This window comes from Ranitomeya variabilis, chromosome 1 (assembly GCF_051348905.1).
Source record: "Ranitomeya variabilis isolate aRanVar5 chromosome 1, aRanVar5.hap1, whole genome shotgun sequence".
Classification (NCBI taxonomy): Eukaryota; Metazoa; Chordata; class Amphibia; order Anura; family Dendrobatidae; genus Ranitomeya; species Ranitomeya variabilis.
In genome coordinates this window covers 311,906,699-312,469,256 of record NC_135232.1, presented here as the reverse complement: position 1 = coordinate 312,469,256, position 562,558 = coordinate 311,906,699, and the positions used below count along the sequence as shown (strand labels likewise).

Genomic DNA, 562,558 nt, shown 5'->3' with positions numbered 1-562,558 from the left:
GTGCGCCAATACCCTACATGTAATTGGGAAATACTTCAGGCACAGTGGAAAGCTAAATCAAACAAAGTCCAGCTCACCATGGTCGACATCTTTGGAGACTTGGAGCACGGAACCGCTGTGTCAACGAGATAGTGAAAAAAACCTTTTTACTCACTTGGAAAATGTGTTCAGTGGAGGATAAAAACATTAGTCATGACTAAGGGTGCTTGGTCACCAGAAACGCGTTGATATCGCATTTTATTCTCTGTAATTGCTGATGTTTTTATCCTCTACTGCAGAGGTGTCAAACTGCATTCCTCGAGGGCCGCCAACAGGTCATGTTTTCAGGATTTCCTTGTATTGCACAGGTGATAATTTAATCACCTGCACAGAATGATTCCAGCACCTTGTGGAATGCTAAGGAAATCCTGAAAACATGACCTGTTGGCGGCCCTCGAGGAATGCAGTTTGACACCTCTGCTCTACTGAACACATTTTCCAAGTGAATAAAGAAAAGGTTTTTTCACTATCTCGTTGAGCTGGATTCCTCATTTTCCTGATTCTTCCACGCCCTGACACAGTGGAAAGCGGCGAAGGAAAGGAGTGCCATATTATAGTGCAGATTTTGTTTTCATGGTTTGCGGGTGCCATGACCCACTGGAAGAGCCCCTGAGTTGCCAGGGTGTGTCATAGAATTTTATTACCATTGGGCAGTGAAGAAAAAATAATTACATTTTTACAACAAAAACGTTGTATTAGCCTCAGATTTTACATTGCCACACAGGGAAATGGTAGAAACTGCACCAAAATTTCTCACAATTTCAGCAGAACGTGGCAATACCCCAGATGTGGCTGTACCGTACTAAATAGCCACAAAGCGAGACTGGGGACGGAAGGAGGGCTATTTGACTCTTGGAAAACAAATTTAATAAAATAGTGGACTCCATATACAGAGCCCTTATGTGCCAGAAGAGTAGAATCCCCACTTAATTTACTCTTTTTTGGAAATTATACTCCTCTGGGAATTTCTCTAGCGGTGTAGTGACTATTTCGACTTCATGGGTGTTTTCCAGAAACAAGCGGCAGTGGATGTTGCTGAGTGAAAATTGCAAATCTGCCATTGTAGTGCCCAGTGCATTATAAGTAACAAAAGAAGAAAAGATATGCACACTAGTGGGATCTACCAGCCATAATAAATTTTATTTAACATGATACTACAAAAAAGAGGCAAAAAAGAGGACATACAGTTAAAAACATTTAAAAAGCCAAATGGCCAAGTGGACCAACTTTAATCCCCCAGGACAAACACAGATGGAAAAAATTGGCTGACATGGTAATGCATGAGGTAGTAAATACAAGGCACATAGAAAAAATATATATTCATATGCATACAATTAACTGTGAGACAATTTTACATACAGAACAGTAAATAAGAAGCATAACTGCCCTGTGCTGCCAGCTGACCTCAAATGCATACCATGAGCCCATATGTGTGTTGGTAACCCATAATATGCATGCAGGAAATGTCACAATAAATACCTTTATTTGTATATCATATGAAGCACCTAAGTCCTTCCGCAACAAACACCCATGCACTATAAGATAAATGACCAGCCAGTAGTCCTAACCACAGCCCCTATAGGATGTTAGCCAAACAGAGGAAAAGCTGTAACAATGGCTGTCAGAAGGAACCACTAGCGTATAGGTGCACATAAGCTATGCGCAAATGACCCAGTTACAAGTGCACAAAGGTTACCAAGCAAAGTCCATAGGGGGATAAGAGCCCCACGTGTATCGACGCTACTAGAGCGTCTTCATCAGGGGAGGTATGCATTATAGTGTCCATACATTGTGCCCAGGTTGTGCTTCTGGAGACATGCACATGCAAATTAAGCAGGCTCTCATTGCTATGGAAATGCTGAACGTGGAAGCTAAATGTGGTTTAGGCACACTGAGGCTCTGAAGGGAGGGGGCATTTGGTTTTTCGGAGTTCACAATTTGCTGGAATTCTTTTGGGGGCAAGGAGCCATAGCGCTTTTCCAGAGCCTTTATACTACCCATAACATTGCAGCCCTCTGTATTTCCATTGTGAGATGACGGACCTGAGTGGGGACTTGCTTTTTTTGTGGATTGAGTTGAAGCTTTTGTTGAGAGCATGTTACATAACATTTGGGAGAACATTTATCCGCCACTCTACTCTGGGCACTTATATCGGGGTTCCCATGTAAATTTCCAAATTACGTGATTCAGTTGAAACCTCTAATGGATCCATTCACTATAATGAGACAGCAGAGTTACTCTGGACTCTATCTGACCTCTATTCAGTGGTATCCCTTCTTTTCAGAGGTGCACAAAACTGCGGGCTAACCGCACTTTTATGCTCGCCTAAAAAGACAGACACCGCGGGGTCATAGGCCAGATGATGTCCACAGTGTCTCTATCTGCTTCATTATAGGGAATCTTCTGCCCGGGGTTCCATCTGAATCACGTATTTCTGAGATTTACACGGAAATCCCAGTATAAGCGCTCAGCATAGAGCACAGGATAAATGTGAGTCGAGCCTTAAGGTACCTTCACACTAAACGACTTTGCAACGATAACGATAGCGATCCGTGACGTTGCAGCGTCCTGGATAGCGATATCGTTGTGTTTGACACGCAGCAGCGATCTGGATCCTGCTGTGATATCGCTGGTCGTTGCTGAAAGTCCAGAACTTTATTTGGTCGTCAGATCGGCGTGTATTGTCGTGTTTGACAGCAAAAGCAACGATGCCAGCAATGTTTTACAATGGTAACCAGGGTAAATATCGAGTTACTAAGCGCAGGGCCGCGCTTAGTACCCCAATATTTACCCTGGTTACCATTGTAAATGTAAAAAAAAAAAACAGTACATACTCCCCTTCTGATGTCCGTCAGGTCCCTGGCCGTCTGCTTCCCGCACTGACTGTGAGTTCCGGCCAGCCGTAAAGTAAAAGCAGAGCACAGCGGTGACGTCACCGCTGTGCTGTGCTTTACGGCCGGCCGGCGCTCACAGTCAGTGCGGGAAGCAGACGGCCAGGGACCTGACGGACATCAGAAGGTGAGTATGTACTGTTTTTTTTTTACATTTACAATGGTAACCAGGGTAAACATCGGGTTACTAAGCGCGGCCCTGCGCTTAGTAACCCGATGTTTACCCTGGTTACCCGGGGACTTCGGCATCGTTGGTCGCTGGAGAGCTGTCTGTGTGACAGCTCTCCAGCGACCACACAGCGACGCTGCAGCGATCGGCATCGTTGTCGATATCGCTGCAGCGTCGCTTAATGTGACGGTACCTTTACTGTGATCTTTGGGAGGCAGAATAAACAAAATAAAAGGTCAATAATTTGTTCCATTTATCTTTTCCTCTGTATAAGTGATTAGACTGCTTTCTTCTTCGTGTCAGCCAGGTTGCAGCATAACCAGACTATCAATTTTTTTTTTTTTAATTCTTGGTTGCTTAATTCAGCAATGAATGATCCAATATAGAGAATTAATATGTAACTTTTTAATTGGAAAGTGTTAAAATTGGAGCTGTACCAACTAATGGCTTCAAAACATATAAATAAGGTGCAAAAGTGAGCCAGTGCACCCTTCCAAGGGAGAATTTGTATAGGGACACCCGGACACCATTAGTGGGATATGCTACATTTGGGTACTGTCTGTCAGGACGGGAGACATGCTTGGGGCACGACAGGAAGACTAGGGTATCGGATAGGCCCTGCCCCCTCCCTATATGGTTTATGTTTGGCCTCTTCAGAAGACCACAAAAGGTCATGCCGAACTATTTTTAATATTGTACTGGATCACTTTTGCACCTTATTTATATTGTGTTTTTGTAGCTATTTGTTGGTACAGCTCCAATTTTAACCCTTTTCTATTAAAAGTTACATTTTCATTCTCTATCGGATCCTTGATGAATTTGTTTTACCTTGATTGGATCATTGTGTTCCCTGTGGATACTTACCAATTTTGCATTTTTGGCTGCTGTCACACACACATGCTTTTTTTTTTAAACAACTGTTTGCATCCCGTATTTTGAGCTATAATTTTCTATATTTTTGCCAGCAGTGTCATGCGAGGGCTTGTTTTTTGCGGGACAGGCTCATAACATTTTTTGATTGCTTCCTATTCTGATTTTTGGGAGGCAAAATGAACAAAAACCTGCAATACAGAAATTATTTATTTGGTTTTTTTTTCATGCTGTGTTCACCCCGTGGTAAAATTGATAATATAGCTTTATTCTTCAGGTCAGTGCGATTGCAGTGATACCAGTTTCTCTATGGGACTTAAGGTACCTTCACACGAAGCGACGCTGCAGCGATAGCGACAACGATGCCGATCGCTGCAGCGTCGCTGTTTGATCGCTGGGGAGCTGTCACACAGACCGCTCTCCAGCGACCAACGATGCCGAGGTCCCCGGGTAACCAGGGTAAACATCGGGTTACTAAGCGCAGGGCCGCGCTTAGTAACCCGATGTTTACCCTGGTTACCAGCGTAAAAGTAAAAAAAACAAACAGTACATACTCACCTTCGCGTCCCCCGGCGTCTGCTTCCTGACACTGACTGAGCTCCGGCCCTAACAGCACAGCGGTGACGTCACCGCTGTGCTTTCACTTTCACTTTAGGGCCGGCGCTCAGTAAGTGTCAGGAAGCAGACGCTGGGGGACGCGCAGGTGAGCATGTACTGTTTGTTTTTTTTACTTTTACGCTGGTAACCAGGGTAAACATCGGGTTACTAAGCGCGGCTCTGCGCTTAGCAACCCGATGTTTACCCTGGTTACCAGTGTAAAACATCGCTGGTATCGTTGCTTTTGCTTTCAAACACAACGATACACGGCGATCGGACGACCAAATAAAGTTCTGGACTTTATTCAGCGACCAGCGACATCACAGCAGGATCCTGATCGCTGCTGCGTGTCAAACTAAACGATATCGCTAGCGACGACGCTGCAACGTCACGGATCGCTAGCGATATCGTTACAAAGTCGTTTTGTGTGAAGGTACCTTTATACCTGCATTATACCTGTCAGTGCTGCACTGGCACAACGCCTTTTAGACCATGCCATACCTCATGTTGCCATGAAGACGATTGGCAGCCTGCCATGGCTGATGTTGCAGGACTCCCTCTCCCAGCCTTCTAAATGATGCGATCGCCCTGACGCAAGTTTACATCATAGGTTATGAACCCCTTCCCAACCATGTCGTAAACGTAAATCGAAGGTCATGAAGGGGTTAATGGGATCCATAGTCAGAAGCACTACATGTTAGGTTGTAGCCTAAGAAGAAACCATCTGCTTTTACTGCTCTCTTTCTGATCCATGTAGACCAAAGCACAGTTCATAAAATCATTACACTGTGTTCCAAATTATTATGCAAATTGGATTTAAGTGTCATAAAGATTTAATTGTTTTGTTTTTCAAATAAACTCGTGGATGGTATTGTGTCTCAGGGCTCAATGGATCACTGAAATCAATCTTAAACACATGTGATAATTGGTTTTCCAGGTGATTCTAATTAAAGGAAAACTACTTAAAAATGATGTTCCACATTATTAAGCAGGTCACAGTTTTCAAGTAACATGGGAAAGAAAAAGGATCTCTCTGCTGCTGAAAAGCATCAAATAGTGCAATGCCTTGGTGAAGGGATGAAAACATTAGACATTTTCCAAAAAAACATAAGCGTGATCATCGTACTGTTAAGAGATTTGTGGCTGTATCTGAGCACAAATGTGTTTGTGCTGATAAAGGCATAATGAGGAAGATTTCTGTCAGGCAAGTTCATCGGATTATGAGAGCAGCTGCTAAAAAGCCATTACAAAGCAGCAAACAGATATTTGAAGCTGCTGGTGCCTCTGGAGTCCCTCGAACCTCAAGGTGTAGGCTCCTTCAAAGGCTTGCTGTGGTGCATAAACCTACTATTCGGCCACCCTTAAACAGTGTTCACAAGTAGAAATGGTTGTATTGGGCCCACACATACATGAAGACTAATTTCCAAACAGTCTTGTTTACTAATAAGTGTTGAGCAACCCTGGATGGTCCAGATGGATGGAGTAGTAGATGGTTGGTGTATGGCCACCATGTCTCAACAAGGCTGCAACAACAGCAAGGAGGTGGAGGAGTCATGTTTTGGGCCAGAATCATGGGAAACAGCTGGTAAGGCCCTTTAAGGTTCCTGAAGGTTGTGAAAATGACCTCTGCAAAGTATATAGAGTTTCTGACTGACAACTTTCTTCTATGGTCTAAAAAGCAGAAACGTGCCTTCAGGAGCAAAATCATCTTCATGCTGACAATGCACCATCTCATGCTGCAAAGAATACCTCTGAGTCATTGGCTCCTATGGGCATAAAAGGAGATAAACTCATGGTGTGGCCACCATCTTCCCCTGACCTCAACCCTATAGAGAACCTTTGGAGTATCATCAAGCAAAAGATCTATGAGGGTGGGAGGCAGTTTACATCAAAACCGCAGCTCTGGGAGGCTATTCTGACTTCATGCAAAGAAATACAAGCAGAAACTCTCCAAAAACTCACAAGTTCAATGGATACAAGAATTGTGAAGGTAATATCAGAGAAGTGTCCTATGTTAACATGTAACTTGGCCTGTAGGGATGTTTTGGCGTTAAATAGCATTTTTGTTCAGTGAATGTGACCTCCTAATGCTGCAAATTCCACAAATGAGCATTTTGAGTTCTTTAAAACATATCAAATGTTTAGAAATTCTACTGTGCATAATAATTTGGAACAGTGCATTTTGAGTTTTTATTCATTTTGGAGATTATACTGTTATCATTGGGAGGTTTCTTCAATAAAATTCGATGTATAATCTAACGGGTGATGACTTTTATTAGACTGATTTATTGCACCGACCATTTAGGAAAATCAGAGAAAAATGTAATTTGCATAATAATTTGGAACATAGTGTATAGCTCAGTGTAGTGAATAGACATATTTTAAAGAAAATAGTCACCATGAAAGTACAGGCTCCATGTGAGAGACAGGAGGAGCCACATAGATTGAAATATAGTTTTGATAAAAGATTCAGTATAAGGCTGGGGTCACACTTGCAAGTGCAATACGAGTCTCTCGCATCAATACCCGGCACTGCCGCCGGCACTCAGGACCAGAGCGTTCATCTGCATAGAAATACATGCCGCCGCACGCTCCGTTCCCGAGTGCCGGCGGCAGTGCCAGGTAGTGATGTGAGCAGGGCAGGCAGACCAGGCAGCTGCCTGGGGCCCCCGCTCCTCCAGGGGCCCCCAGCTAGCGGCAAGTCACGCAGCCGCTATGGGGCCCCTGTGAGGCAGGGGGGCCCGCCTGCCGCCAGCGCCGACTTCCCCACCGCATTGAACTATACCGGCGTCTGCCGGTACAGTTCAATGCAATGATGGAGGAGAGAGCGTCACCTGACGCTCCCTCTCCCATCATTCCTCGCTCTGCCTCTGACACAGCGGGTGCGCGTCATCGCGTACTCACTGTGTGCCAGGCAGTGCGGCGGCAGCCGCCGACACAGGAGCAGGGAGCAGCGTGGGCTCGGGGAGAGGTAAGGAGCTTGTGTTTTTTTTTACTGGACTGTGCGGCCATTCTCTGGAGGAGAGAGGAGGAGAGGGAAGGGGAGATGTGGGCTCTGCTGTATACTACTGTGGGCTCTGCTGTATACTACTGTGGGCTCAGCTGTATACTACTGTGCGCTCTGCTGTATACTACTGTGGGCTCTGCTGTATACTACGGTGGGCAGTGCTGTATACTACTGTGGGCTCTGTTGTATACTACTGTGGGCTCTGCTATATACTACTGTGGGCAGTGCTGTATACTACTGTGGGCTCTGCTGTATACTACTGTGGGCAGTGCTATATACTACTGTGGGCAGGGCTGTATACTACTGTGGGCTCTGCTGTATACTACTGTGGGCTCTGCTGTATACTACTGTGGGCTCTGCTGTATACTACTGTTGGCAGTGCTGTATACTACTGTGGGCTCTGCTGTATACTACTGTGGGCTCTGCTGTATACTACTGTGGGCAGTGCTGTATACTACTGTGGGCAGTGCTGTATACTACTGTGGGCAGTGCTCTGCTGTATACTACTGTGGGCTCTGCTGTATACTACTGTGCGCTCTGCTGTATACTACTGTGGGCTCTGCTGTATACTACTGTGGGCAGTGCTGTATACTACTGTGGGCTCTGCTGTATACTACTGTGGGCTCTGCTGTATACTACTGTGGGCTCTGCTATATATTACTGTGGGCAGTGCTGTATACTACTGTGGGCTCTGCTGTATACTACTGTGGCTCTGCTGTATACTACTGTGGGCTCTGCTATATACTACTTTGGGCAGTGCTGTATACTACTGTGGGCTCTGCTGTATACTACTGTGGCTCTGCTGTATACTACTGTGGGCAGTGCTGTATACTACTGTGGGCTCTGCTGTATACTACTGTGGGCTCTGCTGTATACTACTGTTGGCAGTGCTGTATACTACTGTGGGCTCTGCTGTATACTACTGTGGGCTCTGCTGTATACTACTGTGGGCTCTGCTGTATACTACTGTGGGCTCTGCTGTATACTACTGTGGGCAGTGCTGTATACTACTGTGGGCAGTGCTCTGCTGTATACTACTGTGGGCTCTGCTGTGTACTACTGTGGGCTCTGCTGTATACTACTGTGGGCTCTGCTGTATACTACTGTGGGCAGTGCTGTATACTACTGTGGGCTCTGCTGTATACTACCGTGGGCTCTGCTATATACTACCATGGGCAGTGCTGTATACTACTGTGGGCTCTGCTGTATACTACTGTGGGCAGTGCTATATACTACTGTGGGCAGTGCTGTATACTACTGTGGGCAGTGCTGTATACTACTGTGGGCTCTGCTGTATACTACTGTTGGCAGTGCTGTATACTACTGTGGGCAGTGCTGTATACTACTGTGGGCAGTGCTGTATACTACTGTGGGCTCTGCTGTATACTACTGTGGGCAGTGCTGTATACTACTGTGTGCTCTGCTGTATACTACTGTGGGCTCTGTTGTATACTACTGTGGGCTCTGCTGTATACTACTGTGGGCAGTGCTGTATACTACTGTGGGCTCTGCTGTATACTACTGTGGGCTCTGCTGTATACTACTGTGGGCTCTGCTGTATACTACTGTGGGCTCTGCTGTATACTACTGTGGGCAGTGCTGTATACTACTGTGGGCAGTGCTGTATACTACTGTGGGCTCTGCTGTATACTACTGTGGGCAGTGCTGTATACTATGGGCTCTGCTGTATACTACTGTGGGCTCTGCTGTATACTACTGTGGGCTCTGCTGTATACTACTGTGGGCAGTGCTGTATACTACTGTGGGCAGTGCTGTATACTACTGTGGGCAGTGCTGTATACTACTGTGGGCTTTGCTGTATACTACTGTGGGCTTTGCTGTATACTACTGTGGGCTCTGCTGTATACTACTGTGGGCAGTGCTGTATACTACTGTGGGCTCTGCTGTATACTACTGTGGGCAGTGCTGTATACTACTGTGGGCAGTGCTGTATACTACTGTGGGCTCTGCTGTATACTACTGTGGGCTCTGCTGTATACTACTGTGGGCAGTGCTGTATACTACTGTGGGCAGTGCTGTATACTACTGTGTGCTCTGCTGTATACTACTGTGGGCTCTGCTGTATAGTACTGTGGGCTCTGCTGTATAGTACTGTGGGCTCTGCTGTATAGTACTGTGGGCTCTGCTGTATAGTACTGTGGGCAGTGCTGTATACTACTGTGTGGGCTGTGCTATATACTATGGGGGTATATTATATTCTATGGGGGAGGCTGTGTTATATACTATGTGGCTGTGTTATATATTTGGGGGGTACATTATACATTATATTCTATGGAGGGGACTGCATTATATTCTGTGTGGGGCTTTATTAGATTTTATGAGGGATGATTGCATCATACCCTTTGATGGGGCTACATTATATTCTATGGGGAGGTGGGCTGTATTATATCCTGTTCGGGGCTACATTATATTCTATGGGGGGGCTGTATTATATTTATATTCTATGAGGGGTGATTGCATCATACTCTGAGGGGGCTACATTATACTATATGGGGGGCTGCATTATATTCTATGGGGAGGTTACATTATACTCTGTGGGGGGGTTACATTATACTCTGGGGTGGCTGCATTATTCTCTGTGGGGTGGTGGCTGCATTATACTATATGTGGGCTGAATTATACTGTATCGAGGACTATGGGGAATACATTATACTATATGAAGAGCTATGGGGTGCATTATACTATGGGAAGTGAATTGTACTACATGGATGACTATGGCGGTGCATTATACTATATGGAGCACTGTGAGGAGTGTATTATGCTATATGGTGGACTGAGGAGTATATTTTAATATATGGAAGACTATGAGGAGTGTATTATACTATATGGAGGACTATGGGAAGTGTATAATACTATATGGAGGACTATGAGGAGTGTATTATACTTTATGGAGGACTATGGGGCACATTATATTATATGGAGGACTATGGGGTATATTATACTAAACAAGCAAAATGCTGCATATTCATTGGGTGATTGGATTGTTTATGCCGGAATAAAAATCGTGTTCTCAGCAGAATATAAACTGTAGATGTGCGGTTGATAACATGATACTGTATGGTGATCTGTTAGTGATCGTTCTGTCCCCTTCATTCTTTCTCAGATGGTGGAAAGAGGCCGGGAAACAAGCGTCCAACGACTTCACTATTGTCGATCACACTCGTTTAGCGGCCTGAGATCAGCGCATGTAAATACAGCAGAAATGCTTCTGTATGATGTGCAATATGTTAGCATTTGGGGACCCATTTTAAACTTTGCCTTGGGCCCCACTTTGCCTAAAACCGGCCCTGGATGTGAGAAACTGACGCAAATTTCTCGCATTGCATTCGCAAGTGTGACCCCAGCCTAACTTGTGTTTTAGTCATTTAACCCCTTCGCGCCGCAGCCCATTTTCATTTCTGTTTTTCGCTCCCCTTCTTCCCAGAGCCATAACTTTTTTTAATTTTTCCGTCAATATGGCCATGTGAGGGCATGGTTTTTGCTGGATGAGTTGTACTTTTGAATGACACCATTGGTTTTACTATATCGTGTACTCAAAAAAACAGTAAAAAAAAATCCAAGTGCGGTGAAATTGCAAAAAAAGTGCAATTCCACAACGTTTTGTGGATTTTTTTTTTACCATGTTCACCAAATGCTAAAACTGACCTGCCATTATGATTCTCTAGGTCATTGAGTTCATAGAGACTAAACATGACTAGATTCTTTTTGTATTTATGTGGTAAAAAAAAATCCAGTTTGTTTTTTTAAAATATATATATATTTATTGCGCCATTTTCCCGAGACCCGAAGTGTCTCCATTTTTTGTGATCTCTGGTTGGGTGAGGGCTTATTTTTGGCGTGCCGAGCTGATGTTTTTATTGATACCATTTTGGTGGATACGACCTTTTGATCGCCCGTTATTGCATTTTAATGCAATGTCGCGGCGACCAAAAAAAACGTAATTCTAGCGTTCTGACTTTTTTTTCTCACTACGTCATTTAGCGATTAGGTTAATCCTTTTTTTGATCGATCGGGTGATTCTGAACGCAGCAATACCAAATATGTGTATGTTTGATTTAAACTCTTTAAAAACTTTTTTTTCTTTTACTTTTGGCATGTTTCAATAGTCTCCATGGGAGACTAGAAGCTGCCATAACCCGATTGCCTCTATGTAGCAGAATACCTCACTTGCTTTCAAAACAGCTGACATGTCCCATTAAAGATGTGGGCTCACTGCCGAAGCCCACATTAAAGGGAGAGAAGCAACAAGCACAGTACTAGTACAGTGCATCTTGCAAAGGGGTTAATCCTCTGCTCTTTCTGGGATTTTTGATCCAGTGGGCGGTCCTATCAGTGATTGACAGCTATCTCTGTATGCACATTTATACATTGTTAGCTGTTAATCACTTAAAGAACTGCTCACTGCATCCCCTCCTGCTCTAGAACATGGTGCCTGCAGAGATTCAAGGATAAGAGGAAATGAGCGGCACATCCATCCAACAATAAGTAAACATTTCATGCTTTGTTAAATATTCATTAAAAACATGGAATCCAAGAAATATATATAAATCCTGATGCGTTTCTGGCATTTAAGCGCTATTAGTCATAGGATCAGGCCCGGATTTAGGGGTGGGCCCAAGGGGCCCTGGGCCTCCCACCAATATAGGGATAAATATCTCAAAACATGTGAAATACACGTCTCTTTGCTGTGAACCATTTCTAATGATAAGGAACATTTAAGAAACTATTGAAAGTGTAGGGACCACCTGGCTACGGTTCTACATCTCAGTGGCTGGCGCAGAGCAGCAGAGTCATGGCACCTGACCTGCGTCAGCATCCACTGACCTGGCTAGCCTAGTCAGACTTCTTTAGTAACCTCCCTGTACCTAATGCTTAACTTATGGCATGCGGCAGCCTTCTCCGATCCCAACAGAAGCTTCTAGGCGCTACCTATTAAGCTATATGATCGCTCCCTCGGGTTAGATCAGATGAGAGTTTGTTCAGCTACCTTTGAGGAAGGAGGTGGAGCCACGATGTCGGTGCGAGAAGAGGATTCTCCACCGCAGAGCGCGGCAGGACTTCACTCTGGATCTTCCGTCACTGAAGATTGAGAGGTGAAGTGGTTCAATCTTAACAGTGTCACGGTGGGCGAGTATGATCTCTGTCTGTGTGTGTGTGTCTATGTATCTTTCTTGCAGCTCCTGTCCCCTTGTATATAAGGGGACAATACAAATATCTCGCTGAGGATCTGTTTATACCAAGGAAGGTGACGGGCACCAGGGGGCATTCTTTGCGTCTGGAGAAGAGAAGGTTTTTCCACCAACATAGAAGAGGATTCTTTACTGTTAGGGCAGTGAGAATCTGGAATTGCTTGCCTGAGGAGGTGGTGATGGCGAACTCAGTCGAGGGGTTCAAGAGAGGCCTGGATGTCTTCCTGGAGCAGAACAATATTGTATCATACAATTATTAGGTTCTGTAGAATGACGTAGATCTGGGGATTTATTATGATGGAATATAGGTTGAACTGGATAGACAAATGTCTTTTTTCAGCCTTACTATGTTACACAGTACTTTACAGTATGTACAAGTCCACACTATATCCTGCATTAGTGTGTCGGTGTATACTGTATGTATATAGTGTGGACCTGTTTACAGTATATTGCTGTGTATACACTTTATACAGCCCCTCAGCCTCTATTCTATATACAGCCAGCACAGTAACAGCCTCTGATATATACAGCCCAGCAGAAGCCTCTGATATATACAGCCCAGCAGAAGACCCTCATACATATACAGCCAGTACAGCAACAGCCTCTGATATATACAGCCCAGCAGAAGCCCCTCATATATATACAGCCCAGCAGAAGCCCCTCATATATATACAGCCCAGCAGAAGCCTCTCATACATATACAGCCCAGAAGCCTCTCATACATATACAGCCAGTACAGCAACAGCCTCTGATATATACAGCCTAGCAGAAGCCCCTCATATATATACAGCCCAGCAGAAGCCCCTCATATATATATATATATATATATATATATATATATACACAGCCCAGCAGAAGCCCCTCATATATATACAGCCCAGCAGAAGCCCCTCATACATATACAGCCCAGCAGAAGCCTCTCATACATATACAGCCCAGCAGAAGCCTCTCATACATATACAGCCCAGCAGAAGCCTCTCATACATATACAGCCCAGCAGAAGCCTCTGACATATGGAGCCCAGCAGCAGTCTTTGATATAGACAGCCAAGATTTCTACAATATACATACATATGTACATATTTTAATCTTTAACGCGCTTTCAGGACTTTAAGGGTTGACAAGGTCAGATATACTGCGTGAATTGGACTTTCGTGACATCATTAGTGATTTTGCAGCACAAAAATCAAGGAAAGTGCCCGGATTGTAAAAAATGAATGATTTTACTTTAATTACTCTGTGTAAATGATTTTTGTAAATAAACTTGTGGTCGTTTCATTTTGTGTTTTTGCATTACATATTGCAGCACCTTAAAAAATGGGCCTCGGGCCACCCACCTCCTTAATCCGGCCCTGCATAGGATATGATGATATCACCAATGCAGCCAGAGGTGCTCTCTGTCTAAATCAGCAGAGCCAGTGAGGTCAGTGATTGGCTGCAGCAATGATTCGCACTGTAGTTACATAAGTTGAAAAAAGATCTAGGTCCATCAAAAGTTCAACCTTTCTCCACCAATTGTACATTGTGTCACTTATTTAAGAGCAGGAGAGGGTGAATCGTGTCTTGACTTTTCTTTTGGAAAAATGGAACAAAATGGATCCTGTAGTCTAATATAAAGAAAACCTACAACACAGTTATTGTGTGTCAATACATTCCCCACAGGTTTAAGTATTTAATGTTCATTGAGGCATTTTTGACTAATTATTGCACTGTCTCAAGTAAAATCTAGGTGACTTGTAGGCATCGCATAGTAATTTTATGGACACCATTTTAATGTACTCTTCAAACAAAGTCAGAACAACACGTGTGAATATAACCTAACAACAAAGGCAACCACTGGATATTAAATAACAATATGTTTATTACAGGAGTTGTTGAGTTTTATGCCAATTCTGATTCCATCAATCCATAGCAGCAAGGCAAAGATGACGTTGTAGACGTTTTTTTTTTTAACAAAAAGGTGAATCTAAGAAGTCACAAAGCAGGCGAGACTTGTCCTGTACAATCTAATCCTGGGAAAGATGCACTGTGTAAGATTCAGGCAGGTGTTCTGGACCTCTTGAACTTTCTTACTCTTCATTTTGTTCATACTGGTGCTTGATGTGTTTCCACATTTTCTAGAAATACCAAGAAAGATTTTAAATTAATACAAAATAGAGCTGGCATATTAAACCGTATATTAGAATCCAAATTATATACATTATTACATGGATCTTAGACCTGATGAGACTAGTTATTATTATTATTTATTGTTATAGCGCCATTTATTAAGAGGGGAGTAGAGAAGGAGATCTTGTGAGGATCGGAGGTTGCGTGTAGGTAAGTACCGGGAGACGAGGTCACAGATGTATGGAGGAGACAGGTTGTGGATGGCTTTGTATGTCATGGTTAGGGTTTTGTACTGGAGTCTCTGGGCAATGGGGAGCCAGTGGAGGGATTGACAGAGGGGAGAGGCCGGGGAATAGCGGGGGGACAGGTGGATTAGTCGGGCAGCAGAGTTTAGAATAGATTGGAGGGGTGTGAGAGTGTTCGAGGGGAGGCCACAGAGCAGGAGGTTGCCGTAGTCAAGGCGAGAGATGATGAGGGCATGGACTAGGGTTTTTGCAGATTCTTGGTTGAGGAATGAACGGATTCGTGAAATATTTTTGAGTTGAAGTCGGCAGGAAGTGGAAAGGGCTTGGATATGTGGTTTGAAGGAGAGATCAGCGTCAAGGATTACCCCGAGGCAGCGAGCTTGTGGGACTGGGGAGAGTGGGCAGCCATGCACTGTAATGGTTAGGTTCGTTGGGGGGGGTCGCGTGAGATGGGGGAAAGATGATGAATTCTGTTTTGTCCATGTTAAGTTTCAGAAATCTATCGGAGAAGAAGGATGAAATAGTGGACAGACATTGAGGGATTCTGGTTAGTAGGGAGGTGATATCTGGTCCAGAGATGTAGATCTGTGTGTCATCAGCATAGAAGTGATACTGAAAGCCATGAGATTCTATGAGCTGTCCCAGGCCAAAGGTGTAAATGGAGAAGAGCAAGGGCCCAAGGACTGAACCTTGCGGGACTCCGACAGATAGGGGGCGAGGTGAGGAGGTGGTGTGTGAGTGGGAGACGCTAAATGTCCGGTCTGTTAGGTATGATGAGATCCAGGATAGGGCCAAGTCTGTGATGCCAAGGGATGAGAGGGTCTATAATAATAGGGAATGGTCCACTGTGTCAAAGGCAGCCGACAGGTCGAGGAGGAGGAGAACAGAGTAGTGTTGTTTGCTCTTGGCGGTTAAGAGGTCGTTGGTGACCTTAGTTAGGGCAGTTTCAGTGGAGTGGTGTGACCGGAAGCCAGATTGTAAGCGGTCAAAGAGGGAGCAAGAAGAGAGATGGGAGGACAGTTCAAGGTAGACGTGTTGTTCCAGTAGTTTGGAGGCATAAGGGAGAAGTGATATAGGGCGATAGCTAGATACAGAGGATGGGTCAAGAGAGGGCTTTTTGAGGATAGGTGTGATGGAGGCATGTTTAAATCTTGAGGGGAAAACACCAGTTGTTAGTGATAGGTTGAAGAGATGGGTTAGGGTTGGGATGAAGACTGTGGTGAGGTTTGGGATGAGGTGGGATGGGAGTGGGTCAAGTGCACAGGTGGTGAGATGCGATCTTGAGAGTAGAGTGGAGAGTTGATCTTCTGTAATGGTGGAGAAGTTGGTTTTGGAGGTGGAGGGCTGGGAAGTCGGGAGGAAGGGCTCTGGGGCTTGTTGACCAAAACTGTCTCTGATGCTATCAATCTTCTGCTTGAAAAATGAGACAAAGTCTTCAGCTGAGATAAGTGGGGAGGGAGGATAGAATTGAAGGTGTTGAATAACTGTTTAGGGTTGTGAGACAGGGAGGATATGAGAGCTGAGAAGTAGGTTTGTTTAGCTGTGGCGAGTGTGGTCTTGAAAGTAGTGAGGGACTGTTTGAATGCGATGAAGTGGTCGTTGGAATGGGATCTTTTCCATCTGCGCTCAGCAGCCCTGGAAGCTCGCCTCAGTTCTTTGGTCAGGCTGGTGTGCCAGGGCTGTCTGTTGATTTTGCGAGCTTTGGTATGTGTAAGTGGGGCAGCAGATTCCAAAGCTACAGCTATTGTGGTGTTATATAGAGCGGCAGCGTCATCCGCATTGTGTATGGAACTTATGTCTGTGAGAGGGAGGAGGGATTCCGAGAATGAATGTAGGTCAAGATGTTTAAGATTTCTGCGAGGATGTGAAAGTTTGTGGGGTGGGGATTGTAGACCTGGAGTGGAGAGAGATGAGAATGTGAGAAGGTTGTGGTCAGAGAGTGGAAGAGGTGAGTTAGAGAGGTTAGATAGGGAGCAGAGGCGGGTGAAGATGAGGTCCAGTGTGTGACCATCTTTGTGAGTGGCTGCAGAAGACCATTGAGTGAGGCCGAAGGAGGAAGTGAGAGATAGAAGTTTAGTGGCAGCTGAGAGGGAAGTGTCAATGGGGATGTTGAAATCGCCCATGATGATAGTGGGGATGTCCGCAGAAAGGAAATGAAGTAGCCAGGTGGTGAAGTGGTCAAAGAAGGTGGTGGCTGGCCCTGGGGGGCGGTAAATGGCAGCCAGTTGGAGGTTGGAGGGGGAGTAGATGCGCACAGAGTGCACCTCAAAGGAAGGGAGGGTAACAGGGTGGCAGTGGGATTGGGGTGAAGGAGCAGTTATCTGACAGGAGAAAACCAACTCCTCCGCCATGTTTGCTGCTGGGGTGGGGTGTGTGAGAAAGGTGGAAGCCACCGTAAGAGAGTGCAGCAGGGGAGGCTGTGTCAGAAGGGGTGAGCCAGGTTTCGGTGATGGCGAGGAAGGAGAGTTTGGTAGTAACAAAGAGATCATGGATGTACGAAAGCTTGTTACAGACAGAGCGAGCGTTCCATAGAGCTCCTGTTAGTGGGACTGGGGAAGCGGGGGCTGGGTGAATGGGTATAAGGTTAGAGAGGTTACGGAAGTTTTTGATAGAGCGTGGATGGGAGGTAGAAATGACTGTGGGAATATGGTGAGGAGGACCAGGATTTGGAGAGATATCACCAGCAGTGAGAAGGAGCAGAGATAGTGTTAGCAGGTGGGAGCAGGAGAGGGCATGAGGGGGCTGCCTGTGCTTTGAGACAGAGGATTGTATGCTAAGGAACAGTTCTGAGGAGGAGGTGAGATGGATGGGGAGGATTGAAGAGGAGATGAACAGTTCCTTACTTGGTATGGGGATTGGGGGAGGTAGCAGACAGTGAAAGATTATAGGGGTGAAAGTGAAAACAAACAGAAACATTGTTTACAGTGACTGGCCAGTTACCTTCAGGTTCAATTCAGGTTTTAATTCTAATGTAATCCACACTTTTAGAACACACTTCTAGAAATCACAGTGCAGACTAAGTCATGCAGACTTGCGCTATGCAATATATGGAAAACTAAGTGCGTTCAGGTGTGAAGCAGAGAGGAGTGGTCTCTGCTCATCTTGGTCAGAGAATTAAGGGTGGACCAGATGCATACAATCAAGCTTAAGTAAACAAGGTCATAAATATCACAGGGTAAGTTGGGGTTAGCTGAAAGGCATACCATGTGGATGCTATGAGCAGAGGAAAGTCTATGTGCAAAGCTGGGTGATGTACTATGTGCACTTCATAGCAGGAGAGCTGGGTGGATGAACATACCATGAAAATGCTAGTGTACGTATTTTTGAAAATTCATGTCAGAACAGCCATATAATCCCAAATTGAGAGTATTTTAATTCAGTTTTAGCTGGATTGATTAAAATATTTTAAAGGCGTTGTCCACTTCAGATAAGTGGATCTAAAATGCTAGAACATATAAGAAATACAGCCGGCCGTCCCTGGGGCTAGCTCCCTTCTGTCTTTGCTGCAGCACATTAACATTTTGATAAATCAGGATAGAAAGTCAATTAAGAGTACATTAAAGATTTTCTTTTGGGAAACATTTCCCTCTATGGACATCAAGACATAATGCATGTGGAAACAATGAAAGACAAACTCCAATAAGCCTTAATATATTAGTTATGCTTGATGCCATACTAAACAAACCCAATCCACAAATTACCTTCAGAAAACCAAAACAATCAAACAATAGACAAGACACAGGGGTGGGAAAAGGGGTATAGCAGTCCAAAAAGAAAAAAATAAATTCCTCCCCCACAATGGAGTCGCCTGCACACTAGCAGCCATCGGATCACCTCTATATACACTGATAGCTGCTACTGTGCGGAGGGAACCATTTTCAAACAGTATTAAAAAAATCCATCAGGATAACCTCAAGCACATTTATTATCACAGTACACATGCGATTATGCTGCAGAGCAGGTGCACGGCTGGCGCCTGCCTGCACAAGGGATTTTTCCCCAGAATGTATATAGTCATTATGTAAACTAGGGGGCAGGTCCGTGAGGGATTAGTCACCTATCAGTAGTCTGCATTATGAATATATAATCAGAGCATCACATGAAGACCCCCCACAGGCCGCCTCGAAGCACGAGAATATCAATAATCTTTTTTTTCAGTTTTGAGTTAGACAACAACCACAAGATGGATTTCATCAACCAAGGTATCACTGTAATCAGTATAATGGCACCGACCTGACACTGTTTGTAGGTTACTGTGCACAATTCTACTGACAGGTTCCCTTTAAAAGGGGTTGTACAAAAAAAACATTTATCCAACAGATTGACAGTCACTAGAGATCAGGCCTCAGACCCAAATAATCAAGGATTGAGGTCCTAAGTCCATAATTGATTGAAGCAACAATGCATAGGCTACCAATGAATCCCTGGCCATCAGATACAGTGATGAACTGAAGGGGGTGGGGCAGTTTTCATTCCTGGCCTGACAGTACATGGCTGCGTTTGTCATTGGAAGGTGACGCTATATAGTGATTCTTTATCACACTCCTTTTGTTGCATAGTCAGGTGCCCAGGTTGCTGATGGCATGCCCAGTGAGGTGTGACGGGTCACTGAGCTGTTCTTACGGCCTCCTGATGCTTTGAATACTGTATACCCCTCCTCACTTGTAAAGTGTCATGCAATAAATGGCGCTAGAATAATAAACAATAATATCAGCGCTAACTAGCACCTAACACGAGATGGGGCAGCTGCAGTTCCTTCCATGTGACAGAGGCGGCGCTATCCGCACACTGCATGGCCTCCTGCCAGTGCTCGGCATCTGCCCTTGACCTCTCATAGGTCGGTTCCCCCAGTATCAGTGTCCGCTCTACAGCTGACCCCGCCGTGCCCTTGGACCGGTCACCCCAGTGCCCTTACCCCTCGGTTGAGGTGCTCGAACAAAGCGTCGGCTCCTTGGTCAAAAGCCCGCTCAAACAGCACCACCCCGAGCACGATGCTGAGGGTGAACGTGGAGGTGCGGCGGAAGACGGAGCGGTACACGGTGTTCAGCAGAGACATGGTGGCGGAGCAGAGGCTCGGATGGAGCTGCTAGAAGGCGGCGTGACGTCGCGGTCACGTGATAGCAGGCAAATGCAAAGCGCCTCTCCTTGACGTAATAAAAAGGCGACAACATCCGGTCACATGACCAGACTCTGCGCATGCGTTAACTCGTCCAGTGCAGTAGCGAAGTACTTTGCTGTAAACAATACGAGGTTGGAGAGCAGCCGTGACGCGGAGCAGTGCCGGGGCTGAGGGGGCAGCGGCTGTACGCTGCCCGGGGTCCTCTCCATGGGCCGCCGCTACTTCTGTGACTACTGCGACCGCTCCTTCCAGGACAATCTTCACAACCGCAAGAAGCACCTGAATGGCGTGCAGCACCAGAGGTGCAAGAAGGCCTGGTACGACGTGTTCCGAGGTGAGGGCGCCATTACTATGTGCCGGCAGTTAGCAGGAGAGCCCAGACAGTATATGCTGCCGCCATCCAGAGGGCAGGGCGCCCAGGCTGCCGGCCTATGGAGGCCAGGTGACTGTTATAATGGCTCTCCTCTTCTGTCCATAGGATGCCCCATGGGGAAAGCACAGAGGATAGAGGTTGTACTCAGTGCTCACCATTTCTGTATTTGGGGTGCAGCGGTAGCCCCCACATTCTGGTGTGCTTGTTATTAGTGGCAGATCGTACACGCGGGCCTGGACGCTCTAAAGCAGCACTCCGGGCTTATGGTGACCAGTTAAGGAGTCGAGCTGCAGGTATTGGCAGCGACCACCTGCCACTCTGCTGCTAGACGCCATGCACTGTTAATATCCCGTTGGCGCCAGAGCTAGTGCAGATGATGGGTGGGGATATTGGGCCCCATCCCTCTGATATTCTTTCTTAAGGAGGGCGCATGAATATGGTAACTGGATATCATCTAGTTCATGACTGTATTAAAAAAAGAAAAAACCCATCCAATTTTCATCCAGAAAAAAAACAGACAATTTTTCATCTGTCCAAGAAGGCTAAAGTTGATTGGTGCAATAATCTCTTCAAATTTTATTTCATAATAAAATCCACAACCTGGTGATACAAACAAAACACGGACACATTTCTGGCACTGTCCTGTGCAGATTTTGTCATTCACTTCTTTTTAAAGCTTTTTCTTCTGTGTTGTCATGCTGTTGTGTGACCATAGCCTGTGGCTGACCATGTACATTAGATGGTTGTCGGACACTCGTTTGACTGACGGCCATCTCAGCCCACACGTCCTACACAGGAGCCCTTATTCACCCCAGCACTAATGTGTTCTATATGAGAAAGCCACCAACTGAAATGTCAGCCGGTTGCTTCTCTCGGGGAGAACGATGCTATCCAATGTGTATATGGGCCCCTAAAGGGGTTGTTTGGAGTCCAAACACTAGGATCCTCATTGATTAACAGAACGGGGACGTTTTCTTCCTACTAGAATGGAGCAGCAGTGTGCATGCTGTGCCAGCAGCTCTATAGAGAATGAATAACTGGGATAAAAGTGCCCACTTAGGAATACAAAATTCCAGATTGGGAAATGTTATGTCAGTGGTACAGTATTGCCTATATCAGTACACTTGCTGCAACGCAGAGCTTTATTATTTGTGATATGTTGAGCAGTCTCACCTATTATGAGTTATACCTATGGGATAAAGTTCCCCCAAATTATATTACGTCTCCCCTTCTTTAAAAGTGAGAGGTGACCATATTGGTGTCACAGAACACGGAGGTGATGACCTTATTGCCTGTAATACATAAGATATTGCAGAACCAGGACTAAGGTGTGAGAAATCTATCCACAATCGAGTGATATTTATAGGGGTTCACCAGCTAAAAAAAAGCTCTGCATACATGTGTAAAATTGAAATATACACAACTTCATAATAAACTTTCAGTGAAAGATCCACCAATGTCCCACTTTCAGTGCTGGTGCTGGAAATACCACTTGCTCATTGTTTTCTGCAGAAGAGAGCTTCTTGTGTTGGCCTCTGCCAGCCGCCGGCCTCTGCCAGCCGACTGCTCTGTCATGACCGATGCATAGACGATATAAGGACCTTCGCTAAATAACCAGTCAGCCAGGCCCCTTTATACATGCCTCACTGATTATGTGCCAGTGTGGGGTGGGAGACTTTGCTGTCTTGCACCTAACATGGCAGTAAAGCTGTGGGAACTGGTTCTGGGAGGACATGAGCAAGTTGCTTAGTATAAGGTTTTGACCAAATCTAAAGGTCTTTTGCTATTGCTAGAAAACCTCTTTAAGGTTGGTTTCACACTTGCGTTTTGATCTGCAGCGTTTGTACAGAAAAAAACACATGCGGTTTTTTTCCCTATGTTTAACATTAAAAACGCATGAGTTTTTTTGTATGCGTTTGGCCGCGTATCACGACGCATGCGTTTTTTTGCTGCATGCGTTCTGTCGCAGAATTGCAACATGTAGTAATTTCTAGAGGCGTTTTTTTTGCCGCAAAAAAATGTATTGTTGTCTATGTAAACGCATGCGTTTTTAAGCACATGCGTTTGCTTGCATTAAAAACGCATGCGTTTTTATAGAAAAAAACAATAATGCACCCTGATAAGCCACCCCCCACCATCAAGGTGATAAAGGGATCCTAACCCTAAACCTAACCCTAGGGATCCAAACCCTACCCCTAACCCTAACAATATGACAGTGAATACTCTACGAGTTAATATTTTTAGTACTCTATAGCAATACCGTATATCTTGGGGTGTCCACATTGAACAAAGCTTTTTATTAGAAGAATGTCCTGGTCACCAGGTCAACATAATAGCCAATCCCTATGGATCCCTAGGGTTAGGGGTAGGGTTAGGGTTAGGTTTTTGATCCCTAGGGTTAGGGTTAGGGTTTGGATCCCTAGGGTTAGGGGTAGGGTTAGGGTTAGGGTTTGGATCCCTTTATCACCTTGATGGTGGGGGGGTGGCTTGGCTTATCAGTGACCTGGTGACAGGACATTCTTCTAATAAAAAGCTACCCCTAACCCTAGGGATCCAAACCCTAACCCTAGGGATCCAAACCCTAACCCTAGCTATTTCTATTTATAGTGAGTTTTCTAGTTGATTTTGATGATTGGCAGCTGTCACACACTTCTCAGCATGCGTTTCAAAATCGCAAACGCAGGAAAAAACACATGTAAACGCGGCAAAACGCCGCGTTTTTTTTTTCTGCAAGCAAAAGCGCATGCGTCTAAAAAACGCAGTGTTTGCACGCGTTTACATGCGTTTTTTCACCACCTGCGTTTTTTTTTTTTTTTTAAACGCTGCAGATCAAAACGTAAGTGTGAAACCAGCCTAGCAACTTAACGACGCAGCCAATTTTTTGTTTTTGCACTCTTCTTCCTCCGCTGCTCATGTGATCCATAACTTTTTTTTTTGTCAACATAGCTGTATGAGAGCTTGTTTTTTGTTTTTGATTGACACCATTCATATTACCATATAATCTACTAGAATATAAGAAATGAATTCAAAGTGCTGTGAAATGGTAATTGAAAAAAAACACAGTTCCACCATAGTTGGAATTCATTTGCAATTCATTGCATAAAAATGAACTGGCAGCATGGTTTTCCATGGCAATACCAAACATACAGTTTGTTTTTTTTTTGTGTTGAAAGGGATTGTTTCATCTTTGTAAATAGGTAAAATTTAGTGATGAGCGAATATACTCGTTACTCGAGATTTCTCGAGCAAGCTTGGAGATTTAGTTTTCATTGCCGCAGCTGAATGATTTACATCTGTTAGCCAGCATAAGTACATGTGGGGGTTGACTGGTTGCTAAGGAATCCTCACATGTACTTATGCTGGCTAACGGATGTAAATCATTCAGCTGCAGCAATGAAAACTAAATCTCCGAGCAATAAAAAATACTCTGAGGCCCCCCGAGTGTGCTTGGGAAATCTCGAGTAACGAGTATATGCGCTCATCACTAGTAAAATTGCAAAGTGATTGTAAAAAAAAAAAACCAAAACCTACAATTTTGCTATTTACTTCTAATTAAAAAAACTGTCCCTTTTAGCTTTTGGTAGTATAAGGATTTAACCGGACCTCATGCAGCACAAATAGAGAAAAATATCCTGAAAACACAGGCGGTTGCTATCCGCTAACGCATGTTTTCCCAAAACAACAATGCAAAATGTACCTGATGCTGCTCATTACATGTGGTTTACCTTCGTGTGACCAAGTTGCCTCTGATCACTCTTTCCTTTCTGGGTTGTCTTGTATCCCATTTGTTTACTTTTTATACTGTATTATATTCTACTTTTTAACTTCTTGTTTGATTTAATATAGTATTCTTGAAAATAAGAGGGAATTTATTTTAAAGGAACAACTGTCATCAGGTTTTTGCTACCTTATCTGAGAGCAGCATGATCGATGGACAGAGACCCTGATTTTAGCAATATGTCATTTACTTTACTGGTTGCTGCAGTTTTGATAAAATTGCTGTTTTATCTACTGCAGATCTACCAAGACGCTAAATGATGAGCTCTGTTTAACTCTGCCCACACCATTGATTGACAGCTTTTTGTGAACTGTGTGCATAGGCAGGAAGGTGCCAATCAGTGGTGTACTATATGGGCAGTATTTAGATTGAGTAAAAGGATTTCTACATTGCTATGATGAGTCCAGAAGATGTGTGCAGTGTAATGAGGCGTACTTACCTCTGCTTTATCTGTACACAGTGCTCACTGCCAGGTGATCTAGAAGTCTTTTTACTGTGTAATATTGAAACAGTTTTGACATATACATGTTTGAAACTGGAAACCTCAGTTGCATACTGGTAGTTTAGTGGACTCAGACTTAGTGACAGGTTCCCTTTTAACCTTTTATCTTTCTGGAAGTGAATGTCAGGCAGTGGTTGACATGTGGGGAGGGAAATTAGCATCCTGCTAAATGTCCTAAACTGCTGCTGCAGAACAGACTTGGGCAAGACATGAGAAGTGCCTATGTTGTGCTGTATCTACAGTCATGGCCGCAAATGTTAGCACCCTTGAAATTGTTCCAGAGAATGAAGTACGGTATGTATCCCCGAAAATTTATTTTAATTACTAATGATTTTTTTTCATTTCTGTGTATTGGAATAACACAAAAAAAAAAACAAAGAACAAAAGGCAAATTGGACATAATTTAACACACAACCCCTGAAATGGGCCGGACAAAATTGTTAGCACCTTTCCAAAGTTGTGGGTAAACAACTTTGTTTCAAGCATGTGATTCTCAATCAAACTCACCTGTGGCAAATTACAGTTGTGGACAATATGAAAATCATACCTGAAACCAAATAATGGCAGAAAACCCAGGAGGACCCACTGCTGACACAGAGATATAAAAAAGCTAGACTGCAGTTTGCCAAATTGTACGCGAGTAAGCCAAAATCCTGGGAAAGAGTCTTGTGGACAGATGAAACCAAGATAGAGCTTTTTGGTTAAGCACATCATTTAATTGTTTATCGAAAACAGAATGAGGCCTAGAAAGAAAAGAACATAGTACCTACAATCAAATATAGTGGAGGTTCAAAGATGTTTTGGGGTTGTTTTGCTACCTCTGGCACTGGGTGCCATGACTGTTCAAGGCATCATGAAATTTGAAGATTACCAACAGATTTTGGGTCGCAGTGTAGTGACAAGTGTCAAAAAACTGGGTTTGTATCCTAGGTTATGGGTCTTCCAGTAAGACAATGACCCCAAACATACTTCAAGAAGCAGCCAGAAATGTATGGAAACAAAGCACTGGAGAGTTCTGAAGTGGCCAGTAATGAGTCCGGATCCATATTCCATTGAACACGTGTGGAGAGATCCTAAAATTGCAAAAAAAAAGCAGTCAAATATTCCAATTGCGAGCTGTAAGAAGTTTGTTGATGGTTATAGGAAGTGATTGATTGCAGTTATTTAATCCAAAGGGTGTGCAACCAAATGCTTATGTTGAGGGGGCCAACAATTTTGTCCAGACTGATTTTGTGTTGTTCCAATACACACAAAGGAGATAAAGATGTGTATAACAAAACATGTGTAATTACAATAATTTTTTGGAAAAAATACTTCATTTTCTGAAACCATTTCAAAGGTGCCAACACTTTCGGCCATGACTGTATGTATGATCATTACACTCTAGCTCTGATATTTAAACAAGCATTCTTTGCTGACATGTCAATGAAGGATATCCACTTGTGTGAACGGGGACCTTGGTCAACTTGGAGCAGTCTCATGCCTTAACAGTTGCAGGAAATAGTAAGTGATCCCTTTAGAATTAGATACATTTGTGCATTGATTACTAATGTTGATGAGCTGTTCTGTCACAACTAGGAATACATTATCTACTAAACTAATAAGACACAGACAGTTGTCCCATTAATGGACAACATTGAAGAAACATCCACAGTGTAGGGAAGAAAGTCAACTTCTGTGTTACTGACTTCTCCAAAAGCTAAATGTCAAAATTTGTTTCTATTAGGGCTCATGCAGACGAGTGTATTTTGCTGTCGGAATGCAATCACACAAAACATTGGATCGCACCCAGATTATGGGGGCCGTGCACATGTCAGATTTCTTCCTCAGACCGTGTCTGTCCGAGGTAAAAATTGCTGCATGACTGGGTTTCATCCTATATTCGGATTGCACTCCGCATGCAAATCAATGAGTGTGTGGAAAACATCGGGCTGCACTCTGATGACATATGACTGCACTCTGATTTCAACTGTCTGGCAGAATGGAGAAGATGGAGAATTTTTTTTTTTTTTTCTTCATCTTTTCCTCATCTGAGATAATCGAATCACAGTTTGATCAGAGTGTCATTTGCGATTCACTTGGATGATAGAATCTATGGTTGTCTGCACCTGCCCTAAAGGAGAAGAAATTGGAAGTGTCTGGTGATTTAAATTAAGGCACACAAAGCCTCGTTACTGACGAATCTGGCAAAATAAAGAAAAATTGGTAAGTGTGAACCCTTCCTCAAGACAAATGGCTTTTAGGAAATAAGTTATAGCGATAGAAAAAGCTACAGAATAATTCTTAAATCTTCACTCCAGTTTTTTTTTTTTTTTTCTTTTCCTTACCCCTTCACGACCTTGGCGTATCCATAACTCCTTAACGACATTGGACGTATGGATGCGTCCAGGCGATTTTGCGCACACGGGCGGTGCTCGCGACCGCCGCCTGGTATTTAGTGATTCTGACAGCCAGGGCTGTGGAGTCGGAGTCGTGGAGTTGGAGTTAGTTTTGGTTGGAGTCGGTAGAAATGTACCGACTCCGACTCCAGCTTTAAAAAAAAATGTATTAATATTTCATAATTGAACTTTCATATGAATTTTATAAATGTTACTCAAATATATATGTTCTATCAAACTATGAACAACAGTGATAAGCAGTTCTGCTGGAGATATACATTTCTTACTTCTTGTGTGTCACTGTTCTCCACTGCCCTTATCTAATCTTATACTTGGTTAACCGCATGTTGCCCCAACCCCCCTACTTACAATGTATGAAACTGAATGTGAAAATGTGTTGCAAATTCTTAGTAGTAAAGCTCCTCCTCTAGACTAGATGTTTACTAGGTGTGCGTCTTCCAAGCATCTCACACCTGCTACTCAGAAGAGGAAGACTGTAAGGCCATGTTCACACTTTGCGGCATCCCTCTGCGGGTTCTCCCGCAGCGGAATTGATAAATCTGCAGGGCAAATCCGCTGCGGTTATCCCTGCAGATTTATCGCGGTTTGTTCCGCGGTTTCCGCTGCGGGATTACTCCTATACTATTGATGCTGCATATGCAGCAATATGCAGCATCAATAGTAATGTTAAAAATAATAAAAATTGGTTATACTCACCCTCCGTTGTCCGGATCTCCTCGGCGCTGCACGCGGCGCTCCGGTTCCAAAGATGCTGTGCCGAGAAGGACCTTCGTGACGTCACGGTCATGTGACCCGGGCGTCATCACGGTCATGTGACCGCGACGTCACCGCAGGTCCTGTTCGCACAGCAACTCTGACCGGCCGTCTGCGTGCAGCGCTGAGAGGTGAGTATAACGTGATTTTTTTTATTTTTATTCTTTTTTTTACCCCAAATATGGTTCCCAGGGCCTGGAGGAGAGTCTCCTCTCCTCCACCCCGGGTACCACCCGCACATTAACCGCTTACTTCCCGCAACGTGGGCACAGCCCCATGCGGGAAGTAAGCGGTTCAATGCATTCCTATGGGTGCAGAATTGCAGCGATTCTGCACAAAAGTGACATGCTGTGGGTTTTAAACCGCTGCGTTTCTGCGTGTTTTTTCCCGCAGCATGTGCACAGCGGTTTCCATAGGGTTTACATGTAAATGGAAACTGCTGCGGACCCGCAGCATCAAAATCGCCGCGGTAAAAACCGCAAAGTGTGAACATGGCCTAAGAAGTATTATCCTTTCAACAAACTTTGCATCAGTTAACTGTGAGTACATGAGGAATAACAGTATTACTGACCACTATATCAGTTGTGCAACCTGGCAATAAATTTGTACAATTGTTTTTAGGAAAAACAATTGTCATTTGGATTGTGAATGCAGAATTAAAAACCTGAGAATGTCAAAGAAGCGTCACATTAAATCAGCTGTATTTGAACATTTCACCATCACTCAAGATAGAAATCATTATGTCTGTCAGTGTATGACAAATGATCCAGACGAAAACAAATGCTGTGAAGCCAAGATCAGTGCATATTCAGGCAAAGATAAAAATGCTCCTACCAGAGCTTCTAATCTAAAGAGACATTTACAGCGCTTTCATCCAGAAGTACTGAAAGCAGTGGATGAGAGAGACTGCATCCAAACCAATGAACCAGTGCCCAGCTCTTCCAGCCAAACAAAGGAGCAGAGAACTTTGCAGCCATCAGTTGCAAGATATTTTATCAGTGACAAAGTTACTGTGACACTGACAGTAGATACATTTATAAAACAGATCATAGAACTTGTTGTAAAGGATAGTGTACCTATTTCATTATTTTCACGACCAGCTTTTATGTGTCTGAATGGGGAAATGGCCCGCAAGCTTGGTGTTTCTCTGGAGAGAGAGAGTATTAGAAAATTAGTAATCGAATAAGCTTTTAAACAAAAGGAAGAACTTAAAAAAACTCTCAAGGGACGCTTTCTGTTTCTTAAAATGGATGCCTGCACACGTCAGAGTGAACTATTTTGCCATCAATGTCCGATTTGTTTGTGACAAAAATGAAATAGTTACCAAGACATTGGCAGTAAAAGATACCAAAGCTCATCACACCAGTGAGTTTCTCCAGGTCTTGGTGGAAAAGGTTCTGCAAGAAAATGAACTTAAAAAAGAGTTCTTTCTGTCGTAACTGACAATGCTTCAAATATGATAAGTAGTATTAAGCTAATGAATGAGAGTAATGATGGTGACCAGCAGCTAGAAGAACATTCTGGGTCCACAGACACAGAAATGTTTGAAATAGTCTTAGTTACTCACCGGTTAACGGTGTTTTTCGGAGTCCATGACAGCACTACGGAGAGAGGGGATCCGCCCTTCAGGAACAGGAAACCTACAGATACATAAGGGCGGCACCTCTCCCACGCATCAGTTGGTTTACAGAGCACAAGAGGACCACCAAGGTTAATAGCATACATAATAAACAATGATACAATATCTAACTATTCACTACCCGTGAATTATATAAATAAAACAAGAGGTGTACACCCAGAACTTAAGAAGACGGGAGGGTATGTACAGGTGCTGTCATGGACTCCGAAAAACACCGTTAACCGGTGAGTAACTAAGACTTTATCGGTCGTCCATGACAGCACTACGGAGAGAATTACAGAGAGTAACTAACTAGGGAGGGACTACAGCTTGCAGCACCCTTACACCAAAAGAGAGGTCAGAAGAGGCACCCAAGTTCAATCTATAATGGTTATAGAATGTGTGTGGGGAAGACCAAGTAGCAGCCTTACAAATTTGGTCGATCGACACCTCCAATCTTTCCGCCCACGAAGCCGCCATAGCTCTAGTGGAATGCGCTTTCAGACCTTCAGGCGCCGGCTTGCCCTTTGAGATGTATGCCAGCGAGATGGATCAGGGAGGCTATCTAGCTAAAGTAGATTTTGATGCCCTGTGACTAGTGTTGAGCATTCCGATACCGCAAGTATCGGGTATCGGCCGATACTTGCGGGTATCGGAATTCCGATACCGAGATCCGATACTTTTGTGGTATCGGGTATCGGTATCGAAACAACATTAATGTGTAAAAGAGAGAATTAAAATAAAAAATATTGCTATACTCACCTCTCCGACGCAGCCTGCACCTTACCGAGGGAACCGGCAGCGTTCTTTGCTTAAAATGCATGCTTTTCCTTCCTTCCGTGACGTCACGGCTTCTGATTGGTCGCGTGCCGCCCATGTGGCCGCGACGCAACCAATCACAGCAAGCCGTGACGTAATTTTAGGTCCTTCAGTATTTTAAAATTACGTTCCGGCGTTGTGATTGAGACAAGAAAAAAAGAGAAGTGTACGCTAAAGAAGGGGGAGACCACCAAAATAAGTAAACCAATAAACTTTATTATAAAGTGCACACAGACCTACAGCATATAAAAACATTTAAAAACAAAATTATACAATATACTCTGTAAGATGTAAAAAACCCCCCCATCCCCCCTAATCATACTGTTAAGTAATGAATATTAAAGTACAGATAGAAATAAACTCCAGCAAACAGATGGTATGCCCGAACCACAAATGCAGCTGAAATGAAAGACACCTGTATAATGAAGGGTGTAAAACTGACTGCAGAAACAGATAGCTGCCAATAGATATAACTATGGAACACCTCCACACATCATCTAAGCGTACTGACAAATATTTAGTACATAGCTGTTGAACATGATCAATGCGCAACCCGATAGAGGGTAACCGACCGCGACGCAATCACAAGCCGTGACGTCACGGGAGGCTGGACACGCGCGCATTTTAAAATGCGCGCGTCTCCTGCCTCCCGTGACGTCACGGCTTGTGATTGGTCGCGTCGCCCATGTGACCGCGACGCGACCAATCACAACGCCGGAACGTAATTTTAAAATCCTGAAGGACCTAAAATTACGTCACGGCTTGCTGTGATTGGTCGCGTCGCGGCCACATGGGCGGCGCGCGACCAATCACAAGCCGGGACTTCACGTAAGGAAGTTAAAGCGCGAATTTTAAGCAAACAACGCTGCCGGTTCCCTCGGTAAGGTGCAGGCTGCGTCGGAGAGGTGAGTATAGCAATATTTTTTATTTTAATTCTTTATTTTACCCATTAATATGGTTCCCAGGGCCTGAAGGAGAGTTTCCTCTCCTTCAGACCCTGGGAACCATCAGGAATACCGTCCGATACATGAGTCCCATTGACTTGTATTGGTATCGGATTAGATCCGATACTTTGCCGGTATCGGCCGATACTTTCCGATACCGATACTTTCAAGTATCGGACGGTATCGCTCAACACTACCTGTGACCCTTCCTACTACCCTGATAGGTCACGAATAGGGCGTTATCTATCTTCCAGGGATCAGTTACTGCCAGATATTCCAGGATACATCTTTTCACATCTAAAGTGTGTAGCTTCCTTTCCTTATCGTTAGTAGGATTGGGGAGGAAAGATGGAAGAACTATTTCCTGTGTTCTGTGGAACCTGGACACTACTTTAGGAAGATATGCTGGATCAGGGGAGAGAATCACTCTATCATCCCTAAGCTGCATGTAAGGGGGAACCCTGGATAATGCTTGGATGTCGCCTATCCTACGCGCCGATGTTAGGGCCACCAGGAAGGCTACTTTAAGGGATACATTTTTAATAGAGGCTGATGCAATTGGCTCAAATGGGGCCTCTGTCATGGCCGAGAGGACTAGGTTCAGGTCCCATGGCATGACCCTATTCTTCACCATTGGCCTAGACCGTTTTGTCGCTCTGATGAATCTGCTGACCCAGTGATTCTCAGCAATGTTGCAGCCAAAGAGGGCCCCTAAGGCTGATTCCTGCACTTTAAGTGTATTTGGGGATAACCCCATATCCAACCCCTTCTGTAAGAATTCAAAAATCTGGTCTATTGGTATTGACTGACCAGCTATTACCCCCGAGTTTTGAAGGAACTTCTTCCAGATCCTAACATAAATCTTTGTGGTAATTATTTTTCTGCTCTTCAGCAGAGTGTTAATGAGGCCCGGAGAGAACCCCCTATCCTTTAACAGCGCCCGCTCAAAATCCACGCCGTCAGATGAAGGCCAACCGCCCGAGGATGGTAGACTGGGCCCTGGGATAGGAGATCCGGGATGTCTGGCAAGACCCATGGGTCGGATATCGACATAGCCCTCAGGCATGGAAACCACGTCCTTCTGGGCCAGAAGGGGGCAATTATTATTACTGTGGCTTTGTCGTTCCTGATTTTCCTCACCACCAGAGGAAGTAGAGACAGGGGAGGAAAGGCGTAGGCTAGCCTGAAGTTCCAGTCTATGAGGAGGGCGTCTACTGACAGAGGATTTTCTCTGGGGTTGAGAGAGCAGAATTGTGCCACTTTCCTGTTTTCTTTTGTGGCAAACAGGTCTACCTCTGGTTGACCCCATCTTTCCACGATGAGGTTGAAGATGGAGTCGTTCAGGGACCACTCTCCCTGCCTCAATGTGTTGCGGCTTAAGAAATCCGCCGTAGTGTTTTCTGCCCCTCTTATGTGAAGAGCCGTCAATGAGAGAAGATGTTGCTCTGCTAGATGGAATAGACGATCTGCTACGCACATTAGGGATTTGGAACGAGTTCCGCCTTGGTGATTTATGTACGCCACGGCGACCCGATTGTCCGAGAATACCCGCACGTGGTGGCCCTGTAGAGAGACAAGGAGCGATTTAACTGCCTGTTCCACAGCCGTTAACTCCTTTAGGTTGGAAGACATTTCTATCTGATCCCGATCCCAAAGCCCCTGGACCAACGTATCTCCCATGTGAGCCCCCCACCCAGAAGGGCTAGCGTCCGAGGTGACTATACGAGTTACATTATAATCCCAGGGGACCCCTGTGGACAGGTTCTCTTGGTCTAGCCACCATCCGAGGGACATAATAGCGTCTTGGGATAGGGTCATCAGGCTCTCCAGACATCCCCCCAACCTTTTTTGTTGTAACAGCACCTCGCCCTGAAGTATCCTCGTATGATACTGGGCCCATCGGACCGCTGGAATACAGGACGAAGAGAGCCCAACAGAGACATGGCTCTTCTAAGGGACATGGTGGGGTTTTTAGAGGCATTCAGCACCTGAAGGTGCAGGCGATCAATTTTCTCAGGAGGCAAACGGCATTCCTGAACCTGGGAATCCAGGGTCAGGCCTAAAAATCGCTGCACCGTCATGGGCTGTAAGCGTGATTTTTTAACATTTAGCATCCACCCCAGACGCTCCAGAGCAGACATCACTTTATGTAACTGTTCCAGACAGTGATCCGCCGTTTTACCTACGATAAGGAGATCGTCCAGGTAGGGGATTATTAGAATATTGGACTCATGCAGGTGTGCCATAACTTCCGCCATAACTTTGGTAAACACTCGAGGGGCGACCGATATACCAAAGGGGAGGGCCCTATACTGGAAGTGTCTGATTACCCCATCCAACCTTACCGCCACCCTCAGGTATCGTTGGTGACCTGCATAAATAGGGATATGGTAATAGGCGTCCTTCAAATCCAATACTACCATAAAGCAGTTTTTAAACAGTAGCTTTATTGCGGTGTTAATAGTTTCCATCTTAAATGATTGGACGGTCAGGAAATTATTAAGAGCCCTAAGGTTAATAATTGTTCTGAAGGAGCCATCAGGTTTACTTATTAGGAATAGAGGAGAGTAGAATCCTCTACCCTGTTCTCCTTCCGGAACCTCTGACAGGACATTCTTATTGAGCAGGTCGTGAACTTCTGCTTCCAGGGCCGCCTGTTCTGCTGGAGAGGACCTGAGTGGGGTAACTCTGAAGAAGTTCTGAGGGATGGAAGAGAACTCTAGCCGCAGACCCGTAGCTATTAACCCCAAAATCCAATCACTACTGGAGATTTTGGACCAGGCCGGGTAGAAGGCAGATAGTCTACCTCCCACCGGGGCGACTAGTCATTGGGGTGGTTTTTTGACCTCACGAGATGGCTCCTGACGTCCTCCACCTCCAAACATAAATCCAGTACCTTTCTTCTTTTTCTCATCCCATCTGCTCTGGTCTCTGGCTGGTCTCCTCCGAAAGAATCTCTTCCCTGCGAAGGGACGCCTGTAAGAGGTAGTTGGTAGATTGGGAAACTTTTTCTTCTCGTCTCCAGCTTTCTCCAGCAGTTCGTCTAGGACTGGACCAAACAGGTATTCCCCTTCGCATGGGATAGAGCACAGACGGGATCTGGATTGAAGGTCACCCGGCCAACATTTCAGCCATAGGGCCCTGCGTGCTGCGTTTGATAGTCCGGCCGCCCTAGCCGCCATTCTTGCCGAATCCGCAGATGCGTCCGCGAGAAAGGCAGCGGCATTCTGAATTGTTGGCAGGAATTTCAACATAGAATCTCTGGAAACACCGCCTTCCAACTTAGACCCTAGCTGATCCAGCCAGACCATCATCGATCTGGCTGCACATGTCGCGGCTACAGCAGGTCTCAGGGCACCCGCCGACATCTCCCATGTCCCTTTAAGGAATGAGTCAGCCTTCCTAGGCTACGTTCACATTTGCGGTGTGCGCCGCAGCGTCGGCGCCGCAACGCACAACGCAAACAAACGCATGCAAAACGCTGCGTTTTTTTGAAACGCAGTTGCGTTTTCAACAAAAAACGCAGCGTTTTGCGCCGCATGCGTTTTTTTGTGCAGTGAGTCATTCTTCATCCCACCCACAAAAAAAAGTGTCTACACAATAGATAAGGACCACCAATGGCTAGAAGAGGGTTGGTGTTTATGTAATTGTGTATATATACCCTGGCAGACATGAATTCCTCCCATTTTGCTGGTATTCATGATGGAGCGTCCCATGGACAGTATCTACATGGATATGGAGATGGAATTTGCTTTGGCTCATGCCTATGCTGTCGCCTGTTTTCATCAGGGAAAGGGAAAAACGGAGATGGAGTCGTCGCCGCTTTTGGATACACCCTATCTTGGAAGTCCGGGAGAGCCATGGAGCCTACCATAGCTTGTTTGGCGAACTGAATGACAACCTGGAGAAATATTTCGAATACACCAGGATGTCTCAGGAGAGCTTCCGGTATCTTCTGCGTCGGGTGGAAGGAGCCATTAGCAGGCAGGACACGCAGCTCCGGAGAGCTATTTCCGCAGAGGAGCGGCTGCTGGTGACTCTACGGTACGTAGCTGTTTGAATGACTGAGATATGTTCTTCCCTTTTTTTTTTTTTTTTGGGGGGGTGGTATGGTCAATGTACTTTTCTAAATTACAATGTACTTTAATGTAATTTCTTTATCTTCTTGGCAGTTTCCTGGCTACCGGAGAGACCTTGAGATCCCTTCAATTTCAGTTCCGGATTGGAGTCTCCACTCTCTCCGGAATTATTGCTGAGACATGCCGCGCTTTGTGGGATAATCTCCGGGAGGAATTTTTACCCGTCCCTACAAGCGAAATCTGGGAGTACAACACACAGAAATTTGACCAAGTGTGTTCGTTTCCAAACTGTATTGGCGCGGTGGATGGCAAGCACATTCGGATTACCAAGCCAGGGAAAAGTGGATCCCTTTTCTACAACTATAAAAAATACTTTTCCACTGTGCTGATGGCAATTGCCGGTGCGGACTGCCGTTTTCTCGCAGTGGACATTGGTGCGTTTGGCCGTGCAAATGACTCGCGCACATTTAAAGAGTCGGATATGGGCCAAAAATTATATGGGAACAATTTTAATTTCCCACAGCCACGACCTCTTCCCCACACCGAAGGCCCTGCGATGCCATTTGTGGTGGTTGGGGATGAGGCATTCCAAATGTCTGCCAACCTATTGAAACCCTACTCCAGTCGGGGCTTGGACCACACCAAAAGGGTTTTCAATTACAGACTGTCCAGGGCCAGAAGGACTGTGGAGTGCGCCTTTGGCATCCTTGTCTCCAAATGGCGGATATTAGGATCCGCCATTAATCTGAAAACTGAGACAGTGGATGAGGTGGTGAAGGCGTGTGTGGTTCTCCACAATTATATTCTGGCCAAAGAGAGACTGAACGTGGATCTCGATGAAACCATAGCCAACCCATTGCCCGATTTCCATGATCATCCGCTGAGGACAAGTGTGGAAATTGCGCAGATGAGGGATCGTTTTGCGGCCTATTTTGTGTCAGATGTTGGCCGTGTGTCATGGCAAGATACAATGGTGTAGTAAACTGTTGGACTGTATTCTGGTGTGACTATGCTAAAAATAGTTCACCAATGTAATGTGCCTTATCTAAAAAACTTGGAACCCTTTGTTTTTAAAATGTTGTGTTTTAATAAAAAAAATTTCTTCAGTTTTCTACCCTGCTTCAATGACAAAATTTATACCATACCATATAACATATTTATTTGTTTGTCAGATCGCCGTGTATCGTTGTGTTTGACAGCAAAAACAACGATACCAGCGATGTTTTACAATGGTAATCAGGGTATATATCGGCTTACTAAGCGTAGGGCGGCGCTTAGTAACCTGTTATTTACCCTGTTTACCAGTGTGAAAGTAAAAAAAAAAACCAGGACATATACTCATCTTCGCGTCCCCCGGCGTCCACTTCCTGCACTGACTGAGCGCCGGCCGGAAAGTGAATGCACAGCACAGCGGTGATGTGACCGCTCTGCTGTTAGGGCCGTCACTCAGTCAGGGCAGGGAAGCGGACGCCGGGGTACGCAATTGTGAGTGTATGTACTGTTGTTTTATTTACATTTAACACTGGTAACCAGGGTAATCATCGGAAGCGCGGCGGCCTGCGCTTAGCAACCTGATGTTTACCCTGGTTACCCGGGGACCTCGGCATCGTTGGTCGCTGGAGAGCTGTCACACAGACAGCTCTCCAGCGACCAAATAGCGATGCTGCAGTGATCTGCATCATTGTATGTTTCGCTGCAGCATTAAGTGTGAAGGTACCTTTACGGTATGTGTCCACGTTCAGGATTGCATCAGGACTTTGTCACGATTTTTCATCAGTATTTGTAAGCCAAAACCAGGAGTGGAACAATTAGAGGCAAAGTATAATAGAAACATCTGCTCCACTTCTGTATTTATCACCCACTCCTGGTTTTGGGTTACAAATACTTATGTAAAATCATGACCAAATCCTGATGCAATCCTGAGCGTGGACACATACCCTTAAGGCCCCGTCTCACATAGCGAGATCGCTAGCAAGATCGCTGCTGAGTCACTAGTTTTGTGACGCAACAGCGACCTCAGTAGCGATCTCGCTATGTGTGACACGTACCAGCGACCCGGCCCCTGCTGCGAGATCGCTGGTCGTGTCGGAATGGCCTGGGCCGTTTTTTGATCGTTGAGGTCCCGCTGACATCGCTGAATTGGTGTGTGTGACACCGATCCAGCGATGTCTTCACTGGTAACCAGGGTAAACATCGGGTTACTAAGCACAGGGCCGCGCTTAGTAACCCGATGTTTACTCTGGTTACCAGCGTAAATGTAAAAAAAAAAAAAACAGTACATACTCACCATCTGATGTCCGTCAGGTCCCTTGCCGTCTGCTTCCTGCTCTGAGTGCCGCCGTACAGTGAGAGCACAGCACAGCAGTGACGTCACCGCTGCGCTCTGCTCTCACTGTACGGCCGGATCTCAGTCAGAGCAGGAAGCAGACGGCAAGGGTCCTGACGGACATCAGATGGTGAGTATGTACTGTTTGTTTTTTTTAACATTTACGCTGGTAACCAGGGTAAACATCGGGTTACTAAGCGCGGCCCTGCGCTTAGTAACCCGATGTTTACCCTGGTTACCTGGGTGCTGCAGGGGGACTTCGGCATCGTTGAAGACAGTTTCAACGATGCCGAAGTCGTTCCCCTGATCGTTGGTCGCTGGAGAGAGCTGTCTGTGTGACAGCTCTCCAGCGACCAAATAGCGATGCTGCAGTGATCTGCATCATTGTATGTTTCGCTGCAGCATTGTTAAGTGTGAAGGTACCTTTACGGTATGTGTCCACGTTCAGGATTGCATCAGGATTTTGTCACGATTTTTCATCAGTATTTGTAAGCCAAAACCAGGAGTGGAACAATTAGAGGCAAAGTAGAATAGAAACATCTGCTCCACTTCTGTATTTATCACCCACTCCTGGTTTTGGGTTACAAATACTTATGTAAAATCATGACCAAATACTGATGCAATCCTGAGCGTGGACACATACCCTTAGTGATTGAAAACACCTCATACACTTTATTGTTTGTGAACACCTCATACAGCAATGAGAGACACACCAAAAAAGGCAAAATAAAAATGGTAAAAATAGTGTCTGACATTGCATATGAGGTGTTTGAAGCACAAAATATGTGTAGACGGCGCACGGTGTGACTTGCTGAGAAGTATACTGGAAAATAAGAGCAAATATTGTTGTTTGAAAACAAAATTTTTTTATTGGGGGGAAACAGAAAAACAAAAGGGGAAATAAACTTAGGGGGTATCAACCTGTGCCACCATGGGGGAATGGTATGTTTCTTTTTGGGAATGGGGAGCGGAAAATGAGGATGATGACGAGGAGGATGTTGACCTATAGTCCAGGAGGCTGGATGGCAGGTCTAAACCCTCCGCAGGGTATAATGGGGAGGAAACCGCCACCTCGGTAGGGGAGGGAGGAGGCAACACGAGCCTTTGTGAGGTTCTTGGTTGGCTCTGGCTGCTCCTGCTGCGGCTAGAGCCCCGACGTGTACTTGTTGGTTGTATTGGAGCAGCCAGAGCCTCAGTGCATGTCCTCTTTCTTTTGTGCTTTCTTTTTTTGCCTCCTGCGGCAGCTCCCCCAGAATGATGGCTGCGGGAGGATGAGGGCCTGGCAGGAGCAGGAGTCAGCGGCACACTGCTATGGTGCCTGTGGTGGCGTCGCTCGGCACTTGGACCAGGGTGGGGTGGCTGGAGTGGCTCTGCAGCAGGAGTCGGAGTCATGCTAGCCAGCGACGGCACTACGGGCAGTGTCGCTGACTGCATGACCCGAGCCTGCTGCAGAGCCCTCACGTAGGCATTGTTGCAGGATTGCATCACCGAAATCTGGAGTTCCGGCGTAAGGTGTTCCACCATGCCCTTACCAATAGTACTTAAAAAATGTTTGGCCGGATTTGAGAGCTCGGCTTCCATATTTTCAAGGCGCCGTTCGATACTGGACAGACGAGTGTCCATTTTATCGCTCAACGCCTTGAAACAGTTCTGGAAAACCGTGCTCAAATGCAAAAATTCGGGCATGGCTGGCCTGTCCGAGGCCCGCTGGCGCTGTCGGGAATTCCCAAACGAAGGTGCGCCAGAGGCCTCGTGCAGGGGAACACCTGATGGACCGGCTGCCAGTTCTCCAGATGGTGGTGCAAGCCTGCTGTCGCTGTGGGAGGGCTGTGACGGGTCAGATGGCGATTCATGAAGGGCCGCTCCTGCGGGGCGAGCTCGCTCGAGGGTGCTGCTGTGTGTCCTGTGAAAAGATAAGGAAAGAATTAACCTTCAATTAATTACCTATCACATACGCCAACTCCTGTAATAAAATTAACATTACATGACACATCAATACATTACAGTCCCCTGTCTCTCAGTCTGTGTGGCCTATAATAAATTGCTGATTGTTATCGCCAGCTGACCATTAGGGCTGACGATAACAATCATGGACATACCTACGGCAGAAAATGACTGGTCATTCCCGCTGACAAAGCCAATGCATACCTCTGTCATCGTTTTCAAAAAATTTTTGACAAAAAATCTTTCTTGATGCTGCCTATGCCGCCAAAATAGTATAAAATTTAAAGTCAAGAAAAACTTTGCTGATCTGATCGCAGGAACGGCCATGACGTTAGGATCATGTGATCCAGACGTCATTATTCCTGCGATCAGAACTACCCTGACTCAGAACGTAACCTGTCATGGACTACAATGACTCACGCCTAACCAAAAAAATTACTAATGGGCTATATACCATTACACTAGGGTAAAAGGATGGCCAATATGCTACGCTGACTACATGGATGGCCAATACACTATGTTCCTTTGGAAATATACTATGTGGATACGTGGCTAGAACGTGTACTATGTGGCTGCGATATAGTGGCCTGGCAATATACTATGTGGATGCACAATGTGTACGTGGCTGGGCAATGTACTATGTGGCTGTGCAATATGCTATGTGTCTGGGCAATGTACAATGTGGCTGTGCAATATGGTATGTTGAGAAAATACTTACTGTCGGTGGCTAAGGACCGGTCTTAAGAACTGTAGTGCCCTGTTATATTTATAGGGCACCGACTTGGACGCAGCAGCACCACTCCGAGCTTGCTCCTCCGCAGCACGGATCCCCTTATTGAAACGGTCCTTCATGGATCGCCATCTGGTCCTCAACTTTTTCACTGTGAATGTAAAGACAAAAAAATAGTTAGATATTTAGCATTTTAAAAGGATAAAACAACCGTGTGCGATGCAAAGTTTAGGCGTTGATCGCATCACACACGGTTGTGTTTATCCTGGCAAGATGGGTCATAGCAGCGTCTCTGCAATACTCACTAAAGTTGCCTTTGGCCTTCGCTGAGGCACTGTCAAAGCCATCCCACAGCGACTTTGCCACCTCTGCCCACAAACGCCTCGACACCACCTGGTCCATGTGCCGAGGGTCACGGCTGTCCCACAACGGGCCTCGCTCCTGGATGCTGGAGATCAGGAGGTCAACATCAATTCCGGTATCTCCTTGGTCCCGTTGTGAAACCTAGAAAAATTAGAAAACAAATAGGTTACAAATATGCAAATATTAACAACCACCAGCACCTGGCATGATAGGTACCTTTGCCCTATCCTTTGCCATTTGATGTATGTATATTGATGTTTTCTACACCTGTATTTAGGAATGTTTGTGTGCAGGGAGTTCAACTTTATTTTACCTTCCCCCAATACTTGCTGCCCTGACAAGCTATAATGTAATTAAGCTTAGTAAACATCCCTAGTGAAACCAGGATGCTCCTCAAATGTAAAGGCCCCGTCTCACATAGCGATTTACCAATGATCACGACCAGCGATACGACCTGGCCGTGATCGTTGGTAAGTCGCTGTGTGGTCGCTGGGGAGCTGTCACACAGACAGCTCTCTCCAGCGACCAACGATCAGGGGAACGACTTCGGCATCGTTGAAACTGTCTTCAACGATGCCGAAGTCCCCCTGCAGCACCCGGGTAACCAGGGTAAACATCGGGTTACTAAGCGCAGGGCCGCGCTTAGTAACCCGATGTTTACCCTGGTTACCAAAAAAAACAAACAGTACATACTCGCCTTTCGGTGTCCGTCAGGTCCCTTGCCGTCTGCTTCCTGCTCTGACTGAGCCGCCGTACAGTGAGAGCAGAGCGCAGCGGTGACGTCACTGCTGTGCTCTCACTTTACGGCGGCTCAGTCAGAGCAGGAAGCAGACGGCAAGGGACCTGACGGACATCAGATGGTGAGCATGTACTGTTTTTTTTTTTTTTTTTTTTTTTACATTTACGCTGGTAACCAGGGTAAACCGGGTTGCTAAGCGCGGCCCTGCGCTTAGTAACCCGATGTTTACCCTGGTTACCAGTGAAGACATCGCTGGATCGGTGTCACACACACCGATTCAGCGATGTCAGCGGGACCTCAACGACCAAAAAAAGGTCCAGGCCATTCCGACACGACCAGCGATCTCGCAGCAGGGGCCTGGTTGCTGGTACGTGTCACACATAGCGAGATCGCTACTGAGGTCGCTGTTGCGTCACAAAACTTGTGACTCAGCAGCGATCTCGCTAGCGATCTCGCTATGTGAGACGGGGCCTTAATGTTCCTCACAGCAGGATGCTACTCAAAAAAAAAGATAAAAAAAAAAAAAAAAAATACTCACTCGCCGGCCTGACGCTACATCTTGGCCCCGATCTCTCTGCTCCCGCTGTGTGCCTTCTCCCTCACTTGAAGAAGCCTGGAAAAATTGTTTAACAAAATTATTGTCAATGCTACAAATGGCAGCAAATAGTAAGCAACTGGACATAATTACTCACCGCACTCCCCCGCGCCGATTGGCTATGCTCAGAAGAACTTGGCATTCTGGCAAGTTTGTTCTGCAATGAATAAATGAGGAAAAAATCACATCCAATGCCACATACAATAAAATAGGCCCAAAACATTAAAACAACCACAATTGACTGTTGACTGATAGGACAATGCAAACTCAAAAAGCGACACCACAACGCCATACATTGCAAGAGAATACAATCGAAGAAACAATACAAGAATAGACCCAAACAAAATTAAGCAAAAATAGACACCTATGTCAAAATTCTTAAAGATAAAAACTTTAAAAAAAAACCTTACAGGAAAAAAAAAGGCACAATGAAATAGCAAACTAATGAAAGCCATAATTTACAATTACAACAAGACATGATCCAAAATAACACCATCTGGTGACATCCACCGAAATACATCAGAAAAAGGCGATAAATACCATTCTAGATAATAAGCAATAAACATTACGGGACAACCGCTGTTACAATATACAGCAACCCAAAAGATAAACCATAGTCAAATAGAAAAGAAACCCCAACTAAAAAAAAAATAAATAAATAAAGGCCATACTACACACTTGGCAATGGAAACATTCAAGAAAGGAGATACATACGGAAGCCATACGGAAAACGACGTAAAACCATCATAGATAAAAACCAAAAAAAAAAAAAAAAAAAAGGGAAATTACAATTGAAAAGAGAATGGCATAGCAGCACAGAACAATACAATACAAATGAAACATCATAAATGTAGCCCCCCCACCAGCAAGAAAGACACTCAAGGAAAGAAAAAAAAAAGCCAACAGCATAATAAAACACAGCAAGACATGAGACAAGAAAATGCCATACGGTTACCCCCAACAATAGAAACCATAAAAAGACATGCAACAGAAATTTACCAAGAAAAAATGAGCCAAATTAAAGACATTGAACAACCGCATGACACCAGAACAACCCAAAATCCCTAAAACCAATCCAAAACCAAGCAAGGCCGGTGACAAACGCCATCATATAACGCCAGAAGTACATCAAAACCAGATTAAAAAACACAATTTTTCACTAACAACCCACAGTGCCATAACCGTACAATAGCACAGACCAAACATTGCACAAATTAAATCAAAATAAAAAAATAAAACACAGAATAAAAAATATGCAAAGAGAAATATATACTTACAGGTTTGGAAAGCAGATTGCTCCTCTCAGTGTCTTCTCTGTGTGCTGTGTGGATAGCCTTGTGAAAGACAATGACAACCCCCCTTTTTTTTTTTATATATATATAGTGTTTTTTTAGTGTCTAGACAAAGTCTAGACAATGTTTTGCATATTTTATTGGAAAACGCATGCGTCGTACAACGCACCACGACGCAAGTACTTGCGTCGTCTGCGTTGTCAATACAAGTCAATGGGAAAAAAGGCGCATCGACGACGCAAACACGACGCAAACACGACGCATGCGTTTTTTACAAAGTCTGCGCCGCCCAAAAAATGCAACATGTTGCGTTTGCCGCGCCCTGACAGGTGCGCCCTAACGCCGCATGCGGCGTACAACGCACCGAAACGCATGACAACGCATGTACATGCGGCGCCATGCGGCCCCAGTGTTAAAGATAGGGCCGCATGCGTTTTGTTGCGGCGACGACGCTGCGGCGCACACCGCAAATGTGAACGTAGCCTTATCGAGAGGATCCTTTAGGGAAGCCATGTCGTCGAAGGGGATAGATGATTTTTTAGACGCCTTAGACACCGCTGCGTCCAATTTCGGCGCCTTATCCCATGTATTCACCATGGGGTCCTCAAAGGGATATCTGCGTTTAAAGGCAGGTGGAAAAGAGCCTTTCTTCTCTGTTTTTTTCCATTCCCTTTTGATGAGGTTCTGGACCTTGTCATTGAGCGGAAAAGACCTACGTTTTTTAGGGTCTAGACCGCCAAACATTAGGTCCTGTGTAGAGAGTTCTGGCCTTTCATCAGCCACCCCCATGGTGGATCTAACTGATTTAATTAGTTTGTCCATTTGGTCCAATGGGAAACAGAACCGGTTAGACTCCTCTTCCGAAGAGGACGCTGAGGAGACAGAGGCGTCTGACTCATTCTCCCTACTAGGGCCAGCGGACGAATCCGAATCTGAGGCGCTAGGCTCCCTTCTTCTTTTGGAAGGCTCCCGGGACAGGGATTTCAGGGAATCTTTCACCTCCTTCCTGATAATCTCCCTAAGGTTTGACGTGAAATCAGGAGACTCTTCCGCCACCTATGGGAAGGGTACATTCACGAAGATCTCTTACCCAGGCAGTAGCGGTAGGTACCGGATTACTGGGGGGTCGGTCCAGATCCTTCTGTTTAGATCTGCGACTGGTCTGGTTACTGCGTCCGCGGGTCTTCAGCTGGGGGTTCGCATGGGACTTCTCCGAGGATCTGTCCTGCTCCTGCTCCAGCAGACCGACGCCAGCTTCCGGCTCATCCATAGCTGCAGATGGGCTCACAAGCAGTGCTGCAGCATTCTGTTTGGCTATAAATAGCCCTTCCCCCGGATCCGGAATCAGTGCAGGTGTGTGGCCAAATCCACCCCCCCGACTTGCAGGTGACTGCTCCACCCCCCCCCCCCCCCCCCCCCTTGCACCCAAACGCCCCCGCCGCATGCAGGACAGCGGCGTTTTTAGAAAAAAACCGGCCGGCGTTTGACTTCCGGTTTTGGCCCCGCCCCCTGCGCGTCACTTCCGGTTTCGGGCAGAACGCTCAGAAACGTGCCGGGGAACGGTGCCGCCGGACCACTCAGCCGCCCCCCCGCTACGCCACCGCCGCTTCCGCGGCCGCAGCCCAGCGGTGACCGCGGCAGAGGCCGGCGTCCGACCCCCAGCTCCGGTCCCGAATCGAAAGGAGCACACAGGACGCCGCACCGCACCGACGGGGATCAGAGTGGGGAAGACCGAGGCCCAGGGGGGAGAGCGGACCCTGGGGGGGGGACATACTCACCTGCTGACCACTGGGGATGGACCTCCTCCGGACGTCGCTCCACACTGCACCGCTCACTGTCGTGGAGCCCTACCCGGACCCACCGTGGCGCTTCCAGGGACCCGCACTGCCCGAGGTAGGAGACCCCCTCGCTACCTGGGTCGGACAGCTGGCCTGGGTATTGATAGGAGAAACGAAGTCGTATCTGCAGGGAATCCTGTCCTCCAGGAACAGGAAACCAACTGATGCGTGGGAGAGGTGCCGCCCTTATGTATCTGTAGGTTTCCTGTTCCTGAAGGGCGGATCCCCTCTCTCCGTAGTGCTGTCATGGACGACCGATAAAGAGGAACACAGTATTGTAACTGAAGAGCAAACTGAAGTTGCTTCAGATGAACAGCAACATGATAGTTTAGATCTTGTTGAAACTGTGTCAATACGTTCTTTCATTCATCACATGTGCTGTGTTGTGCATACGCTACAGCTGGCTATAAGAGACAGTCTGCAAGAAGGACATGCTGCTGCACTGATTGGCAAGGTGAGAAAATTGGCTACTGTTGCCAGAACCCCTAAAGTTGACTCAATTTTTGAAGAGACTTGCTGGAAAAGGGGCAATTATTGATCAAGCCACACGATGGGGCAGTACTTAATGATTCAGCGCTTGGTTGAACTGAAAACCTTTCTTGTAGACATCGCTAACCCTCAACTGACGCTAAATGAAAGTCAGTGGAATCAGGTGACTGAGCTGGAAAAATTGCTAGAGCACCCATTTACAGTGACTAAAAAATTACAAGCAGAGGACTTAACTCCAGGTATTTTCTTAAAGGAGTGGAAGAACCTGATGTTTCGCCTGTCCCAAAGAGGAGGGTTAATTGCAAGTGGCATTGCTACATCAATGAAACGGAGAGAGGAGCTACAATTACAAAATAACATTCTTTTGGCAGCTGTTTATGTAGACCCAATGCATCCGATTCTTCTAGATGATCAACAGCTAACTAAAGGAAAAGAAGCTCTGTTTGAAATAGCAGTAAGGATGAAAGGGTTGCAGAACAGTCAGGAGGAACAAGAAGAATTTGGTCGTCTTGCCACATCTTCACCCTCATCAACTGATGAAGAATTTAATTTAGAAAAATATTTGGATCACAAGGACCGTGCAAAGCGTTCCCGCATAGAAGAGTCATCCCCATCAAAGAACACAGCCAGTACATTTCAGCAGAATTTTTCATGTGCACTAAAAGAAATTGAGAAATTTGACCGTTCGTCAAAAATAACAGTGTAACAAGCGATTCCTCTGTATCCTGACATTCAGAGATGTTGCCCGAGTGGTTACTGCTTTGCCACCAACCCAAGTTAGTGTAGAGAGGTTGTTCTCTGCTCTCAAAATAATTAGATCAGATTTGAGGGCATCCATGAAGGAGGATCTGACAGAGGCAATACTTTTTCTGAGGACAAATTTATAGATTTCTGCTTATTAACTGCATAAGTGTTTATTGCATATTTACTTACAAGAGTTTAGAAAAGTTTATAAAAGTTATTTGCTATATTCTAATTGTATTCTAATAAATATAGTTTTTGCTCTAAGTGGTCTGATTACTTATATGATGGTGAGAAACTGAATAAGCGCGATGTTAATATTTTACAACAGTAAATTTATTGTTAAGAATTGGCCATTTATGTCGGAGTCGGAGCCGGAACCTGATAAAATCCAGGAGTCGGAGTCGCAACTGTGGCTTACCGACTCCACAGCCCTGCTGACAGCTTACACCCAGCACGATATCGATTGCAGCATTTAGAAGGCAGAGGGAGGGAGCCCATTCTACCCTTTGAACTGTGCCCCCACAACATCATCATGGGCCCCGTTCATAGCCATGGTGACTGGATGTTGTCATGACGACATCCAGGTCATCAGGCTCTAGCACAGTGTTTCTCAACTCCAGTCCTCAAGAGCCACCAACAGGTCATGTTTTCAGGATTTCCTTTTAGTATTGCACAGGTGATGGAATTGATGCTTGAGCAGGTGATGAAATTATCACCTGAGCAATACTAAGGATATTCTTAAAACGTGACCTGTTGGTGGGTCTTGAGGACTGGAGTTGAGAAGCACTGCTCTAGCAGGTGAGTTAGATCATGTGCAGTGTATGATCTAACTAACGTGTCCGTTGTAACTAACTGGAACAAAGCATAGCAATGCTCCCGCAATGCTATGCTCTAGAACTGTGATCAGACAGCAAAAAGTGAAAGTCCCATAGTGGGAAAAAGTTAAAAGTTGTAAAAATATTTTTTTTTAAATCACAACATTGAAAAAAAAAATGTACTGCATATTTTTATGAAAAAACAAACAAAAAACAAAATGTACACATATTTGGTATAACCACTTCTGGAATGACCCACCCTATAAAAATGTAATCCTATTTAACCCCTTCAGTGAAGAAAAATTAAAAGCTCTGGGGTAAAAAAATATTTGGTGGTAAAAATGTAATTTATTCTTTCTTTACCGCCCAATGGTATAAAATTCAGTGGGGCACATGTGGTGTCAATATGACCACTGCACCCCTAGATGAATTCATTGGGTGGGTATAGTTCTTTAAAATGAGCTCACATATAGGGGGTTCTGCTGTTCTGGCACCTCAAGGGCTCCGCCAATGTGACATGGCACCCTGAAACCGGTCCAGCAAAATCTGAATTCCAATGTGGTGCTTCTTTCCTTCTGAAATTTGCACTGTGCCTCAAAAGTAGCATTACCCCACATATGGGGTATCGGCGGCGCACTCAGGAGAAATTACACAACAAATTTTGGGGTCCATTTTCTTCTGCTATGCTTGCTAAATAAATAACATTTTTGTGGGGAAAAAAGATTGTTTTTTTATTTTTCACTGCTCAATCCTATAAACTTGTCAAGCATCTGGCGGTTCAAGGTGCTTGCTACACATTTAGGTACATTCCTTGAGTGGTCTAGTCTCCAAAATGGGGTCACTTGTGGGGGTTTCCAGTGTTTAGGCACATCAGGGGCTCTCCAAACGTGACATGGTGTCCGCTAATGATTCTAGGCAATTTTGAGTTCAAAAAGTCAAACGGTGCTCCTTCCCTTCTGAGCCCTGCCGTGCGCCTTAGTAGTTTTCTCCCACATATGGGGTATCTGGGTGCTCAGGAAAAATTGCACAACAACTTTTGGGGTCCTTTTTCTCTCCTTACCCTTGTGAAAATGAATTAATTTCTGGGAAAAATGAGAAATCGCTGGCTAAGTTTTAACCCGTCTTAACTTCTTAAGAAAAAAAAAATGGTTTTAAAAATTATGCTGTGTGTAAAGTAGACATGTGGGAAATGCTGGTTATTAACAATTTTGTGTGACATAATTCTGGTTTAAGGGCATCAAAATTAAAATTTTGTAAATTTGCAAAATTTTTGACAAATTTAGGATTATTTGTTTTTCACAAATAAACACAAGTCCATTGAACAAATGGTACCACTCTCGTGAAGTACAATATGTCACGAGAAATCAGTCTCCGAATCTGTGGAATCAATTAAAGCATTCCAGAGCTATAAAGTGACACTGTAAAGTTTGGCCTAGTCATTTTTGTGAAAACAGGTTTGGGGGGGGGGGGGGGGGGGGTAAAGGAGTTAAATTGTACTGCTGGAGTGGTGTCACTAATCTAAGCTCTATGCACCTAGTATTTTACTTACCAGCTGCCATATTCTTTTGTTACCAGTCGGTCTTCTGCAGGTTGTGACCTGCTGGATCGCTCCATTGTTTGCTGTGTGAGCCAAAAGTCTCTTGTCGATGTTAGTCTGAGAGCCAGAACGAGCCTCTCGTAGCTTTATATTGAGAACTTGTGACCGTTACCTCTGACTTCCAGTCAGTCAAAAGTTGCGGTCACAAGATGGCGGATCAGGGCCGGAGCTGCACCAGGAGGAGCTATAGACTGTGGCCGGTGATGATAATACTAGGGTCATGGAACTTGTTTTATTGGCACCACTCCAGTACTGAAATAAAACAAATGTTGGACTGGTGCTTTTACAGTTTTGACTGTACACAGACACTTGTCTGCAAACGGAGAAAATTCAGACTGGTGCAACTCTCCTTTAAAAGTGGGCATTCTGTAATGGGGTCCTGGAAGAGGTGAGACAAAACAAGAGAACTGCAAAAGACTACTGGCGCAAAAGCTTTGATTGTGTTTTAGAATAGCCAAAGTCTGAGGACATGCTATGGCATGACCTAAAGAGGGCTGTGCCTGAACATTATGCAAGAAATATTAATAAACTGAAACTTTACAGTGAGAAATGGGCCAAAATTCCTTCTCAACACTGTGCAGATCTTTACATTTGCAATAGACTGGTGATTTTTTTCTCACTGCCATGTTGATGGTGACGTTTTTTATTTTTTACTAAAACAAACAAAAAAAACAAAAAAACAAAATCACATTGTATGATTTTTACATACCCGTATTTTCCGGCGTATAAGACGACTGGGTGTATAAGACGACCCCCCAACTTTACCAGTTAAAATATAAAATCTTCTTAAAAGTCGGGGGTCTTCTTATACACCCTATGTCGTCTTATAGGGCCGGTGAATATGTGCCTTTTGGGGGGGGGGGGGGAGTGATCCTGATGCCGAGGGGGCGTCTCACAGGAAAGTGAGTATCCCCCATTACCTTATCGTAGCGGTGCAGCGTGGGGGTCTCAGTGCTGGGAGTGGCGGCGGCGGCTGCTGTGCTCTGGTGCGGCGGCTGCTGTGCTCTGGTGCGGCGGCTCCTCTTCTGTGTGGGGCATCTGTGCTGTGAGGTGGCGGCGGCATATCTTTATCCAGTTGGGGCTCCTCCGGCATCTCCTTAGCCCTGGAGGCCCCGCCGCAACTCCATCGGTGCAATGCAGCGGCCATTTTCCCGGAGGCAGCTCAATAGGTGCGATGCGGTGGCCTCCGGGAAAATGGCCGCTGCTCAGATTCAGATCTCGTCCCGAAATCTCGGGACACGAGATCTGAATCTGAGCAGCGGCCATTTTCCCGGAGGCCACCACATTGCACCGATGGAGTTGCGGCGGGGCCTCCAGGGCTAAGGAGATGCCGGAGGAGCCCCAACTGGATAAAGATACGCCGCTGCCGCCGCCACCTCACAGCACAGAGGCCCCACACAGAAGAGGAGCCGCCGCACCAGAACACAGCAGCCGCCGCCGCTCCCAGCACTGACACCCCCACGCTGCACCGCTAGGATAAGGTAATGGGGATTACTCACTTTCCTGTGAGACGCCCCCTCGTCATCAGGATCACTCCCCCTCCCCACCCACCATATACACCAGCGTACACGACGATTCCCGGCGTATAAGACGACCCCCGACTTTTAAGAAGATTTTCGGGGGTTAAAAAGTCGTCTTATACGCCGGAAAATACGGTACTTATTTCATGCAATTTAATAATTTGATACAATAGAAAAACCGAACTTAATGTGGTACAGAAACCTATGTTTGCAATTAGAGGTCAGACATTTCCTGTAGTTCTTGACAAAGTTTGCACACACTGCAGCAAGGATTTTGGCCCACTCCTCCATTCAGATCTTCTCCAGATCTTTCAGGTTTTAGGGCTGTCGCTGAGCAATATTAGAGCAAAACAAGAAAAAAAATCCAGCTTCCAAAAATAATCCAATTTATTGAGAGTAAAATGCAAAGTCCAAAAAACGTGGTGAACAAGAGTGAGTAGCAGCAGGCTACGCGTTTCGAACAGTGTGTTCTTTTTCAAAGCTGCTCCATATGCATCACAGCAGGATTAAATACCAGCCGTAACCAATCAGAATGATTGGGACTCACATTTGACATATGTATATGTCCACAAAAAAAGATAAAAAAAACAATATACAAAATACAAATACACAAGAGGACAGATAAAAATATACAAAAGTGATGACCTAATAGTAAAACGCAATTTCTTTGCGAGCATTTAAGCCCGCAGGATAGCAGGTATTAAGACAGAAAATTCAATAAACTTCATGCATTATTAATCATTTTTTTGAAGTCTCCTCCTATAGCCAATATCACAAATCTCTGAATGCTGGTAATCCAAAGACAGTCCATGTTCCACTAATGACAAATAACAAAATGCTGAAAGCATATAACATAAAACAAAAACTCCCATAAAAATACATAGAAGAAGAGAAAAAAAAAAAAAACCCAGGAGAGAAAAAAAAAACAAACAAAAAAAAAACTAATAGTGAAACATAATTTCTTTGCGAGCATTTAAGCCCGCAGGATGGCAAGTGTTCAGACAGAACATCCAATAAGCTTCACGCGTCATTAAATGTCTTTTGAAGTCTCCTCCTCTGGCTGACATCGCAAGTCTTTCAATGCCAATGATTCGAAGAAAGTCCGTTTTCCCCTGATGACAAGTGACAAAATGCTTAGAAGCGTATGACATGGAGCGAATGCTATTAGTAGAAAGAAGAATATCAGTGATATGTTCTGAAATACGAGTTTTAAGCATACGAGTAGTGCATCCTATGTAACTCAGATTGCATTTGATACATGTAATCATATATACTACATTTTTACTATTGCAGTTAATAAACTGCTGTATTTTAAATTCTTGTCTATTGCTACTGTCATAAAAGGAATGTGCGAAAACAGAATGCGCACATGTTCGGCATTTGGCAGCTCCACAATGATAGAAGCCAGTATGATGCAACCAGGTACGAGAAGTATTGCCAGGATTAAAGAAGCTTGGAGTTTTTTTTTGTTGTTGTTTTTTTTTTCTCTTGGGGTTTTTTTTTTCTTCTGTGTATTTTTATGGGAGTTTTTGTTTTATGTTATATGCTCTCAGTATTTTGTTATTTGTCATTAGTGGAACATGGACTGTCTTTGGATTACCAGCATTCAGAGATTTGTGATATTGGCTATAGGAGGAGACTTCAAAAAAATGATTAATAATGCATGAAGTTTATTGAATTTTCTGTCTTAATACCTGCTATCCTGCGGGCTTAAATGCTCGCAAAGAAATTGCGTTTTACTATTAGGTCATCACTTTTGTATATTTTTATCTGTCTCTTGTGTATTTGTATTTTGTATATTATGTTTTTATTATCATTTTTTTGTGGACTTATATATATGTGTCAAATGTGAGTCCCAATCATTCTGATTGGTTACGGCTGGTATTTAATCCTGCTGTGATGCATATGGAGCAGCTTTGAAAAAGAACACACTGTTCGAAACGCGTAGCCTGCTGCTACTCACTCTCTTGTTCACCACGTTTTTTGGACTTTGCATTTTACTCTCAATAAATTGGATTATTTTTGGAAGCTGGATTTTTTTTTTCTTGTTTTGCTCTACTATTTACGTGATGACTGCACGGTATCCGAGCTTCCCCACAGCACATGCCTAGCAGGTGAGCTGGTTTCATTTTTTTTTTTTTTTTCCTTTCTTTTGGCTGAGCAATATTGAGTTTCAGCTCCCTTCAAAGATTTTCTATTGGGTTCAGGTCTGGAGACTGGCTAGGCCACTGCAGGACCTTGAAATGCTTCTTACGGAGCCACTCACTAGTTGCTCTGGCTGTGTGTTTCACGTCATTGTCATGATGGAAGACCCAGCCAAGACCCATCTTCAGTGCTCTTACTAAGGGAAGGAGGTTGTTGATCAAAATCTCGCAATGCATGATGACCCTATCCATCTTCCCTTCAATACTGTGCAGTCGTCTTGTCCCCTTTGCAGAAAAGCACCCCCAAAGTATGATGTGTCCCCCACCATTCTTCATGGTTGGGACAGTGTTCTTCGGGTTGTACTTGTCTTTTTTCCTCCAAACACGGCGAGTGAAGTTAATACCAAAAAGTTCTCAACTGACCACATGACCTTCTCCCACGCCTCCTCTGGATCATCCAAATGGTTAGTGGCAAACTACAAACGGGCCTGGACATGGGCTGGCGTGAGCAGGGGAACTTGCGTGTCCTACAGGATTTTAATCCATTACAGCGTAGTGTGTTGCGAACGGTAATGTTTGAGACTGTGGTTTCGGCTCTCTTCAGGTCATTGACCAGGTTCTCCCGTGTAGTTCTTGGCTGATTACTGACCTTTCTCAAAGCATCCTTGCCTCATGAGGTGATCTTGCATGGATGAAGATTGACAGTCATCTCGTGTTTCTTCCATTTTCTAATAATTGTGCCAACACTTGTTGCCTTCTCACAAAGCTGCTTGCCCTTTGTTCTGTAGGCCATCCCAGCCTTGTGCAGGTCTACAATTTTGTCCTTGGTGTCCTTAGACAGCTTTTTGGTCTTGGCCATTATGGAGATGTTGAAGTGGGATTGTGTGTGGACTGGTGTCTTTTATTCATGTAACAAGTTCAAACAGGTGCAGTTAATCCAGGTAATGAGTGCAGAGTAGGAGGGCTTCCTAAAGAAAAACTAACAGGTCTGTGAGAGACAGAATTCTTGCCAGTTGGTAGGTGATCAAATACTCATTGCATGCAATAAAATGCAACTTAATTACCGTATTTAAAATCATAATGTGATTTTTCTGGAGATATATACTAGATGTTTCCAGCCAGCTAACGCTCGGCACGCTCATTGCTATCTAATTAACTCTGCTGGTGATTATTATTATTATTATTCATTTTTATAGCGCCATTTATTCCATGGTGCTTTACATGTGAAATACGGGGCAAATATAGACAAATACATTAAACATGAGCACAAACAAGGCACACGGGTACATAAGGAGGGAGGACCCTGCCCGCGAGGGCTCACAGTCTGCAGGGGATGGGTGATGATACACTAGGAGAGGGCAGAGCTGGTTGTGCGGCGGTTCAGTAGGTTCAGGATCACTGCAGGCTGTAGGCTTATCGGAAGAGGTGAGTCTTCAGGTTCTTTTTGAAAGTTTCTATGGTAGGCGAGAGTCTGATGTGCTGGGGCAGAGAGTTCCAGAGTATGGGGGAAGCACGGGAGAAGTCTTGGATGCGGTTGTGGGAAGAAGAGATGAGAGGGGAGTAGAGAAGGAGGTCTTGAGAGGATCGGAGGTTGCGTGTTGGTAGGTATCGGGAGATCATGTCACAGATGTATGGAGGAGATAGGTTGTGGATGGCTTTGTAGGTCATTGTGAGGGTTTTGAACTGGAGTCTCTGGGCGATAGGAAGCCAGTGAAGGGCTTGGCATAGGGGAGAGGCTGGGGAATAGCGGGGAGACAGGTAGATTAGTCGAGCAGCAGAGTGTAGGATGGATTGGAGTGGTGCCAGAGTGCTAGAGGGGAGTCCAGAGAGTAGGAGGTTGCAGTAGTCGAGGCGGGAGATAAGGGCATGCACTAGTGTTTTTGTGGTGTCATGGTCAAGGAATGCGCGGATCCGGGAAATGTTTTTGAGTTTGAGGCGGCAGGAGGAGGCAAGGGCTTGGATATGTGGCTTGAAAGAGAGGGCAGAGTCGAGGATCACCCCGAGGCACCGGGCGTGTGGGACTGGGGAAAGTGAGCAGCCATTGACATTGATGGGTAGGTCTGGTGGAGGGGTAGAGTGAGATGGGGGAAAGATGATGAATTCTGTTTTTTTTTTCCATGTTCAGTTGTAGAAAGCGAGCAGAAAAGAAGGCTGAAATAGCAGACAGACAGTGCGGGATTTTGGTAAGTAAGGAGGTGAGGTCAGGTCCGGATAGGTAGATCTGCGTGTCATCAGCATAGAGATGGTACTGCATACCGTGGGATTCTATGAGCTGTCCCAGACCGAAGGTGTAGATGGAGAAGAGTAGGGGTCCTAGAACAGAGCCTTGAGGAACGCCGACTGACAAGGGGCGAGGTGAGGAGGTGGTGTGGCGGAGGGAGACACTGAATGTCCGATCTGTCAGATATGATGAGATCCAGGAAAGGGCCACGTCTGTGATGCCAAGAGATGAGAGGATTTGTAGCAGAAGGGAGGGGTCCACAGTATCAAAGGCAGAAGACAGGTCCAGGAGGAGGACAGAGTAGTGTCGCTTGTTCCTGGCAGTTAGTAGGTCATTGGTGACTTTAGTTAGGGCAGTTTCAGTTGAGTGATGGGAACGGAAGCCAGATTGTAATCGATCAAAGAGGGAGCAGGAGGAGAGGTGAGAGGACACTTCAAGATGGATGTGTTGCTCCAGCAATTTGGAGGCATAAGGAAGAAGAGATATCGGGCGATAGCTAGACACAGAGGATGGGTCGAGGGAGGGCTTTTTGAGGATGGGTGTGATCTTGGCATGGTGATTAAACTAAAGTAAATAATGACAACATTCAATAGCGCTTACGCAGGTGGTAAATTAACTTAAAATGAAGTTAATAACAATAGTGTGGTGATGTGTTGGGGCGGGATTATGTGTGGTAATGTGGTGGGGGGGCGGGATTATGTGGTAATGTGGGGGGCAGGATTATGTGCAGTAATGTGGCGGGGATTATGTGTGGTGATGTGGTGGGCGGGATTATGTGTGGTGATGTGGGGGGCGGGATTATGTGTGGTGATGTGGGGGGCGGGATTATGTGTGGTGATGGGGTGGGGGGGCGGGATTATGTGGTAATGTGGGGGGCGGGATTATGTGGGGTGGGGGGCGGGATTATGTGGTAATGTGGGGGGCGGGATTATGTGCAGTGGTGGGGGGGTGGGATTATATGTGGTGGGGGGGTGGGATTATGTGTGGTGGGGGGGCGGGATTATGTGTGGTGGGGGGGCGGGATTATGTGTGGTAATGTGGTGGGGGGCGGGATTATGTGTGGTAATGTGGTGGGGGGGCGGGATTGTGTGGTGGGGGGGTGGGATTATGTGGGGGGCGGGATTGTGTGGGGGCGGAGCTACTGTGCAGGGGGCGGGATTAGCGAGTAAATCACGATGCTATATATATATATATATATAATTATATATACACAACACCTATAAATACCCACTTCATATGGCCATGAAGCAACTAATAGTATCACACCAAAAACCAAACTTCACATGAGGCAAAAAGGTGAGAAAAAACAACTTTATTCAATAACAATCATTAAAATCAGTCAACATCTGAATGGCCTCCTAAAGCACAAGAACACGTGGGACAACCAGCGGACACTCTATGTATACAAAAATAATAATGCAAACAATAATGCATAAATAGTTACCAATGACAACAGTGGTCATGTGTAAATGAACAATTGATACAAAAAATAGCACAACAGAGATATACAAAAGGTAATGGTATAGTTACCAGGGAAGAGCGCTGCTGATGCCCACCAACACCCGACGCGCGTTTCGCACTGAAATGCTTCGTCTGGGGGGTGGTTAGGCACTGGCCAGTGACAGTATTTATATGTAGATGGACCAATGGAAAAATGCTAGCCATAAAATTAGTAACGTGAAACTCCTGTGCTCGCATGCGCATAATGACCAAAGTGATAGTAATATCGCACAATACACTTACAAATGTAAGGTGTAATGTAAGTGTACAGAACAGGTGTTCTGCCTTACATTTGTAAGTGTATTGTGCGATATTACTATCACTTTGGTCATTATGCGCATGCGAGCACAGGAGTTTCACGTTACTAATTTTATGGCTAGCATTTTTCCATTGGTCCATCTACATATAAATACTGTCACTGGCCAGTGCCTAACCACCCCCCAGACGAAGCATTTCAGTGCGAAACGCGCGTCGGGTGTTGGTGGGCATCAGCAGCGCTCTTCCCTGGTAACTATACCATTACCTTTTGTATATCTCTGTTGTGCTATTTTTTGTATCAATTGTTCATTTACACATGACCACTGTTGTCATTGGTAACTATTTATGCATTATTGTTTGCATTATTATTTTTGTATACATAGAGTGTCCGCTGGTTGTCCCACGTGTTCTTGTGCTTTAGGAGGCCATTCAGATGTTGACTGATTTTAATGATTGTTATTGAATAAAGTTGTTTTTTCTCACCTTTTTGCCTCATGTGAAGTTTGGTTTTTGGGGTGATATATATATATATATATAATTTTTTCCCTCACAGTTGTATTGTACCTATGATTAAATTACAGACCTCTCCATGCTTTGTAGGGGAAGGACTTGCAAAATCGGCAGTGTATCAAATATTTATATTCCCCACCATAGTTAATTTCAAAGGGTTCACTTTCTATTTCTTGCAACTAAATAGTGCATTTTTTTTTTAATAATGCTGTTATTTGTAGACCATTCTTACTCTTTGGAATTATTCTCTATATTAGATGCTTCACAGATCCTTGCAGAAGAGGAAACCAAGAAACTGTGCAGACGCTTTCTTCAGACAGGTCGGTATTGAAAACTCTTGCTGTAATTGTAGAAGAATAATGCCAAACTTGAAATGTTTGCTAAGCCAGTTTGTGGGTGATCCCTTGTAAAAGTGAGGATGAAATCCAAAACTCTTTTATATAAACCGCACTGGGATGACAGCAGCGGCATACATGTAACACTTTGTAAACATAAAACAGATCTGTCACCAGTAGTGTTGAGCATTCCGATGCTGCAAGTATCGGGTATCGGCCGATACTTGCTGTATCGGAATTTCCGATACCGAGATCCGATATTTTTGTAATATCGGATATCGGTATCGAAACAACATTAATGTAAAAAGGTGTAAAAGAAAGAATTAAAATAAAAAAAATCGCTATACTCACCTGTCCGACGCAGCCGGGACCTCGGCGATTGTAAGCGGCAGCGTTGTTTCTTTAAAATTCGCGCTTTTACTTGCTTACGTGAATTCCCGGCTTCTGATTGGTCAGGGCGGCCATGTTGCCGGGACTCGGACCAATCACAGCAAGCCGTGACGAAATTACGTCACGGCTTGCTGTGATTGGTCCGCGTCCCGGCAACATGGCCGCCATTAACCAATCACAAGCCGTGACGTCACGGGAGGCTGGACACGCGCTTATTTTGAAAAGCGCGCGTGTCCAGCCTCCCGTGACGTCACGGCTTGTGATTGGTCACGGCGCCATATTGCCGGGATGCGGACCAATCACAGCAAGCCGTGACGAAATTACGTCACGGCTTGCTGTGATTGGTCCGCGTCCCAGGAACATGGCCGCCATTAACCAATCACAAGCCGTGACGTCACGGGAGGCTGGACACGCGCTTATTTTGAAAAGCGCGCGTGTCCAGCCTCCCGTGACGTCACGGCTTGTGATTGGTCACGGCGCCATATTGCCGGGATGCGGACCAATCACAGCAAGCCGTGACGAAATTACGTCACGGCTTGCTGTGATTGGTCCGCGTCCCAGGAACATGGCCGCCATTAACCAATCACAAGCCGTGACGTCACGGGAGGCTGGACACGCGCTTATTTTGAAAAGCGCGCGTGTCCAGCCTCCCGTGACGTCACGGCTTGTGATTGGTCACGGCGCCATATTGCCGGGACGCGGACCAATCACAGCAAGCCGTGACGTAATTTCGTCACGGCTTGCTGTGATTGGTCCGAGTCCCGGCAACATGGCCGCCCTGACCAATCAGAAGCCGGGAATTCACGTAAGCAAGTAAAAGCGCGAATTTTAAAGAAACAACGCTGCCGCTTACAATCGCCGAGGTCCCGGCTGCGTCGGACCGGTGAGTATAGCGATATTTTTTATTTTAATTCTTTATTTTACACATTTATATGGTTCCCAGGGCCTGAAGGAGAGTTTCCTCTCCTTCAGACCCTGGGAACCATCAGGAATACCGTCCGATACCTGAGTCCCATTGACTTGTATTGGTATCGGGTATCGGTATCGGATTGGATCCGATATTTTGCCGGTATCGGCCGATACTTTCCGATACCGATACTTTCAAGTATCGGACGGTATCGCTCAACACTAGTCACCAGATTTCACAATACAAGCTTTATACCTTAGGCTGGGGACACAGTGTTTATGGTCACTAGTATATGGCTAGCTAAGTATAGGCAGCCAAACATCATAAAGACCCATTGTTTAAAAATAAATACATTAAAAAAATGGATACTGCACGGTAGACTTTCCTTTTTTTCCTTTGTGCGGTTGCTATCTATAGAAAAGCACAATGTGCTGCACTCTCCTATACAGTATTCAGATGCTTGCCTATCAGGTACGGTCCAAAAGACCTGGGAACTATAGAGTATATATGGGGAAAAGTTCTACATATTTACTGGGCTAAGGGCAAAGAAACAGTGAAACATTGGCCTTATTAACCCCTTAACGACCGCCAATACGCCTTTTAAAGGCGGCCGCTAAGGGTACTTAAACCACAGCGCGTGGAAAAAGTGAATAGCGCCCCCCCCAGAGTCGGATTTTCTCTGGGGTCTCGGTTACCGGGGGTAGCCGAGACCCCAGAAAACATTATTCGGGGGTTTTTTACTGACCCCCGAGTTGCGATCGCCGGTAATTATCCGTTTACCGGCGGTCGCAAAAAAAACCAAACGCGATTTCCCATTTAATTTCTCTGTCCTCCGATGTGATCGCTCATCAGAGGACAGAGAAATGGGGTCCCCGATGGCCCCCCGATACTCACCTGTCTCCCCCGGTGCTCCTCGTGGCTCCCGATGGGCGCCGCCATCTTCTTCCGGCAAAAAAATGGCAGGCGCATGCGCAGTGCGCCGGCCGGCACCCGGGAGATCTTTGGGGTCTCGGCTGCCGGGGGTAGCCGAGACTCCAAAGAACATGATTGGGGTCGGTTTTTACCGACCCCTGTTTTGCGATCACCGGTAATTAACTGTTTACCGGCGGCCACAAAAAAACAAAAAAGCTATGTGTAATTCTCTGTCCTCTGATGTGATCGCACATCAGAGGACAGAGAAATGGGGGGATTCGGGGACCCTATCATACTTACCGGTGTCCCTGGGTCCTCCTGTGTCCTCTTCTGGCCGCCGGCTTCTTCCTTCGGTAAGAAAATGGCGGGCGCATGCGCAGTGCGCCCGCCATGATCTGCCGGCCGGCAGCTAGAGGAGATGGGGCTAAATTTAGTGTTAGGGTTGGGGTCTAAATTTAGGGTTAGGGCTGGGGCTAAATTTAGGGTTAGGGTTGGGGCTGAAGTTAGGACTAGGGTTGCGGCTAAAGTTAGGGTTAGAGTTGGGATTAGGGTTTGGATTAGGGTTGGCATTCGGGTTACGTTTGGGATTAGGGTTAGGTTTGGGATTAGGGTTAAGGTTAGGGTTGGGATTAGGGGTGTATTGGGATTAGGGTTAGGTTTGAGGTTAGGGTTGAGATTAGGATTAGGGGTGTGTTGGATTTAGGGTTATGGTTGTTTTGGGGTTAGGGTTGTGATTATCCTTAGGGTTGTGATTAGGATTATGGATCGGGTTGGCATTAGGGTTAGGCCTCTTTCACACTTCAGTCTTTTGGCGTCAGTCTGAAACCGCCATTTTCGTCAAATAGCGGATCCGCCATTTTTTTTTTTGGCGGATCCGCTATTTTTCCATAGACATGCATTAGCGACGGATTGTGGCGGATGGTCGTCCGTTCCATCCGCCATGCGACGGATCCGTCGAGATTTGGCGGACGTCATCTAGACATTAAAAGAAGTCTCGCACTCAACTTAAATATAGGTATTTTTGCAGATTTATTGGTACTGAAGTAGCACTGGAGAAACGTTTCAGCCTTAATTCGGCTTTCATCAGTCACGTGCTGTGTCTTTAGAAGTGTATGGACAATACTTGGGACGCAGATCATACGTGTTGCAGCAGGTAGCCGCCTTGTGGAAGCGTACGGTGATTTATGAATAGAGATCTGAGAAAGCTCAGATGGACTTGTCCAAGATAGGAGGTAATATCCTCCAAGGGCGGCCTGATATAGAATCCGTTAGCTGGAGGGGAGCCGCTGTGGAAAGATGCGATCCTCACAGACGCGGTATCCACTGTCCTATCTTGGACAAGTCCATCTGAGCTTTCTCAGATCTCTATTCATAAATCACCGTACGCTTCCACAAGGCGGCTACCTGCTGCAACACGTATGATCTGCGTCCCAAGTATTGTCCATACACTTCTAAAGACACAGCACGTGACTGATGAAAGCCGAATTAAGGCTGAAACGTTTCTCCAGTGCTACTTCAGTACCAATAAATCTGCAAAAATACCTATATTTAAGTTGAGTGCGAGACTTCTTTTACTGTCTACTGAAGGATTTGGGTACCTAGTCTCTGCACCAGATAATAGCAGTGCACACGGTGTTTCCCTATATGTCATCTAGACATTGACGGCCATTGTAACGTTTTTTTTGTCGCGTCCGTCATTCCATAGAATGGGCGACGGATCCGTCGTTACCGTCATTTCGGCGGATCCTTTGCCCCAATCCGCTTTTTCAATTGCGCATGCTCCAAAAAGTAGATACTTTTCCCAGACAACCCCCAAGTAACGGATCCGTCAAAAAAACGGATCCGTTAGAACAGTTTTCTCAACAATTGTGACGGATCCGTCGATCCGTCACTATGTCGGAGCTGACTGACGCCAAACAACTGAAGTGTGAAAGAAGCCTTAGGGGTGTGTTGGGGTTAGGGTTGGAGTTAGATTTGGGGGGTTTCCACTGTTTAGGTACATCAGGGGGTCTGTAAACGCCACAGCCAATTTTGCGCTCAAAGTCAAATGGTGCTCCCTCCCTTCCGAGCTCTGCCGTGCACCCAAACAGTGGTTTACCCCCACATATGGTGCATCAGCGTACTCGGGATAAATTGGACAACAACTTTTGGGGTCCAATTTCTCCTGTTACCCTTGTAAAAATAAAAACTTGGGGGCTAAAAAATCTTTTTTGTGGGAAAAAAATGTTTTTTTTTATTTTCACAACTCTGCATTATAAACGTCTGTGAAGCACTTGGGCATTCAAAGTTCTCACCACACATCTAGATAAGTTCCTTGGGGGCTCTAGTTTCCAAAATGGGGTCACTTGTGGGGGGTTTCTACTGTTTAGGTACATCAGGGTCTCTGCAAACGCAACATAATGCCCACAGACCATTCTATCAAAGTCTGCATTCCAAAATGGCGTTCCTTCCCTTCCGAGCTCTGCCGTGCACCCAAACAGTGGTCCCACCCCACACATGGGGTATCAGTGTACTCAGAATAAATTGCACAATAAATTTTGCGGTCCAATTTCTCCTGTTACCCTTGAGAAAATAAAAAATTGCAGGCTAAAAAATCATTTTTGAGGGGAAAAAAAATGGATTTTTTATTTTCACGGCTCTACTTTATAAATTTCTGTGAAGCACTTGGGGGTTTAAAGTGCTCACCACACATCTAGATAAGTTCCTTGGGGGCTCTAGTTTCCAAAATGGGGTCACTTGTGGGGGGTTTCTACTGTTTAGGCACATCAGGGGCTCTCCAAACGCGACATGGTGTCCGATCTCAATTCCAGCCAATTCTACATTGAAAAAGTAAAACTGCACTCCTTCTCTTCCAAGCTCTGTGGTGCGCCCAGACAGTGGTTTACCCCCACATATGGGGTATCAACATACTCAGGAGAAATTGCACAACAACTTTTGTGGTCTAATTTCTCCTGTTACCCTTGTGAAAATAAGAATTTGTGGGCGAAAAGATCATTTTTGTGTAAACAAATGAGATTTTTTTTATTTTCACGGCTCTACTTTATAAACTTCTGTGAAGCACTTGGGGGCTCAAAGTGCTCACCACACATCTAGATAAATTCCTTAAGGGGTCTTGTTTCCAAAATGGTGTCACTTGTGGGGGGTTTCCAGCTGTTTAGGCACATCAGGGGCTCTCTAAACGTGACATGGCATCCGATCTAAATTCCAGCCAATTCTGCATTGACAAAGTCAAACGGCGCTCCTTCTCTTCCAAGCTCTGAGGTGCTATCATATAGACCCCTCAAAATGACTTCAAATGTGATGTGGTCCCTAAAAAAAAAAAAATGGTGTTGTAAAAATGAGAAATTGCTGGTCAACTTTTAACCCTTATAACTTCCTAACAAAAAAAAAATTGTTTCCAAAATTGTGCTGATGTAAAGAAGGCATGTGGGAAATGTTATTTATTAACTATTTTTTTTCTCTCTGATTTAAGGGCATAAAAATACAAAGTTTGAAAATTGCAAAATTTTAAAATTTTTTGCCATATTTCTGTTTTTTTCATAAATAATCGCAAGTAATATCGAAGAAATGTTACCACTAACATGAAGTACAATATGTCACGAAAAAACAGTCTCAGAATCAGCAGGATCCGTTGAAGCGTTCCAGAGTTATAACCTCATAAAGTGACAGTGGTCAGAATTGTAAAAATTGACCTGGTCATTAAGTACCAAATTGGCTCTGTCACTAAGGGGTTAAAAAACCAAAACATTGTAAGACAATCCCCAAAGGAGGCAGATTTCTTTGGACTAACCCCTTCCCGACCCATGACGCCTATGTGGCGTCATGGAATGATCGCATCCCTGCAGATCGGGTGAAAGGGTTAACTCCTATTTTACCCGATCTGCAGGGAGAGGGGGAGTTGTACTTCAGCCTAGGGGGGGTGGCTTTGCCCCCACGTGGCTACGATCGCTCTGATTGGCTGTTGAAAGTGCAACAGCCAATCAGAGCAATTTGCAATATTTCACCTATGAAAATGGTGAAATATTGCAATCCAGCCATGGCCGATGCTGCAATAGCATCTGCCATGGCTGGAAATCATGTTCTGCCCCCCCCCCCCACCGCCCCCGATCTCCTCCCCAGTCCTCCGTTCTGTCCGGTACCCCCCTCCGTCCCCCTGTAAGCTCCCCCGTGCTCCTGTCCGCTCCCCCCGTCCTCCGATCCCCCCCCCCCCTGTGCTCCGATCCACCCCCCCACCACCCCCTCATACTTACCGAGCCTCCCGAAGTCGGTCCGTCTTCTCCCTGGGCGCCGCCATCTTCCAAGATGGCGGGCGCATGCTCAGTGCGTCCGCCGAATCTGCCGGCTGGCAGATTCGTTACAAGTACATTTTGATCGCTGTGGTAGGTTCTATCACAGCGATCAAAATAAAAAAAATAATAAATAAACCCCCCCCTTTATCACCCCCATAGGTAGGGACAATAATAAAATAAAGAAAATATTTTTTTTTCTTTTTCCACTAGGGTTAGGGTTAGAACTAGGGTTAGAACTAGGGGTAGGGTTAGGGTTACGGGTAGGGTTAGGGGTAGGGTTAGGGTTATGGCATGTGCACACAGTGCGGATTTGGCTGCGGATCCGCAGCGGATTGGCCTCGGATCCGCAGCGGATTGGCCGCGGATCCGCAGCGGATTGGCCGCTGCGAATTCGTAGCAGTTTTACATCAGGTTTACAGTACCATGTACACCTATGGAAAACCAAATCCGCTGTGCCCATGGTGCGGAAAATTCCGTGCAGAAACGCTGCGTTGTATTTTCCGCAGCATGTCAATTCTTTGTGCAGATTCCGCAGCGTTTTACACCTGTTCCTCAATAGGAATCCGCAGGTGAAATCCGCACAAAAAAAACACTGGAAATCTGCTGTAAATCCGCAGGTAAAACGCAGTGCCTTTTACCTGCAGATTTTTCAAAAATCGTGCGGAAAAATCTCACACAAATCCGCAACGTGGGCACATAGGGTTGGAATTAGAGTTAGGGTTGGAATTAGGGCTAGGGTTAGAAATGGGGTTAAGATTAGGCTTGTGGTTAGGGTTACGGATAGGGTTAGGAGTGTGTTGGGGTTACAGTTGTGGTTAGGGTTGGGGTTAGGGTTAGGATTAGGATTGGAATTAGGGTTACGGGTGTGTTGGGGTTAGGGTTGTGGTTAGGGGTGTGTTGGGGTTAGGGTTGTGATTAGGGTTATGGCTACAGTTGGGATTAGGATTAGGGGTGTGTTGGTGTTAGTGTTGAAGTTAGAATTGAGGGGTTTCCACTGTTTAGGCACATCAGGGGTCTCCAAACGCAACATGGCGCCACCATTGATTCCAGCCAATCTTGCGTTCAAAAAGTCAAATGGTGCTCCCTCCCTTCCAAGCCCCGACGTGCGCCCAAACAGTGGTTTACCCCCACATTTGGGGTACCAGCATACTCAGGACAAACTGGGCAACAACTTTCGGGGTCCAATTTCTCCTGATACCCTTGCAAAAATAAAAAATTACTTGCTAAAACATAATTTTTGAGGAAAGAACAATTATTTTTTATTTTCACGGCTCTGCGTTATAAACTTCTGTGAAGCACTTGGGGGTTGAACGTGCTCACCACACATCTAGATAAGTTCCTTCGGGGGTCTAGTTTCCAAAATGGGGTCACTTGTGGGGTGTTTCTACTGTTTAGGCACATCAGGGGCTCTGCAAATGCAATGTGACGCCCGCAGACCATTCCATCAAAGTCTGCATTTCAAATGTCACTACTTCCCTTCCGAGCCCTGTCGTGTGCCCAAACAGTGGTTTACCCCCACATATGGGGTATCAGCGTACTCAGGAGAAACTGGACAACAACTTTTGGGGTCCAATTTCTCCTGTTACCCTTGGGAAAATAAAAAAATGTGGGCTAAAAAATCATTTTTGAGAAAAGAAAAATTATTTTTTATTTTCATGGCTCTGCGTTATAAACTTCTGTGAAGCACTTGGGGGTTCAAAGTGCTCACCACACATATAGATTAGTTCCTTCGGAGGTCTAGTTTCCAAAATGGGGTCACTTGTGCGGGAGCTCCAATGTTTAGGCACACAGGGGCTCTCCAAACGCGACATGGGGTCCGCTAATGATTGGAGCTAATTTTCCATTCAAAAAGCCAAATGGCGTGCCTTCCCTTCCGAGCCCTGCGGTGCGCCCAAACAGTGGTTTACCCCCACATATGGGGTATCATCGTACTCAGGACAAACTGGACAACAACATTTGGGGTCCAATTACTCCTATTACCCTTGGGAAAATAAAAAATTCTGGGCTAAAAATCATTTTTGAGGAAAGAAAAATTATTTTTTATTTTCACGGCTCTGCGTTATAAACTTCTGTAAAGCACCTGGGGGTTATAAGTGCTCACTATGCATCTAGATAAGTTCCTTGGGGGGTCTAGTTTCCAAAATGGGGTCACTTGTAGGGGAGCTCCAATGTTTAGGCACACAGGGGCTCTCCAAACGCGACATGGTGTCCGCTAATAATTGGAGCTAATTTTCCATTCAAAAAGTCAAATGGCACGCCTCCCCTTCCGAGCCTTGCCGTGCACCCAAACGGTGGTTTACCCCCACATATGAGGTATCAGCGTACTCAGGAGAAATTGCCCAACAAATTTTAGGATCCATTTTATCCTGTTGCCCATGTGAAAATGAAAAAATTGAGGCTAAAAGAAATTTTGTGTGGAAAAAAAAGTACTTTTTCATTTTTACGGATCAATTTGTGAAGCACCTGAGAGTTTAAAGTGCTCACTATGCTTCTAGATAAGTTCCTTGGGGGGTCTAGTTTCCAAAATGGGGTCACTTGTGGGGGAGCTCCAATGTTTAGGCACACAGGGGCTCTCCAAACGTGACATGGTGTCTGCTAGCGATGGAGATAATTTTTCATTGAAAAAGTCAAATGGCGCTCCTTCCCTTCCGAGCCCTGCCGTGCGCCCAAACAGTGGTTTACCCCCACATATGAGGTATCAGCGTACTCAGAACAAATTGGACAACAACGTTCGTGGTCCAGTTTCTCCTTTTACCCTTGGGAAAATAAAAAAATTTTCGCTAAAAGATCATTTTTGTGACTAAAAAGTTAAATGTTCATTTTTTACTTCCATGTTGCTTCTGCTGCTGTGAAACACCTGAAGGGTTAATAAACTTCTTGAATGTGGTTTTGAGCACCTTGAGGGGTGCAGTTTTTAGAATGGTGTCACTTTGGGGTATTTTCAGCCATATAGAACCCTCAAACTGACTTCAAATGTGAGGTGGTCCCTAAAAAAAATGGTTTTGTAAATTTTGTTGTAAAAATGAGAAATCACTGGTCAAATTTTAACCCTTATAACTTCCTAGCAAAAAAAAAATTTGTTTCCAAAATTGTGCTGATGTAAAGTAGACATGTGGGAAATGTTATTTATTAACTATTTTGTGTCACATAACTCTCTAGTTTAACAGAATAAAAATTCAAAATGTGAAAATTGCGAAATTTTCAAAATTTTTGCCAAATTTCCATTTTTTTCACAAATAAACTCAGAAATTATCGACCTAAATTTACCACTAACATGAAGCCCAATATGTCACGAAAAAACAATCTCAGAATCGCTAGGATCCGTTAAAGCGTTCCTGAGTTATTACCTCATAAAGGGACACTGGTCAGAATTGCAAAAAAACGGCAAGGTCATGAAGGGGTTAAAAAATGTATATATTTTTTTCCTTTAAAGATATTTTTCAGTTGGAAGATATTGAAGTCATTGCTTGCATTTTATTTATTTATTTTTTACATCTTCTATTGTTAGTGTTCCTTTAACCCCTTAACGACCGCCGATACGCCTTTTAACGGCGGCCGCTAAGGGTACTTAAACCACAGCGCCGTTAATTAACGGCGCTGTGGAAAAAGTGAATAGCGCCCCCCAGAGTCGGATTTTCTCTGGGGTCTCGGTTGCCGAGGGTAGCCGAGACCCCAGAGAACATGATTCGGGGGGTTTTTACCGACCCCCGAGTTGCGATCGCCGGTAATTAACCGTTTACCGGCGGTCGCAACAAAAAAAAAAAAAAACGCGATTTGCCGTTTAATTTCTCTGTCCTCCGATGTGATCGCACATCGGAGGACAGAGAAATGTGGTCCCCGATGGCCCCCAATAGCCCCCCAATACTTACCTACCTCCCCCGGTGCTCCTCGTGTCTCCCCATGGGCGCCGCCATCTTTTTTCCGGGAAAAAATGGCGGGCGCACGCGCAGTACGCCCGCCGCCCGGCACCCGGATGTTCTTTGGGGTCTCGGCTGCCGGGGGTAGCCGAGACCCCAAAGAACATGATCGGGGTCGATTTGCACCGACCCCTGCTTTGCGATCGCCGGTAATTAACAGTTTACCGGCGACCGCAAAAAAAAAAAAAAAAAAAAAAGCGATCAGTTATTTCTCTGTCCTCTGATGTGATCGCACATCAGAGGACAGAGAAATAGGGGGATTCGGGGACCCTATCATACTCACCCGGGGTCCCTGGGTCCTCTTCTGTCTTCTCCTGCCGGCCGGCTTTTTCATCATGGCGGGCGCATGCGCAGTGCGCCCGCCATCTGCTGCCATCTGCCGGCCGGCAGGAGAAGACAAGTTGGGGCTAAAATTAGGGTTAGGGTTAGGGTTAGGGTTAGAGTTAGAGTTAGGGTTAGAGTTAGGGTTAGGGTTGGGGCTAAATTTAGGGTTAGGGTTAGGGCTAGGGTTAGGCTACTTTCACACTAGCGTTTTTTGGCTTCCGTCGCAATGCGTCGTTGGAGAAAAAACGCATCCTGCAAAAGTGCTTGCAGGATGCGTTTTTTCTCCATTGGCTTGCATTAGCGACGCATTGCGACGGATTGCCACATGTCGCATCCGTCGTGCGACGGATGCGTCGTGCTTCGGCGGACCGTCGACACAAAAAAAACTACATGTAACTTTTTTGTGCAACGTGTCCCACATATTTCAGTGCCACGTGCCACGTATCAAAGTGCCACGTGCCACATATTTCAGTGCCACGTATCAAAGTGCCACGTGCCACGTATCAAAGTGCCACGTGCCACGTATCAAAGTGCCACGTGCCACGTATCAAAGTGCCACGTGCCACGTATCAAAGTGCCACGTGCCACGTATTTCAGTGCCACGTATCAAAGTGCCACGTGCCACGTATCAAAGTGCCACGTGCCACATCTTTCAGTGCCACGTGCCACGTATTTAAGAGACACGTGCCACGTATCAAAGTGCCACGTGCCACATATTTCAGTGCCACGTGCCACGTATTTAAGTGCCACGTGCCACGTATCAAAGTGCCACGTGCCACACATTTCAGTGCCACGTATCAAAGTGCCACGTATCAAAGTGCCACGTGCCACGTATCAAAGTGCCACGTGCCACATATTTCAGTGCCACGTGCCACGTATCAAAGTGCCACGTATCAAAGTGCCACGTGCCACATCTTTCAGTTTCACGTGCCACGTATTTAAGAGACACGTGCCACGTATCAAAGTGCCACGTATCACGTATTTCAGTGCCACGTATTTAAGTGACACGTATCACGTATAAGTGTCACGTATTTAATTGCCACATATTTAAGTGCCACGTATCAAGATTTTCCATGGAGAACAGACACATCCAGAGATATGTCTGCTCTCCACGGCTGCAGCAACACACTGACAGGAGCCATAGTTCCTGTCGGTGTGTCACTGCGCATGCGCGAGCGAGTTTACCGGCGGTCATTGACCCCGGTACTCTCGCTTAACGGCAGTGCTGCGTGGGAAAGTTCAACGCAGCTGTACTGCTGTTAACCGAGACGCCGGAGTCATTGAACTCCGGAACAGTACGCGATACACTGCTAGGAGCTTCGCTCCTGGCAGTGTATCGCCGGAGAGCAGCCGATCGGCGTGGGACACTCGTTTTATGGATTCTGCGGACAGGGAGTATGAATTTGGTTTATTATTTTTGGATTTTTTCCTGGAGGATCGAAGGCTTCGCCTACCAGTGTGCTGTTGGTGAGTATATACTCTGTGTTATATGTTGTATGTACTGTGTGTCATGTATGTGTATTGTGTGTAGGTGTTTTGTGTAACTTTACAATTGTGCTAAGTCGCCGGACACAGGGACAACTCTCCCATCCTAATACCGGATGGGAGTAGTAGTCCCATACGGCGACTTAGCACAATGGTGGCACTAGCGTCGCATGGGGACACACACACGCACACACACGCACACACACGCACACACACGCACACACACACACACAGAAGGACTCCATGCTGCTTCACTGGGGGGCGGGGGCTTCCCTCTTCCTGTCCGACGTCACGTCCGGTCCTGGGTGTCAACCCCTCCGTACAAAGACGCCGACACCCAGGACAAAGGCGCTGTGTGTGGAAGGTAATATGGGGCCCTAGGGGGATACGCAGACACGCCGCTGCGTAAAGAATTGACATGTCAATTCTTTTTACGCCGGCGTGTTTGCAGACAAAAGCGCCGCGTTTTTTTGCGGTGTGTCTGAACGGCAAAGTGAATTTCTCATTCACTTTGCCGGCAGACGAAAATGACATTGCACATTTTTGAAAAGCGCCCGCAAAATAGCGCTCAAAAATGCGCTATGTCTGAAAGTAGCCTAAGGCTTCTTTCACACTTGCGTCGGTTGGGATTAGGGTTAGGGGTGTGTTGGATTTAGGGTTTTGATTAGGGTTATGGTTAGGGTTGAGATTAGGGCTGTTTTGGGGTTAGGGTTGTGATTATCGTTAGGGTTGTGATTAGGATTATGGATCGGGTTGAGATTAGGGTTAGGGCTGTGTTGGGGTTAGGGTTGGAGTTAGAATTGGGGGGTTTCCACTGTTTAGGTACATCAGGGGGTCTCCAAACACGACAGCCAATTTTGCGCTAAAAAAGTCAAATGGTACTCCCTCCCTTCTGAGCTCTGCCGTGCGCCCAAACAGTGGTTTACCCCCACATATGGGGGATCAGCGTACTCGGGATAAATTGGACAACAACTTTTGGGGTCCAATTTCTCCTGTTACCCTTGTGAAAATAAAAACTTGGGGGCTAAAAATCTTTTTTGTTGGAAAAAAATATATTTTTTTATTTTCACTACTCTGCATTATAAATTTCTGTGAAGCACTTGAGCTTTCAAAGTTCTCACCACATATCTAGATAAGTTCCTTAGGGGGTCTAGTTTCCAAAATTTGGTCACTTGTGGGGGTTTCTACTGTTTAGGTACATTAGGGGTCTGCAAACGCAACATAACGCCCGCAGACAATTCTATCAAAGTCTGCATTGCAAAATGGCGCTCCTTCCCTTCCGAGCTCTGCCGTGCGCCCAAACAGTGGTTTACCCCCACATATGGGGTACCAGCATACTCAGGACAAATTGGACAACAACTTTTGGGGTCCAATTTCTCTTGTTACCCTTGTGAAAATAAAAATTTGGGGGCTAAAAAAATCTTTTTTGTGGGAAAAAAAATATTTTTTATTTTCACTACTCTGCATTATAAACTTCTGTGAAGCACTTGGGCATTCAAAGTTCTCACCACATATCTAGATAAGTTCCTTGGGGGGTCTATTTTCCAAAATGGGGTCACTTGTTGGGGGTTTCTACTGTTTAGGTACATTAGGGGTCTGCAAAGGCAACATAACGCCCGCAGACAATTCTATCAAAGTCTGCATTCCAAAATGGCACTCCTTCCCTTCCGAGCTCTGCCATGCGCCCAAACAGTGGTTTACCCCCACATATGGGGTACCAGCATACTCAGGACAAATTGGACAACAACTTTTGGGGTCCAATTTCGCTTGTTACCCTTGTGAAAATAAAAACTTGGGGGCTAAAAAATCTTTATTGTTAAAAAATATATATTTTTTATTTTCACGACTCTGCATTATAAACTTCTGTGATGCACTTGGGCATTCAAAGTTCTCACTACACATCTAGATAAGTTCCATGGGGGGTCTAGTTTCCAAAATGGGGTCACTTTTGGGGGGTTTCTGCTGTTTAGGCACATCAGGGGCTCTCCAAACGCGACATGGCGTCCGATCTCAATTCCAGTCAATTTTGCATTGAAAAGTCAAATGGCGCTCCTTTGCTTCCGAGCTCAGCCATGCGCCCAAACAGTGGTTTACCCCCACATATGGGGTGTCGGCGTACTCAAGACAAATTGTACAACAGCTTCTGGGGTCCATTTTCTCCTGTTACCCTTGGTAAAATAAAAATTTGGAGGCAAAAAGATCATTTTTGTAGAAAAAATGCGATTTTTTTATTTTCACGGCTCTACGTTATAAACTTCTGTGAAGCACCTGGGGGTTTAAAGTGCTCACCACACATCTAGATAAGTTCCTTAAGGGGTCTAGTTTCCAAAATGGTGTCATATGTGGGGGGTCTCTACTGTTTAGGCACATCAGCGGCTCTCCAAATGTGACATGGCGTCCGATCTCAATTCCAGCCAATTCTACATTGAAAAAGTAAAACGACACTCCTTCTCTTCCAAGCTCTGCGGTGCGCCCAAACAGTGGTTTACCCCCATATATGGGGTATCGACGTACTCAGGAGAAATTGCAAAACAACTTTTGTGGTCTAATTTCTCCTGTTACCCTTGTGAAAATAAAAATTTGGGGGCAAAAAGATCATTTTTGTAGAAAAAATGAGATTTTTTATTTTCACGGCTCTACGTTATAAACTTCTGTGAAGCACTTGGGGGTTCAAAGTGCTCACCACACATCTAGATAAGTTCCTTGGGGGGTCTAGTTTCCAAAATGGTATCACTTGTGGGGGGTTTCCACTGTTTAGGCACATCAGGGACTCTCCAAACGCGACATGGCATCCGATCTCAATTCCAGCCAATTCTGCATTGAAAAAGTCAAACGGTGCTCCTTCACTTCCAAGCTCTGCGGTGCGCCCAAACAGTGGTTTACCTCCACATATGGGGTATCGACGTACTCAGGAGAAATTGCACAACAACTTTTGTGGTCTAATTTCTCCTGTTACCCTTGTGAAAATAAGAATTTGTGGGCGAAAAAATCATTTTTGTGAAAACAAATGCGATTTTTTATTTTCACGGCTCTACGTTATAAACTTCTGTGAAGCACTTGGGGGTTCAAAGTGCTCACCACACATCTAGATAAGTTCCTTGGGGGGTCTAGTTTCCAAAATGGTGTCACTTGTGGGGGGTTTCCACTGTTTAGGCACATTAGGGGCTCTCCAAACGCGACATGGCGTCCGATCTCAATTCCAGCCAATTCTGCATTGAAACAGTCAAACGGTGCTCCTTCACTTCCAAGCTCTGCGGTGCGCCCAAACAGTGGTTTACCTCCACATATGGGGTATCGGCGTACTCAGGAAAAATTGCACAACAAAATTTGTGGTTAAATTTCTGTTTTTACACTTGTGAAAATTAAAAAAAATGGTTCTGAAGTAAAATGTTTGCAAAAAAAAGTAAAATGTTAATTTTTTTCTTCCACATTGTTTTAGTTCCTGTGAAGTACGTAAAGGGTTAATAAACTTCTTGAATGTGGTTTTGAGCAGCTTGAGGGGTGCAGTTTTTAGAATGGTGTCACACTTGGTTATTTTCTATCATATAGACCCCTCAAAATCACTTCAAAGGTGATGTGGTCCCTAAAAAAAACATGGTGTTGTAAAAATGAGAAATTGCTGGTCAACTTTTAACCCTTATAACTCCCTAACAAAAAAAAAAATTGTTTCCAAAATTGTGCTGATGTAAAGTAGACATGTGAGAAATGTTATTTATTAACTATTTTTTGTGACATATCTCTCTGATTTAAGGGCATAAAAATACAAAGTTTGAAAATTGCAAAATTTTAAAAATTTTCGCCATATTTCCATTTTTTTCATAAATAATCGCAAGTAATATCGAAGAAATGTTACCACTAACTTGAAGTACAACATGTCACGAAAAAACAATCTCAGAATCAGCGGGATCCGATAAAGCGTTCCAGAGTTATAACCTCATAAAGTGACACTGGTCAGAATTGTAAAAATTGGCTCGGTCATTAAGTACCAAATTGGCTCTGTCACTAAGGGGTTAAGCACGTTGCTTCTCTTCTTTTTCAGGTCTATGTGATTTTGGTCCTTCCTGCCATTTTTCACATATGACGGTACAAGATCTGGATGCTCTAAAATCTCATGCTGAAGGTAAGGAATAGTATCAGACAGTACCACTTGCTTCACTGAAGTCTAAAGTTGGCTACATGCTTGTTGGCCAAACAGCTGTTCCTCCTTAGTCTCCCAACAACATCTTCACTTGTCTTACCATGGGTGTTTTTTTTGTTTGTTTTGTTTTTTTTTTGTTTTGTTTTTTTATGGGTAGGCCTTTAAGCTACAAACCCAAGCCTTCTTTTCCTCAATGTCAGGAAAGAGTTATTACTAGCTATGAATTTACCCACTACATACGGCATTTTGCTGCCCCAATTACTGGCATTTTTTAACTGGCATTTCCTGGTGTCCCAAAAAAAGGAAAATATTTTTTTAAATATATTGGTAATGAAAAGTGCATTAGCCATTAATATCAGTTGGTTGCCTTAATTTTCTAAAGCTACACTGTTCTGCATGGGGGAAATCCAGAGGGAATGAAAGCCACTGATTTGGTCCCTAATTTTGAGGATGGCTGGTGGTTCCAGTAGTCCTATTCCCACCAATTAACCAGTTATGGTAAATTGTATTCATTATGCAGGAGAAAATTAATCGTTTAAAAAATGAGTTCTTGTTATCTGCTGAAGTTTATAGAAAGCCATGAATATGCTAAAAATCACTTTATATCCCCATACAATTTTTAAAAGTAAAAGGAACCTTACAACTATAGCTAGCTTCATGCAATTTTGATTAAAGTGAACCTGTCAGCAAGATTTTACTAAGTAAACTACAGGAATTGTCAGGATAGGAGTGTTAGGGCTCATTTCCACTGGCGAGGAAAACGGACGAGTGCAATCCGATAAAAAATCGGATTGCACTCGGACCAATGTTATTCAATAGGTGTCTTTTCATTTGCGATTTTTTTCTCAGCCGAAATCGGACTGAGAAAAAAATCGCAGCATGCTGCATATTGCTGCGATTCTCGGACGAGACTCGCCAATGCAAGTCAATGGGTGCGAGAAAAAAATCGCACAGCACTCGCACAATGCGAGTTCTGTCCGATTTTTACACACCGGAGTCCTTTGAAAAGCCGGTAATTCAGCGCGGTGTACAGTAAAATCACACTGACAGGTTAGAATAGAGTAGATATATACACATAGAATAGGTATATATACATATATATATATGTCAGTGAGACACCTATATATGTATATTTATATTTAATGCAGCGCAAGATAGCATTAAAGCCGCTAATTCAATTGCCGGCTTTTCATTTCTCCTTCCCATACCCGACAGGATATGAGACATGGTTTACATACAGTAAACCATCTCATATCCCCCTTTTTCTCTTCGCCACGACAGCACCCACTGAGAGAGGGGATCCGCCCCTAGGAACAGGAAACCCTACGGAGAGATAAAAGGGGCGGTCCCCCTCGCTCCCACAGTTTGGTTTCCTGTTCCTATGGGAATCCACGGAGAAGAGGATGCCTAGCCTGGATGCCGCTTGCGCAGTTTACCTGAGAGGATGGCAAGGGCTCCAGAGCTGGATGCAGCGTCGGGGGTTCTCTTCTCAGCTTCCCCCCTCTGCTGACAGGGGCCGTGAGGCCAGAACTATTGGGGTTGCTGGCTCATGGAAGTCCACCTGGAGACGTCTGCGGGACCAAGCGCGAGGTATGATGCCGCTTTACCTAGGTAAGCGCTCAGACAGCGTGGAGGTCCACTGTTTCCCCGGGAGGATAGCGGTAACCTCCGGGGTGAGGGAGGAGACAGACGGCACCTGCGCTGATTCCGGTGGCAGCGCAGACGCATAAGGCATGGCCGCGACCCGGAAGTGGTTAGCACTTCCGGGTTCAACCGGAAGAAGATGGCGGCCCCCATATGAAAAGGACGCCGGCACTATCGCTCCGGCGTCCACAATGGATTCAGCGCAGAACCCTGCGATGCTTTCTATAGAAGACACCGCAGCTACCCCACGTACACGTGGCAGCAGCAGTCGCTCTAAACAGAGCGGATCCTCTAGGAAAAAGTCGGACCAAGCCGGTTCTCCGCCCCAGTCTCCTCCTCGTCAATCGGTACCGTAAAAGCTTCACTGGGGTGAGTGTGCATCTACCCCAATAAGCTGACTATTGTTCCCTCTCCTTCTATGCTCCCTAGGGAAAGAAAACTGAAAAAGCGAAGCACAAACAGTGTGCGTTATGTCTCAAGCCCCTCCCGGATAGTTACAAAAAGAGGCTTTGTAAATCATGTATTGATTCTACCTTGCGGGAGGAAGCCTCAGTTAAATCAGAGGACATCAGGCTCATGATTAGACAAGAATTACAGACCTTACATAGTTCTGATAAAGAACCGCGTGCCAAGGGTAAAAAAGGATACGAATCCCCTATATCTGATCTATCTTCTGATTTAGAGAAGGCAGACTCTGATACTTCCCACGAATATGTTTCCTCAGATGAGGACCAGGATAAATGCTTTCCCACTGACAGTATTGATAACCTTGTCCGGTCCGTTTGTAACACCATGGGCATCGAGGATTCTAAACTCCCCAGAACACAGCAGGATATTATGTTTGCCGGTTTATCGGAAAAGAAGAGGCCCTCTTTTCCGGTGATAGCAGCAATAAAAACTTTAGTCAAAAAAGAGTGGGAAAGCCAGGGGCAAAGGGGATTACCTCCATCCTCAATAAGACGTTATCCCTTCAATGATGAAGAGTTTTCAACATGGACAAAATCGCCGAAGGTAGATGCTGCAGTAGCATCCACATCCAAAAAATCTTTGCTACCTGTAGAGGATTCAGGCTCATTACAGGACCCGTTAGACCGTAAAGCCGACTCTCTGTTAAAAAGAGCCTGGGAGTCGTGTACGGGAGCCATCAGGCCGGCTATCTCCGCTACATGCACTGCTAGGTCCATGTTAGTCTGGCTGAGTGACTTAGAGGAAGGACTTAAAAGCGGTCTTTCTAGAGACAAACTGAGGTCCTCTATACCCTTAATTAGAGGGGCTACAGCCTTCCTGGCGGATTCATCTGCCGACTCTATACGCTTGGCGGCCAAATCAGCAGGTCTCACGAATGCGGCACGTAGAGCCCTATGGCTTAAGGGCTGGAAGGGTGATCCCCAGACGAAATCCAAATTATGTGGCCTCCCATGTCAGGGTGAGTACCTGTTTGGTACCAAACTGGACGAAATCTTAACTAAAGCGGGAGAAAGAAAGAAAGGCTTCCCTAATAATAATTACCTTCCGTCCTATAGGAGAGCGTTCCGGAAGCCCATATTTAATAAAAGGAAAGATTTTAAAACCCAAGACCGCTGGACCCCTAGAGACGCCAAACAAAGGGGTGCATTCTTTGGGAAGCGCCCTTTTAAAACTGAAGACAAGCCCCGTTAGAGCAGATCTACCTGTGGGAGGTAGATTATCCTCCTTCTCAAGCCAATGGAGAAGAATAACATCAAATGTTTGGGCAAATAGTCTCGTCAACTCTGGCTTAAAGTTAAAATTTGCCCGAGTCCCTCCGGACTCATTTCTATTGACTTCTTTAAAATCGCAGTCTCAACAGGAGGCATTACAGCAAGAAGTAATGAATCTTCTATCCAAAGGAGTTTTGGTGGAGGTTCCATTTCTTCAGGAGGGGAAAGGGTTCTATTCCCCGTTATTTCTAGTTACAAAACCTGATGGATCATTCAGAACCATCATAAATCTTAAAAAACTGAACACCTTCTTAGAAAATCAAACCTTTAAGATGGAATCTATTCGATCCACCGTAAAACTCCTATTTCCCCATTGCTTTATGACGGTTCTTGACTTGAAAGATGCGTATTATCATCTACCAATCTTTAAAGAACATCAACAATATCTCCGCGTAGCAATTGTATTGAATAGATGTATACGGCACTTTCAGTATACAGCAATGCCCTTTGGACTATCAATTGCTCCAAGGGTATTCACTAAACTGATGTCGGAGGTAATGTCATATCTAAGATTTAAAGACACCCTCATAATCCCATACCTAGACGACCTTCTAGTAGTGGGAAAATCCCCCTCACAATGTCAGCAAAGATTAAGTGATATGATTTCATCCTTGCAGAACTTAGGATGGTTAATAAATTGGGAAAAATCTAGGCTGATCCCAACAACTCGGCAAACATTTTTGGGGATTATATTAGATTCTATAAGCCAGAAATGTTTTCTCCCAGAAACTAAACAGATAACAGTTAGAAATAAAGTTCAATCTATACTAGATAAACCTATAATTTCCCTTCGGGAAGGCATGTCCTTACTTGGCTCCTTCACGTCATGTATTCCAGCTGTTCCATGGGCTCAATTCCACTCGAGATGTTTGCAGTATGCAATTTTACATGAGGAGATAAAATTACAAGGGCGATTAGACGGTAAAATTTCCCTTTCCAGTGACGTAATACAATCTCTAACCTGGTGGCTACAACCAGACCATCTAATTAGCGGGGTTCCCTGGGTGGTTAAACCCTCAAACATAATATTTACGGATGCCAGCCCTGATGGTTGGGGGGCACACTTAGGGGACCAGATTGTCCAGGGGCTATGGTCGGTTACGGAATCAGACGACTCGTCTAATAAAAAAGAACTAAAAGCCATCTATCATGCCCTATGTGAATTCCTCCCACAGCTACACGGAACACATACCAGGGTACTCTCAGACAACATGACATCAGTGGCTTACGTCAATCATCAAGGAGGAACAAGATCAGGCACTCTCATGTCTATAACCGAAGACATCTTAACTATAGCTGAAAATCATCTTCTGTCCTTATCAGCACTACATGTCCGAGGAATAGACAACTCAAAAGCAGACTTTCTCAGTCGTCATACCCTCCATCAGGGGGAGTGGGTGTTAAATCATCAGATATTCAAAATGATAACTATAAAATGGGGTATACCCGACATAGATCTCTTCGCTACAAGAGACAACAGGCAAGTAAAAACATTCGCCTCAATGTTCCGATATTCTCGACGCCCTCCAGGTTCCATGGACATTTCAGAAAGCATATGCCTTTCCCCCGATGATTCTTCTTCCAACAGTGATCAGGAAGATAAGGGAGGACAGAGCGAATGTAATCTTGATTGCCCCGTTTTGGCCAAAGAGACCATGGTTTTCCCTGCTCAGAGCCATGTCCATCTCGGATCCATGGATTCTCCCAGAGGATCAGGATCTTCTCTTCCAGGGGCCCTTCAACCACCCTCATGTGAAGGGACTACGGTTGACAGCCTGGGATTTGAGAGGCAGCTGTTAAAACTAAGGGGCTTCTCTGATAAAGTAATTGATACCCTATTGCTGAGTAGGAAAAGATCCACTACATCGATCTATGTAAGAGTATGGAAAAAAACTTTTTAAGCCTCTATCCCTCAGCCCTGTCAAATGAAATTCCAGTCTCTATTATTCTCGAATTTCTCCAAAGAGGACGTGATTTAGGCCTTTCAGTTAATACCTTAAAAGTGCAAGTTTCTGCACTAGGGGCTTTGTATAGTCACAACGTTGCGGGTGATAGGTGGATAGCCAGATTCATTTCAGCCTGCCAAAGAGCAGAACCAGTCCAAATTCCCCACTTACCTCCTTGGGATGTTAACCTAGTCCTTGAAGCCTTAACAGATCACCCATTTGAGCCTCTACACTCTGCTCACATTAAACACATCTCCCTCAAGACTGCTCTTCTTGTCGCTTTAGTATCGGCAAGAAGGGTGAGTGACATACAGGCACTATCAGTAGATCCTCCCTTTATGTCAATATTACCAGATAGAATTGTCCTAAAAACAGACCCTTCCTACCTACCTAAAATGTGTACTAAATTTCATAGATCTCAAGAAATCCTTCTTCCTTCCTTCTATAATAACCCTACAAATCAGGAAGAGGAGAAGTACCATACTTTAGATGTGAGAAGGGCTGTAATAACTTATCTAGACAGGACTAGCGCCTGGAGGAAGAGCAGGGCTCTTTTTGTTTCCTTCCAGGGTCAAAGGAAAGGAGCTGGTATTACAAAAGGCACCTTATCCCGATGGATTCGGGAGGCGATATACCTGGCCTATTCGTCTAAAGGGGAAGATCCACCTGAGACTGTAAAGGCACATTCCACCCGGGCGATAGCATCATCCTGGGCAGAGCGAGCAGAGGTTCCAATCGATCTCATATGTAAGGCCGCAACCTGGTCTTCTCCTACTACCTTCTATAGTCACTATAGACTAGATCTATCTGCCTCATCTGACTTGTCTTTCGGTAGATCAGTTCTTAACACAATAATCCCCCCCAAATAACTATCTCTGAAAGTCTCTCAGTGGGTGCTGTCGTGGCGAAGAGAAAACACCGGATTACATACCGGTAATGCTCTTTTATAGAGCCACGACAGCACCCCTTCACTTCCCTCCCTTATATATTAGTTTGCATATGAGCACTGATAAGGGTGATTGGTTCTTGTAAATATACGTAATTAAGATAAAATGATAATATAGAATTGCCTACTAAAACTGGTGGGCGGTTCCTCGCAATCTCTGTAACCCAAACTGTGGGAGCGAGGGGGACCGCCCCTTTTATCTCTCCGTAGGGTTTCCTGTTCCTAGGGGCGGATCCCCTCTCTCAGTGGGTGCTGTCGTGGCTCTATAAAAGAGCATTACCGGTACGTAATCCGGTGTTTTTTTTGCATATTCCACACTACTAATGTTAGTAGTGTGTATGTGCAAAATTTCGGCGCTGTAGCTATTTAAATTTAAGGGTTAATTCGAGCGTGGGAAAAAGTTCCCAGGCTGCTGTTCATGAGGACATCCACCAGGGGGCGCATCACCGCGACTGAAGGTAACTATAGGTCATTGACCTACATTTCCTTAATTCGCTGGGGCTTACAGGCACGGAGCACAGCTGCATTAGCGGGGTTCCTGCTTGTAAAATATTTTAACCCCTTCAGATGGATTACTTCGTGGGACGTGACAGGTCATCTGAAGGTATGTATATTGTTGGTTTATTATTTTTCCAAGCGAGGGTCTTCACATGGATTGAGAGAGCAATAAAATATTAAAACAACCTGTGTGTTTATTTCATTAAAATACTTATTAATCGTGTGTTTTTTTTTTTTGTTTTTTTTTACCCTTTCATACAATTGGATTATTAATGGATAGGTGTCATAATTGACGCCTCTCCATTACTAATCTGGCTTAATGTCACCTTACAATAGCAAGGTGGCATTAACCCTTCATTACCCCATATCCCACCGCTACACGGGAGTGGGAAGAGAGTGGCCAAGTGCCAGAATTGGCGCATCTTCCAGATGTGCCTTTACTCTGTCGCCTCATTGGGGGACACAGGACCATGGGTGTTATGCTGCTGTCCACTAGGAGGCGACACTATGCATAATCTGAAAAAGATTAACTGTGGCTCCTCCTGTGCAGTATACACCCCTGGACGGCATCAGCCTTCTCCAGTTTTTGCTTAGTGTCGCAAAGGAGGCACACCTAAAGATTTTTACTCCGTTTTTCCGACGGGATTACAGATGAAGAAAAGAGGGTCTCCTGTGAGACTCCCGGCATGGCTCCTTCCTCGGCCCCCTATTATGGGGTGCCCAGTTGAAGTAGAGACGGCTATTCCCCATGCTGCTCCTTCCCCAGTCCCTCGGGTGCTGGTTCGAAGTCGAGACCCCCCTCCTTCCCCAATTCCTTTTGGTTTCTGGGTTGAGGTCGAGGCGAGGATAAAGACCCCTGAAGGTCACATTTGCACCCTCCCTATCCCCCTCTGGGGGTATTAGGTTGAGACACCTCAGGTAGGGCCTGTACAGGCAGCATTCGACAGCTCCCAGCAATGGGCCAGCACACTGCGCCTGCATCCAGGGACCCCAGCCCAGCTGTGGGCTCCTGTTGGGGCCGGGGGGAGTGCAGGCAGGCATGGCACAGGGCTCTCTGTGTCCCTGTCTCTGCGGCAGCACCAGCTCTATACTGCCACAGGGAGACCCCTCACAGGGCCCCCCTCTCGCTTACAGCCCCACCGCTATCCTGCCTTTAAATCCGGAGGGGTCCGGTTCAGATCCGATCCCCTCCCGGACTTTCGCGCCGGCCTGGAGCCCTTCTGGGCCTCAGGCATCTACTTTAGGCCCCGGCTTTGGCCTAGCTGAAGCCACAGCCTCCTCTCCACCCCCCGGCCCGCCCCCCGGATGACAAATATGACACTCTACCGTGTCATACAGGGGGCGGATCGAGACAGTAAGGGCATGTTTTTACACAGCCTTGCCGCCTTTTTCCAGCTCTCCGCCCCCTTCTCCTCCTCTCTTCTCTGTCTCTGCAGCCATTTTCGGCTGCAGATTAACCCTGCATCTCCCGGTCTGCAGGACCAGGACCAGGCAGCCAGTCTCCGGGGAGGCACAGGACTGTGGATCTTCGGCGCTGGACCTAGGGGCACACTGGTGGGGTAAGATCACAGCTGGGTTCTTTTTACTCAGCCGTGAATCCTTATTACCTATAAAGCTCCCCTATAGGTTCTCTACCCCTGTAAGGTCCATCTGCTGGCAGCACCTCTGCACTTTGTGCACTATGCAGGGCTCAAGGTCCAAGAGAACCAGGCAGAACTGCTATTATGCATTCTGCACAGCCTGTGGGGCCGCTCTCCCCAGTAGTAGCACGTACCCGTACCCGCAATGTCAGAACTGCATACAAACTAATGTGTCAGAGCCTCAAGAAGCCCCTGCCAATGCCTCGGTGTCTAATGCCACGCCGGAATGGGCTACTCAGATATCGCAATCTATGACGCAGTCTATAGATAACCTAACCTCCACATTGCTTCAGGCTCTGCAGGGTCATGCCCCGGCTATGACCGTTACCCAGCAAAGGGAGAGCTTGACTCAGGAACAAGATGACCCAGGCACATCCACGTCTAGGTCAGGACGCAAGCGGATCCATAGATCAAGTCCATCTGCGTCATCCCATAGCACACGGTCATCCCCCTCTAGGGAGAGACACCGTAGCTCCAGGTCATCTAGACCGTCCCATTCCAGGGACAGACAATGCAGCAATCCCCAACCAGAGAAGGCCTCCTCCCCAGCCCACCAGAGGAACGGAGGGGTCCCTGATCCCAATCCCTCCTAGCAATACAGCGCTAGTTAAGGACATAATATCATCCATCCATCGGGTGCTGGACATTTCTGATCCTCTACCAGAGGCCCCAGAACATAAGATTTCCTTTTGAAGGACCTCTGAAGCCGCCTAAGGTTTTCACTAACCACCCAGAGTTTAAGGCGATCCTTAAAAAGCAGCTCTCACAGCCTGAGAATTCGCTAATCGCAAATATCTGGAGGCGAGGTACCCCTTCCCACAGAAGGACACCAAGGAATGGACAGATCCACCTGAAGTGGATCCCCCAGTCTCTAGGCTAGCAGCACAGACCCTCCTTTCACTGCCAGATAGCTCAACCCTCAGGGATGCAGCAGACCGGCAGGTAGAACGCATGGCTCGTTCAATTTTCGAGGCAGCAGGGGCATCCCTAGCTTCCGCGTTTGCCTCAGTTTGGGCTGCCAAGGCCATTCTGGCCTGGGCAAAGAATTTACAAGCCCTCCAAGCATCCGCTCCTGAACTGTCGGACCAAGCGGTTCAAATAGCAGTTGTAGCAGATTACATGCTCCATGCAGCTCTGGATTCAGCAAGGGGAGTCGCGGGGATAGCGTCAAACGCCATCACGATTCGGCGTATCCTCTGGCTGCGGGAATGGAAAGCGGACGCAGCCTCAAAGAAGTCCCTCACGCACCTCCCCTACCTCAGTGGGAGACTTTTTCGGTGAACAGTTGGACACTATGATATCCAACGCCACAGGGGGTAAGAGTACTTCTCTTCCCCAACTGAAACCTAAACGCACTTACAAGAAGCGTAACCAAACTCGATTCCGATCCTTTCGGAATTCCTCCGGCTGGTCCGTCTCACGTCCAGCACAAAATCGTACCCGTTCCCCACGCAGGGACAACTCACGATCGACTCAAAGGTCGGACAAGACCTGGCAGTCAAAAGCAGGCCAGTCTAAGCCCAGAGGAGGAAAATCTCAGACTTTCTCTTCCTCATGACTCACGGACTCCGGAAGACACCACACCAGTAGGCGGCCGACTTTTGCTCTTTCATCAAGTCTGGCTGCCTATTACAGAAGACAGGTGGGTCATGGAACTAGTGTCTTCCGGATACAAAATAGACTTCACCTCCAACCCACCGGACCGGTTCTTCCTCTCTGTCCCCCCAAAACCGCCAGCCAAGGCTCGTGCCTATCACCAAGCGGTCTCCTTTCTTTGTCAATCAGGAGTCATAGTACCGGTACCCACGACCGACCGCTTCCAAGGGTTCTACTCCAATCTGTTCGTAGTTCCCAAGAAAGGAGGCAGCGTCCGGCCCATACTAGACCTAAAACAGCTCAACAAATACGTACGGGTCCGTCATTTCCGCATGGAGTCCCTTCGGTCCATCGTTGCGTCCATGGAGAAGGGAGAATATCTCGCCTCCATAGACATACAAGACGCATATCTGCATATACCCATTGCACCTGTCCATCAGAGGTTTCTCAGGTTCGCAATAGGCCAGGACCACTACCAATTTGTGGCTCTACCTTTTGGACTCGCCACGGCTCCCAGAGTGTTCACCAAGGTCATGGCAGCCACCATGGACGTCCTGCACTCCAGAGGCATAGTAGTCGTCCCATACCTGGACGATCTACTCATCAAGGCTCCCACCTTCAAGGACTGCGAGCTCAGCGTCTCAATCACAACCGATACTCAGTCGCATGGGCTGGTTAATCAACCTACAAAAGTCCTCACCAACCCCAAGTCAGTCCCTGACCTTCCTGGGAATGTTATTCAACACCTCCAGGGGTCTAGTGCTCCTTCCCAAGGACAAGGCACTGGCTCTCCGACTAGCAGTTCGCACCCTCCTCCGCAAACCCCCTCGATCTCTCCGGTTTACCATGAGAGTCCTCGGCAAGATGGCAGCAGCAATAGAAGCTGTCCCATTTGCCCAGTTTCACCTCAGACCTCTCCAACTAGCCATTCTCAAGTCCTGGGACAGGAATCCCTTCTCTCTCGACAGGGAGTTCCAGCTAACGTCGTCAACCAGGAGGTCCCTGCACTGGGTGGCTCAAGCCAACCTCGCTAGCAAAGGGGAAATCCTTTCTCTCAGGTCAATGGAAGGTTCTGACCACCGACGCGAGCCTGACGGGTTGGGGTGCGGTGAACCTACACCACAGGGCACAGGGCAAGTGGTCCCCAGCGGAAGCGACCATGCCCATCAACATCCTGGAAATTCGTGCCATCCTTCTGGCATTGAGGGCCTTCCATCACTTACAGGCAGCCTCTCACATCAGGATACAGTCGGACAATGCCACGACTGTGGCGTATGTGAATCCTCAAGGGGGGACCCGCAGTACCCAGGCGATGCGGGAAGTGTCACATATCCTCCGCTGGGCGGAGGACACAGGGTCGGTTCTTTCGGCAGTCCACATTCCGGGTGTGGACAACTGGGAAGCAGACTTCCTCAGCCGACAGGGAATAGACTCGGGAGAGTGGTCTCTCCATCCCGAAATTTTTCAACAGATCTGTCTCCGCTGGGGGACCCCGGATGTGGACCTAATGGCATCCCACTTCAATGCCAAGGTCTCCAACTTCATTGCCAGAACACACGATCCGCGGTCGCTCGGAGCAGACGCTCTGGTTCAGGACTGGACCCAGTTCCAGCTTCTGTATATTTTTCCACCTCTCCCCCTGATATCCAGTGGTGAGGAAGATCAAACAAGAGGGAGTCCCAACCATCCTCATTGCACCGGACTGGCCCAGACGCACATGGTACGCCGACATCGTACAAGTCACAGTAGACGCCCCCTGGCGTCTCCCCGACCGCCACGATCTTCTATCACAAGGCCCGTTCTACCACCAGAACTCAGGGGCTCTCAATTTGACGGCGTGGCCCTTGAGACCTGGGTTCTAACCCAGGCAGGGCTATCGACAGACGTCATTGGAACCATGATCAGAGCACGGAAACCAGCCTCTGCCAAGATTTATTACCGTACCTGGAAAGCTTTCTTTACCTGGTGCGAATCTCGTGGCCAGATCCCACTCCCTTATTCCCTACCCAAGGTACTTGGGTTTTCTCCAATCGGGTCTGGAGGCCAGGCTGTCATTGGGCTCGCTTAAGAGCCAGGTGTCAGCCCTCTCAGTGCTTTTCCAAAAGCGCATTGTTACCAAGCCGCAAGTAAGGACTTTCCTTCAGGGGGTTTCCCGATTGGTTCCCCCCTACAGACGGCCACTAGACACGTGGGACCTCAACCTGGTCCTGACAGCATTGCAGGAACCACCCTTTGAACCCCTTAAGGAGGTCCCGCTCCGCCTTCTTTCCCAGAAGGTGGTTTTTCCTGGTGGCAATCACCTTGCTACGCAGGGTGTCTGAACTGACAGCACTCTCCTGCAGACGGCCTTTCCTGGCATTCCACCAGGACAAGGTAGTTCTTGGTACGGTCCCATCCTTCCTTCCGAAGGTGGTGTCCGACTTCCACCTCAATGAGGAAATTTCACTACCATCCCTTTGTCCGGTTCCGGTTCATAGAGTGGAGAAGGCTCTGCATACGCTTGACCTTGTCGGGGCTTTGCGTATATACGTGTCTAGGACTGCGTCCTTCCGAAGGTCTGATTCTCTTTTCCTCCTTCCGGAAGGCGGCCACAAGGGTCTGCCAGCTTCCAAAGCTACCCTTGCCAGGTGGATCAAATCCGCCATACAAGAGGCGTACCGCCTTAAGAATTCTCCTCTTCCAGCTGGTATTACAGCACACTCTACGCGGGCGGTAGGGGCCTCCTGGGCCATTCAGCACCAGGCTTCGGCCCAACAAGTGTGTAAGGCAGCCACTTGGACTAGCTTACACACGTTTACTAAACACTACAGGGTTCATACCCAGTCCTCAGCGGACACGAGCCTGGGTAGATGTGTCCTGCAGGCGGCGGTGCCCTAAGTGTACGGGCCTGTCTGCACAATATTCGTCCATTGCTTCCCACCCAGGGACTGCTTTAGGACGTCCCATGGTCCTGTGTCCCCCAATGAGGCGACAGAGTAAAGTTGATTTTTGTGTACTCACCGTAAAATCTTTCTCTTAGCCTCTAATTGGGGGACACAGCTCCCACCCTGTTGCCCTTTCCGGGCCGTTGTAACTGAGTTCTCATATTGTTTTCTTGAGCTCGTACATAGTTGCCTTCTTACAGGCATAATTGTTATTCATGTTACATAGTTGCCTTCTTACAGGCATAATTATGTTATTCATGTTACGTTCCTCCTACTGCTTTTGCACAAAACTGGAGAAGGCTGATGCCGTCCAGGGGTGTATACTGCACAGGAGGAGCCACAGTTAATCTTTTTCAGATTATGCATAGTGTCGCCTCCTAGTGGACAGCAGCATAACACCCATGGTCCTGTGTCCCCCAATTAGAGGCTAAGAGAAAGAGATTTTACGGTGAGTACACAAAAATCTCCTTTTCTGGGGTGGCTGGGGGCAGATGTTTTTAGCCATGGGGGGGGGCCAATAACCATGGACCCTCTCCTGGCTATTAATATCTGCCCTCAGTCACTGGCTTTACTACTCTGGCGGAGAAAATTGCGCGGGAGCCCGCGCCAATTTTTTCCGCGAATTAACCCTTAAATTTAATAGCTACAGCGCCGAAATTTTGCACATACACACTACTAACAGTAGTGTGGAATATGCAAAAAAAGGGGGGATATGAGATGGTTTACTGTATGTAAACCATGTCTCATATCCTGTCGGGTATGGGACGGAGAAATGAAAAGCCGGCAATTGAATTAGCGGCTTTAATGCTATCTTGCGCTGCATTAAATATAAATATACATATATAGGTGTCTCACTGACATATACCGTGTTTCCCTGAAAATAAGCCACCCCCGATAATAAAGCCGTAGTGGGGGGTAGAGAAGGGGCGGCTAATATAAGCCATACCCCGAAAATAAGCCGTAGTGGGAAACACGTGGAAAATATAAGCCATGGTACCTTTTGACTGCCTCGGTCCCCTCTGTCCTCTCTCTAGTGGCCCCGAGTGCAGGGTTAACTTTCTGTGTGCCCCGGCCGGAGCTCTGATTGGTCCAGCGGCTCCCCAGCATCTCAAGCGCTGATTGGCTCAGCAGCTCTTCCCCTGTTCAGCGGTCACGTGGGACCGCTCATTAGAGAAATGAATAAGCTGCTCCACCTCCCATAGGGGCGGAGCCGCATAATTCATTTCTCTAATCAGCGGTGCCGGTGACCGCTGACAGAGGAAGAGGCTGCGGCACCGAAGACCAGCTGTCTGGGGGAAGGAGCGGGACGCCGGGAGCAGGTAAGTATGACATATTCACCTGTCCTCGTTCCACACGCCGGGCGTCGCGCCATCTTCCCGGCGTCTCTCTCTCTCCTCACTGACTGTGCAGGTCAGAGGGCGCGATGACGCATATAGTGTGCGCGCCGCCCTCTGCCTGATCAGTCAGTGCGGAGAGACGCCGGGAAGATGGCGCCGAGGAGCTGCAAGCAAGAGAGATGAGTATGTGTTTTATTATTTTTATTGCAGCAGCAGCAGCAGCACAGCTATGGGGCAATAATGGACGGTGCAGAGCACTATATGGCACAGCTATGGGGCAATAATGGTGCAGAGCACTGTATGGCACAGCTATGGGGCAATAATGGTGCAGAGCACTGTATGGCACAGCTATGGGGCAATAATGAACGGTGCAGAGCACTATATGGCACAGCTACTTTTTGGTTAAAAAAAAAAAAAGTCGCCTTTTTTTTGGCTAATATAAGCCATACCCCGAAAATAAGCCATAGTGGGACTTTTGGGGGTAAAAAGAATATAAGACACTGGCTTATATTCGGGGAAACACGGTATATATGTATATATACCTATTCTATGTGTATATATCTACTCTATTCTAACCTGTCAGTGTGATTTTACTGTACACAGCACTGATTTGCCGGCTTTTCAAAGGACACCGGTGCGTACAAATCGGACAGTAATACGGATGATGCGATTACAAAAAACGGATGATGCGATTAAAAATCGCATTGCACTCGCATGACAATCTCATACGCTACATCCCTTTTTTCGGTCCAGATTACGGACCGATTTGTCTCTCGCCAGTGGAAATGAGCCCTTACACTGATTAAAATGATACTTGGGGTGAAGAAATCCATCCTGTGTAATCAGTGTTAGAAGTTTCCAGCTAATGATATGCCTGTGCTCCGGGGCGGACTGTAGGCAGAATCTTATTTTGCTCCTGACTTGGTGGGACTGTACAGTAGGCAGAATCTTTTCTTGGTCCTGACTTGGTGAGACTGTACAGTAGGCAGTCTTGTCATCCTGCTCTAAGCCATAGAAACCAAGGAGAGACATGCCCACAGGCCGACCCAAATCACAAATGTTCCTCATCATAGAGACAGACTATGTTTCGGGGCTGCCTGTGGACATGTCTCTTCTTGGTTTCTATGGCTTAGAGCAGGAAGATAAGACTACCTACTGTACAGTCCCACCCCGGAGTGCGGGCATATCATTAGCTGAAAATTTCTAGCACTGATTTATACAAGCATCACAAAATGGATTTCTTCACCCCAGGTGTCATTTTAATCTGTGTAACAGCGCCAACTTAACAATGCCTGTAGTTTACTTAGAAAAATCCTGCTGACCGGTTCACTTTAACTTCCAATCCCTTCAGTAAACCCCCAGCCCATATTTAAAAATCAGCGTTCATGTATCATTAATAAGAAGGGTGATAACTAGTGATGAGCACATATACTCGTTACTCGAGATTTCTCGAGCATGCTCGGGGGTCCTCCCAAGTATTTTTTTTTAGTGCTCGGAGTTTTAGTTTTTCTTGCCGCAGCTGAATGATTTACAGCTATTAGCCAGGCTGAGTACCTGTGGGGATTCCCTAGCAACCAGGCAACCCCCACATGTACTTATGCTGGCTAACAGATGTAAATCATTCAGCTGTGGCAAGAAAAACTAAATCTCTGAGCACTAAAAAAATACTCGGAGGACCCCCGAGCGTGCTCGGGAAATCTAGAGTACCGAGTATATTCGCTCATCACTAGTGATAACGTGAAGAAAAGTTCCAGTTCCACTCACTTGGGTGTCAGTAGAGGCTGTGTAGGGAAAGTGATAATTTTTCTTTTCGGATGTCACTTACAGCTTTTCCTCTATCATTTAGAGACCCAAAACCAAGATGTGAAACTTTTCATGTTGCTTCTTGACCTTAAATGAGTGATTTACCCCAAATATCTCAGCTGGGATATTGACCCTTGTATCATTTGAATGCCAAGATTCTGAAATTAAGCTCTAGCCATAATATTCTAATTGCAGATAGTGTTTTAAGGGAATCTTTCAGCCGTTATTTGCCATGTTATCAGAGAGCACCATGATGTAGAGGCTGGGAGCCTGAATGCCAGCAAATTGTCACTTACTAGACTGTGTTTTTGTTTCAATAAAATCCGTGTTTTATCCTCGGGAAAATATCATTAGAGGACAAGGTGTCTCGTGCTTCTTGGTCCAGCCATGCTCTCACCATAGACTGGCTGCTTTGCACACTGTATATTGACAGAAAGCTGTTAATGAGTTGTGTGGATGGAGTTATATAGAGCTCAGCATAACTGCTGCACCCAGTAAACTAAGTGATACGTCTCTGGAATCAGGGTCTCTGTCCCTGCATCATGCTGTAGTCAGTTTACGTGGCAAAAACCTGCTGACAGATTCCCATTAAAATCTTGACTTCTTGAGTCCTCCCTCCAGTATTTGATAAGTGTCCATCCTTTGTCCACTGCAGTTAAACACTTACATCATAACTCAGCAGTGAGTAGTAATGCTACTGCAGTGTGAGCAATCATTTTAAATAGTTGTAATGTAAAAAACACCCCTGATTCACATAGGTAATTTTTTTTTTTTTTTACCTGTGCAAAAGTCGAAACATTATTTATCCTGTACTGTAAATACTGTAAATAAAAATGCCTTTAACTCACCTTTTCAAAATAATGAAAAAAAAGTTATCTAAAAAGTTTTATGTTCTCCAACATGATACCGATTAAAACCTGAAGTTTTTGCTTTTTAAAAAAGTTTATTTTTAAAACTAGATGGTGGCCCGATTCTAACGCATCGGGTATTCTAGAATATGTATGTATGTATGTATGTATGTATGTATATAGCAGCCACATAGTATATAGCACAGGCCTCGTAGTATGTATGAGCCATGTAGTATATAGCAGACAAATACTACGTGGCCTGTGCTATATACTATGTGGCCGCTACATGCATGCATGCATACATACATGCATACATACATGCATGCATACATGCATACATACATGCATGCATACATGCATACATACATGCATGCATACATGCATGCATACATGCATACATGCATGCATACATGCATGCATACATGCATACATACATGCATACATACATACATACACCCGATGCGTTAATACAGGCCACGCAGTATATAACACAGCCCACGTACTATATAACACAGCCCACGCAGTATATAGCAGCCACGCAGTATCTAACACAGGCGACGTAGTATATAACACAGGCCATGCAGTATATAACACAGGGCACGTAGTATATAGCACAGCCCACGCAGTATATAGCAGCCACGCAGTATATAAGACAGGCGACGTAGTATATAGCACAGGCCACGCAGTATTTAGCAGTGTGGGCACCATATCCCTGTTTAAAAAAAATAAAATAAAATAAAAAATAGTTACATACTCACACGCCGGGATCCAGTGCGCGGCTGCCGCCATCTTCCATTCCCAGGATGCATTGCGAAATTACCCAGATGACTTGGCAGTCTCGCGAGACCGCGAAGTGTTCTGGGTAATTTCGCAATGCATCTCTGGGAACAGAAGCTGGCGGCAGGCGCGAGCGCATCGCCGAACGACGGAAAGTGAGAATAGCAGGTTTTTTGTTTTTTTTATTTTTAACATTAGATCTTTTTACAATTGATGCTGCATAGGCAGCATCAATAGTAAAAAGTTGGAGACACACAGGGTTAATAGCGGCAGTAACGGAGTGCGTTACCCGTGGCATAACGCGGTCCGTTACCGCTGGCATTAACCCTGTGTGAGCGCTGACTGGAGGGGAGTATGGAGCTGGCGCCGGGCACTGACTGCAGGGGAGTAGGGAGGGACTAATCGGACTGTGCCCGTCGCTGATTGGTCGCGGCAGCCATGACAGGCAGCTGGCGAGACCAATCAGCGATGCGGGATTTCCATGACAGAAGTTGCCGACAGAAAGACGGAAGTACCCCTTAGACAAATATATATATATATATATATATATATATATATATATATATATATATATATATATATATATATATATATATATATCTATCTCTCTCTAGATGGTTGCCCGATTCGAACGCATCCGGTATTCTAGAATGTGTATGTCCACGTAGTATATTGCACAGCCCATGTAGTATATTGCCCAGCTACGTAGTATATTACCCAGCCTCGTAGTATATTGCCTAGTTCCATTGTATATTGCCCAGTGATGTAGTATATTGCCAAGTTACATTGTATATTGCCCAGTGACGTAGTATACAGCAGAGCCACATAGTATATTGCCCAGTAACGTAGTATACAGCACAGAGCCATGTAGTATATTGCCCAGCTATGTAGTATATTGCCCAGCCACGTATGACACAGGTTAAAAAAAATAAAAAATAAACATATACTCACCTTCCGCAGGCGCGTTGTCGCTCTGTCGCCTGTGTGGGGTGCAGGCGGCATCTTCCGGTTCCAGGGTGTGATGACGTCACGGTCACGTGACCGTGACGTCGCGGCAGGTCCTCGTCGTGCAGGACTTGTGATAACGTCGCGGTCACATGACCGTGACGTCATGGCAGGTCCTTCTGCCAGACCATCCTTGCCACCGGAACGTGCCGGTTGCATCGCGAGGAGCGGGAAAGGCGGCGTAGGTGAGTATATAATCGTTTTTTATTATTTTTAACATTAGATGTTTTTACTATTGGCGCTGTGTCAGTAGTAAAAAAAACTTGGTCACACATGGTTAATAGCAGCGGTAACGGAGTGCGTTACCCGCGTCATAACGCGGTCCGTTACCGCCGGCATTAACCCTGTGTGAGCGGAGGGGAGTATGCGGGCGCCGGGCAGTGAGTGCGGGGAGTAAGGAGCGGCCATTTTCTTCCGGACTGTGCGCGTCGCTGATTGGTCGCGGCAGCCATGACAGGCAGCTGGCGAGACCAATCAGCGAACGAATAACCGTTACAGACAGAAGGACAGACGGAAGTGACCCTTAGACAATTATATAGTAGATAGATTAGCGAAGCTTAAGACTTTTGTGATATTGGCGCAATGGTACTAACCTACAGAATGAAGTTACATGGTCATTTTCACTGATTAAGGAGCACTAAAAATGGTGGACTATATAAATGGTGGAGTTCAAAACTACAGCTCATCTGACAAAAAGAAAAAAAAAAAAGCCCTCAAATGGTAAAACAATAGAAAAATTAAAAACGTATCATTCTTGGGAAAACTGAAATGGAAGAAAAAAAAAAAGAAAACATACAAATGAAAAATGGCCCAGCAGGAAGGGAGCCAAGTCTAACTTGGCTGGTGCTATTGAAAGTAGTTGACATTTATCTTCTCCTCATTTCGGACAATTCTCACTTGTATTCCTATCTTTAGCCGCATTTGTAAATATTATGCAAAATCCAGGAAGTACTCATGTATAAATTAGAGAGAACCCTCCAGTATTCATGATTTATTAGCCTCGTGTTTTTTTAATTATGATGTAAGGGGAGCAGAGAGCTTTTTTTCTTCTTATCCAGCGGATATTGTGCTTGGGGTGATAATTACATCTGTTTATGAAAAATGGAACGGCGTCTTAAGATTTTGCAGTCAGATATCTAAGGTGGCACTTAGTAGTATATTTATTTCACTGCTTTCAGCATACACTGCACGTAGCATGGTTGCTGCTGACCTATTCTGAAATGTAGTAATTCTGCGACTTTACAATGTACAGCCCGTGGTCTTCCACACGGTGGACCAAGCACTGGCTTTGTGGATCATCAATGAATGGTAAAAAGTAGACTTTGAGTTTTATAGTCCTTTGTATATGCTTTGTATAGCAGAGAGAAGAGCGAAAGAAGAACTAAGTAAGCAGATTCCTCCTTCTAATGTAGAGTCTTGGTTGGAAGAGAGAGCGAAGAGGGAAAGCACACGCAGTGACAGGTAAGCACAGCAGGGGGAGCTACGCTTCAGCCATTGTATTCTACATGCCGATTTCTACCACTACACATATTAGCAGGTCACTTTCAGGTGTTCTCTGCATCTTAAGAGCACAGAATAGGCTCCTAAGATGTGGCACTGGTAATATGTGTCTCTGTCCATGCCTCAAACTTCAATCTCAGGTGTAGTGTGGCTGACATGTGGCTCACTTTACATTGATTTTAGGACTTGAGCTATAAGCTCTGCTGCATTTATCCACAGCATGACTTTGTATAAATGTATTCAAAGACAGGGTCGGCTCCAGGTTTTTATGGGCCCTGGGCGAAAATCTCAGTGGGCCCCTTTAACACATACCATGATTCATGATGCACAGATACAGCAGGTAAATATAGGAATAGTACAATGCTACTTACATTACATGAGTGATATCTATTGTAAATTCTACAATTTCATACAGCAGAAGGGATTTATGCAAGTTAACCCCTTATGTGCCAATTCAGGCAGGCAGGGGCTCACGCACACACCTGGTGAGCCCCTGCCTGCCTGCTCATACAAGTACTATGTTATGCCTCTGAGTTTAATCTCTCTATACTGGTCATCTACCTGTATATATTTGGCACATTGCATACAACACCCAGTTTGTTTGACTGGTGAACTCTTTTTATAGGACAGGCTTTACCACTTCCATCTCTGTATTTTTCTTTGGCTAATTTTTCTTGATGAGTTATACAAATATGTCTACATTGTGGGAATTTATTGCCTTACCGGTTTCCGTGCGTCCTTTTGCACCCAGTTCTGTGTGGAATTGTCCCATGTTTTCCCATACCTGTTTATTTGCATTGTGTATAATAAAGTTTTTACATTTTTAGACTTGCAATGAACCTTTCAGTCGTTTTTGGTGTCTCCCCCCTCCTGTCTCTGTTTGATGACTACAGTAGTCCATATTGTTGTCCAATACTTATGTCAGCAAAAGTTTGGTTTTACATTCTAGAAATATGAATATACATTTATATTCCTAATATGCTGATTCGTGCATGAGTTCCCTTTATTAAAGTAAAAGTTATATAGAATATCACTGATCAGGCGCTTGTGCTTATTTAAAAACAAAAAAACCTGCCCATCCATCAAAAAAAAAAAAAAAGTTTCTGTAATGGATTTCATCTTGTAGCTACTGTAAAACTACAAGTCCCATCATGCCCCGGCATCCGCTTGCTCTGAGGGAATGCTGAGAGTTGTAGTTTTGCAGCAGTCTCCGAGCCTCTGGCTGCAGACTCAATTCTATTAGAAGTAAATAGTCAATACATTAAAAGCAAAGCCACAATAAAGAGGAATTAAAATTCCCCCAAAATTCAAGAATAAATACAGCAAAAAAAGGGCAACAGTACCTGCTCATGTCTCAGAATGAATGCAGCAAACTCATATAATAATGATTGCAACAACAGATGCAATATACTGATGAGACAACCATTCACAGCCTGCCAGTTCATGGAGGGGGTGACTGCTTAGTATTAAAGTTACACGCAATAAATAACTTGTTTATGGCTCTGGTCACACACAGGTAGTGCACAGTGTCTGGCTTACAGCCTATTGGTGACGAAGTAAATGGTCCCATAAGGCCTCATAAGATACATGGCTACTCTGCACAGCAGGGGCTACCATACACATATATCACTATGCCGGGTAACTCGCCATGTAATTCTCCACCAGCTCCGAGCTGATGATCTTCATTTCAGGCGGCTCCTCCATGGTGGCCAGTGCGAATGGAAAATGATCACAGCTCCACCCGGTCCGTTGCGCTCTTTGGCTGCTGGAGCCGCCATGTTTACTTACGCACCAATCACAGTTCAACAAACTTTATTGACATGTCAACAAGATAACAGCATCGGTAGGCTTCGCTGCACACAGGAGGCTATACATGTGCACCACAGTATATAACCTGACTGTGCATGTATGTATATGTGTATATATGTGTGTATGTATATGTGTATATATATATATACATACACTCACCGGCCACTTTATTAGGTACACCATGCTAGTAACGGGTTGGACCCCTTTTGCCTTCAGAACTGCCTCAATTCTTCGTGGCATAGATTCAACAAGGTGCTGGAAGCATTCCTCAGAGATTTTGGTCCATATTGACATGATGGCATCACACAGTTGCCGCAGATTTGTCGGCTGCACATCCCAAAGATGCTCCATACAAGGCAGGATGGATCCATGCTTTCATGTTGTTTACGCCAAATTCTGACCCTACCATCCGAATGTCGCAGCAGAAATCGAGACTCATCAGACCAAGCAACGTTTTTCCAATCTTCTACTGTCCAATTTCGATGAGCTTGTGCAAATTGTAGCCTCAGTTTCCTGTTCTTAGTTGAAAGGAATGGTACCCGGTGTGGTCTTCTGCTGCTGTAGCCCATCTGCCTCAAAGTTCGACGCACTGTGCATTCAGAGATGCTCTTAGGCCTACCTTGGTTGTAACGGGTGGCGATTTGAGTCACTGTTGCCTTTCTATCAGCTCGAACCAGTCTGCCCATTCTCCTCTGACCTCTGGCATCAACAAGGCATTTCCGCCCACAGAACTGCCGCTCACTGGATTTTTTTTCTTTTTCGGGCCATTCTCTGTAAACCCTAGAGATGGTTGTGCGTGAAAATCCCAGTAGATCAGCAGTTTCTGAAATACTCAGACCAGCCCTTCTGGCACCAACAACCATGCCACGTTCAAAGGCACTCAAATCACCTTTCTTCCCCATACTGATGCTCGGTTTGAACTGCAGGAGATTGTCTTGACCATGTCTACATGCCTAAATGCACTGAGTTGCCGCCATGTGATTGGCTGATTAGAAATTAAGTGGTAACAAGAAGTTGGACAGGTGTACCTAATAAAGTGGCCAGTGAGTGTGTGTGTGTGTATATATATATATATATAATTTTTTTTTATTTATTTTTTTTTTGTGTGTGTGGAAAATGTATATATATTTTTGTTATATCATACAAAAAGAGTGTGTATGTGTAAAGTATATATTCTTTAGTTGGTCGTGCTATTGGTGTATTTACTCCATTGATTGATCGTGGATAGTCAATATAATTCACTTATTGTTGCTTGCTGGCCTTGCTTTCAGTAGCTGCGCTTTTTCTATTGGATTTGCTCAGGAGACTGTTTCACTGGTTTCCAGTTGACACGGCTTGAGAATGTCAATTTTCGACTCCAGGAGTTTTCAGGCTTATGGCCGTTAAATGAATAACAATTGAAGAGCAATTGGTTCCAGTCTAGATGGCATGCATGGTACAACTTGACTGCAGACACAAAAACAGAGCACAGGCTCCCATTATTCTTAGTCGTCTCTCTGCTAGATTTCTATCAGGCTAAATGGAAGTGTTCAGCAAAAATGCCCCAAAATAATCTTGAGTAGTAATTTATTTGCAAATTCCAGGATTTCCTCTTTTAGGAAGTAAAACCATTTCCTGCTTCTTGTGCTTTCTAACAGTGAATTGGCAAGCAGGTGCTGTTCTGCCCTGAAATCCAGACTGTAAAGTGCTCATTGACTGTTCCGTGGCCCATAGCCAGTCTAAGATTCGCACAGATTGAAACACTATCCATGCTGTTGTCACATATCTGTCTTCCCCTATGATTTTCTTTGACAGGAGCACAGTAAAGTGCAGTTGTGTGATTGATTGATTCTTTGAGTCACAAATGCAGGTACTTGACACACTGGGTAAAGAGCTGCAGGCTTAACATGCATATCCATGGATACATAAAGCATCTGCTCCCAGTTTTCAACTGACATCAATGCTTAGAGTGTAAAACAGAATATATTTGAAGTCGCAGGACAGGATTGCAATCACACAATTTTTTTTATTTTTCAGCTCAGCATGAATTTCTGTGCTAGTTTCTCCATAAATAGGTGACATTTTTAATGTTTCATTGAAATTCAGATTTTTTTTTAATTTTTTTTTTTTTTTAAAGGAAAAATCTAATGATTGAGAGACACACTGATTTTTCATGCTGCTGAGAAAGACCAGACCTGTTAGGTCCCCTAACTGCCCCAATGGCTACTACAGTGGTATTGGTACAGCTCTGTCTTTTGTGTAATTTACTGATGCTGCAGTGTTTGAAGACTTTTAGATTTTAATGTGCAGCATTATAAAAGGTAATAAAGCACGTCTAGCCCCGTGGCCATCACTTCCCCTGGACTAGTCCAGCCCCAGATCTTGTAATCACACCTCCATGGGGGCGATTGTTTCTATGTAACAGTACTGACACCCTGCCAGTTCAGTCTGGCTTCATTACTGTATTTGACGTTGCAGATTGACGTTGATTTTTGAAATGCTAACAATTTAGTAAGTTACATAAAATACATGATCAAATTACAGAAATCTGCACCCATACCGCAGTAATGGCAATTGGGGACATTTAGGGACGTGACTGGCTCCCTTTTTAAAAGGACATTTCAAATGTGGCATATAGTACAGTATATTGCAAGTGAGTTCAGTTTAGAGAACTCCATTTACACGCTGTGTAAATTATAGAACATGCTGCAGTTTTCCAAATATACCATACTCTCCTCTGCTATAATGGAGCGTTTTTTTTTATTCTTATATGTACGGTAATGCTACAAAAAAATACTCCATTAATACAAGTTGGACTGAGTTATTTTACTTGTTTTTTGCCTTTTTAAATAGAGCATCAGAAGTCAGGTTCCATCAATGGGCATCATGTATCAGACATTGGCTGTATGATTTCATCCAGATATGTTTGACTCTGAAATACTGCAGCATTTCAGAGAATAATGTAGCTGCTGGGGACTGAGCCACACAGGAGGCTTGTCAGACAGGTAGGTCCCCGCTGGCTTCTCCCCTCCTGCTGACTGGTTTATCACGGCATGCTTGTATGAGGAAAGACCTATCCTTCAAGGTTAGAATCGCCTGTCCAATAAGTCTCCCATGCAGCTCTGTCGCTGGCAACTATTGAACGATATTTTTTTCTCTAGCTGAAGGTTTTCAGAGTTAAACATATATGGCTGAAATCATGCACCAACTGTCTAAAAACATGCTACCTGTGGATCAGGTTGCATGCATCAGCTGTCCGGTTACGTTTAAGGGGTTTTCCACTTAAAGAAAAGTGGATCCCAAATGCTTTTATATAAAGAGCAGAGCCTTGATTTCAGTTCCGACTCTCTACGGTGCCCCTGATTTCAGTGTTTTGGCTGCAGTGGTGACATTATGTTCATAGTGTGCATCAATACTACAGCCAATTGCTGAGCTCAGCAACTCTTCCGATATAGACAGCACGAGGCACCGAGCTTCGTGATTGCATTCAGTGGGGATGTGCACGGTCAACATGACGTCACAACTAAACACTGCCAAAACACTGAGACCAGAGCCGCAGAAAACAGTAATGGTTGGACCCACGGGACGAGTACGGTTAGTATTCTCCTATGTTTGTATATAGTGTTTGGAGTCTTCTTTCTTGAAGTGGAAAACCCCTTTAAAGGGAACCTGTGACGTCATTTGTAGCATCTGAACTGTCCCTAGGGCATTGTGTGTGATGCAATGTGCATCACTAACACGTTATTTCCATTTAAATCTCTGTACTCCTTATTAAAACCACTTTCCATAGTTATATCTTACCTGCTCTTTTAGTCATAGGGGTGTGCTTCATTGTGTTCAGTCAGGGTTGTCCCCACCCACGCAGTTTTTACTTATGTCCTGTGTTTTTTGCCGATGTCACTGTATATCTCGCTCTTGCCCAGTTTGTGCTGCCGCGCTTGCATAGTGTGTATTGGGGGAGCTGTGCTTGCGCAGTATGTAACTGGGGAGCAGCACTTGCGCATTGTATATCGGCGAGCCGCGCATGCTGCATGACTGGCAGCACTTTAGATGCTACAAATGACGTGACAGGTTTCCTTTAAGTGTAGTAGTATTTGAGTAGTTGCATATAAATGATGGTAGCCATTTTTATAAGCTTAACAAGAATACACTTCATACTTTAGGACACATTTCTTTTAAGTACATAATGCAGTACAAGCAAGTCTAGAAACATGAAGGTATTGCTATTCTGCATTGGGGAGGCCCTGCTGGATAATTCTTCATAATAGGCATTCATTTTGACTCTTTAGTTAGTTTTTTGGCGTTATGTACTTATCGTCCAACCTCTTTCTAGTATCCTTCATTGAGGGCACAGAAGACCATACTTGCACGCTGATGCCGCCAGGAGCCTTGCACTAAATATTACAACTAAGGAAAAAAGTCAGCTCCTCCCCGGCAGGCTACACCCACCTACTGACAACCAAGCTATTCAGTTAGTAAGAAAAGCAGCAGGAGAAATAGAAAAGACAAATATTTATTAATATATATATATATATATATATATATATATATATATATATATATATATATACATACACACACACACACACACACACACACACACACACACACACACACACACACACACACACACACACACACACACTCGGTTTTTCCAAAGCGTTTGATACCGTGCCGCACAAGAGGTTGGTACACAAAATGAGAATGCTTGGTCTGGGGGAAAATGTGTGTAAATGGGTTAGTAACTGGCTTAGTGATAGAAAGCAGAGGGTGGTTATAAATGGTATAGTCTCTAACTGGGTCGCTGTGACCAGTGGGGTACCGCAGGGGTCGGTATTGGGACCTGTTCTCTTCAACATATTCATTAATGATCTGGTAGAAGGTTTACACAGTAAAATATTGATATTTGCAGATGATACAAAACTATGTAAAGCAGTTAATACAAGAGAAGATAGTATTCTGCTACAGATGGATCTGGATAAGTTGAAAACTTGGGCTGAAAGGTGGCAGATGAGGTTTAACAATGATAAATGTAAGGTTATACACATGGGAAGAAGGAATCAATATCACCATTACACACTGAACGGGAAACCACTGGGTAAATCTGACAGGGAGAAGGACTTGGGGATCCTAGTTAATGATAAACTTACCTGGAGCAACCAGTGCCAGGCAGCAGCTGCCAAGGCAAACAGGATCAGGGGTTCATTAAAAGAGGTCTGGATACACATGATGAGAGCATTTATACTGCCTCTGTACAAATCCCTAGTTAGACCGCACATGGAGTACTGTGTCCAGTTTTGGGCACCGGTGCTCAGGAAGGATATAATGGAACTAGAGAGAGTACAAAGGAGGGCAACAAAATTAATTAACGGATGGGAGAACTACAATACCCAGATAGATTAGCGAAATTAGGATTATTTAGTCTAGAAAAAAGACGACTGAGGGGCGATCTAATAACCATGTATAAGTATATAAGGGGACAATACAAATATCTCGCTGAGGATCTGTTTATACCAAGGAAGGTGACGGGCACAAGGGGGCATTCTTTGCGTCTGGAGGAGAGAAGGTTTTTCCACCAACATAGAAGAGGATTCTTTACTGTTAGGGCAGTGAGAATCTGGAATTGCTTGCCTGAGGAGGTGGTGATGGCGAACTCAGTCGAGGGGTTCAAGAGAGGCCTGGATGTCTTCCTGGAGCAGAACAATATTGTATCATACAATTATTAGGTTCTGTAGAAGGACGTAGATCTGGGGATTTATTATGATGGAATATAGGCTGAACTGGACGGACAAATGTCTTTTTTCGGCCTTACTAACTGTTACTATGTTACACACACACACACACACACACACACACACACACACACACACACACACACACACACACACACACACACACTCTGGATGCTGTGTCCCCAATGAAGGCTATGAGAGATTTTTGTAAGTACAAAAATCCTTTTTCTTAGTCGCTCTTCATTGGGGGACATAAGAGACCATGAAATATCCCAAAGCAGTTTCCAAGGTGAGAAATGGGTATAAATGTGTAAGGCATTGCCTTTAGCAGCTTTCTACCCAGACTTGTATCTACCAGGACAAAGGTAGGAATCGTGTTTTTGATAAAGTGTGACTAGAGGACCATATGGCAGCTCTACAAAGCTGCAAAGCTTTAGGCTAGGTTCACATTGCGTTAGGGCAATCCGTTTAGCGCTAGCGCTAGCGGATTGCGCTAACGCAATGTTTATTTAGGGGCCGTGTTTGGGGTCGCGTTAGCGTCCCCACTCTCGCAGATCCCCGATCTGCGAGAACGGGGAACGGACCTCGGGCGCGCCGCGGACGCTGCAAGCAGCGTCCGAGGCGCGTCACAGAAGAACGGCACATCACTAGCGCGAGCCGAAAAAGGCACGCGCTAGTGATGCGCTGCAGGAGAAATTGACATTGCTGTCAATGGGCACGCTAACGGCCCCGTTGCACGGCGTTAATTGCGACATTTTCGCCGTGCAACGCTGTCCGTTAGCGTGCACACATTAACGCAATGTGAACCCAGCCTTATGGTGAAGGGTTTAGGAGGCCACCACAATCCTGAGTGGACTGAGCCTTCAACCCTGTCGGGGGCACTTTCTTTTTGACTTTATAATTATAACCCACCAGGATGACAGAACAAATCCAGCGGGCAATGGTTGCCTTGGATGCAGAAAGACCAAACAGTGTAAGGATTTCTCCACAGTATTAGGAGAAGAACAAGCACTTTGTTAAGGTGGAAGGAATGAAGGCAACACCACCTTGTCCAGGTGAAGGACAAGAAAAGGAGATTGGCAGGACAGGGCGCTAGTTCAAATACTCGCCTGATAGAAGTGATGGTGTTCAGGAACACATCTTCCGGGAAAGCCAGAGTGGGGAAATGCTGTAGATTGGTTCAAAGGGAAAGCGCTGCAAAGCGCTGAGAACAAGATTAAGGTTCCAGAGATCCAAAGGACGCTGGTAAGGAGGAACCGAGTGAGCCACACACTAAAGAAATGTCTTAACTTGCGGTTTGGAAGAAAAGATTGACAAATAGTAAGACGGGGATGGGGAAACGTTGCTGGAAAGGTCAAGGGGAGACCCCCCCCCCCCCACACACACACACACACACACACACACCCTGAAGAATGGAAGCTGGATTCTTCTAAGGGATCATGTTTAGTTTTTATAATCTCCCAGATGATCCTAGTTTTTGGCTTGGTCTTCAGTTCGGTATTCGCTTCTCTGGGGAGCGAGGAGGCGGGGGAAGAAAGGCAAGGTACAGTTCGCACCATCTGCATCCGTACTTAACTCTGATTGTATTAGTATAAATAATCCTACTATCCTGGACAAGAAAGGATGCAGACTGACCCCTGGCAAACTGTTCTCTCTGTCATTTAGGAAATCAGGGTAGCCCAGCCTGCTCTGTTACCCTTTCTGTGGGAGCAATGAAGAAGATTAAGAAAAATTAAGAATAAAAATAATAAACATATTTTTGGCAGAAATTTGTGTGGGGCTCCAGACTCGTGTTTGCCTCCTAGTGACACAAAGCTTAACTGAATACCTTGGTTGTCAGTAGGCCGTTTAGCCTGCTGGGGAGGAATCAACTTTTTTCTTAGCCATAATTGTTAGTGTCTGCCTCCTGGCTAAAGCATCGTACACCCTTGGCCTCCTGTGTCCCCCCAGTGAAGCAATCAATAGAGAAACCTGTTTACAAGACTACTTCAACTTTGTTAGAGGCATTTTAGTATAGCATAGAATAAGAATACATTTAAAGGTTCATTGGACTGAAATCCCTGTACCATTTTACATCTGATCATCCCCAGTGGATTTTATTTTAATTGAAATGGGACAAAACAGCCAATTAGATCATTGAATCATTCACAGTGGCACTTAGTAGATAATATGTGAAGGGAATCATGTATGTTATGCACGCAAAGAATATGATAGGAACTAGGTTCTTGTAGTCATTTCTCCCACAGAATTATGATAGTTGGTTTTTTTTTTCAGTTGGGTAAAATGGTTTCATTTTGTTTAAAGCAAATAGTTTTAGAATTGTACAGATTATTGTTTTTTTTAAATCAATGACTATTGCAATAGTGAATCTAGATTTCACAATTTACACCTTTTCTCTTTACAGTGCCTCTGTAGCTGAGTGTCCCGTTTACCATTTACCACCAGGTTGGCCTCCACTTTGTGAACTGCCTCCATCACTCCATCCTCCAACAGCTGCAGACAGGGATCACCCGGGAGTCCTTGAATGGGGCTAATTCAGAGGATCTGGAAAGGGAACCTGTCGGCACATTTTTATATCTGGAAGTAGTTACTATGTAGACTCCTGTCTCCTAATAAAAATACCTTTTTTGTTCAGATCTGATGTGACCGTGATAAAACATCTATCTAGCATTCATATGTAAATTGGGCTACAAGTGCACTGAGGATGTGTGATGGCATTTAGACTGCTTCTTCCAAGTGCGCTGACATAATCCCTGTACACTTCCAGTCTATCTTATAAAGTGCAATATGCGAAATCTGCACACGTCAATTCTGTGAATGGAACTTTGAGCATCGATTTGAGCATGCTGTGGTTAATTACCTTTTTGTCCCTTATAGTGGAGTTGTTTGAATGAAAGTTATTACTGTCAATTGTCACATTGAATACCTGTCTATTGTCTATGAATGTATTTGTTTCAATTCAGAAATGTTATATTCTTTACTGTTGATTGGCAAAAAATAAAACCTTATACCTTTTCATACTAAAGCTTGTTGCTCCCGCACTTTTGAATATAATGATCAGACATGGTCAAAACAATTTACAATTTTGCCATTTTCAGCCTTCGTTACATGATCATACGTTGGTGGACTCTTAAGTTTTAGGTTCTTACTTTTTAAATGGAGTGTTTGGATATCAGACATACAAGATATGCATTTATTGACATCAGTAGAAATGATCACTGTTAATTTTATGCTCCCATGGGTACACTGCAGATTTTCCAAAGTTAATTTGCATGCAGAAATGCCACTGCTTTAAACCAAAATTAGCATTGTGAATGAGATTTCACAAAATTTAATTCATAAACTACAGAAAAAAAAAATCCTCGGAGTAAAGTCAGTCTACTAATTTGAAGTCTACAACATGGTTTTTGTTGCGGGGGATATAGTAGGGAACAATACACAGCACATAGGAGAACCATATTGGACCTGACAATTTTGTGATATACACAGTACTGCGCAACGTTTTAGGCTGGTGTGGGAAAATGCTTTGAGAAGCAGTAAAATAGGTTGCTTTTTTTTTTTTATGAATTCAAAAAAATGCAAACTGAATTAACAAAATAGAAATCTTATGTCAATATTTGGTACCATCAAAGCAGCATCACTTTTTCTGCCATCAAAACCTCTTCAATTCTTGAACGCACACTTGCACAAAGTCTGGACTTTTGTATGATTATAGTCAGGTGTATGAGTAACCAATTATACCAAACCTATAATGATCATCCTTTGAAACCGTCATTAATAGAAACAGCTGAGAAAAAGATTTATAACTGGATGAGAAACAGATGAACTCTGCCAGAAATGTGGGATTGTGGAAGGCTGTTTCATGCATGTCACAATTCATATTCCATGGCAAGACTGAGCACAGCAACAAGACAGAAGGTAGTTATACTTCTTCAAGATCTCTCCCAGGCAAAGGTTTCAAAGCAGGCTGAAGTTTCAAGATGTCCTTCAAGCTTTTTTTTTTTTTAAAGCAATACCGAGAAACTGGCAATGATGAGGAAGGTAGATGCAGTCGTCGGGCTAGGAAACTTAGTACAACAGATGAGACACATCAGGCTTACTTTAATTCAATATTGGAAGATGTCCAGCAGTGTCATCATTGCAGAACTAGCAGAAATTCGTAGATGTGTGGCCAGAAGTGGTCTTAATGGAAGAATTGCGGCCAAAAAGTTATGGAAACAAGGTCAAGCGACTTTTTTTTGGGGGGGGGGCAATTTTTCATAAGGAAAACAAGCGCCCAAAAATTTTGCACACCTTCATAAAAGGATTTGATATCCTTAGGACTCACCCTCCCTCGTTACACAAAATCACATCACATGATATGCTTCATCTAATAAGTAGTAAACTTTTGTACAGCTTAGAGTTTGAAAATATGCATAAAAATTATATGTATATTCACACAAAGTTGCTCAATATTATTAAATAACAATTCCCTCCACACGGAGGGTGTACGTACCACCAAACTAGAACCTGCACATTAAGTGTGATCTTAGAAGTAAATCGATCTCCACTCTGGTACTGATTTTAAAACAACCAATTTTATTAAGGCATAATTGTATAAAAAATGTAAAATAGAATTACTACATGCTAACAACGGTATAAATCCATAAGAGGGACTCTCTGCCTGAGGAAAATGCACAAAAACAAATTTAGGCTATATATTAATCAGTATATTCATTATATAGTCGCGTTACGGGAAGCCCAGGTAAAACAGACCCCCCTAATAGGGAAAACATGTGTACAATGACTGTCATATAACCAGACTTCCTAAATGTTATACATACAATATGAAATGTGATACTGGAGGTATATTACCTTGTGAGCCTAATGCAAAGTCCTCGGCGTCCCTCTGCCCCGACGCGCGTTTCGCGTTCGCTTCTTCTGGAGGCGTGTCAGGGCAGGGGGTTTAGCCGGTATAAATATACAAGGCCCCAACGTTTATTGGACAATAGAAATGGATAATTATCCCCAGCCGTGGGGATGGAGCGGCGCCTGCGTCTGGAGACAATCTTCCTAGTCTGTGGCGTGTGCCGGAAAAATTATGCCTGTGTCACGTGATTGGGTGCATACCGCCCCCTATACGGAACCCGGAAGCTGCTCACTAAAACTTCCTGTGCTATCCTTTGTACGGAGCAATATCGCTCCTGGGTCTTCTGGCGCATGCTCAGATTGCTAGAAGCCGGCATCCAATGGGGAGTCAGGTCACGGTCACGGGGTAGTGAGCAATTGGTCGTTCGTAAGTACGACCTCACTGCCCCTATCCCCAATCGTCCGCTAGTTGTCCTCCCCTCCGGCCTGCAATCCCTTCATGCGCTCGCCCTGAAGCGATGCTGGGAAAAGACAGAGAAGGTAATAAGAGAAACGACAAGGGGAAAAAATAATAAAATGAACGTGATAATTATAGTGATTAAATAAAGTACCCCGTGCATATCTGTGAAGAGGAAATGCGCATAAATTGTATACGTCAATGTGTAAATAAATTCTAACCTAACTTACTGTAATGAAAAAAATCAAGGATAAAAATAGAAAATAATTAGATAAGAGCGCTTTTGATGCTTCTGTATCCTATAAAAAGTGACGTAAGTGTACAAATAATACATCCATATTGGTAGTGTCACTGTAAAGATATTATAAATGACTTTAAAAACCTAAATATTTTAATGGAGAATAATATATATAATTATCACGTTCATTTTATTATTTTTTCCCCTTGTCGTTTCTCTTATTACCTTCTCTGTCTTTTCCCAGCATCGCTTCAGGGCGAGCGCATGAAGGGATTGCAGGCCGGAGGGGAGGACAACTAGCGGACGATTGGGGATAGGGGCAGTGAGGTCGTACTTACGAACGACCAATTGCTCACTACCCCGTGACCGTGACCTGACTCCCCATTGGATGCCGGCTTCTAGCAATCTGAGCATGCGCCAGAAGACCCAGGAGCGATATTGCTCCGTACAAAGGATAGCACAGGAAGTTTTAGTGAGCAGCTTCCGGGTTCCGTATAGGGGGCGGTATGCACCCAATCACGTGACACAGGCATAATTTTTCCGGCACACGCCACAGACTAGGAAGATTGTCTCCAGACGCAGGCGCCGCTCCATCTCCACGGCTGGGGATAATTATCCATTTCTATTGTCCAATAAACGTTGGGGCCTTGTATATTTATACCGGCTAAACCCCCTGCCCTGACACGCCTCCAGAAGAAGCGAACGCGAAACGCGCGTCGGGGCAGAGGGACGCCGAGGACTTTGCATTAGGCTCACAAGGTAATATACCTCCAGTATCACATTTCATATTGTATGTATAACATTTAGGAAGTCTGGTTATATGACAGTCATTGTACACATGTTTTCCCTATTAGGGGGGTCTGTTTTACCTGGGCTTCCCGTAACGCGACAATATAATGAATATACTGATTAATATATAGCCTAAATTTGTTTTTGTGCATTTTCCTCAGGCAGAGAGTCCCTCTTATGGATTTATACCGTTGTTAGCATGTAGTAATTCTATTTTACATTTTTTATACAATTATGCCTTAATAAAATTGGTTGTTTTAAAATCAGTACCAGAGTGGAGATCGATTTACTTCTAAGATCACACTTAATGTGCAGATAAAAATTATATGGTCAAAACTTGACTAATAATTATGAACAGTGTATATACATATGAGCTTTACATTGTTAGTCATTTAGTGCTCTTGTATCCATATCTAACTTGCAAAAGGCCTCTCTCATTACAATGTAAGTAAAAAAGCACATAAAGATCACAGAAAAATTTTCACCGTTAACCTCTTTAACCCCCAAGGGTGGTTTGCACGTTAATGTCTGGGCCAATTTTTACAATTCTGACCACTGTCCATTTATGAGGTTACAACTCTGGAACGCTTCAACGGATCCTGATGATTCTGACATTGTTTTCTCGTGACATATTGTACTTCATGATAGTGGTAAAATTTCTTTCATATTACCTGCGTTTATTTGTGAAAAAAAAAAACGGAAATTTGGTGAAAATTTTGCAATTTTCCAACTTTTAATTTTTATGCCCTTAAATCACAGAGATATGTCACACAAAATACTTAATAAGTAACATTTCCCACATGTCTACTTTACATCAGCACAATTTTGGAACCCAATTTTTTTTTTTGTTAGGGAGTTATAAGGGTTAACAGTTGACCAGCAATTTCTCATTGTTACAACACCATTTTTTCTTTTTAGGGACCACATCACATTTGAAGTCACTTTGAGGGGTCTATATGATAGAAAATAACCAAGTGTGAAACCATTCTAAAAACTGCACCCCTCAAGGTGCTCAAAACTATATTCAAGAAGTTTATTAACCCTTCAGGTGTTTCAAAGGAATTTTTGGAATGTTTTAAAAAAAAAAAAATGAACCTTTTACTTTTTTTCACAAAAAATTTATTTCAGCTCCAATTTTTTAGTTTACCAAGGGTAACAGGAGAAATTGGACCCCAAAAAGTTGTTTCACAATTTGTCCTGAGTACGCTGATACCCCATATGTGGGGGTAAACCACTGTTTGGGCGCATGGCAGAGCTCGGAAGGGATGGAGCGCCGTTTGACTTTTCTATGCAAAATTGACTGGAATTGAGATAGGACTCCATGTCACATTTGGAGAGCCCCTGATGTCCCTAAACAGTGGAAACCCCCCACAAGTGACACCATTTTGGAAAGTAGACCCCCTAAAGAACTTATCTAGATGTGTGGTGAGCACTTTGACCCACCGAGTGCTTCACAGAAGTTTATAATGTAGAGCTGTAAAAATAAAAAATTGGGGGCGAAATATCATTTTTGTGAAAAAATGTGATTTTTTTTTATTTTCCCAAGGGTAACAGTAGAAATTGGACCCCAAAAGTTTTTGTGCAATGTGTCCTGAGTACGCTGATACCCTATATGTGGGGGGGGGAACCACCGTTTGGGCGCATGGCAGAGCTCGGAAGGGAAGGAGCGCCGTTTGGAATTCAGACTTAGATGGAATGGTCTGCAGGCGTCACATTGCGTTTGCAGAGCCCTGATGTACCTAAACAGTAGAAACCCCCCACAAGTGACCCCATATTGGAAACTAGACCCCCAAAGGAACTGGTCTAGATGGGTTGTGAGAACTTTGAACCCCAAAGTGTTTCACTACAGTTTATAACGCAGAGCCGTGATAATTTTTGTGGAAAAAAAGATTTTTTTAATTATTTTTTAGCCCCCATGTTTTGTATTGTCCCAAGGGTTGTCCAATTTGTCCTGAGTACGCTGATACCCCATATGTTGGGGTAAACCCCTGTTTTGGCGCACAGGAGAGCTCGGAAGGCAAGGAGCACTGTTTTACTTTTTCAACGCAGAATTGGCTGGAATTGAGATCGGACGCCATGTCGCGTTTGAGAGCCCCTGATGTGCCTAAACAGTGGAAACCCCCCAATTCTAACTGAAACCCTAATCCCAACCATAACCCTAACCACACCCCTAACCCGAACATGCCCCTAATCCCAGCCACACCCCTAATCCCAACCCTAATGACACCCCTAACTCAAACACACCCCTAACCCTAATCCCAACCATAACCCTAACCACCCCCCTAACCCTAATCCCAACCGTAAATGTAATCCAAACCCTAACTTTTGTCCCAACCCTAACTTTAGCCCCAACCCTAACTTTAGTCCCAACCCTAACCCTAACTTTAGCCCCAACCCTAACCCTAGCTGTAGCCCCAACCCTAGCTGTAGCCCTAACCCTAACTTTAGCCCCAACCCTAATGGGAAAATGGATATAAATACATTTCTTTACTTTTATCATTTTTCCCTAACTAAGGAGGTGATGAAGGGGGGGTTTGATTTACTTCTATAGTGGGTTTTTTAGCAGATTTTTATGATTGGCAGCTGTCACACACTAAAAGATGCTTTTTATTGCAAAAAATAGTTTTTGCATCTCCACATTTTGAGAGCAATAATTTTTCCATATTTTGGTCCAGAGTCACGTGAGGTCTTGTTTTTTGCGGGATGAGTTGACGTTTTTATTGGTACCATTTTTGGGCACTTGACATCTTTTGATTGCTTTTTATTCTGATTTTTGTGAGGCAGAATGCCCAAAAACCAGCTATTCATGAATTTCTTTTTTTTTTTTTTTTTTTTTTTTTTTTGGGGGGGGGGGGGCGTTTATACCGTTCCACGTTTGGTAAATTTGATAAAGCAGTATTATTCTTCGGGTCAGTAGGATTACAGCAATACTCATATCTTTTTTTAATGTTTTGGCGCTTTTATACTATAAAAACTATTTTATATAAAAAAATAATTATTTTGCATCACTTTATTCTGAGGACTATAACTTTTTTATTTTTTCGCTGATGATGCTGTATGGCTGCTCGTTTTTTGCGGGACAAGATGACGTTTTCAGCGGTACCATGTTTATTTATATCCGTCTTTTTGCTTTTTGATTGCGTGTTATTCCACTTTTTGTTCGGCCGTATGATAAAGCGTTTTTAGCCTTGTTTTTTTTTTTTTTTTTTTTTTACGGTGTTAACTGAAGGGGTTAACTAGTGGGACAGTTTTATAGGTGGGGTCGTTACGGGGCGATACTAAATATGTGTACTTTTATTGTTTTTTTTGTTTGTTTGTTTTTTTATTTAGATAAAAAAATATTTATTGGAACAATATTTTTTTTTTTTTTTCGTTATTTAGGATTTTTTTGATTTTTTTTACACATGTAAATATTTTTTATTTTTTTTACATTGCCCCAGGGGGGGACATCACTGTATATTATCAGATCGCTGATCTGACACTTTGCAGTGCAAAGTCAGCAATCTGACAGGCACTGCAGGAGGGTTGCTGGCGCCTGCTCTGAGCATGCACTTGCAAGGCACCTCCCTGCAAGGCCCGGATGTAGCCCAGCGGCCATTTTGGATCCGGGGCCTGCAGGGAGGAGGAGGTTGGAGATCCTCTGAACAACGCGATCACATCATGTTCCGAGGGTCTCGGTAAAGCACGCAGGAAGCCCCCTCCCTGCGCAATGCTTCCCTATGCCACCGGAACGCTGCGATCATGTTTGATCGCAGTGTTCCGGGGGTTAAAATGCCGGGAGCGGCAATCACCGCTCTCCCCCCATCAGCGCGGCCGATCGAATATGACGTACTATCCCGTCACTGGGAATTAAGTCCCTGGTCACCTCGACGGGATAGTACGTCATGGGATTAAGAGGTTAAAGGGAAGCCATAATCAGAGAGGGACTTTGTCATATAGACAGTGGCGTATCCAGGGGGGCAGCCGGGGCATGTGCCCCAGGCGCAGCCGACGGGGGCGCCAGCGGGCCGCCTGATGATGCGGCGGTCCAAGGAGGGGGTTGGCAGGGCCAGGGAGCGGGGGCTGTCTAATTATACTCACCTACTCCTGGCGCAGTCCCTGCAGATCCCTGGCTGCTTGGCGCCCCGGCTTCCTCCTGTACTGAGCGGTCCTATGGTACCGCTCATTACAGTAATGAATATGCGGCTCCACCTCCCATAGGGTTGGAGCCGCATATTCATTACTGTAATGAGCGGTAACCTTGACCGCTCATTACAGGAAGAAGCAGCAGCGCTGGGGAAGCAGGAACTGCACAGCGCCAGGAGTAGGTGAGTAGAACGGGGAGGGGAGCTGTAGAATCTGCTAAGTTTTGGGGAGGCCAGTTAATACTAATTAACAAGAACTACTGGATATTTAAAAGGGGGTTTACTACAAACAAGGTATTTACAATGACATACATAAGGGAAGTCTAACTAAGGGACAAGGGTAAATTAAAGGGAAGGGGTAGTAGGAGAGGGTAGAGGAAACTGGGATGTGGGGAAGGAGAAGATGCATAACTGATCCTTACATATATATTAAACCAATACACATCCACACCCACATACAAGCCATGACTCCACCCTTGCTTCCGGTATCTTCTGTGGCAAATGTCCAATCGTCTTCTGGCAATGTGAACACTGTCATTGGCTGCAGTAATCATCACCTTCCTTTGGATGGCGTCCTTGGATTTAAGATTAAGTCCTGGTGTCAAAAGGCTTGAGGGCATTCCGTTTAGGCTGGAGACTAGATGTCCAACTGAAGAACAATGTCTTGTAATTCACATCCACATGGAATGTGTGTCAAAGATAAGATGTTCAGTTCAGGAACAATAGCTTATACTCCTAACACCACAGGGGTTGTGTATCCTCCAAGAGGTTGGGGACGCAATGTCCATCTACAGTGTAGATTCTCTTTATTCTATTAAAAGAACAGAGGACTTCACACCCCAGGAACTTGTGTGACCACCTGTCACAGCTAATAGTCAATTCCTTTGATGTAGGTTTTAGCTGTTATGTAGAGTTAAGGGAATGTTCCTTGCTCTTATGATACATAAACTGTCCATGTTGGCTCCAACAGGAGCGCTGCGCGATATTCACCTGCTCCTTATTCCAGCCGCCGCTCTGTCTTCTGCAGGGACGCTGAGGTCAGAGGGCGCGATGACGTAGTTAGTGCGCGCCCTCTGCCTGAACGTCAGTGCAGAGGAGGCGGAAGATGGAGGGGCGAATGGAACGAGGAGCGGTGAATATTGAAAGTGCCGGAGACCTGAACGACGGAGAGGTGAGTATGTGATTTTTTTATGTTTTTTTATCGCAGTAACAGCAAATGGGGCCAATATCTGTATGGGGCATTATATGGGGGCCATAATGTTTGTGCAGCACTATATGGGGGCCATAACATTTGTGCAGCACTATATGGGGCTATAACGTTTGTGCAGCATTATATGGGGGCCATAATGTTTGTGCAGAACTATATGGGGGCTATAACATTTGTGCAGCATTATATGGGGGCCATAATGTTTGTGCAGCACTATATGGGGGCCATAATATTTGTGCAGCACTATATGGGGGCTATAACATTTGTGCAGCACTATATGGGGCCATAACGTTTGTGCAGCACTATATGGGGGCCATAACGTTTGTGCAGCACTATATGGGGCCATCTCTGCATATAGAAAAATTAAAATTCAGAAAGACCTCTTCGGAGAGAGGACATATCGGTGAGAAAGAGCTGTGACAATTCAACATCCATTGAAGTAGAGACACCCTGTCGTGAGCAAGTTATTACAGCAGGTATCTTCTCATAACCAGTCACTAAGACTCGGGTTCCCTTAGTCAGAGGCAGAGTTAGTACACTTTCGAGGCAAGAGCTTCCGCTGTTCAAAGTACTGATCGACTTTTGGGAGCCATTGGTCAGTGATGAATATTGGGGTTTGCATCGATCCGATATTTATGAAAGATATATTTTTGATGTTGTAGTGAAGGTATGAAAATCATGCATTCACTTACATCACCGTTAAGGCCATTCTAACTCGTACAACGTAATATTGTCCAATGAATGATGCTATCCATGCCATGTTTCATCTCTATAGAAATATACAATTGCTAAGGGAAACGTGACAACAATATCTACCACCTGGGACTTCTCGGGGGGAAAAGATATCCTGAAAGTTGAGGATCTTCTAAAAGACCTAGCACATCCCACAACCAGCCCCCATATGAGCTCACCAAGGGGATGTATGTGGGCGTAACCTTGATCTAATTAAAATCACAGATTTGAGTTTCTGTCATTATTAATTTCTGGAAGACACAATTCTCTTTGAGAGTGTTCCATTTTTCCTAATCAGAGCGCTTCCCTCCATAAAGATAAGAGCCATTCCTGCAACATCAGGTTTAGTACTTCTTTTGTTATTTCTTTTAATGTTATTTATTTGTATATACTGTGTTTTTATTCACATTTGGCAACGTCTCTGTATTTTTTTTTTTATAAACCCTGCCTATCGTTTCAGATGAAATGTATAAAATGTAATACTTCTGTTCCTTTTGCTCTGTGAACCGAATCCATGAAGCCATATGCTACCTGTGACAGGTGTCAGATCGGCCTATATAAGCGATTGGTAGTGGCAGCTAGTAGTTCCTTTTTGTTATTGTGGCATTGGCAGTGATTGTATCGGGGTATATATACACTGCTCAAAAAAATAAAGGGAACACTAAAATCCCACATCCTAGATATCACTGAATGAAATATTCCGGTTGTAAATCTTTTTTCATTACATAGTGGAATGTGTGGAGAACAATAAAACCTAAAAATGATCAATGTAAATCACAACTAATATCCCACGGAGGTCTGAAGATGAATGATGCTCAAAATGAAAGTGGAAAATGAAGTTACAGGCTGATCCAACTTCAGTGGAAATGCCTCAAGACAAGGAAATGATGCCGAGTTCTGTGTGTGACCTCCATGTGCCTGTATGATCTCCCTACAATGCCTGGGCATGCTCCTGATGAGGCGACGGATGGTCTCCTGACAGATCTCCCAGACCTGGACTAAAGTATCCCCCAACTCCTGTACAGTCTGTGGTGAAAGCGTGACGTTGGTGGATGGTGCGAGACATGATATCCCAGATATGTTCAATCAGATTCAGGTCTGGGGAATGGGATGGCCAGTCCATAGCTTCAATGCCTTCATCTTGCAGGAACTGCTGACACACTCCAGCCTCGTGAGGTCTGGCATTGTCCTGCATTAGGAGGAACCCAGGGTCAACCACACCAGCATATGGTCTCACAAGGGGTCTGAGGAACTAATCTTGGTACCTAATGGCAGTTAGGCTACCTCTGGCGAGCTCATGGAGGGCTGTGCAGCCCTCTAAAGAAATGCCACCCCACTACATTACTGACCCACTGGCAAACCGGTCATGCTGAAGGATGTTGCAGGCAGCAGATCACTCTCCATGGCGTCTCCAGACTGTCACGTCTGTCACGTGCTCAGTGTGAACCTGCTTTCATCTGTGAAGAGCACAGGGTGACAGTGGCGAATTTGCCAATCTTGGTGTTCTGGGGCAAATGCTAAGCGTCCTGCACGGTGTTGGGCTGTGAGCACAACCCCCATCTGTGGACGTCGGGCACTCAGACCATCCTCATGGAGTCGGTTTCTAACCGTTTGTGCAGACATATGCACGTTTGTAGCCTGCTGTTGGTCATTTTGCAGGGCTCTGGCAGTGCTACTACTGTTCCTTCTTGCACAAAGGCTGAGGTAGCGGTCCTGCTGCTGGGTTGTTGCCCTCCTACGGCCCCCTCCACGTCTCCGGGTGTACTTGCCTATCTCCTGGTAGCGCCTCCAGCCTCTGGACACTACGCTGACAGACACAGCAAACATTCTTGCCACAGCTCCCATTGATGTGCCATCCTGGATGAGTTGCACTACCTGAGCCACTTGTGTGGGATGTAGAGTCCGTCTCATGCTAACACGAGTGTGAAAGCACAACTAACATTCAAAAGTGACCAAAACATCAGCCAGAAAGCATTGGTACTGAGATGTGGTCTGTGGTCCCCACCTGCAGAACCACTCCTTTATGGAGTGTGTCTTGATAATTGCCAATAATTTCCATCTGTCGTCTATTCTATTTGCACAACAGCATGTGAAATTGATTGTCAAACAGAGTTGCTTCCTAAGTGAACAGTTTGATTACCAGAAGCCTGATTTACTTGGAGCTATATTCTGTTGTTTGTAGTCCCTTTATTTTTTTGAGCAGTATATATATATATATATATATATATATACATACAGTACAGACCAAAAGTTTGGACACACCTTCTCATTTAAAGATTTTTCTGGATTTTCATGACTATGAAAATTGTACATTCACACTGAAGGCATCAAAACTATGAATTAACACGTGGAATTATATACTTAACAAAAAAGTGTGAAACAACTGAACTTATGTCTTATATTCTAGGTTCTTCAAAGTAGCCACCTTTTGCTTTGATGACTGCTTTGCACACTCTTGGCATTCTCTTGATGAGCTTCAAGACGTAGTCACCGGGAATGGTTTTCACTTCACAGGTGTGCCCTGTCAGGTTTAATAAGTGGGATTTCTTGCCTTATAAATGAGGTTGGGACCATCGGTTGTGTTGTGCAGAAGTCTGGTGGATACACAGCTGATAGTCCTACTGAATAGACATTCTGCTTTTTTCTTGCCATAATACAAATTCCAAGTAAAGAAAAACAAGTGGCCATCATTACTTTAAGAAATGAAGGTCAGTCAGTCCGAAAAATTGGGAAAACTTTGAAAGTGTCCCCAAGTGCAGAGGCAAAAACCCTCAAACACTACAAAGAAACTGGCTCACATGAGGACCGCCCCAGGAAAGGAAGACCAAGAGTCACCTCTGCTTCTGAGGATAAGTTTATCCGAGTCACCAGCCTCAGAAATCGCAGGTTAACAGCAGCTCAGATTAGAGACCAGGTCAATGCCACACAAAGTTCTAGCTGCAGACTCATCTCTACAACAACTATTAAGAGGAGACTTTGTGCAGCAGACCTTCATAGTAACATAGTAATATAGTTATTAAGGTTGAAGGAAGACTTTAAGTCCATCTAGTTCAACCGATAGCCTAACCTAACATGCCCTAACATGTTGATCCAGAGGAAGGCAAAAAAAAAACCATGTGGCAAAGAGTAAGCTCCACATTGGGGAAAACAATTCCTTCCCGACTCCACATACGGCAATCAGACTAGTTCCCTGGATCAACGCCCTATCAAGGAATCTAATATATATAACCTGTAACATTATACTTTTCAAGAAAGGCATCCAGTCCCCTCTTAAATTTAAGTAATGAATCACTCATTACAACATCATACGGCAGAGAGTTCCATAGTCTCACTGCTCTTACAGTAAAGAATCCGCGTCTGTTATTATGCTTGCACCTTCTTTCCTCCAGACATAGAGGATGCCCCCTTGTCCCTGTCTCAGGTCTATGATTGAAAAGATAATCAGAAAGGTCTTTGTACTGTCCCCTCATATATTTATACATTAACCCCTTCCTGACATCTGACGTACTATCCCGTCGAGGTGGGGTGGGCCCGTATGACCGCCGACGGGATAGTACGTCATACGCGATCAGCGGCGCTCACGGGGGGAGCGCCGCCGATCGCGGCCGGGTGTCAGCTGATTATCACAGCTGACATCCGGCACTATGTGCCAGGAGCGGTCACGGACCGCCCCCGGCACATTAACCCCCGGCACACCGCGATCAAACATGATCGCGATGTGCCGGCGGTGCAGGGAAGCATCGCGCAGGGAGGGGGCTCCCTGCGGGCTTCCCTGAGCCCCCCGCAGCAACGCGATGTGATCGCGTTGCTGCGAGGGTCTTACCTCCCTCCCTGCAGCTCCCAGACCCGGATCCAAGATGGCCGCGGATCCGGGTCCTGCAGGGAGGGAGGTGGCTTCACAGACGCCTGCTCAGAGCAGGCACTGTGAAGCAGCCTGCACTTTCCTCAGATCGGTGATCTGTCAGAGTGCTATGCAAACTGGCAGATCACCGATCTGTATTGTCCCCCCCTGGGGCAAAGTAAAAAAGTAAAAAAAAAATTTTTCCAAATGTGTAAAAAAAAAAAAAAAAAATATTCCAAAATAATGAAAAAAAAAAAAATATATTATTCCCATAAATACATTTCTTTATCTAAATAAAATAAAAAAAACAATAAAAGTACACATATTTAGTATCGCCGCGTCCGTAACGACCCAACCTATAAAACTGCCCCACTAGTTAACCCCTTCAGTAAACACCGTAAGAAAAAAAAAAAAAAAACGAGGCAAAAAACAACGCTTTATTACCATACCGCCGAACAAAAAGTGGAATAACACGCGATCAAAAAGACGGATATAAATAACCATGGTACCGCTGAAAACGTCATCTTGTCCCGCAAAAAACGAGCCGCCATACAGCATCATCAGCAAAAAAATAAAAAAGTTATAGTCCTGAGAATAAAGCGATACCAAAATAATTATTTTTTCTATAAAATAGTTTTTATCGTATAAAAGCGCCAAAACATAAAAAAATTATATAAATGAGATATCGCTGTAATCGTACTGACCCGACGAATAAAACTGCTTTATCAATTTTACCAAACGCGGAACGGTATAAACGCCTCTCCCAAAAGAAATTCATGAATAGCTGGTTTTTGGTCCTTCTGCCTCACAAAAATCGGAATAAAAAGTGATCAAAAATGGTCACGTGTCCGAAAATGTTACCAATAAAAACGTCAACTCGTCCCACAAAAAACAAGACCTCACATGACTCTGTGGACCAAAATGTGGAAAAATTATAGGTCTCAAAATGTGGAGACGCAAAAACTTTTTTGCTATAAAAAGCGTCTTTTAGGCTGGTTTCACACTTGCGTTTTTATCTGCATGCGTTTTTTAAAAAAACGCATGTGTGAAAAAACGCATGTAAACGTGGTAAAACGCATGCGTTTTTAGACGCATGCGTTTTTATAGAAAAACACAAGAAAACAAACAAAAAAAAAAAACCCTACCCCTAACCCTACCCCTAACCTGAAATACGTGGCACTAAAATATACGTTTATATACGTATATAAGTGCCACGATATTTCAGTGGCCACGTATATAAGTGCCACGTATATAAGTGCCACGTATATAAGTGCCACGTACTTAAGTGCCACGTACTTAAGTGCCACGTACTTAAGTGCCACGTACTTAAGTGCCACGTACTTAAGTGCCACGTATTTACGTGCCACGTATTTACGTGCCACGTATTTACGTGCCACGTATTTAAGTGCCACGTACTTAAGTGCCACGTACTTAAGTGCCACGTATTTACGTGCCACGATATTTCAGTGCCATGTATAACCACATAGTTATAGTATTTATAGTACGTGGCACTGAAATACGTGGCACTGAAATATCGTGGCACTGAAACACGTGGCACTGAAACACGTGGCACTGAAACACGTGGCACTTAAATATGTGGCACTTAAATATGTGGCACTTAAATACGTGGCACTTAAATACGTGGCACTTATGACTGTCAGAAAATGTTCATTAAACGGTTAGAGGTGAGGTTAGGGGTAGGGTTAGGGTTACCGTTGGGATTAGGGTTAGGGGTGTGTTTGGGTTAGGGTTTCAGGTAGAATTGGGGAGTTTCCACTGTTCAGGCACATCAGGGGCTCTCCAAACGCGACATGGCGTCCGATCTCAATTCCAGCCAATTCTGCGTTGAAAAAGTAAAACAGTGCTCCTTCCCTTCCGAGCTCTCCCGTGCGTCCAAAAAGGGGTTTATCCCAACATATGGGTTATCAGCGTACTCGGGACAAATTGAACAACAACTTCTGGGGTCCAAGTTCTCTTGTTATCCTTGGGAAAATAAAAATTTGGGGGGCTAAAAATCATTTTTGTGGGAAAAAAATATGTTTTATTTTCACGGCTCTGCGTTGTAAACTGTAGTGAAACACTTGGGGGTTCAAAGTTCTCACAACACATCTAGATAAGTTCCTTGGGAGGTCTAGTTTCCAATATGGGGTCACTTGTGGGGGGTTTGTACTGTTTGGGTACATCAGGGGCTCTGCAAATGCAACGTGACGCCTGCAGACCAATCCATTTAAGTCTGCATTCCAAATGGCGCTCCTTCCCTTCCGAGCTCTGTCATGTGCCCAAACAGTGGTTACCCCCCACATAGGGGGTATCAGCGTACTCAGGACAAATTGGAAAACAACTTTTAGGGTCCAATTTATTCTGTTACCCTTGTAAAAATACAAAGCTGGGGGCTAAAAAATCATTTTTGTGAAAAAAAAAAAGAATTTTTATTTTCACGGCTTTGCGTTACAAACTGTAGTGAAACACTTGGGGGTTCAAATTTCTCACAACACATCTAGATAAGTTCCTTGGGAGGTCTAGTTTCCAATATGGGGTCACTTGTGGGGGGTTTGTACTGTTTGGGTACATCAGGGGCTCTGCAAATGCAACGTGACGCCTGCAGACCAATCCATTTAAGTCTGCATTCCAAATGGCGCTCCTTCCCTTCCGAGCTCTGTCATGTGCCCAAACAGTGGTTACCCCCCACATAGGGGGTATCAGCGTACTCAGGACAAATTGGAAAACAACTTTTAGGGTCCAATTTATTCTGTTACCCTTGTAAAAATACAAAGCTGGGGGCTAAAAAATCATTTTTGTGAAAAAAAAAAGAATTTTTATTTTCACGGCTCTGCGTTATAATCTGTAGTGAAACACTTGGGGGTGCAAAGCTCTCAAAACACATCTAGATAAGTTCCTTAGGGGGTCTAATTTCCAAAATGGTGTCATTTGTGGGGGGTTTCAATGTTTAGGCACATCAGGGGCTCTCCAAACGCAACATGGCGTCCCATCTCAATTCCAGTCAATTTTGCATTGAAAAGTCAAATGGCGCTCCTTCCCTTCCAAGCTCTGCCATGCGCCCAAACAGTGGTTTACCCCAACATATGGGGTATCTGCGTACTCAGGACAAATTGCACAACGTTTTTTGGGGACCAATTTCTTCTCTTACCCTTGGGAAAATAAAAAATTGGGGGCGAAAAGATCATTTTTGTGAAAAAATATGATTTTTTATTTTTACGGCTCTGCATTATAAACTTCTGTGAAGCACTTGGTGGGTCAAAGTGCTCACCACACATCTAGATAAGTTCCTTAGGGGGTCTACTTTCCAAAATGGTGTCACTTGTAGGAGGTTTCAATGTTTAGGCACATCAGGGGCTCTCCAAACGCAACATGGCGTCCCATCTCAATTCCAGTCAATTTTGCATTGAAAAGTCAAATGGCGCTCCTTCACTTCCGAGCTCTGCCATGCGCCCAAACAGTGGTTTACCCCAACATATGGGGTATCTGCGTACTCAGGACAAATTGCACAACATTTTTTGGGGACCAATTTCTTCTCTTACCCTTGGGAAAATAAAAAATTGGGGGCGAAAAGATCATTTTTGTGAAAAAATATGATTTTTTATTTTTACGGCTCTGCATTATAAACTTCTGTGAAGCACTTGGTGGGTCAAAGTGCTCACCACACATCTAGATAAGTTCCTTAGGGGGTCTACTTTCCAAAATGGTGTCACTTGTAGGGGGTTTCAATGTTTAGGCACATCAGGGGCTCTCCAAACGCAACATGGCGTCCCATCTCAATTCCAGTCAATTTTGCATTGAAAAGTCAAATGGCGCTCCTTCCCTTCCAAGCTCTGCCATGCGCCCAAACAGTGGTTTACCCCAACATATGGGGTATCTGCGTACTCAGGACAAATTGCACAACATTTTTTGGGGACCAATTTCTTCTCTTACCATTGGGAAAATAAAAAATTGGGGGCGAAAAGATCATTTTTGTGAAAAAATATGATTTTTTATTTTTACGGCTCTGCATTATAAACTTCTGTGAAGCACTTGGTGGGTCAAAGTGCTCACCACACATCTAGATAAGTTCCTTAGGGGGTCTACTTTCCAAAATGGTGTCACTTGTAGGGGGTTTCAATGTTTAGGCACATCAGGGGCTCTCCAAACGCAACATGGCGTCCCATCTCAATTCCAGTCAATTTTGCATTGAAAAGTCAAATGGCGCTCCTTCCCTTCCAAGCTCTGCCATGCGCCCAAACAATGGTTTACACCCACATATGGGGTATCAGCGTACTCAGGACAAATTGTACAACAACTTTTGCAGTCTATTTTCTCCTGTTACCCTTGGTAAAATAAAACAAATTGGAGCTGAAATAAATTTTGTGTGAAAAAAAATTAAATGTTCATTTTTATTTAAACATTCCAAAAATTCCTGTGAAACACCTGAAGGGTTAATAAACTTCTTGAGTGTGGTTTTGAGCACCTTGAGGGGTGCAGTTTTTAGAATGGTGTCACACTTGGGTATTTTCTATCATACAGACCCCTCAAAATGACTTCAAATGAGATGTGGTCCCTAAAAAAAAATGGTGTTGTAAAAATGAGAAATTTCTGGTCAACTTTTAACCCTTATAACTCCCTAACAAAAAAAAATTTTGGTTCCAAAATTGTGCTGATGTAAAGTAGACATGTGGGAAATGTTACTTATTAAGTATTTTGCGTGACATATGTCTGTGATTTAAGGGCATAAAAATTCAAAGTTGGAAAATTGCAAAATTTTCAAAATTTTCGCCAAATTTCCGTTTTTTTCACAAATAAACGCAAGTTATATCGAAGAAATTTTACCACTATCATGAAGTACAATATGTCACAAGAAAACAATGTCAGAATCGCCAAGATCCGTTGAAGCGTTCCAGAGTTATAACCTCCTAAAGGGACAGTGGTCAGAATTGTAAAAATTGGCCCGGTCATTAACGTGCAAACCACCCTTGGGGGTGAAGGGGTTAAAATAAGATCACCCCTTAGCCTTCGTTTTTCCAAACTAAATAGCCCCAAGTGTAATAACCTATCTTGGTATTGCAGACCCCCCAGTCCTCTAATAACCTTGGCCGCTCTACTCTGCACCCGCTCTAGTTCAGCTATGTCTTTCTTATACACGAGAGACCAGAACTGTACACAGTATTCTAAGTGTGTTCGAACTAGTGACTTGTATAGAGGTAAAATTATGTTCTCCTCATGAGCATCTATGCCTCTTTTAATGCATCCCATTCTTTTATTTGCCTTTGTAGCAGCTGCCTGACACTGGCCACTAAATGTGAGTTCGTCATCCACCCATACACCCAGGTCTTTTTCATTGACGGTTTTGCCCAGAGTTTTAGAATTAAGCACATAGTTATACATCTTATTAATTCTACCCAAGTGCATGACCTTACATTTATCCCCATTAAAGCTCATTTGACATTTATCAGCCCAAGCTTCTAGTTTACATAAATCATCCTGTAATATAAAATTGTCCTCCTCTGTATTGATTACCCTGCAGACTTTAGTGTCATCTGCAAATATTGAAATTCTGCTCTGTATGCCCCCTACAAGGTCATTAATAATTATGTTTAAAAGAAGAGGGCCCAATACTGACCCCTGTGGTACCCCACTGCTAACTGCGACCCAGTCCGAGAGTACTTCATTAATAACCACCCTTTGTTTCCTATCCCTGAGCCAGCTCTTAACCCACTTACACATAGTTTCCCCTATCCCCATTATTCTCATTTTACGTATCAACCTTTTGTGTGGCACCGTATCAAAAGCTTTTGAAAAGTCTATATACACTACGTCCACTGCGTTCCCTTGGTCCAGTCCAAAACTTACCTCTTCATAGAAATTGATCAGATTTGTCTGACAGGAACGTTCCATAGTAAACCCATGTTGATATTGGGTCATGAGGTTATTCCTCCTCAGATACTCCAGTATAGCATCTCTTAGTATGCCCTCCAGGATTTTACCCACAGTAGAGGTTAAGCTTACTGGCCTATAATTTCCGAGTTCAGTTTTTATCCCCTTTTTGAATATTGGCACCACATTTGCTATACGCCAGTCCTGTGGTTCAGACCCTGTTATTATGGAGTCTTTAAAGATTAAAAATAATGGTCTATCAATGACTGTACTTAATTCCTGCAGTACTCAGGGGTGTATCCCATCCGGGCCCGGAGATTTGTCAATTTTAGTGATTTTTAGACGCCGCCATACTTCCTGCTGGGTTAAGCAGGTGACATTTAATGGGGAATTTTTGTTATCACTGATCATATTGTCTGCCATGGGATTTTCTTGTGTAAATACTGATTAAAAAAAAGTCATTTAGCATATTGGCTTTTTCCTAATCCTTATCCACTATTTCACCCAGACTATTTTTAAGGGGGCCAACACTATCATTTTTTAGTTTCTTACTATTTACGTAGTTAAAGAATATTTTGGGATTATTTTTACTCTCTCTGGCAATGAGTCTCTCTGTCTCAATTTTTGCTTCCTTGATTTGCTTTTTACATAATGTATTTACCGTATATACGCGGGTATAAGCCGACCCGAGTATAAGCCGACCCCCCTAATTTTGCCACAAAAAACTGAGAAAACTTAATGACTCGAGTATAAAACTAGGGTGGAAAATGCAGCAGCTACTGGTAAATTTCAAAAGTAAAAATAGATACCAATAAAAGTAAAATTAATTGAGACATCAGTAGGTTAAGTGTTTTTGAATATCCATACTGAATCAGGAGCCCCATATAATGCTCCATACAGTTTATGATGGGCCCCATAAGATGCTCCATATTAAAATATACCACATATAATGCTGCACAAAGGTTGATTATGACCCCATAAGATGCTCCATACAGACATTTGCCCTCATATAATGCTGCACATGGCCCCATATAATGCTGCACATGGCCCATACAGATGTTCCATACAGATATTTGCCCCCATATCATGCTGCACATGGCCACATACAGATGCTCTATATAGATATTTGCCCCCATATCATGCTGCACATGGCCACATACAGATGCCCCACACAGATATTTGACCCCATATCATGCTGCACATGGCCATATAAGATGCCCCATACAGATATTTCCCCCCATATATACACTGCACATGGCCACATAAGATGCCCCATACAGATATTTCCCCCATATATACACTACACATGGCCACATAAGATGCCCCATACAGATATTTCCCCCCATATATACACTGCACATGGCCACATAAGATGCCCCATACAGATATTTCCCCCCATATATACACTGCACATGGCCACATAAGATGCCCCATACAGATATTTCCCCCCATATATACACTGCACATGGCCACATAAGATGCCCTATACAGATATTTCCCCCCATATATACACTGCACATGGCCACATAAGATGCCCCATACAGATATTTCCCCCCATATATACACTGCACATGGCCACATAAGATGCCCCATACAGATATTTCCCCCATATATACACTGCACATGGCCACATAAGATGCCCCATACAGATATTTCCCCCCATATATACACTGCACATGGCCACATAAGATGCCCCATACAGATATTTCCCCCCATATATACACTGCACATGGCCACATAAGATGCCCCATACAGATATTTGCCCCCATATATACACTGCACATGGCCACATAAGATGCTCCATACCGATATTTGCCTCATATGCTGTTGCTGTGATTAAAAAAATAAAAAAAATCACATACTCACCTCTCAGGCCCCCGGCACTTGCTATAGTCACCTGCTCCCCGTTCCACCGCTGGCCGCCACTGTGTCTTCCCATCCTCTGCACCGACGATCAGGAAGAGGGCGGCGCGCACTAATCGCGTCACCGCAACCTCTGACCTGAGCGTCACTGTGGAAGACACAGCGGCGCCGACGGTGGAACGAGGAGCAGGTGACTATAGCGCACTGCCCCCCGTCATACTTACCTGCTCCTGGCGCCATCGCTGCACGTCTGTTCCTCGGCGCCACAGCTTCCTCCTGTAGTGAGCGGTCAACGTTACTGCTCATTACAGTAATGAATATGCGGCACCGCCCCTATGGGAGGTGGAGCCGCATATTCATTACTGCAATGAGCGGTACCATGTGACCGCTCACTACAGGAAGAATCTGCAACGGCGGGAAGCAGGGACCTGCAGGGACTGCGCCAAGAGTAGGTGAGTATAATTACACAGCCCCTGCTCCCTCTCCCCTGCCGGCCCCTGGGTATGACTCGAGTATAAGCCGAGAGGGGGACTTTCAGCCCAAAAAAGTGGGCTGAAAATCTCGGTTTATACTCGAGTATATACGGTAATTTTCTGTATTTATTTAATGCCTCATCACTACCTACTTCCTTTAATTCTCTAAATGCTTTCTTTTTGTCACTTATTGCACCCCTTACAGCTCTATTTAGCCACTTGGTTTCCTCCTATTTCTAGTATGTTTATTCCCATACGGTATATACTGTGCACAGGTCCTATCCAGGATGCTGTCACGCTCACGCCCTGACTGGTGGGCGAGAGCTCGGGGGGTTTGTGGCCCCACTGTGCCACAAACCAGACTACCCTGGAAGGGGCATGACTATGACAGCTGCCTGGGTTTTCGCTGGAGCCTTTGATGGTGAGGTCAGGCTTGTGCAGCAGGCAGATGCCAGGTGCTACTCCAGGGTGGTGTCTGGCTGTGGCTGCTGATCCCACTTCGGAGACAGGAACATTAGGACAGGTGCGGGCGACTGGCAGATGAGCACTGCTGAAACTTGGACGAGTAGGCAAGCAGGCACGGCAGAGAACACAGGACTGGCAGGCACGGCAGAAAACAAAGGACTGGCAGACATGGCAGAAAACAGGGCTGGCAGGCATGGCAGAGAACACAGGGCTGGCAGGCATGGCAGAGAACACAGGGCTGGCAGGCACAGTGTATGAAGGTGTGGTGTATGAAGGAACAGGTAGGGACCTGTTCACACAGAAGATGCAGGTACGGAAACAAGCAGGAAGGAATGGAGTGTGAAGGGACAGGTTGGGACCTGTTCACACAGGAGATGCAGGTATGGAAACAAGCAGGAAGGAATGGAGTGGGAAGGAACAGGTTGGGACCTGTTCATACAAGAGATGCAGGTACGGAAACAAGTAGGAAGGAATGGAGTGCGAAGGAACAGGTTGGGACCTGTTCATACAGGAGATGCAGGTACGGGAACAAGGAGGAAGGAATGGAGTGTGAAGGAACAGGTTGGGACCTGTTAACACAGGAAGAGAACCGCAAGGCTGCGGATAGGAATGGTAGAGCAGCAGGAGATGGAGCAGCAACAGACGTTAAGCAGAGCGGAATCGCAAGTAATGCAGAGAGGAGCTGCAGCAAGAGGTTTCTGCAGCAGCAAAAGCTAAGCAGAGCGGAACCGCAAGGAATGCGGAGAGGAGCTGCAGCAAGAGGTCTCTGAAGCAGCAGAGCAGAATGGAGCAGAACCGCAGGAGTGCGGAGCAGAGGCAAAGCTGCAAGAGAGCGGAGCCCAGGCAAATGCAGGGCTGCAAGAGTGCGGAGCATAAGCAGACTGAGAACACAAGGAAAGACACAGCAGGGAAGGAAGCCACAGACAAGGAGACAGAGATAGGACTAAAAGGACCTTCACACTAAACGACTTTGCAACGAGAACGACAACGATCCATGACGTTGCAGTGTCCTGGATAGCGATATCGTTGTGTTTGACACGCAGCAGCGATCAGGATCCTGCTGTGATATCGCTGGTCGTTGCTGAAAGTCCAGAACTTTATTTGGTCGTCAGATCGGCGTGTATCGTCGTGTTTGACAGCAAAAGCAACGATGCCAGCAATGTTTTACAATGGCAACCAGGGTAAATATCGGGTTACTAAGCGCAGGGCCGCGCTTAGTAACCCGATATTTACCCTGGTTACCATTGTAAAAGTAAAAAAAAAAACAGTACATACTCACCTTCTGATGTCTGTCACGTCCCCTGGCGTCTGCGCTGCTGCTCAGAGCTTCCTGCACTGAATGTGTCAGTGCCGGCTGTAAAGCAAAGCACAGCGGTGACGTCACCGCTGTGCTTTAGGGCCGGCACTTACACAGTGCAGGGAAGCGGACGCCGGCGGACCCGACAGACACCGGAATGTAAGTATGTAGTGTTTGGTTTTTTTTACAATTACACTGGTAACCAGGGTAAACATCAGGTTACTAAGCACGGCCCTGCGCTTAGTAACCCGATGTTTACCCTGGTTACCCGGGTACTTCGGCATCGTTGGTCGCTGGAGAGCTGTCTGTGTGACAGCTCACCAGCGACCAAACAGCGACGCTGCAGCGATCGGCATCGTTGTCGATATCGCTGCAGCGTCGCTTAATGTGACGGTACCTTAAGTTCAGACAAGGTAATGGAACAAGACAAGGAACAAGAACAAAGACACAGGGACCAGGATATTCTACCTCCCGGAGGGCGGACAACAAGATCAAGGCAAGAACATTGAGAACAGCCTCTAGAGAGGGAGTAACACAGAAAGGCCTGGCAAACTCAGATGCTAAGCACAAACTGAGCTAACACATTGCACAGGCCCTGTCCACTGGGTGGAGCTGCACTAAATACTGGGGCCTCTTGGTAATTGGTCAGGAACAGATTAGACAGGTGCACCTGATTCTATAAGAACCAGAGAGTTCAGGCGCCGCCCCCCTATGTACACAGCCAGGAAGCATGCAGAGAGCAGAGGCACAGAATATGGAGCTGGCAAGAAACAGAAACCACATCATGACCTGGAGTAGTGGGTAAGATAGTGTGAGAGATGAGAGGCCATGCCATGATGCCAGCAGAGTTGTTACAGATGCTAATAAACATCTCCCATTTACTTTGTGTATTTTTATGTCTCAGGATATCGTCCCAGTTAATTGCACCAAGATCATCTCTCATCCGTTGGAAATTTGCCATCCTGAAGTTTAGTGTCCTTGTAACCCCCCTACTACACATCTTATAAGGATACATGAAAACTTATTATTTTGTGATCACTATTCCCCAAGTGACCCCCAATCCTTATATTTGCTATGCGGTCTGGCCTGTTGGTTAATATTAGGTCTAGCAGTACCCCCCTTCTTGTTGGGTCCTGAACCAGTTGTGAAAGGTAATTGTCTCTCATAGTTGTCAAAAACCGATTACCTTTGCTGGAACTGCAGGTTTCTGTTCCCCAATCTATTTCAGGGTAGTTGAAGTCCCCCATAATAATGACTTCTCCTTGAGTCGCAGCTTCATCTATTTGCTTTATGAGGATATTCTCCATTGCTTCCATTATTTTTGGAGACTTTTAACAAACCCCTATCAGTACTGTATTATTTTCCCTCCCTCCCCTTATCTCCACCTACAGGGACTCCACATTTTCATTAGATTCACCTATATTATCACGCAGGATGGGTTTTAACCCCTTCATGACCTTGGGATTTTTTGTTTTTCTGTGTTCGTTTTTCACTCCCCTCCTTCCCAGAGCCATAACTTTTTTATTTTTCCGTCAATTTGGCCATGTGAGGGCTTATTTTTTGCGGAACGAGTTGTACTTTTGAACGACATCATTGGTTTTACCATGTCGTGTACTAGAAAACGGGAAAAAAATTCCAAGTGCGGTGAAATTGCAAAAAAAGTGCAATCCCACACTTGTTTTTTGCTTGGCTTTTTTGCTAGGTACAATAAATGCTAAAACTGACCTGCCATTATGATTCTCCAGGTCACTACGAGTTCACAGACACCTAACATGACTAGGTTATTTTTTACCTAAATGGTGAAAAAAAATTCCAAACTTTGCTAAAAAAAAAAAAAAAATTGCGCCATTTTCCGATACTTGTAGCGTCTCCATTTTTCATGATCTGGGGTCGGTTGAGGGCTTATTTTTTGCGTGCCGAGCTGGCGTTTTTATTGATTCCAATTCGGTGCAGATACGTTCTTTTGATCGCCTGTTATTGCATTTTAATGCAATGTCGCGGCGACCAAAAAAACATAATTCTGACGTTTCGATTTTTTTCTCGCTACGCCGTTTAGCGATCAGGTTAATGCTTTTTTTTATTGATAGATCGGGCGAGTCTGAACGTGGCGATACCAAATATGTGTAGGCTTGATTTTTTTTTATTGATTTATTTTGATTGGGGCGAAAGGGGGGTGATTTAAACTTTTATATATTTTTTTTTTTCACATTTTTTTCATATTTTTTTAACTTTTGCCATGCTTCAATAGCCTCCATGGGAGGCTAGAAGCAGGCACAGCACGATCACCTCTGCTACATAGCAGCGATCTGCTGTTCGCTGCTATGTAGTAGAAAATCAGGTGTGCTGTGAGCGCCGACCACAGGGTGGCGCTCACAGCTGCCGGGGATCAGTAACCATAGAGGTCTCAAGGAGCATCGCCGACCTCCGATCATGTGACGGGGGTCGGCGATGCGCACATATCCGGCCGCCCGGCCGGATGCGGTAGTTAAATGCCGCTGACGTTCAAAACAGCTGACATGTCCCGGTTTTGATGCGGGCTCACCGCGGAGCCCTGCATCAAAGCAGGGGAGCTGACCTCGGACGTACTATCCCATCCGAGGTCAGTAAGGGGTTAAGGATGATTTTACATATAGACACTCCACTCCCCCTCGCTTATCCGTTCGGTCATTTCTGAACAGACTATAGCCCTGCAAGTTAACAGCCCAGTCATGGCTCTCATCCAGCCATGTCTCAGATATCCCCACCATGTCATAATTATGCTCCAACAACATTAATTCTAACTCCTCCATTTTGTTGGTGAGGCTTCTGGCATTAGTATACATGCACTTTATGTATCTCTCTGTACCTCTATTCTTTCTTAAATTATTAATTGTTCTAACCCCACCCCCCATGCCACCGCCACCCCCAACTTCCTTATTTGTGCCCAGGTCTCTATCTGCACTGTCTTCCCCGCTTATAAAATGAATACCCTCCCCCCCAATCCCTAGTTTAAACACTCCTCCAACCTTCTAGCCATTTTCTCCCCCAGCACAGCTGCACCTTCCCCATAGAACCTGTAGCCAACTGAGAAGTCGGCCCAGTTCTGCAGGAACCCAAACCCCTCCTTCCTACACCAATTCTTGAGCCACTTATTAACCTCCCTAATCTCCCGTTGCCTCTCTGGCATGGCATGTGGTACAGGCAGTATTTCGGAAAATACCATGTTGGACGTCCTTGCTTTCAGCTTGCAGCCTAATTCCCTGAAATCGTTTTTAAGGACCTTTCACCTACCTCTAACTGTGTCATTTGTGCCAATGTGCACCATGGCCGCTGGGTCCTCACCAGCCCCTCCCAGTAATCTGTCAAACCGATCAGCGATGTGTCGGACAAGAGCGCCAGGTAGGCAGCACACCATCCGACGATCCCTGTCTTTGTGACAAATTGCCCTATCTGTTCCCCTAATAATTGAGTCCCCCATTACCAGCACCTGTCTGGCCTGCCCTGCTCTCCTATTTCCCTCCTTACTGTAGCAGTCACTCCTCCAGCTTTCAGAGGACATGCCTGGCTGCAGCAGTTCTACCTATGTACTGGTACCCCCTCATCTGCCAACTTAGCAAACTTATTGGGGTGTGCCAGATCAGGACTAGCCTCCCTGGCACTCTTCCCTCTACCCCGCTTTCTGAATGTCACCCAGCTTGCTGCTTCACTGTCCTGAAGCTCCACCCTACCATCCCCCCCATCTATCTCATTGAGCATCTGCTCAGTGAGCAGAAGACTCCTTTCAATATTGTCAATGGATCTCAGTGTTGCCAGCTGCACATTTAGATTCAGAATCTGGGCTTCCAAATGCACAACGTGCTCACATCACAGCAGTATGCACCCTCGACCGGCTGCTCAAGGATTGCATACATGTGGCAAGATGTACACTGGATGGCATTAACAATAGTGGAGCACATTTCCTAATGGGGATTGCACCAGACAGAAATGTTAAATAAAAATAAATACAAAGTTTTAATAAAATACAGACAGCAATTCAGTAATTCCTCCCTTGGAAACTCCCTGAATCCAAAGTCACTGAGTCACAAGTCACACTTACCGCCGTTCACAGTGGCATATCCAGGGGGGGGCAGCTGGGGCATGTGCCCCGGGCGCAGCCGACAGGGGGGCACCAGCGGGCCGCCTGATGATGCGGCGGTCCAAGGAGGGGGTTGGCAGGGCCAGGGAGCGGGGGCTGTCTAATTATACTCACCTACTCCTGGCGTGGTCCCTGCAGATCCCTGGCTGCCCGGCGCCCCGGCTTCCTCCTGTACTGAGCGGTCACATGGTACCGCTCATTACAGTAATGAATATGCAGCTCCACCTCCCATGACCGCTCATTACAGGAAGAAGCAGCAGCGCCGGGGAAGCAGGAACTGCACAGCGCCAGGAGTAGGTGAGTATAACGGGGAGGGGGAGCGCTGCGCTGCGCGATATTCACCTGCTCCTCGTTCCAGCCCCCGCTCTGTCTTCTGCAGTGACGCTGAGGTCAGAGGGCGCGATGACGTAGTTAGTGCGCGCCCTCTGCCTGAACGTCAGTGCAGAGGAGGCGGAAGATGGAGGGGCGAATGGAACGAGGAGCGGCGAATATTGAAAGTGCCGGGGGCCTGAACGACGGAGAGGTGAGTATGTGATTTTTTTATTTTTTTTTTAATCGCAGCAACAGCAAATGGGGCAAATATCTGTATGGGCCATCTTATGGGGTCATAACATTTGTGCAGCATTATATGGGGGCCATAATGTTTGTGCAGCACTATATGGGGGCCATAACGTTTGTGCAGCACTATGTGGGGCCATAATGTTTGTGCAGCACTATATGGGGGCCATAATGTTTGTGCAGCACTACATGGGGGCCATAACGTTTGTGCAGCACTATATGGGGGCCATAACGTTTGTGCAGCACTATATGAGGGCCATAACATTTGTGCAGCACTATATGGGGGCCATAATGTTTGTGCAGCCCTATATGGGGCCATAATGTTTGTGCAGCACAATATGGGGGGCCATAACGTTTGTGCAGCACTATATGGGGCAAATGTCTCTATGGAGCATCTTATGGGGCCATAATCAACGTTTCTGCAGCACTATATTGGGCAAATGTGTCTATGGAGCATCTTATGGGGCCATTATTAACCTTTATGCAGGATTATATGGGGCTCCTGATTCAATATGGATATTCAAAAACACTTAACCTACTGATGTCTCAATTAATTTTACCTTTATTGGTATCTATTTTAACATTATGGGGATTAAGGAATGTACCTTGGCTTGGTCATACAGTTTCAATAGAGTTAAGGTTCAAATGGGGGAGGGTTTGGGGGGGGGGGCCCAAACTGATCCTTTGCCCCGGGTGCAGGAAAGGCTAGATGCACCTCTGGCCGTTCACACTAAGCGCTTAGGTCAAACTCAGCTCGTTCACACTCACTAAGCGCCCTTCACACTTACGCTCAGGTCACATTCAGCTCGTTCACACCCGCTAAGCTGAAGATTTAGGCCATGTGCACACGCTCAGTATTTTTCGCGTTTTTTTCGCTATAAAAACGTGATAAAAACTCGAAAAAAACGCTTACATATGCCTCCCATTATTTTAAGTGTATTCCGCATTTCTTGTGCAAATGTGCAAATGTTGCATTTTTTTCCGCGGAAAAAAAAAGCAACATGTTCATTAAATATGCGGAATTGCGGGGATTCCGCACACCTAGGAGTGCATTGATCTGCTTACTTCCCGCACGGGGCTGTGCACACCATGCGGGAAGTAAGCGGATCATGTGCGGTTGGTACCCAGGGTGGAGGAGAGGAGACTCTCCTCCACGGACTGGGCACCATATAATTGGTCAAAAAAAAGAATTAAAATAAAAAATAGTCATATACTCACCTTCGATGCGATGGCCCCCGGAGTGTTCCCACCTCTCTGCGCTGCATGCTGCCGCTTCCGTTCCTATAGATGGTGTGGTGAAGGACCTGCGATGACGTCGCTGTCTTGTGATTGGTCACATGACCGCTCATGTGAACGCTCACGTGACCGCGACGTCATCGAAGGTCCTGCACACACCATCTATAGGAACGGACGCCGCTGAGGAGATCGGCTGTCTGCAGAGGGTGAGTATAACCATTTTTTTATTTTTTTATTTTTTTAACATGATATCTTTTTACTATTGATGCTGCATAAGCTGCAAGAAATCCTTACGTGTGCACATACCCTTAAAGAGATTTTTTTTTTCTTTTTCCCCTCAGCAGCAATCCACCTTGCTGTTCAATGCACTTCCATCTCATGGTAAAATAGCTGCTAGGAAACCACTGCTAAGGACAGGCAACAAGCAGAAGAAACTTGTTTGGGCTAAAGAACACAAGGAATGGACATTAGACCAGTGGAAGTCTGTGCTTTGGTCAGATGAGTCCAAATTTGAGATCTTTGGTTCCAACCACCGTGTCTTTGTGCGACGCAGAAAAGGTGAACGGATGGACTCTACATGCCTGGTTCCCACCGTGAAGCATGGAGGAGGAGGTGTGATGGTGTGGGGGTGCTTTGCTGGTGACACTGTTGGGGATTTATTCAAAATTGAAGGCATACTGAACCAGCATGGCTACCACAGCATCTTGCAGCGGCATGCTATTCCATCCAGTTTGCGTTTAGTTGGACCATCATTTATTTTTCAACAGGACAATGACCCCAAACACACCTCCAGGCTGTGTAAGGGCTATTTGACCAAGAAGGAGAGTGATGGGGTGCTACGCCAGATGACCTGGCCTCCACAGTCACCAGACCTGAACCCAATTGAGATCGTTTGGGGTGAGCTGGACCGCAGAGTGAAGGCAAAAGCGCCAACAAGTGCTAAGCATCTCTGGAACTCCTTCAAGATTGTTGGAAGACCATTCCCGGTGACTACCTCTTGAAGCTCATCAAGAGAATGCCAAGAGTGTGCAAAGCAGTCATCAAAGCAAAAGGTGGCTACTTTGAAGAACCTAGAATATAATTCCACATGTGTTAATTCATAGTTTTGATGCCTTCAGTGTGAATGTACAATTTTCATAGTCATGAAAATACAGAAAAATCTTTAAATGAGAAGGTGTGTCTGTACTGTATATATTCAACTATTTTATATTTTAAAAATTACAAAAAGGAAACGTTTGGCCACCCTTGGAGTGCTAAGATTACTTTGACAAAGATTTCAGACCTTAATTAACCTGGGTCTGAAGGGTTAAGGCTTGTTCACTAGCATTGTTAGGAAAGACTAGGGGATGCAAATTTCACAGTTTTATAAAAACACAGCAGCTGCCTAGCACTAGGAAAATGGTGGCGGCCCACAAGGCAGGAAAATGCTATAAGACAATAGCAGAGCTTTTTTAAGTTGCTCTTTCCTCAGTTTGAAATGTAATTTAAGAAGCAGCAGTTAACAGAAGCAGTGGAGGTCAAGATAAGGTCTGAAAGATCAACCAAAATTTCAGTTAGAGCTGCTCATAGGATTGCTAGAGAGGTAAACCAGAACCCCCACTTGACTTCAAAAGACCTTCAAAAAGATTTAGCAGACTATGGAGTTGTGGAACATTGTTCTACTGTTCAGAGACACCTGCGCAAATATGGCCTTCATGGAAGAGTCATCAGAAGTAAACCTCTCCTATGTCCTCACCATAAAATTCAGCATCAGAAGTATGCAAAAGAGCATCTAAACAAGCCTGATGCATTTTGGAATCAAGTCCTGTGAACAGATGAGGTTAAAATGGAACTCTTTGGCCACAATGATCAAAGGCATACCTTTGATGTGGAGAAAAAAGGGCACAGGATTTCAAGAAAAGTAAATCTCTCCAACCATTAAAGGGAACCTGTCACCAGGAATAATGATGTTAACCTGCAGATATGGGATTAATCTGCAGGTCAACAGCGTTGTGATGCTGTCCCGTGCCTGATTGCAGCTGAATTCAGCGGGGAGAAAATTATCTTTATTCTCCCCAACAGCATTCGGTATTCAGTCATAGCAGGAGGAGGGCGGGGGTGGTGCCGATTCAGTCACCGCTCTGAGTATACCAAGCAGCCGTTGTAACCACGCCCCTGGCCCTGACTGACAGCCGGCTGCAACGTAGAGCCAATGTCAGTCAGGGCCTGGGGTGTGGTTACAGCGGCCGCTCTGTATACATGACTGAACCAGCGCTGGCGCTGACCCCATGACTGTATACCAAATGCTGGCAGGAAGAAAAAAAATAAATTTCTCCCCTTTGCATTCGGCTGCAACAGCATCATAACTCTGTTAACCTGCAGATTATCCCCATATCTGCAAGTTAGCAGCGTTATTTCTGGTGACAGGTTCCCTTCAAGCATGGGAGTGGATCAATCGTGCTTTGGGGTAGTGTTGGAGCCAATGGCACAGGGAACATTTCATGACTAGAGGGAAGAATGGATTCAATGAAATTCCAACAAATTCTTGATGCAAACTTAACACCATCTGTAAAATAAACTGAAGTTGAAAAGAAGATGCCTTCTACAAATGGATAGCGACCCTAAAAACACGTAAAAATCCAGAATAGACTACCTAAAAAAGCCAGAGCTGAAGGTTTTACAATGGACCTAACAGTCCACTGATCTGAACATCATTGAAAATCTGTGGCACGCCAAAGCCTTGGATTATTTTCAGTTGAATGTGTGTCCTCGATCCCACTTTCATCTGAAATATATTGCAAAGTGGAGAGCTGCTTGCTCCCTGCACTGCAACTGCTATGCATGCTGCTGGCTAATCCAGAGCCGGCAACTAAGATCGACGTGCACATATCGTCACTGTTATGCACTGCCCATCCCCTGCTCTGGCAATGGACAGTAATAAGAATATTTATTTGTATTAACTGTGTTAGAGAAAAGCACCAGGACACATTGCATTATTAGAGAATGAGGACCCCTGATATAGGACATTATTAAAGAAAAGGCCAGGACAGGGAACATTATTACAGAAATGGACCCAGGACAGGGGACATTATTACAAGATTATGGCCAGAACAGAGGACAGTATTAAAGAAAGGGACCAGGATAGGGGACATTATTACAAGAATGGGTCCAGGACATGGGACATTATTCTGTAAGGCAGCCAAGGTGGTAGTCGTGGTAATAAGCTGTAGTGTTCCCACACTCTGGCACCCCACAAAGGAAGCATAATCTGCTGTATGTGCAACGTGTGCAGCAGAACACTCATATTAAATGCCGGAGTCCCCTCTGCGTCTGTCATTCCGGCTCCAGGTCCACGGGTCACAAACAACTCCAGACTCTGTCCATTCTTAACAGTTCAACTTTACTTATCAACAGGGTTTTCATTACAGATGCCGCACAGTGTGTACCCAGTGACATTCCTGGGGCTTTCCCTGTCTTCCCGGCAATCTCTGCATTTCCTGGCAATCACTGCCTGGCTGGACAATCCCTGTCCCATCCTGGCAATCGTTGCCTCGCTGGACAATCTTTGTCCCATCCTGGCAATCTCTGCCTTGCTGGACAATCCCTCTCCTGTCCTGGCAATCTCTGCCCCTTCTGTGACATCTGTGCCTTTAGGTTCACCAGCTTCCTCCCATTCCCCTTGTCCAGTTTCAATAGGAGTAGGTAAAAGGCTCGCTGTCTCATCTCCACCTAATCCCGGCAATAGGCCCCAGATCTTCCTTGGAATGGTTACCGTTTAAGATGGTAACCACCTGCACGCCACTCAGCCTCGGGTCCCGTTTTGCCTCAGTGGGCCCGCCGCCCATCATCACAGGTTCAACTGTATCGGTTAGATGCCGATACAGCTGACCGCATTGATGAGAGAAGGAGCATTACGCTCCTTCTCTCATCATCCCCCCTGTCAGTGTCTGACATCACCGACGCTGACACTGACAGTGGGTGTGATGACATCACTACTCGGTGCCTTCAGTCCGGAGATGAGCGGGAGCTCGAAGCAGCAGAGGAACCAGGAAGAAGAGAGGTGAGTATTTATTTATTTGTTTTGTATGGAGCTGCATTATACTATAGAGGCTACCTATGGTGGTGCATTATACTATACAGGCTGCCTACAGGGGGTTGCATTATATTAGTGGCTGCATTGTGCTAATGAGGCTGCCTATTGGGGAGTGAATTATGCTATAGAGTCTGCCTATGGGGGTGCATTATGCTATAGAGTCTGCCCATGGGGGTGCATTAGGCTATAGAGGCTGCCTATGGGGGCTGCATTACACTATAGAGGCTGCCTATTGGGGAATGCATTATACTAGAGAGGCTGCCTATGGGGGTGCATTATGCTATAGAGTCTGCCTATGGGGGTGCCTTTTGCTATACACTTCCTGACAAAGGTTATGTCGCTTATCCATGTTATTATTATTTATTTATATAGCACCATTAATTCCTTGGTGCTGTACGTGAGAAAAGGGGTTACATACAGGGTTATAGATATTGTTAACAGTAAACAAATTTACAATGACAGACTGGTACAGAGGGGAGAGGACCCTGTCCTTGCGGACTTACATTCTACGGAATAATGGGAAAGAGACAGGAGGTCGGGGGTGCTGCATCACTGGTGGTGGTGAGGTGGCAGCTCTGGTGGTGGTGAGGCAGCAGCTCCGGTGGTTAATGAGGCGGCAGCTCCGGTGGTTGGTGAGGTGGCTGCTCGGGAGGTTGGTGAGGCAGCAGCTCGGGAGGTTGGTAAGGCGGCAGCTCTGACGGTTGGTGAGGTGGCAGCTCGGGTGGTTGGTGATGCGGCAGCTCGGGTGGTTGGTGGGGCAGCAGCTCGGGTGGTTGGTGAGGTGACAGAATAATTATTGCAGGCTGTAGGCTTTCCTGAAGAGATGGGTTTTCAGGTTCTGTCTGAAAGATCCGAGGGTGGTGGATAATCAGACGTGTTGAGGCGTGGAATTCCAGAGGATGGGGGATATTCGGGAGAAATCTTGGAGGGGGTTGTATGAGGAACGAATAAGTGTGGAGGAGAGTAGGAGGTCTTGGGAGGATCGAAGATTACGTGAGGGAAGATAGTGGGAGATTAGTTCAGAGATATAGGGAGGGGACAGGTTGTGGATTGCTTTGTAGATCAGTCTTAGTAGTTTGAACTGGATTCGTTGGGGAATTGGGAGCCAGTGGAGGGATTTGCAGAGAGGAGAAGCAGGGGAGTAGCGAGGAGAGAGGTGGATTGGCCGAGCAGCAGAGTTGAAGACAGACTGGAGCGGTGCAAGAGAGTTAGCGGGGAGGCCACAGAGGAGGGTGTCATCAAGGCGCAAGATGATGAGGGCATGCACAAGAGTTTTAGTAGATTGTGAGCTGAGGAAGGGACGGATTCTGGCAATATTTTTGAGTTGGAGGCGACAGGAGGTGGCAAGAGTTTGGACGTGTGGTTTGAAGGACAGGGCAGAGTCGAGAGTTACCCCGAGGCAGCGGATTTCAGGTACGGGAGAGAGCATGATGCCATTTACCATAAGAGATAGATCAGGTAGGGGAGATACGCGAGATGGGGGAAAGATGATGAGTTCGATTTTGTCTACATTGAATTTTAGGAAGCGAGAGTTGAAGAAGGAGGATATCGCTGACAGACACTCAGGGATTCTGGACAGCAGGGAGGCGATATCTGAGCCAGAGAGGTAGATCTGAGTGTCATCCGCATATAGGTGGTACTGGAAGCCATGGGACTTTATGAGTTGTCCTAGGCCAAGGGTATAGATGGAAAAAAGTAGGGGCCCTAGGACAAAGCCTTGAGGGACTCCAACAGAGAGGGGTCAGGAGGTAGTGTGGGAGTGGGAAATGCTAAATGTGCGGTCGGAAAGGTATGAGGCAATCCAGGACAGGGCATGGCCTTTGATGCCAAGGGAAGAAAGAATCTGTAGCAGTAGGCAGTGGTCAACTGTGTAGAAAGCAGAGGACAGGTCGAGAAGGAGGAGGATGGAGAACTGTCTGTTAGCTTTGGCTGTGAGTAAGTCATTAGTAATTTTGGTCACAGCAGTTTTGGTGGAGTGGTGGGGGTGGAAGCCAGATTGGAGGTTGTCAAGGAGAGAGCTGGATGAGAGGTGGGAGGAAAGTTGAGTATGGACATGCTGCTCAAGGAGTTTGGAAGCAAACGGGAGCAGTGATAGCTAGGCATAGCAGTTGGGCCAAGGTTAGCTTTTTTGAGGATGAGTGTGATGGTGGCATGTTTGAAGGCAGAGGGGAAGGTACCAGAAGATAGCGATAGGTTGAAGAGATGGGTTAGGGCTGGAATGAGCATGTTAGTGAGGTTGGGGAGCAGGTGGGAAGGGATGGGGTCAAGTGCAGAGGTGGTGAGGTGTGATTTGGAAAGGAGGCGATTAAGTTCTTCAGTGATGTTGGAGAGGGAAGTTATTAGGGAAGGGCAGAGGTCTGGTATATGGAGTGGCTGGGGTGGTGGAACAGTAAAGGTTTGCCTTGTTTGGTCGATCTTGTTTTTGAAGTAGGTGGCAAAGTCCTCAGAAGAGATGAGGGGAGTTGGAGGTGGCAGTGGTGGGCGGAGGAGAGAGTTAAATGTGCTGAACAGTTGCTTTGGGTTGCAGGGTAGTGAAGATATAAGGTTAGTGAAATAGGTCTGTTTAGCAGAAGTGAGGGCTAATTTGAAGACAAGTGTAGCTTGTTTGAAAGCAGTGAAGTCGTCGGGCAGGCGTGTTTTTTTCCAATGCTGCTCCGTGACCGTGGATGCTTGTCGGAGTTTTTGGTGAGGTTGTTATGCCAGGGTTGCCTATTGATTTATCGCACTTTGCCATGCATGAGAGGGGCGACTGAGTCTATGGCTGATGTGAGGGTGGAGTTATAGAATGCGGTGGCGCTTTCCGTGTCGTGGAGTGAAGATATAGAGGATAGGGGTAGGAGAGAGTCTGAGAGTCTGTGAATGTCTACAGTAGGTGTGTAAGGTTTCTGCGAGGATGTGGTAGTGGCTGGACATGGGGGGCGGGTGAGGAGGACAAGGATGAGAAGGTGAGTAGATGGTGGTCAGATAGGGGGAATGGAAAGGTTGTGAGATTAGATAAGGAACAGAGGCAGGTGAAGATGAGGACTAGCGTATGTCCTTCTGTGTGGGTGGCTGTGGAAGACCACTGAGTAAGTCCAAAGGATGAAGTAAGGGCCAGGAGCTTGGAGGCTGCTGGCTGGCGGATGTCAGTAAGAATATTAAAGTCACCCATTATGATGGTGGGGATGTCAGCAGAGAGAAAGTGAAGAAGCCAGGTGGAGAATTGGTCAATGAAGGCAGTGGCTGAGCCCAGTGGTTGGTATATGACACCCATTTGGAGATTAGAGAGAGAGTAGATACGGACAGAGAGAAATACAAATGAAAGGAGGGTGGGGGTTGGATAGGGCTGAAGTAACAGTTTTTGGAAAGAAGGAAACCCACTCCCCTGTCATGTCTGTTGCCAGAGCGAGTAGTGTGGGTAAAGTGGAGGCCACCATAACTCAGTGCAGCAGGGGAGGCCTTGTCAGGGGGCGTCAGCCAGGTCTCAGTGAGGGCCACGAAGGAAAGGTTGCGGGAAGTAAAGAGATTGTGGATCACGTGCAGCTTGTTGCAGACAGAGCGGGCATTCCAAAGTGCCCCAGAGAAAGGAAGCAGGGGCGTGGGGGTCAGTGGCACAGATTTTAAGTGTCAGGGGTTGCTGTAGTTTCTCTTGGTGTGAGAAGGATAGGGGTAAGGATTAGTGGGATGTATGAGGCGGGGGGAACCAGGATTGGGGGATATGTCACCAGCAGTGAGAATGAGAAGAAAAGGGAAAGCAGGTGGGTGAAGGAGAGCAGTCGGCTTATATTATATGTTAGTAGGTGAGGTTTGAATTTGAAGAGCAGGTCAGGTAGAACAGAGGGAGAGAGGTGCAGTGGGTATTCCAGGTTAGGAGACAGTTCAAATGTACCAGGTAGAACAGAGGAAGAGAGGTGCATGGAATCAGGGATGCAGTGGGTATTCCAGGTTAGGAGACAGTTCAAACATACCAGGTAGAACAGAGGGAGAGAGGTTCATGGATTCAGGGGTGCAGTGGACATTCCAGGTTAGGAGACAGTTCAAACTTACCAGGTAGAACAGAGGAAGAGAGGTGCATGGATTCAGGGGTGCAGTGGGTATTCCAGGTTAGGAGACAGTTCAAACGTACCAGGTAGAAAGGAGCAAGAGAGGTGCATGGATTCAGGGGTGCAGTGGGTATTCTAGGTTAGGTGTTATATAAACAAAAGCTTATAACCGGACGTTAAATTCATCCATTGGTTGTATAAATTATTCTTTTGAAAGCTGAAACCCTCAGAAATGTGTTTTAGGTTAAGAAAATAAATTGGCATCAATGCAGAAATATTAATCAGTTAATGGACACAGAATGGTCAGATTTTGGCAAGACAAAAGTTTTGTCGCCCACAGATAGTAATGTGATATTCAAACAAATAATTAAGTTAAAATACAAATATATGTTGCATAACATTGGTGAATGAAGTTGTGGTGCTATTAGGGTTTTTCTGTCTGTCTGTCTGTCCTGGAAATCCCGCGTCTCTGATTGGTCGAGGCCGCCTGGGCCTCGACCAATCAGCGACGGGCACAGTATGAACGTAGATGTCATAATGGAAATCCCGCGTCTCCGATTGGTCGAGGCCGCCAGGCCTCGACCAATCAGCGACGGGCACAGCATGGCGACGATGATGTCATAAAGGTTGCCTTGACCAATCAGCGACGGGCACAGTCTGCCGCGAATTCGCCTCGACCAATCAGCGACGGGCACAGTATCGACGTAGATGTCATAATGGTTGCCATGGCGACGATGATGTAAAAAAGGTTGCCTCGACCAATCAGCGACGGGCACAGTCTGCCGCGAATTTTGGAATCATCATTGTCCATATACTACGGGGACATGCATATTCTAGAATACCCGATGCATTAGAATCGGGCCACAATCTAGGGGTCTCTTCCGTCTGTCTGTCCTTCTGTCTGTCTGTCACGGATATTCATTGGTCGCGTCCTCTGTCTGTCATTGAAAACCAAGTCACTGATTGGTCGTGGTAAAACAGCCACGACCAATCAGCGACGGGCACAGTCCGGCAGCAAATGGCCGCTCCTTCCTCCCCGCAGTCAGTGCCCACTCCATAATCCCCTCCAGTCAGCGCTCACACAGGGTTAATGGCAGCAGTAACGGCCCGCGTTATGCCGCGGGTAACCCACTCTGTTACCGCTGCTATTAAACCTGTGTGACCAACTTTTGACTATTGATGCTGCCTATGCGGCATCAATAGGTAAAAGATCTAATGTTAAAAATAATTAAAAAAATAAAAAATAGTTATATACTCACCGTCCGTCGGCCCCTTGGATCCAGAACAGGCCTTTCCCGCTCCTCGCGACGCTCCGGTGACCACTCCATGCATTGCGGTCTCACGAGATGATGATGTAGCGGTCTCGCGAGACCGCTACGTCATCATCTCGTGAGACCGCAATGCACTCTTGGGACCGGAGCGCGCGAGGAGCATCGGTAAACGCCTCGCTTGGATCCGGGGCCAAAGGAAGGTGAGTATATAACTATTTTTTATTTTAATTCTTTTTTTTTTAACAGGGATATGATGCCCACATTGCTATATACTGCGTGGGCTGTGCAATATACTACATGGGCTATGCAATATAATACATGGGCTGTGCAATATAACACGTGGGCTGTGGAATATACTACATGGGCTGTGCAATATAATACGTGGGCTGTGCAATATACAACGTGGGCTGTGCTATATACTACGTGGGCTGTGCAATATACTACGTGGGCTGTGCAATGTACTACGTGGGCTGTGCAATGTACTACGTGGGCTGTGCAATGTACTACGTGGGCTGTGCAATGTACTACATGGGCTGTGCAATGTACTGCGTGGGCTATGCAATATACTACGTGGGCTGTGCAATATACTGCGTGGGCTGTGCTATACACTACGTGGGCTGTGCTATACACTACGTGGGCTGTGCAATATACTACATGGGCTGTGCAATTTACTACGTGGGCTGTGCAATATACTACGTGGCTGTGCTGTATACTACTTGGCTGTGATATATATTACGTGACTGTGCAATATACTACGTGGCTGTGCTATTTACTACGTGGGCTGTTATATACTACATAGCCGGCCACGAACAATCAGCGACAGGCGCAGTCCAGCCGCGAATTGGCGCGGGATTTGAACCACGCTTCGCTAATTGGTCGCGGCCGGCTGAATCCTGTGTAGTGTACTCAATGTATTATTCTAAAATCTTCATAAATAAACTACATATATATTCTAGAATATCCGATGCGTTAGAATCGGGCTACCATCTAGTATTTTATATTTTGTGTGACTTCCATGAGATTGAAGGACTGCATCCATGCGGTTCAACAATGATTCATACAATTTATTAATAAAGTCATCAGGAATAGCAAATAATGTAGTCTTACATGCCTCCCAGAGTTCATCTAGATTCTTTGGTTTTGTCTTCCAAGCTTAATCTTTCATCCTACCCCAAACATGCTCAATGATGTTCATGTCTGGTGACTGGGCTGGCCAGTCCTTGACCACCTTGATCTTTTTGCCTGGAGGAACTTTGTTGTAGAGATGTATGTATGAGATGGAGCACCACACCATCCTGCTGCAGAATTTGACCCCTTTTATGATTTTGGAATATAGGAGGTAGCTAGTACCTTTTGATATTTTAGGCTATTGATATTGCCTTCCACCTTGCAAATGTTTTGCACACCCTCATACTGAATGTAACCCCAGACCATGATCTTTCCACCACCAAATGTAACTATTTTCTGGGTGTATTTTGGATCCATACGGGCTCCAGTAGGTCTCCTGCAGTATTTGCAGCGGCTGTGGAGTAATTCTACTGAAGATTCATCAGAGAACTCCACCTTCGGACACTTTTCCATCATCCATCTGTTTTGCAGGCTGTGGAACTTTGCAAATGCCACGCGGTTTTTTATTTGCCTTTTTTTTAGTGCTGGCTTCTGGGCACTGATTCTACCGTGGAGGCCATTGCGAGACAGAATCCTACAAACTGTTCTAGTTGACACAGGGACTTGAGATGACAAGGCCTGTTGGAGCTCTGCTGCAGTGGAAGAGGGGTTTGCTTTGGATTTGCTAACCATCAAACATTCCTCCTGAGCAGTTGTCTTGTGGGGTCTGCAAAGGAAGAAAGTTGTCATGTTGGTCTGGGCCAAATGGAAAAGACGGGAAAAGTGAACAACTCCATCAGAAAGAACGTCAGCGGTAAGTCATTATCTGTAACTGTGCTGTGATCTATTACACAGGGGAACAATTTGAAAAAAAATTTCTGTTGAGTTAGGTTTTTGAGCTGATTTATACTAAAATTGGCATGCTGATTCCAAAAATGTAGTCAGTTTTTTTCTAGCACGTCAAGTTTTTCCTACACAACTTACCTGCCAGAGAAGCACAATTGCACTGATATCTGTAATAAGACTTGTTATCTGATTACAATTCGACTCATATAGAGCTACGTGGCAACTTGTAAGAGTAGTCACAACTTTGTCATGCCTATTTCTTATATATTTCATTTTTTGTTCATATTTGTACTATTTAAAAAAAAAAAAAAAACACTTTTTAGGTACAGTAGTTTACATAGTTTTGAGAAGACAAAAATCCTATAGTTCAAAAACTTGACGTGATAGAGAAAAACTGAGATCATTTCTGGATTCAGCATCCAAAAAATAAATAAGAACAGTTGTCTGACCTAACTCTTAAAAAATTGTGTTCCCCAGTGTTATATATTCTGTATTCTGTAGGACTGGTATTTACCACTGACTATATGGCCGTAAAATCAATATTGTTCTTCATATAGAGATTATTTTCAGCAACAGCACAGTCATCTGCTGAGGTTCTTCTCCACTATTAGGGTGCATCACCCAGTTGTAATCAAGGTTACCTGTTTTTTTCCCTAAATAGTTCTAGCATAATTTGGAGGTGTGCTTTGGGTCATTGTCCTGTTGTAGGATGAAATTAGCTCCAATCAAGCGCTGTCCTCAGGGTTATGGCATGGCGTTGCAAAATGGAGTGATAGCCTTCCTTACTCAAAATCCCTTTTACCTTGCACAAATCTCCCACTTAACCAGCAAGAAAGCAACCCCAGACCATCACATTACCTCCACTATGCTTGACAGATGGCGTCAGGCACTCTTCCAACATCTTTTCAGTTGTTCTGCGTCTCACAAATGTTCTTCTTTGTGATCCAAACACCTCAAACTTGGATTTGTCTGTCCATAACACTTTTTTCCAATCTTCTTCTGTCCAATGTCTATGTTATTTTGCCCATATTAATATTTTCCTTTTATTAGCCAGTCTCAGATATGGCTTTTTCTTTGCCACTCTGCCCTGAAGGCCAGCATCCCGGAGTTGCCTCTTCATTGTAGACGTTGACACTGACGTTTTGCTTGTACTATTTAATGAAGCTGCCAGTTGAGGACCTGTGAGGCGTCAATTTCTCAAACTACAGACTCTAATGTACTTGTCTTGTTGATCAGTTGTGCAGCGGGGCCTCCCACTTCTCTTTCTACTCTGGTTAGAGCCTGTTTGGCTCTCCTCTGAAGGAAGTAGTACACACCGTTGTAGGAAATCTTCAGTTTCTTGGTAATTTCTTCATTTCTAAGTACAAGAATAGACTGTCGAGTTTCACATGAAAGTTCTTTTTTTCTGGCCATTTTGAGAGTTTAATGGAACCAACAAATGTAATGCTCCAGATTCTCAACTAGCTCAAAGGAAGGTCAGGTTTATAAGTTCTCTAATCAGCCAAACTGTTTTCAGCTGTGCTAACGTACTTGCACAAGGGTTTTCAAGGGTATTCTAACCATCCATTAGCCTTCTTACACAGTTAGAAAACACAAAGTACCATAAGAACACTGGAGTGATGGTTGTTGGAAATGGGCCTCTATACACCTATGAAGATATTGCATTACAAACCAGATGTTTGCAGCTAGAATAGTCATTTTCCACATTAACAATTTATATAGTGTATTTCTGAATCATTTAAAGGGAACCTGTCACCCCCCCATTAAGGTAAAAGCCACCTTCAGCAGCACTAAGGCTGCATTCTATGAAGGTGGCTCTTATGTTTAGTATCACTAGGAATGCTGATATAGTCACTTTTATAAATTTTGCGCCATACCTCTATTGAGTCAGGGGGGTATGATTTTTTCCTGACTCAAGCGCCTCTGTCATGATTCCCCAATGGTATGGGAACATCAGAAACACAAAATAACAGACTAGCCCTCGGGTGATGGAAACTCAAGCTGACCGTGACCTAAATCTACCACACAACTAACAGTAGCCAGGAAGCATTCCTACGGCTGCCTAGATGCCATGCGCCAGCCGGAGAACTAACTACGCCTGGAAGAGGAAGGAACAGACCTGGCTTACCTCTAGTGAAATTCCCCAAAGATGATAGTAGCCCCCACATATATTAACGGTGAGTTCAGAGGAAAAGACATACACAGTATGAAGGTAGATTTAGCAAAGCGAGGTCCACTTACTAGATAGAGGAAGGATACAAAAGAGGACTTCATGGTCAGCTGAAAAACTCTTTCAAAAACCCATCCTGAAATTACTTTAAGACTCCTGTGTCAACTCATGACACAGGAGTGGCAATTTCAGTCCACAAGAGCTTCCAGTAACAGGAAAAGACAAACTGTAAACTGGACAAAAAATACAAAACAAAAAGGACAAGAGTCCACTTAGCTGATCAGCAGACTGGTAGCAGGAACATGCAACTGAAAGACTCAGGTTACAATGATGACCGGCAAGGAAGTGACTGGAGAGCAAGGCTAAATAGGGAACTCACAAAACTGATGGCAGCAGGTGAGCTGAGGCAGAAAAGAACACACAAGTCTCCAGTACCACCAGCCACCACTAGGGGAGCCCAAAAAGCGGATCACAACAGTACCCCCCCCTTAAGGAGGGGGCACCGAACCCTCACAAGAACCGCCAGGGCGACCTGGATGAGCCCTATGAAAGGCACGAACCAAATCCGAGGCATGAACATCAGAGGCAGTTACCCAAGAATTATCTTCCTGACCATAGCCCTTCCATTTAACCAGATACTGGAGTCTCCGCCTGGAAATACGGGAGTCCAAGATCTTCTCTATAACGTACTCCAATTCACCCTCAACCAGCACAGGAGCAGGAGGCTCAGCAGAAGGAACCACCGGCACCTCGTATCTCCGCAACAACGACCGATGGAACACATTATGGATAGCGAAAGATGCCGGGAGGTCCAAACGAAAGGAAACAGGGTTAATAATCTCCAAAATCCTATAGGGACCGATGAACCGAGGCTTAAATTTAGGAGAAGAAACCCTCATTGGGACAAAACGGGAAGACAACCACACCAAGTCCCCAACACGAAGGCGAGGACCAACCCGACGCTGGCGGTTAGCAAACCGCTGAGTCCTCTCCTGGGACAAATTCAAATTGTCCACCACTTGTTCCCAAATCCGATACAACCGATCCACCACAGCATCTACTCCAGGACAATCCGAAGACTCCGCCTGACCAGAAGAAAAACGGGGATGAAACCCCGAATTGCAAAAGAAAGGGGAAACCAAAGTGGCCGAACTAGCCCGATTATTAAGAGCAAACTCCGCCAACGGCAAAAAGGCAACCCAATCATCCTGATCCGCAGACACAAAACACCTCAAATACGTCTCCAAAGTCTGATTAGTTCGCTCCGTCTGGCCATTAGTCTGAGGATGGAAGGCAGACGAAAAAGACAAATCAATGCCCAACCTGGCACAGAATGCCCGCCAAAATCTAGAAACGAACTGGGTACCCCTATCAGAAATGATATTTTCAGGAATACCATGCAAGCGAACCACATTTTGAAAAAACAAAGGAACCAACTCAGACGAGGAAGGCAACTTCGGCAATGGCACCAAATGAACCATCTTAGAAAAACGGTCACACACCACCCAGATAACAGACATCCTCTGAGAGACAGGAAGATCAGAAATAAAGTCCATCGAGATGTGCGTCCAAGGCCTCTTCGGAATAGGCAAGGGCAACAACAACCCGCTAGCCCTAGAACAACAAGGCTTGGCCCGAGCACACACATCACAAGACTGCACAAAAACACGCACATCTCGAGACAGAGATGGCCACCAGAAGGATCTAGCCACCAAATCCCTGGTACCAAAAATTCCAGGATGACCCGCCAGCGTAGAAGAATGAACCTCCGAGATGACTCTACTGGTCCAATCATCAGGAACAAACAGTCTACCAGGTGGACAGCGATCAGGTCTATCCGCCTGAAACTCTTGCAAAGCACGTCGCAGATCTGGGGAAATAGCGGATAATATCACCCCATCCTTAAGGATACCTGTAGGTTCCGAATCACCAGGGGAATCAGGCTCAAAACTCCTAGAAAGGGCATCTGCCTTCACATTCTTAGAACCTGGTAGATATGAGACCACAAAATTAAACCGAGAGAAAAACAACGACCAGCGCGCCTGTCTAGGATTCAGGCGCCTGGCAGACTCAAGATAAATTAGATTCTTGTGATCAGTCAAAACCACCACCTGATGTCTAGCACCCTCAAGCCAATGACGCCACTCCTCAAATGCCCACTTCATGGCCAAAAGCTCCCGATTACCGACATCATAATTTCTTTCGGCGGCAGAAAATTTTCGAGAAAAGAACGCACAAGGTCTCATCACTGAGCAATCGGAACTTTTCTGCGACAAAACCGCCCCCGCTCCGATCTCGGAAGCATCGACCTCAACCTGAAAGGGGAGAGAGACATCAGGCTGGCGCAACACAGGGGCAGACGAAAAGCGGCGCTTAAGTTCCCGAAAGGCCTCCACAGCGGCAGAGGACCAATTGGCAACATCAGCACCCTTCTTAGTCAAATCCGTAAGAGGCTTAGCAACACCAGAAAAACCAGTTATAAATCGACGATAAAAATTAGCAAAGCCCAAGAACTTCTGAAGACCCTTTAGAGAAGTAGGCTGCGTCCAGTCACAAATAGCCCGAACCTTGACAGGGTCCATCTCAACAGAAGAAGGGGAAAAAATGTACCCCAAAAAGGAAATCTTTTGAACCCCAAAAACACACTTAGAACCCTTTACACACAGAGAATTCTCCCGTAAGACCTGAAAAACCCTCCTGACCTGCTGAACATGAGACTCCCAGTCCTCAGAAAAAATCAAAATATCGTCCAAATACACAATCATAAATTTATCCAGATATTCACGGAAAATATCATGCATAAAGGACTGAAAAACTGAAGGTGCATTAGAAAGGCCGAAAGGCATTACTAAATACTCAAAGTGGCCCTCAGGCGTATTAAATGCGGTTTTCCACTCATCCCCTTGCTTAATTCGCACCAAATTATACGCCCCACGGAGATCAATCTTGGAGAACCACTAAGCCCCCCTTATGCGAGCAAACAAATCAGTAAGCAGCGGCAACGGATACTGATATTTGACAGTAATTTTATTCAGGAGTCGATAATCAATACAAGGCCTCAGCGAGCCATCCTTTTTAGAGACAAAGAAAAACCCAGCTCCTAAAGGTGATGAAGAAGGACGAATATGTCCCTTTTCCAGGGACTCCTTAACATACTCTCGCATGGCAGCATGCTCAGGTACAGATAGGTTAAACAAACGACCCTTTGGAAATTTACTGCCTGGAATCAGATCTATGGCACAATCACACTCTCTGTGGGGAGGGAGAGAACCAATTTTAGGCTCTTCAAAAATATCCCCAAAATCCGACAAAAATGCCGGAACCTCAGAGGGAATAGATGACGAGATAGAAACCAAAGGTATGTCCCCATGAGCCCCCCGACATCCCCAGCTTAACACAGACATAGTTTTCCAGTCCAGTACTGGGTTATGAGATTGCAACCATGGTAATCCAAGCACTAACACATCATGTAAATTATGCAACACGAGGAAGCGAATCATCTCCTGATGGTCTGGAGTCATACGCATAGTCACTTGCGTCCAGAACTGTGGTCTATTACAAGCCAGAGGTGTAGAATCAATACCCTTCAGAGGTATAGGAACTTCCAGAGGCTCCAAATCAAACCCACAGCGCCTGGCGAAGGACCAATCCATGAGACTCAGAGCGGCGCCAGAGTCCACATAGGCATCCACGGTAAATACTGATAATGAACAAATCAGAGTTACAGACAGAAGAAATTTAGACTGTAAAGTGCCAATAGAAACAGACTTGTCAACCTTCCTAGTACGTTTAGAGCATGCTGATATAACATGCGCGGAATCACCACAGTAGAAGCACAAGCCATTTTTGCGCCTATAATTCTGCCGCTCGCTTCTTGACAGAATTCTGTCACATTGCATTTTCTCTGGCGTTCCTTCAGAAGATACCGCCAAATGGTGCACGGGTTTGCGCTCCCGCAAACGCCGATCAATCTGAATCGCCATTGTGATGGACTCATTCAGACCTGTGGGCGTAGGAAACCCCACCATGACATCCTTAACGGCATCAGAAAGGCCTTCTCTGAAAATTGCCGCTAGGGCACACTCATTCCACTGAGTAAGCACAGACCATTTACGAAATTTTTGGCAGTATATCTCAGCTTCATCTTGCCCTTGAGACAGGGCTATTAAAGCTTTTTCAGCTTGAATCTCCAAATTAGGTTCCTCATACAGCAACCCTAAAGCCAGAAAAAACGCATCCACATTGAGCAACGCAGGATCCCCTGGTGTCAATGAAAATGCCCAATTTTGAGGGTCACCTCGCAGCAAAGAAATCACAATCTTAACCTGCTGAACAGGATCTCCAGAGGAGTGAGGTCTGAGAGAAAGGAATAATTTACAATTACATTTGAAATTCAGAAACCGAGATCTATCTCCGGAAAATACCTCTGGTGTAGGAATCTTAGGTTCAGAAATAGGAGTACATATAACATAATCTTGTAAATTCTGAACCTTCGTAGCAAGATTATTTAAACCTGCAGCCAAACTCTGAGAGTCCATCCTTAAACCGGAGAGATCAGAGCCATTCAAGGATTAGAAGGAGAGAAAGGCAAGGCTGTAAATAGAGCAGAAATACAACTGAGCCAACTAAGTAGCAAACATGTGAGGAAAAAAAAAAAATAAAAAAATAAAAATCTACAGACTTCTTTTACTCTCCTTTCTTCTGCCAATTACTTTAACAGTGGCCGGTCATACTGTCATGATTCCCCAATGGCATGGGAACATCAGAAACACAAAATAACAGACTAGCCCTTGGGTGATGGAAACTCAAGCTGACCGTGACCTAAATCTACCACACAACTAACAGTAGCCAGGAAGCATTCCTACGGCTGCCTAGATGCCATGCGCCAGCCGGAGAACTAACTACGCCTGGAAGAGGAAGGAACAGACCTGGCTTACCTCTAGTGAAATTCCCCAAAGATGATAGTAGCCCCCACATATATTAACGGTGAGTTCAGAGGAAAAGACATACACAGTATGAAGGTAGATTTAGCAAAGCGAGGTCCACTTACTAGATAGAGGAAGGATACAAAAGAGGACTTCATGGTCAGCTGAAAAACTCTTTCAAAAACCCATCCTGAAATTACTTTAAGACTCCTGTGTCAACTCATGACACAGGAGTGGCAATTTTAGTCCACAAGAGCTTCCAGTAACAGGAAAAGACAAACTGTAAACTGGACAAAAAATACAAAACAAAAAGGACAAGAGTCCACTTAGCTGATCAGCAGACTGGTAGCAGGAACATGCAACTGAAAGACTCAGGTTACAATGATGACCGGCAAGGAAGTGACTGGAGAGCAAGGCTAAATAGGGAACTCCCAAAACTGATGGCAGCAGGTGAGCTGAGGCAGAAAAGAACACACAAGTCTCCAGTACCACCAGCCACCACTAGGGGAGCCCAAAAAGCGGATCACAACACGCCTCGCAGCCGTCCATCATCCGACCGGGTGCCGCCTTCTCTCTATCTTGTGCCATTACCGGCGCCTGAGCTCTGCAATTATTTCTTGGGCCTGTGCAGTGCACACTGCACTGGAACTTATATCAAATGGTGTAAGTAAATCGCACTTGAACACAGTGGAGGCCCCAGATCCCACCCCGCAGTTTGTTATGAACTATTCACACTGTGGGACTGGGAATGTGGAGCTGTGCGCAGGCGCAATCTACCTACATCACTTGATGTAAGTTCCAGGGCAGCGCGCACGTCACATGCCCAAGAAATAATTGCAGAGCGCAGGCGCGGGTGACGGCACAAGACAGAGAGGAGATGACACGTGGGGGGATGATGGACGGCTGCGAGGCGCTTGAGTTAGGGAGTGTGCGTATACTCTGCGTATTCAATCCCAGTTTATGAAACAACGTGTATCCAATCCCAGTGCATAATACACCAGGAATTTCAGAGCCCCACCCCAGCTTCACCTCCAGCCCTCGAACATTCTATAGTCCCACTGCCCACTGTTTGAAAAACTCCAGCCCCACCCCAGCTTCACCTCCAGCCCTCGAACATTCCATGGTCCCACTGCCCACTTTTTGAAAAATGCCACTTTTGCACCATGTCCTCATCAATCACACCTTAACAGTTCCCATTGAACAAAATATCACATACATAGTCAGTAGCTTTTCTTTTTGCCAAAATATTTTTTTAAGCCACCACGATGATAAGGTAGACTCTTTTTTGGCAGGGTCCTACTCTACTCTAACCTATTTAACATTTCTTAAAATATTCAATACTGTTTTAAGGTCTATTTTTCTTTATTTTTCTTTAAGGGAATGTGTCACATGCATTTTTTTAAATGACCAATAATACCACATACAAGGGACAAAAACCACCACATCATAATCATACCACGTGATACCACCACATAGTAATCAAATACTAGAATACTGATCATTAATTAAAAAAAAACACAATACTAATATTATCATAAGTGTCATTATACACAGGAGCTCTGTATATAGTGTATAGTGTACAGGCAATACATTGATCAACAATGACATTATACACAGGCATTCTGTATATAGTGTCAGTGTACAGGTAATACAGTGATCACCAGTGACAATATGCACTGGAGCTCTGTATATAGTGTATAGTGTGCAGGTAATACAGTGATCACTAGTGACATCATACACAGGAGCTCTGTATATAGTGTATAGCATACAGGTAACTCAGTGATCATCAGTGACAATATGCGCAGGAGCTCTGTATATAGTGTATAGTGTACAGGTAATACAGTGATCACCATAGACATTATACACAGGAGCTCTGTACATAGTGTACAGGTAATAAAGTGATCACATGTGACAATATACACAGGAGCTCTATATAGTGTAATAGTGTATAGTGTACAGGTAATACAGTGATCACCAGTGACATTATACACAGGAGCTCTGTATATAGTGTATAGTGTACGCATGTAATTCAGTGATCACCAGTGACATTATACACAGGAGCTCTGTACATAGTATACAGTGCATAGTGTAGGTGTACAAGTAATACACTGACTCATCAGTGATATTTCTAGTTGAAGTCCTTCATCTTCACTGTTCTTCTTCATTCTGTGTAGACCGTCATTACTTCTTCCAGCCAGGACTTATCTCTACATGAAATCACACACAATCATCAAAAAACATGGCACTCAAGTGGAATACTGTTGAAAATTAAAGTTCCTTTTATTTTGCATACATAATTTGCTGAAGATTTTTGATCCTGACTCAGACCTTCATCAGAATTAGAGGGGATGTACAGAAAAGAAAAGGGGTTTGTCATATAAGTGACTGAATTATAATAAGGTAAAAGAATAATGAAAACAAATCATAATAAACAATACTTTTATTATCGCAAGTAATAAGTCCTGCAGTAATACTTTCATATACCAATGGCCCCAGTAACCCTGGAGAGAGAATACATTATAATTCTGTGATAAATCAAAAAAATACAAGATATAAAACGTTTGACTGGGAAGTCAAAACAAAGGTAATAAAGGAAGGCTGAGCGTGTGGTTACCGCAAGAGGTAAGATAAAAAGGTTACAGGAATGTCCTGTGGGAGAACTGGGGAGAGTCCAGTCGATTATTCCAGCCAGTAGTGCATAGAAGGGTGCAGGAATTCTAAATACTTTAGTGTGGACATCCAATGTGATAGTGGTGACCCTGGGTGGTCACATTATACCTGGGAGAGTGAGGGGATAAGGTTACTATAGCGTCTGATATGCAAAGGTATGGACAGAAGGACATGTATAGAGAAACTCAGTAATGCCAACAACACGCAGGACATTCCTGTATCCGTTTTACCTTACCTCTTGCTGTAATGGATACAGGGATGTCCTGCGTGTAGTTGGCATTGCTGGCTGGAATAACCGACTGGACTCGCTCCTCAATTCTCCCACAGGACATTACGGTATTCTCTCTCCAGGGTTACTGGGGCAATTAGTATACGAAAGTATTACTGCACGAACTTATTACTTACGATAAAAAAAGTGTTGTTTATTATGCTTTGTTTCCATTATTCTTTTACCTTATTGTAATTCAGTCACTTATATGACAAACCCCTTTTCTGTTCTGTACATCCCCTCTAGTTCTGATGAAGGTCTGAGTGCAGACCGAAATGTTTAACAAATTATCTATGCAAAATAAAAGGAATTTTAATTTTCAACACTATTCCATTTGAGTGCCAAATTTTTTGATGATAGTACGACTGGGCAGGATACCCTACTGCACCTCTCTCATTGTCTTATGAGTGCCGTATATATGACTTTTCATAAAACAACACACAATTACCTAGAGCACCGCTTCCAGACTACATTCCCAACTTCTACACTATGCAGCTGAATACAGACATGCACTCCCCATTATTAGATAATTATTTATTATGCAACCCAACATTCCAAATTTAAATTGTAATCCACCACTGCACCCCAATTAACTATAAATAGCCAATTTCCCCACACAACAAATATGTAAATTATTTTGCAGCTGTACTCTTTCTCCCAATTCAATACCAGTCACACTTCTGCATCCTCAACACCCTCAATCTGTTCCCCCTGCTCCCCCGATTTATTATATTTACCTGCTCCCCGGGCCCTCACCCCCAATTTCAATTCATTATAATTTGCTCCCCTCCACCCTCAATTCATTATTTGCTGTCCCCACCCTAAATTCATCATAATTTGCTCTCCCCACACACTCAATTCATAATTGTTTGTCCCCACCCTCAATTCATTATCATTTTCTCTCCCCCACCCTCAATTCACAATCATTTGCTCTACCACCAACCCTCAATTCATAATCAATTGCTGTCCCCACCCTCAATTAATTATCATTTGCTCTCCCCACCCTCAATTCATTATCATTCCCTGTCCCCAACCTCAATTCATCATCATTTAATCTCCTCCACCCTTAATTAATCATTATTTGCTATCTCCACCCACTACATCAAGTCATCATTTGCTGTCCTCCGTCCCAAACCCTCAATTCATCATCATTTGCTCCCCCAAGACCATTTAATTAATTTTATTAGGAAAATAAGTTTTTCATACTTACCTCACATACGCTCCGATGAAGACGCAGCTCCGCTTCTGGTGTCATGGAGAGGGGCGCCTGTCCCTGCCGGTGCTTACATGATGATGTAATCACGTACACCCCATCATCAGCATGTTACAGAAAAGGCGTAGGGACTCTCTTGGAGCTGCACATCTGTAACATGCAGCTCAGGAAGCTTACCTGCACAAAGATGTGCACCGCCGATGGCGGCGTGCTGGCACACACTACTTTATTATACCATGGGGCCCAGTGATCAGAAGCAGAAGAGGGGGTCCAGACTATGTCCAGCCCCCCCTCTTCTGCTCACTGGATCCCTCACAACACTAGGGGCAGAAATGATCTGATAGCAGTCCTGTCCATGCATAAAACTATAAAATAAAGACTCAGACACATTATGGAAAGTTTAAATAGTGTGAATTTTACTATATGATTTATATATGCTGGTTACCTCCCATCACTCACGAAGAGCGTACAGCAATACTCAGGACAGGAAAAACCCCTAGTGGTGGAAACCTGTAGGGAAACCATGGCTGCTGTACTGCCCTTCCTCCGGGCAAACTAAAGGAGGTTACCACTATGAAATCCAAGTGCAAAAAAATAACAATTACCATATATACTCGAGTATAAGCTGACCCAAGTATAAGCCGAGGCAGCTACTTTTGCCTCGGAGAACTGGGTAAGCTTATTGACTCGAGTATAAGCTGGGTATGCATGGCTCCCCTTCCCTGTTTCGGTATGAATGCCTCCCCATCCCTATCTGCATGCCTCCCCTGTCCCTGTCATTGTACGCATGCCTCCCCCTTTCCTGTCCTGGTATGAATGCCTCTCCATCCCTGTCTGCATATCTCCCCATCCCTGCTCCTATCTGCATGCCTCCCCTGTTCCTTCCCTGTATGCATGCCTCCCCCATTCCTTCCCTATATGCATGGCTCCCCCGTTCCTTCCCTGTATGCATGCCTCCCCCGTTCAGTCCCTGTATGCATGTCTCCCCAGATCCTTCCCTGTATGCATGCCTCTCCAATCCTTCCCTGTCTGAATGCTTTCCCCTTTTCTTCCCTGTATGCATGCCTACCCCATTTCTTCCCTGTATGCATGCCTCCCCCGTTCCTTCCCTGTATGCATGCCTCCCCAGGTCAGTCCCTGTATGCATGCCTTCCCCAATCCTTCCCTGTCTGCATGCCTCCCCCATTCAGTCCCTGTATGCATGCCCCCCAGGTCAGTCCCTGTATGCATGCTTCGCCTGTTCCATCCCTGTATGCATGCCTCCCCCGTTCAGTCCCTGTATGCATGCCTCCCCCGTTCCTTCCCTATATGCATGCCTCCCCTAATCCTTCCCTGTCTAAATGCCTACCCCGTTTCTTCCCTGTATGCATGCCTACCCTGTTTCTTCCCTGTATGCATGCCTACCCCGTTCCTTCCCTGTATGCATGTCTCCCCAGCTCAGTTCCTGTATGCATGCCTCCCCCAACCCTTCCCTGTCTGCATGCCTCCCCATTACTTCCCTCTATGCATACCATACCTCCCCCATTCAGTCCCTGTATGCATGCCTCCCTGTTCCTTCCCTATATGCGTGCCTCCCCCGTTCCTTCCCTGTATGCATGCCTCCCCCGTTCCTTCCCTGTATGCATGCCTCCCCCGTTCAGTCCTAGTATGCATTCCTCCCCAGGTCAGTCCCTGTATGCATGCCTCCCCCGTTCCTTCCCTGTATGCATGCCTCCCCCTTTTAATCCCTGTATGCATGCCTCCCCCATTCAGTCCCTGTATGCATGCCTCTCCCGTTCGGTCCCTGTATGCATGCCTCCCCCATTCCTTCCCTGTATGCACGCCTCCCCCGTTCAGGCCCTGTATGCATGCCTCCCCGTGCAGTCCCTGCATCCCTGTATGCATGCCTCTCCCGTTCCTTCCCTGTATGCATGCCTCCCCATTCAGTCCCTGTATCCCTGTATGCATGCCTCCCCCTTTCAGTCCCTGTATGCATGCCTCCCCCGTTCAGTCCCTGTATCCCTGTATGCATGCCTCCCCCGTTCAGTCCCTGTATGCATGCCTCTCCCGTTCGGTCCCTGTATGAATGCCTCCCTCTTTCCTGTCCTGGTATGAATGCCTCCCCTATTCTGTCCCTGTATGCATACCTCCTTTTTCCTTATCCCTGTGTGCATGTTTCCTATTGAAAAAAAAAATACGGAAAAAATACCATCATACTAACCTACCTGCGTGCTCTGGGTGCTGGCACTGCATCTCGTTCCGGCCGCCGGTGCCTGCACCTCTTGCTGTGCTCAGCGGTCACTTGGTACAGCTCATTAAGGTGATGAATATGCGCTCCACCCCTATGGGAGTTGAGACGCGTCCATATTCATCACCTTAATGAGCGGTACCAAGTGACCGCTGAGCACAGGAAGAGCTGCAGGCAGGCGCCAGCGGCCGTAACGAGATGCAGTGCCAGCACCAAGGGCGTGCAGGTAGGTGAGTATGATGTGTGCGCCGGCTCCTGGCACCCGCTGCTCCGCCACCCCCCTCCCCCACTGGCTTTCTGTACCGTGACTCATGTATAAGCCAAGGGGGGCGTTTTCAGCACAAAAAAAGTGCTGAAAAACTGGGCTTATACACGAGTATATACGGTATGTGTAAAGTATACAGTGTGTCAATGTGTACAGCATATGTGGTGTCTGTGTGTATGTTGCCTGTGTACAGTGGGATGTGTATTTTCTGTGTGTGTGACTATTAAGAATACTTCTCTCCTTCCTGAAGTTATTCATCTGTCATGTCATCTAGATGTTCTTCTCCTTTCAGGTCCAGCAGCTCTGTTCCTCTTCCAGCCATGCTCTTCTCCTTGTGGGTCCAGCAGCTCTGTTCCTCTTCCAGCCATGCTCTTCTACTTGTGGGTCCCGCAGCTCTGTTCCTCTTCCAGCCATGCTCTTCTACTTGTGGGTCCCGCAGCTCTGTTCCTCTTCCAGCCATGCTCTTCTCCTTGTGGGTCCAGCAGCTCTGTTCCTCTTCCAGCCATGCTCTTCTCCTTTCAGGTCCAGCAGCTCTGTTCCTCTTCAGGCCATGCTCTTCTAATTGTGGTTCCCGCAGCTCTGTTCCTCTTCCAGCCATGCTCTTCTCCTTGTGGGTCCAGCAGCTATGTTCCTCTTCCAGCCATGCTCTCCTCCTTGTGGGTCCAGCAGCTCTGTTCCTCTTCCAGTCATGTTCTTCTCCTTGTGGGTCCCACATCTCTGTTTCCAGACATTACATATTCCCCATAAGAAATGAAGGACAGCATCCAATCCAGGTGAAAGTGTTAAAAAACGATTCCCTTTATTTGCCAAAATGCAACGTTTCAACCCACATGGGTCTTTATCAAGCATAAAAAAAAATTGGTAATGGTGGATTTTTATAGGGAGTGGATTACCATACACCAATCCCCACAAAGTCACCACCCACATCATAAATATCTCTTAAAACAGCACAACAATATTAATACACATAATACATCTTATATACATAACAAACATCAAGGCAGAATCAAAAAAATCATTTTATAACTGGTAATGCAATACAAAAGATCCCACAAAACAGCCTACTTGTAAATCCGTCCATGTATCCTTCGTAACCATTGGCCTATAGCTGGGTATGTTATATCCAGTTCATTATTTTCCTACCTATCAGATCTAGCTTAGTAGCCTATTCGGTCACATGTGTATGATCCATCAATACGTGTCAATCCCGTGCTGCACCTATCCCACAAAACACCCAGAATGCACCATGTCCCACATCAGCCAATCACATTAAAGAGACCGGTAGTATTTACAAACATCACCGTACCAATAGATGAACCGCTCACCTCGGCAACATGTGCACCTCCTCTAATCAGCAGATAAGCCTCCAGTGCGGAAGACCGGTGCTCCATGCCTGTGTGTCGGCGTGCGGACCCACACAGATCCACCCACAGCAGCGTCATCATCGATGACGCAACCAAGTGAGGGAAATAGTGCACGCCCACCGCCGCACCACTACGCATGCGCTCTGGACTCTTAACACTCTGCAATACAAGCGCAGAGTCACACATCCAGAGGGGGGCACAACAAATGTACCCCTATAAAGGGACGTTTCCTCAAAAGGGAAAGCGCCCCCTAGCCAGCTTGACAGAGGACTTGATTAAAGCGAACATCAATGCCATTTGGACATACATCATAATAAAACTGGTGAATTCATAAGAATAGTCAATCAAATGTTAGAACAAGGTTCCATAATGGGGCCAGAAAGGAGGATAGTGTACATGCAGTATAACATCCATAAAATAGCAATCCACCCACAGAGGCCATCAGATCTTTACATCTTCTACCAACATGACAATATGTATATAGACCTAAAAAAGAAAAAGAAAAAAGAAAACAAAAAAATATATAAAACCAATTAAAAACATTCCAATACTTCGATTAAGCCCCAGAATAATCTCAAAGCTACTCAAGATACACAAATATGGAGATTATAGTCAATATTCAGACACCCAGGTTGTAAAGAACCTAATTTGGAGATCCACCTCAATTCCTTTTGTTTTAACATCAAAGTGCGGTCTCCACCTCTTCTAAGTGGTGGCACCCCATCTATCACCCTAAACCTCAATTGACTCACGGTATGCCTATTATCGCAAAAATGTTTAGGGACCGGCAACTCCAACATCTTATTTCTAATCGTGCTCTTGTGTTTACCAATACGTATCTTAACCTCCTTCGTTGTCTCACCAACGTAGACTAACCCACACGGGCACACTATCATGTATATGACAAAACTAGACATACATGTATATCTACCTTTAATAGTGATCTCTTTCCCTGTAAGGGGGTGATGAAAAATATCCCCTTTAATCATATTGCTACAGCAGGCACAACCGAGACAGGGGAAATTCCCCTGTCTCGGAGGGGCCAAAGTTCTGTGTGTACCAACCTATCTTTAAAGTTACGTCCACGTTTGTATGAAAAGACGGGAGTTCGTGAAAATTCAGCTATATTCGGGAGACCTTTGTTCAATATATGCCAGTGTCTCCTCAAAATCCCACTAATTTGACTACTAGCAGTGTTAAATGTGGAAACGAAAGGTATACACTTATCAACATTTCTAGTTCTCTTATTGCTGAACTCCTGTCGTGACCCGTTTTTAACTCTATTTTTGTACACCATCATATCCCTGCCTGGGTAGCACCTGTCCATAAATTTCCTGCACATGTCATCCAATCTGGGATCAAGCAAAGAATCATCCGACACTATCCTTCTTACCCTCACCATCTGGCTCCACGGTAGGGACTCAACCATTTTCCTAGGGTGATGGCTGTCAAAACACAGTAAACTGTTCCTGTCGGTCTCCTTGACGTATAAATCCGTCCTCAAGGCTGATCCTTCCTTGTATACCATTGTATCCAAGAATTGGACCCGCTCCGATGAGTATGTCAAAGTGAAGTCCAATTCAGGGAAAATACCATTAAGCTCTCCCTGAAATTCAAGCAGCTCGGTCTCATTGCCATCCCACACGACAAAGATGTCGTCGATGTAATGCCACCAGGCCCGGACATGGGACCAAAATTTGGAACTGTACACATGCCGGTCCTCGAGTACCGCCATGTAGATGTTGGCATAAGTGGGGGCCACATTGGACCCCATGGCGGTACCCCTACGATGCAGGTAGTAATCATCCCCAAAGAGGAAATAATTCCTCCTGAGGATGAACTCCAGCAGCGAGAGGACCAGCCGTGCACAGTCCTGTCCCACGTCCGAGCCCGATAGCACCACACCGACGGCCACCAAGCCCCTGGCATGTTCAATGTGGGTCCCGCAGCTCTGTTCCTCTTCCAGCCATGCTCTTCTCCTTGTGGGTCCAGCAGCTCTGTTCCTCTTCCAGCCATGCTCTTCTCCTTTCAGGTCCAGCAGCTCTGTTCCTCTTCAGGCCATGCTCTTCTAATTGTGGGTCCCGCAGCTCTGTTCCTCTTCCAGCCATGCTCTTCTCCTTGTGGGTCCAGCAGCTATGTTCCACTTCCAGCCATGCTCTTCTCCTTGTGGGTCCAGCAGCTCTGTTCCTCTTCCAGTCATGTTCTTCTCCTTGTGGGTCCCACATCTCTGTTTCCAGACATTACATATTCCCACCTTCCTCCTTCTTGCATGGAACGATGTTGCAGAGAGAGCAGGGTAGGGCATTATTCCTCCTGAACCAACGGATTGCCCATCTATGATGGATATTCCAGTCTCTCTTCCATGCCCAGTGGTCAGGGTCTTGTGCCATGATCTAGAATGAAATAAGTGATTATAATCAGAGTTTAACCCCTTTCTGACCTTGGACGGGATAGTACGTCCGAGGTCAGAAGCCCCGCTTTGATGTGGGCTCCGGCGGTGAGCCCGCATCAAAGCCGGGACATGTCAGCTGTTTTGAGCAGCTGACATGTGCCCGCAATAGCGGCGGGTGAAATCGCGATTCACCCGCCGCTATTAACTAGTTAAATGCCGCTGTCAAACGCAGACAGCGGCATTTAACCGGCGCTTCTGGCCGGGCGGCCGGAAATGAGCGCATCGCTGACCCCCGTTACATGATCGGGGGTCAGCGATGCTTCTGCATTGTAACCATAGAGGTCCTTGAGACCTCTATGGTTACTGATCGCCGGTAGCTGTGAGTGCCACCCTGTGGTCGGCGCTCACAGCACACCTGCATTTCTGCTGCATAGCAGCGATCTTAGGATCGCTGCTATGTAGCAGAGCCGATCGCGTTGTGCCAGCTTCTAGCCTCCTATTGAAGCATGGCAAAAGTAAAAAAAAAAAGTAAAAAAAAAAATATATATATATATAAAAGTTTAAATTACCCCCCTTTCGCCCCAATCAAAATAAATCAATAAAAAAAAACGGCGTAGCGAGAAAATAATTCGAAACGCCAGAATTGCGTTTTTTGGTCGCCGCAACATTGCATTAAAATGCAATAACAGGCGATGAAAAGAACGTATCTGCACCGAAATGGTATCATTAAAAACGCCAGCTCGGCACGCAAAAAATAAGCCCTCAACCGACCCCAGATCATGAAAAATGGAGACGCTACGAGTATCGGAAAATGGCACTTTTTTTTTTTTTTTTAAGCAAAGTTTGGAATTTTGTTTCACCACTTAGATAAAAAATAACCTAGTCATGTTAGGTGTCTATGAACTCATAATGACCTGGAGAATCATAATGGCAGGTCAGTTTTAGCATTTAGTGAACCTGGCAAAAAAGCCAAACAAAAAACAAGTGTGGGACTGCACTTTTTTTTGCAATTTCACCGCACTTGGAATTTTTCCCATTTTCTAGTACATAACATGGTAAAGCCAATGATGTAGTTCAAAAGTACAACTCGTCCCGCAAAAAATAAGCCCTCAAATGGCCAAATTGACGGAAAAATAAAAAAGTTATGGCTCTGGGAAGGAGGGGAGCGAAAAACGAACATGGAGAAATGGAAAATCCCAAGGTGATGAAGGGGTTAAAGAGAATAAATCACCATTAACCATAATCCAATTTGCATATATTTTAGACCTGATGATGCTGGTGTGATAACTGAAAAACCATGTCAGAATGACTTTATAATCGCTTTTTGACGTTTTCTGGCTTGATATTAAAGCAAGCATTTCATGAGTCCAGCTATTATTATTATTATTATTATTATTATTTATTGTTATAGCGCCATTTATTCCATGGCGCTTTACATATGAGGAGGGGTATACATTATAAAAACAAGTACAATAATCTTAAACAATACAAGTCATAACTGGTACAGGAGGAGAGAGGACCCTGCCCGCGAGGGCTCACAATCTACAAGGGATGGGTGAGAATACAGTAGGTGAGGATAGAGCTGGTCATGCAGCGGTTTGGTCGATCGGTGGTTACTGCAGGTTGTAGGCTTGTCGGAAGAGGTGGGTCTTCAGGTTCTTTTTGAAGATTTCGATGGTAGGCGAGAGTCTGATGTGTTGTGGTAGAGGGTTCCAGAGTAGGGGTGATACGCGAGAGAAATCTTATATACGATTGTGGGAAGAGGAGATAAGAGGGGAGTAGAGAAGGAGATCTTGTGAGGATCGGAGGTTGCGTGTAGGTAAGTACCGGGAGACGAGGTCGCAGATGTATGGAGGAGACAGGTTGTGGATGGCTTTGTACGTCACGGTTAGGGTTTGTACTGGAGTCTCTGGGCAATGGGGAGCCAGTGAAGGGATTGAAAGAGGGGAGAGGACGGGGAATAGCGGGGGGACAGGTGGATTAGTCGGGCAGCAGAGTTTAGAATAGATTGGAGGGGTGCGAGAGTGTTCGAGGGGAGGCCACAGAGCAGGAGGTTGCAGTAGTCAAGGCGAGAGATGATGAGGGCATGGACTAGGGTTTTTGCAGATTCTTGGTTGAGGAATGAACGGATTCGTGAAATATTTTTGAGTTGAAGTCGGCAGGAAGTGGAAAGCTATGGTTGCATTCATAAAATGCTCTGCCAAATATCAAGATTACAAGACTATTTTGATATGGTTTTTTCAAAGTAAGTACAACCGCACCATCAGGTCTAAGGAATTTATTTATATATATATACAGTATATACTGTTTATATTGTGATATCTATGTACAGATCAGCTTTATATTATTATTATGCAAACCAGATCACAGGTGGCCCGGCCCGATCCACCCAAGCCCGAAATCCCATCCTGGTGAGAAGAACATTGCATAATTGTAGTAGTTGGTCCTTCTTCATGCTCCACGTCCATCCAAGGGCCCAGTGGTAGATCTTCTGTTGATATGGCACATCTTCTTCAAAATGGTTGGCTAAAAACCTGAAGGGAAGAGAAATGAAACCAAATAAATTAGAATCGACTTCAGAAGAAAATACAGACAAATAACAACAAATACAATTATCATGTATTTAGCTGAGTGGTAGAAGATATTTTGGTTTTACAATAAAATAAAGTTATTTCTATACATGAATGTGTAATAATAAAAGAGACTTACAGAGCTGGAAAGAAGAAGGTTCCATATTCTGAAGATCGCAGTCCTGCTCTCCTGAAGTAAGTGACGACCATGGCGAGGAGATACTAGAGGGAAGAGAAGCAGAGTTAGAGGGTATATATAATACAGAACGTATATACAGTTAGGTCCATATATATTTGGACAGAGACAACATTTTTCTCATTTTGGTTATAGACATTACCACAATTTAATTTTAAACAAAACAATTCAGATGCAGTTGAAGTTCAGACTTTTAGCTTTCATTTGAGGGTATCCATATTAAAATTGGATGAAGAGTTTAGGAGTTTCAGCTCCTTAACCTGTGCCACCCTGTTTTTTAAAGGGACCAAAAGTAATTGGACAATTGACTCCAAGGCTATTTCATGGACAGGTGTGGGCAATCCCTTCATTATGTCATTCTCAACTAAGCAGATAAAAGGCCTGGAGTTGATTTGAGGTGTGGTGCTTGCATTTGGAAGGTTTTCCTATGAAGTAAACATGCGGTCAAAAGTGCTCTCCATGAAGGTGAAACAAGCCATTCTTAAGCTGTGAAAACAGAGAAAAAACCCATCCGAGAAATTGCTACAATATTAGGAGTGGCAAAATGTACAGTTTGGTACATCCTGAGAAGGAAAGAAAGCACTGGTGATCTCATCAATGCAAAAAGACCTGGGCGCCCATGGAAGACAACAGTGGTGGGTGATCGCAGAATAATCTCCATGGTGAAGAGAAACCCCTTCACAACAGCCAACCAAGTGACCAACACTCTCCAGGAGGTAGGAGTATCAATATCCAAATCTATCATAAAGAGAAGACTGCATGAAAGTAAATACAGAGGGTTCACTGCACGGTGCAAGCCACTCATAAGCATCAACAATAAAAAGGCTAGACTGGACTTTGCTAAAAAACATCTAAAAAAGCCAGCACAGTTCTGGAAGAACATTCTTTGGACAGATGAAACCAAGATCAACCTCTACCAGAATGATGGAAAGAGAAAAGTATGGCGAAGGCTTGGTACAGCTCATGATCCAAAGCATACCACATCATATGTAAAACACAGCGGAGGCAGTGTGATGGCTTGGGCATGCATGGCTGCCAGTGGCACTGGGTCACTAGTGTTTATTGATGATTAGTGTTGAGCGATACCGTCCGATACTTGAAAGTATCGGTATCGGAAAGTATCGGCCGATACCGGCAAAGTATCGGATCCAATCCGATACCGATACCCGATACCAATACAAGTCAATGGGACTCAAGTATCGGACGGTATTCCTGATGGTTCCCAGGGTCTGAAGGAGAGGAAACTCTCCTTCAGGCCCTGGGAACCATATTAATGTGTAAAAGAAAGAATTAAAATAAAAAATATCGCTATACTCACCTGTCCGACGCAGCCGGGACCTCAGCGAGGGAACCGGCAGCGTTGTTTGTTTAAAATTCGCGCTTTTACTTGGTTACGTGAAGTCCCGGCTTGTGATTGGTCAGGGCGGCCATGTTGCCGGGACGCGGACCAATCACAGCAAGCCGTGACGAAATTACGTCACGGCTTGCTGTGATTGGTCCGAGTCCCGGCAACATGGCCGCCATTAACCAATCACAAGCCGTGACGTCACGGGAGGCTGGACATGCGCGTATTTTGAAAAGCGCGCGTGTCCAGCCTCCAGTGACGTCCCGGCTTATGATTGGTCACGGCGCCATGTTGCCGGGACGCGGACCAATCACAGCAAGCCGTGACGAAATTACGTCACGGCTTGCTGTGATTGGTCCGCGTCCCGGCAACATGGCTGCCATTAACCAATCACAAGCCGTGACGTCACGGGAGGCTGGACACGCGCGCTTTTCAAAATACGCGCATGTCCAGCCTCCCGTGACGTCCCGGCTTGTGATTGGTTAATGGCGGCCATGTTGCCGGGACGTCACTGGAGGCTGGACACGCGCGCTTTTCAAAATACGCGCATGTCCAGCCTCCCGTGACGTCCCGGCTTGTGATTGGTTAATGGCGGCCATGTTGCCGGGACGTCACTGGAGGCTGGACACGCGCGCTTTTCAAAATACGCGCATGTCCAGCCTCCCGTGACGTCCCGGCTTGTGATTGGTTAATGGCGGCCATGTTGCCGGGACGTCACTGGAGGCTGGACACGCGCGCTTTTCAAAATACGCGCATGTCCAGCCTCCCGTGACGTCACGGCTTGTGATTGGTTAATGGCGGCCATGTTGCCGGGACGCGGACCAATCACAGCAAGCCGTGACGTAATTTCGTCACGGCTTGCTGTGATTGGTCCGCGTCCCGGCAACATGGCCGCCCTGACCAATCACAAGCCGGGACTTCACGTAACCAAGTAAAAGCGCGAAATTTAAACAAACAACGCTGCCGGTTCCCTCGCTGAGGTCCCGGCTGCGTCGGACAGGTGAGTATAGCGATATTTTTTATTTTAATTCTCTTTTTTACACATTATTACATTAATGTTGTTGCGATACCCGATACCCGATATCACAAAAATATCGGATCTCGGTATCGGAAATTCCGATACAGCAAGTATCGGCCGATACCCGATACTTGCAGTATCGGAATGCTCAACACTATTGATGATGTGACACAGGACAGAAGCAGCCAAATGAATTCTGAGGTATTCAGAGCCATACTGTGTGCACAGATCCAGCCAAATGCAGCAAAACTGATTGGTCGTCGTTTCATACTACAGATGGACAATGACCCAAAACATAAAGCCAAAGCAACCCAGGAGTCTATTAAAGCAAAGAAGTGGAATATTCTTGAATGGCCAAGTCAGTCACCTGATCTCAACCCAATTGAGCATGCATTTCACTTGTTAAAGACTAAACTTCAGACAGAAAGGCCCACAAACAAACAGCAACTGAAAACCACCGCAGTGAAGGCCTGGCAGAGCATCAAAAAGGAGGAAACACAGCGTCTGGTGATGTCCATGAGTTCAAGACTTCAGGCAGTCATTGCCAACAAAGGGTTTTCAACCAAGTACTAGAAATGAACATTTTATTTAAAATTATTGAATCTGTCCAATTACTTTTGGTCCCTTTAAAAACAGGGTGGCACATGTTAAGGAGCTGAAACTCCTAAACCCTTCATCCAATTTTAATGTGGATACCCTCAAATGAAAGCTGAAAGTCTGAACTTCAACTGCATTTGAATTGTTTTGTTTAAAATTCATTGTGGTAATGTCTATAACCAAAATGAGAAAAATGTTGTCTCTGTCCAAATATATATGGACCTAACTGTATCTGTATATTCCTATGTTTGGTAATATCTGGCCACTATTACATAAGAATAAGTCCTTTATTTCCCTATGTTGGATCTTCTCACATCTGGATGATTTCTTATCCTTCACTAAAATAATACCTTGCCCAAAATCTTAAGACAGCTGTCCCTGGCTAGAAAACATCTGATGTATTCTTCTACAAAAATGAAAAAAGTAGAATTATTTCACTATGAAATTTGTAATGAAAACCTTTTTAATACTATTAATCTTAAATTATCGGGGTTGTAGAGCTCTTCATTAATGATGGATTATCCTCAGGATAGCTCATCAATATCAGATTTTTGGAGATTTGGCCCCGACACCCACTGATCAGATACTGAAGAATTGTCCTAAAGATATGCCATCACTATTGATGTGAAACCAAAGCCACGACACTGCTCACCACATAGTGACCGGTCCTGTCTGCTGTAGCATACTAGGTATAATTATAAGAGGCTGAGAGAGAACACTTCCCTACATGTTTCTCTACCATTATACACATAAAATAGATTAACCCCTTCATGACCCAGCCTATTTTGGCCTTAATGACCTTGCCGTTTTTTGCAATTCTGACCAGTGTCCCTTTATGAGGTAATAACTCAGGAACGCTTCAACGGATCCTAGCGATTCTGAGATTGTTTTTTCGTGACATATTGGGCTTCATGTTATTGGTAAATTTAGGTCGATAATTTCTGAGTTTATTTGTGAAAAAAACGGAAATTTGGCAAAAATTTTGAAAATTTCGCAATTTTCACATTTTGAATTTTTATTCTGTTAAACCAGAGAGTTATGTGACACAAAATAGTTAATAAATAACATTTCCCACATGTCTACTTTACATCAGCACAATTTTGAAAACAAATTTTTTTTTGCTAGGAAGTTATAAGGGTTAAAATTTGACCAGTGATTTCTCATTTTTACAACAAAATTTACAAAACCATTTTTTTTAGGGACCACCTCACATTTGAAGTCAGTTTCAGGGTTCTATATGGCTGAAAATACCCAAAAGTGACACCATTCTAAAAACTGCACCCATCAAGGTGCTCAAAACCACATTCAAGAAGTTTATTAACCCTTCAGGTGTTTCACAGCAGCAGAAGCAACATGGAAGTAAAAAATGAACATTTAACTTTTTAGTCACAAAAATGATCTTTTAGCGAAAAATTTTTTATTTTCCCAAGGGTAAAAGGAGAAGCTGGACCAAGAACGTTGTTGTCCAGTTTGTCCTGAGTACGCTGACACCTCATATGTGGGGGTAAACCACTGTTTGGGCGCACGGCAGGGCTCGGAAGGGAAGGAGCGCCATTTGACTTTTTCAATGAAAAATTGGCTCCAATCTTTGGCGGACACCATGTCGCGTTTGGAGAGCCCCCGTGTGCCTAAACATTGGAGCTCCCCCACAAGTGACCCCGTTTTGGAAACTAGACCCCCCAAGGAACTTATCTAGAAGCATAGTGAGCACTTTAAACCCTCAGGTGCTTCACAAATTGATCCGTAAAAATGAAAAAGTACTTTTTTTTCACACAAAATTTTTTTAGCCTCAATTTTTTCATTTTCACATGGGCAACAGGATAAAATGGATCCTAAACTTTGTTGGACAATTTCTCCTGAGTACGCTGATACCTCATATGTGGGGGTAAACCACTGTTTGGGTGCACGGCAAGGCTCGGAAGGGGAGGCGTGCCATTTGACTTTTTGAATGGAAAATTAGCTCCAATCGTTAGCGGACACCATGTCGCGTTTGGAGAGCCCCTGTGTGCCTAAACATTGGAGCTCCCCTACAAGTGACCCCATTTTGGAAACTAGACCCCCCAAGGAACTTATCTAGATGCATAGTGAGCACTTATAACCCCCAGGTGCTTCACAGAAGTTTATAACGCAGAGCCGTGAAAATAAAAAATAATTTTTCTTTCCTCAAAAATGGTTTTTAACCCAGAATTTTTTATTTTCCCAAGGGTAATAGGAGAAATTGGACCCCAAATATTGTTGTCCAGTTTGTCCTGAGTACGATGATACCCCATATGTGGGGGTAAACCACTGTTTGGGCGCACGGCAGGGCTCGGAAGGGAAGGCACGCCATTTGGCTTTTTGAATGGAAAATTAGCTCCAATCATTAGGGGACACCATGTCGCGTTTGGAGAGCCCCTGTGTGCCTAAACATTGGAGCTCCCCTACAAGTGACCCCATTTTGGAAACTAGACCCCCCAAGGAACTTATCGAGATGCATAGTGAGCACTTATAACCCCCAGGTGCTTCACAGAAGTTTATAACGCAGAGCCGTGAAAATAAAAAATAATTTTTCTTTCCTCAAAAATGGTTTTTAGCCCAGAATTTTTTTATTTTCCCAAGGGTAATAGGAGAAATTGGACCCCAAATTTTGTTGTCCAGTTTGTCCTGAGTACGATGATACCCCATATGTGGGGGTAAACCACTGTTTGGGCGCACGGCAGGGCTCGGAAGGGAAGGCACGCCATTTGGCTTTTTGAATGGAAAATTAGCTCCAATCATTAGCGGACACCATGTCGCGTTTGGAGAGCCCCTGTGTGCCTAAACATTGGAGCTCCCGCACAAGTGACCCCATTTTGGAAACTAGACCTCCCAAGGAACTAATCTAGATGTGTGGTGAGCACTTTGAACCCCCAAGTGCTTCACAGAAGTTTATAACGCAGAGCCATGAAAATAAAAAATAATTTTTCTTTTCTCAAAAATGATTTTTTAGCCCACAATTTTTTATTTTCCCAAGGGTAACAGGAGAAATTGGACTCCAAAAGTTGTTGTCCAGTTTCTCCTGAGTATGATGATACCCCATATGTGGGGGTAAACCACTGTTTTGGCACACGTCGGGGTTCGGAAGGGAAGTAGTGACGTTTTGAAATGCAGACTTTGATGGAATGCTCTGCGGGCGTCAGGTTGCGTTTGCAGAGCCCCTGATGTGCCTAAACAGTAGGAACTCCCCACAAGTGACTCCATTTTGGAAACTAGACCCCCAAGGGAACTTATCTAGATGTGTGGTGAGCACTTTGAACCCCCAAGTGCTTCACAGAAGTTTATAACGCAGAGCCGTGAAAATAATAAATGTGTTTCCTTTCCTCAAAAATATTTTTTTTGCCCAGAATTTTTTATTTTTGCAAGGGTAACAGGAGAAATTTGACCCCAAGAGTTGTTGTCCAGTTTCTCCTGAGTATGCTGATACCCCACATGTGGGGGTAAACCACGGTTTGGGCACATGCCGGGGCTCGGAAGGGAAGTAGTGACGTTTTGGAATGCAGACTTTGATGGAATGGTCTGCGGGCATCATGTTACGTTTGCAGAGCCCCTGATATGCCTAAACAGTAGAAACCCCCCACAAGTGACGCCATTTTGGAAACTAGACCCCCCAAGGAACTTATCTAGATGTGTGGTGAGCACGTTCAACCCCCAAGTGCTTCACAGAAGTTTACAACGCAGAGCCGTGAAAATAAAAAATCATTTTTCTTTCCTCAAAAAAGATGTTTTAGCAAGCAATTTTTAATTTTTACAAGGGTAACAGGAGAAATTGGACCCCAATATTTGTTGCCCAGTTTGTTGTGAGTACGCTGATACCCCATATGTGGGGGTAAACTACTGTTTGGGCACACGTCAGGGCTCGGAAGGGAAGTAGTGACATTTGAAATGCAGACTTTGATGGAATGGTCTGCGGGCATCACGTTGCATTTGCAGAGCCCCTGATGTGCCTAAACAGTAGAAACACCCCACAAGTGACCCCATTTTGGAAACTAGACCCCCGAAGGAACTTATCTAGATGTGTGGTGAGCACTTTCAACCCCCAAGTGCTTCACAGAAGTTTATAATGCAGAGCCGTGAAAATAAAAAATAATTGTTCTTTCTTCAAAAATTATGTTTTAGCAAGTATTTTTTTATTTTTGCAAGGGTAACAGGAGAAATTGGACCCCAACAGTTGTTGCCCAGTTTGTCCTGAGTATGCTGGTACCCCAAATGTGGGGGTAAACCACTGTTTGGGCGCACGTTGGGGCTTGGAAGGGAGGGAGCACCATTTGACTTTTTGAACGCAAGATTGGCTGGAATCAATGGTGGCGCCATGTCTCGTTTGGAGACCCCTGATGTGCCTAAACAGTGGAAACTCCTCAATTCTAACTTCAACACTAACCCCAACACACCCCTAATCCTAATCCCAACTGTAGCCATAACCCTGATCACAACCCTAACCCCAACACACCCCTAACCACAACCCTAACCCCAACACACCCGTAACCCTAATTCCAACCCTAACCCTAATCCTAACCCTAATCCCAACCCTAACCCTAATCCCAACCCTAACCACAACTGTAACCCCAACACACCCCTAACCCTATCCGTAACCCTAACCACAAGCCTAATCTTAACCCTATTTCCAACCCTAGCCCTAATTGCAACCCTAACTCTAAGGCTATGTGCCCATGTTGCAGATTTGTGTGAGATTTTTCCGTACGATTTTTGAAAAATCTGCAGGTAAAAGGCACTGCGTTTTACCTGCGGATTTACAGCAGATTTCCAGTGTTTTTTTGTGCGGATTTCACCTGCGGATTCCTATTGAGGAACAGGTGTAAAACGCTGTGGAATCCGCACAAAGAATTGACATGCTGCGGAAAATACAACGCAGCGTTTCTGCACGGAATTTTCCGCACCATGGGCACAGCGGATTTGGTTTTCCATAGGTGTACATGGTACTGTAAACCTGATGGAAAACTGCTACGAAGTCGCAGCGGCTAATCCGCTGCGGATCCGCGGCCAATCCGCTGCGGATCCGCGGCCAATCCGCTGCGGATCCGCAGCCAAATCCGCACTGTGTGCACATGCCATAACCCTAACCCTACCCCTAACCCTAACCCTACCCCTAACCCTAACCCTAACCCTACCCCTAGTTCTAACCCTAGTTCTAACCCTAACCCTAGTGGAAAAAGAAAAAAAAATATTTTCTTTATTTTATTATTGTACCTACCTATGGGGGTGATAAAGGGGGGGGTTTATTTATTATTTTTTTTATTTTGATCGCTGTGATAGAACCTACCACAGCGATCAAAATGTACTTGTAATGAATCTGCCGGCCGGCAGATTCAGCGGGCGCACTGAGCATGCGCCCGCCATTTTGGAAGATGGCGGCGCCCATGGATAAGACGGACCAACACCGGGAGCCTCGGTAAGTATAAGGGGGGGAGATCGGGGCACGGGGGGGCGTCAGAGCACGGGGGGTGGCATAGGAGCAGGGGGGGAGCGGACAGGAGGACGGGGGAGCGGAGCACAGGACGGAGGGGACTACGGGACAGATCGGTGGCTTGGGGGGGCGATCGGTGGGGTGGGGGGGTCACTTCAGTATTTCCAGCCATGGCCGATGATATTGCAGCATCGGCCATGGCTGGATTGTAATATTTCACCAGTTTTTTAGGTGAAATATTACAAATCGCTCTGATTGGCAGTTTCACTTTCAACAGCCAATCAGAGCGATCGTAGCCACGGGGGGGGGGGGGGGGTGAAGCCACCCCCCCTGGGCTGAAGTACCACTCCCCCTGTCCCTGCAGATCAGGTGAAATTGGAGTTAACCCTTTCACCCGATCTGCAGGGACGCGATCATTCCATGACGCCACATAGGCGTCATGGGTCGGATTGGCACGGGTTTTCATGACGCCTACGTGGCGTCAAAGGTCGGGAGGGGGTTAATACAAAAATACATAACATATAATCTAATACTTTGTATCTGGAAACCTTGGAAGGTGCAATGAGTCTTACCAAGGAGTGCGGCGAAAGCTGCCCGCTCCTCTGGCTGGGGGATGTCATCTTCTGTCTTCCTCCTCTTGGCCACTTCCTGGGTGGCAGACAGTGAACTGTGGTAGAAGAGGTAGATAATATAGTACTAGGCCTCATGCACATGGTTGTACTATGGCTACACATAATTCACTTACATCCAGATGGGTGTTCTCCACATGGGGATCTGACATTAGTTGTGTGCTGTAAATGGTATAAATATGTGTAGTGTTGATGTGTAATTGTGTCTATGGATTTGTAGGTGTAAGTGTATGGATTGTGAAGACTGCAGAGATGTAACCCCATCTACTTACCACTCCTCTTCATACTGGGCGATCAGTTCTCTCTTCCACTTTCTCATTGCCATCTTTCCTCTTCTTCCTGGAAACTAACGTACAGAAAAAGGAAAAACCTGAATATGCAGAGCATGACTCTTTCTTTAGGATCTCTAGTAGGTTACTACTATGTGTAACTGGAGCGCCCCTACCGCCGCAGGGCCGAGGGGTACCCGGTACCGGGCCTTTCTGTCTCATTTCTGGGATTGTCACGGTGGCTAGACCCGGTCCGTGACCCTGCTGAGGGGCGTCCAATGAAAGTTGAGAGTGATAGTGGTGTGGTGCAGGTCACGATGAATAATGAGGACACCAGGTTGCAGTCTCTTTACCTCTTTACTGAAGGCTTCAGGATCCTCAATCCAGAGTACGGTTAACTGGGATATCTGAGACCGGCCGGTCCGATGGCACCTCAAGAGTTCCCTTTGCAGGTGAAAATCTGTGCCTTCCTTCTAGCGCTTGTGTGTTGTAGTCCTTCCCTGCTCAGCACCACGGGATAGTCCTCACAACTGTTGTGTCTGTTTCTGAAGTTCCCTCACAACTGATTCTGATGTTCTTCTCCGTCCCCCAGATGATATGGCTAGGACGCACCCGTATGACGGGTAGGCCTGGAGTTCTTCCGGGACCCTAGAGTCGCCCCTCTCCCACTGTTGCCCCCTATGTCTGCTTAGGTGATTTAGGTGAGACAGGCCGCCTATAACTGACTGTCCTGCCGTAGGTTTGAAGTATTGCTTGGAGCCTAATACTTCCTCAGCGTTTCCGGCCACCGGCTACGCGCCTCAGTAGGATGTTGCCTCGGTCTTACAGCACAACTCCTACTGGTGTTATCTCCTTGTTGCGTTGATCTCGTTTCTCACTCTTCACAATAAACCTCGCTTCTTGTCCTTCCTTGGGGTACCGCCGCAATGAAGTGCAGGCGCGGTCCCGTAATGTTCTTCCTGTTCGCTAGGCCTCTGTCAGGATCCCACCCCTGACAGGGACCCCCCTGAATCTTCCCCTGCAACACCCTCTGCCACAGGATGTTGCCTGGTTCCAACCCAGTCAGCTTCTGACTAACTTCCTATCTAACCCCCAGTTTTACCAGATTGTGAGGAGTGGCCTAATATATAGCACCCTTAGCTTCCCCTGGAGGCCAGACTGTGAAGTGTATTGGTGTCTGTGATACCTGGTCAGATGAACTCCTTCAGTGTCATCAGACGTACCATAGCCCCCCTTAGTGGCGGAGCAACAGTACTGCAACGACCAGGACTCTGAGGCACTGCATAACCCAAAATCTAACTACCACAGCCTGCATTACAAGTTTTGCAGTATTGCAGCGTTATTGACTTGATTGGTACTGAGTTGTAACACCCAACATGACCCATTGACAGAAGTGGCGCTGTAGCTAGTAAACAAAACAAACCCTATTTTCTACTCAAAGCACCACTGCAGCGTTTTGTTTACTGCTAGAGTGTCGCTTTAAATGGAAGCCCCCTGTCCATGTTCTTATACTACACCTTATACCGATGGTACTCCGGTCCCTGGTGCCATCTTGTGCCTGTAACTTCTGATTGGCTGCAAGTCGTTAGAAGTTAAGTGACAAGAGCTCAATACAAGTCTATGAGAGCCAGCCAGAACGAAGCTCTCATAGAGATGTACTGAAAAGTGACCTCTGCGCCACTCCATGAAACACTGGAGCTGGTGGCAGGTCATAATTCACCGGAGATTGACAGGTGCAACACGGGAAAAGGATTAAGGGGGCTGCAGGCGAGTATGAGACAGTGGTCAGGAGAATTACATAAAAACCACAACTCCAGCGGTGCAGTTAAAAAACCGTTGCAGCAATGCTTTAAAAAAATAAATAAATAAAATCAGTCGTTTATGCCTACCCAGATTGATATTATGTCCTATGATAAGGAAAGACTACACATATCTACATTATACTGACTGCACTGTGACCCGCCATATAAACCTCTGCATATATCAGCTACCTCCCTGTATAGTAACTGATGATCCAGTACAATATTCGTCATATCTCCACTACGTGCATTATATAACTATTATATACAGGCTAATAATGGCCATGCACTTCTAAATATTGGATCTGGGAATTTCTAGGAGAAATATAAGGCCTCGTGTTTTTCAGATTAATATTTACACATCATTATCCACATTTTAAATATTTATTCAAAGTCACCAAATTTTATCCTATTTATCCATAATCACCCCATTATCTACATTTGGGTTTTTATGGTGAAATAATTTGCTTTTTATATGTGATTTCTTTCAAAATAGATCCCAACTGTCAGTATCTGGAATGACATAAATCAGCAGTTTATTCATCACACAATGATTCTCACCTCTGTAGAGCGGCCGGTGGCGGCTGTCTCCCAATCAGCAGGTAACGATCCGGGTATAAATCCAAAAAGTGTCGCTTCTAGGATTCAGTAAGGAGCCTGTCTTATTTCTAATAGAGCTATCGCAGACTGGCACCAACTGACGTTTTTTCTCCTTCTTTAAATTCAAATCCTGCGATTCTATTGGTTGATCTTTGATACACATGATGATGCATGCGGTGCTAAATTTAAAGGAAAAGCACATTCTAATAATGTTATAAGGAGATACAGTATATTACTTTTATATCTATATTTGTAGTTTTCCTCTTTATTACAATTAGTGTTATTTGGGGAAGTTGTCAAGTTATTCCATTTATAAACTGATGTTTGGGAAATGGCAACAGTGAAAGCCGCATGTAATAATGATTACACTAAAGTCACGTGATGAGAGAAGTGTGATGTGTAACATGTTCACTAGCTCCTCCAATGTGTATGGAGTGAGTAAGAGAATAATTGTCATCTGCTCGGGGCAGCACGGTGGCTCAGTGGATAGCACTGCAGCCTTGCAGCACTGGAGCCTTGGGTTCTAATCCCACCTTGGACATCTGCAAGAAGTTTGTATGGTTTCCTCCCACATTTCAAGATAGGGAATTTAGATTGTGAGCCCCATCGGGGACAGCAATGATAATGTGTGCAAACTGTAAAGCAGTGGAATATGTTAGCGCTATATAAAAATAAAGATTATTATTATTCTTGCTCCCTGTTAAGTCATTATTTAACCCCCTTAGCTACAATGTCAGTTTTTATTTTTGCGTCTGTTTCATCCTCCACTTTTTCCCAAACTCACAGCCTTTTTATCTTTCTGTCCATAGCCATATGAGGGCTTGTTTTTTGGTAGACAAATTGTACTTTTGAAATCCAAGTGAGGAGAAATTGCAAAAATAAAAAAGGAATTCTGACATTTCTTTTAGGACTATAGGCTGCATTATACTGTATGGACCATGGGTTGCATTATGCTCTACAGAGGACCAAGGGGTGCATTATACTGTATGGACTATAGGATGCATTATACTGTATAGAGGACTATGGGGTGAATTATACAATACAGAGGGCTATGGGGTGTATTATAATGTATGGAGTATGGGGTGCATTATACTATACAGAAGACTATGTGATGCATTACGCTGTATGGAGTATAGGGTGCGTTATACTATACCGAGGACTATGGGGTGAATTATACTGTATGGAGCATGTGGTACATTATACTATCCTGATGTATGGATGGTTTTGTGATGGTCACAGTTGGGTACCAAACAGTGGGTGCAAAAATAGGGACACACACGGCAGCAGTGGGTCAGTATTGGGGTATCAGCAGGATCAGGAGTTTGTGTAGGTTGGGGTTAGATGTGGATGGTGCCTGAAATGTGAGAAATTATATGTATTTTTGTTGTAATCTCTGCAGCCGAGTCCTGGCTGGAGGAGCTGTCATGTCGGTTTGTGCCAGATGGAAAAGACAGGAAAAGTTAATGACTAATGTCCGATATCCAGAAGTATCGGTATCGGATTGGATCGGCCAATATCCAAATAATATCGGATATCGCCGATACCGATACCTGATACCAATGCAAGTCAATGGGACACAAATATCGGAATGTAAATAAGCCCTTTCTGTCCTTCTACATCCTGTTCCGGAGGGGGGAAGAGTGTGGGCGGTGCGTGGGTGGACACTGCGTGTCTGTGTGTGCTGTCAGTGGTCTGTACGGGCCTCCCGGGGCTCTGTATGTGCTGCTGGTGGTCTGTGCGGGCCTCCCAGGGCTCTGTATGTGCTGCCGGTGGTCTGTGTGGGCTTCACGGGGCTCTGTATGTGCTGCCGGTGGTCTGTGCGGGCCTCCCGGGGCTCTGTATGGGCTGGCGGTGGTCTGTGTGGGCCTCCCAGGGCTCTGTATGGGCTCCCGGTGGTCTGTGCGGGCCTCCCGGGGCTCTGTATGGGCTGCCGGTGGTCTGTGCGGGCGTGCCAGGGCTCTGTATGGGCTGCCGGTGGTCTGTGCGGGCCTCTGTATGGGCTGCCGGTGGTATGTGCGGGCGTGCCAGGGCTCTGTGTGGTGTGCAGGCATCGTCCGATGGGACTACAAGTCCCATCGGACGATGCCTCCTACAGTGACAGTGATTGACACATTAGCCAATGATGGGACAGTAGTAGTCCCATCATCCGGCTAATGTGTTAAATGTAAAAAAAAAAAATACTACATACATGCTACATACATGCTACATACATACTACATACACGCTACATACATGCTACATACAACATACTACATACATGCTACATACATGCTACATACATGCTACATACATACTACATACATACAACATACATGCTACATACAACATACTACATACATACTACATACATGCTACATACAACATACTACATACATACTACATACATGCTACATACATGCTACATACATACTACATACATGCTACATACATGCTACATACGTGCTACATACTACATACATACTACATACATGCTACATACATGCTACATATATGCTACATACATGCTACATACATACTACATACATGCTACATACATGCTACATACAACATACTACATACATACTACATACATGCTACATACATGTTACATACAGCATACTACATACATACTACATACATGCTACATACATGCTGCATACATACTACATGCTACATACATGCTACATACATGCTACATACATACTACATGCTACATACATACTACATGCTACATAGATACTACATACATACTACATGCTACATACATGCTACATACATACTACATACATTACATACATACTACATACATACAACCCACTACATACATACATACATACTACATACATACTACATACTACATACAACATACATTACATACATAATACATACAATACATTCATACATTACATACAATACATACATATAGACATACAGTACATTAAACATAGATTTCATACTCACCATTACTTGTCACTTTGTTCCCCGAAGCCAGTGTCATCTGTAAAAAAGATTAAAATAACAACAACCAATATACTCCCTGTCCGCAGAAATCCACGAGTGTCCCACGACGATCTCCCATGGAGAACAGCAGCATCAGCTGATGCGACCGCTCTCCAGGGGCTCCAAGAACACAATGATGAGAGGAAGGTATCCTTCCGCACTGTATTCCTCTGCCGCTGTAAAAAAATAGTCCTTAGTCTCACTTTATGCCATTGCTGTGTGAGAAATTTTCCCATGCAGCAATTGCCATAAAGTAAGACTTTGAACTCAGGTAACCTCAGTGATCCACTGCAGGAGCCATTGTCTCCTGTAAGTGTGTCACTGAGGGTCCTATAGAGCAGTGACATCACCCGATGTCACTGTTCTATAGGGGAGATCTTCGTGGGACACTCGGACTGGTATTTGTAGCTGGGGGAGCCAATATCCATGGCCCCTCTCTAGGTTATGAATATCAGCCCGCAGCTATCTGCGTAGCCTTTCTGGCTATAAAATATAGGGGGACCCCACGTCATTTTTTTGGGGGGATCCCCCTATTTTAATAGCCAGTAAAGGCTACGCAGACAACTGCGGGCTGATATTCATAGCAGGCTACAAATATTGGCCCTCGGTCGTCTTTCCCTCTCTGGCGCAAAAAATTGCGCGGGAGCCCACGCCGTTTTTTTCCGTTTTTTTTTTTTAAATTAAACGCTCATTAAGGCCTCTTTCACCCTTGCGTCGGTACGGGTCCATCGCCATGCGTCGGGCCAACGTACTGATGCACGTTGTGAAATTTGTGCACGTCGTGGGCAGCGGATGCAGTGTTTCAACGCATCCGCTGCTCATTCTGAAGTCCGGGGAGGATGGGGCGGAGTTTTGGCCGCGCATGAGTGGTAGAAAATGGCGGATGCGACGGACAAAAAAGTTCACTTGAACATTTTTTCGTGCCGATGGTCCGACAAAACACGACGGATCCGTTGCACGACGGACGCGACGTGTGGCAATCCGTTGCGATGTGTCGCTAATACAAGTCTATGGGTAAAAACGCATCCTGCGAGCACATTTGCAGGATCCATTTTTTTCCCCAGGATCCGTTTTTTTTTGCCGGATCCTTTTTTTATTCCGCCGGATCCGTTTTTTTCCGCCGGATCCATATTGTTTTTTGCCGGATCCTTTTTTATTCCGCTGGATCCGTTTTTTTCTGACAGATCCGTTTTTTCTCATAGAGTTGTATTAGTGCCGGATTGCACCTGATGGCCACACGTTTCATCCGTTTTTTGCCAGATCCGTCAAAAAAGCTGTTTCCGCCGGACGGAAAACACATACAGAGGAACGTTTTTTCTGTCCGGCGAAAAAACGCACAGCGACGGATCCGGCAAAAAACATATGAAACTGAGATGTGACATGATGAATTCGGCCTCCGAATCCGTTTTTTCATGCATGTTTCCATTCAAATAATGCACATTTTCCGTTTATTTATTTATTAATTTCCAAAAACCGCATCAAAACCTGCATCAAAAACTGCATCAAAACTGTACCCAAAACTGCACCAAAAACTGCATCAAAAACTGCATCAAAAACCGCACCAAAACGTGCATCAAAAACCGCACCAAAACCTGCATCAAAAAAGCACCAAAAACTGCATCAAAAATTGCACCAAAAACCGCACCAAAACTTGCATCAAAAACTGCACCAAAAACAGCATCAAAAACCGCGCCAAAAACCTGCATTAAAAACAGCATCAAAAACAACATCAGGGTATGTGCACACGTAGAATGGTCCACTGTGGATTTTTCCGCAGTGGATTTGATAAATCCGCAGGGTAAAACCGCTGTGGTTTTTCCTGTGGATTTATTGTGGATTTATTGCGGTTTCTATTGTGGTTTCCGCTGCGGGTTTACACCTGTAGCTTTCTATTGGAGCAGGTGTAAACCCGCAGTGGAATCCGCACAAAGAATTGACATGCTGCGGAATATAAACCGCTGCGTTTCCCCGCGTTTGTGCACTGCGGATTTCGTTTCCCGTAGGTTTACATTATACTATAAATGCATGGGAAACTGCTGCGGACCCGCAGCTGCAGAAACACTGTGGTTCCGCAGCAAAATCCACAGCGTGTGCACATACATCATAAACAGCATCAAAAACAGCATCAAAAACCGTGCCAAAAACCAGCACCAAAAACTGCATCAAAAACAGCATCATAAACAGCATCAAAAAACGCGCCAAAAACCTGCAACAAAAACTGCATCAAAAACCGAGCCAAAAACCTGGAACAAAAACTGCATCAAAACCACCATCAAAACTGCACCAGTTTTTGATGCAGGTTTTGATGCAGTTTTTGGTGCGGTTTTTGATGCAGTTTTTGGTGCTTTTTTATGTAGGTGTTTGGTGCGGTTTTTGATGCTGTTTTTGATGCAGTTTTTGGTGCTTTTTTGATGCAGGTTTTTGGAAAATAAATAAACGGAAAATGTGCATGATTTGAATGGAAACATGCATGAAAAAATGGATTCGGAGGCCGGATTCATCATGTCACATCTCAGTTTCATATGGTTTTTGCCGGATCCATCACTGTGCATTTTTTCGCCGGACAGAAAAAACATTCCTCTGTATGTGTTTTCCGTCAGGCAGAAACAGCTTTTTTGACGGATCCAGCAAAAACGGATGAAACGTGTGGCCATCAGGCGCAATCCGGCGCTAATACGAGAAAAAAGGGATCCTGCGGAAAAAAACGGATCTGGCGGAAAAAAAACGGATCCGGCGGAAAGAAATGGATCCTGCAAATGTGCTCGCAGGATGCGTTTTTTACCCATAGACTTGTATTAGCGACGGATCGTGACGTGACGGATGGCCACATGTCGCGTCCGTCGTGCAATGGATCCGTCGTGTTTTGTCGGACTGTCGGCACGAAAAAACGTTCAAGTGAACGTGTTTTTGTCCGTCGCGTCTGCCATTTTCTACCGCGCATGCGCGGCCGAAACTCCGCCCCATCCTCCCCGGACTTCAGAATGGGCAGCGGATGCATTGAAATTCTGCATCCGCTACCCACAAATTTCACAACGTGCGTCGGTACGTTGGCCCGACGCATAGCGACGGACCCGTACCGACACAAGGGTGAAAAAGGCCTTAATGAGCATTTAATTAAAAAAAAAAAAACAGAAAAAAACGGCGTGGGCTCCCGCGCAATTTTCTGCGCCAGAGGGGGAAAGCCAGGGGCCAATATTTGTAGCCTGCTATGAATATCAGCCCGCAGCTGTCTGCGTAGCCTTTACTGGCTATTAAAATAGGGGGACCCCCCAAAAAAATGGCGTGGGGTCCCCCTATATTTCATAGCCAGAAAGGCTACGCAGACAGCTGTGGGCTGATATTCATAGCCTAGAGAGGGGCCATGGATATTGGCCCCCCCGGCTACAAATACCAGTCCGCAGCCGCCCCAGAAAAGGCGCACCTGTAAGATTCGCCAATTCTGGCACTTAGCCCCTCTCTTCCCACTCCTGTGTAGCGGTGGGATATGGGGTAATAAGAGGTTAAGGTCACCTTGCTATTGTAAGGTGACATTAAGCCGGGTTAATAACGGAGAGGCATCAATAAGACGCCTATCCATTATTAATCCTAGAGTAATAAAGGGTTAATAAAACACACACACATTAGGAAAGAAGTATTTTAATATTCTTCATTTAAACATACTTACCATACTTCAGCGCCTGCAAAAAACGTAAAATAATAAACCGTATACTACCTGTCTGCCAGAGTCCAATTAATAACGAGTGTCCCACTACGATCTCCCCTATAGAACAGTGACATCGGGTGATGTCACTGCTCTATAGGACCCTCAGTGACAAGCTGACAGGAGACAATGGCTCCTGCAGTGCATCACTGAGGTTACCTGAGTTCAAAGTCTTACTTTATGGCAATTGCTGTGTGGGAAAATTTCTCACACAGCAATGGCATAAAGTGAGACTAGGGACTATTTTTTTTTACAGCGACGGAGGAATACAGTACAGTGGAAAGATACCTTCCTCCCATCATTGTGTTCCTGGAGCCCCTGGAGAGCGGTCGCACCAGCTGATGCTGCCAATCTCCACGGGAGATCGTCGTGGGACACTCGTGCATTTCTGCGGACAGGGAGTATATTGGTTGTTTGTTTTTTTAATCTTTTTTACAGATGACACTGGTTTCGGGGAACAAAGTGACAAGTATTGGTGAGTATGTAATCTATGTTTTATGTACTGTATGTCTGTATGTATGTATTGTATGTAATGTATGAATGTATTGTACGTAGTATGTATGTAGTATATATGTAGTATGTATGTAGTATGTATGTAATGTATGTAGCATGTATGTAGTATGTATGTGGTATGTATGTAGTATGTATGTATGTAGTATGTATGTTGTATGTAGTATGTATGTTGCCTGTATGTATGTAGTATGTATGTATGTAATGTATGTAGTATGTATGTAGTATGTATGTAGTATGTGTGTATGTAGCATGTATGTAGTATGTAGCATGTATGTAGCATGTCTGTAGCATGTAGTATGTAGTATGTATGTAGTATGTAGCATGTATGTAGTATGTATGTAGCATGTATGTAGTATGTATGTAGCATGTAGTATGTATGTAGTAGGTATGTAGTATGTAGCATGTATGTAGCATGTATGTAGCATGTAGCATGTATGTAGCATGTATGTAGTATGTAGCATGTATGTAGTATGTATGTAGTATGTAGCATGTATGTAGCATGTATGTAGTATGTAGCATGTATGTAGCATTTATGTAGCATGTATGCAGCATGTATGTAGTATGTATGTAGCATGTAGTATGTATGTAGCATGTATGTAGTATGTATGTAGCATGTTGTATGTAGCATGTATGTAGTATGCATGTAGTATTTATTTTTATTTTTTTACATTCAACACATTAGCCGGATGATGGGACTACTACTGTCCCATCATTGGCTAATGTGTCAATAACTGTCATTGTAGCAGGTATCGTCCGATGGGACTTGTAGTCGCATCGGACGATGCCTGCACAGACACAAAGACCCCCGGCAGGCCGCACAGACCCCCCAGCAGGCCGCACAGACCCCCCGGCAAGCCGCACAGACCCCCGAGAGGCCGCACAGAGCCACGGCAGGCCGCACAGACCACCCCGGCAAGCCACACAGACCCCCGGCAAGCCGCACGGACCCCCAGGCAGGCCGCACAGCCCCCCCGGCAAGTCGCACAGACCCCCCGGCAGGCCCCACTGAGCCCCCGGCAGGCCGTACAGACCCCCGAGAGGCCACAGATCCCCCCCGGCAGGCCGCACAGACCCCCCGGCAAGCCACACAGACTCCCCGACAGGCCGCACAGACCCCCGGCAAGCCGCACAGACCCCCCGGCAGGCCGCACAGACCCCCGGCAAGCCACACAGACCCCCCGGCAAGCCACACAGAGCCCCCGGCAGGCCGTACAGACCCCCGAGAGGCCGCAGACCCCCCGGCAGGCCGCACAGACCCCCCCGGCAGGCCGTACAGACCGCCGGCAGGCACGCACAGACCACCCACGGTCCCGCACAGACCCCGCCCGCACAGAGACACGCAGTCTCCGCCCACGCACCGCCCACACTCCATTATAGTGCATTATTGCACTGTGGGAACTTCCGATTCCGGTATCCGATATCGCAAAAATATCGGAACTCGGTATCGGAATTCCGATACAGCGAATATCGGCCGATACCCGATATTTGCAGTATCGGAATGCTCAACACTATTAATGACTCCACCAGAAAGAACGTCAGCTGTAAGTCAGCATCAATGACTGTACTATAATCCCTTATATGTTCGGCAGGAACAGCGTTGGACGGCGTGGTGACGGACACTACACTCTGGTATGTTTCCGCTATAAGCGTGGATACTCTGTTGCCTTATGCATCGCATTAAACTAATATCAGGGCAGCGAAGTATGGCGGTATACATGGTTACGCCATGATGTATCCTGACTTACCATTGCTTTGTATATAATATCAATGCCGTCCATGGCTTTCTATGGGCACTTGTTGTGTTGTGTTCTTACATGTGTTCCCTTGTTCTCCATACATCTGTTTGTCTATTTTTATGATAAATAAAGTAATTTTTTCTATTTTGGATAACTAAACTGCTTGTGGTGCTTCTGTTTTGCTTAGTGTATATGTAGCGCCCCCACCCCGCCGCAGGGCCGAGGGGTACCCGGTACCGGGCTTCTAGAGTCTCTGCTCTGGGGTTGTCACGGTGGCTAGGCCCGGTCCGTGACCCTGCTGGTGGGAAGGCGACGTACAGTAGATGAATAGTGGTGGTAGATGATGTGATGCAGTGGTGCGGTGCAGCAAATAACGAGGACACCAGGTTGCAGTCTCTTCACCTCTTTACTGAAGATCTCTGGGTCCTCAGTCCGGAATCCAGATAACCAGGCTGCGCAAGTCCGGCCGGTCCAATGGCACCTCCAGAGTTCTCTTAACAGGTGGAAATCTGTGCCTTCCTTCTAGCGCTATGTGTTGTAGTCCTTCCCTGCTGTGCTTACGGAAAGTCCCCACAACTGTTGTGTCTGTTTCTTAAGTTCCCTCACAACTCGATTAGATGATCTTCTGCTGATCTTCCGTCCCTCCCTGATGTTGCGGTCAGGACGGCACCCGTTTGACGGGTAGGCTCGGAGCTCTTCCGGGACCCTAGTGTCGCCCCTCTCCACAAGTTGCCCCCCAAGACTGCATAGGTGATTTAGGTGAGACAGCCCGCCTGAGACTGACTGTCCTGCCGTAGGTTCGAAGTATTGCCTGAAGCTCTATGTAGAAATACTTCCTTCGGCGTTCCGGCCACCGGTTGTTGCGCCTCAGTAGGATGTTGCCTCGGTCTTACAGCACCACCCCTACTGGTATTCTCCTTGTTGCTTTGATCTCGTTTCTCACTCAGCACAATCTATCTCGCTTCCAGTCCCTTCTTGGGCACCGCCGCTATACTGTGCAGGCACAGTCCCTTTACGTTCGCTCAAGTTGCCAAGCCCCTGTCAGGATCCCACCCCTGACAGGGACCCTACTGAATCTTCTCCCGCAACACCCTCTGCCACAAGGTGTTGCCTGGTTCCCATCCAGTCAGCTTTCTGTCTAACTTCCTGCCTGACCCCCAGTTTTACCAGTGTGTGGAGAGTGGCCTAGTAAATAGAACCCTTCGCTCCCCCTGGAGGCCCGGCGGTGAAATGTATTGGTGTCTGTGATACCTGATCAGATGAACTCCTTCAGTGCCATCAGACGTACCATAGCTCCCCTTAGTGGCGGAGCCACAGTACTGCAACGACCAGGACTCTGGGGCGCTGCATATATTGCAGTTTGTCCTGCTATGGTTCATATATATGATGGGGACTATCTTTTGGCTCTATTAATGGGCCTTGTATTTTGATATTTACTCCCTGTACATATAGGATGTCAATCGTGATATATTTACAGTATGATGGCCCTAGTCCTCCCTTATATATATAGTATTATGGCCCAGTTCCCCCATATACAGTATACTATGATGGCCCAAGTTCTCCCCATGTACTGTATATAGTATAATGGCCCCAGTTCCCACATACATAGTATGATGGCCTCAGTTCCCCTGTGCACTCGCACACTGGGATACAGACGGTTCTTTTTGCAATAGTTTTGCCTTTGCCTTTTGCGCTGTCCTTGGCTTATGATGCCCAGCTGGTCTACAGCACATACTCGCTGCAGCAGGTCCGTATAATTTGGATGCTTATGACCGCTTACAGAGCACCCCTTCACATCCAGTTCATCTTAAAGATTGTTCTGATGAAGGTCCTGTGACGGACCGAAAACATTCATAACCATTTTTGTCTGGATGCACAAATAAAAGGAAGCTCTTGTTTTGTTCAAATACTGAGTGCCAAGTTTATTATTATATTTTGACGGGTTGGATACCTGACACTAACAACACTTTTACCATAGAGTGCCGTGTTAGTCTATACTATTAAAATACACTACTCAGTCCTCCATATAGTATAATACACTCCTCATAGTGCTCCATATAGTATAATGCACCGCCATAGTTATCCATGTAGTACAATTCACTTCCCATAGTATAATGCACCCCATAGCTCTTCATATAGTATAATGTGTTCCCCATAGTCCTCGATACAGTATAATGCAGCCCACATATAGTATAACGCAACCACCCCATAGAGTATAATGCAGCCACTTCGCAGAATATAATGTAATCCCCCATAGAATATAAAGCAGCCCCTCCATAGATTATAATGCATCCCCCTTATATAGTATAATGTAGCCCCTCCATAGAATACAATGTAGCCCTCCTCATATAGTATAATGCAGTCCCCATGGAATATATTGTAGCCCCCTCATAAAGTTTAATAAAGCCCCCATACAATATAATCTAGCCCCCGTAGAATATAATGCAGCCCCCCATAGAATACAATGTAGCCCCCACATATAGTATAATGTAGCCCCCTCATAAAGTATGATGCTATCACCCCTCATAGAATATAATAAATATAATACAGCCCCACATAGAATTTAATGTAGCCCCTCATAAAATCTAATACAGCCCTCCATAGAATATAATGTAGCCCCCATAGTATATAACACAGCCTCCCCCATAGAATATAATGTTCCCCCCACAGTATATAACACAGCCTCCCTCATAGAATGTAATATACCCCCATAGTATATAAGACAGCCATATAGTATATAACACATCCACATAGTATATAACACAGCCCACATAGTATATAACACAGCCCACATAGTATATAACACAGCCACATAGTATATAACACATCCTCCACATAGAATATAATATACCCCCATAGTATATAACACAGCCTCCCCCATAGAATATAACATACTCCCCAATAGTATATAACACAGCCTCCCCCATAGAATATAATGTACTCCCCAATAGTATATAACACAGCCTCCAATATAGAATATAATATACCCCCAAATAGTATATTACACAGCCACATAGTATATAACACAGCCCCATAGTATTTAACACAGCCTCCCCCATAGAATATAATGTACCCCCACAGTATATAACACAGCCTCCCTCATAGAATGTAATATACCCCCATAGTATATAACACAGCCTTATAGTATATAACACATCCACATAGTATATAACACAGCCCATATAGTATATAACACAGCTACATAGTATATAATACAGCCCACATCCCCCTCCTCAAGAATGGCCCCACAGTCAAGTACTCACTGATATATTTTAAAAAAACAATCTCCACCTCTCCTCGTGCCCCATGCTTCTCCTGGCTGGCTCCTGTCTCAGCGGCTGCACTGTCTGGCACACAGTGGGTTGCGCGATGACATCATCGTGAACCCGCAGTGTCAGAGGCAGAGGGGAATGATGGGAGAGGGAGCGTCAGCTGATGCTCTCTCCTCCATCATTGCTGGTATATTTCAATGCGGAGGCAGCAGGGGGAGTCGGTGCTGGCGGCAGGCAGACTCCCCTTCCTCACGGGCCCCATAGCGGCTGCGTAATGTGGCAGCTGCCTGGTCTGGCTGCCGCTAATGCCGACCCTGCCCCTACCCTCATATATACAGTATGATGGCTCCTGTTCCTCTATATATATAAAGTATGATGGCCCCAGTTCCCCCATATATAGTATGATGGCTCCAGTTCCTCCATATATAAAGTATGATGGCCCCAGCCACTATAGATACAGTATTAAAGTGTGATGGCCCCAGTTTCCCCATATATAAAGTATGATGGCCCCAGCCCCCATAGATGCAGTATGATGGACCCAGACTCCATATATACAGTATGATGGTCCCAGCCCCATATATAAAGTATGAAGGTCCCAGCCCAAATATATAGTATGATGACCTCAGTTCCTCCATATATATATATATATATATATATATATATATATATATATATATATATATATACTGTATATATATATACTAGACTATACTAGACTGTGGCCCGATTCTAACGCATCGGGTATTCTAGAATATGCATGTCCCCGTAGTATATGGACAATGATGATTCCAGAATTCGCGGCAGACTGTGCCCGTCGCTGATTGGTCGAGGCAACCTTTATGACATAATCGTCGCCATGGCAACCATTATGACATCTACGTCGATACTGTGCCCGTCGCTGATTGGTCGAGGCGAATTCGCGGCAGACTGTGCCCGTCGCTGATTGGTCGAGGCAACCTTTATGACATCATCGTCGCCATGCTGTGCCCGTCGCTGATTCAGACCAATCAGAGACGCGGGATTTCCAGGACAGACAGACAAGACAGACAGACAGACAGACGGAAAAACCCTTAGACAATTATATATATAGATGATGGCCCCAGTTCCTTCACATATAAAGTATGATGGCCCCAACCCGAAAATATACAGTATGATGGCTCCAGTTCCTCCATATATAAAGTATGATGGCCCCAGCCCCATATACACAGTATGATGGCCCAAGCCCATATATATATATATATATATATATATATATATATATATATATATACAGTATTACAGTATGATGGCCCCAGTTCCCCCATGTATAAAGTATGATGGCCCCAGCCACCATATATACAGTGTGATGTCTCCAGTTTCCCCCATATATACAGTATGACAGCCCCAGCCCCCATATATACAGTATGATGCCCCCAGCCCCGATATATACAGTACAATGCCCCCAGCCCCCACATATACAGTATGATGGCCCCAGCCCCCATATATACAGTATGATGGCCCCAGCCCCATATATACAGTATGATGGCCCCAGTTCCCCCCATATACACAGTATGATGGCCCCAGCCCCATATATAAAGTATGATGGCCCCAGCCCCATATATACAGTATGATGGCCCCAGCCCCCATATATACAGTATGATGGCCCCAGCCCCATATATACAGTATGATGGCCCCAGTTCCCCCCATATACACAGTATGATGGCCCCAGCCCCATATATAAAGTATGATGGCCCCAGCCCCATATATACAGTATGATGGCCCCAGCCTCATATATACAGTTTGATGGCCCCAGCCCCCATATACACAGTATGATGGCCTCAGTTTCCCCCATATATACAGTATGATGGCCCCAGTTTCCCCCATATATACAGTACGATGGCCACTGTTTCCCCCAGATATACAGTATGATGGCCCCAGCCCCCATATATACAGTATGATGGCCCCAGTTTCCCCCATATATACAGTATGATGGCTACAGCCCCCATATATACAGTATGATGGACCCAGCCTCATATATACAGTATGATGGACCCAGTTCCCCCCATATATACAGTATGATGGTCCCAGCTCCCATAAATACAGTATGATGGACCCAGCCTCATATATATAGTATGATGGACCCAGTTCCCCCCATATATACAGTATGATGGCCCCAGCCCCATATATACAGAATGATGGCCCCAGACCCCATATATACAGTATGATGTCCCTAGTTTCCCCATATATACTGTACAGTATGATGCCCCAGCCCCATATATACAGTATGATGGCCCCAGTTTCCCCAATATATACAGTATGATGCCCCCAGCCCCATATACACAGTATGATGGCCCCTGCCCCCATATATACAGTATGATGGCCCCAGCCTCCATATATACGGAATGATGGCCCCAGCCCCCATATATACAGTATGATGGACCCAGCCTCATATATACAGTATGATGGACACAGTTCCCCCCATATATAGTATGATGGCCCCAGCCCCCATATATACAGTATGATGGACCCAGCATCATATATACAGTATGATGAACCCAGTTACCCCCATATATACAGTATGATGGCCCCAGTCCCATATATACAGTATGATGTCCCCAGTCCCCATATATACAGTATGATGGCCCCAGCCCATATATATACAGTATGATGGCCCCAGCCCACATATATACAGTATGATGGCCCCATTTCCCCCATATATACAGTATGATGGCCCCAGCCCCATATATACAATATGATGGCCCCAGCCCCCATATACACAGTATGATGGCCCTAGTTTCCCCATATATACTGTACAGTATGATGCCCCAGCCCCATATATACAGTATGATGGCCCCAGTTTCCCCAATATATACAGTATGATGCCCCAGCCCCATATATACAGTATGATGGCCCCTGCCCCCATATATACGGTATGATGGCCCCAGCCCCATATACAGTATGATGTCCCCAGTTTCCCCATATATACAGTATGATGGCCCCAGCCCACATATATACAGTATGATGGCCCCAGCTCCATTTATACAGTATGATGGCCCCAGCCCCATATATACAGTGTGATGGCCCCAGCCCCCTGATATACAGTATAATGATCCCACAGCCCATTTATACTCACCCCATCCTGATTCACAGCACTGCAGCCTCCGTCCTCTCTTCTGGCCTGTATAGCGGTGGGAGACAATGATGTCATCACGCCCCATGCAGGAGCACGCTGAGGTCTCACAAGCCACGGTCTGCAGCTTTCGAGACAGACTGATGTACGTGGCCGTTTCTGCTGCCAGCCATATCACAGCACAGCAGACATGGCCAGGTGGCCGGCCCTGCTCAGCTGCTGGAGTGGCGGCTCGGGGGCATTTGCCTCCCTACTTACCGGCCCAGCCCACCCCTGCCATCGGCACACCCATGAAGTGATCGTGGGGCACTGATGGGTTGCCATGACAGCTCAGAATCTGCTGTTGACCCCTGTGCTTGCCATTACAATCCTCCTGAGAAAACCAGCTCATGGGAGATAATGATTTTTTGTATACATAGCAGTGCTAATGCTAAAGACTTTCTATTTCTACATAGAGTAGAGAAGAAAGAAGAATTACCTGGGTAGTAAGGCAAAATGAGCAATTTTAAGTATGCAGTGCTGTATAATATGATGATTGCAATATATTAAGAGGATAAAACTTTTGATGGGAGTGCTTCCTTAATTATAAAGTGCTGCGAAATATGTTAGCGCTTTATAAATAAAATTGTTATTTATTATAATTATGTTGGTTCATGGATTCCTGCGGTGTACTGATAGTGCTTTCAATACTCTGGAGTTTGTCATGTTCATATTTAATGACGTTTCATGGAGCAATCTGACAATAAATCATTCCATGTATTCATGAAATTTTCATCATACACAATGGTTGGAATCTTTTTAGTCGAAGTCTAGGTGGAATAATAGCTCTCTCTAAATATTGTTGCAGGGTAGTAACATCCCACCACACCTGTAAATGTACTAATACTAACGTGTTTTTCAAGGTTCCCAAAAAAAGTTTCAGATCAAAGTTAGATAAATTGTCACGGCTTCTGTTGGTAATGCAGCTGTTTTATCTAACAATTCAGTTATTTCTATAAAAAACATGTATGCAGGTGCATCGTTTGCATTGCATGCTGTGGATATGGTCAACTGTCTATCCCATTATTTCCAAAATATATATTTATACATATGTTTATATATATATATAGGGAGACAAACAAGTCCCTAGTACTCACAATGAGTATACAGTGGGTACGGAAAGTATTCAAACCCCTTTAAATTTTCCCTCTTTGTTTCATTGCAACCATTTGGTAAATTCAAAAAAGTTCATTTTTTTCTCATTAATCTACACTCTGCACCACATCTTGACTAAAAAAAACCCTGAAATGTAGTAATTTTTGCAAATTTATTAAAAAAGAAAAACTGAAATATCACATGGTCATTAGTGTTCAGACCCTTTGCTCAGTATTGAGTAGAAGCACTCTTTTGAGCTAGTACAGCAATGAGACTTCTTGGGAATGATGCAACAAATTTATCACACCTGGATTTGGGGAACCTCTACCATTCTCCCTTGCAGATCCTCTCCAGTTCCGTCAGTTTGGATGGTGAACGTTGGTGGACAGCCATTTTCAGGTATCTACAGAGATGCTCAATTGGGTTTAGGTCAGGGCTCTAGCTGGGCCAGTCAAGAATAGTCACAGAGTTGTTCTGAAGCCATTCCTTTGTTATTTTAGCTGTGTGCCAAGTCTGAGGTCCAGAGCACTCTGGAAGAGGTTTTCATCCAGGATATCTTTATGCTTGGCCACATTTATGTTTCCTTCAATGACAACTAGTCATCCTGTCCCTGCAGCTGAAAAACACACCCATAGCATAATGCTGCCACCACGTTTCACTGTTGGGATTGTATTGGGCAGGTGATGAGCAGTGCCTGTTTTTTTTCCACACATACCGCTTAGAATTATCACCAAAAAGGTCTATCTTCGTCTCATCAGCCCTGAGAATCTTATTTCTCATAGTCTGGGAGTCCTTCGTGTGTTTTTAAGCAAACTCTATGTGGTCTTTTATATGTCTTGCACTGAGGAGAGGCTTCCGTCGGGCCACTCTACCATAAAGGCCCCACTGGTGGAGGGCTGCAGTGATAGGTGGCGCTGTGGAACTTTCTCCCATCTCCCTACTGCATCTCTGGAGCTCAACCACAGTGATCTTGGAGTTCTTCTTTACCTCTCTCACCAAGGCTCTTCTCCCGTGATTGCTCAGTTTGGCTGGACGGCCAGGTCTAGGAAGACTTCTGGTGGTCCCAAACTTCTTCCATTTAAGGATTATGGAGGCCACTGTGCTCTGAGTACTGCAGAAATTCTGTTGTAACCTTGGCCAAATCTGTCTGTGCCTTGCCACAATTCTGTCTCTGAGCTCCTTGGCCAGTTCCTTTGACCTCATGATTCTCATTTGGTCTGACATGCACTGTGAACTGTGAGGTCTTAAGGTACCTTCACACTAAACGACTTTGCAGCGATAACGACAGCGTCCTGGATAGCGATATCGTTGTGTTTGACACGCATCAGCGATCTGGATCCTGCTGTGATATCGCTGGTCGTTGCTGAAAGTTCAGAACTTTATTTGCTCGTCAGATCGGCGTGTATCGTTGTGTTTGACAGCAAAAGCAACGATGCCAGCGATGTTTTACAATGGTAACCAGGGTAAATATCGGGTTACTAAGCGCAGGGCCGCGCTTAGTAACCCGATATTTACCCTGGTTACCATTGTAAAAGTAAAAAAAAACAGTACATACTCACCCTCTGACGTCTGTCACGTCCCCCGGCATCCGCGCTGCTGCTCAGAGCTTCCTGCACTGAATGTGTCAGTGCCGGCCGGAAAGCAAAGCACAGCGGTGACGTCACCGCTGTGCCCTGCTACTGCCGGCGCTTACACAGTGCAGGGAAGCGGACGCCGGGGGGACGCAAATGTAAGTATGTAGTGTTTTTTTTTTACATTTACACTGGTAACCAGGGTAAACATCGGGTTACTAAGCGCGGCCCTGCGCTTAGCAACCCGATGTTTACCCTGGTTACCTGGGGACTTCGGCATCGTTGGTCGCTGGAGAGCTGTCTGTGTGACAGCTCTCCAGCGACCACACAGCGATGCTGCAGCGATCGGCATCGTTGTCGATATCGCTGCAGCGTCGCTTAGTGTGAAGGTACCTTTATATAGACAGGTGTGTGCCTTTCCAAATCAAGTCTTATCAGTTTAATTAAACACAGCTGGACTCCAATGAAGGAATAGAACCATCTGAAGGAGGATCACAAGGAAATGGACAGCATGTGACTTAATTATGAGTGTCTGAGCATAGGGACTGAATACTTATGACCATGTGATATTTCAGTTTTTCTTTTTTATTAATATTGCAAGAATTTCTACATTTCTGTTTTTTTTCAGTCAAGATGGGGTGCAGAGTGTACATTAATGAACTTTTTAAAAAAATGTACCAAATGACTGCAATGAAACAAAAAAGTGAAAAATTTAAAGGGGTCTGAATACTTTCCGTACCCACTGTATGTACATAGTTTTTCAATTCTTGAACAAATCATTAAATACATTCCTAAGTCGCTTGAGCATGACAAATTTGTTATGGAAGCAAAAATAACACACAAAAAAAGTTGTTTTATCAGTTCACTGCTCTTGATGTGTCCTGTATCTGCTTTAGAGGATTGCTAGATGGTCAGGTGTACAGGAAGGTGAAAGCCCTGGCCGGTTAAAAATTAAATATCTACAGTAGACAGTTTATAGTATTCCAGCACCACCTAATAAGTTAAAAATCAAAAAATATATTCCAAACCATTAAAAACATTAGTGTGCAGTGTAAGATTGTAGTAGCATCGTACGCAGTGAAGATACAGTGACCCACAAAGTTCCAACACAAAAGTCTCTTTAATGTGTTTCCTCACAGCATTAAAGTCCAATTCACATAAATGCATGTAACTTCAGTGTATATTATCAGTGTACAGTTCACACCAGTTCATAGCAATACATATCATATGGCTTTAGATTTACAGTCCCTAAACGGGCCAGACTTCCATTGTCCAGTTTCCCTGGGTGACCGCACGCCATATTACAGTCTTCATATACACAGCCTCATATGTTGCAGACACTACACATGCCAGCCCCCTCAGACAAGTTCCCGTGGGTGTCCTGCATCACTCTATCACAGTCTCTTACAGTCTCTTTACCCACACAGCCGTACACAGCCCAGGATATCCTCCGGTTAGCAGCCAGGCACCATATCCACCTGTTTGCAATCGATACACATGCTAGTCCTCTTTTGGGCACAGGACACCCACCTCCGGGCACAGGACTGTCCACATCCGACTCCTTTGGGTACAAAACATCCACCTCTGGGCACAGGACTGTCCACATCTGACTCCTTCGGGCACAGGACATCCACCTCCAGGCACAGGTGTAATGTGCTGTTGCAGTGCAGTATAGTGCAACCTCCACCAGGGGGTGCTGGTGAGGGAAAAGAGGTTACACACACAGTGTAGCAACACTGAATAGTAGCACAGGTGCCACAGGTAACGAAATAGTAGTTAGACAAGCCAAGGTCATACACAGAGAGGTCAGCACAGTACTCAGGGGTAGTCAGAAGAATAGTCAGGGACAAGCAAGAAGTCAGAGCCTACCAGGAACGTGGTAACCAAAATGTGAGACGTAAGACGAAGTTGGGGTACAAACCAGAGTCGAAGCCAGTAGGGGAGTGTGGTATCAGAATCGGAAAACCAGGGGCAAAGTCCAGAGATCAGATAGTCATACACGAGTACAGGCAGTCAGAGGCACATGGATCACTAATACAGGTCAGGGGCTCAAGCCTGGAAGCAAGAACTATCACTAACACTGGTCAGCAGGCTGTGACGGACTGAAATAGCCCAGCTAGCTCCAGAACGACGCTGAGGAGATTAACCCCTGCATGACCTGTCTCTAGAGAGGAAAGAAGAAAGTAAACTCCGGACTGGACCATGACAACAGGACTGTCCACATCCGAGACCAGTTCCATGGACAACTTGCATCGCTGTGTATGCTGCAGGTGCCAGGCTATTCAGCTGCCCTGGGTGCTGGCTCCACTGGCCTGTGCCTCCATGCACTCAGCCAGCACTCTGCAGGCCTCTGCTCTGCACACCAGCACACACCAGACTGACACTGACATGCACCTCACACACCTGACACACACATACCTCTTACTGCAGGTCTTTTAACACACACAAACATGTGGCCTTCAGCCACATGGAAAACCCGGACCGGAAATCCGTGACTCCTATGCACACCTATGGACTTCATCCGTCTGCATGTACAACCTGGGGAGAACACACAGCGACCCCTACCTGTTACATGAGACACTGCCTCACAGCAGATATATATGACAGACTCTCTTATGTGTTTCAAGCCTATTTGAGGTCCTTAATGATAGCATAAACTTTTACAAGATGCATAAATATCTGACTGAATGGGAAAAACCTGTAGAGGGCAGAAGTGGACATATCATTAATGCAATCTGTGAAGCCAATAGGTAAGGGGGTCCACTTTCCCCTCCAAAGCAGGAAGTAGAGGCATCCATTATGATAAACTATTGGACTGTAAAAGGCCTACATACTGTTCTAGCACAGGATCCTTCTGTCTCTCTGTTCCTGGTAGAACGTTAAGGGCTCATACTCATCTGCGTATAAATCTGACAAGTGCAATCCGATAAAAAATCAGATAGTATTCTGACTAATATTATCACTGCCAATTCTCACCCTACGAGCTTTGACATCAGTAAGGTTATTGCAGTTCATTGGCTGTGAACTGCGATAACCTTACTGATGTCAGTGCTTGTCACAGCAGCCGGATTCACACACTATTCTCAGTGTTCCGGCGGTCGTGCTGAGCGGTCACATTACTGTGACCGCTCAGATTAAGCATCTATAGAACATTGATCTATATCTATCTTTAAATGACATAGAGAACTACTGTATAGTATGTAATTAAATTTGCATTGCATACGGATTGCATACACATGTCATACGGATGCTACTTGAGAAAAATCGCATTGTACTCGCATGACATTTGTCCTACTCTTCATGAACAACATCGGAGCGATTTTATTTTCACAGATGAGTATGGGCCCTAATATGCTAGATAGAGTTGGTGACTGGGTAAAGATACTTGTAATTAAATAGTCCTTTTGAATATTAACCCCTTTGCTCTCCCAAGCTTGTTTTCACCTTCAGGACCAGGTCAAATTTTACAATTCTAACCAGGGTCACTTCAGGTGATAACTCTGGAACACTTCAACGGATCCCACTGATTCTGAGACTGTTTTCTCATGACAAATTGTTCTTCATGATAGTGGTGACATTTGTTTGATATGACTTGCGTGTATTTGAGATAACGTTTAATTCTTATGCCTTTAAACCAGAAAGATGCCGTATATATACTGTATATATACTGTAAATTTTATGATTTATTTTTTAAAAACATTTTTACAATTTTTTTGTAACTTTTTCTTAACTTTTTTTACTTTGTCCCTTTATGGCAGTTTCACCTTTACCACTCTGATTGCAATTATAAAGCACTGCAATGCAGAGGCTGTGAGCAAGGTCTAGCATGCTTCCTACTCTGATGACCGGAGGGTCATAGTGAGGACGTTGGGTCACCATGGCAATGATCGCGGGGGGGGGGGGGGGAAGGGGCTGGCGGCAGGGTTTATGGGGGCACTGAACTAAGGGGGAGGGAGCCTCCCCTGCTCCTTAGCAGGCACTGTATTTCTATTGCTTTACCTTTTACCTTTTATCACTCCCCAAAACAGGTTGTCCATGGTTAACTTTTATTTGCAATAGAACAGCAGATGCAGGAAATACCAAAATGAACAATACTCAACCTCCTCTGCTTCTTACCAGGTACTCTATTGCTGTTACCATCTTTTTTTAATTGGTTGCAATGGTTATGGAGCGCCCCCAGTAGGGCAATGGGGTACTCAGTACTGGGTCCTTCGGTTCTCAGTGGGGATGTCACGGTGGCTGACCCGGTCCGTGGCCCTAGGGACGTAAGTTGTAAATGGGGGAAAGGTCTTTAAAGGGAAATGTTTGTGACGCCACCTGTGGTATTCGGTCAGGGTGCCGACGCTGCTTAGGGGTCCGCTGGGGTGATGTGATGGCAGCTAGATGGTATACCTTCCCACAGGTGAAGTGTATCCCTAGGGCTTCCCAGACTGTAGATGGTGGATGGTGAAAGGTGCAGTGAAGAATGAGGACACAAGGTTGCAGTCTCTTTACCTTTACTGAAGGCTTCAGCATCCACAGTCCAGGGTACAGACCACAGGGTAGGCAGAGTCCGGCTGGTCTGAAGGCAAATCCAGAGTCCCCTTATCCAGGTGGAAATCAGTAGCCTTCCTCTAGCGCCTGGATGTTGTAGTACCTCCCTGCTGAGCGTCTCGGTAAGGTCCTCACAACTGATGTAGATGTTATGTCTTTCTCTCTGTCCCCCTGATGGAATGGATAGGACAAACCCATATGACTGGTGGCCTGAGGCTTTTTACAGGGACTCTATCATGCTCCCACAAGTTGCCACCGTGCCTCCTGAGTATGGGTCGGGCAACCAATATGGAATTAGCTGTCCTGCCGGTCTCTGGAGCAAAGCTTGGAGACGATTACTCCCTCGGTAGTCCGGCTACCGGATCCTGCGCCTCAGAAGGAGGCAGCCTTTTACAGGGCAGAACTCCTTCTGGTTTCCTCTCCTTTTTGCTATGACTTCGTTTCTCACCCTCCGCAATACAATTCTCTTCTAATGTCTCTTTACTAGGATGCTGCCGCACGTCGGGCAGGCGCAGCCCCATGGCCTTCTGCCACCCGTCAGGGACCCATTTTGTCTGCAGCTCTTAGATGTTCTTCCTTTCCCGCTGTCTGCCTGACAGGTGCTGCCTGGGTGAAACCCAGTCAGCTTCTGCCTAACTTCCTATCCAGACCACCAGTTTTACCTAATTGTGAGGACTAGGAGTGCTCTAATAATAGGAGCGTAGCTCCCCCTGGTGGACTAGAGTGTGAAGTGTGTTGTGTGGTATGTGATACCTCCACATACGGCAATCAGATCAGTTCCCTGGATCAACGCCCTATCAAGGAATCTAGTATATATAACCTGTTACATTATACTTTTCAAGAAAGGCATCCAGTCCCCTCTTAAATTTTAATAATGAATCACTCATTACAACATCATACAGCAGAAAGTTCCATAGTCTCACTGCTCTTACAGTAAAGAATCCACATCTATTATTATGCTTAAACCTTCTTTCCTCCAGATGTAGAGCATGCCCCCTTGTCCCTGTCTCAGGTTTATGATTAAAAAGATAATTAGAAAGGTCTTTGTACTATCCCCTCATATATTTATACATTAAAATAAGATCACCCCTTAGCCTTCGTTTTTCCAAACTAAATAGCCCCAAGTGTAATAACCTATCTTGGTATTGCAGACCCCCCAGTCCTCTTGCTTTGGATTTTCTAATCAACAAACGTTCCTCCTGAGCAGTTGTCTTGTGGTGTCTGCCAGACCTGGGCTTGTCAGACACATCTCCAGTCTCTTCAAATCTTTTTTTAATTCTTTGAACTTGACGCTGAGACACATTAAAGGTGCCAGCCACCTCTGCAGTGGATCTGGTCTTTAGTCTCTTGATAATCCAGGCTTTGGTTGCAGGGTGGATTTTTGTCATGTTGTCAGAGCTCAAGTTGCAGTTCAATTGAAGGTCTTGGGTGCTGGGTTTCTTTTTATACACACACACTAATTAACCAATCATTTACTGAGCACAGGTGAGGATGTAAACAAGGATTGGATGCATTATATGACCAGGCGAGAAAACTTTTGTCTTGCCAAAATCTGACCATTCTGTGTCCATTAACTGATCAATATTTCTGCATTGATGCCAATTTATTTTCTTAACGTAAACCACATTTCGGAGGGTTTCAGCTTTCAAAAGAATAATTTATACAGGATGAATTTAATGTCAGGTTATAAGCTTTTATTTACATAACATGGATAAGCGAAATAACTTCTGTTAGGGAGTGTACATATAATTGCCTGTAAATTATTGTATTGTAATTTATCTGTGATAATAATCTTTCCTGCATTTAACCCTGTTAAGTGAATAAAGTAGAAGTATATTGTTGATCTCACCTGTTGTCTCCGCTGTTGCATTCAGATCATCTGCTTTATACACATGCAGTATAGTTTAGTATAGTATAGGTGATGTGACATCACCACTGAAGACTGTCAAAACCCCCCAGATGCAGCTGCAGGGAACTAGCACCATATGAGTATACATATATTTGTTATTTTTGCCTATGCACTAAAAACATTTAAATCTGGAAATCTTATAAAGAAACATTTGACTGCAGCAATATTGGCAAAGCAAAATCACTGGTAAAAAAAACCCTGAAAAAGTAATCCGAAAACCATGTTGCACATCCAGAGGCTCTGCCTGCACTGTTAATAGATAGATGGGAGACACCAGCTTTGACACTAAAACAGCCTTAACTCCACCCTACTAAACATCCCAATGACCAACCTCAGATGCCGGTCCTTGTACATATTGTAGGGGCCGAAACTGACTGGCAAAATTTAGCCTGAGGGCAATCACATAATATTGGCCCATGAGCAACAGAAGTAATAAGGCAAAAAAGCAGTTTGTTGCTGTACTTTTCATACTGGGATTGTGGACACAATGTGCTATACAACATGGGCCATTCTAGATACATTATTGAGCTGTTTAGTAACAGCATGATCATTTAGAGTTGGCTTGCACAACATATGGCCCTTGCAGAGGACCAGAGGATGTTGTGTGGCCCGCAAAGAATTGGCAGTTCTCATCTCCCTATATTCAACTGTATTCGAGTCTGAAAGTTAAACACTTCACCACTGGGACTGGAGTAGCCCTGTCCCTGATGAGCAGCAGCGTGATGAGGTCATCACACCACACTATGACCTCATCATACTGCTGCTGTTTCCGGCACCAGAGGAGGCAATGATGCGGTGGGAAACAGTAAATGCTCCAGGATGTGCTGAAGATTAAATATCCTATTGTAGGATGGGGGTGTCTGTTACTATGAGGCTACATTGTGGAACAATGGGGGAGAGGATTGTGAAGGAAGCACAGTATGCAGAGGGACAGGTTGTGTGGGTAATATTATGGAGAGGAGCTGTGTAGGGGTGATACTATGGAGAGGAGCTGTGTAGAGGGGATACTATGGAGAGGAGCTGTTTTGGGGAGAGTAGTACTGAGAGGAGCTGTGTCGGAGAAATATTACTGAGAGGACCTTGTGTAGGAAATAGTATGGAGAGGAGCTTTGTAGAGGGAAATATTACGGAGAGGATCTTTGTGGGGGTGTATATTACAGAGAGGAACTTTGTGGGGGAAATATTATGGAGAGGAGTTTTGTGGGAGGGACCTTATGGAGAAGGGCAATGTGGGAGGAATATTATGGAGAGGGGCAGTGTGGGGGGATAGTATGGCGAGGGGCAGTGTTGGGGAATATTATGCAGAGGGGCAGTGTGAGGAAGATATTTTGTAGAAGAAGCACAGTGAGGGGCAATAATTTATTCAGGGGTGCAGCATAGGAGATATCTTTATTTATGGGGCAGTATAATAATACTTTTATTTTTAAGAACACAGTGTCAGGAGGTGCTGCTGAATACAGAGAAGAGGAAAGTCTGCAGAGACAAGCTGTTGACATGAAATCTCATTATGTCTTCTATCCTCTCTGTTAAAACCGCAGAACCAATGTCCATCCGAATCCATGTTTCCTGTAAAACAATGGTCATTAGGCCCACACAACAACAGTTGCCCAACAGTCCATGGGCAGAGTTCATTTTTTTCAATCCAGTAGGGATATTGGGTTGTCCATTTGTCTCCATGGGTCAGCATGACCCTAGCCTAGCCAGTTTGGAGACCCTGACACAGCCTAAGGTCCTTTGCAACTAAAAGACCGTTGGTTAACACATTAGTAGATCCAGCAGTCCATAAGCACAGTCCATAAAGTTCCAGCACAGTCCTTTAAAGCAAGGATAAAGTTGTCCGTTTCCTCCCCAACCCCTTTTGTGAACAACAGTCCCTTTAAATTTCACAATGCTGCCATAGTGTCAGGCTCACAGTCCCTGGGGGCAAAATTCATGGAAAACAAGAGGTAGAGTTCATGGGAAGATGGGAGAGAGTCCATGAGGCACGTGCACAGTCCATAGGGGCAGAAAGGATTTGAGACCCTTAAGTGTTTCACAGTCCTTTAACCCCTTCCCGACCCATGACGCCACATAGGCGTCATGAAAATCCGTGCCAATCCGACCCATGGCCTATGTGGCGTCATGGAATGATCGCGTCCCTGCAGATCGGGTGAAAGGGTTAACTCCTATTTTACCCGATCTGCAGGGAGAGGGGGAGTGGTGCTTCAGCCCAGGGGGGGTGGCTTCACCCCCCCGTGGCTACGATCGCTCTGATTGGCTGTTGAAAGTGAAACTGCCAATCAGAGCGATTTGTAATATTTCACCTAAAAAACAGGTGAAATATTACAATCCAGCCATGGCCGATGCTGCAATATCATCGGCCATGGCTGGAAAACCTGAAGTGACCACCCCCCACCCCACCGATCGCCCCCCCACCGCTCCGTTATGGGGTCCGGTCCCCTCCGTCCTGTGCTCCGCTGCCCCGTGCTCCTGCCCGCTCCCCCGTCCTGCTGTCCGCTCCCCCCGTCCTCCGATCACCCCCCCTGTGCTCAGATCCACCCCCCCACCACCCCTTCATACTTACCGATCCTCCCGGTGTCCGGCCGTCTCCTCGCTGGGCGCCGCCATCTTCCAAAATGGCGGGCGTATGCTCAGTACGCCCGCCGGCCGGCAGATTCCTTACAGGTACATTTTGATCGCTGTGGTAGGTTCTACCACAGCGATCAAAATAAAAAAAATAATAAATAAACCCCCCCCTTTATCACCCCCATAGATAGGGACAATAATAAAATAAAGAAAATATTTTTTATTTTTTTTCCCACTGTGGTTAGGGTTAGAACTAGGGTTAGGGTTAGAACTAGGGTTAGGGTTATGGGTAGGGTTAGGGTTATGGCATGTGCGGATTTGGCAGCGGATCCGCAGCGGATCGGCCGCGGATCCGCAGCGGATCGGCCGCAAATCCGCAGCGGATCGGGGGCGGATCCGCCGCGGATCGGCGGCGGATCCGCAGCGGATCGGCGGCGGATCCGCAGCGGATCGGCGGCGGATCCGCAGCGGATCGGCGGCGGATCCGCAGCGGATCGGCCGCGGATCCGCAGCGGATCGGCCGCGGATCCGCAGCGGATGGGCCGCGGATCCGCAGCGGATGGGCCGCGGATCCGCAGCGGATCGGCCGCGGATCCGCAGCGGATCGGCCGCGGATCCGCAGCGGATCGGCCGCGGATCCGCAGCAGATCGGCCGCGGATCCGCAGCGGATCGGCCGCGGATCGGCCGTGGATCCGCAGCGGATCGGCCGCTGCGAATTCGTAGCAGTTTTCCATCAGGTTTACAGTACCGTGTACACCTATGGAAAACCAAATCCGCTGTGCCCATGGTGCGGAAAATTCCGTGCAGAAACGCTGCGTTGTATTTTCCACAGCATGTCAATTCTTTGTGCGGATTCCGCAGCGTTTTACACCTGTTCCTCAATAGGAATCCGCAGGTGAAATCCGCACAAAAAAACACTGGAAATCTGCTGTAAATCCGCAGGTAAAACGCAGTGCCTTTTACTTGCAGATTTTTCAAAAGTCGTGCGGAAAAATCTCACACGAATCCGCTACGTGGGCACATACCCTTAGGGTTAGGGTTGGAATTAGGGCTAGGGTTGGAATTAGGGTTACGGGTGTGTTGGGGTTAGGGTTGTGGTTAGGGGTGTGTTGGGGTTAGGGTTGGGATTAGGGTTATGGCTACAGTTGGGATTAGGATTAGGGGTGTGTTGGGGTTAGTGTTGAAGTTAGAAATGAGGGGTTTCCACTGTTAGGGCACATCAGGGGTCTCCAAACGCAACATGGCGCCACCATTGATTCCAGCCAATCTTGCATTCAAAAAGTCAAATGGTGCTCCCTCCCTTCCAAGCCCCGACGTGTGCCCAAACAGTGGTTTACCCCCACATTTGGGGTACCAGCGTACTCAGGACAAACTGGGCAACAACTGTTGGGGTCCAATTTCTCCTGTTACCCTTGCAAAAATAAAAAATTACTTGCTAAGACATAATTTTTGAGGAAAGAAGAATTATTTTTTATTTTCACGGCTCTGCGTTGTAAACTTCTGTGAAGCACTTGGAGGTTGAACGTGCTCATCACACATCTAGATAAGTTCCTTGGGGGGTCTAGTTTCCAAAATGGGGTCACTTGTGGGGTGTTTCTACTGTTTAGGCACATCAGGGGCTCTGCAAATGCAACGTGACGCCCGCAGACCATTCCATCAAAGTCTGCATTTCAAATGTCACTACTTCCCTTCCGAGCCCCGGCATGTGCCCAAACAGTGGTTTACCCCCACATATGGGGTATCAGCGTACTCAGGAGAAACTGGACAACAACTTTTGGGGTCCAATTTCTCCTGTTACCCTTGCAAAAATAAAAAATTCTGGGCTAAAAAAATATTTTTGAGGAAAGGAAACACATTTATTATTTTCACGGCTCTGCGTTATAAACTTCTGTGAAGCACTTGGGGGTTCAAAGTGCTCACCACACATCTAGATAAGTTCATTGGGGGGTCTAGTTTCCAAAATGGAGTCACTTGTGGGGAGTTCCTACTGTTTAGGCACATCAGGGGCTCTGCAAATGCAACGTGACGTCCGCAGAGCATTCCATCAAAGTCTGCATTCCAAAACGTCACTACTTCCCTTCCGAGCCCCGGCATGTGCCCAAACAGTGGTTTACCCCCACATATGGGGTATCACCATACTCAGGAGAAACTGGACAACAACTTTTGGGGTCCAATTTCTCCTGTTACCCTTGCAAAAATAAAAAATTCTGGGCTAAAAAAATATTTTTGAGGAAAGGAAACACATTTATTATTTTCACGGCTCTGCGTTATAAACTTCTGCGAAGCACTTGGGGGTTCAAAGTGCTCACCACACATCTAGATTAGTTCCTTGGGAGGTCTAGTTTCCAAAATGGGGTCACTTGTTAGGGAGCTCCAATGTTTAGGCACACAGGGGCTCTCCAAACGTGACATGGTGTCCGCTAATGATTGGAGCTAATTTTCCATTCAAAAAGCCAAATGGCGTGCCTTCCCTTCCGAGCCCTGCCGTGTGCCCAAACAGTGGTTTACCCCCACATATGGGGTATCATCGTACTCAGGACAAACTGGACAACAACATTTGGGGTCCAATTTCTCCTATTACCCTTGGAAAATTAAAAAATCCTGGGCTAAAACTCATTTTTGAGGAAAGAAAAATTATTTTTTTATTTTCACGGCTCTGCGTTATAAACTTCTGTGAAGCACCTGGGGGTTATAAGTGCTCACTATGCATCTAGATAAGTTCCTTGGGGGGTCTAGTTTCCAAAATGGGGTCACGTGTAGGGGAGCTCCAATGTTTAGGCACACAGGGGCTCTCCAAACGCGACATGGTGTTCGCTAACGATTGGAGCTAATTTTCCATTCAAAAAGTCAAATGGCACGCCTCCCCTTCCGAGCCTTGCCGTGCACCCAAACAGTGGTTTACCCCCACATATGAGGTATCAACATACTCAGCAGAAATTGCCCAACAAATTTTAGGATCCATTTTATCCTGTTGCCCATGTGAAAATGAAAAAATTGAGGCTAAAAGAAATTTTGTGTGAAAAAAAAGTACTTTTTAATTTTTACGGATCAATTTGTGAAGCACCTGAGAGTTTAAAGTGCTCACTATGCTTCTAGATAAGTTCCTTGGGGGGTCTACTTTCCAAAATGGGGTCACTTGTGGGAGCGCTCCAATGTTTAGGCACACGGGGGCTCTCCAAACGTGACATGGTCTCTGCTAGCGATGGAGATCATTTTTCATTCAAAAAGTCAAATGGCGCTCCTTCCCTTCCGAGCCTTACCATGTGCCCAAACAGTGGTTTACCCCCACATGTGAGGTATCAGTGTACTCAGGAGAAATTGTCCAACAAATTTTAGGATCCATTTTATCCTGTTGCCCATGTGAAAATGAAAAAATTGAGGCTAAAATAATTTTTTTGTGAAAAAAAAGTACTGTTTAATTTTTACGGATCAATTTGTGAAGCACCTGGGGGTTTAAAGTGCTCACTATGCTTCTAGATAAGTTCCTTGGGGGGTCTAGTTTCCAAAATGGGGTCACTTGTGGGGGAGCTCCAATGTTTAGGCACACGGGGGCTCTCCAAACGTGACATGGTGTCCGCTAAAGATTGGAGCCAATTTTTCATTCAAAAAGTCAAATGGCGCTCCTTTCCTTCCAAGCCCTGCCGTATGCCCAAACAGTGGTTTACCCCCACATATGAGGTATCAGCGTACTCAGGACAAATTGGACAACATCGTTCGTGGTCCAGTTTTTCCTTTTACCCTTGGGAAAATAAAAAAATTGTTGCTAAAAGATCATTTTTGTGACTAAAAAGTTAAATGTTCATTTTTTCCTTCCATGTTGCTTCTGCTGCTGTGAAACACCTGAAGGGTTAATAAACTTCTTGAATGTGGTTTTGAGCACCTTGAGGGGTGCAGTTTTTAGAATGGTGTCACTTTGGGGTATTTTCAGCCATATAGAACCCTCAAACTGACTTCAAATGTGAGGTGGTCCTTAAAAAAAATGGTTTTGTAAATTTTGTTGTAAAAATGAGAAATCACTGGTCAAATTTTAACCCTTATAACTTCCTAGCAAAAAAAAAATTTGTTTCCAAAATTGTGCTGATGTAAAGTAGACATGTGGGAAATGTTATTTATTAACTATTTTGTGTCACATAACTCTCTGGTTTAACAGAATAAAAATTCAAAATGTGAAAATTGCGAACTTTTCAAAATTTTCGCCAAATTTCCGTTTTTTTCACAAATAAACTCAGAAATTATCGACCTAAATTTACCACTAACATGAAGCCCAATATGTCACGAAAAAACAATCTCAGAATCGCTAGGATCCGTTGAAGCGTTCCTGAGTTATTACCTCATAAAGGGACACTGGTCAGAATTGCAAAAAACGGCAAGGTCATTAAGGCCAAAATAGGCTGGGTCATGAAGGGGTTAATCCAGCATGGGGATATGCAACGTCCATAAAACAACTGATAGAGGAGAAAGAAAACACAAACCTTTGGCTGTCCTGTCCCCAGTCATTTCTGAGTCTCCTGCCCTCCGGAATGTAGAACAGTTTTCTTTTCCTTTCTTCTTTTCCTTATGTGCAGCAAGCACAACTTATCAGCTTGGTCAGGGTTGACCTTTCATTTTCAGCCCGCTATGTTAGATACTGCAGCCGCCTTCACACCCAAGTGTCCCTTGCTCTGGGCCGCCCAACATAGGTGATTGAATGGGAGCCCTGGGACACGATTACTGTGGCCAGAGCACTGGCCGCTTCAGTCAGGCCCGAGTCCTTTGCACTGACGGTGGAAGATGAAGTGCTGTATCCCGTTTCTCCACTGTTCTTCCGGGTCCATTCCATGGAACCCGGAAAACACAGGACTGGGAAGTGTGGGAGCTCTGACTGAGGGTACCTCATGCTGTAGGCCTATGATAGCCTGGAAGGTCACCTTTTCTGGTTGTGTGGCTTGCGGTTTTCCCTCTGATAGAAGGGCCACCACCATCGCATATGACCCTCTCGGTCCCATCTCTTTTACAAAGCGGAGCAAACCCATTCGACTGGCGAGTGGGCCCATACTGTAGTGACTCTGCATTCATTTAGACCTGATCACTCATTCCTGCCTCCTGGATGACGCCATAACCCTTCTTGCCACCAAAGTATGTTAATACCCCATTTGTTATCTTGTCACCGAGTGCACCACCTCCATAAAGACTTACCTGGATCCGCACCCACTACTCCCACTCCTTCTTCCCCTGAATCACTCTTCAGACCCACTGGGCCTTTTTAGGGGCTGGGGTCTCTTCCATGTACATACATGGCAGAGAAGTGGGGGCTGTTTTCCAAGCTGGGGCCTCTTTAGGGGTCAAGGTGCACTCACTGTCAATGTTGCCTCCAGGGCCTTCAGCCTCGCTGCCCTGCCACAGGGCCTTGGCCAGACCGATGCGGCCGCCACCGGTTTCAGGTTGTGCTCTGTGACTTCTGATTGACTTTCCATCTGGAAACTTGGCTCCGAATCCTTCACAGAGACCTCGACTAGCACCTGCACAGCAACCACTGTGGCTCATTATACTCGCAGTTGCATCTCTCCCTCCAACTGGGCCATACTTGCGTCTTCCACATGGCCTGTCCAGACCCACCATATAGTGCTATGCTGCAAAACCATTCCATAAAATCTTGCCCACAGCTCTGCTTGCCCTTATCTCAGTGGGGTTACTGCCAGCTTACCTTCCCCCTTTCTGACAGTTCCCTGTCTTTTACCTTGTTTACTGGAGACTTCAGAGGGTATCCTCAGCCCGGAGCACCAGATGACAGGGCAGGCAGAGTCCGGTCGGTCTGAAGGCAATTCCAGAGTCCCCTTATCCAGGTGGAGGTCAGTAGCCTTCCTACTAGCGCCTGTGTGTTGTAGTACCTCCCTGCTGAGCTTCTCGGTAAGGTCCTCACAACTCTTGTAGATGTTCTAGATGTTATTTCTTCCTCTCTGTCCCCCAGATGGTATGGATAGGACAAACCCATATGACTGATGGCCTGAGGCTTGTTTATAGGGAACCTAGAGACGCCCCGGCCCCCACAAGTTGCCACTGTGTCTTCTTAGGTATTAAGGTCGGGCAGCCAACCTGGAATTGACTGTCCTGCCAGTCTCTGGAGCAAGGCTTAGAGACAGTTGCTCCCTCGGTGTTCCTGGCTACCGGCTTCTGCGCCTCAGAAAGGAGCAGCTTGTTCCTGGCTGATCTCCCTCTGTTATTCCTCTCCTGTGCTCTGCTTTCCTGCACACTCTCTGCAGTATGTTCACCTTTTAGTGTCTTTCCCAGGAGTTGCAGCACTTCATGCCAGCAGAGCTCCTCTTCTTCTGTCTGCCTGACAGGAACTGAACTCCTTTCCCTCCAGATCAGGATGTAAATAGGGGAGTTCACCCTAAACAGGCTTAGAGCTCCCCCTTCTGGTCTGGAGTGTGAACATGTTGCATGTGTGTGATACCTGAATGTGGTTGTCTTTCATTGCCTTCAGACATGACATCACTTCTCCCCTGAAAGGATAATGACATCACTGCAATGACCAGGACACTGGGGCGCCGCACATGCAAAGTACTACATCTGGGCAATAAAAATGAAAAAAGCATATACAGAATGGGAGGAATAGGGCTAAGCAACACCACATGTGAAAAAGACTTGGGTATACTAATAGATCACAGACTGAACATGAGTCAACAGTGTGATGCAGCAGCAAAAAAGGCAAATACAATTCTGGGATGTATTAACAGAAGCATACAGTCTAGATCACGTGAAGTCATTATTGCCCTCTACTCCTCTTTGGTCATACCTCAACTGGAATACAGTGCCCAGTTTTGGGCACCACATTTTAAAAAAGACATCAACAAACTGGAACAAGATCAGAGAAGAGCGACCAGAATGGTGACCGGTCAGCAAACCATGTCCTATGAGGAACGTTTACAGGATTTGGGAATGTTTAGCTTGCAAAAAAGAAGACTGAGAGGAGACTTAATAGCTGTCTACAAATATCTCAAGGGCTGTCACATTGTAGAAGGATCATCTTTATTCTCATTTGCACAAGGAAAGACTAGAAGCAATGGGATGAAACTGAATGGGAGGAGACACAGATTAGATATAAGAAAAAACTTTTTGACAGTTAGGGTGATCAATGAGTGGAACAGGCTGCCTCGAGAGGTGGTGAGTAGTGTTGAGCATTCCGATACCGCAAGTATCGGGTATCGGCCGATACTTGCGGTATCGGAATTCCGATACCGGGATTCCGATACTTGCCGCGTATCGGATACCGGAATCGGAAGTTCCAAGATTCAAAATGCAGAAATTCAGCCAATGAGAATGATTCCAAGTGTGGGCACATCCTGTTTAGCATGGAGGGCATGAAACTACTGGCAAGGCTGTGATTGGCTGCTGAAATGATGTCATGATGCAGTTTAAAAGTCGCTGGCGCCATTTTGCGATCACTCTGCTGTGAATTCAGTTAGTGACAGGACGCTGTTTGCTGACTGAGGGACAGTTTAGAGATAGCGATTTGCTTCTTTGTGCTTTCCAAAGGCTAATTTAGCAACCGCTGTGTTCACCTACTATTCACCTTGCTTTTGCCTTGTAGCGCTGTTTTCACAGCGATCTGCAAGGTCTGTGTGTGTGTGTGTGTGAGTGCAGCCCACTCTCTAGTCTGAGTGCAGCCACATAGGCCATCCATAGCTGGTTGTATTCAGTTCAGGGAGGGTGGTTCATTGCCTCATACTGTTCTTTTTTTTTTTTTTTTCCAAGTAGTGTAGTCTGCTGCTAATTTATTCAAAAAAATCCTATTAGTGTCTTTCCACCCGTCTCCAGCTAATTTGTGGAAAAACACTACATAGGATAATGTAGAGGAGGGTTTTTGGGCCTTGCAGCGCCGTTTACGGCTGTCTGCACGGTCTCCGTGTGACTGCAGCTCGCCCTGTAGTCTGAGCAGCCATAGCCTGGTTGTCTCCAGCTCAGGGTTGTTCACTGCGTCATACCGCCAAATCAATTTTCATTTAGTTTTAAGTAGTGCAGGCTGCTGCACATTTTTTCCAAAAATTCCTATTAGTGTCTTTCCACCCGTCTCCAGCTAATTTGTGGAAAAACACTACATAGGATAACGTAGAGGAGGGTTTTTGGGCCTTGCAGCGCCGTTTACGGCTGTCTGCACGGTCTCCGTGTGACTGCAGCTCGCCCTGTAGTCTGTGAGCAGCCATAGCCTGGTTGTCTCCAGCTCAGGGTTGTTCACTGCGTCATACCGCCAAATCAATTTTCATTTAGTTTTAAGTAGTGCAGGCTGCTGCACATTTTTTCCAAAAATTCCTATTAGTGTCTTTCCACCCGTCTCCAGCTAATTTGTGGAAAAACACTACATAGGATAACGTAGAGGAGGGTTTTTGGGCCTTGCAGCGCCGTTTACGGCTGTCTGCACGGTCTCCGTGTGACTGCAGCTCGCCCTGTAGTCTGTGAGCAGCCATAGCCTGGTTGTCTCCAGCTCAGGGTTGTTCACTGCGTCATACCGCCAAATCAATTTTCATTTAGTTTTAAGTAGTGCAGGCTGCTGCACATTTTTTCAAAAAAATCCTATTAGTGTCTTTCCACCCGTCTCCAGCTAACTTGTGGAAAAACACTACATAGGATAACGTAGAGGAGGGTTTTTGGGCCTTGCAGCGCCGTTTACGTCTGTCTGCACGGTCTCCGTGTGACTGCAGCTCTATCCGTTGTCAGTTCAGCCCAAAAAAATAAATAAATACTAAAGTTCACCAAACACACCAGTTACACCACTTTACATTTGTGTAGGCCACATTAGCTCATATTAAAGTCTAGTCCACACTTTAGAAAATTAGTGTTTCTTATACCTGTTAGGAGGAGTTGCTCAGGAATAAGCACACAAAGCCGTTAGTACTTTTCTGCTTATCTTTATCAGTCAACCAAGATGAAGAAGGCAGTGAGTAAGGCACGTGGGCGTGGGCGTGGGCGCGGAGCAGGGAGGGGACGTGGGGATTCTGTGCCTGCTGCGGGCACCGGTGACTCATCAGCACCCACTTTCACCAGGCAACAGTCGTTCATGCGCAGCTTTGTGTCAGAGCGCCGTACACCGCTGCTGCGTGAAGACCAAATTGAAGCCGTTGTCGGATGGATGGCAGCTAATGCATCAACTTCAATTAGTGCCACATCCTCTCAGACACAGAGCACTGGAGAGCAGCCATCTGTCTCTTCACCACCTGCCAAATTGCCCAGGCAGACAGAGAGCCCAGGACAGGAGCCGTCTCTACTTCTGTTCTCTGAATCTCTTGGCTTGGAAACAGGGGGCCAGCCAAGCAGCATTGGAGAAATGGAAGAAGAGGCAGGGTGCAGTGATGCCCAACAGCTTTTTCTCTCTTCCTCTGAAGAGGCGGGTGGGCCAGTGGCTCCGGTCACCACATCGCAGGCCGCATCAGCTGATGATGACACTCAGGTGCCACTTACTGGTGCGTGCTCTGCTGCTGAGACTACCCAGGAGGAGCAGTTGGGGGCAGAGGGTAGTGTAGATGATGAGGTCCTTGACCCATCTTGGCGTGAGGGACAGGAAGGTGGTGGGAGCAGCTCTGAGGAAGAGATTCCCCGTACGGCCCAAAGAGGGAGAGGGAGGGGGAAGACTGCGGATCCTGCAGCCTCCGCTTTGGCACCCGTTAGGAGCATGTCTCTTCCAAAAGCCAAAAAGGGCGCTCCCAAGACTTGCAGTGCCTGGTCCTTTTTTGACACAGTTGCAGATGACATTTGCTATGTCAGATGCAAGGTGTGTCATCAAAAAGTCAAAAGAGGTCGAAATGTCAGCAACCTCAATACCTCCAACATGTGGAAACATGTGCGCAACAGGCACCCGGCGGAGTTAGAAAAACACACTGAAGAGCTAGGCCAACCAACAGCGGCAGCTACCACCTCTTCAGCTCGTGTTGCCTCTTCCTCTAGCTCACACGCAGCTGGTTCGGCTTCCTCCCAGGATCGCCGTGGAAGAACCTCTGGCCCTGTTGTCCAGAGACCCGCTGTAATTCCACCCGCAGCACCACTTTCCCAGTCATCCACACACTCCCAGCCCAGTCTACAGCCATCGGTAGTACAGGCATGGGAGAAAAGGCGGCCTTTCTCGTCAAACCACCCACGAGCACAGGCTCTGACTGCAGGCATTGCCAAACTTCTGTCACTGGAAATGCTGTCATTCAGGCTGGTGGAGACTGACAGCTTCCGTGACTTGATGTCATTGGCAGTCCCACAGTACAATGTGCCTAGCCGCTTTTACTTCAGCAGGCAAGCCGTCCCTGCCCTGCACAAGCATGTGGAGGGACACATAAAACACGCGCTACTGAACGCCGTCAGTAGCAAGGTCCACCTCACCACCGATGCGTGGACCAGTCAACATGGACAGGGGCGATACCTTTCCCTCACTGCCCATTGGGTTAATGTCGTTGAGCCGGGTACAGACCGTGCGAGTGGCGCAGGACGTGTCCTGCCCACTCCAAGGATTGCAGGAATCCATTCTGTACGCATTGACTCCTCCTCTTACACCAGTTCCTCAGAATCATCGCTGCAGGAGCCGTCACAGTCCACCTCCACATGGACCCGTGATGAACGTGTACCTGTTACGACCGACATGAGCACAGCCGTGGCCAAACGTCAACAGGCCGTCTTGAAATTAATTTTTTTGGGGAATCGTAGCCACACAGCGCAGGAGCTCTGGAATGCCATCAAGCAGGAGAGCGATGTGTGGTTTGTGCCAGCGAATCTCCAGCCAGGCATGGTAGTGTGTGATAATGGCCGAAATCTGGTGGCAGCTCTGGGCCTCGGCAACCTCACTCACATCCCATGTCTGGCACATGTGCTCAATTTGGTCGTGCAGAGCTTTTTGAGGGACTATCCGGATCTTGATGCACTGCTGCACAAGGTCCGCCTAGAGTGTGCTCACTTGCGGCGTTCCAGCACGGCAAAAGCGCGCATTGCGGCTCTGCAGCGCCGACACCGCCTGCCGGAACATCGCATCATATGTGACCTACCTACCAGGTGGAATTCCACATTACATATGTTGGAGCGGTTGTGTGAGCAGCAGCAAGCTGTAATGGAGTACCAGCTGCTTCAGGCGCAAAGAAGTCGCACTCAGCGCCGTACAGACTTCACAACCACAGAGTGGGCCACTATGAATGACGTCTGCCAGGTTTTGCGTCCCTTTGATTATTCCACGCGGATGGCGAGTGCAGATGATGCACTAGTCAGCATGACTGTCCCCCTTATCTGCCTGCTTGAAAAATCACTGCAAGCGCTAAGGGATGATGTTGTGGAAGAGGTGGAGGATGAGGATTCACCATTTCCATCATCTTCTGGACAGTCAGCGCCACGTGGTTCCTCACAAACGCGTAGGCAGGGGACAGTTTGTGAGGAGGATGAGGAGGAGTCAATGGAGGAGGAAGACATCCGTCCAGAGGAGGGAGTTACCGAATTGTCCAGTACTCAGTGTGTACAGCGAGGGTGGGGTGATGACGAGCGGGCAGATATCACGCCTCCAGCAGGGGACAGCGTTTCTTGGGCAGTTGGCAGTCTGCAGCACATGGTGGATTACATGCTGCAGTGCCTGAGAAACGACCGCCGCATCGCCCACATTCTCAACATGTCTGATTATTGGGTGTTCACCCTCCTCGATCCTCGCTACCGGGACAACGTAGAAAGCCTCATCACACCGTTGAACCGGGAGCGAAAAATGCGGGAGTACCAAGACACACTGGTCAATTCCATCATCTTCTCCATTCCAACTGAGAGAAGTGCTGCTAGTGCATTCCAAAGCAGCTCAGTGCGTCCAGGCAGTGGTGGAGGCTCTGCACAAAGAGGGAGCAGAAGCAGTGCCTCTGCCCAAGGCAAGACCAGTATGGCCCAACTGTGGCACAGTTTTCTGTGCCCCCCACAAAAGTCTACACCATCACAGACGGCTCCAGTCAGCAGGAGGCAACGGTTCCGTCAGATGGTGACAGACTACATGTCTTTCCCTCTTGCTGTACTCCCAGACGGCTCTTCCCCTTTCAAGTTTTGGGTCTCAAAGCTGGATACATGGCCAGAGCTAAGCCAGTATGCATTGGAGGTGCTGTCTTGCCCTGCGGCCAGTGTATTATCGGAACGTGTCTTTAGTGCTGCAGGTGGTGTACTAACTGACCGTCGCATGCGACTATCCTCCGATAACGTTGACCGGCTTACTTTCCTGAAAATGAACAAGGCCTGGATCTTGCAGGAATTTGCCACTCCTCCTCCTGATTAAATAATTAGGTCACTGTATACGTTATCCAGGTCTCCTGTTGTGTTCATCTTTCTACCACCCGAACTTAAATTCCTGGGCTCCAACACCGCCAGTTGAGGCTCAGAAGTGCCGTCTGCACAGTCAAAACATACGACCCAGTGTTATTGGGTTTCAGTAACGTCAGCTGATCCCCAGCTGTGTAGCCGGCAATGTGTCATGCGACCGCCACGCTGACACAACAACTGAAATGTAAGGGAATCTGTCCCCCCCCCCCCAAGGCGTTTGTTACTGAAAGAGCCTCCTTGTGCAGCAGTAATGCTGCACAAGGAAAAGGTAGCTATTTTGGTTTAGCTCCTTGCACACGCAGAACTTAACACTTATAAAATGTGTCCACTGATACCGTAAAACCGTCCCGGAGGTGGGACTTTCCTTCGTAATATGACGCAGCACAGCCGTCATTCCTCCCCCCCCGGCGCCGCGCCCCTGCTCCTCAGCGTTGTTTGATTCCGTCCCGGAGCCTGCGCTGTTATGTTATCCCGTGGCCAGGCACACTTAGCGCTGCCCGTCTTCTGGCATCATTTGGTGTCAGGATGGCTGCGCCTGTGCGGCCGCGCTGGCCGAGAGCCCGCCTCGCAGTGTCTTCTGATTTAATCCCACTGGGGGCCTGGGATCCATGGACATGCGCAGTGCATATCTGAACCTCCACCTCTCACTCATCTCCCTATGGCTTCTTCAGACTGTTTGGTGTCAGCTGGTCCCTAATAGCATGCCACGGCCGTGACACCGCACAGTCTGAAGAAGCCGTAGGGAGGGGAGTGAGAGGCGAGGATATGCACTGCGCATGGCCACGGATCCCAGGCCCGCGGTGGGATTACATTAGACGACACTGCGAGGCGGGCTCTCGGCCAGTGCGGCCGCACAGGCGCAGCCAGCCTGACACCAAATGATGTCAGAAGATGGGCAGCGCTAAGTGTGCCTGGCCAAGGGATAACATAACAGCGCAGGCTCCGGGATGGAATCAAACTACGCTGAGGAGCCGGGGCGCGGCGCCCGGGAGGGAGGAATGACGGCTGTGCTGCGTCATATTACGAAGGAAAGTCCCACCTCCGGGACGGTTTCACGGTTTCAGGGGACACATTTTATAAGTGTTTAGTTCTGTGTTTGCAAGGAGCATGATGAAAAGAGCCACCTTTTCCTTTTGCATCTTTTGTGCTGCACAAGCTGGCTTTTTCAGCTACAAACGCCTTGGGGGGGGGGTTAAAGGTTCCCTTTCGACTTTCTCAGGCTTCGGCCTACATTGTGTTCCTCTGCTTTTCCACCTGTCCCTGGGCTCCAACACCGCCAGTTGCCGTCCAGAAGTGCTGTCCGCACATTCCCAACAGTCCCTCCTCTGTTATTGGGGTTCAGTAACGTCAGCTGTTCCCCTGCTGTGTGTGTGGCAATCCCTCCTACCTCCTCCTACCTCCTCCTCCTCCACCTGTCCCTGGGCTCCAACACCGCCAGTTGCCGTCCAGAAGTGCTGTCCGCACAGTCCCAACAGTCCCTCCTCTGTTATTGGGGTTCAGTAACGTCAGCTGTTCCCCTGCTGTGTGTGTGGCAATCCCTCCTACCTCCTCCTACCTCCTCCTCCTCCACCTGTCCCTGGGCTCCAACACCGCCAGTTGTTGCCTGGTAGTGCTGTACGCACAGTCCCAACAGTCCCTCCTCTGTTATTGGGGTTCAGTAACGTCAGCTGTTCCCCTGCTGTGTGTGTGGCAATCCCTCCTACCTCCTCCTACCTCCTCCTCCTCCACCTGTCCCTGGGCTCCAACACCGCCAGTTGCCGTCCAGAAGTGCTGTCCGCACAGTCCCAACAGTCCCTCCTCTGTTATTGGGGTTCAGTAACGTCAGCTGTTCCCCTGCTGTGTGTGTGGCAATCCCTCCTACCTCCTCCTACCTCCTCCTCCTCCACCTGTCCCTGGGCTCCAACACCGCCAGTTGCCGTCCAGAAGTGCTGTCCGCACAGTCCCAACAGTCCCTCCTCTGTTATTGGGGTTCAGTAACATCAGCTGTTCCCCTGCTGTGTGTGTGGCAATCCCTCCTACCTCCTCCTACCTCCTCCTCCTCCACCTGTCCCTGGGCTCCAACACCGCCAGTTGCCGTCCAGAAGTGCTGTACGCACAGTCCCAACAGTCCCTCCTCTGTTATTGGGGTTCAGTAACGTCAGCTGTTCCCCTGCTGTGTGTGTGGCAATCCCTCCTACCTCCTCCTACCTCCTCCTCCTCCACCTGTCCCTGGGCTCCAACACCGCCAGTTGCCGTCCAGAAGTGCTGTCCGCACAGAGCCAAACACCTCGCCAATGTGTTAGTGGGGTTCAGCACCGCCAGCTGTTCCCCTGCTGTGCAGCCGGCAACGTGTACTGCGACCGCCACGCAGGCACAACAAGTTAAATTTAAGGGAACCTGCCCCCCCCCCCAGGCGTTTGTTACTGAAGGTGCCACCTTGTGCAGCAGTAATGATGCAAAGGGAAAAAGTGCCTCTTTTCGTGGTGCTCCTTGCACATGCTGATCCTAACACTTATGAAAAGTGCCCCCTCCTACCGTGATACCGTACGGTTGGTGGAACTTTCCTTTGTGATGTGACGCAGCACAGCCGTCATTCTTACCCCCTTGGAGCCGTGCGCCGCCTCCTCAGCGTTGTTTGAATCAGTCCCGGAGCCTGCGCTGTTAGGTTAGCCCTTGGCCATGCACACATTTTGCGCTGCCCGTCTTCTGACATCATTTGGTGTCAGGCTGGCTGCGCCTGTGCGGCCGCGCTGGCCGAGAGCCCGCCTCGTACTGTCTTCTGATTTAATCCCACTGGGGGCCTGAGATTCATGGACATGCGCAGTGCATATCTGAACCTCCACCTCTCACTCATCTCCCTATGGCTTCTTCAGACTGTTCGGTGTCAGCTGGTCCCTAATAGCATGCCACGGCCGTGACACCGCACAGTCTGAAGAAGCCGTAGGGAGGGGAGTGAGAGGCGAGGATATGCACTGCGCATGGCCACGGATCTCAGGCCCCCAGTGGGATGAAATCAGAAGACAGTACGAGGCGGGATCTCGGCCAGCGCGGCCGCACAGGCGCAGCCAGCCTGACACCAAATGATGTCAGAAGGCGGGCAGCGCAAAATGTGTGCATGGCCAAGGGCTAACCTAACAGCGCAGGCTCCGGGACTGATTCAAACAACGCTGAGGAGGCGGCGCACGGCGCCAAGGGGGTAAGAATGACGGCTGTGCTGCGTCACATCACAAAGGAAAGTTCCACCTACCGGACGGTATCACGGTAGGAGGGGACACTTTTCATAAGTGTTAGGTTCAGCATGTGCAAGGACCATAATTAAAAGAGCTAAGTTTACCTTTTCCAGCATTAGTGCTGTACACGATGGCTCTTTCAGCTACAAACGCCTGGGGGGGGGTTAAAGTTTCCCTTTCAACTTGCTCCAGTGCAGGCTTCGGCCTACACTCTGCTCCCTCTCCTCCTCCTGCTGACCCTGGGCTCCAACACCGCCAGTTAGGGCCCGGTACTGCTAGCTGCACAGAGAAAAACACCAGCCAATGTGTCACTGGGGTTCAGCACCGCCAGCTGTTCCCCTGCTGTGTAGCCGGCATCGTGTCCTGCAAAAGCCACGCAGACACAAGAACTGAAATTGAAGGAAACCTGTCCCCCCTCCCCCAGGTGTTTCTACGTTTTACAGCCACCTTGTGCGACAGTAATGCTGCATGTGTGCAAGGTGGCTCAGAAACTTAGTCTCCTTGCCCATGGGGAACTGAACACGTCTAAAATGAGTCCTCTGCGACCATTAAAACGTCCCTCAGGTGTGATTTTCCTTTTTATTGACACGCAACAAGCTCCTTGGTAGCGCTGCCCGTCTTCTGGCATCATTGTTTGGCTGCCTGCGCCTCTGCGGCCGCCTTGCCCCACACAACGCCCCTCGGTGTCTTATTTATTTGGACTGCGAGGGTGTGATTGATGGGCATGAACGGTGCATTACTTCGCCTGTCCCTCATCTCCTTCCGCCTTCTTCGGACTGTGCGGCTTCATGGCCGTGGCATGCGATAAGGGATCAGCTGACGCCGCATAGTCTGAAGCGGGTGTAAGAAACCAAGCGAGAGGCGAACATATGTACTGCACCAGGCCATGAATCCCAGCCCCGCAGTGTTTTAACAATGTTAAGACACTGCGGGGCTGGGATTCATGGTCATCGCAAACCGCACCGGCCGACATTACATGATGTCAGAGGATGGGCAGCGCTAACAGCGCAAGGCCAAGGGATAACACGACAGCGCAGACTCCTGTGCAACAAATAACGATGCTCAGGAGGCCGCGCCAAGCACCAAGGTGGCATTTTTGCCAGCTGTACTGCGTCTCTTTACAAAGGGAACTCACGCCTCAAAATCAGTTTGACTGTAAAAGGGCCTAAATGTTTTACGTGTTCCTTTCAGCGTGTGCAAGGAGCAAAATTAAAAGAGCAACCTTTGACTTGTGCAGCATTACTGCTGCATAAGCTGTGGCTCTTCTACTTTGTAACACCTGAGTGGGGGTTAAAGGTTTACTTTAAAATTGGTTCAATTAGGCTTCGGCCTACACTCTGCTCCCCCTGCAGAGCCCGGGCTCCAACACCGCCAGTTGGGGCCCGGTACTGCTAGCTGCACAGAGAAAAACACCAGCCAATGTGTCAGTGGGGTTCAGCACCGCCAGCTGTTCCCCTGCTGTGTAGCCGGCATCGTGTCCTGCAACTGCCACGCAGGCACAACAGACCCAAAGCTGCCGCCAGTGCAGGCTTCGGCCTACACTCTGCTCCATCTCCTCCTCCTGCTGACCCCAGGCTCTAACACCGCCAGTTGGGGCCCGGTACTGCTAGCTGCACAGAGAAAAACACCAGCCAATGTGTCAGTGGGGTTCAGCACCGCCAGCTGTTCCCCTGCTGTGCAGCCGGCAACGTGTCCTGCAACTGCCACGCAGGCACAACAGACCCAAAGCTGCCGCCAGTGCAGGCTTCGGCCTACACTCTGCTCCATCTCCTCCTCCTGCTGACCCCGGGCTCTAACACCGCCAATTGGGGCCCGGTACTGCTAGCTGCACAGAGAAAAACACCAGCCAATGTGTCACTGGGGTTCAGCACCGCCAGCTGTTCCCCTGCTGTGTAGCCGGCAACGTGTCCTGCGACCGCCACGCAGGCACAACAGACCCAAAGCTGCCGCCACTGCAGGCTTTGGCCTACACTCCCCTCCCCCTTGCTCCTCCTCCTGCTCCTCCTCCTGCTGACCCCGGGCTCTAACACCGCCAGTTGGGGCCCGGTACTGCTAGCTGCACAGAGAAAAACACCAGCCAATGTGTCAGTGGGGTCCAGCACCGCCAGCTGTTCCCCTGCTGTGTAGCCGGCAACGTGTCCTGCAAAAGCCACGCAGACACAAGAACTGAAATTGAAGGGAACCTGTCCCCCCTCCCCCAGGCGTTTGTACGTTTTACAGCCACCTCGTACAGCGGTAATGCTGCATGTGTGCAAGGTGGCTCATAAACGTATTCTCCTCGCACATGTGGAACTGAAAACACGTCTAAAATGTGTCCTCTGTGTGACCATTTAACCGTCCCGGTGGTGTGACTTTCCTTTGTAATGACACGCTGCAACCCCCTTGGTAGCGCTGCCCGTCTTCTGGCATCATTCTTTGGCTGCCTGCGCCTCTGCGGCCGCCCTGACCCACACAACGCCCCTCGGTGTCTTATTTCTTGGGACTGCGAGGGTGTGATTGATGGGCAGGAGCGGCGCATATCTTCGCCTGTCCCTCATCTCCTTCCGCCTTCTTCAGACTGTGCGGCTTCATGGCCGCGGCATGCGATAAGGGATCAGCTGACGCCGCACAGTCTGAAGCGGGTGTAAGGACCCGAGTGTCAGAGGCGAACATATGTGCTGCGCCAGGCCATGAATCCCAGCCCCGCAGTGTTTTAACAATGTTAAGACACTGCGGGGCTGGGATTCATGGTCATCGCGAACCGCACCGGCCGACATTACATGAGGTCAGAAGATGGGCAGCGCTAACAGCGCTAGGCCGGGGGATAACACGACAGCGCAGACTCCTGTACAGCAAATAACAACGCTCAGGAGGCTGCACCCAGCACCAAGGTGGGATTCTTGACATCTGTGCTGCGTCTCATTACAAAGGGAACTCGCGCCTCCAACACAGTTTGACTGTATAAAGGGCTAAATGTTATACGTGTTTCATTCGGCGTGTGCAAGGAGCAAAATTAAAAGAGCAACCTTTGACTTGTGCGGCACTACTGCTGCATAAGCTGTGGCTCTTCTAGTTTGTAACCCCTGAGGGGGGGTTAAAGGTTACCTTTGAAATCGGTTCAATTAGGCTTCGGCCTACACTCTGCTCCACCGGCAGAGCCCGGGCTCCAACAACGCTAGTTGCTGTCCGGAAGTGCTGGCTGCACAGAGCCAAACACCTCGCCAATGTGTCAGTGGGGTCCAGCACCGCCAGCTGTTCCCCTGCTGTGTAGCCGGCAACGTGTCCTGCGACCGCCACGCAGGCACAACAGACCCAAAGCTGCCGCCACTGCAGGCTTCGGCCTACACTCCCCTCCCCCTTGCTCCTCCTCCTGCTCCTCCTCCTGCTGACCCCGGGCTCTAACACCGCCAGTTGGGGCCCGGTACTGCTAGCTGCACAGAGAAAAACACCAGCCAATGTGTCAGTGGGGTCCAGCACCGCCAGCTGTTCCCCTGCTGTGTAGCCGGCAACGTGTCCTGCAAAAGCCACGCAGACACAAGAACTGAAATTGAAGGGAACCTGTCCCCCCTCCCCCAGGCGTTTGTACGTTTTACAGCCACCTCGTACAGCGGTAATGCTGCATGTGTGCAAGGTGGCTCATAAACGTATTCTCCTCGCACATGTGGAACTGAAAACACGTCTAAAATGTGTCCTCTGTGTGACCATTTAACCGTCCCGGTGGTGTGACTTTCCTTTGTAATGACACGCTGCAACCCCCTTGGTAGCGCTGCCCGTCTTCTGGCATCATTCTTTGGCTGCCTGCGCCTCTGCGGCCGCCCTGACCCACACAACGCCCCTCGGTGTCTTATTTCTTGGGACTGCGAGGGTGTGATTGATGGGCAGGAGCGGCGCATATCTTCGCCTGTCCCTCATCTCCTTCCGCCTTCTTCAGACTGTGCGGCTTCATGGCCGCGGCATGCGATAAGGGATCAGCTGACGCCGCACAGTCTGAAGCGGGTGTAAGGACCCGAGTGTCAGAGGCGAACATATGTGCTGCGCCAGGCCATGAATCCCAGCCCCGCAGTGTTTTAACAATGTTAAGACACTGCGGGGCTGGGATTCATGGTCATCGCGAACCGCACCGGCCGACATTACATGAGGTCAGAAGATGGGCAGCGCTAACAGCGCTAGGCCGGGGGATAACACGACAGCGCAGACTCCTGTACAGCAAATAACAACGCTCAGGAGGCTGCACCCAGCACCAAGGTGGGATTCTTGACATCTGTGCTGCGTCTCATTACAAAGGGAACTCGCGCCTCCAACACAGTTTGACTGTATAAAGGGCTAAATGTTATACGTGTTTCATTCGGCGTGTGCAAGGAGCAAAATTAAAAGAGCAACCTTTGACTTGTGCGGCACTACTGCTGCATAAGCTGTGGCTCTTCTAGTTTGTAACCCCTGAGGGGGGGTTAAAGGTTACCTTTGAAATCGGTTCAATTAGGCTTCGGCCTACACTCTGCTCCACCGGCAGAGCCCGGGCTCCAACAACGCTAGTTGCTGTCCGGAAGTGCTGGCTGCACAGAGCCAAACACCTCGCCAATGTGTCAGTGGGGTCCAGCACCGCCAGCTGTTCCCCTGCTGTGTAGCCGGCAACGTGTCCTGCGACCGCCACGCAGGCACAACAGACCCAAAGCTGCCGCCACTGCAGGCTTCGGCCTACACTCCCCTCCCCCTTGCTCCTCCTCCTGCTCCTCCTCCTGCTGACCCCGGGCTCTAACACCGCCAGTTGGGGCCCGGTACTGCTAGCTGCACAGAGAAAAACACCAGCCAATGTGTCAGTGGGGTCCAGCACCGCCAGCTGTTCCCCTGCTGTGTAGCCGGCAACGTGTCCTGCAAAAGCCACGCAGACACAAGAACTGAAATTGAAGGGAACCTGTCCCCCCTCCCCCAGGCGTTTGTACGTTTTACAGCCACCTCGTACAGCGGTAATGCTGCATGTGTGCAAGGTGGCTCATAAACGTATTCTCCTCGCACATGTGGAACTGAAAACACGTCTAAAATGTGTCCTCTGTGTGACCATTTAACCGTCCCGGTGGTGTGACTTTCCTTTGTAATGACACGCTGCAACCCCCTTGGTAGCGCTGCCCGTCTTCTGGCATCATTCTTTGGCTGCCTGCGCCTCTGCGGCCGCCCTGACCCACACAACGCCCCTCGGTGTCTTATTTCTTGGGACTGCGAGGGTGTGATTGATGGGCAGGAGCGGCGCATATCTTCGCCTGTCCCTCATCTCCTTCCGCCTTCTTCAGACTGTGCGGCTTCATGGCCGCGGCATGCGATAAGGGATCAGCTGACGCCGCACAGTCTGAAGCGGGTGTAAGGACCCGAGTGTCAGAGGCGAACATATGTGCTGCGCCAGGCCATGAATCCCAGCCCCGCAGTGTTTTAACAATGTTAAGACACTGCGGGGCTGGGATTCATGGTCATCGCGAACCGCACCGGCCGACATTACATGAGGTCAGAAGATGGGCAGCGCTAACAGCGCTAGGCCGGGGGATAACACGACAGCGCAGACTCCTGTACAGCAAATAACAACGCTCAGGAGGCTGCACCCAGCACCAAGGTGGGATTCTTGACATCTGTGCTGCGTCTCATTACAAAGGGAACTCGCGCCTCCAACACAGTTTGACTGTATAAAGGGCTAAATGTTATACGTGTTTCATTCGGCGTGTGCAAGGAGCAAAATTAAAAGAGCAACCTTTGACTTGTGCGGCACTACTGCTGCATAAGCTGTGGCTCTTCTAGTTTGTAACCCCTGAGGGGGGGTTAAAGGTTACCTTTGAAATCGGTTCAATTAGGCTTCGGCCTACACTCTGCTCCACCGGCAGAGCCCGGGCTCCAACAACGCTAGTTGCTGTCCGGAAGTGCTGGCTGCACAGAGCCAAACACCTCGCCAATGTGTCAGTGGGGTCCAGCACCGCCAGCTGTTCCCCTGCTGTGTAGCCGGCAACGTGTCCTGCGACCGCCACGCAGGCACAACAGACCCAAAGCTGCCGCCACTGCAGGCTTCGGCCTACACTCCCCTCCCCCTTGCTCCTCCTCCTGCTCCTCCTCCTGCTGACCCCGGGCTCTAACACCGCCAGTTGGGGCCCGGTACTGCTAGCTGCACAGAGAAAAACACCAGCCAATGTGTCAGTGGGGTCCAGCACCGCCAGCTGTTCCCCTGCTGTGCAGCCGGCATCGTGTCCTGCAAAAGCCACGCAGACACTTGCTCTTGTACCTTCTGCTCCCCATCCTGGTTCCAGTACCGTCAGCTGGTTCTGGGCAGAGCCTTTGGCTTAGGTGCCTCCCTCTGGGTATCCGAGTTCCACCAACGTCAGGTGGTCCTTGGTAGTGCTTTCAGGCACGGGTACCTCCTGCTTAGTAACCGGGTTCCAGTAACGTCAGCTGGTCCTCGGTAGTTCCATTGGTTCTTGGACCTTCGGCTACCCATCCGGGTTCCAGCACCGTCAGCTGGTTCTCGGCAGTGTCTTTTGCTCTTGTACCTTCTGCTCCCCATCCTGGTTCCAGTACCGTCAGCTGGTTCCGGGCAGAGCCTTTGGCTTAGGTGCCTCCCTCTGGGTATCCGAGTTCCACCAACGTCAGGTGGTCCTTGGTAGTGCTTTCAGGCACGGGTACCTCCTGCTTAGTAACCGGGTTCCAGTAACGTCAGCTGGTCCTCGGTAGTTCCATTGGCTCTTGGACCTTCGGGTAGCCATCCGAGTTCCAGTTCCATCAGCTGGTTCTGGGCATTTTCTCAGCCTTCTTGTACCTTCTGCTACATTTCCAAGTTCAAGAGACTAAACACGATGACCCGGAAGACCACCCCTAAGATGACGACGACACCAGAGACGACAACCACCGTGATGACGACGACCCTGGAGACGATGACCCTGAAGACCACCCCGATGACGACGACCCAGGAGACGACGACCCTGGAGACGACGACGACCTGGAAGACCGAGAAGCAGAAGAACAAGAGGCTGCAGAACAAAGAGCAGAAGAACATTAAGCATAACACTAAATATCAGAGCAAAAAATATTATCTAAATTATAAGCAGAAGAAGACTAAGCAGTGTATGGGGGTGAGTCCGTTCCTCCTCGTGGTGCCCCTGGATAAAGCCTGATGCTGCAGGCCAAACTGAACGCGGACAAATGTAACTCTTTTGTGACAGGCAGAACGGAAGGTGTAATCTACAAACTTTTATAGATAACAACTATGGGAATGCCTGTCACAAATAAGAATATGATGAAGAAGTAGAAAATGATGAAGATAATAGTAAAATAAAAAGAATATGAACAATGTAACCAAAAAAAATAATAGGTAGAAGATGAAGAAGAAGATGAATAAGGTGAAGATAGTTGATGTCAAAGAAGCTGATGATGAGGATAATGAAGAAGAAAGTGTGGGAGAAGTAAAAAAGAAGGTGAAGGGCGTGGAAGTAGTGAAACATCAATATCTGACAAAATAAAAAAAAAATTAACATAGTCAAAATCTTTCTACCGCCGAACGTCATAAAAAAACACAAAATCCTGCTATTCTATTACATTGGGCTAAACCTCTGTGCCTTTAATGTCTCCGCCACGTCCCCCAATACATCCTACATTATTCTTAGTTATTTTCCTTCATGTAGAATGAACCTACAAGTTTATAAAGGGTTTTTTTTAATTCCGATATTTTCGTCCCATTGACTTGCATTGGGATCGGGTATCGGTATCGGATTAGATCCGATATTTTGACGGTATCGGCCGATACTTTCCGATACCGATACTTTCCGATATCGGAAAGTATCGCTCAACACTAGTGGTGAGTTTTCCTTCAATGGAAGTTTTCAAACAGAGGCTGGACAGACATCTGTCTGGGATGATTTAGTGTATCCTGCTTTAAGCAGCAGGGGGTTGGACCAGATGACCCAGGAGGACTCTTCCAATTCTACCATTCTATGATACATATGGGGGGGCAGAATGGAGATATGGGGGACCAGGATGGATATATGGGGGTAATAGAAAGAACCCAAGATGAAAGAAAACAGTAACAAATTCCTCCACATGCTCACAACCACAGTGGGGGAGACTACCAGGAGGACATATTTAATATAATAAGGACACTCCTAAAGCTAATACAATAAGACAAAAAGAAACGGAGTTTCATGTCCAAAAATGTTTATATAAATATTTTATTATGTTACAAAAGTTACCAATAATTTACCAATATATGAACATACATAAAGATAAAAATCAAGACAGTTAGAAGAGTAGTGGTAGCACAGACAGAAAACGGTGCAGAGCTTGGTCTGATGCCAAATACCTAACAAATCACCTGCATCGTGCAGAGTATAAACATAGGTCTAAATACGGGGGGCATATAGAACAAAATGTACCAATACCATGAGCCCTGTACACAGACTCATATCTCAGTTGTCAAGCCATAAATCATCACCCCGGACTCTTACCCATGTACTGGCACCACGACCGGACCACACCGTTGCCCCAACACTACCCCTACTCTTCTAACTGTCTTGATTTTTATCTTTATGTATGTTCATATATTGGTAAATTATTGGTAATTTTTGTAACATAATAAAATATTTATATAAACATTTTTGGACATGAAACTCCGTTTCTTTTTGTCTTATTGGATATATGGGGGGCAGGACAAGGGACTAGGAAGGATATATGGGGGAGCCAGGATGCATATATATGGTGGGCCAGGATGGGTTTATGGGGGATCAGGACAAGGGGCCAGAATGGATACATGGGGCGGCTAGGATGGATATATGGGGGGGGGCAGGATGGATATATGGGGGGTAGGATAGATATATGGAGGAGGGCAGGATGGATATGTATGAGGGGGCTAGAATGCATATTGGGGGGTAGGATATATATATGGAGGGAAGGAAGGATGGATATATATGAGGGGGCTAGAATGCATATATGGGGCTAGGATGGATATATGAGAGGCAGGACAAGGGACCAGGATGGATGCATATATATGGTACAGCCAGGATGCATATATATGGGGGGCCAAGATGGATTTATGGGGGAAGGGGGCAGTACAAGGTACCAGGATGCATATATATGGGGGGGCAGAATATTTGGGGGCCAGGTTACATATATGTGGGGCCAGGATGGATATATGGGGGGGGGGGGGGGGCAGAAGTGACCTGCCTGTTGTGTTCCTCGGTCTTCATGATGCTCTGTGTGCTTCAAACAGAACCCTGAGACTATCACAGAGCAGGTGCATTTATACGGAGACTTGATTACACACATGTGGATTATATTTATCATCATTAGGCATTTAGGACAACATTGGATCATTCAGAGATCCACAGTGAACTTCTGGAGTGAGTTTGCTGCACTGAAAGTAAAGGGGCCGAATAATATTGCACGCCCCACTTTTCAGTTTTTGAATTTCCACAAAAATGCAAAATAACCAATAAATTTCGTTCAACTTCACAAATGTGTTCCACTTGTTGATTCTTCGCCAAAAATTTACATTTGGTATCTTTATGTTTGAAGCATTATATGTGGGAAAAGGTTTAAAAGTTCCAGGGGGCCGAATACTTTTGCAAGGCACTGTATGTGGGGGAGAAGAATGGATATATGGGGGAGGGGCAGGACAAGGGACCAGGATGGATATATGGGGAGCCAGGATGCATATATTTGGTACAGCCAAGATGTATATAAATGGGAGGCCAAGATAGATTTATCTGGGAGGGGGGCAGGACAAGGGACCAGGATGCATATATATGGGGCGGACAGGATGGATATATGGGGAGGGGCCAGGATGGATATATGGGGGGGCAGGATGGATATATGGGGTGGCAGCATAAGGGACCAGGATAGATATATGGGGTGCCAAGATGGATATATGGGGGAGCCAGAATGCATATATATGGGGGGGGGGGGGGGCAGGACAAGGGACCAAGATGCATATATGGGGCAGCTAGGATGGATATATCAGGGGGGCAGGATGGATACATGGGGGTAGAATGGATATATGGGGAGTGGCCAGGATGGATATATATGGGGGAGCCAGGTTGCATATATGTTGGGCCAGGATGGATATATGGGGGGGCAGGAAAAGAGACCAGGAAGCATATATATGGGGGGCCAGGATGGATATATGGGGTGGCAGGACAAGGGATCAGGATGGATAAATGGGGTGCCAAGATGGATATATGGGGGGAGCCAGGATGGATTTATGGGGGGGGGGGGCAGGACAAGGGACCAGGATGCATATATATGGTGGGCCAGGATGCATATATGGGGCAGCTAAGATGGATATATGGGGGGCCAGGATGGATATATGGGGGGCAGGATGGATATATGGGGGGCAGGATGGATATATGGGGGCAGGATGGATATATATGAGGGGGCCAGAATGCATATATGGGGGGCCAGGATGGATATATGGGGGAGGGGTAGGACAAGGGACCAGGGTGGATATATGGGGAGCCACGATGCATATATATGGTACAGGCAGGATGCATATATATATGGGGGGCCAAAATGGATTTATGGGGGAGGGGGCAGGACAAGGGGCCAGGATGCATATGTATGTGGGGGCAGGATGGATATATAGGGAGCAGCCAGGATGGATATATGTGGGGAGGCCAGGTTACATATATTTGGGGCCAGGATGGATATATGGGGGAAAGGACAAGAGACCAGGAAGCATATATATGGGGTTGCCAGGACAAGGAACCAGGAAGAATATATGGGGGTCCAGGAGAGATATATAGTGGGGCAGGGCAAGGGACATATGAGGGCCAGTATGTATAGCTGGGGAAGCGGGATGAATGAGTCGCCCCGCGGGCCAGGGATACTCGGTACCGGATCCTGCAGTTCACAGGGGGGATGTCACGGTGGCTGACCCGGTCCTTGGCCCTGGGACGTCCGTGTAAAAGGGAAAGGTCTTTAAGGGGAATGTTCGTGACACCACCTGTGGTATTCGGTCAGGGTGACCGACGCTGCTTTAAGGGGTCCGCTGGGGTGATGTTATGGCAGCTAGATGGTGTACCTTCCCACAGGTGAAGTATGTCCCCAGGGCTTCCCGGTGTGTAAATGGTGGTTTGGTGAGAGGCACAGAGAAGAACGAGGAGACAAGGTTGCAGTCTCTTTACCTTTACTGAAGACTTCGGCATCCACAGTCCAGGGCACCAGATCACAGGGCAGGCAGAGTCCGGCTGGTTTGGAGGCAAGTCCAGAGTCCCCTTGTCCAGGTGGAAATCAGTAGCCTTCCCTTGCGCTGTGGTGGTGTAGTCACTTACTGCCTATGGCTTCACGTAAGAGTCTCACAGATGTGGTGTTCCATTCTCTCTGTCCCCCATATAGGATAGGACAAAACCCGTATGACTGGTGACTTGAGCCTGTTTATAGGGTCTCTTAGATAACCCGGCTCTGTAGGTGTCACCGTGCCTCCTGGGTGTAGGTGCGGACAGGTAACCTGCAATTAGTTGTCCTGCCGGTCTCTGAAATAAGGCGTAGAGGTCCTTACTCCCTCGGTGTTGCGGATACCGGAATGTTGCGCCTCAGAAGGAGACAGCTTGAGCGGGGCTGGTCCCCTTCTGGTATCCCCTTCCTTTGCTTCGACTTCCTTCACGCTCGCTGCAATAGGTTATGCCTTTCAATGTCTCTTTCTGGGAGCTGCAGGTCTGAGGGCATGCACAGCTCCTTTAACCTTCCATCCTCCTCAGACTCTGGTCTGGAACTGACAGAACTCCTGCCTGGAGCTCTGCCAGGAACTAACTAACTTCTGTCTGGAACTGACTAACTTTCCCTAGAGACTACCAGTTATATACATGTGGGAAGTGTCCTAATAAATAGGAGCAGAAGCTCCCCCTGGTGGCCTGCAGTGTGAAATGTGTTGCATGTTCGTGATACCTGGATGCAGTTATCCTTCTTTGCCTCCAAACGTAGCATCACTCTCCCCGAGAGGAAAGCAATACCACTGCGAAGACCAGGACCCTGGGGAGTCGCAGATATCTGGGGACCAGGCTGGACAAGGGACATAAGGGGGCCAGGCTGGAGCATATCTATATATATAATTGTCTAAGGGTTTTTCCGTCTGTCTGTCTATCCCGTTTATTCATTCTCTGATTGGGCCTCGACCAATCAACGACGGGCATAGCATGGCGACGATGATGTCATAATGGAAATCCCGCGTCTCTGATTGGTCGAGGCCGCCAGGCCTCGACCAATCAGCGACGGGCACAGTATCGACGTAGATGTCATAATGGTTGCCATGGCGACGATGATGTCAAAAAGGTTGCCTCGACCAATCAGCGACGGGCACAGTCAGAATCATCATTGTCCATATACTACGGGGACATGCATATTCTAGAATACCCGATGCGTTAGAATCGGGCCACAGTCTAGTTATAAAATAAAGGGGGCCAGGCTGGGGCATAATATAAAATATAGGGGCCCAGGCTGGGCGAGATTGTTAAATAAAGGGGGACCAGGATGAGGGACTTAATTACTGTTTGAGGAACATGCTATATTAGTTTATGGTGACAAGTGGGGAACATAATTTCTTTAGGGTTCAATTAGGAACATTATTACTATTGTAAATTACTATTGTAAACATTATACTATTGTATAATTAAACTGTTTTCCATGGAGGGAACAAAAGGGAGGTCCTGTTACTGTGCAGGGCGACACTACGTAGCTTTTCTTCTTTTTCTGACATAGTATAGAAGTCAGGGAAAAAGTGGGGAAAGTGTTCTGGAAGCAATCAGATATTGAAGACTGTGTGTTATTTTTTGCAGAGACGACTCCTGGCTGGAAAAAGTGACGGCGGTCTGTGCTGGTTGAAGAAGAAAAGTGAAGATGAAGGACTTCAACTACAGTCGTCACTGGTGAGTCAGTGTATTACATGTACACACACACTATACACTATATACTGTGTACAGAGCTCCTGTGCATAATGTCACAGGTGATCACTGCATTACCTGTACACTGACACTATATACAGAGGTACTGTGTATAATGTCACTGTTGGTAATAACAGTGTTGTTAGTATTGTGGTTTGTATTTATGATCAGTATTGTAGCATTCGGTCACTATGTGGTGGTAATTTGTGGTCTGGACATGGTGTGGCAGTATTTCTCCTTGTATGTGGTATTGGTCCCTATATGCTGGTAATATGTCATATTATTCAGTCATTATGTGGTGGTAATACGTGGTCTGGTTATGGTGTGGCGGTATTTGTCCCTTGTATGTAGTATTATTCGGTCACTATGTGGTCTGGTCATGTTGTGGAGGTATTTTTTCCCTGTATGTGGTAGTATTGGTCTTGGTATAGTGTATTGTGCTGTGTATGACCGTCACTTGTTCTCTCTGATCTTAATTAGGAGAACAGTCTTTATTTCCATTAGAGATTAGATACTTGGTACAAAGTGGCAGAGATGCATTTACACGGGTTTTCCTGTGAAAAAAGTAATCACCTATCCACAGGATAAGTGATAATGTATTGATTGGTGGGGGTATGACTACTTAGACCCATTCAGCAAAATGTGGAACTTTTTATCCCCAATAGACTGGAGTGGTATGTTCGACTCGACCACTAATCCATTCATTTCCTCAGTGGCTGCACTTTTTTTTTTCTAGACGCCCCAAAGAGAATGAATGGAGCTGCGGTCAGAAGTCCCACCTGCCGCTCCATTTTAAAATGGGGATAAAAGTGTCCTGTCAACGATAAACTTCCTCATTCTTCCGATCAGTGCAGTTTCTAATGGTCGGACCTAAGCGATCACCTATCCTGTGGAGCCTATGGATCGGTGATAGAAGAACCCCATTAATGTAAACTACCATAATTATACATACCAATTATGGGGGCGTACAGTAGATGTGCTGGAACCCCCTGTGTTTTACAACCGATGCTCCACTATAATGGGGATAACGACTAACAGATATTTGCATATAGCTGTAAGGTGGGCCCCTAGAGTCCATTACCCTGGTGGGCCCCAGACACCCCAGTCCGACCCTGGCTCCCACCCATTCTCCATTGACTTGCTATAATGGGCAGGGTTTCTTTTTTCTTTCATTCTTTACATTACTTATGTGTGGTACACTATTATAACACATTACATAAGATGAACATCACTATTTCATGTAATACCGCATGACACTATACACACAGTGTGATTGCTGTCTTCAGGGGCAGGAACAGGGTAATACCATCCACATCCCTATAGTAGCACTGTCCTCAAATGATTCATCATCATTAGGGGGCTGTGATAGAAGCAGTGAGTAACACCAGCGCTGCCCCCTGATGACTACTCATTTGAGGGTGGTGCTACCAGCTGTGGGGTAGGGCTGGCGTCACTCATTGCTTCTATCACTGCCCCCTGATAACGATTTATTTGAGGGGAGTGCTAGCAGCTGTGGGTTGGCGCTCTTGTTACTCACTGCTTCTATAACTGTCCCCTGATGACAAAGTGGAGATAGAAGCAGAATGCGGGCGCTGCACTCACATCTCCCGTGGAATCTGAAATCTTCAGAGGACGACGATGCAAGAAGCTGTAGTAACTGCAACGCTGCCCTCTGATGACGTCCTGTTCCAGGAGGAGCGATAAACTTTGAAGGGAAGTGAATGTAGCGCCAGTCCCCTGTGATGTCCTGTGTGAGAGTCCTCTCAAATGAAAAAAAGGTCACAGGAAGTGCAATAAAAAAAAAATAGATTCATAGATTAACTAAACAGGGAGAAGTCAAGAGCATTTTTGAATAAAGCTAATTTCAAAACTGGTTAGATTGTAAAGATAGATATTTGCGGATATTTTCGGTGCCAGGCCGCCCCTTTAAAGGTTTACAGTAGTCTTGAAATGCTATCATATAGGTGTACACTATAATGTTTTTAATGGATTGGAATACATTGGTGAATTTTTTTTGTGTGTGTGGTGCTTGAATGCTACAAACTGTCTACCTAATAGTTAAGAAAACCCACTCTCTAATAGACATTGGTCATCCAGAGAAAGGACTATGCCGTTTATGATTAGTCTGTAGAAATTCCTCCCTAGATGTCTTACAAACAACTAGGGGGCACTAGGATACTGTTTGCTGAAATTGTACTGATCTAAAAGATCTACAACTGTGAAAAAAAGAGAACTAATCCCGTTCATAATTGTAAATGATGACTTATATTAGCAGTGACACAAGTAGTAACATCCGCTGACAGATATGTTAAGCAGTGGGAAATATATTGATTTTTCAACAGGCTTCTGAATACTTTAATCAAGACACCATCTTCAAGATGACAAGCATTTAAAAAAAAATTGACAAGCAGGAGACTAAACATAACAAAGCAGTGTTGGTGACAATGAATGTTTTCCATTGTTTCTAAATGCTGGATTCATAGAAATATCATGACATTCTGGAACAGCAATATGATCTTCTGGCCAATTATCACACTTGATAAGATGATCATCTTTGAAGCTTGTATGATCAACCAGATCCGTTTGGGAGCTACTAATTCTTTTAGTGAAGTCAGAAAGTACAAACATACAGTTTTATGTAACTGTTAGAGGAATCTAATTGCACATTTTCAACAGGCTGAATATGTTTGGACTGGTTTGTAACCTGTAATCGATAACCAAGCCTTAGAATACATTCTAGAGTTTGTCACAAAGATCTAAGGTCAGATTTTGCATTTGTTGGCAAACTAACTTTACCACCACCATGGCAATGGTGTCTTATAAGTGATGGACACTTAATTTAATCAATTTTATTTTTTGACATTTGTGCAAATATTTGTTGTATTACGCTTTATTTAACACTGCATCTTTCCAATTCGCATCACTACAGCATGTTTAGTCGAGAGCAATAGAACACACAAAGGGAACCTTTCAAATGACCAACATTTCATTCTTTCTGTAAAGTATCCTTGATTCTTACAGAAAATGAGCATGTCCGTTTTGTGGACTGAAATGTTGAAGAATTGATCTTAAAGGCTATGGTCACCTTTTGAGGAATTATTTTTACTTAAATGCTTGCATTTTTGGCCAAAGAGCATTTTTGAAATATCTTTTTTTTCACCAATTTTGCACAGTTTATATGTCACAGTAGATAGTGGACTGTAATGAGTTAACAGTTGACTCCATCACTGTGCTCATTACCACACACACTCTGTAACTCTTATCTCTCTTCTCCTGGAAGATCTTCTAAGTTGATTTATGACCAAATGAAAGGTCATAAATGAGACTATACTATTTGTGCTGTGTACTGTGATACCAAACTGTACAAAACCTATTGATAGAATGCGTTATAACCAAAAATACAGCCATTCACTTCGAAAAAAAACCCCAAATGTGATGGAGCCTTAAAAGATTCATTGGGATATAGTGTTATTAGTGAGGCACTTCATGACCAAATATTCTTAAAACACTGGATCCTATTGCGCTCGCGTCATGCTTTTCAATATTGGTTTAGTCCCAAAAATCCCTGTAACCAGTATGTGTAGCGGATGAGTAAACTCGTAGAAATAAACTTACTATTATCTATGCTATTTCAATTAAATATTTGTCCAGGAAACATCAAAATCAGTTTGGTTGACATACGGACATTTTTTTACATATTAGTTCACAGACTTTTAACATAATATACATTTACACAAGTGCAACTTCTACAGCATCAGTATGATATTACCAGTAGGTTTCCATTAAGGGTAAAAAATAGAGGAACGATTAAAAAAATAACCACAATATATAAAGTAAAACCACAAACTCTGACCTTGCTGTTTTGCATAGATAATACATTTTCTGTTAGGCGAATAAATTGCATCCACATTTTTAAGCAAAAGGAAAACTTAATGTTACAAAACAGAAATGTTTAGGGGGCAATTATTGGTGTGAGTGTAATTAACATTCTAGGAAACATTCCTTAACTACTGGGAATTTCTTTAAAAAAACAAACAAAATACAAAATAAAAAACTGAAGGTTTTCCTGAGGCCTCATTCAGACGTCCATGTTGCACGTATGCGTTGTAGTCGGTTTTTTTTGTGGATGGAACACGTACCCATTATATTCTATGGTGCTAGTCACATGTCCGTGTTTTTTTATAAGCTGTGTGTCAGTGCAAAACACATGGAGGCGCATCGTTTTTTTCTGGGAGTGCAGATGAAAAGGACCAATACAAGTCTATGGGTCCTTGAAAACACGTATAGCACATTGATTGTGTCCATATTTAACATTGCAAAGTATAGGTGAAGCTGTGTAATTTATTTCTCCATCTGTGAAAAACACTGATTAAACACTGTTAGTACAAATGGACTCACGGACCAAACATTGATCCAACACACTGATGACGCCGGTACCATTTTTTCATGTACAGGTTTAAACACGGACATGTGAATGAGGCCTATACAAGCATTTAGCTGGCAGATTTCATGTCCTGACCGATCTTAGCAACAATTCTAGCTATTTTTTGGGGTAGATTTCCTTCACCAGAATTCACATACCGTACTTCCTTTAGTTGTGCTGTACCAATTTTTACCGCAAAAGTATACTGTGATACTAATATGCACATAATAGAAGTCAATAGCATACGAAGACAGTGCAATCTAATGCATAAGCACTAGTAATGGCTGCAAGAGCAACCAATGAATTTGCAGAGACTGGTTTTCCACAATGGACTTTTTTTTTAATATATTTTTTCCCCTTGCTCCATATTCCAACCTGGCCCTCCTTAACCACTTATGGTCAATTGGGCCCCTAAAGTTTCTAGAGTTATATTGAGGCCCCAAGCTTTAAATGGGAACCTATAGCAGGATAAAAAGAATCACAGGAAATGAGACATCAACTCTTAATTTGTAGTGTTAAGTAATATTTTACATTTATAGAATATTTTACTGGTAGGCTAGGCTGAGAGATTTTGGCAGAAGTAGCTTTCAGTGAAACAGTTTGCTTACTGTATTAAGCCATCATTGCGACCTACTTATTATATAACAGGCCATGCCTACCAGAATTCTCAAGTGTCAGTCCACAGAGAATTGGGCAATCCCTGATCCACAGAAAACTGTACATTTCCAACTAGAAACTGAGAAAAATACTCCTTTTTTCCCATTTACAAAATGCATACTGTATATTATTATATTATATCTCCATTGGTACATGTGTTTCTTCTTTGGTCATCAATATACCTTTCATTTAGTTTTCAGAAAAGGAATAATAATAGAGCAACTGCAATTTTTGCCATTTAATAATAATATCCTATGTACCTTTGCTGAGAAAAATCAGCTATAAATGCTATACCCTCTTATTTCTATGGCTTTTATTATAGGGCATTTCAGTAGTGTGAGTGAGAATCATTTACTTTACGTAGGACTCAAATATACTACAATTTTCAAAGATACAAGGATCATTGGGTGCCAACTTACGCCTTTATAAGAGTACGTAGAAGGGGGCTGAGAGGGGAGGACAGAGAATTACTGATTCTCCTTCAAGAGTTGGGTGATGTTTGCAGGAAATGCTCCACTGGAGAAAAATTAAGAGATTAGCAATGAGACTATCTCGTAAGTGCCACCGCTACATAGGCGGCTACATAATAGTGAGGCAATGTCTGACCCTTTAGTGAGCCTTGCTTCATGACCATGGATAAATGCCAAGCAAGTAACTCATGGACTGACAGAATGTTTTGGGTGTTTGCCCCTACTCAGTGTAGGTGGTACTTTGCAAGATAGTCACTTTTGATTTTTTAGGAGACCTAACTTGTTTTGCATGGAGCATTGCCTGTGTACAGACACACGGACTCTGCTGTACACTGATAAGGTGCAAACACTCCAAATCAGGCTGGTTGTAGAGGAGTTTCCACCTGGGCGCTTATCCTTGGTCATATTACAAGGCTTATTGACCTGTCAGACATTGTTTTATGGGGTTGTCACTGCTCTTCCATGGTATTTTGCCAGACAGATCGTAATAACACTTAGCATAAAGGGGTTTCGAAAGCAAAAAAAATGGGACAACATGAAATATCAGATTTAGAGGAAACAACAAATATACTTACTTATACTCACCTCTTTACAACTCCATCACTCTACGTACTGTTGGAGCTGTTGTTTGGCCATTGCCGTCAGTCACTGGGCTCTGAAGTGCACCGCTAGCCAGTGGAAGAATTCACATGAGTACTCGGGGACAAAGAGTGCTGGGGAGCAGCAGTGCAGCGGCGTTAGAATGGTGGTAGGATTATCAAGCTTATAGGCTCTTTCATTATTTTATTGCATCCCTCTCCGCCTTGGCTAATTTATTTCTGACCTCGGGAAAACCCCTTTAATATTAATATGAATTTCATTTTGCCCACAAGGTAATTTAGACCTACACAATGTAAAGTTTAAAATCTGAAAAGGAGATAATGTGTTTCAATGTTTATCTATGTGTTGCCTGTTGGCATAACCTGTTACATAGGACCAGTGGATCTTATGGCTGCCTCAGTAATTGGCCACCACAGAGCGCAGTAGTGTGTCTCCACACCCAATGTCCCAACTTGTGAAAGGTTGGAATTGGAAGGGCCGAGGTTTGAGCATCATATCAGGGTTGCATAACAACAGGGCATATTAATTGTTACTTTTAGGATGAAGTAAATATCCACCCTTAAACGCCATTTTAATTTTCTTATTCTGTTAAAATCAATTTCCTAATACCTTTTTCTTAAGTCAAATGTCCAAGCACAGACATTGTTAAGTGGTAAAATTCCGCCTGCAGCAACCACTACAGGGAGCTACAGACCTGACTATAAATATATAGTATTATTATTGCATTCAGTGCATAGACAGTGTACAGTAAACTTCTCAGGTCCCTGTAGTGGTGGCAGAAGGCAAAAAAAGTGAGGATCCTTTTACGCGGGCGTAGATCGGGATGTTTGTATGAATGATGGTTCGTACGATCATTCCTTCCCTTTCTTGTCATTATTGTCTGCAGTACATACCTGTTGAATTGAGGGGATGGGCTTAATGATATTTAGCTATTAGTGATGAGCGAGTGTGTTCCGATAAGGCGTTATCCGCTTGGGTGTCAATCGAGTATTTTTGGCATGCTTGAAAAAAATGCTCGAGTTCGAGATCCGCAACACCTACAGGAATTGTCTATCAAACAGGCAATCCCCGCATATGTTGCGGCTGTTGAACAGCCGTGTAACATTGAGTCACGGTGACTCGAGTATTTTTTTCGAGCACGCCGAAAATACTCGATTAGGACACAAGCGGATAACCTTATCGGAGCACGCTCGCTATCACTATTATTTATGCTTGTGTAAAAGGTAAAATCAGTCTACAAACACTACGGTAATTTGCTGTCTGATTGGTGGGCATGTTTATATGGAGCAATGATCAGGGATAAGCTGCTCTATGAACCCATGTAAGAGGCATTTTAAGGGAATCTGTCAGCAGGTTTTTGCTATCTAATCTAACATCAGCATGATGTATGGACATAGACACTGATTCTAGTGATGTTTTACTTACTAGGCTGCTTGTTATGTATTCAGCAGGAGATTATCACTAAATAACTAGTTGACTCATGCCATGTAGTCTTCCTACTGTGTAATCAGGCCCGCCATTACTGATTAGCAGCTTTCTGTCTATGCACAGTGTATGCAGAAAGATGCCAATCAGCAGTGTGGGTGGTGTTATACAGAGCTCAGCATTCAGAGAACTGCTAGATCTGCTGAAGAGATTTTATCAAAATGACAACCTAGTAAGTGACATATCACTGGAATCAGGGTCCCTGTCCTAACATCATGCTGCTCTCCAATTACATAACAAACACCTGGTGACAGATGTCCTTTAAGCATGGAATGGACGTTGGGATTCCAGATCATCTGATATAACCCATTGGTGTCACATGAGAGTATTTTTGGATATACTCTATTTAATGTATAGTGGTATGCCGTCTCTGACATTTGCCAGCAAATTGGTAAAAGATTATGTAAGTCCTATTATTAACTGCCTACAGATAAAAATGACATCCATACATAAATATGTGTCAGTTAAAGTAGGTAACGTTGTCATTGACCAAGACATATGAGAAAAAAATAAATATAATAACCATGTGTTAGCAAGCGGCACAATGATGATAGGACCAATGACAAAGCTGAGCATTTATGTCTCCGACATTCTCCAAACACAGTTATGCAAATCTGCAGCCCACCACGCGCCGTCCAATGTACCGAAGCAGTTGGTGACATTTTAAACAGCGGCAATATGCAATCCCAGCGCTGTATTACAGAATAGCCGTCATCACATATGGCTTTAGCAGCTTATACATAACAATGAAGGTGTCTAAGCGAAAAAACAAGATTATTGGAGAAGGGAAACCACTAAACAGTAGAAGAGGGAAAAAAGGTCCTATATGAAAGGTTTAGGAAGTTGTGCGAGACACGATGAGATGAGGTGTTACTGTTTATTATCTTTTCTTCAAGATGTATCTTATGACAGGTATGAAAATGAGATTTATATCATCCTGTGACTTTGTTCTCAAAATATTTAAGAAAAAAAAAGAGGAGTGAGAAGGACAAACTGGGGAAGGAGAACAGGAGGTGTGGTAATGAACGAGACAGGTGGTGAGAGCAGAGGTGAGCCGGGCTGTGGAATGAATGCAGCATTAGCTGATTATTGCGGGCTGTCACTCTGAGAGCTCATTATCCCGTCTCTCATTGTGAAGATACAATAACTTCCGCAGATTAGTCTTATGTGCAGGGAATCAGAATGGCACATAGCTGCTGGAGAGGCTGGCCGATCTGCAATGTCACATATCATTCAAGGAAACGTAGGATATATGAGACATAACCACTGGAGTGCCTTGGACAAAAAAAAGGACAAATTGCAGTCCTTTCGTATAACAGACTGCTTGTCAAGCTGTCATCTCCTGCGGTGCGATCTCAGGCTGCAATGTGGGCTTGAGATTGGAAATATCCAACCCTATTCCACTCCACGCTCTTTTACTACGTGGATAGAAGAGTTCAGACAAATGGTAGGATTTATTAGAAAAAGAGAAATTCACAAATGACGCACAACATGGAAACAGAGAATGGGTGGAAGAATCTAGGAAGAAAGGAAGCATGCAGCTCTCTGCAGAGAGATCGGAAAGGTATAATTCTACACAAAATGATTGGCGAGAAGGAACAGAAATCTGATAATATAGAGGAAGAGTAAAATAAAGGTAACCACATATGGAGAACACATTAATAGCAAACAAAAACTCAAAGATGTAAGATGAACATAAAATTACCATGGAAGGAAGAAAAACTAAGGAACAATGCCGAGAGGCTGTAGCAGTTGTAGGACTAGTAGTATGAGGAAGGCTAGAAAAATGGAAGGTGAAGAAGAGATGACTTTTGAACTGGGATTTTAAATTTATACATCTAGCTCCAACCTAAAGCATAGGTATACTCAAAGGATAGGGAATAATGTCCTGATTGCTGGGGGTCTGACTGCTATGACCCCACCAATGTTGAGGACCTTGTGAATGGAGTGGTGGTTGATCATGCGCATTGTCTCGTTTATTTATGATAGGACTGCCAGAGATAGCTGAGCGCTGTACTTGGCTGGTCTTCGGCACACCCAAAACAATGAATGCGCATGATCGATCACTGCTTCATTCACACAGTTGGGATCGGTGGGGGTGCCAGAGATTAGATCTCCAGCAATCTGGAACATTTCCCAATCCCATGGCCAGGGGATAGCTTTCAAACTTGAAAATACCAATTAAAAGGATTATTGCTGCTCCGTTCACTATCGCATTGGGAATCAAGTGTCACGTTACCAATATCTACTGAGACACAGGCGCGATGGAAAAGTATTAGTAGGAGTGACATCACCTACATCACTCACCTCCTGTTCTGGAAATACTCGTCATGCTCTCGTTGGTGTGGGAATAACCGTTCATGTGATATTATTACTTCATACCCAACTCAACATATTTTTAGCAGTGCTATACAAAGGCCTTGTCTACTGGAAAAGTCAGTAGGAGGAAGCTCATCACTCACATCACAGATCCAACAATCGTGAAGATGACTCAGATATTCGAGGGGAAGTCATAAGACAAGGTTCCCTATGTTATTCTTCAGCATACCTTGCCTGTATCTAATTATAATTGATGTCCTACAGATTAATATTGTGCCAATAGATGGTGGAAACATCTCTCAAATGCTTTGTTGTTTATACAGCCAGGTTATCAATGATGACTAAACAGAGGAGCAGTCTGATATTATTTTTTCTTTTTGGAAGCAACTGTGAAGATGACGTTTATTGTAAACATGGAGGATTTATTGTCCTGAGGTTGTGCAACATATTTGGAAGTGATGCTGCAAATTTATAGATGAAGAGGACACAAATGAACCATGTTCCCTCATGTTTATCAAACTTAAAAGGAACCTGATGGCCGAACCCGAACCTCTGGCACCATGTAACAGATACTGGCTGTATGATTTCAGCCAACTCTGAAGTGCTGCGGTGTTTCAGTGAAGAACATGATTTAAGGACCACCAAGAAGCAAACTGGTGACTCATCGAAAAAGCCAGTCCCAATGACTGACAAGTCTATCCTTGGATGAAGGGAGAGACTTGTCACTCAAGGGGAGAGGGTGGGGAGAAGTCACAAAGGAACGGCCTTTTTAACTAATCACCAGTGCGGCTTAGTAACCTGGCCGGCTTTTAAAGTAAGTGCAGAGTCAAAGATATATCTGAATTCATCCAGCCAGTCCTGGTGCATCCTGCCCCGTTCCCTTTAAGCACAAGGTATATCAATGGAAACTGAGTTTTAATTTAGAATTTATAAATCTTTAGGAATTTCACATCCATTAAGGCTATGTGCACACGTTGCGGAAAGGTATGCGGATTTTTCCGCACTGATTTTGGTAAATAAGCATTTCCTGCGGAATTACCACGGTTTTTTCGCATTTTTTGTGCGGATTCCACCTGCGGTTTTACACCTGCGGATTCCTATTATGGAGCAGGTGTAAACCGCTGTGGAATCCGCACAAAGAAATTACATGCTGCGGAATAAACAGCGTAGCGTTTCCACACGTTTTTTTCCGCAGCATGTGAACTGCAGATTTTGTTTTCCATAGGTTTACATGGTACTGTAAACTCATGGAAAACTGCTGCGAATCTGCAGCGGCCAATCCGCTGCGGATCCACAGTAAAATCTGCAACGTGTGCACATAGCCTTATACTTGGGTTGATCGTACTGATAGATTCACTTTAACTTATTTTCCAGGACTTAAAAATCTATAAACTTGGACTTCAAATTTAAACGGAACCTGTCATGTCAAAAAAAGGCTATTAACCTGCAGATATGGTGAGAATTTGCAGATTTAAAGTGTTCTCAAGCTGTGCGGCCGCTGCAAGGAAAGTCCCGCTGCCAGGAGGAAATTAACTTTAATCCACCCAGCAGCCTCCACTTTTAGTCAGAGGTGCAGCCATGACTTTAATAACTTAGTATATAGTGAGTGGTGGCTGGAGCCATGCCGAGAGTACTGAATGACAGCCGGTTTTGTACTGTTGCACTGGTGAACCGGCTGTCAGTCAGGGCCAGTGTGTGATTATAGCCGACGATCACTATGTACTGAAGGGTGACTGAAGCTGCACCTCTATGACTAAAAGCCAGAGGCTGCTGGGAGGAACAAAGTTAATTTCTTCCCAGCAGCTGGGCTGGCAGTGTCATTGCCGTACGTCTTTAGAACCTGCAGATTAATCTCATATCTTTAGGCTAGTAGCGCATTTTGACATGACCAAAATTGTTCCCTTTAAATATTACTACTATGTCTACAATACATACTCAGTGCAAATTCCAACACTGATAATTGTGAGCCTCCACTGCTCCTGTTACCCCCTACCTCTCTATAGCAGTTACAACTCCTGCTCATCTTACACAAAGTTCCAAATACCCTGCATAGACATTAAAGGGGTTGTCCACTACCTAGACAACCCATTTTTCAATGAAGTAGTCGCCCTTGTAAAGTGAAAAATTTTACACCAGTGTCTTGCCAATGATGTCGGCACCTGGTCTGTACGTTATATTGTTATGTCACGTGAGCCCTGAAGCCGATCAGTAGCCACTATAGGGCTTCTGCCTTCTTACTTCTCTTGGACGAAAGTCAAAAAAAGCGGAAGAAGCTACGAGTTCAGCAGACAAATACTATACTAACCAATAACCGCCTTTCTCTTGGCAATCCAAGGTAAAAGCTCCCGTGATGCCACCAGTCTTTAATCACATGTCCACTGCAGCCAATCAGTGACCATAGCAGGAGCGTTAGGGCTACAGACATCCTGACTGTGGCACTTCTGATTATAGCCTTATAGTAGAAATGTGAACATGGCTGAGAGCAGGAGAAATCTTTTCACAAGGATTTGTTGCTTTGGTCTACTGCTTAGACAAGTGTAACAACAGAGAAGACGATTATGCTGAAAACTAGACTACGTGTTTATGTAATTCAATGTAAAGCGATTGTAGTAAAATTGCAGGGAACCTTACTTTTCTACTTGTAATTCAGGCTCCTGCATGAAACAGATTTAATCCCTATTGTTAGAACATAGAAGATGACAAAACGTATATAAAAAACATTTCATTACCCTACGAATGAAGCGATAGATGCTGAAATGCATGAATGAAAAAGAATAGAGAATGTGAACATCGACCGAAGCTGAGATACAAAGTAGAACGGCGGCTGAAGTCAAAGAAAAAATATGTCAAGCAAAAAGGGACAAATATAAAGGAGGTGATAATAGTAACTAAATGGATAGGATGAAAATCCTCAGCAAACAATAGAACGGTAATATTCTCTGTACAGGGATACTTTATCATGAGTTATTTATTATTCCTGCTTTGAAAAATAACAGTAGCATTTTTTTTTTTTTTTGCTCTTGAAGCAGCCAGAAGCTTATTGGGTCTCCATTGCGATTGCAGCAAAGGGAATCAGTGCTTCATAGCAATCCCCCGGTGTCACAAGAGAAAACGTCCGAACAGGGTGCGGGACAATTATACTTCAACGTAGACGTATGGAAGGAAAATAGGGAGCGCTACATTTAACATCAACCCATTCAGCAATTTAGGGGCTAAGGCGAATGATATTGGGGGGGGGGAAGGGAAGACAAATTAACCTTCATGCTGCCTTTCTCCTGCCCTGTGTAGAAAACATTACACATTAGCCGGAGCTCATTAACCCTGCTGACCCTGTGCCCAGCAACCAAAGAGTTAACCCTTTAGCGACCAAAATTGTTATTGCTCATAAATATAGAGTTATATATCCGTATACATATATACACCTATTATATATAGAAAGTCCCTTCGTGTCACAGATTTTAAAAGCACAGATGGTCACCTGACAATTTAAATGCCCATGCATTTTCCATGCAAATCCTCCCATGCACATTCAGACACTGGAGGGTAAGTCCCATGTTTCTCGAGGTCTTAGGGGTTCCTCCTCTGTACACTGCAGTCCATTTATAAGTGGGGAATGGGCAGGAGAAACTCCTGAAAGTACATCTCAGTTCATGGCTTGGTATCCCCATCATCACTTCATGCCACTGCGCAGGACCTGATTTGCAGCTATTAGCATTACACTAATGATGAAAGCGATGGCGAAGGCGCAGATCAGACTTTTCCGGACACAGGTCTGGCGGATTTGTTGATTTGGGGAAGCTGAAACAGAAAAACAAAAAGTGTATGGTATTGTATAAATTAGTATAGCAATCATATCCCAATTATAAAAGTATTAGAGGGAATGTCACGAGTATTTTACAACATAATCTAAGACAAGCAGGTTGTAGAGATACAGACACTGATTCCAGCATGAGTCTCTTACTGGGCTACTTGCAGTAGTTTTGAAAAAAATCACTGTTCTATCAGCAGGAGATTATCACTAGATGACTAGTAAACTTGCAGCCATGCAGTCCACAACTGACTGATTGGCAGCTTTCTGCCTATGCACAGTGTACACAGAAGTGGTGGTGGTATGGATGGGGTTATATAGAGCTTAGTGCTCAGAGAACTGGTAGAACTGCAGCAGATAAAACAGGAATTTTATTAAAATTACAGCACGTAGTCCAGCAAGTGACACATTGCTGGAATCAGGGTCTTAGCCCCTACATAATTCTGCTCTCAGATAGTGTAACAAAAACCAGGTGACAGATTAATTTAAACATGTTTGAGAAGACTGAAATTTGATAGAAAACTGCCCCTGGTTTCCAATGTTCAATAACTGGTCTAAGGATTTAGCTGAAGGTTTACTCTGGAGCGAATAGATAAGATTGTTACAATAAATTGGTATTATCATTTTTTTGTGTTTGTGAGCTTCCATAACTATGACCACAGTTGAACCAACACACAGGAATAATACTTACTCTCCATATCTACAGGACAATCCCCTCTTGTTCCGAGGTTTCCAGCCTCTTCAGTCAAGATAATGTTCTCAATGTCACGCATGGACAGGTGCTCACAAAAAGTGTCGTATAATAATCTCTTCAGTTCCTCGACAGACAATGACTGCATGTCACACTGCAAAGAAATATATAGGATATGGGGTTTCACTGAAAAGTACAGCTATTAGAGGTTTGTATCATCCTAAAACCAGGGAACCTCACAGGCGCCTATGTTCACCATGACTGCTATACTCTAAATCACCAATAGTAGATTAAAACTTGCTCCCACTGGAGAATTTGGCCTTTTAGATCACATTCATTGCTAGCTAGTACATAATGAATATGGAACTTAACTTATAAGAAGGGAAACGTTAAAAGGGTGGTCTATACTTTGATATTGATGATCTTGATGTTCTACCCTTACGACCCCCACTAATCTCACACTGGTGACCTAAGGATAAATCAACATCATATCAAAGTAGTGGGAAACTCCATTAATGATACAGCATACAATTAACAAATACATCATAAATTGTGAGGCCATCTTTTTGGCAAAGTTTGGTGAAGAAGAGCTTCTTTGGTCTGCCTTGACTTAAACTTTCACATGGATTACAAGTGCAGATGGTTAATATCAGTTCTGAGTTATCATCTCGTCGTTGAATGCATCTCCATACTTGTTTCAAAATCTTATTATAGGATTCAAAGGGCTTTCCACACAAACAGATAATTTTAATCAACAGATTTTTGAATAAAAATAATTTCCACAATTGGATGTGTTTAAAAAGAATGTTCCTGTGCTGAGATAATCTTATAAATGTGCCCCTGCTGTGTACTGTGTAATGGCTGTGTCTGACCATGCAGGAACATGGTCTGATCATACCACAGCTCCTGGGCAGGGAGGAAGGAAAAGATTATACAGATAGGACAGCATGGGATCACAGCTGATACTTCCTTTAATGTAAAATATTGTTTAAAAACAGGCAGGGAAATGTTTTATCTCACAAAAAGAATGAGCTGTAATCCCATGCTGTAATATCTCTATACTCTTTTGCTTCTGTGGCGCCCCAGGGTCCTGGTCGTCACGGTAGCATTGCTTTCCTCACGGGGAGAGTGATATTACGCTTGAAGGCAAGAAGGGATAACTGTAACCAGGTAACCACAAGCATGCAACACATTCACACTCCAGGCCACCAGGGGGAGCTTTTGATCCTATTTGCTAAGTGACTCTCCATATATATGGTAGTCTGTAGGGAAAGTTAGTCAGTCTTGTCAGGAAACAGACTGGATCAGTCTGAGGCAGAAGAGGGTTTACGGACCTGTGTAGCCGCAGTGCAGCAGTTCCTGGAAAGAGACAGACAGAAAGCCGAATACATTGCAGTGAACGTGCAGGAGAGCAAAGCACAGGAGAGGATACCAGGGGGAGACCAGCCCCGAGCAGGCTGCCTCCTTTTGAGGTGCAGATAACCGGTAGTCGGAACACCGAGGATCGTAAGGCCCTCCACGACTTACATCAGAGACCGGCAGGACAGCTGAACTCCACGTTACCTGTCCGCCTTAGTACCCAGAAGGCATGGTGACATCCTTAGAGGCTGGGGCATGCTAGAGTCCCTATAAACCGCCTCAAGTCACCAGTCATATGGGTCATGTCCTATCCTATATATATGGGGGACAGAGAGAACAATAGAACACCTGTGAGGACCTTATTTGAAGCCCTAGGCAGTAAGGGACTACAAAACCAAGGCGCTAGAGGAAGGCTTTGATTTCCACCTGGGTAAGGGGACTCCTAACTTGCCTCCAAGCCGGCCAGACCTTGCCTGCCCTGTGATCTGGTGCCCTGGACTGTGGCTGCCTGAAGACTTCAGTAAACAAGGTAAAGAAATTGCAAACCTGTGTCTTCGTTCTTCATTGCACCTCTCACTATCTTCCATCTACACACCGGGAGCCCTGGGGATATACTTCACCTGTGGAAATTATACCATCTAGCTGCCATAACATCACTCCAGAGGACCCCTAAAGAAGCATCAGTCCCCACTGACCGAATACCACAGGTGGCATCACGAACATAAACTTTATTCCCTTTAAAGACCTTTCCCCTTTACATGGGCGCCCAGGGTCGCCACCATGACATCCCCCTTGTGAAACACTGGATCTGATACCGAGTACCCCACGGCCATGGCAGGGCGACTCACTTCCTCCCCTGCCCAGGAGCTGTGGCATGATCAGACCATGTCCCTGTACCGTCAGACACGGCAATTACACAGTACACAGCAGGGCAGCTCCAGTTTTAGGCAAAGTGGGGCCCTGGGCAAAAGTTTAAAGTGGGGCCCCAAATGCTAACATATTGCACCATCACACAAACATTTTCAGTTGTATTTTCATTCAGGCCGTTAAACGAGCGTGATCGACAATACTGAAGTCATTCGACGCTTGTTTCCCGGCCTCTGTACGCTGGCTGTGGAAAAATGCTGGGCACAGAAAGATCACTAGTAGATCAATCTGTCCTCATACACTGGGTGTTGTGCTGCTGAGAACAATGATTTCTGTTCCTTCATAAAAAATGAAATCACTCGACGTATAGCAAGCATTTTGATTGTTTAGTACAGATCGCAGCGTTTAACCCCTCTGATGCATCATAACATGCACAGAAGTTGACACAAATGGGTTTGAATGGCTACTAAAGGTAACATCCTCACCTGTGACCTGTTTGCTTGTAATCAGGGGTTATCAGTGTGTGTGCCTAAAAGCTGAGTGAGTTTCTGGGATCCAGACAGACTCTTGCATCTTTCATCCAGCCACTGACGTTTCTGGATTTTGAGTCATGGGGAAAGCAAAAGAATTGTCAATGGATCTACGGGAAAAGGTAGTTGAACTGTATAAAACAGGAAAGGGATACAAAAAGATATCCAAGGAATTGATAATGTCAGTCAGCAGTGTTCAAACTGTGGTTAACAAATGGAAAATCAGGGGCTCTGTAAAAAAAAAAAAAAACACGCTCAGGTAGACCAACAAAAATGTCATCCACAACTGCCAGGAAAATTGTTCGGGATGCAAAGAAAGACCCACAAATAACATGAGCTGAAATACAGGACTCTCTGAAAACTAGCTGTGTGGCTGTTTCAAGATGCACAATAAGGAGGCACTTGAAGAAAAATGGGCAGCATGGTCGTGTCGTCAAAAGAAAGCCATTACTGCACAAATGCCACAAAGTATCTCGCCTACAATACGCAAAACAGCACAGAGACAAGCCTCAAAACTTCTAGAACAAGGTAATTTGGAATGATGTGACCAAAATGTAACTTTTTGGCCACAACCATACATGTTACATTTGGAGAGAGGTCAACAAGGCCTATGATGAAAGGAACACCATTCTTACTGTAAAGCATGGACGTGGATGGCAGATGTTTTGGGGATGTATGAGCTACAAAGGGGCAGGAAACTTGGTAAAAGTTGGAGGAAAGTTGAATGCAGCACGTTATCAGCAAATACTGGAGGCAAATTTGCACTCATCAGCCCGGAAGCTGCACATGGAACTTACTTGGACGTTCCAACATGACAACAATCCAAAACACAAGGCCAAGTCGACCTGTCATTGGCTACGGCAGAAATAAGCGAAGGTTCTGGAGTGGCCATCTCAGTCTCCCGACCTCAATATCATTGAGCCACTCTGGGGAGATCTCAAGCATGCAGTTCATGCTAGACAGCCCAGGAACTTACAGGAACTGGTGGCTTTTTGCCAAGAAGAGTGGGCAGCTTTACCATCTGAGAAAATAAAGAACCTCATCCGCAACTACCACAGAAGACTTCAAGCTGTCACTGGTGTTAGAGGGGGCAATACAACGTATTAAGAAATGGAGTATGTGAACTTTTGATCAGGGTCATTTGGATGTTTTGGGTTGTCATTATGATTTGAAAAGAGAAAACACAGCAGTTTGATAACAAATAGCTTCACCCAACCACTAACCATGAGTGGAGAACAAGTTTTGGTGTTATCATTCATATTCTCTGAAAAAAGGACAAGAAAGCAAAAATTCTGACTGGGTATGTAAACTTTGGAGCACAACTATATATAAAAATACTCAAATAAAGAACAATAAAAAGAAAAAATATTCCAATAAATACATTTATGTAAACAAACAGAAAAAGTACACATATTTGGTATCGCTACATCATATGGACCCGCTTTATAAAACTGTCCCACTAGTTAACCCCTTCAGTGAACACTGTAAAAAAGAAACCAAAGCAAAAAGCAATGCTTTATCATCATACCACCAAACAAAAAGTGCAATAAAACTTGATGAAAAAGATGAATGTAAATAAAAATGGTACTACTGAAAGCATCATCTTGTCCTGCAAAAAAAGATGCCATAAAGCCACATAAGTGGAAAAATAGAAAAGTTATAGCTCTAGCGATGCAGAAATAATTTTCGCTATAAAATTGTTTTATTGTGTAAAAGCGCCAAAACATAAAAAAGATATCAATAGGGTATCGCTTTAATCGTACTGACCCAAAGAATAAAGCTGCCTTATCAATTTTACCATACATGGAAAATCGGAATAGAAAGCGATCAAAAAATGTCATGTACCCGAAAATGGTATCAATGAAAACGTCAGTTCATCCCGCAAAAAAACAAGCTCTCATATTACCTTGTCAGCTGAAATATGGAAAAATTATAGCTGTCCAAATATGAATATGAATACAATAAAAAGCATTTTTTAGTGTGTAACATTAGCCAAACAAAAAAATCCTATATAAATATGGTATCGCTGTAGTTGCACAGACCCGAAGAATAAAGTCGTCTAATCACTTATATCGCACAAGGAACGGCATAAAAAATAAATAAAACCGATTCTTCACCTACTGTTGATTTTTTTCATTCTGCCTCCCAAAGATCGCTGTAAGGCTTGTGTCATGTTTATCCTGCGCTCTGCAGTAAGCGCTTACACCAGAGTTTCCGTGTAAATCTCTGAAATACGTGATTCAGATAGAACGCTTGGAAGATACCCTATAATGAGGATGATGGAGGCACTGTGCACCCGTCTGGCCTGTGATCCAGCAGTGTCCATCTTTTTAGTCAAGTTTAACCCCTTTGAGACGAAGCCTGTTTTCACCTAAATGACTGGGCCAATTTTTACAATTCTGACCACTGTCGTTTTATGAGGTTATAACTCTGGAACGCTTCCATGGATCCCGGTGATTCTGACATAGTTTTCTCATGACATATTGCACTTTATGATAGTGGTAAAATTCGATATGACTTTCGTTTATTTGTGAAAAAAATGGAAATTTGGCGAAAATTTGGCAATTTTCAAACTTTTAGTGTTTATGCCCTTAAATTAGAGAGTCATATCACACAAAATAGTTAATAAATAACATTTCCCACATGTCTGCTTTACATCAGCACAATTTTGGAAACATAATTTTTTGTTAGGAAGTTATAAGGGTTAAAATTTGACTAGCGATTTCTCATTTTTACAACAAAATTTGCCAAACCATTTTTTAGGCACTTTGAGGGGCCTATATGACAGAAAATGCCCAAAAGTGACACCATTCTAAAAACTGCATCCCTCAAGGTGCTCAAAACCACATTCAAGAAGTTTATTAACCCTTCAAGTGCTTCACAGGAATTTTTGGAATGTTTTAAAAAAATGAACATTTAACTTTTTCACAAAAAAAATATTTCAGATCCAATTTGTTTTATTTTACTAAGGGTAACAGGAGAAATTAGACCCCAAACGTTATTGTACAATTTGTCCTGAGTGTGCTGATACCCCATATATGCAGGTAAAACACTGTTTGGACGTACAGCAGAGCTCAGAAGGGAATGAGCACCGTTTGACTTTTCAATGCAAAATTGGCTGGAATTGAGATCGGATCCCATGTCGCGTTTGGAGAGCCCCTGATGTGCCTAAACAGTGGAAACCCCTCACAAGTGACACCATTTTGGAGTGTAGACCACTTAAGGAACTTATCAAGATGTGTGGTGAGCACTTTGAACCCCCAAGTGCTTCACAGAAGTTTTATAATGTAGAGTCATAAAAATAAAAAATCATATTTTTTTCCCCAAAATTATCTTTTTGCCCCCAATTTTTTATTTTCCCAAGGGTAACGGGAGAAATTGGACCCCAAAAGTTGTTTTACAATTTGTCCTGGGTATGCTGATGCCCCATATGTGGGGGTAAACCCCTGTTTGGGCGTATGACAGGGCTCAGAAGGAGCGCCATTTGACTTTTCAATGCAAAATTGGCTGGAATTGAGATCGGACGCCATGTCGCATTTGGAGAGCCCCTGATGTTCCTAAACAGTGGAAACCCCTCACATGTGACACCATTTTGGAGAGTAGACCACTTAAGGAACTTATCAAGATGTGTGGTGAGCACTTTGAACCCCCAAGTGCTTCTCAGAAGTTTTATAATGTAGAGTCGTAAAAATAAAAAATCATATTTTTTTCACAAAAATTATCTTTTCACCCCCAATTTTTTATTTTCCCAAGGGTAACAGGAGAAATTGGACCCCAAAAGTTGTTTTACAATTTTTCCTGGGTATGCTGATACCCCATATGTGGGGGTAAACCCCTGTTTGGGCATATGACAGAGCTCAGAAGGAGTGCCGTTTGACTTTTCAATGCAAAATTGTCTGGAATTGAGATCTGACGTCATGTCATGTTTGGAAAGCCCCTGATGTGCCTAAACAGTGGAAACCACCCAATTCTAACTCCAGCCCTAACCCCAACAAACCCCTAACCCTAATTCCAACCCTAACCCTAATTCCAACCTTAACCCTAATTCCAACCCTAACCCTAATTCCAACCCTAACCCTAATCCCAACCCTAACCCTAATCCCAAACCTAACCCTAATCCCAACCCTAACCCTAACTTTAGCCCCAACCCTAACCCTAACTTTAGCCCCAACACTAACCCTAACCCTAATGGGAAAATGGAAATAAATAATTTTTTTTAATTTTATTATTCTTCCCTAACTAAGGGGGTGATAAAGGGGGTTTGATTTACTATTTTAAGTGGGTTTTTATAGCGGGTTTTTATAGCGGATTTTTATGTTTGGCAGCTGTCACACACTAAAAAACGCTTTATATTGCAAAAAATAGTTTTTGCATCACCACATTTTGAGAGCTATAATTTTTCCATATTTTGGCCAACTGAGTCATGTGAGATTTTGTTTTTTGTGGGACGAGTTGACATTTTTATTGGTACCATTTTCGAGCACATGACATTTTTTGATCACTTTTTATTCTGATTTTTGGGAGGCAGAATGAACAAAAACCATCAATTCCTGAATTTCTTTAGAGGTCGGAGCGTTTACATCGTTCCGCGTGTGGTAAAATTGATAAAGCAGTTTTATTCTTCGGGTCAGTATGATTACAGCGATACCTCATTTATATCTTTTTTTATGTTTTGGTGCTTTTACACAATAAAAACTATTTTATAGAAAAAAACATATTTTTGCATTGCTTTATTCTGAGAGCTATAACTTTTTTATTTTTCTGCTCGTGGAGCTGTATGGTGTCTTTTTTTTTGCAGGACAAGATGGCATTTTCAGCGGTACCATTTTTATTTACATCCATAATTTTGTAGCACTTTTTGTTTGGCGGTATGATGATAAACCATTGTTTTTTGCTTCGTTTTTTATTTATTTTTTAATTGTGTTCACTCAATGGGTTAACTAGTGGGACAGTTTTATAGAGCAGGCCGTTACGGACACGACAATACCAAATATGTGTACTTATATTGTTTTTTTTATTTACACAAATAAATAGATTTATTGGAAAAAAAAAATTTTTTTCTTTATTTGGGGATTGTTTTTTTTAATATATATTTTTACACATTCTAATTTTTTTTAACTTTATAACATTGTCCCAGGAAGGGACATCACTGTATTACATCAAATCGCTGATCTGACACTTTGCACAGCACAGTGTCAGATCAGCGATCTGACAGGCAGTGAAGGAGGCTTGCCGGTGCCTGTTCTCAGCAGGCGCTTGCAAGCCACCTCCCTGCAGGACCCGGAAGAACCCCACAGCCATCTTGGGGCCTGGGGTCTCCATGGAGACGAGAATAACGTGATCATATCACGTTATTCTGATGGCAGCGTACAGGGAGCCCCCGTCTCTGCGCGATGCCCCTCTATGTTGCTGTCACTACTGACAGCGGCATCAGAGGGGTTAAATGCCCCTCCTGGATCCTGGACATTGCTGCTGTGTGTCAGCTGTCACATACAGCTGACACTCGCACGCGATCGCCGCGGTGCTCACCGTGAGACCGCAGCGATCGCGGCGCCATACTAGTATTGCAGCCGGCACAAATGCAGTTCCCGCAGAGCAATACTAGTACGGCGCATGTCGCAAAGGGGTTAAAACCACGGTTGACCACAGTTTTGTGCACTTCGAAAAAGAAGGATAACACTGAACAGAGGCCAGACTGAGTCCACAGTAACTCTGCTGCCTCATTACAGTGAATGGATCCCTCGGGGGTTTCATCTGTCACATCACTCAGAGATTTAGATGGAAACCCCAAAGTAAGTGCTCAGTGTAGAGCACCAGATAAATGTGATCCTAAATGTTGTGTAAAATGTTCCTAATAAAAGCTTCAACTCAATCCACAAAAAAAGCAAGTCCTCACTCAGGTCCGTCATCTGTTAACAGGAATATAGGGGGCTTCCACATTACTGGTAGCACAAAGGCTCTGGAAAAGCGAAATAGCTTCTTGCCCCCTAAAAGAAATTCATGAAATTCTGCTCTCCCAAATCCAAATGTCCCCCCCTTCTGAACCCCAGTGTGTCTAAACCACATTTAGAGCCCACATGTTTGGCATTTCTGTAGTGATGAGAGCCCGCCTAATTAACAGGTGCCTGTCTACGGAAGCACGAGCTGGGCATAACGTTCTGGTCACTACAAAGTACTAGTCACTACAGCTTGCTGGTCACTACAATGGCATTTCGACATTTTCACTCAGTAACATCCACTACTGCTTGTTTTTGGAAAACACCCATGGAGCTAAAATTATCACTACAGCTGTAGATAAATTCCCAATGGGGTATTGGAGCCATTTTTACCCATCTCCCAGTATGAAAAATTAAAACTTAGGGCTAACACACAATATTGGTGGCAAAAATTTAAAGTATTTTGTCCTCACTGCACAGTGGTATAAAATTCTGTGACACACCTGTGGTGTCAATATAATCACTGCACCCCTGGATGTATTAATTGAGAGGTTTAGTTTGTAAAATTGGGTCACTTATGGGCGCTTCTGCTGTTTTGGCACCTCAAGGGCTCTGCCAATATAATATGTCAACCTCAAACCAGTACAGCAAAATCTGCAGTGAAATATGGCGCTCCATCCTGTCTGAGCTTTGCACTGTGCCTCAAAAGTAGTTTTCGACCACATATGGTATATCTGTGAACTCAGGAGAAATTGCACAACAAATTATGGGGTTCGTTTTCTCCTGTTACCCTTGTGAAAATACAAAATTTGGAGCTAAAAAAAAGATTTTTGTGGGAAAATGTGATCTTTTTAATTATCACAGCTCAATGTTATAAACTTCTATGAATCACCTGGGGGTTCAAGGTGCTCAATACCCATCTAGATAAGTTCCCTATGGGTCTAGTTTCCAAAATGGTGTCACCTGTGGAGGGTTTCCTCTGTTTAGGCACATCAGGGGTTCTCCAAACGCGACATAGCGCCATCTAATTATTTCACCAAATTTTGCATTCAAAAAGTCAAATAGCGCTCATTCCTTTCCAAGCCCTGCCGTGTGCCCAAACAGTTGTTTTCCTACACATATTGGGTTTCTGCATACTCAAGAGAAATTGCACAACAAATTGTATGGAGCAAATTTTCTTGTTACCCTTATCAAAATGCAGAATTTGGAGCTAAAAAAAGATTTTTGTAGGAAAAATGTGATTTTTTTATTTTCACGACTCAACGTACCATCTAGATAAGTTCCCTGAGGAGTTTAGTTTCCAAAATGGTGTCACTTGTGAGGGGTTTCCACTGTTTAGGCACATCAGAGGCTCTCTAAACACGACATGGTGTCCGTTAATTATGCCAGCAAATTTTACATTCAAAAAGTGAAAGGGCACTTCTTCCCTTCTGAGCTCTGCCTTGTGCCCAAATAGTGGTTTTCCCCAATATATGGGGTATTGGCATGCTCAAGAGAAATTACAAAACAAATTGAATGGTCCATTTTCTCCTGTTACCCTTGCAAAATTATAAAAAAATTAGGTCTAAAGGAAAATTTTTGTGAAAGAAAGTTAAATGTTTATTTTTTCCTTCCATATTGCATTAATTCCTGTGAAGCACATGGAGGGTGAATACATTTCTTGAATGTGGTTTTGAGCACCTTGAGGGGTGCAGTTTTTAGAATGGTGTCACTTTTGGGTATTTTTTGTCATTTAGACCCCTCAAAGTCACTTAAAATGTGAGGTGGTCCCTAAAAAAATGGTTTTGCACATTTTGGTATAAAAATGAGAAATCGATGGTCATCTTTTAACCCTTATAGCTTCGTAGCAAAAAAATTATAAGTCAAAAGTTATGTTGATGAAAAGTAGACATGTGGGAAATGTTATTTATTAACTATTTTGTGTGACATATCTCTCTGATTTAAGGGCATGAAAATTAAAAGTTTGAAAATTGCAAAATTTTCAAAATTTTGCCAAATTTCTGATTTTCTCACAAATAAACGTAAGCCATATAAAAAAAATGCTACCACTATCATGAAGTACAATAAGTCACAAAATAACATTCTCATAATCAAAGGGATTCATTTAAGCGTTACAGAGTTATTGTCTCATAAAGTGGCAGTGGTCAGAATTGACAAAATTGGAGAGTGAAACAGGCTTAGGGGTGAAGGGGTTAAGGTGCCCATACACTCTAAATAGTCGATGCCCAAGTTCAGCAGACCGCTATCCTCCCAAACCCTCCAGACACATGCACTATTGGCTTGGCTAAGTGTGCATATTTTTCTATGTGAGAGGAAGAAACTGCTGTCATACCCCTTCGGCAGCAACTTATATGCCATAAGAATAGGGTATGTTTAAATCTGACAGGCAGGTCATTATTTCCCCAGACATCTGCTATCAGGAGAAAATCAGGACACCCTCACACATTAGTTGGTTGGTCAGTCCTGCTTAAATTGTCAGGGCGGAAGATGTTAAAGGGAATGTGTCAGCAGGTTTTTGCTATTTAATCTCAGAGCAGCATAATATAGAGCAAGTGAGCCTGATTCCAAGGATGTGTTATTTACTGGGCTGTGTGTTGTAGTTTCAATACAATCGGTGTTTTATCAGCAGGAAATTATCAAGCCTGACTAGGCCTCACATGCACAGCAGTCAGGCTAATCTGTGTAACCTCGCCCCCATCATTGATTGGCAGCTCGCTGACAATATACACTGTATACAGGAAGCTGCCAATGAGGGGTGTAGGCGAGGTTATATACAGCTCAGCATGCTGCTGCATCTACAACAGATAAAACAGGGATTCTACCAAAACTACACCAAGCAGTTCAGTAAGTGATACATTGCTGGAATCAGGTTCTCTTGTCGGATATTATATTGTTCTCAGATTACATAGCTGACAGATTCTCTTTAATTTAATTTGTATGGCTTCATTGACCATGAATAAGGTCCTTTACAGCAGCGAAGGAAAAAAACTCTAGATTAATGCAAATATTTTATTTATTAATTATTGGGCACAATGCTCCTAGTCTCTTCACTTTGGGACCATCCTTGAAGTATATAAGGTGCAGCAGACATTTTTAAAGGGTCACTCACACTTCCAAAATATCCTTTCATGTTTTACAAGGTGAGGTTCCATGGAAGTGAAAGTCTGAAAAAATCAATTAGCATAGACATTTTTTACATAAATTTGTATAGCAATAAATAAAAATCCAGTATAAATATTCTAGCAAGGTCAACATACCGAAAGGGCAACCAATGGGAAGCCATACTACACTGCTCAAAAAATAAAGGGAACACTAAAATACCACTTCCTAGATATCGCTGAATGAAATATTCCAGTTGCAAATTTTTATTCATTGCATAATGGAATGTGTTCAGAACAATAAAACATAACAATTATCAATGTAAATCAAAATGAATATCCCATGGAGGTCTGGATTTGGAATGATGCTCAAAATCAAAGTGGAAAATCAAATTACAGGCTGATCCATCTTCAGTAGAAATGCCTCATGACAAGGAAAAGATGGTCAATATTGTGTGTGGCCTCCACGTGCCTGTATGACCTCCCTACTGTACAACGCCAAGGCATGCTCCTGATGAGGCGGCGGATGGTCTCCCGAGGGATCTCCTCCCAGACCTGGACTAAAGCATCCGCCAACTCCTGGACAGTCTGTGGTGCAACGTGGCGTTGGTGGATGGTACAAGACATGATATCCCAGATATGTTCAATCAGATTCAGGTCTGGAGAACGGGCAGGCCAGTCCATAGCTTCAATGCCTTCATCTTGCAGGAACTGCTGACACACTCCAGCCACATGAGGTCTGGCATTATCCTGCATTAGGAGGGACCCAGGGTCAACCGCACCAGCATATGGTCTCACAAGGGGTCTGAGGATCTCATCTCGGTACCTAATGGCAGTCAGGTAACCTCTGGCGAGCACATGGAGGGCTGTGCGGCCCTCCAAAGAAATGCCACCCCACGCCACTACTGTCCCACTGCCAAACTGGTTATGCTGAAGGATGTTGGAGGCAGCAGATCACTCTCCACGGCGTCTCCAGTCTCTGTCACGTCTGTCACATATGTTTTGTGTGAACCTGCTTTCATCTGTGAAGAGCACAGGGTGCCAGTGGCGAATTTGCCAATCCTGGTGTTCTGTGGCAAATGGCAACTATACTGCATGGTGTTGGGCTGTGAGCACAACCCCATCTGTGGACGTCGGCACTCAGACCATCCTCATGGAGTCGGTTTCTAACCGTTTGTGCAGACACATGCACATTTGTGGCCTGCTGGAGGTCATTTTGCAGGGCTCTGGCAGAGCTCCTCCTGTTCCTCCTTGCACAAAGGCTGAGGTAGTGGTCCTGCTTCTGGGTTGTTGCCCTCCTACGCCCCCTCCACATTTCCTTGTGTACTGGCCTGTCTCCTGGTAGTGCCTCCTGCCTCTGGACACTACGCTGACAGACACAGCAAACCTTCTTGCCACAGCTCGCATTGATGTGCCATCCTGGATGAGCTGCACTACCTGAGCCACTTATGTGGGTTGTAGAGTCCGTATCATGCTACCACGAGTGTGAAAGCACACCCAACATTCAAAAGTGACCAACACATCAGCCAGAAAGCATTCGTACTGAGATGTGGTCTGTGGTCCCCACCTGCAGAACCACTCCTTTATTGAGTGTGTCTTGATAATTGCCAAAAATTTCCAGCTGTTGTCTATTCCATTTGTACAACAGCATGTGAAATTGATTGTCAATCACTGTTGCTTCCTAAGTGGACAGTTTGATTTCACAGAAGTTTGATTTACTTGGAGTTATATTCTGTTGTTTAAGTGTTCCCTTTATTTTTTTGAGCAGTGTATATTGCTATATGTTGTGTATCCTTTATTCACTCATTAGTGACAGTCTCGAGGCTGTACACCAGACTTTTTCACAGATATTTTACATTACATCCATCACAGTTGTGTTTGTTTCCAGCTGCCACCACTTGAAGACATAATTGTCATTAACAAATATAGAATCGGTCAGGTTATTAATGATTGCCTTTAAGCTACATAAAGACTATATGTTGTGCTATGCAGAGATCACTTCTCAGCAGTCATCTCAGTAACAGAGACAGTATTACAAGGGAAGGTAACATCTCTATTATAGAGCTGAAGGCAGATAACACAGCCACCACTGAAAGAGATCTTATTCCTTGTACATGCCACAGGGCATGCCCACAGCATTCTCCCACAGAAACAAATGAGTAGTTTTCTGGAGAAGGTTTCTTAGGTCTAGTTGTCTTTTCATGTGTCAAGGCATTACCTACCATAGAAAATCATAAAAAGCACTTATCACCAAGGACACCACAGAATAGATAATGTCTAGACCAGAGGTATATCTAGGTTTTCTGGCAAGAATTCAGTTTGCCCTCCCCCCCAAAGCACATATGCAATTTTCACATTTGCTTACAGGGTGTAAGTAGTCTTTTCAGCAGAGTTGTAATAGAATTTGTTTTCAGTTTTACTTAAAATTTATTTTTGTTCTATTTGATCTATAGGTTCCATAATGGGAAGAAGTCAATCCAGATATTGACAATGAGAAACTCATCAACCTTGCCCAAGTGCGAGTACCGTTGTGGGACACCCGTGACCGCCAGCACTCCGAGAATGTGGTGGTTCGATGACTCTGGGAAGAAGTGGCAACATCGCTGGCTGATTGGAACCGTGCCACGCCACATACCAGAAATTATTTTGGTAAGTATTGCAATGTGGTCTGACGCGGCAGTGAAAAAGTTAATTTTTTTTTTTTTTTTTCAAATAAATTTTTTCCTTTTTTTTCCATTCACAGTGAAGAGAATCAAATTCCGGTGGCGTTCAATGAGGGACCGCTTCAACAAGGAAATGAGAGAGGAGAATCAGGCTAAAAGTGGTGCTGCACGAAGGTTAAGAAAATACAAATACCACAAGAACCTTGCTTTCCTGAGGCCTGCGCTTGCTACGCGAACGTAAGTATATGTATATATATTTTTTTTAATGTTGTTTTTAAAATGTTTGATTTTCTTTTCCACACAGAACCTGGAGCAGCACAACACAACATGTATTTTTTTACTAATGTGTTTCTTTTCTTTTCCACACAGAACCTGGTGCAGCACAACACAACCTGGATCATCCTCTGTTGAAGTCGCCCCTCATCGACCAGCCACCAAACAAACGCAGTCCCAATCATCCACCAGCGATGGAGCAACCTGGCAGGCTTCACAGGCTGGGGAACAGGCAGCCGGTCCATCTGGTTTTCCCCTCTCCCAGCCCTTTTCCTCTGCTGTGTCTTCTCGTCAGCGGCAGAGGGCCTTGGAGAGGATAGGCATGCCCGAGTTTATGCAGTTAAGCTCGGTCTTCCAGGATGGGATTAGGGTGCTTGGTGATAGACTGAAGAGTCGGTTCACCCATGTGAACACACTTTTACAAGATGTCAACAAACGCCTTGACCGCCTGGAAGCCGACCTTGAGAGACCGGTGCAACATTTTTTTTCAGCCTTTGAGTGGAGCGTGTCAGAAAACCTTACGCCTCAACTCCAGCTGGACGTCATGCAGTCCTGCCAGGCTGCTTACAGCTATGCATTTCATAAGCAGCAGACCCAGCAGCTGTCCCAAAGCTTCCATCCACAGGCCGGAGGATAATACCAGCAGCCAATCATCTTTCCAACTTCCACAGCACCGAACTATCCTCCTCCACCACCACCGCCTCCAGTTCACCGATCCACCATGCTGCGGATTCCAGCACCCCTTCCCACTCCAGCACCCCTGCCCACTCCAGCACCCCTGCCAGCACCTCTGCCCACTCCAGCACCATGGCCAATCACTTCAACAGAGGCAACCACTCCCACTGGGGCAACAAAAAAGTGTATCAAAACGCATCATCTTAGGACCAGAACGAAGACCCAGAGCCAGAAATCCCTCCCAAAATTGGACCCACCACCTCCACCCTCACCTACAAATATTTCACTATCTTGCTTCCTCAATGTGTCCACTCCCATCCCTGATCCAATCTTTCAATTCATTTCCCCTTCCCCTGTAACCCCTTCCTCAACTACCACCCAATCCTCACAGCTCCACACCCCCAAGGTCCAACCAATTTCACCCTCTGATACACTCCGACTCTAAACCCAATCACCACCCAAACCTTACCACACTTTTTTTTGTTATTATTGTAAATAAAATTTGTAATTTTTTTTTCCACAATATCTTGTCTTTTCTTTGAATTTTGCGCCGCTGCGGCAAACACATACATGTGTCTATTATATTTTTGAGGGAACTTGAGGGAACTTGTAAGTTTTAATAGAACATTTTAATATAACAGGTATATTTGAATAGAACAGGTAAATTTTAAAATAACAGGTACATTTTAAAATTACATGTACATTTTAGCATAACAAGTACATTTTAGCATAACAGGTACATTTTAACATAACATGTACACTTTAAAATTACAGGTACATTTTAAAATTACAGGTACATTTTACTTAGCTGCTTAAACCATTTGGTCTTGCCATTCCACATGTCCATTATCAGACACAAAGTAAGCAGCAAACTTATCTCTAATCTGGGCAATTCCACAGTAGTCCTCGGAGGGTGACTTTGGTAATCATGCAATGTAACAGGTTCCTCAGTTTCAAAGTTGGGCTGCTCTTTTGCCATGATGTAGTTGTGTAGAAGAACACATGCTTTCACAACCACATTTTTAGATTAATAGATGTTCCCAAAATGTGCCATTTACATACCAGCAATCCAAAGGCACACTCCACAGTTCTTCGTGCCCTTGTTAGTCGGTAGTTGTAAATTTTTTTGGTGTGATTTAAGTCCGGACTTGAATATGGTTTTAGGAGGTTGGCACACATTTGGAAGGCCTCAACCCCAACCACAACAAACGGCATTGGTGGTCTTTCAATGTTGGGAAGAGGTTGTGACTGTGGGAAATTAAAATCATTACCATACAATCGTTGGCCTATGTCCGAGTTTTTCAAAGTTTGTGAGTCATTTCCTCATCCAAATGAGCCAATGTCTATGCCGACAAATCTACACTGAGCATCGGCAATCGCAATTAGAACAATGGAATAGTATTTTTTATAACTTGACATACTCTGTTCCACTACCAGAAGGTTTCATATTCCTAATGTGTTTGCAATCCACAGCCCCCAAGCAGTTAGGAAAATTACATATTTCCTGGAATTTGGCAGCATTTTCCATCCAGATTTCAGTTGTGGGTTGGGGGAGGAATTCTGAACTTCATCTAAAACACGGAAGGTGTCTCCAATAATCCCAGACAGTGTGGAGACTTCTATCCTGAATTGAAAATGGAGGGATAATATTATCTCCCCAGTAGCCAGGAATCTGCGGAACAGAAAATGAGAAAAAAAAAGTCAGTACATGGCTTTTTGAAAAAAATTGAAAAACAAAACAAAACATAGCTTTTAGAAAAGAAGGGAAAAAAATCAGTACATGGCTTTTATTACAATAATACTAATGACAGGTGTTTGTTTTTCAAAATTACGCACCTCAGGGTGACTAACAGCCGTTCCTCAGCAGGAATTGCTCAACGGAGCTGTGTATCCTGCCTGGCAATTGATCCTTGGACACGTTGCAACAAGTCATCAAAGCTCTGTTCGGTCATCCCAGTATAGTCTAAAAACTTCTCCGGGTTTTGCCGCAGCTCTGAGTACAAGGAGTGGTATGCTCCACGGCTCTCTTGGAGTTCAAGGATGGGGTGTTGCCAATAGCGACAATGACGTCTTCTCCGTCTTTCTCTTCTTCTTTGCTCTTGACAAGCAAAAGCAAAGGCAGCAGCCAATTTCAATTGTAAATCCAGATCTTCATAGAAGCTGTCCATGTCAAGATCCATCTTGCAGCTTGATACAGCTGCCAAAGACTATGGTTTTATCAGTGCAGTGTGTCTATATATATAGAAATCCCATGAGACACGCCCATTGCGTGTCTGATGTCAACGAAAAGCTACTGGAAAACATTGGAAATATCGAACGCATGTGCATAAACAACGCAAACGCATGCAAAAACGCATGCACACACAGCTTTTTTTGGCATCGTGCGTAAGCTGATGCAGATAAAAAAAACGCTGTGTAAGCATGCGTTTGCACGCGTTTTTGCATGTGTTTGCGCATGCAGATGATACGCTGCTCACATATACGCAAATGTGAACTTACCCTTAGTCACGTGACGACGAGATGTCTGCCCTAATTCAATGTTCAGTGAAAAACTGAGAGAAGCAGAAGAGAAGCTCGTTGTCATGTAACAGCGTAAGTATGAAAATCTCATAAGTGAAGCAGCCATGTGATGACTGATGGAACCAGCAAGCAGAGCTGAATCCTGACAGGATATTACACTCTGTTAGGATTGACTGTAGGGCTTCATTTTATAATTGAAGGGTGCGTCCAGGTTTGAGATGAAAAACTGCAGTCACTATAGGTGGCTGCAGGCTTCTGAATTCTCACAGTGCATACACTACATACTTTTAGGATTCTCCCTTGCACAAGTATGTGATTTGGATACTTCTAGCCACATTCCAACTAGCCGTGCCCGGTCTTGCTCAATTCATTTTCATTGAGGCCACACAAGTCTAGTCAGCACGTGACCACATGTATGCAAATCACTGGCATCAGAGAATCCTGACAGCGTGCAGTGTGCACTGTGAGAATTCAGAAGTCTGCAGTCACAAGAGAATGTCTGCAGACTCATCACAAACTTGGACAACCCCTTTAATGTTGCTAACGTAAATAAAAATATGAGAATTAGTATCACAATTTTTTTTTTACATCCAGGTACCTTATAGATGACATTGTCTCTGGAGTCGTTCTTTCTTTGCTTCTTCTTTTTGTCCAGACTTCAAGAGTTTTCTCATCCACTGCCATCTCTGCAGACTTCCATCTTCTCCGGTGTTGTGCAGCACATCCCCACAAGACTTCCTTAAAGATAACAGTGTCATTATAATGCTCTTGGATAAACATATCTGCCCTGCACTGAGCCCCTGAAAAATAATTTCCCTTCACTATATTCCCTGCACAAAATATGAGACCACGCTGTCCCTCTTATGGTACATGCTCTCCACACTGCTCCCTCCTCTCCATACTGGGCCCCATCTTCACACTGTTCTCTCACAGAGTCCCCACTTTAGGCACAGTCTCTAAACTATGCCCCCTCATCACACCCCTCCTTGGGTATACTGTCACCTCCTGGTTGTGCCCTTACACTGTTCCCCCATGCTACACCCCCCACACTACTCAGTTTCTATTCTGTGCCCATTCACACTTCCCCCCATACTATCTCCTCACACGTTTCCCCCACCTCCTCATACATTTACCCTCTCACTTTCCATAGTGCCTCTTCACACATCCCATCACCCTCCCATACTGTGTCCTCATACATTTTCCCATCGCTCCTCATATTTTGTCTGCACTCATACCACCAGACACCATACAGTGTCTGCACCCTTCCCCATACGTGCCCCCATCTCATACCTTCCTCCTCATATTGTGTCTTCAAATTTCTCTTGCTCCCCATATTGTGTCTGAACCTGTGGCTTCCTTGCTCCCCAAATTTGTATCCTCAAATTATACCCCGTTACGCAAAATCTCACCAAGCCCTGTTACACTGAAACCTCATCACAGTAAATCTCCCCCACACAGTAAATCTCCCCCCACACAGTAAATACCCCTCACACACAGACACTATGAATACCCCCCACACACAGTGAATAGCCCCCCAAACACACAGTAAATACCCCCCTCACACACAGTAAATACCCCCACACACAGTAAAATACCCCCACACAGTAAATACCCCAAACAGTAAATACCCCTCACACACAGTAAATCCCCCCCACACAGTAAATACCCCACATACATTAAATACCCCCCCACACACAGTAAATACCCCCCTCCACACACACAGTAATTATCCCCCCACACATATACAGTACTTACCCCACCCTACACACACACACCAAATGCCCACACACACTAAATACACCACCCCCTGTAAATACCACCTCCTCCTATCTTCGGTGTCTTCAGCTCCACTAATATGGAGCACTTACCACCCATCTGCACCTCTACAGTGTCGGCAAGTGACATCAGCAATGTGAACACATAACATGATCACACTGCTGGCGTTGCTCTGACTCGGTTGTCAGAGCTCTAATTGTGCTCACGTCTGTTAGGCGCAAGTACTATTGAACACTGGGAGCCAGCGCGCTGTAGTTTCTCTGTGCCGGCTGTCAGCTTGACAGCTGGCTCAGAGAACTGCCAACTCCCAGTCCGGGGGGCGGCAGAATGCTGCCACTGGGGGAGATAATTCAGACCGCCGCACATGCCCCGGCTGCTCCCCCTTAGATATGCCTCTGGTCTAGACCATGAGGGATCAGGCCTCTAAAGGTCCTAAACTCCACCAAGTCCTGAATATCTATTGTGTTGATTATGTTACTAGACAATAAGAATAATTCACAGTCAAAATATTTTGATAAATGTTAAGTGTTAAATTCTGAATACATAGCTGACTATCAGAGACCAGGGGCTCCGAATATTTTTTCTTTCTAGGACAAGTGTGTACTATGAAGTGAATGTACATATTTCAAATTAGGATACTTAAAATCCAACTTACACATTTATCACAGAAATTTAGTTTGCTGGGCCTAAATACCCTGGCTGTAAAATGCAGTACATTCTGGAATAGATACCCCCAGGTCACACATACCTCAGCAGCAATCCCCCAGCTTCCCCATACCCAGTAATGTTCCTTTAATGGTTTAGTATAAAGCTCTTTTCTGCTTTGCCATCAGCTTGGCTCTGGAGTACAGCTGGGATCAAAGTAAATCAATGAACTCTTATTGATTTCTATGGACACCATGTAATATTCGTTTTCAAACAAGTAGTCACTGGAACTCCCTGCAGTTGATATACCCAAGGTTAACTTATCACCAGGTAACCTGCAGTAACAGTGATTGTCCACAGAAATTTACATCACAATGAAGATATACATGTAGAGCTATTTTTGGTCTCCTTGCTGCTCTTTTCTTTCATATCAATTTTGAATAAAGTCCTTACAGTTGACAATGTAGCCATTTTCAGTGCATATTTTATATATGAGGTGTTTCCAAAAAGTAGTATGATTACCCAATACATGTAACCGATAGTTACATCTACAATAGGGTGATAACTTTTTGAAAGTGAGAGTTCGGTGAATGCTCCAGAGATCCAGTGAGTTACTGTGGAAGACACAGTCGTTACTACCAAAATTTATGTCCGTTCTTACTTCATTGACTCTTAATTTATTACCTGTTGCTTATGTAGCGCCCCCACTGCCGCAGGGCCGAGGGGTACCCGGTACCGGGCCTCTGAGTCTCTGCTCTGGGGTTGTCACGGTGGCTAGACCCGGTCCGTGACCCTGCTGAGGGGCGTACAGTAATAGATGTGGATGATGGGGGGTAGTGTAGTGCCGGTCGCAGTCAATAACGAGGACACCAGGTTGCAGACTCTTTACCTCTTTACTGAAGGTCTCAAAGTCCTCAATCCGGAATACGGTTAACCAGGCTGCGCAAGTCCGGCCGGTCCGATGGCACCTCCAGAGTTCCCTTTGCAGGTGGAAATCTGTGCCTTCCTTCTAGCGCTATGTGTTGTGGTCCTCCCCTGCTGAGCTTACGGGATAGTCCCCACAACTGTTGTGTCTGTTTCTCGTGTTCCCTCACAACTCGATTAGATGATCTTCTGCTAATCTTCCGTCCCTCCCAGGTGTTATGGTTGGGATGCACCCGTATGACGGGTAGGCTCGGAGCTCTTCCGGGACCCTAGAGTCGCCCCTCTCCACAGGTTGCCCCCTATGTCTGCGTAGGTGATTTAAGTGAGACAGCCCGCCTGTGACTGACTGTCCTGCCGTTGGTTTGAAGTATGGCTTAGAGCTCTGTACCTCCTCGGCGTTCCGGCCGCCGGTTGTTTACACCTCAGTAGGATGTTGCCTCGATCTTACAGCACGACTCCTACTGGTATTCTCCTTCTTGCTTTGATCTCGTTTCTCACTCAGCACAATAAATCTCGCTTCTTGTCCTTTCTTAGGGCACCGCCGCTATGAAGTGCAGGCGCGGTCCCGTAGCTTTCTCTCTGTTTGCCAGGCCTCTGTCAGGATCCCACCCCTGACAGGGACCCTACCGAATCTTCCCCTGCAACACCCTCTGCCACAAGGTGTTGCCTGGTTCCAACCCAGTCAGCGTTCTCTCTAACTTCCTGCCTGACCCCCAGTTTTACCAGTATGTGAGGAGTGGCCTAATGAATAGTACCCTTAGCTCCCCCTGGAGGCCCGACTGTGAAATGTATTGGTGTACGTGATACCTGGTCAGATGAACTCCTTCAGTGCCATCAAACATACCATAGCCCCCCTTAGCGGCGGAGCCGCAGTACTGCAACGACCAGGACTCTGGGGCGCTGCACTCCCCCCCGGTTAAATCCAGTACTCCTGGACTGGGAAGAAAACAACAATACATGTCAGCAAAAAGACATACAATTTTTGTGAGTGCAATAACAATAAGCATATTTGAACAGAGCTTCCCTTTATGGGAGGTGAGGACACTTGAACGTTACAAACATGGTAAAATACTTTTAAATAACTTTCTATAAATAACTTTTCTTACCCAACCGGGTATTCTACTAAGTGCAAAATTTGTAAACATTAATTTAACATTGCCTTTAAGGATGTACACTCTGAATCCACTAAAGACCTTCTTATAACACATTATAAGGCTTAAGCAACTGTGCTACATTCTCCTACTTTACGTCTGCAGGACCGCCTGTCCTAACTTCTCCAGGCCTGCTGCCTCTCCTTTCTTTTACAGGACCGCCCCATTCTGCCCGAGCCTACTGTCCTTCCACTACTATGCACAGTATAGAACATGTTTTTCTTTCAGTTTGAGATCATTGAGTCATCTCTATATGGCTCCTAAGAGGACTCACCACTAACCCCTACGGGTTCACTTCCTGTCCTCATTCCCTAACACATCATTAAACATTTCTTACAATCAACTAATTGGTTACATTTAACTTTCACATATCAACATCATCAATACTTTCTTTTCAGGACATTATTGCCATTCAACCATCTTAAGGCAACACTGTACATAAGTGCAAGATGTGAACATCCCCTTTAAGAGGGGACCAAGTCTCTACGAGGTAGTGCAACTTCTCAAGCCGCAAGTCCGTATGCAGCAAGGACTCCAGTGCAAGTTCCAAGAACCGTATCTTCGCAAAGAGTCCGTCTTTTATATAAAACCAGTAGAGAGCACCTTTAAGAAGGTGCAAACTATATACAAGGAGTTTGTATCATGCATTGTTCATGATTCAGCAGTTCTTTGATAACTTGTGCAAATGTAGAAAACAAACAAAAACAATAGGGATCCCGGGTCAACAAAGGGATCCCTTTAAGAGTAACCCTGGACGGGTTTAGCAGCAACGTAGCAGAAAACAAACAGTTTGAAGAACTATTTACATATTCAGAGTTTTAAGATCTTACTCTTGTGGTGCAGAAGGTGGTTTCCTTCCGGGCCTCACCAGACCAACGGGTCGCGCTGCCGATCCAAGGAGCGGTTCCTGCCCCAGCAATGACAGGATCCCACACCGTGATGCCCTTCTCACTGATGGACCGGCACGCCCCCAAGGTATGTGGTGGGTCCGGGTTCCCCGCTGCTCCGCAGGGACAGATTCCGTTGCCTTTTCAGCAGGAGGTTCATCTTCTGATGTTCCGGCAGCGGCCTGGAGTGCGACGCACCGCTAGACGCCCCGAGCCATCCAGCTGACCTCCCTCCTCCATCTGGTGTAGGTCACAGCATCACCTGGCTCCAGGTCGCGAGCGAACCTTCCTCCGCAGGGCTCCACTTCCTCCCGGTCTACACGGACCTGTAGCGGCTCCCCAATCTCCTGTATAACTCCCCTTCCGTGTCGGGAGTTAAAGGACACCACTACACCCCAGTGTGACGGCGGGGTTTCTTCCACGCTGGTCAGGTCGATCTGGGCTGCAGGCTGGGGCCGGCTCCGCCACGCCTGTTGTGATTTTGCTTTTTGCTCCCTCTAGTGGTCATTAGTGATTTGACTCTGGAGCGTCTGTCTTTTCCTATATCCTCACCTGGGCCGTTAGTTCAGGGGCGTTGCTATATAAGCTCCCTGGACCTTCAGTTCAATGCCTGGCATCGTTGAAATCAGAGCTAATCTGTTGTGCTCTTGTCCTCTGATCCTGGTTCCTGTTTTTCAAGCTAAGTCTGCTTCTTTGCTTTTTGCTTTTGTTTTGTTTGGTATTTTTGTCCAGCTTGTTCCTATCTGTATCCTGACCTTTGCTGGAAGCTCTAGGGGGCTGGTGTTCTCCCCCCGGACCGTTAGACGGTTCGGGGGTTCTTGAATCTCCAGCGTGGATTTTTATAGGGTTTTTGTTGACCAGATAAGTTATCTTGCTTTATTCTGCTATTAGTAAGCTGGCCTCTCTTTGCTGAACCTGGTTCATTTCTGTGTTTGTCATTTCCTCTTACCTCACCGTTATTATTTGTGGGGGGCTTGTATCTTGCTTTGGGGTCCCTTTCTCTGGAGGCAAGAGAGGTCTTTGTTTTCTTCTCCTAGGGGTAGTTAGATTCTCCGGCTGGCGCGAGTCATCTAGCGATCACCGTAGGCATGATCCCCGGCTACTTCTAGTGTTGGCGTTAGGAGTAGCTATTTGGTCAACCCAGTTACCACAGCCCTATGAGCTGGATTTTTGTATCTTGCAGACTTACACGTTCCTCTGAGACCCTGTCCACTGGGGTCATAACAGTATGCCAGGCCAGTATTAAATGTTTAATGCATTGCAGAAGTGGGATTATAAGAAAGAAAATTTTGAGTTTTTTTTTTCCCTCTCTCATTTTTTTTTTTTTTCTTTTCCCCTTTACCTCAGAGTGGCTTAAGCTTGCTGCAGACATGAATGTCCAGACCTTGATTACAAGTGTGGACCAGCTTGCCGCTCGTGTGCAGGGTATACAAGATTATGTTACCAGAAATCCTAGGTCTGAACCCAAGATTCCGATTCCTGAACTGTTTTCAGGAGACCGATTTAAGTTTAGGAATTTCAGGAATAATTGTAAATTATTTTTGTCCCTGAAACCTTGTTCGTCTGGAGACTCTGCTCAACAAGTAAAAATTGTTATTTCATTCTTACGGGGTGACCCTCAGGATTGGGCTTTTTCGTTGGCGCCAGGAGATCCGGCATTGGCTGATATTGATGCGTTTTTTCTGGCGCTCGGTTTACTTTATGAGGAACCCAATCTTGAGATTCAGGCAGAGAAAGCCTTGCTGGCTATGTCTCAGGGCCAGGACGAGGCAGAGGTGTATTGCCAAAAATTTCGGAAATGGTCCGTGCTGACACATTGGAACGAGTGTGCACTGGCTGCTAATTTTAGAAATGGCCTTTCTGAGGCCATTAAGAATGTTATGGTGGGTTTTCCCATTCCCACAGGTCTGAATGATACCATGTCCCTGGCTATTCAAATTGACCGGCGGCTGCGGGAGCGCAAAACCGCAAATTCCCTCATGTTGTTGTCTGAACAGACACCTGATGTGATGCAATGTGATAGAAAAACCGCAAATTCCCTCATGGTGTTGTCTGAACGGACACCTGATTTGATGCAATGTGATAGAATCCTGACTAGAAATGAGAGGAAAATTCATAGACGCCGGAATGGCTTGTGCTACTACTGTGGTGATTCTACACATGTTATCTCAGCATGCTCTAAACGTATATCTAAGGTTGTTAGTCCTGTCACCGTTGGTAATTTGCATCCTAAGTTTATTCTGTCTGTAACTTTGATTTGCTCACTGTCATCTTATCCTGTCATGGCGTTTGTAGATTCAGGTGCTGCCCTGAGTCTTATGGATCTCTCATTTGCTAAGCGCTGTGGTTTTATTCTTGAACCATTAGAAAATCCTATCCCTCTTAGGGGTATTGATGCTACGCCATTGGCAGAAAATAAGCCGCAGTATTGGACACAGGTTACCATGTGCATGACTCCTGAACACCGCGAGGTGATAAGTTTTCTCGTTCTACATAAAATGCATGATTTGGTTGTTTTGGGGCTGCCATGGTTACAGACCCATAATCCAGTCCTTGACTGGAAGGCTATGTCAGTGTCTAGTTGGGGCTGTCGTGGTATTCATGAGGATTCCCTGCCTGTGTCTATTGCTTCTTCTACGCCTTCGGAAGTTCCGGAGTACTTGTCTGATTATCAGGATGTCTTTAGCGAGTCCAGGTCCAGTGCATTGCCTCCTCATAGGGAATGTGACTGTGCAATAGATTTGATTCCAGGCAGTAAGTTTCCTAAGGGAAGACTGTTTACTCTGTCGATACCTGAACATACCGCTATGCGTTCATATATCAAGGAGTCTCTGGAGAAAGGACACATCCGTCCGTCTTCTTCCCCTCTTGGTGCGGGATTCTTTTTTGTGGCTAAAAAGGACGGATCTTTGAGGCCTTGTATTGACTATCGGCTTTTAAATAAGATCACTGTCAAATTTCAGTATCCTTTGCCGCTGTTGTCTGATTTGTTTGCCCGGATTAAAGGTGCCAAGTGGTTTACCAAGATAGACCTTCGTGGTGCGTACAACCTTGTGCGCATTAAGCAAGGGGATGAATGGAAAACCGCATTCAATACGCCCGAAGGTCATTTTGAGTACTTGGTGATGCCTTTTGGGCTCTCTAATGCCCCTTCAGTTTTTCAGTCCTTTATGCATGACATTTTCCGGAACTATCTGGATAAATTTCTGATCGTTTATCTGGATGATATTCTGGTTTTTTCTGATAATTGGGACTCGCATGTGGAGCAGGTCAGGATGGTCTTTAAAATTTTGCGTGAAAATTCTTTGTTTGTCAAGGGCTCAAAGTGTCTTTTTGGTGTACAGAAGGTTCCCTTTTTGGGGGTTCATTTTTTCCCCTTCTGCTGTGGAGATGGACCCAGTCAAGGTCCGAGCTATTCTTGATTGGACTCAGCCCTCGTCAGTTAAGAGTCTTCAGAAGTTCTTGGGTTTCGCTAACTTCTACCGTCGTTTTATCGCTAACTTTTCTAGCATTGTGAAACCTTTGACGGATATGACCAAGAAGGGCTCCGATGTGGTTAATTGGGCTCCTGCTGCCGTGGAGGCTTTCCAGGAGTTGAAACGTCGGTTTACTTCGGCGCCTGTTTTGTGCCAGCCTGATGTTTCGCTTCCCTTTCAAGTTGAGGTGGATGCTTCAGAGATTGGAGCAGGGGCCGTTTTGTCGCAGAGAGGCCCTGGTTGCTCTGTTATGAGACCTTGCGCCTTTTTCTCTAGGAAGTTTTCGCCTGCGGAGCGAAATTATGATGTGGGCAATCGGGAGTTGTTGGCCATGAAATGGGCATTTGAGGAGTGGCGTCATTAGCTCGAGGGTGCTAAGCATCGTGTGGTGGTCTTGACTGATCACAAAAATCTGATGTATCTCGAGTCTGCTAAACGCCTGAATCCTAGACAGGCCCGCTGGTCATTGTTTTTCTCCCGTTTTGAGTTTGTTGTCTCGTATTTACCAGGTTCAAAGAATGTGAAGGCCGATGCTCTTTCCAGGAGCTTTGTGCCTGATGCTCCTGGAGTCGCTGAACCTGTTGGTATTCTTAAGGATGGTATTATCTTGTCAGCTATTTCTCCAGATCTGCGACGTGTGTTGCAGAGATTTCAGGCTGATAGGCCTGATTCTTGTCCACCTGACAGACTGTTTGTGCCTGATAAGTGGACCAGCAGAGTCATTTCCGAGGTTCATTCCTCGGTGTTGGCAGGTCACCCAGGAATTTTTGGCACCAGAGATCTGGTGGCCAGATCCTTTTGGTGGCCTTCCTTGTCTAGGGATGTGCGGTCATTTGTACAGTCCTGTGGGACTTGTGCTCGAGCTAAGCCTTGCTGTTCTCGTGCCAGCGGGTTGCTCTTGCCCTTGCCTGTCCCTAAGAGACCTTGGACACATATCTCCATGGATTTCATTTCTGATCTTCCGGTGTCTCAGGGCATGTCTGTTATCTGGGTGATATGTGATCGCTTCTCCAAGATGGTCCATTTGGTTCCTTTGCCTAAACTGCCTTCCTCTTCCGATCTGGTTCCTGTGTTTTTCCAGAACGTGGTTCGTTTGCACGGCATCCCTGAGAATATTGTGTCAGACAGAGGATCCCAGTTCGTTTCCAGATTCTGGCGATCCTTTTGTAGTAGGATGGGCATTGACTTGTCGTTTTCGTCTGCTTTCCATCCTCAGACTAATGGACAGACGGAGCGAACTAATCAGACTTTGGAGGCTTATTTGAGGTGTTTTGTCTCTGCTGATCAGGACGATTGGGTGACCTTCTTGCCGTTAGCTGAGTTTGCCCTTAATAATCGGGCTAGTTCCGCCACCTTGGTTTCGCCGTTTTTCTGCAACTCTGGTTTCTACCCTCGTTTTTCTTCGGGTCATGTGGAACCTTCTGACTGCCCTGGGGTGGATTCTGTGGTGGATAGGTTGCAGCGGATCTGGAATCTTGTGGTGGACAACTTGAAGTTGTCACAGGAGAGGGCTCAGCGCTTTGCCAACCGCCGCCGCGGTGTGGGTCCCCGACTATGTGTTGGGGATTTGGTGTTGCTTTCTTCCCGCTTTGTTCCTATGAAGGTTTCCTCTCCCAAATTTAAACCTCGTTTTATTGGTCCTTACAAGATATTGGAAATTCTTAATCCTGTGTCCTTTCGCCTGGATCTTCCTGTGTCGTTTGCTATCCACAACGTGTTTCATAGGTTCTTGTTGCGGCGGTACGTTGTGCCTGTGGTTCCTTCTGCTGAGCCTCCTGCTCCGGTGTTGGTTGAGGGCGAGTTGGAGTACGTGGTGGAGAAGATCTTGGATTCTCGTCTCTCCAGGCGGAGGCTTCAGTACCTGGTCAAGTGGAAGGGCTATGGTCAGGAAGATAATTCCTGGGTGGTCGCCTCTGATGTTCATGTGGCCGATTTAGTTCGTGCCTTTCACGCCGCTCATCCTGATCGCCCTGGTGGTCGTGGTGAGGGTTCGGTGACCCCTCACTAAGGGGGGGGGTACTGTTGTGATTTTGCTTTTTGCTCCCTCTAGTGGTCATTAGTGATTTGACTCTGGAGCGTCTGTCTTTTCCTATATCCTCACCTGGGCCGTTAGTTCAGGGGCGTTGCTATATAAGCTCCCTGGACCTTCAGTTCAATGCCTGGCATCGTTGAAATCAGAGCTAATCTGTTGTGCTCTTGTCCTCTGATCCTGGTTCCTGTTTTTCAAGCTAAGTCTGCTTCTTTGCTTTTTGCTTTTGTTTTGTTTGGTATTTTTGTCCAGCTTGTTCCTATCTGTATCCTGACCTTTGCTGGAAGCTCTAGGGGGCTGGTGTTCTCCCCCCGGACCGTTAGACGGTTCGGGGGTTCTTGAATCTCCAGCGTGGATTTTTATAGGGTTTTTGTTGACCAGATAAGTTATCTTGCTTTATTCTGCTATTAGTAAGCTGGCCTCTCTTTGCTGAACCTGGTTCATTTCTGTGTTTGTCATTTCCTCTTACCTCACCGTTATTATTTGTGGGGGGCTTGTATCTTGCTTTGGGGTCCCTTTCTCTGGAGGCAAGAGAGGTCTTTGTTTTCTTCTCCTAGGGGTAGTTAGATTCTCCGGCTGGCGCGAGTCATCTAGCGATCACCGTAGGCATGATCCCCGGCTACTTCTAGTGTTGGCGTTAGGAGTAGCTATTTGGTCAACCCAGTTACCACAGCCCTATGAGCTGGATTTTTGTATCTTGCAGACTTACACGTTCCTCTGAGACCCTGTCCACTGGGGTCATAACACACGCCGTCATCAAGCGCCACAGGTGTTCGGCCTCCGGCAGGATTCTCATGCCCTGTGTCTGCAGCGTACCTTCAGCCGCGGCCGGGTTGGGAGGAGCAGGGGACACCGGAGACAGGCGGACCTCCGTAGGCTGGCCCAGCCGAGCGAGCACGCGGGCATCAGCCTCCAAGCGGCGTGCTATCTGTCGGGCCTCGGCTGCGGCCACACACTCCTCGGACATTTGCCAGTTAGGTCGACCCATCGGTGGTTCCGTGAGGGCCAGTCCCCGCAACGATGGCGTCTCTGAGGCTGTGTCCGGTGATGCGGCTCCATGCCGAGTAAGGTCATCCCCATGCGGTGCTCCCGGCGTCGCCATCTTTATCTCCTCCCCAGCGTCTTCTTCCCGCGGTCTCTTTCGTGGGCGGCCCCGTCTCCATGGTCTCCACCCTCCAAACAGGATCAGGAGGCGGACCTCGGCTGTTGACGGACACGTCCTCAGGACACAGAAATATTTAGACTGGGCGGCCATTGTCCTTCGCGCTCTTCAGCTTGTCTACGCCCACTCCACACCCTTCTTCCTCTGTGCTCCCTGTGGCGCTGCAATGGCGGCGGCTTTTGGCGGGAACTTTTGGCGGTAAATGGCAACACACAGTCTTTGCAATAAAGTACAGTCCAAGCACAATAAATCACAGTTCCAAGGCACACATGACCTGATTCTTCAGGCTTAAGTAGATCCTGTTCGTGACGCCAAGTTTGTAGCGCCCCCACTGCCGCAGGGCCGAGGGGTACCCGGTACCGGGCCTCTGAGTCTCTGCTCTGGGGTTGTCACGGTGGCTAGACCCGGTCCGTGACCCTGCTGAGGGGCGTACAGTAATAGATGTGGATGATGGGGGGTAGTGTAGTGCCGGTCGCAGTCAATAACGAGGACACCAGGTTGCAGTCTCTTTACCTCTTTACTGAAGGTCTCAAAGTCCTCAATCCGGAATACGGTTAACCAGGCTGCGCAAGTCCGGCCGGTCCGATGGCACCTCCAGAGTTCCCTTTGCAGGTGGAAATCTGTGCCTTCCTTCTAGCGCTATGTGTTGTGGTCCTCCCCTGCTGAGCTTACGGGATAGTCCCCACAACTGTTGTGTCTGTTTCTCGTGTTCCCTCACAACTCGATTAGATGATCTTCTGCTAATCTTCCGTCCCTCCCAGGTGTTATGGTTGGGATGCACCCGTATGACGGGTAGGCTCGGAGCTCTTCCGGGACCCTAGAGTCGCCCCTCTCCACAGGTTGCCCCCTATGTCTGTGTAGGTGATTTAAGTGAGACAGCCCACCTGTAACTGACTGTCCTGCCGTTGGTTTGAAGTATGGCTTAGAGCTCTGTACCTCCTCGGCGTTCCGGACGCCGGTTGTTTACGCCTCAGTAGGATGTTGCCTCGATCTTACAGCACGACTCCTACTGGTATTCTCCTTCTTGCTTTGATCTCGTTTCTCACTCAGCACAATAAATCTCGCTTCTTGTCCTTTCTTAGGGCACCGCCGCTATGAAGTGCAGGCGCGGTCCCGTAGCTTTCTCTCTGTTTGCCAGGCCTCTGTCAGGATCCCACCCCTGACAGGGACCCTACCGAATCTTCCCCTGCAACACCCTCTGCCACAAGGTGTTGCCTGGTTCCAACCCAGTCAGCGTTCTCTCTAACTTCCTGCCTGACCCCCAGTTTTACCAGTATGTGAGGAGTGGCCTAATGAATAGTACCCTTAGCTCCCCCTGGAGGCCCGACTGTGAAATGTATTGGTGTATGTGATACCTGGTCAGATGAACTCCTTCAGTGCCATCAAACGTACCATAGCCCCCCTTAGCGGCGGAGCCACAGTACTGCAACGACCAGGATTCTGGGGCGCTGCACTTATATAGCACTAACATTTTTCACAGTACTGTATAAAGATTGTCATCATTCACAACTGTTGCCCTCCTCTCTCCATTCATTTCAATGGGAGTGCCAAAAATTGCCAAGTATACTTTCTTATCAATGTTCGGAGCTCCTGTTGATGTACATAAAGAGAGCAACATATGGGCAGCCAACTGTCCTCTGCCAGTGGCATACATTGGAGCCCAATTCTGAGACATATGATGTACAACATGGGGACACCATATCAATTCTCCTCTGTGTACAAATGCTTCTCACAAATTTAGAATATCATCAAAAAATTAATTTATTTCAGTTCTTCAATACAAAAAGTAAAACTCATATATTTATATAGAGTCATCACAAACAGACTGATCTATTTCAAGTGTTTATTTCTGCTTATGTTGATGATTGTGGCTTACAGCCAATGAAAACTCCACAGTCATTATCTCAGTAAATTAGAATACTTTATAACTCCAGCTTGAAAAATGATTTTAAAAACCGAAATGTTGGCCTACTGAAATGTGTGTTCAGTAAATGCACTCAAAACTTGTCCGGGGCTCCTTTTGCATCAATTACTGTATCAAAGCGGCGTGGCATGAAGGCGATCAGCCTGTCGCACTGCTGATGTGTTATGGAAGCGCAGGTGGCTTTGATAGCAGCCTTCAGCTATTCTGCGTTGTTGGGTCTGGTGAATCTCATCTTCCTCTTGACAATACCCCATAGATTATCTATGGGGTTAAGGTCAGGCGAGTTTGCTGGCCAATCAAGCACAGTGATACTGTTGTTTTTAAACCAGGTATTGGTACTTTTGGCAGTGTGGACAGGTGCCAAGTCCTGCTGGAGAATGAAATTTCCATCTACGAAAAGCTTGTCAGCAAAGAGAAGCATGAAGTGCCCTAAAATTTCCTGGTAGATGGCTGCATCGACTTTGGTATGGATAAAAGACAGTGGACCTACACCAGCAGATGACGTGGCTCCTCAAACCATTGCTGATTGTGGAAACTTTACACTGTACCTCAAGCCGCTTGGATTGTGTGCCTCTCCACTCTTCCTCCAGACTCTGGGGCATCGATTTCCAAATGAAATGAAAAATTTACTTTCATTTGAAGACAACACTTTGGACCACTGAGCAACAGTACAGTTCTTCTCCTCTTGGCCCAGGTAAGACGCTTCTGGCGTTGTTTATTGGTCATGTGTTGCTTGACACAAGTAATATGACACTTGTAGCCCATGTCCTGGATACGTCTGTGTGTGGTAGCTCTTGAAGCAATGACTCCAGCACCAGTCCACTCCTTGTGAATCTCCCCCAAATTTTTGAATTACCTTTTCTTAACAATCATTTCAAGGCTGCGGTTATCCCGCTTGCTTGTGCACCTTTTTCTACCACACTTTTTCCTTCCACTCAACTTTCCATTAATATGCTTGGATACAGCACTCTGTGAACAGCCAGCTTCTTTAGCAATGCCTTTTTGGGGCTTACCCTCCTTGAGGAGTGTGCCAATGACTGCCTTCTGGACATCTGTCAAGCCAGAAGTCTTCCCCATGATTGTGGAGCCTACTGAAACAGACTAAGGGACCTTTTTAAATGCTTTGGAAGATTTTGCAGGTGTTTTTGTTAATTATTCTAACATACTGAGATAATGACTATTGGGTTTTTATTGGCTGTATGCCATAATCATCAACATTAACAGAAACAAACACTTGAATTAGATCACTCTGTAATGACTCTATATAATATATGAGTTTCACTTTTCGTATTGAAGAACTGAAATAAATTAACTTTTTGATATTTTAATTTTGTGAGAAGCACCTGTATATTGTATAGCAGAGGTACCCAACATTGAGAGTGACATACAGCTATGAAAGAGGGTCGCGAGCCACATCCAGCTCCTGCCCCACTCACAGTACACAGTAGTGACACCCAGAGCCCCCCATTACTGGTATAATGGCAGCCAAAGCTTTTCCACTGAAATCACATGAAGGCAGTATGCCAAACTCCAGGGATTCCTATCTTGCCCCATTCAGATCTGATGTTCTGTACATCACTAGACAGAAAAGTTACCACTTTGAGATCCACTCTTAATAACTGTTGGCTACACCTAGTGCTAATGCACATAAGCTGGCAGACAGCCGTGAACCACACATCACGAGCCCGTGAGCACATCTCAAGTTACACGTTGGGGACCCCTGTGGTATAGTATGAATGTAGAATTGGGGAGGAATAATGCTAAAATAGAAATAAATAAATACATAAAGTAGGTAAGTCAATCATCCCTAACTGTGATATTCCCACAGTAAAAAAAAATCAAAAATCCTAACGCATTATATACAAATCATTCCGAAATGAAAGGTTATCCCTTCCCATGAAAAAATAAAAGATATAAATATAACACAAATGTAAAAAATAACAAAAGGCTCATCCAGTTGAGGCATGAGGCAAGCCATACTAACCATGTTTTCTCAAGTTACTCAAAATTGTTTATCCAACTATGAAAATAAAAGTATACAAACATATATGCTGATGCAGATGGAACTCATCAAAGTCATCTTTGATTATACATCTTTTAACATAGATCAACAGATGATATAATTGCTACTCTAATTCCATAATCATTAAAATATATAGTTTGTAAATGCATTTCATCTGGTAATTTATGTGATGCAATACAGCAGATTATTTAGCTGTGGCTTCAAACAGCAGCTATACTTGCCATGGTTGGTACATTTTCTTGTGAGATGGTGTTACAGATGGTGTTACATATGCAATGATTACTTATTTTTTATAACGATTTTAAGAATGAAATTTTCAGAAAATTCTTGGAACTGGTATTAATGTTTAAACCTATGCATATCTTAAGTCATAGGAAATAAGAAGTCTGGAGAAAAATACCGAGCCTTGGGTGATTCTGTTTGGGGAAGTCTAGATGGAATACAAAATAAATCTAGCAGTGGGATGTAGAGTAAATGAGTATTTTATTGTTTCAAATGTACTCAAAGTTATAAGAAACAAAAGCAAAGTTAAATGTAAAAAAATCCATGACAACTTTTTACCTTTAACTCTATGCCTGTTTGTTGAATTTTATACCTGAATAATTTAACAATAAAATACTCATTTAGTCTACATTCTGCTGGATCTTATGATGCTAGTCACTACTGATGCACAAGCCATGAGGCAGGGTAGTCAAGAGGTCTGGGGTCAGATACCAAGAAAGCTCACTGTAAACTAAGGGAAAAAACAGAGGTGTAGACAGGTCATAGTCTGAAGTCAGAATTCCAGGAGAACAGCAGATCAAGACAAAGGGACCAGGCAAATGGTCCGAGGTCTGGCAACAAAGATCACAATAAAAGAAACACACACCATTTGAGCTAAGCTACAACCGGCAGTAATCAAAGGCAGAGAGCCAGCTAAATACCCAGGTAATCACAAGGAGGAAATCCACGGCTGCACTGTCACTCAAAACACTGACAACTCAACACGCCCCAGCCTCCAATTGTCCATCACCATACTGATAGCTCAGCACACCCCAGCCATAAATTGGATGGATGAACTGTCACTCCCTGACACACCGATAGGTGGAATCACGACTTTGTATTCCAACTAGACTTCCTCAACCAGAAGCACCCAGTATTTCTATGCACACTTCCTGTTTAGCATTTTCATGGATGCCCAGATATCACAAGAGCTACTAAGTGACTGCTGTAGCTGATTCTGTGCCAACTCAGACTTTTACTGCCTGCTCGCTGAACACACCCCTTATGTAAGAAGCTCTGCGGGGAGGTTTGTACTAGCCTGGGGTTATAAACCCATCTTGTAGTTATTGTTCTAGAAGATGTCGTATTTCTATATTTTTCTTTCCCTGGCCCATTTCAAGTCAAATAACATTCAAACATGGTGTTCCAAGTCTCTGGGCCAAAATAATGCGACATCATGCCTCCCTGGAGTTTTATTTGCTGTTTATATAAAACTAATGATTTGCAATCAGTATTTCATCATTATATACAAAAACCCGCTCAAAGTGTCAAAAGGGGATAAAGAGGCATAAGCATGAATATCATAAAATATAATATTTTATTGAAAATATTTTTAAAATATCAAAAATACTGAAAATGGGGATTTTCTCATAGGTAGCAGGGTGTGGGCTGTTAATGAAGAAAGGATCTTAGCAGCAGCAGGTTTAATTTGAAAATTCACTTAAAGTGCATTAATGGAAGACATTTTTCTATAAATGGTAAAGTGCAAAGTGCCCAAATGTCAAGGACGGAGGTCTTCCAAAAATAAAGTGACTATAGTCAAAGTAAAGCATATACAGTATATATATATATATATAGGAAAAAGTTGAAATGCTTAGGATTCTTGTCCATCGCCAGTGAAAATGGTCTGGCTTGTGACTTCAAGAATGCGATTTGCATAGTTGCCGTCACGTGCTGACTAAATTCTTGTTCGCTTTCTCCTAAGTGTTAAGCATATAACCGCAACTATGTAAATCACATATTTGCAGCCACATGACCAGGTACTCATGCTGGAGATATAGCAGTGTGCAGATTGCGGGCTCCAGGTTTTGTGGGCCCCTTTAACACATATCACGATTCATGATGCACAGATAAGGCTGGTTTCACATTTGCAGTTGTGTCCGCAGCGTTTATGCCACAATTTCCCTCATGTGTCGTGTTGTATTCCTATCTTTAACATTAAGGACGCAGGTGGCTGCGATTGGATGCGTTTTGCCGCGTTTTAAAAACGCATGCGTCATTTCATTGGCGCAGTAAACGCTACATGTTGTAATTTCAGGGGCGTAAATTTTCCGCCTCAAAACGTATGCAGTTGTTAGCGGAAGGAATGCAACGAAAAAACGCATTACAGTCTATGAGAACGCATGCGTTCGCAAGCACATGTGTTTGTTTGCGTTTGTGAACACATGCGTTTTACCACAGGAAAACATGTCTAGACACTGATTAGCCACCCCCCACATACAAACTGATAAAAGGAGGGAGTCGGCATTTGCAGTCCACAACTCTGCAGACTGGAAAGAACCTGTGAGGAATCTCCACTTTGGACAATGTGAGTATCAAAGCCAATGTCTGTATTTTATTTTTTCTCTATATGTCCTAATAATTTCTGTCTCTTTTTTCTTGCTGCATGTATCAGAATTTCGTCGCCTTCTTCTGAGGAGCGTCTTGGGCCTGAACAAGGTGCAATTGAAAGTGAAGTGAGTACTCACCTCTTCAGATTGGTAAGTATTCTCTGTCACATCTATACATGTGACAATTTTTTTTTTTCTTTTTCAGAACAGTTCTTCAACTGCGGCAGAGGCCGAGCAGGAGCAGGGTGGACACGGTCATTTGGCAAGGCGACGTGTAAGTATACCTGACTGATTGTCCTCTGTTTAATGTATCCTGACTTTACTATTCTTGACTGTTCGTTTCTTTACTTTGCTCTTTCTTTACCTTTTTCCTCTTGACTACTTTTTTTTCTTGACTTTGAATATTCTTGCCTGTTTTCTGTCTCTGTTTTCTTTCTTTTCCTTATGTTATTGTCTCCAACATTAATGTATTTTTTTATTTTCTAGGTTCAAAAAGGGATGAGAACCTCATTGATAATGATATCCTCATCTCCCTGGTCCATGAGCGAGTCCCGTTGTGGGACACCCGGGTTCCGCAGCACTCGGACAACGTGACGATCTGGCGGCTATGGAATGAGGTGGCCCAAGGGATGTGGGATGGCTGTGACAATGCCTCGGCTCGGGTCCGCAAGGCATTTCGTAAGTATTGCAATGCGGTGTGATGCAGAATTGACCTTGGCCGAGATCACACAACTGTGTGTAATGAGAGAAACTCCAGAGAATTTCTCTCATCACACACAGTTGTGTGATCCCTGCCAAAAGTCCATTGTCTAACCATTATTTTTATTTTTCAACAGTGTTTAAAGTCAGAACATGTTGGCATTCGATGAAGGATCGCTTCAACAAGGACCTTCGTCAAGAGAGTCGGGTTCCCAGTGGTTCTGGAGCAAGAATCAGAAAATATAAGCATCACCGCATGCTGGCATTTTTGAGACTGGTCCTTGCCCAGGGAAAGTAAATATTTTTGTCTTGCATTGGATTGTGTTGTATTGCCTAATCTGTATTTTTCAATTCCACAGGAGTTGGCACTTTTACTATTATAAATGTTTTGTACTAATGTTTTTTTTTTGTTCACAGCACGTGCAGCCAGCACTCTTGACCCTGGTTCTGGAGCGGTCCTTCATCAAACAGCCACGGACCCGTCCCAGCCATCCCGCAGCGCAGCAGCAAGTGGGCCTGCAACATAGACTGAAGACCAGGAAGCTGGTCCATCAGGTGTTCCCCTGTCCCAGTCCTCTGCCTCTTTTTTGGGGGGGTTCTTCCCACCAGTGGCAGAGGGCCTCGGACAGGTCACTCATGCATCAGTTTTTGCTCTTGAGCTCGATCTTTCATGATGGACTCAAGGCGATGGGAGACAGACTGGATTGTGGATTAAACCATATGAATACACTTATCCAGGATGTCACCAGTCTTGAACTCATTATTTATGACACCTGACCTGGTGAGTAGAGAACTGCCTTGTATAACCTCCATTTTCTCTTCAGTCTACGTAATCTATTTAACACATACTGAAGAGACAAGGAGGTCATACAAGGCATATCTATACTCACCTGGACAGGTGTCAGAAATAGTGAATTAATGAGGCTGGGTTTTGTGCATCATGAAGTCATTATTTCTCACACATGAACTGGTGAGTATAGATCTGCTTTGTATTATACCTCCACTGTCTCTTCAGTCTGCCTCCAATAGTACTGCAGAAGAGATTCAGGATGTAATGACGTCAACTACCTTACCACTAACAACGTAAGTGGCTTTTAGAGGAAAGATATAAGAGACTCGGTACAGGGATCAGAACACATTGCTTATTAACAAAAAATATTAGTAACATTTAAAACATAACTGGTACAGACCCACACCCAAAAGAACATTTTACACAATATTATATTGCCATGGCACACGTCCGATGTCAGAAACAAAATAGGCAGCAAATTGGTCTCGCATGTGGGCAACTTCAACATTTGACCGCAGAGGGTGATGCTGGTAATCTGGCAATGGGTTTTCAACTGGTTCATCCAGTTCAATGTTGAGTCGCTCCTTAACCATTATGTAATTGTGGAGAACCACACAGTCTTTGACAACCTCATCGACTGTCTCCATTTTTAGATTAATGGCTGTCCCAAGAATGCGCCATTTTGAGACAAGAATCCCAAAGGTACACTCAACTGTTTTCGGGCCCTGGTCAGTCTGTAGTTATAAATCCTTTTAGTGTGGTTCAAGTCCCGTCTGGAATATGGCTTCAGTAGGTTTTCACACATCTGAAAGGCGTCATTACTAACCATAACAAATGGCATCGGTGGGCCTTGAGTGTTGGGGAGAGGTCGTGGCAGGGGAAAATTAGAATTTTTGCCATACAAACGTCAGCCCATATCCGAGTTCTTGAAAGTCTGGGAGTCATTGCCACGGCCAAAAGCTCCAATGTCCATGGCGATAAAGCGACAGTCCGCATCTGCTATTGCCATGAGCACTACAGAAAAATATTTCTTGTAGTTAAAGTACTCAGATCCAGATCTGGCGGGTTTGGTAATCCATATGTGCTTTCCATCCACTGCTCCCAAACAGTTGGGGAAATTACACACACTCCAGAATTTGTCGACAATTTCCATCCACATATCCGCGGTGGGAAGGGGGATAAATTCATCCCGGAGAACGTTCCACAAAGCCTGGCAGGTGTCCGCAACAATTCCAGACAAGGTTGAAATTCCAAGCCAGTACTAAAAGTGGAGCGATAATAAGCTCTCTCCGGTAGCCAAGAATCTGAAAGAAAAAAAAAAAGAAAAAATTACGAACAATTCTATTTATGGTGGTGTTTAGCTAAACACATAAAATAAAATACAAATAATACATGGCAGACCAATAATTGAGATACTGTTTTGGCTTTTATCCTAAGTCATATTGCACGACTTGTTAAAGGGTTGATTGTGACTTGTAGGATTGCTACTTCCAACAGGTGGCGCTATAGAGTTAAGTCCTCTTTTTCTCAGAAGAGGCAATTTGCATATTTAATTTCCCAGAGGAGCATTGCACGGCGAATAAGCCTCCTTACCTTGACAAGCCAGATGGTATGTCACTCTCCATAAGGAGAAACGTTACCCCTTAGACCCCAGTCTAGAGCCTCTCACCTAGCCAAATCAGTTCTCATGCTTTGCACTGACGAGGGCCAACAGCCTGAAACACCGTGTCTGCGAATTGAGATACTGATTTGGCTTTTATCCTAAGTCATATTGCACGACTCGTTAAAGGGTTGATTGTGACTTGTAGGATCGCTACTTCCAACAGGTGGCGCTATAGAGTTAAGTCCTCTTTTTCTCAGAAGAGGCAATTTGCATATTTAATTTCCCAGAGGAGCATTGCACGGCGAATAAGCCTCCTTACCTTGACAAGCCAGATGGTATGTCACTCTCCATAAGGAGAAACGTTACCCCTTAGACCCCAATAATAATTATGACAGGCATTTGTTTAGAATTATTATGTACCTTAGTGTAACCAGGAGACGTTCCTCTGCAGGAATCGCTCTACGGAGCTTGGTGTCCTGTCTCCGGATGGCTCCTTGGACACGACCAAGCAAATCCTGAAAAGTCTCTTGAGACATCCTGGTATATTCCGGGAATTTGTCTGGGTTGGCATTAGGCTCGCCATATAGCGTGTGGTAGGCTCCATGACTCTCCCGGAGTTCAATAATGGGTGTCTCCAAAAACACAGACGCTGTGTCCTTCTCTGTCTTTCTCGATTTCTTTGTTGCTCCCAAGCAAACGCATAGGCAAGAAACAGCTTGATACTTAAATCCAGGTTGAAATAAAAGCTCTCCATGTGAAGATCCATCATGACACAGGATACAGTAGCAAACTGTGAAGATTTCAGCAGTACAAGGGCCTATATAAAGATATCCCATAATACACACCCACTTTAGTCCCATTGGCGGTGTCTGTTTATCTAGATTTTTCTCCTGTTAAATTTTCCACCATGCGCACAGAAAATGCAAACGCATGGTTAACGCATGGAAAAGCGTGTAAACGTTGTGTTTTTTTTACCGCATGCGTTACCTTATGCGTCTAAAAAACGCTGCGTTTGCATGCGGTTTATCGTGCGTTTCAGGTTGTGGATTAAACGCTGCGGATTCTACCGCAAATGTGAAACTACCCTAAGAAATATAGGTATAGTACAAAGAATTCACTTACTTCTTACATTACACGAGTGATATCCAATGTAAATCATCGCAGCGCACAGCACACAGAATGGCTGCAGACTTATCCTTTTAGATCGGACAGTATAGTTGTCCATACAGTATTATGGGCACCACATAGTCTTCCAAACAGTATTATGGGCAGCACATAGTCCTCCATACAGTATTATGGGAACCACATAGTTCTCCATACAGAATTATAGGCACCACACAGTCCAGCATACAGAATTATAGGCAACAGATAATCCTCCATACAGAATTATGGGTCCCATATAATGCTCCACGCAGAATAATGGCCCCATATAATGCTCCATACAGTATAATAGGCCCCATAAATTGCTCCATACAGTATAATGGCCCCCATATATTGCTCCATACAGTATAGTAGGCCCCATATATTGCTCCATACAGTATAATGGGCCCCATATAATGCTCCATACAGTATAATAGACCCCATATATTGCTCCATACAGTATAATGTGCCCTATATAATGCCCCATACAGTATAATGGGCTCCATATAATACTCCATACAGTATATAGTGGCCCCATATATTGCTACATATAGCATAATGAACCCCATATATTACTGCATACAGTATAATGGGCCCCATATAGTGCTCCATACAATATAATGGGCCCCATATAGTGCTCCATACAATATAATGGGCCCCATATAATGCCACATCTCTGGTCTCCACAGTGCCTTCTGATTCTGTGCAGTTCTCAATACAGAGGGCACTTTGTAATGACGTCATTGTGCCTTCCGCCCTGGTACACCACAGAGAGTCAGAAGATGTTGTAGGCACTGGAACCGCGGGGAACGAGGAGAGGTGTGTAATTGAGGGGAAGGGGGGCAGGAGTCCCTTGACTCATGGACCACATAGCGTGCCAGTGTCCCCGACAGCGAGTGAGACCTCCCATTCATCCAGGGCCCTGGCACTTGCCTGGGTGGCCGCCTGGTCCTGGCATTGCATGCTGTTACAATTTGGCAACCTGCAGTCACAGAGTAACTGCAAAAGTGTATACTGCATCTAGAAAACTCCTTTAATAAAGTTTCTGGAGCCATGTCCAGAGTTTGACATTTTACCGCAACCAGTATGCAGCAGCTGGAAGTCAGTGGTATGTTCAATGTTTTTAGAGGCTTTATAAACATTTTACCCTGGGCCTCACCAGCCAGAACAAAGTGACACATAGACCTCATCAGTGGTTTTAGTCCATGGCAAAGTCAAAAGAGAGGTTATTCAATGTTTACTATATGGACAAAACCACGTGGAAACACCTATTTATTATTGAATGAAGATTTTTCTTTTAGCCCTATTGTCAAAGGTGCATAAAATGAACCATCTAGCCATGCTGTCTGACCTTACAAACATTTGTGAAAGAAGAGTTGATGAGCTCACTGAATAATCGTATGGTACAGTACTAGGATGCCATCGTTGAAAGAAATCAGTTTTAAATATTAGTCCATAAACATAAAAAGAGGTACAGTGGGAGAGAAGCGGATACCTCTGTGGACAGTCCCGCTGTACCCGTTTTATGGACTAAATAAAGGAATGTTTTACCGAATGGTGAGTGCCACCTCTTTTCCTGTTTTTGGACTATAATTGATTCATTTATTAGTGTGATCCCATATTACATCACAAAGGATGTAAAGGATGTCCACGACTGGACTGAAATCTCGCTTCTCTATCTGGAAGTCTAATGGATAAGCATGTGTTTGGCAAATGCCAAGAAAACATTAACCATCAAACTGGTTGTGTCAACTGTAAAGCTTAGTGTAGGAAGTGTAATGTTATGGGATTGTTTCTGTGCCTTTCCCCCCTTGGTTGCAATGAAGGGAAATATTAATGCTCCAGCATACCAAGGCATTTTGAACAATTGTGTTCTTCCAAATTTAGTTTGGAGAAGGTCCTTATCTGTTTCAGCATGACTATACCTAAGTGCACTTAGAAAGATCCATGAAGCCATGGATGAGTGAGTTTGTTTGGAAGCAGGGCTGTGGAGTCAGTAAGGCAAACCTCCAACTCCGACTGCTCAATTTAACTGACTTCCGACTCAGACTCCGACTCCACAACAGTGCCTCACTACTGAGAATGTACATAAAGTGCAGTGCAAATTCGTCTTAAATAAAAGCCGAGATCCTTAGATCAGAAATAGAACAGACATTTGTAGGACATTTCATATCTTTCCAAAATTCTTATGAAAAAATTTACAGCACATACCGCATTGAACTACTGTACCAAATTATTATATATTTTAGGAGTCGGAGTCGGTCCATTTTATACCGACTCCACCAAAATGGACACTGAGTCCATCCGGCTCCATGACTCCAACTCCGACTCCACAGCCCTGTGTGGAAGAACTTGACTGGCCTGCACTAAGCCCTGATCTTTTACCCATTAAATGCCTTTTTTTGGTATAAACTAGAAGAGAGTTTCCAAGCTAAGCTATCTCATTCAACACCATTGTCTGATGTCACAAATGCACTTCTAGATGAATGGGCGCAACTTCCCACAGACCAGACACTCCAAAATCTTATAGAAAGCTATCCCAGAAGAGTAAAAGCTGTTTCAGCTACAAAAGAAGACCAGCAATTATATTAATGCCATTCAATTTAAAATGACATGTCATACAAGCTTCTGTAGGTGTCCCAGCACTTTTGTCCATGCAGTATACATTTATTCTCTTAAACAAAACTAGAGATGAATCTGCACTGATTCTAATTTGGCAAATCACGCATAGTTATCAGGAAAATTTAATTTGCATTAAAGGTATTTGATGCATCTTGAGTGTTCTTTATTATGCTTTAAGGCAGGGGCCTCAAACACGCGGCCCTGGGCCGCATGCGGCCCCTAAGGCAGGCATCTGCGGCCTGCGGTGCACGCTAGAAGAGGGGAGGCGGCACAGAGCTCTGGGTTTTTCGCAGCTGCTGGAGAGTCGCTCACAATGCATGACGCATCGCCATGGATACGCAGAGTGACTTCTGACCTTCCAGTGCCCGGAGAATGAGCCGCGTGTCACCAAGCAGGAAGACGAGCAGCAGTGTGCGGCACCTGTGACGGTGAAAGTGAATGAGTCTTCCTTCCTGGAGGCTGGAGCAAAGCATTGCGGGGGGATGCAGAGACTGGCTGGGAGGACAAGGTATGGGCTGTTATATACTACGTGGGCTGTGTTATATACTACGTGGGCTGTTATATACTATGTGAGCTGTGTTATATACTACGTGGGCTGTGTTATATACTACGTGGGCTGTTATTTACTACGTGGCTGTGCAATATACTATGTGGGTTGTTAAATACTAAGTGGCCTTTGTTATATACTACGAGGGCTGTTATATTCTACGTGGCTGTGCATTATACTACGTGGGTTGTTATATACTATGTGGCTGTGCAATATACTACGTGGGTTGTTAAATACTACGTGGCTGTGTGTATACTACGCGGGCTGTTACATTCTACGTGGCTGTGCAATATACTACGTGGGCTGTGTTATATACTGCGTGGGCTGTGTTATATTCTACGTGGGCTGTGTTATATACTACATGGGCTGTTATATACTATGTGGTTGTGCAATATACTACGTGGGTTGTTAAATACTATGTGGCTGTGTGTGTAGACTATGAGGGCTGTTATATTCTACGTGGCTGTGTGTATATACTGTGAGGCTGTTATATTCTACGTGGCTGTGCAATATACTATGTGGGCTGTTGTTATGACCCCAATGGCAGAGGGTCTCAAAAGTACATACCAAGTCTGCAAACATAAAAAACCAGCTTATAGGGCAGTGGTAACTGGGCTAACCGTATATCTAATCCTAGCACCACAAATAGCAGCAGCCGGGGAACGTGCCTACGTTGGTTCTAGACGTCTCGCGCCAGCCGGAGAACTAACTAACCCTAGAAGGGAAAAGATAGACCTTTCTTGCCTCCAGAGAAAAGACCCCAAAAGTTGGATACAAGCCCCCCACAAATAATAACGGTGAGGTAAGGAGAAAAGACAAACGTAAGAATGAACAAGATATTTAGCAAAGAGAGGCCCACTGACTAATAGCAGAATATAGTAAGATGACTTATACGGTCAGCAAAAACCCTATCAAAATTTCCATGCTGGATATTCAAGAACCCCCGAACCGTCTAACGGCCCGGGGGGAGAATACCAGCCCCCTAGAGCTTCCAGCAAAATCAGGAATCACATTTAGTACAAGCTGGACAGAAAATAAGAGCAATACAGATAACCAAAAAACAAGGAAGCAGGACTTAGCTTAATTTTGCAAGAACCGGACCAGCAGACAGGAGCAAACAGAAAGGATCTGATTACAACGATGCCAGGCACTGGACTGAGGATCCAGGAAGTTAATATAGCAACACCCCTGGGCTAACGACCCAGGTGGGTGCCAAACTGAGGAAAGACAATCCCAGAGTCATATCACTAGTGACCACAAGAGGGAGCCAAAAAAGTCTAATTCACAACAGTACCCCCCCTTTAAGGAGGGGTCACCGAACCCTCACCAGGACCACCAGGGCGATCAGGATGAGCAGCGTGAAAGGCACGAACTAAATCGGCCGCATGCACATCAGAGGCAACCACCCAGGAATTATCCTCCTGGCCATAGCCCTTCCACTTGACCAGATACTGAAGCCTCCGTCTGGAGAGACGAAAATCCAAGATCTTCTCCACCACGTACTCCAACTCGCCCTCAACCAACACCGGAGCAGGAGGCTCAACAGAAGGAACCACAGGCACAACGTACCGCCGCAACAAAGACCTATGGAACACGTTGTGAATGGCAAACGACACCGGAAGATCCAAGCGAAAGGACACAGGATTAAGGATTTCCAATATCTTGTAAGGACCGATGAAGCGAGGCTTAAATTTAGGAGAGGAGACCTTCATAGGAACAAATCGAGAAGACAGCCATACCAAATCCCCAACACGAAGTCGGGGACCCACACCGCGGCGGCGGTTGGCAAAACGCTGAGCCTTCTCCTGTGGCAACTTTAAGTTGTCCACCACATGATTCCAGATCTGCTGCAACCTATCCACCACGGAATCTACCCCAGGACAGTCAGAAGGCTCCACATGTCCCGAGGAAAAACGAGGATGGAAACCAGAGTTGCAAAAAAAAGGCGAAACCAAAGTAGCGGAACTAGCCCGATTATTAAGGGCAAACTCAGCCAACGGCAAGAAGGTCACCCAATCATCCTGATCTGCAGAAACAAAACACCTCAAATAAGCCTCCAGAGTCTGATTAGTTCGCTCCGTTTGTCCATTAGTCTGAGGATGAAAGGCAGACGAAAACGACAAATCAATGCCCATCTTAGCACAAAAAGATCGCCAGAACCTGGAAACAAACTGGGATCCTCTGTCAGACACAATATTCTCAGGAATGCCGTGTAAACGAACCACATTCTGAAAGAACAAAGGAACCAGATCGGAAGAGGAAGGCAGCTTAGGCAAAGATACCAAATGGACCATCTTGGAAAAGCGATCACATACCACCCAGATGACAGACATGCCCTGAGACACCGGAAGATCTGAAATGAAATCCATGGAAATGTGTGTCCAAGGCCTCTTCGGGACAGGCAAGGGCAAGAGCAACCCGCTGGCACGAGAATAGCAAGGCTTAGCTCGAGCACAAGTCCCACAGGACTGCACAAATGACCGCACATCCCGTGACAAGGAAGGCCACCAAAAGGACCTAGCCACCAGATCTCTGGTGCCAAAAATTCCCGGATGCCCTGCCAACACCGAGGAATGAACCTCGGAAATGACTCTGCTGGTCCACTTATCAGGAACAAACAGTCTGTCAGGTGGACAAGAGTCAGGTCTACCAGCCTGAAATCTCTGCAACACACGTCGCAAATCCGGAGAAATGGCTGACAAGATAACTCCCTCTTTAAGAATACCAACTGGTTCTACGACTCCAGGAGAGTCAGGCACAAAGCTCCTTGAAAGAGCATCAGCCTTCACATTCTTTGAACCTGGTAAATACGAGACCACAAAGTCAAAACGGGAGAAAAACAATGACCAGCGGGCCTGTCTAGGATTCAGGCATTTAGCAGACTCGAGATACATCAGATTTTTGTGATCAGTCAAGACCACCACACGATGCTTAGCACCCTCGAGCCAATGACGCCACTCCTCAAATGCCCACTTCATGGCCAACAACTCCCGATTGCCAACATCATAATTCCGCTCAGCAGGCGAAAACTTCCTAGAGAAAAAGGCACATGGTCTCATTACAGAGCAACCAGGGCCTCTCTGCGACAAAACGGCCCCTGCCCCAATCTCAGAAGCATCCACTTCAACCTGAAAGGGCAGTGAGACATCAGGCTGGCACAAAACAGGCGCCGAAGTAAACCGGCGCTTCAACTCTTGGAAAGCTTCCACGGCTGCAGGAGCCCAGTTAGCAACATCAGAACCTTACTTGGTCATATCCGTCAAAGGTTTAACAACGCTAGAAAAATTAGCGATAAAACGACGGTAGAAGTTAGCAAAACCCAAGAACTTCTGAAGACTTTTAACTGCTTCAACTCTACCCTCACCTTCTTAATGGCTTCAGAAAGGCCATTTCTGAAATTTGCGGCCAGAGCACACTCATTCCACTGAGTAAGCACGGACCATTTCCGAAATTTTTGGCAATACACTTCAGCTTCATCCTGGCCCTGAGAAATAGCCAGCAAGGCTTTTTCTGCCTGAATTTCAAGATTGGGTTCCTCGTAAAGCAATCCGAGCGCCAGAAAAAACGCATCAATATTTGCCAATGCCGGATCTCCTGGCGCTAGCGAGAAAGCCCAATCCTGAGGGTCGCCCCGTAAGAAAGAGATAACAATTTTAACTTGCTGAGCTGAGTCTCCAGATGAACGGGGTCTCAGAGATAGAAACAATTTACAATTATTCCTGAAATTCCTAAACTTGAATCGGTCTCCAGAGAACAGTTCAGGAATAGGTATTTTAGGTTCAGACATTGGACTACTGGTAACAAAATCTTGTATGCCCTGCACACGAGCAGCAAGCTGATCCACACTTGTAATCAAGGTCTGGACATTCATGTCTGCAGCAAGCACAAGCCACTCAGAGGTAAAGGGGAGGAACAAAGAGAGGAAAAAAAAAAAAAACTCAGAATTTCCTTTCTTATTATCCCACTTCTGCAATGCATTAAACATTCAACTTTGGCCTGGCATACTGTTATGACCCCAATGGCAGAGGGTCTCAAAAGTACATACCAAGTCTGCAAACATAAAAAACCAGCTCATAGGGCAGTGGTAACTGGGCTAACCGTATATCTAATCCTAGCACCACAAATAGCAGCAGCCGGGGAATGTGCCTACGTTGGTTCTAGACGTCTCGCGCCAGCCGGAGAACTAACTAACCCTAGAAGGGAAAAGATAGACCTTTCTTGCCTCCAGAGAAAAGACCCCAAAAGTTGGATACAAGCCCCCCACAAATAATAACGGTGAGGTAAGGAGAAAAGACAAACGTAAGAATGAACTAGATATTTAGCAAAGAGAGGCCCACTGACTAATAGCAGAATATAGTAAGATGACTTATACGGTCAGCAAAAACCCTATCAAAATTTCCACGCTGGATATTCAAGAACCCCCGAACCGTCTAACGGCCCGGGGGGAGAATACCAGCCCCCTAGAGCTTCCAGCAAAATCAGGAATCACATTTAGTACAAGCTGGACAGAAAATAAGAGCAATACAGATAACCAAAAAACAAGGAAGCAGGACTTAGCTTAATTTTGCAAGAACCGGACCAGCAGACAGGAGCAAACAGAAAGGATCTGATTACAACAATGCCAGGCACTGGACTGAGGATCCAGGAAGTTAATATAGCAACACCCCTGGGCTAACGACCCAGGTGGGTGCCAAACTGAGGAAAGACAATCCCAGAGTCATATCACTAGTGACCACAAGAGGGAGCCAAAAAAGTCTAATTCACAACAGGCTGTGTTATATACTACGAGGGCTGTGTTATATACTACGTGGGCTGTTATATACTACGTGAGCTGTGTTATATACTATGAGGCCTGTTATATACTAAGTGGGCTGTTATATACTACGTGGGCTGTTATATACTACGTGGCTGTGTTATATACTACATGGGCTGTTATATTCTATGTGGCTGTGCAATATACTACGTGGGTTGTTATATACTACATGGCTGTGAAGTATACTATGTGGGTTGTTAAATACTACGTGGCTGTGTTATATACTACGAGGGTTGTTATATTCTACATGGCTGTGCAATATACTATGTGGGTTGTTATATACTACGTGGCTGTGTTATATACTACGAGGGCTGTTATATTCTATGTGGCTGTGCAATATAGTACGTAGGCTGTCATGGTTCCCAATGGCAAGGGAACGTAAAAAACACATAAGTAACGAACGAGCTCTCGGGTGATGGAAACTTGAGTTGACCGTGAGCAAAATCTACCACACAACTAACAGTAGCCAGGGAGCATACCTACGGCTTCCTATATGCCACGCGCCAGCCGGAGGACTAACTACGCCTGGTAGAGGAAGAAACAGACCTGGCTTACCTCTAGGGAAATACCCCAAAAGATGATAGCAGCCCCCCACATGTAATAACGGTGAATTAAGAGGAAAAGACATACACAGTATGAAAGTAGATTTAGCAAAGAGAGGTCCACTTACTAGATAGCAGAAGGATACAAAAGAGGACTTCACGGTCAACTGAAAACCCTTTCAAAAACCATCCTGAAATTACTTTAAGACTCCTGTGTCAACTCATGACACAGGAGTGGCAATTTCAGCCCGCAAGAGCTTCCAGCTACAGAGAATTACAAAAACTGCAAACTGGACAAAAGGTACAAAACAAAAGGACAAAGTCCACTTAGCTGATCAGCAGACTAGTAGCAGGAACATGCAACCGAAGGCTCTGGTTACAATGATGACCGGCAAGGAAATGACTGGAGAGCAAGGCTAAATAGGAAACTCCCAAACACTGATGGAAGCAGGTGAACAGAAGAAGCAAAGTGCAAACAAGTCACCAGTACCACCAGCAACCACCAGGGGAGCCCAAAAAGCGGATACACAACAGTACCCTCCCCTTAAGGAGGGGGCACCGAACCCTCACAAGAACCGCCAGGGCGATCTGGATGAGCCCTATGAAAGGCACGAACCAAATCCGAGGCATGAACATCAGAGGCAGTTACCCAAGAATTATCTTCCTGACCATAGCCTTTCCATTTAACCAGATATTGAAGTCTCCGTCTGGAAATACAGGAGTCCAAGATCTTCTCCACAACGTACTCCAATTCACCCTCCACCAGCACAGGAGCAGGAGGTTCAGTAGAAGGAACCACCGGTACCTCATATCTCCGCAACAACGACCGATGGAACACATTATGGATAGCAAAAGATGCCGGGAGGTCCAAACGAAAGGAAACAGGGTTAAGAATCTCCAAAATCCTATAAGGACCGATGAACCGAGGCTTAAATTTGGGAGAAGAAACCCTCATAGGGACAAAACGGGAAGACAACCACACCAAGTCCCCAACGCGAAGGTGGGGACCTACACGACGACGACGGTTAGCAAACTGCTGAGTCCTCTCCTGGGACAATTCCAAATTATCCACCACTTGTCCCCAAATCCGATGCAACCGATCCACCACCGCATCCACTCCAGGACAATCCGAAGATTCAACCTGACCAGATGAAAAACGCGGATGAAACCCTGAATTGCAAAAGAAAGGGGAAACCAAAGTGGCAGAACTAGCCCGATTATTAAGAGCAAACTCCGCCAACGGCAGAAAGGCAACCCAATCATCCTGATCCGCAGACACAAAACACCTCAAATAAGTCTCCAAAGTTTGATTAGTTCGCTCCGTCTGGCCATTGGTCTGAGGATGGAATGCAGACGAAAAGGACAAATCAATGCCCAACCTGGCACAGACTGCCCGCCAAAATCTAGACACGAAATGGGTACCCCTGTCAGAAACGATGTTTTCCGGAATACCATGCAAGCGAACCACATTTTGAAAAAACAGAGGGACCAACTCAGATGAGGAAGGCAACTTAGGCAATGGCACCAAATGAACCATTTTAGAAAAACGGTCACACACCACCCAGATGACAGACATCTTCTGAGAAACAGGGAGATCCGAGATAAAGTCCATAGAGATGTGCGTCCAAGGCCTCTTCGGAATAGGCAAGGGCAACAACAACCCACTAGCCCTAGAACAACAAGGCTTGGCCCGAGCACACACATCGCAAGACTGCACAAAAACACGCACATCTCGAGACAGGGAAGGCCACCAGAAGGATCTAGCCACCAAATCTCTGGTGCCAAAAATTCCCGGATGACCTGCCAGAGTAGAAGAATGAACTTCCAAGATGACTCTAGTGGTCCACTCGTCAGGAACAAACAGTCTACCAGACGGACAACGATCAGGTCTATCCGCCTGAAATTCTTGCAAAGCACGTCGCAAATCTGGAGAGACAGCAGACAAAACCACTCCATCCTTAAGGACACCAGCAGGTTCAGAATTCCCAGGAGAATCAGGCTCAAAACTCCTAGAAAGAGCATCTGCTTTCACATTCCTAGAACCCGGTAAGTACGAGACCACAAAATTAAACCGGGAAAAGAACAACGACCAACGTGCCTGTCTAGGATTCAGGCGCCTGGCAGACTCCAAATAAATTAAATTCTTGTGATCAGTCAAAACTACCACCTGATGTCTGGCACCCTCAAGCCAATGACGCCACTCCTCAAATGCCCACTTCATGGCCAAAAGCTCCCGATTACCAACATCATAGTTTCGCTCGGCGGCCGAAAATTTTCGCGAAAAGAACGCACAAGGTCTCATCACTGAGAAGTCGGAACTTTTCTGCGACAAAACCGCCCCCGCTCCGATCTCGGAAGCATCGACCTCAACCTGAAAGGGAAGAGAAACATCAGGCTGGCGCAACACAGGGGCAGACAAAAAGTGGCGCTTAAGCTCCCGAAAGGCCTCCACGGCAGCAGGGGACCAATTGGCAACATCAGCACCCTTTTTAGTCAAATCCGTCAGAGGTTTAGCAACGCCAGAAAAACCAGCTATAAATCGACGATAAAAATTAGCAAAGCCCAAGAATTTCTGGAGACTCTTCAGAGAAGTAGGCTGCGTCCAGTCGTAAATAGCCCGAACCTTGACAGGGTCCATCTCAATAGAAGAAGGGGAAAAAATATACCCCAAAAATGAAATTTTTTGAACCCCAAAAACACACTTTGAACCCTTTACACACAAAGAATTCTCCCGCAAAACCTGAAAAACCCTCCTGACCTGCTGAACATGAGACTCCCAGTCATCAGAAAAAATCTAAATATCATCCAAGTACACAATCATAAATTTATCCAAATATTCCTGGAAAATATCATGCATTAAGGACTGAAAGACAGAAGGTGCATTAGAAAGGCCGAAAGGCATTACCAAATACTCAAAATGGCCCTCAGGCATATTAAATGCGGTCTTCCACTCATCCCCCTGCTTAATTCGCATCAAATTATACGCCCCACGAAGATCAATCTTAGAGAACCACTTAGCCCCCCTTATGCGAGCAAACAAATCAGTCAGCAAAGGCAACGGATACTGATATTTGACTGTAATTTTATTCAGGAGACGATAATCAATACAAGGCCTCAAAGAGCCATCCTTTTTAGAGACAAAGAAAAAACCGGCTCCTAAAGGTGATGAAGAAGGACGAATATGTCCCTTTTCCAGGGACTCCTTAATATACTCGCGCATAGCAGCATGTTCAGGTACAGATAGGTTAAACAAACGACCCTTTGGAAATTTACTGCCAGGAATCAGATCTATGGCGCAATCACAATCCCTGTGAGGAGGGAGTGAACCAATCTTAGGCTCTTCAAACATATCACGATAATCAGACAAAAATGCCGGAATCTCAGATGGAATAGATGACGAAATGGACACCATAGGAGTGTCCCCATGAGCCCCCCGACATCCCCAGCTTAACACAGACATAGCCTTCCAGTCAAGGACTGGGTTATGAGACTGTAACCATGGTAATCCAAGCACCAAAACATCATGTAAATTGTACAACACAAGGAAGCGAATCACCTCCTGATGGTCTGGAGTCATACGCATAGTCACTTGCGTCCAGAACTGTGGTTTATTACAAGCCAAAGGTGTAGAATCAATACCCTTCAGAGGTATAGGGACTTCCAGAGGCTCTAAATCAAACCCACAGTGCCTGGCAAAGGACCAGTCCATAAGACTCAGAGCGGCGCCCGAGTCCACATAGGCATCCACGGTAATAACTGATAATGAACAAATCAAGGTTACAGACAAAATAAATTTGGACTGTAAAGTGCCAATTGAAATGGACTTGTCAACCTTCCTAGTACGCTTAGAGCATGCCGATATAACATGAGCAGAATCACCACAATAGAAGCATAACCCATTTTTACGCCTATAATTCTGCCGCTCGCTTCTGGACATAACTCTGTCACATTGCATTTTCTCTGGCGTCTCTTCAGAAGATACCGCCAAATGGTGCACGGGTTTGCGCTCCCACAAACGCCGATCAATCTGAATTGCCATTGTCATGGACTTATTCAGACCTGTAGGCGCAGGGAACCCGACCATAACATCTTTAACGGCATCAGAAAGGCCCTCTCTGAAATTTGCCGCTAAGGCGCACTCATTCCACTGAGTAAGCACAGACCACCTACGAAATTTTTGGCAGTATATCTCCGCTTCATCTTGCCCTTGAGATAGGGCTATCAAAGCTTTTTCAGCTTGAATCTCCAAATTAGGTTCCTCATAAAGCAACCCTAAAGCCAGGAAAAACGCATCCACATTGAGCAACGCAGGATCCCCTGGTGCCAATGAAAATGCCCAATTTTGAGGGTCACCTCGCAGCAAAGAGATTACAATCTTAACCTGCTGGACAGGATCTCCTGAGGAGTGAGGTCTGAGAGAAAGGAATAATTTACAATTATATTTGAAATTCAAAAACCGAGATCTATCTCCGGAAAACACCTCTGGTGTAGGGATTTTAGGTTCAGAAATAGGAGCATGTATAACAAAATCTTGTAAATTTTGAACCTTCGTAGCAAGATTATTTAAACCTGCAGCCAAACTCTGGACATCCATGTTAAACAGCTAAGGTCAGAGCCATTCAAGGGTTAAGAGGAGGTAAGAAGCAGCTAGACAGCAATTAAGGGCTAGGCAGCAAAACTCTGAGGGAAAGAAAAAAAAAAATTTCCTTTCAACACTTCTTTTTCTCCTGCTTCAGCCCAAACAATTAACACTTTGTAGTCCGGTCATACTGTCATGGTTCCCAATGGCAAGGGAACGTAAAAAACACATAAGTAACGAACGAGCTCTCGGGTGATGGAAACTCGAGTTGACCGTGAGCAAAATCTACCACACAACTAACAGTAGCCAGGGAGCATACCTACGGCTTCCTATATGCCACGCGCCAGCCGGAGGACTAACTACGCCTGGTAGAGGAAGAAACAGACCTGGCTTACCTCTAGGGAAATACCCCAAAAGATGATAGCAGCCCCCCACATGTAATAATAGTGAATTAAGAGGAAAAGACATACACAGTATGAAAGTAGATTTAGCAAAGAGAGGTCCACTTACTAGATAGCAGAAGGATACAAAAGAGGACTTCACGGTCAACTGAAAACCCTTTCAAAAACCATCCTGAAATTACTTTAAGACTCCTGTGTCAACTCATGACACAGGAGTGGCAATTTCAGCCCGCAAGAGCTTCCAGCTACAGAGAATTACAAAAACTGCAAACTGGACAAAAGGTACAAAACAAAAGGACAAAGTCCACTTAGCTGATCAGCAGACTAGAAGCAGGAACATGCAACCGAAGGCTCTGGTTACAATGATGACCGGCAAGGAAATGACTGGAGAGCAAGGCTAAATAGGAAACTCCCAAACACTGATGGAAGCAGGTGAACAGAAGAAGCAAAGTGCAAACAAGTCACCAGTACCACCAGCAACCACCAGGGGAGCCCAAAAAGCGGATACACAACAGTGGGCTGTGTAATATACTGCGTGGGCTGTGTTATATTCTACGTGGGCTGTGTTATATACTATGTGGGCTGTTATATACTACATAGGCTGTGTTATATACTACGAGGCCTGTTATATACTACGTGGGCTGTTATATACTACGTGGGCTGTGTTATATACAAGAGGGCTGTGTTATATACTACGTGGGCTGTTATATGCTACGTAGGCTGTGTTATATACTATGAGGCCTGTTATATACTACGTGGGCTGTTATATATACTATGTGGGCTGTGTTATATACTATGTGGGCTGTTATATACTATGTGGCTGTGTTATATACTACATGGGCTGTGTTACATACTACGTGGGCCGTGTTATATACTACGTGGGCTGTGCTATATACTGCGTGGGCTGTGCTATATACTACGTGGCTGTGCTATATACTACGTGGGTTGTTGTATACTACATGGGCTGTGTTATATACTACGTGGGCTGTGTTATATACTACGTGGGCTGTGTTATATACTACATGGGCTGTTATATACTACGTGGCTGTGCAATATACTACATGGGCTATTATATAGTATGTGGGCTGTGTTATATACTACGAGGGCTGTTTTATACTACGTGGGCTGTTATATACTACGTGGGCTGTGTTATATACTATGTGGGCTGTTATATACTACGTGGGCTGTGCAATATACTACATGGGCTGTTATATACTACGTGGCTGTGCAATATACTACATGGGTTGTTATATACTACGTGGGCTGTGTTATATACTACGTGGGCTGTGTTATATACTACTGCGGCCTGCCAGCTTAATTTTTTTTTATGTGCGGCCCATTTACTCTGCCGAGTTTGAGACCCCTGCTTTAAGGTCTCACCAGACCTCTATGTCCATCGTGCATATCTGCTTCTCTTTGGGCCATGGCTTTCAGCAGACTAGGCCTCTGACATCCCAGCATGACATGACCTATACAGAATATTGGCGGATACACGTGATAACATTATGATGTGAACTGCGATGACATGGCACACAGGGATTTGAGGCTTAGTTCCGCCAGGAGCCACAGCCCAAAGGAAAGGTGCCAAATGCGAAAGGCAAAAAAAGAGGCACAGAAGACCAGATGGAGGGCTAGGAGGGGCAACAGGACAAGTGGACGATGGGGTGAGTATTATTTTTTTTTAAACTTTTTGCTGGCCCTGTTTTTATTTAGCAAAATAGAGAAGCTGAATTTTTGTAAATTTCGAGAATTCAATTTCACATAAATTCTCTCATCTCTAAACACAATATAATATATTCTGCATCACACTAGCAATATACTGTAGCTAACAGTTATTGTGCCCATTTTACTTAAGTATGTACTGTACTGATATTTTAATGCTTATCACTAGTGATGAGCGAATATACTCGTTACTCGAGATTTCTCGAGCATGCTCGGGGGTCCTCCGAGTATTTTTAGTGCTCAGAGTTTTAGTTTTTCTTGCCGCAGCTGAATGATTTACATCTGTTAACCAGCATAAGTACATGTGGGGATTCCCTAGCAACCAGGCAACCCCCACATGTACATATGCTGGCTATCAGATGTAAATCATTCAGCTGCGGCAAGAAAAACTAAAACTCCGAGAACTAAAAAATACTCGGAGGACCCCTGAGCATGCTCGAGAAATCTTGAGTAATGAGTATATTCGCTCATCACTACTTATCACTACTATTGTCCTTTTGATATGCTGCAACAAATGTGCAACAGATCTAGCGATACACTGCATGAGTAATAAAGTTATTGATAATTCAATGACAATATAAAACATGGGAGAAACAGTCCAAGGATATTAGTGCCTAGATAGGATACCACAGAGTAGAAGCAGTGAAGTCTGAATTGCTACTCATTAGGAGCAAAGGTTGTGTTGTCCCTTAAAGAGTCAAGACACTGAGTTGCTGGTGGCATGGGTCAGCATGGAGTCAGCTTTAGCATGCATGCCCATGCCTCACTGAAAGTGTGCAGAGAGAATAAAAAGTTCTTGTTTCCTACCATTAGCGATAAGATACTTACTAAGACCTTATTAAGGTGTCCATGATTTTGCAAAGTACAGAAAAAAACAAGTTTCATCAGTGTTTTCGGTCAGATTTTCATCAGTGTTTGATTTTCACAGATCGATAGACTTGTGTGGATAATTTTGATGCATGACTATGATAAAAAAATTTGACAAGTTTCCAAGATTTTTTTTGATGGGCACACAGTCTTCGAAAAAATCTGGAGATGTGAATAGCACCATAGACTAGGCTAGAACAAGGTTGTGAAAAATAAACATATGAATCAGGCCTACCAGGAAGAAGGTGATAGATGCTGTGGGACTCAGTAGAAGAGCCTGTGTGTTAGTTAGCTAGCAAGTGGTAATGAGTAGCACTTTCTATATAAAGTGGCCAGCTTTAGAGTTGGCCACAGAGGATCATGTAAAGCGATACAGCTTGAGCTGCTTGTTAGTATAATTTTTGTCAACTGGCGTACTACCATTACTGAGGAAGGACAAGAACTGCCACCACAGGGTGGAATGTAGCATGCCCTAAGTAGCCTGATCCTAAAAAATTTTCATAGATTTGAATCAGTGGATGTCTATTTCTCTATTCAAGAAGCTGGGGCTAATGACATCAGTGTTCCCATCTGAATATAAACACATGTAGCACAGTTTACCTTAATGTAGCATTTGCAGCACAAAAAAGTGAATTTGACACATAATTTGACATTGGTCAATAGGTTGTGCAATGTTATGTTATCTTAGTTCTCTTAGAAGAGATGGCAGTTTCTTGAAAACTTGTTACAAAAGATTATTTGTCAAGTTACTATTTGCTATATCTAAATACTCCTTTAAACTTGCTTTACAATTTTGTATAACTTCCTTTACTATGAATCACTGGCAAAAATAATTTACTAGCATGGTGACAAAATAAAAAATATTTTTACCTTTTAGGCTGGTTTCATACTAGCGTTCGGCAGGGCTGCAGACGGCAGCCTTCTTCCTCCGTTAAGCCCTGCCCACTGCTGCACCTCTTCCTTCAGGTCTGCCTATGTCTGCATGCGTCCTGCATACCCAATCTTTAACATTGGGTACGCAGGCCATGCGGATGTATGTGGATGCCTCCGCATGCGTAGTTTTGAAGCTGCACTGACCGCAACAAAATGCAACATGTTGCATTCAACACAGGTCAGCCAGCATCAAAACGACGCATGCAGAGGCATCCGCATACATCCGCATGGCCTGTGTACCCAATGTAAAAGATAGGGTACGCAGGACGCATGCAGTCATATGCAGAGCTGAAGGAAGAGGTGCGGCAGTGGGCAGAGCTTAGTGGAGGAAGAAGGCTGCCGTCCGCAGCCCTGCCGAACGCTATTGTGAAACCAGCCTTACCTGGTAATTGATGTGTTCAATAGACAACATTTATCTTTGTCTACCTTAAACATGTTATTTTACTGGGTGGGCAATGTATATGGATACACCTAAATAAAATGGGAATGGTTGGTGAGATCAACTTCCTGTTTGTGGCACATTAGTATATGGGAGAGTGAAACTTTTCAAGATTGGTGGTGACCATCAGTCGAACATCCCTTCGGCAGCTATTAGCTACTCACAGATGGCACCCTTACAAAATCCAGCTGCTGCAGCATCTCAACGAGGATTACCCAGATCGGCGCGCTGAATTTGAATTTTCCCATTGGAAAAAATAAAGTTGGATCCAAAATGGCCGCCTTCAAAATGGCCACCATGATCACCACCCATCTTCAAAAGTTTTCCCCCCTCCCATATACTAATGTGCCACAAACAGGAAGTTGATATCACCAACCATTCCCATTTTATTTAGGTGGATCCATGTATATGGCTCACCCTGTAGAAGGTTAAGCCACTTTTAAACAGACACTAATGGGGACACAAGGGAATTTTGGTGGAGTCACAATAATATATATCTATAACCATCCATTTTATGATTTTTTTTAAAAAGCTTGTACCAGTAGCTGGTATGTTCATCATTACGTAGTGTGAAGGCTTCTGTATGGACCATGTCCACCATTCACAGATATTAGGGTGAAAATCAAAAACTCATCAATATCTAATGAGATGACCTGTATAAGAAGGGTGCAGATTACTCATTTAGCAACCTGATTACAGGACCATGAAAAACAGTATAAAAATATGTGCTATGCCTATGCACTATTGCATTATCAAGCTCATTACATCATTTTCAAGTAAGAATGGTAATAATTCATTCCACCTTCAGTATTTAATTTGTAATAATTTATTTCAGTCTATATATTTTTATTTTGGGTACCTTCCATACTTTAGGTCCAGAACCATAGATTTGTGAAATCACTTGTTAAATACCTTCCAAAACACAGTGTCAAAGTCAGCACCATGAAACTTGTCCGGGATCCCAGAAGTTGTAATTTTTGGTCCCAGTAATGTCACAAACTCTTCAAAATCGACCTGGCCATCGCCTGAAAAAAAGAAAAGAAAATCCAAAACAATTAATACATCATGCTACATATACAGACGTGGAAACATTTGTTGGTACCCTTTTGTCAAAGTTAGAAAGACCCACAATGGTTTGACTTTAAATTGACTGAATATTATTATTATTATTTATTATAATGGCACCATTTATTTCATGGTGCTTTAAAATCAGACATTGTTTTTGAATTGTGGTTCTGTAGAAAAAAAAAATAATTAAACTGTCCTGGACACAAATGATGGTACCAATTTCTGTATCTCATTATTATTAAACTGCTCCAGCTGTCTCAGGTTTGATGGTATCGGTTACCTTCTATGGACAGCATGTTTTAATTCCTTCAACAGATGTTCAACATGATTTAGATCCAGGGTACATGGCAGGTCACTTCAAAATAGTCCAATGCTTTACTCTTAGCCATTCTTCGATGTTTTTAGCTGCTTGTTGTGGGTCATTCGCCTGTTAGAGGACACTTGACGTGATTGAAACCAAGCTTTCTGACACTGGGTAGCACATTTAGCTCCAGAATGCATTGACATTTCTAAGATTTCATTGTACCCTGCACAGATTCAAGACACCCTGTGCAAAGCAGCCCCAAAACATAACCGAATCTCCATGTTTCACAATAGGCACAATGTTCTTTTCTTTGAATGCTTCATTTTTTGCCTCTGGTAACATAGAGCTGACATGACTTGCTGAAGAGCTACAGTTGTGTATCATCTGTTCAGAGAACATTCATCCATAAGTGTTGTGGCTTGTCAATATCTATTTTGCCAAACTGCTGTTTAGCTTTTTAATTAACAGTGGTTCCTTCTCTGTCTTCTTTGGCCAAGACAGTGATGGCCGGTGCAATATGACACGACCTTGAAGTTAACCTCTAATCTTTTTGAAAGTTGGGCACTTTGGTTACTATTCATATTATCCGTCTCTTGCGGCCATGTCATGGGAAGTTGGCTACAATCCACAGACCTTAAACTTCTGAATAATATGAGCAATTGTAGTTACAGGAACATCAAGCTTTTTAGAGATGATCTTATAGCCTTTAAGGGTACACATTCCCACGGTCAGTAAATGCTGCGGGTTGGGCACTGCATACATCCACAGCATCCAACCCACAGCGTCTAGCTGTTACAGCATAGTGGATGGGATTTCAAGAAATCCCATGTCTACTATGTATGCATCGACACCTGCGGACTATTCGCAGAGGCAGACATGCGGTACGTCTTTCCAGACTGCAGCATATCAATTTATGTTGCGGGACACAAGCATCTGCAAGATAAATGTCACCCGTACATTGTATTGGACGCTGTGAATCCGCAGGTTTCAATGAACACATGCGGATTCACCTGTGTTCAATAGAAAGCAGCGCTTTGGACAGAGCGGACATGTTCTGCGTCCAAACCGCTGCCAATTACTGACTGTGGGTACATACCCTTACTCTCACATATTTGTCCATAATTTTCTGTCTAATCTCCGGAAACAACTCTCTTCATAGCTTTCCTTGATCCATGTTCAGTGTGGTACACTCAATGATACCAAACAGCATAGTGACTACTTTTCACCCTTTAACACCATCATGCCACAACTTTTTCTGTTCACATTGACATATGAGGGCTTTTTTGCGGGATGAGTTGTACTTTAGAATTACACCATTCATTTTACCATATTCTGTACTGGAAAATGGAAAAAAATTCCATGTGCGGTGAAAATTGTGAAAAAAAACAGAATTCTGACATTGCTTTTTGGGAATTGTTTTTATGGTGTACATTTTATGGTAAAAATGACCATACAATATGATTCTCCTAATTAACACAATTATGGCAGTACCCAACATGTCCATTTTTAAAAAAAATTATTTTAGTGATGGAAAAAAAAATCAGAAGCTTGCAAAAAACATTTTTGAGGTTGTGTAGCAATTTTCTGAGACCTGTAACATTTTTATTTTTTGGCCAATGGAGCTGCGTATTGCCTTTTTTTTGCAGGGCAAGCCAATGTTTTTATTAGTACCACTTCAGGACAGATGTCACTTTTTTATTGCTTGTTACAGCTTTTTTTGTGGAATTGTAGTGACCAAAAAAATGTAATTTTGTCGTTCTTTAAAGCGAATCTGTCACCTCCATTTTGCCCTATAAGTTGCGGCCACCGCCATCAGGGGCTTATCTACAGCATTCTGTAATGCTAACAAAACAAGGCATCATTTTAGCGGAGCAATCAAAGCACTAAATAGCGCTGTAAAGACCCCCAACCAAGAAGGCAAACTAACTCCATATAAACCATTGAAGAATAGGAGTACCAACGGAGCAAAGAGATAGTGCAAAATTTAAATATTTATTAATTGACAAGCATATAGTGCATAAATACATACTGAACAATTACAAAAAGGATGGTTAAAATAGAGTGAGTCTCTACCAGTGAGAACGCTGCCAAAGAATCAGTCTCCCATACATAGGGTAGCACTAGGGAAGCAATCAGATGTGTTTGCCAGATCACCGCTGTGGGTAACTAGTGTACCCCCCACAGTAACAAATAACAGTAACAGGGCAATGCTTACCACTAGAATATATAAAGGCAGTGTGCACCGAGCAGGATTCAGTCCGTGGGAGTCCCCGACGCGCGTTTCGCTCACGCAGATATTACGCTTTTTCAAGGGGAAGTGCCCCAGAGCAGATCAGGACCCTTCAAATAGCGCGGACTCAAGCCCATGTGACGTGTCACATGGAGCGTCCTAACCAATGGCAGCCATAAATGCGGCGCATGCGCGCCCGCGGCACCTCGTCCCACGTCAGAGACGGTGTCAGGCGTCGCCCAGCCGCTGCTGGTAAAACCCAACAGCGCCTGCGCGAGACACAAGAGACGCCGCTCGGACCAGGAACAGAGGGAACCTCAAGCGGCGCATGCGCACTATGGCAGATTCAGCCATGGTGAGTAGTTAGAAAAAATATATGCGCTGATGTGGACCCCAATGTATAATGCCCATAGGTGGAATCCCATACAGACGTACTATATTATACATATATACATTTTACAGGCTGTAACACATGCTGGAATACATACATGGGTATCATTATAATATGCATATAAATAACGCTTAAGTTGGAAAAGACAGCGCATGTAGATGTTGCAGCGTGTAACGAAATCCACACACATGGGGTGTCCTGAAGGCCGGAGCAGAGCAGATGAACAGTATAAAAACAAAAAAATAACAAAAAAGAAAATAAAGTGAATAAAAACACGTTAAAAAACGGAAAGAGTCCAAATATGAGACCCACATATATGGGGACCCGGGTAAGAACACTGGTCAGGAGTATAACAGAAGATAATATCTAACAGAGATATATAGAAAGGAATAATCCCAAGACTGAGAAGATTATACTATATGGATTTAGCCCAAGAAGGAGGAGAAGCTGAGGGATTCATTGAGCCCACTCGGGGTCAGGGTGTTGAGGCGAACAATCCAGGCTGCCTCTCGTTATGCCAGTACTTTCTTGTAGTTACCACCTCTGACCCCAAGATGGACACATTCTATCCCTCTGACCTGAAGAGTCCCCGCGTCACAATTGTGAAATTGTTTGAAGTGGCGGGGGAATGTCTTCAGGTCAGAGTCATCAGAGGCCGTGCGTGCAGCACTTATATCTCTGACATGTTCCCGGACACGTATGCGAAGCTCTCTGGATGTGAGTCCCACATATATCAGAGAGCATCCGCACGTGGCATAATATATGACATTAGACGTGCCACATGTAATGTGTTGTCTAATGTCATATACGAGTATCTTGGATCCGTCTGATGATTTAAAGGACGAGATCCGTATCATGTTGGAACATGCCAGACAATGGCCACACTTAAAGGAACCCAAAAGTGGGCCCCTAGTACCAAATGGATTCGAGACAGGAGGGACATAATGGCTCCGAACCAGGAGGTTGCCTAGGTTGGGAGATCTTCTGGCGGTCATTGATGGAAACTCCCCCAATACAGAGGCTAATGCAGGTTCTGTCAGCAGGACAGGCCAATGTTTGTTTAAAATTTGCCGCACTTTTGGCCACTCATGACTATATGTGGTAATAAACCGGACTCTGTCTACCTCCATACGTGACAAACGGGGGACACGTATGGAGGTAGACAGAGTCCGGTTTATTACCACATATAATCATGAGTGGCCAAAAGTGCGGCAAATTTTAAACAATATTTAAATCTCTTTGCTCCGTTGGTACTCCTTTTCTTCAATCATTCTGTAATGCTGTAGATAAGCCCTCGATGTAACCTGAAAGATAAGAAAAACAATTTAGATTATACTCACCCAAGGGTGGTCCCGGTTCTGTTCGGGTCCGATGGGCATCGCGGTCCGGTGCCTCCCATCTTCATAGGATGACGTCCTCTTATTTGCTTCCTGCCGGGGCTCCTGCGCATGCGAAATTCTCTGCCCTGTTGAGGGCAGAGCAAAGTACTGCAGTGCGCAGGCGCCTGGGAAAGGTCAGAGAGGCCCAGCGCTGCACACTGCAGTACTTTGCTCTGCCCTCAACAGGGTAGACAAAGTACGCCTGCGCAGGAGCCGCAGCAGGAAGCAAAGTAGAGGACGTCATCGTAAGAAGATGGGAAGTGCCGGACCCAGACGGCAACCCCCAAACAGAAACCGGGACCGCCCCTGGGTCAGTATAATCTAACGTGTTTTTCTTATCTTTCAGGTTACATCAGGGGCTTATCTACAGCATTACAGAATGCTGTAGATAACCCCCCGATGGCGGTGGCCACTGCTTATAGGGCAAAATTGAGGTGACAGATTCCCTTTAATCTTTTCCGTTTACTGTATTTAACAATCGGGTTAATTATTATTATATTTTGATAGAGTGGACTTTTCTGAAAGCTATGATTCCATATATGTAAAAAAAAATAAATTTTAAATTATATCTTTATTTTCAATGGAGGATTATTTAATTATTTATTTTTTTAAACTTTTTTTTTTTTTTACCTTTTACTGTTGTTGTTATCCCCCTTAGGGGACTTGAAGATGCGATCGTCCGATCGCTCGGGCTATATAGAGTGATGCGAAAGCATCGCTGCATATAGAAGAAATCATGGTTTCCTTTGAAGCCCGGCCATAGGCAAGGTTTCAAAGGAGCTCCGTAATAACAAGCACAGAGGTCATCAGCTGACCCCAGCTGTCATAACCTATCGGCGACCCGTGATCACGGGAGTGCTGATGGCCGGAGAAAATGACACGCACGCACGTGCTAAATGCCGCTGTCAGAGATTGACAGGGGCATTTAACAAGTTAACAATCGAGGGCGGAGCACTGCTCCACCTGCGATTGTTAGGGGCAGGTCATAATTTTAATTTAGTAATTTTTATGATTTTTTGTTATATAGCATACTGAAATGGTACTCCTTCAGTAAATGCACATTTACAGCATAAATGTGACCCTTGTCATAAATATGTGTGCAGAACGGTGGCTTAGCTTATTCATTGCAACCTACAAGGACAGAATATACATATTCATTTGTATGCATGATTATATCCTGGAGATGTCTGCGGTGGCAATTTCTTAATAAGCAAGGTCTGGAATTAGATTTATCATTGTTGGCTGCAGTGCTTCCAGAGTGGTTCATTTCTTTGATATATGCGGACACGGGTATCGATACACTCACCCTCTAACAGTTTTATAAAAGTGGCTATGCAAATAGTCTCTTCAGAGAGGAAGAGAACTAGAACTCTAGTGCCACCTAGAAATCCTAAAAGTCAATGAGGATCCTTTAACGAGCCTTGTCACATGACTAAGGATAAAAATACATAGAGGAGAGTTAATTTGCATTCTTGAATGAATTAATAGAATTAAATAATGTTTTATTTTTTTAGTGATGATATTGACTTATGGACAATGTGGGGTTTCAAAACGGAGGTGCAGACACTCTGACAGATTTTCTAAGTAATGATGCCAAAAACGGTCATACACCACTACATTTATTATATGTTTTAGACACTTAATGTATCTCATTTACCAAGTACAGCAACATAGCAGGAATAGATGTGACTCCATACACAAAGGGTTGAGTTTAAGTATCTCAGAACCGAAATTTTGAAGCAAGTTTCTAGCGCAAAGTAAGCTAAAAGGTGGAGTAACTTAAAGAAAATTACCTATTGATTAAATCAGGTTTTTGTGTTAAATGTAATTTTTAAAACATTTTGGCAATTTTTTTTTACATAACACAATTTGCATACCTCACAACTTTTTAAGAATAGAAAGAGGGACAAATAAGGCTATGTGTGCCCTGGTAAATTATACCCTAATCTACACCCATGTACTATTTCTTTCTACCTTAGGAGAAGGAGATGTCAGAGGGGTGCTGGCAGTGAGGGACATTCAGCAGACACCTACGAATGTAGGGCATAGACCCAAATCCGGGACTGTCCTGCTGTAAGTTTAAGGAGGAAGACCGGGCTGTAGGTACCTGCGCTGAGCCGGGTTCGGAACTGTCGGGGCTGCATCCCATGTTCCCTGGGGGAAGGAATAGGGGACCGGACAAACCCCATGACCCGGAAAGAGGGGGAGTGTTAAGAGGGAGGGCAGAGCGGAGAGCGCGCGAAGCAGCAGGCAGTTTCCCGTAGTCAGGGAGAGTGCAAGGCAGGGAGAAGGGTGCTATCCGCTTCGAGCAGCAGCGCTGTGACGTACTGCGGCCAAGATCTCCTGAGCGCTCCAGCGGGACAGTGAGTGTGGGAAGCGCCGCGCACCCGGCTAAGCATAAGACCATGCGTGTGCAGAAGCGTGGGCCGGTTACAGAACATTGAAGTGTGGTTCCATTTGCTGGCTAGCATGCATCACCCCACGGTCGGTACAGAGGCTTCTGCATCTTTTCCTGCGTTGATTGCGAGGGCTTATGGACTGGGGGCTCAGCGGGTAAAATCGAAGACCGCCCGATGCCGCCAGAAGACAGATCACTAACCTTGGACCCCTTCGGAGCACCCTACACCGGCCGTTGCCGGTATTACTACCCCCCCCCCCAGACTGTGGACTAGGGAACCCACCAGGACCTACGATAAGTGTTGCTTGAAACTTAGATGGCTGCACTCATTCTGCTTATTTTCATTTAATTCTTGTCCTAATAACTCTTTGCCACTGCTTATTAACTCCCTGCGAGGAGACAACTTTACTTATTTATCTTTTAACAATAAATGATACTGCTATACCATACTGCTCTGCAATCCCTGCGCACTGCATCTCAGCACCGGCTTACATATGCAGAACAATTGGAACTAGAGATGAGCTGATTTGATTCATGGGACTCATGTCCAGCGTATAGGTCAGTGGTACCTAGCGGCTGGACGGGAGGCATCCCCAGTGTTTTTGTGCAGATGTGAAGCCAAGTTTCTAATGTGTTTTTATAGTACAGAAAAGTTTTGATTCTGCACTTAAAAAAGTAACTGCAGTTTACGAGTGTTTTAGAGAGAAAAAAAGCACTGTTCAGCAACATCGCTAGATGCACAGGGAGGCAGTTTTTATGAAATCACATCCACTTTGCTTGGACAGTTAAACATAGCAGAATTTCTGTCAAAAAAGCAGCAGCAGAAAATATGCAGCATTTATGCTACATGTGACTATGGTCTAAAGGTCCAAGCAAAGTGGATGTGATTTCATGAGAACTCCACCCTTGGTGAATCTAAGGCCGGCGTCACACTGAGCGTAGGGAAATACGGTCTGTTTTTTATAGGCGTAATACGCAGAAAAGTTCCTGAACAGTGATCCGTATTCAATGCGAGGATGCGATTTTTTTCTCAAAAAATTATCCGTGTGTCATCCGTTGTCATGTCGGACACTGTTCAGACCAGGTCGTCTGACAGACAGCGGTAATTCCGCGTTTGACCACTGTTTGCTCATTGGCGTCGGCTAGTTTTCGTCTGGCTGCTCCGGTGTTAATTTATCTGATCCTCGGATTGTAAGCTGGGCCATGCCCATTTCCTTTAAATAGTTCTCCTGATCTTTGGGCGTCGCCGATTATAGCTTCTGTCTTATCCGTAGTTATCTCGGTCCGGAGTGGAGAGCTGGTTGTTGGAGAATCGTTGCTGGTGGTGTATTTTCCTTTGTCTTATTTACTCCTTCCTATATTTGTATTTATTTTGCCCTGCACATTTATAGTGTATTCCTGAGTGACTGCGGCGTGGTATATATTTTCCTTTATCCTTGTTTGTTATTACTGTGGGTATTGGTCTATTGCATTCACTGGGTGGTGGGCGGTCGTGTTCAGTCTAGGGCTGAATCAGGAATCAGGGTGAGGGTGGAGGCCTGGACATGCACACCTTCAGTGTAAACTTCAGGTAGAGGGTCAGACAGGGTTTCCCTAGTCTGAGGGAAATTGCAGGGGCCCGGGTTATTAGCTCTCGCCCTCCTTGTCACCCCGTGACATTATAATCAGCCCAACAACAAAAATAAATAAATAAAGCGGTTCCTTTTTTTTTTCTCTTCTCTGTGTTTTGTCATGGATCCCATGACTTCCATAACCCGCCAGTTGGAGGCGCTGTCCCTACAGGTCACTGAGTTGAGGGGAGCAGTGCAGCAACAGGGACTAGCAGTATCTAATATACAAGCTGGAGCGACAGGAGGAGTTAATGAGCCCAAGTTTCCTTTGCCTGAAAAATTTTCTGGGGAACGCAGTAAATTTGTTTCTTTTCGTGAAGCTTGCAAACTGTATTTCCGTATGCGCCCGATCTCCTCTGGTAATGAGGCTCAACGTGTGGGCCTGGTGTTGTCATTATTAAGCGGGGATCCCCAAGCATAGGCATTTTCGTTGCCGTCTGATTCTGCTGCATTTAACTCAGTGGAGGGTTTCTTTTCTGCTCTAGGACACATTTACGACGATCCAGACAGAATGGCTCTTGCAGAATCTAAGTTACGCACTATTTGCCAGGGGGAGCGTGTTGCAGAGGATTTCTGTTCTGAATTTCGCCGCTGGGCGGTTGACACTCAGTGGAATGAGCCAGAATTGCGGAGTCACTTTATTCATGGAGTTTCTAATAGGGTTAAAAAAGCCCTCCTGATGTACGAGACTCCTGCTTCACTAGATTCCGCTATGAGTCTAGTTGTCCACATTGATCGCCGTTTGCGTCAGGGGAATCATGAGACGCCGCCTGTGGGTGAAGGTTTAGGTTCACGTGAGGTTGCTGCAGGTGAGCCCACGGAATCTATGCAAATTGCAGGGGTGTCACATGTTAAGAGTCGTACCCCTGTACTCAGGAAGCAGGGAGCCTGTTTTTTTCTGCGGTAAAACTGGTCATTTTATTAATATCTGTCCTCTGCTGTTAAAAAAAACGCAACGGCGGAAAACTTCTGAGCTCAGAGGGTGTGGAGGAGACCAGTCTGAGCTTATGTATATCCTCCATGATGATTTCTCAGTGCATGCTCCCTGCCAAAGTTGTTGTCACTGGCAGAGAGACACCAATCTGTTGTGAATTCCGCTCTTGGGCTCCCTCCGGTGGTTATAAGTAGCATTTTTGTGAATTCTGCTCTTGGGCTCCCTCCTGTGGTTTTGAGTGGTATGGCTGCTTCTTGGATTTAGCATCAGCAGCTGTTCTCACTGATCGTCTTTCTGGCTCGGCTATATTAGTCTGGCTTTATCCCTAATTCAATGCCAGTTGTCAATTGTTGAGCTTGGAGTCATGGCTCTCTGAGGAATTCCCTGCCACTCTGACCATTTCAGCAAAGCTAAGTCCTTGCTTGTCTTTTTGCAGTTCACTTGTTGTGGACTTTGTTGTTTGGCATTTTCTATGTTTTGCTCATTTGTCCAGCTTATCAGTATGGATCTATTTAGCTAAGCTGGAAGCTCTGGGCAGCAGAGTTTGCCCTCCACACCTTTAGTCAGGTGTGGAGATTTTTGCATTTCTCTGCGGTGGACTTTTTCTAGTTTTTATTACTGACCGCACAGTTTTCTGTTCTGTACTAATTCTGTCTAGCTAGTAGTGGCCTCCTTTGCTAAATCTTGTTTCATACTACGTATGTCATTTCCTTCTCCTCTCACAGTCATTATTTGTGGGGGGATGTCCTATCCTTTGGGGATTTTCTCTGAGGCAAGATAGCTTTCCTGTTTCTACCTTTAGGGGTAGCTAGTTCTCCGGCTGTGACGAGGTGTCCAGGGAGTGACAGGAACATCCCACGGCTACTGCTAGTGTCTGTGTTAAGATTAGGAACTGCGGTCGGTATAGTTACCACCTGCTCAGAGCTAGTCGCATGTCGCTCCTTAATCACCAGACCATAACAGTACAACTGGCCAAAAATGAGCTGAATGCATCTCAAAAGAAGGAAAAGAAAAAGAGTTCTGAGCCATTTTTTTTTTTCTTTAGTCTGTCTTGTCTTTTTCCTTCCTCTTAATCTCTGGGTGATTCAGGATTTGGATGCGGGCATGGATGTTCAGGGGTTGTTTTCTCCTGTGGATCAGCTTGCTGCAAGAGTACAGAGTATTCAAGATTATGTTGTTCAGACTCCGGCCTTAGAGCCTAGAATTCCTACTCCGGATTTGTTTTACGGGGATAGAACTGTTGTGATTCGGTTCGTGGGCTCCCCCGGTGGTTTCTTGTGGTACTGGTGTCCTGCAAGCTTTGTCTTCTCAGTTCACCTGTTCCTATCAGGATGTGGGAGTATCCTATTTAACCTTGCTCCTCAGTCATTCTAATGCTGGCCATCAATGTATCCAGAGTGATTCTGTTGCATGTTCCTGCTCCCAGTTTCCTGCTCAGCTAAGTTGGACACTTTAGTCCTTAAGTCTATTTTTGTATGTTTTGTCCAGTTTGCACTTATGTGAATCTCTGCAGCTGGAAGCTCTTGTTGGGCTGAAATTACCACTCCAGTGGCATGAGTTGTCACATGAGTTAAGGTAATTTCAGGATGGTGTTTTGAAGGGTTTTGCAGCTGACCGCGAAGTCCTCTGTTGTATCTTTCTGCTATTTAGTTAGCGGGCCTCTCTGTGCTAAATCTGCTTTCATACTACGTGTGTCTTTTCATCTGCTCTCACCGTTATTATATGTGGGGGGCTGCTATCTCCTGTGGGGACATTCTCTGGAGGCAAGCCAGGACTGTGTTTTCTTCTACCAGGGGTAGTTAGTTCTCCGGCTGGCGCGCGGCATCTAGAGACAACGCAGGAATGCCCCCTGGCTACTTCTAGTGTGGTGTGTAGGTTTAGCATCGCGGTCAGCTCTAGTTTCCATCACCCGAGAGCTTGTCCGTTTATTCTATGCTTCTGATGTTTCCTTGCCATTGGAAACCATAACAGTATGGCCAGCCCAAATGTTTAATCTATAGGCTGAAGCAGGAGAGAAAAGGAACTGTGTGAAACTTTTTTTTTTTTTTTTTTCCTTCCTCTGAAGTTGCACTCCAGCTCTAATTGCAGTCTCCTGTTTTCCTCTCCTCTTAACCCCTGAATGGCTCAGACTTTATCTGTTGAAATATGGATCCCCAGAGTCTGGCTACCAATTTGAATAATCTTGCCTCTAAAGTTCAGAATATACAAGATTTTTTGTTACATGCTCCTCGGTCTGAACCTAAAATTCCTATACCGGAGTTTTTTTCTGGAGATCGATCTTGTTTTCTAAATTTTAAATACAATTGTAAATTGTTTCTTTCGCTGAGATCTCATTCTGCTGGAGATCCTGCCCAGCAAGTAAAAATTGTTATTTCTTTACTGCGGGGTGACCCCCAAAATTGGGCATTTTCATTGGCACCAGGGGATCCTGCGTTGCTCAATGTGGATGCGTTTTTTCTGGCTTTGGGGTTGCTTTATGAGGAACCAAATTTGGAGATTCAGGCTGAGAAAGCCCTAATAGCCCTCTCTCAGGGGCAAGATGAAGCCGAAATATATTGCCAAAAATTTCGAAAATGGTCTGTGCTTACTCAGTGGAATGAGTGCGCTCTGGCGGCAATTTTCAGAGAAGGTCTCTCTGATGCTGTAAAAGACGTCATGGTGGGGTTTCCTGCGCCTACTGGTCTGAATGAGTCCATGACAATGGCAATTCAGATTGATCGGCGTTTACGGGAACGCAAACCTGTGCACCAGTTGGCGGTGTCTTCTGAAGAGGCACCACAGAGTATGCAATGTGATAGCTTTCTGTCCAGAAGCGAACGACAGATTTATAGGCGCAAAAATCATTTGTGCTTCTATTGTGGAAATTCTACTCATGTTATATCAGCATGCTCTAAACGAACAAAGAAAGTTGATAAATCCTCTGCTATTGGCACTTTGCAGTCCAAGTTTATTTTGTCTGTAACTCTAATTTGTTCGTTATCTTCTATTGTTGCGGATGCGTATGTGGATTCTGGCGCCGCTTTGAGTCTTATGGATTGGTCCTTTGCCAGGCGCTGTGGGTTTGATCTAGAGCCTCTGGAAGTTCCTATACCTTTAAAGGGTATTGATTCTACACCATTGGCTAGTAATAAACCACAATACTGGACACAAGTGACTATGCGTATGACTCCAGACCATCAAGAGGTGATTCGCTTCCTTGTACTGTATAATCTACATGATGTGTTGGTGCTGGGATTGCCATGGTTGCAAACTCATAACCCAGTCCTTGACTGGAAAACAATGTCTGTACTAAGCTGGGGATGTCAGGGAAATCATGGGGACACATCTTTGGTCTCCATTGCTTCATCTATTCCCTCTGAAATTCCTGAGTTTTTGTCTGATTATCGTGAGGTTTTTGAGGAATCTACTCTTAATTCTCTTCCTCCTCACAGAGATTGCGATTGCGCCATAGATTTGATCCCTGGCAGTAAATTTCCTAAGGGTCGTCTATTCAATCTGTCTGTACCTGAACATGCGGCCATGCGAGAGTATATTAGGGAGTCCTTGGAAAAGGGACATATTCGTCCTTCTTCGTCTCCTCTTGGAGCGGGGTTCTTTTTCGTAGCTAAAAGCGATGGTTCTTTGAGACCTTGTATTGATTATAGACTCTTGAATAAGATCACAGTCAAGTATCAGTATCCTTTGCCATTGCTGACAGATTTATTTGCTCGCATTGAGGGGGCGAAGTGGTTCTCTAAGATTGATCTTCGCGGTGCGTATAATTTGGTGCGAATTAAGCAGGGGGATGAGTGGAAAACCGCATTTAATACGCCCGAGGGCAATTTTGAGTATTTGGTGATGCCTTTTGGTCTGTCAAATGCCCCTTCGGTCTTTCAGTCTTTTATGCACAATATTTTCCGTGAATATCTGGATAAATTTATGATTGTGTATTTGGACGATATCTTGATTTTTTCGGATGACTGGGAATCTCATGTTCAACAAGTTAGGAGGGTTTTTCAGGTTTTGCGGACCAATTCTCTGTTTGTTAAAGGTTCAAAGTGTGTTTTTGGGGTTCAGAAGATTTCTTTTTTGGGGTACATTTTTTCCCCCTCTTCTATTGAGATGGATCCTGTGAAGGTTCGGGCTATTTGTGACTGGACGCAACCGACTTCTCTTAAGGGCCTTCAGAAATTTTTGGGCTTTGCTAACTTTTATCGTCGATTCATAACTGGTTTTTCTAGCGTTGTCAGGCCTTTGACTGATTTGACTAAAAAGGGTGCTGATGTTGCAGATTGGTCTCCTGCTGCTGTGGAGGCCTTTCGGGAGCTTAAGTGCCGTTTTTCTTCTGCTCCGGTGTTGTGCCAGCCTGATGTTTCTCTTCCTTTTCAGGTGGAAGTTGATGCTTCCGAGATCGGAGCGGGGGCGGTTTTGTCGCAGAAAAGTTCAGATTGTTCAGTGATGAGACCTTGTGCGTTCTTTTCTCGAAAATTTTCGCCCGCCGAGCGAAATTATGACGTCGGTAATTGGGAGCTTTTGGCGATGAAGTGGGCATTCGAGGAGTGGCGTCATTGGCTTGAGGGTGCTAAACATCAGGTGGTGGTCTTGACTGATCACAAAAATTTGATTTATCTTGAGTCGGCCAGACGTCTGAATCCTAGACAGGCGCGCTGGTCGTTGTTTTTCTCCCGGTTTAATTTTGTGGTTTCGTATCTGCCAGGTACTAAGAATGTGAAGGCGGATGCCCTTTCTAGGAGTTTTGAACCTGATTCCCCTGGTGATTCTAAACCTACGGGTATACTTAAGGATGGGGTGATATTGTCTGCTGTCTTCCCAGACCTGCGACGTGCTTTACAAGAGTTTCAGGCGGATCGGCCTGATCGTTGTCCGCCTGGTAGATTGTTTGTGCCGGATGAGTGGACCAATAGAGTCATCTCGGAGGTTCATTCTTCTGCGTTGGCAGGTCATCCGGGAATTTTTGGTACCAGAGATTTGGTGGCTAGGTCCTTCTGGTGGCCTTCCCTGTCTCGGGACGTGCGTACTTTTGTGCAGTCTTGCGATGTTTGTGCTCGGGCCAAGCCTTGTTGTTCTCGGGCTAGTGGGTTGTTGTTGCCCTTGCCTGTTCCTAAGAGGCCTTGGACACACATCTCTATGGATTTTATTTCTGATCTCCCTGTTTCTCAGAAGATGTCCGTCATTTGGGTGGTGTGTGACCGCTTTTCTAAGATGGTTCATTTGGTGCCCTTGCCCAAGCTGCCTTCATCATCTGAGTTGGTGCCCCTGTTTTTTCAGAATGTGGTTCGGCTGCATGGTATTCCGGAGAATATCGTTTCCGACAGGGGATCCCAGTTTGTGTCCAGATTTTGGCGGGCGTTTTGTGCCAGGATGGGCATTGATTTGTCTTTTTCGTCTGCATTTCATCCCCAGACAAATGGCCAGACGGAACGTACTAATCAGACCTTGGAGACTTATTTGAGGTGTTTCGTGTCTGCTGATCAGGATGACTGGGTCTCCTTTTTGCCGTTGGCTGAGTTTGCCCTTAATAATCGGGCCAGTTCTGCCACTTTGGTCTCCCCTTTCTTTTGCAATTCAGGGTTCCATCCTCGTTTTTCATCTGGTCAGGTGGAGTCTTCGGATTGTCCTGGAGTGGATACCATGGTGGATAGGTTGCATCGTATTTGGGGGCAGGTGGTGGACAATTTGGAGTTGTCCCAGGAGAAGACTCAACGTTTTGCTAATCGCCATCGTCGTGTTGGTCCTCGTCTTCGTGTTGGGGACTTGGTGTGGTTGTCCTCCCGTTTTGTCCCTATGAGGGTCTCTTATCCTAAGTTTAAGCCTCGGTTCATCGGTCCTTATAAGATTTTGGAAATTCTTAACCCTGTGTCTTTTCGTTTGGACCTCCCAGCATCCTTTGCTATCCATAATGTCTTCCATTGGTCATTATTGCGGAGGTATGAGGTACCACTTGTGCCTTCTGTTGAGCCTCCTGCTCCTGTGCTGGTTGAGGGTGAATTGGAGTACGTGGTGGAGAAAATCTTGGACTCCCGTGTTTCCAGACGGAGACTTCAATATCTGGTGAAATGGAAGGGCTACGGTCAAGAGGATAATTCTTGGGTTACAGCTTCTGATGTTCATGCTTCTGATTTGGTCCGTGCCTTTCATAGGGCTCATCCAGATCGCCCTGGTGGGTCTTGTGAGGGTTCGGTGCCCCCTCCTTAAGGGGGGGGTACTGTTGTGATTCGGTTCGTGGGCTCCCCCGGTGGTTTCTTGTGGTACTGGTGTCCTGCAAGCTTTGTCTTCTCAGTTCACCTGTTCCTATCAGGATGTGGGAGTATCCTATTTAACCTTGCTCCTCAGTCATTCTAATGCTGGCCATCAATGTATCCAGAGTGATTCTGTTGCATGTTCCTGCTCCCAGTTTCCTGCTCAGCTAAGTTGGACACTTTAGTCCTTAAGTCTATTTTTGTATGTTTTGTCCAGTTTGCACTTATGTGAATCTCTGCAGCTGGAAGCTCTTGTTGGGCTGAAATTACCACTCCAGTGGCATGAGTTGTCATATGAGTTAAGGTAATTTCAGGATGGTGTTTTGAAGGGTTTTGCAGCTGACCGCGAAGTCCTCTGTTGTATCTTTCTGCTATTTAGTTAGCGGGCCTCTCTGTGCTAAATCTGCTTTCATACTACGTGTGTCTTTTCATCTGCTCTCACCGTTATTATATGTGGGGGGCTGCTATCTCCTGTGGGGACATTCTCTGGAGGCAAGCCAGGACTGTGTTTTCTTCTACCAGGGGTAGTTAGTTCTCCGGCTGGCGCGCGGCATCTAGAGACAACGCAGGAATGCCCCCTGGCTACTTCTAGTGTGGTGTGTAGGTTTAGCATCGCGGTCAGCTCTAGTTTCCATCACCCGAGAGCTTGTCCGTTTATTCTATGCTTCTGATGTTTCCTTGCCATTGGAAACCATAACATAGAACTAAGTTTTTGAACTTTAAAAATAACTGCAAATTGTTTTTTGCTCTGAAACCCCGTTCCTCTGGTGACCCCATTCAGCAAGTAAAAATAGTTATTTCTCTGCTGCGTGGTGACCCTCAGGACTGGGCAATCTCCCTTGAGTCAGGGGATCCGGCAGTGCTTAATGTAGATGCATTTTTTCAATCGCTCGGATTATTGTATGACGAACCTAACTCTGTAGAGCATGCTGAGAAAACACTGTTGGCCCTGTGTCAGGGTCAGGAAGCGGCAGAATTATACTGCCAGAAATTTAGAAAATGGTCTGTGCTCACTAAATGGAATGAGGATGCTCTGGCAGCAATTTTCAGAAAGGGTCTTTCTGAAGCCCTTAAGGATGTTATGGTGGGGTTCCCCATGCCTGTTGGTTTGAGCGAGTCTATGTCTCTGGCCATTCAGATTGATCGGCGCCTGCGCGAACGCAAAGTGGTGCACCATATGGCAGCGTCCTCTGAGCAGAGTCCTGAGCCTTTGCAATGTGATAGGATTTTGACTAGAGCGGAACAGAGGGGATACAGACGTCAGAATGGGCTGTGTTTTTACTGTGGGGATTCTGCTCATGCTATTTCTGATTGCCCTAAGCGTATTAAGAGGGTCGCTAGATCTGTTACCATTAGTACTGTGCAGCCTAAGTTTCTCCTGTCTGTGACCCTGATTTGCTCATTGTCATCTTTTTCTGTCATGACATTTGTGGATTCGGGCGCTGCTCTGAACTTAATGGACTTAGAAATCGCTAGGCGCTGTGGTTTTTCTTTGCAGCCTTTGCAGAGTCCCATACCCTTAAGGGGTATTGGTGCTACACCGTTGGCCAAGAATAAACCTCAGTATTGGACTCAGCTGACTATGTGCATGGCTCCAGCACATCAGGAAGATTGTCGTTTTCTGGTGTTGCATAATTTACATGATGTTGTTGTACTGGGTTTTCCATGGTTACAAGTACACAATCCAGTGCTGGATTGGAAATCAATGTCTGTGACTAGTTGGGGTTGTCAAGGGGTACATAGTGACGTTCCTTTAATGTCAATTTCCTCTTCCCCCTCTTCTGATGTTCCTGAATTTTTGTCAGATTTCCAGGATGTATTTGATGAGCCCAAGTCCAGTTCCCTTCCTCCACATAGGGACTGTGATTGTGCTATTGACTTGATTCCTGGCTGTAAGTTCCCTAAGGGCCGACTTTTCAATCTGTCTGTGCCAGAGCATGCAGCCATGCGGAGCTATGTAAAGGAGCCTTTAGAGAAGGGGCATATTCGGCCGTCTTCGTCACCATTGGGAGCGGGATTCTTTTTTGTTGCCAAGAAGGATGGCTCCTTGAGACCCTGTATTGATTACATCTTCTTAATAAGATCACGGTCAAATTCCAATACCCTTTACCTTTGCTCTCTGATTTGTTTGCTCGGATTAAGGGGGCTAGTTGGTTTACCAAGATTGACCTTCGAGGGGCATATAATCTGGTTCGTATTAAACAGGGTGACGAATGGAAAACTGCATGTAATACGCCCAAAGGCCATTTTGAATACCTGGTGATGCCTTTCGGGCTTTCTAATGCTCCTTCTGTATTTCAGTCCTTTATGCATGATATTTTCCGCAATTATCTTGACAAATTCTTGATTGTGTATTTGGATGATATTTTGATTTTTTCCAATGATTGGGAGTCTCATGTGAAGCAGGTCAGGATGGTATTCCAGATCCTTCGTGATAATGCTCTATTTGTGAAGGGGTCTAAGTGCCTATTTGGAGTTCAGAAGGTCTCTTTTTTGGGGTTTATTTTTTCTCCTTCGTCTATAGAAATGGATCCTGTTAAGGTCCAAGCCATTCATGACTGGATTCAACCCACATCCGTGAAGAGCCTTCAGAAATTTTTGGGCTTTGCTAATTTTTATCGCCGTTTCATTGCCAACTTCTCTAGTGTGGTTAAACCCCTGACCGATTTGACTAAGAAAGGCGCTGATGTGACTAATTGGTCCTCTGAGGCTGTTGAGGCCTTTCAGGAGCTTAAACGCCGATTTACTTCTGCCCCTGTGTTGCGTCAGCCGGATGTTTCTCTTCCTTTTCAGGTTGAGGTTGACGCTTCTGAGATTGGGGCAGGGGCCGTTTTGTCACAGAGGAATTCTGATGGTTCCTTGATGAAGCCATGTGCCTTCTTTTCCCGAACGTTTTCGCCTGCGGAACGCAATTATGATGTCGGCAATCGGGAGTTGTTGGCTATGAAGTGGGCATTTGAGGAATGGCGACATTGGCTTGAGGGAGCCAAGCACCGCATTGTGGTCTTGACCGATCATAAGAATCTGATTTACCTCGAGTCGGCCAAGCGGCTGAACCCTAGACAGGCTCGGTGGTCCCTGTTTTTCTCCCGTTTTGATTTTGTGGTCTCATATCTTCCAGGATCTAAGAATGTTAAGGCGGATGCCCTCTCTAGGAGTTTTTTGCCTGATTCTCCTGGAGTCCTTGAGCCGGTTGGCATTCTTAGGGAAGGGGTGATTCTGTCTGCCATCTCCCCTGATTTGCGGCGGGCGCTTCAGGAATTTCAGGCTGATAAACCTGACCGCTGTCCTGTGGGGAAGCTGTTTGTTCCTGATAGATGGACAAGTAAGGTAATTTCTGAGGTCCATTGTTCTGTGTTGGCCGGTAATCCTGGGATTTTTGGTACCAGAGATTTGGTTGCTAGGTCCTTTTGGTGGCCTTCCTTGTCGCGGGATGTGCGTTCTTTTGTGCAGTCCTGTGGGACTTGTGCCCGGGCTAAGCCTTGCTGTTCCCGCGCTAGTGGGTTGCTTTTGCCTTTGCCTGTCCCGGAGAGGCCTTGGATGCATATTTCCATGGATTTTATTTCGGATATTCCTGTGTCACAGAGGATGTCTGTTATCTGGGTGGTTTGTGACCGGTTCTCTAAAATGGTCCATTTGGTACCTTTGCCTAAATTGCCTTCCTCCGCTGATTTGGTTCCATTATTTTTTCAGCATGTGGTTCGTTTGCATGGCATTCCAGAGAATATTGTGTCTGACAGAGGTTCCCAGTTTGTTTCCAGGTTTTGGCGGGCCTTTTGTGCTAAGATGGGCATTAATTTGTCTTTTTCTTCGGCGTTCCATCCTCAGACAAATGGCCAAACTGAGCGAACTAATCAAACCTTGGAAACCTATTTGAGATGCTTTGTGTCTGCTGATCAGGATGATTGGGTGGCTTTCTTGCCGTTGGCCGAGTTTGCCCTTAATAATCGGGCCAGTTCGGCTACTTTGGTTTCGCCTTTCTTTTGTAATTTTGGTTTCCATCCTTGTTTTTCTTCAGGGCAGGTTGAGCCTTCTGATTGTCCTGGTGTGGATTCTGTGATGGACAGGTTGCAGCAGATTTGGACTCATGTGGTAGACAATTTGACATTGTCCCAGGAAAAGGCTCAGCGTTTTGCTAACCACCGTCGGTTTGTTGGTCCTCGGCTTCGTGTGGGGGATTTGGTCTGGTTATCCTCTCGTCATGTTCCTATGAAGGTTTCTTCCCCTAAGTTCAAGCCTCGGTTTATTGGTCCTTATAAGATTTCTGAGATTATCAATCCAGTGTCTTTTCGTTTGGCCCTTCCAGCCTCTTTTGCCATCCACAATGTTTTCCATAGATCTTTGTTGCGGAGATATGTGGTACCCGTTGTTCCATCTGTTCATCCTCCTGCCCCGGTGTTGGTTGAGGGGGAGTTGGAATATGTGGTTGAGAAAATTTTGGATTCTCGTTTTTCGAGGCGGAGGCTTCAGTATCTTGTCAAGTGGAAGGGTTATGGCAAGGAGGATAATTCTTGGGTGGTTGCCTCCGATGTCCATGCCGCTGATTTGGTTCGTGCTTTCCATTTGGCTCGTCCTGATCGGCCTGGGGGCTCTGGTGAGGGTTCAGTGACCCCTCCTCAAGGGGGGGGTACTGTTGTGAATTCCGCTCTTGGGCTCCCTCCGGTGGTTATAAGTAGCATTTTTGTGAATTCTGCTCTTGGGCTCCCTCCTGTGGTTTTGAGTGGTATGGCTGCTTCTTGGATTTAGCATCAGCAGCTGTTCTCACTGATCGTCTTTCTGGCTTGGCTATATTAGTCTGGCTTTATCCCTAATTCAATGCCAGTTGTCAATTGTTGAGCTTGGAGTCATGGCTCTCTGAGGATTTCCCTGCCACTCTGACCATTTCAGCAAAGCTAAGTCCTTGCTTGTCTTTTTGCAGTTCACTTGTTGTGGACTTTGTTGTTTGGCATTTTCTATGTTTTGCTCATTTGTCCAGCTTATCAGTATGGATCTATTTAGCTAAGCTGGAAGCTCTGGGCAGCAGAGTTTGCCCTCCACACCTTTAGTCAGGTGTGGAGATTTTTGCATTTCTCTGCGGTGGACTTTTTCTAGTTTTTATTACTGACCGCACAGTTTTCTGTTCTGTACTAATTCTGTCTAGCTAGTAGTGGCCTCCTTTGCTAAATCTTGTTTCATACTACGTATGTCATTTCCTTCTCCTCTCACAGTCATTATTTGTGGGGGGCTGTCCTATCCTTTGGGGATTTTCTCTGAGGCAAGATAGCTTTCCTGTTTCTACCTTTAGGGGTAGCTAGTTCTCCGGCTGTGACGAGGTGTCCAGGGAGTGACAGGAACATCCCATGGCTACTGCTAGTGTCTGTGTTAAGATTAGGAACTGCGGTCGGTATAGTTACCACCTGCTCAGAGCTAGTCGCATGTCGCTCCTTAATCACCAGACCATAACACCAATCACTATTTTTGTGGATAGTGGTTCCGCCACAAATCTCATTGATGAGGAGTTTGCGCGCACTGCTGGTTTTAAGATTGAAAAACTGCCTCATCCTATCCGTGTGGTCACCATCAATTCTGCTCCTCTTCCTCAGGGGGAGATTACTGAGTTCGTGGCTGAGGTTAAACTCCACATTGGGGTTCTTCATTTCGAGCAGGTCACATGTAAGGTGCTCAAGAGTCTTCCGGCACAATTGGTTCTGGGTTTTCCATGGTTGTCTACACACAACCCGATGATTGACTGGAAAACTCAGGACATAATCCAGTGGAGTGATTTCTGTCAGGAGAATTGCCGGGCCACATGTGTGTCCGCTGTGACTTCAAGCGTTCCTGAGTCACTTCAGGATTATGCGGATGTGTTCTCTGAGAAGGGTTGTTCAGAGTTGCCGCCACACCGCTCCTATGACTGTTCTATCAGGTTTAAACCAGGGGTCAAGTTGCCTAAAGCAAGGATGTTCAACATCTCTGGTCCGGAGAGACAAGCGCTCAAGGATTACATTTCTGAAAGTTTGAGCAAAGGGCACATCAGGCCGTCATCCTCGCCGGTGGCAGCAGGGTTCTTCTTCGTGAAGAAGAAAGATGGCGGATTACGCCCGTGTTTGGATTTCAGGGAGTTGAACCAGATTACGGTTCGTGATCCATACCCTATGCCACTGATACCTGACTTGTTCAACCAGGTGGCAGGTGCTAAGTGGTTTACCAAGCTTGACCTCAGGGGGGCGTACAACCTCATAAGAGTCCGTCAAGGTGATGAGTGGAAGACGGCTTTTAATACCCCTGAGGGTCATTTTGAAAATTTGGTGATGCCTTTTGGGTTAACTAACGCACCTGCAGTGTTCCAACATTTCATCAATGATGTGTTCTCGCATGTTTTGGGGAAATTCGTTATCGTGTACCTAGATGACATCCTCATATATTCTTGCGACCGTGATGCTCATTTAGATCATGTCAGGCAGGTGTTACAGCTTCTCAGAGAGAATAAGCTGTATGCTAAACTTGAGAAATGTGTATTTTTTGCTCAAGAGTTGCCGTTCTTGGGTTATATTGTGTCTGCTTCTGGTTTTAAAATGGACGCCTCTAAGGTGCAAGCGGTGCTGCAGTGGGAATGTCCTGATAACCTGAAAGCACTTCAGCGGTTCCTTGGGTTTTCTAACTACTATAGGAAATTTATCAAGGATTTTTCTATCATTGCTAAACCGCTAACTGACATGACTAAAAAGGGTACCAATTTCTCCGCTTGGCCTGAGGCTGCTGTTCGCGCATTTGAATTTCTCAAGAACAGTTTTGTTTCAGCCCCCATTCTTGTGCAGCCAGACGTATCTAAACCCTTTGTCGTGGAAGTCGATGCGTCTGAGGTTGGTGTGGGGGCGGTACTATCTCAAGGCTCACCCTTGAGAGGTTTGCGTCCGTGCGCCTATTTCTCCAAAAAACTGTCGTCCGCTGAACGTAACTACGATATCAGCAACAGGGAGTTGTTGGCTATTAAGTTGGCCTTTGAGGAATGGCGACACTTCTTGGAGGGGTCGGTACATCAGGTCACTGTTATTACCGACCATAAGAATCTGCTGTATTTGGAGTCTGCCAAGCGTCTGTCTCCCAGGCAGGCTCGCTGGGCATTGTTTTTCACGCGGTTCAACTTTGTTGTCACTTACAGACCAGGGTCTAAAAACACTAAGGCGGATGCTCTGTCCAGGTGTTTTCCGGGGGGAGAACCTCGGGAAGACCCAGTACCCATTCTCCAAAAGGGTGTTGTGGTTTCAGCCCTCACTACCGAGGTTGAGGCTGAGATTGCCGAGGCTCAGGAGGAGGTACCATCTGAGCTTCCCATCAACAAATCTTTTGTACCGCTTCATCTCCGCCTAAAGGTGTTGGCGGAGCATCATGATACTGTCCTGGCTGGCCACCCAGGGGTTAGAGGTACTTTGGAGTTGGTGTCACGTCGGTTTTGGTGGCCCAAAATCCGACAGGACGTGGTCTCAAATGCGTCAGCTTGCACCACGTGCGCTAGGGTGAAGACGCCCCACTCCCGTCCTGTTGGCACACTACTTCCTCTGGAGGTACCTAGTAAGCCATGGACGGAAATCTCCATGGATTTCATCACTGATTTGCCTCCCTCAGCTGGGAACACGGTCATTTTGGTGATTGTGGATCGGTTTTCAAAAATGTCGCACTTTGTGTCTTTGCCTTCTTTACCTAACGCTAAGACTCTTGCTCAGGTGTTTGTGCAGGAGGTGGTCAGGCTTCATGGAGTTCCGTCTGACATTGTGTCAGATAGGGGTACTCAGTTTGTAGCAAAATTTTGGAAAGCATTTTGCTCACGGCTGGGGATCAAGTTGTCTCATTCGTCTGCGTTTCATCCCCAGTCAAATGGTCAGACCGAGCGTATGAACCAAAATTTGGAGCAGTATTTGCGCTGCTTTGTCTCTGATAACCAGGAGGAGTGGTCTACCTTTCTTCCTTTGGCTGAGTTTGCCATCAATAATCACCGCCAGGAGTCATCTGGGGAGTCTCCGTTTTTTTGTGTTTACGGGCTACATCCTCAGTTTTGTACGTTGAGTCAGAGAGGCTCTTCCGGCGTTCCGGAGGAAGACCAGTTAGGAACACAATTGTCATCAGTCTGGAGGAGAGTGAAACAGCGCCTGTTGAGTGTGGGTGCTAGGTACAAACGTGTGGCTGACAGTAGGAGTGTGCCAGGTCCGGACCTGAGTGTGGATGACTGGGTGTGGTTATCCACAAAAAACATAAGACTCAAGATACCATCCCTTAAATTGGGTCCACGGTTTATTGGTCCATTTAGGGTCACCGCCGTCATTAACCCAGTAGCGTACCGACTGGAGCTCCCTACGGTGTATAAAATACACAACGTGTTCCACAGGTCTCTTCTTAAGAAGGTGGTGGGTTCTGTGGACGCAGCGCCTATGCCACCTCCAGTCTTGGCGGATGATAACCTGGAATTTGAAGTCTCCAGGGTGGTTGACTCTCGTGTGGTGCGCCGCACTTTACAATATTTGGTACACTGGCGTGGTTATGGGCCTGAGGAGAGGTCCTGGGTACTAGCCTCGGACATTCATGCGGATCGGCTGGTCAGGTGTTTTCATCGTCGCCATCTGGACAAGCCGGGTCCTATAAGCAGTGAGGGCCCTGGGGTCCCTCGTAGAAGGCGGGGTACTGTCATGTCAGACACTGTTCAGACCAGGTCATCTGACAGACAGCGGTAATTCCGCGTTTGACCACTGTTTGCTCATTGGCGTCGGCTAGTTTTCGTCTGGCTGCTCCGGGGTTAATTTATCTGATCCTCGGATTGGAAGCTGGGCCATGCCCATTTCCTTTAAATAGTTCTCCTGATCTTTGGGCATCGCCGATTATAGCTTCTGTCTTATCCGTAGTTATCTCGGTCCGGAGTGGAGAGCTGGTTGTTGGAGAATCGTTGCTGGTGGTGTATTTTCCTTTGTCTTATTTACTCCTTCCTATATTTGTATTTATTTTGCCCTGCACATTTATAGTGTATTCCTGAGTGACTGCGGCGTGGTGTATATTTTCCTTTATCCTTGTTTGTTATTACTGTGGGTATTGGTCTATTGCATTCACTGGGTGGTGGGCTGTGGTGTTTAGTCTAGGGCTGAATCAGGAATCAGGGTGAGGGTGGAGGCCTGGACATGCACACCTTCAGTGTAAACTTCAGGTAGAGGGTCAGACAGGGTTTCCCTAGTCTGAGGGAAATTGCAGGGGCCCGGGTTATTAGCTCTCGCCCTCCTTGTCTCCCCGTGACATCCGTATGGCATCTGTATGGCGACTTGAAAAATTCCCATGCTAGAGTTCATATGAGGTTATGCCAGCAGGGGGCGCAGCACCACAAGTCTAGGTAGCGATCTTCCCCTGCATTCCATTCATTCCCCAGTTTTTACAGCCAGAGGCAGCTGCATTAGCAGGCTCCTGGTTGTAAAATTATTTAACCCCTACAGATGGATTTACATCATGGGACATGACTGTACGGCGGACAGGTATGGGATATTCTTTTTTTATTTTAAGTTTTTTTCAGAAGACAAGGGTCGTCATTTGGATTGATCGTATAATAAAGCTATTACAACACATGTGTATATATTTCATTAAAATACTTTTTTCCTAATGTGTGTTTTTTTAACCCTTTATTAATACTGGAGTAATAATGGAGAGGTGTCTTATTGACACCTCTCCATTATTAACCAGGCTTAATGTCACCTTACATTAGCAAGGTGACATTAACCCTTTATTACCCCATATCCCACCGCTTCTCGGGAGTGGGAAGAGAGAGGATAAGTACCAGAATAGGTGCATCTTACAGATGCGCCTTTTCTGGAGTGGCTGGGGGCAAATTGTTTTAGCCAGTTGGGGCAATAACCATGGTCCCTCTCTAGGCTATTAATATTTGCCCTCAGTCACTGGCTTTCCCACTCTGGCGGAGAAAATTGCGCGGGAGCCCACACCAGTTTTTTCTGTGATTTAACCCTTTATTTTAACACCTAGAGCTCCCAAATTTTGCACACAGACACTTCTGCACACATTAGTAGTGAGGAATATGTAAAAAAACAAGGGATATGAAATGGTTTACTGTATGCAAACCATGTCTCATATCCTGTCGGGTTTGATAAGGAGATAGCAAAAGCCAGCAATTGAATTACCGGCTTTTAAGCTATCTAGCGCTGTATGAAATATAAATATATATATACTGTATATGTGTCTCACTAACATATATATATATATATATATATATATATATATATATATATATATATACTATGTGCAGACATTTATTTTGTCTATTCTATTCTAACCTGTCAGTGTGATTTTACTTTACACCGCACTGGTTTACTGGCTTTTCTATAGAATACTTGTGCGTATTTCTCGCAAGTCACACGCATGGTCCATGTGTAATCCGTATTTTTCTTGCCCCATAGACTTTCATTGGCGGATTTTTTGCGCAATACACTGACAAACGCAGCATGCTGCGATTTTCTCAGCCTGTAAAATACGACCGAGAAATATACGCCAGATAGGAGCTGCCCCATAGAGAAACATTGGTCAGTGTGCAATGCGTTTTTTGTGTGCCTCTCATACGTCCGTATTCCTCTCTAGTGTGACCCCGACCTAAAAGTGCTACTGAACTGCAGTTTTGGTGCTTTTTTCTCCAGAGGCTTCTATGTATTGCCTGAAAGAAATGCAAGGGGAAAAAAATACCATTGCATTTTTAAATGTAGAATCAAAGCTTTTTTGTAGTTTTAAAAAAGCATTAAAAATGCAGTTTCACATAACTAAAAATGCATCAAATAATGGGGAAAACACATAAAAGAAACATATCATACATGCAATAATCAGAGAAGATTGGTATTGCATTGTATGGTATGGACACCTGCAGCAAACATGCAAAAAACCCCAAAAATTTATGCTACGTGTGAACAGTGTGGCTCAGAATTACATTTTTATTACTTTTTTGGGGTTTAATAGAGAAAAAAATGTAAATTACACAATTTTTATGAAATTTACTGGTCCCTGTAAACAATCTGATTACTTGTTGTGCAAGTCGTAACAATTACAAGGACACCAAACACGTGCGTGTTGTTTGCTGATTTGTGATGTTTATTATTTTTTTAAATGTGCATTAAAAATGAAATTGTTGTAATTGTTTTTCATGATTTTTTTTACAATTTTATAAGAAGAAAAGAATCTCTTATTTTCTCTCTAGAATACGGGGACATAGAACTACACTGATATGTACAGGTGTATCTCTATGTACCTGTATCATCTGCCTATGAGGTTATTGGCTTCAATGAAGATCAAGTATATGTAATTCATCCAGTGACATCACTGTAGCCTATGGCTCAAGCCTTTAACTGCTGTCTGAAATTAGAGGTTGTTGGTTCAAGTCCTGGGGAGACTCACAAAAAAAAGAGAACAGCTCATTTTTTTAATTACTTTTAGTAGTTTTATATAAACAAAAAAAATCTGATGTTTTTTTCACCTCCAGAATCCAGGGATATAGAGATACACTGGTATATACAATGTATCCCTATGCACCTGTATAATCTGCTTCCGGGGGTCGCTGCCTGCAATACAGCTCAAGATTACCAAATTGTCCTATATTTACCATTGTGAGCTGTGGCCTGTGAATATTGTTTATTTAATTTATGTCAGAGCAGAGAGATGCGGCCCAGCCACCCAAGGAGGAGAAGCCACAGTGCGATGATGGCATCAGAGAGAGGCGAGTACTAGAAGTTCTAGACAAAGCCCTGACGTCGTGGGACTGATCACTCAAATTGGGACAAACTCCTGAATCCGGGATGTTTGGAAGCTGTGCTTTTATGAGTGTGTAAAATAACGGAGGAAGAAAAGGACTAATTAAGGAAAGGGGAAAATAACTCACAAACGCACCGCAGGAAAGCAACTGAAATTACTAAAACAAGATAATCTCTAGCTAAGGAGCTGGAAATCCAAACACCCATCACCCTTGAAGTAGAGCCAGCATAGAAGACAGGTGCAAGTGTAACAGTACAGAACAAAATGGGAACTTGAGAGACACCTAAATACAGTGGGGGAAATAAGTATTTGATTCCTTGCTGATTTTATAAGTTTGCCCACTGGCAAAGACATGAACAGGCTATAATTTTAAGGGTAGGTTAATTTTAACATTGAGAGAGAGAATATCAAAAATAAAATCCAGAAAATCACATTGTATAAATTATATACATTTATTTGCATTTTGTAGTGAGAAAGTATTTGATCCCCTACCAATCATTAAGAGTTCTGGCTCCTACAAACCAGTTCGCTCCTAGTCAACTCATTACCTGCATTAAGTCCAACTTTTGTTGGATCCATTTTTTAAAAAAATTCGGCGGATTGTGCCTGACGGCAAAAACCTGATGTGTGAAAGGGGCTTAGATGCTCCTAATCAACTCATTGCCTGCATTAAAAACAGCCGTCTTGCATAGTCACCTTTATAAAAGACTCCTGTCCACAGACTCAATTATTCAGTCAGACTCTAACCTCTACAACATGGGCAAGACCAAAGAGCTTTATAAAGATGTCAGGGACAAGATCATAGACTTGCACAAAGCTGGAATGGGCTACAAAACCATAAGTAATACGCTGGGTGAGAAGGAGACAACTGTTGGTGCAATAGTAAGAAAATGGAAGAAATATAAAATGACTGTCAATCGACATGGATCTGGAGCACCATGCAAAATCTCACCTCGTGGGGTATGCTTGATCATGAGAAAGGTGAGAGATCAGCCTAAAACTGCATGGAGAAACTAGTTAATAATCTCAAGGGAGCTGGGGCAACAGACACCAAGAAAACCATTGGTAACACATTACACCGTAAAAGGTTTAAAATCCTGCAGTGGCCGCAAGGTCCCCATGCTCAAGAAGGCACATGTGCAGGCCCGTCTGAAGTTTGCCAATGAACACCTGGATGATTCTGTGAGTAATTGGGAAAAGGTGATGTGGTGAGATGAGCCAAAATTGAGGTCTTTGGCATTAACTCAACTCGCCGTGTTTGGAGGAAGAGAAATGCACATGATCCAAAGAACAACATCCCCACTATCAAGCATGGAGGTGGAAACATTTTGTCTTGGGGGTGCTTCTCTGCTAAGGGCACAACACTACTTCACCGCATCAATTTGAGAATGGATGGAGCCATATGCCATAAAATCTTGAGTGACAACCTCCTTCCCTCTGCAAAGACATTAAAAATGGGTCATGGTTGGGTCTTCCAGCACGACAATGACCCAAAAATACAGCCAAGGCAACAAAGGAGTGGGTCAAAAAGAAGCACATTAAGCTCCACAGTCTCCAGACCTTAATCCCATAGAAAACTTATGGAGGAAGTTGAAGCTCCAAGTTGCCAAGTGACAGATTCAAAATTTTAATTATTTAGAGATGATCTGCAAAGAGGAGTGGACCAAAATTCCTCCTGACATGTGCGCAAACCTCATCATCAACTACAAAAAACATGTGACTGCTGTGCTTGCCAACAAGGGTTTTGCCACCAAGTATTAAGTCTAGTTTGCCGGAGGGATCAAATACTTATTTCTTACTGCAAAATGCAAATAAATTTATATAATTTATACAATGTGATTTTCTGGATTTTATTTTTGATATTCTATCTCTTATTGTTAAAATTAACATACCCTTAAAATTATACACTGTTTATGTCTTTGTCAGTGGGCAAACTTACAAAATCAGCAAGGGATCAAATACTTATTTCCCCCACTGTAGAAGCAAACTAAGAAAAGTAAGGCAAAGACAAGAGAACTATTAGCAGTTTGACAGAGACCACGCAGGCTGTGGTTAAGCAGAAAGGGAAACCAACCACGCAGCAAGAGGTCACTGAGTCCCAAAACCAAGCCATGACATACACTGTGTGCAGAATTTTTAGCCAAGTTGTATTTTAGAGGATTATTTTTATTATTGATCAACAACTATATTCTCAATCAACTCAAAAGACTCATAAATATCAAAGCTTAATATTTTTGGAAGTTGGAGTGGGGTATTTTTAGATTTGGCTATCTTGGGAGGATATCTGTTTGTGCAGGTAAGTATTACTGTGCAGAATTATTAGGCAACTTAATAAAAACCAAATATATCCCCATCTCACTTGTTTTTTTTCAACAGGTAAACCAATATAACTGCACAAAATTTAGAAATAAAAATTTCTGACACGAAAAAACAAAACCCCAAAAAATTAGTGACCAATATAGCCACCTTTCTTTATGACACTCAACAGCCTTCCATCCATAGATTCTGTCAGTTGCTTGATCTGTTTACGATCAACATTGCGTGTAGCAGCCACCACAGCCTCCCAGACACTGTTCCGAGAGGTTAACTGTTTACCCTCTCTGTAGATCTCACATTTTATGAGGGACCACAGTTTCTCTATGGGGTTTAGATCAGGTGAACAAGCGGGCCATGTCATTATTTTTTCATCTTTGAGACCTTTACTGGCCAGCCACGCTGTGGAGTAGTTGGAGGCATGTGATGGAGCATTGTCCTGCATGAAAATCATGTTTTTATTGAACGATACCGACTTCTTCCTGTACCACTGCTTGAAGAAGTTGTCTTCCAGAAACTTGCAGTAGGTTTGGGAGTTGAGCTTCACTCCATCCTCAACCCGAAAAGGTCCCACAAGTTCATCTTTGATGATACCAGCCCATACCAGTACCCCACCTCCACCTTGCTGGCGTCTGAGTTGGAGTGGAGCTCTCTGCCCTTTACTGATTCAACCCCTGGCCCATCCATCTGGCCCATCAAGAGTCACTCTCATTTCATCAGTCCATAAAACCTTTGAAAAATCAGTCTTAAGATATTTCTTGGCCCAGTCTTGATATTTTATCTTATGTTTCTTGTTCAAAGGTGGTAGTTTTTCAGCCTTCCTTACCTTGGCCATGTCCCTAAGTATCGCACACCTTGTGCTTTTTGTTACTCCAGTAACGTTGCAGCTCTGAAATATGGCAAAACTGGTGGCAAATGGCATCTTGGCAGCTTCACACTTGATTTTCCTCAATTCATTGGCAGTTATTTTGCGTCTTTTTTGCCCAACACGCTTCTTGCAACCCTGTTGGCTATTTGCCATGAAACGCTTGATTGTTCAGTGATCACGCTTCAAACGTTTGGCAATTTCAAGACTGCTGCATCCCTTTGCAAGACATCTCACAATTTTGGACTTTTCAGAGCCCGTCAAATCTCTCTTCTGACCCATTTTGCCAAAGGAAAGGAAGTTGCCTAATAATTAAGGACACCTTATATAGGGTTTTGATGTCATTAGACAACACCACTCCTCATTACAGAGACGCACATCACCTGATTTACTTAATTGGTAGTTGGCTCTCAAGCCTGAACAGCTTGGAGTAGGACAACATGTATAAAAAGTATCATGTGATCAAAATACAACTTGCCTAATAATTCTGGACACAGTGTATGCAATATGTATTAAAAATAAAAGATAGAAATCAAGTCATTTTTGCCAATAGCGTCTACTATGGGGTCTGGTGCCAGCATGGCACTGAGCTCCCCCCTGAATCATACTTTCAACTCTCCAAAAAATGAGAAATGACAGTAACCCCACTTATACGAAGGTCCATTAGACCCTCAGAAGTCCCCATCCTCTGACGTCACTAATGGAACTCTCACTAGGCGATCCACATGAAGATGCACCAAATTAGCTCAGTAGTTATCTTCAAGACCATAACCCTTCCACTTGACAAGATAGTGTAAGCAGCACCTGACCCGCATGGAACTCAGAGCTCGCTCTACCTCATACCCCCGATTTCCCTTAAATATGTCTCGAAGACCAGGCTTCTCCTCAAATCTTTTTAAAAGGGAAGAATGAAAGGAGTTATTGATCTTCCAAGCCACATGGAGTTGAAGTTTAACCATCACAGAATTCAAAGCTGTAATAATCTTATAAGGGCCTACAAATTTAGAGCAAACTTGTTAGATGCGCCATTAAGATGTAGATTTTTTTTTTTTAGGACAATTACACAAACTCCCCCACCCTAAAAACAAGTGCCTTCCTATGCCTTTGGTTGTCACCTATTTTTGACCAGTCACTGGTTACCAAAAGACCCCTTTCAACCTCTCTACAGACTTCAATCAATCGGGAAGAAAATCTCTCCTCCTATGGCATGGAGGATTGCAAACCAAAAAAATTCCCAAATACTGGGTGAAAACCCCCACAGCAAATAAAGGCGAGGTCTCAGTAGCCGTGGAGGTATGGTTATTTAGAGCATACTCAGCAAGTGGCAGAAATTCCATCCAGTCTTCATGATTAGATAAAATAAAACACCTCAAATACTGGTTTACCTCTTGGTTCATCCTCTCTGTCTGTCCATTAGTTTCAAAATCTAGCCTGAGGAGAACGAAAGTTTGATTCCCAATCTGGAGCAAAAACTACGCCAAAAGCTAGACAAAAACTGATCCCCTGTATCAGAAATAATGTTCTTGAGAACACCATGTAATTTAATGATATGAAAAATAAACAACTTAGCTAAGCCCTTTGCAGTAGGCAACTTTTGAAGTGGAACCAAATGAATAGGGATGGGCGGACACCTGGATGTTCGGGTCCGGCGTGTTCAGCCGAACAGTGACAAAAATTTCGGGTTCAGTTACCAGAACAGTACCTGGACTGCAACCCAGACCCCATTCACTTGAATCGTGGGCCTGATCAGCCAGTGTTTCCCACGCTGTCATGTGCATGACAGTGTGACAAATACAGCTTCTGATCGGCGGTGAAATCATCCCCGCTGGTCAGAGAGCCGCAGTTCCCACGCTGTGAAAAGACAGCATCAGCGTGCAGCTGTGATCGGAGGTATAAAGTTTACCTCCAGTCACTGGTGTCAGCTGATGGGACTACTGCTCCCATCATCCGACACCTGCTGCCCTAATAACAGCGAGAGCACTATCGGCTGATGGGTGTATTGATTAGCCGGCTCCTGTGTCCTGTGCTGTAAATAAATAATTTTTTTTAAAAACGGCGTGAGTTCCCTTGTGTTTTCTATAACAGCCAGGCAAAACTCACAGCTGGGACCTGCACCCTCAGCTGTCAGCTTCAGCAAGGCTGGTTATCAAGACTAGATTGGTCCCCACGCAAATTTTTAAATTATTTAAATAATTTAAAAAAATGGTGTAGGGTCCCCCCCATTTTTGACAAACAGCCTTGCTAAAGCAGACCGCTGAGGACTGGTATTCTCGGGCTGGTAAGGAGTCATGGATATTGGACCCCCCAACCTAAAAATAGCAGCCCGCAGCTGCCAAGAAAAGTTAGATATGCCAATTCTGGTGCTTTGCCCGCCAATTCCCACTTGCCCTGTAGCTTTGGAAAGTGGGGTTAATATTTGTGGGATTGATGTCACCTTCGTATTGTCAGGTGACATCAAACCCACGGCTTAGTAATGGAGAGGTGTCTATGAGATACCTATCAATTACTAATCCTATAGTTGCATGGTAAATAAAGACAGCCAGAATAAAGTCCTTTATTAGGAATAACACAAAATATACTTTTACTTTTTTATTTAAAAATAACAAACACAGTTATACTCAGCTAAAGCCTATTCCACCGAAGCCCTCATTCTTCTGTAATAAACCCAAAATAAAAAAATAACAATATCCCTCACCTATCTGTTGTTCTGTCCAGTGCCATAATTTGTTAGGTCACTCCCCATATATATATAACTGGTAGTCTGTAGGGAAAGTTAGTGAGTTCCAGACAGTAGTCTGAGGAGGACAGATGGTCCACGGAGCTGTGCATGCCCTCAGAGCTGCAGCTCCCAGAAAGAGACATTGAAGGCAGAATTGTATTGCAGTGAGTGTGTAAGGAGAGGAAGCAAAAGAGAGGATACCAGAAGGGGACCAGCCCTGCACAGGCTGCTTCCTTCTGAGGCGCAGGATCCCGGTAGCCGGACACCGAGCAAGTAAGGACCTTTATGCTTTACTTCAGAGACTGGCAAGACAGCTAATTTCACGTTACCTGTCCGCCCTACACACAGGAGGCATGGTGGCACCCCCTTAGAGGCTGGGGCATGATAGAGTCCCTATAAACCGCCTCAAGCCACCAGTCATACGGGTTTGTCCTATCCTATCTGGGGGACAGAGAGAAAGACAGAACATCTACAACAGTTGTGAGGACCTTATGAGAAGCTTAGCAGTAAGGAACTACAACACCATTGCGCTAGAGGAAGGCTTTTATTTCCACCTGGACAAGGGGACTCTGGACTTGCCTCCAAACCGGCCGGACTCTGCCTGCCCTGTGATCTGGTGCCCTGGACTGTGGATGCTGAAGTCTCCAGTAAAGGTAAAGAGACTGCAACCTTGTGTCCTCGTTATTCCCTGCGCCATTCACCATATCACCATCTACACACCGGGAAGCCCTGGGGACATACTTCACCTGTGGGAAGGTATACCATCTAGCTGCCATAACATCACCCCAGTGGACCCCTTAAAGCAGCGTCGGTCACCCTGACAGAATACCACAGGTTGCGTCACGAACACAAACTTTATCCCTTTAAAGACCTTTCCCTTTTACACGGACGTCCCAGGGCCACGGACCGGGTCAGCCACTGTGACATCCCCCTGTGAACAACAGGACCCGGTACCGAGTACCCCACGGCCCCGTGGGGGCGCTCCAGTATCATACCACTGCAAATCTGCCAAGACCCGGCCGTCCCTCTAAACTTTCATCTCAAACAAGGAGAAGACTGATCTGAGATGCAGCCAAGAGGCCCATGATCACTCTGGATGACCTGCAGAGATCTACAGCTGACATGGGACAGTCTGTCCGTAGGACAACAATCAGTCATACACTGCACAAATCTGGCCTTTATGGAAGAGTGGCAAGAAGAAAGCCATTTCTCAAAGATATCCATAAAAAGTGTCATTTAAAGTTTGCAACGAGCCATCTGGGAGACACACCAAACATGTGGAAGAAGGTGCTCTGGTCAGATGGAACCAAAATCGAACTTTTTGGCAACAATGCCAAATGATATGTTTGGCGTAAAGACAACACAGCTCATCACCCTGAACAAACCATCCCCACTGTCAAACATGGTGGTGGCAGCATCATGGTTTGGGCCTGCTTTTCTTCAGCATGGACAGGGAAGATGGTTAAAATTGATGGGAAGATGGATGGAGCCAAATAGAGGACCATTCTTGAAGAAAACCTGTTGGAGCCTACAAAAGTCCTGAGACTGGGATGGAGATTTGTCTTCCAACAAGTCAATTATCCCAAACATAAAGCAAAATATACAATGGAATGGTTCACAAATTAAAGTATCCATGTGTTAGAATGGCCAAGTAAGAGTCCAGACCTCAATCCAATCGAGAACCCGTGGAAAGAGCTGACAAACGATCTCCATCAAACCTCACTGAGCTCGAGCTGTTTGCCAAGGAAGAATGGGCAAGAATTTCAGTCTCTCGATGTACAAAACTGATAGAGACATACCCCAAGCGACTTGCAGCTGTAATCGCAGCAAAAGGTGGCCCAACAAAGTATTAAGTAAAAGGGGCCGGATAATATTGCACGCCCCACTTTTCAGTTTTTGAATTTCCACAAAAATTTAAAGTAACTAATACATTTCGTTCAACTTCACAATTGTGTTCCACTTGTTATTGATTCTTCACCAAAAATGTACATCTGGTATCTTTATGTTTGAAGAATGATGTGTGGGAAAAGGTTGAAAAGTTCCAGGGTGCTGAATACTATCGCAAGGCACTGTATATATCAGAGCTCTGCAAGAATCAGCCCACAGAAAGGGACAGACAGTGATCAGAATCCAAGGAGTGGGAGCTATTGCGGAGGGCATTATACAACATGGGAGCTATTGCGGGTACCATTATACAGCATGGGAGCTAATGCGAGGGTCATTATATAGCATGGGAGCTTATGCGGGGGTCATTATACAGCATGGGAACTAATGCGGGGTCATTATACACCATGGGAGCTAATGCGAGGGTCATTATACACATGGGAGCTAATACGGAGTCATTATACAGCATGGGAGCTAATACGGTGTCATTATACAGCATGGGAGCTAATACGGAGTCATTATACAGCGTGATAGATAATACAGGGGACATTATACAGCGTGGGAGCTAATGCGGAGTCATTATACAGCGCGAGTGATAATGCAGGGGCCATTATACAGCGTGGGAGCTAATACGGAGTCATTATACAGCATGGGAGCTAATACAGAGTCATTATACAGCATGAGTTATAATGCAGGGGCCATTATACAGTGTGAGAGCTAATACGGAGTCATTATACAGCATACGAGATAATATGGAGTCATGATACAGCATGGGAGCTAATATGGAGTCATTATACAGCATGGGAGCTAATGCAGGGGTCATTATACAGTGTGGGAGCTACTGTGGGGGCCTGTAAAGAGTTTGGGGCTATTGTGAGGGCACAAAGGAGACATTTTACTATGTAAGGACACAGTGGTGGCACTACTATGTGAATCAGTATGAGGAGCATTGCTGTTGTACCACCACTATATGGTCACTGTATGGCGGTAAGATCAGTGTTGGTCTTTGTGGAGATTTTTTTTTACTTAAAGCAGGATTATCTGCTGAGGTTATGCTATACCCACGATTAGAGTGCGCTACCATAGTTGTAATAAGGGGTTAGGGGCCCACAGAGTAGTTTTGCCCCCCCTGAGCTGAACCCCTAGCTACGCCTCTGGACAGAACAAGGAAGGAAGTCAAAGACAAGAGTACTATCAGCAGTTGATCAACCACACAGCAAGAGATCACCAGATCAAGTCCCAAAACCAAGCTGTGACATATGAAATCTGTATTAAAAAACAAAATTCTGCCATTTTCTCAGTGTACCGCCAATAGGGCAGACCACCTGCTCCTCCTCCTTGATGCTGATACAGTTGAAAACAATGATGATTCCCCCTCTGTGATGTAATTTCTTGGTTCAGTACCACCTTTTTCATGCTTATGCAGTGGCATCCGGGTAATGGGATTAGGGCTTGGTGTCAGCAGCTTTCATTGACACCTAGCCTTAGGCTTAAGGTACCGTTACACTAAACGACTTACCAACGATCACGACCAGCGATACGACCTGGCCGTGATCGTTGGTAAGTCGTTGTGTGGTTGCTGGGGAGCTGTCACACAGACAGCTCTCTCCAGCGACCAACGATCAGGGGAACGACTTCGGCATCGTTGAAACTGTCTTCAACAATGCCGAAGTCCCCCTGCAGCACCTGGGTAACCAGGGTAAACATTGGGTTACTAAGCTCAGGGCCGCGCTTAGTAACCCGATATTTACCCTGGTTACCACTGTAAAAGTAAAAAAACAAACAGTACATACTCACATTCTGATGTCTGTCACGTCCCCCGGCGTCCACAGGGTTACACGCTGCTGCTCAGAGCTTCCTGAACTCACTGAATGTGTCAGCGCGGCCGGAAAGCAGAGCACAGCGGTGACGTCACCGCTGTGCTCTGCTTTACGGCCGGCGCTGACACAGTCAGTGCAGGAAGCTCTGAGCAGCAGCGCGTAACCCTGTGGACGCCGGGGGACGTGACAGACATCAGAATGTGAGTATGTACTGTTTTTTTTTTACTTTTACAATGGTAACCAGGGTAAATATCGGGTTACTAAGCGCGGCCCTGCGCTTGGTAACCCGATATTTACCCTGGTTACAAGTGAACACATCGCTGGATCGGCGTCACACACGCCGATCCAGCGATGACAGCGGGTGATCTAGCGACGAAATAAAGTTCTGGACTTCTAGCTCCGACCAGCGATATCACAGTGGGATCCAGATCGCTGCTGCGTGTCAAACACAACGAGATTGCTATCCAGGACGCTGCAACGTCACGGATCGTCGTCGTTCTCGCTGCAAAGTCGCTTAGTGTGAAGGTACCTTTAGTAATGAAAAGGTGTCAGCCCAACACCCTCTTTACTAAGCCGATAAGTAAACCCAAACACACAAACAAACACACACAAACACACACACATTGTCACCAGCCTACATAGGCTGTAACCAAGCAGCAACTGTTAATTTTAAAGAAAAACAATGAAAAAAAATTGCGTTGGCTCTCGTGTAATTTTAATAACCAGCAAAGGAAAAGCCAACGGCTGAGGGCTGATGTTAATGCAGCACCCCAGGGTCCTGGTCGTTGCAGTAATATCATTCTCCTCTAGGGGGGAGTGATGTTATGTTTGGAGGCAAAAGAAGGACAACCGAATCCAGGTATCACAAACATGCAACACATTTCACACTCCAGGCCACCAGGGGGAGCTATGCTCCTATTTAATAGGGCACTTCTCACACTTAGGTAAAACTGGTTGCCTGGATAGGAAGTGAGTTAGTTGCTGGCTGAACTTCGCTCAGGTAGTCGGTCCCTGACAGGGGTGGGATCCTGTCAGAGGTCGAGACCGAAGGACACGGAGCTGTGCCTGCCCTAAGTGTGGCAGCTTCTAGAAAGAGACACTGAAGGAGAACTGTATTGTAGAGAGGGTGAAGAAGTCGTTGCAAAGGAGTGGATATCAGAGGAGTTCTACCCTACACAGGCTGCCTCCTTTTGAGGCGCAGGATCCGGTAGCCAGAACACCAAGGGAGCAACAGTCCTTTATGCCTTGCTCCAGAGACCAGCAGGACAGCTAATTTCACGTTACCTGCCCGCCCTATACCCAGGAGGCAAGGTGGCACCCACGAGAGGCTGGGGTATGATAGAGTCCCTGTAAAACACCTCAAGCAACCGGTCATACGGGTTTGTCCTATACATCTGGGGGACAGAGAGAGACATAACATTTTCAACAGTTGTGAGGACCTTATGAGATGCTTAGCAGTAAGGTACTACAACACATGGGGCTAGAGGAAGGCTACTGATTTCTACCTGGATAAGGGAACTCTGGACTTGCCTCCAAACCGGCCGGACTCCAAACCTGCCCTGTGGTCTGTACCCTGGACTGTGGATGCTGAAGCCTTCAGTAAAAGGTAAAGAGACTGCAACCTTGTGTCCTCGTTCTTCATTGCGCCTCTCACCATCCACCATCTACACACTGGGAAGCCCTGGGGACATACTTCACCTGTGGGAAGGTATACCATCTATCTGCCATAACATCACCCCAGCGGACCCTTTAAAGCAGCGTCGGTCACCCTGACCGAATACCACAGGTGGCGTCACACATTTCCCCTTTAAAGACCTTTCCTTTTTGAACGGACCTCCCGAGGGCCACGGACCGGGTCAGCCACCGTGACATCCCCCTGTGAACCGAAGGACCTGGTACCGAGTACCCCGCTGCCCTTGGGGGCGATCCATTAATATTCTGGGAAGGAGCCAATAGCCATAAAAGTTTGCAGGCTATTAATATCAGCTCACAGCTGTTTGCTTAGCCTTTAATTGCTAATTTACAGGGGGACCTAAGAAAAAAATTGACATGGGATCCCCCTATAAAATCTAACCTGCAAAGGCTAGGCAGACAGCTGCAGGCTGATATTAATAGCCTAGGAAGGGACCATGAATATTGTCTCTCTCAGAGACTAAAATATCAGCTCTCAGCCGTCCAAGAAAATGTGCATCTATAAGATGCGCCAAATCTGGTGCTTAGCCTCGCACTTCCCACTTACCCTGTAGCGGTGGCAAGTGGGGTTCATATTTGTAGGATTGATGTCTTCTTTGTATTGTCAGGTGATATCAAGCCCACAGGTTAGTAATGGAGAGGCATCTATAAGACATCTATCCATTAGTAACCCCATAGTAATTTTGTATAAAAAGCACACACCCAGAATAAAGTCCTTTATTTGATATAATGACACAGAATCCTTTATTGTATCCTACTTAAACCATACTTACCAAACGCCTAATCCACCAACGTCTCCTGCAGCAAAAATAAAATAATAAACCACAATGTTCCTAATCTGTCCGCTGGGAAGATAATCCATAATGTCCCACGACGATCCTGATATCTGTGACAGCAGTCAATGATGTGCCTGCTCTCAAAGACAACCGGCTATAAACTGACAGGAAGTAATCGCTCCTGCAGTGTATCACTGAGCTGCCATGAAAAAGTTCTCACACAGCGATGCAGGTAAGTGAGAGCACTGGAGCTGATCAGCTGATGAACTCCGGTGACCTCACGGCAGCTCAGTGATACACTGTGGGAGCGATTACCTCCTGTCAATGTATCGCCGGCAGCCAGGTAGAGCAGTCACATCACCTGATGTGACTGTTCTACATGTGGAATCGCTGTGGGACACTCGGGATTATGTGGACTATGGCAGACAGGTGAGTATATGTTGGTTTATTATTTTACATTTTTTCTAGGAGACGAGAGCATCCGGGATTTGGAGTTATGTGAGTATAATTTTTTTTTATTTTTATTTGAATAAGTATATAATTATTTTACTTTTTTTTTTAACTGTAAGCACAGGCGCCGGCTGATGAGACTACATCTCCCATCAGCAGGTCCTGCTGTCACTGTTGTCAGTGACAGCAGACATAGCCCAATGAGAGCAGTAGTCTCATCACCAGTCTATGCCTGCTGACCTGCGGTAAGCTTTTTACCGAAAGTCAACACTGTCGGTCACAGTCACAGCTGCAGGGTCATGCTGACATCTGACAGAATGACCTTGCAGCACTCTGACCGACGGTCATACCGGCGGTTGCGTTACCGCTGATAAGAACCACTGGCGACGGTGTTTCCGACGCTGTCACACAGATGACAGCATGGGAAACACCATAGGAAGTACCGTATATACTCGAGTATAAGCCGACCCGAGTATAATCCGACCCCCCTAATTTTGCCACAAAAAACTGGGAAAACTTAATGACTCGAGTATAAGCCTAGGGTGGAAAATGCAGCAGCTGCTGGTAAATTTAAAAAATAAAAATAGATACCAATAAAAGTAAAATTAATTGAGACATCAGTATTTTAAGTGTTTTTGAATATCCATATTGAATCAGGAGCCCCATATAATGCTCCATACAGTTTATGATGGGCTCCATAAGATGCTCCATCTTAAAATATGCCCCAAATAATGCTGCACAAATGTTGATTATGACCCCATAAGATGCTCCATACAGATATTTGCCCCCATATCATGCTGCCCATGGCCCCATATAGATGCCCCATACAGATATTTGCCCCCATATCATGCTGCACATGGCCACATAAGATGCCCCATACAGATATTTGCCCCCATATCATGCTGCACATGGCCACATAAGATGCCCCATATAGATATTTGCCCCATATAATGCTGCACATGGCCACATACAGATGCCCCATACAGATATTTGCCCCATATCATGCTGCACATGGCCACATAAGATGCCCCATACAGATATTTGCCCCATATCATGCTGCACATGGCCACATAAGATGCCCCATAAAGATATTTGCCCCCATATCATGCTGCACATGGCCACATAAGATGCCCCATATAGATATTTGCCCCATAAAATGCTGCACATGGCCACATACAGATGCCCCATACAGATATTTGCCCCATATCATGCTGCACATGGCGACATAAGATGCCCCATACAGATATTTTCCCCATATCATGCTGCACATGGCCACATAAGATGCCCCATAAAGATATATGCCCCATATAATGCACATGGCCACATACAGATGCCCCATACAGATATTTGCCCCATATCATGCTGCACATGGCCACATACAGATGCCCCATACAGATATTTGCCCCAATATCATGCTGCACATGGCCACATACAGATGCCCCATACAGATATTTACCCCATATAATGCTGCACATGGCCACATACAGATGCCCCATACAGATATTTGCCCCCATATCATGCTGCACATGGCCACATAAGATGCCCCATACAGATATTTGCCCCATATGCTGTTGCTGCGATTAAAAAAATAAAAAAATAACATACCTCTCTGGCCTCCGGCACTTGCTATAGTCACCTGCTCCCCGTTCCACTGCTGACTGCCGCTGTGTCTTCCCATCCTCTGCACTGACGTTCAGGAAGCGGGCCGCGCGCACTAATCGCGTCAACGCATCCTCTGACCTGGGCGTCACTGCGGAAGACACAGCGGCGCCGACGGTGGAACGAGGAGCAGATGAATATCGCGCACTGCCCCTGTCATACTCACCTGCTCCTGGCGCCGTCGCTGCACGTCTGTTCCCCGGCGCCGCATTTTCTTCCTATAGTGAGCGGTCACTGTTACTGCTCATTACAGTAATGAATATGCGGCTCCACCCCTATGGGAGGTGGATCCGCATATTCATTACTGTAATGAGCGGTACCATGTGACCGCTCACTACAGGAAGAAACTGCAGCACCGAGAAGCAGGGACCTGCAGGGACCGCGCCAGGAGCAGGTGAGTATTATTAGACAGCCCCTGCTCCCCCTCCCCTGTTGACCCCTGGGAATGACTCAAGTATAAGCTGAGAGGGGGACTTTCAGTCCAAAAAAGTGGGCTGAAAATCTCGGCTTATACTCGAGTATAAGTAAAGAAAATTGGCGCGCACTCAGGGTAAATAAGGGAGCGAGGTGCAGGTGTAGTGGGCTATGGAAGCCCCACGTACATAGAAAATATAGTACACCGCACACTCTGTGTATATATTGCAAAGGTGAAAATTTATTTACAAAATGACTATGTGATATGAAAGCGACCAGAGGCAGTTATGACGTTTCGGCCCTACCAGAGCCTTAATCATATAGTCGCTAGGGAAAAAACAGAAACAAAATACGTAAGTATACAGTATGTACAGTACATAATGTTCAAAATCGGTAAACAAGAATAAACATAAAAAAAATAAAAATCCCGACCTGGATGGAGGAAACAAATGAAAACATAAACAAATAATAATAAAGGACAACGGACATAGTAACCGCATAAAATCATGGTACATGTTATATAAGTAACACCACGTATATACGCCCAGAAGGGGGCGTTGGTAATATTACAAAATCAAGGGTAGAAGGCTAAGGAAGCCAGAACTTATGACTATGCACATTGGCAAAACCAGATAAGGCATCATTTACCTTAGTTATGCAAAAGAGAGAGGATTTGAGATCCTTGAGGATGAAGGCATACACTGTAAAAAGGAACAGTAAATGTGTATAAGTAAGAAGAGGTACATAGAGGATATAGTGACCATAGCGGATCTGTAAGTAGTGTACCTTGAATGCCTAGATGCTGTGGGTATAGAGTTGCAGAGGTAGCCCTGCTGTGAGGTCTGTAGATGGATACAAAGATGGGTAAGTAAGGGACATAAAAACAGCATACTTGCACTATTGTGCAGTGGTAGAGAAGGCCCGGTGTGTGGATAAGAAAGAGGGGTTACCTTAGATGTCAGATTAAGGAGCGGCGCTCCCGCGCCCTGCTGCCAGTGTGTAGCGTGACCGGCGGCGTTGTGGCTTAAATGCGCGCACCGGAAGTAGGGCCTGCGGTGCCGGAAATGATGTCGGCGGTATGGGGATGCTACTGCGCATGCGCGGCAGGCGATTCTGTATGGGCCTGGTTGCTGGGAAACGTGGATGCTGTGGTGATGTCAGAGGCATGGGGCTCGCTACTGCGCTTGCGCAACAAGCGATATTGTGTATATCTAGTTGCTAGGCAGCACAAGCGCTGCAGTATGTATTGGAAAGCCTGCGCAAGTAAGGAATATGTGCCCATCTCACAGCAGGGCTACCTCTGTCCGAAACGTCAAACGTCTGGTCGCTTTCATATCACATAGTCATTTTGTAAATAAATTTTCACCTTTGCAATATATGCACAGAGTGTGCGGTGTACTATATTTTCTATATACTCGAGTATATACGGTAAGTAAAAACACAAAAACTCAGCAAATCCACAAACATTTTTATACCTGCATTTCTTCTGTGGAATTGACTAACTCAATTGAAGTCAATGGGTGCGGAAACGCTGACGAAACGCACAAAAAATTGACATGCTGCAGAAAAAACGCACTACACATATGCACGGAAATTTACTGATCATGTGCACAACACTTCAGGATTGTCATTGAATTAGCTTGCATAAGGATTCCATAGCATTTTTGGCCTTTTTCCGAGCGGAAAAAAACGCAGCGAAAACGCATCAAAAACGCACTGTGTTCACACAGCCTAAATTTATTAGACTAGACTGTCTCAAAAGACACCAAATCTGTTTAAGTTTCCACTCTCTAAAAATTAAGCAGCATTAGTAAATCTGTTGCAATGGGAAACATCTACTAAACTGTTTAATTTTTAAGAAGTAAATTTAGACTAGACATTTTTAAAATGCAGCAAATTTACAACGTTTCTTTTTATTTGAAAATTTTAATTATATAATATACATATTGTATATAATAATCTAAAATCAAAATCAACTTACTCTTCTCCCTTGTCCCATCCTACCCAAGCGCAGCATAGTGGCAATCAAAATATTAATCATTGTTGTGACGTAAGCCGATAAGGTCTGTGATAATGTGTGCAAAATGTAAAGCGCTGCGGAATATGTTAGCGCTATATAAAAAATAAAGATTATTATTATTATTATTATTCCAAGTCCACTTCGAAAATGTTCAACCTTGAGTTTTTTTAAAGAGTTTTATGGAGCAGAGCCTTACAAAAATCCTCCAAAAAACCCGCTTCAAAAATTCTTGAAAAATTCTTCCAATACATTTCTTTGGAAAATTAATTTTGCAGTTCATATAAGGATTTTTTGAGATTTTTTTTTAAAGAAAAGCTATGGAAAAATGACTGGTGGAAATGAAAGTACTTGTGCTTGTTTGATGTGAATCCTGAAAGAAACACCTCTAAACCAGGCACTGTCCAATCCAAAGGCTATGTATGTGTACTAGACATCTTTTTAACTACGGCTAACAGGCCAAGCTTTTCAAGAAGACACTTTGGAAAACTTTAGTTTTCCTACTGTATCTTTTTTATGTTTAATCTCTTTTTTATTAAAGTATTAAAATAGTACAACATATCACAAATACAAACATACATATAGACTAAAGTAGTTACAAAACTTCTCAAAATAGTACGTGTTTTTTACTTCACGCAAATATGGTATCATCACAGAATCATATTTATTAGTTATTGCTGTATATGTTCCTTGCTCAACTCTTCTGTTCTTTCTTAGCATCTCGTATTGTCCACCACCTGTTGCCCCATTTCGATAATTATTTCGCTAAGCGGAAGTCTATTTCCAATTGCTATATTTATCCATAGAATCCGCCCAATATATTATTTATCCCTGACAGCAGCTTGCTTATGGTATAACGTCAGACTTAAAGGAAAGATAAGAAGAAAAGAGGAAAAAGAAAGGAAAAATGAGAAGGGGAAAGGAAGGATCATGCCTCCGCAGCCCTCTGAAACCAGCCCAGGAAAGACGAGGAGAAACCTCACTGCCGGGAAAGTACCTCCCATTTCTCCATGAGAGCCCCGAAACTCCCAGAGTCCCTAAATAAAATCCAGGGTTGCCATGTCCGCAAGTACCTCGAGTTATCACCCAAAGCCTGTGCAAACAATTCCTCCATATGGTGGATATGTGAGAATTCTGTTAACCATTCAATCATGGACGGAATTTTCGTTGTATGCCAATGTCTAGGTATAACCATGCGGGCTGCCGTCAAGCAAAACCTCAGGAGAGTACTTTTTTGTTTGGCTATTGGTCCCGGTAGCATGGACAAGATGGCCATGTGCGGAGTAAGATTTATATCCTCTCCTGATATTTTATTGTAAGTTGAGAATACTTCTCCCCAGAAACTCTTTATCCCTGGACACTGCCACCAAATATGGAACAAAGTTCCCCTTGCGTTCCCACAGCGCCAGCACCCATCCGCCACCGAGGGGAATATGGCATGCAACCTCACAGGATATTGGTACCATCTAGTAAGAATTTTGAAATTCTTCTCTTGGGCATGGCTGGCCGGAGACATCCCATGAGCGCAGCGGTATGCCGATGTGATTTCCCTCTCAGTAAATGTGCATCCCATTTCCGCCTCCCACGCTCTAATATATCCCGGGATAACTGTTGAAGTCTCCTCGTTTAGTAATTTGTACACAAGAGAAATCTGATGCGATGGGGGTGTCTGCTGGGCGAATATTCTCTCAAACTGTGTCAGAGAAGGTGGTGGTCTCTCTCCACCAGAAATTCGTCTGACAAATGATTTTAATTGTTCATACTCTAACCAAGATAGTGTACGAGTAGGACATTCGTCCTGCAGCTCGTTGAGAGAGGAAAGACCCCTCTGCGAGATTATTTGATATATTCTTTGATTGGATTCCACCCTCCATCCCAAAAACCTCCTGCAGTGAAGGCCCGCTGTATCTTTTTTAGCTGTTTTCTTGGTCGCTGCCTCAGTGTTTTTCAGATGTATTTTCAGCCAGTGTTTTTTGGAGGGCTTTCCCATGGTTTTTGTGACGTCTTTTTTACTGTTGTTTTCTGGTCATTTTTTTTCTCCCTTGAATATTGAAGAAACCATTAGCATGAATTTTTAAGAAACAACTAAGGTAAAATATTCTAGAAAAAATCCATGGTCTTCCAGACGCCTTTGCAGTATTACAATTGACTTGTATTGTAAAGTATGGAGTGTTTTTTGAGAGGAATAGACATATCAATTCTTTTAACCGCTTGGTGTGTTTGGAAATATGAACTGGTTAAAAGATGTTCAAAAAACATTTGAACGTCTGCACAGCAAGTCATTTTTACACAGAATTACTTACATTCATTCTTTGAAAATGTTTTTGATAGATTTTGACAGGTGGTTTCCGCTGTGGAATCTGACTGAAAAAAGCCATCGTGCACTTAGCCCAAGGCTGTAAGGGATACTTTTGTAAAAAAAAAATATTCCAAAATCTCAATGTGAACATAGCCTAACAGAATATTCACATATTCGCCAAACATTAACTTTGATTATAACAGGGCTCCATTTTGAAAGGAACAGAGCATGAATATTGTTAGAACTACTACAATCTGTCAATATTTTGCATAGTATCCTTAGATGTTCTACTACCTCCACCATTGGTGGGAGAAGTATTAAATCCAATGTCTCAGGAAAATTTTCAAATAATAACTAATAATACCACTAATAATATTATATGAACAATGAATGGGTTTTTATTTTTTGCTGGATTCCCTCTTGGCTTTTCTTCATAATGAAATATGAAAAATAAATAGCCAGGAATCAAACTTGAGCTTGGGAAACCATAAAATTTTTAACAAGTTAGGCTACTTTCACACTAGCGTTAACTGCAAACCGTCACAAATCGTCTTTTTGCCGAAAAAACGGATGCGTCAAAAAAAGTGAAAAACGTATGCAACGCATACAGCATTTCGACGGATCCGTCGCAAATCCGCTAAACGGTTCCGTCGAAATACTGGATGCGTTGCATACGTTGCATCCGTTTTTACCATCCGTTGCATCCATTTTTACGACGGATCCATTTTTAAAATGGGAGGCTCCCAAATTTGATTGGCTACTGGAAAATATGGAAAACTATATAGTGACTGTTTTTACAGCCCATCTTTGAGGGTTTTAGTTTTGTGGCAGCGATGGAAGGTGTTCTTGTGAGGATTGCTAGTTTGGTTACCGACGTTATCTTTGAGATGAATCGCCTGGATATCATAGTGTGGGAGAAGGAGGCGGCAGCGGAAAGGCGTAGGATGCTTCTGCAGCAACGGAGACGGAGACGACTCTGGATACATCCGATTAATGAACTACGGATGACCCAGGGTGTCCAGTCCACTCTGTACCTGGAGTTGCGGCACAATCCTCAAAAATTCTACAATTACGTACGGATGAGGATGGAAAATTTTGACTATTTGCTTGAAAAACTGGAGGATGTCATCCGAAGGCAGGACACAAGGATGAGGCTTGCCATCACACCGGCGGAGCGGCTGATGGTGACCCTGCGGTAAGCCTCTTTTTTTTATGTCATTGCTCATATTTAATGTTATATTACATGCTGCAGACAATACTGCGCTGACATACTGCGCACTATTTTCTGCAGCATGTAATTTTTGTTTTGTTTGCGGCCATTCCACTGCTTTTTTTTAATGTCATTGCTCATATTGAATGTCCTATAACAGACTGCAGAAAATACTGCGCTGAAACATTGCGTTGCATTTTCTGCAGAATGTTTTTTTTTTTTTGGGTTTGTTGACATGCAACTGCTTTTTTTTATGTCATTGCTCATATTTAATGTTATATTACATGCTGCAGACAATACTGCGCTGACATACTGCGCACTATTTTCTGCAGCATGTAATTTTTGTTTTGTTTGCGGCCATTCCACTATTTTACACTGGTTTCATGCAGGTTTTATTGTGTGTCCTGTCCTAAAAAAAATTTTCATAGTGCCATTTATTGAAACTGAAAATGTTGTTGGTCTGTGCAATTTTTTCAAAATTTTTTTTTTTTTTCAGCTTCCTAGCTACGGGTGAATCTATTACTTCGCTCCAATACCAATTCCGGCTGGGCATTTCCACTATTTCCGGAATAGTGAAGGAGACATGTCGGGCTATTTGGACCACTTTACAGCCAGAGTATATCCCCCAACCATCCATGGAAATCTGGTTGAGAAGTGCAGAACAGTTTCAGCAAATTTGCCATTTCCCAAATTGTGTTGGTGCAGTTGACGGGAAACACATAAGGATTGCGAAACCGGCAGGAACAGGATCGGAGTACTTCAATTACAAGAAGTATTTCTCCATCGTTCTTATGGCTATTGCAGACGCCAACTGCAAGTTCCTTGCTGTGGACATAGGAGCGTATGGACGGTCCAACGATTCGCAAGTTTTTAAAAACTCTCCAATGGGTCGTTGCCTGTATGGAGAGACATACGATTTCCCGCCAGCCAGACCACTGCCAGGAACAAGTGAACCAGCCATGGAATATGTTTGTGTAGGTGATGAAGCGTTTCAACTCTCGCCGCACCTACAGAAATGGCCGGAGCAAGGCCGCCCAACCCCCTCACCCAAGGCCTGAAGCGGAGGCCAGCATGACAGTGGGTTGGAGGTGGGTATTTAGGGTAATTTAGGGGAAGGAACTAAGGAGAAGGGTATTATGGGTTAGTTGGGGGAGGGGCCTGGCAGTTCCCGCTCTCCGACCCCTGAAGCATCCCGCCCTCCCGCCCCTTTATGTTTATTATGTGAGTACTGTGTAGTAGGTCATGTGTCTATTTGCTTTTACGGGTCACTGTGGCCTAGGCGGCTGGGGGGAGACCTTGGAGTTGGTGGAAATTGGTTCGGGGGATCCGTTGGCATATGGGTCCCCTGTTTTTTCAGAGTTTAACAGGATTCGGATCTGGTGAATTGTGGTGGGGACTTTCGGCTAGGGTGGCCAAATCCCCCGGGAAGTTATTGTGAACAGTTAAACCTTTGAGTTTATTGGTGCTCCCGAGCCAGGGTGGTAACGGCTGGGAGTAATTCTGTGTTTGCTGTTATGTTCACAGTTATTGTTATGGGGTATTCGCCAGATTCTTTGTAGCTTCAAGGACTCCTCCTAGTAAAAGATTAATATTTACATTGTGTGTAATTATTATTTATTTGTTGTGTTTAAATAAAAAGGCTGCTGTGGCCAAGTTATTCCAAAAATAATTATTGTCATGTGTTCTTTGTGAGAGTTGGAGCATGGATGGGGGCAGGGGTGGAAAATGGGGAGGTGGGGATTGGTGGGTTTTGGAGGGGAAAAAGGGTTCACCCGGGATACCCAAAGTATCGACAATGCCATTGTCATGAAACCGTATAGCAGCCGGAACTTAAACCGTAACAAACGGGTATTTAATTACCGCCTTACTAGAGCACGAAGAGTAGTAGAGTGCTCTTTTGGTATATTGACGGCGAAGTGGAGAGTTCTGCTGACGGCAATCAAACTGAAAACCACAACTATAGACGAGGTTGTTAAAGCCTGTGTGGTGCTCCACAACTTTGTCCTTTCAAAGGAGCCCGTTTCCTTGGATGACGAAGAATTGGAGACAACCTTGTGGGACTACCGCAGCAGCTCGGTTCGCTCCACAGGTTCTGTTACCAGGATGAGGGACCAGTTTGCGGATTATTTTGTGTCACCTGTCGGGTGGATCCCATGGCAAGACATGATTGTGTGACCTGTTTTCCATGTGTTTTGTTTATGTAAAAAATGTGTTTCTCCTAAAAAAAAAAAAAAAAAAAAAAAAAGGTCCAAAAGCGTGGTTTTCTTGCTAATAAAACCAATATGTACCTTTCGCACGTCTGGTGTTTATTTTTAGTTTACCTTTTTTATTAGTTACCATATTACCTTAATAAATCCACACACACACAGAGAGTAGAATTTAAATCAGACAGATTTTTATTTGAACTCTTTTTTTAAATTGTTTTTTTTTTCTTTGCAAAAAAAATATATATTTGTTATTTTCATTTTTTTTTTTTTTTTACTTTTCAAATTATTTTTTTTAAATTTTAACATTTGTACATTATGTCATAAATCTTCAAAGTGTGGGGTGGAGAGACGAGGGGAGGAGGGGCTGGAAGGTTGGACCACGTCGATAGGTGGGGAAACCCTACTTGGTTGGGGTGCAGTGGAAGGGGGGGTAAAACCAGGAGGCTGACCAGAGGGGGGTGGTGTTGGGGTAGGGGGAATACTTACTGGGGAAGATAAGCTGGGCAAGGAAGAAAACATTGGGGAAGAAATTTGGTTTGGGGGCCGGGATGGGTATGGGGACTGGGTTGAGTATTGGGACTGGGTTGGGTATTGGGACTGGGTTGGGTATTGGGACTGGCGTGGGTATTGGGGCTGGGTTTGGTAATGGGGCTGGCGTGGGGTTTGGGGCTGGGTTTGGTAATGGGGCTGGTGTGGGGATTGGGGCTGGGTTTGGTATTGGGGCTGGTGTGGGTATTGGGGCTGGGTTTGGTAATGGGGGGTATGGTGTGGAAATGGGGCCTGGGGTGGGGCATGGTGTGGAAATGGGGCCTGGGGTGGGGCATGGTGTGGAAATGGGGCCTGGGGTGGAATTGTAGTGGATGTGTGGGTAGATTGGGGTTCGTTAAGGGCCTTCAGTAGAGCATTATGGCAGGTATTCATTACCCGCATCTGTTGCGCAAAAGACAGCTTTTCCATGCTCCCGAGCATGGATTGAAAAAAAAGATTTGCCGGAGACTGACTTACATCTGAATGCAGCCTATCCAAGCGACTGCTGGTTTCATGGCTTGTTTCACTGATGCGGGATTGCACCATGTTGAAACCAGCAGTCACTTGCTCTCCCAAAATTTTGAAAGAGCTTTGGAAGGATGCATTCAGATGTAAGAATTCAGGAGCATAGCTCCTTTCCTGACCCCTCTGTCGCTGCCGCCACGAACCTAATGGTGGTCTAGAGGTGGCAGGATCAGAGGGGTGGGGTAAAGGGAACGCTATCTGTTCAGCATCAGATGCGAGCAATGCAGGCGCCCGGTGGCTGGAGAAGGTGCTGTGAAAGGAAAAACAAAAACAATTAATATATTGATATGAAAAAGCCCTGACTGAAACAAAACTAAGTTAGACAGGTTAACATGGTTATTAGTGGGCTGTAGAATACTTACACTCTGCTCAGCATGGTTCGCCTCAGGAAGGAGAGGGCCATGCCATATTTATATCTGCTCCTCTTCCTTCCTGCTGAGCCACTCGGGGCCTGCATATCCTCGTTAAATTCCCTCTTAAAGCGATCCCTCAGTGACCGCCACCGCTTCCTAACCTTTCCACCTGTGAAGACAAGAATGAAAAGAAAAAAAAAAAAGGGTAAATGCAATACATTACAATCAGCTCAAAACATCACTGAAAAGTGAATACTTACATAGTTTGCTCTGCTGCTGTGGATGAAGGTCCTCCCACCTTGGAAAGATGTTATGGCACACTTCGTCCCAGAGCCGACGGGTTACACCGCTATCGGCATGCCTGCGGTCAGCCATGTTCCACAGCGGCTCCCGCTCGCGAACCTCCTCGATGAGACTGTCAATGTCGATGTCATCATCAAACTCTTCTGCGGGAGCACGCTGTGAAGCCTGTGCAAAAAAAAAGAAGAAGAAAAAGAAAAAAATTAGTACACTGAAACACAAAAGTACCAATAGAATCCCCCCCAAAAAAAACTCACTGATGGCCGACCGCGGCGACGATTCCGCCGACTCTGGGAGCGGCTGGGAGAACCTTCACGGTTTGCTGGCTGTTCAGCAGCAGCAGCAGGAGCAGCAGGAGACTGAAATAAAGGAAACAAATTCTCTGTGATGTAGGTATATGTTTTCTGTGTTTAGTTATGTATGAAAATCTGTTTTGTGTATGGTGCAGTGTGATGTGTGAAGCAACTGTTTCACCACTACTTACACTTGGTTCCTCCTCCACTTGCATCTCTCCACCCATCTCGCCCCCTTCTGACAGCTCCTCGTCTGATTCAGCTTCCTGTTTAAACATAATTTATGCATGTAGTGATCAACAAAACATGTAAATTAAACCCCCCCCCAAAAAAAAAAAAACTTACCGATACACGCTGTTGCTGTGGAGGAGGGCTGTCAGAAGAGAACATTGTTGCGTGCCAGGCGGCGGCTGTGGTCCTGGTGTCTCTGTAAGTTAAAAGACACTTGCAATCTGCTCTACACATTGAAGTAGCAGATTTGGGGTCTTCAAAACTTACTTTTAACGATTGGCGGATGTGGTCCTGGTGGGCTGGTCCTGGTGGGCTGTTCCTGGTGGGCAAGACAGGCGGCGGCTGTGGTCCTGGTGTCTCTGTAAGTTAAAAGACACTTGCAATCTGCTCTACACATTGAAGTAGCAGATTTGGGGTCTTCAAAACTTACTTTTAACGATTGGCGGATGTGGTCCTGGTGGGCTGGTCCTGGTGGGCTGTTCCTGGTGGGCAAGACAGGCGGCGGCTGTGGTCCTGGTGTCTCTGTAAGTTTAAAAGACACTTGCAATCTGCTCTACACATTGAAGTAGCAGATTTGGGGTCTTCAAAACTTACTATAAAAGATGTGTGGGTGTGGTCCTGGTGGGCTGGTCAGTCAGTGGCTGCGGTCCTGGTGTATCTGTAATATGTATAATGGATTTATAGTTAGACCACCCCCTGAACTAGGTAATGTTTAACGATAAACACCCTGCTAAAATGATGTGAGAAATGTTCATTACAGGTGAACACCAAAACCCCAAAACAGGTGCACGTTATACCATTCATTTCCATGTCCCAAAAAATAAAATTTTGAAATGTGAACCCACCATGCAAAAATATATTTGCCACATTTTATTTTAAAAATATCACCTCCCCCCCAAAAAAACCTTTACAGTATAACCTTTATTAAAAAATAAGCCCTCAACCAACTCTGTATTGCATGTGTAACCATTGGTACATACACCAGTTTTAAATTTACCTTTATGAAATGATACTACGGACATTTTTTTAATAAACATTTTATTAGTTTTTTGGGGTTTTTTTACTTTTTTTTTTTTTCAATCACAATTAGGAGCTGAAATGCTCTTTATTTTAAATACAAGTACATCAACTGCAAATGGTTTCAACAGTAAAATAAAATCAACACTTTTAAATAGAAAAAAAAACCACACTCACACATTCAAACCACAAGCTCAGACCACTAGACTTTGAAAAAATACATCAGATTTAAAAAATAAACAAAAACAAAAAAAACCCACCGCATTTAAACCACATGCTGCACAGACCACTATACAGTAAATACATCAGAAAAAGGCAATTAACCAATTAAAGCATGGACAAATGCACATGCAATCAACAAGACGCACACAAACATGCATGGTATGTGTCCACATTCCGGATTGCATCAGGATTTGGTCAGGATTTTCCATCAGTATTTGTAAGCCAAAACCAGGAGTGTAACAATTAGAGGGAAAGTATAATAGGAAAACAGGCACACTTTTGCTTTTATCACCCACTCCTGCTTTTAGCTTCCAAACACTGATGGAAAATCCTGACCAAATCCTGATGCAATTCCGAACGTGGACACATACCCTCCCACATGAACAGGCATAAGATTGGCAAAGGCATAATAAGGTGCAGGCACATGAAGACATACATACAAAAGCACACAGCCGTACAAAAATACACACACACACACACACACACACACACACACACACACAAAAGCACATAAGCTTTATGCAAATACACATATGTACAACAAAGGCACAAAGGTGGACCCAAACATAAGACGCATACGCACACACATACACACACACACGTAAAAAAGGCTGACATTCCTCAGGCTGGAGCTGCAGGTCTTCACAGTGGCTGGCATCAGGGTGGATCTGGACTCTAGCATGGCACTGGCTGTTGCTGGACGATGGCAGGCCTCTGGTTCTCTTCAGGTTTTAAGCTCTTGCTGTAGTCAGTACCTCATACACACAAAAATGCACAGGGACACAGACGCACACAAAAATGGCAATACTCACACTGGCTCTATGGTGGCTGGAGTCTTGTGGCAGGCTGCCTGGAGTCTTGTGGCAGGCTGGCTGCAGTCTTGTGGCAGGCTGGCTTCTTGTGGCAGGCTGGCTGGAGTCTTGTGGCAGGCTGGGGTCTTGTGGCAGGCTGGCTGGGGTCTTGTGGCAGGCTGGGGTCTTGTGGCAGGCTGGGGTCTTGCTGGCAGGCTTCTTCTCTCCTCTGGGTCTTGCTGGCATATGTGGGGTTGAAGGCCCAGGCCAGGTTTATATAGATTTGGGGGTGTCTGGCCAATTGGCAACAAAATCCAGCTTCTGAGCATGCTCAGTGTAAAAAAACGTATTGCAGCGCTGCATTGCGTCGTACGATGTGTCCCGACGCATCCGTCGCTCATAGGCTTCCATTGCAGCCAACGACGCATGCCGCAGGATGCGTCGCGACACGTTTTTTAGGCGGAGACAAAAAACGTTACAATCAACGTTTTTTGGCGACGACGTGTCGCCAAATTTCGACGCATATGTCGTACGACGGACACGACGTATGACAATCCGTCGCAATGCGTCGCCAATAAAAGTCTATGGGGAAAAAACGCATCCTGCAAACACTTTTGCAGGATGCGTTTTTTGGCAAAACTACGCATTTTAACGTTTTGCAGTTAACGCTAGTGTGAAAGTAGCCTTACACTCCTCTCATAAGGCAACTACCGATATATTGTTACAATTTCAGAAGAAGTATACAAGCAGCGCTGCTAAGCATCAAGAAATTCCTGGAAAGTCTGTAAAAAAGGGCAATTTATGAAAGTAGTAATCATTATTTTACAGTTCACAGTGAATGCAGCTAATGTATTTCATATCAGAATTATGGGTTATTGATAGATATCACTTACATTTTAATAATTTAATATAGTTTTCTAATGTGTCTGTAAAAAATGTTGGCAGTCTGTAATTTTTTCATTAACTGACCAGAAAAAGATAAAAAATCAAGTTGGCAACCCTGCAAATAAGATAGGCTCCTCAGCAGGGTCGGGACGAGGTGCAGGCAGGGTAGGCATCCGCCTAGGGCTCTGCCTCCTGACTTTGAAAAAAAAGATTTCGCTGAATGCCTGCAATCACTAAGCACCTTACTCCAGCTGCGAGCATTCAGCACACTGATGGCTAAAGGTTGCTCTACATTGATGGCCATGGTGCATGCACTCTGTCGTCGCTCCATCTATCAGATGCAAATACAATTAATGTGGGCACCACCCAGGACTGGAGCAAAGGAGCTGTAATCAGCTCTCTGCTCCGGTGGGAAAATAAAGTTATCAAAACACAAGCCACTTCTAGCCTGCTCCCTGTTGACGGTGGCTGCACTGGATGGGGAGCCTGGTTTAGTTGGGTATAACCTTTTTTTCTCTTATATTATTTTGCCACTTAATGGAGGACATCACAAAAGGCGCTAACTTGTGTGGGACATTACCAAAAGAGCTGTCGGGGACATCATAAAAAGAGCTGGCCTGTGGGAGACATTACAAAAGGATCTGTGGGGGACATTACATGAAGGGTTGTGGGGTACATTATACCTGGGCTGTGCAAAAATCATATTATATTGGGGTCTGTGGGGAACATTACACGGGGGACCATGGGGTGGCATCATATTATATAGGGGCCGTGGGGGGATATTATACCTGGGCTCTGGGAACATCATATTATATGTGGGGCTGTGGTGAACATCATAGTGTATAGGGGGCTTTGGAGGACAGCATACAGTTTAGGGGGATGTGAGGGCATCATACTGTATAGGGGGATTGGAGGATATCATACTGTATAGGGGCTGTGGTGACCATATTGTATTGGGGACCGTGGTGGACATCATACTGTGTAGGAGGATGTGGATTACACTGTGTGCAGAATTATTAGGCAAGTTGTATTTTAGAGGATTATTTTTTATTATTGATCAACAACTGTCATGCCCTGAGCCGCAGGTCCGGTCTCTGCTGCGCAGGGAGACCGGCGCCTATCACACAGTCTTACTCACCCTGTCTGTGGCTCCAGACGATCAGCGGCTCCTTTCTCTGCTAAGAACCTGCAGCCTCTTGGCAGGTCTCCTGGAAATGCTCTTAGGAGCCGCGCCCCGCTTCCTGCACATACTTGAAACGGTAGGGCACCTGTTCCCCATTAGGGCTGTTTGTGCTATGATGCTCTGTGCATAAAAAGCATCCTCCCCTTAAGGGAGGTGCCTGGGCAACGTGTTCATTCTCTGGGATTGTTGCCTCAGCTTTAAGCCACGCTCTGCTGTGCTCTGCATTATACTACATTTCTGTTTTCACAGAGTCCTCTTCTTGTGATTCCTATTGTGGATCCCTCTGGTCTCTCCGGTTTCCACTCCAAGTTGACTTGCCTCTCCTCACGGAACCCTCCAGATCCTGCTACCGGTGGAATCAACCTTTCTGGATTTCATGGAGCTGCCAAGATTCTCTCCACCAGCAGAGCCAAGTATTTCACAGTGTTTCTAGTCTGTCAATACGGGTCGTCCTCTGGTCTTGGATTCACGGCATTCAAGCCACATGGTGTTGTGATGGGGGAATCCCTGTATAACCCGGTGCTCCACTACGTGGTACCGTGTCGTGATCCAGAGGTTCTTTCCCTCTGACACCTTTTCCCTTTTTGTTTAACCTTGCAAATAAATATCTTTTTGTTTATGAGATCCACTCTCCTGCCTTTTGAGTATCTGGTATACAGCTGCCACTGCATCATCAATGGTCTAGTGAGTCCACTCTACTTTGTCTCGCCCTGTGGGCACTGCAGGATTTTAAACCTTTATGGCGTAATGTGTTATCAGTGGTTTGCTTGGTGACTGTGGTCCCACCTGCCATGAGATAATTAACAAGTTCCACCCATGTAGTTTTAGGCTGATCTCTCACCTTCCTCATGATCAAGGACACTGTCATGATACAGTTCGGGGTTTGTTTTCTGATATCTCTCTGGACTGCTCATGTGGGGGTTAATTCCCTCAGTCTCATTTTGGAGCTGGTTGGGCTTTTTAAGTCCTCTGCAGTCTGCTGACCAGCATCAGTAATAGTTCATGCTTCCAGGCTAGAGCAGCTGACCTATATACCCTGGTGATGCTTCCGTCTCTGACTTCCCGTATTTGTATTAGACCCGTCCCTGATTTAGTGTTCGTCTGGTTGTTTCCCTACAGTGTATGACTGGGCCTGATCTCTGAACCCTGCCTCTTGTTTTCCATCTCTAGAACCACGTTCCCCGACTGGCTTTGACTCTTTGGATTGTACCCCGACTTCGTGTTAAGTCTCACGTTTTGGATACAGTTCTCCCATTTGGCTCTGACTTCTGGCTTGTCTCTGACTACATGTATTGCTGTAACTTCTGGTACTTCTGCTCATGACAGGTTCTGACTCAGCTCGTCTGACCACTCTTTCGTTACCTATGACACCTTGTGCGGCTGCTCAGTGTTGCTGCGCTGTGAGTGTGCGGCCTCTCTTCCCTCGCCAGCACCCCCTGGTGGAGGTTACGCTACACTGTACTGCGGCCACATCACATATACCCCACGAGGTGAAATTTTGCATGGTGCCCCAGATTGATGTCGATTAACAGTCATTTTGTATTTTTTCCATTTTCGGACGATTGCACCAACAGTTTTCTTCTTCTCACCCAGCGTCTTACTTATGGTTTTGTAGCCCATTCCAGCTTTGTGCAGGTCTATGATCTTGTCCCTGACATCCTTATAAAGCTCTTTGGTCTTTTCCATGTTGTAGAGGTTAGAGTCTGACTGATTATTTGAGTCTGTGGACAGGAGTCTTTTATAAAGGTGACTATGCAAGACAGCTGTTTTTAATGCAGGTAATGAGTTGATTAGGAGCGTCTAAGGCCCTTTTCACACATCAGGTTTTTACCGTCAGGCACAATCTGCCGAATTTAAAAAAAAACGGATCCAACAAAAGTTGCCGCCGGATCCGTTTTTTTCTCGTAGACTTGTATTAGCGCTGGATTGCGATGGATGGCCTCACGTTTCATCCGTTTTTTGCCAGATCCTACAGAGGAATGTTTTTTCTGCCCGGTGAGAAAAGCGACGGATCCGGCAATAAATGGATGAAACGTGAGGTAAAGTGATGGAACCCGGCAACCGATTCCATTTTTTTTAAAGAAATCATGCATTTTCCATTCTGGAAAATATCTCTCTCTCTCCTCCCAGAACAGAAGGCCCGAATTCTAAAAAAAAAAGAAAGCAGATCCAGCGGAAAAACGGATCCGTCGCATGAGTTTTTCACAATCTGCAACGGATCTGTTTTTTTCAAAATTAGCCGGACTGTGCCTGATGGCTAAAAACTAATGTGTGAAAGGGGCCTAACTGGCCTGTAGGAGCCAGAACTATTAATTGTTGGTAGGGGATCAAATACTTATTTCTCACTGCAAAATGCAAATACATTTATATAATTTATACAATGTCATTTTCTGGATTTTATTTTTGATATTCTATCTCTCAATATTGAAATTAACCTACCCTTAAAATTATAGCCTGTTCATGTCTTTGTCAGTGGACAAAGTTACAAAATCAGCAAGGTATCAAATACATATTCCCCCCACTGTATACATCACCACATGAATTCATTAGAGGCATATTTTACTGGACTGAGGCATAAAACAGTTAGGAAAAGGAGCATAATGATCACCATCGCAAAGGGTGTGATGGGGTCAGAAGGAGAGGCACAGAGGCAGCAGGCTCCATTTAGAGCTATGCCTGCAACCAGGCAGCTTTTTCAGCACCGAAGTCTTGGGAGTGCTGCAGACTGATGACCTTTTAATGGTGAGTGGCTCTGTCAGGGCACTGGCGATGTTGGAACGTTTTTCAGGGATTCCAACAGAAACCTTCATGTAGTGTTCAGTGAAATGTGGCCTAAAACTGGCAGAAGTATTGCAGTGGCATAGACCAAAGTGTAACATTTTCTGGACCCATAATGGGACTAAGTAAAAAAGTTAAAAAAAACTGTAACAATGTAAGTAAAAAAGCACATAAAGATCACAGAAAAATTTTCACCGTTAACCTCTTTAACCCTAAGGGTGGTTTGCACGTTAATGACTGGGCCAATTTTTACAATTCTGACCACTGTCTCTTTATGAGGTTATAACTCTGGAATGCTTCAACGGATCCCAGTGATTCTGACTTCGTTTTCTCGTGACATATTGTACTTCATGATAGTGGTAAAATTTATTTGCTATTACTTGCGTTTATTTGTGAAAAAAATGGAAATTTGGTGAAATGTTGAAAATTTTGCAACTTTCCAACTTTGAATTTTCATGCCCTTAAATCACAGAGCTATGTCACACAAAATACTTAATAAGTAACATTTCCCACATGTCTACTTTACAACAGCACAATATTGAAACCCACATTTTTTTTTTGTTAGGGAGTTATAAGGGTTAAAAATTGACCAGCGACTTCTCATTTTTACAATACCATTTTTTTTAAGGACCACATCTCGTTTGAAGTCACTTTGAGGGGTCTATACGATAGAAAATACCAAAACGTGACACCATTCTAAAAACTGCACCCCTCAAGGTGCTCAAAAACACATTTAAGAAGTTTATTAACCCTTCAGGTGCTTCACAGGAATTTTTGTAATGTTAAAAAAAAATGAACATTTAACTTTTTTTCACAAAAAAATTACTTCAGATCCAATGTGTTTTATTTTACCAAGAGTAATAGGAGAAATTGGACACCAAAAGTTGTTGTACAATTTGTTCTGAGTACGCAGATACCCCATATGTGGGGGTAAACCACTGTTTGGGCTGATGGCAGAGCTCGGAAGGAGCGCCATTTGACTTTTCAATGCAAAATTGTCTGGAATCGAGATAGGACGCCATGTCGCGTTTGGAGAGCCCCTGATGTGCATAAACAGTTGAAACCCCCCACAAGTGACCCCATATTGGAACCTAGACCACCTAAGGAACTTATCTAGATGTGTGGTGACTGGTGAGCACTGTGAACCCCTAAGTGCTTCACAGAAGTTTATAATGTAGAGCCATAAAATAAAAAATCATATTTTTTTCACAAAAATTATCTTTTTGCCCCCAATTTTTTATTTTCCCAAGGCTAACAGCAGAAATTGGACCTCAAAAGGTCCAATTTGTCCTGAGTACGCTGGTACCCCATATGTGGGGGTAAACCACTGTTTGGGCGCACATCGGGGCTTGGAAGGGAAGAAGTGGGGTTTTGTAATGCAGACTTTGATGGAATGGTCTGTGGGTGCCATGTTGCATTTGCAGAGCCCATGATGTGCCTAAACAGTGGAATCCCCCAATTCTAACTGAAACCCTAACCCAAACACACCCCTAACCCTAATCCCAACTCTAACCATAACCCTAACCACACCCCTAACCCGAACATGCCCCTAACCCTAACCCTAACCCCAACCACACCCCTAACCCCAACACACCCCTAACCCTAATCCCAACCCTAACCATAACCACACCCCTGACCCTAATCCCAGCCCCATCACACCCCTAACCCCAACACATCCCTAACCCTAATCACAACCCTAACCATAACACTAACCACACCCCTAACCCAACCGTAAACGTAATCCAAACACTAACCCAAACTCTAGCCCAAACCCTAACCCTAACTTTAGCTCCAAACCTAACCCTAACTTTAGCCCAATCCTAACCCTAACTTTAGCCCCAGTCCTTACTTTAGCCCCAACCCTAACCCTAACCCTAATGGGAAAATGGAAATAAATACATTTTTTCTATTTTATTATTTTTTCCTAACTAAGGCTAGTTTCACATTTGCGTTTAAAAATGCAGCGTTTAAAACGCAAACGCAGGTGGTGACAAAAACGCATGTAAATGCGTGCAAACGCTGCGTTTTTTAGACGCATGCGTTTTCTCATGCGGTAAAAAAACGCGCCGTTTTGACGCGTTTACATGCGTTTTTTCCTGCATTTGCATTTTTGAAACGCATGCTGAGAAGTGTGACAGCTGCCAATCATCAAAATTATCTAGAAAACCCACTATAAATAGAAAAAGCTAGGGTTGGGGTTAGGGTTAGGGTTAGGATCCCTAGGGTTAGGGTTAGGGTTAGGATCCCTAGGGTTAGGGTTAGGGTAGGGTTAGGGTTAGGATCCCTAGGGTTAGGGTTAGGATCCCTAGGATTAGAATTAGGGTTAGGGTTAGGGGTAGGGTTAGGATCCCTTTATGACCTTGATGGTGGGGGGTGGCTTATCAGTGTGTATTCTTGTTTTTTTCTATTGAAACGCATGCGTTTAAAACGCAACCAAACGCATGTGCTTAAAAACGCATGCGTTTACATAGACAGCAATACGTTTTTTTGCCGCAAAAAAACCCATGCGTTTTTTTGCGGCAAAAAAACGCCTCTAGAAATTACTACATGTTGCATTTCTGCAACAAAACACAAGCATAGAAAAGACGCATGCGCCGTCAAACGCGGCAAAACGCATACATATAGGAAAAAAACGCATGCTTTTTTTGCGCTAAAACGCAGCGGCAAAAAACGCAAATGTGAAACCAGCCTAAGGCTACTTTCACATTTGCGTTTGGAGCCGCTGCGGAGGGCTGTGGACTTCCTCCGTGAAGTCCCGCCCTCCGCCGCTAGCTCCGCCTACTTCTGCATGCGGCCGGCATGCGACCTGGGTACCTATATTTAACATTAGGTACGCAGGTCGTGCCGCAGTATGCGGATGCTGCCGCATGCGTCGTTTTGACGATGCGGAAAAAAAAAAAATTGCTACGAGCTGCGTCCTACGCTGGTCTCCGCATCGTCAAAACGACGCATGCGGCAGCATCCGCATACTGCGGCACGACCTGCGTACCTAATGTTAAATATAGGTACCCAGGTCGCATGCCGGCCGCATTCAGAAGTAGGCGGAGCTAGCGGCGGAGGGCGGGGCTTCACGGAGGAAGTCCACAGCCCTCCGCAGCGGCTCCAAACGCAAATGTGAAAGTAGCCTAAGGCGGTGATAAAGGGGGGTTTGATTTACTATTTATAGCGGATTTTTATAGCAGATTTTTATGTTTGGCAGCTGTTACACACTAAAAGGCGCTTTTTATTGCAAAAAATAGTTTTTGCGTCACCACATTTTGAGAGCTATAATTTTTTCATTTTTTGGCCCACAAAATTATGTGGGGTCTTGTTTTTGCAGGACTAGTTGACGTTTTTATTGGTACCATTTTAGGGCACATGACAGTTTTTGATAGCTTTTTATTTTTTATTCCGATTTTTGTTAGGCAGAATGAACAAAAAACAGCAATTCATGAATTTCTTTTGGGGGGGTGTTTATACCGTTCCGTGATTGGTAAAATTGATAAAGCAGTTTTATTCTTCGGGTTAGTATGATTACAGCGATATCTTATTTATATCTTTTTTTATGTTTCGGCGCTTTTATACAATAAAAACTATTTTATATAAAAATAAATTATTTTGCATTTCTTTATTCTGAGGGCTATAACTTTTTTTTTTCGCTGATGACGCTGTATGGTGGCTCATTTTTTTGTGGGACAAGATGTCGTTTTCAGCGGTACCATGTTTATTTATATCCGTCTTTTTGATCACGTTATTCCACTTTTTGTTCGGCAGTATGATGATAAAGCATTGCTTTTTGACTCGTTTTTTATTTATTTTTTACGGGGTTTACTGAAAGGGTTAACTAGTGCGACAGTTTTATAGGTCGTGTCGTTACAGACGCGGCGAAACTAAATATGTGTACTTTGATTGTTTTTTTTTTTAAATTTACATAAAGAAATGTATTTATTGGAACAATGTTTCTTTTTTTTTTCTTTATTTAGGAATTTGACATTTGACTGGCAGGCAGTGCTGGAGGCTTGCTGGCATCTACTCTCAGCAGGTGCTCGCAAGCCACCTCCCTGCATGACCAGGAAGAACCTCGCGGCCATCTTGGATCCGGGGCCTGCAGGGAGGAGAACGGAGGAGACTCTCGGAACAACGCGATCACATCACGTTGTTCCGAGAGTCTCAGGGAAACACACAGGGGGCCCCCTCCCTGTGCGATGCTTCCCTATGCCACCGGAATGCTGCAATCATGATTGATCGCAGTGTTCTGGGGGTTAATGTGTTGGGAGCGGTCTGTGACCGCTCCTCGCACATATTGCCGGATGTCAGCTGTGATAATCAGCTGACACCCAGCCGTGATCGGCCGTGCTCCCCCCGTGAGCACGGCTGATCGCATATGACATACTATCCCACCGGTGGTCATACGGGCCCAGGCCACCTCAAAATAAACAAAAATTGCATACATAATTGAAATCTCTATATCCTGAGCTATTTGAGCTATGAAATTGTAACATAGTAACATAGTTATTAAGGTTGAAGGAAGACTTTAAGTTCATCTAATTCAACTCATAGCCTAACCTAACATGCCCTAACATGTTGATCCAGAGGAAGTAAAAAAAAAACTTGTGGCAAAGAGTAAGCTCCAAATTGGGGAAAAAAACTCCTTCCCGACTCCACATACGGCAATCAGATTCGTTCCCTGGATCAACGCCCTATCAAGGAATCTAGTATATATAACATGTAACATTATACTTTTCAAGAAAGGTATCCAGTCCCCTCTTATATTTCAGTAGTGAATCACTCATTACAACATCATACGGCAGAGAGTTCCATAGTCTTACTGCTCTTACAGTAAGAACAGTGTCTGTTCTTATAAACCTTCTTTCCTCCAGACGTAGAGGATGCCCCCTTGTCCCTGTCTCAGGTCTATGATTAAAAAGATCATCAGAAAGGTCTTTGTACTGTCCCCTCATATATTTATACATTTAAATAAGATCATCCCTTAGCCTTCGTTTTTCCAAACTAAATAGCCCCAAGTGTAATAACCTATGTTGGTATTGCAAACCCCCCAGTCCTCTAATAACCTTGGTCGCTCTTCTCTGCACCCACTCTAGTTCAGCTATGTGTTTCTTATACACCGGAGATGACCAGAACTGTACACAGTATTCTAAGTGTGGTCGAACTAGTGACTTGTATAGAGGTAAAATTATGTTCTCCTCATGAGCATCTATGCCTCTTTTAATGCATCCCATTATTTTATTTGCGTTTGTAGCAGCTGCCTGACACTGGCCACTGAATATGAGTTTGTCATCCACCCATACTCCTAGGTCTTTTTCATTGACGGATTTGCCCAGTGTTTTACATTTAAGCAAATAGTTATACATCTTATTACTTCTACCCAAGTGTATGACCTTATATTTATCCTCATTAAAGCTCATTTGCCATTTATCAGCCCAAGCTTCTAGTTTACATAAAACACCCTGTAATATAAAATTGTCCTCCTCTGTATTGATTACCTTGCAGAGTTTAGTGTCATCTGCAAATATTGAAATTCTGCCCTGTATGCCCCCTACAAGGTGATTAATAAATATGTTAAAAAGAAGAGGGCCCAATACTGACCCCTGTGGTACCCCAATGCTAACCGCAACCCAGTCCGAATGTGCTCCATTAATAACCACCCTTTGTTTCCTATCCCTGAGCCAGCTCTTAACCCACTTACACATATTTTCCCCTATCCCCATTATTCTCATATTATGTATCAACCTTTTGTGTGGCACCGTATCAAAAGCTTTTGAAAAGTCCATACGCACCACGTCCACTCCATTGTAACATTATGTAAACGAATGGTGAACACTGTAAACTGTAAAAAAAAATAAAATTAATAAACATGGCCATCATGGAGTTATTTAATTATACTGACACTCAAAAATGGACTAAAAAGTGATCAAAAAGTTGTAAGCAAAAAAAGTTGGTATCACTGAAAACATTAATTCATCCTATACAAATAATCTCTATAGATGAAAAAATAAAAAAATATAGCTGTCAGAATATAATTTTACAGTGCCAAATTAGTTTTTGTAGATTAATTATTTTTAGTGTGTTTTTGAAAACAGCAAAACGCACAACACACCTTTGGAAAATGGTATCATTGTAAACACACAGACCCAAAGAATAAAAGTTATCTTTCTCTTTATCCACTCAATGAACAGCGTAAAAAAAGATACTGAATTGGTGTTTTCTGTTAATTCTGCACATAAAAAATTGTAATAAGAAGCAAAAAAAAAATATTATCTGCCCCATAATGGTACCAGTAAAAACTACAACCCATCCCACAATAAACAAGGCCTCATAAAACAATGTCATAAAAAAATTAAAAAGATGCAGCTAAAAATTACCCTTAAAAATGTCAATGAAAATATCACATGCACTCTAAAATAATATCATTTAAATCAAAAGCAAGTAAATAGATAATCTACTGATCATGAAGGAGTTTACCCCACTCCATCCTGACTTTAAAAACAAATAAAAACACTTCTCAGATATTGTGATGTGAATCAGGCATTTGACTGTGTATTAGAATGTCTTATCTCTGATATCCATCTGTAATTTTGGTTGCCATAGTTAGTCCTTTTCAAAGGTGACCTACTACATTATATAATGTGATAAATAATTGATTACTTTAAAACAATGAATTCGAAGGTAACCTTGAATATCTTGTCAGTGATCTTTACTGCACATACTTAAAGTATACAAACAAAATCCTAAATCTGCAGTTATCCTTAATCCCATTGCATCCTTATAGGAATCTATGGAAGATTGCTTGCTCTCAGTGGCAAATATGGTACCAATACCTTTTCTTTCTTTTTCTAGAATTCTAAAACATGTTGTTTGTTGATGTCTTCACAATGTAATGCAGCATTAATGTTTTGTGTCTCACTGTTTAGATGACGTAGTGGTCTGTTCACCAAAAACAATGGGTACCTACAAAATAAAAGCTAAATGATACAGAGACTGACTACAGCCATCAATATCAATGTCAGCATTCTCTAATATTAGTCTATAGGACTGTGTTTACACCATACACCATAAATAGATAAGAAACAATCTGTTGACCCCATTTGTACATAAGATGTAAACTGATATAACTGCAGCCTGAGTTGGCTCACTGCTAGACAAGATGGACGTTGATATTGAGGCTGCGGTGGACAGCGAACCTAGATTAGATGAGTATAAAGGTTGTTTTTATTATGGGGCCCGGAAGTTGGGTTGGAATAGGCAAGTTTGGTGGTGGGTCCATCAAAGCGAAATGTGCATTAGAATGGTGGTGAGGGGAGCAGACCATACCATACACCTGGGTTAGTATGAATTAATTATCCTGGGTATTGATGATTTTCATTCCAATTACTTTCTCTTTTTAATTTACCATTAGCATTTACCATCTTTGATGGATTGGTCACTTTATACTGCACTATATTATCTTTAGCTAGCAGATGATTATTATTGTTATTATTATTATATCTTTTTATTTAATATTCTGTGCATTATTGATTATTGTCAAACTAATTAATTATCAATTGTGGATACTTGAAGAGGTTGACCGAGAGTTGAAGCTGTGTACCCACACTCAACAGCAAAATCACTGTCATTGAGATCTATGGTGGAACAAATGCAGTGGTAGCAATAACTCCAGATTTCATAATCAGAGACACTTGTAAAAAACGACCAGTAGTATGAATGAGAAATACCTTCAAACATTTAAAATCAGTGTCCTTACATCTTATAGATTTTTTTTCTTTCTCTTCAACTTTAAGAAATTCATTATTGTATCTGAAACACTGAATCATTACATGACCGGTTTGACCGAAGTATAGACAGAAAAGAGAAGGTGTACCAAGTTCAATTCCCTACTTGGGCTCATTTTGCATCAGTTTTCCTGCCTCAATAGGATGAGAGGGAGAAGTCACGGAAATATCCTCAAATGAGTTCTTTACTTTAAGGTATCTGTCCAAACGCACTGTAGGTGACAACGAGGCAGGACTCAAAACCATCATATCTGCAATCTGGCTAAAAAGACCCTGGCAGAATTGACTGCGAAGAACTGGGTCATTCCAGGAGGTTTCCACTGCCACACATTAGTCCTCCACCTTACGATTTCCCTGATCCAACCTGCGGATCATCGATTCAGCAACAGCAATTATATCAGGGTCATCATAAATGAGCCCCAGAACAGAGAAAAAAGAGTCAACTGAGGAATATACTGGAGAATGCTCAGGCAGAGAAAATGCCCAAGCCTGAGGATCTAAAAGGAGCAACGAAGGAACAATACATGCGCGTTGACTCTCTCTTCTGGATGAGGCAGTATGGAGATGAAAATACAACTTATATGAAGAAAGAAAGATGGAAAACTTACTTCGGTCCCCATCGAAGCAATCTGGTAAATTTACCTTAGGCTCAGAAGAAGTTTTTGGTGGAGTAGAACCTGTGTAGCGGCAGATAACACATACTATTGTTGCCGCCTGATGTCTACCACCTCCGAAGACAGGGATCACAATTGTGCAGTTAGGATGTCCACAGCTCCCATGATGGCTTCTCATTACACAAAAAATGGAATGGGTTGGTGATAATGTTATGATAGTGTAGCAAGTCACTTGGGAAAAAAGGCAACAAACTACAGACTAGAGATCCTGACTCCAAATCCCTAGTGGTTCCTACATGAGCTGAGATAGCACTAACCACAGACTAGACGATGGCAACTGGGACTTATGCTGCCTGATAAGCTGTCGAGCACATCATGTTCCTCCTAAAGAAGTGGAGGGAAGAGAAGAGTGCAAATTACCTACAAAAGGGAAAGTGTGCTAAAGTAGAAAGAGATCGCAGAGTGAGTAAAACAAACCATGAGATACAAAATAAAGGATTAAGTATGCACTGTTAGAATATATGCCGCCTACTTCCTAAAAAGAAACAGAAGATAGGTGCATGGTAAAGAACATAAGCAAGACAGATAAGCCCTAGCTGGTCTTTCACTGACTGGCTTAAACTACAGCAGTATGACTGGACATCCAAATGAGTCTATCACCAGCAGGAAATACCAGCAGGGGGAAGTACATAAAGCCACACCCAAAAGGTGATAGGGCAGACAAATGAGTAAAAGAAATCACGAGTTACCCTAAATTACCCTAAGAAGTCTGAAGCAAGGACAACAGAAACGAAACATTTGGAGAAACGTGTATCAGCTGTGTTTCGGCAAACAGAGAAGCCAACCAGAAAGCACAGACTCAAGGGTTTAAATCCAGATGCATGACAAAAACAAAAGGATTTGTAAATTTCCTTTGAAAAATTGGTGCTAAATATTAAGGCACATAAAAGTAGGTAGATTACCCACTGTTATGATTACTTAAAATTCTCATCGCAATTCTCACTGGCAACTTTAGCTCATCTTAGTAAAGTACTGAGAGGTACACTTGCTGAATCCAAACTTGTGAACGTAGTACTCTAGAAAAAGCTGCTCCCGCACCTCAAATATAATAAAATTCCTTCTTTATTAAAATTGCTTTTAGTCATAGCATGTCATACAATGGAACAAATACAATATACATATATATATATATATATATATATATATAAAGCTGAGTGTATGTATGTGTGTGTGTATGTATCAAGCCATGCCCACTCCACATAGCCCCGCCCACTCCGTATAGCCACACTCACTCCACATGCAAAGCCCCGTTTGCTGCAGGTCCGGGATGCCAATCCTGATGATCACCGCGTTCCCTGATGTCTCTTCCATCCGCTGGCTGGGTGGATGTCTGAGCCAGGGGGGGGTCTTTGCCTCTGTCTTTCGGGGGGTCTTGGGTAGCGTGCTGCGCTGAGTCAGTGCTGGGATCTCTGTCACTTGTATGGGAGTTGCTGGTCCGGCTGTCTTTGGTGAGGTCGGTGGTGTCTGGAATCGGGAAGCCTCTGCTACCAGTCGGTGGATCAATGTCAATGGAGGAGTGGAATTTCTGTGTGACAGCGGCTCCGTGCTCTCCATTCTTGGTGTCCCCGATGCCGGACTCTTCTCCGCTGTCTGAGTCTGGGGAGTCTCTGATGATGCTGGCATGTCTGTCCCTGGTGATGGGGCTTCTCCCTCTTCAGGGGGACTGTCCCACTGGCTCCAGGGTCTGGGAGTGCAGGGAGCCCGAGATCCCTCTAGGGCCCCTTAGGGGGCTGGGTGAGGGGGGCTCGGTCAGCTCCGGAACCTCAGGAACTGGAGACACAACATGAGCAAGAGAGGGGGAGGAGCAGAGAGACTGCATCTCATAGAGAGAGGGGGGAGAGAGACAGCACACACTGCATGTAATACAGGGGAGAGCTTCAGGAAACAGGGGCACCATGCCTGAGGGAGAGTATGGAGGCGTCATATCAGTCCGATTGTTAGCTCGGGGGGACTATGCAGCGGCTAATACCACGGCAATCGGGCACACAACACCGGTAACAGTCATAGGACTATGGCCAGTCAAAAAGGGCGTGATCATACACTGCAATGTCAGGGCTGGGGCACGGCAGCGGGTGTGTGTGATACAGAGGGGACATGTGTGTATATATGCAGTATATATATATATATATATATATATGTATGCTGTGTGTGTGTATTTATAAATATATATATATATATATATATATATATATCACACCCTGCATGTATATATACTGTATATATGTAAAATGTGTGTGTATGTATAGCTATCACCCACTGTATATATATATATATATATATATATATATATATATATATATATATATATATATTGCTCAAAAAAATAAATGGAACACTAAAATACCACATCCTAGATATCACTGAATTAAATATTCCAGTTGTAAATCTTTATTCATTACATGATGATGCGGCGGATGGTCTCCTGAGGGATCTCTTCCCAGACCTGGACTAAAGCATTCGCCAACTCCTAGACAGTCGGTGGTGCAACGTGATGTTGGTGGATGGTGCGAGACATGATGTTCCAGATGTGTTCAATCGGATTCAGGTCTGGGGAACGGGCGGGCCAGTCCATAGCTTCAATGCCTTCATCTTGCAGGAACTGCTGACACACTCCAGCCACATGAGGTCTGGCATTGTCCTGCATTAGGAGGAACCCAGGGCCAACCGCACCAGCATATGGTCTCACAAGGGGTCTGAGGATCTCATCTCGATACCTAATGGCAGTCAGGCTACTTCTGGCGAGCACATGGAGGGCTGTGCGGCCCTCCAAAAAAATGCCACCCCACACCATTACTGACTCATTGCCAAAGCGGTCATGCTGAAGGATGTTGCAGGCAGTAGATCGCTCTCCACGGCATCTCTAGACTCTGTCACATCTGTCACATGTGCTCAGTGTAAACCTGCTTTCCTCTACGAAGAGCACAGGGCACCAGTGGCAAATTTGCCAATCCTGGTGTTCTGTGGCAAATGCCAAGTGTCCTGCGCGGTGTTGGGCTGTAAGCACAACCCCCATCTGTGGACGTGGGGCACTCAGACCATCCTCCCGAAGTCGGTTTCTAACTGTGCAGACACATGCACATGTCTGGCCTGCTGGAGGTCATTTTGCAGGGCTCTGGCAGTGCTCCTGCTGTTCCTTCTTGCACAAAGGCTGAGGAAGCGGTCCTGTTGCTGGATTGTTGCTCTCCTACGGCCCCTCCACATCTCCTGGTGTACTGGCCTGTCTCCTGGTAGCGCCTCCAGCCTCTGGACACTACGGTGACAGACACAGCAAACCTTCTTGCCACAGCTCGCATTGATGTGCCATCCTGGATGAGCTGCACTGCCTGAGCCACTTGTGTGGGTTGTAGAGTCCGTCTCATGCTACCATGAGTGTGAAAGCACAACCAACATTCAAAAGTGACCAAAACATCAGCCACAGAGCATTGGCACTGAGATCTGGTCTGTGGGCCCCACCTGCAGAACCACTCCATTATTAAGTGTGTCTTGATAATGGACAATAATTTCCATCTGTTGTCTATTCCATTTGCACAACAGCATGTGAAATTGATTGTCAAACAGTGTTGCTTCCTAAGTGAACAGTTTGATTTCACAGAAATTTGATTTACTTGAAGGTATATTCTGTAAGTTATATTCTGTTGTTTAAGTGTTCCCTTTATTTTGCCTTATAAAGGGGGTTGAGACCATCAGTTGTGTTGTGCAGAAGTCTGGTGGATACACAGCTGATAGTCCTACTGATTAGACTGTTAGAATTTGTATTATGGCAAGAAAAAAGCAGCTAAGTAAAGAAAAACGAGTGATCATCCTTTCCTCAACCCACACTCTACCAAAATGCTCGTGCATGCCCTAATCATCTCCCGCCTCGACTACTGCAACATACTCCTCTGTGGCCTACCTTTTAACACTCTCGCACCCCTCCAGTCCATCCTTAACTCTGCTGCCCGACTAATTAATCTCTCTCCTCGCTACACTCCTGCTTCCCCTCTTTGCAAATCCCTTCACTGGCTCCCAATTTCTCAGCGTATCCAGTTTAAATTACTAACACTGACCTATAAAGCCATCCATAATCTTTCTCCTCCGTATATTTCCACACTAATCTCTCAATATCTTCCCTCACTTAATCTCCGGTCCTCCCAAGACCTCCTCCTCTCCTCCATGCTTATTCGCTCCTCACCCAATCGCATCCAAGACTTCTCCCGAATATCACCCATCCTCTGGAATTCAGTGCCCCAACACATCCGGTTATCAACTACTTTTGGATCCTTCAAAAGAAACCTGAAAACCCATCTCTTCAAAGAAGCTTACAGCCTGTAAAGACCACACGGCCACCTCAACACCATTGGAGCTACTGCAACCCTCGACCTACTGTCTCCTTCCCCATAATCCTGTAGAATGTAAGCCCGCAAGGGCAGGGTCCTCTTCCCTCTGTACCAGTTTGTCGTTGTTAGTTTTGTTTTACTGTAAGTAATATTTGTATCTTGATGTAACCCCTTCTCATGTACAGCACCATGGAATTAATGGTGCTATATAAATAAATAATAATAATAATAATAATAATACTTTAAGAAATGAAGGTCAGTCAGTCTGAAAAATTGGGAAAACTTTGAAAGTGTCCCCAAGTGCAGTGGCAAAAATCATCAAACGCTACAAAGAAACTGGCTCACATGAGGACCGCCCCAGGAAAGTAAGACCAAGAGTCACCTCTGCTTCTGAGGATAAGTGTATCCGAGTCACCAGCCTCAGAAATCGCAGGTTAACAGCAGCTCAGATTAGAGACCAGGTCAATGCCACACAGAGTTCTAGCAGCAGACACATCTCTACAACAACTGTTAAGAGGAGACTTTGTGCAGCAGGCCTTCATGGTAAAATAGCTGCTAGGAAACCACTGCTAAGGACAGGCAACAATCAGAAGAGACTTGTTTGGGCTAAAGAACACAAGAAATGGACATTAGACCATCTGTGCTTGGAAATCTGTGCTTTGGTCTGAAGAGTCCAAATTTGAGATATTTGGTTCCAACCACCGTGTCTTTGTGCGATGCAGAAAAGGTGAACGGATGGACTCTACATGCCTGTTCCCACGGTGAAGCATGGAGGAGGAGGTGTGATGGTGTGGGGGTGCTTTGCTGGTGACACTGTTGGGGATTTATTCAAAACTGAAGGCATACTGAACCAGCATGGCTACTACAGCATCTTGCAGCGGCTTGCTATTCCATAAGGTGTGCGTTTAGTTGGACCATCATTTATTTTTCAACAGGACAATGACCCCAAACACACCTCCAGGCTGTGTAAGGGTTATTTGACCAAGAAGGAGAGTGATGGGGTGCTACGCCAGATGACCTGGCCTCCACAGTCACCAGACCTGAACCCAATCGAGATGGTTTGGGGTGAGCTGGACCGCAGAGTGAAGGCAAAAGGGCCAACAAGTGCTAAGCATCTCTGGGAACTCATTCAAGATTGTTGGAAGACCATTCCCGGTGACTACCTCTTGAACCTCATCAAGAGAATGCCAAGAGTGTGCAAAGCAGTCATCAAAGCAAAAGGTGGCTACTTTGAAGAACCTAGAATATAAGACATATTTTCAGTTGTTTCACACTTTTTTGTTAAGTATATAATTCCACGTGTTAATTCATAGTTTTGATGCCTTCATTGTGAATGTACAATTTTCATAAAAAATAAGAAAATGGCTGACAGCACTCACTAGTTGGAGCGCCCGTTCACTGTCCAGGTGAACCATCCAGGACGATCAGGTAACTTCAGAAAAAAGGGTCACAGCGCTCCATCCAGGTGAAATATATACAAAAGAGTTTATTGTGCCATCAAAGCAAGCAGCTTTGATGGCACAATAAACTCTTTTGTATATATTTCACCTGGATGGTGTACAATTTTCATAGTCATGAAACTACAGAAAAATCTTTAAATGAGAAGATGTGTCCAAACTATTGGTCTGGACTGTATACATATACACACACATACTAGAGCACGGCAGCGGTTGAACCACAGTTAGTTACTATGCCCAGGCAACGTTGGGCTCTTCAGCTAGTTTAAAATAAAATTACAAAAGATGGGTCTTGATAATTTTCCTATATTGTTGTCAAGTTTCAGATATTTTTATAAAAAATTGTGAAACTTATTTACCCAATCTTACCAATAGCATAAGGTAAACATGCCACAAAAAAGAGTATCTGGGATATGTTGAAGCATTGTAGAATTGTTAATAAATTAAGTGACACATCAAAATTGTGAAAATGGGTCTTGGTTAGGGTTGAGCGACTTTTACTTTTTCAGGATCGAGTCGGGTTTTGCGAAACCCGACTTTGTCAAAAGTCGAGTCGGGTGAAATCGGCCGGTCATTGCGAAAAGTCGGGGGCCGACTGAAACACGAAACCCAATGCAAGTCAATGGGGAATAAAAGTCGGCAGTGAGTCGAGGACAGGAAAACACCTACAGAGCCCATTTTAATGTCAAAAACATCAATTATTGTTACTTAAGCTTGTCAATCTTAATTAACCTTATAATAATAGTTAGGTATTGAAAATTGGGGGTCATTTGGTTAAAGTTGTGGAGGGGGGGGAGGGCTGGCTCAATTTTTTCTTGGGCCCAGGAAATGTGGAATACGTCACGGCGGTGGTGCAGGGAGAGGTAAGTATTTCAACTTTGCAAGTGCTGTGATCCTGAGCAAGCAGGGGGGGCACACTCGTTCGCATTGCCACTGGCACAGGGCCCTTCAAAGTACAGCGGTGTGATTGACGGCGGGGGCGCCTCCCACCGGCAGAGACACTTTTGCGTACTATGAGGGGCCCTGTGCCAGTAACGTCGCCAATGAGTATGCCCCCCCACCTGTTGAAGGAACCTGCACTTTCATCTGCACCTTCCTCTTTGTCCCCATATAAGGTGGTATAGTATGCGGGAAGGGGAACCTGAGTTTCAGCAGGGTCAGATTCAGGCTGTGTAGAGTGCAAGGGGAATGTAGTGGTCTGTGTCAATGTACCAGCAGACTCATCTAGCAGTGGCTGGGCAATGGGCAGGAATGAGGAGGAAACACAGATATAGGCCCAAAATAAAAAAAAGTAGGCTAAAAGCTGTTAAAAATTGGTAACAGGAGTAAACAGGCGGCATTGGTTTGTTCAGTGGATGAGAACAACAATCAGCGGCAGACACCGTTAGTAGGCCCAACCAAACAAGTAGGCCAAATGCAGTTTCATATTCTAAATATAGGCCGAAAGCCTGAAGATTGAAGCTCAGCTTTGTGTAGTAGAGGAAAACAAGAGGCTGCAGCAGACAACGTTACTAGGCCCAAACCAAGAACTAGGCCAAATGTAGTTTCATATTGTTGTTACAGGCCGAAAGCCTGAAGCTTCAAGCTCAGCTTTGTTTAGTAGAGGAAAACAAGAGGCGGCAGCAGACAATGTTACTAGGCCCAACCCAACAAGTAGGCCAAATGCAGTTTAATATAAAAAATATTTAAACGAAAGCCTGAAGATTGAAGCGCAAGAAAAATAAACCAGGAGAACACCAAGGAGCGGAAGACAACATTAGTAGGCCCCAACCCAACAAGTAGGCCAAATGCAGTTTAATATTTGAAACGGGACAACAGTTGAAGTTCAGCTTTGTTCAGTGAAGGAAAAAAAAGATGCAGCGGCAGACACCGTTATTACGCCCAAATAATAAAGACAGTGGTAGTAGGCGCAAAGTATTAAATGGAGTCCAGGGCCCCTGTATATTTTAACTATCATCTATCATTTCAAATAATTCGTATTGGCAGTGCCATTTCAGGTTTTACCCACACAGACTACACAGTGGTGGAGCTGGGAGAGGTAGTATTGCAAGTGGTAGAGCACAGTTCAATCTGGGGGGGGGACACTCTCTCGTGGGCGGCGGTACTGGCACAGGGCCCCTCATATAACGACGGTGTAATATGAGTTGTGGTTCAGTGTCTCCCCCAAAAAAATGAGGAAGTCTGGTGGAAGAGGCCGTGGGCGGGGGTTGCCAGCTGGTACTGATGGTGCTGGTGGTGCTGCATCTCGTGGTAGTGGCAAAAGCACAGTAGCACCTAAGGCAGGAGGTGTTCAGCCTGCGTCATCGTCTGGCTACACAAGGCCTCGAAGGCTCCCTTACCTGGGAATAGGAAAACAGCTTTTAAAGCCAGAGAAGCAGGAAAAAGTGTTGTCTTTCCTTGCTGACTCACCCTCTAGCTCTTTCGCCTCCTCTTCCCAAAGTTCTAAATGTAAGAGCAGCCAGTCGTCAGTGGATGCTCCCGGTCAGGAAAAAGACGTTTCCTTGTGTCCTTCTCCCAAACCAAAAGTGAAGGATGCAGCAGGCGACACTACAGGTTACTCCATGGAGCTCTTTACACATACCGTGCCTGGGTTAGAAAGGGAAATTGTACACTGCCAATTACAAAAAGAATAGGACATGGAGTGCACTGATGCACAGCCACAGCTAGATTGTGATGCTGTTCCATTGACTCTGATCACTACATTGCCCTCTCAGTTTACTGAGACAGAATGTGACCCTGATGAGACTATGGTGCCCTGTCCCGAACGCTATAGCACCTTACACGGTGACACTGAGGAAGGTGCACATGACATTGAGGAGGAGGTGATAGATGACCCAGTTGTTGACCCAGATTGGCAGCCATTGGGGGAAGAGGGTGCCGCTGCCACTAGCTCAGAAGCAGAGGAGGATGATCCGCATCAGCCATCTACATTGCAACAGCTGTCATCTGGCAGGTCCGTATCAGGCCAAAAATGTTTGCGAAAAACAAAAACGGTTTTAGGAGAGCGTGGCCATTGGGTGAAAGTAGCACAGCGCACAATGCCTGAAAAGGTTTTCGATAGTAGGAAGAGTGTAGTGTAGCAATTTTTTAACCAAGATCAGAATGATCAGTCAAAAGTTATCTGTAAGAAATGCTCCAAGACCTTTAGCAGAGAGAAGAATCTTCAAAATTTAAATACAACGTGCATGCTTAGACATTTAACCACCATGCACTTGCAAGCCTGGACTAACTACGAAACGTCCCGTACCGTTGGTGCACCTGCTCGGAGTGAAGGCAGTCAGCAATGCTACATTGCTTCCCTCACTGTAAGCCCACCGGTTAGGACACCACCAGCAGCAAATGTGGAGGTATCGTCGTAAGGCCAAAGCAGTCAGGGAATCACAAGGTTATTGGTAGGAAAGACTCTATGTTGGCCAACAACAAGAATACCATAACAAACTCTCTCTCAATCCGCCATGTCCACCACCACCACCACCGCTAGTTCCACCATATGCAGCTCTCCAGTCCAGCTCACCCTACAAGAGACTCTCGTTAGGAAAAGAAAGTATTCATCCTCTCATCTGCGTACACAGGATTTGAACGCCCACATTGCTATACTAATCTCATTACAGATGATGCCCTACCGTTTGGTTGAAAGCGAAGCTTTCAAAGACCTGATGGCCCACGCAGTACCACGCTATGACCTACCCAGTCGACACTTCTTTGCGAGAAAAGCCATCCCAGCCCTCCACCAGCATGTCAAAGACCGCATTGTCCATGCCTTGAGGCAATCAGTCAGTGGAAAGGTGCACCTCACAACAGATGCATGGACCAGTAGGCATGGCCGGGGACGTTACATGTCCATCACGGCGCACTGGGTTAATGTGTAGGATGCAGGGTCCACAGGGGGCAGCCATAGTGCGACAGTTCAGCCTATCCCACAGTCTCAGGAAAAAGTTGGCATACGGCGTTCGCCACTCCTCCTCCTCCTCCAGAAACGAAAGCTCGTGCACAGAGCGCAGTCGCCCTACCACTCCATCCGCAGCTGCCAGTGTTGCACACGGGGTGTCCCATTATCGAACAGCTAGTGGTAAGCGTCAGCAGGCTGTGTTTCAAATGAAGTGTTTGGGCGACAACAGACACACCGCGGAAGTACTGGTGGAGTACTTGCAGCAACAAACTCAGTCATGGCTGGGCAGTGTACATCTTGAGGCAGGCAAGGTATTCAGTGATAACGGAAGGAATTTTATGGCTGCCATAGCCCTTTCAGAACTGAAACACATACCTTGCCTGGCTCACACCTTTAACCTGGTGGTGCAGGGCTTCCTCAAAAATTATCCAAAGTTACCAGCCCTGCTCCTGAAGGTGCGAAGACTTTGCTCGCACATCCGCCGGATGCCCATACACTCCAGCCGTATGCTGAACCATCAGCGATCGCTGAATCTTCCCCAGCACCGCCTAATAATCGACGTTGCAACAAGGTGGAACTCCACACTGCACATGATTCAGAGGCTGTGCGAACAGAGGCGTGCTGTTATAAATTTGTGGGAGGATACACGGGCAGGCACTTGGATGGCAGACATGGAGTTGTCTGGTGTGCAGTGGTTGACGCCATCATAAGCATTAACATCCCACTTATGCGCCTGCTGATGCAAAGTTTGACACACATTAAGGAGCAGGCGTCTGCAGCCGAGGAGGAGGGAAGCCTTGATGACAGTCAGCCATTGTCTGCTCAAGGAACTGTCCAGGACGAATTGGCGGACGAAGAGGATGAGGAGGAGGATGATGGGGATGAATATGTATGGGAGGAGGATGATTCTCAGGTGGCAATAGAAACTGGTGGCATTGCAAGGTCTGGTACAGGTTTATTGAGGGACACTTGTGATGTTGATTTGCAAGAAAGTGGGCCTCAACCCAGCAGAAACAGTTAATTTACACCTGGAACATTGGCCCACATGGCTGAGTATGCCTTGCGTATCCTAAAAAGGGACCCCCGCATTCTTAAAATGATGACCGATGCGATGACGACAACCGGTTGGCCTGCCTCCTGGATACAAGATATAAAGGAAAACTGCAAAATATCATGCCACATGAGAACCTAGGTCAAGTATTGGCTACCAAACAAGCAACTCTTGTAGACCGTTTGGTTCAGGCATTCCCAGCACACAGCGCCGGTGATGGTTCTCACACAAGCAGCAGGGGGCAACATGGCAGAGGTGCTAGAGGTGCAGAAATCCGAAGTGGCGTTGGACAGAGGGGTTTTACGACAAGGTTGTGGAATGATTTTGCAATGACCGCTGACACGACAGGGACAGCTGCATCGATTCAAAGTGACAGGAGACAGCATTTTTCCAGTATGGTTGCAAACTACTTTTCCGCCCTTATCGATGTTCTCCCTCTCAGGTCATTCCCTGTTATGATCTGGGGGCCTAGGAGCAGCATGGACGAGCTCTGGAGTAGGTGGCCTCTATACTGACCGCAGACCCTGAACTTAACACCGCAACTATAAGTAGCCGTGGGATGTTCCTGTCACTCCCTCGACACCTCGTCACAGCTGGAGGACTAATTACCCCTAAAGAAAGAAACAGGAAAACTATCTTGCCTCAGAGAAAATCCCCAAAGGAAAGACAGCCCCCCACAAATATTGACTGTGAGAGGAGAGGGAAATTACAAATGCAGACTGAAAACAGAATTTAGCAAAGGAGGCCACGCTACCTAGAAGGAAAAGACAGGACAGAGTACTGTGCGGTCAGTATTAAAATACTACAAAAATCCACCACAGAGAATACAAAAATCTCCACACCTAACTAAAGGCATGGAGGGTAACTCTGCAACTCCAGAGCTTCCAGCTTGGCTGAATAAATCCTTACACAGACAAAGCTGGATAAGAAAAAACATAGCAATTCACTGAACTATAAAGTCCACCGCATGTGGACTGCAAAAACAAAGCCAGGACTTATCTTTGATGATTTGGACAATCCAGCACGAGAAACAAAGCAGAGATGTGAATCCTCCAGAAAAACAATGGACAACTGGCACTCACTAAAGGGTGAAGCCAGACTAAATAGCCCCGTCCAAAGTGGAAGCACCTGATGACTGCTGTGAAGGACAAACAGCAGCACTACCACTTATAACCACCGGAGGGAGCCCAAGAGCAGAACCCACAACAGAATTCACAACAGTACCCCCCCCCCCTTGAGGAGGGGTCACCGAACCCTCACCAGAGCCCCCAGGCCGATCCGGACGAGCCAAATGGAAGGCACGAACCAAATCGTCAGCGTGAACATCGGAGGCAACAACCCAAGAATTATCCTCCTGGCCATAACCCTTCCACTTGACAAGATACTGAAGCCTCCGTCTTGAAAAACGAGAATCCAAGATCTTCTACACAACATACTCCAACTCCCCATCAATCAACACCGGGGCAGGAGGATCAACAGAGGGAACCACGGGCACCACATATTTCCGCAACAAAGATCTATGAAAAACATTATGGATGGAAAAAGAGGCTGGAAGGGCCAAACGAAAAGACACTGGATTGATAATCTCAGAAATCCTATAAGGACCAATAAACCGAGGCTTGAACTTCGGGGAAGAAACCTTCATAGGAACATGACGAGAAGACAACCAGACCAAATCCCCAACCCGAAGCCGGGAACCCACACGCCGACGACGGTTGGCAAAACGCTGAGCCTCAACCTGAGACAACACCAAATTGTCCACAACATGAGCCCAAATCTGCTGCAACCTGTCAACCACAGAGTCCACCCCAGAACAATCAGAAGACTCAACCTGCCCTGAAGAAAAACGAGGATGAAACCCAGAATTACAAAAGAATGGTGAAACCAAGGTAGCAGAACTAGCCCGATTATTAAGGGCAAACTCGGCCAATGGCAAGAAAGCCACCCAATCATCCTGATCGGCAGACACAAAGCATCTCAAATAAGTTTCCAAAGTCTGGTTAGTTCGCTCGGTTTGGCCGTTTGTCTGAGGATGAAATGCGGAAGAAAAAGACAAATCAATGCCCAGCTTAGCACAAAAGGACCGCCAAAACCTAGAAACAAACTGGGAACCTCTATCGGACACAATATTCTCCGGAATACCATGCAAACGAACCACATGCTGAAAAAACAACGGAACCAACTCAGAAGAGGAAGGCAATTTAGGCAAAGGTACCAAATGAACCATCTTAGAAAACCGGTCACAGACCACCCAGATAACAGACATCCTCTGGGAAACAGGAAGATCCGAAATAAAATCCATAGAAATATGCGTCCAAGGCCTCTCAGGGACCGGCAAAGGCAAAAGCAACCCACTGGCGCGGGAGCAGCAAGGTTTGGCCCGCGCACAAGTCCCACAGGACTGCACAAAAGAACGCACATCCCGTGACAAAGAAGGCCACCAAAAGGACCTACTAACCAAATCTCTGGTACCAAAAATCCCAGGATGGCCAGCCAACACAGAACAGTGAACCTCAGAAATCACTTTACTAGTCCATCTGTCAGGAACAAACAGTTTCCCCGCTGGACAGCGATCAGGTTTATCAGCCTGAAACTCCTGAAGAACCCGTCGCAAATCAAGGGAGATGGCAGAAAGAATCACCCCCTCCTTCAGAATACCAACCGGCTCAAGAATCCCAGGGGAATCAGGCAAAAAACTCCTAGAGAGGGCATCAGCCTTAACATTCTTAGAACCCGGAAGATACGAGACAACAAAATCAAAACGGGAGAAAAACAGGGACCATCGGGCCTGTCTAGGATTCAGCCGTTTGGCAGACTCGAGGTAAATCAGATTCTTATGACCGGTCAAGACCACAATACAGTGCTTGGCCCCCTCAAGCCAATGTCGCCACTCCTCAAATGCCCACTTCATAGCCAACAACTCACGATTGCCGACATCATAATTGCGTTCCGCAGGTGAAAACTTTCGAGAAAAGAAGGCACACGGTTTCATCAAGGAACCATCAGAATTCCTCTGAGACAAAACGGCCCCTGTTGTGTATCCGCTTTTTGGGCTCCCCTGGTGGTTGCTGGTGGTACTGGTGACTTGTTTGCACTTTGCTGCTTCTGTTCACCTGCTTCCATCAGTGTTTGGGAGTTTCCTATTTAGCCTTGCTCTCCAGTCATTTCCTTGCCGGTCATCATTGTAACCAGAGTCTTTCGGTTGCATGTTCCTGCTACTAGTCTGCTGATCAGCTAAGTGGACTTATTGTCCTTATCGTTTTTGTATTTTTGTCCAGTGTACAGTTTTGTCATTTTCTGTTGCTGGAAGCTCTTGTGGTCTGATATTGCCACTCCTGTGTGATGAGTTGACACAGGAGTCTTAAAGTAATTTCAGGATGGTTTTTTGAAAGGGTTTTCAGTTGACCTTGAAGTCCTCTTTTGTATCCTTCTGCTATCTAGTAAGTGGACCTCTCTTTGCTAAATCTACTTTCATACTGTGTATGTCTTTTCCCCTGAAATCACCGTTAATATATGTGGGGGCTGCTATCATCTTTGGGGAATTTCACTAGAGGTAAGCCAGGTCTGTTTCTTCCTCTACCAGGTGTAGTTAGTCCTCCGGCTGGCGCGTGGCATTTAGGAAGCCGTAGGTATGCTCCCTGGCTACTATTAGTTGTGTGGTAGATTTAGCTCACGATCAACTCGAGTTTCCATCACCCGAGAGCTCGTTCATTATTTATATGTTTCTTACGTTCCCTTGCCATTGGGAACCATGACAGTATGACCGGCCCGTGTTAAACTTATTGGCAGAAGAAAGGAGAGAAAAAAGAAGTCTGTAAATTTTTTTTTTTCTTTTTCCCTATGCTTGCTCCATAGTTGGATCAGTTGTATTTCAGCTCTAATTACAGCCTTTGCCTTTCTCTCCTTATAATCCTTGAATGGCTCTGAGCTCACCTGTTTAAAGATGGATCTCCAGAGTTTGGCTACAGGTTTAAATAATCTTGCTACGAAGGTTCAAAATTTACAAGATTTTGTTATGCATACTCCTATTTCTGAACCTAAAATCCCTACACCAGAGGTGTTTTCCGGAGATAGATCTCGGTTTCTGAATTTCAAATATAATTGTAAATTATTCCTTTCTCTCAGACCTCACTCCTCAGGAGATCCTGTTCAGCAGGTTAAGATTGTAATTTCTTTGCTGCGAGGTGACCCTCAAAATTGGGCATTTTCATTGGCACCAGGGGATCCTGCGTTGCTCAATGTGGATGCGTTTTTCCTGGCTTTAGGGTTGCTTTATGAGGAACCTAATTTAGAGATTCAAGCTGAAAAAGCTTTGATAGCCCTATCTCAAGGGCAAGATGAAGCTGAGATATACTGCCAAAAATTTCGTAAATGGTCTGTGCTTACTCAGTGGAATGAGTGCGCCTTAGTGGCAAATTTCAGAGAGGGCCTTTCTGATGCCGTTAAAGATGTTATGGTCAGGTTCCCTGCGCCTACGGGTCTGAATGAGTCCATGACAATGGCAATTCAGATTGATCGGCGTTTGCGGGAGCGCAAACCCGTGCACCATTTGGCGGTATCTTCTGAAGAGACGCCAGAGAAAATGCAATGTGACAGAATTATGTCCAGAAGCGAGCGGCAGAATTATAGGCGTAAAAATGGGTTATGCTTCTATTGTGGTGATTCTGCTCATGTTATATCGGCATGCTCTAAACGTACTAGGAAGGTTGACAAGTCTATTTCAATTGGCACTTTACAGTCCAAATTTATTTTGTCTGTAACCTTGATTTGTTCATAATCAGTTATTACCGTGGATGCCTATGTGGACTCTGGCGCCGCTCTGAGTCTTATGGACTGGTCCTTTGCCAGGCGCTGTGGGTTTGATTTAGAGCCTCTGGAAGTCCCTATACCTCTGAAGGGTATTGATTCTACACCTTTGGCTTGTAATAAACCACAGTTCTGGACGCAAGTGACTATGCGTATGACTCCAGACCATCAGGAGGTGATTCGCTTCCTTGTGTTGTACAATTTACATGATGTTTTGGTGCTTGGATTACCATGGTTACAGTCTCATAACCCAGTCCTTGACTGGAAAGCTATGTCTGTGTTAAGCTGGGGATGTCGGGGGGCTCATGGGGACACTCCTTTGGTGTCCATTTCGTCATCTATTCGATCTGAGATTCCGGCATTTTTGTCTGATTATCGTGATATTTTTGAAGAGCCTAAAATTGGTTCACTCCCTCCTCACAGGGATTGTGATTGCGCCATAGATCTGATTCCTGGCAGTAAATTTCCAAAGGGTCGTTTGTTTAACCTATCTGTACCTGAACATGCTGCTATGCGCGAGTATATTAAGGAGTCCCTGGAAAAGGGACATATTCGTCCTTCTTCATCACCTTTAGGAGCCGGTTTTTTCTTTGTCTCTAAAAAGGATGGCTCTCTGAGGCCTTGTATTGATTATCGACTCCTGAATAAAATTACAGTCAAATATCAGTATCCGTTGCCTTTGCTGACTGATTTGTTTGCTCGCATAAGGGGGGCTAAATGGTTCTCTAAGATTGATCTTCGTGGGGCGTATAATTTGGTGCGAATTAAGCAGGGGGATGAGTGGAAAACCGCATTTAATACGCCTGAGGGCCATTTTGAGTATTTGGTAATGCCTTTCGGCCTTTCTAATGCACCTTCGGTCTTTCAGTCCTTAATGCATGATATTTTCCGTGAATATTTGGATAAATTTATGATTGTGTACTTGGATGATATTTTGATTTTTTCTGATGACTGGGAGTCTCATGTTCAGCAGGTCAGGAGAGTTTTTCAGGTTTTGCGGGAGAATTCTTTGTGTGTAAAGGGTTCAAAGTGTGTTTTTGGGGTTCAAAAAATTTCCTTTTTGGGGTACATTTTTTCCCCTTCTTCTATTGAGATGGACCCTGTCAAGGTTCGGGCTATTTACGACTGGACGCAGCCTACTTCTCTGAAGAGTCTTCAGAAATTCTTGGGCTTTGCTAATTTTTATCGTCGATTTATAGCTGGTTTTTCTGGCGTTGCTAAACCTCTGACGGATTTGACTAAAAAGGGTGCTGATGTTGCCAATTGGTCCCCTGCTGCTGTGGAGGCCTTTCGGGAGCTTAAGCGCCGCTTTTTGTCTGCCCCTGTGTTGCGCCAGCCTGATGTTTCTCTTCCCTTTCAGGTTGAGGTCGATGCTTCCGAGATCGGAGCGGGGGCGGTTTTGTCGCAGAAAAGTTCCGACTGCTCAGTGATGAGACCTTGTGCGTTCTTTTCGCGAAAATTTTCGGCCGCCGAGCGAAACTATGATGTGGGTAATCGGGAGCTTTTGGCCATGAAGTGGGCATTTGAGGAGTGGCGTCATTGGCTTGAGGGTGCCAGACATCAGGTGGTAGTTTTGACTGATCACAAGAATTTAATTTATTTGGAGTCTGCCAGGCGCCTGAATCCTAGACAGGCACGTTGGTCGTTGTTCTTTTCCCGGTTTGATTTTGTGGTCTCGTACTTACCGGGTTCTAGGAATGTGAAGGCAGATGCTCTTTCTAGGAGTTTTGAGCCTGACTCTCCTGGGAATTCTGAACCTGCTGGTGTCCTTAAGGATGGGGTGGTTTTGTCTGCTGTCTCTCCAGATCTGCGATGTGCTTTGCAAGAATTTCAGGCGGATAGACCTGATCGTTGTCCGTCTGGTAGACTGTTTGTTCCTGACGATTGGACCACTAGAGTCATCTCGGAAGTTCATTCTTCTACTCTGGCAGGTCATCCGGGAATTTTTGGCACCAGAGATTTGGTGGCTAGATCCTTCTGGTGGCCTTCCCTGTCTCGAGATGTGCGTGTTTTTGTGCAGTCTTGCGATGTGTGTGCTCGGGCCAAGCCTTGTTGTTCTAGGGCTAGTGGGTTGTTGTTGCCCTTGCCTATTCCTAAGAGGCCTTGGACGCACATCTCTATGGACTTTATCTCGGATCTCCCTGTTTCTCAGAAGATGTCTGTCATCTGGGTGGTGTGTGACCGTTTTTCTAAAATGGTTCATTTGGCTGCCATTGCCTAAGTTGCCTTCCTCATCTGAGTTGGTCCCTCTGTTTTTTCAAAATGTGGTTCGCTTGCATGGTATTCCGGAAAACATCGTTTCTGACAGGGGTACCCAGTTCGTGTCTAGATTTTGGCGGGCAGTCTGTGCCAGGTTGGGCATTGATTTGTCCTTTTCGTCTGCATTCCATCCTCAGACCAATGGCCAGACGGAGCGAACTAATCAAACTTTGGAGACTTATTTGAGGTGTTTTGTGTCTGCGGATCAGGATGATTGGGTTGCCTTTCTGCCGTTGGCGGAGTTTGCTCTTAATAATCGGGCTAGTTCTGCCACTTTGGTTTCTCCTTTCTTTTGCAATTCAGGGTTTCATCCGCGTTTTTCATCTGGTCAGGTTGAATCTTCGGATTGTCCTGGAGTGGATGCGGTAGTGGATCGGTTGCATCGGATTTGGGGACAAGTGGTGGATAATTTGGAATTGTCCCAGGAGAGGACTCAGCAGTTTGCTAACCGTCGTCGTCGTGTTGGTCCCCACCTTCGCGTTGGGGACTTGGTGTGGTTGTCTTCCCGTTTTGTCCCTATGAGGGTTTCTTCTCCCAAATTTAAGCCTCGGTTCATCGGTCCTTATAGGATTTTGGAGATTCTTAACCCTGTTTCCTTTCGTTTGGACCTCCCGGCATCTTTCGCTATCCATAATGTGTTCCATCGGTCGTTGTTGCGGAGATATGAGGTACCGGTGGTTCCTTCTACTGAACCTCCTGCTCCTGTGCTGGTGGAGGGTGAATTGGAGTACGTCGTAGAGAAGATCTTGGACTCCCGTATTTCCAGACGGAGACTTCAATATCTGGTTAAATGGAAAGGCTATGGTCAGGAAGATAATTCTTGGGTAACTGCCTCTGATGTTCATGCCTCGGATTTGGTTCGTGCCTTTCATAGGGCTCATCCAGATCGCCCTGGCGGTTCTTGTGAGGGTTCGGTGCCCCCTCCTTAAGGGGAGGGTACTGTTGTGTATCCGCTTTTTGGGCTCCCCTGGTGGTTGCTGGTGGTACTGGTGACTTGTTTGCACTTTGCTGCTTCTGTTCACCTGCTTCCATCAGTGTTTGGGAGTTTCCTATTTAGCCTTGCTCTCCAGTCATTTCCTTGCCGGTCATCATTGTAACCAGAGTCTTTCGGTTGCATGTTCCTGCTACTAGTCTGCTGATCAGCTAAGTGGACTTATTGTCCTTATCGTTTTTGTATTTTTGTCCAGTGTACAGTTTTGTCATTTTCTGTTGCTGGAAGCTCTTGTGGTCTGATATTGCCACTCCTGTGTGATGAGTTGACACAGGAGTCTTAAAGTAATTTCAGGATGGTTTTTTGAAAGGGTTTTCAGTTGACCTTGAAGTCCTCTTTTGTATCCTTCTGCTATCTAGTAAGTGGACCTCTCTTTGCTAAATCTACTTTCATACTGTGTATGTCTTTTCCCCTGAAATCACCGTTAATATATGTGGGGGCTGCTATCATCTTTGGGGAATTTCACTAGAGGTAAGCCAGGTCTGTTTCTTCCTCTACCAGGCGTAGTTAGTCCTCCGGCTGGCGCGTGGCATTTAGGAAGCCGTAGGTATGCTCCCTGGCTACTATTAGTTGTGTGGTAGATTTAGCTCACGATCAACTCAAGTTTCCATCACCCGAGAGCTCGTTCGTTATTTATATGTTTCTTACGTTCCCTTGCCATTGGGAACCATGACAGGCCCCTGCCCCAATCTCAGAAGCGTCAACCTCAACCTGAAAAGGAAGAGAAACATCCGGCTGACGCAACACAGGGGCAGAAGTAAATCGGCGCTTAAGCTCCTGAAAGGCAGAAACAGCCTCAGAGGACCAATTAGCTACATCAGCGCCCTTCCTCGTCAAATCGGTCAGGGGTTTAACCACACTGGAGAAGTTGGCAATGAAACGGCGATAAAAATTAGCAAAGCCCAAAAATTTCTGAAGGCTCTTCACGGATGTGGGCTGGATCCAATCATGAATGGCCTGAACCTTAACCGGATCCATTTCTATAGATGATGGAGAAAAAATGAAGCCCAAAAAAGAAACCTTCTGTACTCCAAAGAGGCACTTAGACCCCTTCACAAACAAGGCATTATCACGAAGGACCTGAAATACCATCCTGACTTGTTTCACATGAGACTCCCAATCATCTGAAAAAATCAAAATATCATCCAAATATACAATCATGAATTTATCAAGATAATTCCGAAATATATCATGCATGAAGGACTGAAACACAGATGGAGCATTAGAGAGTTCGAATGGCATCACAAGGTATTCAAAATGGCGTTCGGGCATATTAAACACAGTTTTCCATTCGTCACCCTGCTTAATACGAACAAGATTATATGCCCCTCGAAGGTCAATCTTAGTAAACCAACTAGCCCCCTTAATCCTAGCAAACAGATCAGAAAGCAAAGGCAAAGGGTATTGGAATTTGACCGTGATCTTATTCAAGAGGTGATAATCAATACAGGGTCTCAAGGAGCCATCCTTCTTGGCAACAAAAAAAAAACCTGCTCCCAATGGAGAAGAAGATGGCCGAATATGCCCCTTCTCCAAAGACTCCTTTACATAGCTCCGCATGGCGGCATGTTCAGGCACAGACAGGTTGAAAAGTCGGCCCTTAGGAAACTTAGAGCACAATCACAGTCCCTATGCGGTGGAAGGGAACTGGACTTGGGCTCATCGAAAACATCCTGGAAATCTGACAGAAACTCAGGAATTTCAGAAGAGGGAGAGTAGGAAATTGACATCAGAGGAACGTCATCATGAACCCCCTGACAACCCCAACTAGTCACAGACATAGATTTCCAATCCAACACCGGATTATGTACCTGTAACCATGGAAACCCCAGCACAATAGCATCATGCAAATTATGCAACACCAGGAAACGACAATCTTCCTGATGGGCTGGCGCCATGCACATGGTTAACTGTGTCCAAAACTGAGGTTTATTTTTAGCCAATGGTGTAGCATCAATACCCCTCAAAGGGATAGGACTCCGCAACGGCTGTAAGGGAAAACCACAACGTCTGGCAAATTCTAAGTCCATCAAATTTAAAGCGGCGCCTGAATCCACAAATGCCATGACAGAGAATGACGATAATGAGCAGATCAGGGTCACAGATAACAGAAATTTAGGTTGTACAGTACTGATGGTAACGGAATTAGCGATTCTCTTGGCACGCTTAGGGCAATCAGAAATAACATGAGCAGAATCACCGCAGGAAAAGCACAACCTATTCTGACGTCTGAATCCTTGGCGTTCAGCATTAGACACAATCCTATCACACTGCATAGGCTCAGGACTCCGCTCAGAAGACAATGCCATAGTGTGCACAACTCTGCGCTCACGCAAGCGCCGATCAATTTGAATGGCCAGAGACATAGAATCACTCAGACCTGCAGGCGTGGGGAACCCCACCATATCATCTTTAACAGATTCAGAAAGACCCTTTCTGAAAATTGCCGCCAAAGCATCCTCATTCCACTTAGTAAGCACAGACCATTTTCTAAATTTCTGGCAATATGATTCTGCCGCTTCTTGACCCTGACACAGGGCCAACAAGGTTTTCTCAGCATGATCCACAGAATTAGGTTCATCATACAATAACCCAAGCGCCTGAAAAAAGGTGTCTACATTAAGCAAGGCCGGATTCCCAGATTCCAGGGAAAATGCCCAATCCTGCGGGTCGCCACGCAACAGAGAAATGACAATTTTTACCTGCTGGATGGGATCACCAGAGGAACGGGGCTTTAGAGCAAAAAACAGTTTACAGTTATTTTTAAAGCTCAAAAATTTGGACCTGTCCCCAAAAAACAGATCGGGGGTAGGAATTCTAGGCTCTAAAACAGGAGTCTGCACGATATAATCAGAAATACCCTGTACTCTAGCAGCAAGTTGATCCACCCGAGAAGCAAGTCCCTGAACATCCATGTCAGCGCCTAAATCTTGAGCCACCCAGAGGTGAAGAGGGAAAAAAAAACACATCAGAGTACAGAAAAAAAAAAATGGCTCAGCACTTTCTTTCCCTTCTTTTGAGATGCGGTTAACTCATTGTTGGCCAGTTGTACTGTTATGATCTGGTGGCCTAGGAGCAGCATGGACGAGCTCTGGAGTAGGTGGCCTCTATACTGACCGCAGACCCTGAACTTAACACCGCAACTATAAGTAGCCGTGGGATGTTCCTGTCACTCCCTCGACACCTCGTCACAGCCAGAGGACTAATTACCCCTAAAGAAAGAAACAGGAAAACTATCTTGCCTCAGAGAAAATCCCCAAAGGAAAGACAGCCTCCCACAAATATTGACTGTGAGAGGAGAGGGAAATTACAAATGCAGACTGAAAACAGAATTTAGCAAAGGAGGCCACGCTACCTAGAAGGAAAAGACAGGACAGAGTACTGTGCGGTCAGTATTAAAATACTACAAAAATCCACCACAGAGAATACAAAAATCTCCACACCTAACTAAAGGCATGGAGGGTAACTCTGCGACTCCAGAGATTCCAGCTTGGCTGAATACATCCTTACACAGACAAAGCTGGACAAGAAAAAACATAGCAATTCACTGAACTATAAAGTCCACCGCATGTGGACTGCAAAAACAAAGCCAGGACTTATCTTTGATGATTTGGACAATCCAGCAGGAGAAACCAAGCAGAGATGTGAATCCTCCAGAAAAACAATGGACAACTGGCACTCACTAAAGGGTGAAGCCAGACTAAATAGCCCCGTCCAAAGTGGAAGCACCTGATGACTGCTGTGAAGGACAAACAGCAGCACTACCACTTATAACCACCGGAGGGAGCCCAAGAGCAGAACCCACAACAGAATTCACAACAATTCCCCTTTGATTACTGGGCATCTAAACTAGACACCTGGCCTGAATTGCCAGAATATGGATTACAGAACCTCGATTGCCCTGCTGTCAGTGTGCTTTCAGAAAGAGTTTTCAGTGCTGCTGGTTCAATACTGACCGAAAAAAGGACACGTCTGCCTACCAAAAATGTTGATTAGCTAACCTTCATTTAAATTAACCAATCATGGATTTCACATTCTTTTGCCCCACCTTCCCCTGCTGACACGTAGCTTGCCTGAAAGATGACTTGCTTTTGGGGGGAGACACTGAACCCTAACTCTAGCCCTGTGGGATAACACAACACTATGAACGTGGAAGAAAGTGTCTCCCTGATATACGAGGCACTAGCAGTACAGCTGAATATACACTGTGTGAGAATTTGAATCTCCATTTTTGGGGGGGGAGACACTGAACCTTAACTCTGGCCCTGTGGGATAACACAACACTATGAACGTGGAAGAAAGTGTCTCCCTGATATACGACGCACTAGCAGTACAGCTGAATATACACTGTGTGAGAATTTGAATCTCCATTTTTGGGGGGGAGACTGTTATGACCCCAATGGCGAGGGTCTCAGAGGAAAAAGTAAGTCTGCGAAGTACAAAAATCCAGGTCATAGGGCAGTGGTAACTGGGTTGACCATATATCTACTCCTAACGCCAACACTAGAAGTAGCCGGGGAACATGCCTACGTTGGTCGCTAGATGTCTCGCGCCAGCCGGAGGACTAACTACCCCTAGAAGAGGAAAACAAAGACCTCTCTTGCCTCCAGATAATAGACCCCAAAAGTTGGATACAAGCCCCCCACAAATAATAACGGTGAGGTAAGAGGAAATGACAAACACAGAGATGAACTAGGTTTAGCAAAGAGAGGCCCACTTACTAATAGCAGAATGTAGTAAGATAACTTATATGGTCAACGAAAACCCTATCAAAATTCCACACTGGAAATTCAAGAACCCCCGAACCGTCTAACGGCCCGGGGGGAGAACTCCAGCCTCCCTAGAGCTTCCAGCAAGGTTAGGATACAGATTATGTACAAGCTGGACAAAAATGCAAACAAAAACAAATAGCAAAAAGCAAGAAAGCAGACTTAGCTTAATCTAGCAGGAACCAGGATCAGTAGACAAGAGCACAACAGATTAGCTCTGATTACAACGTTGCCAGGCATTGAACTGAAGGTCCAGGGAGCTTATATAGCAACACCCCTGAACTAACGGCCCAGGTGAGCATACAAGGGATGACTGACATACCCAGAGTCAAATCACTAGTAACCACTAGAGGGAGCCAAAAAGCAAATTCACAACAGGAGACACTGAACCCTAACTCTGGCCCTGTGGGATAACACAACACTATGAACGTGGAAGAAAGTGTCTGCCTGATATACGACGCACTAGCAGTACAGTTGAATATACACTGTGTGAGAATTTGAATCTCCATTTTTGGGGGGGAGACACTGAACCCTAACTCTGGCCCTGTGGGATTACACAACACTATGAACGTGGAAGAAAGTGTCTGCCTGATATACGACGCACTAGCAGTACAGTTGAATATACACTGTGTGAGAATTTGAATCTCCATTTTTGGGGGGGAGACACTGAACCCTAACTCTGGCCCTGTGGGATTACACAACACTATGAACGTGGAAGAAAGTGTCTGCCTGATATACGACGCACTAGCAGTACAGCTGAATATACACTGTGTGAGAATTTTTTTTTTAACCATAACATTTTTATTTTATTAAACATGGTATAACAAAACAGGGTCGTATAAGTATTTAGTTTCTGTATAGTGTGCATGAATAATAAACGATATAAACGATGTAAGGCTATAAATGACCTTAATTTTACAAAGACGTAAATGACAAAGACAAGACAAGACAGTAAGGAGTAGAAGGAGGGGAGGGGAAGAAAAAAAAAAAAAAAAGGGAAAAACCTCAGTTAAATCGACTAATCAAATCCGAACTCAGCCGCACTACAGATCGGATCCCGCTGCATAATAATCCCACGGGGACCATATTGCCTGGAAGCGCACCACTGAGTCATTTAGTAAGGCTGTAAGGTGTTCCATCCTTCTGACATCCATGATCCGTCTAATGAGGATCTGAAGCGAAGGGGGACTCGGCTGCCTCCAAAAACGCGCAAGGATATGTTGCAATAATCTATTGGAAAGTTTGCCCATACCCGGCGCCCCGTGACCCAGGAGAAGCACCAGCGGGTTTAGTTCTATATCTGTATGCAATACCTTGTCAATGAGGGACTTAGCTTGACCCCAAAAAGGCACAATTTTTGGGCATGACCAGAATATGTGCATGAGGGACCCAGTGCTTCCTCCACATCTCCAACAGGAGGGAGGGACAGAGGGATTCAGTCCATGCAGAAACTCTGGAGTGTGATACCAGTGCATTAGTATCTTATAGATATTTTCTCTATAGAGAGTACACACTGACGATTTTGCGGCATTCCTCCAAATGACAGACCACTCTCGGGGAGAAATCCGCCGCTCCAGGGCGGCCTCCCACTTGCGCATGTATAGAAAAGATTCACCAGACCCATCCCGTGGATCCGATAAAAGGTTATAAATTTCTGAGATCAGACCCCTGGTGTTCACGCCCCTCCTGCAAATTTTCTCGAAATCCGTGGGGATCGAAGCTCCCGCTTTACCATATAGGGAGTTAGCAAAATCTCTGATTTGTAGGTATTGAAAGAATTCCCTGTTGGAAATCGAGAAATGTTGCTTAAGATAATCAAAGGAGTGAATCTCCATGGTCTCCCCATCTATAATATCCGCAAATCTAAATAGGCCCGCTTTAAGCCAAGGGTGAACCATAGGAGACTCTAAACTGCTTGGGAGCTGTGGATGATAGATGAAGGACACAAGGGGGGAGCAAGGTGACATGAGGGCGAATCTCCGTGTGCAGGTATTCCAAATGTCACGAGTGAACTGCATGGGGCCTAAAAGGGGCGGAAAGGACTTACATTGTGCTGGCGACCATAAAAGAGAGTTAGGGTGTATTGGGGCAAGCCATAATTTCTCTATTTCATTCCACTTGCTGTAGGCCCATAGGGATGTCCAGCAGGGGATTCTTCTCAGGTGAGTAGCCCAGTAGTAATTAAGAATATTTGGCACAGAAAGCCCTCCCCTGGTCTTATGAGCTGTGAGAACCTCCTTAGCCACTCTATGGCGCTTTTGTTGCCATATGAACCTAATAATAGCCGCCTGAAGGGACTTCAATTCCGAGACCGGAACTCCAACTGGGAGGGTCTCAAAGGCGTAGATCAATCTGGGTAAAAGGCTCATTTTTACCGCCGCTATCCGACCCATCCACGAGAGAGGGAGTGATTGCCATTTAGTCAGGCGGGCTTTTGATTCTTTAAAGAGGGAGGGGAAATTTAGTTTGTAGAGGGTCTCATATGAGGACGTAATATTCACCCCCAGATATTTCACAGCATCCTGTTTCCACCTGAATTTAAAATTCAGGCGTAGGTGGTCCCATACCTCAGGGGGGATGTTAAGCGGCATAGCCTCCGTTTTGCTGGAATTGATTTTATATCCAGATAAGTCCCCAAGTCTCCTCAAAGCCCTCATGAGGTTCGGAAGAGACACGTGGAGATTAGTGAGCGTCAATAGGACATCATCAGCAAATAGTGCGATCTTAAAAGATTTACTCCCAACCATCACCCCAGAAATATTGGGGTCCCGTCGTATGGACGCTGCCAGGGGCTCTATGCAGAGGGCAAACAGGAGAGGTGACAAAGGGCACCCCTGCCTGGTGCCATTCGATAAAGTCAATGGTTTGGATGTACAGAGAGGGAGTTTTATGGCTGCTGTAGGGTGATTGTATAGGGATCTCAGCGCGGACAGAAATCCGCCCGAGATGCCAAAGACCCGCATCGTACTAAAAAGGAATGGCCAGGAGAGGCGATCGAAAGCCTTCTCGGCGTCAAGGCTCAGTACTAGTGTTTGCAATTTCTTTCTGTTCGAGATGTCCACCAAGTCCACAACCCCCCTGGTGTTATCACCCCCTTGACGGCATGGAATAAAGCCTACTTGGTCTTTATGAATAATCGAGGGTAGCCATTTATTAAGTCTGGAGGCCAGTAGCTTGGTGAACACCTTCAAATCCGTATTCAAAAGGGCTATTGGCCTGTAGTTTGCACAGTCCAAGGGGTGCCTGGGCGGCTTTGGAAGGAGGATGAGGTGGGAATGTAGCATTGAGGACGGGATTGGGTCGCCTTGCAAGAAGGAGTTAAATAATGAGGCCAAGTGAGGAAGAAGTGTTTTGGCAAATGTCTTATAGTAAAAGTATGTCAGACCATCAGGGCCAGGTGATTTTCCCATGGGCAGGGACTCCAAAACCTCCTCTACCTCTTCAGAGGAAACTGCACTATTTAGAGATTCAATCGCTTCACTAGGTAGGGAGGGGAGGTCTAAGGTAGCAAGATAGTCTTCAATAGCCCCTGAACCCTGGGATCCATCAGCCGATGGGGGACCAAGATTGTACAATTTTTTGTAGAAATTATAAAAAATATCAGCTATGGCATCAGGGTGATAATGCGTCACCCCTGCAGCGTCCCGCAAGGCCTGAGGAGATGAAGCCACGGAGCGTTCCTTCAGCTGGCGTGCCAGGAGGGTGTGTGCCTTATTGCCCCTTTCATAGAATTTCTGTCTAGAGAAAGTTAGCAGCTTCTCCGCCCCCGCCACCGCCAGATCTTTTAATTTTTCCCTTAGTCTGACCACCTCTTTCAAAGCGGCCAGAGAGGGAGATTCAGCGAGTGTCCTCTCATGAAACTTTAGTTGAGAAGTCAAATGTGCCCTCTGGACCCCCGGGGATCTACACTGTGTGAGAATTTGAATCTCCATTTTTGGGGGGGAGACACTGAACCCTAACTCTGGCCCTGTGGGATACCACAACACTATGAACGTGGAAGAAAGTGTCTGCCTGATATACGACGCAGTAGCAGTACAGCTGAATATACACTGTGTGAGAATTTGAATCTCCATTTTTGTGGGGGAGACACTGAACCCTAACTCTGGCCCTGTGGGATAACACAACACTATGAACGTGGAAGAAAGTGGCTGCCTGATATATACGACACACTAGCAGTGCAGCAGAATATACACTGTGTGCGAATTTTATTCTCCCTTTTTTTGAGGGGGAGACACAGAATCACAACTCTGGCCCAGTGGTATAACAGTAAACTATGAACGTGGCAGAAAGTGGCTGCCTGATATATACGACACAATAGCAGTACAGCAGAATATACACTGTGTGCGAATTTTATTCTCCCTTTTTTTTGGGGGGGAGACACAGAACCACAACTCTGGCCCAGTGGTATAACAGTAAACTATGAACGTGGCAGAAAGTGGCTGCCTGATATATACAACACACTAGCAGTACAGCAGAATATACACTGTGTGCGAATTTTATTCTCCCTTTTTTTTGGGGGGGGGGGGAGACACAGAACCACAACTCTGGCCCAGTGGTATAACAGTAAACTATGAACGTGGCAGAAAGTGGCTGCCTGATATATACGACACACTAGCAGTACAGCAGAATATACACTGTGTGCAAATTTTATTCTCCCTTTTTGGGGGGGGGGGAGACACAGAACCACAACTCTGGCCCAGTAGTATAACAGTAAACTATGAACGTGGCAGAAAGTGGCTGCCTGATATATACGACACACTAGCAGTACAGCAGAATATACACTGTGTGCGAATTTTATTCTCCCTTTTTTTGGGGGGAGACACAGAACCACAACTCTGGCCCAGTGGTATAACAGTAAACTATGAACGTGGCAGAAAGTGTCTGCCTGATATATACGACACACTAGCAGTACAGCACAATATACACTGTGTGCAAATTTTATTCTCCCTTTTTTTTTTTGGGGGGGGGGAGACACAGAACCACAACTCTGGCCCAGTGGTATAACAGTAAACTATGAACGTGGCAGAAAGTGGCTGCCTGATATATACGACACACTAGCAGTACAGCAGAATATACACTGTGTGCGAATTTTATTCTCCCTTTTTTGGGGGGGGAGACACAGAACCACAACTCTGGCCCAGTGGTATAACAGTAAACTATGAACGTGGCAGAAAGTGGCTGCCTGATATATACGACACACTAGCAGTACAGCAGAATATACACTGTGTGCGAATTTTAATCTCCCTTTTTTTGGGGGGGAGACACAGAACCACAACTCTGGCCCAGTGGTATAACACAACACTATGAACGTGCCAGAAAGTGGCTGGAATTATTATTTAAAAAAATAAATAAATAACAAGCTCCCTACAATGAGCTCAGGACAAGTATGGCAGCAATAAAAAGGACTGCTGAACACAAAAATGTGGACAAATAAACAAGATAGGTAACTGTGCAGAAAGGAGCAACAGGAATTTTGCTTTTAAAAAAGCAGTTGGTTTGCACAGCACCGTGCACACAGCTATGCAGCTGCTGCACTAAAATACGACCTCCACTGTCCCTGCACAAAAAGGTGGTGTGGGACAGTGAAAATCGCTCCAGCACAAGCGGTTTGGGGGTTTATATTTCCTCCCTAACTCTGTCCCTGCTTCTGACTAACTGCAGCAAACTCTCCCTATGCTCAGATCGTCAGAAGTAAGATGGCGGTCAGCGTGCACGCCCCTTTATACCCCCTGTGATGCCGCAGACAGCAAGCCAATCACTGTCATGCCCTTCTCTAAGATGGTGGGGACCGAGACCTATGTCATCACGCTGCCCACACTCTGCGTCCTCCTTCATTGGATGAAAAACGGCGGTGACAGCGTCATATGAAACGCGACTTTGGCGCTCTGATCGTGTACCGCATGGTCGATCCCACACTGGGATCGGTTCGGGTTTCATGAAACCCGACTTTGCCTAAAAGTCGCCGATTTATTAAAATGACCGATCCGTTTCGCTCAACCCTAGTCTTGGTCATTAAGTAAAAAATGGTCTTGTCATTAAGGGGTAAACTAAAAACGTTTATTTTAGCTTCATCTGCTCACAAAACATTGCTTCGATAGCTTTCTGAATTATCCGGGTGATCTCTAGCAAACTGCAAACGAGCAGCAATGTTATTTTCGAACAGAGGTTTTCTTCTTGCTATTCTACCAAGAACACCATTGATGTTTAGTGTCTTCCTGTTGGGTGACTCATGAACATTAGCTAATGTTAGAGAGGCCTTTAATTGTTCAGAGGTTACCTTGGTTTTCTTTATGATCTTGAGAGCTGGTATACCTCTTGCTCTTGGAGTTAGGGTACCGTCTCACATTGGCACTTTGATCGCTACGACGGCACGATCCGTGACGTTCCAGCGATATCCATACGATATCCCTGTGTCTGACACGCAGCGGCGATCAGGGACCCCGCTGAGAATTGTACGTCGTAGCAGATCGTTTATTTCGTCGCTGGATCTCCCGCTGTCATCGCTGCATCGGTGTGTGTGACACCGATCCAGTGATGCGTTCGCTTGTAACCAGGGTAAACATCGGGTTACTAAGCGCAGGGCCACGCTTAGTAACCCGATGTTTACCCTGGTTACCATCGTAAATGTAAAAAAACCCAAACAGTACATACTTACATTCCGGTGTCCGTCAGGTCCCTGGCCGTCTGCTTCCCTGCACTGACTGTGAGCGCCGGCCGTAAAGTGAAAGCAGAGCACAGCAGTGACGTCACCGCTCTGCTTTGGCCGGCGCTTACACAGGATGCAGGAGGAGTGCAGGGAAGCGGACGCAGGCACCGGAATGTGAGTATGTGTTTTTTTTATTTTACGTTTACGCTGGTAACCAGGGTAAACATCGGGTTACTAAGCGCGGCCCTGCGCTTAGTAACCCGATGTTTACCCTGGTTACCCAAGGACTTCGGCATCGTTAGTCGCTGGAGAGCTGTCTGTGTGACAGCTCTCCAGCGACCACACAACGACTTACCAACGATCACGGCCAAGTCGTATCGCTGGTCGTGATCGTTGGTAAATCGTTTTGTGTAACGGTACCCTAACCTTTGTTGATTGATTATTCACAGGGTGGGTGATAATGGCCTTGAATTGCCTCCACTTGTACACAATCTGTCTTATGTGGATTGGGTGAGTTCAAACTTGTTAGATATGTTTTTTTTAGCCTGATGAGCATCAACAACTCTTTATCCGAGGTCCTCATAAATGTCCCTTATTCGTGCCATGATTCACTTCGGCAAATAAAAAATTCCAATTCATTATAATAAAGCAGGTCAACCAATCACACCTGATAGTCAACCCATTGAATGAAAATGCCACACTCTAATTTCACTTTCAAAAAATCTGCTAATCTTAAATATTCACATAATTTTGCTACTGATTGATATGTGATATTAGAACATTTTCAGAAATTACTAAGTCTAATATTATTGACTCATTTGTTTGATTTGGTTTTCTTTATTTACTTTTAGGGCTTGTGCGAAAATCCCATAAATTTATGCAGAAATGTGGAAATTCTGAAGCATTCACAAACATTCAACCACCACTGTACATTGAATAACTATAGGGAAAGATAGGTGTTGGTGTCCATTACTACCTGTTAAAAGTTTTCTGACCATATTTAACTTTTAAATTTGATTTGCATATTTCAACATGTATATAACTTGGACATATTTACATAATACAGTTCAAAAAAAGCAAATGGACTCAAGCACAACCACAATACATGTTTCAGTCTGTCCCAAACGAGCTAACATTTCCTTCTTGATTGACAAGATTAAGACCGTTTGGCCGATTTTATGCTTACTGAGTCAAATTCTTTAAGTCATAAGACAGGATGAGCAGCATAGACCAGAGGCAATAATGAACTATGGTAATCTGATTGCCATATGTGGACTCGAGAAATAATTTCCCCCCTTACATGGGTCAACTAGCCTCTGCTTCATGGGTTTCTGCCTTCCTTTAGGTAAACATATTAGATTGTAGGTTGAACTCTATGGAATTGTGTCTTCTTTTTACTTTAAAACGGAATGGAAATCACATACATCAGTGAGGACCAGGACGGCAAGACATGCACGATGACATATCGATAAGTAAAGCTAGAAAAAGTAAATGCAGATGGAGGCAGGAGGGCAGTTACATACAGGAACACCTTAGAAGTATAAAGGATTAGGAACTTGCAATAAGGATTTGGTTAATCATAGCAGAGATGTATATGCAATCAGGTACTTACAGCAGGGGAATGCTTAACCACATGATTAGCAGAGATGTGTATGCAATCAGATACCTTTAGAGAGCAGAAAGGAGTTGCAAATTGAAGCCAGATTCAGAAGAGTTGCATAAGCAATACAAACAGGATAGGACATGTACAGTACAGTATACACAATCAGGAACTTGCAGCAGGAAAACTATTAACCAAAGGATTAGTAGAGATGTATATGTAATCAGGCACTTGCAGCTAGGAAATGGTTAACCACAAGATTAGCAGAGATGTGCAATTGTGGCCAAAAGTTTTGAGACTGACACGAACTTGGGTTTTGAGAAGTTGTTTTTGCCCAATTAGATTACTTGAACCAGCAATCATCCAAATGTATTTACTATATACTGCAATACAACAGTACACTATAGTAATACTCACGATCTCACAGGCTGGATTTCAACAAAACACTGCCATGGTAGGCATGGGGATCTTCAGCAGACCCCCAATTGCCATATGAACCCATCATCCCCCTGCAGTCTAGTCATGGGGGGTGGTCGATGAGCAAGTGGAACGGCATGCCTCCTTGGGCCACGTGATGTAAATAACACTATCAGAGATTGTCAGTGGCATTTAAGGAATTAACAGCAGCATACCGAACTCAGCTCTGCTTGTTGTTGTTAGAGAAAGATGATAGCAGAATAACACATCTTACTCCGCATCAAAGAGAGGGACCCTACATTGGACCTACCAGTACGTTGAATGTCAGCAAGAGGTTAATGTTAGCAGACATAAACTCAGTGTCAGAGAGTAATAGGATGAACTCTTCATCTTGGTGGTTCAGTACCTGGAAGAAGAGCTGTGGCACAATCAAATGAAAGATGTGGAGGTAGTGACTCTGCCTTCTTCTTGATATAGATGTCTGCAAAGTCCTGATAAAAAAGCAAGCAATTTGGAGGAAGTGAAGGGAGATCATGATACCAAAGAAGGTGAATGAGGAAGAGTTTTGAAAACATAATGATCCTCATTGGGCGATCTAGTTAGCCGATAAATCAATAACTTGAAAGTCCTCCACATGAAGTGGCCTAAATCGAAGAGTCACCTTCTCAGTCCAAAACTATGGATACAACCAGGAATTATGGACCCATTCACAAAGATAAGTTTTAATGGCATCCACAGAGATCACTCTAAAGGTACCATCACACTCAGCAACTTTGCAACGAGAACAACAACAATCCGTGATGTTGCAGCGTCCTGGATAGCGATCTCGTTGTGTTTGACACGCAGCAGCGATCTGGATCCCGCTGTGCCATCGCTGGTCGGAGCTAGAAGTCCAGAACTTTATTTCGTTGCTAGGTCGGCGTGTATCGTCATGTTTGACATCAAAAGCAACGACACTAACAATGGATGTAATGGAGCTAACAACCAGCGAGAACGAGAAGTGACTCGCCGTTACGTCACTGGATCGCTCCTGCATCGTTCTGGAGTTGCTGTGTTTGACGTCTCTACAGCGACCTAAACAGCGACGCTCCAGCGATCTAGTTTCGGTCGGCTCGTTGTCTATATCGCTGCAGCGTCGCTGAGTGTGACGGTACCTTTAGGGAATATACAGCCTTCTGACTAAAGAAAGGTCAATAAAATTCTTTGTAGCTCAGCAGTAAAAAAAAAAGGCTTGTCCCATGAATGTAGATACATGAAAGATAATAAATATAGGTACTCTGCGCTCACCTTTAATGGAAGATAGTGTTAACCCCAAGATGATCGTTCCAGTTTTGCCTATGCTACAGTCTAAAGGTACCGTTACACTAAACGATTTACCAACGATCACGACCAGCGATACGACCTGGCCGTGATCGTTGGTAAGTCGTTGTGTGGTCGCTGGAGAGCTGTCACACAGACAGCTCTCCAGCGACCAACGATGCCGAAGTCCCCGGGTAACCAGGGTAAACATCGGGTTACTAAGCGCAGGGCAGCACTTAGTAACCCGATGTTTACCCTGGTTACCATAGTAAATGTAAAAAAAAAAACCAGTACATACTTACATTCCGATGTCTGTCACGTCCCTCGCCGTCAGCTTCCCGCACTGACTGTGTCAGTGCCGGCCGTAAAGCACAGCACAGCGGTGACGTCACCGCTGTGCTCTGCTTTTACTTTACGGCCCGCGCTCACAGTCAGTGCGGGAAGCTGACGGCGAGGGACGTGACAGACATCGGAATGTAAGTATGTACTGTTTTTTTTTTTACATTTACAATGGTAACCAGGCCCTGCGCTTAGTAACCCAATGTTTACCCTGTTTACAAGCGAACACATCGCTGGATCGGTGTCACACACACCGATCCAGCGATGACAGCGGGTGATCCAGCAACGAAATAAAGTTCTGAACTTCTAGCTCCGACCAGCGATGTCACAGCAGGATCCTGATCGCTGCTGCGTGTCAAACACAACGAGATCGCTATCCAGGACGCTGCAACGTCACGGACCGTTGTCGTTCTCGTTGGAAAGTTGCTCAGTGTGACGGTACCTTAAAGCTTCTCTGTTTGGCCTTGAGTTTTGAACAGTTCATGCGAGAGTGATTCTTTTCACCACAAAAACAAAGTCCATCTGGCAGGAGACATGCTCTTAAGGCAGACAATTTTCTCCAGCCCATTTTCATGGATTCCTGTATGGCCTCTCCCAATAAAGAGATGTTGCGGATTCTACACTGTGCAATTTCTGACTTTGTAAAATTTTGAGTATTTTTCCTTGACCTCTTTTAAAATGTAAATCCCCATTATAGCAATATAATTCAAATCTTCAAAGGAAGATGGCATACTGTATCTCTACCAAGGAGTTTGTCCTTGATCGGACTGAATAGTTTAGCATAGAAGATTCTGATGTCAGAGTTGGAATTGGATTCCATAATGTTCTACAGAATTAATCTATTGTCTAGGCAAGAGTTTTGAGTCAGCAACTGGGTGGACGTAACCTGGTTCATCAAAAGCTCTATAGAAAATGGACATCAAAGTAGGTAAAGAGTGCAACCAAAGATCATTTCATTACTGTAATGGTGGGACCCAAGGCATCTCCTGACAGCAAAGAAAAAATATGCCACTTTTGCCAAATGAGAAAAAAAAATTGAGAAAAAGGTAAAAATGTAGGGTGCATTGGTTTACAAAGCCTTGGCAGGCCTTAGAATCTTCATCAAAAAGGACAGAAGAAGGCAACTGTGAAGATTTTCCTCAAGAAGAATCTCCTGGAAGAGACGTGTTGAAGAGCTAGTGGAGTAAAAGCAAAGCAGGCAGTGTGTCCATATGGGCTGAGAGATCTCACACAGAGTGGACAACCATTCACTTACAGCAGTTGCATGATCAGCCAATATATGTCCTCTGTATCCAGCAAAAATGGTGTTGATGAGGCTGCACCTATGGTATCCATGGACTGAAAATTTTGTTGTGGGCTCACCTAGTGAACTGGACAAAGAGCGTCCTCAGGCTACATCTGGCCTTCTGGATGTTCAAGTGCAGCGCGTGGACCGAAAAAGCCGTGGGGCTGAAAACAGTGGCCCACTGGCCACACCGTGCTTTTGCTCGATGTCCGTCCACCGCTCCCCATTGTAACTGCTATCCCCATCCTCAGTATGTAGACAGTAGTGAATACATTACGTCACTTCATCGCGATGCTGCTGAGAGTCAGTGCACAGGAGACATGAGCAGAGTGTTGAGGGAACAGGAGGTATGTGTTTTTTTCTTTCTTTCATATGTGTATAGGATATTTACATGTACATAGGAGGCTATGTGAGGGCTCATTCTGTATATTGGAGACTATATGAGGGCTCATACTGTTTATAGGAGGCTATGTGGGGGCTCATACTGTATATAAGGGCTATGCGAGGGCCCATGCTGTGTTTAGGAGGCTATGTGGGGGCTCATACTGTATATAGGATGATATGTGGGGCTCATGCTGTATTTAGAAGGCTATGTGGGGGCTCATACTGTATATAGGAGGCTATGTGGGGACTCATACTGAACATAGGGGGCTCATGCTGTATGTAGGAGGCTATGTGGGGGCTCACACTATATTTAGGAAACTATTTAAAGGCTCATGCTGTATTTAGGTGGCTATCTGGGGGCTCACACTGTATATAGGAAGATATGTGTGGTCTCATCCTGTATAGGGCTGTACAGGTGCTTATGCTGTACTGTACATAGAAAGGCTTTGTCAAGGCTCATGTTTTGGTGTGTATACCAAACCTATTTATAGAACCTTCATTACAAAACATTTGCCGAATGACTGTCTTTTCACCATACATCTGGACTGTATAGCTTCCATGTAACTCAGAAGCGGACCCAGAGAGAAGAAGGTCTCTATGAAAAAACAATGTACAGATGCTCTCACAAAATTTGAATATCATCGAAAAGCTGATTTAATTTTGTTCTTCAATACAAAAAATGAAACTCATGTTATATACAGTCATTACAAACAGAGTGATCTATTTCAAGTGTTTATTTCTGTTAATGTTGATGATTATGGCTTACAGTCAATGAAAACCCAAAAGTAATTATCTCAGTAAATTAGAATACTTTATAACACCAGCTTGAAAAATTATTTTAAAATCTGAAATGTTGGCCTACTGAAATGTATGTTTGGTAAATGCACTCAATACTTGGTCGGGGCTCCTTTTGCATCAACTACTGCATCAATATGGTGTGGCATGAAGGCAATCAGCCTGTGGCACTGTTGAGGTTGCTTTGATAGCAGCCTTCAGCTCATCTGCATTGTTGGGTCTGATGTCTCTCATCTTCCTCTTGACAATACCCCATAGATACTCTATGGGGTTAAGGTCAGGCAAGTTTGCTGGCCAATCAAGCACAGTGATACTGTTGTTTTTAAACCAGGTATTGGTACTTTTGGGAATGTGGACAGGTGCCGAGTCCTGCTGAAGAATGAAATTTCCATCTCTAAAAAGCTTGACGACAGAGGGAAGCATGAATTTCCTGGCATACGGCTGCGCTGACTTTGGTCTTGATAAAACACAGTGGACCCACACCAGCAGATGACATGGCTCCCCAAACCATCACTTATTGTGGAAACTTCACACTAGACCACAAGCAGCTTGGATTGTGTGCCTCTCCACTCTTCCTCCAGACTCTGGGACCTTGATTTTCAAATGAAATGCAAAATTTACTTTAATCTGAAATCAGCACCTAGGACCACTGAGCAACAGTCCAGTTCTTTTTCTCCTTGGCTTCAGGTAAAACGCTTCTGGCGTTGTCTATTGGTCATGAGTGGCTTGACACAAGGAATGTGACACTTGTAGCTCATGTCCTGGTTGTCTGTATGTGGTGGCTTCTGAAGCAATGACTCCAGCAGTCCACTCCTTGTGAATCTCCCCCCGAATTTTTTAATGGCCTTTTCTTAACAATTCTTTCAAGGCTGCGGTTATCTCGGTTGTTTGTGCACCTTTTTCTACCACACTTTTTCTTTCCACTCAACTTTCCATTAATATGTTTGGATATTGTACTCTGTGAACAGCCAGCTTCTTTAGCAATGATCTTTTGTGGCTTACCCTCCTTGTGGAGTGTGTCAATGACTGCCTTTTAGACATCTGTTAAATCAGCAGTCATGATTGTGTAGCCTACTGAAACAGACTAAGGGACCCTTTTAAATACTTAGGAAGCCTTTGCAGGTGTTTTTGTTAATTATTCTAATTTACCGAGATAATGACTTTTGTATTTTCATTGGCTGCAAGCCATAATCATCAACATTAACAGAAACAAACACTTGAAATAGATCACTCTGTTTGTAATGACTTTGTGTAATATATGAATTTCCCTTTTTGAATTGAAGAACTGAAATAAATTAACTTTTTTATGATATTCTAATTTTGTGGGAAGCAACTGTATGTGCCATTTGCAGTCCTATAGCTCATCGTAATGCACAATTCCACCTGCTTTGGAGGTGACAGTGGGCCACTTCTAACCTTTGGGCTCCTGTGCCGCTGCACAGACTACACAAATGGTATGTCTTCCCCTGTTGTAACAATGTCTACTGTACTTTTTACCCACAGAGCCATCTGGAAAGAGGCATAAAATACAGTATACTCATTTTTTTAAAAATAAGTAAATAACCAATGTATATTGATGTCTATATAGTGACATATATCAGAAGTACCTCAAGTGCATTCCCAGACATATACTGTATCTCTGACATACACTGCAAAAGCAGTATGAGCAGAGACCAAGATACAAAACATGCATTGAGGATTCTAAGAAACACACAAGATGATTATTCACTGGAGCTACTGTCAGATTGCTATCCACTACAATCAAGATTTGGAGACAGTGCCTTATGCTGGAGGAAGGTATAAAAGAAGTATTTAGTTCCATTGTGAAGTATAAAGATGAAGTACGGAGACTGCTCCCAGGCCTTACCATCCATATCCAGCCTCTGTATAATGACCTCCAGTTCCACTTCATTGGGCATGTACCCCAGAGACCTCATTGCTGTGCCCAGCTCCTGCTTGGAGATGAATCCATTTCCGTCTCGATCAAACACTTTGAAGGCTTCTCGAATCTCTATGTAGACAGGCAAAAAAGGTTAACTGTTTCCATCCCATTAGACACCTAGAAGATATTACATTACACTGCTTAAATATTCATGGTAGATGTACAAAATAATGGCCTAATGAAATAGCAAATTAAGAGCATACACATTAACTTTTAAATGTAAACCTTATCTTATCTACACTGTAGAAGAAGGCAGGTTGTTTCCTTGTAAGGAGAGGAGAGCCTGTAGTGTGCTTCTTAAGGTACCTTCACACTCAGCAACTTTACAATGAGATCGACAATGATCCGTGACGTTGCAGCGTCCTGGTTAGCGATCTCGTTGTGTTTGACACGCAGCAGCGATCTGGATCCCGCTGTGCCATCGCTGGTCGGAGCTAGAAGTCCAGAACTTTATTTGGTCATCAGGTCGGCGTGTATCGTCATGTTTGACAGCAAAAGCAACGATGCCAGCAATGTTTTACATGGAGCTAACGACCTGTGAGAACGATAAGTGAGTCACCGTTACGTCACTGGATCGCTCCTGCATCGTTCTGGAGCTGCTGTGTTTGACGTCTCTACAGCGACCTAAACAGTGACGCTGCAGCGATCAGCTCGTTGTCTATATCGCTGCAGCGCCGCTGAGTGTGACGGTACCTTTAGGATTATCAGAAAGTCTGAAAACACTTGTGCCTCCATGGTCACTACTTTGTCCACATATCTACATTGTGAACATATGTGTAAAGTGACATTCAGACAAGATAGTTTTTTAGTGGATTTTAATTCTCTGTTAAATACCCGCAACATATTAACCGTACAAAGCTGGTAACTGGAGTTATGCAAAACCTCATTCACATTCAGTGGATTTTTCCACAGCAGATTTCTACTACCCTTTATGTACAGTAGTGGTTTTAAACCCTTAATGTCCAAGACAATTTTGACCTTAATGACCATATTTTACAATTCTGACCATTGTCACTTTATGAGGTTATAGCTCTGGAACGCTTCAACAAATCCCACTGATTCTGAGATTTTATTTTGTGACCTGTTGTACTTCACGATAGTGGTAACATTTCTTTGATATGACTTGCGTTGATTTGTGAAAAAAAAACAGAAATTTGGCAAACATTTTGAAAATTTTGGAATGTTGGAACTTTAAATTTTTATGCCCTTAAATAAGAGAGACATGTCACACAAACACAAAATAGTTAATAAATAGCATTTCCCACATGTCTGCTTTAAATGAGCACAATTTTTGAAACTTTTTTTTTTTTTAGGAAGTTAGAAGAGTTAAAAGTTCATCAGTGATTTCTCATTTTTCCAACAAAATTTACAAAATCATTTTTTTAGGGACCACATCACATATGCAGTGACTTCGAGGGGCCTAAATGACAGAAAGTACCCAAAAGTGACACCATTCTAAAAACTGCATCTCTCAAGGTGCTCAAAACCACACTCAAGAAGTTTATTAAGCCTGTACATGCTTCACAGGAACTGAAAAAATGTGGAAGGAAAAAATGAACATTTAATTTTTTTTCACAAAAATTTTACTTTAGACCAAAACATTTTTATTTTAACAAGGGTAACAGGAGAAAATGGACCCCAAGATTTCTCGTTCAACTTCCCCTGAGCAGGTGTCTGTATAGCTCCCTGTTACTTAAGTATAAACGGTTGCTAGGGTTATCAGGGAGAGCCGCCGAAGAGCGGGGGCACCGTATTGCGTTCAAGAGGGTGCCAACCTCCGCTGTTAGGCAGGGATCACTATAAGGATACGTTAGAGCTATTCAATTGTCCCTGTATTCATGAGTATTGCTTTTAGCGTGTACTAGACTTATTTTGTATGGTGGCGGTTTTTGTTAGAATTCCTTGGTTGGTTATATACTGTAGTAATAATTTATGGTTTGGTGTGCGATATGCGTTTTGTAGGGGTTAATCCGGAAAACCCCACTTAGTGATAAAATCAGGGAATTCTAGGGATAGAAGGGAGAGCCGCTGACGAGTGGGGGCACCATATTGCGTTCAAGAGGGTGCCAACCTCCGCTGATAGGTAGGGTTAAGATAGGGGTAAAAAGGGTGAAATAGCTATACCTATACCCCAATCTATAATCCAGAAAAATGAAGGCAGCACTCCAATAGAAAAAATAAAGGTGGTTTATTGGCCCATGTGCGACGTTTTAGTCCAGGATGTGGACCTTTCTCAAGGAAAGGTCCACATCCTGGACTGAAACGTCACACATGGGCCAATAAACCACCTTCATTTTTTCTATTGGAGTGCTGCCTTCATTTTTCTGGATTATAGCATGAGGTTTGGTATATACCTGGAAGGATTTTTTGCACCCTTTGTTTTCTTTTGGTGCTGCTTTTTGTTTTCTTTTTCTATACCCCAATCTACCTATGGTCTGGTCTGGTATAGTAGGTCATCAGTCACCATCAGCGATGGTATTAGTTTTTTCGTGAGCCTATTGTTGCCGGGTACCCATAATTTTTTTCCAGGAAGATGATGCCGGGCTTGGGGATGGATTAGGAGGGTCTGGGGATTGTATATCATGTCAGAAGAGAGAGAAATCAATGTAATAGGGTAAAAAAATGCATCACACTGTTGACTCATGTTCAGTCTGTGATCTATTAGCATACCCAAGTCTTTTTCACATGTGCTGATACTTAGCCCTATTCCTCCCATTCTGTATATGCTTTTTTCATTTTTATTGCCCAGATATAGTACTTTGCATTTTTCCCTGTTAAAAACCATTCTATTAGTTGCTGCCCACTGCTCCAGTTTATTTATATCTTTTTGAATGCTCTCTCTCTTCTCTAGTATTAGCTATCCCTCCTAGCTTTGTGTCATCAGCAAATTTAAGCAGTTTACCCTAAATTCCTTCATCTAAATAATTGATAAAGATGTTGAACAATACAGGGCCCAGGACAGAGCCCTGTGGTACCCCACTTGAGACATTCTTCGAACTGGATGTGCAGCCATTTATGACCACTCTTTGGGTCCGATCACTAAGCCAGTTATGAATCCACCTAACAGTTGCCTTGTCCATTCCATACTTAGTCATTTTTTCAATAAGGATTGTGTGAGATACTTTGTCAAATGCTTTGCTGAAGTCAAAATATGCTATATCTACAGCATTTCCCTGATCCACCCAGTCAGTGATTCTGTCATAGAAGGAAATTAAGTTAGTCTGACATGACTTATTAGTTACAAGACCGTCCCGATTGGGTACAACATGTTGCACTGTGAAGGATTTTACTCTTTTTTTTTTTAAATCAAAATAGTGGTAACTAATACCCTATGTTATTTATATGCACCATGAATATTTACTTATTTACTTACTATAGGGTATATGTTCATTTAGTTTTTTTTTTCTTGGGTTTTGTCTGTGTAATGGCCACAGTGTGAATGTGCGCTTACACATTGCACATATACCAACTGGTACTGTAAAATGCTGCATTTCTTCCATGACAAAAAAGCGGAAAAAACGCAATGGGTTAATAAGCCTTTTTCACTATGACAAAAAGCCTAATACTAAAAAGTTTGCATAATTGAGTCATCATATATTCTGTAAACCTTGTAAAGGTGTAATATGCAATTAGTTCAAAGTTTACTGCAAAATTTACCTTTGATATAATGATAAATCTCCAGTATATTCCATTATTCATGAGAATAACCATTTACATATTAGTGAAAGGTAAAGTAAATGAGTGATTCTGGCAACCAATGTAATCTAATGGCCAGTTAGTACCTGCCTGCAAAATGAGGATCAAAAGGCTGTAACATTCACCTCTTGTTAGTGTATGTATGTGTGCGATATCAAGATGAACATGAAACGCACAGGTGAATAAACCACAATGACACATCTCTTCTGACAATTGTGTCAAGGACAAAGGATGTGACTTTAGTTGAAATATGTATTGAACCTCCAATACATACCACAGATATCTCTTTCTTTTCTATGATCCATTCCTCATCTTATATTCAGCTTGACCTTTTTTCACCTGGCTGCTCTTATCCATTGATAATGATATACACGTGTGTGTGTGTGTGTGTGTGTGTGTGTGTGTGTGTGTGTGTGTGTGTGTGTGTGTGTGTGTGTGTGTGTGTGTGTGTGTGTATATATATAGATATATTGATTTACAAGTCCAAACATCAAAGAAGGCACCTACGTTAGCAAATGCGTTTGGTCTTTAGAGTTTAATACGACATATAAGGGAATTTTCTAAGTATATAGATCTAAATGAATATGGCACATGGAATTATATGCAGTATAAGGGCAACTGAAATTGTTGCAGTGCGTATAACTGTATTTTTTTGGTAACCTACAGAATTTTATACCAAAGGAGAATGCAGAAAATAAATATGTAAAATAATCAGTAAATATATGGATATCTGCAGAAGTTACATCTCCGATAGGACCTAGAAAACCCAGATTATTATTTGTATCCGTACCATACGGGCTTCTCTGGCATTAAAAAAAAGCACCGAGAAGGGAAGCGACAGAAATGCTGCCTGAATTATGTAACAAAATGTTGAAAAAAAAAATCAGGAAAGTCTAAAGGAGGAGGAAGAGAGAAAGAAGGAGGAGGAGGAGAGTGGTGGGGGATGTGATAAACCATGGGGTCATGATTATAACCCTTCATTATTCGCACTGCGCTTCCAACATGTACAAATATACTGCAGTGTTGCAAAATCATATTAGAAAACACCATCTATGCTGTATGTGAAGAAACAAAGTGAAGCACCTGGAGATGGAATCTATTCACTGCAGTCACATGATGAGCGGCAGCAACGCACATTACTGTACACATCATGTAGTCGCACACTCATCTCATCAAAGTTTTTAAGATGTGGAATGTCGCACACATACACAGCTACATAAATAAGCTGTCACATAAATCATAGGCGGCACGGTATACATACACAGAACACAGCCACTCAATGTAAACGTCCCCCAGTGAGGGAAGAGCATGCTCGATGCCATATAAACACATCCACGCTAAACATACAAAAGCCGACTCCTCACACGGGAAAAATCGCAATATCTAATACTCAGACACATACACAGGCTCCATGTGGATTTATCCCCTCCACCGAGCCACTCGCTGTCTTCATTCCCACCGCTATTACACCGCTTCTCCCCATGTGTTGCTCTCATTGAAAGATCTGCAGGCGCTGTTTATACTGGGTGAAATATACATATATCCAAAAGAAACACACTACGTCCACACATCTTTACACAGGCTATGCATGCACAGATACACCGCAGTCCCCAGGTCTCCTTAGCTCACTCCTTTGTGCCTCCTGTTTGAACAAATTGAATTCCTCACAGAAACCTGACAGGAATTTTAATGGGAGAGAGACAATGACACCCGATATGTACACACAGGCACCTACTAAGTTCCCATCTGCTCAGTACTAATACTCCGACCAGTGATGTACACCTATAGCATCAATAATATATTCATCCTTTACATTCAGAAACATCGACATCAGGGACTTAAGTAATCCATATAAAGACAGTTAGTACGGGCTCCAATACACAATTCTTCTGCGATGTAATGAATTTCAATTCCGCATTTTTTCTATTCATTACACTTGTAACATTTGCTTTTCCCATCTTATAAATACAGAGGAAAAAAGCCATATTCATAGAATGCACCAAAAGAGCAGAACAACACCACAAACAAAATTACATTGTTTGAAGTGGATTTTATATTTTGCTATAGATTTTCCTGTAATTTCTGGTAAAAGTTTTTTAATGAATAAAAAAAACAAACAAAAAAATATTTTTCTCAAAACCCAACTTTTTCCCTGTTGTGTATGATATCACCCTAAACATGGCAAGCTCTTTTACCCCTTAGGCAGGCAAAATCTTGACGTCTTCCATCCAGCTTTCCAATGTGTCTGCTGTTTGACCAGTGCTTTTCTGCCACAGTCACTGATGTCCGATAGTATATATCATGTTGGAGTATATAAAACTTCCTTCTCACCCTCCAGTGGGGATGGTCTTTTTTGTCCATTCTCATTCTCGGGTCCTCTACCAGAGGCCTGGGAGTTTGAGGGTCCTGTGCAGGATCTTGGTTGTTCCCATCATTGGGCTTTTCTGGACAGAGATTTCAGATGTTACTCCTGGGATCTGTTGTAGCCATTTTCCCAACTTAGGGGTAACTGCTTCAAGGGCTCCTATCACCACTGGAACTACTGTTGCCTTCACCTACCACATCTTCTCCAGTTCTCCTTTGAGGCTCTGGTATTTCTCCAGCTTCTCATATTCCTTCTTTCTGATGTTGCTGTCACTTAGCACTGCCACATCTATTATCATTGCTGCCTTCTGATCCTTGACTACTATCACAATGTCTGGTTGGTTAGCAAACACCTGGTTATCCCACAGGATTTTAGGCCTGTCATTCTACACCACTTTTTCTAGGGTCTCCCACCTGGACTTACTTTTTCTAAGGTCTCCCACTTGGACTTAGGGGGACTTAGCCCATATGCTGTGCAGATGTTCCTGTATACAATTCCAGCTAATTGGTTGTGGCGTTCGGTATACACAGTTCCTGCTTGCATTTTGCATTCTGCCACTATGCGTTAGACTGTTTCTGAAGTTTCTTTGCATAGTCTGCACCTTGGGTCTTGTCGTGTGTGGTAGATTCCTGCTTCTATGGATCCTGTACTTAGTGCTTGCTCTTGTGCCTCTATGATTAGTGCCTCTGTGCTGTCTTGGAGTCCAGCTTTCTCCAGCCATTGGTAGGATTTCTCCATGTCAGCCACCTCCATTATCTGTTGATGGTACATCCTATGCAGCGGCTTGTCTTGCCATGGCGCTTCATGTTCCTGTTCTTCCTTCCAGATCTGTTGTTGTTGCTGCCTTAGGCTTTCTATCAGAATCTCATCTTTTGGTGCCATTTTTCTGATGTATTCCTTGATACTCCTTGTTTCATCTGTGATGGTGGCTTGGATGCTTATCAAACTTTGCCCACCCTCCTTTCTGTTGGTATACAATCTTTGGGTGTTAGACTTAGGGTGGAGACCTCCATGCAATGTGAGGAGCTTTCGTGTCTTCACATCTGCAGCTTCCATCTCTTCTTTGGGCCAGCACACTATGCCAGCAGGGTATCTGATGCCTGGTAGGGCATATGTATTGATGGCAGGATTTTATTCTTCCCTTTGAGCTGGCTCTTCAGGACCTGTCTTACCCTTTGATGGTATATGGATATTGCTGCTTTCCTTGCCTCCTCATCATGGTTACCATATCCCTGTGGGATGTCGATGTACTTGCAGCATGTCTGTACATCTATGTGTCGTGCTGGTAATTCCACTCCATCAGTCTTGACTACCTTGCCTCTCTATTACCAACCAGCCGCACTTCTCCAGTCTGAAGGACATCTCGATGTCTTCGCTGTAGATCCTTGTCCGGTGGCTCAGTGAACAGATGTCTCATTTGTTTTTCGCATACAGCTTGATGTCATCCATGTAGAGGAGGTGGCTCATGGTATTTCCACTCTTGAACATGTATCCATAGCCAGACTCTGTAATTATCTGACAGAGGGGGTTCAAGCCTATGCAGAATAGCAATGGGGACAGTGCATCACCTTGGTATATGCTGCACTTGATGGTCACTTGTGTTAGTTGTCTTGAGTTAACTTCCAATTTTGTTCTCCATAGCCCCATTGAGTTTCTGAGGAATGTTCTTAATTTCCTGTTGACATTGTAGAGAGCCCAGCATTCACAGATCCATGTGTGTGGCATTGAGTCATAGGCTTTCCTGTAGTCAATCCAGGCTGTGCTGAAATTGGTCTGTCTGGATCTGAGTGATCTATCTACTAGGTGCTGGTGCTTAGAGCCTCTGATATTGGTCCCAATGCCTTTCTGAGCTGGATTCATGTACCGGTTCATATGGTTTTGTAGCTTGGTGGCTATGATGCCGGACAGGAGTTTCTATGTTGTTATAAGGAAAGTTATTGGGCAGTAGTTTGATGGAACTGTTCCTTTGTGAGGATCCTTCATGATCAGCACTGTTCTTCCTTGTGTTAGCCAAGCTGGGTGGTGGCCCGCTTCTAGCAGTTGGTTCATCTGCTTTGCAATGCTTTCATGTACAGCTGTTAATCTCTTTAGCCAGTAGGTATGGATCATGTCTAGGTCAGGTGCTATCCAGCTCTTCATGTTCTTGACCTGCTGTTGGATGTCTGCTTCTGTAATGATGACTGGTTATTGCTCTAGGTGGTTGCTGTGTTTCATTCTCAGCTCTTACAGCCACATTGCCCTGGTGTTGTTTGTTTTTCCTTCTCCCATATGTTCCTCCAGTATTGCTCAGTCTCTGCTATTGGTGGAGTTGCTGCCTTTGTGCTGTAGTTGGAAGTACACTTGGATGGTTCTTTGGAGAACAGGGCATTTATCTTCTTGGCCTCAGCTTCTCTAATATATCTCCCTAGTCTTGCAACGAGTGCTATGAGCCTTTGTTTAGCAGTCTCTAGGGCTTCAGTTGGGGTCAGGCCTTTGTGCTTGTCCAGCTTGGTATTATTCTTGTTCCTTACACCTTTCTGTATTTCTGTTAATTGGCTAACTTCCCTTCGTGTCACCTTAATCTTTGTCTCAAGTCTTCTTTTCCAAGGGGAGCATGTACTTCTGTTGTTCTTGCTGGTTGTTGTATAGACAAGCATTTCCATGATAGGTATTGATGCAAGTGCTCTATTGGCATCTTCTAGCACACTGTCTGGTAGTGTTTATTTGCTGAGCCTTGGCACTTGATCTCTGGTATTGTTGGTATTAAGTTTATCTAAATCTTCTGTTTCGGATCATCTAGTTGCAGGATTGGATCAGGGTGTTGCACATGTTGTTCTTCCAGGACTTCATGTGGGGTGGATCTGCAGTGCAGTTAATCCATCTCAAGTTGTGATAATAGCTTTCTCTTTATGACATTGAAATTCTGGGTGACTAGTTGTTTCTCAGTCAGTGGCAATGCAGGTCTTGTATCCATCCAAAGTTTCCTCATACATTTCATATTCTCATTTGGTCTGCTGTTATAGTAGCATTTCATTTTCATCAGATCCATGTTCTCTTGCCTTGTCCATGTATGGTTTGTTCCAGTAGCCCATTTATCATTAGATTGTCCTGGTTCCTCGACGTCTGACGCGGACCTTGTAAATCCGGGACAGAGCCGGGATTTGAACACCCGCACAACCACATTTGGTGGTTGTATACTTTAACCACTACGCTATAACAGCCACCTAAGGTAGGTATTATAGTGTTAGGAGTGGTTGATATATCATTTATTTAATTTATTTTTTTCCACAGGGCAGAGCCGGGAATTGAATTCCAGTCTCCCATGTCGTAGGCTGTGCACTTAACCATTACACTATACCAGCCACTATTATATATGATAGCTGTAGTCTTAGGCTGGGGAAAAAGACAACAGAAGCATGGTTTTGTTTTATGGTATGTAGATGATATGTTGTGTGACCTCTATGGTCTGTTTTGACACATCTTTTCTGTAATCCATCATGTTTCAATGATGGAGGATAACAGTTGTTGCATGTCCCAAGTAAAACACTTCATTCTCTCACAATGTCTGAGTGCTGAATGATTTTGCTGAAAGCTGAAATCTTTAACAGGTTATAGGACCAGACAAACATAGAAAGAGCACAACTTAAAGAAGCACTCCCATCAAAGCTTTTATCTTCTTAATGTTTTGCAATCATCATTCTCTATAGCACTTTATACTTTCAATTGCTCATTTTGCCCTTCTACCCAGCTAATTCTTCTCTTTTCCATTAGGTCTATGACATCACATAATTAGAGCTTACACTGTGTTCCAAATTATTATGCAAATTGGATTTAAGTGTCATAAAGATTTAATTGTTTTGTTTTTCAAATAAACTCGTGGATGATATTGTGTCTCAGGGCTCAATGGATCACTGAAATCAATCTTAAACACATATGATAATTTGTTTTCCAGGTGATTCTAATTAAAGGAAAACTACTTAAAAATGATGTTCCACATTATTAAGCAGGTCACAGTTTTCAAGTAACATGGGAAAGAAAAAGGATCTCTCTGCTGCTGAAAATCATCAAATAGTGCAATGCCTTGGTGAAGGGATGAAATCATTAGAAATTTCCCAAAAACATAAGCGTGATCATCGTACTGTTAAGAGATTTGTGGCTGTATCTGAGCACAAATGTGTTTGTGCTGATAAAGGCATAATGAGGAAGATTTCTGCCAGGCAAGTTCATCGGATTAAGAGAGCAGCTGCTAAAAAGCCATTACAAAGCAGCAAACAGATATTTGAAGCTGCTGGTGCCTCTGGAGTCCCTCGAACCTCAAGGTGTAGGCTCCTTCAAAGGCTTGCTGTGGTGCATAAACCTACTATTTGGCCACCCTTAAACAGTGTTCACAAGCAGAAATGGTTGTATTGGGCCCAGACATACATGAAGACTAATTTCCAAACAGTCTTGCTTACTGATAAGTGTTGAGCAACCCTGGATGGTCCAGATGGATGGAGTAGTGGATGGTTGGTGGATGGCCACCATGTCCCAACAAGGCTGCAACATCAGCGAGGAGGTGGAGGAGTCATGTTTTGGGCCAGAATCATGGGAAACAGCTGGTAAGGCCCTTTAAGGTTCCTGAAGGTGTGAAAATGACCTCTGCAAAGTATATAGAGTTTCTGACTGACAACTTTCTTCTATGGTTTAAAAAGCAGAAACGTGCCTTCAGGAGCAAAATCATCTTCATGCTGACAATGCCCCATCTCATGCTGCAAAGAAAACCTCTGAGTCATTGGCTGCTATGGGCATAAAAGGAGATAAACTCATGGTGTGGCCACCATCTTCCCCTGACCTCAACCCTATAGAGAACCTTTAGAGGATCATCAAGCAAAAGATCTATGAGGGTGGGAGGCCGTTCACATCAAAACAGCAGCTCTGGGAGGCTATTCCAACTTCATGCAAAGAAATACAAGCAGAAACTCTCCAAAAACTTACAAGTTCAATGGATGCAAGAATTGTGAAGGTGACATCAAAGAAGGGTCCTATGTTAACATGTAACTTGGCCTGTTGGGATGTTTTGGCGTTAAATAGCTTTTTTGTTCAGTGAATGTGACCTCCTAATGCTGCAAATTCCACAAATGAGCATTTTCAGTTCTTTAAAACATATCAAATGTTTAGAAATTCTACTGTGCATAATAATTTGGAACAGTGCATTTTGAGTTTTTATTCATTTTGGAGATTATACTGTTATCATTGGGAGGGTTATTCAATAAAATTCGATGTATAATCTAATGGGTGATGACTTTTATTAGACTGACTGTCATTTGCACCGACCATTTAGGAAAATCTGATAAAAATGTAATTTGCATAATAATTTGGAACATAGTGTAGAAAGAATCAGTTAGTTTTTGGTTAATCATGAGATGTCATAGAGAGAATAATTAACCAGGTAGAAGGCCAAAAGGAGCAATTTTAAAGGGAACCTGTTACGTCCTTTTTTATATTAAACTATCCCCAACGTCTTGTTATTGATGCACATTGCATCACTAACGTGTTTTTCTCAAGCAAAACATCTCAGTATTTTTCTCAAAAAAGACATTTATACTTTGATGATTGCACCACATACCTTCTGTTTCAGTCATTGGGATGGGGATCTCTAACTTTCCAGTCAAATGCCTTCCCTTCACTGCTCCATATGTCAACAATATCTGCCAGCAGATACCGTGCTTGTGTAATGAGTATCAGCTTTCCAGGTATTACCACTAAATCTGGGTGTACGTCCCAGCTTCATTTTATATGTTCGCATGCTCCAGAGCCACTGAGTGTCACAATGATGCATGCGTCCACCAGCCACTGACTCTCAGGGAGAGATCACCGCTAGCACGTGAGAAAAAGTCTCACAGTACAGCACTGAGCTCAGTGAGTTCATCGCTGTTCACCGTGAGGCTCGGTCTCCCTGCAGCGAGCCATTCTCCCAGCTGTTCAGCGTGAGTGGTCGCCTCAGGCCAGCGATCATACTGATGAGCAAATGTTGCACAGATGGATTATGCTGTGAGACACCATAGATTGTTTCAACTTCGGACAGGTGAGAGATGTTGTTTTTTTTTGTTTGTTTACAGGGGAAAATGGCTTCAGGGGATTAGGTGTTAAGGTGGCTATAATGTGATTTTTTATTTTATTCTTAATTTTACACTTGAATACAACTCTCAACATTGTCACCTTGTCCGCGGTGATCGCAGGCAGAGCAGGGGACAATGATGTGAGCTGTCTTCAGCACCCGACACCGGGAACAGCGCAAACAGTACCGCTGATTCCCAGGCAACGGTACGTGTTACACTGATGACAAATGGATTTCATCCATGTGTCATTGGTGTGTACATGTGTGGGCCTTTTCTGCGGCCCATGCTGCTGCTAAAAACAGACATTAGTCTGTTTTGCCCACAGACACATGGTCCGTGGAAACACACTGATTTGTGCGCAGACCCTTTCACTTGAATGGGTCTATGTGTGTAGGTGTCTCCGGTACATGTGAAAACTGTTAACACATGTACGGGACACACTGACGTGTAAAATGAAGAGCCCAGAGATGCGGATGGATGGTGGGCAGCTAAAGCAGTCAGCGGTGATATGAGTTTAAGTTTTTTTTCTCCTCCAGTCCTCTACCAACATACATACATTTCTGAGTAATGAATGAAACTACAGAATGCCTTTTGTTTGTAACCAGGAAATGTCTGTACCCTTAAGGAAACTGTATAAACTGAAGCTCACTATAGAACATGTTACACAGGAGAAAATAAGCACAATGCTGGAAGTGATTGTACATCTGAGATCATATGATATCAGCTATGGTGTGAGGTTCTCACCACCATTCAAAATACCCTCAAGGGTTAACTAACAAATATAGCCTGGAGGGGTCCCCAAATATTAAAACATAACCTTTAATCAATTATTAAAAGGACAGATCTCACAAACCAAATAAAGTGCTCGTGCAAACCAGTGCTCAAAAAATGGTTTGGTCTCACCACTGTTGAAGGACAAAAGATCCCGGCCTCCTTCCGGAAGTACCTCGCTGAGAAATGGATCCACACAAGCAAAAGGGGAATATATATGGGGAGAGAGACATAAGCAGTATGTAATGATTTCCTAGACTCCCTGTCGTGCCCCAGTATTGCTCCTGTCCTGATAAGGACAGGCCCCAAGTGGACCCTATAGTGATAACTCCAATGATATGGGGCTAAATACTCCCGACGCGTTTCTTCCCCAATGGTGGGGACTCATCAGGGGAGTTAATATAAAGATTTGGGAAGTATGAAAAAACTAATCCTTCCCTTAAGTAAAAAAAAGCCCTGCAGTGGCAAGGTGCCAGGTCAAGAGAAAGTGACTGCCCATGTCACTGTCAAGATGAGTCAAGACATGGGCAGTCACTTTCTGAGCAGGGACTCATAGATTAACATTGGTCGGAGTACAATCCAATTTTTTATAAGCATATGATCATCATCACCCAAAGCCTTTTAAGGCTGGCTCTGGCAGCCATGTGTTCCTGAGTATTTAAAAAGCATTGTTCTCTGCGATAACGTGTTTGTTAGGAGTGTGTTTCACCATCCACTTGACTCACTTGCAGCCAGGTATCTAGTTATTTCATCTCCTACTCCTGACTTCATTTAATTACTAACAGTGTTATTTCCAAGCTCAGTCCAGCTATGTTACCCACTGTTCTGCAATTAAGATCCCAGATTCCCAACCTCTCACAACTGTTTTCCAACCAGTTTACCAATACATTTCTGCTATTTATGTGTGTCCAGCATCTCTGCAAGCAAGTTACTAATTTGTGAATATTTCATTTTTTTCCTGCAATTGAAGATGTCCCTGTAACGAGTTCCTGATAAAAGACACCTTATATACCATATGCCTGCTGGAAGTTACATCTATTGATCTTGTGTATCCTCACACCTGGCTCTGTTGATCTAGTACTTTTTGTTCCACTGGTCTGACATCCAGTATACCCTGCTGTCCTGGTCTCTGTTCATCTACCTGCTGTCTATCAATATTGCTCTTCTGCACAATAGCTGCTCACCCTGATTTATTGCTTAGTGAATCCACCTCACAAGGTGATTTGATAACAGATGTGTTATACCGTATGTTTCCAGTCTGAAAAAATGACTGCATTCGTATCCATAAAGTGTATAAAAGCTAAGGGACTCTCTGTAAAATTCCAAAGGAACACATATTCTATCATGGATGGAAAGCATGTGATAGCTAATGCAAAGCGGATGAGAATTTACATAATCTCAGAATAGCAAAAGAACAGGTGAGGCTCTGCACACATAGACACAATGACTGTTAGCCATTGACTGGAGAGAGACATTCCAGGCTAATAAACATGCTCAGCCTAATAGACAGCGCTTTAAAGAGGGCGGTCTTTGTTCTTATATTATCCCCGCTGCTCTCTCCCCTGACTATACCTTTTTTTTTAAATACACAATAAGGTTCCAAAGATATGTCTTTTTCTTTAGTGCTAATTTTTAACTGGACACTTTTGTCCTAGTGACAAGTGCTTGTTAAAGGGAACCAATGTGTCCTAAAATGCAAGTACCCTGCAGATGTTGGGTTAATCGGCAGGTTGATAGCATTCCAATGTTATCGGGCCCCCTTACCAAAAGCACAGCTTCTTGGAGCAAATTCACTTTTTTCCTCCTGGGAGGTGTCAGCTTTCAGTCATTGAGGCGTGTGAGAGAGGCTTGAGTCACTACTCAGTACACAGTAAGCTGCGTCTGTAAGCATTCTCCCATGCTGCGCCAATCCTCTGGAATGCTCTACCCCAAGATATTAGGACCATCCACAACTTGCATAGTTTTAGGCGCTCGCTCAAAACTCATTTGTTCAGAGCGGCCTATCACGTTCCCCAATCAGTCATTTTATGTTTGTGTGTGTGTGTAGCCCATTCACTATCTCCATCTACCCCCCACCCCCCGAAGATGGCTGGACCATCATTGTAAATACATCATTGTAAATACACACCTGTACTTTGTATCTCCCCCACCTCATTGTAGATTGTAAGCTCTCACGAGCAGGGTCGTCTTATTTTGTCTTATTTTGCTTTATTACTGTATTGTTAACATTGTTACCTATGACTGTTGTGTTTGAAACTGTTAAACTGTAAAGCGCTGCGGAATATGTTGGCGCTATATAAATAAAGATTATTATTATTATTATTATTATGCCCTGGCACTATTTATTGACAGTTACCTCTGCAGCGCATCTGTGCAAAACGAATTGTCATAGTGTCGGGGCATGTTTACAGCCATAGCTCACTGAAGCTGCTCCAGAACATCTCTATGACTGAAAGCAAGTGACTCCCAGGAGGAATAAAGTTCTTTTTCTCCCAGAAGCTGCACTTTCAGTAAGATGGTCTAACAACACTGAATTGCTATTAACCTAGAGATTAACCCCTTTATGACCTCAAACATATTCATATGTCCAGGTTTGCTGGTACTTACCAACCTTAGATGTATGGATATGTCATGGCTGTCTCCTTGGTTGTCCGGGGGAAGGAGTAAGAGACCGGACAGACCTTTGCACTTGGATGCAGGGGGTGTGGCTAAGCATCAAAAGCCACAGCGCGTGTGGAAGCAGGCAGTCTTGGCGGGAGCAGGCAGCACGCAGCACAGAGAGATGTGCTCCGTCCCTTCAGCAATGGCACTGCGCCGGCCCGCATGCTGGTACTTCTGCCTTTGTCAGCAGCGATCATAGAGGGAGAAGCACAGTGCCCAGCAATCGGCAGAGAGTGAGGGGCCATGCGCGTCTTGACCGTGAGTACAGCACACGTGCCACAGAGAGAACCGGGCGCCGGATAGACGTTTGCAGACCACCTTACCGGAATATCCCTGCCCACCACGGTGAACCCTGATCGTGCTGCGGCCTTGTTTGTTATGGCCGCATATGTTCTTGGACTAGGGGCTCAATGGAAGGCACCAGCTGCCACCAGAAGACGGACTGCTGTTGTCAACAGGTCCTCCTGGGACCAACACCGCACCAGCTGTTGCAGGCACCTTCAACCCCCAAGTAGCACCTGCATTCTGAGGAACTGCTGACCCAATAAGTGCACCAAAGAACTGCTGACACTTTATTTATTAACCCTTCATACCCTTTCAATTGGACTGCTATTCTCCCCATTTATCCCTGCACCTCCGTACAAGGAGTTAACTCCCTGTTAAATTAAAACTGTTACATTTGTTAACCCTTGCTCTGTCTTCTTTCTGTCACTGCATCCCGCAACCTGCTTTCAAGAGCCTTACAGAGCGCTGTGGAGCCTCGCTGTGGGGAATTGTTGGGGCTGATATGCAACAGATACAGACTTATTTGTGTGCAGGAGGAGTTTACACTTTTCTGACAGCAGATGGCGATTTTGTTACTGTTATATGCTTAGTTGAATTTAATGCATATACTTATTGTACTTTGGTTTCACTTTCTCTATGGTAAAAGGTCTTTCAGACTTCCTGCTATGCTGTATTAAGAAGCTGATATATGTAGTTCATGTTCTGTGTAGATAAAAGTTGAATTACCCCATATAATCTACTCACAAGTATCTTCTGCAACCAAACTATGCAACAAGATAGACTGCCATGCACAGGCGGTGAGGGGCCTGAGAGGATTGTGTGGGGTTGCTTGGGTAGCTTTGTTGCTGGGGGCAATGATATAGCTGCAACAGCATGCAGAAGCAAGCATCTGACAGTAACTCGGCGGGGTTACGAATATTAAAGCTTCTGGCTGTAACTCAGCGGGGTTACGAAGCTTGTCAACACCCTCATTCCAGGTTTTGCTGTGGCTTGGAGGTGCGTGCCAGGACCAAGAGTGACCGCAGCAGGAGCTGTGCAAAATGCCTGGTGTGGATTGGTGTGCAGTGCCAGGAGGCCCAGAGATAGCTCTGGGAGGTGAAGCAGCCATGTGGGAAGTGGCTTGCAGTGATGCTCTCGAGGAATTCTATCACTCTGTGATCCATGGGCATCCATGGGTGTCTCAAAAGGGGTTGGTGTCCCAAAAGGGGGCAGTATCCCAAAAGGGGGTGGAGTCCCAAAAGGAGGTGGAGTCCCAAAAGGAGGTGGAGTCCCAAAAGGGGGTGGAGTCCCAAAAGGAGGTGATTGCTCAAAACGGGTTGGAGCCCCAAAAGGAGGTGGGGACCCAAAAGGCTACTGGGTATACATCTGATAAGACATCACAGAGGTGATCCGTGGAAGTCAATGGTGAGAGAGTGACTGAACTTCTAGATTCAGGGAGCTCAGTGACCCTGGTGAGCACCACACTCCCAGTCCATCTGATTCCCGGAAGGAAGATGGAAGTCCACTGCATCCATGGGGTGGCTAAGGACTACCCGGTGTCCAGGATGATCACTGAGATGCCCACAATTATTAAAAGCCATGACATCCCTGTGGTCTTGGACTTGCCATACCCTATCATAATAGTCCCGGACTTTAAACTGTTTTGGGAATTGTGGGAGGAGGAGGTAGCGGCACCTGAGGTCGATAGTCTAGAGTTAGCGGTGACCAGAAGAAAGTGTGGGTCTGACCAACTATGGGACTTAACAGAGGTGACCAACAGTGTGACCGTTGAAAATGGGGTAGCTCCAGAAAAGGGGTCCGACACCTGTTTAAGTGGGGACTTGTGCCAGTGTGACAGGGTGAATAGTGGTGACTCCCATTCAGACAGTGACTCTAATGCAATGGAAAGAGAGTGCAGTAAGGTAGAGCCAGGTACAAATGGCAAGTCTTCCTCTTGTTACCAGGGACAAGGCCGCCACAGAAAGACAGGACAGGCTACACCCTCTGAAAAGAGGACTGAAGGAGAGACGGGCTCAAGTGCAAACAAGCTTAATGTCCTTGATAAGAGGTCACATTGCCACTGACAAACCCCAGCAAAGAGGTAGTCAATGATGTGAGGGAAATAAAATTGACCCATTGTGATGGTGGAGATCTATCAGCAGAGAGCGCAGGTGGAGGGAAGACTCACAAAGGTCACGGAGAGCAGGCTGGTGGTTCATTCACCTCTGAAGTGGCGGAAGATGACAGCTGCGCCAAAACTCTGGAAAGGGACAGAAACTGTGCTGAGGCGTGTGACACCAGTTCATTAGATGCTGAGAACTCCAGGGAACCCGAGGCTGGGGAGACATTGAATCTTCAGAGAGTCCAGCAGAGACCCTAGAGGCGGTTGAAGGTAATGGAGGGAAGACTCAAGAGAAAACTGAACTGCTGATGAAAGTACACGTAGAACTCTGAAACAACAATGAGTGGGTGGGCAAGATGCTCCATCTGAAAATATAATTAAAGAAGTTATGGTGTGACACATGCTAGCTAAAAGGGAACAGGATCACAAAATACAGATGCTTAAAGAGACAATAAGAGACCATGTCAAGCGAGAAAAGGTCCTGAGACAAGCAGCTGAGTACAGAGTGGAGGAGCTGGAGAAGGAAGTCTCTGCGCTTAGAGATCACTGTCAACATGTCAATCCGTGAACAATTCCATATTGGAAAATATGGAGGTGCTCAGAGAAGCATTAAGAGGACTTCTACGGGAAAAGGAGATGGTGGTCACAGAATGACAATGGCAGTGCCAGAGTTGTAAAGAGGCAGAGCTGCAAATGCCCATCTTGGCAAGGGGTCTGGAAGAGTGTGAAGCCCAGGGAGAGCTTGCGCTAAAAGCTGAACACGACGACCCCTTGGTCGTGGCAGATGACTTGATGGAAATGTCTAAGGCAAAGCAGGAGCCATCCGTTCATGAAGAGGATGAGACTCACTCTTCAAGTGCATAGTAGAGGTACCCGAGGACGTGCAAGAAGCTTGTGCCAGTGAGGCGGTGCATGAAGATTTTAGGAAGGTGGTGCAGGCGTGTAGCGTGAACTAGGTGCCAGAGTCTAAGCAGTTAGTTATACTGTTGACTAGGGAAGTCATGGTGAAGTGGGTGGCTATCCTGAGTGACATGCACCTACACTGTCTTCACATGAAATGGAGGATCCTGTTGAGTAAAGGAGAAGCCTCTCGATGTCTGGAGCGTGCAAAGCAAACTCAAAGTCGGTTGGAACTGGTGGAGGACATCATTCAAGTACCCAGAAGACTGGAGAGAAAAGTTACTGGGAGACTTGGGAAAGTAATGCCGGAAATCATAGATAAGTCTGGTGTGGTGAGAGTGAGGATTCTGGCTGATGACGAAACCCAGGTAGCTGGTGAAAATGGGATGGTTCCATTCTTTGATGTCAGATCAATCTAGAGCCTTGAGAATATCCGAATGCTCCTGGAATATCGCATGGCATACCTAGGAGAGGTATAGCAGCTGAGACTTGAGAGACTGCAAATTAATAAACAGCTGCAGGAAAGGCAAAGAAGATGGCGGCCACTTTCAACCCGAGATATGGAGAGACGAAGGGTTTATTTAAAGGGTGGAAGTTCTCAACCGGAAGATAAATGGAACGACTACTCTCTGGGTAATAAAGACAATAAGAGAAATTGTCAACAGAGAGACAACTAGAGGAGGCTTGATGGAAGAGGACAAGGAAGAGTTAGAAGTAGTGACTCTTCTGTGAGCTCAGTGCTGAGTGACCTAGGTGGGAGACCCCATAGCGGACGTGGGGACAAAGGGTCAGACCAGACAGAAGGTATAGGTGCCAGGGAATCACCACACCGTACTGACCGCCAGGGATGGGGGTGGTCCGACAAAGGGACAACTCTATCAGAGGAGGTGATGGAGTCAGGTGACAGATGGTTCCAAAAGGGTTCAGTGACAGGGACCTATGGTGACAAACAGTGTGACTTTCAGAGGCGACCGAGAGGGTCTCTGATTAGTTAATAAAAAGTGCCAAGCCCTGCGGCTTTAGGCAGAGGGGAAAGTATGCGGTATGGTGAGTGGCCATGTGGTTAATGGGCGGTATGTATCACAGAGGTGGGTGGCCCTGTGATGGAAGAATGGGCTTATTTTGCTCAGCAGATCTGTTGCTGAGTGTTGCTATACATTGGCAAGGGTTCCAGCAAATTTTACTTTCAAATAAGTCAAATAATGCTCCTTTATTTCTAAGCCCTGCTGTACGCCCAAACAGTAGTTTTGCTACATATATTGGGTATCAACGTACTCAGGAGAAATTGCACAACAAATTGTATGGTGCAGTTTCTCCTGTTACCCTTATGAAAATTCAAAATTTGGGTTTAAAAAACATTTTTATAGGGAAAATGTGATTTTTTTCTTTTTATTTTCATGGCTCAGTGTTATAAACTTTTGTAAAGCACCAGGGGGTTTAACCCCTTTACCCCCAAGGGTGGTTTGCACGTTAATGACCAGGCCAATTTTTACAATTCTGACCACTGTCCCTTTATGAGGTTATAACTCTGGAACGCTTCAACGGATCCTGGTGATTCTAACATTGTTTTCTCGAGACATATTGCACTTCATGATAGTGGTAAAATTTATTTGATATAACCTGCATTTATTTGTGAAAAAAATGGAAATTTGGTGAAAATTTTGAAAATTTCGCAATTTTCCAACTTTGAATTTTTATGCAATTGAATCACAGTGATATGTCACACAAAATACTTAATAAGTAACATTTCTCACATGTCTACTTTACATCAGCACCATTTTGGAACCAAATTTTTTTTTGTTAGGGAGCTATAAGGGTTAAAAGTTGACCAGCAATTTCTCATTTTTACAACACCATTTTTTTTTAGGGACCACATCTCATTTGAAGTCATTTCGAGGGGTCTATATGATAGAAAATACCCAAGTGTGAAACCCTTCTAAAAACTGCACCCCTCAAGGTGCTCAAAACCACATTCAAGAAGTTTATTAACCCTTCAGGTGTTTCACAGGAATTTTTGGAATGTTTAAATAAAAATGAACATTTAACTTTTTTTCACACAAAATTTAATTCAGCTCCAATTTGTTTTATTTTACCAAGGGTAACAGGAGAAAATGGACCCCAAAAGATGTTGTACAATTTGTCCTGAGTACGCTAATACCCCATATGTGGGGGTAAACCAATGTTTGGGCATATGACAGAGCTCGGAAGCGAAGGAGCGCCATTTGACTTTTCAATGCAAAATTGACTGGAATTGAGATGGGACGCCATGTTGCGTTTGGAGAGCCCCTGATGTGCCTAAATATTGAAACCCCCCCACAAGTTACACCATTTTGGAAAGTAGACCCCCTAAGGAACTTATCTAGAGGTGTGGTGAGCACTTTGACCCACCAAGTGCTTCACAGAAGTTTATAATGCAGAACCGTAAAAATAAAAAAATCATATTTTTTCACAAAAATTATCTTTTTGCCTCCAATTTTTTATTTTCCCAAGGGTAAGAGAAGAAATTGGACCCCAAAAGTTGTTGTACAATTTGTCCTGAGTACGCTGATACCCCATATGTGGGGGTAAACCACTGTTTGGGCGCATGGGAGAGCTCGGAAGGGAAGGAGCGCCGTTTGACTTTTCACTGCAAAATTGACAGGAATTGAGATGGGACGCCATGTTGTGTTTGGAGAGCCACTGATGTGCCTAAACATTGAAACCCCCCACAAGTGACATCATTTTGGAAAGTAGACCCCTGTTACATATGGACCTGGTGGTTAGGTGCACCAGGAATGACCTGATAGTTAAACACGGAATCGGGACGAGCTCTGGGGAAATGGGAACTCTGCTGACCGCAAACCCTACTCCTATCAACACAACTAGAAATAGCCGTGGAGCGTGCCTGACTCTGCCTAGATGCCTCTTTACAGACTAAGAGCTAACTACCCCTAAAGAAAGGAAAACAAAGCCTCACTTGCCTCAGAGAAATTTCCCCAAAGGTAAAAGCAGCCCCCCACAAGTATTGACTGTGAGTTAAGAGGAAATCACAAACACAGAATGAAATAGGTTTTAGCAAAGGGAGGCCAGTCTAACTAAACAGATTGAGGATAGAAAAGGGATCTTTGCGGTCAACACAAAATACTACGAAAACCACGCAGAGTGTGCAAAAAATACCCCCGCACCGACTCACGGTGCGGTGGTGCCACTCTGCACCCCCAGAGCTTCCAGCTAGCCAGGCAGTTTCATGATAGCAAGCTGGACTAGAACTTAGCAAGAAAAACCATATGTAACAAATGAACAAGCAGGAACTTAGCTTCGCTGAAGTAGACAGGTCCTCAGAAAGATCCAGGAGAGATCTGAACCAGTACTAGAACATTGACAGCTGGCATGGAGTAACGATCTGAGTGGAGTTAAATTGAGAATCCAGCCTAGCCCCTAAACGAGGGCAGCTGGAGAAGGAATCTCAGAACCAGCAGCTCCACTCACAGCCACCAGAGGGAGTCCACGGACAGAACTCACCGAAGTACCATTCATGACCACAGGAGGGAGTTCGAGAACGGAATTCACAACAGTATTATCCCCCTTGAGGGGTCACCGAACCCTCACCAGAGCCCCCAGGCCGATCTGGACAAGCCAAATGAAAGGCATGAACTAAATCGGCAGCATGGACATCAGAGGCAACAACCCAGGAATTATCCTCCTGACCATAGCCCTTCCATTTGACACAGTACTGAAGTTTTCGTCTCGAAATACGAGAATCCAAAATCTTCTCCACCACATACTCCAACTCCCCCTTGACCAACACCGGAGCAGGAGGATCAACGGAGGGAACCATAGGCGCCACATATCTCTGCAGCAACGACCTATGGAACACATTATGGATGGCAAAAGAAGCAGGAAGGGCCAAACGAAATGATACAGGATTAAGAATTTCAGAAATCTTATAAGGACCAATGAAATGAGGCTTAAACTTAGGAGAAGAAACCTTCATAGGAACATAACGAGATGATAACCAAACCAAATCCCCAACACGAAGTCGGGGACCAACACGGCGACGGCGGTTAGCGAAACGTTGAGCCTTCTCTTGGGACAAGGTCAAATTGTCCACCACATGAGTCCAAATTTGTTGCAACCTGTCCACCACAGAATCCACACCAGGACAGTCCGAAGGCTCAACCTGCCCTGAAGAAAAACGAGGATGAAAACCAGAATTACAAAAAAAAGGTGAAACCAAAGTAGCCGAACTGGCCCGATTATTAAGGGCGAACTCAGCCAATGGCAAAAAGGTCACCCAATCATCCTGATCCACAGAAACAAAGCATCTCAGATAAGTTTCCAAAGTCTGATTGGTTCGTTCGGTTTGGCCATTTGTCTGAGGGTGGAAAGCCGAAGAAAAAGACAAATCAATGCCCATCTTAGCACAAAAGGACCGCCAAAACCTTGAAACAAACTGGGAACCTCTGTCAGACACGATGTTCTCCGGAATGCCATGCAAACGAACCACATGTTGGAAAAATAATGGAACCAAATCAGAGGAAGAAGGCAATTTAGGCAAGGGTACCAAATGGACCATTTTAGAGAAGCGATCACAAACCACCCAGATGACCGACATCCTTTGAGACACAGGAAGATCTGAAATAAAATCCATGGAAACATGCGTCCAAGGCCTTTTCGGGACCGGCAAGGGCAAAAGTAACCCACTGGCACGAGAACAGCAGGGCTTAGCCCGAGCACAAGTCCCACAAGACTGCACAAAAGAACGCACATCCCGCGACAAGGAAGGCCACCAAAAGGACCTAGCCACCAAATTTCTGGTACCAAAAATCCCAGGATGACCAGCCAACACCGAACAATGAACCTCAGAGATAACTCTATTAGTCCATCTATCAGGGACAAACAGTTTCTCCGCTGGACAACGGTCAGGTCTATCAGCCTGGAACTCCTGCAGCACCCGCCGCAAATCAGGGGAGATGGCAGACAGAACTACCCCCTCTCTGAGAATACCAGCCGGCTCAGGAACCCCAGGAGAATCAGGCACAAAACTTCTTGAAAGGGAATCAGCCTTCACATTCTTAGAACCCGGAAGGTACGAAACCACAAAATTGAAACGGGAGAAAAACAGCGACCAACGACCCTGTCTAGGATTCAACCGCTTGGCAGACTCGAGATAAGTCAGATTCTTGTGATCTGTCAAGACCACCACGCGATGCTTGGCTCCTTCAAGCCAATGTCGCCACTCCTCGAATGCCCACTTCATAGCCAACAACTCCCGATTGCCAACATCATAATTACGCTCAGCAAGCGAAAACATTCTCGAAAAGAAAGCGCATGGCTTCATTACAGAGCAATCAGAACTTCTCTGAGACAAAACAGCCCCTGCTCCAATTTCAGAAGCATCAACCTCGACCTGAAAAGGGAGCGAAACATCTGGCTGACACAACACAGGAGCCGAAGAGAAACGACGTTTCAACTCCTGAAAAGCCTCCACGGCTGCAGAGGACCAATTCACCACATCAGCACCTTTCTTGGTCAAATCAGTCAACGGTTTAACAACACTAGAAAAATTAGCGATGAAGCGACGGTAAAAATTGGCAAAGCCCAGAAATTTCTGAAGGCTCTTCACAGATGTAGGCCGAGTCCAATCATAAATAGCTTGGACTTTAACAGGATCCATCTCAATAGTAGAAGGGGAAAAAATGAAGCCCAAAAAGGAAACCTTCTGAACTCCAAAAAGACACTTAGATCCCTTCACAAACAAGGAATTAGCACGAAGGACCTGGAACACCATTCTGACCTGCTTCACATGGGACTCCCAATCATCCGAAAAGACCAAAATATCATCCAAATATACGATCATGAATCTATCCAGATACTTTCGGAAGATGTCATGCATAAAGGACTGAAACACAGAGGGAGCATTAGAAAGGCCGAATGGCATCACCAGGTACTCAAAATGGCCCTCGGGCGTATTAAATGCTGTTTTCCATTCATCGCCCTGTTTAATACGCACGAGATTATACGCCCCTCGAAGGTCTATCTTGGTGAACCAACTAGCCCCCTTAATCCGAGCAAATAAATCAAACAGTAGAGGCAAAGGGTACTGAAATTTGACCGTGATTTTATTAAGAAGGCGGTAATCTATACAAGGTCTCAGAGAACCATCCTTCTTGGCCACAAAAAAGAACCCTGCTCCCAATGGTGATGACGACGGGCGAATATGCCCTTTCTCCAAGGACTCCTTTATATAACTCCGCATAGCGGCGTGTTCTGGCACAGACAAATTGAAAAGTCGTCCCTTAGGGAACTTGCTACCAGGAATCAAATTAATAGCACAATCACAATCCCTATGAGGAGGTAGGTTACTAGACTTGGGCTCATCAAATACATCCCGGTAATCCGACAAAAACTCAGGGACTTCAGAAGGAGTGGAGGAAGAAATTGACAACAATGAAACATCCCCATGTACCCCTTGAAAACCCCAACTGGACACCGACATTGATTTCCAATCCAATACTGGATTATGGACCTGCAGCCATGGCAAACCAAAACACGACCACATCATGCAGATTATGCAACACCAAAAAGCGAATATCCTCCTGATGCACAGGAGCCATGCACATGGTCAACTGGGTCCAGTACTGAGGCTTATTCTTGGCCAAAGGCGTAGCATCAATTCCCCTCAAAGGAATGGGATGCTGCAAGGGCTCCAAGAAAAAACCACAGCGCCTGGCAAACTCTAAGTCCATCAAATTCAGGGCAGCGCCTGAATCCACAAATGCCATAACAGAATAGGATGACAAAGAGCAAATCAGAGTAACGGACAAAAGTAATTTAGGCTGTACAGTACCAATGGTGACGGACCTAGCGAACCGCTTAGTGCGCTTAGGACAATCAGAGATAGCATGAGTGGAGTCACCACAGTAAAAACACAGCCCATTCTGACGTCTATGTTCTTGCCGATCAGCTCTGGTCAAAGTCCTATCACATTGTATAGGCTCAGGCCTCTGCTCAGAGGATACCGCCAAATGGTGCACAGTTTTGCGCTCACGTAAGCGCCGATCGATCTGTATGGCCAAGGACATTGATTCATTCAGACCAGCAGGCGTGGGGAACCCCACCATAACATCCTTAAGGGCTTCAGAAAGACCCTTTCTGAATATTGCTGCCAGGGCACACTCATTCCACTGAGTAAGCACAGACCACTTTCTGAACTTCTGGCAATACACCTCCGCTTCATCCTGACCCTGACACAAAGCCAGCAAAATTTTCTCTGCCTGATCCACAGAATTAGGTTCATCATAAAGCAATCCCAGCGCCAGAAAAAATGCATCTACATTACGCAATGCAGGATCTCCTGTAGCCAGGGCGAATGCCCAGTCTTGAGGGTCGCCACGCAACAAAGAAATAATGATTCTTACTTGCTGAATAGGGTCACCAGAGGAGCGGGGTTTCAGAGCAAGAAACAGTTTACAATTGTTTTTGAAATTCAGAAATTTAGATCTATCCCCAGAAAACAAATCAAGAATTGGAATTCTAGGCTCCAACATAGGATTCTGAACTACATAATCTTGAATGTTTTGTACCCTTGCAGCGAGTTGATCTACACTAGAGGACAGACATTGAATGTCCATATCCACACCTGAGTTCTGAACCACCCAGAGTTTAAGGGGAAAAGAAAGGCAAAACACACTGCAGAGAGAAAGAAAAAAAAAATGGTCTCAGAACTTCTCTTTTCCCTCTATTGAGATGCATTAACACTTTGTGGGCCAGCTGTAGTTACATATGGACCTGGTGGTTAGGTGCACCAGGAATGACCTGATAGTTAAACACGGAATCGGGCGAGCTTCCAGCTAGCCAGGCAGTTTCATGATAGCAAGCTGGACTAGAACTTAGCAAGAAAAACCATATGTAACAAATGAACAAGCAGGAACTTAGCTTCGCTGAAGTAGACAGGTCCTCAGAAAGATCCAGGAGAGATCTGAACCAGTACTAGAACATTGACAGCTGGCATGGAGTACCGATCTGAGTGGAGTTAAATAGAGAATCCAGCCTAGCCCCTAAACGAGGGCAGCTGGAGAAGGAATCTCAGAACCAGCAGCTCCACTCACAGCCACCAGAGGGAGTCCACGGACAGAACTCACCGAAGTACCATTCATGACCACAGGAGGGAGTTCGAGAACGGAATTCACAACAGACCCCCTAAGGAACTTATCTAGAGGTGTGGTGAGCACTTTGATCCACCAAGTGCTTCACAGAAGTTTATAATGCAGAACCGTGAAAATAAAAAATCATATTTTTTCACAAACATTATCTTTTCACCCCCAATTTTTTATTTTCCCAAGGGTAAGAGAAGAAATTGGACCCCAAAAGTTGTTGTACAATTTGTCCTGAGTACGCTGATACCCCATATGTGGGGGTAAACCATTGTTTGGGCGCATGGGAGAGCTCGGAAGGGAAGGATCGCCGTTTGACTTTTCACTGCAAAATTGACAGGAATTGAGATGGGACGCCATGTTGCGTTTGGAGAGCCACTGATGTGCCTAAACATTGAAACCCCACCACAAGTGACACCATTTTGGAAAGTAGACCCCCTAAGGAACTTATCTAGAGGTGTGGTGAGCACTTTGACCCACCAAGTGCTTCACAGAAGTTTATAATGCAGCGCCGTAAAAATGAAACAAACATTTTTTCCCACAAAAATTATTTTTTAGCCCCCAGTTTTGTATATTCCCGAGGGTAACAGGAGAAATTGGACCCCAAAAGTTGTTGTCCAATTTGTCCTGAGTACGCTGATACCCCATATGTGGGGGGAACCACCGTTTGGGCGCATGGGAGGGCTCGGAAGGGAAGGAGAACCATTTGGAATGCAGACTTAGATGGAATGGTCTGCAGGCGTCACTGTTATGATCTGGTGACCTTGGAGCCACATGAAAACTTTCTCTGGAGTCGGTGGAACCTGTACTGACCGCAAATCCTGAACTAACACCACAACTAGAAGTAGCCGTGGGGTGTGCCTAACAAACCCTAGACACCTCGACACAGCCGGAGGACTAAATACCCCTATAGATGGAAATAGGAATGCTATCTTGCCTCAGAGCAGACCCCCAAAGGATAGGCAGCCCCCCACGAATAATGACTGTGAGTAGGAGAAGAATAGACACATGCAGGTAGAAAACAGGATTTAGCAAAAGAGGCCACTCTAGCTAAATAGGAAAGGATAGGACAGATTACTAGGCGGTCAGTATTAAAACCCTTCCAAAAATAGCATGCTATCATACATCCATTACTTAAAAAACCCTCCCTCGACCAAAACTGTGCCGCTAATTATAGACCTGTCTCTAATCTTCCCTTCATCTCTAAACTCCTGGAACGCCTGGTCCACTCCCGTCTTACCCGCTATCTCTCAGATAACTCTCTTCTCGACCCTCTTCAATCTGGCTTCCGCTCTTTACACTCTACTGAAACTGCCCTCACTAAAGTCTCTAATGACCTACTAACAGCTAAATCTAATGGTCACTACTCCATGCTAATTCTCTTGGATCTTTCCGCAGCATTCGACACTGTGGATCATCAGCTCCTCCTCACTATGCTCCGCTCCATCGGCATCAAGGACACCATTCTCTCTTGGTTCTCCTCCTATCTCTCTGACCGATCCTTCACTGTATGTTTTGCTGGTTCCTCCTCCTCTTCCCTTCCCCTTACTGTTGGGGTTCCTCAAGGATCAGTCCTAGGCCCCCTCCTCTTCTCTTTGTATACTGCCCCTATTGGACAAACAATCAGTAGATTTGGTTTCCAGTACCATCTCTATGCTGATGACACCCAATTATACACCTCTTCTCCTGCTTTCACTCCGACCTTCTTAGAAAACACCAGTGATTGTCTTATCGCTGTCTCTAACATCATGTCCTCCCTCTATCTGAAACTGAACCTGTCAAAAACTGAACTCCTCGTGTTCTCTCCCTCTAGTAACCTACCTTTGCCTGACATTGCCATCTCCGTGTGCGGTTCCACCATTACTCCCAAGCAACATGCCCGCTGCCTTGGGGTCATCCTTGATTCCGAGCTTTCATTCACCCCCCACATCCGATCACTGGCTCGCTCTTCTTATCTGCATCTCAAAAACATTTCTAGAATTCGCCCTTTTCTTACTTTCGACTCTGCAAAAACTCTTACTGTCTCACTTATTCATTCTCGTCTGGACTATTGTAACTCTCTACTAATCGGCCTCCCTCTTACCAAACTCTCCCCGCTCCAATCTGTCCTGAATGCTGCTGCCAGGATCATATTCCTCACCAACCGTTACACCGATGCCTCTACCTTGTGCCAGTCATTACACTGGCTACCCATCCACTCCAGAATCCAGTACAAAACTACTACCCTCATCCACAAAGCACTCCATGGCTCAGCCCCACCCTACATCTCCTCTCTGGTCTCAGTCTACCACCCTACCCGTGCCCTCCGCTCCGCTAATGACCTCAGGTTAGCATCCTCGATAATCAGAACCTCCCACTCCCGTCTCCAAGACTTTACATGTGCTGCGCCGATTCTTTGGAATGCACTACCTAGGTAAATACGATTAATCCCCAATCCCCACAGTTTTAAGCGTGCCCTAAAAAAGTAATTGTTCAGACTGGCCTACCGCCTCAACGCATTAACCTAACTATCCCTGTGTGGCCTAATTAAAATAAAAAAAACAAAAAAAAAACAATCAGGTTCCTCGCATCGTGTTCTCATACCCTTTATGCAGTTAATAGCCTCTGTGTCTGTACTGCTACATACTTAGGCTGTTAACTGGTTCATGCAGCTTTACATGAACACCCGAGCCGTACACTATGGCTGGTCCAAATAATTAAAGCAATTGTTACCATCCACCTCTCGTGTCTCCCCTTTTCCTCATAGTTTGTAAGCTTGCGAGCAGGGCCCTCATTCCTCCTGGTATCTGTTTTGAACTGTGATTTCTGTTATGCTGTAATGTCTATTGTCTGTACAAGTCCCCTCTATAACTTGTAAAGCGCTGCGGAATATGTTGGCGCTATATAAATAAAATTATTATTATTATTATATTAAAAATATCCACAACAGATAATACAAAAAGTTCCACAATCTAACTAAAGACATGGAATGTATATCTGCCACTCCAGAGAATTCAATAAGACTGAGAAAATACTGACACAATCTAAGCTGGACAAGAAAACACAAAGAATAGCACTGAATTGTGAAGCACACCGCATGTGTGCCACAGGAAAAAAAAACCAGACACTTATCTTTGCTGATTTGGCAGAAAGGCAGGAGGAACCAGGCAGAGGTCCTACTCCTCCCAACAACAATTGACAACTGGCAAGGACTAATGAATCCTGCACATCTAAATACTCCAGTCAGAACTGCAATCAGCAGACACACCTGACCAGGACTGCAACCCAGGGACAACTGCATTACCACCTACTACCACCGGAGGGAACCCAAAAGCAGAATTCACAACACGTCACACTGCGTTTGCAGAGCCCCTAATGTACCTAAACAGTAGAAACTCCCCACAAGTGACCCAATATTGGAAACTAAACCCCCCAAGGAACTTATCTAGTTGTGTTGTGAGAACTTTGAACCCCCAAGTGTTTCACTACAGTTTATAATGCAGAGCCGTGAAAATAAATAAAAAAAAAATTTCCCCAAAAAATTATTTTTTAGCCCCCAGTTTTGTATTTTCCTAAGGGTAACAGGAGAAATTGGACCCCAAAAGTTGTTGTCCAATTTGTCTTGAGTACGCTGATACCCCATATGTGGGGGGGAACCACCGTTTGGGCGCATGGGAGGGCTCGGAAGGGAAGAAGCGCCATTTGGAATGCAGACTTAGATGGAATGGTCTGCAGGCGTCACATTGCGTCTGCAGAGCCCCTAATGTACCTAAACAGTAGAAACCTCCCACAAGTGACACCATTTTGGAAAGTAGACCCCCTAAGGAACTCATCTAGATGTGTTGTGAGAGCTTTGAACCCTCAAGTGTTTCACTACAGTTTATAACGCAGAGCCATGCAAATAAAAAATATTTTTTTTTCAACAAAAATTATTTTTTAGCCCCTAGTTTTGTATTTTCCCAAGGGTAACAGGAGAAATTGGACCCCAAAAGTTGTTCTCCAATGTGTTCTGAGTACGCTGATATCCCATATGTTGGGGTAAACCCCTGTTTGGGCACACGGGACAGCTCGGAAGGGAAGGAGCACTGTTTTACTTTTTCAACGCAGAATTGGCTGGAATTGAGATCAGACGCCATGTCGCGTTTGGAGAGCCCCTGATGTGCCTAAACAGTGGAAACCCCCCAATTATAACTGAAACCCTAATCCAAACACACCCCTAACCCTAATCCCAACTGTAACCCTAACCACACCTCTAACCCAGACACATCCCTAACCCTAATCCCAAACCTATTCCCAACCGTAAATGTAATCCAAACCCTAACCCTAACTTTAGCCCCAACCCTAACCCTAACTTTAGCCCCAACCCTAAATGTAGCCTTAACCCTAGCCCCAACCCTAGCCCCAACCCTAACCCTAACCCTAGCCCTAACCCTAGCCCTAACCCTAGCCCTAGCCCTAACCCTAGCCCTAACCCTAGCCCTAACCCTAGCCCCAACTTTAGCCCTAACCCTAACCCTAGCCCTAACCCTAACCCTAATGGGAAAATGGAAATAAATACATTTTTTTAATTTTTTTAATTTTTCCCTAACTAAGTGGGTGATGAAGGGGGGTTTGATTTACTTTTATAGCGGGTTTTTTAGCGGATTTTTATGATTGGCAGCCGTCACACTGAAAGACGCTTTTTATTGCAAAAAGTATTTTTTGCGTTACCACATTTTGAGAGCTATAATTTTTCCACATTTGAGTCCACAGAGTCATGTGAGGTCTTGTTTTTTGTGGGACGATTTGACGTTTTTATTGGTAACATGTTCGGGCACGGGAGATTTTTTGATCGCTTTTTATTCCGATGTTTGTGAGGCAGAATGACTAAAAACCAGCTATTCATGAATTTCTTTTGGGGGAGGCGTTTATACCGTTCCGCGTTTGGTAAAATTGATAAAGCAGTTTTATTCTTCGGGTCAGTACGATTACAGCGATATCTCATTTATATCATTTTTTTATGTTTTGGCGCTTTTATACGATAAAAACTATTTTATAGAAAAAATAATTATTTTGGCATCGCTTTATTCTGAGGACTATAACTTTTTTATTTTTTCGCTGATGATGCTGTATCGCAGCTCATTTTTTGCGGGACAAGATGATGTTTTCAGCGGTACCATGGTTATTTATATCCGTCTTTTTGATCGCGTTATTCCACTTTTTGTTTGGCGGTATGAGAATAAAGCGTTGTTTTTTGCCTGTTTTTTTTTTTTTTTTTTTACGATGTTCACTGAAGGGGTTAACTAGTGATATAGTTTTATAGGTGGGGTCGATACAGACGCGGCGATACTAAATATGTGTACTTTTATTGTTTGATTTTTTTTTATTTAGATAAAGAAATGTATTTATGGGAATAATTTTTTTTCATTATTTATTTATTTAGAATTTTTTTTTTTTTTTTTTACACATGTGGAAATTTTTTTTAAACTTTTTTACTTTGTCCCGGGGAGGGACATCACAGATCACTGATCTGACAGTTTGCACAGCACTCTGTCAGATCACCGATCTGAGTTCCAGTGCTGCAGGCTTACCAGAGCCTGGTCTGCACCCGGAAGTAATCCCTGCAGGACCCGGATGCAGCCCCGCGGCCATTTTGGATCCGGGGCCTGCAGGGATAGGAGGTAAGAGACCCTCGCAGCAACGTGATCACATCGCGTTGCTCCGGGGGTCTCAGGGAAGCCGCAGGGAGCCCCCTCCCTGCGCGATGCTTCCCTGTACCGCCGGCACACCGCGATCATATTTGATCGCGGTGTGCCGGGGGTTAATGTGCCGGGGGTGGTCCATGACCGCTCCTGGCACATAGTGCCGGATGTCAGCTGCGATAGGCCGTGAGCGCGGCCGATCGCGCTGGACGTACTATTCCGTCCTTGGGAAGTAGGGCCCACCCCACATGGACGGAATAGTACGTCCAATGGCAGAAAGGGGTTAAGATGCTCACCACACATCTAGATACATTCCTTGAGGGGTCTAATGGTGTCACTTGTGGGTAGTTTCTACTGTTTAAGAACATCAGGGGCTCTCCCAACAACGTGACATGGCATCCGGTAATTATGCCAGCAAATTTTACATTCAAAAAGTCAAAAGGCTTCCTTCCTTTCCAAACCCTGCAGTGCACCCAAACAGTAGTTTTTCAGCACATATGGGGTATTGGCATGCTCAGGAGAAATTACACAACAAATTTCGAGGTCTATTTTTTCCTGCTACCCTTGTGAAAGTAAAACAATTTGAGTCTACTGTAAAGTAAATTTTTTGTGAAAAAAAAGTTACCGTATTTTCTGGCGTATAAGACGACTTTTTAACCCCTGAAAATCGTCTCAAAAGTCGGGGTCGTCTTATACGCCCGGTACGGCGTGTGCAGGGAGCGATCCTGGATGGTTCCCAGGGTCTGAAGGAGAGGAGACTCTCCTTCGGGCCCTGGGATCCATATTCATGAAAAATGCTCAATACATTCTTAGGAACAGAGGTTGCCGCTTGCACCGCTGAGAACCAGGGGCTGTCGGAGGGTGAGTATATCCATATTTTTTATTTTTATTCTTTTTTTTTTACATGAATATGGATCCCAGGGCCTGAAGGAGAGTCTCCTCTCCTCCAGACCCTGGGAACCATACGCACCGCACATGCCGTATAAGATGACTGGGTGTATAATCACAAATATGGGATTTGGGATTTACTCGCCGTATAAGATGGGGGGTCTTATACGGCGAGTAAATCCCAAATTCCATATTTTATATGGAAAAGTTGGGGGTCGTCTTATACGCCCAGTCGTCTTATACAGCAGAAAATACGGTAAATGTTCATTTTTTTTCCATATGCAAATTGCCTCTTCTGAGAAAAAGAGGACTTAAACTCTACAGCGCCACCTATATATATAGGTGGCGCTGTAGAGTTTAAGTCCTCTTTTTCTCAGAAGAGGCAATTTGCATATTTAAATTCCCAGAGGAGCATTGTACGGCAAATAAGCCTCCTTACCTTGACAAGCCAGAGATGGTATGTCACTCTCCATAAGGAGAAACGATACCCCTTAGACCCCATTTTTTTTCCACATTCCAAAAATTCCCGTGAAGCACCTGAAGAGTTAATAAACTTCTTGAATGTAATTTTGAGCCCCTTGAAGGGTGCAGTTTTTACAATGGTGTCACTTTGTGTATTTTCTGTCATATAGACTCCCCAAAGTCTCTTCAAATTTGATGTGATTCCTAAAAAAATGGTTTTGTAATGTTTGTCGGAAAAATTAGAAATCGTTGGTCAACTTTTAACCCTTATAAATTCCTAATAAAAGTAATCATGTTTCAAAAATTGTGCTGATGTAGAGTAGACATGTCGGAAATGTTATCTATTAACTATTTTGTGTGACATAATTCTCTGGTTTAAGAGCAAAAAAATGAAAAGTTTGAAAATTGCTAAATTTTCGTACTTTTCGCCAAAATTTCCATTTTTTTACACAAAATAAAACAAGTCACATTGAAGAAATTTTACAATCTCAGGGTATGTGCACACGTTCAGGAATTTTCGCGTTTTTTTCGTGTTTTTGCGCAATAAAAACGCTATGAAAATGCATAAAAAACGCATACATATGCATCCTATCATTTAGAATGCATTCCGCAATTTTTGTGCACATGATGCGTTTTTTTCCATTAAGGACACTGCTCTCTTCTGGTTCTCCTCCTACCTTTCTGACCGCTCCTTCAGTGTTCTCTTCTCTGGCTCCACTTCATCTCCTCTTCCTCTCACTGTTGGGGTACCTCAGGGCTGAGTCCTTGGCCCCTTCTCTTCTCCCTCTACACAGTCCCAATTGGACAGACATCATTTGATGTTCTATATACAATTGATTGTCAGCTTGTGACGGGACTGCGTGACGCAATGATGAAACAGGCACTGCGAGAGCGCATGCGGGTGAAGCCAGACATGACTTTCTCCAAAGTTGGCAGTGAAGCATGTGTGCGAGAACAAGAACAGGGAGTGACAGGGCTAGTGGGGAGGGTACGGAGCGGGGAGGTAACCACCACCGCAGACAATATTCTTCAATGGGTGTAGGACCTGAGAATGGAGATTAAGCAGGTCCGTGAAGAAATGGCGGTCTCAAGAAGAACTCTGGCAGTAGGGTCCGGCCCTTTGGTGCAAGGCGGAGAAGCTGCCCCCCCCGAAAGGAGGGTGAAGCTACCAGGAGGAGAAGCCCTCTTACATGCTACACCTGTGGAGAGCCCGGCCACATCGCCCAATGGTGTCCCCGCCGGAGCCAGCCATCCCGGCGCCCTCCTCTAAACTAGGTGGCTCCGAGCCTGAGGGATGCCGCTCGGAGTGGAGAGCAGAAGAGGAGTAGTAAAAGTTCCCCCAGCCTTGTTTCCACGTGTCTGGGCAGAAATCAATAGAAGAGCGGTGCGGTGCCTGGTGGACACAGGCTCACAAGTGACCACCATGCCTGAGGAATATTTCCGCCGTCACTTCACAGAGGTGCTACATCCCGAATGGGGCCCTGTGATCAAACTTATGGTGGCCGATCACTTGCCCATCCCGGTCACAGGGGTGGTATGGATGAACATAGAGGTCTGCGGTAAAGATGTCGGGAGAAGAGGAGTAGTATTGGTGGATGGAGAAGTAGCTAAAGACCATACCGTGACCCTTGGCATGAATGTGTTAAAAGACCTCAGGAGCCTTCTTTTCAACGAGTCCCCGGAACAGTTCCTACAAGAATGAAGCGACCAAACACCCCAGAAAAGGGTTTTTCAACAGCTGATATGGACAGCCCAGGTCCGGAAAGCATGCAGCAACGGAAAGGAACTTGGCAAAGTCATTGAGTGTTGCCCCCTGGACAGATGGTCCTTCCCCTGCCTATACGAACTGGCATCCTGCTGGAAGGGGTGGAAGTCCAGATTGAGCCCAGCAGAGTCGACCAGCTGCCGTCAGGAATTTTGGTCGCGCGGTCCCTGGCTACCGTGCGGGACGGTACTGTCCTTGTGCGCTGCATGAATTTGGGGGAGTGAAGTCGCCCAGGTCCTGGGCCTCCAGACGAGCTGGTCCCATCGGAAATGGTACAGCTGACCGCTAGGCCAGAAGATCCATGGCTGGTGACCGTCAAAGCGGAGGCAGCTCTGGACGCCAGACTGCTGCAAAAGGGGTGACAGATATTGGAAAGCATGAGGGTGGAGCTCTCAGAACTTACCCCACAGCAGGTACCTAAGGTGGAAGTCTTATTGGGGAAATATCGGGAGGTGTTCGCCAGAGACGTACCACGGCCATCACCCACGAGATACCCACCAAATACCCCCACAGATGTACCAGGAGGTGAAGGGAATGCTGTCACATATGTTGAAGAAGGGAGTCATACATGAGAGTCAGAGCCCGTGGGCTGCCCCTATAGTCTTGGTGAGGAAGAAGGACGGGTCCTTGCGGTTCTGTGTGGACTATCGCCGGCTCAACGCTTGCACTGTGAGGGACTCATACCCACTGCCCAGGATAGAGGAGTCCTTGTTGGCACTAGGGAATGGCAGGTATTTCTCCATGTTAGACTTGACCAGCGGCTACTGGCAGGTGCCCATGTCCGAGCGAGACCAAGCCAAGACGGCTTTCTTCCTTCCGATGGGACTGTATGAGTTCGACCGGATGCTCTTTGGCCTAGCCAACACCCCTGGAACATTTCTGCGACTCATGGAGAGATGTCTGGAAGACTTGAACTTTGAAGCCACTTTGATTTACTAGGATAATATCATCGTCTTTGTCCCCACCTTTGAGGAGCATCTGCAGAGACTGGGGCAAGTTCTGAGTCAGCTACAGAAGTATGGCTTGAAAGTGAAACCCCAGAAATGTCACCTCTTCTGGACTGAGATTGAATACTTGTGGCACGTTGTCTCCGCTGAGGGGGTGAGGCCTTCCTAGGAGAAGATTGCTGCGGTACAAGAGTGGCCAACTCCAAAAACTGTGAAGGATGTGCGTGCGTTCCTGGGACTCACAGGATACTTCAGACGCTTCGTAAAAGACTTTGCTCGCCTTGCTAATCCACTCCAGGAGTTGTTGAGGGGAGTGCCCTCTTGCGCCAAAACCAGAAACATACAGTGGGGGAAGTGTCAGGATGAGGCATTCTTAGCTCTGGAGAAGACTCTGACAGAGGCCCCTGTGCTGGCCTACACAGACTTCACGCAGTCGTTCATCTTGCACACTGATGGGAGCCTGCAGGGCCTCGGGGCAGTACTATTGCAGATGCAAGGCGGAAAAGAGGGTGTCATTGCATACACCAGTCGGTCTTTGCATGACTCGGAAAGGAATCCAGAAAATTACAGTTCGTTTAAGCTAAGCTGGAGTTGTTGGCGCTGGTGTGGGCAATGACTGAGAAGTTCGCGGAATATCTGGCTGGCTCAGAAGTTCATATACGCACCGATATCAATCCGTTGGCCCTTCTCGAGACTGCCAAGTTAGGGGCCCTAGAACAAAGTTGGGTAGCCCAAATGGCCAAGTTTAGATACAGAATTTCATATAAAAGAGGAGCCGAGAATGTTCATGCAGATGCCCTCTCTCGAGTGAACTATCGCAAACCAGTACCCAGCCAGGATGAAGAACTGGAGGATGTGGAGGTTCCAGGTTTTGGAGAGACTGCCAGGACGGTGGCAGCGGTGTGGGAAATTGAACAGGAAGAGGCCTGTGTGAATTTGTTGGAGCAGCCCCGCGACGAGTGGGTCCGAGTGCAGCAAGAAGATCAGGAACTAGCTCAGTTGAGGCGGTGGGTCATGTCTGAACAAATGCCCAATCGTCATGAGAGGAGATCCATGTCATCTGTAGTACTGAAAATGTTACGCCAGTGGGAGAGGCTCCAGTTGCGGGATGGTATCCTGTATCGGAAGGTATTCCTGCAAACAGAACTCGGTCCTGTATGGCAGACGGTTATTCCCTCATCCCTGATAGATCAGGTGGCTAAGGAAGCGCATGAGAAACGAGCACACTTTGGGCCGGAAACAACTTTCCAGTGGTTGCATTGCCTATTTTTATCATCCCCACCTGAGGAACATTGTGGAGAAAGTATGCCAGCAATGCAGGAGTTGTGAGGTGGTCAAACCACCAGAACAACAAGCTCCCACGGAGATGGTGAGGTCCTGTGGCCCCATGGACATCCTGGCCATAGATTACTTGATAATTGGACCAGCGCATCAAGGCTATGAGCATTGTTTAGTAGGGTTGAGCGAAACGGATCGTTCATTTTCATAAGTCGCCGACTTTTGGCAAAGTCGGCGTCTCATGAAACCCGACCCGATCCCTGTGTGGGGTCGGCCATGCGGTACGCGATCTTGGCGCCAAAGTCGCGTTTTGTATGACGCGTTAAGCGCCATTTTTTCAGCCAATGAAGGAGTGTGGGCAGAGTGATGACATAGGGGTTAGGGGCGTGCACGGCTATCATCATTTTATCGCTTGTGCGCAGTAGGGATTTGCAATGTGTAACACGAGATTTTCTGTGCTGGGACGGAGGGGGGAGAGAGAGAGAGAGAGAGAGAGAGAGAGAGAGAGAGAGGAAAAAAAAGAAAATCCCCATTGACGTGCATAGGGTTTCATGTTCCGGCCGATCCTCGACTTTTCGCAGTAATCGGCTGATTTCGCCCGACTCGACTTTTCAAAAAGTCGGGTTTCGCGAAACATAAATCGACCCTAAAAAAGTCAAAGTCGCTCAACCCTATTGTTTAGTGATTAGACCACTTTACTAAATTTGCCGTAGTGACGTCCACACGGGACCAGACTGCTGAGTCTGCAAGCACTTCATACAGGTGTAAGCGCATCCATTCTGATCAGGGGGCCTGCTCCCTCAGAAGAGTGATGGAGGAGTTGCACCAGCTGTACAAGGTCGATAAGTCAGGGACCACTCCTTACCATCCACAGGGGAACAGGGCTTGTGAAAAATTTAACCGCACTCTGATTCAAATGCTGAGGATACTGGAAGAGGACCGGAAGGCGAGTCCGTCCCTGAATTGGTGTGGGCATATAACAATCGGACACACAGCACCACCGGATTAACTCCCGACTCTTTGTTCTTCGGCCGACCCGGGAAGGGGCTTGCAGAGCTGGAGCTGGAGCCTAAGGAAGACTACACACGGATGGGAGTGTACTCCTGTGTTCAAGAACACCGTCGTCAGCTGCGGACCATTCAACGGCTAGTGCAGAACCGTCTACAAGAATTGGAACACCCCCAAGTAGCTCCTCAAAGGGGGACAGCCCTGCGGCCTGGAGACCGAGTCTTAGTGAGGGAAAAGCGCCAACACAACAAATTGGGGTACCGGTGGGAGAAGAGGCCGTACCGAGTGAAGTGGCGGCTCGGCAAAGGGAGTCCCGTTTATGAGGTTCAGCCTGAAACGGAAGAGGGGACCCCACCCGCACACTGCACAGGAATATGTTGCATCCATGTTTGTCTCGAGATCCTGATTCGGTTCAATTGGCCCCAGCGCCAGTGATCAATGTTGATGTGGAAGACGAGGAAGGCTCCCAATTTCTCCCAGGGAACCCAGAAACAGAGCTGGTGCCTGGAATTACCAACGTATCAGAGGAGACCTCGACCCCCACCCCTCCTACGGCAGTTGACATCACCGCACCTGCTGTGTACCCCCCCGTTTGCTACAATCAGGACGAGTTCATCTGGCAGCAGATTGTGCAAGGACTGGAAGATTGCCAACAGGAACTTCGGGAACTCTCGCCCGTGGAATGGCGAGGAAAAAGAGGGGGGAATGTAAGGGGGTTACCTTCTCTGCTCCGTGCCTGGAACCACTTAGCTGTGCAGCAGGTTTCCCTGAGGGCAGACTTAGAGACTGGGACAGGAAGAAAGCCGGGCTGAGGGAGAAAAGAGGCGCGCATTCCAGGGCTAGAGCAGTATGTACTGGAGAGGGAGCAGATTGTGCAGCAGAGAGAGCAGCGGGCACAGCCTGGAGAGCAGTGGATACAGCGGCTAGAACAGCACGCAGCTGCGCTCTGGGGAAGAGAGAGAGCTCCCAGTCCGAGGACTGATACAGGGAGATTGTCCAGAAAGACTGCATCTTGTGAGTACGTGAAAGCAGACTCTGCTGTGACTGGAGAGGTGCGCAGTGACGCCCGTGCAGAGACAGTGACCCGTGCAGAGACAGTGGCCCCCTAGTACCCACGGTATTAGTGCAGAGCCCCTGATCCCTGTTGAGATACCCAATAATAGACTGAGCATCATTCTCCCGGGATAGCCTGCACTGTTGAAGCAAAAGACTCAGAGCACAGGGGACCCCGTTTGCCTAGCATCCCCTCTGCCCACCACAGTAACCCCTCAAACCCCAGGTTGCGGGTTCCTAGATACTACACAGCCCACGGATAACAGAGGGACGACAAGTGCCGCTGTTTCTCGGTGCCTACGTTGGAGAAGACGACCCTACAAGCAAGTCCTCATCAGACTGATAAGTGTTTTCCCAAGAAGTTCCATTTAATACTGTTATACTGTTTGACTGTCTGGGAACTTATACTGCTTCCCATATATTTGCACAGTTATTTTATCAGTTTATATTCTACTGTTTTCTCCCTGCGAGGAGAATATTTCTCCTGTTAATAAACCCCCCTCAACAGTTGGTCTGTCTGTTCCGTGGTGACATACTCTACCCTGCACTCTATTACAAATGCCATGAATATCTTCTTTGCTAAGCACACCTATCAGATACATGCTGTCAGGACAAGATGGGAGTGGTAGTTTCAGGTGGAGAATCATAGGTTAGGGAACAGTGGTCTAGAGGAATGTAGAGTTATGTAAAGTGTTGGATCTGTATATGAACAGATTCCTAGATTTTTTCTCATGGAAGCCCTTGACTTTGATGGGCATCTGTCCAGTTTTGGTCAAGGATCCATTGCTTTTGACTAGAAGAATATGTAAGCTTTTATTTGGTTAGCCATTAGAGTGGGAAGGACGCATAGCCAAAATGAAGATGCAATAGAGTTCTTCATTTTTTATAAATCACTTCTATTACATGTTCATATTATATAGAGGAACAGATACAATGAATATTTCAAAAATGAAACAAAATGGTTCATTAAAATCAGTATCTTGTAAAACAACACATCCCAAACCCAGGAGAACCCCACTGCTGACACAGAGACATAAAAAGGATAGACTGCAGTGCAAAATGTACGTGTGTAAGCCAAAATCTTTCTGGCAAAGCGTCTTATGGATAGATGAAACCAAGTTAGAGTTTTTTGGTAATGCATATCATTTACTGTTTACCAAAACAAAATGGCCTACAAAACAAACAACACAGTACCTACAGTTAAATAAGGTGGTGGTTCAAAAGTGTTTTTGGGTTGTTTTGCTGCCTCTGGCACTGGGTGTCTTGAATGTGTGCAAGGAATAATGAAATCTGAAGATTACCAAAGGACTTAGTGCCGAGTATCGTATCAGAAAGCTGGTTTTGCATCTTAGGTCATGGGTCTTCCAGCAGTACAAAGACCCCAAACATACATCAAGAAGCACCCAGAAATGTAAGGAAACAAAGTGCTGGATAGTTCTGAAGAGGCCAGGAATGAGTCTGGATCTAAATTCCATTGAACACCTGAGGAGTGATCTTAACCCCTTAATCCCATATGGCGTACTATCCGGTCGAGGTGACCTGGGACTTCCAGTGATGGGATAGTACATCATATGCGATTTCCAGCGCTCACGGGGGGAGCACGGCCGATCGCGGCTTGGTGTCAGCTGACTATCACAGCTGACATCCGGCACTATGTGCCAGATGTCAAACATGATGATCAAACATGATCGCAGTGTTATGGCGGCTTGGTAAAGCATCGCGCAGGGTGGGGGCTCCCTGCGTGCTTCCCTGAGACCCTCCGAGCAACGCGATGTGATCGTGTTGCTCCAAGGGTCTCCTATCTCCTCCTCCCTGCAGGCCCCAGATCCAAAATGGCTGCGGGGCTCCTTCCGGGTCCTGCAGGGAAGTGGCTTGCAAGCGCCTGCTCAGAGCAAGCACTTGCAAGCGTCCCTGCAGTGCCTGTCAGATCGCTGATCTGACACACTGCTCTGCAAAGTGTCAGATCAGTGATCTGATCCTATAACATGATGCCCCCGCCTGGGGCAATGTTATAAAGTAAAAAAAAAATATTCACATATGTAAAAAAAAAAAAATAAATAAAGAAAAAAAAATATTGTTCCCATAAATACATTTCTTTATCTAAAAAAACAAAAGAGCAATAAAAGTACACATATTTAGTATTGCCGCATCCGTAACGACCTGAGCTATAAAACTGTCCCACTAGTTAACCCCTTCAGTGAACATCGTAAAAATAAAAAACGAGGCAAAAAACAATTATTATCATACCGCCGAACAAAAAGTGGAATAACACGCGATCAAAAATACGGATATAAATAACCATGGCACCGCTGAAAACGTCATCTTGTCCCGCAAAAAATGACCTGCTACACAGCATCATCAGCGAAAAAAATAAAAAAGCTATAGTCCTCAGAATAAAGCGATGCAAAAATAATTATTTTTTCTATAAAAGTTTTTATCGTATAAAAGCGCCAAAACATAAAAAAAGATATAAATGTGGTATCGCTGTAATCGTTCTGACCCGAATGATTTTATCAAACGTGGAACGGTATAAGCGCCCCCCCCAAAAGGAATTCATGAATAGCTGGTTTTTAGTCATTCTGCCTCACAAAAATCGGAAAAAGCGATCAAAAAATGTCACATGCCTGAATAAAAACGTCAACTTGTCCCACAAAAAACAAGACCTCACATGACTCTGTGGACCAAAATATATGGAAAAATTATAGCTCTCAAAATATGGAGACGCAAAAAGAATTTTTTGCAATAAAAAGCATCTTTTGGCGTGTGACACCTGCCAATCACAAAAATCCGCTAACAAACCCACTATAAATAGTAAATCAAATCCCCTTTCATGACCCCCTTAGTTAGGGCAAAATAATAAAATAAAAAAATGTATTTATTTCCATTTTCCCATTAGGGTTAGGGTTGGGGCTAGGGTTAGGGTTGGGGCTAGGATTAGGGTTGGGGTTAGGGTTGTGGCTAGGGTTAGGGTTGGGGCTAGGGTTAGGGTAGGGGCTAGGGTTAGGGTTGGGGCTAGGGTTGGGGCTATGGTTAGGGTTGGGTTTGGGGCTAGGTTTAGGGTTGGGGCTAGGGTTAGGGTTGGGGTTAGGGTTGGGGCTAGGGTTAGGGTTGGGGCTAGGGTTAGGGTAGGGGCTAGGGTTAGGGTTGGGGCTAGTGTTAGGGCTAGGGTTAGGGTTGGGGTTAGGGCTAGTCAGGGTTGGGGCTAAAGTTAGGGTTAGGGTTGGGGCTAAAGTTAGGGTTGGGGCTAAAGTTGGAGTTAGGGTTTGGATTACATTTACGGTTGGGATTAGGGTTAGGGGTGTGTCAGGGATAGGGGTGTGGTTAGGGTTATGGTTGGGATTAGGGTTAGGGGTGAGGTTGGGGTTAGGGGTGTGGTTGAGATTAGGGTTAGGGGCATGTTCAGGTTAGGGGTGTGAATAGGGTTATGGTTAGAGTTAGGATTAGGGTTAGGGGTGTGTTTGGGTTAGGGTTTCAGTTAGAATTGGGGGCTTCTACTGTTTAGGTACATCAAGGGTTCTCCAAACGCGACATGGCGTCCGTTCTCAATTCTAGCCAATTCTGGGTTGAAAAAGTAAAACAGTGCTCCTTCCCTTCCGAGATCTCCTGTGCCCCCAAACAGTAGTTTACCCTAACATATGGGGTATCAGCGTACTCAGGACAAATTGGACAACAACTTTTGGGGTCCAATTTCTTGTTACTCTTGGGAAAATAAAATTTAAGGGGCTAAAAAAACATTTTTGTGGGAAAAAAATTATTTTTTATTTTCACGGCTCTGTGTTATAAACTGTAGTGAAACATTTGGGGGTCCAAAGTTCTGACAACACATCTAGATAAGTTCCTTGGGGGGTCTAGTTTCCAATATGGGGTCATTTGTGGGGGGTTTCTACTGTTTAGGTACATCAGGGGCTCTGCAAATGCAATGTGACGCCTACAGACCAATCCATCTAAGTCTGCATTCCAAATGGCGCTCCTTCCCTTCTGAGCTCTGCCATGCGCCCAAACGGTGGTTACCCCCACATATGGGCTATCAGCATACGCAGGACAAATTGGACAACTTTTGGGGTCCAATTTCTCCTGGTACCCTTGGGAAAATACAAAACTGAGGGCTAAAAAATAATTTTTGTGAAAAAAAAAAGGAATTTTTATTTTCACGGCTCTGCGTTATAAACTGTAGTGAAACACTTGAGGGTTCAAAGCTCTCACAACACATCTAGATAAGTTCCTTAGGGGGTCTACTTTCCAAAATTGTGTCACTTGTGGGGGGTTTCGATGTTTAGGCACATCAGGGGCTCTCCAAACGCGACATGGTGTCCCATCTCAATTACAGTCAATTTTGCATTGAAAAGTCAAACAGCGCTCCTTCCCTTCTGAGCTCTGCCATGCGCCCAAACAGTGATTTACCCCCACATATCGGGTATCAGCGTAATCAGGACAAATTTCACAACAACTTATGGGTTCCAATTTCTTTTGTTATCCTTGGGAAAATAAAAAATCGGGGGCGAAAAGATCATTTTTGTGAAAAAATATGATTTTTTATTTTTATGGCTCTGCATTATAAACTTCTGTGAAGCACTTGGTGGGGTATCGGCTTACTCAGGACAAATTGTACAACAACTTTTATGGTTCATTGTCTCCTGTTACTCTTGGTAAAATAAAACAAATTGGAGCTGAATTAAATTTTTTGTGAAAAAAAGTTAAATGTTAGTTTTTTTTCAAACATTCCAAAAATTCCTGTGAAACACCTGAAGGGTTAATAAACTTCTTGAATGTGGTTTTGAGCACCTTGAGGGGTGCAGTTTTTAGAATGGTGTCACACTTGGTTATTTATTTTCTATCATATAGACCCCTCAAAATGACTTCAAATGTGAAGTGGTCCCTAAAAAAAAATGGTGTTTTAAAAATGAGAAACTGCTGGTCAACTTTTAACCCTTATAACTCCCTAACAAAAAAAGTTTTGGTTCCAAAATTGTGCTGATGTAAAGTAGACATGTGTGAAATGTTACTTACTAAGTATTTTGTGTGACATATCTCTGTGATTTAAGGGCATAAAAATTCAAAGCTGGAAAATTGCAAAATTTTCTAGATTTTCACTAAATTTCTGTTTTTTTCACAAATAAACACAGGTAATATCAAAGAAATTTTACCACTATCATGAAGTACAATATGTCATGAGAAAACAAAGCCAGAATCACCGGGATCTGTTGAAGCGTTCAAGAGTTATAACCTCATAAAGGGACAGCGGTCAGAATTGCCAAAATTGACCCAGTCTTTAACGTGCAAACCACCCTTGGGGGTTAAGGGGTTAAAACTGCTGTTAGGAGAAGGCACCCTTCAAATATGAGACCTGGAGCAGTTTACAAAAGAAGAGAGGTCCAAAATTCTAGTTGAGAGGTTGCAATTATTTATTCCAAACGGCGTGCAACCAAATATTGAGTTGAGGGTGCGAACTATTTTGTCCAGGACATTTTGGGGGCTTTTGTCCAATTTGCCTTTTTTTCTCTGCTTTTTTTCAGTTGTTCCAATATACACAAAGGAAATGAACTTATGTATAACAAAACATGTGTAATTGCAATAATTTTCTGTGAGAAATACTTCATTTTCTGGGATAATTTCAAGGGTGCCAACTAGTGATGAGCGAAATCATGCAGCTGCGTCAAGAAAAACTAAATCTCTGAGCACTCACAAATACTCGGAGACCACCCGAGCGTGCTCGGGAATACCCGAGCAATGAGTATGCTCACTCATCACTAGTGCCAACACTTTTGACCATGACTGTACGTGTGTAAAAAACAGAGATGAGAATGGCAAAAAAGATGAAAAAAATCATCTTTTTTTCTTGATAATAATCGGACGATTGTTTTTACACTAAAATGAGCTTAGTCTCACTAAAAAAAAACTATGGGTTTGTTACATGAAGAATGGCATTGTGCACACCAGTCTTAATGATGGGCTCACTGGAATATGAAGTGCCAAATTTATTTAATGGCTGCTGCCCAAATATAGTCTTTATATGTGATCTTTTTTCATTAGTTTTATAAGAGTGATATGGTTCTTTATTCAAAATATTAAATATTTATATACATATACTCAGGGTAGTGGTTTAAATTGAAATATTAAAGGAGCTTTTTAAATGTTGGCTTACTTCCTCCAATACTTTTTGAATCAGGAGGCAATCTGATAGATAATTAAAAATTCACGCTTTGGGATGTTGGCAATGAGGACGTGCAGTCAACTAAGTGTGACATTTTGGATTGAATTAGGGGAGAACTATACGACCTATATAGGATCGTTAAGGACAAGTACGCATAATATATTGAAGGGGTTGTCTATGTTTTTGAAAGTATGAAGTCATTCTATTTCACTGGAAACTTTTGAATCCTCACAGAGTATCCTCACAGTGTGAGCACCACACGCTGTAAGATTCTCCGATGCTGTTGGCGAGAGTGGGTGGTGATCACGTGACCAAAAGTATGCGATTTGCAGACTTCTGACCCTATTCCAACTAGACTTCGATCAATGCCAGTGAATTGAATGAGACCGCACATGCCTAGTCAGCACGTGACAGCAGGTATGCAAATTGCAAACCTGTGTCATGTGACAGCTTGTTCTCTCTGAAAGCATCAGAGAATCCTGATAGTGTGTGGTGCGAGAATTAAAAAGTATGTAGTCACATAGAGTGACTGTAGTCTCCTATCGGCCTCTGAACTATGCAATTATGGAGTGCAAATAGGTTGCTATGGAATGAAAAAGTGGGTCGGCACTACGTTTACCGTAGTGGTGCTCATGGAGAAATGGCAGTAGATAAAATAGAGGAAAAGCAGAAGTCCAGAGTGGGTTATGTCCATAAAAAATACCTTTTATTCCATTTTCGTTAAAAGCACATAAATCCAAAGTCCATCTTCATATCCTTAGACACAAAAACGGGTGATTCATACCAGTGACAGTCACTGGCTTAAAGTGCATTAAAATCAAACGCGTTTCAACGGTCGTGCCGCCTTAGTCAATGGTATGAATCACCCGTTTTTATGTCTATGGATATGAAGATGGACTTTGGATTTATGTGCTTTTAACGAAAATGGAATAAAAGGTATTTTTTATGGACATCACCCACGCTGGACTTCTGCTTTTCCTTCATACTACTTGCAGCACTGCATGATCCGTGCGCTGGGACTGAGAGGAGGTGAGCTGATCTTCGTTGCTTTTTCTTTTTAGATAAAATAGAATCCCGATATTCACTTGCATTGAAGTCTACCATACTTGCTATAATGGTGGTTGACATTCATAGGAGACCATGTATTTTACTATACACTGCAATACTATAGTATTCCAGTATATAGTATATGCGGGGAAACAAATGCAGGTTCAAGTCTGTTGAGGGGACTAAAAGATAAGGTAAAAGTAAAAAAAAAAGTTTTTATAAAAATGAAAAAATATTAATTTTAAAACATATTTGGGTATCTCTGCATCAATGAAAGTCTGGTCTATAAAAATATAAAATTAATCAATCCAATTGGTAAATGCCAAAACAAGAAATTGGAACACCAAAATTGCAATATTTGATTGCCACAACTCCACAAAAAATGCAATAAGAAGAGAACAAAGTATTGTATCTTCCCCAAATGGTATCTATAAATTAGTTCACAGTTCAAAGGAATAAGTAACTAGGAGCATAATTAAGGGCTCACCATATCTACTATCATTAAAAAGTCTTTATTGAATTCTGATTAAAATTGTAAATGCATCAAAAAAACACCATCACCAAACCAACCAAAAACAGCACCACAGGGAGGTGCCTGATCCTGTGCTGACCTGAGTCACCCTACCTACTAGCGGAGGTTGGCACCCTAGACCCTGCACACTGGTGCCCCCCTCGACGACGGCTCACCATGTCTACATGTAGCGCCCCCACTGCCGCAGGGCCGAGGGGTACCCGGTACCGGGCCTCTGAGTCTCTGCTCTGGGGTTGTCACGGTGGCTAGACCCGGTCCGTGACCCTGCTGAGGGGCGTACAGTGATAGATGTGGATGGTGGTGGTGGTGCGGTGCAGTAAATAACGAGGACACCAGGTTGCAGTCTCTTTACCTCTTTACTGAAGGCTTCTGGGTCCTCAGTCCGGAATACGGTTAGCCGGGCTGCGCAAGTCCGGCCGGTCTGATGGCACCTCCAGAGTTCCCTTCGCAGGTGGAAATCTGTGCCTTCCTTCCAGCGCTTATGTGTTGTGGTCCTCCCCTGCTGTGCTTACAGGATAGTCCCCACAACTGTTGTGCCTGTTTCTCGTGTTCCCTCACAACTCGATTCTGATGTTCTTCTTAATCTCGTCCCCCAGATCTTATGGTAGGACGCACCCGTATGATGGGAAGGCTCGGAGCTCTTCCGGGACCCTAGAGTCGCCCCTCTCCACAAGTTGCCCCCTATGTCTGCGTAGGTGATGTAGGTGAGACAGCCAGCCTATAGCTCTCTGTCCTGCCGTTGGTTTGAAGTAATGCTTAGAGCTCTGTACTTCCTCGGCGTTCCGGCCACCGGTTAGTTACGTCTCAGTAGGATGTTGCCTCGGTCTAACAGCACGACTCCTACTGGTATTCTCCCTGTTGCGTTGATCTCGTTTCTCACTCAGCACAATAAATCTCGCTTCTTGTCCTTTCTTAGGGCACCGCCGCTATGAAGTGCAGGCGCGGTCCCGTAGCTTTCTCTCTGTTTGCCAGGCCTCTGTCAGGATCCCACCCCTGACAGGGACCCTACCGAATCTTCCCCTACAACACCCTCTGCCACAAGGTGTTGCCTGGTTCCAACCCAGTCAGCGTTCTCTCTAACTTCCTGCCTAACCCCCAGTTTTACCAGACTGTGAGGAGTGGCCTAATGAATAGTACCCTTAGCTCCCCCTGGAGGCCAGACTGTGAAATGTATTGGTGTCTGTGATACCTGGTCAGATGAACTCCTTCAGTGCCATCAGACGTACCATAGCCCCCCTTAGAGGCGGAGCCACAGTACTGCAACTACCAGGACTCTGGGGCGCTGCACTCCCCCCCGGTTAAATCCAGTACTACTGGACTGGGAAGAAAACAACAATACATGTCAGCAAAAAGACATACAATTTTGAAAATGCAAGTACAAGTCAACTTTTTAACAGAGCTTCCCTTTATGGGAGGTGAGGACACTTGAACGTTACAAACATGGTTAAATACTTTTAAATAACTTTACTATAAATAACTTTTCTTACCCAACCGGGTATTCTACTAAGTGCAAATTCTGAACAATAATCCAACTTTGCCTTTAAGGACGTACTCGCTAAATCCACTAAAGACCTTCTTATATCACATATAAGGCTAATTAACTTTTATGCATTCTCCTACTTTACGTCTGCAGGACCGCCTGTCCTAACTGATCCAGACCTACTGCCTCTCCTTTCTGTTACAGGACCGCTCCTTTCCGCCCGAGCCTACTGTCCTTCCACTACTATACACAGTATAGAACATATTTTTCTTTCAGTTCAAGATCACTGAGCCATCCCTATATGGCTCCTAAGAGGACTCACCACTAACCCCTACGGGTTCACTTCCTGTCCTCATTCTTCTATTAACATTATTGAACGTTTCTTACAATCAACTAATTGGTTACGTTTAACTTTCACATATCAACATCATCAATACTTTCTTTTCAAGACATTATTGCCATTCAACCTTAAGGCAACACTGTTCATAAGTGCAAGATGTGAACATCCCCTTTAAGAGGGGACCAAGTCTCTATGAGGTAGTGCAACTTCTCAAGCCGCAAGTCCGTATGCAGCAAGGACTCCAGTGCAAGTTCCAAGAACCGTATCTTCGCAAAGAGTCCGTCTTTTATATAAAACCAGTAGAGAGCACCTTTAAGAAGGTGCAAACTATATACAAGGAGTTTGTATCATGCATTGTTCATGATTCAGCAGTTCTTTGATAACTTGTGCAAAACGTAGAAAACAAACAAAAACAATAGGGATCCCGGGTCAACAAAGGGATCCCTTTAAGAGTTAACCCTGGACGCGTTTTAGTAGCAAAGAGCAGGGAAACAAACAGTTAACTATTTACAATCTTCGGTTCTCCGAGGTTTAGTTGGACGGCTTCCAGGGCTGCACCTGGCACTTAACCCTTCTTGGCCTGGGAAAAGTGAGGTTCAGGATTACACCCAGTGCTGGACAAACGCCGTTAATCCCTCTTTCATGTACGGTTAAATCATGCGCAGCGATGGAGGTCCGCGCAGCTGGAGTAGGGGCATTTGCTGCAGCAGAGGTAGCGGCTGCTGCAAGATCAGTCACTGGAACGGAGTCAGCAGCTGTGGCACTAGCAGTCACTGGAGTGGTGTCGGTCGTCAGGGCAGGGTCGTCCTTCATACCTGCTTCAGATGCGGTCCCTCCGGTGCCGGTCTTCTCTGTCTCCGCTGGGGTCTGGAACGCTAGTTGCAGGGCCTTGCGCGGCGGCGTTGTCATCTCCGTTTGCAGCATCTTGCTTTCCGGTAGGGCCTTGCTTTCTGGCTTTGGAGCGCTGGAACTTCTTTCTTGCTCCGGACCAGACGAGGCTGCCGACAGATGTCTGGTGAGGCTCCCGTTGATGGTCTTCTTCCACCCAGCCTCAGTGCTCAGCTGCGTCTGCAGGAGTTGGTGGATCAGCTCGTCCGCTCCGGTCTGCAGGAGGTCAGCGTCAACTGTGGAGGTCTGGCTGCGGTGCCTCTCCGGGTAGCTGGGGGAGTCCTCGGCTCCGACCCCACGCTCTGGCTCCTGGCGGCTGGCCATGGCGTCCTCCATGTCGCTGACTTCTTCTTCCTGTTCCTTTTCCCGCTCTCTCCTTCGTGGGCGGTTTCGTTTTCGTTGTCTCCGCCCTCCATTGAGGATTAGGAGGCGGATCTCGGCTGCTGACGGACACGTCCTCACGGTGCAGAAATATTTAGACTGGGCGGCCATTGTCTTTCGCGCTCTCCAGCTCGTCTACGCCCACTCCACACCCCTCTTCTTCTCCTGCGCTCTCCTCAGCGCTGTAATGGCGGCGGATTTTGGCGGCAAGTGGCACAGCACAGTCTTTGCAATAAGTCACAGTTCAAGTATAATAAATCACAGTTCCAAGGCACACATGACCCGATTCTTCAGGCTTAAGTAGATCCTGTTCGTGACGCCAAGTTGCAGCGCCCCCACTGCCGCAGGGCCGAGGGTTACCCGGTACCGGGCCTCTGGGTCTCTGCTCTGGGGTTGTCACAGTGGCTAGACCCTGTCCGTGACCCTGCTGAGGGGCGCCCAATGAAAGGTGTGGATGGTGGTGGTGGTGCGGTGCAGTAAATAACGAGGACACCAGGTTGCAGTCTCTTTACCTCTTTACTGAAGGCTTCTGGGTCCTCAGTCCGGAATACGGTTAGCCGGGCTGCGCAAGTCCGGCCGGTCCGATGGCACCTCCAGAGTTCCCTTCGCAGGTGGAAATCTGTGCCTTCCTTCTAGCGCTTATGTGTTGTGGTCCTCCCCTGCTGTGCTTACGGGATAGTCCCCACAACTGTTGTGTCTGTTTCTCGTGTTCCCTCACAACTCGATTCTGATGTTCTTCTTAATCTCGTCCCCCAGATCTTATGGTAGGATGCACCCGTATGACGGGAAGGCTCGGAGCTCTTCCGGGACCCTAGAGTCGCCCCTCTCCACAAGTTGCCCCCTATGTCTGCGTAGGTGATGTAGGTGAGACAGCCAGCCTATAGCTCTCTGCCCTGCCGTTGGTTTGAAGTAATGCTTAGAGCTCTGTACTTCCTCGGCGTTCCGGCCACCGGTTAGTTACGCCTCAGTAGGATGTTGCCTCGGTCGAACAGCACGACTCCTACTGGTATTCTCCCTGTTGCGTTGATCTCGTTTCTCACTCAGCACAATAAATCTCGCTTCTTGTCCTTTCTTAGGGCACCGCCGCTATGAAGTGCAGGCGCGGTCCCGTAGCTTTCTCTCTGTTTGCCAGGCCTCTGTCAGGATCCCACCCCTGACAGGGACCCTACCGAATCTTCCCCTACAACACCCTCTGCCACAAGGTGTTGCCTGGTTCCAACCCAGTCAGCGTTCTCTCTAACTTCCTGCCTAACCCCCAGTTTTACCAGACTGTGAGGAGTGGCCTAATGAATAGTACCCTTAGCTCCCCCTGGAGGCCAGACTGTGAAATGTATTGGTGTCTGTGATACCTGGTCAGATGAACTCCTTCAGTGCCATCAGACGTACCATAGCCCCCCTTAGCGGCGGAGCCACAGTACTGCAACGACCAGGACTCTGGGGCGCTGCATACACATGGTCCGACATGTGCATAGACCCATTCATTTGAATGGGTCTACATGTGTCAGTGTCTCCGGTACGTGAGAAAACTGTCACTACATGAACATGAACCGGAGGCACTGACGTGTGAAACCGGCCTAAGCCACTAGAGCTATGTGAGCTGGCTATGCTCTGTATTAATATATTATGAGGAACACCAGTATCTAGAGACCGACCCTCTGGCTGATATGCATGTTGTAGCTGAAGGTACATATAAAATTCAGAATGGGGTAATCCAAATTTACTTTATAATTGTGAAAAATCCTTAATCGAGTTGCCTGTTAACACATGAATGAATCCATCTAGTCACTTTAAGCTCCAAGTTATAAACCCTTCTATTTGGTATAGACTGGAATGCCATGGGGTTTCCAACAACGATGTAAATTGTGACACCCCATATATGCCTCGTAATTTCCTCACCATCCTCCAAAGTTTGGAGATTAGCAGCATAGCTGAAGTTTTACTTGCAGAGGTTTTAAGTTTATGTGCTTCCAAGTTTCATAAAGTTTATTTGACTTAAAGGGAATCTTTCACCATCGGGACGTATATGACAATTAATATGGGCATACAGGTAATAGAAATGTTAAACTAGTCCTACCTGTATGCCTCATATTAATGGTCTTGTTGTTGAGAACTGTTATATTCTTTCTGTACCTTAATCATGTCTTTCAGGCTCCAGGGCATGCGGTGCCTGGAAGAAATCCCTGCCTCCTGTCTTCATTTTAATACTAGCCCCCCTCCCATGCACATCAGTTATTTCACTGGAATCCCTCACATGCATCCTGCACTCCCTCAAAAATCCATATCTCTTCCTCCCTTCTATGGGCAATGCATTAAGGGATCTTCTGCGCAGGCGAGTCACTGTGTCCTTCAGCGTGCGTGACGATAAGGTGCTCTCCCCACTTCCTCGCTTCATAGTCATCCCTAGGAACCATGTGTACATAGCGAAGACTATGCAGGGAGGAAGTGGGGATAGCACCTTATTGTCGTGCACGGCAGAGGTCACTGAAGTTGCCAGGGCAGAAAATCCTTGAATGCAGTGCCCATAGAAGGGAGGAAAAGGTACATATTGTGGATGGAGTGCAGGGCGCAGGATTCCGGCGTAATTCCCATTAAGATGGTGTTGGAGTTTGATACCTTGAGCTCCTTCACTGACAGGATCATCCCACCCTGAAATGTGTTGAAGTTGAGCTGCCATATAATCAAACTGGAGAGTTGTCTATTACATATAATAGTTGTCTCATCCAGATCATCTTGACTAGGTTACCCAGCCCCACGACTGACAATGGAAATCTAGACTAGGCATCAAATTAACATTTAAACTTTGTCAGCAATGGGTTCAGGTTTAATTTCTCATAATCATTTAATCTAGCTGTTATGTTAATGCCCAAGTATTTAGTGCCTTCTGATAATTGCGGCAAGGGGCTCAATGGCCAGCACAAAGAGTAGACAGGGGACAACCCTGCTGTGTGCTCCTACCCAATCCAAAGGCCAAAGTGGGACATCCACCCACCCTTATACTAGTCCCCGGACTTCCATATAACAATTTGATCCATGTGATAAAACCAGAGCCCATACCAAATTTTTCCAGAATCGCCCATAGATATTCTCATTCGAGTGAATCAGTTGAAGGTTAAGACATAGTCGACGGATGTTGACAGCTGTGGATCTAGCAGGCATAAAGCCTGACAGGTCAATATGTATTACAATAGATATTACAGTATTTATCTTAGAGGCCAAAACTTTCGCTATAATTTTAATTTCCTCAGACAGCAGGGATATAGGACTTTGAGAGTTGGGGAGCAGTGGGTTCTTACCTGGTTTGGGTATGACTACAATCACTGCATCCTGAATTGAGCGAAGTACAGTTCCCCATTTAATTGCTTTCTGAAAAGTAGCCAATAATTGAGGTAATAAGATTCCCCCAAATCTCTTATATATCTCCGTGCAACCCTGGCGATTTGTTGTTTGCCATAGACGCCATAGCGGTTTGTAATTCCTCCGGCTGCAGAAAGCTATTTAAATATTTTTGACCTGTTTCTGAAAGGGTTGGGAGATTAATCTTCTCCAAGTAAGACAAAATTTGTTCTCTGTTGACGTGCAGTTTGGATTTGTATAGATCTTTATAGAAATCCAATAAAATATTTGAAATCTAGTTAGGCTGATTGACGATTGTACCCTCTTTATCTCTTAATGCCCCAATAAAAGAAGTCCCCAACTGAGCCCTTGCAATTATGGTCAGTAAATGTCCTGCTTTTTCCACCTCCTCAAAGAAATGCATCTGTGAGAACATGCGCTTGCTATTGTCTTTTTCCTTAATATGTGTGGTGTATAACTCCTGTGCCTCCCTCCAGACCATCAAATCTCCCTTTGTGTCGGACATGACAAATTTTTGACCAGTCATTTTTGCCATACAGTGAACACCTTAAAAACAAAACCCAAATATTATTGTGGAATTTCACACTTTTTTTTCGTTTTCCAGTACATTGGATGGTAAAATGAATGATGCCATTCAAAACTACAACTCGTCCCGCACAAAACAAGCCCCAGTATGGATATGTCAAAGGATAATAAAACCCAGTTAGGACTCTATGAGGAAAGTGAAGAAATTAAACGAAAGCACAAAAATGGAAAATCGCCTTGTCGAGAAGGCGTTAAAGGGTTTTTTACAAGTGAGCACTACACAATGTAAAGATGCCACTTATGATTTACCATGTCACCAATCTGATATCTGCTCATCAGTGTTAAAGGGGTTGTCTGGTCTATAACTACAAGTCTTCAGTCACTTCATGTGACTACAGACTTATGAATCCTCATATCACACTCACTGTACGATGAGGATTCTGCTGTATGGCAGCGAGCGGTCTTGCATACTTTGGGCCGGCCCCTTTTCGATTACAGTGTATCCAGTACAGTTACATTGAGTGAGGTCAGATACAGTGTACAGTGATTACAGTCTTGTCATTTTAGACAACCTCTTTAAGGTCCTGGAAAATCACTTTAATGACCAAGAGACGAAAATGTACAATTGCAAAAATATGCAACAGTTTGAAAAGTCCAAAATGATGAATTAGTTGAAAACATCTGGTTAATAAAAACCACGCTCACATTGTAAAGCCATAACATTAGGGAAACTGAAAAAAATTGGGCAAAAATGGTGTCAAATTCATAAAATTTAAATACAAATTACTAAAAACTAAACTTTTTCTCCAAAAATAAGCGCAAAAATAACTATAAATTGGGCTATAATATATTGTATTACTTTTAATATTTTTAGGTGTAATGGCAAAAAAAATTAATTCTAAATTGTGTTTGGGTTTTGTTTTTACAGTGTTCATCATGTGATAACCTTAACACATGAGAATCTGAATCTCTGAGTCAATCAAAACAATACAGAATACAGTATATATTGTTTTTTTAATGCTTTATTACATGTGCCCAATGCAATCTTCTTTATATATTTTTTTGCCTTATTACATGACTCATAACGTAATATTTTATTTTTCCATCTAATGATGATTGTGGACCACTTGTAGTATTTATTGGCACTGCTACTATTTTCGGCTTCATATGAAGTTTTAATAATTTTTCATTCAGTTTTCTGAGAGGCTTGATGAACAAAAAAAAGAAGTTTGTCTTGCACTGATTTGCAGCTTTACTGGCACACACTAAAAACGATCCAAACATATGTTGACATACTTTGCTTCCACGCTCGTGACCAGCTCCTGGCACAGTATGTATCCAATATGGTAAAAAGTTTGTCCCGTATTTGGATAAAAAAAGATTTTTAGCTTAACTGATTCATGTTAAAATCTATATTGAGGCATCAGATGATAGATAAAAGGGCACTGCTTATGCATTTCGATACAAAATATTTTGACCAATAACACATGTTGGATTCAAAATGCATAAGGGGTGTCTTTTTACATGTAAACCTAAGTCCAGATATGGATTTTAACATGTGGGCAATAATGCTGGAAATTACTTTTAAAGATGCACTCTCATCAAAATATTTATCCTCATAATATATTGCAGTTATCATACTATAAAGCCCTGTGTACTTACAATTGTTTTTTTTTACTTTCTACCAAGCTAATTGTTCTCTTTTCCATTAGGCCTATGACATTACATCATTAAAAACAGTGATGTGAAAACATGGTTCTGTGTCTGAATCCTTCTAAGCTCTATGTAGAAACAGGAGGTCAATTTACACTGCATGACTCATAAGTCACTGCAAAGGTTTCTGGGGGTGAGGAGGGAGCAGCTGGGTCAGGAGTTGAAGAGGGGAATGATAAATGCAGGGAATAGAGACTTCCTGTTTCTACATAGAGCAAGAGATAAGAGAAGAATTAGCTGGGTAGAAAGGCAAAATGAGCAATTGTAAGGACACAGTGCTATATAATATGATGATTGTAATATATTAAGAGGACAAAATCTGGATGGGGGTGCTTATTTAATTCAAGTGCTGGGTGAACGTTTTTCCCCCCACATTGGATGTACACTGTTACTGAGGCAGAGCGTCAGCATAAGAGCAAAGTGTGCATCAAATCTTGTGAGCAGATTTTCTTTTTGTTTGTTTCTGCACTACTTTTTCTAGTGCAATGTATTATGCTTGTTAGTTTTAGGGCTCATGCACACCACTGTTTTTCAGTCTATTCGTTAAAAAAAAAGGGTCACATTCGGACCAATGTTATTCAATGGGGCATTGCAGATAAACACTTTTTCACAGACTGATTCTGCATGTGAAAAAAATCACAGCATGCATGATTTTCCTCCGAAAATCAAATGAGACTCACACTTTGAAGTCTAAGGGTGTGAGAAAGAAAATTGGATGCCATAAGGAGCCACAGTATAGCTTCCGATTTTCACAGATCCATTGCAATTCTGTAAAATAGGAAAATGTTAATGGTCTTGTAAATGATTAATAGCTACTGAGTAGTGATGAGCGAGTGTACTCGTTGCTCGGGTTTTCCCGAGCATGCTCTGGTGACCGCCGAGTATTTATGACTGCTCGGAAATTTAGTTTTCATCGAGGCAGCTGAATGATTTACAGCTACTAGACAGCTTGATTACATGTGGGGATTCCCTAGTAACCAGGCAACCCCCACATGTGCTCAGCCTGGCTAGTAGCTGTAAATCATTCAGTTGCTGTGATGAAAACTAAATCTCCGAGCAGTCATAAATACTCGGTCACCCTAGCGTGCTCGGGGAAACCCAAGCAACGAGTACACTCGCTCATCACTACTACTGAGTAAAAAAAATCGGATTTCTAAGGATTGTACATGGATGACAAGGGAGAAAAAATCATACCAGTTTTCTAGATGCAACTCTAAACAATTTTTAAAAATATTGTGTGACCCTAGCCTTATAGTAGAAACCAGATTTTTAGGCATTGCCTCAGTCATTGCACACCCGGGGCTCTTTGTCAGGCCCCTCGCTGCCATGGAAATCAATGGGCATCCAGTTATTATGTCATATGAATGCCGATGTGATTACAGAGGAGGCTTCCGAGTCATCCTGGATGGCATGTCATTTATGCATGATTGATCCCACAGTGCTGTAAAAATATGGGTCTGTGTCTGTGGAATAGGGTCCCTATACAGCTGCCATATAACGGTGTATTGGAGGTTATTAAATGGTGAAGGGAGGCCGTTATGTTGAGCATATCAGTCAGCGCTATGATCAGTGATTTAGTAGAAGCATCTATTGGATTTACAGGCATACAATTTACAGGGGTTTAAATAAATAAAATGGATATTGTACCGAATCCTTTCCCAACAAACTATATCAATCTGCTCAACTCATTCTGACCTTCTAATAAGTTTCCTTTAGATTGCTAAACTTCATGTGGTCCTTGATTTGCTCAAATACAAGAACACCAAGTTCCATTTACCAAACCAGAACCCAGGAGAACACACATCATTACATAAATATAATTAGGAGAATTCACTAAAGAAACAAAGAGCATTTACACTTTTGGCATGTGTTTGCAGATTTGCAAATGATCCTTACTGAAATGAGTTGTAAGTTAATTTTAATTATTAGAGCAGATAAATTCAGGTTGGGTCTTGTCATGATGCTACATCTTGCTATCATGGCGGGTGAGAAAAAGCAATAAATAACACAGAACCTGTTGTCCCACGCAACACTTTGGGAAATACTGTAATGTTTTAAACCAATGCTAACTGAACTTTTAACGCTTAAGAGTGGATTATATAACCCTTGCACCAGGTCTGGCAAGACAGAAGTTTAAGAGATTGCAGCAATGACCTTAAAAGTCCAACGAGATTCCATACAACGCCTATATTCTCAGACACCTTTGAGAATATATGTTTATTGCCCTGCTGCATGTATGCAGATATCTAGGTGGTATATTGTATGTTTAATTAACAACATGGTTGTAAGATAAGAGGTGGTGGGGTGGCGCTTTACCCATTTTAATGCATATAATATATTGACATATGGTGGTAGAGTGGTTCTCCATTCACAAATGTTGGAAGGAATGCAGGAGTTTACTCACAAAGAGGCAACCAGACTGAGTCTTTAAAGAGGGAACAAACTTGATGGGTATGAAATCTTGGAACAGGCAACAATTTCATATTTTCAACACTCTTGCAAAAGGCGATTGATATAAACAAAAGTAAACAGCTGGTATATACAACACCACCGCTGGCAAACTCTTTAATAGCCCTTTATTTGCTTTAGCACATACTGTAATCTGTGGTGGCAATCCTTGCCCTCTGTCAGCTATGGTGGTACTCTCAAACAATTGGGCTGGTAATCCTTTTAGGCCAACTAAAATTACTATAATACAGGATGTTATTCATTTCACGCTCCTCTGCGGCCCTATGTAAAGTTCTGCGGTATCACACCTTGTATAGCAAATTCTAATCACCCCCACTTGCTAGCTAATTATGACGCAAGCAGTGTAGAGCTCCTTCTTCTGCCTAACTGCACCACCTGTATGTGTCCGCACCCTACTGGTGGGAAACATGCACCTCTAGGGCTCTTTGCAAGTGGATATGGCTATATTTATTACTCAGATCCCACAATGTCATCTCACTCGGCTGTTTATACCAGCATTGTAGTGCATTAACTATTAAAAGACATAATGCAACATGATATTACTCTTGTGACGTTCCTCAAATTTGTTGTACGTGTCGTAACACAGTCATAGCACCCACAATGGCATAAGTATATATTGAATAGTTATTACAAGGTATAACTTATAGATACAGGTGTAATATCTTCTAGCAAAAACACATTACCGGTGGGATATAGAAGAAACTGTATAACATAACATATTATGACATATAAACTGGCATACTGTAGCACTATTGCCGGTTCTCCTTCCTTGTCCATGCAGAGACGCCGACATACTTAGCGCCCCGGCTATGAGGAGTGGTCTCCGGCATGCTCCCTGCTTCCTTCCTTGTTCTGAGTCCTGGCAACACATGCTCCCCTGCTCTTAATGGGGCGGCACGCCTATAGTAAAATGCCCCCATACAATGGCATTTAGTATAAAAGCTCACCTGCAAGATGGCTCCCAGCCAATTGCTAAAAGACATCGTGATTAAAAAGCACCCCCCGGAATAGGGAGGTGCCAAGGAACCCAAGTATCATTAGGTAGTATGGTGGTCTACTAATGAGTTGTGAGGTCCCCTGGTCCTGGAGTGGCCAATATCCTGAACCTGTAGTCCCTTGTTCTTGTGCAGCCAGTCCTGAACAACCCAAAGTCCCTGGTCCTAGTGCTCTAGTTCCTGGATCACGTCACTCAGTCTGCATGCGACCAGTCTCAGAATCAGTATCTGAGACCTGTTTGTCTCAACGTGTGCCTATCTGAATATTCTGTGCTTCCGTATTGTTTTAACAGTCTCCAAATCAGCCCTGTATAAGACTCTGTGTCAGTAACCGTTCTACCTGTGGATCTTGAATGTAGGAGTCTGAACAGAGCCCGAGTCTGTGTCCATATCCATTCTGCAGAGGATCTAGAACCTATGAGTCTGAATGTAGCTCTACTCATTTCCGTGTCTGTGCACCTGACCCCTGGGGTCAGCAGCTGCTATATCAGGAACTGCCTAGGAGTGGTACCTAGCAGCTACCTGCAGGCAAGCCTAACTCCACCATCAGGAGCTCCAGTGAACACCAGGTAGTCGCTTAGCTATGCCCATCTTAGGTAAGCCCGGCTCTGTGGTACAGTGGGTCCACGAAATCACATGCGCCACCTGCGTGTGTAACATACACAATAACAATACTATGCAAATGGCCATTTCAAGGCAAATTAACCAGGATGTATCTATATGATAACAACCATTTAATGATATATTAGTTCAGAAAATAACAATGGGTTCAGATGGCACAAGTCCTTCATGTTATGCTCAACTCTCATACAGGGTGAACACTTAAAAAGTCAATGACATAAATATTGAGATTATCCTTTTTTATTATTCAAAGTCCAAATCAAGTATCATGTAATGAACATACACTGTAAAGAACCTGCAGACAGATGATGACCTTCAATCCCTACAAATCGTGGCCATATATGTTATGATCCTTAGTGGTTGAGGATCACGAATTACTCCAGCTAAGTAACAAACAAAGGACAAGCTCTAGGGAGGTGGCAAACTGGACTGACCGCAAATCTGAACCTATCCAAACACACTAGAAGTAGCCGGTGAACGTGCCTAAAAATCCTAGACGTCTCGAGCCAGCCTGAGGAATTAACTACCCCTAGAGAGAAAGAAAGACCTCTCTTGCCTCCAGAGAAATAATCCCCAAAGATATAGAAGCCCCCAACAAATAATAACGGGGAGGTAAGAGGAAGGCACATACACAGGGGTGAAAACAGATTCAGCAAATGAGGCCCACTAATACTAGATAGCAGAAAATAGTAAATGGGTCTGTGCGGTCAGTAAAAAACCCTTACAAAATATCCACACTGAGATTTCAAGAACCCCCGCACCAACTAACGGTGTGGGGGGAGAAACTCAGTCCCCTAGAGCAACCAGCAAGCGAGGAGATCACATCTTAGCAAGCTGGACAAGAAACATGATGAATGCTGATAATCAAAAAATGAACGGACAAAAACTTAGCTTGTCTTGGAGAGGCTGGGAGCAAGGTAATCACAAGGAATCTGAAGAGCACTGAATATATTGATAGCAAAGAACTGAGTCTCCAGGTGAGCTAAATAGGAAACCAACCAAGGATAACGAACCAGCTGATGCAGCCAACCTGCAGAAAGACAACACTACACAGTACCACTTGTAACCACTAGAGGGAGCCTAAAAATAGAGTTCACAACAGTACCCCCCCCTTGAGGAGGGGTCACCGAACCCTCATCAAGACCCCCAGGGCGATCAGGATGAGCCGCGTGGAAGGCATGAACCAAATCGGCCGCATGAACATCAGAGGCGACAACCCAGGAATTATCCTCCTGACCATAGCCCTTCCACTTAACCAAATACTGAAGCCTCCGTCTAGAGATACGAGAATCCAAAATCTTCTCCACCACGTACTCCAATTCTCCCTCGACCAGCACCGGAGCAGGAGGCTCAACAGAAGGAACCACAGGTACCACATACCTCCGCAGCAAAGACCTATGGAACACATTATGAATGGCAAACGATGCTGGGAGATCCAAACGAAAAGACACCGGGTTAAGGATTTCCAAGATCTTATAAGGACCGATGAAGCGAGGCTTGAATTTAGGAGAGGAGACCTTCATAGGAACATACCGAGAAGACAGCCACACCAAATCCCCAACACGAAGTCGGGGACCCACACCACGGCGGCGGTTGGCAAAGCGCTGAGCCTTCTCCTGTGACAACCTCAAATTGTCCACCACATGGTTCCAAATCTGCTGCAACCTATCCACCACAGAATCCACCCCAGGATAGTCAGAAGACTCAACCTGACCCGAGGAAAAACGAGAATGGAAACCAGAATTGCAGAAAAAAGGCGAAACCAAAGTAGCAGAACTAGCCCGATTATTAAGGGCAAACTCGGCCAATGGCAAAAAAGTCACCCAATGATCCTGATCAGCAGAAACAAAACATCTCAAATAAGTTTCCAACGTCTGATTAGTTCGCTCGGTTTGGCCATTAGTCTGAGGATGGAAGGCCGACGAAAAAGATAAATCAATGCCCATCTTAGCACAAAAAGTCCGCCAAAACCTGGACACAAACTGGGATCCTCTATCAGACACAATATTTTCAGGAATGCCGTGCAAGCGAACCACATTCTGAAAAAATAGAGGAACCAAATCAGAGGAGGAAGGCAACTTAGGAAAGGGCACCAAATGGACCATCTTGGAAAAACGATCACACACCACCCAGATGACAGACATTTTCTGAGATACTGGAAGATCCGAAATAAAATCCATGGAAATGTGCGTCCAAGGCCTCTTCGGGACAGGCAAAGGCAAAAGCAAACCGCTGGCACGAGAACAGCAAGGCTTAGCCCAAGCACAAATCCCACAAGACTGCACAAAGGAACGCACATCCCGCGACAAGGAAGGCCACCAGAAGGACCTAGCCACCAAATCTCTGTCTGGTACCAAAAATCCCAGGATGACCCGCCAACACCGAAGAATGAACCTCGGAAATAACTCTGCTGGTCCATCTATCCGGGACAAAAAGTCTCTCTGGTGGACAACGGTCAGGTCTATCTGCCTGAAATTTCTGCAGCACTCGTCGCAAATCTGGGGAAATGGCAGACAAAATCACTTCCTCTCTGAGAACACCAGCCGGCTCAGAAACTCCCGGAGAGTCAGGCACAAAACTCCTAGAAAGTGCATCAGCCTTCACGTTCTTCGAACCAGGCAGGTATGAGACCACGAAGTTGAAACGGGAGAAAAACAGCGACCAACGAGCCTGTCTAGGATTCAGGCGCTTGGCAGATTCGAGGTAAATCAGGTTTTTGTGATCAGTCAAGACCACCACATGATGTTTAGCTCCTTCGAGCCAATGTCGCCACTCCTCAAATGCCCACTTCATAGCCAACAACTCCCGATTACCAACATCATAATTCCGCTCGGCAGGCGAAAACTTTCTTGAAAAGAAAGCACATGGCTTCATCACAGAGCCATCAGAGCTTCTCTGCGACAAAACAGCCCCTGCTCCAATCTCAGAAGCATCAACCTCGACCTGGAAGGGGAGAGAGACATCTGGTTGACATAAGACTGAAGCTGAAGAAAACCGGTGCTTCAGTTCCCGAAAGGCCTCCACGGCCGCAGGAGACCAATTAGTCACATCAGAATCCTTCTTGGTCAAATCCATCAAAGGTTTAACCACGCTAGAAAAATTAGCGATGAAACGACGGTAAAAATTAGCAAAACCCAAGAACTTCTGAAGACGCTTAACAGACGTAGGCTGAGTAAAATCATGAATAGCCTGGACCTTGACTGGGTCCATCTCTGTTGTGAATTAGACTTTTTGGCTCCCTCTTGTGGTCACTAGTGGTATGACTCTGGGATTGCCTTTTTTCTGTTTGGCACTCACCTGGGTCGTCAGTCCAGGGGTGTCGCTATATTAACTTCCTGGATCATTAGTCCAGTGCCTGGCATCGTTGTAATCAGATCCTTCTGTTGCTCCTGTCTGCTGGTCCCGGCTCTTGCAAAATTAAGCTAAGTCTTGCTTCTTTGTTTTTTGAGTTTCTTGCTTTGCTACTATTTTTGTCCAGCTTGTACTAAATGTGATTTCTGACCTTGCTGGAAGCTCTAGGGGGCTGGTGTTCTCCCCCCGGCCGTTAGACGGTTCGGGGGTTCTTGAATATCCAGCGTGGATATTTTAATAGGGTTTTTGCTGACCATATAAGTCATCTTACTATATTCTGCTATTAGCTAGTGGGCCTCTCTTTGCTAAATACCTAGCTCATTCTTATGTTTGTCTTTTCCTCTTACCTAACCGTTATTATTTGTTGGGGGCTTGTATCCAACTTTTGGGGTCTTTTCTCTGGAGGCAAGAAAGGTCTTTCTTTTCCCTTCTAGGGTTAGTTAGTTCTCCAGCTGGCGCGAGACGTCTAGAACCAACGTAGGCACGTTCCCCGGCTACTTCTATTTGTGGTGCTAGGATTAGATATATGGTCAGCCCAGTTACCACTGCCCTATGAGCTGGTTTTTTGTGTTTGCAGACTTGGTATTGATTCCTGAGACCCTCTGCCATTGGGGTCATAACAGTATGCCAGGCCAACATTGAATGTTTAATGCATTGCAGAAGTGGGATATAAGAAAGGAAATTCTGAATTTTTTTTTTTTTTTTTTCCTCTCTTCCTCCCCTTTACCTCTGAGTGGCTTGAGCTTGCTGCAGACATGAATGTCCAGACCTTGATTACAAGTGTGGACCAGCTTGCTGCTCGTGTGCAAAGCATACAATATTTTGTTACCAGTAGTCCTATGTCTGAACCTAAAATACCTATTCCAGAACTGTTTTCTGGAGACCGATTTAAGTTTAGGAATTTCAGGGATAATTGTAAATTGTTTCTATCTCTGAGACCCCGTTCATCTGGAGACTCAGTTCAGCAAGTTAAAATTGTTATCTCTTTTTTACGGGGCGACCCTCAGGATTGGGCTTTCTCGCCAGCGCCAGGAGATCCGGCATTGGCAAATATTGATGCGTTTTTTCTGGCGCTCGGATTGCTTTACGAGGAACCCAATCTTGAGGTTCAGGCAGAAAAAGCCTTGCTGGCTATTTCTCAGGGCCAGGATGAAGCTGAAGTGTATTGCCAAAAATTTCGGAAATGGTCCGTGCTTACTCAGTGGAATGAGTGTGCTCTGGCCGCAAACTTCAGAAATGGCCTTTCTGAAGCCATTAAGAATGTGATGGTGGGTTTCTCCATTCCTACAAGTCTGAATGATTCCATGGCGCTGGCTATTCAAATTGACCGGCGTTTGCGGGAGCGCAAAACCGCTAATCCTCTGGTGGTGTTGTCTAAACAAACACCTGATTTGATGCAATGTGATAGAATTCAGACCAGAAATGAGCGGAAAAATCATAGACGTCAGAATGGGTTGTGTTTTTACTGTGGTGATTCTACACATGTTATATCAGCATGCTCTAAACGCCTAACAAGGGTTGTTAGTCCTGTCGCCATTGGTAATTTGCAACCTAAATTTATTTTGTCTGTGACTTTAATTTGCTCATTGTCCTCTTACCCTGTTATGGCGTTTGTGGATTCAGGTGCTGCCCTGAGTCTTATGGATCTGTCATTTGCCAAGCGCTGTGGTTTTGTTCTTGAGCCGTTGGTTAATCCTATCCCTCTGAGGGGTATTGATGCTACGCCATTGGCGGAAAATAAACCGCAGTTTTGGACACAGGTAACCATGTGCATGACTCCTGAACATCGGGAGGTGATTCGTTTTCTTGTTCTGCATAAAATGCATGATTTGGTCGTTTTGGGTTTGCCATGGTTACAGACTCATAATCCAGTCTTGGATTGGAAGGCAATGTCTGTGTCAAGTTGGGGCTGTCAGGGTATTCATGGTGATTCCCCGCCGGTGTCTATTGCTTCTTCTACTCCTTCGGAAGTTCCTGAGTATTTGTCTGATTATCAGGATGTGTTCAGCGAGTCCAGGTCCAGTGTTCTGCCTCCTCATAGGGACTGTGACTGTGCCATAGATTTGATTCCAGGTAGCAAATTTCCTAAGGGAAGACTATTTAATCTGTCTGTACCTGAGCATACCGCAATGCGTTCGTATATCAAGGAATCTCTGGAGAAGGGGCATATCCGTCCTTCCTCTTCCCCTCTTGGTGCGGGATTCTTTTTTGTGGCCAAGAAGGACGGATCTTTGAGACCTTGTATTGACTATCGGCTTTTGAATAAAATCACTGTTAAATTTCAGTATCCTTTGCCTCTGTTGTCAGACTTGTTTGCCCGAATTAAAGGTGCCAAGTGGTTCACCAAGATAGATCTTCGTGGTGCGTACAACCTTGTGCGCATTAAGCGAGGAGATGAATGGAAAACCGCGTTTAATACGCCCGAAGGTCATTTTGAGTACTTGGTGATGCCTTTTGGGCTCTCTAATGCTCCTTCAGTGTTTCAGTCCTTTATGCATGATATTTTCCGGAAGTATCTGGATAAATTTATGATCGTTTATCTGGACGATATTCTGTTTTTTTCTGATGACTGGGACTCGCATGTAGAGCAGGTCAGGATGGTGTTTCAGGTTTTGCATGAGAATGCTTTAATTGTTAAGGGCTCAAAGTGTCTCTTTGGAGTACAGAAGGTTCCCTTTTTGGGGTTTATTTTTTCCCCTTCTGCGGTGGAGATGGACCCAGTCAAGGTCCGTGCTATTCATGATTGGACTCAACCCACGTCAGTTAAGAGTCTTCAGAAGTTCTTGGGTTTTGCTAACTTCTACCGTCGTTTTATTGCTAATTTTTCTAGCATTGCTAAACCTTTGACGGATATGACCAAGAAAGGTTCTGATGTTGCTAACTGGGCTCCTGCAGCCGTGGAGGCTTTCCAGGAGTTGAAGCGCCGGTTTACTTCGGTGCCTGTTTTGTGCCAGCCTGATGTCTCACTTCCCTTTCAGGTTGAAGTGGATGCTTCTGAGATTGGGGCAGGGGCCGTTTTGTCGCAGAGAGGCCCTGGTTGCTCTGTGATGAGACCTTGTGCCTTTTTCTCGAGGAAGTTTTCGCCTGCTGAGCGGAATTATGATGTTGGCAATCGGGAGTTGTTGGCCATGAAGTGGGCATTTGAGGAATGGCGTCATTGGCTCGAGGGTGCTAAGCATCGTGTGGTGGACTTGACTGATCACAAAAATTTGATGTATCTCGAGTCTGCTAAACGCCTGAATCCTAGACAGGCCCGCTGGTCATTGTTTTTCTCCCGTTTTGACTTTGTGGTCTCGTATTTACCAGGTTCAAAGAATGTGAAGGCTGATGCTCTTTCAAGGAGCTTTGTGCCTGACTCTCCGGGAGTCGCAGAACCAGTTGGTATTCTTAAAGAGGGAGTTATCTTGTCAGCCATTTCTCCGGATTTGCGACGTGTGTTGCAGAGATTTTAGGCTGGTAGACCTGACTCTTGTCCACCTGACAGACTGTTTGTTCCTGATAAGTGGACCAGCAGAGTCATTTCCGAGGTTCATTCCTCGGTGTTGGCAGGGCATCCGGGAATTTTTGGCACCAGAGATCTGGTGGCTAGGTCCTTTTGGTGGCCTTCCTTGTCACGGGATGTGCGGTCGTTTGTGCAGTCCTGTGGGACTTGTGCTCGAGCTAAGCCTTGCTGTTCGCGTGCCAGCGGGTTGCTCTTGCCCTTGCCTGTCCCGAAGAGGCCTTGGACACACATTTCCATGGATTTCATTTCAGATCTCCCGGTGTCTCAGGGCATGTCTGTCATCTGGGTGGTATGTGATCGCTTTTCTAAGATGGTCCATTTGGTACCTTTGCCTAAGCTGCCTTCCTCTTCCGATCTGGTTCCTGTGTTCTTTCAGAATGTGGTTCGTTTACACGGCATTCCTGAGAATATTGTGTCTGACAGAGGATCCCAGTTTGTTTCCAGGTTCTGGCGATCCTTTTGTGCTAGGATGGGCATTGAGTTGTCGTTTTCGTCTGCCTTTCATCCTCAGACTAATGGACAAACGGAGCGAACTAATCAGACTCTGGAGGCTTATTTGAGGTGTTTTGTTTCTGCGGATCAGGATGATTGGGTGACCTTCTTGCCGTTGGCTGAGTTTGCCCTTAATAATCGGGCTAGTTCCGCTACATTGGTTTCGCCATTTTTCTGCAACTCTGGTTTCCATCCTCGTTTTTCCTCGGGACATGTGGAGCCTTCTGACTGTCCTGGGGTAGATTCTGTGGTGGATAGGTTGCAGCAGATCCGGAATCATGTGGTGGACAACTTTAAGTTGTCACAAGAGAAGGCTCAGCGTTTTGCCAACCGCCGCCGCGGTGTGGGTCCCCGACTTCGTGTTGGGGATTTGGTATGGCTGTCTTCTCGATTTGTTCCTATGAAGGTCTCCTCTCCTAAATTTAAGCCTCGCTTCATCGGTCCTTACAAGATATTGGAAATCCTTAATCCTGTGTCCTTTCGCTTGGATCTTCCTGTGTCGTTTGCCATTCACAACGTGTTCCATAGGTCTTTGTTGCGGCGGTACGTTGTACCTGTGGTTCCTTCTGTTGAGCCTCCTGCTCCGGTGTTGGTTGAGGGCGAGTTGGAGTACGTGGTGGAGAAGATCTTGGATTCTCGTCTCTCCAGGCGGAGGCTTCAGTATCTGGTCAAGTGGAAGGGCTATGGTCAGGAGGATAATTCCTGGGTGGTTGCCTCTGATGTGCATGTGGCCGATTTAGTTCGTGCCTTTCACGCTGCTCATCCTGATCGCCCTGGTGGTCTTGGTGAGGGTTCGGTGACCCCTCCTTAAGGGGGGGGGGTACTGTTGTGAATTAGACTTTTTGGCTCCCTCTTGTGGTCACTAGTGGTATGACTCTGGGATTGTCTTTTTTCTGTTTGTCACTCACCTGGGTCGTCAGTCCAGGGGTGTCGCTATATTAACTTCCTGGATCCTTAGTCCAGTGCCTGGCATCGTTGTAATCAGATCCTTCTGTTGCTCCTGTCTGCTGGTCCCGGCTCTTGCAAAATTAAGCTAAGTCTTGCTTCTTTGTTTTTTGAGTTTCTTGCTTTGCTACTATTTTTGTCCAGCTTGTACTAAATGTGATTTCTGACCTTGCTGGAAGCTCTAGGGGGCTGGTGTTCTCCCCCCGGCCGTTAGACGGTTCGGGGGTTCTTGAATATCCAGCGTGGATATTTTAATAGGGTTTTTGCTGACCATATAAGTCATCTTACTATATTCTGCTATTAGCTAGTGGGCCTCTCTTTGCTAAATACCTAGCTCATTCTTATGTTTGTCTTTTCCTCTTACCTAACCGTTATTATTTGTTGGGGGCTTGTATCCAACTTTTGGGGTCTTTTCTCTGGAGGCAAGAAAGGTCTTTCTTTTCCCTTCTAGGGTTAGTTAGTTCTCCGGCTGGCGCGAGACATCTAGAACCAACGTAGGCACGTTCCCCGGCTACTTCTATTTGTGGTGCTAGGATTAGATATATGGTCAGCCCAGTTACCACTGCCCTATGAGCTGGTTTTTTGTGTTTGCAGACTTGGTATTGATTCCTGAGACCCTCTGCCATTGGGGTCATAACACATCTCCACAGTAGAAGGAGAAAAAATAAAACCCAAAAAGGAGACCTTCTGTACTCCGAAGAGGCATTTTGAGCCCTTCACAAATAAAGCATTAGCACGCAGGACCTGAAACACCATCCTGACCTGCTTCACATGGGACTCCCAATCATCAGAAAAGACCAAAATGTCATCCAGATAAACAATCATAAATTTATCCAGATATTCTCGGAAGATGTCATGCATGAAGGACTGAAACACAGAAGGAGCATTAGAGAGTCCAAAAGGCATCACTAAGTACTCAAAATGGCCTTCGGGCGTATTAAATGCTGTTTTCCATTCATCTCCCTGCTTAATGCGCACAAGGTTATACGCACCACGGAGATCTATCTTAGTGAACCAACTGGCCCCCTTAATCCGAGCAAACAAATCAGACAATAGTGGCAAAGGATACTGAAATTTGACTGTGATTTTATTCAGAAGACGATAATCTTATACAAGGTCTCAAAGAACCGTCCTTCTTGGCCACAAAAAAAATCCTGCACCAAGAGGGGAAGAGGATGGGCGAATATGTCCCTTCTCCAAAGACTCCTTTATATAACTCCGCATCGCGGCATGCTCTGGTATAGACAAATTAAAAAGTCGTCCCTTAGGGAATTTACTACCAGGAATTAAATTTATAGCACAGTCACAATCCCTATGAGGGGGCAGGGCACTGGACCTGGGCTCATCAAATACATCCTGGTAGCAGACAAAAACTCAGGGAGCTCAGAAGGAGTAGAAGAAGCAATAGACACCAACGGAGTATCGCCATGAATTCCCTGACAACCCCAACTTGACACAGACATAGCTTTCCAATCTAAAACTGGATTATGAGTCTGCAGCCATGGCAGACCCAAAACGACAACATCATGCAAATTATGCAGAACAAGAAAGCGAATCACCTCCTGATGTACGGGAGTCATGCACATGGTCATTTGCGTCCAATACTGAGGCTTATTCTCAGCCAATGGCGTAGCATCAATTCCCCTCAGAGGAATAGGAAATTCCAAAGGCTCCAGGACAAAACCACAGCGCCTGGCAAACGATAAATCCATCAGATTCAGGGCAGCACCCGAATCCACAAAAGCCATAACCGGGTAGGACGACAAAGAACAAATCAAAGTAACAGACAAAATAAATTTAGGCTGTATCGTACCAATGGTGACAGGTTTAGCGATTTTTTTTAAACGTTTAGAGCATGCTGAGATAACATGAGTAGAATCACCACAGTAAAAGCACAACCCATTTTGACGTCTATGACTTTGTCGCTCAATTCTGGTCAGAGTTCGGTCACATTGCATAGACTCAGGTCTCTGTTCAGAAAGTACCGCCAAAGGATGAGCATATTTGCGCTCCCGCAAACGCCGATCAACCTGAATGGCTAAAGCCATAGAATCACTCAGACTTGTAGGGGTGGGAAACCCCACCATAACATTCTTAACGGCCTCAGAAAGACCTTCTCTGAAATTTGCAGCCAGGGCACACTCATTCCATTGAGTAAGCACCGACCATTTCCGAAATTTTTGACAATACACCTCTGCTTCATCCTGGCCTTGAGAGATAGCCAGCAATGCTTTTTCTGCCTGATTCTCAAGACTAGGCTCCTCATAAAGCAGTCCAAGAGCCAGAAAAAATGCATCTACATGTCATTAAGCAATGCAGGATCTCCTGGCGCCAGAGAGAAAGCCCAATCTTGAGGGTCGCCACGCAACAAGGAGATAACAATTTTAACTTGCTGAGCGGAATCACCAGAGGAACGAGGTCTCAGAGACAGAAATAACTTACAATTATTCTTAAAATTCTGAAACCTAGATCTATCTCCAGAAAACAACTCAGGAATGGGTATCTTTGGTTCTGACATAGGGCTATGAATAACAAAATCCTGAATACTTTGCACCCGTGCAGTAAGATGATCCACACTAGAAGTCAGAGTCTGAACATTCATGTCTGCAGCTGAGCTCAAAACCACCCAGAGTTCAAGGGGATGAAAGAGGCTAAACAGACTGCAGCAAAGGAAAAGCGGGAGGAAAAAAAAAAATGTACTCAGGTCTTCTTTTTATCCCACTTCTGCGATGCATTAAACACTTTTTTGGCCTGCTATACTGTTATGATCCTTAGTGGTTGAGGATCACGAATTACTCCAGCTAAGTAACAAACATAGGACAAGCTCTAGGGAGGTGGCAAACTGGACTGACCGCAAATCTGAACCTATCCAAACACACTAGAAGTAGCCGGTGAACGTGCCTAAAAATCCTAGACGTCTCGAGCCAGCCTGAGGAACTAACTACCCCTAGAGAGAAAGAAAGACCTCTCTTGCCTCCAGAGAAATAATCCCCAAAGATATAGAAGCCCCCAACAAATAATAACGGGGAGGTAAGAGGAAGGCACATACACAGGGGTGAAAACAGATTCAGCAAATGAGGCCCACTAATACTAGATAGCAGAAAATAGTAAATGGGTCTGTGCGGTCAGTAAAAAACCATTACAAAATATCCACACTGAGATTTCAAGAACCCCCGCACCAACTAACGGTGTGGGGGGAGAAACTCAGTCCCCTAGAGCAACCAGCAAGCGAGGAGATCACATCTTAGCAAGCTGGACAAGAAACATGATGAATGCTGATAATCAAAAAATGAACGGACAAAAACTTAGCTTGTCTTGGAGAGGCTGGGAGCAAGGTAATCACAAGGAATCTGAAGAGCACTGAATACATTGATAGCAGGCAAAGAACTGAGTCTCCAGGTGAGCTAAATAGGAAACCAACCAAGGATAACGAACCAGCTGATGCAGCCAACCTGCAGAAAGACAACACTACACAGTACCGCTTGTGACCACTAGAGGGAGCCTAAAAATAGAGTTCACAACACATATAATTACTCTTAGCCATGTACTAGGAAATGGAATATAACTAGACCATAGAGCTTATACATACAGTATATCACTAAAAAGAGATTATAGTATGTAATACCATAAATGTCCGAAATGCCAGGCACCTCATGCACACCATCTATATTGAATGCGGCTATGCCCTGCAATAGGGATGTTTTGGATACAGATTGGCACCTTTGTAAATACAAGCTTAACACAAAATTGCCCAAACACAATACATTTGCGCCCTATTTGGGATTTTCACACAAGGGGTGGAAGCTAGACTAAAACATGAAAATAAATTATTGTTTTATATCTCTGCAGTGGCACATAAATCAATATCACATTGTTGGATAGTGACGAATTCCCTGCCCACAAGAAGACTTCCTCGAAAAACTCTAATTTATTTTTCCAATGAACTGGATTGAATGCTCTTTCTTAGAAAAGTTAATTAGTTTTAAGGGATTTGGAATACATTTGTACTTCCAGAACAAATTGGAACCAAACTAAAGCAATGTTTTGGTCAAACAACTTGGTACGTTGAACAAATTACAAGTAGTCCCAGTTTACTTGTATCCTAATGGGATTATCCATGACATGGATTTAAATACTTTTCTCAACCTGGGACATTCTCCTTGTAAGCGATGTAAAAATTTACATGTATATAAAATTAACTAGATGGTGGCCCGATTCTAACGCATCGGGTATTCTAGAATATGTATGCGTAGTGTATAGCACAGCCCACGCAGTACATTGCGCAGCCCATGCAGTACATTGCGCAGCCCACACAGTACACGTTGTATATTGCGCAGCCCACATAGTATATTGCGCAGCCCACATTGTATATTGCGCAGCCCACGTTGTATATTGCGCAGCCCACGTTGTATATTGCCCAGCCCACGTTGTATATTGAGCAGCCCACGTTGTATATTGCGCAGCCCACGTAGTATATTGCGCAGGCCACATAGTATATTGCCCAGCCACGTACTATATTGTGCAGCCCACATAGTATATTGCCCAGCCACGTAGTATATTGTCCAGCTACATAGTATATTGCCCAGTGACGTAGTATATTGCCCAGTCACGTAGTATATTGCGCAGCCCACGTAGTATATTGCCCAGCCACGTACTATATTGCGTAGCCCACATAGTATATTGCCCAGCCACGTAGTATATTGCCCAGCCACGTAGTATATTGCCCAGCCACATAGTATATTGCCCAGTCACATAGTATGTTGCCCAGTGACGTAGTATATTGCCCAGTCACGTAGTATGTTGCCCAGTCACGTAGTATATTGCCCAGCCACATAGTATATTGCCCAGTCACAATATTGCCCAGTCACGTAGTATATTTCCCAGCCACGTAGTATATTGCCCAGTCACGTAGTATACAGCACAGAGCCACATAGTATACTGCCCAGTCACATAGTATATTGGCCAGTCACATAGTATATTGCCCAGCCACGTAGTATATTGCCCAGCCACGTAGTATATTGCCCAGCCACATAGTATATTGCCCAGTCACGTAGTATATTGCCCAGCCACATAGTATATTGCCCAGTCACGTAGTATACAGCACAGAGCCACGTAGTATACTGCCCAGTCACGTAGTATATTGGCCAGTCACGTAGTATGCACCATATCCCTGTTAAAAAAAAAGAATTAAAATAAAAAATAGTCCGGTTACAGATGCTCCTCACGCGCTCCGGTCTGAAGATTGCATTGCGGTCTCGCAAGATGATGACGTAGCGGTCTCGCGAGACTGCACGTCATCATCTCGCGAGACCACACTGCATGCAGCGGTCACCGGGGTGTCGCGAGGAGCATCGGTAACCGGCCGCTTCGATCCGGGGGGGCCACCAGAGGGTGAGTATGTAACTATTTTTTTTATTATTTTTAACATTACATATTTTTACTATTCATGCTGCATAGGCAGCATCAATAGTAAAAAGTTGGTCACACAGGGTTAATAGCAGCGTTAACCAAGTGCGTTACACCGTGGTCAACGCTGCCATTAACCCTGTGTGAGCGCTCACCGGAGGGGAGTACGGAGCGGGCGCTGTGACCAGACGGGAGTACGGAGCGGGCGCTGTGACCGGAGGGGAGTGCGGTGCGGGCGCTGTGACCGGAGGGGAGTACGGAGCGGGCGCTGTGACAGGAGGGGAGTACGGAGGGGGAGCTGTGACCAGAGGGGAGTACGGAGCGGGTACTGACTGCGGGGAGGAAGGAGCAGCCATTTTCTTCCGGACTGTGCCCGTCGCTGATTGGTCGAGGCTGTTTTGCCACGACCAATCAGCGACTTGGATTTCCATGACTGACAGAGGCTGCGACTAATGAATATCCGTGACAGACGGACAGACAGACGGAAGTGACCCTTAGACAATTATATAGTAGATGGTTGATCAGATAGGATGTTTTTCCTTTATCCATCTTTTATTTACTGTACCCTTTACTAATAACAGCAGTTTTAAAAAAGTCTCCGAGACCTTTGAAAACCCATATATGTTTAGCAACTAAAATAGAAAACAAATGATGCAGTAGATCGAAAGAGTTATTAGAAAAGTCATTAGCAGGAGATAACTGAAGGTTTTAGCAGATTTGTGATGGGATTTTAGACTTTCAGCATAAAAGAAGGCCAGATATGATTAGTTGCTTCATAGTGTGAGGCGAGTCTTGATAAAATTCAAACTCCCACGTTAAGTGTGAGGGCAAGAGTCCTAGAGAAGCAGACCAATTAGCAAGGAGTCAAAGTATGGAAGAAGGAAAAGAAATGGATTATGATCTTAATAGCTTCATGTCTAAGAAATGAGAATAATTTAAAAAGCTTTTGAAGATGGATGCATGAGGACTTTGATTGTAATGAATGCCTTACAGAACAGGATAAGAAACCCCCAGAAAAGGTAGGCTTGATGGTAACATTTAGATGTTTGTAATGAGTAGTACTTTGTGGGAAGAAATATCAATAGTTCTATTTAACTTATATTCAGCTTTTAGTGTATCTGTAAATTATGAAAATAATCAGTCACAAGGTTATTATGGAAAAGAATGTCGAAAGACAGAATGTACTTGATGTGGCAAGGATGACATTTGTTTGAAGCATGAGAGAACCAGTACAGAATATGAGACAGAATGCAAGGCAAACTTAAAGAGAACCTGTTCGGGTTCGGGTGGACTTTTTAAAAAGTCCGGTTCGGGATCCAAACTTCACCCCAGACTCTGAACCCCATTCAAATCAATGGAGACCCACACTTTAGTGCTGTAAAATGGTCTGAGTAAGGGATAGGGGGCTGTAAAGGTAAGCAAAATGAACGTAACAAACAAATATGCAAATTTAAATTACTTATAGGGAATCTATCATCATAGCAATCATGGTAAAATAGGAAGTAAATGAATAAAAATTTTAACAGTGTCCCCACAGAGACTGAGGCTTGCTACTGCCAGTCCAGTTACAAATTTTACCCACAGAGCATGTGGCAGAGTAATACCACAGAAGCCGCTTACAAATGTATTCCTCAGAGCATGAGGCAGAGAACCCCTACATTAGCAACTTACAAATTTCATCCATAGAGCATGGGGCATAGAACCCCTAAATAATCTTATAACAAATTAATTTCCCGCACAGAGCATGGTCCAGAGTAAACTCACAGAATGTTATTAAAAATTCCACCCACGTTTTCACATTTCCCCCACAGCTCCAAAATTTCACCTCCAGTAGCATACAAGAAGCCACTGACGGAAAGCTGGTAGTATGATCTTGGATCGAGCTGGCGGTCTGTCGTGTGCCTTGCTACCAGTAGTCCAGTTAAAAATTTCACCCACAGAGCATGGGGAGAGTACCCACACAGAATCTCCTTAAAAATGTCACCCACAGAGCATTTTCTCACATTTCTTCCACAGCTCCAAAATGTCAGCACCAGTTGTGTACATTACAAATGCCGCCGATGAAAAGTATATTCTTGGATCGAGCTGGCAAGCCGCCGTGAGGCTTGCTACCAGCAGTCCAGTTAAAAATTTCACCCACGAAGATCATAGTTGATTCTGGATACAACTGGCAGTCCTCCGTGAGGCTTGCTACTGTCAATCCCAGCCCCTTTGCCTTGGGACTCCTCCCCAATGCTGTTGCATTAGGGTCCCGAGGGCTTGAAACTTAGACTTCAAAGCCAGCAACAAGCTTGAATGCTTCAGCTAGGGATAATGGAATTGTACATTGTTTCTATTTTCTTGTTTATTTGAACTTGGGCCACAAATAAGAGAGGACCGGGTGGAACACAAAGTGAAGGAACTGGTAGCACTCTCAGCCATCCAATCTCAAACTGCCCACAGGCAGGGTTCCAGAGTACAAATGGGAAACAGAAAATCAGGGTTCTATTCCGGAGAGGCAACCTGGTAAACGTGTTCCATATCCATGGAAGGCAGCAGTCAAGCAAATGAATAACTTCTCAACTGAGTCAAAATTTGATGCAGCAAGACAAAATAAGCCATCTATGACAATTTAGAGGCTCTGTAATTAGAATGAGTAGTTAAATCCTTTAATGAGCATTAGGCTCAACCACAAAGGTAGAGGTAAATTATTTTTTTGGGCACACTACTAGTACATGTATGGCTGTAGAGTACACAGAGTCTTTTGGGTACAGCAACCACACAGAAAATAATAAAAAATTTCACCCACAGAGAAAGTTTCCACATTTCCCTCACAGAAGCTGATAACAAATTTCACCCACAGAGCATGTTTTCGCATTTTCCCCAGAGAATCTGATTAAAAATTTCACACCAATATACAGGTCTTTCTCAAAAAATTAGCATATAGTGTTAAATTTCATTATTTACCATAATGTAATGATTACAATTAAACTTCCATATATTATAGATTCATTATCCACCAACTGAAATTTGTCAGGTCTTTTATTGTTTTAATACTGATGATTTTGGCCTACAACTCCTGATAACCCAAAAAACCTGTCTCAATAAATTAGCATATCAAGAAAAGGTTCTCTAAACGACCTATTACCCTAATCTTCTGAATCAACTAATTAACTCTAAACACATGCAAAAGATACCTGAGGCTTTTAAAAACTCCCTGCCTGGTTCATTACTCAAAACCCCCATCATGGGTAAGACTAGCGACCTGACAGATGTCAAGAAGGCCATCATTGACACCCTCAAGCAAGAGGGTAAGACCCAGAAAGAAATTTCTCAACAAATAGGCTGTTCCCAGAGTGCTGTATCAAGGCACCTCAATGGTAAGTCTGTTGGAAGGAAACAATGTGGCAGAAAACGCTGTACAACGAGAAGAGGTGACCGGACCCTGAGGAAGATTGTGGAGAAGGATCGATTCCAGACCTTGGGGAACCTGAGGAAGCAGTGGACTGAGTCTGGTGTGGAAACATCCAGAGCCACCGTGCACAGGCGTGTGCAGGAAATGGGCTACAGGTGCCGCATTCCCCAGGTAAAGCCACTTTTGAACCATAAACAGCGGCCGAAGCGCCTGACCTGGGCTACAGAGAAGCAGCACTGGACTGTTGCTAAGTGGTCCCAAGTACTTTTTTCTGATGAAAGCAAATTTTGCATGTCATTCGGAAATCAAGGTGCCAGAGTCTGGAGGAAGACTGGGGAGAAGGAAATGCCAAAATGCCTGAAGTCCAGTGTCAAGTACCCAGTCAGTGATGGTGTGGGGTGCCATGTCAGCTGCTGGTGTTGGTCCACTGTGTTTCATCAAGGGCAGGGTCAATGCAGCTAGCTATCAGGAGATTTTGGAGCACTTCATGCTTCCTGGCACCTGCTCACAGTGCCAAAACCACTGGTAAATGGTTTACTGACCATGGTATTACTGTGCTCAATTGGCCTGCCAACTCTCCTGACCTGAACCCCATAGAGAATCTGTGGGATATTGTGAAGAGAAAGTTGAGAGACGCAAGACCCAACACTCTGGATGAGCTTAAGGCCGCTATTGAAGCATCCTGGGCCTCCATAACATCTCAGCAGTGTCACAGGCTGATTGCCTCCATGCCACGCCGCATTGAAGCAGTCATTTCTGCCAAAGGATTCCCGACCAAGTATTGAGTGCATAACTGAACATTATTATTTGATGGTTTTTTGTTTGTTATTAAAAAACACTTTTATTTGATTGGACGGTTGAAATATGCTAATTTATTGAGACAGGTTTTTTGGGTTGTCAGGAGTTGTAGGCCAAAATCATCAGTATTAAAACAATAAAAGACCTGACAAATTTCAGTTGGTGGATAATGAATCTATAATATATGAAAGTTTAATTGTAATCATTACATTATGGTAAATAATGAAATTTAACACTATATGCTAATTTTTTGAGAAGGACCTGTATGGCACAATGCCCCCACAGTAAGGGCTGCAGAGTATAAACATCGGTGGCTCAGTGGTTATTTTGCTGGATGCCAGCAGGTGCCTATGATGCAGTGACACACAAGAGGCAAAGCGAGGGTTAATGGATTTTATGTAACACAATAATAAATCAAGCAGGGAGATATTATTGTAAAGAAAAACAACAATTCAACTTATCAGTCTCTGGGCCTTGGCAGGAGGTGGCTGGAAGATCCCTCGGTGGCGCTGCAGCTGGCGCAAGAAGTCTCCAATCTCGTCCCACAGATAGGCGATGCACTGGCTCCTTGCGGTGGTGAATCTTCTGGGTCCTTCGGCACGTGATCTCCTGGTCCGTGCACGAGATGTTGTAGAGGTGTTGGTCCGCGGCATGGTGGACGTAGCAAACAGTTCAGTAGACAAGGCTGCAGGAGTAATATGCAGTCCAGCGGTCACGGCCACAGAAGCAAGCCGGCACTCAGTTGGCGCCACAGGGAAAGGACTCAGTGGGGCCTCTGCGGTGGTAAGCGGAACGATGTTCTGAGGTCTGTACTAGTTACTGTACGGTGCAGGGGTCTATCTGGGCCCTGGGTCATCAGTCAGGATGACACTGCTAACCGGATGAGAAGGCACGGATAGCTGGCATGGGTAAGTCGAGAGGGAGTCAACCGTCTATGTGCGCTCATGCTGGTTCCCCACCAAAAGCCACATCTTCCCACGCACGCCGCTATTTATGTCGGACCCGCCCCCATCAGTCAAGTGTCCTGAACTGCTCTGGTCAGAAATCTCTTCCCCCCAAAACAATGGTGACAGCCCTGACAGTTCCCGGCCCAGACACACAAGAGGGACCATTAGCTTGACTCTCCTCCCTACACTAGCACTGCTGCTTTGCAACGCTGGGGTCCTTTGTTCAAATCCAACCAAAGACCTCAGCAAGGGTTCTGTATCTTCTCTCCCTGATTGCGTGGGTCTTCTTTCACATTCCAAAGACATACTGATAGGGAAATTAGCCCAAATGGGAACAGTGCCGATAATGACTGCAAATCGCTGTGGAATTAATGGCACTATATAACTGAGCAAAATAAATAAATCGTCAAGGGGCAAGTAATGCAACACTGTTGTTTTTTTTTGGGGGGGGGTATTTTTTTCATTGCTTTTTTAATTAACTTTTTTTTAACTGAGTTAAAACAACCTAGAATAAAAAAAAAATAGAACTAGCAATCTATATCCAGGAGGCATAGGTCCAAGTAGAAGAAGAGGTGGACGTGTCAGTATGGATGGAAGAGACAAGGGAGGAGCAATCAAACATTTTTTTCTTTTTTTTTCTTCAGTTTTTTTAAAATGGAACTGACTTCCAACAACCTAGGTTTAAGAAAACTAAAACTAACTATATAGAACCACGAGGCGTAGGTACAAGTGGAGGAAGAAGGAAGAGGTGGACTTGGCGGTATGGGTGCAAGAGGCAAAGGATGAGTAATCTAACACTCCAGTGATGCCGTGAGCCGAGCTGAGTGCCACCTTGCTCTGAAAATGGCTGTTCATCCTCCTCCTAGTCATTATTATCCTCCCAAACTGTCCCCTGACTGTACAGTTGTTTACCCGGCCGCTGTTGGGGCAGTAATCCATCCTCCGAGCCATGTGTGGATGACAGGCCATATAACGGTGTTATTTGAACCTGCTCCTCTTCCTACGGTGCCACGACCTCATCCTTCATGACTTGAATTGCTTTTTCCAGCAGGCATACAACTGGTATAGTAACGCTGATGATGGCATCATCAGCGCTGCCCATATTGGTGGAATATTCAAAGCAGCACAAGACAGCACATAGGTCCCGCATGGAGGCCCACTCATTGGAGGTGAAGTGGTGTTTTTCTGCAGAGCGACTGAGCCGTGTGTGCATCTAAAACTCCAATATTGCCTGCTAGTGCTCGCACAGTCTTTTCAGCATATGTAAGGTGGCGTTCCACCTTGCTAGTAAGTTGCATATCAGCCATTGATGCTGCAGAGCAGACAGGCAAGCAGTGGCCGGGTGAGAAAGCCAGAAGTGCGAACACACTGCCCTCACTTTCAGCAGCAGCTTCAACATGTGTGGGTAGTTTTTCAGGAAGCTCTACACCACCTAGTTCAGAATATGCGCCTGGTAAGGGATGTGCGTCAAACTGGCTAGGTCCAGAGTTGCTACGTAATTTCACATTTTATTGCATACAAGGACGGGCTTTAAGTTCACTAGCACAAACCACTCATCCGTCTCTTGTTTGAGCCCATTCCACAGCTTCTGCACAAGGCCAGTAATTTGGAAATGCTGTAGCTCAGGACCATGGCTAGTGGGTGGCTATTTGGTATCTCCTCTTTCTCTTGAGGGTATGGGGGATGGAAAGCTGAACACTTCCGTCGGACGGTGTGGAGATGCTTGGTGACACTGGTGGTAGTGGTGATGCTGTGACATCCTTTCTTTGTGGGGAGGCAGACGGCTCTTTTGATTGAGAGGAAGAGGCCGAGACTGCAGCAGAAGAGGAAGCAGGAAGAGGCTCAGATCTGTCATGCTTTTTAAGGTGTGCTGATTTCAGCGGTGAGGTGAGCAGTAGCAGCAGACGTACTGGCTAGGGGCCACCTGATGTACCTTTGCACCCTGCTCCCTCTTTTGCTGTGCTGCTGTGGAAGTATGGCCACCTCCTCTTCTTCTGAACTGCGCTTGTCACTAGGATGGCCTCAGCTCCATGTGGAGCCTTGGACCTAATCATCCCCCACCTCTGTTGTGAACTCTGTTTTTGGGCTCCCTCTTGTGGTCACAAGTGGTACTGTGTGAGTGCTGTCTTTGGGCTCCCTCTGGTGGCTCTTTGTGTCTTTCTGCAGGTCTGAGGCCGGATCAGCTGTCTCGTTATCTGTTAGCTGGTTTCCTATTTAGCTCACCTGGACTATCAGTTGTTGCCTGCTGTCGATGTATTCAGTGCTATTTTGATATCTCCTGAATTCCTTCGCTATCAGTCTCTTCAAGAGAAGCTAAGTTTTCTGTTTTGTTATTTTTTTGCTCATCAGTGTTTAATATGTTCCTTGGTTATTTATTTGTCCTTGTCCAGCTTGCTAATATGTGATTTCCTAGCTTGCTGGTAGCTCTAGGGGGCTGAGTTTCTCCCCTCACACCGTTAGTTGGTGTGGGGGTTCTTGAATTCTCAGCGTGGATATTTTGAATAGGGTTTTTTACTGACCGCACAGTTCCCTGCCTGTCTTCTGCTATCTAGTATTAGTGGGCCTCATTTGCTGAATCTGTTTTCATTTCTACGTTTTGTATTTTCCCCTTACCTCACCGTTATTATTTGTTGGGGGCTTCCTATATCTTTGGGGTCATTTCTCTGAGGCAAGTGAGGTCTTACTTTCTCTATAGGGGTAGCAAGTTTCTCAGGCTGCGTCGAGACGTCCAGGAATTTAGGCACGTTCACCGGCTACCTTCAGTGTGTTTGGTTAGGATCAGGTTTTGCGGTCAGTCCACTTACCACCTCCCTAGAGCTTGTTCTATGTTCAGTAACTTAGCTCGTTCGTTCTGTGATCCTCAGCCACTAAGGATCATAACAGTACAGCAGGCCAAAAAGTGTTTAATGCATTGCAGAAGTGGGATAAGAGAAGCCCTGAGTACAAATTTTTTTTTTTCCTCTCCCTTTGCTGCAGTCTGTCCAGCTTCTCTCATCCCCTTAATCTCTGGGTGGCTTTGAGTTCAGCTGCAGACATGGATGTTCAGAGTCTGACTTCTAGTGTGGATCAGCTTGCTGCAAGGGTGCAAAGCATTCAGGATTTTGTTGTTCACAGTCCTATGTCTGAGCCAAAAGTACCTATTCCTGAGTTGTTTTCTGGAGATAGATCTAGGTTTCTGAATTGTAAGAATAATTGTAAATTATTTCTTTCTTTGAGACCTCGTTCCTCTGGTGATTCCGCTCAGCAAGTTAGAATTGTTATCTCCCTGTTACGTGGCGACCCTCAAGATTGGGCTTTCTCCCTGGCGCCAGGAGATCCTGCATTGCTGAATGTGGATGCGTTTTTTCTGGCGCTTGGATTGCTTTATGAGGAACCTAATCTTGAGAACCAGGCAGAAAAGGCCTTGCTGGCTCTCTCTCAGGGCCAGGATGAAGCGGAGGTGTATTGTCAAAAATTTCGGAAATGGTCGGTGCTTACTCAATGGAATGAGTGTGCCCTGGCTGCAAATTTCAGAGAAGGTCTTTCTGAAGCCATTAAGAATGTTATGGTGGGGTTCCCCGCGCCTGCAAGTCTGAATGACTCAATGGCTTTGGCCATTCAGATTGATCGGCGTTTGCGGGAGCGCAAATCTGCGCACCATCTGGTGGTGTTTTCTGAACAGAGACCTGAGTCTATGCAATGTGACCGAATTCTGACCAGAATTGAGCGGCAAAATCATAGACGTCAAAATGGGTTGTGCTTTTACTGTGGTGATTCAACTCATGTTCTCAGCATGCTCTAAGCGCTTAAAAAAAATCGCTAAAACTGACACCGTTGGTACTATACAGCCTAAACTCATTTTGTCTGTTACTTTAATTTGTTCTCTGTCATCCTACTCGGTTATGGCTTTTGTGGATTCAGGTGCTGCCCTGAACCTGATGGATTTGTCGTTTGCCAGGCGCTGTGGTTTTGTCCTGGAGCCTTTAGAATTCCCTATTCCACTAAGGGGAATTGATGCTACACCATTGGCTGAGAATAAGCCTCAGTATTGGACTCAATTGACCATGTGCATGACTCCTGTACATCAGGAGGTGATTCGCTTTCTTGTGCTGCATAATTTGCATGATGTTGTCGTTTTGGGTCTGCCATGGTTGCAGGCCCATAATCCAGTACTGGATTGGAAAGCTATGTCTGTTTCAAGTTGGGGTTGCCAGGGGATTCATGGCGATACTCCTTTGGTGTCAATTGCTTCTTCCACTCCTTCTGAGGTCCCTGAGTTTTTGTCAGACTACCAGGATGTATTTGATGAGCCCAGATCCGGTGCCCTGCCTCCTCACAGGGATTGTGATTGTGCTATAAATTTGATTCCTGGTAGTAAGTTCCCTAAGGGACTACTTTTTAATTTGTCTGTACCAGAACATGCCGCGATGCGGAGTTATATAAAGGAGTCTTTAGAGAAGGGACATATTCGCCCGTCCTCCTCCCCTCTTGGTGCAGGATTCTTTTTTGTGGCCAAGAAGGATGGCTCTCTGAGACCTTGTATTGATTATCGTCTTCTGAATAAGATCACGGTTAAATTTCAGTATCCTTTGCCATTATTATCTGATCTGTTTGCTCGGATTAAGGGGTCCAGTTGGTTCACCAAGATAGATCTTCTTGGTGCGTATAACCTTGTGCGTATTAAGCAGGGGGATGAATGGAAGACAGCATTTAATATGCCCGAAGGCCATTTTGAGTACTTGGTGATGCCTTTTGGACTCTCTAATGCTCCTTCTGTGTTCCAGTCCTTCATGCATGACATCTTCCGAGAATATCTGGATGAATTTATGATTGTGTATCTGGATGACATTTTGGTCTTTTCTGAGGACTGGGAGTCCCATGTGAAGCAGGTCAGGATGGTATTTCAGGTCCTACGTGCTAATGCCTTATTTGTGAAGGGCTCAAAATGCCTCTTCGGAGTACAGAAGGTTTCCTTTTTGGGTTTTATTTTTTCTCCTTCTACTATTGAGATGGACCCAGTCAAGGTCCAGGCTATTCATGACTGGACTCAGCCTACATCTGTTAAGAGTCTTCAGAAGTTCTTGGGTTTTGCTAATTTTTACCGTCGCTTCATTGCTAATTTTTCTGGCGTGGTTAAACCCTTGACGGATTTGACCAAGAAGGGTTCTGATGTGACTAATTGGTCTCCTGCGGCCGTGGAGGCCTTTCGGGAGCTGAAGCGCCGGTTTTCTTCGGCTCCAGTTTTGTGTCAGCCTGATGTCTCTCTTCCTTTTCAGGTCGAGGTTGATGCTTCTGAGATTGGAGCAGGGGCTGTTTTGTCGCAGAGAAGCTCTGATTGCTCTGTGATGAAGCCTTGTGCTTTCTTTTCGAGAAAGTTTTCGCCTGCCGAGCGGAATTATGATGTTGGTAATCGGGAGTTGTTGTCTATGAAGTGGGCATTTGAGGAGTGGCGACATTGGCTCGAGGGAGCTAAGCATTGTGTGGTGGTCTTGACTGATCACAAAAATCTGATTTATCTCGAGTCTGCCAAGCGGCTGAATCCTAGACAGGCTCGTTGGTCGTTGTTTTTCTCCCGTTTCGATTTCGTGGTCTCGTACCTGCCTGGTTCGAAGAACGTGAAGGCTGATGCTCTTTCTAGGAGTTTTGTGCCTGACTCTCCAGGAGTTTCAGAGCCGGCTGGTATCCTCAGAGAGGGAGTGATTTTGTTTGCCATTTCCCCAGATTTGCGACGAGGGCTGCAGAAATTTCAGGCGGATAGACCTGACCGTTGCCCACCAGAGAGACTGTTTGTCCCAGATAGATGGACCAGCAGAGTTATTTCCGAGGTTCATTCTTCGGTGTTGGCAGGCCATCCTGGGATTTTTGGTACCAGAGATTTGGTGGCTAGGTCCTTCTGGTGGCCTTCCTTGTCGCGGGATGTGCGTTCCTTTGTGCAGTCCTGTGGGATTTGTGCTCGGGCTAAGCCTTGCTGTTCTCGTGCCAGCGGTTTGCTTTTGCCTTTGCCTGTCCCGAAGAGGCCTTGGACGCACATTTCCATGGATTTTATTTCGGATCTTCCAGTCTCTCAGAGAATGTCTGTCATCTGGGTGGTGTGTGATCGCTTTTCCAAAATGGTCCATTTGGTGCCCTTGCCTAAGTTGCCTTCCTCCTCCGATTTGGTTCCTCTATTTTTTCAGAATGTGGTCCGCTTGCACGGCATCCCTGAAAATATTGTGTCTGACAGAGGATCCCAGTTCGTGTCCAGATTTTGGCGGATCTTTTGTGCTAAGATGGGCATTGATTTGTCTTTTTCGTCGGCCTTCCATCCTCAGACGAATGGCCAAACCGAGCGAACTAATCAGACCTTGGAAACTTATTTAAGATGTTTTGTTTCTGCTGATCAGGATCATTGGGTGACTTTTTTGCCATTGGCCGAGTTTGCCCTTAATAATCGGGCTAGTTCTGCTACTTTGGTTTTGCCTTTTTTCTGCAATTCTGGTTTTCATCCTCGTTTTTCCTCGGGTCAGGTTGAGCCTTCTGACTGTCCTGGGGTGGATTCTGTGGTGGATAGGTTGCAGCAGATTTAGAACCATGTGGTGGACAATTTGAAGTTGTCACAGGAGAAGGCTCAGCGCTTTGCCAACCGCCGTCGCTGTGTGGGTCCCCGACTTCATGTTGGGGATTTGGTATGGCTGTCTTCTCGGTATGTTCCTATGAAGGTCTCCTCTCTTAAATTCAAGCCTCGCTTCATCGGTCCTTATAAGATTTTGGAAATCCTTAACCCGGTGTCATTTCGTCTGGACCTCCCAGCGTCGTTTGCCATTCATAACGTGTTCCATAGGTCTTTGTTGCGGAGGTATGTGGTGCCTGTGGTTCCTTCTGTTGATCCCCCTGCCCCGGTGCTGGTTGAGGGCGAATTGGAGTACGTGGTGGAGAAGATCTTGGATTCCCTTATTTCTAGACGGAGGCTTCAGTATTTGGTTAAGTGGAAGGGCTATGGTCAGGAGGATAATTCCTGGGTTGTCGCCTCTTATGTTCATGCGGCCGATTTGGTTCATGCCTTCCATGTTGCTCACCCTGATCACCCTGGGGGTTTTGATGAGGGTTCGGTGACCCCTCCTCAAGGGGGGGGTACTGTTGTGAACTCTGTTTTTGGGCTCCCTCTTGTGGTCACAAGTGGTACTGTGTGAGTGCTGTCTTTGGGCTCCCTCTGGTGGCTCTTTGTGTCTTTCTGCAGGTCTGAGGCCGGATCAGCTGTCTCGTTATCTGTTAGCTGGTTTCCTATTTAGCTCACCTGGACTATCAGTTGTTGCCTGCTGTCGATGTATTCAGTGCTATTTTGATATCTCCTGAATTCCTTCGCTATCAGTCTCTTCAAGAGAAGCTAAGTTTTCTGTTTTGTTATTTTTTGCTCATCAGTGTTTAATATGTTCCTTGGTTATTTATTTGTCCTTGTCCAGCTTGCTAATATGTGATTTCCTAGCTTGCTGGTAGCTCTAGGGGGCTGAGTTTCTCCCCTCACACCGTTAGTTGGTGTGGGGGTTCTTGAATTCTCAGCGTGGATATTTTGAATAGGGTTTTTAACTGACCGCACAGTTCCCTGCCTGTCTTCTGCTATCTAGTATTAGTGGGCCTCATTTGCTGAATCTGTTTTCATTTCTACGTTTTGTATTTTCCCCTTACCTCACCGTTATTATTTGTTGGGGGCTTCCTATATCTTTGGGGTCATTTCTCTGAGGCAAGTGAGGTCTTACTTTCTCTATAGGGGTAGCAAGTTTCTCAGGCTGCGTCGAGACGTCCAGGAATTTAGGCACGTTCACCGGCTACCTTCAGTGTGTTTGGTTAGGATCAGGTTTTGCGGTCAGTCCAGTTACCACCTCCCTAGAGCTTGTTCTATGTTCAGTAACTTAGCTCGTTCGTTCTGTGATCCTCAGCCACTAAGGATCATAACACACATCATCTTCCACTGATTCCTAAATCCTGCCCTCCTTGCCGGTCTGCACACTGCAGAAAGTTGTTCAGTTGGCAATTGAGTTTCATCATCATCTAACATGTCATGTGGTAGTCCACTGACCATGTGCATTAGCCTTCTCACATACTCATCCTCCAACAAGTGGTTGGGCATCAGTGCTCTCAGTCTCTTCCACTGCTGAGGCAAGGCCTGGTGGATGGGCCACGAAACCACAGCCACAGAAGTTATCAAAAAGCAGAAGAGACTGCTGCATGACTTGGGGCTCAGACTGCTTGGCTGATTTTCAATGACAATTATTTCTTTGCTATAGAAATGGCAATGAGATGGCTGATGCCAATTATTTATTTCCCAGACTGCTAAAAAACACACAGTGGTCCTGAAAAATGATTTATTTGGCTTATAAATGGTAACGAGAGGACTGATGCCAATTATTTGTTCCCCAGGCTATAGAAAACACACAGTGGCTTACAGGCACAGTACATACAGCATCTTAATGGCACAGTACCCCCACAGGAGGGGGGGGCAGAATACACACAGTGGCTTAAAGGCACAGTATTCCCACAGGAGGAGGGTGCAGAGTAGACACAGCAGCTTAAAGGCACAGTATTTACACAGGAGGGAGGCAGAATACACACAGTGGCTTAAAAGCCACAGAGAGTGCAACATACACAAAGGCTTAAAGTAACAGTACACCCAAGTCAGGGGGGTGCAAAATATACACAGCGGCTAAAAGGTACAGTACTCCCACAGGTGGGGGTGCAGAGAACACACAGTTGCTTAAAGGCACACTACTCCCAAAGATATGGGTTGCAGAGTACACACAGCGTGTAGTCAGAATTTGTTCCTCACTCCAGCTGCGTTGTATCCCTACACTAATGAGAGCATAATGGTGGCGGCACACGTGATCCAGCCTTTATACAGTACTTGGCATGGTTGTAATGGCTCTTGGAAGTGCCCACAGTCTAAAAGCTTGTTAATTGACTACGCTACAGTTTTTCAACAAGCTTTATTAGACTGGCGAACTGTTATGACCCCAATGGCGAGGGTCTCAGAGGTACGTGGAAGTCTGCAGAATACAAAAATCCAGCTCATAGGGCAGTGGTAACTGGGTTGACCATATATCTACTCCTAACGCCAACACTAGAAGTAGCCGGGGATCATTCCTACGTTGATTCTAGATGACACGCTCCAGCCGGAGAATCTAGCTACCCCTAGTAGAGGAAAACAAAAGACCTTTCTTGCCTCCAGAGAAGGGGACCCCAAAGCTGGATAGAAGCCCCCCACAAATAATAACGGTGAGGTAAGAGGAAATGACAAACACAGAAATGAACCAGGTTTAGCACAGAGAGGCCCGCTTACTGACAGCAGAATAAAGAAAGGCAACTTATATGGTCAACAAAAACCCTATCAAAATCCACACCGGAAATTCAAGAACCCCCGAACCGTCTAACGGTCCGGGGGGAGAACACCAGCCCCCTAGAGCTTCCAGCAAAGGTCAGGATATAGATCTGGAACAAGCTGGACAAAAATACAAAACCAAAACAAATAGCAAAAAGCAAAAGGCAGACTTAGCTGATATAACTGGAACCAGGATCAGTAGACAAGAGCACAGCAGACTAGCTCTGATAACTACGTTGCCAGGCATTGAACTGAAGGTCTAGGGAGCTTATATAGCAACACCCCTAACTAACGACCCAGGTGCGGATAAAAGGAAAGACAGAAAAACCAGAGTCAAAAAACTAGTAACCACTAGAGGGAGCAAAAAGCAAATTCACAACAGTACCCCCCCCTTAGTGAGGGGTCACCGAACCCTCACCACGACCACCAGGGCGATCAGGATGAGCGGCAATGAAGGCACGAACTAAATCGGCCGCATGAACATCAGAGGCGACCACCCAGGAATTATCCTCCTGACCATAGCCCTTCCACTTGACCAGGTACTGAAGCCTCCGCCTGGAGAGGCGAGAATCCAAGATCTTCTCCACCACGTACTCCAACTCGCCCTCAACCAACACCGGAGCAGGAGGCTCAGCAGAAGGAACTACAGGCACAATGTACCGCCGCAACAAGGACCTATGAAATACATTGTGAATAGCAAACGACACAGGAAGATCCAGACGAAAAGATACAGGATTAAGGATTTCCAATATCTTGTAAGGCCCAATAAAACGAGGTTTAAATTTGGGAGAGGAGACCTTCATAGGAACAAAGCGGGAAGAAAGCCATACCAAATCCCCAACGCGTAGTCGGGGACCCACACCGCGGCGGCGGTTGGCAAAGCGCTGAGCCCTCTCCTGTGACAACTTCAAGTTGTCCACCACATGATTCCAGATCCGCTGCAACCTATCTACCACAGAATCCACCCCAGGACAGTCAGAAGGCTCCACATGACCCGAAGAAAAGCGAGGATGGAAACCAGAGTTGCAGAAAAAAGGCGAAACCAAGGTGGCGGAACTAGCCCGATTATTAAGGGCAAACTCAGCCAACGGCAAGAATGTCACCCAATCGTCCTGATCAGCAGAGACAAAACACCTCAAATAAGCCTCCAAAGTCTGATTGGTTCGCTCCGTCTGTCCATTAGTCTGAGGATGGAAAGCAGACGAAAACGACAAATCAATGCCCATCCTACTACAAAAGGATCGCCAGAACCTAGAAACGAACTGGGATCCTCTGTCTGACACAATATTCTCAGGGATGCCGTGCAAACGAACCACGTTCTGGAAAAACACAGGAACCAGATCGGAAGAGGAAGGCAGCTTAGGCAAAGGAACCAAATGGACCATCTTGGAGAAGCGATCACATATCACCCAGATAACGGACATGCCCTGAGATAGCGGAAGATCAGAAATGAAATCCATGGAGATATGTGTCCAAGGTCTCTTCGGGACAGGCAAGGGCAAGAGCAAACCGCTGGCACGAGAACAGCAAGGCTTAGCTCGAGCACAAGTCCCACAGGACTGCACAAATGACCGCACATCCCTTGACAAGGAAGGCCACCAAAAGGACCTGGCCACCAGATCTCTGGTGCCAAAAATTCCCGGGTGACCTGCCAACACCGAGGAATGAACCTCGGAAATGACTCTGCTGGTCCATTTATCCGGGACAAACAGTCTGTCAGGTGGACAAGACTCAGGCCTATCAGCCTGAAATCTCTGCAACACACGTCGCAGATCCGGAGAAATAGCTGACAAGATAACTCCATCTTTAAGAATACCAACAGGATCAGCGACTCCAGGAGCATCAGGCACAAAGCTCCTAGAAAGAGCATCGGCCTTCACATTCTTTGAACCTGGTAAATACGAGACAACAAAATCAAAGCGGGAGAAAAACAATGACCAGCGGGCCTGTCTCGGATTAAGGCGTTTAGCAGACTCGAGATACATCAGATTTTTGTGATCAGTCAAGACCACCACACGATGCTTAGCACCCTCGAGCCAATGACGCCACTCCTCAAATGCCCATTTCATGGCCAACAACTCCCGATTGCCCACATCATAATTTCGCTCGGCAGGCGAAAACTTCCTGGAGAAAAAGGCACAAGGTTTCATAACAGAGCAACCAGGGCCTCTCTGCGACAAAACGGCCCCTGCTCCAATCTCTGAAGCATCCACCTCAACCTGAAAGGGAAGTGAGACATCGGGCTGGCACAAAACAGGCGCCGAAGTAAACCGGCGCTTCAACTCCTGGAAAGCCTCCACGGCAGCAGGAGCCCAGTTAGCTACATCGGAGCCCTTCTTGGTCATATCCGTCAACGGTTTCACAATGCTAGAAAAATTAGCGATAAAACGACGGTAGAAGTTAGCGAAACCCAAGAACTTCTGAAGACTCTTAACCGACGAGGGCTGAGTCCAATCAAGAATAGCTCGGACCTTGACTGGGTCCATCTCCACAGCAGAAGGGGAAAAAATGAACCCCAAAAAGGGAACCTTCTGTACACCAAAGAGACACTTTGAGCCCTTGACAAACAAAGAATTTTCACGCAAAATTTTAAAGACCAACCTGACCTGCTCCACATGCGAATCCCAATCATCAGAAAAAACCAAAATATCATCCAGATAAACAATCAAAAATTTATCCAGATACTTCCGGAAAATGTCATGCATAAAGGACTGAAAAACTGAAGGCGCATTGGAGAGCCCAAAAGGCATCACCAAGTACTCAAAATGACCTTCGGGCGTGTTGAATGCGGTTTTCCATTCATCACCTTGCTTAATGCGCACAAGGTTGTACGCACCACGAAGGTCTATCTTGGTGAACCACTTGGCACCTTTAATCCGGGCAAACAAGTCAGACAACAGCGGTAAAGGATACTGAAATTTGACAGTGATCTTATTTAAAAGCCGATAATCAATACAAGGTCTCAAAGATCCGTCCTTTTTTGCCACAAAAAAGAATCCCGCACCAAGGGGGGAAGAAGACGGACGAATATGTCCTTTCTCCAGAGACTCCTTGATATATGAACGCATAGCGGTATGTTCAGGTACCGACAGATTAAACAGTCTTCCCTTAGGAAACTTACTGCCTGGGATCAAATCTATAGCACAGTCACAGTCCCTATGAGGAGGCAGTGCACTGGACTCAGACTCACTGAAGACATCCTGATAATCAGACAAATACTCCGGAACTTCCGAAGGCGTAGAAGAAGCAATAGACACAGGCAGGGAATCCCCATGAATACCACGACAGCCCCAACTTGAGACTGACATAGCCTTCCAGTCCAGGACTGGATTATGGGTCTGTAACCATGGCAGCCCTAAAACAACCAAATCATGCATTTTATGTAAAACCAGGAAACGTATCACCTCGCGGTGTTCAGGAGTCATGCACATGATAACCTGTGTCCAATACTGCGGTTTATTTGCTGCCAATGGCGTAGCATCAATACCCCTAAGAGGAATAGGATTTTCTAATGGTTCAAGAGTAAAACCACAGTGCTTAGCAAATGACAGATCCATAAGACTCAGGGCAGCACCTGAATCTACAAACGCCATGACAGGATAAGACGACAGTGAGCAAATCAAAGTTACAGACAGAATAAATTTAGGTTGCAAATTACCAACGGTGACAGGACTAACAACCTTAGCTATACGTTTAGAGCATGCTGAGATAACATGTGTAGAATCACCACAGTAGTAGCACAAGCCATTCCGGCGTCTATGAATTTTCCGCTCATTTCTAGTCAGGATTCTATCACATTGCATTAAATCAGGTGTCTGTTCAGACAACACCATGAGGGAATTTGCGGTTTTTCTATCACATTGCACCGAATTAGGTGTCTGTTCAGACAACACCATGAGGGAATTTGCGGTTTTGCGCTCCCGCAACCGCCGGTCAATTTGAATAGCCAGTGCCATAGTATCATTGAGACCTGTGGGAATGGGAAAACCCACCATAACATTCTTAATGGCTTCAGATAGGCCATTTCTAAAATTAGCGGCCAGTGCACACTCGTTCCAATGTGTCAGCACGGACCATTTCCGAAATTTTTGGCAATACACTTCAGCCTCGTCCTGCCCCTGAGACATAGCCAGCAAGGCCTTTTCTGCCTGAATCTCAAGATTGGGTTCCTCATAAAGTAAACCGAGCGCCAGAAAAAACGCATCAATATCAGCCAATGCCGGATCTCCTGGCGCCAGCGAAAAAGCCCAATCCTGAGGGTCGCCCCTTAAGAACGAAATAACTATTTTTACTTGCTGAGCAGAGTCTCCAGATGAACAGGGTCTCAGGGACAAAAACAATTTACAATTATTCACAAAATTCCTAAACTTAAACCTGTCTCCGGAAAACAGTTCAGGAATCGGTATTTTAGGTTCTGACCTAGGATTTCTGATAACATAGTCTTGTATGCCCTGCACACGAGTAGCCAGCTGGTCCACACTTGTAATCAAGGTCTGGACATTCATGTCTGCAGCAAGCATAGCCACTCTGAGGTAAAGGGGAAGAAGAAAGAAAAAAAAAAAAAAAAAACTCAGAATCTTCTTTCTTATAATCCCTCTTCTGCAACGCATTAAACATTTAATACTGGCCTGGCAAACTGTTATGACCCCAATGGCGAGGGTCTCAGAGGTACGTGGAAGTCTGCAGAATACAAAAATCCAGCTCATAGGGCAGTGGTAACTGGGTTGACCATATATCTACTCCTAACGCCAACACTAGAAGTAGCCGGGGATCATTCCTACGTTGATTCTAGATGACACGCTCCAGCCGGAGAATCTAGCTACCCCTAGTAGAGGAAAACAAAAGACCTTTCTTGCCTCCAGAGAAGGGGACCCCAAAGCTGGATAGAAGCCCCCCACAAATAATAACGGTGAGGTAAGAGGAAATGACAAACACAGAAATGAACCAGGTTTAGCACAGAGAGGCCCGCTTACTGACAGCAGAATAAAGAAAGGCAACTTATATGGTCAACAAAAACCCTATCAAAATCCACACCGGAAATTCAAGAACCCCCGAACCGTCTAACGGTCCGGGGGGAGAACACCAGCCCCCTAGAGCTTCCAGCAAAGGTCAGGATATAGATCTGGAACAAGCTGGACAAAAATACAAAACCAAAACAAATAGCAAAAAGCAAAAGGCAGACTTAGCTGATATAACTGGAACCAGGATCAGTAGACAAGAGCACAGCAGACTAGCTCTGATAACTACGTTGCCAGGCATTGAACTGAAGGTCTAGGGAGCTTATATAGCAACACCCCTAACTAACGACCCAGGTGCGGATAAAAGGAAAGACAGAAAAACCAGAGTCAAAAAACTAGTAACCACTAGAGGGAGCAAAAAGCAAATTCACAACAGCGAACCCAAACAGGAAACCAGACATACAGTAAAAAGTCTGTGTTTGGGGTTTGGTAAGGCATACTATAGTGTCTGGTACGGATCCCAAACTTTACCGTTCGGGTTTGCTCATCCCTAGTCGGGAGTGGCGTATGTGCAAATTGAGATTTTGGCTCAATGATGTTTTACAGCTGTCATTGAGCAAACTTCTCAATCTATGCATGTGCCTTCTCCCGGCATTATTTTATCGTAGCTGGAAAATTAATCTTTGCTCGCGCTGCCCTTGGCAATGACAGCGGCATCTCAAAAATTCAAACAAGAGGCAGGTCACTGAAAAAGCAGTGACCTGTCATTTATACACTGGAGGAAGGTAGAGGGGCCAGGGAAGAAGGAGAAGACCTAGTGTACATTCCAGCTCCTGTGAACCAAAATTTCAATATCAGGAAACCTCAAAAGCTGATTAATGAAAAACAAAGTGGATTTTTTCACTTAGGGTACCGTCTCACAGTGGCACTTTGGTCGCTACGACGGTACGATCCGTGACGTTCCAGCGATATCCATACAATATCGCTGTGTCTGACACGCAGCAGCGATCAGGGACCCCGCTGAGAATCGTACGTCGTAGCAGATCGTTTGGAACTTTATTTCGTCGCTGGATCTCCCGCTGTCATCGCTGGATCGGTGTGTGTGACACCGATCCAGCGATGCGTTCGCTTGTAACCAGGGTAAACATCGGGTTACTAAGCGCAGGGCTGCACTTAGTAACCCGATGTTTACCCTGGTTACCATCGTAAATGTAAAAAAAACCAAAACAGTACATACTCACATTCCGGTGTCCGTCAGGTCCCTCGCCGTCTGCTTCCCGCACTGACTGTGAGTGCCGGCCGGAAAGCAGGGCACAGCGGTGACGTCACCGCTGTGCTCTGCTTTTACTTTACGGCCGGCACTCACAGTCAGTGCGGGAAGCAGACGGCGAGGGACCTGACGGACACCGGAATGTGAGTATGTACTGTTTTTTTTTTTTTACATTTACGATGGTAACCAGGGTAAACACCAGGTTACTAAGCGCGGCCCTGAGCTTAGTAACCCGATGTTTACCCTGGTTACCCGGGGACTTCGGCATAGTTGGTCGCTGGAGTGCTGTCTGTGTGACAGCTCCCCAGCGACCACACAACGACTTACCAACGATCACGGCCAGGTCGTATCGCTGGTCGTGATCGTTGGTAAATCGTTTAGTGTAACGGTACCCTTAGGGTGACAATGTAATCTGCATATCAGCCTGATCACAGCCATGTCTTTACTTTAACATGCAAAATTGTGCCAGGTTTAAAAATCTTTTCCAGTCTTACTATATTGGTGACTTATCCTTAGCTTCGACATCTGGTACCCCACAGAACAGCTTTTTTTTGTTCAAACAATGTCCAGATGTAAACTGTGAATGGGGCAAAACAGCACAGTTCTATTCACAGAGTAGTAGGCATTCTCAGATACTGCAGTTATGACTGCACAAACATATGCACATGGGTAGTGTACAAACCAGGGGGACAAATACCTGAACCTGACAGATCCCTGTTCACTGGTAAAAGCCCTATTCTGACCCTACCTGACTGCAAAGGTTGGCACCCTAATATTACGCAATAGTGCCCCCACTCGAAGGCAGCTCACCCTGAATGCTCCTAACAGCTCCTAGTATAGCTATGCCTTTGCAGCAACTTACTCCGGAAAAAAAAGGTTATACACTAAAAACTGCAACTGATCCTGTTGGCTCCTGTACAGACTAGATATCCCGACTCTACAGTCCCTAGTGGAAATTGTAGGAGCAGAGATAGACCTAACCAGAGATTAGGAGATGGCAACTCTGGCCTAAAATGCCTAAAAGGCAGATTAGTTGCTCCACTTTCCTCCTAAAGAACCGGAGGGCAGAGTGTGAATTGCCTACAAGAAGATAAGTGAGCTCAACAAAGGAGAGATCCCAGAGTTAGTAAAGTAAATAATGAAATACCAAACAAAGAATAAAGCAAGTAATGTTAACAAATATACTAAAAAAGAAGAGAATGTCCAGCTTCACCGAATCCGTAAAAAAGAGTTTTCTTTATTCACAAACTTTAAGCACAGAGGATACAGACTTCAGCACGAGCCATATGGGTAAGAATCTCAATGCGTTTCTGGAGACTAAGCTCCCTTAATCATGACATCATCAGATGTCATGATTAAGGGAGCTTAGTCTCCAGAAACGCGTTGAGATTCTTACCCATATGGCTCGTGCTGAAGTCTGTATCCTCTGTGCTTAAAGTTTGTGAATAAAGAAAACTCTTTTTTACGGATTCGGTGAAGCTGGACATTCTCTTCTTTTTTTGGATTCTATACGCCTGGACACAGCGGGTCCGTGCTCCCGAAGATTGGTTTATGCATCACGGGTGAGCTGGTTTATATTCCTTCTTTCTAACAAATATACTGCCTACTTCCTAATAGAAGATATAAGAAGACTTAACTGGAATTTCACAGAATGGCTCCAAACAGCAACAGAATGTTAGAGCATCCAAATGAATCCATCACCAGCTGGAAACGCCAGCAAGGGGACAGAATATAAAGCTTCCCCCAAAAGGAGATAGGCCCCCGAATGAAAACACTTGTGTTAAGCTAAGCAGACTACAGCCAGAAAAGCAGAACCCAAACACCCGGAGAAAAGGTGTGTCTCCTGTGGCTTGGCAGAAAAAGAAGCTGACCACAGAATACAAACTCAAGGGATTGAATTCAGGAGCATGACATGCATCTCTGGTACTCTTGAAGTGAATAGGGGCTGAGCTGCAGTACACAATAGCGACCTCTATCCATTGCTATTTTGCTGTTTACTGTAAAGTGTAGAAGTAAAACAAGTAACCACTGGGTACAGTTGAAAAAGATGACGGCTTATGAATATAGGTATGGTAACTTTATTAAGGATACACGTTTCAGCACAGTATAGTTGCCTTCATCAGGCCTTTTTTTTTTCAGAAAAAAATATTAAAATTCATAAGACATCTCCGGAGAGAGGACATGTCCCCCTCACATTGAACATATGGGATTAATTATAGGGAGGAGAGAAACTAATAACTAGGGGAGAGAGAAACTAGTTATAATTGAGGAAGTAGAGAGAGAGCTGACACTTCCATCTCAATTGAAGTAGAGATGTCCTGCAGTTTCCAGGTTATTACAGCAAATAAATGCTTTGAGAAAAAGATAGGTAGACTAAGATACATTTACATAGAGGTGGGATGATACACTTTCCAAGGAAAGAGCGTCGTTTGATCAAAGAACAGTTCCGAGACTTTTTGCCTTTGGAGTCCAGATATGAAAATTTGGGTTTTGTATCTATCTAATGTTTATGGGAGAGATATTTTTGGTCTTGTAGAGAAGGGAAAAACATGTTGCATTCACGCACATAACCGTAAGGCCATTAGAACCCCTCCAACTTAATATTGGTTCAATGGATATTGCTATACATGTCATATTTCTTCCCTATAAAAAGATAAAATCACGATAGTAAACATGACAACTATATCTACCACCTGGGACCTCCAGTGGTGAAGATATCCTGTAAGTTGGGGATCTTGTGGAATTATGGAGGGCCTAGCACATCTCACAACCAGCCCCCATGTGAGCTTATCAAGGAGGGTATGTCGGTGTAACATTGAGCTAGTAAGAATAAAAGTTTGGGTCTCTCTGTTCATTCTGGAAGACATAAGTTCACTATGAGAGTGTTCCATTTTCCCAATCGGAATGTGCTAAGCTCTGAGCCATTTCCATGACATCAGGTTTCTTTTTCGTTATTCCTTTTTATCTTATGTAATTGTAGATATCATATTGTTTTGTTCCCATTTTGTAACATCTTTGTATATTTTTATAAACACTATCTACTTTTCTGGATTAAATATATAAAATGTAAAAGCTATGTCCCTCATGCTCTGTAAACCGTATCCCTGAAGCCATATGTTACCTTCAACGGGTGTTCAATCGGCCTGTATAAACAATTGGTGGTGGCAGCTAGTGGTGGTTATTTTTTTGTTATTGTGGAGCTGGCAGTGACTGTACAAGGGGTATATATATTCCATGGGTTGCAATCGGAGGTGTATATACCATACACCTACACTCCCTGACAGAAGTTATGTCGCTTATCCATGTTATGTAAATAAAAGCTTATAACTAGTGTTGAGCATTCCGATACTGCAAGTATCGGGTATCGGCCGATACTTGCTGTATCGGAATTCCGATACCGAGATCCGATATTTTTGTGATATCGGGTATCGGTATCGAAACAACATTAATGTAAAAATGTGTAAAAGAGAGAATTAAAATAAAAAATATTGCTATACTCACCTCTCCGACGCAGCCTGCACCTTACCGAGGGAAGCGGCAGCGTTCTTTGTTTAAAATTCGCGCTTTTCTTTCCTTTACGTGAGTCCCGGCTTGTGATTGGTTGCGTGCCGCCCATGTGACCGGGACGCAACCAATCACAGCAAGCCGTGACGTAATTTCAGGTCCTTCAGGATTTTAAAATTACGTTCCGGCGTTGTGATTGGTTGCGTCGCAGTCACATGGGAGACGCAACCAATCACAGCAAGCCGTGACGTAATTTCAGGTCCTTAAGGATTTTAAAATTACGTCCCGGCTTTGTGATTGGTTGCGTCGCAGTCACATGGGAGACGCAACCAATCACAAGCCGTGACGTCACGGAAGGCTGGACACGCGCGCATTTTAAAATGGGCGCGTGTCCAGCCTCCCGTGACGTCCCGGCTTGTGATTGGTTGCGCCGCGGTCAACCAATCACAAGCCGGGAGGCTGGACACGCGCCCATTTTAAAATTTTAAAATGCGCGCGTGTCCAGCCTCCCGGCTTGTGATTGGTTGACCGCGGCGCAACCAATCACAAGCCGGGACGTCACGGGAGGCTGGACACGCGCCCATTTTAAAAAGCGTGCCTGTCCAGCCTCCCGTGACGTCACGGCTTGTGATTGGTTAATGGCGGCCATGTTGCCGGGACGCGGACCAATCACAGCAAGCCGTGACGTAATTTCGTCACGGCTTGCTGTGATTGGTCCGCGTCCCGGCAACATGGCGCCGTGACCAATCATAAGCCGGGACGTCACTGGAGGCTGGACACGCGCGCTTTTTAAAATGGGCGCGTGTCCAGCCTCCCGTGACGTCCCGGCTTGTGATTGGTTAATGGCGGCCATGTTGCCGGGACGCGGACCAATCACAGCAAGCCGTGACGTAATTTCGTCACGGCTTGCTGTGATTGGTCCGCGTCCCGGCAACATGGCCGCCCTGACCAATCACAAGCCGGGACTTCACGTAACCAAGTAAAAGCGCGAATTTTAAACAAACAACGCTGCCGGTTCCCTCGCTGAGGTCCAGGCTGCGTCGGACAGGTGAGTATAGCAATATTTTTTATTTTAATTCTTTCTTTTACACATTTATATGGATCCCAGGGCCTGAAGGAGAGTTTCCTCTCCTTCAGACCCTGGGAACCATCAGGAATACCGTCCGATACTTGAGTCCCATTGACTTGTATTGGTATCGGGTATCGGTATCGGATTGGATCCGATACTTTGCCGGTATCGGCCAATACTTTCCGATACCGATACTTTCAAGTATCGGACGGTATCGCTCAACACTACTTATAACCTGACGTTAAATTCATCCATTTTTTGTATAAATTATTCTTTTGAAAGCTGAAACCCTCCGAAATGTGGTTTAGGTTAAGAAAATAAATTGGCATCAATGCAGAAATATTGATCGGTTAATGGACACAGAATGGACAGATTTTGGCAAGACAAAAGTTTTGTCGCCCACAGAAAGTAATGTGATATTCAAACAAATAATTAACTTTAAATACAAATCTATGTTGTATAACATTGGTGAATGAAGTTCTGGTGCTATTAGAGTCATATTTAATATTTTGTGTGACTTCCATGGGCTTGAAGGCCTGCATCCATGCGGTTCAACAATGATTCATACAATTTATTAATGAAGTCATGATCAGGAATAGATATTATATAGATTTATAATAACATGGATAAGCGACATAACATGTCAGGGAGTGTATTGTGAGTTCCCCTATAACTGACCTGATAGTGCAAGCATCTGCGGCCTCGTCCATCACTTGTCAGCCAATTGCATAATTGTCCTGATGATTGGAGGCAGCGGAGTTGCATTCCCTTGACAATGTGGTAACAGTGATGGCATCAGCGTGACACCCCTGGCTGTTATCCTTGACAATTGGTGGCACCGCTGAAATCTTCGTGAACCCCCCACACCCCGGTTGTAATTCCTGACATATATATTGTGGTAGATCGGGTCACTCAGCTGTACACAGAGGTAGACACGAGAACACTGTCTCTGTAAGAATGTCCTTGGTTTATTAGGTGCAGCATAAACCAAGCTTAAGGAAAAAGAAACACTGCCCTCTGGGCAAAAACAGTAAAACAAATTTTTAGAACAGTCCTTCTGCTAGCGGGGATCAGCCCACACTGGGTTAGCAGGACTCACGGTGCAGGTATAAGCCAAACACAAAACTCTTCTCTGGAGTGTTCCTCTCCAGACACTGAACAGCCACTGCCTCTGGAGGCCAGCTACTTAAGCCCCAAACCACACCCTGGGGTAGAGATAAGGTGGACAACCTCCCACCCATTCTATGGTTGTCCACAAAAAACCCAGTCCATTAAACGAATTAGCTGTTAACTCCTCACAGCACTTAATGTGCTGGAGGAAAATCTCTGGGTTTTACATCACTGACGCCATAAGAGCAGCGAAACATATCTCCCCTCCAGCACTTTACCACTGACTTTGTCACAATATACACAGATAAAATGGAACGGACATCATAGGTCAAAGGTCATGAATAACATAAAAAACAGAAACTGATTAAATTCATATAGGCAAGAATAGTAAATCAATGATAATAAAAACTGATAGTACAGTAGGGTAAAGCAAACATCAATATTAAAATAGACTTTTTTTCCTGTTTACATCTGGCTGCTGCTGGAGCTTAAAGAAGCACTTCCACTATTTCATTTATTGCTGAAGACTATTTTATGAAGTATAGTTTAAGTGCAGTAATATATTCACTAATCGCCATCTTCCCCAGTTTCCAGTGATGCTCCGTTCCTTTTCTGGATCAGGTGACTGAAATTCCGACTTGTCGGATCACACTGAGGTTTATGTATGAGCCATAAGTCATTTTTACAATGTGAGTCAGATGACTGTCAGAAATAGGTTCCATAGGCTTACACTGTAAGAGTGGGTCATACATATAGACTCCATTGTGATCCGAAAAGTCTTGGTGGAATTTCTATAGGTCTTATTTTTATAACCAGCATATGCTTTATTTAATACTGCCTCTCTTTGTATTATGTGTGCATACCTTGCGCCTTTATCACCCGAGTCTTCATGTTCGATTTTTAATACTATCAATGTATGTTTCATGCCATTTTTGATATATTTCAATAAACTCTGCTGTCTATTTTAACTGGTGGACTTTTGACTCCAGTATTCTATATAAGATGAACGAAAATGACTCTCCCCAAAAATACAAACCTCTGTATTAGAGGTGTACCACAGTGTAATGTTATAGCCCAAAGCTTAAGCCAGCTATTACAGGGATCCGTGATCCATGCATCTGCTGCATATTCAGGCAGATCAGAAGCCGTTAATTTTTGTGCATGTATAATAAGGGAATTGCATAATGCATAATACGTATGAACAGATGTTAAAACTGGTGGAAAATATGTTGGTCCATATTTACTAAATTGAGAGTAAACAGTGAAAAGGATAAATGATGTATGTAATATTTGATCCAGTGTACAACTAGCTTGCGATTCCTAATTATCTATTTTGTCAATATTATGCGATGGATCTCCATGATAAGCTCCACCTCCTTTAATGAACTGACTTATGATATAAAAATCTTCCAGAAAATTATGTTGGAATAATGTAACATGATCTTTCCAGTGAATGAACATATGTTCATATTGTGGTAGATCAGCTGACTCAGTGGTACCCAGAGGTAGAAACGGGAACACTGTCTCTTTAAATCTTCTGTTGGTTTATTATACAGTTAGCATAAACCAATGTGAAGTGAAAATAAACACAGCCCTTTGGGCAAAACAGGAAAAGCAAAACAAATTGGTATACAGTTTCTGTATCTGCGAGGATCCGCCCGCTCCAGATAATAAACACACACTGTTTCAGTTTTCCCTCCTCAGGACACAAAATGCTGGAGTTCCTCTCTCCAGCCCTACTAAACACTGACTGCCTCTGTAGGCTGACCATGTAAGGGTACTGTCTCACAGTGGCACTTTTGTCGCTACGATGGTACGATCCGTGACGTTCCAGCGATATCCATACGATATCGCGGTGTCTGACACGCAGCAGCGATCAGGGACCCTGCTGAGAATCGTACGTCGTAGCAGATCGTTTGGAACTTTCTTTCGTCGCTGGATCTCCCGCTGTCATCGTTGGATCGGTGTGTGTGACACCGATCCAACGATGCGTTCGCTTGTAACCAGGGTAAACATCGGGTTACTAAGCGCAGGGCCGCGCTTAGTAACCCGATGTTTACCCTGGTTACCATCGTAAAAGTAAAAAAAACCAAACCGTACATACTCACATTCCGGTGTCCGTCAGGTCCCTTGCCATCTGCTTCCCGCTCTGACTGACTCCCGGCCGGAAAGTAAGAGCAGATCACAGCGGTGACATCACCGCTGTGATCTGCTTTCACTTTACGGCCGGGAGTCAGTCAGAGCGGGAAGCAGACTGCAAGGGACCTGACGGACACCGAAATGTGAGTATGTACGTTTTTTTTTTTTTTACTTTTACGATGGTAACCAGGGTAAACATCGGGTTACTAAGCGCGGCCCTGCGCTTAGTAACCCAATGTTTACTCTGGTTACCCGGGGCCCTCGGCATCGTTGGTCGCTGGAGAGCTGTCTGTGTGACAGCTCCCCAGCGACCACACAACGACTTTCCAACGATCACGGCCAGGTCGTATCGCTGGTCGTGATCGTTGGAAAGTTGCAGAGTGTGACAGTACCCTAAGCCTCAGAACACACCCTGAGGTGAAGATAAGGTGTACAAGTTCCCACCCGCTCTATGGTTGTCCACAAAAAACCCAACCCTTCAACAAAATGGCTAATTAACCCCTCTCCATACTTAATATGCTGGAGGAAAATTTCTCGGTTTTAAATCACTCAAGCCAACAGCCTCAGCAAAACATGTCTCCCCTTGCCAGTGACTATGTCACAATATGTTGAAACTTAATTACTAAAGACACAAACACACATCTGGTAAATATATATATGCAAATTGACTTTTCAGAGAGAAAGCAAACTTGTGCTCTAGTGCTACCTGTTGGAAGTGGCAATCCTAAAAGTCAATATTGAGGCTTGCCACATAATTTTAGATATAAGCCATACTAGACAATCTATTTGCAGATACTTGTTTCGGGCTGTTTGCCCCTCCTCAGTGCAACTCAAGAGGTCTAATTTCACTGAATGAGAGGCCTCTGATGGAGGTCTAAGGGGTAATGTCTAAGCTTGTGATGATATAATTCATACCTAGATGGGGGTGAGTTTGAGACAAGATGGATCCAGTGGCGTAACTTGAAACTCATGGGCCCGATGCGAAAGCTCCAATGGGGCCCCCAAATAATTTAAATCTTTAATAGCAATAGTCTTTTTCTATAGGCCAAAGGGACATTTAGGGCCCTCTTGGCTCCAGGGCCTGGGTGCGATTGCAACCCCTGTACCTGTTGTAGTTACACCCCTGGATGGATCACAAAAATGTCCTATGTAATATCTCCGTTTGGCTTATATGTAAGATAATAAATGGCTATGAATTGAATTATTGAATAATCATTTTTGACCTTGTCATATTCTTTTTACATGATGAGAGCAGAATAATCTCAATATACAATGTTACAATATCACCAGAGTATGTAATTGGTGGGAGTCCTCTCTAAACAGGTCTACACCCCATAGGATAGTTCAGGAACAGACAAAACATCTCAGTCTTGTTAATATCTTATTGTTCTAACCAAAATATGGTGCAACAAACACTTAAAAGTGATATACATGATATGATCCGGTACTTTCATAAGAATATATTAAAACATTAATTCTATCTATACCAGATGATCTTTAATAAAATACTTAACACTTAACTCTAGCAGCGTTAGATAACCTAGTGCGTTATATATAAATTGTTGACAATGATGAAGATAGATTAGTAGCATTATACTATTATTGGAAATGACATTGTGCAAGTCAAGGAAAGCAAAGTTAATTTAAAAGAGGACAAGGAAGAAACGTGTATTAAAATACCTAATGGTGCACATTAAACACAGTGCATAACTGGAATCAGAGGCAGGATTATGGCTAAAGGGCAAATCATAACTCACTAAGAGAATATTACATAGTAAGAAACAGGAAGAAAGTCGAATAAGACATCTCATTTATGTCACCCATCCGCCTGTACTTTAGACAGCATGACCTAAAGGGCTGTATTAAACATTTCTCATTTCACATACTATTCACATAATCTACAAAAATACTACTTAAATAATTTTTGTAAAAAAAAGAGAAAACTGATGCCGAATTTTCAAGGAATGGTAGAAGCTAACAAACGCCTGAGAGCACGATGTACTTAATGTGTTATTTGAAGACAAGCAAATCTGAAAAGGAATTTATCTCTTCAAATAGTATCGGTAATAAAAACCAATATTTGCCCTATGTACGTTTCAATTTTAGGACATTTCACTCCGTAAATGTGTGTGTTATTTTATACCTGCAGATCGCTGACGTTCTCAGTTCTACATCTTAGTACGTAATATCTCAGTCTTCCTGCTGGGTCACAGAGGACAAACATCAAAGGAGGAAGCAAAACTAAATGTGACCGTACGCATTAGACTAAGGGCGATGTTAAACATCAGTTTTCTTGGGACGTGAACTATCCGTTCTTTTTACAGATTACTGACCCACTACATTCAATGTGCTTTTCCCATATTATTCTTTTTGCCTACTGATCTTAAAAAAGAAAACAGGTGCACATCATGTATTTATCCAAAATGTCTTGGTATGCTGAAACTTTAAAGGCAATCTGTCACCCCCTGGGATGCTTTTAAGCTACTTCAATGGGCATACAGGTAATAGAATGGTAAAAATAGTCTTACCTGTATGCCTCATAGCTGCGGTCTAGTTGTTGAGAAACTGAGTTTTAATCTTTTATGTTAATGATATCTTCCAGGCTCCGGGGCGTGCGGTGCCTGGAAGATATCTCTGCCTCCTGTCTTTATTATCATACCACCCCCCTCCCATGCACGTCACACTACCCCGTGACCGGCAGCTGTGGCGCCATAATCCCACGCCTGTGCACTGGGGAAGTGTTTTCATCCTTCTTCTGCGCAGTAGCAGTAACTCGCCGGCGCCTGTGCAGAAGAAGGATGAAGACACTGCCCACAGACGGATTAATAGGGCCAGTGCAGGACGCAGGCGCGGGATTATTTCGCCACAGGTGCAAGTCACAGGGCTGTGTGACGTACATCGGAGGTATGATAATGAAGGCAGGAGGTAGAGATTTCTTACAGGCACCACACACCCGGGCATCATTAACAAAACATTAAAACTCAATGTCTCAACATATGAGGTATACTAGTAAGACTAGTTTAGCCATTCTATTACCTGTATGCCCATAGTAATAATGTAAAAGTGTCCCAGGGGATGGCAAATTCCCTTTAAAGGGAACCTGTCACCACGTTTTTGGAAGATGGGATAAAAATAGCGTTAAATAGGGGCAGAGGTGGGCGTTACATTAGTGTGTGTGTTATGCGTTTATTACCCACCTAAGTTGCCGAAATAACTTTGCAAAGTCTCCGTTTTCGCCTGTCAATCAGGCTGGTCAGGTCACATGGGCGTGGTGTCTTCACCCAGATTTGGCGTAGTTTTCCGTTGGTGGCGTAGTGGTGTGCGCATGCCCAAAGTCCGGAATCCTCTTCCAGGGGATTTAAAATAGCGCGGTGTTCGTTATTGCATTGGTGATCGGTGGGCGCGGCCATCTTCCTTTGGCCGCGCGTGCGCAGAAGCGGCGCTCTGCTGGCCGCGGCTTCAGGAAAATGGCCGCGGGATGCCGCGCGTGCGCAGATGGATATCGCGGCGGCCATTTTCCTGAAGCCGCGGCCAGCAGAGCGCCGCTTCTGCGCACGCGCGGCCAAAGGAAGATGGCCGCGCCCACCGATCACCAATGCAATAACGAACACCGCGCTATTTTAAATCCCCTGGAAGAGGATTCCGGACTTTGGGCATGCGCACACCACTACGCCACCAACGGAAAACTACGCCAAATCTGGGGGAAGACAACGCCCATGCGACCTGACCAGCCTGATTGACAGGCGAAAACGGAGACTTTGCAAAGTTATTTCGGCAACTTAGGTGGGTAATAAACGCATAACACACACACTAATGTAACGCCCACCTCTGCCACTATTTAACGCTATTTTTATCCCATCTTCCAAAAACGTGGTGACAGGTTCCCTTTAAGATTTGCCTTCATTGGAACTTCGGAGTCTAAACAACAACAACAAGGTAACATTCTTCTAGCATTCACCAAACTAAGACTGGTCCAGAACTTGTTTCCATTGCTCCAGAGTGCAGCAGCAGCAGCGTGCTTTACACTACTCCATCCAATACTTGGCACTGTGCTTGGTGATGTAAGGCTCGCATGCAGCTGCTCGGCCATGCAGATCCATGCTCTGAAGCTCTTGTCGCACACTTTTTATGTTGATGCTAATGCCATAGGACATTTGGACCGCTGCACTTATTGAGTCAGCAGATTGTTGGTGACTTTTATACACTATGAAAGTCATCACTCAGTGACCTCGCTCTGTACCTTTACATGGTCTTCACTTTATAGCCAAGTTGCTGTGGTCCCTAAATGCTTCCGCTTTCAATATTACCACTTACAGCTCATCAAACAATATTTAGTAGAGAAAAATATATTTTTTTAAACTTTAGTAACTGACTTGTTACAATGGTGGCTCTTATACCTGGACCACACTTTATTCCAGTGATATCTTTAGCACAACCCATTGTTTTACAAATGTTTGTAAAGGAAGACTACTGAATTTTTGGCAATGGGACTTAATTAAAAGCCTTAATGCAATGATTTAAGGGAATCTGTCACCATTTTTTGCTACCTCATCTGAGAGCAGCATAATGTAAGGAAAAAGACTGTAATTCCAACGATGTTAACTGGATGCAGCCGATAATACAGAGTTTTCTCTGCTGTAAATGTAGCAGTGCTCAGAAAGCTGCCCTCACCCACATCACTGATTAGCAGCTGCTATGCAAATTGTAAGCTGCTAATCAGTACTGGGGGCAGGACTGGACCAGGAGGCACAAGGACAGCTAGTCCAGCTGTGATAATCTCCTGCTGATAAAACACTGATAGTGTTGAAACTACAGCAACCAGCCTAATAAGAGAAACATCATTAAATCATTGTCTCTGCCCCTACCTCATAGTGTTCTTAGATTAAGTAGCAAAAACCTGGTTACAGATTCCCTTTAAGAGGTGTGTCCGAATCATTTTGTCCACATAGCGCATGTTCCACTGAGAATAAGAGGCTAAAAGTCATCTATACTCCCACCAGAAACTAAGAATTAAATCTTCATCTAAACACAGTTATGGGCATCATTAGATTTCAGGAAATAGCAGCCATAATATGCAATGAGAACAATGGGAATATTGGTATTCCTAAAATGCCTGAAGCAGAGAAGGGAGTTATGGTGGATGAGTCAGTAAACTAACAGCAATGTGTCACGATGTTTGTTAAGTAGGTATCCACATTCTGAAATATATTATATCAAAATACTTTAACCACAGATTTAGAATCCAGGAACCTGAAGACCCGAACTTAGTCTAACCATGCGGAAAATGACTGCAGTGGACTAGATCAGTTTGCTCATGTGCTGTCGCTGTATGTCACTAATCTTCGGTAGCATTTAGTTCTGTCACTTTATCCCAATTATCATCTCTGTGAAAAGTTCACAATACAGTCCTGGTTGGCTTGTAAAGTTCGCCTGCACATCGCGTAAGAGCAGCACAAAGCATAATCTGCCTCTTTTATATACTACTACTTACGGTATATGGCGTCTTTGAGTGGTCATTGTGTCGCTAACAATGAGGACACCATTGGTGCAGAATGCAGATTACTCCATTGCTATTATTCTTGGTTTCATACTCCCAAATTACATTTTGTCAGATCATTTTGATAATGTGTAACCACAATACTGAGAACATGCATATTTTAGTTAGCTTGATACCAATTGTTATTTTTAAGGATTTAAATTATATTTGCAATGGGACATTAAACCTAGTTACAGCTGAAGTCTATTATAGGCGGCTTATACAAAGGGCCAGTAATTGACAAGTCATTTACAGTTGTTGCCACAATATTGTGTATTTCTTCCGCACTGTGATCAATAGCTGCTGCATGCAGATGGCTCCCAGCTCAGATTCCTAGTTGTGAATTTCAACCATGGAGCCTGGCAATGTATAAGTAGCAGGTCCCCGTCATACATGGGTACATGTGCTGCCAGCTGAAATGTATTTCCAACACATCTACTACTTTAGAATTTCTTTATATTTTGATTCTAATGTTTAATCAACTATTTTTTTTCTTCATTTTTGTTAGGATCAAAATGACCTGCAGTTTATATCTACATGAAAGCCATAGTATACCGTACTTTTTTTTTCCTTTTTTTTTATTGTTGGCGTAAATGCTTCTGTGTATTTATTCTAAATGATTTCTCACTTTTTGCTGTGTTGCAAACAGTAGGTGGCTGTATTATCACTAATTGGTTGGTTGTGTTATCTATAGCCTATGAAGACTGAGCTAGGCTAAAGTAGGTCACAATAATATTGCCGATATTAAGCAACTGGCCTGATATTGAAGAACATTAAAGCTTAAGTGCTAATTTGATATTAAAAAATCTACTACATTTTGATTAGAGGAATGTTCTCATGGTCCAGACTGCTGAAGCAGGTTACTAAGCTGTAGCTATTTCTCTTCTACTTTGGCTACACAATGCACTGGGCATCATTGCGCCCATGTTTGCCATAATGGAGATAGGAACTGGCATAGTCATATTTACAGGGGTTATCCAGGCCTTTTCTTTCTTTTCAATATGCCTAAGAATTAACAGGCAGATAGTTGCTAGCTACCTTCCTGTTGTTCCCGACGCTGATCTCTGCCAGCACAGTGCGGTCACAAACCACTCCTACTGGTGATTCAGCTGCTTCCACTGACACCATGTCTACAGAGCAGCAGCTTCTTTTCCGCTCTGCTGATGGAGCGTGACTGCTGTCATGCTGATTGACAGCTGGCTCCCCACTGGCAAATGCAGGAAGCCGTATGTCAATCAGCAAGATGTCGACAGTCACACCCCATTGACAGAGCAGCCCGGAGTAGCTGAATCGCCGGCAGGAGAGGTAGGTGACCGCTCTGAGCTGTCACCGGGTACAACAGCAACTACCTGCCAGTTACTTTTTAGGCACATAGTAAAGAAAAAAACAAATGTTGGCTAACCCCTTTAACGTTCATGTTGTGGTCTAGTTCTAGGAAAGATGTGTATACTGTGTAGCATGTGTAAGGAGGTGAAACACAAGAAGAGTCAGGGGGTCGTTACCTTCTCGGCTCTGGTACTGGAAGGAATCCGGGCAGAGAGCGGGAAAGGCACGTGCACAAGGGACAGAGCAGCGGTCAGAGCAGGGTGCAGCTGTGCTCTGGGAGAGAGAGAGAGCTCCCGGTCAGAGGACAAATACAGGGAGATTGCCCAGAAAGACTGCAGCTTGTGAGTACATGAAAGCGGACTCTGTTGTGACTGGAGAGGGGTGCTTTGAGACCCGTGTAGAGACATTAGCCTGTGCAGAGACTGTGACCCCCCTGGTCCCCGTGGTATCAGTACAGAGACTGTGATTCCTGGTACAGTGACTTAACAGTGCAGAGCCCCTGATTCCTGGTACAGAGACTTAACAGTGACGAGCCCCTGATTCCTGGCTGTGCTGTAAAAGCTAAAGACTCAGAGCGTGTGCATACCACATTAACTCCCGAAACCCCAGGCAGCAGGCTCCTAGAGACTACTCAGCCCACGGACAACAGAGGGACGACAAGTGCCGCTGTTTCTCTTTGGAGAAGACGACCCTTCAAGCAAGTCCTCATCAGACTGATAAGTGTTCTTTTTTCAAGAAATCTTGCTTACTTCTGTTACATTGTTTGACTCCCATATTTTTGCACTGTTTTATTGCTAGTTATTTTCCATTGCTTCCTCCCTGCGAGGAGAACCTGATTCCTGTTATTAAACCCCTCAACTGTTGGTCTGTCTGTTCCATGGTGACATACTCAGTACCTGCATACTATTACACATGCCCATATCTATATAGTTACCATCAGGCCACTGACAGTGGTGTCAGCGTGGGTTAGCCTTATTTCACTATTCCAGAATACTATGAAGCTAGCTTGCAAAAAAAGAGGGTGTATGTTAGGTGTCCAGCTCCCGCCTCTGCACAGGGGGAATCCCAAACCATCTCCGCTGCGGTCTCCCTTTCTTCTCCCGCCGCGGTGGAGCCTGCTCAGCGGAGACGTCAGTCCTAGTGTCTATCTCAGGCTGATACTGGGCGACTGGTTACTACTGTTCTTCCAGACTCTGCCTTTGTAGTCAGCGCTGATCAGCGGCGAGCAGATCTTTCTGGGACTAAGTCCTACTTTTCCCATACTGGGCATGCCCACAGGATGACCTCCCATTGGAGATCGGTGGTCACATGTGCAGGTCCTGAGGCGGTTCCTATTGGACCACCAGGAAGGTCCTTAACTGCTAAAGCTATAAAAGGTTCGCATGGCCGCATGGCCATGCGCTAATATCAACCTATGTAATGAGCTCAGCGCCAGTGTGGTCATGTTTGCATGTGGTCAGGGTTTGGCAGAAATAAGCCCCTAGAATACCGGCACCTCCGGTGAGGAGTTTTGTGTATGTGGATTCAGGGCTGGCGTATAGCCACTAGAATTCCGGCTCCACCGGAGAGGAGCTGCGTGTGTGCTTTGTTGACTGCATGACCACTATCTGCTCTATTAGGTAGCTGTGTTCCTCCTGTGAGGTTAACAGGGCACAGCGTTCTCTTTCTTGACAAATCTGTGAAGTAACAGAGTTCGTTTATACCACCATATAGTCCCGCCTTTACTAGCAACAGGTTCTCTCCTGCACGGTGGACCCCGGGTTGTGAACGCACCTACTACTTCTAATATATATATTCGGTGCATTCCGCCAACCCTAACAGGTGTATCTTCACTTTTTAAGATATTGAGGGGCAGGAAACAGTCAATCCATCATATTTCAGTACAGAGGACGCTAAAGTAAATCAAAAGCAAAAGTTTTCACTATAGTACCTTACATATAGTCATTTTTTGGCACCCTTGAAATAGTTCCGGAAAATGAGGTATATTTCCCAGAAAATTATTGTAGTTATTAATGTTTTGTTATACACATGTTTATTCCCTCTGTATGTATTGGAACAACACAAAAACAGAGAAAAAAAAGCAAATCGGATATCATTTCACACAAAAACCCACTATTGGGCTGGACAAAATTGTTGGCACCCTCAACTTAATATTTGGTTGCACACCCTTTGGAATAAATAACTGCAATCAATTGCTTCCTATAACTATCAATAAGCTTCTTACATCGCTCGACTGGAATTTTGGGCCATTCTTCATTTGCAAATTGTTTCAGGGCTCTCAAATTTGAAGGCTTCTACCAACAGCAACTTCTACTTCTAACAGCAATTTTAAGATCTCTCCACAGGTGTTCAATGGGATTTAGATCCTGACCCATTGCAGGCCACTCCAGAATTCTTCAGCGCTTTCTTTCAATCCATTTCTGGATGCTCCTTGAAGTATGTTTGCAGTCATTGTCCTGCTGGAAGACCATGACCTAGGACACAAACTCAGCTTTCCCACACTGGGCACTACATTGTGACCCAAAGTCCTTTCATAATCTTCAGCTTTCATGATGGCTTGCACACAGTTATGGCACCAAGTGTCAAAGGCAGCAAAATAACCCCAAAACATCTTTGAACCTCCATCATATTTGACAGTAGATACTGTGTACTTTTCTTTCTAGGCCTCATTTCATTTTTGGAAGAATGATGTGCTTCACCAAAAAGCTCTATCTTGGTCTCTTCTGTCCACAAGATGCTTTCCCAGAAGGATTTTGACTTCCTCACATACATTTTGGCAAACTGCAGTCTAGATTTTTTAACTCTCTTTGTCAACAATGGGGTCCTCCTGGGTTTCCTGCCATACACTAATGCACCCTGACCCTGCAGGATAGCTTGATTTTCTTTACAACTATCCTGCGTTGCAACCTTTCATCAATTTTTTTCTGCCATCTGCGTCAAGGGAGATTAGCTACAGTGCCATGGGTTGTAAACTTCTTGATTATGTTTCGCACCGAGGACAAAGGAACATCCAGATCTCTGGAGATGGACTTATAACCTTGAAATTGTTGATATTGTTGAACATTTTTGGTTCTCAAGACCTTAGACAGTTCTCTTCTCTTCTTTCTGTTCTCCATGCTCGGTGTGGTACATAAAGACACACAATGCAAAGACTGAGTCAACTTCTTGCTTCAGGTTTCAGGTGTGATTTTAATGTTGCCCACACCTGTTACTTGCCACAGGTGAGTTTAAGCTAGCATCACATGTTTCAAACAACGTTGCTTATCAATCATTTTTGGAAAGGTGCCAACAATTTTGCCCACCCATTTTGGGGTTTTGTGTGAAATTATGTCCAGTTTGCCTTTTTTTTTCCAATACACATAAGGGAAATAAATATGTATATAACAAAACATGTGTAATTGCAATAATTTTCTGGGAGAAATGCTTCATTTTCAGGGACAATATCAATGGTGCCAACTCTTTCAGCCATGACTATAGTTAAGTCTGGTTCACTGGTGAACACAGACAGAAGAGGACTCCTGTACATGAACAATACATGGGCACTTCGCAGTCCAATGGCTCATCATAAATCACAATTACACCTGCTTTGCAGATGGAAATGGGCCCCCTTACCTCTTGGGCCCCTGTGTGGCTGCACAGGTGGCACCAATGATATTTCCACCCCTGGCTTGTTTACTTTGTGGTAAGTTTGTTACCTAGCGGTCATGATACAATTTATTGCATTTGCTCAAAATCATATTCATGGCTATGCTGCTGTGACCCAGATACTGAGCCAGTTCCAATTCAGTAGAGAGGAAAGAACAACACTTGTCTTTTTAACATTCATTACAGACTGTGATTTGGATTCTGTGGTAAATGATATTTTCATCCATGTTGTCGTTCAGCTTTTTCATGGTAAAACAGATGTAAATTTCAAGAGAGTTTTGAAGGTCTACATCTGAAGATTTATAAGTTCTTCACGCTCTCTGAAGTCATAGGACAAAGGGGACCTTCATTATGCTTTTAATTCCAGTTCCCAAATATATGTTATCATCGTGAAGTGCTAAACAATATTTTGAAGGAATACATGTTCTATAAATTATTTATCCACGCAACACATCCATCTTCATCTACAATTCATCATAGTGACGGAACGGCCAACGGAATAATTTCAGTGCACATGAGAAAGTAAAGATTAGTAGAAGTCAACCAAAGAAATTCCTCCTGCCATCCCCGACTATTGTTAGTTTGTACTCTGAGGAAGCAGTACTGCAGTAAGTAATACTCACGTTGCACTCAGACATTGTATTAGAAGGACACAAATAAATGAGATGCTGTCTGAATAGCGCATGATCTAAATATTAAAGCAAGGAACATTGTCAAGTGACATAAATCCAGACTAGAAATGAGAAACTTTAGAAATTGTTGCAATGCATCTTTTCGCACTTAAATTATGAGTCATCTGAATGATTTCCCCTGTCTCCAATGCTCATTGGTGCATTTTAGATAAGAACCTTTTGCACTCAAGTGTCATAAATCCATCAACCCTACCCCATCATCAAGATCTAAATACAATGTCAGATGGGCCATGAAAGTTACCAGAGTTTCTTCTAAACAGAATGTAAATACTGCTGCTCGTATACTTCATTTTTAGCAATCCAATATTGACATTCGGTAACAAGGGAATACGTTCACTGCACACTGAAGGCATAAAAACATACATAAGAAAGATCAAAAAGTTGAATATATACAAACTCATATCCTTTCAAAAGGAGCACATATTCTGTAATTCTTAATAGTTTTGTTTTGCCAAGGTGACAAATAAGGTTCTATAGATTAAAACATACATAGACTTTTTCAATCAATTTTTTTTTTCTTACAAAGGGCCGGAGACCCTCAACTGCCGTTACCATTGCAGATTTACAAGTATTTCTTCAATTGTCAGGTATACAAGACAATTATACCATCTACAAACCTGTTAGTCCCTGAGATCGAACCTGTATAGGATTGTTCAGCTTTTCTTGTGCTCACATCTTTAGTTACAATGTCAATATGGAGATGTGCATTTGATGGAAAAGGCCCATGTGTGCACACATTCATTTGCTGCATAGGGAAAGGTCAAATGAAGAAGGGACAAATATGGACTCTCCTGATTAATCAATTTCCAAAGTTCAACTTACATATAATTAGACTACTATTACCATGAAATTGTTAATAAAAATAAACAAATAAATTAATTAATGAAACGATGGCATACAGATTGCAACAGATTGACTCATAGATGACCTTATCACAACACTCCAGTAAGCTATTTTCCAGTGAAAAAGATGCCAATAATCTGTGCCAGTCTTTTCATATGTCTTTTTGCAGAACATTCAGAGTAACTGAGTGCAAGCATTATCTTTAAGAAAGGGAAGGTTGAGAGAATATATTTTTTAAGTAATTAATTAATTAAGCCGATTATAATAAATAAAAAACGGGAAGCGCCAAATGGCACCAATAATACAGAATAAACTAAAAAGCACACTGAGTTTGTGATCGTACCACTTGCATATTCAGTATAGACATAGCAATTCCTATCTGCGGCCAGTCTTCTTTTATGGCATTCTCACACACCGTACTGGCAACCGTCCCTGCTAACAGCACACTATGACACCTGATTTACTCCAATTACCGTTCACTCAATACATCATCACCCTCACTGGACAAGTCAATGAATGGAATCCAGGAAAGACATAAGGAAACTGCCTCTCTACATTCCAGATATTCTGTCTGCCATATTACAACCATCATCAATTTTACAGAATGAGGAAACCCCAACCCCACTGATACTGGCATACTCCTGATGCTGACATCCCAGCGATCACCTAGTGAACGAGGGAGGAAGATTAATCTCTGCAATCCATGTGCTCATAGTAACGTGTACAGTTTAAGAAATATATATATATATGTGTGTGTGTGTGTGTAAACATGTATAATGACTACAGTGACTACATACATTGGTACAGTATTTATATACATATAGTAGTATAGTACAATATATATATACACATATAATAAGTGACTACATAAATGAGCAAAGTAACTACTCATGCACAGTATATATATACACACATATAGTGACTACATACAGGAGCACAGTATATATACATATAGTAAGCGACTACATACATGAGGACAATATACATATATACATATTGTCACCCACACAGGTGGCGCACATGGTTGGTGAACCCACTGTGCCACGGGTCCAGGCTTACCTAGGTGGAGTATAGCTAAGCGGCTACCTGGTGTTCACTCTAGCTCCTGATGGAGGAGTCAAGCTTGAGCTGCAGGTAGCCCTCAGGTACCACTCCTAGGTAGTCCCCTGTATTGCAGCTGGTGATCCCAAGGGTCCCACATGGACTCGGACTCCGTTCAGACTACTGCTCGGGCTGGATGAATACTGACATGGAGTCACAGACAGGACCAGATTCAAAGACAGCTATAACAGTCTGGATACACTGAGTACACGTTCAGACACGGCTCTTGGAAACTGATGCACTGGCCACACAGACCAGGGGTGCAGGTTCAAGCACTGGCTGCATAAGGACCAGGGGTTTGGGCTCAGGCACTGGCCACACAAGGAACAGAGGTTTGGGTTCAGGACCTGGCCTCACAAGTTCTAAGGGTTCGGGTACTAACTTCATGATACTAGGACATGGGATGACCTGGCAACATACAGTTACACACACTACCAACTACTAGGAATTTATAAGGGTTGCTCAGGCACCTCCCTAATGGGGAAGGTGCCTTTTATACAAATATGCCTTCAAGGCTTGGCTGGGGGCATTAGACCATGTGCGCATTGCTCCTTTAAGAGCAGGGGAACATGTGTGCACACTAGTCGCGCTGCCGAGAGGTGCAGACACAAGAAGCAGGGAGCACGCCACATAGCCAGGGCAGTGAGTATGCTGAAGTACCTGTATGGAGGGGAAGGGGAATCATGCAATGGCACCAGCATTAGCGTTACACATACAGTTTAGTAAGTGACTACATGCATGAGCACAGTATATATATACATACAGTAATGGCAAAAAGTATTCACACCCCTGCAATTCTGTCAGATAATACTCAGTTTCTTCCTGAAAATGATTGCAAACACAAATTCTTTGTTATTATCATCATTTAATTTGTCTTAAATGAAAAAACACAAAAGAGAATGAAGCAAAAAGCAAAAAATTGATCATTTCACACAAAACTCCAAAAATGGGCCAGACAAAAGTATTGGCACCCTCAGCCTAATACTTGGTTGCACAACCTTTAGCCAAAATAACTGCGACCAACCGCTTCTGGTAACCATCAATGAGTTTCTTACAATGCTCTGCTGGAATTTTAGACCATTCTTCTTTGGCAAACTGCTCCAGGTTCCTGATATTTGAAGGGTGCCTTCTCCAAACTGCCATTTTTAGATCTCTCCACAGGTGTTCTATGGGATTCAGGTCTGGACTCATTGCTGGCCACCTTAGAAGTCTCCAGTGCTTTCTCTCAAACCATTTTCTAGTGCTTTTTGAAGTGTGTTTTGGGTCATTGTCCTGCTGGAAGACCCATGACCTCTGAGGGAGACCCAGCTTTCTCACACTGGGCCCTACATTATGCTGCAAAATTTGTTGGTAGTCTTCAGACTTCATAATGCCATGCACACGGTCAAGCAGTCCAGTGCCAAAGGCAGCAAAGCCAACCCAAAACATCAGGGAACCTCCGCCATGTTTGACTGTAGGGACCGTGTTCTTTTCTTTGAATGCCTTTTTTTCTCCTGTAAACTCTATGTTGATGCCTTTGCCCAAAAAGCTCTACTTTTGTCTCATCTGACCAGAGAACATTCTTCCAAAACGTTTTAGGCTTTTTCAGGTAAATTTTGGCAAACTCCACCCTGGCTTTTTTATGTCTCGGGGTAAGAAGTGGGGTCTTCCTGGGTCTCCTACCATGCAGTCCCTTTTCATTCAGACGCCGACGGATAGTAAGGGTTGACACTGTTTGGATGTTAGTCGAGGTTCTTTATCCAACATCCGCACAATCTTGTGTTGAAATCTCTTGTCAATTTTTCTTTTCCGTCCACATCTTGGGAAGTTAGCCACAGTGCCATGGGCTTTAAACTTCTTGATGACACTGCGCATAGTAAACCCAGGAACATTCAGGTCTTTGGAGATGGACTTGTAGCCTTGAGATTGCTCATGCTTCCTCACAATTTGGTTTCTCAAGTCCTCAAACAGTTCTTTGGTCTTCTTTCTTTTCTCCATGCTCAATGTGGTACACACAAGGACACAGGACAGAGGCTGAGTCAACTTTAATCCATGTCAACTGGCTGCAAGCGTGATTTAGTTATTGCCAACACCTGTTAGGTGCCACAGGTAAGTTACAGGTGCTGTTAATTACACAAATTAGAGAAGCATCACATGATTTTTCGAACAGTGCCAATACTTTTGTCCACCCCCTTTTTTATGTTTGGTGTGGAATTATATCCAATTTGGCTTTAGAACAATTCTTTTTGTGTTTTTTCATTTAAGACAAATTAAATGAAGATAATAATACCAAAGAATTTGTGTTTGCAAACATTTTCAGGAAGAAACTGAGTATTATCTGACAGAATTGCAGGGGTGTGAATACTTTTGGCCATGACTGTATAGTAGGTGACTGTATAAGCACAGTATATACACATATATAGTAAGTGACTACATACATTAGCACAGTATATATATATATATATATATATATATATATATATATATATATATATATATATATATAGTGGGTATGGAACGTATTCAGACCCCTTTAAATTTTTCACTCTGTGTTTCATTGCAGCCATTTGTTAAATTAAAAAAAAGTTAATTTTTTTCTCATTAATGTACACTCTGCACCCCATCTCGACTGAAAAAAAACCCAGAAATGTAGTAATTTTTGCAAATTTATTAAAAAAGAAAAACTGAAATATCACATGGTCATAAGTATTCAGACCATTTGATCAGTATTGACTAGAAGCACCTTTTGAGTACAGCCATTAGTCTTCTTGGGAATGATGCAACAAGTTTTCACACCTGGATTTGGGGATCCTCTGCCATTCTTCCTTGCAGATCCTCTCCAGTTCCGTCAGGTTGGATGGTGATCATTGGTGGACAGCCATTTTCAGGTCTCTCCAGAGATGCTCAATTGGGTTTAGGTCAAGGCTCTGGCTGGGTGAGTCAAGAATAGTCACAGAGTTGTTCTGAAGCCACTCCTTGGTTATTTTAGCTGTGTGCTTAGGGCATTGTCTTGTTGGAAGGTGAATCTTCGGCCAAGTCTGAAGTCCAGAGCACTCTGGAAGAGGTTTTCATCCAGGATATCTCTGTACTTGGCCACATTCATGTTTCCTTCAATGACAACAAGTCATCCTGTCCCTGCAGCTGAAAAACACCCCCATAGTATGATGCAGCCACCACCATGTTTCATTGTTGGGATTGTATTGGGCAGGTGATGAGCAGTGCCTGGATTTCTCCACACACACCGCTTAAATTATCACCAAAAAGGTCTATCTTTATCTCATCAGATCAGAGAATCTTATTTCTCATAATCTGGGATTCCTTCACGTGTTTTTTAGCAAACTCTATGTGGGCTTTCATATGTCTTGCACTGAGGAGAGGCTTCCGTCGGGCCACTCTGCCATAAAGGCCTGACTGGTGGAAGGCTACAGTGATAGTTGACTTTGTGGAACTTTCTCCCATCTCTCTACTGCATCTCTGGAGCTCAGCCACAGTGATCTTGGGGTTCTTCTTTACCTCTTTCACCTCCCACAATTGCTCAGTTTGGCTGGTCCCAAACTTCTTCCATTTAAGGATTATGGAGGCCACTGTGCTCTTAGGAACCTTGAGTACTGCAGAAATTCTGTTGTAACCTTGGCCAGATTTGTGCCTTGCCACAATTCTGTCTCTGAGCTCCATGGCCAGTTCCTTTGACCTCTTGACTCTCATTTGATCTGACATACACAGTGAGCTATGAGGTCTTATATAGACAGGTGTGTGCCTTTCCAAATCAAGTCCTATCAGTTTAATTAAACACAGCTGGCCTCCAATGAAGGAGTAGAACCTGCTCCAGGAGGATCACAAGGAAATGGACAGCATATGACTTAAATATGAGTGCCTGAGCAAAGGGTTTGAATACTTATAACCATGTGATATTTCAGTTTTTCTTTTCTATTAAATTTGCAAAAATTTCTACCTTTCTGGGGGGTTTTCAGTCAAGATGGGGTGCAGAGCACATTAATGAAAAAAAAGAACTTTCTTGAATTTACCAAATCGCTGCAAAGAAACAAAGAGTGAAAAATTTAACGGGGTCTGAGTACTTTCTGCACCCACTGTATATATATATATATATATATATATATATATATATATATAGATATATATATATATATATATATATATTTAGTACGTGAGTACATGCATGAGCACAGTATATATATATATATATTTATATATATAGTAGGTGACTATATAAGCACTGTATATATACACATATAGTAAGTGACTGCATACATGAGCACAGTATACTGTATATATATATACATATATACATACATATAAGTGACTGCATAGATGAGCACATTATATATATATAGTAAGTGACTGCATACATGAGCACAGTGTATATATACATATAGTAAGGGACTGCATAGATCAGCACAATATATAAGTACATATAGTAGGTGACTGCATATATGAGCACAGTATACACTCACCGGCCACTTTATTAGGTACACCATGCTAGTAACGGGTTGGACCCCCTTTTGCCTTCAGAACTGCCTCAATTCTTCGTGGCATAGATTCAACAAGGTGCTGGAAGCATTCCTCAGAGATTTTGGTCCATATTGACATGATGGCATCACACAGTTGCCGCAGATTTGTCGGCTGCACATCCCAAAGATGCTCCATACAAGGCAGGATGGATCCATGCTTTCATGTTGTTTATGCCAAATTCTGACCCTACCATCCGAATGTCGCAGCAGAAATCGAGACTCATCAGACCAAGCAACGTTTTTCCAATCTTCTACTGTCCAATTTCGATGAGCTTGTACAAATTGTAGCCTCAGTTTCCTGTTCTTAGCTGAAAGGAGTGGTACCCGGTGTGGTCTTCTGCTGCTGTAGCCCATCTGCCTCAAAGTTCGACGCACTGTGCGTTCAGAGATGCTCTTAGGCCTACCTTGGTTGTAACGGGTGGCGATTTGAGTCACTGTTGCCTTTCTATCAGCTCGAACCAGTCTGCCCATTCTCCTCTGACCTCTGGCATCAACAAGGCATTTCCGCCCACAGAACTGCCGCTCTCTGGATTTTTTTTCTTTTTCGGACCATTCTCTGTAAACCCTAGAGATGGTTGTGCGTGAAAATCCCAGTAGATCAGCAGTTTCTGAAATACTCAGACCAGCCCTTCTGGCACCAACAACCATGCCACGTTCAAAGGCACTCAAATCACCTTTCTTCCCCATACTGATGCTCGGTTTGAACTGCAGGAGATTGTCTTGACCATGTCTACATGCCTAAATGCACTGAGTTGCCGCCATGTGATTGGCTGATTAGAAATTAAATGTTAACAAGAAGTTGGACAGGTGTACCTAATAAAGTGGCCGGTGAGTGTATATACATATAGTAAGTGACTGCATATATGAGAACAATATATATACTGTACAGTATATATAGTAAGTGACTGCACAAATGAGCACAGTATATATATATAAACTGTACATATACATATAGTGACTGCATACATGAGCACAGTATATATACACCTATATTAAGTGACTGCATACATGAGCACAGTATATATAGTAAGTGACTGCATGCATGAGCACAGCATATATATATAGATACATATAGTAAGTGACTGCATACATGAGCACAGTATATACTGTATATACATATAGTAAGTGACTGTATACATGAGCTCAGTATATATACATATAGTAAGTGACTGCGCACATGAGCACAGTATATATATATACATATAGTAAGTGACTGCGTACATGAGCACAGTATGTATATATATATACACATATAATAAGTGACTGCGTACATGAGCACAGTATATATACTTATAGTAAGTGACTGCATACATGAGCACAGTATATATATACATATAAAGTGACTGTGTACATGAGCACAGTATATATATATATACATATAGTAAGTGACTGTGCACATGAGCACAGTATATATATATATACATATAGTAAGTGACTGCGCACATGAGCACAGTATATATATATACATATAGTAAGTGACTGCGTACATGAGCACAATATATATATACACATATAGTAAGTGACTGCGTACATGAGCACAGTATATATATATATACATATAGTAAGTGACTGCATACATGAGCACAGTATATATGCATATAGTAAGTGACGGCATACATGAGCACAGTATATATATATAGATACATATAGTAAGTGACTGCATACATGAGCACAGTATATATATATATATAGCAAGTGACTGCATATATGAGCATAGTATATATATACATATAGTAAGTGACTGCATACATGAGTGCAGTATATATATACATATAGTAAGTGACTGCATACATGAGCGCAGTATATATATATATATACATACATATATATATACATATAGTAAGTGACTGCATACATGAGCACAGTATATATATATATATACATATAGTAAGTGACTGCATACATGAGCGCAGTATATATATATATATATATAGTGACTGCATACATGAGCGCAGTATATATATATATATAGTGACTGCATACATGAGCGCAGTATATATATATATACATATAGTAAGTGACTGCATACATGAGCGCAGTATATATATATATATACATATATATACATATAGTAAGTGACTGCATACATGAACACAGTATATATATATATACATATATATACATATAGTAAGTGACTGCATACATGAGCACAGTATATATATATATACATATAGTAAGTGACTGCATACATGAGCGCAGTATATATATATATATATAGTGACTGCATACATGAGCGCAGTATATATATATATATAGTGACTGCATACATGAGCGCAGTATATATATATATACATATAGTAAGTGACTGCATACATGAGCGCAGTATATATATATATACATATATATACATATAGTAAGTGACTGCATACATGAACACAGTATATATATATATACATATATATACATATAGTAAGTGACTGCATACATGAGCGCAGTATATATATATATATATATAGTGACTGCATACATGAGCGCAGTATATATATATATATATATATATATATTATATATATATATATATATATAGGTATATATACATATGTATACATATAGTAAGTGACTGCATACATGAGCACAGTATATATATACATATAGTAAGTGACTGCATACATGAGCGCAGTATATATATACATATAGTGACTGCATACATGAGCGCAGTATATATATATATATATATATATATATATATATACATATAGTAAGTGACTGCATACATGAGCGCAGTATATATATATATATAGTGACTGCATACATGAGCGCAGTATATATATATATATATATATATATATATATATATACATATGTATACATATAGTAAGTGACTGCATACATGAGCACAGTATATATTTATATATGACTGGATACATGAGCAGAGTCCCTAGTCCAGGCTTCACTCTTATACACATGTGTCCTCTTCACCTTTAGGTGCCTCCCCCCAATATCACACCCCACCTCACCTGTTGAAGCCTCCCCCTCCCGTTTGGGTCATTTCAGCTACCCAGAGGATCGCCCCCCGCAGTACTTACCCTCTATCTCGTCTTCGGGGAGCTGGGTGGGTGAGTGCTCTCTCAGTAATTCGGGGATAGTGTAGACCCCCCTGTACATTAACGCCGCCGTTACCGGGTGAAAAGGCATCTCTGCGGGCGAGGGGACACCCGGGGGCAGACACGACTCGCAGGGGCAGCATACGGAGTGACTGTCACCGAGAGACTGTCACCAGTGGATGATCACCAACACACAGTGCAGGCACTGCCACTGGCCGAGTGTCACAGGTGAGCTGCATGCGGGCACACAGTGGCTGTCACATTGAGAGGGTCCGCCACGTACTGAACGAATGTCAGGCTACAGAATGAGGGGATATCTTATGGAGAGACAGCCAGCAGAGTGGCAGCATGTCACATGAGGAGACAGCAGAGAGAGCATGGCAAGGAGAGACAGCTAAGAGAGGCAGGGAATGCTATCCTATGAGAGCGGTGAATGAAGAGCTGTCAGAGGAAGAGATGACAGAGAGAGACTCCTGTAGAGACGGCATGCGGTAGAACTCAGGTAGACAGCAAGGAATAATGCGAGACCTCTGCACTGTACAGTGACTGATGAAGACGGAGAAAGGGAGATGAGACAGATGGAAGAAGAGAATGTAGACAGTGAAAAAAAGAAGGAGTGTGGCAGGAGAGCAGGAAAGAGAGTGTGATCAGGAGCCTGGGAGACTGCAGGGAAGGAGAGAGGCAACAGGAGAGAGGGAAGAAGGAAGCCAGAATGAAAGAAATGACAAGGAGGGGGGACTGAGGATGGAGGGAGAAGGGGAAGACAGAATGGGAAGAAGGGGAGATGGAATGAGGTAGGAAGAAGGAGGGATAGAAAGTGCACATAGGAGAACAAGGGGCTAGATGGAGGTAACTACTGTCCCCTGTATATAGCTATAGCCCCCTGTATATCACTACAGCCCCATATATATCATTTAAGCCCCCTATATATCACTACAGCCCCCTGTAAATAGCTACATCCCCCTGTATATCACTACAGCCGTCTGTATATAACTACAGCCCCCTGTTTATCACTGCAGCCCCCTCTATATCACTACGACCCCCTGTATATCACTACAGCCCCCTGTATATCACTACAGCCCCCTATATATCACTACAGCCCCCTGTATATCACAACATCCCTCTGTATATAACTACAGCCCCTGTATATCACTACAGCCCCTATATATAACTACAGCCCCTGTCTATCACTACAGCCCCTATATATAACTACAGCCCCCTGTCTATCACTACAGCCCCCTGTATATCACTACAGCCCCCTGTATATAACTACAGCCCCCTGTATATCACTACAGCCCCCTGTATATAGCTACAGCCCTCTATATATAACTACAGCCATCTGTATATAACTACAGCAACCTATATCACTACAGCCCCCTGTATATAGCTACAGCCCCCTGTATATAAGTACAGCAACCTGTATAACTACAGCCCCCTATATATCACTGCAGCCCCCTGTATGTCACTTAAGCCCCCTATATATCACTACAGCCGTCTGTATATAACTGCAGCCCCCTGTCTATCACTACAGCCCATCTACATCACTACAGCCCCCTGTATATCACTACAGCCCCCTGTATATCACTACAGCCCCCTGTATATCACTACAGCCCTCTGTATATAACTACAGCCCTCTGTATATCACTACAGCCCCCTGTATATCACTACAGCCCCTATATATAACTACAGCCCCCATATATCACTACAGCCCCCTGTATATAGCTACTGCCCCCTATATATAACTACAGCCCTGTCTATCACTACAGCCCCTATATATCACTATAGCAACCTGTATCACTACAGCCCCCCATATATAGCTACATCCCCCTGTATATAAGTACAGAAACCTGTATCACTACAGCCCCCTGTATATCACTAGTCTCCTATATATAACTACAGCCCCCTGTATATAACTACAGCCCCCTGTATATCACTTAAGCCCCCTATATATCACTACAGCCCCCTGTATATAGCTACATCCCCCTGTATATCACTACAGCCATCTGTATATCACTACAGCCCCCTCTATATCACTACAGCCCCCTGTATATCACTACAGCCCCGTATATATAACTACAGCCCTCTATATATCACTACAGCCCCCTGTATATCACAACAGCCCTCGTCTATCACTACAGCCCCTGTATATAGCACAGCCGTCTGTATATCACTACAGCCCCCTATATATAACTACAGCCCCCTGTATATCACTACAGCCCCGTCTTATCACTACAGCCCCCTGTCTATCACTACAGCCCCCTATATATAACTACAGCCCCCTGTATATAACTACAGCCTCGTATATATAACTACAGCCCCTGTATATAACTACAGCAACCTGTATATCACTACAACCCCTATATAACTACAGCCCCCTGTATATCACTACAACCCCTATATATAAATACAGCCCCCTGTATATCACTACAACCCCTATATAACTACAGCCCCCTGTATATCACTACAACCCCTATATAACTACAGCCCCCTGTATATCACTACAGCCCCCTATATATAACTACAGCCCCCTGTATATCACTACAGCCCCCTATATATAACTACAGCCCCCTGTATATCACTACAGTCTCCTATATATAACTACAGCCCCCTGTATATCACTACAGCCCCCTATATATAACTACAGCCCCCTGTATATCACTACAGCCCCCTATATATCACTACAGCCCCCTGTATATCACTACAGCCCCCTATATATAACTACAGCCCCCTGTATATCACTACAGCCCCCTATATATAACTACAGCCCCCTGTATATCACTACAGCCCCCTATATATAACTACAGCCCCCTGTATATCACTACAGTCTCCTATATATAACTACAGCCCCCTGTATATCACTACAGCCCCCTATATATAACTACAGCCCCCTGTATATCACTACAGCCCCCTATATATCACTACAGCCCCCTGTATATCACTACAGCCCCCTATATATAACTACAGCCCCCTGTATATCACTACAGCCCCCTATATATAACTACAGCCCCCTGTATATCACTACAGCCCCCTATATATAACTACAGCCCCCTGTATATCACTACAGCCCCCTATATATAACTACAGCCCCCTGTATATCACTACAGTCTTCTATATATAACTACAGCCCCGTGTATATAGCTACAGCTTCCTGTCTATCATTACAGCCTTCACTACAATGCCCCCTGTATATCACTACAGCCTTCACTACAATGCCCCCTGTATATCACTACAGCCTTCACTACAATGCCCCCTGCCCGGCACCCTCACCTCAGATAAGAGCTTTTACTACCAGTCCTTATTTACTATACACCATAAAATCTAGCCATCATGGTCACTGGCAGTCCTGACCTAGGTGACCCCCTGGCCATGCTGGGAGCTGCAGTGTGCTGCATAGTCCTGTGCCTCTGACATGACACATCACACACTGCACAGGGCAGAGGAGCTGCACACATCCACAGTCTTATCTGCAATTTGCCATTGATGAGAGATTTCTTTGTGTCTTGATTTCCACATTGAGACATTGGAAGCACGATGAAGAGAATACATTTTACTATTGTTCTCCTGTGAACATGGACACAGCGTACACATGTAGATACACCTATACACCTTATGGAAACACATTCATCATACAAGCCCAACTGATACATAAACAGAGCACCTCCTTAGACAAATGTTTAAGGTTTTCTCCTTCATGATCCCATGCTCTCCTTATCTCACATCATATATACCATGATTTCTGCATACTGCTGGGGCATCAGGCACTTTTTTGTCCCTTACAATCTTTGCTAAGACAGATTGGAATTAATTACATTTTTCTCCTCCTTGTTTTCTAATATTGTGGTACTTGTGGAGTGAGAGAGTCCTGCCAAGAGTCAGACGTCTTGTGGAATTAATGGATAGGCCTATCCCAAGCTACAGTTCCCATTACTGGTAGAGTAGACAATTCTGGTTTGCCACTTATGTCATTGTGTCAAACAAATGAACCTTTAGAAGATCAGGTTGGACTTCAAGATGTAACCATTTTAAGGGCAGCATTATATTCTATGGGGCTGATTTGTACTCCTGTGTGGGGCTCTATTGTATTCTTGTGTGGGGTTGCATTTCACTCCTGTGTGAGGCTGCATTATATTCCTATGGGGCTGCATTATACTTCTATGGGGCTGCATTATACCTCTATGGGGCTGCATTGTACTCTATGGGGCTGCATTGTACTCCTGCATGGGGCTGCATTATACTGCTATGTGAAGCTGCATTGTTCTCCAGTGTGAGTCTGCATTGTTTTCCTGTGTGAGTCTGCATTGTACTCCTGTGTGGATCTGCATTGTACTTTTGTGTGGGTCTGCATTGTATTCTTGTGTGGGGTTGCATTTCACTCCTGTATGAGGCTGTATTATATTCCTATGGGTCTGCATTATACTTCTATGGGGCTGCATTATACTTCTATGGGGCTGCATTGTACTCTATTGGGCTGCATTGTACTTCTGCATGGGGCTGCATTATACTGCTATGTGAAGCTGCATTGTACTCCAGAGTGAGTCTGCATTGTACTCCTGTGTGAGTCTGCATTGTACTCCTGTGTGAGTCTGCTTTATACTCCTGTGTGGGTCTGCATTTTACTCCTGTGTGGGTCTTCATTGTACTCCTGTGTGGGGCTGCATCGTACTCCTCTGTGGGGCTGTATTGTACTCCTGTATAGGGCTGCATTGTACTATTTAGAAGACTATGGTGTGCATTGTACTGTATGAAGCTCTATGGGGTGTGTATTGTATTATATGGAGGACTATGGGGTGTGTATTATACTGTATGGAGCACTATGGAATGTGTATTATACTTTATGGAGCACTATGGGGTGTGTATTATACTGTATGGAGCACTATGGGGTGTGTATTATACTGTATGGAGCACTATGGGGTGTGTATTATACTGTGTGCAGCACTGTGGGGTGTGCATTATACTGTATGGAGCACTATGGGGTGTGTATTATTCTGTAGGGAGCACTATGGGGTGTGTATTATACTGTATGGAGCTCTAAGGGGTGTTGTCACAGGATTACCGTGACAGTGTGGAGCCAGAAAACCACAGCATCTGATTGCTCCAGCTCCAGCGCTGAGAAGTAGCACTTCTCCATTTTAATGGTGTGTATTCCGTCCGGCTGAACAAGGGTTAATCGGCCATGTTGGAAATCTCTGTGCTGCCAGCTGAGCTCAGTTAGCCACTCCTTTCCACTTTATAATCTGGGCTCTGTTGCAAATCCTTGTCAGAGCTAGCATTTGCTGCATGGCTAACAGTGGGAGAGGTGTTCATATGAGGAGGAGAGTTGGAGGAGTTATCTGTGACTGTTGCTTGGTTTGTATATGTGGTAATACCCTCCTCTTCGCTATTTTGGTTTATTCCCCTACCTCCACACCGCTGTGCATTCCTCTGTTATATGTATGTAAATATTTTGTATGCCTTGAATTTTCTGTTAACCCTTGTTTGTGTTGCCTCATTTATCGGCTTGGTGTACTACAGTGCACAGTAGCACCCCTCTTCCCTGGCTGGGGAAAGAGAACAGACGGAGTGCTGACTCAGGAGATAAGACAAGGGTGGCGACCCAGGCATCTTTACCTTCAGAAGTGTCTTGGGAAATAGGGCACCCCCTAGTGTTATTGACAGGGAAGGAGCCCCTGGTCCCGGGTCACTCGACAGCTGTGTTGTAACATTAGTTCTGACCATAACCATTTTTTCTGATCCATTATGAATCCAATTGCTACTCTGACAGGGCAACTGCAGCAGCTCAGTCTGGAGGTGGCAGATTTACACATGGTGGTTTTGCAGCACCCTAATACATCTGGTGTGGGACTCTCATCTCCCAGGCAAACCATAGTGGAGCCCAAGATCGCTTTGCCTGACAGGTTCTCTGGGGTGTGTGACAAATTTGATGTGTTCCGGGAGGCCTGTTAACTGCACTTCTGGTTACGTCCAGGTTCCTCAGGTACAGAGGAGCAATGTGTGGGGATAGTAGTCTCGCTCCTCCAGGGCGACCCCCAAGCATGGGCGTTTTCTCTCTCTTCTGACTCTCACCGCTAGTCACCGAAGCACCGCTCCCATCATTTCATTCATTCCCCAGTTGTTTACAGCCAGGAACAGACGCATTAGCAGCGCTCCCAGTTGTAAACTGTAAATTCCCCTAGATATGGATTACTGCGTGGGACTTGACTGTACGGCAGACAGGTATGGGTATATTGTTGTTTTTTTATTTTATGATTTATTACAGGAGATCGATGGCTTCGCTTGGAATGGCAGAAGAATAAAGATGGAAAAAGTGTGTATGTTGTTTTATTTAATTGAAAGACTTTTTTTTACCGTGTGTGTTTTATTAACCCTTTAACAACTGTAGGATTAGTAATGGAGAGGTGTCTTATTGACACCTCTCCATTACTAAGTTGGCTTAGTGTCACCTTACAATAGGAAGGTGACATTAACCCCTCATGACCCCATATGCCACCGCTACAGGGCAATGGGGGCTGCTTTTTTTAGGCTGGGGGGCCCATATCCATGGCCCCTTACCAGCCTGAGAACAGCAGCCCGCACCTGTGAGTTTTGCCAGGTTGGTTGTAAAATACAGGGGGGACCCCATGTCGGTTTTTCTTTTATTCAGTCTCCCTGGCTTGCGCTGCTTGCCGGCCGAGCAGGGGAGAAGGGATGACAGCCAGCTTCAGCACCACATGCAGGGGGACAGCGCTTACTGTAGCGCTGCTTCCCAGCGGCCATCCGTGTGGTACTGATACGGCACGTGTGCCACAAGGATGTGTCACAGGACGTGTGAAACCAGCCTAAAAGTTATAAAAACAAACACTAACTATAAATCATCATGCTTGTTTTGACATGTAAAATAAAGTTATGTCCTCTAATTCCTCTATTAATTTTATTGTTCAACAGCATGAATAAAAGGAAAGAACTATGACCAAACTTTATACTTTTCTTAAATGGATTTGTTTAAGAAATATTGCCTACAAATATGATTCACCCCTTGGAAACCAAAAACTCAAAAAACTGTAAAGCTGTAAAAATGGTATTAGTGTCCTGAAGGCAAATACAAACAATTTGGAGGCCAAAAATGTCTCAGTCCTTAAGGGGTTAAATGTAGTATCTGCTTTGGATATACCTTTTTGTTACAATGGTAGCCTGACACTAAATTGATTGCAGGATTTCCCACTGCTCAGACCCCCATTGATCACCTGCAATTTATAGGGAATGAAGCATAACGCACTTCACATTGAAATCAATGTGCTGTCCATGTAATGTATGGATGTGCTGGAACCTCCAAAGCTAAAAAGTCTGATAATCGCTCTCTTACATGGCTGATAGAAGAGGTCCTGAACGGGAACCAACTATCTATTAATTCAAGTCCTAATGGGTTATTTAAAAATGGTCTTTCTAAACTCTTTAAAAGGAACCTGTCAGAAGTTCCCAGCTTCTATAACCATCAGCAGACTGAAATAGGGCTGTGTTTTCACAGCATTTCAAATTAAAACTCATTGACTACCTTGAGATCCCCTGTCACTATTTCATGCTGCCCCATGGGACAGAAATCTGTCTGCCTATCTTATATTATTATATTATATGTCAAACCTACAGATAAAAAATAATATTTTCAAATATGAGAGCCATCACCCACAGAAAATAATCGAATCTCTCCCGTATAGCCAGTACTTAACGGTGAAAAGAATAGTGAGCAATGATGATGATCTAAATACTTCTCTAGAACAGATGACACTTAAATTCAAACAAAGGAATTATCCCAAAAAACTTTTTAATGAATAGACCAATAAAGTCTATACCTTATCGCGTGATTCTATCTTGAATAATATACGGGAGAAAAAAAGAGTGTAAAAGAATACCATTGGTTACTACTTTCTGCGAAGAAAGTGGATCCATTGTCAAAATTATTAAACGCCATTGTTGATGTTAGGCAAATGCCTTCCTAATGTAGAAGAATACTAATCCCCTCCTATAATTTCTTTTAAAAGAGCGAGGAACATAAAACATAGACTAGTACGGTCCAATATTGGCAGTAGGAAACAAAACATACAGACTTACATGACAGGGAAGCAAGTAACAGGCTTGAATTGTATGAATTGCACAAATATGATAAAAGGATTTTCCTTTCAACATCCTATTTCTGGTGAAAAATATACTATAAAACATTATTTGACATGTACATCTGAATTTGTAGTGTATCTATTGCAGTGCCCCTGTAACTTGTGGTACGAAGGAGAAACTACGTGCGATTTTAAAACTCGTATTAATCAACATAGGTACACAATTAGAAAGAAAAGACTTGATTTACCGGTACCTAAGCATTTTGTGGAACATGGACACTCAGAGAAACATCTTAAGTTTCATATCGTAGACCATGTCCCACTGCTTAGACAGTGGGGAAATAGGACTCAAATGCTAAAAACTAAAGAACTAGAATGGATTTTCAGACTTAAAACTCTAAAACCCAACAGCTTGAATGTAGAATATAAATTAAATTGTACACTTTAAAGGTTGCCATTTTCCACTCTTTATCGACTCATCTTCCTTTGGTGTAGTATGTATACATTTATGAGAATTTTAATGCTTATTTTTTGTTTTTTTATTTTTTTAGGTTTAGGAACAAAGAAAAATTGAAAAATGAAGTCATGACTCATCCCATCCGTTTTTTTTTTATTGAATTGCTGCAAAAGTTAAATTATAAGAATAATAATATATGGGAAAGCTTATTCACCGACACATACTGCCCCTGATTCCTCCTTCCCATCCTTTATGGATTTATTTTCTATTAATTCCTCTACATACAGTACAGACCAAAGGTTTGGACACACCTTCTAATTTAAAGATTTTTCTGTATTTTCATGACTATGAAAATTGTACATTCACACTGAAGGCATGAAAACTATGAATTAACACATGTGGAATTATATACTTAACAAAAAAGTGTGAAACAGCTGAAATTGTCTTATATTCTAGGTTCTTCAAAGTAGCCACCTTTTGCTTTTGATGACTGCTTTGCACACTCTTGGCATTCTCTTGATAAGCTTCAAGAGGTAGTCACCGGAAATGGTTTTCACTTCACAGGTGTGCCCTGTCAGGTTTAATAAGTGGGATTTCTTGCCTTATAAATTAGGTTGGGACCAGCTGTGTTGTGCAGAAGTCTTGTGGATACACAGCTGATAGTCCTACTGAATAGACTGTTAGAATTTGTATTATGGCAAGAAAAAAGCAGCTAAGAAAAACTAGTGGCCATCATTACTTTAAGAAATGAAGGTCAGTAAGTCTGAAAAATTGGGAAAACTTTGAAAGTGTCCCCAAGTGCAGTGGCAAAAACCATCAAGTGCTACAAAGAAACTGGCTCGCATGAGGACCGCCCTAGGAAAGGAAGACCAAGAGTCACCTCTGCTTCTGAGGATGTTTATCTGAGTTACCAGCCTCAGAAATTGCAGGTTAACAGCAGCTCAGATTAGAGACCAGGTCAATGCCACACATAGTTCTAGCAGCAGACACATCTCTACAACAACTGTTAAGAGGAGACTTTGTGCAGCAGGCCTTCATGGTAAAATAGCTGCTAGGAAACCACTGCTAAGGACAGGCAACAATCAGAAGAGACTTGTTTGGGCTAAAGAACACAAGGAATGGACATTAGACCAGTGGAAATCTGTGCTTTGGTCTGATGAGTCCAAATTTGAGATCTTTGGTTCCAACCACCGTGTCTTTGTGGAACGCAGAAAAGGTGAACAGATGGACTCTACATGTCTGATTCCCACTGTGAAGCATGGAGGAGGAGGTGTGATGGTGTGGGGGTGCTTTGCTGGTGACACTGTTGGGGATTTATTCAAAATTGAAGGTATACTAAAACAGCATGGCTACCAGCATCTTGCAGAGGCATACTATTCCATCCGGTTTGCGTTTTGTTGGACCATCATTTATTTTTCAACAGGACAATGACCCCAAACACACCTCCAGGCTGTGTAAGGGCTATTTGACCAAGAAGGAGAGTGATGGGGTGCTACGCCAGATGACCTGGCCTCCACAGTCACGAGACCTGAACCCAATCGAGATTATTTGGGGTGAGCTGGACCGCAGAGTGAAGGCAAAAGGGCCAACAAGTGCTAAGCATCTCTGGGAACTCCTTCAAGATTGTTGGAAGACCATTCCCGGTGACTACTTCTTGATGCTCATCAAGAGAATGCCAAGAGTGTGCAAAGCAGGTGCAGCGCCCCAGAGTCCTGGTCGTTGCAGTACTGTTGCTCCGCCACTAAGGGGAGTGATGGTACGTCTGATGGCACTTAAGGAGATCACCCGACCAGGTATCACAGTCACACTTTACACTTCACATTCTGGACACCAGGGGGAGCAAAGGGTTCTATGTATTAGGCCACTCCTCACAATCTGGTAAAACTGGGGGCTGGATAGGAAGTTAGGGAGAAGCTGACTGGGTTGGAACCAGGCAACATCCTGTGGCAGGGGGTGTTGCGGGGGAAGATTCAGGGGGGTCTCTGTCAGGGGTGGGATCCTGACAGTGGCCTAGCGAACAGAACAGAACGTTACGGAGCCGCGCCTGCACTCGAATGCGGTGGCATCCTAAGAAAGGACAAGAAGCGAGGTTTATTGTGGAGAAGTGAGAAACGAGATCACAGCAAAAAGGAGATAAAGCCAGTAGGAGTCGTGCCGTAAGATCGAGGCAACATCCTACTGAGGCGCCTAGCCGGTGGCCAGAACGCCGAGGAAGTATTAGGCTCCAAGCAATACTTCAAACAGGGGCAGGACAGTTAATTTTAGGTTGGCTGTCTCACCTAAATCACCTAAGCAGACATAGGGGCAATTGTGGGAGAGGGGCGACGCTAGGGTCCCGGAAGAAATCCAGGCCTACCCGTCATATGGGTGCGTCCTATCCATATCATCTGGGGGACAGAGAAGAACATCAGAACAGATACGAGTTGTGAGAGAAGAACATCAGAAACAGACATAACAGTTGTGAGGACTATCCCGTGGTGCTCAGCAGGGAGGTACTACAACACACAGGCGCTAGAAGGTAGGCACTGATTTCCACCTGCAAAGGGAACTCTGGATGTGCCTTCAGACCGGCCGGTCTCAGCCAGCCCTGTTAGCAGTGCTCTGGATTGAGGATCCTGAAGCCTTCAGTAAAGAGGTAAAGAGACTGCAACCCTGTGTCCTCGTTATTCATCGCGACCTGCACCACGCTCCATTATCACACCTTTCATTGGACGCCCCTTAGCAGGGTCACGGACCGGGTCTAGCCACCGTGACAACCCCAGAACCGAGACCGAGAGGCCCGATACCGAGTACCCCGCGGCCCTTCCTCTGGGGGCACTCCAACTTGGCGTCACGAACAGGATCTACTTAAGCCTGAAGAATCAGGTCATGTGTGCCTTGGAACTGTGACTGAATTGTGCTTGAACTGTGATTTATTGCAAAGACTGTGGATTGCCACTTGCCGCCAAAAGTTCCCGCCAAAACCGCTGCCATTGCAGCGCCACGGGGAGCGCAGAGGAAGAAGAAGGGGGTGCCATGGGAGGAGACTATCAGAGCGGCGCCAAAAGCGGCAACCGCCCCCTCCGACTACTGCTGCGAGATGACGACCTGCCCAGAAGCAGAGGAGAACCGCCCCCTGATTGGCAAAGGCGGGAACGAGAGGAAGGAGAAGCTACGCCCTCAGAAAATGGAGGGGCAACGTGCTTGTGCCACCGAAGATCCCGGAGCAGGGATGGCGACCAGCGAGTCCCAGAGCGACGGCGAAGTGATCCCGGCCTGTCCTCGCCCACCGGAGACGGACCCGAACCCACCGCAGCTGGAGGATCCAGACCTCTCGGAGCTACAGGCGGCGGAGCCGAGCCAGCCTATCCTGAATATGGAGCTAGCCGATGCGAAGCAATGGAAGTCGGAGCTGTGCCAAGAGGCCGCCCTGGAGGAACCGCGGTCCGGGCTGCAGCCGATTCCAGCGTCCTCGTCAATGGGACAGATCGACATAGGTGGAATCACATCAGACGCAGGTATGGAAAGAGTCCCTGCTCCCCCGACCGATCCTGCTCCCCCGACCGATCCTGCTCCCGTGACCGCTCCCCAGCCCGACAATAACCATGTTTTCACCGCTGAGCTGGTAGTGCTAACCCCAGGCACCATGGAGAAGCTGGTGCCTCTATTACCAACAACGATGGGGAAACCACTAGATGTGAGCTCAGAGGGGGTGATCTTCCAGTGGGACACCCCACGGATCGGGCCGGATGGGGCCAGGCAGGAAGGCCTCAGCATTGGGAATACCTGGGAACAGTATAAGCAATGCTTAATTCTACAATGGCAAAACCAAAAAGAGACAGAACGAAATGACCCACCAAAAGTACAAAGACCAAAGACTGAACACAACAGGAGGAACTCGGTAAGGCAGGGGACTGTACTAGCCTTTCACCCGAAGCGGGGTTGGGGCTCCATACAAGAACCGGGACTGCCGACTGAAATCTTCTTTACCAGCTACAATGTGAAGACCTCGATCCGCAATAGATGTAACAATCAGCTACCATGTAAAGGGGACCAGGTGACCTACACTCGCCACCGGAGTGCGCAGGGGTGGTGCGCTCGAGACGTCCAACGATGCGAGCCGGCAGTAGCGCCACCTGTTGTCCCGACTACGACTAACCCGGATTTGACCAACGCCACTACTGTCGCCACGGTGTGTATTATCGCCGCTACTGAACTTGTAACCACCGCTGATATTTGAATCCAGACACCGGGTCATCTGACCGCATCTGGGAGACCAACCAATGATACCGATTCTGCATCCGCCAAGGACAGAGGACCGCAGCCTTACCGGCCGGAGAGTGTCCGTCACCAGCTGATGCAGTGTAACCTCCTGTAAAGATAAACCTCGGAACCACGAGAATGTAAATAGTTAACTGTTTGTTTCCCCTGCTTTTGCTGCTTTAAGCCCGACCAGGGTTATTCTTAAAGGGATCCCTTCGTTTACCCGGGATCCCTATTGTTTTTTATTTTTGCTTTTGTTTTCCTTTTTGCTTTTATTCCCCAATGTTACAAAGACTGCCGAATCATGGACGGTGAATGGTTCACAAACTGTATTGTAAATAGTTCGCACCTTCTTAAAGGTGCCCCTTACTGGTTTTACAAGAAGGAGAGCTTTGTGAAGAGACTGTTCCTGAGTACAGCATGGAAGCTCTTGCCTTAACTGGACTTGCAGATAGAGAGAGTCTGCATTACCTCGAAGAGACTTGGTTCCCTCTTAAAGGGAACATTCACTAGTTGCACTTGAAGTATAATGTTGTCTTAAAAGAAAGTAGATGGTAATAATGTTTTACATAGGAGTAATATGTAGTTAGCTAGATAGTTATAGAGAATGTTTAATAATGTTATTAGAGAATGAGGACAGGAAAGAGTTGAAAGCCGAGTTTCAATAGAGTAAACCCGTTGGGGTTAGATAGTGAGTCCTCCTGAGAGCCATAGAGAGATGGTTAAGTGATCCTGTACTAAGAAAAGAGGCAGTAGGCCTGGGCAGATAGACAGGCGGTCCTGCATATGAAAAATCAGAGAGTCAAAAGAAAATGTTGCACTTAGAAGAGAAAAATAAAGAAAAAGTTAATTTATGTTTTAGAGTTTTATAGTAAGCCTTTAGTGGGTTCAGCTTATACGCCCTTAAAGGAAAAGTTAAATTATTGTTCAGAATTTGCACTTAGTAGAATACCCGGCTGGGTAATAGAAGTTATTTATAGTATGTTATTTAAAATATTTAACCATGTTTTGTTTGTAACGTTCAAGAGTCCTCACCTCCCATAAAGGGAAGCACTGTTATAATTACTTGTTCATAGCATTTTCAAAATTTGTATGTCTTTTGCTGACATGTATTGTTGTTTTCTTCCCAGTCCGGGAGTACTGGATTTAACCGGGGGGGAGTGCAGCGCCCCAGAGTCCTGGTCGTTGCAGTACTGTTGGCCCGCCACTAAGGGGAGTGATGGTACGTCTGATGGCACTTAAGGAGTTCACCCGACCAGGTATCACAGTCACACTTTACACTTCACATTCTGGCCACCAGGGGGAGCAAAGGGTTCTATGTATTAGGCCACTCCTCACAATCTGGTAAAACTGGGGGCTGGATAGGAAGTTAGGGAGAAGCTGACTGGGTTAGAACCAGGCAACATCCTGTGGCAGGGGGTATTGCGGGGGAAGATTTAGGGGGGTCTCTATCAGGGGTGGGATCCTGACAGTGGCCTAGCGAACAGAACGGAACGTTACGGAGCCGCGCCTGCACTCGAATGCGGTGGCATCCTAAGAAAGGAAAAGAAGCGAGGTTTATTGTGGAGAAGTGAGAAACGAGATCGCAGCAAAAAGGAGATAAAGCCAGTAGGAGTCGTGCCGTAAGATCGAGGCAACATCCTACTGAGGCGCGTAGCCGGTGGCCGGAACGCCGAGGAAGTATTAGGCTCCAAGGAATACTTCAAACAGCGGCAGGACAGTTAATTTTAGGTTGGCTGTCTCACCTAAATCACCTAAGCAGACATAGGGGGCAATTGTGGGAGAGGGGCGATGCTAGGGTCCCGGAAGAACTCCAGGCCTACCCGTCATACGGGTGCGTCCTATCCATATCATCTGGGGGACGGAGAAGAATATCAGAACAGATACGAGTTATGAGAGAAGAACATCAGAAACAGACACAACAGTTGTGAGGACTATCCCGTGGTGCTCAGCAGGGAGGTACTACAACACACAGGCGCTAGAATGTAGGCACTGATTTCCACCTCCAAAGGGAACTCTGGATGTGCCTTCGGACCGGCCGGTCTCAGCCAGCCCTGTTAGCAGTGCTCTGGATTGAGGATCCTGAAGCCTTCAGTAAAGAGGTAAAGAGACTGCAACCCTGTGTCCTCGTTATTCATCGCGACCTGCACCACGCACCATTATCACACCTTTCATTGGACGCCCCTTAGGGTCACGGACCGGGTATAGCCACCGTGACAACCCCAGAACCGAGACCGAGAGGCCCGATACCGAGTACCCCGCGGCCCTGTGTCTGGGGGAGCTCCACAGTCATCAAAGCAAAAGGTGGCTACTTTGAAGAACCTATCATATAAGACATAATTTCAGTTGTTTCACACTTTAGTGTGAATGTACAATTTTCATAGTCATGAAAATACAGAAAAATCTTTAAATGAGAAGGTGTGTCCAAACTTTTGGTCTGTACTGTATCTCTATGCTTAAATTAGAGATAGGACCGATTGACCTTCTCTTATATTTCATCTATATCTTTATAATGTTTGTACTAACTGCTTTAGAAAGGACAAATTATGCAAATGTATGACTTTGATGTATGAGATTCCGATAATTTGCTTAACTCTGAGCTGCAGATCCGGCACAATGCGTCTGTGCAGATTTTTCTGCCTTTGGAAGGGTATGCCATGCGCAGTAGGTGTTGGATAATGGCGAGTTCAGCATTTAGTAGCTTTTGAGATGGGGTGAGTCATTAGGATTAATAGAATGCACAGGTGTATCTACCGTATATGCAATCAAATGTTCCTAGTATTGCATGCACACTGTTGAATGCACTATTTGCACTTTATATGCACATTGTATATTATATGTACTATATATTACCACAATCAATTGAATATCATATATGCTTCATGAGATATTCCTTAATTGTTTTATAACTCACACCTAGAAAAGGCGAACATTGCCACTTGTTTGTATAATGACTGAGAGAAACCTGAGTCAATGCTAAATATCAACACTATGTATACATGCGCTTACACAGTGCAGGGAAGCGGACGCCGGGGGACGCCACAGACACCGGAATTTAAGTATGTAGTGTTTGGTTTTTTTTACATTTACACTGGTAACCAGGGTAAACATCGGGTTACTAAGCGCGGCCCTGCGCTTAGTAACCCAATGTTTACCCTGGTTACCCGGGGACTTCGGCATCGTTGGTCGCTGGAGAGCTGTCTGTGTGACAGCTCTCCAGCGACCACACAACGACGAAACAGCGACGCTGCAGCGATCGGCATCGTTGTCTATATCGCTGCAGCGTCGCTTAATGTGACGGTACCTTAAGTCAAGGGAGATTATGGTTCTATTGAAATTATAAATAAATGCCCAAATAAGTGCTGGTGATGATCCCTAACACATATCCCAATCACATGGCCCCAATACAGGAGTCTCCAAAATACCACCCACCTTAACTGTCCCAGTGCAAGCAGTTAGTAAATAGGATTAAATGCTATTACCCGTCATTGTGCAAGGCGTGTGTCCCGGGACTCAATTCCCGACGTATGTTTCGGTAGGTTTTCCTTCTTCAGGGCTCATCTATAGATAATCTCAATAAATCCCCACCAACTGTCTGATAATGTTACTTTGTCTGAAGCAGTGACGCTATTCATTTGGCTTACCCCTGTGCTTTGATTTTGTGACAGGCACTCATTATTTTGGATCTTTTGTCACTAACCCACAGTCTTTACTTCTAATACTGTCTGCTCTGTATGTTGCTTTTAAGATTTTTTAGATTAAATGTGTGATTATTTGATTGAAATAAAGTATAAATAGTTTTCATATTTAGCATTGACTTGGGTTTCTCTCATTATGCAATACATCATTGAGTCGCTTTTTTCACAATATGCAATTAGCATATAGATGCAAGTAAGTGCATCCTAACATATTTGATAAGAATGGTTTGGAGAATATATATATTATCAATGACACTTGTTTGTTGCTTGAGAAAGGCTCACAATCATGAGCCGAAATGTCGCCATTTTGAGCAATTAAATATCTACATTTTTTCACCTTGAACTGGTGTGTTGCCTTCGTTTTTTGTCTGTCTCTATCTATCTATCTATCTATCTATCTATCTATCTATCTATCTATCTATCTATCTATCTATCTATAAAACTTCAAGGATATCAATCAGTCCAGTTAGGAGGAATACAGTAAGTGATTGTTAATCAGTTTCACCTGCTATTGTGCAAATAAAAGTGATAACATGAGGACTGAAGAATCAACAGCAAGGCAAACCCCCCAAAAAGAATGGGTTTGCAAGTGGTGGGGATACTTACTCTTTCCTTAACCTTCTTGTCTGATTGTTAACTAATTTTGTATTTTGCTAGTGTCCTAGTCACCATTTGCTCGCTTGCGCATTAGTCAATCACTCTGACTTGCCGGGCCTGGCTTGTCACACTCTACAAGGCGAAACATTGCCCCTTAGATCCCAGTCACTACTTGTTATGTGGCTCCCCAGGGTCCTGGTCGTCACAGTAGCATTGCTTTCCTCACGGGGAGAGTGATGTTACGCTTGAAGGCAAGAAGGGATAACCGCAACCAGGTACCACAAACATGCAACACATTCACACTCCAGGCCACCAGGGGGAACTTTTGATCCTAATTGCTAGGTGACTCCCCATATATATATTTAACTGGTAGTCTGTAGGGAAAGTTAGATAGCTCCTGACAGAGCTCCAGTGAGTGAGCTCTTGCCAGGAAACAGACTGGATCAGTCTGAGGCAGAGAAGAAGGTTTTACGGAGCTGCGTAGCCGCAGTGCAGCAGTTCCTGGAAAGAGACATTGAGAAAGCCAAATTGATTGCAGCAAACATGCAGGAGAGCAAAGCACAGGAGAAAATATCAGGGGGAGATCAGCCCCGAGCAGGCTGCCTCCTTCTGAGGTGCAGAGACTGGTAGCTGGAACACAGAGGTTGTAAGTACCTCTATGACTTAGTCCATAGAAGAAAAAAAACATACCTGGACCCGTTGAAGCGCAATCCGCTCGAAACGGCCGTCGTCTGGTTCTCTCCCTTCACCCTCTCGTTTTGAACTGCAGCCCGAAAGGCATGTCCGTACTCCAATTTATGGATGAATAAAGGATTTTTTATTTACATCGCTTGGGTGAGTGCCACCTTTTCTGTTTTCTCTGGATGTTCTAATACCTCTATGACTTACATCAGAGACCGGCAGGACAGCTGATCTCCACGTTACCTGTCTGACCTAATACCCAGGAGGCACGGTGGCACCCCTCAGAGGCTGGGGCGTGCTAGAGTCCCTATAAACAGCCTCAAGCCACCAGTCATATGGGTTATGTCCTATCCTATCCGGGGGACAGAGAGAGAGATAACATCTGTGAGGACCTTATGTGAAGCTTTAAGCAGTAAGGGACTACACCACCATGGCGCTAGAGGAAGGCTTTCACCTGGGTAAGGGGACTCCTAACTTGCCTTCAAGCTGGCCGGACCCTGCCTGCTCTGTGATCTGATGCTCTGGAAGTCTTCAGTAAACCAAGGTAAAGAAACTGCAACCTTGTGTTCTAATCCTTTACTGCACTCCTCACCATCTTCCATCTACACCACGGGAGCCCTGGGGAAACACTTCACCTGTGGGAAGTTATACCATCTAGCTGCCATAACATCACCCCAGTGGACCCCTTAAATGTTGTGAATTCTGTTGTGGGTTCTGCTCTTGGGCTCCCTCCGGTGGTTATAAGTGGTAGTGCTGCTGTTTGTCCTTCACAGCAGTCATCAGGTGCGTCCACTTCGGACGGGGCTATTTAGTCTGGCCTCACCCTTTGGTGAGTGCCAGTTGTTCATTGTTTCTGGAGGATTCACATTCCTTCCTGGTCACCCCTGCTTGCAGTTCATTTCTTCAAGATAAGTTCTGCTTGTTTTTCTGCCCACATGTTGTGGGCCTCATTGTTCAGTGCATTGCATGTTTTTTCTTGTCCAGCTTAATCTGTGTAAGGATTTATGCAGCTGAGCTGGAATCTCTGGAGAGGCAGATTTACCCTCCAAGTCTTTAGTTAGATTTGGAGGTTTTTTTGTATTATCTGTGGTGGACATTTCTTAGTATTTTTAATACTGACTGCATAGTTCTCTGTCCTATCTTTTCTATCTAGCTAGATTGGCCTCCTTTGCTAAATTCTGTTTTCAGCCTGTGTATGTTCCTTCCTCTCCTCTCACAGTCAATATTTGTGGGGGGCTGCCTATCCTTTGGGAATTTTCTCTGAGGCAAGATAGTTTTCCCTTTTCTATCTATAGGGTTAATTAGTCCTCCGGCTGTGATGAGGTGTCTAGGATTGGTAGGTACATCCCACGGCTACTTCTAGTTGCGGTGTTAAGTCCAGGGTCTGCGGTCAGTACAGTTACCACATTCTCCAGAGTACGTCTCATGCCGCTCTTAGGCCACCAGATCATAACACTTAAAGCAGCGTCGGTCCTCACTGACCGAACACCACAGGTGGCGTCACGAACACAAACTTTATTCCCTTTAAAGACCTTTCCCTTTTACATGGGCGCCCAGGGCCACAGACCAGGTCACCACCGTGACATCTCCCTGTGAATACCACCGGACCCAGTACCGAGAACCCCATGGCCCAGGCAGGGCGCTCCCGTTACATGAGGCGATAGCATGGCCAGCCTTAGCTATGTGAGACGTATGCGGTTGTACTGGGTGCTGGTTAGTTACTGATAGGACCTTGGCACCCCAGTTCAACAGTGACTGGCTGTTATGCTGCAAAGGGTTTGACAAGAGATGTGAGGGGCCCAAGTGTAGGACTGCTATCCTTAATAGGCTGAATGGGGCCATGCAAGGCCACCATCAGGGTTACTGCCATTATTGCTGTATGGGGTGCTGTGATCAGAATGAAAGAGAGGGGGCCCAGGCCCCCCTCTTGTGCTTCAGCTCACTGGGTCCCAGAGTATAATGTACTGTGTGGTGGTGCGCTGCCTACAGCAGCGCCCATCTCGGCGCTGGGAGGTCTCCTGCCTGGTGCTGCACAGCCGTCAATACAGAACGGCCTTGCAACAACAAGGTGCCCTCCGCCTCTTATGTGATGCGCTAGTGACAGCGCGTATATACGCCAGCATGTATGTGAGCCATTAGCAAAAAGGACAGCAGAAGTGCAGCTGCGCCTGCAGGAAATCGTCTAAGAGATAAGTATGAAGAACTTTTTTTTAATAAAATGAATTATTTGAATGTGAGGAGGGGGGAGCAAATGAACATAAACTGAAGCTGGGGGATGTCATACAGTGAATGATGATTAATTGAAACTGGGGGTGGGAAGACGACAGCAAATAATGATTAATTAAGACTGGGGGAGGGGCATCAAATAATTATTGAGACTGGCGGTGGGGTGGTGACAGCAAACGGTGATTAATTGAGACTGAGAAGGGGACAGCAAATGATTAATTGAGACTGGGGTGAGGGCAGCAAATGGTGATTGAGACTGGGGGGACAGTAAATGGTGGTAAACTGAGACTGGAGGTGGGGGAGAATAAATAATGATGAATTGAGACTGGGGGATAGGGTACAGCAAATAATGATTAATTGAGACTTGGGGGACAGCAAATGGTGATGAACTGAGACTGGAGGGTGGGGAGAATAAATAATCATAAAATAAGACGGGTGAAGTACAGCAAATGGCGATGAATTGAGGCTGGGGGTCGGTACATAAAATGTTTATGAATTGATTATGGGGGGTGGGGGAGAATAAATAATGATTAATTGAGACTTGAGGCGACAGCAAATGGCGAAGAATTGAGACTAGGGGGTGGGTTCAACAAATGGTGATGAATTGAAACTGGGATGTGGGGGAGAATAAATAATGATGAATTGAGACTGGGGGGGTGGGGACAACAAATGGTGATAAATTGAGACTGGGGGTGGTATAGAGTAAATGGTGAATTGAGATGGGGTGGGAGAACAAATAATGATGAATTGAGACTGGGGTATGGGATACAGCAAATAATGATTAATTGAGACTTGGAGGACAGCAAATGGTGATGAATTGAGTATGGGAGTGGGGGAGAATAAATAATAAATTGGGACTGAGGGATGGGTACAGCAAATGGTGATTAATTGAGACTCGGGGGTGGGGTACAACAAATTATTATGAATTGAGACTGGGGGTGAGGAACAGCAAATGGTGATGACTTGAGGGTGGGGGAGAGCAAATGATGATGAATTGAGAGGGGGTCCTGTTACTGTGCAGGGCAGCACTATGTTGCTTTTTTCTTCATCTGGCATAGTGTGGAAGTTGGGAAAAAGTGGGGAATGTCCTATGGAAGCGGTGCACTAGATAACCGTTTTGTTTTCTGCAGAGACGAGTCCTGGCTGGAAGAAGTGATGGTGATCTGTGCTGGATGAAGAAAACTGAAGATGAATATATTCAACTAGACACGTCACTGGTGAGTCAGTGTGTTACCTGTACACTGACACTATATACTATATAGTATATACAGAGCTCTTTTTTAATGTCACTGATGATCATTGTATTACCTGGGCCCTACACACTATATACAGAGCTCCTGTGGTAATATGTGAGCTGGTGTAATAATTATAGGGGATAACTGAGGAGACTCTTTGCGTGGAACAAGACAACTACAGGACACAGTTTTATAAGTGGTAAAGTCTATATTATCACACGGTGATTCAAACAGGTGCAGAGAGAAACTCAAGTCCACAACACTTGGTGTAAATATTAAATGCAGCTTAGCAGTCTATAGGAAACTTCAGAGGAAAATGCAATCAAGCAGAAAGTCTATGAAGCACAGTTATTCTTGAGGATACTTGACACAAATAAATCCTTGTCTTAGTCCAAACACAGATAGATAAGCTTATAAGGCAGTTCAAATCATATCTTAGCTCAACCAGGGAGGCCTGGTTAATAGTCTCAGGTTTTTGCAGAGCAGAAACAGCTTACATGTCCAGCAAATGCAGATGGAAGTAAACACGAGCAGCAGATGAAGGAGGATTACTGGAAACTGGTGTATGCAGCAGGAACTCAGAGCAGAGTAGTAGGATCACCACACAGGTTCACAGGAGCAGGTATATAGCCAGTGAGTAATCAGAGGTCAGGAGCTGGATGCAAGGCAGAATACTCTAGCACAGACTGAAGGCTGCGGTGGAGTTTTATAGCAGGAAGACACAGTGCACATGAGACCAAAGACGCCATCTTGGAAAAGGGCAGTAATGCACAAAAGGTAAAAAATGTTCAGAGTCCTGACATTACTCCCTCCTTAGAAGCGGCCTCAGGACGATCCTGGACCTGGTTTCTCAGGGAATCTCTGATGAAAATGAGAAATCTTCTGTTGGGCATTGATGTTTTCCACTGGTTCCCAAGAGTCTTCCTCAGGGGGATATCCCTGCCATCTTATCAGATATTGGAGCAGATTCCTGCGAATCCTGGAATCAATAATTTCCTCCACCACAAATTGTTCTTGCCCATCAATCACCACAGGCTGCGGAGGTGGCACAACACATCCCTGGAAGGTATTAGGAGATACAGGCTTTAGTAAAGATACATGAAAAACTGGGTGTACCTTCATAGTCCTAGGCAGCTTCAGCCGGCAGGCCACAGAGCTCACAATACCGTTGATCTTGAAAGGGCCAATGAATTTCTGTCCAAGTTTTTGTGAAGGAACGTTTAACTTCAGATTCTTAGTTGCTAACCACACGGAATCTCCTACCTTGAACATGGGTGCAGGTTTACGGAATCTATCAGCCGATCTCTTATAACGTTCCTGAGCTGTGGTCAGGGATTCCTTCAGAACCTCCAGATTTTGTCTCATCGCAGTCAGCCTTTCCTCCACTGCCGGAACCGGAGAATTAATTGGAGACTTAGGTAAAATACACGGATGATAACCCAGATTGGCAAAGAAAGGTGTAAATTTAGTGGAGGCGCTCTGAGAATTATTACATGAAAATTCGGCTAACGGCAGCAACTCCAACCAATCATCCTGGAGATGGCTGACATAGCATCTTAGATATTGTTCCAGCGTCTGGTTGGTACGCTCAGTCTGTCCATTTGTCTGGGGATGGCAAGCGGAAGAGAGACAGACATTAATATTGAGTGCAGAGCAAAACCCCTTCCAGAATCTTGAAGTGAACTGTACTCCACGGTCAGAGATGATCTCATCCGGAACCCCATGCAACCGAAAGACATTCTGTATAACCAAGTTCACTGTATCTTTAGCTGAGGGGAGGCCGGTGCATGGAACAAAATGAGCAGCTTTAGTCAGGCGATCAACTACCACCATGATTGTATTCATGCCCCCCGATGTAGGCAGCTCCACAATAAAGTCCATTGATATAGACCCCCAAGGGCGGGACGGAACAGGTAATGGTTGTAGAAGACCCGTATGTGCCACATGAGGAGTCTTGTAATGGGCACATACCTCGCAAGAGAGAACATAGTCCTTGGTATCCTTCAGGCAAGTTGGCCACCAGAAGAATCGGCACTGGAACTCTTGTGTTTTCTGTACCCTCCTGTGACCAGCCAACTTGGAGTCATGTACCAACTTGAGGATCTGCAGACGGACGACCTCAGGGACGTAGATACGTCGATCTCTGAACCACATGCCACCCTTAAAGACAAGATTAATATCCACAGGTGGGTTGGCCAGAAATACATCACCATCATAGGCCTCCCTGCACTCCTTCCACAAGTCCTGATCGTGGATAACTCCGATGAAATTGGCATCAGATAGAATGGTCTTGGACGGGGCTCCAGGTATGGAATCCGCAGCATGGATTCGGGATAAAGCATCAGCCTTCCCATTACGAGAACCTGGACGGTACGAGATAACAAAGTTAAATTGATTTAAAAATAAGTTCCAACGAGCCTGACGAGAAGAAAGACATCTAGCGGATCTAAGGAACTCTAAATTGCGATGGTCAGTTAGCACTATGATCTGTTGTGCAGCTCCTTGCAGATGATGCCTCCATTCTTTGAAAGCCGCAATAATAGCCAGCAATTCCTTGTCTCCCACATCGTAATTCTTCTCTGCTGAGGTTAGTCTACGGGAAAAGAAAGCACAAGGATGTAGCAGACCCTTCTCTCCAGTTCTTTGGGAGAGAATAGCCCCCAAAGCATTATCAGAAGCGTCCACCTCCACAATGAATGAAAGTGTCGGATCTGGGTGTATCAACAGCGGTGCTGATGTGAAACAGATCTTAAGCCGATCAAAAGCTTCTTGAGCCTGTAATGACCACTTAAAAGGCTTTTCCTTCTTTGTCAAGGAAGTAATGGGACGGACAATATCAGAAAAATTTCGAATGAAGCGTCTGTAGAAATTTGCAAAACCAATAAAACGTTGGACCTCCTTAACGTTCTTGGGTACTGGCCAGTCAAGGATAGCCTGAATCTTACCAGATTCCATGTTCAGCCCCTGGGGAGAGATGATATAACCTAAGAACTGTATCTCAGAACGATGGAACTCGCATTTCTCCGGCTTGATATACAGATGGTCCTCTTTCAGACATCTTAAAACAGCTTTGACATGTTCTTCATGTTCCTGTAGAGAGTCAGAAAAGATTAGAATATCGTCCAAATAGATCACTGCAAACTGGTCCAACAAATCTCTGAAAATGTCATTATCAAGGTGTTGAAACGTTGCAGGGGCATTACAAAGCCCAAAGGGCATCACAAGATATTCAAAGTGTCAATACTGGCATCGGGATGCTGTCTTCCACTCATCCCCTGGACGAATACGCACCAAATTATAAGCCCCACGAAGATCTAGTTTAGAGAACACCTTAGCATGGCGGACTCTTTCCAGTAATTCGGGAATCAGAGGCAAAGGGTAACGGTTTCGTGCGGTTACCTTATTGAGTTCCCAATAGTCAACACAGGGTCTCAGGGTCCCATCCTTCTTCTTTACAAAAAATATACGTGCCCCTGCTGGTGAGGAAGAAGGAAGTATGAAGCCTTTGGCCAGATTTTCATCAATATACTCCTTTAAGGCTTGAAGCTCAGGTGCCGCCAAAGGGTATACGTTACCAAAAGGAATAGCTGCCCCAGGAAGAAGCTCAATGGGACAGTCATAATGCCTGTGTGGAGGAAGCTGATCTGCATTCTTCTTGTCACAGATGTCAGAGAACTCTTTATATGGTGAGGTAAAGAAAATACCTGTACATGTGGTTCCGTAGCCGTGGACTCAGGGACAGCTTCTGTTAACGCTGAGTTGCTCCTTGTTGGAAAGATAATCTCCTTGGTCTCCCAGTTGATAATTGGGTTCTGAGAACGCAACCAAGGAATACCTAAAATCACAGGAAAATGAGGAGAAGAAGCAAGAAAGAAAGTTGCTCCTGATGATTAGGCTCCAACAAAATTTCAAGGGGTACGGTCTCCTGATCCACAGGCCCAGAGATTAAAGGTGACCCATCCACTGTTTCCATGGTAACTGGAGAGGCTCTTTGCTGAATTTCAATACCATATTCCTTGGCAAACGTGATATCCATGAAATTGCCACCTGCACCTGAGTCAATCATAGCTGCACTGGAAATCCACTGTCCTGAACACAGGATCTTAATAGGGAGAGAACAGTGAGAGTTCTTCTCCTTCAGCTCCTTGGGGGGTGAAGTCATAGAAAGTGAATGGAATACAGCGTTTAAAGGCAGGCTACATTCAGATGTCAGATTCATCATCACAGTTGTCATACTCCCCTACTGCTGCTAGCACCTTGTTAGGCCGTCTAGGACACTTAGGACAATTGATCAGAAGTGGTCAGACTGGCCGCAGTAAAAACATAGACTTTCACGAAGGCGATGCTCCCCTCATTGATCTCACGCCTCTGAACGGAATCAATTTGCATGGGCACCTCCTCCACTTCCCTAGAGGTTTTACCTGCAGGCTCTTTGGAAGGAAGGGAAAGGTTAGAAATACAGTTATACGCAGCAAATTTCTCCTGCCTACGCTCAGTAAGGCGAATGTCTATGCGCACACAATGCTGTATAAATGTCTCTAGCTCTTGTGGTGACTCAGAGCGAGCTAGTTCATCTTTTATAATACTAGACAGACCCCTTTTAAAAATAGGCAATTGTGCATAACTGTCCCAATTAGTATCTACCGCTAATCTCCTGAATTCAGTGGCATACTCAATAACAGAACATTTAGCTTAGCGTTAAGACAACAAAGCAGATTCAGCAGTTGCACGGCGATTAGGGTCATCAAACATTAATGCCATAGCGGCCAAGAAATCATCCAAGTTATTTAACCGTGGGTCACGAGACTCAATCATCGGATTCGCCCAGGCGAGCGCTCGTGAGGTCAGTAGCATTATTACACACAATACTTTGGATCTATCAGTAGGAAAACGGTCAGCATGCACATCAAAATATAGCATACATTGATTCACAAAGCCACTGACCTTGAGGAAGACGCAGGCAGCGTCGATACGCGTGGGTCTTTGTATCCACACAGCCCCTCTGATCGGATAAACTGCACAGCACAGGGTTGCAGGGCATTTCACCCCGGAAAGCTGGGTAAGAGCCTTTATTGAAGGGTTGAAGTAGGTATAGGGCATTTTTGGTATTTTCATATATCTCTAGTATTTGGGACTTTTGTTCCATTGCCCTCCTTTCTTCCCCTCTATTTCCCTATGAGGGTTTATAGCTAGGAAATTAGGTTTTTTTGGCAGGCTCTTTGATATCAGCCAATCACACTGGTACACAGTGTGATTGTCAATGCAACCTTGTATATGGGTCGATATATGTGATCTGTTTATGTGCACTGATATTATATCAAATATTAGGCTGTGGTGTGTTTTACAATTATTTTGTGACATTTGTCAATTATTGTTATGGACTCAGTACCCCACTACGATGGTGTGGGTTTTTAAATGTTTTTAAATTGTTTTTTGTGGACTGTTTCTAAATAAAGATTGTGTATATTTTTACTGTGTGGTGATCCCAAGTTTGTGCATACACATTTACTTATGTGGTACACTGTTTAGAGTATGCATATGGTGATCCCCTTTAATTAATTTCAAATGGACGGTGCCCGCTCACCCACTTTTTGTTAAAGCCACGAAATTTGTCGCGATCACCATTAAATCTGAATGGGAGCAACTTAGGTGGGCTAGCTGGTGGCAGTTGCCCAGAGGGTAAAGTCACTTGTGCAGCTATTTGCGTGCTTATGTCCTGAAAAGCCAGTCCATACTGGGACTCTATGCTAGCAAGTTTGTTTTCCTGGGCTGCCATGCGGTTGCTTAAGTCCTGCAAAGTTTGTCCAAACACTTGTTGATTGTGTTCAAAGCTTCCAAACTTCTTTTGCAGACCTTCCACATCTTTCTGCAGTGATCTAATTATGGAAAACACCTGCTCTAATCTGCTCTCTGCAGTCATTGTTCAGCAGTGTCCTTTTTTTATGGCTAGAGTATCCTGTAATAATTATAGGGGATAACTCAGGAGACTCTTTGCGTGGAACAAGACAACTACAGGACACAGTTTTATAAGTGGTAAAGTCTATATTATCACACGGTGATTCAAACAGGTGCAGAGAGAAACTCAAGTCCACAACACTTGGTGTAAATATTAAATGCAGCTTAGCAGTCTTTAGGAAACTTCAGAGGAAAATGCAATCAAGCAGAAAGTCTTTGAAGCAGTTATTCTTGAGGATACTTGACACAAATAAATCCTTGTCTTAGTCCAAACACAGATAGATAAGCTTATAAGGCAGTTCAAATCATATCTTAGCTCAACCAGGGAGGCCTGGTTAATAGTCTCAGGTTTTTGCAGAGCTGAAAGAGCTTACATGTCCAGCAAATGCAGATGGAAGTAAACACGAGCAGCAGGTGAAGGAGGATTGCTGGAAACTGGTGTATGCAGCAGGAACTCAGAGCAGAGTAGCAGGATCACCACACAGGTTCACAGGAGCAGGT

General features: G+C 44.9%; 3 protein-coding genes and 1 long non-coding RNA gene across 4 annotated transcripts; 1 reads left to right on the top strand and 3 right to left on the bottom strand.

Annotated features, from left to right (window-relative positions):
• Positions 1–14,623: 14,623 nt before the first annotated feature.
• Positions 14,624–20,260, bottom strand: UQCR10 (ubiquinol-cytochrome c reductase, complex III subunit X). Its single transcript, XM_077297014.1, has 2 exons — positions 20,052–20,260; positions 14,624–14,899 (listed from the first exon to the last, which is right to left on the bottom strand). The coding sequence occupies exons 1-2, from the start codon at positions 20,190–20,192 to the stop codon at positions 14,852–14,854; spliced, it is 189 nt and encodes a 62-aa protein (XP_077153129.1). The 5' UTR covers positions 20,193–20,260; the 3' UTR covers positions 14,624–14,851.
• Positions 20,261–20,330: 70 nt separating this feature from the next.
• Positions 20,331–104,590, top strand: ZMAT5 (zinc finger matrin-type 5). Its single transcript, XM_077297001.1, has 5 exons — positions 20,331–20,589; positions 57,403–57,465; positions 73,744–73,824; positions 93,904–94,006; positions 103,970–104,590. Exons 1-5 carry the CDS (start codon positions 20,463–20,465, stop codon positions 104,097–104,099), a joined length of 504 nt encoding a protein of 167 aa, XP_077153116.1. The 5' UTR covers positions 20,331–20,462; the 3' UTR covers positions 104,100–104,590.
• On the bottom strand, positions 39,735–40,948 carry LOC143793956 (uncharacterized). Its single transcript, XR_013220352.1, has 3 exons — positions 40,826–40,948; positions 40,509–40,671; positions 39,735–39,749 (listed from the first exon to the last, which is right to left on the bottom strand). It is a non-coding gene; the product is annotated as an uncharacterized LOC143793956 (long non-coding RNA).
• A 130,075-nt stretch (positions 104,591–234,665) lies between the features above and the next one.
• On the bottom strand, positions 234,666–535,610 carry CABP7 (calcium binding protein 7). Its single transcript, XM_077296989.1, has 5 exons — positions 534,865–535,610; positions 411,352–411,495; positions 305,910–306,022; positions 246,792–246,945; positions 234,666–246,090 (listed from the first exon to the last, which is right to left on the bottom strand). Exons 1-5 carry the CDS (start codon positions 534,971–534,973, stop codon positions 245,963–245,965), a joined length of 648 nt encoding a protein of 215 aa, XP_077153104.1. The 5' UTR covers positions 534,974–535,610; the 3' UTR covers positions 234,666–245,962.
• Between the last annotated feature and the right edge of the window lie 26,948 nt (positions 535,611–562,558).

Bases quoted from the DNA above. Each gene is read 5' to 3' on its own strand.
- UQCR10 (XM_077297014.1), bottom strand. From the start codon at position 20,192: ATGTCTCTGCTGAACACCGTGTACCGCTCCGTCTTCCGCCGCACCTCC. The intron at 14,900-20,051 runs GTAAGGGCACTG...TGGTATTTCTAG, and splicing joins TCGAGCACCTCAACCGAGGG to AAAATGTGGAAACACATCAA.
- ZMAT5 (XM_077297001.1), top strand. From the start codon at position 20,463: ATGGGCCGCCGCTACTTCTGTGACTACTGCGACCGCTCCTTCCAGGAC. The intron at 20,590-57,402 runs GTGAGGGCGCCA...TCTCTATATTAG, and splicing joins CTGGTACGACGTGTTCCGAG to ATGCTTCACAGATCCTTGCA. The intron at 73,825-93,903 runs GTAAGGAATAGT...TGCTTTGTATAG, and splicing joins TCTAAAATCTCATGCTGAAG to CAGAGAGAAGAGCGAAAGAA.
- CABP7 (XM_077296989.1), bottom strand. From the start codon at position 534,973: ATGCCTTTTCACCCGGTAACGGCGGCGTTAATGTACAGGGGGGTCTAC. The intron at 411,496-534,864 runs GTAAGTACTGCG...CTGTCTACATAG, and splicing joins CCCCGAAGACGAGATAGAGG to AGATTCGAGAAGCCTTCAAA. The intron at 246,946-305,909 runs GTATTTAACAAG...ATTTCTTTGCAG, and splicing joins TTGACACTGTGTTTTGGAAG to TGTGACATGCAGTCATTGTC.